Here is a 576,716-nt window from a genome sequence, read left to right on the forward strand (position 1 = left end):
CAGAGCCTGGAGCCTGCTTCAGAGTCTGTGTCTCCCTCTTTCTCTGCTCCTCCCCTGCTCATGCTCTTCCTCTCTCTCTTTCTCTCTCTCAAAAATAAATTAACTTTAAATAATTGTTTTTATTTTTTATTTTTTTTTTATTTATTTTTTTTTTTTTTAATTTTTTTTTTCAACATTTTTTATTTATTTTTGGGACAGAGAGAGACAGAGCATGAATGGGGGAGGGGCAGAGAGAGAGGGAGACACAGAATCGGAAACAGGCTCCAGGCTCCGAGCCATCAGCCCAGAGCCTGACGCGGGGCTCGAACTCACGGACCGCGAGATCGTGACCTGGCTGAAGTCGGACGCTTAACCGACTGCGCCACCCAGGCGCCCCATTGTTTTTATTTTTTAAATTAAAAAAAGAAAAAAAATGTGGTGTGTATTATACACAATGGAATATTATTCAGCCATCAAAAATAATTAAATCTTGCCATTTACAATGACACGGATGGAGCTAGAATATATTATGCGAAGCAAAATAAGTCAGAGAAAGACAAATACCATACGATTTCATTCATATGTGGAAGTTAAGAAACAAAGCAGATGAAAGGGAGGGGGGGAGAGAGAAAGGCAAACCATAAAACAGACGTTTTTCTTTTTTAGTTTATTTACTTTGAGAGGGAGAGGGAGAGAGAGAGAATCCCAAGCAAACTCTATGCTCAGTGCAGAGCCTGATGCAGGGCTTGAACTCATGAACTATGAGATCATGACCTGAGCTGAAGGCGGACACTTAGCGGACTAGGCCACCCAGGCGCCCCCATAAAACAGACTCTTAACTATAGAGAACAAACTGAGGGCTGCTGGAGGGGATGTGGGGAGGATGGGCTAAATGGGTGGTGGGCATTAAGGAGGGCACTTGTTGGGATGAGCTCTGGGTGTTATATGTAAGTGATAAATCACTAAATTCTACTCCTGAAATAAATCTTACACTATATGCTAACTAACCAGAATTTAAATAAAACCCTGAAGCAAGCAAGCAAGCAAACAAAAAAGGAATTCCGTTCCTTTGGCCCTCATAACCAAAGAATGAGGAAGAGGGAGGGAAAATGACCCTCCAGTAAAGGTAAAGCCCTTTCTTTAACAGCTTTCAGCAAAGAGAAGACAGAGGAGCCCCCAGGGGAAGGAGCAGTTCAAGGGCACAGGTGGGCTAAGCAGCCCTGTCCAGGTCCTAACCCCTATGTTCTCCCCCTGGAGCCTCGGAGCAGTCAGGGCTGGGCACAGACAGACATCTGGCACCTCCGTCTGGGCCTCTGTTCTTGCTGTGAAGTCCTGAGCAAAAGGGACTTTCCATGGTTTTGTTTTGTTTTTAATGTTTATTTTGAGAGCGAGAGCACGAGAAGGGGAGGGGCAGAGAGAGGGAGAGGGAGAATCTGAAGCAGGCCCCACACTACCAGCGCAGAGCCCAACCAGGTCTCGAACCCAGGAACGATGTGATCATGACCTGAGCTGAAATCAAGAGCGGGACGCTTAACTGACTGAGCCACCCAGGCACCCCGTGGGTCCTTCCATGTTTTTGCAGGATGCAGGCAAAGCAGAGGGTTTACATCAGGAAGGACCCAGCCCTGAGCAACACTGGCCGTGGGGGCACCCACCGGCCCCAGGCACCCGCGGGCACTGCTGGAGGCTCGCCCAGTTAGCTACGGGTAAGTCCCCTGCACTGGAGCTCTGCCTCTGGCCAGATGGTTTTGTCTTTCTCCAGGGGGAGGCGGGAGATGGGGCCCTAAACTGGTTTGCCTGGAGCGGTGAACAAAACCCCAGTCCTCCAACTACTCCTCCCACCCTCTCTTACAGGAGGTTTCTTCCCTATTATGCCCACGACGGTTTCCTACAGAGCTTTACACGCCAAAAGTGTACTCAGTGATCTTTTCCGTCCGTCATGCGCAACCACGCTAGGATAGAAAATGGAACAGAAAATGCATGGGAATCTGAACCATTTTTCAATAAGGAAAAGAAAACAAACTGACCACGCTTCTGTCTCCAGGCACTGAAAGCATTCTCGCTGTCTCTCTCCTGGAATACGGCCGCAGGAGGACTCAGTCCTCTGTCCCTCCCACTGTTGGTCTTTGCAGCTTTCCATCTGGTGCCTCCCACAGACCCTCTGCCACCTGAGTCATCGGCCCACGGCCGGGGTGGGGTGCATGGCAGTGGCCCCACCTCTGAAACGCCAACGTGTAAGTATCAGAGCTGGGATCGTGATGTTCTGGGCCCGTTATAGCAGCAAAAGCCTCACTTCCATTTGCTCAGATCTTTGCAGGGCAGAAAGCCCGTTCAATATATTACCTGTTTCTACTCATCCCATTGACATCATGGGTTCCCACCGTTTTTCCTTCTTCTTTTTTTTTTTAATCTTTTTTTTCAGTTTTATTGAGATGTAATTGACATACCCAAGTCTTTTTTTTTTTTTTTTTTTTTCTTTAAGTAAACTCTATGCCCATCATGGGACTCAAGCTCAAGACTCTGAGACCAAGAGTCCCACACTCCACCGACTGAGCCAGCCAGGCGCCTCCCATTTGTGCCTCGCAATCATTGAGGATTAGCTGTAGGAGTCAGATGTGGAAGAAAGGAATGGGGGAGGGAGGTATCTGGCTACGAATGGGTTAAGGTTTGTGTTCTCTCTAGTACTGCCCTCGGGTGAACCTCACTCTTCCGCTAGTTACTAAAGCAAGATAGTATCTTGAAGATCTTGAACTATTAATATTTGTGCTTTTCTTTTTCCCACTTCCTTTGCCCCTCCCTTAGGAAAAGGCGTCCACATTGTTTCAAGAATATGAGAGGTGCAGTAAGAATGTAAAGCCAAAGGAACAATCAATATCCCCTTTTGGGGACTCAGCCGGGAAAAGCTAGGGAAGCAGCAGGGTTTATGTCACTCGGAGAGAATCGGAAAGAGGACAGAGCGATCTCTGTCTTGTCACCCCGTGGCCTTTTCCTCTCTGTGTCTTCTGCGTCTCTGAATTTCTCTCTCCTTCCAAGAACCCCAGTCATTGGATGTTTTTAGGGCCCACCCGAACCCAGTATAACCTCGTCTTAACTTGATTACATCTGCAAAGACCCGATTTCCAAATAGGGTCCCATTCACAAGGACAGGGGAGCTGGGATTGGGCCACACTTTTTTGGGGGAAACCGTTCAACCCACAACAGGGCCCTGCAGGCAAAAGATGACAAATGCCAATACCCTGGGGTGCCAAACCTATTATCTGTGTGAATAAGAGCCAGGAGGCCAGGGTGGCTGAAACAAAATGGCCCAGATGGAGAGAAGTGGAAAACGAGGCCATAGAGAAAAGGCAGGGCCAGATCACGTGGGACTTTGTAGGCCCCTGGTAAATCCTCTGGTTTCTCTCTGAATGAGTTGGAAGCCAGTGGATTCATTTAAGGGGAGAAAGGCAAAACCTGACTCCAGCTTTAAAACAATCCCTCTGGTGTCTCTACTGGGCGTGGAGTGTCAGAGTTGGTGGTGAGGAAGCTACTTCCGTAATCCAGGGGAGACAAGATAGTGTCTGAACCAGGGCAGAAGCAGTCCGGGTGCTTAGAAGTGGGCAGAGCCTGAATCTACCTTTTTTTTTTTTTTTTTTAAGAGAGAGTGCATGCATGCAGGGGAGGGGCAGAGAGGGAGGGAGAGAGGAAGAATCCTAAGCAGGTTCTGTGCTATCAGCACAGAGCCCGACGCAGGGCTCAGTCTCACAAACCGTGAGATCATGACCTGAGTTGAAATCAAGAATCAGACACTTAACCGACTGAGCCACCCAGGCACCCCAAGCCTGAATCAATTTTGAAGGCAGGATTTGCCAGTAGGTTGGATGTGGGGTGTATAAAAGAGGCAGGTCAAGGATGGTTCTGAGGTTTTTGGCTCCAACAACTGGACGGATGGAGTTGCCATGGACCCAGATAAGGAAACCCCGGGAAGGAGCAGGTTTAAGGGAAGAAAAGCAGGAGTGAGGTTTGGGCCCTGATTGGTTTAAGATGTCGCGTCGACTATGCCATGAAGGCCTGTGGATCTATGAGTCCAGAGCTCTGGGAAGAGGTCTGGGCTGGAGCACACATCTGGGAGCTGTCAGCATGAACTCAAGTACACGTAAGGCACCCAGCTTGTGAGTGCAGAGAGAAAAAAGAAAGACCTGAGGTCTGGGCCCCAAAGCCATCCAATGTTTGGAGGTTGGAAGACTGAAAGGGGCAGAGGTCACCTACATATCCCCCAGGTTTAAATATTTTTATTTGTTATATTTAACTCTTCATTTATTTAAGTAATCTCTACACCCAACGTGGGGCTCGAACTCACGAACCTGAGATCAAGAGTCGCAAGCTCTACCAACTGAGCCAACCAGGCACCCCATATTCGATTTAACTCTTTAAGTAATTAAGGTTTTATTTTGTGTACGTTAAGTATGATCCCACATTGACTTTCCCCCTCCCCCCAGATGGTCACACTAGATAACTACTTTATCTGGAAGGACCCTTCCTGGTCTAACCTCTGGCTTAATAATTATTGATTAACCATTTTGCCATGCGTCCATGTCTTCACTGGCAGAATTGCAGTCGTGGACCAAAGTAATTCAAGATGACCCGTTCAGATCTGTTCTCAGAAGTGTACCAACCTCAAAGGAATGAGGAATGGCTCGTAGTTAGGAAGTGCAAAGCATCATGGGGGCTTCTAAGATACCTACTTACTTGCTGGACCCAAAGGGAGGCTCTGCTCCCAGGAAAGTCTTGCACAGTCAGGGAACAAATATTTGTATGACGGACCAGTTATTACAGATAGCTCTGACGTTCTTATCCTTTGTGAATAAATAAAAAGGTTGAGATTTTGAGTCAAGATGTGAATGAAAGAATCACTTTGCTCTTTTTAATGAGCATCAAAGATCGATTTGTGAAGAAAAAAGAAATCGATTTGTGTTCCTCCATAAGGGACAGGTTGACAAAGAGGCTATTGGCCAGAATCGCAGCGATGTGGCTAATGTATCCCTGATGCATTTCCTAGTGCAGGGAACAGTCATATGGACATTAAATGCATTTTGTTCTTTGGGATGATTTATTGCATTTATCTGATCCCTTTTGAATTTTTGTGCTTCTTATTGGTTTCATTAGAAATAGAAAATATTTTGTTAGGAAAAATATCTTTTGATATTTTTTCCACTTCTTCAGCTTTCCTATTTTTTATATGAAACCACATATTAGTGCACATTAATGGCAAGGAGATACAACTTAGATTACTGATTTCTGAGACTTATAATGAAAGGAAGATGATTTTTTTAAAAAGCAGATTGCCGTTTTATGAGTGCGTATCATATCTATTTAACAAAGTGGTATTATTTGGAATAAGGAAATGCTGAAGGGTATCTGGTTCAGGCAGTGTGGCATTTATAATCCGAAGATTCCATCTCCTGAATCAGATCTTTGTCAACAAGCATCGCTGACAGGAAAATATTTGTGAAATTATTTGTAAATTAGCCAAGTCGCCAATGAGCCAAATGATCCTGTAAAGACTTTGACCTTTCAGACAAGCACTATTAAATAATGAACAGTAGAGATGACCATAATACATGGATCCATAATGATCATAATGTACGTACGGCCTTAATAGCCTTGGCATCCATCGGAAAACCTATAACTTCTAGGACATCGTGAAGAGGGTGTTTTGGACTGGGACCAAAATAATTTAATTAAACTGTGATATTTTACCAGATGAAAAGCAAGAGTGAACTACCTTTTATTGCTGCAAGGTATAATCAGAATACATAAGTAGGGAACCTGGGGTATATGCACTTAAATCCCCACTCGAGGGGAAAGACCTTCTTCGGCCATAAGCAACTGCAGCATTTGTGAATTTGGAGGTGAACCAATACGCTTCTTGGAAGATAAATTTCCTTTTCCAGAAGTGGCCATGACACCTTCCTGTTGTGCCACAGAATATGCAAAAATAAATGATGAGTTATTTCGAACAGTTCAACTAAAGGTTTTTTTTTTTTTAATTGTTTTTATGCTGCATATTTTGGTGTTTAGATGAGAAATCAATCTGCTAATTTTCTTCGCTCAGAATCCTCCAAAAATAATGATTCAGGAAAGTGCAGCTGATTAATGAACATGATTGTGCAAAGACAAATAACTAAAGTATTTGGTTATCATGAAATTGAACTTTAGATCGTTGGAGGAACAAAGACAAGATTTTATCTCAAATATTTATATACATATATTTACATATACATATACGTGTGATCACTGTTCCAAGGTTTGTATTTATATCAACATTTGGTTGTTCTGGGCCAAACAGAGAGTGAAAGCATGGAGTCTCTCTCTGCTTCATGAAGACTTCATGAAGTCTCTGCTCTTGGTGCCCCCTCTCTGTCCCTACAGCCCTGAATTATTCTGCTATTTGATGGTTACTGCAGGCAGAGGTCATTCTTCACATGACTTTTTAATGAATTAGCTCTTTCATGAACATCTGGTTTCAGGTCACAAGACAGTGGCATGAGAGGCTCAAGGCAGAGGGAGGTCCCATCCACACATCTGTGGAGGCTGGTGCAGAAAGACTTGTCCCGTGGGCAGAGAAGGGAGAAGCAGCCTGATTTCAAAGTCCTCGCACAGCCAAGAGAGAAAGCCTCTAAGTCAGCCTTGCTTGGATGACCTTTCCCTCTTGCAGTGGCGTGTAATCTCTGAGTCATGGACCCCCTTTGAGAACCCGAGGATCACTATGGCTCCTTCTCACCAAAGATGTGCGTATGTCGGCTGCTCACACACATCCACATGCACATTTTCGTCATGCCAACCCAGGGGGTGGGGGGCGGTCATGGGTACCCTAGGATCCTTGGCGTCGCAATCAGATGTTGCCTTAGAATTTGGGGAAAAGAGCTTGCTCTTGTTTCTTAAAATGTGGGTCATACCCTTTATATCACTTTTTTTAAGTAGGCTCCACACCCAATGTGGGGCTTGAACTTATGACCTTGAAATCAAGAGTCCCATGCTCTACCGACTCAGCCAGCCAGGCACCCCTAAGTCCCTTTTTAAAATAAACGAGTGCAAAAAAAAAAAAAAAAAAAAAAGAAAGGAAAAAAAGGGGCGCCTGGGTGGCTCAGTCTGTTAGGAGACTGACTTCGGCTCAGGTCATGATCTCACGGTTCGTGAGTTCGAGCCCCCCATCGGGCTCTGTGTTGACAGCTCGGAGCCCGGAGCCTGCTTTGGATTCTGTGTCTCCCTTTCGCTCTGCCCCTCCCCTGCTCGTGCTCTCTCTCTCTGTCTCTCAAAAAATAAATACATGTTAAAAAAATTTAAAAATAAAATAAAATAAAATAAAACGAGTGCTGTGCACAAGCCAATTTAGAGGACCTGTACTTGGGGCACCCAGCAGGCTCAGTCAGTAGAGTACATGATTCTTGATCTCAGGGTCATGAGTTCGAGCCTCATGTTGGACGTAGAGCTTACTTGGAAGGAAGGAAGGAAGGAAGGAAGGAAGGAAGGAAGGAAGGAAGGAGGGAGGAAGGAAGAAGGGAAGGAGGAGGAAGGACTTGTACTTAATGATATAACAAAGAATAAAGCACTGTCTAGTCTAGACTAGTTGGTTTCACACAAGTTACTTGCCTTTGCCCCTCCTCTAAACATTTGTTCTGTGGCTTTGTTGTTCAAGGAACCCCCACAGTTGAGTCAGGAAGCTGAGACTCTAATTAGCCCAAAGCTGAGGGGAGTCTCCTTCCTATCCTTAAGCTTCAGTTTCTGCATCTATAAAAAGGAAGAGATTTAGATTAGTAGGTAGTTCTCAAGAGACCCTTTTTTGGGGTCTGTGAGGTCAAAAACATTTCATAACAAACTAAGATGTTACTTGCCTTTGTCGCTCTCATCCCACGGCAGGTGCACAGTGGGGGTTTGCAGAAGCTGTGTGACATGTGATGACGTCATTGTGCTGAGAGCGTGTGGAATGTGTGTTGGTAGATTCTTATGTTTCAAAGATGCTTAATGTGATACACGTCAGGAGGTAAAACCCACCGAAACAAGATTATTCTCTTAGTTTCCTTATTTCTCACAAAGTACCACAAACTGGGTGGCTTAAGACAATAGAAATTTGTTGCCTTGCAGTTCTGGAGGCTAAAAGTTCAAAACTAAGATGTCGGCATCGCTGCTATGTTTCTGGAAAGAAAATTATATGTATATGTATATGTATATGTATATGTATATGTATATGTACATGTAAATTTATATCTATATATCATCTATAAAAGATTTTATTTATTTTATAAAGGATTTTATTTTTAAGTAATCCCTACACCCAAGATGGGGCTCAAACTCATAACCCCAAGGTCAAGAGTAGCACACCCCATTGAGCCAGCCAGGCACCCAAGGGTTGCTTCCTTTTGAGGGCTCTGAAGGAGAATCTTTTCCAGGTCTCTCTCCTGGCTCCTGGTGGCTGCCAGCCACCCTTGGTGTCCCTTGGCTTGTAGACACATCACTCAAACCTCTGTCCCCATCTTCACATGGATTTCTCCCTGAGTGTCTGTGTCTGTGTCTCTACGTGGCCATCTTCTTTTTCGTTTTTTAACGTGGTCATCTTCTTTTTTAATGTTTATTTATTTTTGACAGAGAGAGAGAGAGATAGAGCATGAACAGGGGAGGGGCAGAGAGAGGGAGACACAGAATCCGAAGCAGGCTCCAGGCTCTGAGTTGCCAGCACAGAGCCCGGTGCAGGGCTCGAACTCACAGACCGCGAGATCATGACCTGAGCTTAAGTCAGACGCTCAACTGACTGAGCCACCCAGGTGCCCCTAACATGGTCATCTTCTCATGAGGACATCAGTCCTATTGGATTAAGGGCCCACCCTACTCCAGTATGACATCATCTTAACTCATTGTCTCTGCAACAACCTTATTCCAAGCAAGGTCACATTCTGAGGGAATAGGAGTTAGGGCTAGGGACACAATTCAACCCAAACAGTAATCAATAATATTCAAGATGCTGAGACCAGAGTCTGACTAGCTGACTTCAAGGGTTCTACCCTGATGAAACATAAGATTCTAAGGTAAATTTTATTTTATTTTTCTTATGTTTATTTTTGACAAAGAGAGACAGAGACAGAAACAGATCATGAGCGAGGGAGGGTCAGAGGGACAGGGAGACACAGAATCCGAAGCAGGCTTCAGGCTCTGAGCTGTCAGCGCAGAGCCCAAGGCAGGACTTGAACTCACCAACCCCAAGATCATGACCTGAGCCAAAGTCAAATGCTTAACTGACTGAGCCACCCAGGTGCCTTTTTTTTTTTTTTTTAAGATAATTTATTTTTAAATTATCTCTACATTCACTGTGGGGCTGGAACTTACAACCCTGAGATCAAGAGTCACATGATTTACCCCTTGAGTGAGCCAGGCATCCCATTGGCTACTATTTTTCTTAAAATTAAGGGGCACCTGGGTGGCGCAGTCGGTTAAGCGTCCGACTTCAGCTCAGGTCACGATCTCGCAGTCCGTGAGTTCGAGCCCTGCGTCGGGCTCTGGGCTGATGGCTCAGAGCCTGGAGCCTGCTTCCGATTCTGTGTCTCCTTCTCTCTCTGCCCCTCCCCCCTTCATGCTCTGTCTCTCTCTGTCTCAAAAATAAATAAACGTTAAAAAAAAAAAATTAAAAAAAAATTAAAAAAAAATTTTCCTTAACATTCTAAGTACAGAATATAACAAATAGATTTTTATTTTTATTTTTTTAAGATTTATTATTTTAAAATGTTTATTTATTTTGTGGGAGAGAGAACACACGTGCATAAGCAGGTGAGGGGCAGAGAGAAAGGAAGAGAGAGAATCCCAAGCAGGCTCTACACTGTCAGCACAGAGCCCGATGCAGGGCTTTAACCCATGAACCTTGAGATCATGACCTGAGCCAAAATCAAGAGTCGAACACTTAACCGACTGAGCCATCCAGGTGCCCCTAAAGATTTTATTTTATTTTTTATGATTTTCTACTTTTTATTAAAAAAGTTTTCTTATATTTATTTATTTTTGAGAGAAAGAGAGAGAGAGAGAGCACAAATGGGGGAGGAGCAAAGAGAGAGGGAGACGTAGAATCCAAAGCAGGCTCTAGGCTCTGAGCTGTCAGCATAGAGCCTGATATGGGGCTGGAACTCACCAACGGTGAGATCACAGCCTGAGCCGAAGTCAGACACTTAACCGACTAAGCCACCTACGCGCCCCTAAAACAATTTTTTTTATGTTTATTTTTGAGAGAGAGAGAGAGACAGCGTGAATGGGGGAGGGGAAGACAGAGAAAGAGACACAGAATCTGAAGGGGGCTCCAGACTCTGAGCTGTCAGCACAGAGCCCAATGCAGGGCTTGAACTCACGAACTGCGACATCATGACCTGAGCTGAAGTCGGACACTCAACCCACTGAACCATCCAGGTGCCCCTAAAGATTTTATTTTTAAGTAATCTCTACATCCAACATGGGCTCGAACCTATGGTCTTGATCCTGAGATCGAGTCACATAGTGTACTGACTGACCCAGCCAGGTGCCCCGACAAATAGATTTTTAAAAATGTTCTTTTTGCATATTTGCTTCAGATATTTTTGAAGGAAATAAAATATTACAAATACCGCCAAGATTCTTCTCACGCCACAGTCCTGCCAACCTTCATAGGCTTAACCTATATTGAAATTGGTCTGACTCTCCATAGTGACTTTTTATAATTGTACTTCTTATACATGTATCCACATAATACTCCGGCATTGTATAGTATGTTTTTATAAATCTTACAAATGATTTCATTCTATAAATGTCTGTTTGCAAATTGCCTTTTTCCTTCAGCATTACGCTCCTTAGAATTTTTTTTGGTATCACTACACATAAATCATTTTACCTTTATTCGTTATTTCCTAATGCTCTTCCTTTCTTTGTAGATCTGAGTTCTGACCAATGTCCTTTCCTTCTCTATGAAGAACTTACTTTAATATTTCTTGGAAAGTATGTCTACTTGGCAACAAATTCTCTTTTTGGTTTGAGAAATTCTTTATTTCTCCTTACTCCTTTTTATTTTTATTTAAAAAAAATTTTTTTTAACGTTTATTTATTTTTGAGACAGAGAGAGACAGAGCATGAACGGGGGAGGGTCAGAGAGAGGGAGACACAGAATCTGAAACAGGCTCCAGGCTCTGGGCTATCAGCACAGAGCCCGACGCGGGGCTCGAACCCACGGATTGCGAGATCATGACCTGAGCCGAAGTTGGCTGCTTAACTGACTGAGCCACCCAGGCGCCCCATCCTTACTCCTTTTTAAAAGATTTTTTATTTTGGGGGCACCTGGGTGGCTCAGTAGGTTAAGTGTCCGAGTCTTGATTTTGGCTCAGGTCAAGATCTCATGGTTCATGGGATCAAGCCCCGCCTTGGCCTCTGTGCTGGTAAGCAAGGAGCCTGCTTGGGATTCTCTCTCTCTGCCCTTCCCCCGCTCATGCTCTCTCCCTCTCTTTCTCTTTCTCTCTCTCTCTCTAAATAAATAACTTTAAAAAAAGATGTTTTTGTTTTTAAGTAATCTCTACACCCACATGGGGCTCAAACTTATGACACCGAGATCAAGAGTCGCATGCTCTTCTGACTGAGCCTGCCAGGCGTCTGCCTCCTTGACTTTTGAAGGATAACTTCACTGGGTACAGGATTCTAAGTTAGTGAATTTTTTTCTTTCAAAAAAAATTTTTTTAATGTTTATTTATTTTTGAGATCGAGAGAGACAGAGCATGAACTGGAGAGGGTCAGAGAGAGAGGGAGACACAGAATCTGAAACAGGCTCCAGGCTCTGGTCAGCACACAGCCCGACGTGGGGCTTGAATTCCCGTACTGTGAGATCATGACCTGAGCCAAAGTCAGACACTTAACCGACTGAGCCACCTGGGCGCCCCCACCCCCCGGGTCAATGTTTTTAAAAAAAAAAATTTTTTTTTTTTAAGTAGTCTTCATGCCCAGCACGGAGCCCAATGTGGGGCCTGAACTCACAACCCTGAGATCAATCAAGACCTGAGCGGAGATCAAGAGTTGGATGCTTAACCGACTGAGCTACCCAGGTGTGCCCCTCTTTCAACACTTTCAATATTTCCATCCGTTTCTTGCCTGCATGGTTTCCAAAGGGAAATTCTGTGTCATTCTTTCCTCTCTCCTCCATAGGTAAGTCCTTTTCCTCTGGCCTCTTTCAAAATTTGTCTTTGCCTGTGATTTTCTGCAGCTGGAATATGACATGGTGGGTGTAGATTATGAGGTCTTGGTCTTTTGGTGAGCCTGTGCCTGTGGGCTGTGACTTCCCAGGGCTTCTCAGCTCCCTTACCCCCTTTGGTAAACTAGAAAGGCTCGAGGGGGTTGCAGCTGGATATTTCCTTTCTCTTGGGTCCATTAGGCTCTGGTGAAATGGTTTCTTTTGAGGGCAGGGCTTGTTAAGAGGAACAGAATCCTCGGGGTATATACCAAAACGGCTCCTTTCCCCTTTCCCCTGGTGAGGTGTGAGGGGGTTTTTTCTGGATCTTTACTGTGAGGATCTGGAAGGGCTCCTGGGGGTAAAACTCACAAGTGTGAGGGGCCCCTGGGGTTTTTAACTTTCAAGCTTATCCACACTGAGCCTCCAGCAATATGTCGACTAGAATACCTTCTCAGGTACTGGTTCCCGTAGAGTTTCTGCTCAGGTAAGTTGTGATTCTCTGCACCTTTAAGTCCACCTCTCCCAATTTGGCAGCTTGCCCTGTGACCTCAGTTCTCTGACAGGTCTAAAAATAATTGCAGATTTTCAGATTTCTCAGCTTGGTTTCCTGCTGTGTGAATGAAAGCAGCTTCCAATCTCCTTACACTGGAAGTCAATACTTATAAAATAATTCATTGTAACTGCTTTACGATGGTCCCTCGGATATGACAATCATTTATCCAGTGTCTGGCTGATGGAAATTCTAGTTGTTTCCATTTTTTCCCCTATTGTAAGCAATGCTGTTGTGAACATTTTTTTGCATGGCTCCTTGCACATATGTGGATGAGGGTTCTTCAGGGTGAACACTGGGAAGTGAAATTGCCGGGTCGTAACGATTCGCACTTACCTTGGACTTGACTCCGGAGTGCCAGATTGCCCAGAGTGGCCGCACCCAGCGTGCCCTCTTGAGCAGCGCAGGAGTTTCCTCTCACTAACTCCTCATCAGGGCTTGCAACTGTCAGACTTGTACGCTTTATCATCTCATGGGTGTGAAGCAATGTTTTGCGGGTTTCCTTTGTATTTTCCTGACCACTAGTGAGGATCATTCACTGAAGCGACAATTCCTGAGCTCCTGTCTTGGGCAGGTGCTGATCTGGGCTTGGCTTGTGGGGGGCACATCCGTGGACAAAACAGACACGGCCCCTGCCTTCCCTGCCCTCATAAATCGGTCAGGGTAGGAGGTGAAGGAATTATCGTACAGATCGTTGAAGGAAGAGCCACGCAGGCAGAGGAAAGGCGTCTCGGAGGCAATGGTAATGGTAGCAGGGAGAGAGCAGGGGCGGTGAGGCCAGAGAGGTGGGGGCGACGGCTGCTAATGCAGAGCTTCACAAGCTGGTGTGAGGACTGTGCTTTTCTATCTTGAGCACTGCTGGGAGCCCATGGTGTTCAGGAGAGCACCACGTATTTCTAGCTCCCGGCCCTCAGAATGGAGTGGGATGACACTTCCTGGCTATCTTAAGGACTTATCAAGCCGTGCGAACAGTTCTGGCCACTGAGCTTTGAGAATTTGCTTTAGAGGCAGTTGATTACCAGTGATAATTTTCTAGAGCTTTTTACTCTTCTGCCAAGGCGACCAGAAACATCCAAGTAGGATCCTGAGCTGAAAGCCCCAGTCTCCGATCAACGATCAACGGTGGTGACGAGCGGCTCCCTGCTGCTGCCTCAGATGGATGTGCTGCATGAGAAAGAAATGATCACTGTTTATTTATTTGAGAGAGGGAGAGAGAGAAAGCTTGTGTGAGCGGGGGCGGGGCAGAGAGAGAGGAGGGAGAATCCCAAGCAGGATCCACACTGTCAGCTCAGAGCCTGACTTGGGGCTCGAGCTCATGAACTGTGAGATCATGACCTGAGCTGAAATCAAGAGTTGGAAGCTTCACCCACTGAGCCCCCCAGGTGCCCCAGAAATGATCGCTATTTTAAGTCCCTGAAATTTTGGGGTTATTTGTTACCACAACATAACAGGGATCATCTTGACTGATACAGGGTCATTGTCAAGTTTTGAACTGCACAGTGAGAGAATCTAACCTACCTTTCCTTCCTTCCTTCCTTCCTTCCTTCCTTCCTTCCTTCCTTCCTCTTTCTTTCTCTCTTTTTCTTTTTTTCTTTCCTCCTTCCTCTTTCTTTCTTTCTTTCTTTCTTTCTTTCTTTCTCTTTCTTTAAAATTGTATTTATTTTTAAAAGAGAGAGAGAGAGAGAGAGAGAGCAAGCATGAGCAGGGGAGGGGCAGAGAGACAGGGAGAAGGAGAATCCCAAGCAAGCTCCATGCTGTCAGCACAGAGCCTGACATGGGGCTCGAACCCACAAACCATGAGATCATGACCTGAGCTGAAATCAAGTTGGATGCTTAACCAACTGAGCCACCCAGACACCCCTATTTATTTACTTTCAGGGGGAGGGGCGGAGAGATAGAGAGAGCACAAGCAGCAGGGGACGGGCAGAATGAGAATCCCAAGCAGTCTCTGAGCTGTCAGTAAGGAGCCAGATGTGGGACTCGACCCCACAAACTGTGAGATCATGACCTCAGCCGAAACCAAGAGCTTAACCCGCTTACCCCACTTAACACTTGACCCACTGAGCCATCCAGGCGCCCTAACCTATACTATAAAAAAAATCACAGCTATCAAATTGGAAATAGACTATCTAGAGGGTCAGAAATTAAGAGCCCACTGCAATAATCCAAGCAAGAGACGACAGCGACTTGCACTATGATGGTAGTGGCAGAGGTGGTAAGAAGCAGTCAGCTCATGGACATCGTCAGGAGGCAGGGCCAATAGGATTTTTCTGATGGATTGGATGTGGATGTGAAAGACTCAAAGGTTTTAGTTTGAGCACCTGGAAGAATGGAGTTGCTATCGACTGAGATGGGGAAGACCTCAGGTGGGCAGGTGCTTAGTTTGGGGATATTAAAGTTGACATACCTTAGACATCCAGGTGGAGATGCTGAGCCGGCCCTTGGCCTATAGGAGTCTGGGGTTCAGGAGGGAGGTCTGGGTCGGAGACGTACACTTGAGAATGATCAGCAATTAGGTGGTCTTTAAAGTCATGACAGTGAATGGAATGGAATCAACAGGGGACGGATTGTAGGTGCAGAAAAGGACTACACCTGGGGGCTACAACACTCGGAGGCTGGGGAGAAGCAAAGGAATCACTGAAAAACACTGAGAAATACTCACTTGTGAGGTAACAGGAAACCAGGAGGATCGTGTCCCGGCGGCCCAGCGGAAAGAGTCTGTCAGGTAGGAGGTCGCGATCAGTTGTATCAAAAGCTGCAAATAGATCAGGAAAGTGGCAAGCAGAATTGGCTCTTCGTTCTAGCAACACGGGGCTCCGTGGCATTGTCGGTAGAAAAAGTTTTGGTCCAGCAGACAGCAAAAAATAAATAAATAAAAATAAAAATAAGAAAGATGTATCAGAAAAAGGGGAGAAGGGCTGAGTGGTACTCATGAATGATGGGAGGGGAGGGGTCAAAGCAGAGGGCTAGACGTCCATAGCACTGTAGGTGATTCATCTACGGGAGCAGGCAGGAAGCCAGCGGGTGGGGTTCAGAGATGGAGAGATAGATGTGGGGAGTGGGCAGTCTGCGGACTTCCTCTGCTGATCACGTCAATATCCACAGTGACCTCAGAAAGAAGGGAGGGGGGTTGGAGGTTTGAGGAGGGAGGAAGGGAGGTGGATAACTTGCTGGAGCATTGGGTGAGAAGTGAACCTGGGTTAAGTAGCCTATGATTGCCAAGGGCATTAAGAGTCCACTTGAGGTTTGTGGTCATGAATTTAAAATGAAACCAGGCCGTGTGATGCCAGACGCATTTGGCTGGGCAGGTGCAGGTGCCGAGCAGGCAGCAAGTTGGAATTATCACCAGGGTTGTGGTTTGGCTCAGGGAATATTAGGAAGTGAGGAGGCAGGTTGCTGAGGGTGTGTGGAAGGCAGAGGGTACAGTGCTTGACCATGGAATGTAAACAGACACAGAAGAGGAGGAGGGCGTCGAGTCACTGGGGATGTGGTATTAGGACCAACTCAGATTTATTTCCGGAAGACAAGAATCTGAATTCTTCTGGAACACATATACACACCATTATCTATACACGGTCTAATCACATGTTCTCAGAGAATACTTGAAATTAAAACAATGCCCGTAGCTTTGTATACTTAACGTTTGTCTATTTTAATCTGTATTAACATGAGTTAATAGAAATATTAGAGGACAGAGAATTTATTTTAAATGAGATCACCAAAATTGATTTGATACATTTCAGTGACTTCAACTAAGTAGTTTTTTCCCCCAAAGTGTTATAATCAACTTCATTCAGAAGTTTTCAATGGGGCGCATGGGTGGCTCGGTCGATTAAATGTCCGACTTCGGCTCAAGTCATTATCTCATGGTTCGTGGGTTCAAGCCCCCTGTTGGGCTCTGTGCTGACATCTCGGAGCCTGAAGCTGCTTCAGATTCCGTGTCTCCTCTCTCTGCCCCTCCCCTGCTCACCCTCTGTCTTTCTCTCTCAAAAATAAACATTAAAAAAAAAGTTTTCAAAAATTTACACCTGACAGTAGTCAATGCCAAAGCTCAAATCTGCTATATACTCATACTGACTATGAGTGAACTCAATCTTACATGTAGTTAAGCAATGTCCACAGTCAACTATGAGGGCTTCATGTGCATTTTTTTAATTCTTTTTTTTTTTAATGTTCATTCATTTTGGAGAGACAGAGACCGAGCATGAGTGGGGGAGGGGCAGAGAGAGAGGGAGACACAGAATCCGAAGCAGGCTCCAGGCTCTGAGCTGTCAGCACAGAGCCCGACGCAGGGCTTAAACTCACGGACTGTGAGATAACCTGAGCTGAAGTCGGAAGCTTACCCGACTGAGCTACCCAGGTGACCTGAAAAAAAAAAGGTTTTTTTTTTTTTTTTTTTAAAGAAGAGTAAGAGACACCAGGGATGCACACACGTGGAAAAAGCCAGGTGAGGACACAATCAGAAGGCAGCCACCTATGAGCCAAGGAGAGAGGCCTCAGGAGAAACCAGACCTGCTGGCACCTTGATCTCAGACTTACAGCCTCCAGAACTGTGAGAAAATACATTTCTGTTTTCAGCCATTGAGTCTGTGGCACTCTGTACGCTAGCCCTAGCAAATTAATACAAGGATGTTATGTTAACTGAAATAAGCCAGGCAAATACTGTTTGATTTCACTTATATAAGGTATCTAGAGTGGTCAAATTCATAGAAACAGAAATAGTAGCGGAATAGTAGTTCCCAGGGGCTGGCGGAGGAGGGCAAAATGGGGAGTTGTTGTTTCATGGATATAGAGTTTTGATTTTGCAAGAATTTCATCTTGCACATGGAGGCTGGTTGCACAACGGTGTGAATGTAGTTTATTGAGCTGCACACTCAAAAATGATGAAGATGATAGATTGTTATGTGTATTTGACAATTAAAACACACACACACATGCATGTGCACATGCGCGCGCGCGCGCACACACACACACACACACACACACACACACACACACACACACACACAAAAGAAGCCAGTTGTTAGAAGGGTCATCTATGTGTGTATTGAAACTGCCAAGAATGAGGACATGAGAGATGGAACATCGTTTTGTGTTTACTGGACATACAGATTCTTCTGCCGATTGTCTGTTCTTTACTTCTGTATGTATGTATGTATGTATGTATGTATGTATGTATGTATGTATTTATTGAGCAGGCTCAAGCAGGGCAGACAGGTATAGAGGGAGGGAGAGAGAGAATCCCAAGCTGACTCCCAGCTCAGCGTGCAGCCCAGTGCAGGGCTCGATCCCACAACCCTGGGATCATAACCTGAGCTAAAATCAAGAGTTGGATGCTCAATTGACTGAGCCACACAGGTGCCCCTGCCAATTCTCTGTTCTTACCTTCAACTACTTTTCTGTTGGGTTGTCTTTCTCGAATAGATTTTTTTTAAAGTTTATTTTTGACATGGAGAGAGAGAGACACAGCATGAGCAGGGGAGGGGCAGAGGGAGAGGGAGACACAGAATCCAAAGCAGGCTCCAGGCTCTGAGCTGTCAGCACAGAGCCCGACGCGGGGCTCGAACTCACAGGCCGTGAGATCATGACCTGAGCTGAAGTCGGATGCTCCACCGACTGAGCCACCCAGAGGCCCCATCTTGAATAGATTTATAAGCATTCTTTATGGATTCTAATCACTAATCCTGTCATGCTTATGGAAATTACAGTGATCGTTTCCCAACATGTGATTCCCACTTATTTTAATGTAATTTCTCATAAGAAGTCTTTGAGATCATTTTAGTCAATTGTGTCTTTCACCAGGTTGTGCTTTTTAGGTCTTATTCAACAGCTTCTCATACACTGTATCTAAAATTTCTGTAGTTTTGCATTTCACATTTGAGTCTTTAACCCATACTATTTGATTTCTGTTTTGGGTTTGGGAGTGCATCTTCATGAGTATATTATCAGGGGCTTCTAAAAGAAGTTTAAAAAAAATTCTGTAAGATTATAAAAAAAATCTATTTATATTTAATTTTTCTAATGTTTACTTATTTATTTTGAGAGAGAGACAGAGCACTAGTGGGGAAGGGCAGAGAGAGAGGGAGAGGGAGAATCCCAAGCGGGCTCCTTGCTGTCAGCAAGGAGCCCAACGCGGCATAGGGCTTGAACCCAGGAACCATGAGATCATGACCTGATCTGAAATCAAGAGTCAGTATAAATAAATAAATAAATATAACCAAGTATTGTTATTCCTGTACTTTATCCTTAATTACAGAGACTGAAATTCATTTCCTTTATTAGTGGTAATCAGTTTACCCAAAGTTTTTCTGTCCCTTTGTCACCTCTCCCTGACTCTAGACAATTCCTTTCACCCTGGGATTGTAATTGCGTACCTAGGTTAGAGGAGGAACATGCTTCTGTGTATAGCAAAGAGCCATCACAGCTTGTCTAGGCGTTCTCTATCCTATATCTGTAGTAAGAATTTGCTATTAATTTGAAGGTAATGGGGCTCTTTTGGAGATTGGTTGACGGCCTTTTGGGGGGATGTTTGGGAAATCATTCTTATGACATTTTTAATTAAATAAATTTTATTTATTTTTAAGTAATCTCCACCCAATGTGGGGCTTGAACTCACAACCCCGAGACCAAGAGTTGAATGCTGAGCCAGGCAGCTGCCCCTCTTATGATGTTTTTATTGATCAAAAGAATATGAACATTCTGTATTTTGTGGTCTGCTTCTTTTGCATTTTCTCTATAAGAAAAGCCAAACATTGGGGCGCCCGGCTGACTGAAAGAGCATGTGGCTCTTGATCTTGGGGTCTTGAATTCGAGTCACATGTTGGGTGTAGAGATTACTTAAAAATAAATAAGTAAATAAACTTAAAAGAGGCCAAACATCCACCATAAAGATAACTATTCTATTTTTTAAAATACTTTTTTAAAATGTTTATTTTGAGAGACAGAGAGAGAGAGAGCATGTGCAAGCAGGGACGGGGCAGAGAGAGAGGGAGAGAGAGAATCCCAAGCAGGTTCCACACCGTCAGCTCAGAGCCTGACATGGGTCTCAATCCCACAAACCATGAGATCATGACCTAAAGCTGGATGCTCAATCGACCAAGCCACCCAGGTGCCCAAGGTTAACTATTTTGACATGTATCAAGGGTAGGGGCACCTGGCTGGCTCAATCGGTTAAGCAACTGGCTTCAGCTCTGGTCATGATCTCAAGGTTTGTGAGTTCGAGCCCCACTTTGGGATCTGTGCTGACAGCTCAGAGCCTGGAGCCTGCTTCAGATTCTGTGTCCCCCCTCTCTCTCTGACCCTCCTCTGCTCACTCTCTGTCTCTCAAAAATGAATAAACGTTAAAAAATTTAAAAAAATATATATTAAAAAAGAAAAAAGTTAATAGAGTTTTTAAGAGTAATTTTAAAAAAACATTTTTAATGTTGAGAGACAGAGAGAGAGAGACAGAGTATGAGCGGGGGAGGGGCAGAGAGAGAGAGACACACACAGAATCCGAAGCAGGTGCCAGGCTCTGGGCTGTCAGCACAGAGCTCAAACTCATGAACCGTGAGATCATGACCTGAGCCGACGTTGGACGCTTAACCGACTGAACCACCCAGGTGCCCCTAAATTGTCTTTTTAAGATTAAAGAGAGTAATTACTCTGGAAGTTGGAGTATTAGAAAGAAACCTTTGGGGATGATATTTTGAAATTAAGATGTCTTGTGTTGAATGAAAAGGAGGGAGGGAGCATTAAATTGAGGGGCCAAGACACGACCAACATAGACACTGAAGCTCGAACGGCAGAGGATGTGTTTCGTTTCCTTTGGTTTACAGAGTCACTTGCCTGTTTGCTCTGTTTGTAAATATGCCTTAGATTGAAGAAATGCATTTTGGTGGCAAATAGCCCCTGCTTCATCAATGCTTAAGATTAAATTCTGGGTTCCCAAATAAAATGTCAGAATCTCAGATTTATTTCCTATGGACTCCCCCTTCTGAGGGCCCCTTTGTGATCAATTCCGGTCTTCTTTGTTCACCGTTTAGACAAAACAGGGCTTGTGGATAATTTTTAACTCCCCATTACTATGCCTTTATTCTCTCTAGAAAACTATACCTTTCCTCCAAGGTAAATCTAAGTAATTTACCAAAGATGCGGAGGAAATGTTTATCTTGAAATGCAGCTTCCCCCAGGGTGGAGTTTGCCGGCTCTCTGGCTTGCTCGGGTAACAGTGGACAGCTGTTTATAACAGGAACCGAGGAATAGCACGTCTCAGTGAGATGGCAGGCAGACAAAGGAGGAGGACTGAGAACGATCAAACTTGGAATTGGGCCAGGACAATGAAAATCAGCATCTCCTCCCCTTAATTCTTTCATGAAGCCCTACGAGACTTTTCAATGACCACATGTGGTCAGAGGTCAGATGTTGGGTTTAGATCTCATCCCAAAGGCACCCATTGCCTCCGGACAGCATGCTGTGGCATTGGCTGGCTAAGCGTAACTCAGAGAAAAGCATCATGGATCACTGGATCTGATGGTTTAGTGGAGCAGGGTTTCCTTGAGATCTACCTGTAGGTGTGTTGGTGTATAGACCCACTTCTACTTTGGTTGAAAGAAAATTCATCAGAGTCTGGAGTTGAGTGGAGAACCTTAATTGCCGTCCATAATCAGTCACATCCGCACAAAGGAAAAGGGCTTTGAATTTTGGAAAGATGTTTGTTTCACTTAAAAAAAATTTTTTTTTTAATGTTTACTTATTTTTGAGAGAGTGAGAGAGAGAGACAGAATCCAAAGCAGGGTCCAGGCTCTGAGCTGTCAGCACAGAGCCCGACCCGGGGCTCGAACCTGTGAACCATGAGATCATGACCTGAGCCGAAGTCAGGTGCTTTACCGACTGAGCCACCCAGGCGCCCCTGTTTGTTTCACTTTTGTACATGTTTTTGCATGTGTGACAGGTGCCTCCTGCAGTAAGGGCCAGAATCACCCAGGGCTCCATTCCGGCTCAGTGGAGGGACTGTCAAAGGCCATCAGGGGTTACTTACTGGCTCTGAGAGAAAAGACTGAGGAGGCAGCAATTCTGATGTACAACACATTGTGAAGCGAACCCCCGGTGTCGGTAAACCTAAGGTGAGCGTTAAGCATCCGCAGACAGACCACGGTGGGAAGGAGTAGTGAGCTCTGTTCTGGCTCCACCTGAAAAAGTGCAGGGGCGCCTGGGTGGCTCAGTTGGTTAAGCATCCAACTCTTGGTTTCGGCTCAGGTCATGATCTCATGGTTTGTGGGTTCGGGCCCCACATCAGGCTCTGTGCTGACGGCATGGAACCTGCTTGGGATTCTGTCTCCCTCTCTCTCTCTGCCTCTCCCCTGCTCGCTCTCTATCTCTCTCTCAAAAATAAATAAACAAACATTAAAAAAAAAAGTTTAAAAAAAAGGAAAAGTGCGAAGGGAGGTGGCTGGGGCACAGTGCTGGCTGGCGTTTGCACCACATAACCTTGGAAGGCAATTTCAAAGAAAATGCCTAGAAACAAGCTTCAGTTTGTTACCAGTCTTGATAAAGCACCCCAGTTTTGCCGAAGGCATTTTAGAGGAAAATAATTTACTTGTTCTAAAGCTTGAGTACTTCTGGTGAATTATGAAGGCTAGTTACCAGCCATATGTTCAAAGAACTTGAATTCTTTTTTTTTTTAATTATAAAAATTATACATGCTTGATATGAAGAGAAAAAAATCAAACAGAACAGAGTCAAATGAAATCAAGTCTGTCTCCTGTTCCCTCGTTACTCTTCATTCCATGCCCAGCGGACTCACTACAAACATTTTCCTGGTGAATGTGTTTTTAGACATTTTTGAAGCAGATGCAAATTTGTCCCTCTTTTTAAAAAAGATCTTTTTTTATTTTTAAGTAATCTCTACACCCAGCATGGGGCTTGAACTCACAACCCTGAGATCAAGAGCTGCATGCTCAACTGACTGAGCCAGCCAGGTGCCCCTACAAACTCGTCCTTTTAAAAATCAAATAGAGGTGCCTGGGTGGCTCAGTCCGTCGAGTGTCTGACCCTTGGTTTCAGCTCAGGTCATGCACGATCTTAAGGTTTGTGGGATCGAGCCCCAAGTTGGGCTCCGTGCTGAATGTGAAGACTGCTTAAGATTCTCTCTCTCTCTCCCTCAACCCCTGCCCTCCTCTCTAAAATAAAAAAATAAAAATAAATAAAAAATTTAAAAAAATGCAAATAGGTAAGGCTTGGCTGTCTCAGTGGGAAGAGCATGCATGCGATCCCTTTTATTTTTTGAGAGAGAAGAGAGCATAGTGGAGGAGGGGCAGAGAAAGAGGGAGAGAAAAATCCCAAGCAGGCTCCTAATAGAGCCTAATGTGGGACTTGATCTCACAAACTGAGATCATGACCTGAGTTGAAATCAAGAGTTGGACGCTTAACTGACAGCCACCCAGGTGCCCTGATCATGCTACTCTTGATCTGGGGGTTGTGAGTTCGAGACCCACCCCACGTTGGGCAGAGAGCCTACTACAAAAAAAAAAAAAAAAAAATACAAATAGATTCATACTTTTGCATAATTGTTCTATGACTTGACTCTGAATCCCGATCGTCATTCTGTATCAACTCAGATTTACCTAATTCTTTTTGAAATCTATAAAGTATTCCATTCCATTGTATGTTGGTACTATAATTTATTTAAACATTCTTTGTTGATGGGTGTTTGGGTTTTTTCAGGTTTTCACTATTATAAATAATGTTGCAGTTATATATATGTTTGTATTATTTTTATACATTTATGCAAGATTATTTGTAGAATGGCTTTCTAGAAGTAGAATTTCTGGGTCGAAGGTATGGGTGTTTAATTGTTTCATAGGTTGTTGCCAAATTGTGTTCTAAAAAAGGGAATGACTACATTTTTACCAACAGTGCATCAAAGTGCCTGTTTTCCCACATCCTCATCAATACTGGGTATTGTGAAGGTAAACTTTTTCCCTAATCTGAGAGAGTATTTTAATTTGCATTTATTTTATTATTATTGAATCATGTTTATTGAACACATTTCTCTATGAATTTTTTGTTCATATATTTTGTCCATTTGTCTGATTTTTTCTTACAAATTTGTAAGAGCTTTATTATATTATGGTAATTTATTATAATTATTATTATATTATAGGTATTGAAAATACTTTCCCTCAATTTTTTTGTTTCTTGCATTGTTGTGCTGTTCTTTTGTGTCTTATAGAGATGTAAAATATGTATGCATTAAAATTTATTGGTGTTTTTCCTTTATGGCTTCTGGATTTCCTGTTATGCTTAGAAAAAACTCCTTCAATCCATGATTTGAAAAGCTTTTAGTATTCCTCTAATGACTTTCATGGTTTCATTAAAACAAATCATAAAATATCTGACATATACAAAAGAGTAAACATAACCTATAATGTGGGTTATAGAGAAAATAAACTTTTAAACTCAAGCTAACAAATAGAGGCTCAATGGGTCTTACAGAATCCTGTAGACCATGGTAAGGTCTCTCTCTACACCCAATGTGGGGTGTGAACTCATGACCCTGAGACCAAGAGTTGCATGCTTAGGGTGCCTGGGTGGCTGTGTTGGTTAAGTGTCTGAGTCTTGATTTCGGCTCAGGTCATGATCTCATGGTTTATGAGTTTGAATCCCATGTTGGGCTCTGGGCTGACAGTGTACAGCCTGCTTTGGATTCGCACGCTCTCTCTCTCTCTCTCAAAATACATAAATAAACTTAAAAAAAAAAAAGGAATAACATAAATCTAGTTAAAACATTTTTTTTCAGCATTTTTTTTTCTTATATAGTTATCTGGTTGTCCCAACATCACTTATTAAATAATCCCTCTTTCTCCTGGCTTCTTTTATTTATTTTTTTAAGTTTATTTATTTTGAGAGCAAGAGAGAGAAAGAGAGAGTGAGTGAGCGCATTCACAGTTGGGGTAGGGGCTGAGGGAGGGAGAGGGAGAGAGAGAATCCCAAGCAGGCTCCTCACTGGCAGCGTGAACCCCGATTTGGGGCTTGAACTTACCAACCATGAGATCATGACCTGAGACCAAACCAAGAGTTGGAAGTTTAACCGACTGAGCCACCTAGGCACTCCTCTCCCAGCTTCTTTGAAATAATGGTTTATGTTTCTGATGTGACCTCTGCATACAAAATAAAATCACTTCTACCTATAGTAAGATACACAAAATAACTAACAAAAATCCTTCTTGATATTTTCAAATTCAATAACCAAAAGTAATCCCCATTTTCTAAAGCTTGCTGAAAAGAGATTTAGGAAATGCATTCTAATTTCATAGCGGGGGGAAAAAAACCCACTAGATATTTGACCTCTTTCACCTTGACCATGTTATTTAACTTCTCCAAGCCCCAGTTTCTTGACCTTTAAAATGGAGATAATAATACACTTCATGGGCTGTTGTCAGGACTAAGTGGACTAAGGAATACAACATGCTTTGCATGGTGCTTGGGATGTAGTAAGCTTTCAATCAATGGTTTAATAGTTTTCCTTATTAAGATGTATTGTTATTACATTATCAGCCTCTCAGGAAGGCTGTACTCTCCAGCTTTACGGCTGGACCACAATTCTTGCATGAGATTTTGCAGTTAAAGAGACCTAGTTTGCTAATTTTATGGCGCGATAGCATAATGTTATGCTTTGTAACAATGTGAAATCTTGAGACTCCTAAATCTACATGTTTTAAAAGTAGGCTCTATGTCCAACATAGGGGGTAAACTCACAACCCTGAGGTTAAGAGTGGCATGCCCCTACTGACTGGGCCAGCCAGGGGCCCCTTAATCTATGGTTTTTTATTTTTTTTATTTTTTAACGTTTATTTATTTTTGAGACAGGGAGAGACAGAGCATGAACAGGGGAGGGGCAGAGAGAGAGGGAAACGCAGAATCTGAAACAGGCTCCAGGCTCCGAGCTGTCAGCACAGAGCCCGATGCGGGGGCTCGAACTCACGGACCGCGAGATCATGACCTGGGCCGAAGTCAGCCGCTTAACTGACTGAGCCACCCAGGCGCCCCTAGCTACGGTTTTTTAAATAAATGAAGTGATGGCAAGCCCTAATACTACAATAAATGTGGTTTCCTGATCTTGAGAGGGTCTCTCCTCTCCGCTGAATGGTAGTGTAGGATTCACAGGCATCTTTTGAAAAACTGTGGTCCATTTGCCCACCACAGGGCTGAACCTTTATTAGAAAGAGTGCTCTTGTAAATGTAGATCTTGATGGAAACTGAAGCCATCTAATACCCTTTACTCCTCATTATTTCCAAACTGATGTCGAATAGTTCCATCCATATCTAGGACGTCCAGAGCCTTTTACTGAAATTTATTATGCTGTAAAATTCGGTTTTCACATTATTAGATATATAATGAGCTACTAACTACTCTTCCCATTTCATAGCTGCAGGAATTGCAGCAAGACAGGGTTTTTCCTGCCGGAAGTTACTCAGAAAGGTAACGGCACAGACCTATTTGTTTTTAGCTCTCTTGGGTCACCGTCCAATAATATCTGCTAGTCCTAATTATTCTTAAAAGAAACTGCTGGATGTGGAAATTATAATCTGAATAGATATTCCAAAGAGAAAATTATCACTTTATTTGAAATAGATGAGTGAATTATTTTGCATGTGTTGTATCCCTTAATTATTCTATTATATACAGATCTGAACTCCTTCAGGGAGAGTGTATGGTATAAGGACACCAATAGCATTTACAGTATATTAACCAACCAACAATAGGTTGATGATTCGCCCTGGATTCATGCCAGGGTGTGTGAAAGAACTCAATAAACATGATATGCATTTCAAAAACTGCTAGTCATAATTAAAATTTCCAAACCCCTCATTCCTATAAATTATATTAACTAGAATATGAACATTTGGCCTGCCCCTCTCTCCCCTTACAGCACCGTAGACCCCGTGATTACCAGCCTTTCGGGAAGTGGGACAGAAGAAAAAAAGGTGGTATTTGGATTTTTTGCGTGAAACTTACGGCATAGGGTTGTGCACACTGCTCTCTGTCTAAAATTCCCTCTGCGACTGGGGTTCTAGTCCCTTCTTTATTCCTTGATGAGACTTTCCACGCTTTTCATCTTTGCTATATTCTTTTCAAAGAAGCAGCGCGATCTGAGAATTTCGTTTTACTCTTTCTTAATCTTCTGCCACAGACTTATTTTGAAAACGTTCCTTCTCATCGGAATTTCGAAGGGGTCCTTAAAGCGAATCGCTGCAACCCGCTCCGTGTCCCCCGCCCCCCCGCCCCCTCCCCGCCCCGGCCCCGGGATAGGAGTCCGCGTCTGAAGTGGCTGAAAAGGCAAATTGTGACCCTGATAATAACGAGAGCAACGGGACCCTGGGCGGTCGGCCCGGGGGACCTGCCCGCGGCGCGCCGCGACCCCGGCAGCGCACAAAGACGCGCCCGGGTGGGGGGCCCAGCCCACCGCCAGGCCGCCGCCCGGAGCGCGCGCTCGAGCCCGGGCCCTGGCGTCGGCACCGCACAGCGCGGCCGCTCCCCTCCTTCTCTTCTGCTCTTTTTATTAGAAAGGAAAAAAAAGGAGAGAGGGAGAGAGGGAGGGAGGGAGGGAGAGAGAGAGAGAGAGAGAGAGAGAGAGAGAGAGAGAGACAGACAGACAGACAGACAGAGACAGAGACAGAGAAAGAGATAGAACGCAAGAAGTCCCGCCCCTCCGCCCGCCCTCCGCTTTCCATTGGCCCGGCCTCCGCGCGCGTCACTTCCGGATGCGCCAATGGCGAGGCGCGATACTGCGAGGTGGGCCGGGCCCGAGCGCGGAGTGGGCGGCGGGTCGGTGCAGCAGCCCCGCCGCGGCTCGGCCACCATCGCCGAGGCGCCGCTGCTCCCACAGACGCTCGCGAGCCGCCCCCCGCGCTCCCAGCCTCCTCTTCCTCCCGCACGCCCGAGACGCTCGTCCGACTCGGGTCTCGCCCCCGCCTCCGCCTCCCCCGTGCTCTCCCCTCGCTCGCCTCCCACCTTGTCTCTGCCTCATTTTCTCTCCTAGTTGAGGAAAAAAAAAAATCACCATCATCCTCAGGGAGCCCCTCGCCCTCAGAAAAACAAAACCAGACATGATCCTGGGCTCCCGCTCCTGAAGGACCGGCCGAGCGAGGAGCAGGGAGCAAGTGGAGACCGCCCCCGAGGTCACGGGAGGGAAGCCCCTGCAGCCCCCGGCCCTGTCCCCGCGGCCGGCCCCCTCCTCGGCCCGAGCCCGGCGGCCCCCAGCCCCGCGGGCCTCCCGCCCCGTCCCCCACTTTCCCGGGAGCCGGCCGAACACACCTCCATTGATGGTGTAGCGCATCCGGGGAAGGTAAGTGTCCAAGTTGCCGGCGCGTGGCGGCCACCTTCTCTCCTGGCCCCTCGTCCTGGGCACGGACATGGGGTGGCAGGGGGCCGGCGTGGACGCCCGGGTCCGCCGGGAGCCGGGAAGGGCAGGCCGGCGTGCGAGCCGCGCGCGCCCGGTGGTGGTGGTGGTGGGGGGGGGGCGGGCATAAAGGGCCGGGGACTTCTTCGGCCCTGTGCGGGCCAGGTCACTGTCCCACTCGCCTGCTGACCCCTGTTCTCTCTCTGCTGCTTATTCATGCTCTTGTTTGACTTGTCTGAGGTTAAACTGTTTCATGTGACTGAATTATTGGCCGAACTGGGGGTGGGGGGTAGTGGGGGAAAGGAAAGGAAGTCAGAGACCCACAGTGTACATTTCTTGAATGTTTGTGGATTTGGGGGTCTTGGGGGGAGGACTTTTCTTAAAGTATCATTTTCCCATTAGGGAGAGATTCCTTCTTTGTGTTCTAAATCTCCAGTTCTCTGTTCTGTGTGATTACTAGCCCAAAATCACTTGGAGCAGAATAGGATTCTTACTACCATGTTTGAGTTTTGCTCTGTGAAAGAGAGTGGCTTCTATTTTTATTTTTATTTTTTTTAAGGTTTTGGAAAGGAAGAGAGGTAGTTTTACATAGATTGTGAGTGTGTGTGTGTGTGTGTGCGCGCGTGTGTGTGCCTGTGTGTGCGCGGGGAGGGGGAAAGTATTGCAGGTTTCCTTTGAAACTGGTTGCTTGAGAAGTTGTTGAAAGGAAAACAAAATGATTCATTGTTGAATTGTCATTTTCCTCTGCCTCTTTTCCAAGGTTTGCTTACAATTTTTTCTGGATTACAGACTTCAAACATTGATTTAAGCAAAATGTGTCCTTGAGAAACTGGGTGCTTTAAATGTTTCAGTATGTGTTACTATTTTAAGGGACATTTAGAAAGTAGTTTTGTATGAATCCTGAAATAGCTTTCCCCAAAGCAAATTTTTTAAACCCAGAAAAGATAACTAGTAAAAGGGAAAGTTGGCGAATTGCAAAAAAAAAAAAACAAAACACATTTTCGTGGAACACAAATGAATGCATCCTATGTTTAGATAAGAAACAGTTTTGATAATTGCTTTCCATTTAAAGAGAGACCTTTTTGTCTGGTGTGCACTGGTTTCTTTAGTCTCAGTCTGTTGGGGGAGGGGAGACAGGATGGATCTATACAATAATAAAATCATCTTTGGGTAGCGATTTCCTTCCATGGATTTGCTTGCTGAGTTAATTCCCCCGTAAATCATAAACCAGTTTTGATTTTGATGGCCTGCATGGAGAGCTGGCTTCCAGCTCTCCCTGTTGTTGTTGAGGTCGAAGGGAAAAGAGGCAGAGGCAGACACACACACACACACACACACACACACACAATACCAGGCTGAGGGCTCATTGTTCTTCCATACACACATTCATTCTCTCTCTCCCATATTTGGGACTAGGTTTGCACAGACAAACACAGCTCTTTTTGGGAGAGAGGAGAGAAGATGGGGGAAGGGTGGACGCTTTTCTTTTTCAGCTTTCTTTCACCCATCTCTTGTCTGGCCTTTCTTTGCAACCTTGTAAGAGGCAGAAGAGTATATTAGAAACTAAAGGACACTCTCAAACATGTTCAGAGACTCCTCTTCTCCACCTGCCTTCTTTCCTTTGCATTTCTAGTTTCTGCCGCTCTTTCTTTTTTGTGTATGTAAAGATAAAATTCCTCTTTCTACGTCGTGGCCTTATAGTCTGCTTTCCTATTCCTCATTGCCCCTGACTTTGGTGAGGACAGTGATTTGTTCCGTTGACTCTTACTGTAGTGAATATGACCAGGGTCTTTTCTAGGTAGCAGTGGTGGATTGTTTCAGTTAAGATGACGAAAATTGTATTTGAGTGTCTGTGTGTTTTGACATATTAGTGGCCTGATGGTTGATAATCAGGTATGCCGGCTATGGAACTGTCATGTTTAGTTTTGTTTTGTAAATAGGGGTTATCAAAGAAGATCTGGTTTTTTCTTTGTGCGGAAGGCGGGGGGAGTGGTGTAGAGAGGCTTCCTTGAATACTGGACAAGGAATAGGATGACAGAGTCCACCTGGGTTAAAACCAGCTCTGGGCCAAGGATGGAGGTTGGTGTGAATACTGTGGGTTGCAGAATAGCACCTTCTACTGGTTAATTGCTTCCAAGGATCTTGACGAAGAGAACGGGGGAGGGGAGTAACGGCTGAGGCCTAATGATTTTCTTTTGAACGCAATTGTAGTGCCTTCCTGCAGATGCCACTTCCCTGAGCTGCTGATACAGATGCCCTTTGACTGGTACTGGTGCGTTGAGGCTTTATATGTTATTGGCTGAGTTATGACAATTTGTTCTATTATCATCAGTATTTACATATAGTGACTTCTAAGGACCCTTTTGAATTGATACTCTGATGAGAAATATAGTTTGTCTTGGAATATTAAACAAAATTTAAAGGGATTTATTTGGGTTCTTGGTGTTGGAAACTGTACATACACTAGCAGTCTTTAAAAAGTTTTCAGTATCTGGGCTCCTGGGTGGCTCAGTCGGTTGGGCGTCCTGACTTCGGCTCAGGTCATGATCTCCCGTGGGTTCAAGTCCCGCATTGGGCTCTGTGCTCACAGCTTGGAGCCTGGAGCCTGCTTTGGATTCTCTCTCTCTCTCTCTCTCTCTCTCTCTGCTCCTCCCCCGCTTGTGCTCTGTCTCTGTCTCTCTCAAAGATAAATAAAACATAAAAAAAAAAAGTTTTCGGTATTAGTAAAAAATCAAAAAGACCTGCTCTATAGAAAAGAAAAATCCTTGCACTGGACCCAGGGGTTTTCTTCTGGGATTAAATGCAGTTGTGGGGTGAGATGGGGGGGAGAGGAACTCACTAAAATCAGCAGTTTTGCAGATGTCATAGTGTTGTGTTGCGATAATGTTGTTTTCAATTGTCGTATAAACAAATAAAATTAAGTCTGATAGGACGACTTATTCTATGAAATAGATTAAAAAAAAAAAACACAGACAAGAGAAAATGTGAAATGAGCATGTGCACAGATTGACACAGAAGGCCAAATTCCTGCTTAAAGACTTCTAATCCAAGGTGTAGTTTCAGAGATAATTTGTTTGATAAATGCCTGGAAGGATTTTTATTATCACACATCCTACCCCATCTCAATTGTTTTAATGTAGTGAATTGCTAGAGAGAGAGGTTTGCAGAGGCAAGGGCGACAGCATAGAATAAACATCTTCTGTTCCAGACCGGCTGCTCTAAGGAATGTGATTTCTGATCCACTTTGCTTTCACAACTTAAGAGTGTAACCCCTAAAGTTGTATATCTTTTACAGTGAAGTGTGAACAGTTCAAATGTATTATTTATTCAGTAGGAATAGAGTCTGGTCATTTCAATCCATTATATTCTCTGCCAGTGTTTTGTTGCAAGGTGACTAGAGTAATTCACAACAAAAAGGTTCACAACAAAAAGGTAGTCCAAATCAAGAAATAAATGTGCCAGAAATAAATTGTACAAGAAATAAATTGTACTTTTTCAATTTTGGCCTGGTGGCCAGTCAAAACATTTTTAGAAAGTGGAGCGGTAATTACTGTCAGGTCCTGCAACAATTATATGTACTGTTGAACAGAAACATGCCAGGTGCCTTAAACACACACATACAAGAATATGACCTATGCCCTTCTAAAACCAGTGCCTGTTGAAGATTATTATGGATTTAGTAAGCATTCATTACTTTTATTATTTAAAAAGTTTTTTTTTTTAATGTTTATTTATTTTTGAGAGGGACAGAGTGTGAGCAGGGGAGGGGCAGAGAGAGAGGGAGACACAGAATCCGAAGCAGGCTCCAGGCTCCGAGCTGTCACCAGCACAGAGCCCGACGCGGGGCTCAAACCCGCAAACTGTGAGATCGTGACCTGAGCCAAAGTCAGACACTTAACTGACTGAGCCACCCAGGCGCCTCCACTCATTACTTTTAAAATTAATTTTGAATCTTTAACATCTTGCTCAAATCTCAGTAATCAAACATTCAAGTAGTAAAATAAGTTGTGTATACTGAATTCTTCTGGGAATGCTGTGCTTTCCTACTAACTGCTTTTGGCAGCTTCTTTTGCAGTTGATTTAAAGGCTAAGATAGCAGAAAATTCAGATGTTTAGAGTCATTAGTGTAACATAGCTGTGAACTTCGTTACACACACATACACACCCTGAAACATTACACTATTGTTTTACATATTCACTTTCTGATAACACTGTGCTCTAGCTGATCATAGAGTTTTTCAACAACTAGGAATTCCTCTTGAATCATATTTAAGTGATTGTTAATTATTAGTAGTATCTTGGTGATTATTCCAAATTTGTAGCTTGCTTGTCCTGTTTAAGTGTGATTTTGGTGTGCCTGTTGGCTTGTGCTTGGTTTCTTGTCTGACAGTTCTAGTGTTTTTTAAAATAGTGAGGAAAAATGAGCATTTATGTATTAGGAAATGGTTAATATTGCTTAAGCCATTTTAGTGAACATTTGACCACAAATAACTCAGACATGCTCAAATACTAAATATATTTACTAGGGGGTGCCTGGGTGGCTCAGTCGGTCGAGCGTGTGACTTCGGCTCAGGTCATGATCTTGCATTTCGTGAGTTCAAGCCCCGCGTCGGGCTCTGTGCTGACAGCTCAGAGCCTTGAACCTGCTTCGGATTCTGTGTCTCCCTCTCTCTGCCCCTTCCCTGCTCATGCTCTGTCTCTCTCTCTCAAAAATGGATAAATGTTAAAATATATATATATATATATATATATATATTTACTAGAATGAGGTTTTGGTTGGAATTGTGATTTGCATAATTAACCTGTAATATATAAGTAATATATTACTTACAGTAAGTAATGTAAGATATGCCATATGTCTGTATATTAGGTAACTAGGTCAGATAGGACTGCTAATGTAATAGGTTTTTTTGTAAAGCGACCCATTTGTGTTAGTGTAAAATTGTTTTCATTTGGTAAACTTTACCAGTGTGTCAACGACTGTAAGCAGTATAATTAATTGTGAAATATTTCCTTAAGTGGTTACGTTACAAAATGAAAAGACTTCTTTTTTTTTTTTTTTTTTTTTTTTTTTACAAAATGAAAAGACTTCTAATTCATAGACCACTTGGTATTTGAAGAATCCTCACAGCCTGTTTTGTCTTGGGCTTTGGCATCGGAAGTTGAAGTTACTGGCCATGCCCTAATTAAAACTGGTAATACATGTGATTTGCAAGGGTTTTGATTAGGCTTATTTGGTTGTAAGGAACAAAAAATCTTCCAAGTCATTTCACGTATGGGAGAAAAGAGGAACAGAAATGGACACCTAGAGAGTCAGGCTTCACAGAAGAACAAGAAGCCCAGGTTCTGATGGGCCTCATGGATGCTGGAATACTGTTAGGGATAAGGATGCTGCCTAGCTTTAGCGACCAGATTACCTTGTTGCCTCCTCAGCAGGAAGGGTTTGTTGAGCCATACCCTAGTGCCTGGGCTGTGTATGGTTGTGCAGGCTATGTGTAGCATAAGGACACCACTCTAAAGGGGACAGTATTTACTTTGTGGGCCTGTACTAATCTGAAAGAGAGCTTTGAGCAAGCCTGGCCTTGCAGCATCTTGAGACAGAGTCTTGGAACAGCGGGGGAGAGCCCTTCATACAAAAACCTATTCTAGCACACTTGGACACACACATACTCAGCCAGGTGCTGTGAGTATGCACGTATACATTCATTCACACCTATACATGTTTACCAGGCTCCCAGAGGTCGGATTCCTGACCCTGTTGCTTCTGGGGGTGGGGAGCAGGGTAGGTAGACTGGTGGTAGCCCTTTGTTGCTTGTGGGGTGAATGTGCTTTGGGGGTAGTGTGAGCAGGTGAGAATGTGGGCATGTGTCTGCATGTATGGATTCGGACCAGCTGCCTGGGGAGGCTCTCGAAACCCTTTTCCTCCCTAGGTAGAATCTGGTTGCACTGGGGAGGTGTATCCACACCACAAAAGTTTTACTTGATTCCGAATGAGATGCAAAGGCTCCCGCCACTGATTTAAAAGATGTTTGGTGAAAACATTCTTCAGGTGGATTTAAACTGGATGCGCCTTATTAAACCCAGTGTTGATGTTCCCTTGCTCATCAGTCCTCTTTCCCTCCCCTCTTTATGTTTCTGTGAGCCTGCTCTCTCTGGTTGGGCCACCACATAAAGTTGTTTAGGTTGGATAGTAATATACTAACTTAACTTTTTTAACGGAAGGAAGGTATTCTTTTTTTTTTTTTTTTTAATTTTTTTTTTTTAACATTTATTTATTTTTGAGACAGAGAGAGAGAGCATGAACAGGGGAGGGTCAGAGGAAGAGGGAGACACAGAGTCTGAAACAGGCTCCAGGCTCTGAGCTGTCAGCACAGAGCCCCGACGCGGGGCTCGAACTCACGGACCGCGAGATCGTGACCTGAGCTGAAGTCAGCCGCTTAACTGACTGAGCCACCCAGGCGCCCCAAGAAGGAAGGTATTCTGCACAAGACACTAAACAGCCAGGGCTGGCCCACCGAATCCTCTGCTGTTCACTCAGCCGTTTTATCTCTGGTTTCTTTGTGTCTTTATGCCTCTGCTTCTGCTTCCACTACTAAGGACTTCTTCTATATTTCATTAACGTTTCTCAAGAGAGAAGATCTGCTAAGACTGTTGGTTAAGCGTTTGGAGCCAGACCGCTTCTTAAGCTACCTACCAGCCCCCCAGATGGCAGGCTGCTCACCTGTTCAAGCCAGCTCTCATTGAGGTACACAGTAGGAGCCGAGGGAATGGGAGGTATTCGGAGCCAAGGCCTGTGGAAGGGAATTTTTTCTACTGTTATATCCTCTCATATTTTTCCCATCTTTATTTTCCCTGACATCTGGTATGGCTGTTGTTGCTTTTGATAGCTTATCCAACAGTTTATGTTGCTTTAAGAAACTACATAGTCATAAATGGTAGTCATTTAAAATCTCTTTTTTAGGTGAGATCATTTTATTACATATGTCTTGTTACATTTTTCCTGTGAATCTACCTACCTACCTGGTCTATCTTCCTGCCTACCCAAGTCCTTGTTTCCCAAACTTTATTCATGGCATACTAATATGCTGCAAATATTTTAAGTGTTCTGAGGTCAAGTAAATTTATAATGCACATTATTGATACCTTAAAGGCTCAGAAATATCTTATAGTTTACAGGTTTTTTTTTTTTTTTTCTTTTAACTTGTTTGTTTGTTTAGTTTGTTGGTTTTCTTTGCTTCCCCAAAGAATACTTATGGGCTTCTTATGGAAACTAATATTCTAAAGAACGATTTGAGAAACACATGTAAAATTAATCCTTTCTTAATCAGGTGGCTTGCACTTTTCTCCTTAATAATGAAGAAGTAATTTCTGGGTGATACTGTTATATAACTTTGCTGCTCTGTACTGTTTCTGTTCAAGCAAGCTTTGCATTCCAGTACTTCCAAGGGTACAAAATGACTGCTTTTTCCACCTTATACATAATGTCATTCTGGAGGTGGTTTTTTTTTTTTTTTTTATGTAATCTCTCCACCCAGCGTGGGGATTGAACTCATGACCCTCCAGATCAAGAGTCATATGCTCTACTGACAGAGCCAGCCAGGTGCCCATTCTGGAGTTAAGATTGTTGTATCTCTAATTTCTTATTCCAGCTTTAAGTCAGATCAGTCAAATTAATATATTCTTTTTCACCCCACTCCACTAGTTCTGCTCTTATTTAGGGTTTAATCACTTCTTTTTTGGACACCTGTAGTATGTAAGCACTGGCAAGAATCTTTCAGCAAATATTAAAAAAATATCCCAAGTACTTGACTGTGTAGTTTTTTGAGGTAAGCCTTATAGGCATGTAAAGATGAATAGAACAGCCTTCTAGAAATTACTGTCCGTACTGGCTATATACACATGACTGTAGAAGATAAACATAAGTGTTTTAGAGACACAAAACGCCATGGGGTTGTATTAGTTACGTACTGCTGCATAAAAAATTACCTCAAGACTTGGTGACAACACGGTAAATATGATCTTATAGTTTCTGTGGTCATTTGTTTGGGAGGGGCTTAGCTGGGTGGTTCTGGCTTCAGGTCTCTCTTGAGGTTGCAGTCAAGGTGTCAGCCGGGGCTGTGGTCATCTGAAGGCTTGACTGGGGCTGGAAGGTCTGCTTCCAGATGGCTCACTCAGTTGGCTGTGGGCAGAAGGCCTCATTTGCTTGCCACATGGACCTCTCTGTGTGGTTACCTGAGTGACCTCATGACATTGCATTTGGCTTCCCCCAGAAGGAGCGATCAGAGAGAGAGAGAGAGAGAGAGAGAGAGAGAGAGAAAGAGGAAGCAAAGAGGAATCTTTAATGCCTTTTCTGACCTACTCTCAGAAGTCATACACCATCACCTCCATCATATTCTGTTAGTTAAAATCAAGTCACTAAGTCCAGCCCATGTGCAAAGGGAAGGGAGTTTAGCTCCACCTCTTGAAGGGAGGAGTATCAAAGAGTTTGTAGATTTATTTAGAAACCACTGCAGGGGTTCAAAGGAGAGAAATCTAGAAGATTTAAAAAATGTTTTCCCCTTTGATTATCTTCAAGCAACGCTTTACTTTAACTAGAGAATAGTTGCTGGTTCTTAGAGGAGAGTGGCGTGATCATAACCTCATGTTATTCATCTTCTACTCTTGTTAAGGTATCACTTATTCCTTACCCTTTTCCTGTTGTTCTTACATCAGATTTAATCTCTTTCAAATTTTTTTTTATATCTATTTTTGAGAGAAAGAGCACAAATTGGGGAGGGGCAGAGAGAGAATGAAACACAGAATCCCGAAGCAGGCTCCAGGTTCTGAGCTGTCAGCACAGAGTCTAACACGGGGCTCAAACTCACTGGCTGTGAGATCACGACCTAAGCCAAAGTCGGACAGTTAACCAACTGAGCCACCCTTGTGCCCCAGATTTAATCTAAATTAAAACTGTGGTTAGGACACCTGCCTTAGAATTTTTTTGGTTTGGCCACTCTGATTTCCTACCAGTTAAGTACCTTTTCTTCAGTTCTATACTTCCTCCTCATTTTATCACTTCATTTTGGTGGGGGGGGGGGGGGGCTCCATTGAGGCATTTTATTTGCCTGTATGTGTTACATCCCGAGAAAAAGAATCCAAGATTTTCGCTCCTGTGTGTTTTTGTCTTGTTTCTGCAAGGCCCGTGTTGCCAGCTGAGGTTGTCAGTTCATTGAAACCAAACTCATGGGACAGGAGCAGGTTATTCTGCCATTTTTTCTAGATCTTTGAGTTGCACATCAAAGCTGGGACTGATCATCCACATGTGTTTAACCTGCCTGTGAGGTTCACAGTAGTTTTCCCGGATCTGTGAACATCAGTGATTTCAAATTCACCAATGTAACCATGCTTCATCATTATAGTTAGAAACTGGATGATGGGGGCACCTGGGTGCTCAGTCAGTTAAGCGTCTGACTCTTGATTTCAGCTCAGGTCATGATCTCAGGGTTGTGAGATCAAGCTCTGTGTTGGGCTCTGTGTTGAGCGTGGGGCCTACTTAAGATTCTCTCTCTCCTTCTATCTCTGCCCCTCTCCTGCTTGTACACACTCTCTCTCTTAAAAAAAAAAAAAAAACAAAAACATAAACAAACCAGTGACTTTGGAACATGGCCTAATAACATGGCATTTGCCTCTCTTTTTGGCATTGGTGATGCTCTTGAGAGCATGAGCCAGGACATTCATGTGCACCATTATGGCAGCATTGAAAGATGGTGGAAAGAGACTCCTATCTTGTGTTAATATTTATTACTTGCATTTGTATCTTAGTATTAATTATGTCTTTTCCATTAGATTGAAAACCCCTTGAAGTCAGAAAGTTTTCCTGTAACTACACCAGTGTGTATGCTCACATGTGGAATTAAATGTATTCTAAAAGACGCAGTTAATTGTATCTAAGATGTTATCAGTAGTAAGATGCCATTATTTCATGTATGGCTAAGAATGAAAAAAATGCTAACAATTTAACTTATACAGTTAACAGTTTAACTGTAGGACCTGCCTCAGTTCCAGTGCTGTACAAATGGAAAACATCATGCATCTTGAAATCATTGAACGATGGTCATATATTTAGGCCATCATTCTTTTCACAGCTTTATATCCTGGAAAACATTCTTTAAGATAGATCTTAAAGCAGATTATTTTCTCTCATAGGAACAGTGTGATAGGTGGTGTTCTTGTGTAAACATTTAGCGTGAAAAACTTAGATATGACCAAGAGTACAATAAAAACAGATGCTACCGTAAACCTATAGTCATTATAGTTGAATTATGATCCAGTTCCCATAGAGTAGGTATAACTGTTATATATTTTGATTTGTAATATGCTGTATTTTTTGTATATATAACATACAAAAATAGTTAGCACCCTACTGCATCATTAGTTTGGCCTAAAATGTCAACTTATTTTTTTTTTTAAGATTTTATTTTTTTATGTAATCTCCACCTGCAATGTGGGGCTCAAACTCATGACCTCAAGATCGAGAGTCTCATGTTCTACCGGTTGAACAAGCCAGATGCCCCTAAAGTGTCAACTTTTATATATTTAATATTTAAATATTGCTGTTTCTCATGGTTCTGTTCAATTTCTCCTTCAGCACTGTTTTCCAGAGTGACCTCGTTCTACCTAGTATGTCCAGTCTGCAAGTTTATAAATCTAGCCCTAATCTCTTTCCTGAGATCCACATCTGTGTTGCCCTCGGTCTCCTTGGATGTCTTTTGGTCTCCCATCCAAGTACTAACCAGGCCCGACCCTGCTTAGCTTCTGAGATCAGACGAGATTGGGCGCATTCAGGGTGGTATGGCCGTAGACTTGGATGTCTTTTGGGTACTGAGCCTCAAAATTTACCAGTCTGTATTTGATCACTCTTAACCATTATACTGTTTATTTTTATTTGAGAGGGAGAAAGAGAGAGACTGTGCAAGCAGGGGAGAGGGGTGGTGGGGGCTGGGGGAGAGATTCTTAAGCAGGCTCCATGCTCAGCGTGGAACCTGATGTGGGGCTAGGTCACAAGACCCTGGGATTATGACCTGAGCTGAAATCAAGAGTTGGATGCTCAACTGACAGAACCACCTAGGCACCCCTTATCATACTGTTTAACAAAATAGTTAAGAGAACGCTAGACTCAATCCCCAGTCTGCTGCTTAATAACACTATGGCTTTAGGCAAGTTACTTACCTCTCTGGGTCTCGGTTCCCTCATCTGTAAGATGAGAGATAATAGTACTCATCTCACAAGTTTGTTATGAGGACCAAAGTAATTAATACATATAAGTTGCTTAAAATGTCCCTGGAAAATAGTAAGTACTCAATAAATATTAGCCTTTAAAAATTATTATTACTGTTATCATTGTCATTTAAAAATCTAACTTCCACTGTGTTTGCTTTCTTAGTTATCTGCAATACTCAACAACCAGGAGATACATAGGAGCAGTGGGTCAACTCTAGAGGGTTCAAATGACTTCTGAGTTGCCAACCAAACTTTTATTATTTCTTGGATATAGGAAATGCTGCAGAATTGTACATGATTAAATACCAAGAGAATGACACCATAGAGTAATGGTGAGGTTTGGGCTATTAATGAATGATCAGAATATGATAGCTCAGTTGGTTCTCTTCCTGGTGATGTTCCTGAAGGAGATTTACATGAGTAGAACAATGGCAAGTGGGAAATTTAAAGTATTATTATTAATTGGGTTTTTGGCCAAAATACCCACGTGGAGCTGTCTGCTATCCTGGGTTGTAGCCTATTGCTTAAGCTTGAGGCCAAGGCATGGGATCTCCCTTTGTCCTAAATCCCACTATCTTACTACTGCTACAGAAAACCCAAACATCCGCCTTTTGAGCGTGTGTGAGAGAAATGAGCATAGAGCAAGATAGTGTGGATCGTCATATATGTGTGTCAGTCATATGTGTGTCACGTTTAATTGGCATTTAATCCTCCAATCAGTAAACGAGTCCGATCAGTGTTTTGGACTCTGACCCAATCAGATGAGTAGTCCATTCTCTCAGGGAGGTTCAAGAAGGTAGGGGATGGAGAGAGCGAGCGAGTGAGGAATCTTGTTGGTCCAGCTTCAGCTCTGTAGTGAGCTTGGTTTAATGGCCTGTGAGGAATAACTAAATATGGTTGGCCATCTGTCTAGCAGCCCTACATTATGACTTATTTTTTTTTTTTTAGGACATTCTCTGGAAGCTAGGGGGAACTGCAAAGTGTTGTTTAAATTTAAGGATAAGGTTACTCTTTGACAGGAAATTAAGGAGAAATATTATGTGAAAATAAGATTTGCCATTTGGAAAAGTGGTCTACCATTAATGATAGCTCCTATAGCATTTTGGTAATAAGCTGATTTTAATTTTGGTAACAGGAGTATAATCTTTGAGGAATATAATTATATATGATTATGTTAGTAGAGCAGAGCTGAAGCCTAATCATATTATACTCAGTCTGAGACAAGAACATGATAGCAGAAGGGGGATAATTAACTTGGAGGCTGGAAGAGAGGTATCCGGAGTGTTGCCCTCAGATTCTGCAACCTCAGGTTCATTGCTGTCTCGTCAACTCTAGGAGGGCACAGGCCACATCTGCTTTGGTCTCCTCCACATCCTTTGCATCCAGCATGTGACGAATGTAGCAGACATTCACTCGTCAAGTGAATGATTGGATAATATAATTATATAGTTTATCGAGGTCGATGATGCAGGAGATTTGTCTTAATTTCCTGACCCCAAGGAATATTCTGGAAGCTGTTTTTTTGTTTTTTTTTTTTTCAAGTAGGCTCCACACCCAGTGTGGGGCTTAAATTCATGACCCTGGGATCAAGGGTAGCACGCTCTACTGACTGAACCAGCAAGGTGCCCCAGGAAGCTGATTTTTAGACAGATTCTTTCTTTTTTTGTTTATTTATTTATTTGTTTTGAGAGAGAGAGGGAGAGAGAATATCAAGCAGGCTCTGCACTGTTAGCAGAAAGCCTAACGTGGGGCTCGAGCTCATGAACTGTGAGATTATGACATGAGCTGAAATCAAGTGTCCTACACTTAACCAACTGAGCTACCCAGGTGCCCCTTGGAAACATTCTTTTTTTTTTTTTTTTTTTTTAATTATTTTTGAGAGAGAGAGAGAGAAAATGCATGTGAGCTCTTGTGAGCAGGGAGGGGCAGAGAGAAAGGGAGACAGAATATTCAAAACAGGCTCCATGCTTTCAGTGCAGAGCCTGATGTGGGGCTCAAACTCACAAACTGTGAGATCATGACCTGAGCCGAAGTTGGACGCTTAACTGACTGAGCCACCCAGGCGCTCTACACTCTTCAATATTTTTTATAAGAAAACCATCTGCTGGGGGTCCTGGCTGGCTCAGTTGGTAGAGCATGTGACTCTTGATCTTGGGGTCGTGAGTTTAAGCCCCACGTTGGGTGTAGAGGTTACATAAAAATGTTTAAAAAGATACCGTCTACTACAGTGAGTTCATTATTCAGTATAGAATTGTCACTAAACTTTTTTTGATCTAATGATGGCTTCAGATTTTTATTGCTAAGTAAATTTTCTAACAAGACGAATTGGATTCTTTCTGATTTGAACATTGTGATTTTTGTAGCATAATCTGCCTTTTCTTTAATGTGATTCATTATTGTAGGAATATTGACTGATATTTCCCAAGTTTTTATACACTAAATGTGATTAAAGACCTCTTGGAAACATTTAATTCCTACCGTTTATAAATTAGAAAAATGTGCATACATCTTGTTGCTATTATATTGAGAAATGCTATTATGAACACTTTATTAATATTCCTTAAGATATTTAGCTTTACAAAACATCTACATTCTTTTTAAATATTTTATTTGTAATGGCTTAGCACCTTTTTCATAGCATAGTGAGAATTTTAAAGTCTTTACAGAACCCTTCAGCAGTTTTTACACTATGGAAAAACTTGAATAACTTGGTTGGTAGGTATGCTTGAAAGAGTGTGCTTTTCCTGATAGTGAACACCGGCTTTTCCTCCCACAGCTCGGGGTGACTTTATTTTTGCAAGTTAGAGGACACAGTTTATTTTTCCATCTGTTGATTGTCATGTTTTATTTGCCCCAGCTTGCAAGTAGACTGTATGTAATTGTGTAATCATCATAAATGAATTTACTTTGAAATGTTATTTACAAATTATTTCTGTCACCTTAGACCCAAAGTTAAGAATGTTGTTATAAAGTTGTTGTGTCTAAGGACTTCTTGAAACCCTGTGTAAGAAATTGATCTTAACGGGTGCCTGGCTGGTTCAAGTTGGTGGAGCGTGCCATTCTTGATCTCGGGGTTATAGGTTTGAGCTCCGCATTGGGTGTAGAGTTTACTTAAAAGAAGATCTTAAAAAAAAAAAAGTTGATCATAGTGGTTGCCTTTTAAGGAGGCATTCTAGGGCACTGGGGAGGGGGATAGAGAGGGATCTCTTACTGTTTGTTGTATATAACTATTACCTAATTTAAAAAATTGGGAAAACCTGTGCTTTTTATTTTTAGACTCTTGCCATTTTCTTATATGCGTTAGTGAAATACCAGTTTAATTTATGTATGAAATGCGGCATACATAATGACCTAGACACATAGGTGCCCTTGATGAATTTTCTCACTAATAGGAATAAGGCATGTATGCTGTTGAGTACTTGATAGAGGAAAGTGCCTCAAGAGGTGATGGTACTATGGTTTAAGAAGGAGAATTAGCTCTGGCAGGGGGCATTAGGGAAGATTTGGTGTAGGAGGAGGTGTTTAACCTGTGTTTTGAAGGATTGGCAGGATTTGGACATGTGATAAGTAGCTAAGAGGATTTCAGGCAGGAAATTGCATGGAGCAAAGGCACCGAGGCTGGAAAGATGGGAAATGGGGAGTACTTTTGCTGCTTCTATGGTGAGGATTATGAAATTGTGTTTCGATTTCCTTTTTTTAAAAAAAATTCTTTTAAAATGTCCTGTAGCAGATGCAGGCATACGTAGTTCTTTCAACTCAGGTGATTTATATTTGAAGCTGTTATTGGTAGTAGCTGCTCAGACCAAGATGTAAGAGGATTTTGGAGAGGAGTCCTTCGGGCTGATTTCTTGGAGGAAGAACAGACTGGTTTGGCTGGAACCATGAAGCACCTGAAAGACAGGTTAGGGTCGTAGCATGGAGAGATTTAACCAGGGGAAGGCTTCATTTGAGAGCCTGGTTTATTCAAGTTAAATACAAATTGTAATTGTATAATTAATTTACACTCATTGTAATCACATTTATATAGTTCAAAAAGAGTAATGCGTACTCCCTCAGTATTCTTCTAGACAGTTTTTATGCACACGTAAGCACATGTTACACACTATACATACTGTCGTAAATTTTGCTTCTTTATTTAGTATTTCAGGCACATACTTTTCAAGTCAATACCTGTAATTATACCTCAGGTCTTTTTTTTTTTTTTTTTTTTTTTTTAAACTGCATAGTGGGATATTGTGTGGATGTACACTTTAATTTCCCATTGATGGACACTTAAATTGGTCCTGATTTTTTTTTTTTTTAAATCCTTGTTCCTGTACAGTTGTATAGGTATATCTGTAGTGTAAATTCTCAGAAGTGAATAAATAGGTATGTACATTTTTAATTTTGAGAGCTGTTGATAAATTGCCCTCCCGGATATGCCGGTGTGCACAAGGAGTATTTTATGGTTTGGTTTCCTTATTTTCTCACCAGCCCTGGATATTATGAAAGTTCTTAATCTGTGCTAATCTGATAAGTGAAAAATGTACAGTATCTTATTTTAATTTGCATTTCTTTGATGATATTCTTGTGTATCAAATTTTAAAGTACACATTTTAAGAAAAGTTTATATTTATTTAAGTATTCTCTTCACCCAACGTTGGGCTCCAACTCATGACCCTGAGATCAAGAGCCCCATGCTTTTCCAACTTGAGCCAGCCAGGTGCCCCTAAAATACACATTTTTGGTCTCTCAGTGATAGAGCCAGGTGGTTTATGTTATATGGAGAACTTCTTTCTAAGTAACATTTACTTGTTTTAAAAATAACAGCTTTATTGAGATATAACTTCCATTCCATAAAGTTTACCCTTTTAGAGTGTACACTTCGTAGTTTTAGTCATTTATCTTTTTTTTTTTTTTTTTTTTTCAACGTTTTTTATTTATTTTTGGGACAGAGGGAGACAGAGCATGAACGGGGGAGGGGCAGAGAGAGAGGGAGACACAGAATCGGAAACAGGCTCCAGGCTCCGAGCCATCAGCCCAGAGCCTGACGCGGGGCTCGAACTCACGGACAGCGAGATCGTGACCTGGCTGAAGTCGGACGCTTAACCGACTGCGCCACCCAGGCGCCCCTAGTCATTTATCTTAAAATTGAGTGTCAGCCATTTCTTTATTATTTGTAGTAAGTAAAGCTGAACTTGAGGTCTTTTCTTTCTTTCCAAGTTCATGAGTATATTAGGCCCAAAATATGAAATGGGAAACGCAACTTTTCTGGTTATTTTTCCAGTCTGTAGGCCTCTCTTTTGGGGAAGTGCAGTCGTGCTAGTTGGGTTCTGAAATGGAATTACTCATGACAACTGTTTTGGAATCTCAGGGCTGTGGTACTGGATGAGGAGCGATTTCTTTTAAATAACTTGTAGCTGAAACTGATTTCTAACTGCTAGAGGTGACTTTTTCTGGAAATTTTTAAAAATGCGAAATCTGATACGAAAAAAGCTTCTGAGGTAAGAAGATTTTAAAACTCTGGTAATTGTTTAAAATTTGTAAGTCTTTTTTTTTTTTTTTTTTTTAGATGGGTGATTCAACTCCTTGGTAGTTACTCTGGTCATTTTTTATTTCAGATTTTTTTAAACATATATTAACGTGTGTGCGCGCACATTAATGTTTTTGATACAGTGATTACATTGCTTCACTTTAAGAACGCCATGATCTGGCCTATATGTGTTCCTGGTTATAATTAACACAGATATTTTAGTGTGGAGAAAAGCATATTGGTCATTTGTTAGGCTGATTTTTTTGAGGAAAGCTTTTCTGTCTCCTAGCATGGCTCTCATCTAATCGGGTCCCAGGCAGCTCCTGTCCAAGGACACCTATAGCACAGTAGCCCTTGTTATTGGCTGAGTCTGGGACCCTCATCCGAATGGTCGTTCGACTTGGGAAAAGGTGTTGATGCAGGCTTATGGCAGATGGTTTTCTATTGGTTTTGATAAAATTGAATGGATCATTCTTTTCTTTTGACTTTATAAAGTAATACTATAAACATTTAGTTTCCTATTCTTTTTAGTAAAAATATCCTTAAAAATGTGATTCTCTGCATTTTAACCCCCTCATTTTTTATTATTTCTCCATCTTTTTATGCTTCTTCTATTTGGAAAGTTATTTTTGGTTAGTTTGGTTTTAGTCTTTTAAATTAAAATGTCTTCTCTTTTTCCCCCTTGGCATCTCTTTTCTTGTTACTAATTTTTTCATGTTTTAGGATTTTTTTCCCTACCGTAAAGTCCCTTGGCCTTTGGGTTGCAGCTTTGATTAAAGTGGATTTTTTCTTGGGCTTTTAATTAGATTTTCTTTTTCTTTAGCTCTTCATATGGAGATTGAGGCTGATGCTGACTGACACATGGGTCAGTGGCATGATTACTTAGGATGAGACTAATGTGAACATTGAGTGGCTTGAACACAGTGTTCAGCATAGCTTGTGGGTGTTTCCATTTCTGCTGGAGGGCTATTTCCTGACTTAGAAGCACTGTCCTTAAAAAAAAAGCACTGTCCTAAAATAAAAATAAATAAAATTCTTGGTTACTATGTTCATTGAAATCAAGGTGAGACATGAGAACTGGGTGACCTGTGGAAAACGACGTCTGTAAGTCCAGAAACAATGTTTTGCTCAGAGACGGGATGTTGATTTGATAGGAGAGAGTAAGGGTCTTTTAAGCACACTGTGTATGTGCTGTGTCATTCGTGATTTTTCTTGCTTCACCAAAAATATCCTGAACCATGATAGCCTATGAGCATTATAAATAAGCTTGATGTATGTCTTCTAGTTAGCGGGAGAAGACCTGGGCCCCGATTCCACCTGTGCCGTGGACCCCGTGTATGATGAATTGCCCTGCCTCCCTAGCTCTTGGATGGCGACGGTGGTTACATACACTGAGATGAAAAAATAGATATGGAAATACTTTGAGAATGTAAATGTACTCTATAAATCTAAAGTACGTTAGTTTCCTTTTTCTTTCCCAGGAACTCAGGGCTCTTGGAGCCCACAATCTTTCCTTAATCTAGCAGTATTTATTTTCTGTAATGTTGCCAAGAGAAGTCTCCTGTCATCTTGGTGTTTTTCTTGTGCCAGCACTACATGCAGATGTATTTGTTCCAAATATTTTTATGTAGGGACTACTAACTGTGCGGTAAGTGTTCAGCTGTAGTAGAGAACTACTGTTTTTAGGTGTTTTATCCTAAAATAAATACGTTTGTTTGCATTTTATGACAAGAGACATCAAAAAGACATTTTATGAGTGTGATAATACATTGCCTTTTCTTTTTTTAACAAACTCCGCAATTTTTTAAATCCCAGAAATCTGTAAATATGCTTTTCTGTGGTGAATACAATGCGGATGGCGTCAATAGGTTGTTTGAGTTCGGAATGGGAGCAGGTATTCGGTTTTCCTGCCACCTTAATCGCAGGCCTGTGAACTTTTAATATAAAGATTCAGAAAGAGCTAGAGTTAGGTTGTAGCCCCTGAAATGTCTTAAACCATTTTCTCTCTCAAGTTGCTTATTCCAGTCCAATTGTTCAGGAAAGAAGCTCTGAAGCTTTTTTGCTTGGGAGTCAGAGGTTAATTTGTAATTAAAACGGTTAACATTGGTTGTAATATCGGTCCCTCTTTGGGGAGGGGGGTGGACGGAGACTGTCCTGAATCAGGGGAGAGTTGTCTGGTTAAGTCTCTTCTCTAGGTGCTCATATAATTCGTTTTCTCATTTGGTTTGTATGTTTGGGTTAATTTCGCCTTTTAAGAAAGTGGCCATATTTTTGTCACTCCCTGAGAAGAGTATGAGTGCTGTCAAATTTCTTGCATCCCCGAAGTCCATTTTGCTTGTACGTAGTCATACGGTTTCTAGGATGCCATTTGCAAGCCATGCTGATGCGGGGCTGGCTTTGAAATCCAAGGCATCTTTTGAGTATCAAAGGACTGTAGGAGATGGGTAATGTTAAGGTTGCAAAATTCTTGCAGAGTACCACATGCCGTTGATATGCTTACTGTCGTGATTTATGATCCTCGGAAATTTAGCCTTTGATACAGCTGTCATCAAGGTGGGCCTCAGCTCTGTCTGTGCATTGCTCTGAAGTGATTCACTTTACGCTCCCGGTATAAAAATAGACCCCTGCTTCCCTGATGGATCACCCTCCCCCCAAGAGCTTCTGTAAACCTTCTTAAAATTGAGAGAAAATACGTGTAAGACACCACTAAAAAGAATCTCACCTCTGGGGTAAGTGTTAGAGATTTGAATGTTGCTAAAGCACCAAGGAGGGAGGGGTTTGACCTATTTTGAGCTCATCTGTGACACTTGTTTAGAAACCTCCAATGACACTGAGTTGGCACAGCTCATTTCTGAGGTTTGGTTTTTAACTTTAGGTTCAGTGACAGTCATCTCTTCATTTACAAGGTGATTGTCTAGGAGTAACTGGGCCCCCATGGTACCATGTCACAATCACTGTAGGACCCATTTACAGAGATGACCTATGGAGGGTTTTAGCCTCCTGCTCATCGTATTACCTTAAAAAGGAACCGTGGCCATTTGATGTAATTTTGGCCACAAGACCTGTTGTTCGAATTACATGAAATTAGAAGTCAGTATTTGAAGTTCTGTTTCATTGGATGTTATAAGAGGGTCCATAAGAATAATGGATGACTATGAAGTTTTAGCCTAGTGCATAGCTAAAAGTATATTTCAGAGATGAGGTAAACCTGTCATGCTTGTGACTACCTGGTTTCTGCTGTGAATTATTGAGCTGATGTTTGTTTTTACTGTGTTATTTAAAATTTTTTTTAATGTTTATTTTTGAGAGAGAGAGAGCAGGGTAGGGAGGGGCAGAGAAAGAGGGGGAAAGAGGATCCAAAGTGGGCTCCACACTGACAGCAGCAAGCCTGATGTGGGGCTCAAACCCATGAACTATGATGAGATCATGACCTGAGCTCAGCCAACTGAGCCACCTAGGTGCCCTAAACTGACGTTTGTTTTTAGATGCATGGAAAAAGCTATACGCTTGGTACTCTTTCAATTATATAAACTTAATTGGTTATAAAAATGTTACTTGGACTTCATTAAGTGAAGAAGGCTCTCTTCTAATTTATCTTTTTTCTGTGAAGCTTCACCTGTTCTGTTGATGATAAATTCTGAAAGAGCATTGTTCTAAGTTTATAGTGATGATGTACTTTATTTGTCCTTAAATGATTTCTGACAGAGCTTTTTTCCTTTGTATTTTCTGTTTTGCTTGAGTTTTAGAGAATTGTAGTTTGAAACTAATGTCTTTTTCTTCTCAAATACAGTATGCTTCCTTTTCTTCTCTTACAGTTTTTGTGTGTGTCTAAGAGCGATGTGTGTAATTTGGAAAAAAAAAAAAAAGATCTTGAAAGAGTCATACTTTCCATGTACCTATACTAATCATGAAAAAGAAAACTCAGTCATTTTTCTAAAATGATAGACACAGTGATTAATAAGATAGACATAATGATATTTATAAAAATGGTCTGTAAATTCAGGCTTAGCTTCTGTGCAAAGGCTGCTCTCCTCCAAGTCTCCTTTTCTCTGGGTGGTCGGCTCTTAGGAAGGGAGGCTGTGAGTGGTACACTGGGCCATTCATTTGCCAGTACTGTTTCTAGTGTCTCTTACAGGGCACAGTATTAGGCACTGGGAGCACAAAGATAAATAAGTTGTGTCCCTGCAGTGACAGAGTTCATGAGGAAATGATGTGAATAAAATACAGTCTTAGAAGAACTTTAATAAAAGTAGAAACTTTATGCTCCCCCATAGCCCAGTGTGAGGTGTGCATGTGCCGTGGACATTTACATGGTACTTAGGGACAACTTACCTGTTAACAAATGGATTCTTCAGCCCCTCTTTAGGCGTCTACATTTATTGCGGATGTGTGGCCTGATGTAACCAGGGTGAGGTTTTCTTGTCACTGAAGTTTTCTAGGGAAGTAGAGGGTAAATCTCTTCTGGGAAAAGGTTGAGCACCCTAACCTTTGTCTTTCACTGAACCCGAAATACCTTTCTATATGTTTTGTTTACTTTTTTTTTTTTAACGTTTATTTATTTTTGAGACAGAGAGAGACAGAGCATGAACAGGGGAGGGGCAGAGAGAGAGGGAGACACAGAATCTGAAACGGGCTCCAGGCTCTGAGCTGTCAGCACAGAGCCTGACGTGGGGCTCGAACTCACGGACCGTGAGATCATGACCTGAGCCAAAGTCGGACGCTTAACTGACTGAGCCACCCAGGCGCCCCTGTTTTGTTTATTTTAAGAACATGCTCTCAGAGCTTATTTAAAATAATTTTGTTCATTTTTCCCAAACCCCTGTTTTGGAAAAAAGAACTGTTTTTTTTTTTTCTTTTTTCTTTTTAATGTTTATTTTTTGAGAGAGAGCACAAGCAGGGGAAGGGGAGAGAGACAGAGAGACAGACAGACAGACAGACAGAGGGTCTGAAGCGGGCTCTGTGCTGAGAGCAGAGAGCTGATGCGGGCTTGAGCTCACAAACGGGGAGATCATGACCTGAGCTGAAGTTAGGCGCTTAACCAACTGAGCCACCCAGGTGCCCCACAAAAGAACTCTTTTCTAATAAAGAATAAAGATTACTATAGCAGAAGGAGTTAGTATTGCCCTTGACCTTCTCCTCTGCCTTGGAAACCTGCAGATTTTTTTTTTTTTTTTTTTGTGGACACATGATATAAGTAAATTAGATGCTGATCTGATTTGCATGTTTTCTTCGTTGGGTGGCAGGGGGCACAATATTTAATTTTTTAATTCATTCTCTCTGGCCAACCATTCTTCCTCCCTAAGTAAGAAGTAATGCCTGGCCTTTTTTTCCCCCTGGAAAATGGCCTACTTAGTTTTCAGAAAAATTGTGGTGTCTCTGTATGGAGGATTTGAAGCATTGTTTAAAAATAAATTTATGGGACACACCTGGGTGGCTCAGTCAGTTAAGCATCTTTCGACTCTTGATTTTGGCTCAGGTCATGATCTTGCAGTTACACGAGTTCAAGCCCCGTGTCAGGCTCTGCGCTGACAGTGTGGAACCTGCTTGGGATTCTGTCTTTCTCTCTGCCCCTCTCCTACTTTGTGTTCTGTCTCTTTCAAATAAACTTAAAAAAAAAATAAATTTGTTAGTATTAAATAATACAAGAACGACCTCAGGACATTGAAAATTAAAATCTAAGCTTTTAGTTATACCTGTTACCTCCATATTTCTTATACTGGCACTAAATCTATTTATTCACCAAATAGATTTATTTATTATTTATTTGTATTATTATTTACTATTTGCTAGATAATGTACAAAGTGCTTGGGAGACTTGTAATATAGTGGTACTTGCCTTCGTTAGGAATCAATCAGTCATTCAATCTTTTTTCTTCTGTTTAGGTTTTTTTTTGTTGTTGTTACTGTTCCTTTAACTGTCTTGCATTGTCAGTATTTATGCTCTTTTTCCTGTCCCAGTGGAGCATGTAAATTAAGTCCCAATCATGGTGCTTAAACCTATAGCTCCAGAGAGAAGCAGCTGGCACTGAATTCTGCTTGGCTTAACTTTCCACCCAGGAACTGTCAGTGAGTCAACAGGTACAGGATATGTGTTTTCCAAGTTTAATACTGATATAAGTGGGATGTAAAAGAAATAAAAGTTATTACCTTTGCCCTCACAACTTAGGAGGCAAGCCTTGAAGAGTATATTTAGAGATCTAGAACAAAAGTGGAATATAGCCAACTACATATTGTATAGCATAAACATAAATATATGAATATATAGTCACATTTAGGTTAACTAGAGATTATTGTGGGTTAAAGTAATTGACTAAGTACTTATCCAGAAGCTAAGAGCCCGGCCTTAAAGAGTGGGTGCTGTTTGAATAGGCACTGGGAGAGCAGGTTCTGATGGTCTCAGCAGGGGGTCAGGTCAGCCTGAGGCAAGAAGGAGTGTGCTGTGTACTGAGTCCGGCAAGGGAAATCTTGCTGGAGTGAGGAATCTGTGGGCGGGAGTGGGGTGAGATACGTTAGGTGAGCCAAATGTTGGAGGCTGGGAATGCTAAGCGCAGAATTCGTGCTGGCACCTGAGAAGAACGGGATGCTTGGGTTGGGGGTAGAGGTAGGAACGTGGCAAGGCAGCCAGAGACTGTGAAGTCTGAGTACTTCTGGGTTAGGACGTGCACTGGCCAGGCCTGGGAAGGATGTGTTTGTGCGCTTGTGTGCTGTGTTCACATTGTTTCCCATCCCTACTTGTATTTGGTCAGATGGCCAGACAGACTGAAGGGAAACCCAAGTAGCCACAGGACAAAATAGACTTTGGCAAGTCTAAGTGGTTGGTTGAAGTATCACTGTTGGCTTTTACTTAGCATCATAATTCATAAAAAATAGAAAATTTACCAAAACTCCTATCACCAAATATAGGTGTTATTTTATGGGTGTTACAGACTTAATTTACATGCTCCATTGGGACAGGTTTTTAAACAGATCATAAATCATAGTTTCATCTCTTTTCTTGCCTCCTACCCCAAACATCCACTGTTTCATACATATTCTTCCATCCCCAACCCTCTCGCCCCCCTTTTTGGCTGTCTCTTGTTTATTCTTCAGGTCTTAGTTTAGGCATGCTTTCATCAGGAAACCTGTCCTCACTCAGGGTTGTACCTAGCCGTGCTCTCCCGTGACACCTGTACTGTCTGCCCTGGGCCCTCGCTTCTGATACTGCACTGTGATGGTACGCTCGGCCCCTGCTACCTGGGAGCTCAGAGAGCTCGGCCACAAGGCTAATAGCTGTTGAGTCCTCATCTGCCAGGGTGGGCCAGGCCCACCCTGCTTAGGCCCCTCCTGCTTAGTCAGTGGAAAGGTTGGGCTTACTTATCATTGTAATTGAGTTTTTAAAATTTAACATCTCCTAAACACTTTTGTGCTTTTATGCATTCCTAACTATTGTTTATTATGGTCGTATGTTTTTAATGTTTATATCCCTTAAGTACTTCCCTGTTACTGGGCATTTTGGTTGTTTCCATTATTCTTTTTCCTCCATATCTATACCAGTACCATAAACTTGCTTGTACATACAGCACTTCTTTTTAATACTTCTAAATTAAAAATAAAGAAAACCATACCTAAGCACATATTTTTATTTATTGTATATTTTTTATTTATTAAAACATTTTTTAAAAATGTTTATTTTGAGAGGGGGGAGGTGCAGAGAGAGAGGGAGAGAGAGAAGCCCAGGCTGGCTCCGCACTGTCAACACAGAGCCCGATGAGGGGCTCAGACCCACAAACCTTGAGATCATGACCCAAGCTGAAATCAAGAGTCAGACACTCAATGGACTGAGCCGCCCAGGACTGAGCTACCTAGGTGCCCCAACCACATACTTATTTAAAAAAATTTTTTTTAATGTTTATTTATTTTTGAGAGAGAGAGATAGAGACAGAGAACAAGCGGGGAGGGGCAGAGACAGAGCAGGGCAGAGACAGGGCAGAGACAGAATCCCAAGCAGGCTCCAGGCTCTGAGCTGTCAGCACAGAGCCCAATGAGGGGCTTGAACCCACAAACCGTGAGATCACGACCTGAGCCGAAGTTGGACACGTACTCGACTGAGCCACCCAGGCACCCCATCACATACTTATTTTATAAAAGATGTGTGTGTTCATTTATACATTGTGTCTAACTTCATGGTGAGTGGCCTGTAAAATAGCATTTGTTTTTGCTCAGATTTCATTTTGAACAAGGAAAATATGCCTCTGTTCCAATTCAAAGTAAATTATAAAATGAGCAACTGTGATTGATGCCCAAATAGGGTAAGAGATGCTGATGGGGTGATGGGGTACTGTTTTAAGTAGGGTATTAAGGGACAGCTTCTCTGAAGAGGTGACATTTGAGCAAGGCCTTGAACAGGGTAAGGAACCATGCAGAGATCTGGGGATAGGGCATTCCAGGCAGAGAGAATACTAAGTGCAAAAGTCCCAAGTTAGGAGCCTGCTGGTGTGGTCAGGGAGCAGTGGAACAGCTCTGAGAGCTGTAGGAGGTGAGGTCAGAGGGAGAGGCACAGGCTGGGTCTGATAGGTCCTTGTAGACCATGGTAAGGTCTCTGCCTTTTATTTTATGCATAACGGGATGCTGCCGGAAGGTTTTCATCCAGGTGTGACAGTTTCTGATTTCTCTTTTAAAAAGATCCTGCTGTTGGGGTGCCTGGGTGGCTCAGTCGGTTGAGCGTCCGACTTTGGCTCAGGTCATGATCTTGTGGTCTATGAGTTCGAGCCCTGCGTCAGCCTCTGTGCTGAGCCCGGAGCCTGCTTTGAATTCTGTGTCTCCCTCTCTCTCCGCCCCTCCCCCTCTTGTACTCTGTCCCTCTCTCTCAAAAATGAATCAATGTTAAAAAAAAAAGATCCTGCTGTGTAAAAGTTAGACTGCTGCCAGCTGGAGGCTGGTGAGGAGGCCATTGCAGGAATCCCGGTGAGACGTGGTGGCTTGGACGGGTGGGGGTGGTGGAGGTGAAGAGAGTGCTCGTGTTTGGGATTTGGTAAAATGCCATGTGCTGAGAGGTGAAGTTTTTACAACTAGTTATAAAACAAGCCTAAGGCAAAACCTCGCATTGAAAGTGAATTAATAGTGTTTTAAATGCCTTTCTCTTCAGAGTATCTGGTAGATTTTATATCCTTGAAATTACCGAACTGCTTCAGTTGGGGAAAGGAACCAGTCAAGGTAAGGGCTGGGACTGGGTTGTATTGTTAATCCACTTGCTGATGGAATAAGAAAGATTCCATAGCAGCAGATGTGCAAATTTTCATCTGTAATGGCCATTTATTTAATATAAAAGGTATGTCTGAAGAATTATGCTTGGATAAATTATATACTGAATTCTGGTGCTTAGTGTGATTGTGTTCAACTTGACCTGTTTAGCATTAACTGTGAAATATGTTGCAGCAATAATAAGGAACGCAATGGGTGCCTTTCTGCTGTTATCAAAATCCATTAACAAGTTTTGCTGTGCTTGACTGCTTTTCAATGTTACGCTTTATGGTTCATACCAAAGCTGTAGATGTAAATGACATCCATTCCACAACGGTTTCTAAGGCCGTACAAACTGTGATGTTGTATTTGGAGTAAACATCTGTTTACTCCATAGGAATGATAGATGCTAGACAGGTTATGGTTTGCTTTGGTTCTACTTCTCTACTTTGCATAGGATTTTAGCCAGGTAGAGAAAAGTATTTCACAGTGTTCTTGAGCTTTGTGAAACTACCTTGGTTTATGTGAATGTTCTGCATGGAAGGCCACTATTCTTTATTTTTTATGCTAGTTTAGCCAAGGGCATCCTTTAGTGTAGGAGGTCTTGTGAAAGTGGGCAAAGCACTAAATTGAAGCGGAGTGTCTTTTTTGGTAAAAGTTGGTTTTAGGAGTATGAAATTTAAACTTACGGTATCTGCTGTTTGCAAAATGCAAGATATTAAGTCATGGTGTTGAGTGTTTATTGGTTTTTGTTTGCTTTTCTAGGGTTGGGGTTTGTTTGTTTGTTTGTTTGTTTGTTTTGAATAATCTCTACACCCAACGTGGGGCCTAAACTCATGACCCCCAAGATCAAGAGTTTTATGCTTTTGCAACTGAGCCAGCCAGGTGCCCCTAGAGTTGGGGTCTTTAATGATAGAGTTTTAGAATCTTATTTTCCATAGCTACTTAAAGATTTAGAACAAAGATTAGGAGCTTTTTTGGGATCCCTTTATTAATCTGGGGAAAACTGTGGACTTTTCCCAGAAAAAGACATGCACACATTCGTGCAACAAACAGATATATTCAGCATATGTCTATCAAATGGTTACTCTCCTGTCAGGCATGGTTATTAGATGTTTAGGATACATAATGAAAAAAATCCAACAGTCCCCACACTGTGCCCCTGTGGAGCTTATATTCTAGTAAAGTCAGCAAGCAATAAGCATGATACATAAGAACATTGTGGAGTATATTAGGATATGGTAAGTGCCGTGGAAAAAATAGAATACAGGAAGGGAAGAATAGCCGTGGCTCTGATTTAAATATGGAAGTAAGGATCGGCCTGATAGGATGATATTTGAACAAAAGGTTAAAGATGGCACACCAGTTAGCCATGCAAAGTTCTGGCTTTGGAGCTTTCTGTGGCTCAAATGAGGGGAATGCCAGCACAAAGACCAACAAGAAGAGTGGTGTGTTAGTTTCTGGGAGCTGCTGTAACAGTAACACCGGTGGGTGACTTAAAATAATGGAAATATATTCTCTCCTATAATCCAGAGGCTCTGAGGGAGGAGGGATCTATGCTCCTCCCCTGGCTTCTGATGGCAGCCGGCAGCCTGTGGCAGCCCGTGGCAGTCCGTGACAGTCCTCGGCTTTCAGACACATCATCTGTCCTCACACCTCTTCCTGTTTCATCTTCTTCTGCTTGTCATTGGATTTAGTGCCCAACCTAAATCCAGGATGATCTCATTTCAGGATTCTTAATTATATCTACAAAGACTGTTTTTCCCAATAAAGTCACATTCCACAGGAACTGGGGGTTAGGATTTGGACTTACCTTTTTGGGGACCACCATTCATGTGTATTGATTCCTAAGATAGATACAACTGGTAGTATGTACTGGTAAGGGGGTAGGGGCAAGTAGGTCTCTGGTGCCCCTGGGGTCCTCTTAAGGACCTTGCAGAAATTGAACTGGGAAGTCTTTGGAAGGTTTTGAGCAGGGATTTGACAAGTGATTTGCATTTTAAAGGGATGTCTCTGACTGCTGTGTTGACTACAAACTGGGGCCAAAGGATGGGGGTGAGGGCACAGGTGGGAGGCTATTGTAATAAATAATCTACATGAGAAATGATGGTGGCTCAGACCAGGGTGGTAGTAGTGAGGGTGGTGAGTGTTTGGCTTCAGGACATATTTCAAAGGTAGAATAATGGTATTTTCTGATGAATTTTCATGTCGGGTAGGGGTGAAAGCAGTCAAGAATGATTCCAAGGTGGGGTGTCTGGCTGGCTCAGTTGGTAGAGCATGCGACTCTTGATCTTGGGGTTGTGAGTTCAAGCCCCATGTTGGGCAAAGAGCTTACCTAAAAGAAAAAATAAATAAATATAAAGACTGAGCTACTTCAAAAAATTAAAAAAAAAAAAAAAAAAAAGAATGATTTCAAGATTTTGGGACTAAGCCAGAAGGATGCGGTTATCAGAAGCTAGTATGGGAAGGGTATGGTTAGAGCAGCCTTTCTGGGGAAGATTAAGAGCTTAGGTTTGGATATTGAGTTTAAGGTAAGTAGTAGATTGCAGAGTGGAAATGCTGAGCAGACAGTTTTAAGACAGTAGAAGAGTCTGGAATTAGGTGAGAAACCTGGATTGTAAATACATAGTTGTAGTTATTGGCAAATGTAATTAAAGCTGGGAAATTGGAAGAGATCACAACAGGAATACAGAGAAAAGGTCCAAGAACTAAACATGGGGCATTAAAAGGTCTGAGAGAAGAACAGTCTACAACAAAAATCACCAAGAAGAGATCAGCATAAAAGGAAAAACCAAGAGAGCATCTTGGAAGCCAAGTAAGAAAAAGGGAGAAAGTGTTACAAAAGTCTGCTAAATCAGGTCATCCGGATGGAAAATTGATCACTGAATTTAGCAATGTTGAGGTTGGAGATGAACGTGACAAGATTAGTTTCAGTGGGTTGGGTCAAAACCTTATTGGAGTGGATTTAAGAATGAAAGAAGAATTTGAGAGAATGAATATAGCACCTTTTTGAAGGATATTTGCTGTAGGAGAATAGCAAAACAGGGCTGTAGGTAGTTGAAGACCTTTTTTTTTCCAGATAGGAGAAATAATAGTGCAGAAGTAGCTTGCTGCTTCAGAATTTTAATTTCAGGGGATTAGTAGGTCCACTGCATCCCTCTGTGAACCTGCAATTGAGAAATTCTTGGCCTTTAGCTTGTCAGTATCACCATGCGGCAGCATCCTCACTTCCTCCCTCAAGATGGCCCTTTGGTATTAAAGAGTTTGCATGGCCTAGGGATTAGATCACAAAGAATGAGAATTCCTGTTTCCATTCTTTCTTATAAGGAGTAGGCCTTGGTGCAAATTACTTACCTTACATTAAAAAAATTTTATTCTTCACTTAGTCCTTACAGTGGCACTGTTCTACATGCATTTAATCTTTACAGCAATCCTATGTATTTTTTTACAGTGTTGGGGAAGTGGAGACACAGAAAGACTTGGTAACTTGCTGAAAGTCACCCAGCTGGGAAATGTATAGCCAAGGTTTTTTTTTTTTTTTTTTAAAGATTTTATTTTTAGGGGTGCCTGGGTGGCTCAGCGGGTTAAGCATTCCACTCTTGATTTTGGCTCAGGTCATGATATCATGGTTTGTGAGATTGAGCCCTGCGTTGGGCTCCATGCTGATGGTGCAGAGCCTGCTTGGGGTTCTCTCTCTCCCTCCCTCTCTGTCCCCCTCCCTCCAATAAATAAATAAACTTAAAAAATTAAAAAAAAAAAAGATTTTTTTTGTAAGCAGTCTCTATACCCAGCATGGTCTCAACCTCACCACCCTGAAATCAAGAGTCACATGCTTCTCCTACCTAGCTAGTCAGGTGCCCCCAGATCCAAGTTTTGAACCCAGACAGTGTGACTCCAGAGTCTGTGTTCCTAACCATTGTACTATGCTTCCTCTCATAGTTCTTTAGTTGTGGTTGCTAATAAAGTATGTTGAGTGTAGAGTGAGGCAAGTGGGATGGAGGTGGTCGGTGTCGAAGGACAAATGATGCTTTTGGGGTCTTCGAGATTTTCATCTGAAAGATTTTGTAAAAGAGGCAATGTCCTCATAGATTTGTCCCGGCTCACATATAATGAGTACTGTAAGATTCTTTTCATTTTTTTAAAGATTCATTTATTTATTTAAGTAATCGCTACACACAACATGGAGCTCAAACTCAAAACCCCAAGATCATGAGTCGACACCTGTGACTGAGCCAGCCATATGCCCCTGAATATTGTAAGATTATAATAGATTTTATTATAGGGCTTGAAAATAGCTGCTTTTCTTACAGCAGATTGGCGAGCATCCTTTTCCATTGTATACTGGCTGTTGGCTGGCACAGAGATCTGCACTGTTTCCAGCGGGTGAAATTGCTCCCTCTCCACCTGTACTTTACTTTCTGGTTCCTTTGACAGTAAGGCTTGATATGTCGGTGTACCCTGGATGGCATTGTTCTGTTGCATCAGATGACCTAAATTACTGGCTCTCTTTGGTGTAGAGTGGTGGTTCAAGTACGCCTTTGGGGCCCTGGAGTTAAAATGGGTGATTCGGAGTCAGTGTGGCTTGAGCATGTCACTAAGGATTTCTTGATCCAGTTGGATAGTGCAGATTCTGTTTGCTTCGGTACAGCTTAGGCATGTTCTTCTCTCTGTAATCTCTCCCCAGGAATCGACTAGCCAGGGCCAAAGAGGAGTGGAAGTAATACACACGAGGGTACTGGAGCCCAGAAGGATAGATGATCATTTACCCCAAGGTGGAAGTCAAATTGGTGATTGAGCTGACATTAGAACCCAATTTGCTTAATGTTCAGGTTAATGCTTTAAAAAATGAATGGGTTACTTTGAAAAAAAAAGTTTATTTTTGAGAGAGAGAGAGAGAGAGAGAGAGAGGGAGGGAGGGAGGGAGAGCGTGCGCGAGCACAAGCAGGGGAGGGGCAGAGAGAGAGAGGGAGACACAGAATCTGAAGCAGGCTCCAGGCTCTGAGTTGTCAGCGCAGGGCCCAACATGGGGCTCGGACCCACAAACTAACTGTGAGGTCATGACCTGAGCCGAAGTCGGATGCTTAACCAACTGAACTACCTAGGCACCCCAAATGGGTTATTTTAAAAAATACAAGCACTGCCATGCAGTTACCTAATTTTCATCCTTATAACAAATGCATAATGCTCCAAATGTTTTATTTTTATTATTATGAGTAGCACTATATAGATTTTTTTTCATTCAGTAAATATTGAGTGTCAACTTTCTGAGGATTTGGTAATGAATCAGTAGGAAAAAATGTCTGTTCTCCTGGAACTTATAACAGATTGGTGTCTTCTCATATTTACAATTATTAGTGTAGAGTATGAGTGAGTTCTTGTTTATTACAGATAAAATTGTTCAATAACTGTATTTCTGAACAAGATTTTAAAAAACTGTATGTAAAAATGAAGTCTTCTAGTGGTACCTGGGTGGTTCAGTCAGTTAAGCATCCGACTCTTGATTTTGGCTCAGGTCATGCTCTCGTGGTCTTGAGATCAGCCCTGCGTTGGGCTCTGTGTGGTGTGGAGCCTGCTTAGGATTCTCTCTCTCTTCCTCTGTCCCTCCCCCGCTTACATGTTTTCTGTCTCTCTCTCTCTCTCTCTCACTCACTCAAAAAAAAAAAAAAAAAAAATGAAGTCTTCTAAAGTATTTATTTTCTTTGATTAAAATGTATAGTGTTTGCCCCCTTATACACAAGTGCTATTAAAAATTAAAATAAATAGGGACCTCTAAAAGAAGTATTTTAAGTATCATCAATTCTTGATAATTAAAGAACTTGGTTAATTGGTTTTTTTTCACTAATTAGATAAAATGTATAAACAGGTCTTGTGATTTTTGGCATGGCTGAGAAATTCTTCAATTTTTTGAGACTTAACAGATAAGATCTATAGTAAAGTCAAATTTCAGGTTGCAGAGTTGACTAGTAATTTCTCATGCCTTGCTTTGTGTGAGTCTCCCATCATCCTGCTTTCATTTCTGGAAATTTGGTAGGAATTTGAGTGTATGGCATTAGATGTGAATCAGTTCACTCTAAGAGGCCCGGTTTGAACTTTGAGTCAGTGAAGTGTGCCTATGTTTAGTAATACAGACAGGCTCCTTTAAAAGAGTTATAACCAAATCTCAGATTGAAAGAAAGTAGATGGTCTGTTCTAAGCATGCATTAAGAAACTGCTTTCTGTAGCTGACTACAGCAGAAAGACTGTTAAGACAAGTCTGTGCAGGGTGATCCCTATGAGAATTATTTTGATACCTTAATAGTACACTCATTAGGTAAATTTTATATAATGACTGATACTTGAGGTGAATCACTTCTTAGCTGTTTGTTTAGTATGTTGACTATAACTACTTAAAAAAATTGTTTTTTGATGTTTGTTTGTTTTTAAGAGAGACAGAGCATGAGCCGGGGGGCAGGGGGGAGAGACAGAAAGAGAGGGAGACACAGAATCTGAAGCAGGCTCCAGGCTCTGAGCTGTCAGCACAGAGCCCGACGTGGGGCCTGACCCCACAAGCCATGAATGAGATCATGACCTGAGCTGAAGTTGGGTGCTTGTCCGACTGAGCCACCCGGGCACCCCTGACTATAACTACTTTACCCATTCTTCAAGAGAGGTGGTATTATTACTGATTTCCAGGGAGAGGAAATGGAGATTCAGAGAGGACTTGCTTCTAACAGTATCAGATTTGGGGTCCAAACAAAGATCTTGGGGCTTGCTAGTTGAAGCTTTTTCTGCCATTCCATATACCTTTTCTTAAAATTATGGCACATTTTGTACTAGAATGACCTGTCTGAAACAGTATTTTTCTTTAATTTCATTTAGAAAATAAAATATTCATTCTCTTCTGTTTTTCCGTTTTATTGACACTTTCCTTCAGGAAGTTCTAAAAACTGAACGTAAGATACTTTTCCTCCTCTCTCCTCTCCTCTTTCTCCCCTGACCTCCACCACTGCAAGGATATATACTGCCACCCTCCTGCCCCCTTCTCCTCCTGCATTCTCCCTCCTCCCCACTTTCCTCCCGTTCCTTTTCTTCTTCTTTTTTTCCCCTCTTCCCTTTCACAATTAGTTCCATTCTAAAACTTTTTTTAATGTTTATTTTTATTTTTGAGAGAGAGAAAACGAGTGGGGCAGGGGCAGGGAGGGGGGGGGGACAGAGGATCAGAAGCGGGCTCTGCACTGCAGCGACACAGGGCTCAAACTCACAAACTGTGAGATCATGATCTGAGCCGAAGTCAAATGCTCAACCGACTGAGCCATCCAGGTGCCCCATTATTAAATTTTAATAGTATAAAATGTAAGAAAAAAAATATTCATTGACACTGGATAATATGTTTTTTTCTAGAAGGGCAAAGAGAAAATCTGGATTTCTCAGAGAAGCCAATGCCTTCCAGAAATTGAAACAGCCATATAACTTACTGTTTTAAGTAGGTTGCAGTGTAAATGTTAGCAGATAAAATATTGATAACTTTCTTGCTCTAGTTAGAATTCCTTCAGAGGTTCAAGTGCTTATTGGCTTCACTCAGAATGAGTAGTTCTAATTTTTGACTTTGATGTTATTTTAACATTCAGTAAGAGAGAACGTGTTTAAGTGGAAGGTCAAATATTGATGGTGTGTAAAAGGGGAAAGGAAAACTTATCTTTAAATTTGTTAAATTGTTCATTATCTACTTAAAATGATACCGTTTTAGGGGAAGAAAGTATCTGATAACTTCGATGAAGTAAAAAATTTAGAAAGTTACTAAGCACTTAAAGTGGATTCATTTTAGGAAATTTACATAAGAAAAGGTTTGTGAAAATAGGATATATTGTTGTATTTTGGATGATAAGCAGATATTAAGAACTTTGGGATTATTATAGTTTGTATGAAACCTATCAATTTGATGTTTACTTAAATCGTATGTTGAAATTATTAACTGCATTTTCAACTAAAAGATTTCTTAAACAGAAGTGTAGCTTTGGTTTGAGAAGCAGTGTGACTGGTGGTCACAACTTTGAAGCCAGACGCCTGGGTTCAAATCTCCACTCTGCCAGTAGTAGTTTTAATATTACTGAGGAAGTTGCTTCACTTCTCTGGACCTAGGTTTCCTCATCTATAAAATAGGGACAATAATAGTACCTACCTTGTGGGATTGCTGTGAGAATTAGGTGAATTAATATGTACAGAGTGTAAGTAAGTGATGAGAGAGGTCAGATGTTCCAATGCTTATCGAACACCTTCCACGAATATTTGAGGCTAGGTGCTAGGAAACACAGATGTTGGGAAGATTGAAAAAGATTTAGGGAGAAGAGGTGAACGTTATGAGGGGAGGTATGGGAATTAGAGAGTTCAGATGATTGAATTCTCTGCTGGAACAATGGAGCGATTCTGAGGAAGAGCAGATGAGCGTTGTACCATTCAAGATTAAAATACATGGCAACACCGGCACAGTTCTGTGATTATCTCCTTGAGACACCCTCCTTTACATATTGGAACACATGTTCTCCTTTACATAATGGAATAATAATTCTGGCTTGATTCTTATTTTATTTTATTTAAGTTTATTTGAGAGAGAGCGCTCGGGCAGGGGAGAGGCAAAGAGAGAGGGAGAGAAAGAATTCTAAGCCAGCTCCTCACTGCCAGCATGGGGCCCGATGTGGGGCTCGATCTCATGCACTGTGAGATTGTGACCTGAGCCGAAAGCGAGAATCGCACACTCAACTGACTGACCCACCCGGGAGTCCTCTGATTCTTTTTTTTTTTTTTTTTTTTTTAATGTCATTTGAAGTAAGTTAGTTTGGGTATAGTTTTTAAATAGTTTACTAAAATGAGGGGAGAAATAGGAAACTCCAGAGGCAGCGAGAATAAACCAGAGGGAGTAGAAATGAAACCTGAAAGATGATGACTGGAAGAAAAGGGGATCAAAGGAGGAAAGGTTCTGTTGAGGCTGGAGGACAAATGTATCCAAGTGTTCAGGCTTGCTGGGGGCCGTGGTCAGAGGGTGGAGTGTGTGTGTGTGTGTGTGTGTGTGTGTGTGCGTGTGCGTGTGCATGCGTGTGTGTGTGTTGTGGAAGGGTGGTTGTGGAAGTCGATGGTTTCAAGGGAGGGAAGGTAGAGGTCATTGGAGATGCGGTACCTAGAAACCAGACAGCTCACAGTTAGTTAGTTACCCTTTTGTTGCCATCACCCTGACTACGGTAGGACCTGGTGAGAAGGGAGAAGAGCAGATGTTAAAGACTTCTGTAAACGGAGGGGAAGGACCACCCAGAGATCACTCTTGTAACAAACACTCTGTGGCATTTCTTCTGTGCAATTCCTCTTTCGTTATCTTTGAATATCATTGATGGCATATGTGTATACTATTTTGTAACTTTTTATTTTAATTTTTTAAAGTTTATTTATTTTGAGAGCGAGCATGAGCAGGGGAGGAGCAGAGAGAGAGACAGAGAGAGAGAGAGAGAGAGAGGGAGGGAGAGAGAATCAGAAGCCGGCTCTGCACATGTCCGCGTGGAGCCTGATGTGGGGCTCTGTCTCACAAACTGCAAGACCGTGACCAGAGCTGAAATCACCAGCTGAGCCACTCAGGCGCCCCCTTAACTTGCTTTAAACATAAGTTTTACATTTTCCTTATGACATCAAACGGTAATAGTTCATTGTGTAAAAGTCAGAAAATGGGGTTAAAAAGAAGAAACTAGAACTGCTAACGTTAGCTCTTTGTGCTACACTCTCCCGGAGTTTTTCCCTACATAGTCAGTATAAATATATTTTGAAAATGGTATCACATTATATACCTATACTTGTATGTGTGTGTGTGTATGTGTATATATACACACATATTTGTGTGTGTGTGTGTGTATGTATTTCAAGTAATCTTTGCACCCAATGTGGGGCTCAAACTCACAACCCCAAGATCAAGGGTCGGATGCTCCATCAACAGCGAGCCAGTCTCCCTCACATTAGGTATATTTTTGTAATTACTGCATATTCAATAAAGTATGAGTATTTTCATGTCATTCAATGTCAGTAAATATACTGTCAGGGTTACTTTTAATAACTGTAGTGTTCTAAGAATCTGCTATAATTTACTGACTGAATCCAATTGTTATTAAGCATTTCTAACATCTGTTTTGCTCACCTAATTGTGTATCGGGTCTTTAAATTGATATGGTTCATAATGGTTGCGTAGTGTTTTGGTGTATGGAGGCGCTGAGAGTTGACAGTAGTGAAGGGTGGTTTTTAGCCATGGACCTGATTGACGCATAATTTATGGAGGCCAGTTCAACCCTGTAGTTATGGCCATACACATTAACATTATATTTGTAATATGAACTCTTCAGGGATTTTGGAGGTGTTTTTGTTTTTGTTTTTTTTGTGGTAGAGGAAATTAAGCATATCAGCCTGGTTCTCTGTGTCATTTCCTGGACCAGAAGATTTATATTGAAGATGCTGGATGCTTAACAGTTTGGAATTCATTTTGCCATGTTTACAGCAACATATTCTCATTTGCCTTCCTTCAGTGAAAAAGGGTAAATAATCACTGACTTTTTTTCCTTAATTAAGCATTAAAAGCCAAATTGGGCATTTACATGTTAGGAAAATCATGACAATGACATAAATTGCCTTGCATTTTCTTGTGTGATGTCCTTGGGAACAGTACATGTGTTTTGCAGAATGCTTTGATTGAAAATATTTACACAGAAAATGAGCTTGCAGTATGAACACATTGAAATAACTAATTTATCACCCCTAAAATACATCTCAGTGACTACAGTATCCAAGGAGTCCTAAAAGCTGATTCTAAAGATAGGCTTGGATTGGAGAGACTGACTGCTGAGTTTTCACATTACTTCTTCAGAGCACTTTTCTGAAATGAGTTTTTTACTTATTTGTTAACTTGTTCATTGTTTGTACATGACTTCATATTCACCAGTATATCCCCAGTCCCAGTTAATGAAAATTGTTAAATGAGTGAATTGTATTAGATCAGTTCTCAATCCATTTAAATTACTAAAGAATTGACTTCTTTAGGAGAGTAATTTTCCAGATACACATGAGTAAATTGAAGCCAAGAGAGTTTATCTGGGGTGTTCGGGTGATGTAGAAGGATAATCTGGGAGTCCTCCTTCTCCCTAAATAGTATTCTTCCCTCTGAATCACCTAGGTAACAGCCACAACTCTGCCATTTTGACCATTTCAACCATTCCATGTTTTTCTTGATTCTTTTCTTGATCCCGAAATTGTAGTTCTTATTTTGGTGCTACTTTGATGTATCTAGGACAGCACTGTGCAATAGAAATTATAATGTGAGCTTTAACTATGAGCCATATATATAATCTTACATTTTCTAGTAGCCTTATTAAAAAAAAGATAGAAGGGGTGAAATTAATTTAAATATTTTTTTAATTAAAAAAATTTTGTTAATGTTTATTATTTTTGAGAGAGAGACACACACAGAAAGCAGGCAGGGGAGGGGCAGAGAGAGAGGGAGACACAGAATCCGAAGCAGGCCCCAGGCTCTGAGCTGTCAGCGCAGAGCCTGACGCGGGGCTCGAACTCACAGACTGTGGTATCATGACCTGAGCTGATGTCGGCCACTTAACCGACTGAGCCACCCAGGTGCCCCTAATTTAAATATTTTTAATGTTTTTTAAAAAAGTTTATATTGGGAGAGAGAGCACACAAGCAGCAGGGGTGGGGCAGAGAGAGAGGGAGAGAGAATCCCAAACAGGCTCTGTGCTGGCAGTAAAGACCCCAACTCAGGGCTTGATTCCATGAACTGTGAGATCATGACCTGAGCTGAAATCAAGAGTTGGATGTTTAACTGACTGAGCCACCCAGGCACCCGAAAAGGGGTGAAATTAATTTTAACAATTACATTTTATTTAACCCGTTATGTCTGGAACATTATTTTAGCATCTGGAACATTATTTTAGCATGTAAATAATATAAAGATTACTAGTGAGTTTTTTTACATTGTTTTTCATACTAAGTATTTAAAAGCCAGTGTGCTGGATTTTACATTTATGTCTCAGTTTGGATTAGCACACTGCAAATGCCCAGTGTGGCTAGTGTTTACCATATTGGACAATGCAGATCTAAGGAATCATTTAGAAACAAAACTGAGAACCAAAATGCTAATAATATAGGTAATGGCAAAGATATCCATTTCATAGCCTTGGTATAGATAGGTTCATATAATAATAAATAATACTTTTTTGCTGCAGGCCGAATTTATACATTGAATTGGTATTGTTTAACCAAGATAATAAAAATATATTATTATAGGTGTTTTAGAAATCCAGGAACTCTGAAGCTTGGTCACATCTAGTCCCTCCTTTTTATTTGTTCATTCATTCATTTATTTATTAATTACAAAAAAAAAATTAATGTTTATTTATTTTTGAGAGACAGAGAGAGAGCATGAGTGGGGAGGGGCAGAGAGAGAGGGAGACACAGAATCCAAAGCAGGCTCCAGGCTCTGAGCTGTCAACACAGAGCCTGATGTGGGGCTCAGACTCACAGACCGCGAGATCATGACCTGAGCTGAAGTCAGACGCTTGACCAACTGAGACCCCCTCCTTTTTAAATATAAGAAAAAAGTGATGGAGAATATCTAATTATATCTGTAATATTTAATTAATTGCATGAGGGGGAAAGAGATCTGAAGCATCCAGCCCAGTATTAACATTGTTAGATCTGGGTGGTAAGTACATGGTGTTCCTTTTGTTTTCTAATACTTGTCTATGTGTTTTAAATATTTCATGAGAAAATTTAAAGATGTGAAAAACTTGATTCATAAAGGTAAAATGTGAACGAGACATGGTGATGTGTTATAAATTCTGGAAGTGATGCTTTGCTGGTACTTTTTCATAGTGATGGTATCGTTTCTTTTTCCTCCAGTTAATAGTGAGTTGCAGAAAAATGGCAACTTCCGTTCAGCAACTGCTTTCTGTGGATGAGATTTGTTATGAAAGACATGCCATCTGGATATGATTTAATGTAATTTCATATTAGAGCTATAGCATTTCAAAGAATGGAATATTTCTTAGACATCTCTGTTTAAACAGATGTTTGACTTGAAGATCTTTAAACTGAGATGTCAAGTAATACTGACATTTTTGAAGTTTAACAATTTTTTAAACTTTTTTTGGCAATTCAGTCAAAAGAACTTTTTTATTTATTTGATATTATATTAAAGATATAGGTCAGATACTTTTTCAGTATAAATAGGACTTAGTAGGAATCTCAAGTGTATTTTGTAAAATTTTATTTGTAATGATGCTTCAAGAGGATAAGGTAAAACAGAGTATCGTATATCAGGAACAAAATATTTGAAGTAACAGTTGGTTTCAGCCCAATGTAGAAATAGGTTATAAGTGAAAAAATATATATATATACCATATACACCAGAGATAGAAAAGGGGAGAGGAAGTTACAGTTGACAATTAGGAATTGTATATACTTAAGCTGTATAGCGGATGATTTGATACACATATACATTGTGAAATAATCACATTGAAACTAATAATTAACATATTCATCACCTCAGACAGTTAACCACATTTTTTTGTTGTTTTCTGGCAAGAACACATAGGATCTTAACCTTCTTAGCAAATTTCAAATATACCAGAAAGCATTGTTAACTTGGTAACATCGTTGTACATTCCTAGAAATAACTTTTTTCATTCAATAAATGTTTGTTACTGAGTGTGTATTTTAATATAAAATAGTTGAAGCCTCTACCTTCGTGGAATTTATAGAGGTGACAGCTGTTTGCATTTTGGTGTCTTTTCTTCCAATCTCTTTTTCTAGTCTTATGTATCAGAAAATTGGGGTCATGTTCTTATACATACAGTTTTGTATCTTTTCCTAAAACAGCATTTGCAACATCAATAATTTCTCAAGGTATTAAAATCTTTGAAAACCTCATGTTAAAAGAGCTTCCTACTGTGATCTTTTTTCTTAGTATAAAAGTATATATTGCTAATTATAAACTTTATATGAATAGAACTGCATAATTTAGCAAACAAAAGTTTCTAGTAGATGTGAATTCCAAAACGATGAATGTTAGTACGTTGGCATATCTGTATATCTAACTTTTAAAAAAAATGTTTTTTTTATTTTGTGAGGGAGAGGGTAAGCACGAGTGGGGAGGGACAGAAAGAGGGGGAGAGAGAATCCCAAGCAGGCTCCATGCTGGCAGCATAAATCCCAACACAGTGCTTGAAATGTGAGATCGTGAGCTGAGCTGAAATCAAGAGTCGGACGCTTAACTGACTGAACCAGCCAGGTGCCTCTATTTCTTTTTCTATAAAAACATATATCCTATGCCTTTGCTGTCCTTTTAAATTTACAGAAACAGCGTCGTACTCTACATTCTGTACTGTAATTTACTTTTTTGTACTTAACTACAAATTCTGAGCTTTTTTCCGTATTGGTACACACATAGCCTATCTGTTTTTGGTAACTATATTCCATAGTATGGCACATTAATGTCATAATTTAGCTAGTTCGCTCTTGGTGGGTGTTGAAGGCTTTGTCTGGGTTTTGCTGTTGTGAACAGTGGTGCAGTTAGCATCCTTGGCGATGTTTTTACATAAGCCTGTGGGTATTTTTGTAGGGTAAATTCCTAAAAGAATTACTGAATCAAAAATTAGATGCATTTTGAATTTTAATAGAAATTGCTAAATTAGCCTCCAAAAAGATCGTGCCAGTTGACATTCCTGTGGGCAGCGTATCAGCCATAGCTTTTTAAAAGGCGGCGTTTACGGAGTGCTGGCAGTGTCCGTAGTACTCTTCGGCGTCGGTGTGGTCCTTCTCACGTTCTTGAGGTGCTGGTAGTCCGCGGAGGAGAAGACTGAGGACACGGCTAGTAAGCAGAAGGACTGCAAGGAAACCGAGGCCATCTGCTTTCCAGGCCTGTGCTCTTAATCATTGGGTGACATTTCCTCTTAGATCTGCATCTGACCAAAACTTCTGTTGCGTTTTGTGTCCGTGAGAAAGTCAAGTCCTAATTATTTGTAATCTGTGGGGGCATGAGCCCTTCTGGTCAACTGTCTTTGAACAAAACGAAGTACCCACTCTGTGTCAGGTGCCGTACCTTGCAACAACATCTTGCTTAGTCTTCACGGGAATGTTCTGAGGTAAGAGTGTTCATCTAGCCGGCCCATAAATGCCTTTTATTTTCTTTGGTAGAAAACTCTATTGCACCGTCCCATACGGTAGCCGTTAGCCTCCTGTAGCTACTTAAATTTAAGTTAATTAAAATTAAATAAAAAATTTGGTTCTTCCCTCGCACTAGCCACATTTCGAATGTTTAGCCACACGTGGCCGGTAGCTGCTGTGTTGGATGGTGCAGATAGAGAATATGTCTGTCATTGCTGAAAGTTCCATTGGACGGCACCGGTCTAGAACCCTGACTTAGGAGTTGAGAAAAAAGGACATGGAAATGATAATGAAAGTATTGTGAGTAAATGGTATTTTTATTATCTTCTAGAAGAGATACCGTGTCTTACACTTCTTTACTAGAAATAATTTTTTGCCATGGTCAGGATTAGAGTGCAGAAGTGCTCCTCTTGAAGTATATTATGTAAATAGATTTTCCTTTGGTTATTTCTATCTTTAAATTATGGCTAGAAATCAGAATTCTAGAAACATGTTCTGTTTATTCCTCAGACTAACCAACTGCATATAACATTTGGGAGAAAGTCATGCTAACTAAGTGAAGAAAAGGCATCATTCGACTGGGTGCCTCTGTGAGGTTGTGGTCTCCTCACTCCAGACTAGGTCTGTGACAGTCCCGGCTTGCCCTTCTCTATCCCGTTTGCCCATTCTTTTGCCATCACTTTTATTTGAACTGTTCATTAGGCCTTGTAGAGTCTTTCTTTGTTTTCTTTTGTGTTTTTTTTTTTTTTTAAGTTTATTGGTTTTGCATGAGAGAGAGAGGGAGGGAGGGAGAGAGAAGGGTGGGGGAGAGAGAGAGAGAGAGACAATGAATGAGCAGGGGAGCTGGATGCTTAACCAACTGAGCCACCCAGGCGCCCCAACCCCTAAATTTAATTTATAAACCTTGTTAGTCTGTTCATGTTATCCAGTACATTCTACATAAGAATATAAGAAAAATGACTTTCAAGATAGACTTTGATGTATGTTGATTAATGCAAGTTGGACAGACTTAATTCCCTTTAAACATCCAGTTCCATTTGTAAATATAACTAACATTACATTGCATTAAAAATTTGAATAAACAAATGCCTGACTGGGTAAGCTAACAACCTTTTGAAACAAAACCTTTTCCAAGTACTCATAGGACTTGTGTAAATATAATTAAACTTAAAAATACAGTGAATTTCCCCTCACCCAAACATGTCTTTCCTTGTTTTCCTGTTTCCGTAAATGCTTCTCAAGTTGTCTGAGCCAGAAGCCCTGCAGAGTGTGGACTCCCTCTTTCCCCCCACTTTCTGTGTCCAAGTATTGTTTCTTTTTCCTCTTTCTTCCTGGTCTGATTACCCTAGTTCAGGTCACTGTCTCTCTCCTAAATTACAACTTTGAAGCCTGCTCAGATTCTGTGTCTTTGTAATGCGTTCCTCACTATAGTTCTTGTGATCTTTTGTTTGTTTTATAACAGCCTTATTGAGATACAATTCATATACCATACCGTTCACCAATTTAAAATGTACAGTTTAGTTATTTTTAGTGTGTTCACAGAGTTAGTTGTGCAGCCGTCACCATAACCAGTTTTAAAACATTTAATCACCTCCAGAAGAAATCCTGTACTCATTAGCAGTCACTCCCCATTTCCTTCCCACCCATCCCCCAGCTGTAAGCAACCACTAATCTGCTTTCTGCATGTATGGATTTGCCTATTCTGGACATTTCACATAAATGGAATCATACACTCTTTTATGACTGGCTGCTTTAACTTAGCATGTTTTCAAGGCTCATCCTTGTTACAGTTTATGTACATCAGTACTTTATTCCTTTTTCATTGCCAAATAGTTGTCCATCGTATGGATATATTACATTTTATCGATCCTTTCATTAGTTAATGGACGTTTGGATTGGTCTCACTTTTTGGCTGTTAAAAAGCTGTTGCAGACATTGATGTCCAGATTTTTGTGTGGACATGCCTTTTCGTTTCTCTTGGGCATATACCTAACAGTGAAACTGCTGGGTCACATGGTCCCTCAGTGTTTAACATTTTGGGGAACTGCCAAGACAGTTTCCCAGAGTGTCTGTACCCTGTGACAATCCCGCCAGCAACGTACGAAGGCTCCAGTTTCTCCACATCCTCGGTAACACTTGTTATTATTTCTGCCTTCGTGGCTTATAGCCATTCTGGAGGGAATGAAGTGATCTTATTGTAGTTTGGATTTTCACTTCCCTAGTGAGCAATGAGTATCTTTTCTTGTACTTGTCCTTCGCTGTCTTCTTTGGAGCCTTTTGACCTTTTAAAAATACAAATCTAATTGTATTGGTTGTCTGGGTAAAACCCTCCAGCGTTAAACATTGTCTCCCTTCTTTGCCAGCTCAACTCTTACTTTCTTTTTTGGGCTTCAGTTTAGATGCAGTTTTCTTCAGGAAGCCTTTCCTGATCCCCATTATTAGCAATCAACCCACTATGTTGTTTATCTACACTTCCTTTCCCAGTCAAGACAGTTCACTTAGTGACAGGGATTGTGCCCGGCACATTGTTGGCTGAAGAACCGAATATATGGATACATGTAGCCTTTTTTTTTTTTTTTTTTTTTTAACATTTGAAGTTTTTTTAATGTTTATTTTTTGAGAGAGAGAGAGAGAGGGAATGAATGAATGAACAGGGGAGGGGCAGAGAGAGGGAGACACAGAATCTGAGGCAGGCTCCAGGCTCTGAGGTGTCAGCGCAGAGCCCGATGTGGGGCTCGAACTCATCAGCCTTGAGATCGTGACCTGAACCGAAGTCGGATGCTTAGCCGACTGAGCCACCCAGGCACCCTGTTTTTTTGTTTGATGTATGTGCCCTCTGTCTCTGTCCTGTAATTATTGTTTAAATTCTGTCTTGGAATTTTAATTGGACCCAAGGCAGTATTGCATGATTTTTGTGCATGCTTTGTTTTCCTGCATGTTTTTACAGATGACACTTGGGTAGGATCATATAGAGAGTGGTGCATGGCTCTTGCTCTGCATAGATAGAGGCCAGGCAAAGCCTGTGCTGACTGTGCTATATGGCTGCTCTCTGTCTGCCCCGGGGGTGCTCTTTGACTTGGAAGAGGCAGAGCTAAGATAAGGGAAAGGGAGGCTGGAGAATGGGAACCACGGAGTAGATTAGAAGCCTGGGGCTCTGAGTAACAGTCCCCTAGGACAGGCATACTGCAGCAGGTAGCAGAGGTCCAACCTTTAGGTAGCTTTTTGCATGGGAATAAATATATTCGGTCAGCTGGTGTCCTAGTTCTACCTTTAGTTCTCAAATTATAGGCCAGATGTTTATTTTTAATAATACTACATGGAAAATCTGGTCATGGGGATAGATCTCTTTCCTTTGAGTTAGTTTTCTAAGAAGAACTCCTGATTTCTGAACTAAAAAAGTAGATTACCCCTTATGCTTTTACAGGGTTGTTTAAAACAGAACAGAACCTGGATTTATTTCTGTGATTGTGACTTTACCGGGATGACTTTACTGATCATTCTCTGTCAGAATATCTAGAAATAGTCTCCCGCTTTTGTGCTCCATAGCTACTATAATTTACAGACGGGAAATTTCTGAGTTGATGTTTCCTCTTGTCAGCATTCTAACCCCAACTTCCTTGGCTCCTCCGTGCCCAGATTTTTGTTGTTTGCAGGGCCCTGATAATGTTTTCAATTTTCTACCTTGCCCAAGGGTGTAAAATACCGATGGAAGGCAAAATATCCATGGTCCATCATGTTCAGATATTTTAAACTCCCCGTCTTCATTTATATGGCTCACCTTCTCCATAAGCCACGGCACTCTTTACCTTACAGGGAAGCAAAAAAGGAGCTGACCTTAAGGCAGAAACATCTGTGTTTGGAAGAGAAGTTTTGGGAAAATGAGGAGGGTGTTTTAAACAGTAGTCATCCTGAAGCATTTAGTGCACTGTCAAAAGAAAGTTTTCTTGAGGCTTCATCCAGAAGCACCAAAGCTGAGGCCTAAAGAAGTGATGGTTCCTGGCCTCTGTGAATAGAGTAGATGTTGCTTGACCTTAGCTGACAGGCTTTGTCTGTCTTCAAACAAGATAAGCACTGCCCATTCTAGGAACCAAACAAAACTTTTTAAAGAGCTGATTTGATGGGAGTTACGATTATTTTCACAGATTTGTTTGTATGTTTCTAAGATATTAAGTAAATGGATACAAGTCCTTTTGCTAAACAGACAGTGTTCTATCCAGAAAGCTGGTTTAGAATTTATTCAGTTATCAAATACTTGAGTACCTGTTATGTGCACTGTATTCTCACCAGAATCTGTAGGAGACTCAGAGATGAGTCACACATTGGCCCTGCTCCTGTGGAGCTTGTCCTTCAGTAAGAAGATGATGCACATATGTAATGTAAATACAGCTATTTGTAAATACGAGGTCAAGGGCTGTCACATTCAGAGGGGGGAAGGAATGACATTCGTGGAGGGGAAGGGGATTAGACAAGGTTGCATATGGAGAAGGAAGCATTTGATCTGAATATGGAAGTAAGGTTGTTTGGTGGGGAGATGAGGTGTTTTGTTTTGTTGTTTTGAAGGTTTTGTAGTATGGGAGTGACAGAATTGGAGTCATGCTTTAGGAAAACATGTTTCTAGGATGTTTTCAAAGATAGAGAGTGGAGACTGGGTGGATACGTAAGGGGAAGCTTCCCTTTCTAAGTGGTGGTGGAAATGGACAGCTATGATAGATACAAGACTTGTGGAACCAGCTGGGTTTGACAGTTGTTGAAGGAGGTCATAGTCTTAAATAGAAGTTTCTAGGCGTCGGTAATTAGGAGTATGGCAATAGCATTGACGATTTAGGAACATGAGAAGAGAAACTGGTTTGAAAAGAGGCTAATAAATACAACTTCTCATTGAGAAATCTGGGTGATTTTTGTCATTAGGCAGATGGAAATACTTAATTAGACCTGGGAAGAAGTCAGGGTTGAAGGTAGAGATATTCAGAATGGGGATAGTTGAAGCCTTGAGATGGAATGACATTGTCAGAGCGTTTAGTATCAAATGTGTCTTTACCATGAATGTCACATTGCAGAACCCCCAGATCCTCCAGTTTTAGGACAGGCACGCTCCAGAAGAGAGGGCGTTGTTGAAAGAATTCAAACTCTTCCTTTGTTTGAGTTTTTATTTCTCTTTGGGGTTCTTTCGGTTTGATTCTCATTGCGGTTGGACAGTAAAGCAGCGTGGTTTTGAGCACGGGGACAGAGACACAGGGCACAAGTCCATCTTGCACCGACCCACACGTGTCCTCGTTAGAGGTATATGACTTCTTTGTGCTTCAGTTTCCTCCTCTATAGAATGGGGATGGTAATACCTACCTTTTATAGAGTTGTTTATGAATTATTCCATAATTTGGCTTGGTGCTTGAAACCTAGCTCCATAGATGGTGGCTACTGGTAATACCGGATTACTGCGGGCTTCACTGCTTCTGATCTTAAGAGGTACACTACTTCTCTTTTTAAATCTGAATTTGTACAGAATCCTTTTCTGTTTGTTTTTTGTTTTCACTCAGCATAACGGACACCAGCTAAATTTTCACAAAAAAATTTCCTTAGTATTAATAGAGAGTAAAAGGGAATAATTGTTGGAAATACAAACAAAAAGCAAAACAAAACCCAAACAAACGTAGAAAGAGTTGAGCTTTTATCATCACAGGCCTATACATCTTGTTACTTGTTCCTGGGTTTCCCGCCACGTCTTCCCCACGACCCCCAGCCCTCCACGTGGTGGCCACAGTGTTCCATACCAGGAAGCTGTCTGCCTCTCACCTCTACCTAATACTCTCCAGATTCATGTTAACAAAGCTGTTTTACTGACCCAGGACCTTTTCTTTTCATTCTGCTGGGGTTTTGTTTGCATCTTACTCCAAGGCTGACTTTTCTGGACTGGGGTAATTGACATAAATGATTATGAATGATACATAAATGCTCGCCCACTGAAGTACAACTGATAGGCCTAAGGCTCCTTACTTGTGGCGAATGTGTTTGGAATCGTTTCACAGATAAAGCTTCCTTTTCCCGTATCGGAAATGGCCTTGATCAAGTCGAATTGCACAGTGTAGCAGTGCATTGATCATCTATAAATATAGGATACGAATTAAGAGTCTTGTGTTAGCAGAAAGCTTGTTTCTCACATTTGAATCTTGTAGTTGTGTGTGGATGCGGGTGTGAGTGGGTACTGAATTTGATAATGTTCTCAATGCCTCTTTTCCAGTCGAGCCTGGAGGGTGTATAATTAATTGTACACAAGCTGCAATCAAAATAGCAGAGTAACTTAGTTATTGGGATAAAATTGGAACCCAAATCTCTTGATTCGGATTAAAAAACAAAACTGTACTAAACTGTCTTCTCTGAAGGAGAAGATAAAGAATTTTGTAGTCTCAATTTTGGTTTTACTTTCCTTACCTTAGGAGGAATCTAATTTGAAAAGTTTAAACTCTTGTAAAAGTGCAGTAGTCTTTCTTTTTTTTCCCGATTGTGGAAGATCTTCTCCATCCTTCCCTTTTGAAAGGATGATGCTCCTTTCCATGGCACAGCTAATAAATTCTGAGGTGTAGAGTCTGCTCAAATAATTCCCTCATATAAAAGGACTCTACATTTTAAATTGACGTGTCTACAGTAAAATATGAATTCTTAATTCTTCTTAAGGAAAATTTCAGTGATTTAATTCTATTTGTTTTTGTTGAAACAATCTGTATTACATAGTTTCTTAGGTAGTACCTTGATGTTGAAGTGAGAGAATAATCCCATTTTGTGTCCTTCTATGAGTATTAAATATTCCACATCTTTGTGATAGGGAAGAGGAGTGTCTTTGGTAACTAGAATGTTTGGCATTTTGGTTGGACTAAGACTTTAGAATGAAAAAAAAAAAAAGGAAAAAGCTGAAGTCCAGCTTTTTAGTGTATCAGTATTTAAAAAAAAATGTTTTTATTTATTTTTGAGAGGGAGAGAAAGAGCAGGAGCAGGGGAGGGGCAGAGAGAGAGGGAGACACAGGCTCCAGGCTCTGAGCCGTCAGCATAGGGCTTGAACTCACGAACCGTGAGATCATGACCTGAGCCAAAGTCGGAGGCTTAACTGACTCAGCCGCCCAGGTGCCCCAGTGTCAGTACTTTCTGTCAGCTCTTAGTCCGTTCCAGAGTTTGATCAGCTGCAGGGGAGAGTTGAGAAGAAAATGAAAATACAGAGCAGCCTGTCCAGTTTATCATCCTCCTGTCATCTTATATTTGGTTATGGGAATTTGGGGTGCCCAGGGAGGCTCAGTCTGTTGTGTCTGACTTTTGATTTCGGCTCAGGTCATGATCTCATGGAGCTTGAGATCGAGCCCTAAGTCGAGCTCTGTGCTGACAGCATAGAGCCTGCTTGCGATTCTCATTCGTTCATATTCTCTCTCTCTCTTTCTTTCTCTCCCCCCCTCCCCCTCCCCCTCCCCCTCCCTCTCCTTCTCCTTCTCCCCTTCCCTCCCCCCCCTCCCCCCCACTTTCTCTCTCTAAAATAAACAAAAAAAAGATTATGGGAATTCTGTAAACTCCTGATCCTTTTTGGTGGAGCATCATATTTAGTATTAGATTAATGATACAGAAGAGACTTCCATTTTGGTAGCCCATGTAGTTCATTCCCCACTTAGTCATGGGTAAAGGGCTTCCAGTGGTATTTGTATTTTTTCAGTGTTAACTTTAGAAAAAATTGTTTAGTGTGAAGAAGGAATGGAGTAGTAACTTGCTAATCTAGGGAAAAATTATATAGGACAGTGGTTATTAGAAACACATTTTAGGGGTGGGGTGCCAGGTGGCTCAGTTGGTTAAGTGTCTGACTTTGGCTCAGGTCATGATCTCACAGTCTATGAGTTTGAGCCCCGAGTCGTGCTCTGTGCTGACAGCTCAGAGCCTGGAGCCTGTTTTGGATTCTGTGTCTTCCTCTCTCTCTGCCCCCCCCCCCCCCCCTCCACTCACTGTCTCACAAAAATAAATCAACACTGAAAAAAAATTATAAAAAGAAAGAAATACATTTTAGGGGTGCCTGGGTGGCTCAGTCAGTTAGGCGTCCGACTCTTGATTTCAGCTCAGGTCATAGCTCATGGTTTGTGAGGTCCAGCCCCGTCTTGGGCTCTGCGCTGACAATGATGAGCCTGCTTGGGATTCTCTCGCTCTCCTCTCTGCCCCTCCTGCGTGTTGTGCTCTCTCTGAATAAATAAACTTAAACAAAAAATACATTTTATTTAGCAGGAATAGGAAAATGTTTACTTTGTGACATTTGCCAGTTGTTGACGCTGTTTTTGTGTGTGTTGTTTTTATGTTGAATGGCCAAGTAGCTTCATTGTCTTTCACCACTGGAAGCAGTGAAGAAAAATAAGTGACTTCTTTTTTTTTTTTTTTTTTTTAATTTTTTTTTTTTTTTTTCAACGTTTTTTATTTATTTTTGGGACAGAGAGAGACAGAGCATGAACGGGGGAGGGGCAGAGAGAGAGGGAGACACAGAATCGGAAACAGGCTCCAGGCTCCGAGCCATCGGCCCAGAGCCTGACGCGGGGCTCGAACTCACGGACCGCGAGATCGTGACCTGGCTGAAGTCGGACGCTTAACCGACTGCGCCACCCAGGCGCCCCGAAAAATAAGTGACTTCTAATGAGGGAATTGTTTTTAAAATTTCAGACCCACTGAAACTAAAGAGATTATTTTCAGTGCGCACTTTTCTCCTAATGTTAAACTGATTCTGATCTTCAGAGACAACTTTGAAAAGTACAGCAAAGCAGACTAATATTTTAGAAAGAATATTACCAGTAATAAAAAGGACAGAATTATGATAGTTTGATGCATTAATTTTAATAACTTTTTTTCACAGCTCTTGTGTCAAGATGAGAAAAGTTAAACAGAAATATGGTTCTCATTTTGATTGTACTGAATTTATTATATGAAGTGCTAACCTCCCTTCAGATGTGGAATCTGGGTTTAGGTCCTTTTTGTTTAAAAGAGTGAGTGAGACTAATTTTTCTGTAGCAGCAGAATTAAAAATTCTTTTCATTGAATATCATACACAGTAATACAGTAGAAAGTGCAGTAATTTGAATATACCGGTCTAGGCAGTAGTTATTTCGGCTACAAATAGTCTTCTGCATTTTTTTAAAAGAGAAAATTGTTAGAGATCATCTAATGCTGTTGCATGAAATAGTTGCTTATAAAAATTATATTGGTTCCTTGTCCTGTAGCTGCTATAAAATTAGTGATTTGGTCCTTTCATTAACATGTTTCCTTTATAATAGGACTTCTGTTCCTGTGGTCTGCCACAGATTTGGGGTCTTGCAATTTAGGAACATGTGTTCTAAATCCATCCTAAGAATGTAGCTTATTTTTGCTGATGTGACTGCCTAGAAAATCTTTTTTGCTCCTCTGCAGATTGTCAGTTAAGTCATCTGCTTTTTATATTTTTTTTGTTCTTTGTACCGATGCCACGTGCCACTTGGTGCACCATTTAGTCTTTACCTTCCGCTGCCTGTAAGCCTCCCCCAGAGACACATTGTCCATGGAACTAATGAAGCTTAAACTAAAGGGACCCTCACTTGCCTGAGCCCGTTGGGATTTTATATCCAAAATTTTGTATTCTTTTCTTAAAGAAGTCCCTGAAATTGTATATACGTTAGGCCCCACGAAACCCGCCTTTGCTAAAATAGAAGACTGTTAGAGGAGATGAAAAACCAAAGTAAATGCCGATTTTAGCTTTGTGTTCTAGGTAAAAAGGATATAAATAGAATACTTGAATGGGTTTGTGTGTGATGTCAGATTTAATTTATCGTGATAACCCTCAGTAGTGCACCAGATGTTTTGACTGTATTTGGCTTCATATTAAATTAAGCATAGCCAGTGGCCTCCAAAGTCCATCTGTACTGTTGCCAAAGGTAGCACCGAAGACCGCGCCTTTCCTGTCGGTTACCGCTGCTAGCCGCTGGCTCTTTCCTTGCCATCATAGTCAGGCTTTCAGAGCGCTCATAGAAAAGGAGAGCCTTTGTATTTGAACTTCATAGTCTACAAATCTGCTGTACTGAGTGAAGAGGCTTGCATTTTTCTTTTCATCACAATAGGTGGTCATTTTTAATTTTTTGCTTATCTATAAACCCGTGGAAGCTAATTAAATAAATAAGGTGAGGAGTTTATTGAGGCCTGAGGTCTGGCGAGAGGGAAGCCATTACACACGAGTGCCAATTAAACGTAGGCACGCCTGAGATTCTTCTGTACCTGCTACTGCTAATCATGGAAAAAACAATTAACTCATCGGTTTTGTCATATAAATACATGTGAAGGAAGATCTGAAAATCCTTGGTTTTATTTATACCCAGAAAGACAAGTACTGAAATCGCTGGAAACCTTTATACAAATTTAAATGAATACACCTTGACTTTTACTTGATTCTCCTTCATCAGCGTAATCAGAGAACGCGTGGATTCTTTCCCCACGAGTGAGGGTAAAACCTACGTCTGCAGTGTTCTTGCATGAGGATCGTTAAGATGGCACACCTTGCAGATCAAACAGTTTCCTCCCTTACATGCTCTCGCTCTTTCCTAGGAAAGCATTTAGACATCTCTGAAATTGGACCTATAAAGCATGTGCTAACACCAGAACAAACATCTTGGAAATTTTATCATAATGTTTTTTTTTTTTAAGTCCTAAATGTCCTCTATTTAACATGAAATTCTTTTGTATTAACCTCCTTTCATATGCTAGCTTTCACCAGACTGCAGAATTGCCTGATTTGACTTTCTAATGTAACTGTAATGAATCTTCTGGGAAGCCAAACGATTGAACACACATACTCTGCAACTCCATTGTGAAATATTCAGTCAGTTCCGTCGATGTTGCTGATTAGAAGAGAAAGGAAAAAAAAAAAAAAAGAATTGGGGGGTGGGAGAGAAAAATGAAAAACTCCCTAACATGTATTAAGGCTTAAAACCAAACATATTCTCAGGGATTTCAGCCTTTACTGGGCATCATGATGTACAATAATACCTCGCTTACTTCTATTCAGGAACACCTTAATAAAAACATCAAGTGGGTGGAGGCAGAATCAGCTTTGTAAAGCCAGAATTAGGGCACATGATTAAATTCAGTTTTGACACATTTATCTGAAAAAGCACTTGGAAAAAAACTGGCCCATTTGCACAAGCAGACAAATTGCTCAGTGCATTATGCTTGAGTACCCAGCAGAGTTAAATATTTGCTGGCCAGTAAATGCTGCACCTACATACACCAGAGCCCACATGTGTAATGGTGATCTTTCAAATAAATGTGTGGCCCTTATAAGAGACTTGGGGTCTTATTTAACAGCCAGAGAAGTGAGAGGAAGGCTTTTCCAGGATGCGTTGTTGTAACTCATTTATCCCAGGTATTTCTAATTGTAGCAATATGTGTTTGGCTTATCCATGTGAAAGAAATTGAACACCAGAGTTTAATAATTAAGGATTTATTAGTTAAAACTGAATGTTATAATGAGCCAGATGCTGCTGCATTGAAACAGCCATTTTCATTAGCATTTTTAAATCGAAGAGAATTGAATTTAAATTTGGAGTGCCTTGTCTTTGATGAGTTAACGTTTTAAAATCTTCTAAAATCCATCAAATATTAGGTAAATTTCCTTTAATTTCAATGAAAGACAACAGGACATCGAAAGATCAGGATAGGTAAGTCAGTTAAAGCCTCTGACTTTTAAAAATACTGAATTTCTTGTTTTGATTATTATAAAATAATATTGAAATTCTTGTGAAAAGAAATAATTGCAAAAATGTGTAGATTTGAAGAATGAATTTTACTTTTGCCTGGAAAAGATATAAATCATTCAAATGGAAGAGGCAGTGGTGAATGGGCATGGGGATATGTGTCTCCTCCCCGCCCCCCCCCCCCCCCCCCCCATCGTAGGGAAGCATTTTTAATAATAGCTTGAGTGGTTTGATAAAGCATCCAAAGGAGACTCCCAGGAGAAGAAGATTATACTGGGGAGAGAGAGAGATCTTTCCATGAATCATTTACGCTAACCTCTTGCTGAAGCACAGCTTGCATTTTTAATGAAGGATGATTGCATTTCATAAACAGACCTTTAAAAATTAAAATAATATTGATCCTTCCTCATTTAGGCCTATTAAAATAGGATGCTATACATCTCTTTCTAATAGCTCAGGACAGATTATTATTATTACATTCAACAGTGTATACACCGTTTAATACTTTTTAATCAGAAATTTCTTTAAATAGGACTTTGATTAAAATTTTTTTGGAAAATATTTTTCTTTGTTAAGTAAATGAAAGCAAGCTTCAAGTGAGATGGTTTTAAGGTTTGGCACTTTCAATTATTTTCAACATAGACTGTCTCTGGCTTCTTGTATATTCCTTTATTTCTCTTGGTCACATTAGTTTCCTACAAAGGAAATGGGTTTATTATTTGAAACACTGAATGTAGCATAGGAGGGGGATTGGGTAGCTCTCAAACCTTGATTTAGGGGCAACTGGGTGGCTCAGTCGGGTAAGCGCCTGACTTTGGCTCATGTCATGCTCTTGCGGTTTGTGGGTTTGAGCCTCGCGTCAGGCTTTGTGCTGACTGTGCGGAGCCTGCTTGGGATTCATTCCCTCTCCCTGTCTCTCTCTGACCCTCCTCTGCTTGAGCTCTTTCTCTGTCCCTCAAAATAAAAAAAAACAAAACCAAACACCTTGGTTCACTTACACCGTTGTGACTGAGAGCAAGTCAAATTATCTGCCAGTAGTCAGTGTTCTTGCTTTGGAAGTATGTCCCTTAATGAGATGAAATATCTGTAAAGTTCCCTTGAAATTTTCTGAATTTCCACTTTACAGTTGTGTATCATTTTGAAGACTCTTCTCTGAACAAGAGTCAGAGGAATTGTATAGTTTAGTGCCTCCCATGTTAATATAACTGGAAGATGATACTGATAGTGTTGCTTTCCTTTTTCCTTTTCTACAAAAGGTTATTTATTTTGAGAGCGTGAGATCATGAGTGCATGGGGAGGCACATAGCGGGAGAGGGAGAGTCCCAAACAGGCCTGACGAGGGGCTTGATCCCATGAACTCTGAGATCATAACCTGAACTGAAATAAAAAGTCAGACACTCAATTAACTGGGGTGCCTGGTGGCTCAGTTGATTGAGGGTCCGAGTTCAGCTCAGGTCGCAATCTTGTTGTTTGTGAGTTTGAGCCCTGCATCAGGCTCACTGCTGTCAGCATGGGGCCTGCTTCGGATCCTCTGTTCCCCTCTATCTGCCCCTCTCCTGCTCTCTCTCCCTCTCCAAACAAACAAACAAACAAACAAACATACATTTAAAAGAAAAATGAAAATGTTCCAGTGCGCCTGGGTGGCACTCCAGTGTGGAGCCTGCTTAAGATTCTTTCTCCCACTGCCCCTCTCCCCAACTCAATGCTCTCTTAAAAAAAAAAGAAAAAATATCCTTAAGTTAAAGAGTTAGTACAAGAACATAAAACTGCAAAGGAAGTGCTTCTCTTAGGTAGACAGATTAGAAGTACAAAGCAAAGTAAAAATTTAGCATCATATGACGACCTTTTGGGTGACAGCCGTTTTTTTTTTTTTCCGATTTGACAAGTGGTACACTGGTGAATAGGAGGACAGATGTAGGAGGCAGGTCTGCCTGGGTTCAACTCCTGCCTCTTCCACTTACTAGCGTTGTGACGCACAGCCAAGTTATCTGGCCTCTGTATCCGTTTGTTTTCTGTAAGGTGTGGATAATATAGTGGCCATTCAGGGGCTGCTGTGAAAATCAAATGGTTGCTCATAGAAAGCTATGTGCATCTTGGCTGCTCTTGGATTTTACTTGTTTTGCAGTGGGTAAAGAAAACATTTGGGGAATGTTCTTGTAGGACAATCAGATGGGGGACATTCATGACAGTTTCTTGGAATTAAGGTTTTTTTTTCCCAGCTTTGTTTTTTATTTTACCTTGATGAGGATATTGATAGTGTAGTCACTTTGTTTATTTATTTTTTGATGAAATGGATCCTTAACTAAAGATTTAGTTTAAGAACATAAAACTGCAAAGGAAGGTCTTCTCTGAGATAGTCCGTGGAGCTAACTGGGATTCTGTTTCACTTACTGGTTGCTATAGGAATAGGCACAGTACGTGGGGTTCTTGACAGTAAAACCATGCATATGTTTACGTATTTTCACCTGATATTGTAGAGGGGCTCAGCGGAGCAAAACTAACCAGGCTGGCGTAAGTTTAACTTTGGGATCGTTTGGGCACCCTGGCAGAAACATGGATCCTGTTATTTATTTAGAGATAAAATGACTCTACTGTTTTTTAAATAAATCTTAAATTACATGCGGAGAGGCTGGTTGCTTCTGAAATGCTGGGCTGCTAATCTGTGATGACCTGGCGGGGGCAGCACGTGGAGACCTGTGGTGCTTAGTGAAGGTTCCCCTGCTGCTCCGAGACCAGCAGGGTGTGTGACGTCCCTGGACGGAGGGTGGGACAGTTACTCGTTCTTACCGTTTTGTCTCTTCATAGTGACTGAAGGACAAGATACCACAGAAAATCAAAGAATGTCATTCTAGTTGAGTCTGGAGTATTTTATTAACGCTCTCCCATTCCCCACCCCCCCCACACCAAATCATGTCCGGTGACCTTTTGTCTGCAGAAGTATTAGGATAGTTTCTTTTCATTGGGAGCAGTATTGACCTTAGGCAGAATTAGGAAATGGATGAAATGTACTTTGGGGATCATCCCGCTCTTTTTTTAAAGTTTACTTATTTATTGAGAGAGAAAGAGAGAGAGCGCGCGAGCTGGCTTGCATGTGCGTGCCTGAGCCTTGGACGGGAGGGGCAGAGAGAGAGGGAGGCAGAGAATCCCAAGCAGGCTCCGTGCTGTCAGCGTGGAGCCCTACGAGGGGCTCGAACTCACAACCCGTGAGATAGTGACCCGAGCTGGAGTCAAGAGTCGGAAGCTTAACTGACTGAGCCACCCAGGTGCCTAGTCCCTCTTCTTTTTATGTGACCTTCTTCCGCCCCATGCCCTCCCCTCAGATCCTGGCAGCTTGTTGCCTTATACCTGCCCTACCGCTCAGGTGCTTCACGCAGCTGCCTTCTTTACTTAAGCTTCTGGAGAATAGACTTTGGTATTCGGTATTCCTGCTTTCAGTCATCTGATTGAACGATTACATGTTAGGATGTTGTGTCCATAACTGTCTCAGAATTACTGTATTAAAAGCAGGTGTAAATAAATAAATAATAGGTAGACATTATTGCATGCAGTGCCAGATGCTGTCTCAAACGTCTGGACGGTGGGTTAAGGACATTTATTTTTTTTTAAACGTTTTTTTTTTGTTTGTTTATTTTTGAGAGAGAGAGAGCGAGCGAGCGTGAACGAGCACGAGTGGGGGAGGAACAGAGAGAGAGGGAGACCCAGAATCTGAGGCAGGCTCCAGGCTCCATGCTGACAGCACAGAGCCCGACGCGGGGCTCGAACCCACGAACTGTGAGATCATGACCTGAGCCGAAAAGGTTGAGTGTGACCTCACTCAGACACTCAACAGACTGAGCCACCCAGGTGCCCTGTTAAGGACATTTATCACTGTAACAACACTATGAAGGAGATACTATTATTTTTCCATTTTACAGATGCAACCAGAGCAGAGAGAGTAATTTAAACAAGATTATACAGATTGTAAGTGAGAGCAGGGATTCAGACCCTGGCAGTCAGGATCCACAGCCCAAGGGTGGAATCCCTGTGCTGAATTACCTCTCTGTCAATGTGTATGGATTTCCAGTCGGGAGAGTTCCAGGTAGTCTAGGTGGAGTGCCTGTGCGTGCGTATGTGTGTGAAATGTTTGTGTGGGGAGGGGTGGGAAGAGAGATGCAGAGATTTTTGCCTTCTCTGCCCCTTCTTCATCTTTAGGCTAGCCAGTGTTGCCTGAAAATCAGCTTTTTCATAGTTTACCTGCTTTTCCCATTTCCTTTCCTTCCTATTCTCCCAAATGCCTGGTTAAGAATATTGATTCTAGAGACAGTGTTGAATTGAAAATCTGACTCTGGGGGTGCCTGGCTGGCTCAGTTGGTAGAGCATGCACCTCTTGATTTCGGGGTTGTATGTTCAAGCCCGTAGGTTGGGTGTAGAGATTACTTAAAAATAAAAGAATCTTTAAATTTTTTTTAGTGTTTGTTTATTTTTGAGAAAGCACAAGTGCGGGAGGGGCAGAGAGAGAGGGGGACAGAGAATCTGAAGCGGGCTCTGCCCTGACAGCAGTGAGCCTAATGTGGGGCTCGAACTCACAAACCAGGAGATCATGACCTGAGCTGAAGTCAGATGCTTAACTGACTGAGCCACCCAGGTGCTCCCCAAATAAAAAAAAACCTTTAAAATAAAAACCTGACTCTGTAATTTTGAGCAAGATAACCTAATGTTTTCAAACCATAGATAGCCTCCTTATCTCTAAAATGGGCATAATGGTAAGAATACCTACTCTTAGGTAAAGAGCAAATGAGGGAATTGATACGAAGTGCTTGGTGTAATTCCTGGCAGTTCCTAAGTGGTTTTTTGTTTTTGTTTTTGTTTTTTGTAGTGACAGGGTGGGCAGAAGTGGGGTTGGTGGGTGTTTGTAAACAGGGACTGCTTTGAATCTTCCAGAGTTAGTGAGAGATCATCGTGATGGGGAGCAGGAGGGCACCTGTTTCAGGAAGCATGCTTAGCTGTTTCAAGCACTTTGAAACAGCTCATGTAGAAGACAAGGTTGATAATTGCTTTTGAAATGATACATTCAGTATTCTAGTAGTTTGAAGCTATGAAAGACAAACTGGACTGAAAATCTTATTAACCTGGGAGCTTTCCATAGCTGATAAACGGAGACCGTTTCAGAGAGAATGGAAACAAAAGAGAGAATTTTGTTTCTTCAGAGAGAATAGGAAACAAAAAGACAGATGGATTTTGCACATAGCTCTTGGGCTAACATCAGAACTAATATTTGTTACCTCTTTTTTTTTTCTTTTAAAAATAAAGGTGGCATTTAAAAAAGAAACCTCCCAGGGTACCTGGCTGGCTCAGTTGGTGGAGCGTGAGACTCTTGATCTTGGGGTTGTGGGTTCAAGCTCCACGTTGGGTATAGATAATCTCTATAAATCTCTTTAAAAAATTAAATCTTAAAAAAAAAAAATAAAAAGGAACCTCTCAAGTTAAGCGAAACCTTAAAGTCCTAACTGTTCATAATTCTAAAAGCACGTAGTAAGCCTCCTCTTTGACAATTAAAATCGTTGTTATTCTTACTGTTTAACCATAAATTCTAAAAGCATGGAGAATTACAAACCTCGGCAGATGCTATAGTAAAGGTTTGTAGGAAGAATTATCTAAGAGAGACAGTATATTTCTTCATCCAATTTACAGATTTTATTCCTATTTCAAATGTTTGTAGTTTTTTCCTTTCTTTACTGTCTTTTTCCTTCTATTTTTTAAAAATTAAAAAATATTTAGGGGCGCCTGGGTGGCTCAGTCGGTTAAGCGTCCAGCTTCAGCTCAGGTCATGATCTTGCGGTCCGTGAGTTTGAGCCCCACGTCGGGCTCTGTGCTGACAGCTCAGAGCCTGGAGCCTGTTTCAGATTCTGTGTCTCCCTCTCTCTCTGACCCTCCCCCGTTCATGTTCTGTCTCTCTCTGTCTCAAAAATAAATAAACGTTAAAAAAAATTTTTTTTATTTATTCAAAGTAGGCTCTACTCCCAGTGTGGGGCTTGAACTCATGATCTTGAGATCAGGAGTCCCATGCTCTACCCATTGAGCCAGCCAATTGCCCTTTTCTTCTACTGTCTTGACTGTACTATCTTCCAGTGTAAATTAAGAGCTTTTACGTATACACAGTCTTTACCAAGAGCCAAAGGATTTTAATAGAAGCATTTGTTTTATTATGCATGTATTAGGGAATGGAAATGTGTTATGCATATTTTAATCAGGAGGATTTAAGTTAATTTTTGAAAAATAACAATTAAATTATTAGTTACTTTTCAGAAAAAAATATCCCCATAGTGGTAAAACCTTGTTGGTAATTGGCATGACATTCCTTACTATTTTTTCTTTCTGTCTACTGCAGACAGCTTTTGACAGTTACAGAAGATGTCCACAGACTCCAGTCCTCCTGGGAAATTCCCTCGGGTGACTGACTTTGATGGATCCTGGCCATGAAGTCATACACACCTGTGTGTCAGAGTGAGCTGTGGCACGAAGCCTGGAGAGTTCTGTACCCATCACCACAGCCTCAATTTGAAGCATTTTTGAACTCTTTTTCTTGGCAGTTTATTCAAAGTAATATTTGCTACGTTTACTATCCGTTCGATACCTCCATAGCTTCAGCTGTCAAAGGAAAACAGTATCCTGAGTTTCTGTACCTGACAAAAGCATTTGTTTGTAGCAACTTAAGACATTTGGTATAAAGAAATGATGTGATTCCTGAATAGGTAAAATATATCTTTGTTCCAGCTCTGTTTTTAAAGGTGCTATTGATAGGTTATAAAAGAAATCTGTGCTGTTTATTATGGGCTAGCTAGTGGCAAGAGTATGATTGCATCTGGTGGCTAAAATTAAAAAAAAAATATGGTAAAAAGGGAAAAAGAACCTAGAATTACACAAACCAGAGGCAGAACCCACTGAGGTGTCATGACTATTTGTAGAGGACTTTTGAACCCCAGCTAACGAGTGTTTTCTTTTGATGCCTTTTAGAAAAGTATTTTCTTAAACCCTTGGATTTTGTGAGGAGGGAATCTTATTTTGAGAGTGTTTTTTTTTTTTTTCTTTTTAAAAATGTTTGTTTTTGAGAGCGAAAGAGAAAGAGTGTGTGCATGAGCAGGGGAGGAGCAGAGAGAGGGAGACCGAGAATCCCTCTGCTCCCCTAATCTGAGCCTTCTCCTTGGCTTCTCTACGCTGTTAGTACAGAGCCTGACACGGGGCTCGAACTCACAAACCATGAGATCATGACCTGAGCCGAAATCGAGAGTCGGATGCTTAACTGACTGAACCACCCAGGCGCCCTGAGAGTGGGTGTTTTGAAGGCACAAAATGATGTAACATTTTATTTTATGAAAAAAAAATTTTTTTTCATGTTTATTTTAGAGAGAGAGAGAGAGTGAGCAGGGGAGGGGCAGAGAGAGAGGGAGACACAGAATCCAAAGCAGGCTGCAGGCTCAAGCTGTCAGCACAGAGCCCGACGTGGGGCTTGAATTCACAAACTGCGTGATCATGACCTGAGCTGAAGTTGGACACTTAACCGACTGAGCCACCCAGGCGCCCCCATGATGTAACATTTTAGAAGTTTAATTGGCATATTTAGTTCTGAAAAGGACTGGAGTTGGTTTGCATGAAAACTTCAAAAAAAAAAAAAGTTAACTTAGTCATTATTTTGAAGAAAATTCCACACTGTACCTTTCCTGACAAGGAATCTTAGACACTATCAATCAACTGCCATAGCAAAGTTACAGAATATCAGATAGATGTTAAGGCTAACTTCGCAGTAGGACAGCTGATGATGATGGTGTGCGCACACGGGAAGTCACTTGCTGGTAAAGATGGAATCAAGATCTGAATCCAGGCAGTTTGATTCCAGAGTCTAGCCTTTCACCAGTGGACCAGAAGCCACTGAAAGAGCCTGGACAGTGTTTAGTAGAAGAATGCCTGTTGGCTCTTGAAAGATGCCCAGCAGGTGTTGCGTACAGAGGCAGTGCTGCTTGTAGGCATGTGGCGCTGTGCCTCCCTGCTCTCTGCCTCCGCTTCTCGCACTCCACTATTGCAGCGGTCCCTCATTCAGCACATCTGCACTGACCGCCACCGATTTAAGGATAATAGCCTCCTGATTCCTCTGGGGCCTTCCACTTTTGCCCCTCTAAAACCCATTCTTACACAGTGGGAGTGAATTTTTTTTCAGAAACATAGACCACGTCATTCTCTTACTCAAAACCCTTTAAGAGTTCCTCATCCCACGAGGAGTAAAATCTAGATTTCTTCCAGTGGCCATATGCTACCATAGTCTGGCTCTTCTAAGTCTCTGATGTAGCCTCTGACGACTCTCTACCTTGTTGTGTTAGCTTCAGTCACATTGGCATCCTGTCTGTCCTGTTGATTGAGGAACTGACAGCCGACTCTCACTCGAGGTTTACTGCATTTATCAGAACCCCCAGCCTGGAATCCTCTTCCATCAGGGTTTGCTTTGCTTGCTCCATTTTGTAATTTAGAGTTCCTTTCAGTTTCCTCCTTGAGGAAGCCTTCCCTGGCCACCAGTGTGAAGTAACTCATCACACGGGGCACTTGGCTGCTCAGTTGGTAGAGCCTGCGACTTTTGATCTTGGGGTCGTGAGTTGGAGTCCCACCTTGGGTGCGGAGTCTATTTAAAACAAGCAAACAAACAAACAAACAAAGCCCATCACACTCCATCACCTCATCTTATTTGTTTCAGATCATTTACCTTCTTTGTTTGCTGATTTACATGTGTATTTGACCCTCCCCTTGACTGTAAGTTCCACAAAAGTGTTGTCCCAGTGCCTGAAGTAGTTCTTAGAACAGTGTCAGCTCTCAAGAAACATTTTTGAAATGAATGAATAAGCCTGTCTTGATCGCCTCCTCATATCTCTGTTGGAGTCATCCACTATATTGAGGTTGTTAATAATGAGCTGGTGGGGAACACTGGGTCCGGGTGTTTAACCCTGACACTATTTATTAATAACTGTGTAACCTTGGACATGTGTGACATGTTCCTTAACTCCTCCAAACCTCCTCAAAGTCCTTATCCAAAAATTGTGGTGGTGGTGGTGGTGATGATGGTAATTATTATTACTGTTATGCTCCTTTCGTGTAGTGGCTGTGATGGTTAAAGGGGTGGATGGTTAAATACTTGTAAAGGAAGGGAAACAGTACCTGGCACATAGCCTACTGGATCTTGATAAATTTTAGCTATTATCATCACCGTCACTGTCTTTTGAATGTGTGATGTGTCAGAGACCTATTTGTTTAATTAGTTTCTCTTGTAAAATATGGATGCCCTGGTGCCTTATTATGAGATATTTTAATCAGGTCAATGCCTATTTGCTTTGGGCCTTCCAGGAATGGCAGTTTTGATTGGATAAGAGGCGAAAGCAGTAATTTAGGAAGGTGAGACCAGGCCGGATGAAGTTCTTGAAATGCTTAATGTCCCAGCCTTTGGGATTGGGAGGCTGAAAGCTGAAAGGGGAAGTTGGGCAAACACCAGGTTTTCCCTACTTGGCAATATTAATGAGAGTCTTGAAGTTGGGATGCTACTGGAAATTGCTTGGCAAGTTGCTGGTGCTAGAATTAATGCATGCACCCTGATATAGAAAGCTGCAGTCTCCAGCTTTTGAAGCTCTGCTCCCCTATTCTGAGCTTCTCCTTGGTTTGGGGCACAAAGCTTGTGTTTGGAAGTGAAGAGAGTGTCGGATAACACCGTGGAGGAAGGCTGGAAGGAGAAATGGCGCCAGGACCCGTGAGGCTATTGTAGTAGCTGAACCAAGGCTGTGGTGGTGTGAGAATTAGAGAGGGGAATGAGTGGGTGCCGGTGAGCGTGATGTGTGAGGACTGGGGTTGAGAAATCCCAGGCTGCTGCTGATTGACATGACCAGGGGAACTGGGGTGCAGGTTTGAATCTCAGCACCGCCACTTTCCAGCACAGTGACTTCTCTTGGCACGTTACTTTATTTTCCTGACCCAGTTGCATTATCTGTAAAATGGTGGAGGTGGTGTTTGTCTCACAGAACTGTCTTGGGGTTTGTGAGGTTTTATTTAGTGTATAGTATATTCTATAGAAATAACTGAAAGTGATTAGTAAATATACCTTCTTTCTTTTTTCCCCTAAAGTTTATTTATTTATTTTTGAGAGAGAGAGAGAGAGAGAACATGGGGCAGAGAGAGAGGGAAAGAGAGAATCCCAAGCAGGCTTTGTGCTGTCAGCGCAGAGCTCAATGCAGGGCTCAAACTCATGAACTGTGAGATCGTGACCTGAGCCGAACAAGAATCAGATGCTCAACTGACTGAGTCACCCAGGCACCCCAGTATATGTTCTTTCTTATTATCTTTCGTAACAAACGGGATTGGGAGTATTCCTAATGAGGCAATCAGATTAGGAAGTAAGGGAGGAGTAGGTTTTGGGGGTAAAGTGTATGTGGGATATCTAATTAGAGAATTCCAGTTGGCCATTTGTGTATGGGCTGAGTTTAGGGAAGAGTTCTAGAGCCAAATAGTTAGCAAGGAGGTGGTAATTAAAGAAGAATGTCTTGGGGCACCCGGGTGGCTCAGTCGGTTAAGTGTCCTACTTCAGCTCAGGTCATGATCTCGCGGTTCACGAGTTTGAGCCCCTCGTTGGGCTCTGTGCCAGGCTCAGAGCCTGGAGCTTGCTTTGGATTCTGTCTCGCTCTCTCTGTCTCTCTCTGCCCCTCCCTTGCTCGTGCTCTGTCTCTCTCTCAAAAATAAAGAAAACACGTGAAAAAAAAAAAAGCATGTCTTACATATAGTAGATACTCAGCAGATCAAGCATGAGTACCGAGTGTTGCTTTATCTCTTTTTCCAAAGTTGTAATTGGCAACCCCAAAACTGGATATTTGAAAAACAAGCAGATCCTAGGCTGAGCCATCATCAACTCTGGACTGGTTATTTTAGCAGTCACTTAACAGGTCTTGTGCTTCTAGGACCCCCTGCCCCCAATAAGCATACGCAGTGTTTTCACTACACTGCAGGCAGTGATCCTTTCAAAACCTAAGTCAGACCTTATCCCTCCTTTGCAGGAGACTCTGTGATGGCCTGACATTTCACTCAGAAAAGCCGAAAGCCTTACAGTGCAATCCAGCTTTTTCACCCTCATTTCCTCCCCTCCAGGCTTGCTCGCTCACTCCAGCCACATTGGTTGTCTTAGTGTTTCTCTTATCTGCCAGGAGTGCTCTTTTCCTTATGTCCTGAGCACTATTAATTATAATGTAAAGCAGACCATGATCATAACTGTATTAATCAGTACTGAGTTAGTTGACAAGAGGCAGAAATGTAGCTCAGACAAAAAAGGGAATTTGAATTTGTGTAATCTGGAAGCTTGTTGTTGTTGTTGTTTAATGTGTGTTTATTTATTTTTTTAAAAAATTTTTTTTTTTAACGTTTATTTATTTTTGAGAGAGAGAGAGCGAGACAGAGGATGAACAGGGGAGGGGCAGAGAGAGAGAGGGAGACACAGAATCAGAAGCAGGCTCCAGGCTCTGAGCCATCAGCCCAGAGCCGGACGCGGGGCTCGAACTCACGGACCGTGAGATCGTGACCTGAGCTGAAGTCGGACGCTTAACCGACTGAGCCACCCAGGCGCCCCAATGTGTGTTTATTTTTGAGAGAGAGAGAGAGACAGACAGAAACAGAGTGTGAGCCCGAGAGGGACAAAGAGAGAGGGAGACACAGAATCTGAAGCAGGCTCCAGGCTCTGAGCTGTCAACACAGAGCCCCGTGCGGGCTGGAACTCATGAACCGTGAGATCATGACCTGAGCCGTAGTCGGATGCCTAACAGACTGAGCCACCCAGGAGCCCCTGTTGTTGTGTTTAAATGTTGTATTTGTTTTTTAAGAGAGAGAGTGCACAATGCAGGGGAGGGGCAGAGAGAGAGGATTACATAGGATCTGAGGCAGGCTCTGCACCGACAGGCTGATGGCACAGAACCCGATGTGAGGCTTGAACTGACGAACCACAAGACTGTGACCTGAGCTGAGGTTGGACACTCAAGCGACTGGACCACCCAGGTGCCCCATAATCTGGAAGTGTTGTGTGTGAACCTGGGCCGAAGTTTAGAGAAGCAGCAAGAATCCTTTTTTCCTCCATCTTCCTTTGTCCTTCTTTGTGTTAGCTTCATACTCCTCAGGTTTTCCTCATGTTGTAGCAGAGATGGCTGTCTGTGGCTCGAGGCCTCATCTCTGTAGCTAGGGGAGCCAGCAAAAAGAGATTCTTTTTTATGGTTCTAGGAAGAGTTCTGAGGAGGGTTCCAGTGAGCTGTTTGGGACATAAGCTCATTCTTCAACCAGTCATAGTGTCCAGGAGGACTGATTGGACAGCCCTGGATTCACCCAAACTATATGGTATTAGATCCCCACAAGAAGAAGGGATTCTTTTCCTAGAAAGGGGCAGGAAGAGGCTAGACAGACAAGAACCATCATTAGACTATTTAACAGGAACATAGATACAACCTATTTTAACAGAGGTACAAACAAAATGCTTTGGTAATACCCAGGAAACATCAGATAATCCTGATTTTGAGGACCAAGGAATCTTCACCAAGATGGCATTTAAACTGGGTCTTTCAAGTAAGAAGCATGTTGAAAAATAGGGTTTAGGTGGTGGAAAAGTGTGCTGCCGGGACTTGGCAGTTGGAGCATGGAGAAGGAAGGGCCGAGGCCAGAAGTTTAATCCTTAAAATAGAGTGTCAGAAGGTTAGGCTTTATTCATTGGATGATGGAATCTAATAGTTTTTAAGCAGGAGAGTAATCTCGTCAGGCTTCTCTTTGCAGTGGTTTAGCTCGGTGATCAAGGAAGCTGAACCAGGCCAAGAATGATCTGGTCTAGAAGGGGACAGATTGGAAAACATTTGGGAGACAGAAATGAAAATGCTTAATAATACTTGGCCGTGCCAAATTTCAGTAACTGAGGAAATGTAACCATGGAAGTAATTAAAATAGCCTGGGGCCAAGTGGCCAGCATAAGTAGCACGCACCTACTCGCTGACCTACTTGACTGGAGGTAGATAGAGTAAGCTGTGTCCAAAGCGTCATTGATGTCAAAGAGAAATCAAATTGTTCCAATGTATGGTACCTATTTTCTTGGGTCAAGGGGATTTTGAAGTTTTCCGTTTTAGACCATGGGCATTTTTCTCCATGACGCTGCAATTCCTGTTTTTTTTTGTCTTTTTTTTTTTTCTTCCCCTCAGCTAGATACTAAAAGCCTTTTAGTATGAGGACCATATGTTTGATTTCTTTTGTTTTTTTTTTTTTTACCATGAAACTCAGTATAGAACTGTGCATTTGGCCAACTGAATAAATATTTGTTAACCAACATCTCTACTTCCACGTTTTCTTGTTTTATTTTATTGCCTCATTAAAGTCTGAAGTCTCATTAAAATCAGTCAGAGGTGATCTGTTCCTGCCCAAATAGCGTGATCTATTTGCTCCGTTCTGTATTCCCTGTTCTGTTCTAATGGCTAAAGGGCACAACTGATTCTATAATTTTCTCCATCAGAGTAACTAGATTCAGAGCTTCCCCATCAGTTATATTGCTACCCACAGGACTTTTGTTTTTATTTTATTTGTTTTTTAATGTGTGTTTATTTATTTTGAGAGGGAGAGAGAGAGAACAAGCGAGCGAGTGGGGTAGGGGCAGGGAGAGAGAGAGAGGGAGAGAAAGAATCCCAAGTAGGTCCTTGCTGTCAGCACGAGCCCAGCGCAGGATTTGATCTCATGAACAATGACATCATGACCTGAGCTGAAACCAAGCATCGGACGCTTAACCAGCTGAGCCACCCAGGTGCCCCCTGCACAGGACTTTTAGGTAGAGTATTTAAGGATGCAACTGCCACGACTTGCAGTGTCAGAGGAGTTCTGCTTGAAGTAAGTTCTGTTACAAACAAATGTCGAAACTGAGCTCCCTCTGTAGTTAGTCTGGACCTCATAATGTTATGAGAGGTATGATATAAAATTCCTCCATCTTGCCATGTATGAAACCTAAATAATTTATATTTTTTACATCCAGGTTTTCTGCAGTGCTGAAGCAAGAAATAGACTTCTTAGCTTTTTGTTAAAATGTACTTGAGCAGTTACCAGTTACTCAAGGCAGCCTTAGTGGATCTTTGGATGTAGCTTGAATAGCAATTTAATTTCATAAAGTTCTAAAGAGAATTCTCAAATATATGTCCACTCCCACTTGGAGAGCTTTTTATTTCACAGCCTCCATATTGTCTTAAGATCAGTTTCTGGGACTTGATTTTCATTCGTTCACTCAGTATCTATTGAGCACCTAGTGTGCATACACAGTCTAAGAGGTAAGGAGGTAGCAGTGAATAAAACAAACCAAAACATTTCTTTATTCATGGGGAAACATTCCAGGGGGAGAAAACAGACATAAACAAAGACGTACAGATATGTTGGTGGTGATAAGCCCTGTGGAGAAAAATAAAGCAGGAAAGGGGGAAAAGGAGTGCCAGGATTTGGCTGAGGGAAAGGTAATGGTGGGTTTATACAGAGTGGTCGGGGAAGATGACGTTTGAGCAAAGAAGTGAGTCACACAGATGTCTAAGGGAAGTCTATTGGCTGGTGGAGGGAATAGCTCTGAGGCCTTTTTTGAGTTTCATTTTATCGGTTGGCTTTCCTTGATTAGACTATGGATGCGTATACAAAAGAACTTTATAGAAAATGAAATATACACCTGTTGAAATAAAAATAGTTAAAAATAATCACATGAACATGTTAGGTACTTGAATTTTTATAATTTTTTTAATGTTTATTTTTTATTCTTGAGCGAGCGAGAGAGAGAACATGAGTGGGGGAGGGGCAGAGAGAGAGGGAGACACAGAATCCAAAGCAGGCTCCAGGCTCTGAGCTGTCAGCACAGAGCCCGACGTGGGGCTCGAACTCAAGAACCACGAGATCATGACCTGAGCCGAAGCTGGACGCTTAACCAACGGAGTCACCCAGGTGCCCCTTTTGTTTTCTTTTTTTCTGTTTTTGTTTTTAGGTTAATTTGTGAGGGGGTGTGGGGGAGGGGACTCACAAGTGGAACAGGGGCAGAGAGAGGGAGAGACCGAATCCCAAGCAGTATCTGCCTTGCCATTGCAGAGTCTTGACGCTGGGCCCGAACTTGGTCTTGACCTGAGCCCAGATCAAGAGTCAGATGCTTGGGGCACCTGGGTGGCTCAGTTGGTTATTGTCTGACTCTTGATTTCAGCTCAGGTCATGGTTCGTGAGTTCAAGCCTCGCTTTGGGCTCTGTGCTGACAGCTCGGAGCCTGGAGCCTGCCTGGGATTCTGTGTCTCCCTCTCTGCCCCTCCCCCACTCGTGTGCGCACGCATGCACGTGCGCGCTCTCTCTCTCTCTCAAAAATAAACATTAAAAAAATAAAGAGTCAGATGCTTAACTGAGCCACCCAGGCGCCTCCTTGAATTCTTTTCTTGATATTGGACTAGTATTAAAAATATGTGTGGAGTGAGGCGCCTGGCTGGCTCAGTCGGTAGAGTGAGCAACTCTTGATCTTGGGGTTGTGAGTTGCTAGCTTGCACCCCATGTTGGGTTTAGAGAATATTTAAAAATAAAATCTTAAAAAAAAAATATGTGGAGTGTGTGAACGTGTGTATCCCTGGCTGTTTGTGTATGAAGGTTTTAATCAAGGCAGCCCTAGTAATTATTATAGTGTAGAATGCTCCTTTTTTTTTTTAAGTTAATTTTTTTTTTGTTTTTTGTTTTTTTGAGAGAGAGGGAGAGTGAGTGGGGGAGAGAGACAGAGAGGGGAGAGAGAATCTTGACAGAGGGGGGAGAGAGAGAATCTTAAGCTCCACGCTGAGCTTGGAGCCTGACATGGAGCTTGATCCCACAACCCTGGGATCATGACCTGTGCTGAAATCAAGAGTCAGATGCTCAACTGACTGAACTACCCTGGTGTCCCTAGAATGTTCTTTTTTTTTTTTTTTTTATGTTGTATTTATTTTTGAGAGAGAGAGAGGGAGAGAGCGAGCCAGCGTGAGCAGGGGAGGGGCAGAGAGAGAGGGAGACAGAGTCCGAAGCAGGCTCCAGGCTCTGAGCTGTCAGCACAGAACCTGACGTGGGACTTGAACTCATTTACTGCAAGATCATGATCTGAGCTCAAGTGGAAGCGTAACCGACTGAGCCACCCAGGTGCTCCCCCTGCCCCCCCGAATGTTCTTATAGGGGAAGTTGTAATTGGGTCATTTGAGTTTAGCAGTTAGCCTGTGTTTATTTTGCGTCTGCTGTTAGATTAGTACAGTGCCGAGTATCGGAGAAGATAATAAAGTAGAAGACATTAGGCTCTGGTCTGATTGGCCAGACTGTCATCAACACAGATACCATAAAATAAACCAGCATGGTTGAATGGGAGCAGTACTGAACTAGCATTCCTAAATATCTTTCTGTAGTGACAGAGTAACTGTGCATACCAATTCAGTTCTATGGCGTTTACCCCTTTAGTCCTGAGCAAATCCTGGGAGAGTTAGCAAGAGAGAGATTCCTTTTTGGAATAAGTGTCAGAGAAGAGTTTTGATTTCAGATGGGTTCAAAGTGCTTGAGGGGACTGCTTTCATTGCGTAATGATTCTAGAACTATGGTTGGGTAAACAAGTTACTGGAAACAAATATGATGTATTGATTTTCTATTGTGGAACCATGGTGTGCTATGGAATGTTGTGTTGTAATATTTGATTTTCATTATTGGGTGTAAACAAGCTGAATCCTTTGATACACGTATTTCATAAGAATGGCACTGTTCACCTTGAAAACCAACAGTGTTTTCCTTATACCATATAATCATATTAATTTGTATTACCAACTGGTTGAATTAGTCCCCTCCACCCCATGACGAGTAGATTTTTTATTTTGTTTTATTATAGTTGTTAAGCATAGAGCAACGCCATTTCCTCCTCATCCTTCAAGTGATGTATGGGTAATCTTTTTATTGCATGTACACTGATCAGTGTGTCAGGTATAATGTCATTACCAAAACGTTTTCCTTTTAAACTGTTAACTCGCTTCATAAGGTCTTTTTCCTCCTCCATTCAACATTCATTAATTGAACTGGTATTTATTGAGTGCGTATTTTGTTGTAGACATGTCTTTGGGATTTGCTGATGAGGAAGACGTTTTTCTTGCCTTCATAGAGGGAAGAGTGTGGAAGAAGAAACAGACTGTTAATTACAGTATTGTGTGGTATATGTGTGTGTGTGTTTTTTTAATAGACTCTTTTCTTTTAAGTTTGTTTATTTTGAGAGAGAGAGAGAGAGAGAGAGAGAGAAACAGCATGAGCAGGGGAGGAGAAGAGAGAGAAAGAGACCGCGAATCCCAACGAGGCTCACAAACTGAGATCACAATCTGAGCAGAAGAGTCAGACACTTAACCGACTGAGCCACTCAGGTGCCCCTGTGTGGTGTGTGTTCTAAATGGAGAGGAAGAGGGTTCTGTTTGGGTATACTTAGCAGGGGTACCTGACTCAGAGCAAGAGACATCTAAATTGAAACCTGAAGAATGGTGAAGAATCAGCTAACTGAAAGATGGTTCTGGCAACATCAAGGAGAATGGAAGGCTGTTCTGGGAGGGGAAACCCGTAGGCAGTGGCCCAGAGGCAAAACAAAACAACAAAAAGGGAGCAAGCAAAATAGATCTCTTTGCCCATGGCAAACAACATAGAGTTCCTGCTGTCTGGAGCACTTTTTTTTTTTTTTTTTTTAATTTAATTAAGTAAGTTCCACCTCCACCGTGGGGCTTGACCTCACCACCCTGAGATCAAGAGTCACATGCCTACCCACTGAGCCAGCCAGGCACCCCTGGAACGTAGATTTTGAGGGGGGAAGTTGCAAGGAACTTTCAAAGCCATTGCTAAATGGCTAAGTGTCCCATCGTGTTGACGCTTGAGAAATGCCGGAGAGGTTTGCAGCAGTGGATTGACAGGATTGGATTTGCCGTTTTCAGAGACCGTGGCGATTGCAGTTGAAGGAAAAAAGAGGGCACTTCTGTGGTAGGAGGCCTACGGCTGTGACGGTAACGCTTCCTGCGCTTGCTGTGAGCCAGGACCGGGGCATCGGCAGTGGGAAGCGGGGAGAAGTGGGTGGACTCAGAGATCCTTGGAAGGTGGGACGTCCAGGGCTTGACGGCTGAAGGAAGAATCACGGTGTTCGTAGGTTTCCGTCTTGGGCCAGAGTGATCCTGATGATGGTAGTTAGGCCAGTTGTTGATTTATTGCCTCTTACCCCCGATTTGCCTTTCAGTGCCTGCTCTGTGAAAATGGATGCGGACCCTTTAGGTACTTACCCCTTGGCCAGTGGCGGGGTGTTAGGAGAGAGACAGAGGAAGGAAAGGGGCTTAGTTGCTGGTTCTAGTGTGCTTGCCTGGCAGGCCGCGGCGGCTCTCCGCCGCTCCCGACCCCCCAACTTTGGGTGGTTTTGTAGTAGGTTGCCTCCGGTGAGATACTTCCCCACAGAACTACTTCCTTTGTTATTCTAGAGGATAGATTTCTAGCAAGTTCCAGGGGGTGGATTTCCAGAAGTCCTAGCAGATGTGAGCCCTTTCCAGCAAGGTCTGGGTTTCAGTCCTAGTTTTGGGAGAACTCTTCCTTGGGTGCTCCGTCTCGGCCCTAAGGGTGGTGGTGGTGGTTTGTTATGCCATGTTGTTGCATTTTGCATCGTCTTTTCTTTAGAGTTCTTTTTACTTCTTTCTGGCTAATTTCTTATGACTTCAATTCCTAGTTGTAGTTAATAATTCTTTACTTTAAAAAGCCTTTTTCTTCAAGTTACTGTTTGGTTTTTCTTTCCTGTTAGACCCAGGCTGATACAGTGTGTGTCGTCCGGCGTGAAGACGTGCGTTGGAGATTTCCCAGGGAGACTCTGAGGAAAAAGATAACGGTAGGGCCCAGGCCACAGTCCTGTAGACCACTGCCCTGAGGCCTGTTCAGACGAAGAGCCTAATAAGGAGGCTAAGGAAAATTGGCCGCAGAAGCGGGAGAATGAGGGATCACTGATGGTACTGAAAGGTCAAGTAATAGAAGGAGTGGAAATTGTCCACCAATGGCGCAAGTAGTAAACAGCTTAAAAATAGGTATTTGCTTGTTTGTTTATTTGGGAAGCACCACTAGAAATTCTACCTGGTTAAGTTTACCAAGTATGCGGCTTCCCATACTAGTAGCTTGGGTTCTGGAACCTTGCTGTTGAGGTGACAGTGCGGGTTCCACCATTTACTAGCTGTGGAGTCTTGGACGGTGTATTAAGCTCTGTGTGCCCTGTCATCTGTGTGTGGAGTGGAGACAATGTTCACCGGATTGGATTCCCAGGGTCGCACTGAAGGTGAAAAGGGTTAACGTACAGAGAGCGCTTAGCCCGGTGTCTGGCACGCAAACCCGAGGCAACTGTGACCTCGGTGCTGTTGGAACACTGGGCGTGGTGGCGGGTGATGGGTGATGGGGTAGAAAGACGGTCAGGGCTGCAGCCTCCCCCTGAGGGTGTCGAAGAGGCTCACTCAGGGGCAGTGAGTGTTGAATGTCAGGCGGAGGCCTGCATAAAGTGCCCAAGGGATACCGAAGAGCCCTGAGGGAGGTGAAGGCTGGGTTGGATCTTAGGGCGTTTGGGGAGGAGGAACAGCATTAGCAGAGGAACCGAGGGTGCCGGACAGTGTGGTCTCGCGGTGGAGTCGTGGCTGGCCCCTGGAATTGGGCTGGGGTGATAGCAGAGGTGTGTATCCTCTGAACGCTCGCTCAGATCCCGTGTTTATTTCGCTCTTGTGTCCCGAAGCGTGCGTCATGAGACTCTAGAGCTGCCGAGGACTTCTCTTGGGTGCCAGCGCCCCCTTCGGCTGCCACCGACTGAGCTTTGAGTGTTGTAAGCTGTAGTGTTCTAGAAGGGGAGCGAAGTCCTGCAGCTAGTGCTGCTTTGTTGGGTTTTTCTCCCAGCACTGAATAATTTTGTCCACTTCCTGGATGTTGATACAGCTCAGAATTGCTTACAGTTCACACGAGTTCTCAACTTGCAGTTCTTTGGAAAGTTCGACAACTGAAGAAATGGGAATTCATCGAAACTGTGGCTCTTCTTCCAAGACCTCACATTCCTGGAGATTTCAGAAATGAGAGTGTGATTAACTTTTGGTTCCTTGGAGGAAAAAAAGCAACAATTCAGCCTTAAAACTCAGTGATTGCCTGTCTTATTAGAATGTTCTTTCTTTCCCTTTTTTTTTTTTTTTCTATCTAGCCAACTACTCCTCCTCCTTAACCAGAGCTCAAGTATCCATTGTCTAAGGAGTCCTTCCCTGACACTGATGAATCTTCAGCCCTACCAAAGCACTGTCCTGATAAGTCTGTTGTGATGCTGATAAGCTTTCACTGAGGACCCTTAAGTCAAAAAACAAGAACAAAGCAACAAGGGTTCTTTTGAGGTACCTTAACATCCTGGTTGAGGATGTCCCTTGGCTGGAACAACGCTGTTATCCTTGAATTCTCTGGAGAGTTTTTCTTCTGAATCTTTAGAGGGAGTATGAATATATTCTCTACAAAAAGATTAGAAGAAGAATCTTTTTTGTTTTCACAAAGAAGAGTTAAACCATTCTTTATTGGCTAGGACTTCTGGGAATTATACAAGAAGGAAGCTGAGAAGGAAGATGTCAAGCTGTGACCCTCTGAAGGTTTTTGTTTTTGTTTTCCCCTTGCTTCTCTTACTTGTAACAAACACCTATAGGGAACTCTTTGTTTTTGGTAAAGACCAAGTGTTTATGTAAAAGAATATTGAGAGACTGAAGGAAAAAAGACCCTTGGGGCAATTTTACTTTGCTTGACTATAGCTTGTGTCAAATGAGAAGGCAGTTGAAGTCCGATTCTTCTTATAATTGCCTCTTTTGCGTATTTGGGTTATAAATCAAGGGCAAGAGCCATTTCCAGATTATTATATATTTGGAATTTGGGGGTTGTTTTGAAGGTTGATAAAATATTTCATATTGGTATGATACACACTTTAAGAACAAGTATAAATTTGGTAGTTTAAATATAGAAGAATTGAAAGAATTATATGCTGAATATGCCACACCTACCACTTAGATTCTACAGTTACATTTTACTCTATTTGCTCTGTGATATGCATTTACTGTATTTTATTGTACAGTTGATACTGGAACAATGGGGGAAGTTAGAGGTACTGACCTCTTGTGCAGTCAAATCTACATATAACTTTTTTTAATATATAAATTTAAAAAATGTTCATTTTGAGAGAGACAGAGTGCAAGTGTGTGAGGGGCAGAGAGCCAGGGAGATAGAATGCAAAGCAGGCTCCGGGCTCTGAGCTGTCAACACAGAGCCCCTGTGGGGCTTGAACTCATGAACTGTGAGATCATGACCTGAGCCAAAGTCGGATACTTACCCTACTGAGCCACCTAGGTACGCCTGCATATAACTTTTGACTCCCCCAGAACTTAACTACTTACAGCCCCCTGTTGACTAGAAGACTTACTAGTAACTTAGTCGATTGATTTTTGTATGTTACATACATATTTCATATGTTACATGTATTATATACTGTATTCTCTTTTTAAAAATATTGAAGTATAGCCGACATACGATGTTATATTAGTTTCAGGTCTGCAACATAGTGATTCAATTGTTAACATTACTCAGTGCTCACCACCGTAACTGTAGTCACAAGAAAAAGAAGATATATTAACAGTACTGTGCTGTATTTATTGAAAAAAGTCCACAAAAAAGGAGGAAAAGTCCATGTATAAGTGGACCTGCAGAGTTTAAACCCGTGCTGTTCAAGGGTCAACTCTATTATATAATCATGTATCTATCCTCTATACATTCCTTTATTTGTGTTTAAGGATTATCATTGCAGCATTCTGTATTCTAGCAAAAGGCTACAAATAGCGTAGGAGAGTAGTTACATGAAAATGGTATACCCATGCAATAGAACTGTATGTGTATTCAGGTCAGCACACACAATGCTGTGTATTGTGTATTTGAATGCAGTGTTGTGTGTGTATTGATCTGAAATAATGTCCAAGATAAATGAAGTATATAAAAAAAGCTGCAGAAGGATATGTGAAGTATACTGCTATTTATTTGCATAACAAAAAGTATTTATGCATATATGCTGTATATACATAGAATATCTCCAGAAAGCTTAAATAAGAAGCTCATAAAAAGTGGGTGTCTTGCAGCCTCCTACAATAATATATATGTATATAATACATTGTATGTATATAGTATTTTATAAATAATATATAATATATATAACACATACATATGTTATATATATTATGAATTTTAAATATTGTTGCCTGCTTGTATTAACTGCTAGAAATTTTATATACCTCCCTGAAATTTTCAGATGTCAAGATGTCAAACTCATAGTCGTTATTAGATTTTAGTTAGTAACAAAATTGGAACCAGATAGCTAAGGTTTGAATTCTTGCTCTCCTTTTTACATGTGGTATAACTTTTACTGTCAATAAAACAAAGATAATTGTTTTTTTGAAAAAATTTTTAACGTTTATTCATTTTTTTTTTTGATAGAGTGTGAGTGTGGGAGGGGCAGAGAGAGAGAGGGAGACACAGAATCCAAAGCAAGCTCCAGGCTCTGAGATGACAGCACAGAGCCCAACGCTCCAACTCACGGACCGTGAAATCATGACCTGAGCTGAAGTCGGACGCTCAACCGACTAAGCCACCCAGGTGCCCCCAAAACAAAGATAATTCTTATATAGTTATTAATAGTTTTATCTTAGATCATCTGGGGGAAGTTCCTAATTTAAGCACAGTGGCTGGCACATTGTGCTTGACAATTAGTAAATATTAGATGTTGTCAAGATGCATACAGTTTTGTAGGAGTGGCAAAGAATAAGTAATTGAAGTGTTTTGGGGCACCTGGCTGGCTCAGTCAGGAGAGCATACGACTCTTGATCCTGGGGTTGTGAGGTTGAGCCCCACAGTGGGTGTAGAGGTTCCTTATAAATAAATAAACTTAAAAAAATAATTTTAAGTATCTTATATGGGTGTTTCTATGGGGATGTAGTAAGTAAGGGGGAAATCAGAGAATACTATAGAGAAGGGATCTTTGAAAAGTTGAGAGGGGTGAGAGTGAGATCAGTTAAGGAAGGCCATTCCGGATGTGAGGAGTCCTTCTACAGAAGAAAGGAGGAGTTCATAACGACTTGAACCAATCCAGGTTATGAGAGGGGAAATGGCTGCTGCTAGCTCACATTTACTGACCACTTAGCTAAGGTGCTGCTCTTAGTGCTTTTTGTGTCTTAAATTCCTAGAGTAGCCAGGATATCTGTGCTGTAATTGTCATTTTACTAACGAGGAGACCGAGGCAGGGAGGTGAATAAAGTCACTTGCCCAAGATCAATCACGAAGTATTAAGTCCATGTTTGTGTGTGCCTGTGTACCCGTCATGCTGCCTCGTGAGACTAGAAGGTAGGAATAGGGCTGACCTTGAACAGCGTATGTATTCACTTCCGTAAACTTTGGGAAACGATTAAAAGATTTGAGGCAAAGAGCGACTCTCCCCTGTTTGTCCACTAGGACAACCAGTGATGGCTCAGGGGAGATGACAAAAGCCTTGTTTGTCGTCGTCTTCCTTTCTTCTATCCCGTATCCTTTATGTTGTGAAGAATTTGTATGATTAATTGTCATGCTTTTCGAAAAGTGGAAGAGTTATTTTAAACTCTTCGTGATGAATATGAAGCCATTTTCAGGACTTCTCCGACTATATAGCAAAATAAAGGCAAGAATCGACAGGAACGGTCCTGTCACGTACATGTTCTGGCTCCAGCTCCGGTATTAGTTATCGGTTGTTGCATATCAGATTACCCCAACGCAGTGGCTTAAAACAGTGCTCAGCATTTATGATCCCACATACTTCTCTGGAGTGAGGAATTTGGAAGTAGCTTACCTGGGTGGTTCTGGCTATGGCGTGCAGTCGTCTGAAGTCTTGGCAGGGGCTGGAGGACCTGGTTTCAAGATAGCTCATTCACATGGCTGGCAAGTTTAGGCTGACTTTTGGCAGAAGTCTTAGTTCCTTGCCACTTTGGAACTTCTTCACAGGGTTGCTGAAGGATCCTCACGATACCGTAGCTGGCTTTCCAGAGGAAGGGGTCCATGAATGAAGAGGCTGCCGCGCACGCCTGCCTGCCTGCCTGCCTGCCTTCCTCCTTCCTTCCATTTAAAAATTTTTTTAATGTTTATTTTTTGAGAATGAGAGAGAGAGAGAGAGAGAGAGAGAGAGAGAGAGAATATGAGTGGGGGAGGGGCAGAGAGAGAGACACAGAATCCGAAGCAGGCTCCAGGCTCTTTGCTGACACAGAGAGCCTGATGCAGGGCTCTAACTCATGAACTGTGAGATGATGACCTGAGCCGAAGTTGGAGGCTTCACTGACTGAGCCACCCAGACGCCCCTGCAATGTCTTTTATGACGTAGCCTTGAAAGACGTTGTTCTTCCTCCACTGTTGTATTAATTACTCTGGTCAGGGGCGCCTGGGTGGCGCAGTCGGTTAAGCGTCCGACTTCAGCCAGGTCACGATCTCGCGGTCCGTGAGTTCGAGCCCCGCGTCGGGCTCTGGGCTGATGGCTCGGAGCCTGTAGCCTGTTTCCGATTCTGTGTCTCCCTCTCTCTCTGCCCCTCCCCCGTTCATGCTCTGTCTCTCTCTGTCCCAAAAATAAATAAAAAACGTTGAAAAAAAAATTAAAAAAAAAAAAAATTACTCTGGTCAGTCTTGTTCAGTTGTGGGATGGTACCACAGGAGGTTTTGAATACCAGGAGACAGAGATCGGTGGGTGCCGTTTAGAGACTAGCTGCCATTGTTCCCATGAAAACATTACTGAACGGAATAATAAAATTTACAACTGGAAGGAGCCCTCGCGTAGTGTTTTCAAAGCGTGGCCCTATGCCTGCCTGGCTCAATCGGAAGGGCATGCAACTCTTGATCATGGGATTGTGAGTTTGCGTTCCATGTTAGGTGTAGAGATTACTTAAATAAATGTTAAAAAAAAACCAAACCACTAATAAAACTGTCCAAAGTGTGGCCCTAGAACATCAGCATCACGTGGGAACCTCAAAAAAAAAAAATACAGTATTTGACACGGTGTATAAAGACTTAGAGATGGGGTACCTGGGTAGCTCAATAGGTTGGGCAACCAACTTTGGCTCAAGTGATGATCTCTCAGTTTTTGAGTTCGAGCCCCGCATCGGGCTCACTGCTGTCAGCGTGGAGTCTGCTTCAGATCCTCTCTCCCACCCCCTCTCTTCTCTCCTCCGCTCGCGTGTGCACGTGCATGTGCTGTCTCTCAAAAATATATAGACATTAAAAAAAAAGACTTAGAGATGCCCAACAATTACAAAAACAAATGTTAGGGGCGCCTGGCTGGCTCAGTTGGTTAAGCATCTGACTCTCACTTTTGACTCAGGTCAGGATCTCTCAGTTGGTGGGATCAAGCCCCGTGTGGGGCTCTGTGCTGACAGTGCAGAGTATGTTTCAGATTCTCTCCCTCTCTCTTTGCTCCTCCCCTACTCACATTTTCTCTTTTTCTCTCTCTCAAAATAAATGAATATAAAAAAACCCCCAGATATTAGGAGTGCCTGGCTGGCTCAGTCAGTGGAACATGCAACTCTTGATCTTGGGATTGTGAGTTTGAGCCCCACACTGGGTGTAGAGATTACTTTAAAAAAACCAGACTTTATATTTTGAAACTGTTTTATATTAATAGAAAAACTGAGCTGATAGCACAGAGGGTTCCTATATACTACACACACACACACACACACACACACACACAGTTTCCCAGACTATTAATATCTTGCATTAGTGGGTATATTTGTTAAAATTAATGAACCAGTATTGCTACTTTATTATTAAAGTCCATACTTTGCATTAAGATTCATTCTTAGTGATGTACAGTTCTGTGGGTTTTGACCAATGGCTAATGTCATGTATCCATCATTTTATTATCATGCAGAATAGTTTCACCGCCTGCCCTGAAACTTTCCTGCGCTTCATCTATTCATCTATCCCTCTTCTCTTTTTACGCTGTGTAATTTTGTCTTTTCCAAGAATGTCCTATCGTTGGAATCACACGGTATATATCCTTTTCAGGTTGGCTTCTTTCACTTAGCAATGTGTGCTTAAAGTGTCTCCATGTGTTTTTGTTTGTTTTGTGTTGTGTTGTGTTGTGTGTGTGTGTGTGTGTGTGTGTGTGTTGATAGCTCATTTCTTTTTATTGCTGAATAACCAGTTTGCTTGTCCGTTTACTGATTGAAGGACATCTTGGTTGCTTCCCGTTATTGGTGATTTATGAATAAAGCTGCAGTAAATGTATGTACCGGGTTTTGTGTGAACTTGTTTTGAAGTCAGCTGGGTCAATACTGAGGTGTGCGGTTGTGTGAGTGTGTGGTGAAATAATGTACGTTTGGCTTTGCAGGAAGCAGCCATGCTGTGTTTAAAGTTTGGTGTAGGTGCCAAGTGCTTCCCTTCCTGGAGTTGTCTTCTTTTTTTCCCTTTCTGTGTTGTCTTTGGGTTTCCCTAAGAATTCCTTCTTAGATAGAATCAGTCTTGCAGCTCCCCGTTGTAATCCACTATTATTTATACAGCAGCCCTGTTCATTTGGTGGTAAGGCTTTGGGGAGGGGGAACATTTTATAATCTTACATTAAATCCTGGGTTTTTAGTGGGCCTTAGTCCCTGGGCTATGATCTTCACAAGTTTGTTAGCTTCCCCTCCCCTCTTCTGTGAGACAGAAAGGCAGGAGGGGGCTGGACTTGACTAACTGTACTTTCCTTAGGTCAGATAGGCTCTGGCAAAGCAGTTTCCCTTAGAGGACAGGCTTTCCTTATGGAGGATGCTCTGAGCTATTTCAAAATGGCTACTCTCCGCCTGCCCCAAACAGTAGGCGATTTTTCTCTGATCTTCAGGTGAGAAACCTGGTGGGGCTCCTGAAGGCAAAACCTATATCCACATCTCCCTAAGTCTGGACCTTCAGGAGTTTTTAATTCTCAAATGAGTCCTTAAGTCTTTGGAAACTTGTCAAAATTACCATTTAAATGTTCCTACCAATTATTGGCTCTTGCAGTTTTGCTTCAGGTAAACCAGTCAGTCTCCGCTGTGATTCTCACTATTTTCTTTTCTCTCCAGATTTTGGGCTGGTGGTTTGCCCTTGACCTAAAATTCTCTGATGGATCTAAGAAAAGTGATTGATTTCAGGTTTTTTCCCTCCCCAGCATTTTTTTTTTTTCTTTTTTTTTTTTTTTTTTTCTCTGTGGATGGGAGTGATGACTTCCAGGCTCTTTATGAGTCAGAGCTAAAAGTGGAAGTCTGGTGCCCTGCAATCTTTGTTTAAATGAATCCCTGTGGTTGATTCTGATGAGTGCTAATGGTTGAGACCCACTGATTTAGCCCAATTCCCTCATTTTACGGATGAGAACACTGAAATTTAAAGAGGGCAAATGATTTTTCTATGATTATACAAAGTTCAAACCTAGATTAGAACCTGAGTCTTTTTAAAAAAAAAAAATTTTTTTTTTTGAATGTTTATTATTTTTGAGAGAGACAGAGACAGAGAACAAGCAGGGGAGGGGCAGAGAGAGAGGGAGACACAGGATCCGAAGCAGGCTCCAGGCTCCGAGCTGTCGGCACAGAGCCCGACTGGGGGCTTGAACTCAGACCGTGAGATCATGACCTGAGCTGAAGCTGGTCACTTAACCGACTGAGCCACCCAGGTGCCCCTAGAATCTGAGTCTCTTGGCCCGATAATCCTCATACTGTTTTTTGGTATTTACATATAGTTACTTTAATAGGGATTAATTATGTTTCACATTGCGGGTTGTGATAAATCTTTATTTTGATACTTCACTGATTTACATCCTTGATATATACTTCAAATTCATTCTAGGATCTAGTTATAATGATAGTTATTGTCATAGCTATCCCAAAGCTCACTTGAAATGTTCTCTTTGATATAAATATCAACCCACTTGAGAAGTGAGCTCTTACATGTAACATGACTGTGAGTAAAATATGTGGAAATTTTTGTTTTCCCCATTTATTCCTTATAGAAATATTTAAAAGTACCCAAAAGAAAACCTTAGAACTGTTCATTTAGTCTTGGAAAACCTGATGTGTACAAACCATTACATGGGATGAATCAGCTGCATCTGTCGGTTCCTTCTTCCCACACATTCCCATCATGTCATTTCCTTAATTTTTAGTGCAGACTGGATAGCAGCTGCAATGCCCTATTTTCCCCTTCAAACCAGCATCTCTCCTGTGCTTGCATATATGGCATGCTTCTACATCTCTGGAGAAGTCTGGGAATCTTTGTTCTAGAACAGGAATTGGCAGACTTTTTCTGTACAGGGTCAGAGAGTGAATATTTTAGCCTTGCAGGCCATTTTGGTCTCTGTTGCCACCACTCAACTCTGCCCTTGTAGCATGCAAACAGTCAATCATCAGCAATATGTACATGTACAGACGAGGCTGTGTTCCATCAAAACTTTAGAAAATCAAGCTACATGCCTTTGTCTCATGGGCCCTAGTTTGGTAGCTGCTGTTCTAGAGTCTATAGAAATACTAGATGCTTTTCACTTGTATGCTTCAAAAGATGCTGCTGTTTTTATTTACTGGATTGGAGCCCTAAGATCGCTTTTGTTACATTGCTTTCAAAAGTAATAATAGATATTTTGTTGTGGAACATTGCATCTTAGTTTTGGTTTCTTTTTTTGAGACCTGTGTTTTTGGTGTTGAAGAGATACAGATTTTTTTTTTTCCCCTGTCTAAACAAGACTTGAGCAGGATTGAGACTTTATGATCTCATGTGAATCTGGATTAAAACAAGGAAAAAAAAGACCTGGTCACTGTAATAGCTGAGGCAATCTATACTCTCTGTGGTGAATGGTAAAACATGTCTTTTAATAAGTTCTTAAAGATAAAGAATAATAAAATAATCTCAAGTTATGGTGTGTTATAGGTGCCTGTGGAAATATGAGGTTAGAGAGATGGTTTTAATTTACTTTGAGTTATTGTATGCTTAGGAAAAGTGGGTATTGGTATTCGTGCTTTGCAGCTAGCACAAGTCTTGGTTGTCAGGGCTTCTCATTAGCTCCCTAAGATCCTTCTAGGGCTCTGGGAGCTTGGCTAGTGGAAAGGCAGGGACTGCCAGTTGCTGAGAGGACTGGTGCAAGCTGGGAGGTAGCCCTGGGGAGCAGTTAGCTATATGAGGCCAAAGTTTGCGTGTTTGGTCAAATGTCCGAACTTGGGGTTTTGCTAGAGAGAACTCCTGGCCGCCTGGGTTTATTCATATATGCTGCAGATCATCTTTGTTTCAGAGATTTCTGCAATATGAGTTATTTAAAACTTAAAAGTAATGCAAATTATAAAAATCTGTTTGTGGTGGTTTCTCGTCCTTTGGGAAGTACTCCTGACTGACCTTTAATAATGGTGGGTAATTGAAATATTATAGGTCTTAGTAACGACTACTATCAGTCCATTTTATAAAAGGTCAGTCTACAATATTGGAATACTGAAGGCTTGCTTAATTAGAAGAGCCTTATGATTAGAATTTAAGTATTTCAGGCTGAAAATGATATCCGAAGGAGACTCTAGAGGGCAGTGTAACTCAGCGTGTTCCTGTTTCTAGTATTTAAGTTTTGCTTTGGAGCAGCGATCCATGCGTTCTGAACTATTTCCCCATGACACGGAGTATCAGTTTGGTAGAATGTGAGTTTTGGAAAGAAGAACTCTGGTTTGGCTTAGAAAGGTTATTTAGGTAATATACAATAATTATTGCCCTTAGGGAATATCCATGCTTGCTTTTAAACACTGGTTTAAAAAACTTGGAATTGTCTTATTGATACAACTAAATTGAATTGAGTTTGCTTCTTTGGCATTTGTGGAGCATTAAGCATAAGAAATGGTGTATCTTGTGTTCTCAGATATTTTGAGGTGGGAAGTTAAATGTATGCTTTGTTGGAGAATTCAAACAATCAGGAAGAGCTTGACTCATGACACATTTTTTTTTTTTTTTTTTTTTTTTTTTTTTCCATGACACATTTTTATACAGCTCTTCCAAGTGGAAAAGTTGAAGCTGGAAGCTTGGTTAGTGAATAGCTGTATCAGTGTTGACTTTTCAAAACTTTTCAAATGTTTACATTCAGCAAAACCCAAAGCATATTATGCCAATCATCTTTTCCCTCTAATTTTTCAACTTATGTATGTTTTCAGGGAAATCTAATCTGTATGTTTTTGACTCATTTACATGTAAGTCATCGAATGCGGTTTGGAAAGAAGTGTTGTGTATTTCTAGTCCAAGGAGCTTTTGGGTCCTTTAAAATTTTTTTCTCCTTTAAAAGCAAAAAGTGGGGATTATAAAGGCCAAATGAGTGGATTCACCTACAGTTTTAGGTTGGAGATTTTAAACTATTACAAATTTAGGAAACAGTTTTTGTGACTGAATTTTCTGGTGTTATTACAGCGTGGAAATTGGAATGTCCAGTGGTTAAGTGTGACAGTTGGACATTTGGGATTCCGAACTTTTTGTTTCAATTTGGGCCTGTTAAAATGACCTTAAACAAAATGAACTCTTTGAAAAGTTTTCATTTTCTTTATCTTGGATAATTTTATGATTGAAACAAATGTGTTTGTTAGAGCGCTTTGAAGTTCTTGGATGAAAGGCCTTATGTAAGTGCGAATAGTACAGGTTTAAGAAACATAGGGATTCTGTTTCCGGTTTGTGTTCACACTAGTTTGTGGCTACCAACCCGAGTATCTTCTCGTTTTGTCTAGGTATTTATCTCCCCATGACTTTCCACCTCAAGGTGGAATAAATAGTTATTTTGATCTTTTTCTTGTTTGGAAAGAAGAAAAAATTTTAGTAAAAAAATTTACGTTTTTTTAGTAATGTTAAAACTGAAGTGCAGTTGGGAAGCAGTCATGAGGATTGTGTATTAGCTTTGATTGTTGGTATTGGGTATTAGCTTCACCTCTGGTACTACCTGTGTACATCTTTTTTCCACACTAATCACAGAAAACAATAAAATATCTACTCGTGTATAAAATAAAACACACATCTGGGGCACCTGGGTGACTCAGTCGGTTAAGCAGCCAACTCCCAACTTAGCACGGAGGCCCTGCTCTCTCTCTCTCTCAAAAATAAGTAAACATTAAAAAAATAACACACATCTGAGCTTTCACCTGAAATTGCGTGTTGTAAAAATTTATAAGAGGGGCACCTGGGTGGCTCAGTTGGTTAAGCATCCCACTCTTGGTTTTGGATGAGGTCATGATCTTGCAGTTTGTGGGATCGAGCCCAGCATCCTGCTCTGCACTGATAGTGTGGAGCCTGCTTGGGATTCTCTCTGTCTCCTTCTCTCTCTGTCCCAAGTAGAGGCCCAATGGTGGGCTTGAACTCCCGACCCCAAGATCAAGAGTCATGGGCTTGGAGTGCCTGGGTAGCTCAGTCAGTTGAGTGTCTGACTCTTGATCTTGGTTCAGGTCACGATCCCAGGGTTGCGGGATTGAGTCCCATGTCGGGGCTCTGCGTTAAGTGTGGAGCCTGCTTAAGATTCTCTCTCCCTCTCTCCCCCCTCCCCCTCCCTCCTCTTTTCCTCCTTCTCCCTCTCTCTTCCTCTCTCCCTCACTCCTTCCTTCAGCCCCTGTCCCCTACTCTTGTGCTCTCACGCTCTCTAAAAAAAAAAAAAAGAAAAAGAATAAAAAGAAAGGCATGAGCTCTACCAACTGAGCCAGCCAGACACCCTAGGAAGTAAAAGTTTTTAAGCAGCTATAATATGTAGAGAAAGCAATTAAATCACTGATTTTACAAAGGATTTAAGAGACATTGGCTTAATTCTCACTTGTTTTTTTCCCCTAGCAAATGACAGAACATTACTTTGGTACATACAGTATTACTCAGTTGTTTTTTTTTTTAAACTTTTTTTTTAAATGTAAAGTGCCAAAGCGTCTTGGTATTTTGAAATACGTAAGAGGAATTTTCCTTAACCTAAGATTTAAATTCCATTTAAGTTTAATCCATTCAATTTATGTATTCTAACAGTATATACCACTCAGTTTACTTCTCACACTTTTGAAATCCTCCCTGTGAAGAATACCCCATCTCCATCCTTTGCAGCCAGTTTTAGTTACTATTTTCCCCCAGTTTATCCTAGTTTACCCAGACCCATTGTTTTGTTTTCCCCATTTTGTCAATTTTGTTCTTGTTTATGTTCTCCTTGATGACAGTATCTCCTTTTGCTCTAGAGAAAAATTTTCTCAAGCCTGACTATAAAATGTCTTGAATTGTCTGTCTAAAAGCCTTGTTTTATGTGGCTTCCCATGTCACATGGAATCTAGAATCTTCAGCGTGACATCTGTGTTCTGGCTCTCTGCCACCTCTCCGATCTACCCTCTCTCCCTCTCTTAAGCCTCACTGGACGTCCCACTGTTCCCTCACACGGATCAGACACTCTTGCTTCAGGGTCGTTTTGTTTTCAGTTCATCTGTCTAGGCCCTTTCCTCCTCTGATCTCTTTTTCCTCTTGGCGCCTGGCCCCCCCCCCCCCCCCCCCCCCCGAGGTGTTACATATTTGTCCCTCTTACGGCACTAGAATGTCAGCTGCACGAGGGCAGGGACTTTGTCGTGCTCTCTGCTGTCCCGCAGCTCCTAGGGCGACCCGGGGAAGGTCCGCGAGAAGTGGGTGTGGAGAGAATGTATGAACTCTTCACAGGAGGTGTCCACTCATACTTGCCCCAGTATTTTGGGGGAACAAAAAAAGTCTTGAGGCTTTTCCTCCAGACCCTCGGAGGAGACGTGGTCTAGGAGGGTGCTGCCCCAGGACAGTGAGGTTGGACTGTGAGAGAGGTGACATTGTGAGGTGTTTATGACACTGTTTTTAGGAACGCAGGCCCGTGCAATGGAGCCTTCCAAACCAGTCTGACAGGAGTGAGGGCAGGATTCTGCCCAGGCTAGTAAAAGAGAGAATCCCGGGGGCCTCCCGAGCCCTGATTCTGCCCATGCCGAGTGAGACTGGCGAAGAGGGCACTGTGGCAGTCCCATGAGTCCCCGGCTGAGACGGCGAGCGGGACAGGGCGTCGTCCCAGGACACACAGGGTGTAGAAGCCGCAACCTGTTTTGCCGTGAAACCAGCGGCTGCAGGTAAGCAGGCCTCACTTTCAGATTCATCCATTCATTTGGCACATGTTTGCTGAGCATGCGCTATGTGCCAAGCACAATTTTGGGCCTTAGAGGACAGTTCCGGGAGCTGAAGGTGCCTGGGAGCTGGGCCACAGGTCACAGGGAGGGGCCCACGTTGGCTCAGGAAAGTGCCAACATCTCCCCTTCAGTTCAGAGCCTTCCTTTTCTCTCCCTGGATGCTGAGGCTGGGCTGCCTCTCCATCTCCAGTAGGAATCAGTGCTGCCTGTGTCACCAAGGCTGCTGGTGACCCAAGGAGGCACTGGGCAGTCTCTGGAGATTCCCACCACCTCTGGCGTCTCCTTACCATGAGGCTTCCCAGCTCCTCTCCTAACTGCTTCGAATGCCTCAAGGGACAGAGGGTCGTGTCCACCACCTGCTGTTCTGTGCTCTGGACCCGGAGCTCCATCCCTGCTGATGGACTCCCTCCCCCAGCTGCCCTGGAGCCTGCCCTTGGCACTGGCTTTGTGGCCTGCTGGGGGCAAGGAAGCTGGCTGTGCCTGGTGAGGAAGCAAGAAATGGAATGGAGCAAGATACCTTTTTTCAGGGCATATCTTTCGGGGTGTTTCTTCAGGGATGTCGGTCAGGGCTGTGGGTGAGGAGGTACCAAGTAGAGAGGGCCAAACTCTAAGGGTCGGTCATGTTGCGTGTTTAGAATGGCTCTCGGTCCCTGACACTGGCACCCAGGCACCGACACCCAGGGCCAGTTCTGACCTTGCCGAGGCCTGGGGGGCATCGGGAGATCCACCAAATGCTCTGTGGGATGTGGTAACCGCCAAGTCTCACCGGCTGGCCTAATCCATTCACCTCTAGACATGGGCTGCAGGACCAGTTCAGACTTCCTCTGGGACTCTGGGAGCTGCAAGCCTGCTGCTGGGGGCTGCAGGGGTGAAGTCACCTGTAAACGCTCGGGTGTGCATCTGAAACCGCCGGGTGAGGCTAAGAACATGCAAAGGCTGACGCGACCCGGTTTCCAGAATTTCGTGCTCCCTGCCTGGCCCACGCAGGGAGTTCTGGCCACGACCAGGCGGTGGGGCAGGCTGTCCTCACAAGTGTAGTGACTTCGGGTCATCTCTAGGGATGCTTCCCGCACTGCTGTTGTTTGATTCAGGGGAGAAGAGATGTAGCTTACAGGCTTGCAGGCTTTTCAGTTTTTATATTAGAACTCTCCCGAGCTCTGAGTCGGTACGGCACTTTGTATTTTTCAGGGTGTATTTGTACGAGACACTTCTGAGAGAACCCAGACCTGCTGCAGGGCTGGCCAGAGCATTTGCAGAGTCTGGACACCAGGGATGTGACTGAACATCAATTCTCCAGGCAGGGGAAGCCAGCGAGTGACAAGGCAGAATAAATCACAGACAGCATGAGCATTTCCGATGGCCTCAAAATACCTGGAGTGAGGTGCTGCTGAACGAGGGGGGGTGGGAGAGCGAAGGGGAGCTTGTTATTATTATTATTATATTATTATTATTATTACTAAAAATGAAAAGTTTTTTTTCTTTTTCTTAATGACCTTATGTGGCAGCAACTGGTTGCTGAGGTCTGGTCATTTGGGTGAAACAGGGTTCCAGGATGGAGGCAGTACAGCATTTCACAAAATTCGAGAAATTGCTGCCTAGAGCCTAGCACCTTCCATCACAGCATGGAACCAGGGGAGAGCATTCCTGAGGCAGACAGTGCATTTTCACCAGTGGCACTTGTGGTGAGGCAGAAACGAGGTGCCCTCGCTGCAGGACTCTGAACAGGGGTCGGTGGCAGGGAGGACAGGGCAAGAGCACTTGATGCTGATTATAGCTGACAGGTGGGTTTCTGAGCACACAGGATGCACCTCCTGAGAACTGCCCAAAATACTTGAGAGAAGGGGCGCCTGGGTGGCTCAGTCGGTTGTGTCTGACTTTGGCTCAGGTCATGATCTCACGGTTCTTGAGTTCAAGCCCCACGTCGGGCTCTGTGCTGACAGCTCGGAGCCTGGAGCCCGCTTCGGATTCTGTGTCTCTCTCTCCCCGTCCCCTGCTCACGCTCTGTCTCTCTCTCTCAATAATAAATAAACATTAAAAAAAATTTAAAAAAATACTTGAGAGAAATTTGTTGGACCTTAGAGCCTAGAATGGGCAAGTGGGAACAAGGGCAGGAAATCTGACTTACTGATGCAAATGTAACTGTATTTGCATCCACAGGCTGACAGATATGAGGATTTTGGGGTTATCTTTGCAATAATCCTGGGGGCACTCAGGGTTTCTGTTACAGAGTGGGGAGCAGCCATAAAGCAAAGTTTCCTGGCCCCCAGGTGCTCCTCCTCGTCCCCTGCACCCACTGCTGAGAGCAGACAGGGCTGCAGGCAGGGCCTGCTCCCTCACACAGAGATGGAGACCCAGCCCTGGCCTCACAGGGACCCCCACTGCAGCTGCAGGACACTTAGGTACGACAGTGGGGCATAGGCGTCAACCTTCCCGGTCTCTTTACATCAAGAAAACCCTGAGATGGCTCCTTCCCCTTCCCCTTCCCCTTTATTTTCTTGGCCGTTCTAAGCTCTAACCTTACTTTCTCCCCGCCTCTCCATGACGCGACCCCTCCCCCCCGCCCCCACCCTGCTGCCAGCCTGTGGGCTCAGTTGACCTCACAGCCCCATCTTCCTGTAGGCTTATGGGTCCCAGAAGACTTCTAGGGTTCAAAGGTGAACATGTTTACACATTAATAAATCATCACCAAGGGGTCTTAAAAATAGCTGGTTTCCTACCTCAGTCAGAAGATAATTTCCCTCTCCTGTGGACCCCATTCTGTATCCTCATTTCCCATCTATTTTCCTCTTTCCCCATCTTTGTTACCCTCCCTGTGTTACTTCCCATGCGTAAGAAACCACGTGGGTGCTGGTCTGAAGAAAACTGCTACTTCTGGCACGTGTCCGATAGGCTTTTGTACTGGAAAGTCTACGTGGCATTTTACCCATTTACACACCCCTTCGCGATACCAGGAGCAGAGGTCGGGATACCAACTGGCCATTGTGCTCTGGTAATGCCTATCTGGGAGTGCTTTGCCCACTCTGAACACCACCATCTGGACCACGGTTAGCAGCTGAGTTCACTTAACTTGCCTAAACACGAGTCCAAAGCTCTGCAGTTTGACTTCCATGAATTAAGAAGGGTTCTTTAACTCAGAATTTTATTTATACAAAAAATAATTCTTTTTGGTTATTTGATACGATTGAAAACTACCAGAATTGGGGCGCCTGGGTGGCTTATCGGTTAAGCTTCTGACTTGATCTTGGCTCAGGTCCTGATTTCAGGGTTCTTGAGTTTGAGGCCTGCATCAGGCTCCTTCCTCACAGCAGGGAGCCTGCTTGAGATCTCTCTGCCCCTCCCCTGCTTGTGCTGTCTCTCAAAATAAAATAAACTTAAAAGAAAAAGAAAACCACCAGAATAATTCACATAGTATACCAGCAGTCAGTTATGCACTGACCACAAATTCCGTAGAGCTGCGCTGTTCAGCATGGGAGCCACTAGCCACAAGTGCCTATTTAAAGATTTTAATTAATAACAATTAGGCAAAATGAAAAATGCAGTTCTTTAGCTGCACTAGCCACATCCCCAGTGGTCTGTAGCCACATGTAGCTAGTTCTGCCATGTTCACCAGCACAGGTAAAGAATGTTTCCATCATTGCCAAAAGCTTTACTATAGCTCTATTCTAGAGTGTCCTTCTGGCATTAAATCCAATGTCTTCATGCTGTGGAATTGGCGAGACCTTTATCCAGGTGTGCCTGATGAAAACATCCTTGTCTGTTCCTGTCTGTGTCCTCCTCATCCTTGATTCTGAGGCTTTCTTATCTGTGTCCCTCCTGTCCGACCTGGAAGGTATCTTTGATATCTTTGCTGATCTGCCTATTACATAGGATTTTGTCTTTCCATCTGCAGTTGCTTGGAGTTTACATTTTAAGTGCAGCGTCGTCTTCAACTAGTTCTACACCAACTTTAGAGAGTAAGTGCCAGGAGTTTGCACTGAAACCTCTCCGTATTGGAGTGGGGCTGAGTTGTCGGTCCTGGGAGCCGGTGTCTCTGCGTTTATGCAAGTCTGAGTCAGTAAGATAGCAGACACAGACAGGGCCAGGGACAGCACCAGGGCCTTTAGAGCAGTCTGCGTGTCCTTTGCTTCGAATGCCCTTGGGCTGCTGTAATCATTAACCCTTGCAGGAGGCTCCCTCTGATCTGCCTCTGATCAACCCAAAGCCAAGCCGCTTCTGTTGAAGTCCTGAGATGGGAGAAGTAAGGAAAGAAACAGAAGCGAGAGAGGGGCAGGCAAGAGCCCGGTGGTGGGGCAGCAGGGAAGGATGGAAATGACCCGCAGAGCACCGTGTCCTCGATCAGCTCTGACACCTTCATGTATTCGTTGTGTTGCTCCCTGGGGGCAGCTCTGAGGCCAGCCTCATGGTCTGGGCAGGCTGGTCATGCTGGGCACTGTGTGCTATGCTGACCTAAGCACTGGTTCCCGAGTCCAAGGGCGGTGCCTGCTTTTCTTGTTACCTACTTGTTTGTCCTGATAACCTGCTCTGGGGTGCACTGGCCCCTTTCCTCTGGCTGCTCCTTGTGGCCGCAGGTCGCTACGCTTTCCGCTGGACCGCCTTCCCTCTTGCACTGATGCCATTCTCTCGCCTGGGCTCTCGTGCCGTGTGCCAAGCTGTCCCTCCATGCAGAGGCCCCCGTCACCACTTAGGCTCCAACACCCCATGCCAGACTGCCCTCCAGCAGGACACTCTCCATACCCCACTTGGGTGTGACACCCTGTGCCAGCCAGCTCTTCCCCGTGGGGTACCCTCCTTACCCCACCGAAGCTCCGGCATCCCAGGACAGGTCACTCTTTGTCTTACCCACTGCAGGTTGCTATAACAAAGTATCATGGACTAGGTGGTGTGTAAATAACAAAAATTTATTCCCCACAGTTCTGGAGACCAGACGTCTGAGATCATGGTGCAAATATGGTCAGGATGTGGTGAGACCCTCTCCCAGGGTTCAGACCGTCCACTTCTCGCTTGTTGTATCCTCGCGTGGTGGAGAGAGAGTGAGGGAGCTCTGAGGTTCCTTGTTTAGCAGGGCGATACACGCTTTTGGGTATTAAGAGAATCACATGGTGTGGTTATTAGCAACTTCAGATACGGGATGTTTCATGAAATGGAGATGTTGTCTATCAGTGCTGGCAGGAATTCGCGTCCTAGCTCCAGATTTGCCAGTCAGAGCGTATTTCCTTTCAGTGATCCTACCCCTTGCTGTCATGTTGCCGTCCATTGTTCCCTAATGACATGTTATGTAAGTATTTGACAATAGCTAGAGCAGGGATAGGCAAGCTCTTTCTTAAGAGGGTCAAATAGTATATATTTTGGGCTTTGTGGGCACTAGTCTCTTGACTCCTCAACCCTGCCTCTGCAGCACAAACGCAAAGGCAGTAATATGTGAATGAAGGGGTGTGACTGTTGCCAGTAAAACTTATGGGCGCTGAAATCAGAATTTCATATAATTTACATGTGTTACGAAATATTCTTCTTCTTTTGATCTGTTCCCTCCCCCCCTCCCCCCACCCATTTACAAACACGGTAGAGACCATTCTTTTACCTGCGGGCCATGCAAAAACAGTGGGCTGTATTGGACCCTTGGCCCATATTTTACCGACCCCTGAGCTAATAACTCAAAGAAGGAGGTATAGAGAAGTGGTTACTTACTGACATCTTTATTTCATGCAGATATTCAGAGTTGCTTTCGTTGCTATCAAAAATAAAATAAATGTGATTCTTAATATGATAGAAGATATAAGTGATGCCATTTTTTATTTTTGTTTACCTTTTTAAAAATTTATTTTTAAAATTTACATCCAAGTTAGTTAGCATATAGTGCAACAGTGAGTTCAGAGTAGATTCCTTAATGCCCCTTACCCATTTAGCCCATCCCCCAGCCCCCAAATGATGTCATTTTTAACAGTAACTTTAATGTTGGGTCTGATCATATAGAACTTTAAAGTTGGGTTTTTTTGGTGTTTCTAGCTCGCTCAGTTGGTAGAACGTGCGGTCATTGATCCTCAGGGTTGTGAGTTCAAGCTGCACCTTGGTGATTGGGTATAGAGATCACTTAAAATAAGTTTTTAAAATTTTAGAGAACGAGAGCACGAGCAGGGGAGAGGGGCAGAGGGAGGGAGAGGGAGAAAATCTTAAGCAGGCTCCCACTCACTGCTGAGTCCACAAATGGGTCTTGATCCCACGACCCTGGGATCCTGACCTGAACTGAAAGCAAATGTTGGATGCCCAACCGACTGAGCCACCCAGGCACCCCAAAAATAAAATCTTAAAAAAAAAAGTTGGTTTTCTTCACCACATCTTAAATGTGGAAAATTGCCAAGGGTTATGGAATAAAATCTTTGATTTGCACATTGTCAAAAGGTTACAATATACAGGAACTGTACAGATTTGTTTAAGATAAAGGCTTCTAAATTTAAGGGAAAGAATTGCCTTCAAGGCTGTTTCAGCTTGTGATCTCTGTTTTGGTGTATTCTGTCCCTACCTGATGATTTGTGCAAAATCTAATGATGGTAATTTAGAACCGGAAAGTAGGTTGCCTCTAATTTTGATCTTTTCTTAGCATTACAGTTTCTTATCTGAAATACTGAAAGAGCCAAACTGTCCTTCTGTACAGTAGGGATCACTTCCTTCTGCTTGAACTTAAAAAATACAGCCCATTCTTTAGCCTTTGTTGGCACTAAAGAGTGCTTGGATACTATGTATTTCACAGCAGACGGTTTTTCCTACTTAACTGCGAGCAGTTAGTTAATTGGAAGAACTGTTACTTCTGTGGATCCTTGCTATGACAAAAATCAATGTACACAGCACAGTCTGAATTAATAGGGCTCGAACTCATTAGGCCACAAAAACAGTTTAATCAACGGTGAACCCTTTAAAGACCTTGTCAGAGAGTATCCTAAAAGAGATTCAAAAAAAAAAAAAAAAAAAAAATGCTTAGCACTTAAACATATGTTTTGTTTCCAAGTTTATATTTTTCTTTTTTTAAATTCCCTTGGTTAATTTCTGGGGTTACTCCTGTGTTCTGGCTAGAGGGAAGAACCCTATTATTTGTATATTTTATACTGAACCATAGTCATTCAGTCTAATTACAGGCAATTCTCAACTTACAGTGGTTCAACTTAATGAATTTTCCACTTCATGATGGTGTGAATGTTACGCATTCAGTAGAAACTGTATTTTGAAGGTGGAATTTTGATCTTTCCCGGGCACTAGCCTCGTATGATTCCCCTGATGCTGCCCCACAGCCGCAGCTCCCAGTTAGCAGTGTGGTCATGAGGGTAAGACGACCCCATCCACGGACAACTCTTCTGTGCCCATACGCCCGCTACCCATTACCCATTGCTTTGCACTCCCAGTACAGCATCCAGTAAACCACATGAGATATTCACTTAAAATAAGCTTTGTGTTAGCCGATTTGGCCCAACTGTGGTAGCAATGTAAGTGTTCCGAGCACATTAATGGCAGGTGAGACTAGGCCGTGATGTAATCAATGCATTTTCGACTTAATGATGTTTTCAGTGTGCAATGGGTTTTTTCAGGACATGACCGGATCGTGAGTCAAGGGAAATCTGTACTCATTTCCTCTTAGTAAAGGCCCTTTCAGACACTCTGATTATTCATCCCTGTTTCTAACCCGAGGGCATATTCCGGCTGGCCTGGGTTGTTAGATGTTTTCGCCGGCTGTTGTCATTCTGCAGTCTTATCCTCTGCCTCCTCACCCTTACCTCCCCCTCCAACCCCTTGTTTTGGTAATGGTTGGCTGCTTTGATGTTTGTGAGGCTTTCAGGACGTGATCGCTGTGTTCTGGCAGATCACCTTTCCCTCTCAGCACCCTCTTCCTGTAATGCAAGTTCTGATTGTTTTGTGCAGTGGGTTACTTGTGGCCGGTAGGTTAAGGTTCAAAAGGGGAAGTCTATATTGACTAGTAAATTGAATTTTCCTGTCAGATTGCTTTTTATTTTTGGGGTGCAGAGCCTGAGTTTGCATCCCGGTTTTGAACCTTACTAACTGCATGGCTTTATTGAACAATGTTATTTAATACCTTTGTTGCTTTGTTTGTTCATTTATAGAATGGAGATAATAGCGGCACCCATCCTGTAGGAATAAGGTTATATATGTCAAGTACTTAGAACAGTACCAAACACAGAGTTAGCACTCAATATTTGTATCGTCATCGTCATCTTCACCGTCTTTCAGTTTGGATGAAAAATGGCTAATGTGGGTTTTAAGCAGGAAAAGGACATTTTCAGAATTGAATTTTGGAAAGATTGCTTTCATAGTCAAGAGAAGGTGGGTGTAGGACCAGGTGAGCAAAGGTAGAGGTGGGAAGACCAGTGTTTTGGATTGAATTGTGTCCTCCTCAAATTCATGTGTTCAAGTCCTGATCCTATACCTCAGAATGTGACCTGTCACCTTTAAAAATAAAATAGCCAATTATTTTATCAGCAACATGAATTTGTTCAAGAATTGCAGAGAAGTTAGAATTCAGGATAAGCAAACTATGCCAAAACTATAGGCAAGTCTGAAGAGACCGCGGAAGGGTCAGCTTTTATTAGGTTTTAGGAGGAAATTGAGGAGGGTTGTTTTGGACAGAAGTTCGTTGGAGAAGAACAAGAATTTGAGGTTGTGATGATTTCTCATTGGCTGCAAGTGGTGGTTCGTGCGTCGTTGCTTGGCCAGGGAGAGATGTTCCTTTTTGCTGGTTACGTTGGCTGCGATGAGCGGTACGTGCCTGAGAGCTCCCTCTTCATTTTAACGAAGGTTGTGTTTTGGATTTTTTTTGGTACTCATTTTCACAACCTTATTTGGAAATAGGGTCATTGCAGTGTAGTTAGTTAAGATGAGGTCATTAGGGTAAGCCCTAATCCGGTATGACTGGTGGCCGTATTAAAAGGGGAAGTTCAGACACAGAGATGGACGCGCATAGAGGGAAGACAGTGTGAAGAGACACAGGGAGAAGATGTCCGTCCACGAGCCAGGGAGAGAGGCCTGGGACCGACGCATTCTTCCCAGCACTCAGAAGGAACCGACCCTGTAGATGCCTCGATCTCACACTTCTAGCCTGTAGAACTGTGAGACCGTGAGTTTTTATCGTGTAAGCCTCTCCATTTGTGGTACTTTATGTCAGGGAAGCCTTAGGAAAGTAACGCAACCAGCCAGGCAGATCGTGAGCCTCCGAATAAGTGGAGATGAGAGATGTTTAAAACACAGAACCAATTCTTAGTGACCAGGTGGCCGTGAGGGGGTGGGAAGAGTGAGAGACTGTCTCGCCTGAGGGGATGGTGGTGCCATTAACTGACCCAGAAAGTACACAAAGGAGAGGAGGTGTGTGGAGCACGTCGAGCTGGAGGTGCACGTGGGACATGCAGGGAGGGGCCCCGACAGGCAGTTGGACGTATGTGTATCTGAAGCTCCGGAGAGAGGTTGTGTCTAGAGGTTTGGTGGTTCTCATCTATCTACGCAGGAGTTGAAAAAGGTGGAGGGGCCAGTTGCTTGGAGTGAGTGTATGGTGTGTGAAGGAAAGTCCATCTGTAGGTCCCCCGAGGAACGCTCAGGTTTCGAAGCCGTAGGCCAGGAACGGCCCCGTGGAACCGGAGAAGGAGCTGAGCGGAGACACGTAGCGGGATGTTGCCAGCGACTCCCAGGGCTGAGACCTAAACCACCGGCATCAGCAGTCCGTGTGCTGAAATGGGTTTTGTCAGTGTCCAGCAGCCCCTAGACGGGAGCTGGTATTCTTGGGATTTATTAGGTGGCAAGATTTTATTACGGGTTAGCTCATTTAACCCTCATTACAACTCTGAATCGGGTACTGTTATTACCTATAGATATGGAAACTGAGGCTTGGAAAAATTAACTAACTTGCCTCAGATTACGCAGTGAGTAGGCAGAAATAGGTCAGGATTTGAGTCTAGGCGGGCTGACTCTGGGATGCTCCTAACGCGGAGTGAGGGTTGGAGGTTTTGGGGGTAGACATGGGACAGAACGAAGGAAGTTGGATGAAGAAAGAGCAGAGGAATGAAAATGGAACGTTCCTCTCTGCGCCAGGAGCGGTAGTTGGGACAAAAGGAACAGATCGATGGGCCTGGCGTTCTCCCCGAAAGCCGAGAGAGTGACAGGAAAGTTGCACGGGTGGAGAGCCACCATCCAAAGGGAACTCAGATGCAGGGCTTCTCTTAGTGTGGGTCACCAGCGCTGGCAGCCGAAGGCTGACCTCCTAACAACTTAGTCATCTTGTCATTTGCCTCTGCCAACCCCTGCAACCTCCAGAAACAAACGAATGAAATAAAAGCTTACTGAGAGTTTGATGGAAATGGTTTTTTCTAAACAATTTTTTAAAATTAACTTCTTTTGAGAGAGTGGGGAGAGGCAGGGAGGGAGGGAGGGGGGAGAAAGAGAGAGAGAGAGAGAGAGAGAGAGAGAGAGAGAATGAATGAATGAATGAATCTCAAGCAGGCTCCGAGCTATCAGCCAGGAGTCTGATGTGGGGCTTGATCTCACGAGCCATGAGATCATGACCTGAGCCGAAACTGAGTTGGATGCCTAACTGACTGAGCCACGCTGGAGCCCCTTGATGGAAATAGTTTTAATTAACTTGAAGAGTAAGGCTTACTTTCTCATAGGAACATTGCATTTTTCTATTTGTTTAAGCCTTTAGTAAAGTTTTATATATATTTGTATATATGATTTATTATTTTCATAAGACAGATACAAGGGTATGGTCTTATTTATATACATTCGTGTTTTCTCTTAAATTCATTCTTTAAAAATTTTTTTTTAATGTTTACTTGTTTTTGAGAGAGAGCAGGAGCAGGAGAGGGGCAGAGAGAGAGGGAGACACAGAATCCGAAGCAGGCTCCAGGCTCCGAGCTCTCAGCACAGAGCCCGACGCGGGTCTCGAACCAATGAACTGTGAGATCATGACCTGAGCCGAAGTCAGAAGCTTAGCCGACTGAGCCACCCAGACGCCCCATCTTAAATTTATTCTTAAGAATATTATTTGTAGGGGTGCCTGGATGGCTTAATTGGTTGAACATCTGACTTCCGCTCAGGTCATGATCTCACACTTCATGAGTTTGAGCCCCACATCGGGCTCTCTGCTGTCTGCACAGAGCCTGCTTTGGATCCTCTGTCTTCCCCTCCCTCCCCCCTGCCCTTTCCCTGCTCTGTGTCTCTCTCACAAATAAAACAAACATTTAAAAAACCAATATTATTTATATTGTGAACCCTCCCTCATTTCTAATAGACGGTTAGTATTTAGAAAAGCATCTGATACTTATTGCTTAATAACATTCTAAACTCTTACTAGTTCTATTACTTTTCAGGTTTACCCTGTTAAATTGTTCCCGGTTAAGCAATCCTACTGTCTACAAATAATTGTCTCTTCGTATTTATTTATTTATTTAAACTTTTTTTTTTTTTTTTTTTGAGAGACAGAGTATGAGCTGTAGAGGGGCAGAGAGACAGGCAGACACTGAATCCGAAGCAGGCTCCAGGCTCTCAGCTGGCAGCTCAGAGCCCGACGTGGGGCTCCAGCTCATGGACTGTGAGATTGTGACCTGAGCCGAAGTCGGATGCTTAACCGACTGAGCCACTCAGGCACCCCCCAAAAATTTTTTTCTTAATGTTTTTTGGTTTTTTTTTGAGAGAGACTCTGAGAGCAGGGGAGGGGCAGAGAGAGAGGGAGACACAGAATCCGAAGCAGGCTCCAGGCTCTGAGCTGTCAGCACAGAGCCCGATGTGGGGCTTGAACTCACAAACGCAAGATCATGACCTGGGCCAAAGTCAGATGCTTAACCGACTGAGCCACCCAGGCACCCCTGTCTCTTCCTTTTTAAAAAATATGTTTCTTTTTCTGGTATTAATCAACTGGAACTTCCAAAAATATTGTTAAATAAAAGTAGCAGTAGTGTACATCCTTGCTTTATTCAAGATTCCTCTAATATTACATATTCATAATGATACTGAATATTGGCTTGAGATGTAGTCTTTCTTTATTTAAAAGTTTTTATTAGAGAGAGAGAATGAATGAATGAATGAATGATTCCCAAGCAGGCTCTATGCTGTCAGTGCAGAACCTAACACAGGGTTGCATCTCACAAACAATGGGATCATAACCTGAGTCGAAAACAAGAGTCTGACACTAACCCGACTGAGCCACCCAGGCAGCCTGAGATGTAGTTTTAAAATCATGTTGAGGAAGTATTGTTTTTAATTATTAAAAATAATTTTTTTTTTAATCTTTATTTATTTTTGAGAGGGAGACAGAGTGTGAGCCAGAGGAGGGGCAGAGAGAGAGGGAGACACAGGATCCCGAAGCAGGCTCCAGGCTCTGAGCTGTCAGCACAGAGCCCGACGCGGGGCTCAAACTCAAAAACCGTGAGGTTATATGACCTGAGCCGAAGTGGGATGCTCAACTGAGGGAGCCACCCAGATGCCCCAGGAAGTATTTTTTTAAGGGAGAATTTTATCAGTTGCCTTTAGCAAAGGCCTCCTTTAACAGAAGTATTTTCTTTGCCATTGTGTGGAGCTCTTGGCTGAAATAAGGATGGTTTTTGAAGATTTCCTGAGGGCAAAGGTTCTCAATTAGCTGATTCTCTGACTGCTGCATTTGTGTCACTTAATTCCATAGCAAGGCAAGCTCATGCTGAAATTTTGTCATGAGCTGGATGTTACTGGAGTCTATGTGGAAAGACCGTATGACTCTCTGGAAGGGAAGTTGGCTAAATGCATCCAAATCTGATACATATATTCATACCTGATTCATCCCAAATTTCTGGAGCAGCGACTACTGCTGTGATCCAGATCAATCAAGACTTTCCAGTCCCGGCTCTCTCCTGGACCCACAGACTGATGGGCTAGAGCTTAGGTTTTTCCAGTTTTCCACTTTCTCTCCAGCTGCTTTTGGGGAGGGATGTTTTCCCCACACCCCCCTGTGCACGCAAAAGCGGTTCCCTGCCCGCCACGGCTTCTCGCTCCCCAGGTTCACCTCTCCACGCCGGGTACCTGCTGAGTTCTGTGGTTCAGGTTGTGCAGATTGTTATGTTAATCCTCAGATCAGTTTTCTAGGTGTGCAGGATGGTTTAGTGTTGGTCTGGCTGTATATTCTAGAGCTTAGGTTTTTACTTCTTGAAGGCAATCTAGTCATTACCTAGGAGGCTTGAAGAACAGGGAAGGACTCCACTTGTCCTGGGGCTATGCTGAGCATTCTGGCTTCTTAAAGCAAAAAACGGCTCAAGCTGTCCCTTTCCTCAGGGTTTTATTTCATTCTGTAATGTGTAAGGGGTTGTTGAGGGACAAGCCAGGTGACTCAGTCCTGTGGCCTATCCAGTCCCCATCCGTGTGCTTCTGGCAATGCCTGTTTTAGTTTGTGTTCACGATGAAGACTTGTTTGTTGGTTCTTCTTAAGGAGGGAAAAAAAACTGTCTCAAAAATAAATAAAAACATTATAAAAAATTAAAAAAAAAAAGGGCTCAGTCGGTTAAGCGTCCGACTTCTGCTCAGGTCATGATCTCACAGTCTGTGAGTTTGAGCTCCACGTCAGGCTCTGTGCTGACAGTTCAGAGCCTGGAGCCTGCTTCAGATTCTGTCTCCCTCTGTCTCTGCCCCTCCTCTGCTCGTGCTCTGTCTCTGTCTCAAAAATAAATAAAAACATTAAAAAAAACTTAAAAAAAAGAGGGAAAAAAGTAAATTTTAGCATGTCTTCCATTTGCTAAATTTCTTATCTAGTAAAGTACTTCCTACAGTTGTAGAAGGTTTTCTGTTTCGTTTTAAACCGCTCGATTGTAGTAAAAACTACTGTGTACCAAATCGTGGGCAAATGTATGCAAACACTGGACATTTGCATTTTTGGCGGAACCATGTCCCTGAAGGTAGGAAGTATGAGACAGTTTTTTGATTTTCATACTGAATTGTGGAATTTATTTCCCTTCACTCACTCTCAAGAAGAGTAGGCAGATTAGCAGTTCTTTTCCTCCGCCATTGGTAGGATGACCAATTGGTCCCTGGGACTTTCCTGGTTTTAAAACGGGAAGGCCCTGTGTCTTGACTGGAGCCCTCTCAGTCCCGGGAAGCTGGGACAGGTGGTCACCTTAGGCGGTAGAGTTGGGAACAATGTGAGTGTTTGAATTTTTCGTATAGTCTCTTATCTTTGGGCCTTTGCCCCTGCTACTCCCTCTTCCTAGACTGTACGGTTTGGCCGATTGCTTCCCATTCTTTCCTGTCTCAATTAATTGTTCCAGAGGCTTTTAAACTAGGTCAGGTTGCCTGCCTCTAAGTACCATACTCGCCCCAGCGTAACACTGATCGCTCTGGGCTTTGATTGCTTGTTTAATTAGGAAGCTGGTGCCGGATGGGGCAGCGGTGTGCGCCCATGGTCGCCCATTAGAATCACCTGAGGAACTTGATAAGTTTCGAAAGCGCTTCGGGCAGCCAAGATTGAGACTGACTGGGTTAGGAAGGATGGGACGGGAACCCGAGAGCCAGAGAGATACGTACACGTTCACATTCTGGTTCCACTACTTGCGTTTGTTCAACAGCCGTTTGCGGAGCATAGTGTGCCGCGCCGAGTGCTAGGGCTCTGGAGGGAGGATAGGATCGGGGCGCGGTTCTCCTGGTGCCTGCACCTTAGAGCCTCCCGCCGCAGCATTTCTGCCTCTTCCTCAGTCGTCCACCGCACGGCCTGTGCTTGTGCTGTACGTACTGTGGCCTGACGTTAAACAGTTTAGAATAAAATATTTTAAAGTTCCTAACTTTTTGCACTTAAACACATTTGCTCCAGGGGCGCCTGGATGGCTCAGTCGGTTGAGCATCTTTGGCTCAGGTCGTGATCTCACGGTTCCAGAGTTCAGACCCTGCATCAGGCTCTCTTGCTGTCGTTGCCGAGCCTGCTTCAAATCCTTGGATTCTCTGTCCCCCTCTCTCTGCCCCTTCCCTGATAGCACTCTCTTTCTCTCAAAAATAAATAAACATTAAAAAAAACCCCACATTTGCTCTAAAATAAAACTTTATATCACTACTAAAATTAAAAAGCCTGTGTCACTTGTTTTATGTAGAAGGTGACTGAAAAATAAATGCGATAGAAGCAAAAACAAACTTGACAAATTACATTTACAGGAGTACCTGGCTGACTCAGTTGGAAGAACATGTGACTCTTGATCTCAGGGTTGTGAGTTCGAGCCCCACGTTGGGTTTAGAGATTACTTTAAAAAACTAACATTTACAAAAAAACATGTTTATAAAAATAAGTCACTCAGTGTGAGAAACAGCTATTTATGAGCGTTAGTAGTAGGTGACCATCCAGCTCCATGTATGGCTATGGAAACAGAGATGAGGGTTTTGCATTAATACAATGATTCAGTTTTCTTTTTAATTTTTAAATTATTTATTTTGAGAGAGAGAGAGAGAGAGAGAGAGCAAGCAAGCGAGCGAGCATGAATTGGGAAGGGGCAGAGAGAGGGGGAGACACAGAATCTTAAGGAGGCTCCAGGCTCCAAGTTGTCAGCACAGAGCCCGACGTGGGGCTTTTCAACCCACAAACCATGGGATCATGACCTGAGCTGAAGTTGGACAGTTAACCAACTGAACCACTCAGGCGTCCCACAATGATTCAGTTTTGAGTTTTGATATTAATTAGCACTGAGAGAGCCATTTCATGTGTTTAAGCGGTCAGGGAGGACAACATATTTGTTAGAATATAAGTAAAATTTTAATAGAGGCCAGCAGCTCTTCCAGCAGAGAGAGAACAGATATGGGACCAAGTCACCATATCCTGTTGGCCCGGATCAGGATCAGGTGCCTCTTCTCCTCCCAGACTGGTTTTAAGAAACTCCAGGCCCCCTTCCAGTTCAACCATCCCATATCGAAGGATCTTCTGTAGGGCCTGCAGAGAAGCCCCAGGGACACAGCAGCCTGTGTTGAGGCACTTAGGGATGCACATCCTCTGCACTGTTCCCAGCTGTCATGACAATATGGTGATAGCCATCGAAGCTGTGACAGCACAGGGCAGTGAGCTTCAAAGAAGGGGGTTTCTTCTCCAAAAAACAAGATGTGCGGGATGATCCATTGGGGTGCAAGAGAAACACGAAAACTCCTGTTTTTTAAAGTTTTAGTGCCTCGTTATTTTTCATGTACAAACATACATATTTGGGGATGTGTCCTTGTCTATCCTTGGAGTTACAGTTGTAAGGAGTTACAGTTATAAGGGCCTGTGAGACCCTCTCTGACCTCTGACCTTGCAACTTGTGTCTCCCACCCCTCCCATTTGCAGCTCCTCTGGCCTTTTTTGCTGTTCCTGAAAGGCTGCGGAACCACTCGCCTTTACTCTGTGCCTCCCTCTGCCTGGAATGCCCTTTCCTGGAGATCCACTTTATGCTCTTGGCTAACTTCCTCACCTGTTTAGGGGGTTTGCCCCAATGTCATTTCGCCAGGAGTCCTTACGAGGACCGCCCCATTTAATACTGTGGCTGGTGCTCTATGCGTGGCACACTCTTATTCCTCCTTGTCTCGACACTCAGCTTTTTATTTTTTCTTGGCACTTCCTGCCTTTGGGTGTACGTTAGTATATGTCTGCCGGTTATTGTTTGTTTCCACTCGCAGAATGCATGATCCCTGAGGCCACTTCATTCACAGATGTGTTCCCAGTGTTCATTAGAACAGTGCCTCGTCAGTACATTTTGGTTGAATGCAGATAGCATCTGACACATAGTAGGTTTAGTGGGCCTCTTTAATGGGTGAATAAATAATTTAGGAAAACTGGAAATATAAAAATGAATAAAACATGGTTTGTGCACTGAAGTAGCTCCAAGTTAGCAGTGAGACCAATATATAAGAAAATAATTTTAAATCTGTGAGAATTGCCGCAAGAGAATTCGGTGGGAGGGTAGAGAGGTGGCATTGAGCGCAGTGCCATTAACTCTGGGGGTGGAGGCACTTCAGAATCAGTGCATCTGAGAGGGAGGGGGCTAAATGAAAAAGCTTCAATGTGTAGAAACCTGCACAAACCTGGAACTCGTTTATCTAGCATGTATGTAGGAAATGAGGAAGATTTATAAAACCAACATTAATTACTATTTTACTTTTTGTTTTTAGAGAATTAGGTTAATATTAGTCTGCTCTTGGAGAAAGAGCTTTTGGGAATTTTCAAATGCAGTTTTTGCCCTGGGCAAGCTATTAACCAGAAAGGAAAGTGCTTTTCCATCCACATTCACCAGTCCCCCCTTCCCTTCCTCCAGTTCCACCCTGAACTTTCCATGCCTCAGGCTAGACTGGGTTATCTTCAACTAACTGATCCATCTGTGAGTATTTATTTGTTAAAAACTCACTGTGTACTTAGCACTATAAATAGAAAAAAGGGTAACATCTCTGTATGAAAATATGTAGCGGTGGAGATTGCTTATTGGAAATACAATGATCTGATTAAAAAAAAAACACCCTTATTGCTTGGCCAATTAAATGTGTTCCTGCAAAAAAAAAGTAAACATTTAAGTAGGTTATTTCTAGTGTTTTGAAAAATGTGAGTTTTTGGGGCTCCCGGCGTGGCTCAGTCTGTTAAGCATCTGACTCTTGGATTTCTGCTCAGGTCATGATCTCACGGTTTGTGAGACTGAGCCCTGCTTTGTGCTCTTTGCTGACAACGTGGAGTCTGCTTGGGATTCTTTCCCTCTCTCTGTCTCTCCCTCTCTCGAGCTCTGTCCTCTCTCTGTCTCTGAAAATAAATGAATAAATGTTAAGAAAAAAGTGAGTTTTTAATCCATTATTTGTAGATAAGCCTACTTTTACTAGATCAGAGAATAGAAATGAGGCAACTTATTTGAATGCAATACTTGGGATTTTTTGTACAGAAACTCCTTTTTAAAAAATTTTTTATTTTTTTATTTGTTAGTTTTTTCAGTGTTTATTCTTGAGAGAGAGAGACAGACAGACAGACAGAGAGACAGAACATGAGCCAGGGAGGGGCAGAGTGAGAGAGGGACACAGAATCTGAAACAGGCTCCAAGCTCTGAGCTGTCAGCATAGAGCCCCACGCGGGGCTCAAACTCACAAGCCGTGAGATCATGACCTGAGCCGAAGTCGGATGCTCAATTGGTTGAGCCACCTGGGCGTCCCAGAAACCCCTTCTTTGATAGACACACTATCTTTCCTCTAACTTGAATTAAACAGCATATTTCCATCATTTGTTTTGTACATTTATGTTATGTAAATCAGTGTTTTTCAATACGTTTACTAGTTTTGCTTTGGTAGATATATAGTAGGGTACCTGTTGGAAATCTGTCTGTCTTCCCTTCCCACCTCCCCGTTTCTTTTCTCTCTAATATACCTTGGGCCTCTTTAGATTTTTAATAGTACTTTAAGGACATAAATTGAGGACAAAAATAATCTTTCAGTGATGGACCACTTCATCAAAATCTTTGGCCAGAATGCCTGGGCTGTATAGAGTATCTTGACAAACGTGGCCACCGTGTGTCCCTACTGCACTCTTTTCTTTTTTTTTTTTTTCTTTTTTTTTTTTTTTTTTAACGTTTATTTATTTTTGAGACAGAGAGAGACAGAGTGTGAACAGGGGAAGGGCAGAGAGAGAGGGAGACACAGAATCCGAAACAGGCTCCAGGCTCTGGGCTGTCAGCACAGAGCCTGACGCGGGGCTCGAACTCACAGACCGTGAGATCATGACCTGAGCCGAAGTCGGCCGCTTAACCGACTGAGCCACCCAGGCGCCCCTCTACTGCACTCTTTTCTATGGGGATGGCAGTGCAGGGGAGAGAGGAGGCAAGGGGCTGGCAGCTGAGACAGCCCCTGCCTGTTGTGAGAGATACTGTGCTTCCCTGACCCAGCTAGGCGTCTGTCCAGACACCCTCCTCCTCTGTGCATGTAAATAATGCAGCGGTGGCAGTAATAAGGATGAAAAGCAAAATGTTGACCCCCTTGTCCAGGGATGTGGTTTGTAAGCAATGAATTGCTAACCTCACTGACAGGGCGGTTTGGGCCCGGGCTGACTGTTTTAACCAGGTTCTTACAGTGAGTCCACGATGGAGTCCATGATCACAGTGTTAATAATTCCCAGTGCTCATTGCGGGCTCAGCACTCCATATGGGGCTTGTCTTCAATCATTTCATGTCATCATTGTGATGACCTTATGCAGTGGGCACTATTTTTTTTTTTTTTCAGATTCATTTTTTAAAAATTTAAATCCAAGTTAGTTAACATAGAGTGTAAGAATGATTTCCGGAATAGAATTTAGTGATTCGTCACTTACATATAACACCCAGGGTTCATCCCAGCAAGTGTCCTCCTTGATGCCCCTCGCTCATTTAGCCCATCCCCCCACCAACACCGCTCCAGCAGCCCTCAGTTCTCTGTATTTAAGTCTTTTATAGTTGGTCTCAGTAGGACTATTATTTTTTATTTATTTTTTAATGTTTGTTTATTTTTGAGAGACAGAGCGCGAACAGGGAAGGGGCAGAGAGAGAGGGAGACACAAAATCCAAAGCAGGCTCCGAGCTGTCAGCACAGAACCTGACACGGGGCTTGAACCCAGGAACCACGAGATCATGCCCCGAGCCAAAGTGGGACGCCTAACTAACTGAGCCACCTAGGCGCCCCTCAGTAGGTACTGCGGTTAATCACATTTTCCAGATGAGCATGTGGTGGCTTCCCAAGGTTACTCTGTTAATAAATCCAGAACAGGGACAACCCTGGCCATCTGACTTCAGAGCTGGTGCCCCAAGGATGCGGGAGCTAGGGGCTTGGGATGAATTGGTGCTGGCTGCTCTCGGAACAGCACCAGGTGAGGACAGTGTCACTCAGCACGTAAAATCACCTGGAAAAACGCACCGGCCTAATCTCTACCGTTGGTGAAACGAAACAGTTTTATTCCCAGAACTGAAAAAAAAATCTCAGCTGACTGGTGCCTTGTCAGAAGTCAGAGGTTATTGGCCTGCACCATTGCTCTGGTCTCAGGAACTGTGGGACATTTCTGCTTTTGCTTGTCCAGTTTGCCCGATTGTCTTAATTTTGACGCTCTTCAGGGTGGAGCCAGGCACGCTGCCTCAGCTACGGGGACTGGAGATCTCAGAGGGGAGACCACAGTCTCATCTGACCCATTTCTCAAGAAAATTTATAAAGTTCTAGAAATCTAACAGCTTTAGAATTTGTAATTCTAGGAATTCATTGAAAGGCCCAATGTTCTATAAAGTAAATTGACTGTTCTCTTTCTTTCGTGTGTCGTACCTGCTGTTTTTCTTACTGTCACACACACTCTCTGAGGAGAGAAATGGAGGCCGTGACAATGATCACCTTTGGTAAAACAGATGTTTCTAACTCGAACTGACACGTACTTAAGGTCTTGTGTGTTAACCACTCTTAACAACTGCGTTTACTATTGAAGCTGGGAATACGGACTTGGATTATAGTTTAGCAGATTTCTTGTAGTGCTCTAAAAATGGATTATTTTTAGTTTAAAGTTTTGCTGCAAGCCCTTTCCCACCACTTAATCGACTCTTCAGTCACCACTCGCAGCCCACGTGTCAGCATTCCCACGGACGCTAAACACACACAATATAGTCGACACAATGGTGGGTTCTCTGGGAATTACTGGACTCTTTTTCTGTCACTTTTAATGCTGGAAGGGGGATCCATTCTGGTTTCCTGCCAGTTCTCTAATGGAGATCTAGGGGGTGTCTGTCTGCCTTCTTCCAAAGTTTATCCTTAACAGCTCTTGGTGGTCATTGTAAAACATCCATGTGCAACCTAACGGATTGAGAATGGACTAGATGTCCTAGTATTTGGTTTGCTGCTGCCTGATGATACTTTTGTTTGAGTCACTGAATACTTTCAAAGCATAACCTTTAAAAGTGTGTTCCCACATCTTAATTTGCCACTTGGCACATTTTGTTCTAACAAACCAGAAGCAAATTTTTGTTTCATGAGCAACTCCTTGCCAAACTTTAGGCCTTCTTAGAGGATTATTAACGAACCTGTGCAGTGGATGCGGACACTCTGTTGACAAAACAGTGGCATTAAGATTCAGCAGCGTGTGTTCTCAGTCAGAGACCAGGTGTGGCTTTTGGGAGATACTGAAAACCGCCACTGTTGTTAACCAAAGGATAAGCTTGTGATGCTTCTGCCTCTCACTAGTATTTGCAGCGTCCTCGATTTTCCTCCATTTTATCCGTCTTATTCTCTTTTTAAAAAAGCATTTGGCTGATTATGGAGTATAACTTTGAATAAATCAATGGGTAGAATGCCAAACATTGTTTAAACAATCATGTTCAGTTCTTTGAAGCTAGATAATATATCTGCAGTTTTGCTTTCATAGCATTTTTAAAAAGCAGTCACTGTAGTGTTTCTCATTTGCGAATACTAAAGTTTTTGTGATTGAATTTGGTTGTTATATCATTTATTTTTTTATTTCTTATGGTTTTCCTTCCTTTTTCCTCTTTAAAAAATTGAGATTATTATTATGGAATGTCTAAATTTCAAGAGTCTTCTGCTAGCAGGTAGCAAAATGTAGTACAACTTTCTCTGTGAAGAAAAAGAGATTTCAGCTCTGATGCCTGTGTCTTCAAATGATTGCCTGTTCCTTTGGTTAGATTTTCTTTCTTTCTTTTTTTTTAATTTGAAGTTCTGAAATTTACAACTCAGTTCACCAGGTGATCAAAAGCACACCAGAAAAGGCTAATGGTGTGTGTCAGTAAATTTTTCAAAAGAAGTAGTTAAATTCTTTCACCAGTATTGTTAACATTCACTTTAATTTTATCTAGGGTCATATAAGTATATGGACTTAAAGGATCAAATGTGTTACAAGATTTATTTTTTCATAAAAAATTTTTTTAAGTTTATTTTGAGAGAGAGAGAGTGTGTGCTAGCAGGGGAGGGGCAGAGAGAGAGGGAGAGAGAGAATCCCAAGCAGGCTCTGTCTTGTCAGTGCAGAGCCCATCGAGGGGCTCCATCCCATGAACCTTGAGAACATAACCTGAGCCAAAACCAAGAGTCAGACATTGAGCCATCCAGGTGTCCCTTGTATTCATATTTTAAAGTACATATCTAGATATGATTTTCTGAGGAGTGCTTTTTAGAATTCAAATGGATTTTATTTTATTTTATTTTATTTTATTTTTTATTTTAGAGAGAGCAAGAGAGAGAGAGCTAGTGGGGGGGCGTGGGGAGAGAAAGAGAGAGAAAGAGAATATCCTAAGTGGGTTTTGTGCTCAGCGCAGAGGCTGTTGCAGGGCTCAATCCCAAGACCCTGGGGTCATGATGCAAGCCGAAATCAAGAATCAGATGCTCAACTGATTGAGCCACCCAGCCACCCCTTGAATCCAAATGGATTTTAAATTGATAAGATACATATTATAATATTTGGATATTTTACCTTAAATTTTTCATAATATAATGTTTAATTCCATATAAATTGGAGCCCACAAATGATAAAGCATTTCTTTTTGGTTGCCTGTTTAAACAAAGGATACATAAAGAATAGAATCATGAAATTGGATTTTTTGAAATAAAATATCTTTCAGGTTGGATATGTTATGAGTTTCTTTTGCACTCTAATAGAATTTTAAAGATAGCTCCTTTTTAAAAGCAGAAATCGGGGCGCCTGGGTGGCCCAGTCGGTTGGGCGTCCAACTTCGGCTCAGGTCATGATCTTGGCGGTCCGTGAGTTCAAGCCCTGCGTCGGGCTCTGTGCTGACAGCTCAGAGCCTGGAGCCTGTTTCGGATTCTGTGTCTCCCTCTCTCTCTGCCCCTCCCCTGTTCATGCTCTGTCTCTCTCTGTCTCAAAAATAAACGTTAAAAAAAAAATTAAAAAAATAAAAGCAGAAATCAACCATTTTGTCACAGATTAAAAACTTTTTAAATTAATCCTCATTGGTGTGATTTCTTAACAAAACTTGCCATTATAATGTTTGGTTTCTACTTAGTGTCATGAATGAGGTGATCAATAGAAAAAATATATAAAAATGTCAAGTATCAATCTTAATCCAGCTGCTAATAGTTGCTCTGTAGCTGTTTTAGCACTGGTTACTATGGTTTTTCTTTAGCCTTTATAAATTATCACAAAAGATGAACTGTTCCTCCCACTGCACTCACTGAATTAGCTCTTCTTTAATGTTGAAGGATAGCTAGGAAGATTTATGGTTCAGACTTCATAACAAGTCTTATTTTAGGATAATGTGCTTTTCTAGTTTGTTTAGGCACCTTTTTGGCCTTTTCCCCAGGAACATTAATCCTTGGCTGGAAAGAATAAACTCTGGTCCTCCGTAACACCTGACTGCAAACTGCAACCATAAAGCCTTAGACTCTTAAAACAAACATTTTCAACCTTATAGCACCGACTTCCTGTTTTTAAAGCTTTTCTGACCTTCCTGAGAAAAGACCAGTACAGCTATGGTTACATCCTGTGGTTATTATCATTTAAAAAAAAAAAAAAACAAAACCAAAGAACTATTGAATTTTTCTAAAGCCCTTGAGTATAAAAGTGATTAATGCACCCAAAAATGTAAATAGCGTTGGACTCATGTCTGATCTTTGCTAGGCTTTCAATAAAAGATAATAGAACCAGGTCAGCTTTTAATGCGTCTCTGTTTGTTCAACGTCTGCTACAATTGGAATGTCAGGAAAATCTCACATTAAAAGGATCTGCCGTATTCTGGAGAGATTGTAAAAGAAGCATTTGGCAGTCATTTCCTTTCACTTGTGAGAAAGAACATGCTTTACATTATAATTGTTTAAGCATACCAGAGTCTGGTAGGGCTCTCATATTTTTCATTGTAGAGTTAGCTTGCTCTGCAGACTGGAGAGGATGATCAGTGTTTAGGTTTTATTGTTAGAATTAATCAAATGATGTAAACGTTAGGAATTAGCCCATGTCTTCCTTTGTACTAAGATGTGTTTCCTGTAGCCCAAATATTTGCTTTTTCAAGTCAGTTAAAATTAAACTTGAATAGATGTTCAGAATTTGTCTTCACAATAATCTCACTCACCTCTAACCCCCCTTCCTCCAAGAGAGAAGAAACCACCCTGTGTTGTTTAGGTCAAACATTCTTGAGACTGGTGGCTTTTGATCTTTGTCTTAGCCAGTGTTTGAGTGGATATTTTGAACTAGATAGAGTCTTTTGACATTTTCTAGAGAGAAGTGATTGAGTTTTAGGCAGAAAAGTACTGGATTGTTAACACTACCGGTGATGTGGAAACTGGCAAATTGTACTCATTTAATGTTTTGAAACATTTAAATTCGTATTTTTTCCTAATGTAGATGTTTGAGACTTTATTTTAAAAGGAGTTTAGTTTATTGGAGGCACATTACCAGAAAAAACATACATCAGAATTTTTTTTTTTTGAAGAAGGGCAAAGCAGTGTTTTGGATTTGTAATAATAATTATTATTTTTTAAGTTTATTCACTTACTTTGAGACAGAGAGAGAGAGAGAGAGAGTGCAGGGGAGAGGCAGAGAGAGACGGAGAGAGAGAATCCCAAGCAGGCTTTGCATTGTCAGCACAGAGCCCAATGCAGGGTTCCATCTTTCTAACCGTGAGATCATGACCTGAGCTGAAACCAAGAGTTGGACGCTTAATCAGCTGAGCCACCCAGGCGCCCCTGGATTTGTAATAATTACTTTAATTGCACAAATATATATCTGGTTGGTGTTTTGAATTCTTGGTATAATGATTCCAGTTGGAGTTTTAGTTTTCTTAAGATTACTTCCAATAAACTTGCTTGGATATATCCCCACTGATTTTATCATATATTATCAGCTCAGAGTACATAAAGGGCCCTATTCAAAGCACCCTATCAAGGTTGTGAGTCCTTGAGCTAATTTCTTCCACAAAACTCTTTGTTTTCTTAATCTGTGATAATGAGAAATCTCTCTTCTTATCTAGGTTTCTGCCCTTCTGAAGTATTGCTTTATTGGAACATTATGATTTCATCTATACAATCTGAGATCACTAGTGTGTTTTAAAATAGAGATGAAAATGTCTGTGAGTGTTTTAAACATGTGCTGTCTTAGAAGTCTCTCTGTCTCCCAAGTTCTTGAAGGCTTATTTCACACCCTTCATGCATTAGAGGGCTACGCTTGTCTGTTGACTCACTGTGTTGGAAGAGTCTGCTGGGAGCCCTACCTGGACCTGGTGCCCTCTGTTCTTATTCAAGCGGGATTGGGCGCTGCAAGCTTTGCCCGCCCTGCCCCCCCCCCCCCCCCCCCCCGCCCCCTGCCCCCTGCCCCGTGAAGATGTTTTAATGATGTTGATAACGTTTGCACTTGCTGAAGTAACTTATTTAAATACTTATTAGCAGTTTATCACTCAAATAGTTGTTTGGGACTATGGTAAGTGTAAAACAAAAAGGGAAGTTGTAATTAGCACCCAACCTTATTTAATGTTGTCCCTATATATTTAATTTTGGAGAATGTGTTCTTTATAGTTTCACTAAAGTTTAGCTTCTTTGATTTTTAGAATCTGATGTTATTTCTAGTTATTTTTTAAGAGCATATCACATAGATTCAAACAGTACCTAGGTCGAAATTAACTCATAAGTTTGATTCTTTTTTTAAAGTTTTTATTTTATGGCAGTAAGAACACTTAACAAGAGATCTAACCTCTTTTTTTTTTTTAATGTTTATTTTTGAGAGAGAGAGAGAGAGAGAGAGAGAGAGAGAGAGAGACAGAGAAAGCGTGCACAAGCAGGGGCAGAGAGAGGGAGACACTGAATTTGAAACAGGCTGCAGGCTCTGAGCTGTCAGCACAGAGCCAATGTGGAGCTCCCACTCATAAACCGTGAGATCATGACCTGAGCCAAAGTTGGATGCTTAACAGACAGAGCCATCCAGGTGCCCCTCATAAGTTTTATTCTTAAACGTAGAAGAGTAAATAAAGGTAAATGTAAGTAAACGTAAATGTAAGTAAATGTAAAAGATTCTGGCATTAAAGACATAAGAGCTCACTTTCCCCTAATAATTTGGAGTATTTGCCTAATTAATGCAAAATATGCTCCTGGTTCTCTGTGGATATAATTATCATCACCAACTTGATACAAGTTTTTATATATCTGTTTTTCAGCACTTTTATCTACAAAGAAACTATGTGAGTTGATCATGAAATGTTGGCTGAATAGAAAGTGATGTGATAAATAAATGGATAGGTAATTGGGTAGGAGAGTTATTTTAAAAATTCATATTAGTAAATACTGGACCTTGATTTGCATAAGACTTGCAAACTCTGGGTTAGATGATGGTTACCTATTATTTTTTTATTATTGCAGTTTTTTTTTTTAAGATTTTGGTTTTTAAAGCAGTCTCTACACCCAACGTAGTTGCACGTTCCACCGACTGAGCCATGTGCCCCAATAGTTACCTATTAGTAAAATAGTGTGTCATTCAGTAGTGCTAAAAACTGAGAAGTATTTTATGTTCAATGTACTAATTCTGATATCACATACATTTCAGAATATAAATCATAATTTCCTTTAAAAAAAAGAAAAAGGGGGGGCGCCTGGGTGGCTCAGTCGGTTAAGCATCCGACTTCGGCTCAGGTCATGATCTCACAGTCCGTGAGTTCGAGCCCCTCATCGGGCTCTGTGCTGACAGCTCAGAGCCTGGAACCTGCTTCAGATTCTGTGTCTCCCTCTCTCTCTGACTCTCCCTTGTTCATGCTCTGTCTCCCTCTGTCTCAAAAATAAATAAACATTAAAAAAAAATTTAAAAAAAAGAAAAAAGGGCATGCTATTAATGCTTAACCAGGGCAGTAAGAGTACTTGTGAAGTAAGGATTTTGTTGGGAAACCAGGACTTGTGGGAAAGAACATTTTGATTTGGTTTAGTATGATTTGAAAGTGTGTGGTGGAACCCAGAGGGCATTTGGAATGTGGACCTGTTGCTAAGAAGCAAGCCCAGGGCTGGAAAAATAAAATTTTGCAGTCAGTAACACAAAAACAGCTTGAGAGTACATCTTTTCGCTCATGAGAGTTGCCAGAGTGTGATTAAGAAGAGGGTAGACATTGGGGCGCCGGGGTGGCTCGGTTGGTTAAGCATCTGACTCTTGATTTTGGCTTAGGTTGTGATCTCATGGTTCATGTGTTGGAGCCCCACATTGGGCTCCACGCTGGTAGTGTGGAGCCTGCTTGGGATTCATATTCTCTCTCTCTCTCTCTCTCTCTCTCTCTCTCTCCCTCTCCCTCCCCCCCTCCCCCCGCTCCTCCCCCGTTCTCTCTCTCTGTCTCAAAATAAATAAATAAACTTAAAAAATAAAAAGAAGAGGCTAGATATTAACTACCTATAGTTAGGAGGAGTCATGGAAAGAAATAGAGAATGGGTAGAGAAAGACCCGGGGGAGTGCGTAATGTCAAACTCAAACCACTAGAAATGCCGGTATGGAAACGGCTGTTGTTGGGAAGAGTATCAATTGGTCCGGTTTTTTGGAGGGCAGGTTGGTTCATTCTCTTTAACTAAAAAGTGCATACTTGGGGCGCCTGGGTGGCTCAGTCAGTTGACTGACCGTCAGACTCCGGCTCAGGGCGTGATCTCATGGTTGGTGGGTTCGAGCCCCACGTCAGGCTCGTGCTGACAGCTCAGAGCCTGGAGCCTGCTTCGGAGTTTGTGTCTCCCCCTCTCTCTGCCCCTCACCTGCTCGTGCCCTGTTTCTCTCTCCTCTCAGAAATAAACGTTAAAACGAATAAAAATAAATAATAAAAATTGCATACTTATTGAACTAGAGAGTTCTTCAGTATAGAAGTACTCACATACATGCAAAAAGATGCATATCGAAGTTTGTTGTAGCGATTAGGGACCTGTTAACTGTGGCCCTCCCACACTGCACAATTGTGTGCTGCTGTGAAGTGAGAGAAGCGAGTTGCTATGTGGCATGGACGGTAGATTTCATTTTCATGAATCAAAAATAGAGCGAACCCCAGACACATAAATGTATGTGTTTTTAAGTATTTGTGTGTGTTTGTGTCCATGTGTTGTCAAGGAGAGCCTCGCTTCAGCTTGTTGAATGGAATTGTTTGGATTTCCTGGAGGAACAGGTATTACTCTAGTAATTTAAAAACATTCAAAAAAGCTTCAAAAAGAACTGTGTGTGTGTGTGTGTGTGTGTGTGTGTGTGTGTATTTTAACTCTAGAGATTTTGTTAGGGGGTGCCACTTTGTGACTTGGAAAAGGAAAAGAAGGAGATGGTTTGCTTGAAATTATAACTTTATATTCTGTACAGTAATACAAACCTACCTGTCCTAGGACACTCTGCAAACAAAGCTAACCATACTCAACTAACCCTTGAGTCACTCAGTGTTTGCTTGATTGACTTTTTTTTTTTTTTTTTTTTTTTGACATTTTGACACTGGGGTGAGCTAAATTGTTTGATGTGAATGATATTACTAGATAATGCTGTAGAAACGCATGTTGGCTTGATAGAATCTAGGCAGATCTCATAGTTTTTGTTAGATGAATGTTACCTTTAAACTTTCATGTAAAAATTGCAGTCTCCGTCTCCTTTTGGTGGTCTTGGGGAGTAGTCCCAAACCACTTTCTTTAGAAGAGGTGGCCCAGAGTCTTGGTGGCTGTGACAGAAACAGAGTGGCAGAAAGAGTAAATGCAGTATAGTTGTTGGAAGTTTAGGGTCAGGAGTGGCCTGGGCCCTGTTCAGCTGGTGCCAAGGTCATACTTTCCATTTCCCCTGTGTACCGTTCCGGTCATGGCTCTAATGTTAGTTTAACTAGACTTTCTATTTAATTATAACTGTTAGGGTAAAGTCAGATGTCAGCTCACTTGGCTGCATGCTGAGGCCTGTAGAATATGGAGTGCTTTGCTTCTAACCACATCTGTTGTCTCCTCTCATTATCTGTTAATGGTACTCAACTTGACAGGGTTGTTTTGATAAATGCAGGGTGTTCTAAAACATGGAGCTGGAATTCACATGGAATGGATCTCAGGACAAAAGGAACAAAAAAGAGAAGGCCAGGGCGAAATCTTGTGGGAACCAAGGAGGGCCGTGTGGAATGTTGAAAATAACAATGAGGATTAATTTGGAGATGAGGGTGGGGTATATCTAATACTTCTAATTCATCTCACACATTCTTTCTTGCACCTTTTCAGGTGCTTCTATGCACAACTTGTGAGAAATTGTTATTCTTATTGTAGTAACTCCCATTTTTCATCTATAGATCTCCTAATTTATAAGAGGGTTTAAAATGAATACTCGTTTGAGGAGTTGGAGAGGGTGATTTTGTAACGTTCTGTCACTGACTGGCAGTCCTCAGGTCAAAAGAACTCCTAGGAAGGCTTTCATGTCAGGGAAATAGAGGTCTTTTAGAGACAGAAAAAAAATGAAAAGAAAGAAAAGTTCAGTGTGAAAGAGAGGTGAGGATTATCTCGCTGCCCCAGCAGAATTTTGCTTCTGCATCAGAGAAGCATCAAGACAAACCAGTGTACTGTGTGCTTTCACGTTTTTACATTCTGTTTATATTGCTCTCTGTATATGAGATTTAGTAATGTATCCAGCATACCCACTGCTGTTTGCTTCTTTCCTAAATGCCAGATAAGTAGAGAAAGAATTTGGCTTGAATAAATTAATGATGGCTTCTGTACCTCATTAACTCTTTAAAAAAAAAAAAGTGTACCTTTCAAATGGCACCCTGGTTAGGGTCTCAATGTTTTTAATGAGTTACCTCGGACACAATTATTTATATCTCTCTATATAAAGCAGGGATCAAAATCTTCCTTTTACCAGACTTTTCAAGGTTAATAAAAGAACTCCTATTTGTTGTAGAGATGCTACTTATCTGTGAGAGGCTTCTTTGAGCCAAGAACTATGCAGAGAATATGCAAAATGAGTAAAACGGGATTGTTGCTCTCAGTTCACTTATTCATCCCACAAATCTGTATGCTCAACACTCCGGTATTTGATAATGAGCAAACATGTAGAACTTTCCCTAATGGAACTTGCGGTCTAGAGGGGTCTACGAACATTAATCAGAAAATCACACCAATGAATTAGAAACGGAGATGTGCTCTTCAGGAGAGGAACACAGTTCTCCGGGAACTTAGAACAAAGGAAGTTGACCTAGAGTAGGGCCTCAAGGGAAGCTTCTCTGGCAAAGTGATGTTTGACCTGAGGTTTGAAGGAGGAGTAGGCTTTAAACTGTGTGTCTGTGGTGGGGAGCAGGGAGAATCTCGTGCTCTACTGGGAAGAAGCAGTCATGGTGTGTGGTGGAAATCGTGGTACCTTGGGGAATTTGAAAGGCTGGCATAATGAGAGGTGGGGGACGGGGAGGGGATGCGACACAAGGACAAAAGAACAGAAGTATCATGAAGTGCAGTCAAAGCATTTAGAATCCCTGACAGACTAGGTACAGTATGAACTCAGGTTGTTCTCACCAGCCCTTTACAGCTCGGTGTAACCCAGCGGTTTTTTAAAGGGTCTGCAGGAAAAACAACCCTCTCCAGGCCCTGTTTGTGTCTAGATCTAGCTGGTTAGAAAATTGGAAGTGGGTCTGAGTACAGGAGTGGCTTTTGTAGCTAGGCTTCAGGGTCGATTTCATGGCTGACATGTATGGAGTGATCTCAGAGCACCTTGGTTATGAAGCAGATTTTCATCCGCAGCCCCCCGCCCCCCCATGGTCTCAGTGAGGAATGGAGGGTGTTTAGTGGGGCTTGTAGTAGAGCCACGCTTGTGCTGTGTAGACCACCTCTGATTTGTATGATCACAGCCACCTTTCAGGGCAGTAGAGGTATCATGCTTCATCAGTTCTTGCTCTCAGTATGTGGACGGTGTTAGTGGTTCTAGGTGCTGTTTCTGTCTCCTGTAGAATAACTTGATTTTTCTTTAAGAGAAATCAACAGAATGATGCTTAAATAGCAAACGGGCATATCACTTTGGTTATCTGTGCCAGCAAGGCAGGACCCCCGGGTTCTCTCTATGCAGCCTCCTCTTGCCCCCTTTGAGAGACTTTGGTCTTACCATTTTGTCTCAATCTCTGACTATTGGTAAGAAGGTACCTAATAATTCAGTGACTTTATTGGGCTTTGGAAAGTCAAATAACCTTTAGGAAGCTATTTCCGATTCCAGTGAAACTTGCCTGGAAGGCAAAAGGTATACTATTAAAGATACCCAAAGAGATCATTTTAAATTTTGAGCTTATAACTTGCAAATTTGAGTTGACAGTGAGTTTAATACTTTTAATACTTTAAATTCATATGCTGTGGGAACGTGTTTTTAAGAATTTGCTATGGACTGTCTTATTTGAGACAAAAATGGTCTTGACCATTAACTACCATAAATGTAGTTTAATGTTAATAAATTTTAGAAGGAAGGTGTATGTTTACCAGATTAGGAGTGGGGAGGAAACTAACTTGAAATTAACAGTGGGTAATTCTGTTTAGATGCACATAACAACGGAATTAATGAGGCATCTGGGGTGGGTTATACGTTTATTTAAGGCCACATGGCCAAGAATATGCATTTGTTTTGCTTCCTTATTAGGTGGATTTCAGTCAAGCCTAATTGAAGAAATGCCTTGTCTAGCAGAGGGAACTTTGTTTTCTTGGTGAAAAAGGATTGGAGAGAAGAGAGTTTTAAACAAATGACTTAGAATTCCTAAAGCCTGTAAGGAAAATTGGGGTCAGAAATGTTGACACCAAACAATGCTTCTTTCTCCTGTGCATCTTTGAAACAAATGTTCTGCATGCCTGTGATTGTTGGTTATTTCATCTGCATTTGTTAGACGTCAGAGGTGGTTGGCATTAATATTCCTGGCAGAAGCAGAGGCAGCTCTAGGATGTGTGAACTGCTGATCACTCACGGGGATGCGCTGCCTCTTTAATATCTTGCTTGCAGATGCATTTTCTAGCTGACCACGCTATTAAGAGCTGCCATCAATCACGCAGCCTCCCAGTTCCGGCTGTCGGGAGGGGCGGAGGACGAGCGGAGAGGGGAGGCTGGCCAAGCTAGGAAGGAGATAAAATTGCAGTCGGTGGCTTTTGTGTGTGCGCGCGCCCGCGCCCGCGCCCGCGCTCGCGCTCGCGGCGGCGGCGGCAGCAGGCAAGGGCGCGCGCGGAGCAGTCCGGGATCCAGCTCGGGTTTTTCCTGCCGCCGCCGCTGCCTCCGCGGGGTGGCTGCTCTTTCTCTCCCGGCGTCTGGGTCACTGGCATGTGGCAGTGTTGGCCCAGCCGCCAGGGCTGAAGGATCGCGAGCCGGAGCAGCGGCCGCATCCCCCCAGCCGCGGGCGGGGCCCCGTGCGGCCACCTCCCGGAGCCACCGAGCTGGGGGGAAATGAGCCCGTGCAGCGCTGTCCTGAGACCGCCTGGGCCTCCTTTTGTTTAGCAAGTGCATTTCACGCCCCGAGTCCCTGCCCGCCCCGCCCCTGCCCGCGGGCCTGAGTTTGCGGGGCCCTGCGCCGGAGGAGGACGAGGCCTGCGGGCTCAGCTCCTGCCGAGACCGGCCGCAGGCAAGTGGCCAGCTCCTCGCGCTGCAAGGGGGACGCGGGTCGCGGGCCAGGAAGTTGGACAAGTGTGGGCACAGGGGCTCTCGGAGGTGGGTGTACCGAGAGTGTTGTAGCTAACCCTGCAAAGATGAACCACTCCGGTGTTAAGAACGATGATGGCTTTCCAGGAATCAGGAATCGGTATTTGCTGTGTCCCATGGCATTTTTGTTGGGCTTACTGTTTTTTTTAATCGCTGAAACTCTAGAGATCCCAATTAAATAAACCAATTGAGAAACACCATTTAGGGCAGAGAAAACACTATTTTAAAAAGACGTGTCTGTGTATGTTTTTGTCTTTTCTGTGAGGAAAGTGTTAATTGAAGATGAGCAAAGTGTTATCCAGTAGTCACTGATGAGAAACTTGTGGAGTAATTTTCAGTGTAAGAATATAATGAATTTGATGGACCTGATTATAAATAATTTTGGGCTACATAAGTGACAAATACAATTTGTTTCTGGGACCAGAACACTAACGTTTTGCCAGACTAGCTAAAATGCAGACATAGTTTTGAAAAAGATGGCTTTAAATTTAAATTGTTAAAATTGTTTCGGTTTGAGGAGCTGGCTTCCCGCCCCTTCCCCTTGTTTACTTGGCTCTCCTGGAAGCTCTGGGGAGACCTGCTTGACCACTTTCTGTTTGCTGAGACTTGTGTTACTTTGTCTTACTCTCAGTTTTTAGGCTTTCCTGGGGCACGTGTGCCTGCTCTCCTTGGGGCATTGTTTGGCAGGAGGCCTCCTCTCAGCCATACGGAAATTTAAAAAAAAATGGTATGTGAATTAATGTGGGGGGTCAGCAGAAATTAATTTTTCCCTTTGAAATTGTGTTTGTGTGCTTTCAGATTGAGACCCTAAATTAATGTTTCAGGACAGAGTTTACAAAGTCCATAAAATTCTGTGCCAAAATTACTATATTGAGGTTTTCTCCTCTCTCTCTCCCTCCCTCCCTCCCTCCCTCCCTCCCTTCCTTCCTTCCTTCCTTCCTTCCTTCCTTCCTTCCCCCCCTTCTCTCCCTTCCCCTCCTTCCCCCTCCTTCCTCTCCTTCCCCCCCTTCCCCCTCCTTCCCCCTCCTTCCCTTCCTCTGTATTTCTGGCTAGGAACTCCACATTTAAAGTAGACATGATTTGAAACCTTACAGATGGGAACAATATCCCATGTAAGCCTGTTGATCTGTGGGCAATTATTTCCAGATGCACAACCAAGTCCACATTTTTATGCATGTGTTAGATTTGAGCTCTAAGAGGCACTTGCCTTTCTGAATATTTACATTGCCTAATAAAATAACACAAGGCAGACATTTTAGAGACTTAACAGAAACTTGACAATAGTGTGGGAGCAGCAGTTAGAAGCTTGTATTTGTTTTTTTTCAACTCTGTAATTTAGTAGTGTTTAAAGTATTTTATAAAGATCTCTGGGACCAGTGAAAGGTGGTTTTCAGGCCAGAGCACTTGAGTGCTCATTGTACTCTGGCAGGCCCTGGCGCTTGGCAGGCGGCGCTTGAAATGTTATTTGATCTGGTTGCGAGATAGAATTGACTAAGGTTACACTTTTCCTTCCCCTGGCTGGTGAAGGCGATGCCTCAATGTAGTGTTCAGGGACTTATTTAAAGACTTAACCTACATTCATTCACTGTAGGAAGGGTTCCAGAAAGAGGCTATTTAAATTTTTGTCTTGTTTTTTTGTGGTTTTGCATTTATGAATTGAGGCGAGAGCTGACGTAATGTATGTACCACTTCCTTTGTGTGTGTATGTTTTTTTGTTTTTTTTTTTTATAGCCAGTGTTCCTATAGGATACGTTCCAGTCCGCGTGGTTGTGATTATTTCTGAAATGCTTGAATGTATACATATTCCAGATTCAGGTAACTTCAGCTGTGTGCCAGTTTATTGTTTACATTGTGTATGGGGGAGGTGAAGAGTGTCACCCTGTCAGTAAGGGTCAGGGAATTGCCTGTGTATTATGCAGACGAGCTTTTCGTTTCAATTACTGCAACTGTGTACAGCTGTTAGGTCAGAAATCATTGGCCGCCCCTCCAGGGTGGTTTTATCTTACACCGGAGGTTTTATGGACTTGTCTGGCTGTGTTCCTTGATCCCTCTCCCCTTGCCACTATGCTTGCTTTTAAGCAAATGATAGAACAAGACAGGCTTTTGTTTACTCATGAAGTAGTTTACTTGCTGGAGATCTATTTTGGGTTTTGAGGAAATTGGTAAAACATGTAATTTATTAGTAGGTATGACATTTACTATTCTTTTCCAAGGTCAGAGGGTTTTGTTTGCAATTGTGTAGTCTGAGTAGCCAGTGGAACCATCCATTTTAAAATGACATAGGAAGCCGGTATTTGAAACTCCGTCTCTCTCTCTTTCTCCCCCCCCCCCCCCCCCCACTCACACACACACACACACCCCCACCCCCACCCACCCACCCACCCAGCCACCCCTACCTGGTTTTTATTTGCTATTCTGGGGTTAGTTTGTAAAACAGTAATAACATGGCTAAACTGTTTCTCCCTGTCTCTTACCTCTTCTTACATTGTAACCAATGGACTGAGGGAGCCATTGACTAACAGCAGCTTGGCCAAGAACTGGGTAATTAATAGAAGGGTTTAGAAATGTCTGTCCAGGGACACGTGTGACCACCTTTAAATTTTAAAATGAGTTTTTGGCTCCACGTTATTGGTAATTATTTCAGATTGAGTAGCTTTGAGTGTTAGAATATAGGACTGTGACAAAGCCAGCCTTTTCTGGTCATAAAATAGATTTCGATGTGCATGACACATTTTTTTTTCTCAGTGGTCTGGTCTCCTTACTGTCTGCCTCTGTCTTGAGGAAATACTCACCATCACAGGCTTCTAAGACTGTTCCCTGTGTTTCTTAAAAAGGAGCAAAAGCCACAAGCAAAATGGACTGAAATCTGTTTATACATAGAGCCTTTTCCAGAGCCCCAGTTACTGATAGTGGAACAAGGAGATGTGTTGTTGGGAGGACTGCTGGAGCTGGGGAAGGGAGGTTGGCGTAGGCGGAAGTATTTTTTAACCCTTTGGAGAAATGGGTCCTTCTCAAAATTACCTGGAATGAGGAAAGAGAGTGCAGCATTTTCTAAAAAATATGCTAATTTCAGTTAGCCTATCTAGAAAATGTTTTCTTTAATTAAAAGAAATGAAAATGTTTAGATTGACAACAGCAACTGCCGAATCCAGGGAAAAATGGAAGTATCCTAGATCTAAACAGGTTATTTCAAAAGTTCATTCGTAAATTCATTTTTTTTGAGACCATATTTTTTGAATCCAAATTTATTAATGGTGATTAGGGTCATAGAAGTGCCCTCCAAAATCTATTCAAAAATCCTTGATATAGATGATATATATTTGTAATGGAAATAAAACAATAATGTTGGCATTTAATTAGCAGAAAAAGCGTAGTTGTACTCAATGTTTAATGCTATACGTGGAGCTCTGCTGGTCTGATGAATCAATTTTTTAAGTACAGCTTGGTGGTTAATAGCTGGGCTGCCTGAGTTCAGTTCCGAGCTTTACTGCTTACTCACTGTGAGACTTATATAATATGTTACTTAGCCTCTTTGTGACCAGGAGGAAAATGATCAGTCTATTTCAGAGGGTTGTGCAAAATTCTTAGGAATATGCCTGGCACATAATAACAGCTAATACTTAATATAGTGAGCACTAATTCTGCTCTAGGTACTGTTTTAGTTGCTAAACAAAAAAGAACGAAGCCCCTTAGAGCACTTACATTCCAATGGAGGAAGACAATACAAATTAAAGGGAACATGAGGATTCCGTGCAAAGATAGAACTTTTGGTCATGGTAGTGATTTTTAGAAGCTGAATATGGGAAGTTTAACATCACCCTTTAAAGCACCAGTTTTCTTTCTTGATAAAATGTGTCTCATACAACTAGATGGTGTATTAGCTTGCAGGTGGAATAAAGGCAGAACAGACTTTTTTTGGTAAAGGAAAAAAATGGGACAGCAAAAACTTTAAAGATTGTGATTTGTCAGTTTAAGTGTTCAACAGTAGAAGACGAATGTTGACTTATGCCCATTCATAAAAGGAAATATTATGCAACCATGAGTTGAGCATCCGACTCTTGATTTTGGCCCAGGTCATGACCCCAGGGTCCTGAGAGTGGAGCCTGCTTGAGATCTCTCCCTCCCCCCACCCTCTCTCTCTCTCTCCCCCTCTCTCTCCCTCTCCCTCCCTCTCCCTCCCTCTCCCTCCCTCTCCCTCCCTCTCCCTCCCTCTCCCTCCCTCTCCCTCCCTCTCCCTCTCTCTCCCTCTCTCTCCCTCCCTCCCCCTCCCTCTCCCTCTCTCCCCTCCTCTCCCTCTTTCCCTCTCTCTCTCTCCCCCTCCCTCCCTTCCCCTTTCCCTCTTTCTTCCTCTCTCTCCTTCTTCTTCTCCTGCCCCCTCCCCCACTTGCTCACTCTCTTTAAAATTAAAAAAACATCATCATGATATGAAGAAGCCTTAATGTAAATCCCTGTAGAAAGCCATAGAAGCCAAACTGTTTATGCATCGTGATTCCAAACTCTGTGTACAGCCAAATGTATTCACAGAGGTTAAGAAAAAAGGTTAGAAACAGACCAAATGATAACAGTGCTAATCTTTAGATGATGGAATTATGAATAATAACTTCATTTCCTTAGTATTGTTCTGTCTTTGCATACATTATTTAATCTTCGCAGGTTTAAATTCCTCTTAGGTGCATACTAGGTAGCTGAAGTTGATAGATTAAGCAGTTTGACCAAGGCCTCTCAGCTAGTGCGTGGGGAGGCCAGGATTCCAAGCCAAACCCTGACTCTATTCTTAATTTGACCAACTCTCATCCTAGGAGAGGTGACCTTTGTTAAAGGGCCTCCCTGGCCCTCTCCCCCACAGATGTGGCTCACATGGCTTTGAGATGTATCTATGCAAACCAGAGAGCACTCACTGAATCTCACGTAGGAGCTAGTGCTGAGGTCATGCGTGCACGTATAGTTACTAGAAAAGAAGAGCCAACATGCTGGCAAGAGGAAGAAATGGAAGAACAACTTGAGAGAAGGAGGTCTGAAAGGTACAGACGAAAAGTGCTTCTAAGTGGGCGGTGACAGGACACGTGCGTGTTCTAGGTCCTGGACTAGAGAATGAGAACCAGGAAAACTATGCAGGAGTCAGTGGAACCTTTGACAGTTTGGTGACAGCAGAACGCCCAGGAGGTAGAGAGGATGGCCAGTGTTGAAGTGAAACTAGTTTGCCTTTGCTCAGAAAATGTGGAGGAGTTTGGCAGTGAGAGAAGGAGGTGCCAGAAGGTGGCTGGAAGAGGCCGCAGGTTAATCACAGTCATTGGTTGATGTTTTAAAGAGGTTAATGGCAATGGCATTCTGTAGGTAGGATTTTATGATGATTAATGTGACAGTTGTATTCAGGTTTGGGGATAAAATGAGGTAATGGATGTGAATCACTTCAGAAAGTAGAAAACATCTTAATTTCAGAGGATTAGTTAGAAGTACCTAGGAAGAGTTAAAAACTCTTTAAAGTATGGGAAATTCTTTACAAAATTTAAAGTATTTATGCCAGCAAAGATTTGAAATAATCACTTGGTTCCAAAATTGAACAATTAGATCTGTTTCTCTTGTCTTGTTTTCCGTAAACTGAATGAGCTTTTGTAGTTGTGGTTTTAAAAAAAGGGTCAGCTTATATATGACTGGGCTTCAAAGGAACAAAATAGCGTGAATATACTGTGCATCTGAAAGATTGTTTAAGTCAAAAGCCTCCAGATGGTGTGTGCTGCTGTGTTCACAGCTGTATTTACTGCAAGCTCACCAGATTATCTACTAATAATTTAAAAATAGCTGGTTGGAAACAGTGGTATATTCAAGTCTCTGCTGGTTTGGAACCTCAGCAGCAGTAGTGACTTCACTTGTATGCCTTTCGTAAATGCCAGTTGAAATTACTTACTTCCTTTTGCTTTGCCTTCAGGATTTCTTATTTGGGGCAGCTTGTGTGTTGCATAAACAACCAGAGTGCTCATATACAGAGGCAGATAACCAGAATTATAAAAGAATTTTTTTTAGTGTTTATTTAGTGTTTGAGAGAGAGAGCGTGAGGGGGAAGGGCAGAGAGAGAGGGAGACACAGAATCCGAAGCAGGATCCAGGCTCCGAGCTGTCAGCACAGAGCCCAACACCGGGCTTGAACACAGGAACCGTGAGATCGTGACCTGAGCCACAGTCGGACGCTTAATCTACCGAGCCACCCACGTGCCCCAACCAGAATTTTTTAATGTGATCTCTTAGGAGCCAGATTGGAGAACGGCTCTTGATTATCTTTAAAAAATGTTTTTGTTGTTTTACTATCCTTCTGTCTTTTTAAATGGTTTTAAAGTGTTAAATATATTGAGTTGATATCTTACACACATATAACGTTACATAGAGAACTTTCTGTATTTTTTGGAATTACCGACAAATACAACAACAACAAAAAAGCCCTTCAATACTCAAATCTACGCCCCAGGATAAAGGCTTTTTTTTTTCTCTTACAGAGATTTAGTAAATGTTCTTTTGGAAGGACATAAATTACTAAATCTTAAATTTTTTGACCATACATACTATTATTTATTTGCTTAGTAATGCATAAATTAAATGTAAAACAGAGGAAAATAGTTTGAATTTATCTAGGAATTTTAAATATGTGACAGGGCTGGTAAGAAAGGCATACACATTTATTTATTAATTGACTAAAACTGCATGGAAAAACATATCTAGTTTGAACCTTTTGAACAATTATTTTTCTAGTTTTGGTTTTAGATATTTCATTCTTTTGTCTTTTTTTGTGTGTGTAGATATTTAAAAACATTTTTTTAATGTTTTTTTATTTTTGAGAGAGAGAGACAGAGACAGAGAGCAAGCAGAGGAAAGGCAGAGAGAGAGAGAGGGAGACACAGAATCCAAAGCAGGCTCCGGGCTCTGAGCTATCAGCACAGAGCCTGACATGGGGCTTGAATTCGTGAACTGTGAGATCGTGACCTGAGCTGAAGTCAGACGCTTAACTGACTGAGCCACCCAGGTGCCCCTGGATATTTTAATAATTAGGAAAGTTAGGTTGAAGAGTTTTTACCTGTGTATATATTCTTTCTTTTGTTTTTTAATTCCCCCCTTATTTATCCCCTCTTCTTTGATCATCTACCCAGGCAATCTCTTCTTTCATAGGCTGTGCTCTTGCTGCAGAACGTAATTCGCACACTGAATAGGTAAGGGAATACTCAGTCGTGGGATGTTCACCTTTTTTGTTTTTTAAAAACATGTTAGATGTCCATGGGAAGAAGTATATAAATTAATATTCACTCTCAAGTATGTTGGGGACAGAAGCAATTTACGTTTTGATCTTTGAATGGAAAGGAATACTAAAAAGGGCTGAACAAATGTAATGTGCAAAGCAGTTTGGCTTTTTTCGATAGTCATTTTCAGTTTTCTCAACAGGTTTGGGTTGATTGCATAAACATTTGTTACTGGATGAGTAATTTTATTGTATGTGATACATTAAAACATTAAAAGAATTAAAGCCACTATTTAATAAATTCAATTAATAGACTTTATTTTTTAGAATAGTTTTTAGTTTATGGGAGAATTGAGTGGAAAGTACAGCAAGTTCTCATATGCTCCCTCCCATTCAGTTTCCCCTATTATGAACATTTTGCATTAGTGTGGTACATTATTATGGTTGGTGAACCAGTGTTGATAACTTCTTATTAAACTAAGGTCTATAGTTTATATTAGGGTTCAGTCTTCGAGTTGTAAATCCTGTGGATTTTGACAAATGTTTCATAATCTATCTACCATTACAGTATCACACAGTAGTTTCATTGCTCTAAATACACCTTGTGCTCCACCTCATCGTCCCTCCCTCTCTCTCCAAGCCCCTTGCAACCACTGATATATTTGTCTCCATAATTTTGCCCCTTCCAGATGCCATATAGTTGGAATCAGAGAGTATGGAGCCTTTTAGATTGGCTTCTTTTGCTTAGCGATAAGCATTTAAGAGTCCTCAATGTTGCTTTGTGCCTTGATAGCTTCATTCTTTTTATCACTGACAGTATTCCATTGTCTGAATGTACTACATTTTATCCATTCACCTGTTGAAGTACATCTTTGTTCCAGGTGTTGTCAATTATGAATAAAGGTGTTACAAACATTTTTGTGCAGGTTTTGTGTGGAGATAAGTTTCCAGTGCATTGGATAAATACCAAGGAATGTGATTTCTGATCGTATGGGTAACAGTATGTGTAGGTTTGTAAGAAATTGCCATACTGTCTTCCAAAGGTTCTGTACCGTTTTGCTTCCCAGCAGCAGTGAAGGAGAGTGCCTGTTGCTCCGCATCCTTGCTAGCATTTGGTGTTGTCATTATTTTGGATTTTAGCCCTTTCTGTTTATTAAAAAATTTTAAATAACTACTCATTTCTCGTGTCAGCTGTGTTGCAGTTTTGATTTTCTCTCCCACTTGCCTTGGAGAGGGAGAAATGAGAACCATAAATATTATATATTACATGGGCCCATTTTCCATCCTGTAGGGGAAAGGCAAAACGGTATAAATTTAAGGAACAGTATAACCTGATTACACTTTTTAAAAAACGGGCATAATTCTTGTATAATGATGTTATTAGTCTATTGTTCATGTAAAATGTAGTATTAATTTTTCACTGATTCTATGCAAGTGTTATTTCCCCTTAGTTACCCTGTGTTCTTTATTTTGCAAAAGATTTCATTTTATTTTTTTCATTAAAAATTTTTTTTTAATGTTTATTTTAGAGAGAGAGAGGGAGGGAGAGAATGAGCAGGGAGGGGCAGAGAGAGAGGGAGACACAGAATTCTGAAGCAGGCTCCAGGCTCTGAGCTGTCAACAGAGTCCGACGTGGGGCTTGAACCCAAAGACCATGAGATCACAACCTGAGCTAAAGTCGGATGATTAACCTATTGAGCCACCCAGGAGCCCCCAAAAGATTTCATTTTAAAGGGAAAGGGATGCTTTGAATTTTTTGAAATCCATTCATTCTGCCAAAGATCCCTTTTTGCTAATTATGTATAGATCTGAAGATTTATATTAATTTCTTTACTGTAAAACCGTTTATGGAATGGGCAAGGCACTCAGAAATAGGGAAGATTGGAGGGGCACCTGGGTGGCTCAGTCAGTTGGACGTCTGACTTCGGCTCAGGTCATGATCTCACAGTTCATAAGTTCAAGCCCCGTGTCGGGCTCTGTGCTGACAGCTCAGAGCCTGGAGCCTGCTTCAGATTCTGTGTCTCCCTCTCTCTCTGCCCCTCCGCCTCTCACGGTCTTTCTCTGTCTGTCTCAAAAACGGATAAACATTTAAAAAAAAAAAAAAAAAAGAAATGGGGAAGATTGGATTCTGTCCTTGGAGTTTATATTTAATAATTATTGGAGCAGTGACTATTTGAGGGCGTATTATGGGGCAGATGTTGTGCCCTTCCGAGATGAAGCTGCAATTACTTCCCAGCTACACTTATTTAGAGCAGTTTTGACTTTGCATGTATCCAGTTACTTACTAGAATTTAACATCAAATTAACTCTGCTCTATATCTACTCAAAGTTTTGGTTGTGAGGATGATTTGGATAGGCTCTCCTGGGGTTGTGCAGTTGATTAATTCCTGTCAGGAGTTCTTAACTCTGTGTTTATCAGCGTCTGGACTGAGTATCAGTACAAGCCATGATTTTTCCCTCAGAGCAAAGTTAGTGAATGTTTGGCTACTTATCCACAATACCCAGTCACGGTAGTTTATGGAACTCCCGAATCCCATCCCTGGACCTCTCCATCAAGAACTGTTCTGGTGAGCCCTAAACCTCTGTTTGAATTACCTTTGCATTTCTTCTTTTTGGCAGATTTCCTTCACTTGAATAGTGTGGTGTGAGGCCATTGACGTATATGGAGCCCCGTGAACTTGATGTTTGTGTGCCCTGAATAGTTCATCCAGGAGCTTGTGGGCTCTTGTTCACCATGGCACGCTGTCCTTAGGAGGACCAAGAGGAGAAACTTCTCAGCTCTTGGTACCAGAAAGAACGACCCCCCTGAGCAATGTGGTTTGCTTTTAACTTACGGATTTAGCATCCTGTGACTGATCAAATTTCCTCTAAGCTATTTGCTTATAAAATTTTGGCCACATGTAAGGAATGTATAAAATGAACCTGAACACCTCATTCATGGTTTCAGTTTTTTTCTTTTTTTCTTTTTTTAAGTTTATTTATTTTGAGGGGGGAGGGACAGAGAAGGAAGGGATGAGGGGTGGGGAGAGAGAGAGAGAGCGAGAGAGAGAGAGAGAGAGAGAGAGAGAGAGAATCCCAAGCTCCAGACTTGATCTCATGAACTGCTAGATCATGACCTGACTGAGCCACCCAAGCACCCCGGTTTCATCTTTTTCATCTCTTTGCTCCAACCCCCTGCAATTTTCCTTTGTCCCAAGGAAAAGAGAAGCAATGCAGGAGGTGTAGTTACAGTTCGAGCTCTGTAGCCTGTATCACCTGTGAGACTTGCCGTGTGACCTGAGGACACACACCTCTTTCACTCCTGTGTCCTCAGAGTCTTTTTCTATAGATCATGCCTACTTTGTGAGGCTACTGTCAGGGCAAGGGGAAAGCTCTTAGAGCAGTGTTTTGTACAGGTGGATGCTGAATAAATCTTAGCTTTGTTATCATCTCCTTCCCTCATCTATTTTAAGTTTTCTATTGTATAAATCTCAGTAAGCTGCATTAAGTAAGACCCTTTTAAAAGTAAGATAGCCTTGAAATTTTCCCTGCTTCCTGTTTGTTTTTTATACAAAGGTTTAATTTCTGTCTAAAGACAGTCATTAAAGAAATTATATAGGAGAGTGCTGTGGACTAAATTGTGTTCCCCAAAGTTACACTGGGCTCTAACCCCCAGTGTTTTGGTATTTGGGGGTAAGGCCTTTGGAAGGTAATTAGGTTCAGATGAAGTCATAAGGGTGGCGCTCCGTGATGAGAGAAAGAGACCAGAGCTCTCGCTGTCCCCTTCTGTCCCCCCCCTCCCTCCAGTCCCCCCACACACATTGTGAGGACACAGCGAGAAGGCAGGGAACCAAATAGGATGGCATCTTGATCTTGGCCTTCCCTGCCCCCAGAACTATGAGAAATAAATTCCTGCTGTTAATGCCACCCAATTTATGGTACTCTGTTATAGCAGCCTGAGCAGACTAATACGGAGTAAATTTCATACATACAGAGCAAAAGGTGGTCAGTGGCTTATCGCAGCAACGGAGCTTTCCCAAGTGAAGTGGGGATTATGCTTCTGTTTGCAGAAGGCTTTACGCCTACAGGATGGCCTTCCCCAACCTCTGGTTTGGTCCTCATAGCTACCTTATGAAGGAAACAGCAGATGCTGGCTTCTCAGGTTACAAAATGAGAGAGCCAAGCCTAGAGAAGTTAATTGAGCTCCCTGCATTCACAGTATCCATTTTGGACGTGGCTTAGCCTCTTACTAGCTATTTTTTCTTGCATCTCTATCCCTTGTTCCTCCCATGACCATTCTAATCTTGGCAGTTCAGTCTTCTAATCTTTTGCTTTAGAAGGAACATAACCTTTATTTTTAGTCTTTGTTAGGAACATTATTTTCAAAGTGAAAAGAGATACCTCCCACTTTTTACATTTTAACGTGGGAATTGAAACATCTATGGTGAAATTGTTGAATTTATCTTTCTTGTCTCCGGGAGAGTTTTTGCATTCTTTGGCCTGCTGGTTAGATTTGAAGTATAAAATTTCTGTGAAGTATCATAAAGCTAAAAAATGTGATGGTACTTGAAATAGTACTTGTGACATTTTATCCTTTTATTTCGGTCGAGGAATTGATTTGCATTCGGTCTTGCTGATGAATGTCTAGAATGTAGGTGTTCTTTGGAGTTATCCAGTCAGAAGACTGCTTGTGTTCATTTTAGGTAAGGTGATTTAAGTATGTCTTGAACAAAGGAATGAAACAGGAATGTTAGAAGCTATAAACTCTCAGTAGTTAAAAAGGAAAAAAAAAATCCAACTCACAACCCAACCCAAACTCCACCTTTCATTCTAAAAGAATTCTGGATCCCTGCAAAGTTTAATATTTATGAGCTGTCAGGACATACTGTATTTGCTCCATTTCACATTAAATTTTAACAGAGAAACTAAAAAAAAAAAATCAATTTTTCATATCCTGATGATAAAAATGATTCATTTGAGATGAAAACCCTGGAGTACATTTAAAAAACCTTATTGAGATAAAAATTCCATAACAGGCAATTCACCCTTTGAAAAAGTGTACAAATCACTGGTTTTTAGTATATTCTGAGTTGTGCAACCATCATCACAGTGTAATTAGGAATAGATTTTTATTTAGAAGTTTCTGGTGATTGATTGAATACTGCTAGGTAATGTTTTATGTGTAAATTTGTGCTTCTGTGAGTAAGAATATAACTTAACTCTCTATAGCTTTACTCTTACAATATGTAACTGACTGAAGGCATTCAAAGGCAGCTTTTGTTCACAGTGATCTGACAGCGGAGTTAGCTCTGGCCCGAGGCTATTCAGTCCTTTGCTGACTGATGACTCCTTTAAGGTAGATAAAGCAGTTATGAATATGGTGTGAAAATGGGATGTAGTCTCTTTCAGCGTATTATTTGGAGAAACTGCAACTTTTCTAGAGCATTGTTCCACATTTGGCGCACTCAAAATATGTTAGACATTTGCCATTTTCAGCAGTTTGTGTTAAAGATTTTTTCATTTGTTAATAGAAAGGCAGCCAGCCCTTCTGTCTCAGATTAGGGGAATTTCTTAGTGTTGATTCCCAGATGGTTCATAAAATTCAAGTGGGCCCTTAGGCTGCTGGGTAATCATACTTTATTTTCCCAGTCCATTCACTCACCCAGGTTCCTAGATGACTCTGTAGTACTTTCTTCTTTTCTCCTTCGTCCCGTCTTCATGCTGGGTTGCCCGCTTCAGTGAGAAAAACCAGTGCAGTCAGAAGGAACTTTCGCATACACCCACCACCCCATTGACTACCTTGCAGCATAGACTCCGCTTGCCTGGCTGCGTGTGGATGGAACAGCTGTTCTCAAGCTCTCCGAGGGCCCGGCCAGCCCAGCCCTCGGAGATGCCACCCTCTGCCCTTTCGAATCTTTCATGTTTCAGGCTCTATTGGATCATTCCCAACAGCATGCACACGTACTGCTTTTCTCCTAGCTTAAAACAAAAACCCAATCCTCTTTTGGCCCCACTTCCCCTAATGGCTTTTGCTGGTTTCTCTGTGCTCCTCTTTGCAGCAAAGAACTCAACAAGAATTGTCTGTACTTAATTTCTCCAGTTCTCTTCTCCTCTCTCAGATCAATCCATCACCCATCGTGCCAGAAGACTGCTCTGGTGAAGATAACTGCCGGTTTTTCTCTGCCTGGAATATATTTTCCCAGAATTCTGTGTGGCCTCGCGCTGAAGTCTCGGGGTGGGGGTGGGGGGGCTATATTGACCCCTGGTCTCTGCTCACAGTTCCCCTCACTCTGCTCTGTTTTTTCCCTGGAGTGTTGTCCTGTCACATAATACTAATGTATTTGTTTCCATTGCTGATTGTTCCTCCCACTAGAAAATAAAGCCCTGAAGGGCAGGGATTTTCATCTGTGTGGTCCACTGATGTATCTCCAGCATGTATAACAATAATTGGCACTGTTATAATAGGTGTCTGATAAATAATTTGTTGAATATCTGCACTGTGCTCTAGGACTCAGGGCTTTAAAACCGATTTAAATGAATGTAACCCACACTTTTATCTCTAGTGCAGACCTGCTCAGCTGCCTACTTCACATCTCCACTAGAGGTAGGCTGGGGCAACCTTAGATCATTTAGTTTCACCTGGCACCTTGAAAGCAGACTTCAGAAGAGTGAGCAGGAAACAGTGGGTGCTTTTGGTGGGGTATCCTGTGGGGGGAACAAGGCTTTGGGGAGCTGTGAGACGTTAGGCACAGGAAAGCTCGTAGGAGAGGAAGCGTAACTACCTTTTTGAACGTTGAAAACAGTTCTGAACAGGACTCTACCAGTTAAAAGACGGTGTCCGTTATTTAGTTGACGTTAATAACTTTCTAATTGTGGATTCCCTACAACCATTAGTTAGTAGTTTACTGTTTGATACTTGGAAATATGATTTTTAGCTTTCAAAGTAAGGAAGTACGAATATTTGCTATGGAAACTTTGATCTAAAAATATTTTAATTGCTATGTACTTAGCAAATATAAAATATTTTTTAGAAAGCCTTTCCATGTGTAATGGGTAAAATATTGGATTAGGGGATGTGTACTGAAAAGTTCTTCTCAGGATCGATCAAACCAGCCCTCTTAAAATCCTAACTTCAAATGTAGGGTTTTAGTGACCCACGGAGTTAGTGGAATCTCCTCCATAAAGGCCGATCAGGTCACATGGCATCATAATACTGAGGTGGCTTTCTTCAAATTGGGTTTAAGTTGGCAGTTACATTTACTAGCTACCAGTAAGTTATTAGATTTCTTGCTCATGAAACTCTTTGAAAGACTCTTACCCTTATAGATTAATGTATGTCAGTAGTTGACAGGACAATGCCGGGACACTGTAGGCAGACTTGTGAGGTAGAAAAATTACTAGTGATTTATTTTCTACACACTCAACGTGCACACAGTTTAGTATCCTATTTCTCTAGGTGATGATAGAGATCAAAGGAACTTGCAATCATGTTTTCTCTTTTTCGGAACCAGAGAACCAGCAGAGCAATCCCATTTAACTTAATTTAGTGCTAGTGGTATCATAAAGGGAATGAAACTGTGATCACACCGTGCGAAGACAACCCGACTGGTCAGTGAAAAAATTTGTTCGTATTTGGTAGATGGAGCAAAGATGGAGGAATTTGCCTGAAGTGGTTACTTTTTAACTAATTGAATTTCCTTTATGCCTCCAGAACATTATGCCTCCAGAACAGTGCGTTAATGTAGGTCTGTTTTTAACAGTTTAGTATGTGGTAGGTCTGTGATGAACTATAAAGAGAGAGATCCAGTCCTTCGTTTACAAGTCTGATAATATTATCTTTCTTTTTTGGAACACTAAAATACTCCAAACTTCCTCCTCAGTGTGGTCTCTTGAGCGAGGACTGTGATTCCCATTAAACGGGTGAAAATAGCCGAGAGCTCGGGTTACTCCACTCACTGCCCCTCGATACCTAGTTTGATTTCCGTGTTAATGCTATCTCTTCTACATCACAGCCCCCAGACTCAGTGGAGTGGATGATAAAGAAATCAACAGTGGACCACTGGCAGAGAGATTTCTATAGACCAAATGTGATAGAACAGGTAGAGAGAGGGAGGGACCGAAAGCTTATCCTTTGAATGGGGTTGATTTCGGTAGATGCCTTTGATGAAGTTTTGGGGTTATGGGGGGTTCGTTGGATCCGGAGCTCATGGCCGAGAAAGAATTCTTGAGGACGTCTTTGGTGCAAAAAGGTGATTTTATTAAACCATGGGACAGGACCCGCCCGGGGGCAGGAGGAGCTGTACTGTAAGTGTGGGGGGTGACCATTTTGTAGCGGGGGGGGGGGGGGGGGGTGAGAGTTTCCAAAGAGACTTTCACATGCTAAAGACTTGCTGGAGGCCTAGCTGTTGTCCAGCTGAGGTGGTTTTTCCCTCTAGCAAAGCATTAACATTAAGATAGTAGCGAGTTCCTGGACTTCAGGCGATAATGGGATCACCTTTTTTCTGGTAGACTGGTGGAGACTTAGCAGTTTAACCATTTGGTGTTTGGTCCTTTCCTGTTTTGGGGTAGCCTGGAGTGTCCGAGGCATATCATAAAAGTCCCGCCTGGGGGTGTGGGGCATGGGGCATGCCGTTAGCCTGCACTTTGCCCTCAGCTTGCCCCACGCCCCCTCCTCACTTTGACCTTAGAGAAGATCCTCAGTAGGTTTATTTTGGTCATATCTAAATATATATTTTTTCTTTGTGTAAGGGGTGTATTAGAGAATTGTTTTGAGAGGTAAGATAATTTCACTGGACTTTTTCCAGTACTGTGTCTTTAAAAATGAAAACATTTAATCTCATTTCAGTTTCTCAGGAGAACCTCAGTTTGGTCTACTGGGTGTTGAGTTTTAAAATAAAGGGGCCAGGGAGAGTGTTTTGTTCAGGGTATGCTTTAAAAAAAATCAGTTTCAGCATTTAATACTAAAATACAAGGAAATGGGGCGCTTAGGTGGGTCAGCCGGTTAAGAGTCTGACTTTGGCTCGGATCATGATCTCCCAGTTCGTGAGTTCTAGCCCTGCATCGGGCTCTGTGCTGACAGGTGGAGCCTGGAGCCTGCTTTGGATTCTGTGTCTCCCTCTCTCTCTGCCCCTCCCTTGCTTGCACTCTGTCTCTCTGTCTCCTCAAGATAGATAAACATTAAAAAAAAAAAAAATACGAGGACGCAAAAGCTTGGTTTAGTGACAGTGCTAGGATTACTTTTACTTGTTTAAATTAATATTCCCTTGGTAAATAAATCATTTCCAGGTTCTTGATAGATGAATTTAACTGAGAACAGGTTACAGATTACTCCATTAATTTACATGAATTGCGCCAAATATGAGCATGCAGAAAAAGAAACTTTTTAAAATAGTGTTTATTTTTGAGAGAGAAAAAGACAGAGCATGAGTGGGGAAGGGGCAGAGAGAGAGAGGGAGACACAGAATCTGAAGCAAGCTCCAGGCTCTGAGCTGTCAGCACAGAGCCCGATGTAGTGTCTGAACTCACAAAATGAAAGATCAGCTGAGTTGAAATGGGTGCTTAACCAACTGCACCACCCACATGCCCCCCCCCCCCAATTTTTTTTTTTTTTTAACTGTTAGTAGACCTGGCTTGATCATACAGATTTTACCCTTTTCCTCTTCTTATGCCTTCCCTTCTAAGATTGCATTGATATCTTACATATTAGACATGGCGTGTTCAGGTTCTCTTACAATTAGCTAACTTCAATTGATGGAAAATTTATTATGGTTTTCAGAGCAATAGAAACAATAAGTAAAATTTTACTTAGAAGATAATAAGTAAATTTACAATTCTTTAACTTATCAGTTCAAACTTGAACAGGTTTTAGTTAAAAAGACTTGACTTGAAAACTGCTTAAATTGAAGGCATCTGTAAATTATGGATCGGAACTCAGAAGGTTAGCTCTAAATATCTGCACTAGTAAAGGAGTTTCTAATCCACTTTTGGTATTTACCTTCTGAAGGTGACCAGCTTGTCTTCCGAGTTCATTGCTTTTGCAAGAGCCAAGATGATGGTGATCTTGTCATCATGGGGGCGTAGGACTGGAGGACATGAGATTGAACTTGACTTTGATTGTCTTCTGTAGGAGCCGCAGTGATCATTTAGCCAAGTACTTTTGAACTTGATTATTGCTTAATTGACCATTTCTGTTTGTTTTTTAAAAGTCTAGTAGAAGTCGGTTTCTTTGTTTTGTGTTCGCTGTAAGTTCAACACTCATTGCTAATATACTTGACAAATGATTTCAAAATAAGCTTGTGTGTTTTAGTATTAATTTCATTATGTGAAAGGGAGGAAGGGCTTTTTGTTTATGCCCAGGATATTTTTTTAAATGAGAAATGATTCTGTATTTAATCACACTGGCTTGATGATAACTTGGTTTTCTAGCAGACTTGTTAGTACTTAAAAGAGGATGAAGTTTTAATATGCCTAATGTATTATTTGGTAAATTAATTCATTGGAAATGTATTTGGTTACTGAAGTGTGCTTTAAAATGAAGGCTTTTGGCACTCTTTGAGCCATGAAAAATTTAAGTCCTGTTTTAGCACCACTGACTCTAATGGAAATTTTATTTAGTATCTGTCTTTTATTACTAAGATCCTCGAAAGCCAACTGTGAAAAACTGAACACCTAGTATTTTAAACATGTCAAATAGTATTGTTAACCTAGCTTTGAAAGAGGGCTATGGAAGAAACTCGTTTAAACGAGTTTTGTTTTGTTTTTTTTTTTTTTTTTTGAGCTTTGGTTTAATAGCCCCATGGAGCCATAGTTGTGACATTTTTTTTAATATTAAGTCAGAGAGGTAGATACACTTTGTTTTTTTATTTTCTGCCATAAATGAATATTTTTTGTTTTATACATTTATTGGTTTTCTGTCCAAAGCAGCACCAGTAACTCTGGGGGATGGTTTTCCCCTAAACTACAGCAGACAGATTGTCAAGTTATCATTGTATCATCACCACAGGTTTGTGGAAAGGCCCCTTCCCCTTGCTTCTCACTGTCTCTTTTTGAAAAATGTTTATTTATTTAAGTGATCTCTATACCCAACATGGGGCTCAAACTCACGACCCCGAGATTGAGAGTTGCATGCTCTCCCGACTGAGCCAGCCATCCCCCCCTCCTTTTCTCTTTTGGAGAGTTCAGCAATTTAATTTCTCTAGTCCTTAACTATAATCATTAGATCTAAGTAGTGCCCTTTGGTGCCACTCTTAAGCAGAGCATGATGGAAAAGTGAAGAACAAGTCTGGAGGGAGAAATGGGATGAGAAGGAAAAACGAGGGGGCAGAGAGGTACATACGTGAGGTGTTGAGTTGTGGAATGCCTGGAAAGCGGCTGCGGCTGCGGGGCAGTGGGGGGCGGGGTGCCACTTGGCTTCACTGGGCCCCCATCAGCTTTCTACTTGTATGTGCAAGCTTTGGTGTTCCCAATTACGCAGGCATTTGATACCTAAAATACTGATAATTTGTAACATTTGGTACATTTGGCTTATGAAGTTATTCAATTGAAGTTTGGTGAATCACTCTAATAGAGCTTTAGAGTCCTGTTCATCTTTTTTTTTTTTTTTTAAGGTGAGGAAAGCAAGGCCCAGAGTTGGTAAAATAATAAAGCCTAATTTATTTTTTTCTTTAAAAAATTTTTTTTTTAAATGTTTATTTACTTTTGAGAGAGAGAGAGAGAGACAGAGTACGAGCGGGGTGGGGGTGGGTGGGGGGCGGCAGAGAGAAAGGGAGACACAGAATCCAAAGCAGGCTCCAGGCTCTGAGCTGTCAGCACAGAGCCTGATGTGGGACCCGAACTCTGGACCGGTGAGATGATGACCTGGGCTGAAGTCGGATGCTTAACCGACTGAGCCACCCAGGCGCCCCTTTTTTCATTTTTTAAATGTTTATTTTTGAGAGTGAGTGAGACAGAGTGCAAGCAGGGGAGGGGCAAAGAGAGGGGGAGACACAGAATCCAAAGCAGGCTCCAGGCTCTAAGCTGTCAGCACAGAGCCTGACGTGCGGCTTGAAACCATGAACTGTGGGATCGTGACCTGAGCCGAAGTCGGACGCTTAACCGACTGACACACCCAGGCACCCCAATAGAGGCTAATTTCTGATTGATGTCTTTGGGCTTCACTAGTGCTCATTCTGCCAAACTATATAGCATTGTGTAGTTTTATCTCCTACTTTTGAATTTGATCTGAGACTCCTGATTCTTTGGATTGAATTAAGCCCTGTGAAAGAATCCGTGTCATTTCTAATAAAGGCTTGGTTTAAAAAACCTGATTGAGGCTGGAGTACCTGTGAAAAGTACATCCTTACTTGCTTCTATAATTTTTATTTTAGCTTCTGTTACTACAGCCAGCATTTTCTTAAATAATCGTTACATGCTTTACATTCCTGGATATACAGACATTAGGAAGTCCTGTGCTGTTATCTTTGTTTTGTAGGTAATATTAATTTTTATTGTCTGCACATGGGAATGCTTATTGTCAATACATAATAAACACTTTGACCCCAAAAGAAACCAAGATATATGCTTATAAAACAAGACATGGTCACAGTCATTTTGAGAAAGTTTATGGTGGGTCATACTTAGTAGGACAGATTCCCAAGGTCAGAACAGCAACAAAAATGCAAATAGGAAAATTTGACTTGAACAACAACAAGAGACTCCCAAGAGAATGACAGAATTTTCATAGTGCCTCAGAAGAAACCAGTTGTGTAGTTTAAGAAATGTGGAGAATTTATTGTATCACATTCCATAAATGTTATAAAGGAAGGGAGATGTAATTTACTTGCAATTATTAGTCATGAAGTTGTGAAGAATATAGAGCCCCACTTTGTTACAGACAGCCTGTAGTATAAGGGAAGGAACAAGTCCCCATTTCACACATGAATAAACAGACTTAATCTCATGATATGACCGAGCTACAGCACAAAGGACAGCCTGGGGGTGAGGAAGGCAGAAATCTTTGTCACTTAGCCAAAATAGGCTAGGATTCAGAGTCCATGAAACTTGTGATCAAAATAAGCCTCAAGTCTCATTTGCATGATTATGTTGAATAAGAGGAGAGTGTGCAAAACTTACTTTTGGTGTGCAGCTCATTGTACTTAGGGGTCTGCTTCTCAAACCTAGAGCCATGTTGAGTTACTATATTTATTCAAATCTCTCAATATGAATATTAGGATATAAAATAATCCATTTCAGTTTCTCCTCCCACTTCTGACTTGATTCTTTAATGCGTCTCTTAAAATTCCAACTACAGGCTGTATTTCTTTAAAAAAAAATTTTTTTTTAACGTTTATTTATTTTTGAGACAGAGAGAGACAGAGCATGAACGGGGGAGGGTCAGAGAGAGGGACACACAGAATCTGAAACAGGCTCCAGGCTCTGAGCTGTCAGCGCAGAGCCCGACGCGGGGCTTGAACTCACGGACCGCGAGATCATGACCTGAGCCGAAGTCGGCCGCTTAACCGACTGAGCCACCCAGGCGCCCCTATTTCTTTATTTTTGCTGTTTTGTTGTCATCATAGTCTTCTTTTTTTTTTTTAAGATTTTTTTTAAGTGATCCCACAACCCCAAGATCGAGAGTTAACACACTCTACCCACTGAGTCACCCAGATGCCTCTGTCTTCTTGATTTAATGGAAGGCCTGTGATACAGAACTTGAAGTTATACTCACTCTCAAATTTTGTTTAATAGTACATTTTAAACTGCAGCCAAATTTAGGCATTAATGATTTTAGGTTTCCTCTTGTATTTTATATTTACGGGGGAAGTAGAATAATATATAGAGAATGATTAAGCTAAGCAAATATTTGTACTTTGCCACGGTGTTAGATGTTTTAAAGTCAAATATTTGCTATAGAAATTAAAACTGAGCTAGACTAAAGAACCAGCCATCTTACCTTTTAAGGTGGTAAGATGTGGCTTCCAAAACCTCATTTTCAAAGCACCTGACCAAAATACTTAAGAAAAAGACTCTGTGGTTGCTGTGAAGAATTTGGTGTATGAACCGTGATCTATGAGATCCTTACAGCTTATTCCACTTATATACAGTTCATATCTGGTTTGGTTTGGAAGTTCTTGGACCATCTTAGAAGTGGCGTTTATTGTTGGTTTCATGTCTCTTCTTGCGACATCTTTCCCCACCCCTCCACTTACTCTTCTTTCGGATCGTTTCTGTTAGCTTTTTTGTAAGTAAGGAAAGACCTTTTTTTTTTTTTTTTTTTTTAAAGTAGGCTTCATGCCCAACGTAGGGCTCAAACTCAACTACCCTGAGATCAAGAGCTCCAGGCCCTGAGGCTCTACTGACCGAGCCAGCCAGGTGCCCCGAGACACATGGTCTTACAAGTCCAGGAAGTTTGTTAATAAGTACCTCTCTTCCCCGTTCTTAACATTTTTATCTGTTGGTGCTTATGGTTATTTTATGATGACTTTTCAAATTTCCATTCTCTCTCTCTTTTTTTTTCTTTACATGCTTTCCTCCTTTCTTTCTCTTGCCCTCCACTTAGCTGGTTGAAATTTCGATGTGTACTTTGTAGAGGACATATGGTAATGCTTTCTTTTTTTTTTTTTTTTTTTTTTAATTTTTTTTTTTCAACGTTTTTTATTTATTTTTGGGACAGAGAGAGACAGACCATGAACGGGGGAGGGGCAGAGAGAGAGGGAGACACAGAATCGGAAACAGGCTCCAGGCTCCGAGCCATCAGCCCAGAGCCTGACGCGGGGCTCGAACTCACGGACCGCGAGATCGTGACCTGGCTGAAGTCGGACGCTTAACCGACTGCGCCATCCAGGCGCCCCTGGTAATGCTTTCTTGACGTGTATTCCTGCAGAGTTGACCCATATTCATGGAAAGCATTTTTTTTCTTATTCTTTTATTTACCTGTATCCTTTTTTTCTGGGTTATAGTACTTGAAGGTCCTAATCTGAGCTGGATGTGAACAATGGCATTCTCTCACACTTAAATTAGTAAAGTTTTTCACACCCCAGTGGGGAACTAAGGTGGTATAATCTTCCCCCCTCTTTTTTTAGAAAATCCTGGTTGAGTGTTTTCTTTTCTCCCAAGGACCTGTTTAAGCATAGGTGTCTTATAGGTGACACCATATTTCACAGTGTCTCTTTCCTTTTTACCTCGTGGCCTGTGGTTCTGATTCTCATGCCTCGAGCTAAGATTTTTTTTCAGACTCTTCCCTCATCTTCCTTATTTCTCCCCTTCCCACCCTCCCCCCATCCATATGACCTTATGTCCTGGTTTTTCAATTGCTCCTTCCTGTTGTCAGAGCCTACTGGGAACATTTTCTATGGGATACAGTACTTTGTATTCAAGCTCGAATTCCCTGGGGAGAATTTGCTCTGTAGACCACCACCCTACTTCTGCTCGCTTTCTCAGATTCAGAAGCTCTTTCAGTGCAAAGAAATAGTTGCTCACATTTTGGCCTCCTCTCAAGGCAGATGGCTGACCTTTCCCCTCAGAGGTCATTGGTACTTGGTACTTGCAGGTGAAAGAAGGTGTTCCTGAGAAATGCAACTCTTACAGATACTTAAGGTCCCCCCCCCCCCCGCTTTTCCTTCTCCTTCATACTTGTAATGAAATAGAAAGCTGGAATGATTACGGACCAAGTTCATCTAGCCTTCCCCACTTCCCCCAGAGTCTCCGTGAAAAGGGTGTTGGTGACTGCCATTCATCCAGAACATTAAATCCTTTGCCACGTACCCAGGTTATAACATTCCCCTCCCCCCACGTCACTTCAGAAACCCATCTCCCCTAGGTTATTGTGTTAAGGTGAGTACCATTGTATTGAATTATGGAAGAATGTTAATGGTTCAAGTTTTAGGGAGGAATTTTACGAAAACATCCCTGCTCAAAGTCATGGCTTCTTCCTCTTCTGCCCCTCTTCCTGTGTGTAAGCAGCCTGTGAGAATCAACACAAGTGGTAGATGAAACTAGTGAAGTGCTCGGGGAATGCCTTGAGATATTTCAACATTATGTACAAATAAGTGGTTGAAAACATATGCTCCTAGAAGCCCTAGTTTCTACACATAGCCCTTGTGCCTGTGCTCCTAGTTTTGCAGGAAAACAGAACTTTGCCTGTCATGTTTTGTCATGAATACAGAGGTAACTTACCACCTCTGCAGAAATTGGGGTTTTGTTTTTATTATGAAGAAACGTGTGTAGCCTCCCACATACCCACACAGCAATTGCATAGGATTGGAAAAATCCCCCAAGAGCAGGTAGACTTATGATTTATCCAGACTGTCATTACATATAGTCTATTTGGCAGAGAGGCTCTAGGCCCTGATTTTAGAGTGATGGTATAATATGTTGAGTGAGTCAGAGGAGATCAGTGTGGAAGGCGGAATTTACAAAGCAATGCTGACACTGTAAGATAATGGAACCTGTGATTCTAAAACTTGGCAGATGTGACTATGGTTGGATGAAAGGTATAGTGGAGAAAAATGCTTTCTTGCTCTTTTTTCCTCAGGTCAAGTTGTGTAAATTGCTGCAGGAGTAGAGGAAAGAAGCCTTAGATTGGTACGGGACTTCCGTACCCTCTCTTTTCTAAGAATCTGTTGTCTTTGTGAAAGTCACGGATAAAGCCAATGGGTTCGCGTTTATGCATATTCTTGTACTTGGAGCTATTAGAGTTGATTAAAAGGGAGTAGGTTATTGATGAAATGGGATTCTTAGTATTTTTATTTATATACACTTAATCTAATCAGTGCTAATAGCACTTACTATGGTGTCGGAACTGTTCTATATCTGCTCTGTCCAATATGGTAGCTCCTAGCCACTTACTGGCAAGTACTCGAAGTGTGGCTAGTGTAGACTGAAGAACTGAATTTTTAATTGTATTTAATTTCAGTTATTTTACACAGGCATACGTGGCTACTGGCTACCATATTGGACAGCACAGCCCTGTGTTCATCTCATAAGTGATTCACATGGCTCTGTAATAAATAACATCTGAGGGCATTTTCGTGTGGACAGGCATGTTACAATTTTGTGGACATGTGGTTTTATTTTCTTTTAGAGAAAGTTGGAATGAAAAAGGGAATATAAAGACACCGTTAGTATGTGACATGAAAGTTGCAATTTAAATTTTAAACAAAAAACCCAGGGGTGGCCTGTTTTCGTGTATTTAAGAGAAACATTAATGAGAACCTTATTATTCTGCCTTAATGATCTGTGTTCTTTGATTGTAAGAGGAAAGCATGTTAGTGGATAATGAAAAATGAAGCCTAATTAATAAATGGATTTTGTTCATTCATCAAATATTTGATTGCTTTCAAAGTTAACCATGGTATAATTTCTGCTCCTAGGAATCTAAGCAGAAACAGGAGACCATGCTTATACAGCCAGAGTAGGTTGGTGTGAAGAAAAGAGGTTCTCAGAGGGCTGTGAGAGCCCTTTCGAGGGGCTTGGGGAGTCAGAACAAGCTTCTCTGACAACCGACAGTTCTTCCTATCTCGCAGTACAAACAAATACTCCTAGGATCAACTAGAAGTATTCTAACATAGTGTCTTCTGCAAAATGTGTATCATGCGGTGGGATTCTAGGGATGTGCAGAGCACGGTCTTTTTGTTAGTATCTTCAGTGTAAGTGCCACAGATTGAGCATCTTGTATCTGCTAGGCGTTGTGCAGATTAGTACTTTTACGTGGGTTATTTTACTTATTCCTCACAATGACTCCATGGCGTCTGTTGTATTATTATCTTCTTTTTTAATAGATGAAGAAACCAAAGTTTAGACAGAGCAGTTGACTTGCCCACGGTTTATTTTAAAGCTAGCAAGGACCAGAGTGTGTTTCTGCTTGTAGAGGTTTACAGAGAAGAATGAGAGGAGACGATATATGAAACACATGAATTACTAAATAACAAGATATTTTACATTAGTAATATATGTTAAAATGCAAAGCTGTAAGATATAGACTATTATTGCAAAAGGAATTCATTAAAGAGGGGCAAGAATAGTATGGCATGGTTTTGGAGGCATTAAGGATTACTTCTCAGATGGCTTGGATTGGACTTGTATGATACATAGTTATTCAACAAATGTTTATTTGCTTTTTTTTAAGTTTATTTATTGGGGTGGGGGGGAGGATGAGGGAGGGACCGAGGGAGAGAGAGAGAAGGAGAGAAGAGAGATCCCAAGCAGGCTCTGTACTATCAGCACAGAGCCTGATGCGGGGCTCGAACTCATGGACCATGAATGAGATCATGACCCGAGCTGAGATCTAGAGTCAGACACTAAGACCAGAGATACTCCCACTGCTTTGGCACCCTATGGTGTTTTTAGGTGTTAAGAGTCTCTTTTTTCCCTGGAGATGCTGATATTCCCCTGCTGTTTATTAACATTTTAATTTAATATCCCACTTGAGGGAGTGGATTCCTCTTCCTTGCTCACTGGCAGATTCTTTTCCTTAACCCCCTTTGTTCTGTCCCTCTGTTCTTCTGTCCTTTCTTGGTAGAAAGTACCTGACTTGGCTTTATTTAGTCCTTCAGCTTGCCTTCTAAAACTTTTGTGAAGTGAATCCTTCTTTATATGGTTCTGTAGTTCAAGTTGACGTTGGTCTCTAACATGAGGAGAAAATGACCGGTTGAACAGTTTGGAGAATTTTTCTAAAATCTGATCAGTGATTAAGGGACCGGTTGATGTGGCAGGTATTCGGGGCATCAGTTCCCAACAAGACTTTCTAAGGATTAGTTAAGTGCAGTTAAGTTGAAGAATTTCTATTACTCTTGTCTACAACTCACATCACATACTATGGAAGGAAGAACAAGAGTTGGCATTGATCTCTCTTTTTTTAATGTTTGTTTATTTTGGGAGAGAGAGCGAGTGAGCACAAGTGCATGTGTGAGTAGGGGAGGGGCAGAGAGAGAGAGAGAGAGAGAGAGAGAGAGAGACAGAATCCCAAGCAGGCTCTATGCCATCAGCATGGAACCCAAAGAGGGCCTAGATCTTACGAACTGTGAGATTGTGACCTGAGCCAAAAATCGAGTCGGATGCTTAACTGACTGAGCCACCCAGGTGTGTATCCCCCGTTTTGGGGGGCATTGATCGTTTTTGGAGATGAATTACACTGGACAATATCCTGTGGGTGTTTGATCCTGTTGGTAACTAATTTGTTGAATAGTTTTCTTACCTATAGGCTTCTTCGACCCTTTAATAGGACAATATGCGGTGTAAACATTATGAGTACAAGCAATGTGTCCCATACTTACTTTAAACAGAAGGTTTTATTGTGATGGTTGTTTGTTTTGGGCTGCTTGTCAGGGCATCCAGATTTTTGTTTTCTTTAGGAATTTGGTTTGGGAAAAGCTGGCGGTATCTATGTTTAGCCCTGTAGTCTTCATCTAATGCTCTTTCTGGGCCATCTCATTTAAGTATCTGTACATATTAAAGTCTTTGGATTCTTTGTATTTTAGCATTTCCTATATGTTGGAGACTCCCAAGTCCATAACCTTGCCTTGGTCCTCCTGAGCATTTGGGGCTGAGACTATATTTCCCGCTGCCCAGTGGATACCTCAGTCTGGATGGCTATGTAATAGACAACTGAAACGCAACACTCTTCAAAATTAAAATCTCTTCTCCATTCAGTTACATGCATCATCTTACGGGAACTAGAGATAGAAGCCCTGACATCATCTGCCTCCAGTTTGTCTTTGATTCCATCCGGTAGATTACCAATCCTAAAATTTATTAGAAAGGCTAATAGTGTCACCAACAAACATGTACCCTGCTGGGTTTTGTTCCTGGTAGAGAGTAGGATTGGCTTAGCGTGGATGTGGTGATGAGGCTCTCTGGATGCTTAGAAATAGCTCCCTGCTATTGGGGGCTTCCGTGGGTTTTACATTGATGAGAGGAGCTGCTATTTACTATTACTGCCTTTTCTACATGATTCTAAAATTCTGTAGTAGTCTAAAAATGCTTCTTAGTTCATATCATATCATATCATTTGTTTAAAAAAATATCAAAAGGGACAGACCTATAGGGAAGAAGCAATACACATTGCATCCAGCTGGTTAAAAACAAACAAAACTGTAAATTACCAGTTGTTGAAAATGGCACACATGTCTCTAGGTAGTTAGTCATATTGGTAGTCAGTTTGCAAGTTGCAAAGGAAGCAGGGACAAGAGTAAAGAAAGGGAGCCTGTGCGTTTCCCTCAGGTCTCATAGATTTGATCAAATTGACTTTAATTGGAAGTGGCAGTTTTTCCATTGAAAGGATTTGAGAAGAAATTCCTCTGTTTTCTGAAGTGAGAAAGAGGATTTCTTTGGAGAATGCTGTTGTAACCTTATGCTCCATTTACATTTCAGCCTTCCAGGTTGCATTTGTCAGTTGCTTTTGAAATTTATGTTCTCTCGTGTTGAATATCGTTGCTTGCACTTTCCAGGTGTTCTTAAAGGTCACTAGAGACTAGAGCGCTTCAATATACGTTTACATTGGGCAATAGACTGAACTTCTGATAGTTTTGTGGTTGTGGATTAGGGAAGGAGTATTTTGCTTGTAGGTTTAATTTTTCCTTGACAACAAAATTGAGGAAATTTGTCAAGGGAACTTGACTTTTGAACAGTTGGGATACAGACCTCATTTAATCTGGCAATTGCTCTGCTGTCTTTTTCTTAAGAGTCTATGAGATGAAAGCTTAGAAAAGAATACCTGTGTGGTATTGATTAAGCCTGCCAACACGTGACCAATATAAGTCTTGTTAGCAGATGCACTTGCTTCTGGAAGAAATGCAGTGTCTGCCTCCTTCAGTCCTGCTCATTGTTACCGCAGTTACTGTTCATAGGTGTCATCCTTTCACTTGCTTTTTCATATTTAAAAAAAAAAAAAAAAGCTTTGTTGGAAAAGTTCTGAAGACATAGCTTTTCTTTTTTTCCCCTCCCAGTATTACTTTCCTTCTGATGATAATGTTCAGGTCTATAAATCACAAGGTTTCCTAACAGTCCAGTGGTGGATACAGGGCTGCATTAATAATTTATAAATGTCAGGATGAAGATAAGGGCTCTGGAAAAACCTACAGTTTTGCACATGTAATATTTAATAAAATTTACATTTTAAATTGTAATGCAGTAGATCTAATTTGTGTATGTTTTAATATAAACTGATAGCCTTGAGCTTTCTCACTCCATTCTTTAAAGAAACATATTTACTTTTTCTCACTTTGATACTTCTCTTTTGGAGTCTTTTGTTGCAGATTAATGGGTTTCTTGGCAATGATCTTTCCAAGATCTTGGCAGACACTTGCTTTAGAGAGGTGCCACATTTATATTGGAAAACCTTGACGTAGACTTGAAGGCATTCTCTTTTCCTTCCCAGGTGGACCTGGTCCAAGAGGTAAATGATTTTTTTTTATTAGAGAATGTGTTACAAGCTGAGCAGGACTGGGGTTTTTCATGGGTTATGTGGGGCCATTATATCATCCTCTAAAGTTTGTTGTAATAAATAAACTAAGCTACTATATAATAATAGGGACTATTCTTGAATGTTTATCTGTTCTCATCAGGAAGAGGGTGAAAATAAAAAAAAATATCTTGTCTTCCATATGAGTTTTTTCCTACGTACTGCTGATTACACATATCCAAGTGTGTGTGTGGTTTTTGTTGTCTTTTGTTGTTTGTTTTTTGTACACAGAATTAGTATCTGACCTTGAGTTAATGGTATTTAAGGTTTTTTTGGTAAACATCTAATAGAAAGGCACTGGTATACTCTTAAGCCATTTGTATTCTGCCAAGGGACTCTTTGTAAACTGATGGTACAATGGGTTTAACGTATCGGGGCCCGAAGCCACGTATGGTATATCTGAATAACCTGAGAGGTTACTGCTGGCACCTGCAGTGGGAACTTCAGGTGACACTCTGTAGGTCTGTGCTGTCCCATGCTTCCTTCTACTGTTTCCTTCTTTCCACTTGTAGTTTCTTCATTTTCAGGCTCCATTTGGCTCTGAGTACCCACAGATTTGACTCTTGTGCTTTTCAGCTTTTTGCTGTATATGTCATATATCACTTCACTGCTCTTGGCATTTTGGATGCCCTTGTTGGTCATGGAGAGACTTTAGTGCTGAGAAAAAGCAGTGCTGTCTTCATTGCTGATGAATGATGGCAGCTAGATAATTATATGTAAGAATGCTTATTTTGAAACCTAGACTCTCTTATTGGGCAGTGACCCTTCCCCTCCCTTTATGGTTATTCTTACTCTTAATGTTAATGTAATCAGTCATTTGGTGCCAACAAGTACAGGGAATCTAAAACAGTCAGCTATAGAACATGCGTGTACTGTTCAGATTACCTGGAGTTCATGCTTTTCCCACTGTTCCACATATGTAGAAGATGATATTTGTGTAGCATACTGGGTAAACTGGAAATATTTTGGGAGTGCTTATATGGGACTTTGTGGAAAAATTCATTATGACTTCTCAAATATAAGACAGGAAGTAACAGTGAGGGAAGATAATAAACGTTGAATTTGCCTAAAATACCAAATAAAGGTTCTTCCAAATTTCTGTTGGAAAATTTGAGCTTGCTTCTGTGAACCATACATTTTTATATTAGATTCTAGGCGTAAAATGACTAGTCAGTTTCTGGTGAAGACTTTTCTTGTGAACATGTTTTCAAATTCTTGATGATCACCATTAATGAAAGAATTTGTTCATCGCGAAGGAGGTGGCAAATAGAAGAATATTGCATTTTCTCTAGTTGCTGGAAACATGTTGTCATTAGCTAGAATTTAGTAGTTTGAGTGTTTAAAATTCTGTTTCCAGAATATGATTATCTTTTGTTTATTTATTTATCTTAAAGTTTTTAGTTATTTATTTATGTTTGAGAGACAGAGAGAGAGAGAGAGCGCGAGCGAGCGAGCATGCGCACACACGAGAGTACAAGCAGGAGAGGGGCAGAGAGAGAAGACATAGAATCTGAGCAGGCTCCAGGCTCTGAGCTGTCAGTGCGGAGGCTGACGCAGGGCTCGAACCCCGCAAACCACGAGATCATGACCTGAGCCTAAGTTGGCCACCCAGGCGCCCATATGATTATCTTTTAAATTTGGTGGCACACTTTACTGTCTTTAATTGATTAATGTAATCACAGTTTTCTTAATCACATAGATTTTTGAATCCAGTTAAACCTTTCATACTAAGTATTTAAAAACAATACACCTCCCCCCACCTTCCTTGACTCGCCAATTCTTTAGGATTCCAATTATGACACCAAGTAAACATCACTAATGAGCCTATTACGCCTCATGTTTTCTTTTCTCTCTTTTCATGTGGACTTTACAGTGTTCAATTCAGGAACTCAGAAATGTTACTTAGCGAAGTTATTTTTTTAATCCAATAATTCTCTTTTATTAACTTGCAAGGTGAGTATCTTTCAAATAGCATACCCCGCCCCCAGGTCTTCTTTTGGACAGCAGGTGCATTTCCCTTTGAAACGGGGTAGGGGAGTGTTCCCATCTAATGTGTCTTCCTGGAGTGGAAACCAACAAGACTGTAGCAGCCTAGATTTTATTAAATGCAGCTTTTGGTAACATCACTAATCTGGAGTTTTTCTGTAGACACCTTACATGTGCTTTGGGTTTCCTTGTGAATAAACCAGTGTATTGTTTTTATTTCTTTCAGGATTTTCAGAACAGGGTCCTTATGCGGTCTTTCCACCATCCCGTCACTGTAGCTTCACTGGTCATTCACAGATTTATTTGGCCTGTCTGTAATATCCTATTTGCTGCAGACTGTTTTCTTGCCACCTTGTGTATTTCATCCCCAGTTGTTGGTTTCAACTGGCCAGTCTCATGGTTGTTGATACTGCCTGTGTGGTGAAGACTAGATTTTTATCTCTAGCCTAGAGCTTTCTAACCTCTCAACTCTAGAGATCTATTAGGCATCTCAAATCTAACCTGTTCCAAACAGAATTTCCCATTTTCCTTCTCTGCCCCATATCAGTAAATGACAGCTCTACTTGTCCAGTTGCTCAGGCCCAGGTCTGGGCCCCTCCTTTGTCTCATGCTACGTCCCATCTGACAACAGATTCTGATGGCTCTCCTTGAACAGCCTATCTACAATCTGACCTCTGCCGGCACCTGCATGCCGCTACCTTGCCTAAATCAATGGTTTCCTAGCCCTACAGCAGCCAGAGTGTCTGTTAGAATGTCACTCAGTTCCTTTTCTATGCAACTGGCTTTTTCCTCTTACTTCAGTAAATGCCCCCAGCTTTCTCTTCATCTCTGGCTGCCTTCTTGCTTTCACTGTTTCAGCCACCTTGGCCTTTTGCTGCTGTCTGGGCATGCTTCTGCCTTGGGCCTTTGTACTTGCTTTTCTCTCTGCCTGGAGTGCCTTCTCCCAGACAGCCACACAGCTTGCTCACGTATGTTCTTTAGGTCAGGTGACCCTTATCGGTGATTACCTTAAATAAATTAGCAGCCTCTCATCCCCTCTGCCCAGCTTTGCTTTTCTCCGTAGCCCTTACCGCCAGGTAATACACTGCTCTTGTTTGTTTATTGTCTGCTCCTTCCCTTCTATACTCTCAGCTCTCTGAGGTTACAGATTGTGTGTATTCTGGTCGCACAAGTATCTGTAGGGACTAGGGCACTTCCTGGCAGTCAGTGGGTACTCAGTAAATATTTGCTGAATTAATGGAACAGTTAACCAAGACTCTGCTCTGGACTTTGTGTTTATTTGATGATCAGGGTTACAACAGCTGCAACATCTAAGCATTGTGGTCCAGGCCCTGGGACTCCCCGTCCTCCCTGCTCACTCACTGGTTGCCGGCATCTGGACCTGAGTAGTTCTGGTGGTTCTGCTTTTCTCTGAATGACATCAGGCTAACAAAGAAGGCAGGGTAACACATTTGGTCAACCTGGAGACAATCACACCCAGTCAGAATAGCTCAGACATAGAAAATGGCAAACTGAGTTTTGATTTAGACTTCTGCTTTTAGTCAGGGCTACCTTTCCTTTTCATCGAAGACTCGGAATCTAAGTGTTTTTAGAAGGATTGCTCCAATGAGTTTTATGTTTCTGTTTTTCCCTTGATATAATTTGTACCCATGGATTAGAAGTGCATTATGAATGCTTTTGGTTTTTCATGTATGTGTGAAGTGTAATTGTATTAACTATAAAATTCACCTTGTCCTTACCTTTCGTCAAATGCTGAGAGCTTATGTGCCATGGTTGTGAGTTACTTTGCATCTTGGAGCCCTGCAGACTGAAAGCAACCCTGTCCAGTTTACCTGCTTCTGAACATGTCATGCACACCTGTGCATGAGCACATACTACTGCATGTTAAAGATTGTTGTGGTCCAGGGCCGCCTGGGTGGTTTAGTTGGTTAAGCGGGCTGACCCTTGATTTCGGCTCAGGTCATGATCTCACAGTTCGTGAGTTTGAACCCCTTATTGGGCTCTGTGCTCATGCCGCGGAGCCTGCCTGGGATTCTTCTCTCTCTTCCTTCCTCTCTCTCTACCCTTCCCTGACTCGTGCTTTCTCTCTCTTTCTCAAAAATAAATAAACTTAAACAAACAAACAGAAAGATGATTGTGGTCCAAAGAAAGTTTCTCTCATTCTTAGCATTACAGGAGATAAAACTTCTCCTTCTATGTGTTCATTAACTATACTTTTACAGCTCTAAGGTGGTTTTACTCAATTACAGAGTAATAGCTCATCCTTGTTTTAGTCAGATGTATCTTTTTTCTTGACTGCAGTAAAGCTTTGAGCTTTTTCTTACTAGTTTGTAACATTGCTGTTTGTGTGTTTTAGCTCTTTTTTCTTAACTGCAGTAAAGTTTTGAGCTTTTTCTTACTAGTTTGTAAAATCGCTGTTTGTGTGTTTCAACAGCTGTATTGAAATATAATTCACTTATAATTTACCCATTTAAAGTATACAACTTAATGGCTTTAATATATCACAGTTAGGTGTAACTTTCACCCCAGTCAATTCTAGAACATTTTTTATCACCCCTAAAAGAAATCCTGTAACCATAACTGTCATTCCCTGCCCTGTCCCCCGCTTCCTTGGCAACCATTAATCTGCTTTCTCTGTGGGTTTGCCTTTTCAGGACATGTACTATAAATGGGGTCATATGATATGTGGTCTTTTGTGACTGGCTTTTTTTTGCATGTCATAATGTTTTCCAGGTTTTGTATCCATGTTGTATCAGTATTTCATTTCTTGTAATTGCTGAATAATGTTCTGTTGTACGGATATACCATATTATAGTTCTCCATCTGCTTAGTTTTTTCTTTATGGCCTTGCTTTGGGCAAGTGAGCTTAGGAATTCTATCCCCTTTCACATCAGGGGCTCGAATTCATAGGCATTTGGTTTCCCTTGTACTTGGCATCGTGGACATCAGGTTTTCTCTTCAGTTGTATGATAACAGAAGCATCCACTTGGCCCCACAATCAGGCAACTCACCAATGAGTAATATTACCCCTAACAATCTTCAGGGCTTGCCAGAAAACATCAAGATTTTCAGGATATGTTACTTCTGTTTTCCTAATTCAGCTTTAGACACCTGTGTAATTACTATTTCAGGCAGTGCTTTGAATTAGTCTAGCTTATTTCAGAGAACAAAGAACATGCCATCTTACAGTTTTTGTAATGGTGTTAGTTTTATGGGTTGCATGTTAGTCAAGCATAATTATGAATAAAGCAACACAGATGTTTAACCCCTTGAAATCTCTGTGATAGACAAATAATTTTATTTCTTTAAAGCAGTGGTTCTCCTTTGTAAGCAGTTTTGCTTCTCAGATGATATGTGGCAATATTTGGAGTTCTTTTTTATTGTCCTGACTGGAGCAGTGGGTTGTGCTGTTAGGATCTACCATGGGTAGAGACCAGGGATAATGCACAGGACGGCGGTCCGCTTCCACACAACAAAGAATGATCTGACCCCAAATGTTTACCTTGCCACAGTTGAGTAGGCCTGGTTTAGAGCGACGGTGAATTTTCCTTAACCTACTGAGCAGCAGGGACACAACTGTAGGTAGTGTGCAAAGTAAAAAATTCTGTGTGGATTTGGCAGAATTTCACATTTAACAGTATAGGACAACGATTGCTTATATTAAATGAGTTTGTGTGTTCTTTAAAGAAAAGGATGATGGGTCGATTGGTTATTTGTTTTCTCGTTTATGTATGGAAACCTGCTTAGGCACCTCATCTTTTGGAATTCCTTACTCCTACTTCAAATAAGAAGATTGGATATTGTTTGTTATTTAATTTTAATTGAGTTGTTAATTGTAATCTAGAGTTTTGCTGTTCTAGGTGCTTTCCAAACCTTTTGTAGGTCCTGTGTTTTGTTATTCTGTCTTTTTGGAAGAAATGAATATATTTGTCAGAGTCCACTCATCTTCATTCTTTCAGTTCTCCCCCCAAGTTTCTGAGGGGGGAAGTGTTCCTTTAAGCATTACCTCCACTTCTGAATAAGGGGCGCTCATTCTGTGCTTCCTTATGTTTTGGTGCCACAAAGTTCCCTCTCCGAATTTGGCTAGTACATCCCATCTCCATTGTGTAGATTCTTTCAATAAGACGCGTGCTCTAGGGATGAGGGTACGAACTCAGGATTGATGGGAGTTTCAATATTCATTAACCCCAAATGTAGAGAATCGTGGGAGGGGCGTGTGTAGCCAGCCATTTGCCTGTACGGTTGGGTTTGTCTGGGGGAAGAACTTCACAACCTGCTTCTAGTACCACATCAGTTTTAGATAAAACACAGTCTTACCTCTGCCAGGGTTCACAGATCTGCTGACCCCATATTTCTTGGGCAGTTTTCTTAGGTCTTCTGTGTGGGGACCATCTCCTTTTGCTCCTAAAGGAGAATGGTAAATGCAGAAATGGCAAAGGCAGATGTTCTTGAGGTGCTTTGGTTCCTGATCTAGTTAGACTTTCAGAGAGTGGGTTTGAAAGCAAGCTTGTATGGATAGTACTAACAACTCTTAATGGAAAATACCTCCAGCCAGACAAGGTGAATGTTCCCAAAATGCTGTTTTCATGTCAAGGGCCTACAGTGACACCCTTTGGATAGCTTGGCTTTTAAGGACGGGTAATTTAAGGCAATATGGCCTTGTGGTTAAGAGTCTAGGCTCTGGAGTCAGTGGCCTGGGTTCATATTCTAGATATAACACATAGTTGTGTGATTTTTGGTCAGCTTGCTCAGCCTGTCTGTGCTTGCTTTTGCTTTGGGAAAATGTACGTAACAATAGTACCTACTGAATGGGGTTAGGTTGATCATATGACCTATTTTTTTCATGAATAATTAAAAACAATTTTTTTAAATGTTTATTTTTTTGAGAGAGATTTGGACAGAGCGTGAGGAGGGGAAGGGCAGAGAGAGAGCGGAAAACACAGAATCCGAAGCAGGCTCCAGGCTCTGAGCTGTCTGCACAGAGCCCGATGCGGGGCTCGAACCCACAGACCGTGAGATCGTGACCTGAGCCGAGGTCGGACGCCTAACCGACTGAGCCCCCCAGGCACCCCTGTCCTAGTAACTTTAACTGAGGTTGTGGTGTTGGAGGCGTCCTGAAGTAGAGGAGCTTGAGAGAAACTTACGAGGTAACGGTGACGGGATTTGTTGACGTCAGGATGAAAGGTGGGCAGTAAAGATGTTGCCTCTCTTGCGTAGCAAGGATGGGCAGGGGAACTAGTCACCGGGAGAGACCATCTAGAAGAGGGGCTCATTTGGGGCCAGAGTGTGCCTTTAGTTTGGATATGCTGGGGACACTTTGGAGACCTCCGGGAGGAGACTTCAGGTGGACAGTCTTCACTCTGCCGAAGTTTGGTAGACACATTTGGGGATCACCTGTGTGTATGTGGTGTGTGTGGACCGACGGAAGTGTAGGAGATTGACCAGGATGGACGTTGGGAGAAGGGGGCCCCGCACAGGGCCCTGTGGAACTCCTGCACTGGCTGGCCCGGCTGGGGGCCAAGGGTCAGGCAGGTAGGCTCAGGAGAGGACCGTGCCAGGTAAGCCAAAGGCAAAAAGCCTTTCCAGAAGGAGGGTGTGTGGTCAGCCCTCTCAGGGGATGCTGAATGGCCAGATGGTAATGAGGTGGACAGCTCTCCAGTGACAGAGAGGAAATGGCTTTAGTGGGAGTTGTTTCAGTGAGCATGTGATAGGTAGGTATGGTCCTTGTCAGGTGGTGGAGAAAGGACACAGGTTAACAACAGATGACGTGGGGTGCTTGGGTGGCTCAGTTGGCTAAGTGTCTGATTTTCGGCTCAGGTCATGATCTCACGGTTCGTGGGTTTGAGCCCCGCATCGGGCTCTGCGCTGACAGCTCAGAGCCTGGATGGAGCCTGCGTTGGATTCTGTGTCTCCCTCTCTCTCTGCTTCTCCTGCTTGCACTCTGTCTCTCTCTTTCTCTCTCTCTCTCAAAAATAAAAAATAAACATCAAAATTTTTTTTTAAAAAATTAAAACAACGATGATGACAGTAGTGGGGTCCGCGAGGGTCCTTTTATAGGCAGGATGGGGAACAGTGGGAGTCTGGACTCTGGTCTGTCTGGGAGCCTTCCTGGAGTTGGGCAGCAGACATGCCTGAGGGCCTGAATTTGAGCTGAGGTTAGGTAGACCGAGGGGAGGGGACGATTATTCTGAGCAGATAGGTTCCTGAGATGGAAGGAAGTGTTTTGAGGTAGCTGGAGCATACGGGAGAGGTGGCGATGGGGCTGGACAAGTGAAGGGACAGTCAGGATGTGAAGGTCCCTGCAGTCTTTGGAAAGGGGTGATGGATAGTGAATTGCACTTTAAGGGCTGAATTGTGTTGTGTGAATTGTATCTCTAGAAAGTTGTTTTAAAAAAGTGGTGCGGTTGTCAGAGCTGCTGGCTGGTTGCACTGCAGGATGAATCGGAAGGAAGGCAAAAACAAACAATTTTAGTCACAGAGACCGGTTAGAAGGCAGTTGTATATTAATCTATGCGAAAGATGATGGCTTGTTACATTTCGTCTGGAGCAACGGATAAATCAGAGATTCGGCATGTGATTGGGAGACCCGAAGAGCTGAGCAAAATGCCTGGTGTGTGGTTAGGCATGTGACACACGTAAATATTTCTTGCTCTGAATTATGTGTACTTCACTAGCTGCATTTGGTGAGTCTAGTGTCCTGTGGAATCTGGCTTGAGTAAGTGAGATGATTGGAATTCAGGGAGTGAAAAGTCAGGAGGGAGAGGCAAGTTTTCATGGATAAGTGAGTTTTCCATGATCCCAGAGAGGATCTGTTTGAATTTTTGTTATATGTAGTCAATTTTACACAATCTGGTTCTTAATTGTGCAGTAGAACCCCCACTTCCCCTCAAGAGAAGATAAGTTCTTGAGGGTGTGGATGGTGTTGGGCTCCATTTATGTCTTGCATGGCACAGTGTACTATTGGGGATTATCTACTGTTGAGAGTTTACATTTGTAGAGCGCTTTGCAATCTGTGAGCGCATCTCCATATGGTATGCTTAATTAACTTAATCCTTACAGCAGCTCTCGTGGCGTGGCTAGCTGTCGTCCCCGTTTTACAGCAGGGAAACGGATTCAGAGAGGTAGAGCGATTTGCCCAAGGCAGGACAGCACATGGCACTGCCAAGAACTTGGGTCTTGGCTTCTCAGCCCAGTTCTGTGCTGGGCCTGACCTTCTGGGACCTGCTTGGATAGTATCAGGAAGTGGGTTTCTTTTTTTTTTTTTTTAATTTTTTTTTTTTTTTTTAATGTTTTATTTATTTTTGAGACAGGGAGAGACAGAGCATGAACAGGGGAGGGTCAGAGAGAGGGAGACATAGAATCTGAAACAGGCTCCAGGCTCTGAGCTGTCAGCACAGAGCCCGACGCGGGGCTCGAACTCACGGACCTCGAGATCATGACCTGAGCCGAAATCGGCCGCCCAACAGACCGAGCCACCCAGGCGCCCCAGGAAGTGGGTTTCTTAAGTGTGGTTTCGGCCCTGAGCGTGACTGAATTTTTAGGTTTTTATCTGCATCGGCTCGGATCGGTAGTGAGGGGTTTGCGGGTGGGTTGTTGGCCTGATTTTGAAGGGGCGAGCGATGTTTGTACGGAAGGTGCGGTCACCTGAAGTCAGAAAGAGTGCTTCCGTATCACCGACTCTTGAAGGCCTTGGACTCCGATTAGCGGAAGACAGAGCCAGGCCGGCTGCCCGGATTTAGCAGTTGCGATGAGGTGACGAAACACAACCTGACGAGTGTGGAAACCAGTGAGAGGAGGATGTGTTTGCCACGAGTCCTAGGGGTACTGCTTTTGGAAATGTGAGTTGTAAGTCTGTTTTGAAGATCCTCTCCACTCCAGCATGAGCAGTACATGTTTTTGTGGGCTTAAAAAATTTTTATCAGAAAAACTATTCACCTTCGCTTCCTTGGTGACATCACACAATCTCGTGGCTTTCAAAACTAAATTAAAAAGTAAGTTTTGGTCTCCAGCCTGGACCTCTGAAAATCTTCATGTGGTTTTTATAGGCTTCTCAAACTCTGCATGTTCATACCTGAGCTCCTGATCTTCCTTCCAGAACTTGCGTAAACGTCAGCTTCATTCGCCCAGTGGCTCATGCCAGAAAGCTTGGGGTTGTTCCTGACTTCTTTCTCTCACACCTCACCTCCCGGTTTGTCAGCACATCCTGTTTGAGCCTTATCTTAAAGATACATGGAAAACAGGACTTGTCCCCTCTCTGCCACCACCGTGCCAGTCTGCCCCAGCTGCCTTCGCCGCTTACCTGGCCTGTTGTAGCCGGCTGCCTCCCTGGCCGGTCTTCGTGCTGCAACACGTGCATCCCTTCAGGATTTTTCTCACTGGCCAGAGTGATCTTGAACAGAAGTCAGATCATGTCTTCTTGCTCTGTTGCTCAGATCCCCGCAGTGGCTCAAGTGTCATTCGAGTCACTGCATGTCACATCATGGCACTTGAGTAAAGGCATCAAAGTTCTTACTCTGGCCTACAAGGCAGGATCCAGCCCTCCCACCCCCCACCCCCATCTCCTCTCCAGCTGCTTCTCTCTTTCTCATACCACTGCAGCCTCCTATGTCCTGAGTGTGCCCAGCTCACTCTTGCCTCTGGACATTTGCACCTGCTTTCCCTCTGCTGGAATGCTCTCCCTTCGTGTGTCCTTACGCGTTTTCTCTAAATGTCTTGCTCGGGGCAAACCCTGAGGGCTTCCCCGACCATCATTTAAAATTGCAATGTACCCATACTCTATGTCCCCCTTGGATTCCCCATGTAAGATCTTTTCGTGTACTATATATGTATTATTCTTTTGAGTATGATTCTTTTCCCCACTCCCTAAAACATAAATGCCACGAGGGCAGGGAGTTCGTGGTTCTTTGCTACTCTCCTCACACCTAGAACGGTAACTAGTACGCAGCAGGGGTTTGGTAGACATTTGTTCTGTGAATAAATGAAGATTGTTGTGAATCTGAACATGTTATAGAGTAGCTTTTCTCTCGTGTTATTTGTTACAATATGTTCTACTGCTTTCTGTTCAAGTGGGTGGAGCAGTGGGTTGACAGAGACACTTTCAACGTTTTTGTCTTTCTTAGTGGACAAGAATTTCTTTTCTGGAAGGGAAGGGCAAAGACAGGTTTCCTAAATCTGTCTGTGTGAATTATCAGCCTGGATGCCTGTAGGAAAAGTTAGCACCTATGAAGAGCTGGTGACCCTGGGAACATAGATTGTAACCTGAGGAGTAGGTTGTTCAGGTTGGATGGGGTTTACCTGTAGAACTGCTTTCCCTTTGGAAGAATCATTGGGTGTGTGGCTTTGTGCACATGATCTCTTCTCAGTTGCCCTTCTGTAGTCTGTAAAGTGGGGACAGTGACTTCTGTCTGGTTCACTTCACTGAGTTGAGAAAAAGAACTGAGTGAGATCATGGCAGGAATCTGCTGTGAACCCGGTGTTGTTAACAAAAACGCTGTTGTTGTAATGGTAAATCTTTTCTAGCAAATTGAAGTGACAACTACCCTTCTCAGTGCCATCTGGCTTCTCTCTGGGTCCCTTTCCTTAAATGTCACATTATTGTTGTATGTTGGTCATTGTGAGATGAAGCTCAGAAAAATTATGATTAGTATGGGAAATGCAGAGGGAGAAAAATATCCCCACTGCACTGTATTTTAGAGCCAAATGTAAATGGTAATTGACTTTTGTTTTGGATTATCACTGTTCTTAGTTACCTGAAAGTTGGATACACACACGGGATTTCATTTTGTGGATGCTTTCTCTGTTTTTTCTTGAATTTTTCTTTCTTGCTTACTCTTGGCAGAAGCAACTCAAATTTCTTTGTAAATAGAAGCTAGTATATGATTTTGTAGGGAGTGGTGTTGGATGTATAATTTGGACTTACTATTTTTTTCTTTTTTGAGTGCTGAAATAATATTTTTACATAATTTTCTGGTTATCTTCTTAACCCTGGAGAGAATGGTCTTTTTCTTAAATTCATCAGATGTCTGTCCTGAAATACATCTGCGAGGTTTTCAGCCTAAGCCCTTGTTCTTTCGGATTCCCGGGAGACCTTGGTATGTTTTTCAGTGTCAAAGAGGAATGTTTTAACAACGGCGTTAGCTGATAGTTTTCTTTCTTGCATGATTGGCTTGTTCATGCTTTAACTTAAGCCCAGTGGAGAAAGTAATATGTCTCTTTGAGTATTTTCAATTGCTAACACTAGTGGCCTACAGGGACTTAGGAGTATATTACTGTCTGTTTAGCGGATGATTCATATGGGCAGAACTTTTGCAGGCACTAAGATAATTTTTCATTTTCTTAAAATATGTTTAGAAAATGGAAATCCTATCTAGAAGCATATTTCCCGTGTAGAAGGAAGCAATCTAGGTTTGTGCTACATGCTTTCCCCCTTCTGACTCTGTTTTATTTTATTTATTTATTTATTTATTTATTTTTAATGTTTATTTTTATTTTTGAGACAGAGAGAGACAGAGCATGAACGGGGGAGGGGCAGAGAGAGAGGGATACACAGAATCGGAAGCAGCCTCCAGGCTCCGAGCCATCAGCCCAGAGCCTGACGTGGGGCTCGAACTCACGGACCGCGAGATCGTGACCTGAGCTGAAGTCGGACGCTTAACCGACTGAGCCACCCAGGCGCCCCTTTCTGACTCTGTTTTAAATGATCAGCTTTATTTGCTCCTTCATGGGTCTGTCTCCCATAGGTGGTTGTGAACATTTTTTATTTTCTCGAATGCCTAAGGATAGTTGAGGTGCTTATGGAAAGGTCTTTTCTGGTGTCAGATTTGACCTAAGAGCTTTGGAGAGAGTATATGATAATTTTTATGGTTTTGGCGTGACCGAAGAGAATTTTCTCTGTGTCTAAGGCATGTAATTGCAAGCTGATTTGTTTGTTGCTGTCTAAGTAAAGAGGACCGATCTTTTGTTTGTTTGCATATGTTGTTTCTTATCCGGCCCTAGTAACACGAGAAACAGATGGTTCTCATATTGATCAGTTTGCTTTTTTGGCATTAGAGCATTGAGGGCGAGGACTCTTGAGTTTTTCCGTCATTGTATCTTCAGTTCCGAACACCTGGCACATAGATAGTGTTAAGTACAGATTGTTGAGCAAATGAAAGAAGATGATACAGGACTGCAAAAGATAAATTACTGGCGATTATGACTGTCCAAAAACTGACTGGTAAACAAAACAGTCTGTGTCCATCTGTTGTCCTCCCCCCCTCCTATAAACTTTTTGTTAGGAACCGTGTTGGGTTGGAATTTGGGACTCTATCTTCTCATTGTAAAGTCTTAAGAACTTCAGGCTTTCCTTGTTGGGTTTAGTTCTAGGGAGGAGTTTATTAGGGAAATTACTAAGAATGGAAATTTGGAAGAATGTAAAAACTACCTAATATTCCCTAAACATGGAAGATTGTTTTTGGAAGCTGTTATGTTTTGTTCAGGCAGAGATAATGTATCTTCAGAGGTACCATTTTTCATGGAAAATAAATAGAATAGTAGACTTCGGAGATGGGAAAAGGTACATTGGAGGCAAAAGAATCTTGTGGTCATCACTTTTGTTTGCGTCAGCACTTGGTTTATTCTTGAGAGGAGCTCTGGAATGTGGCTAGAAAGTTTTCCGAAGATAGTACCCTGTGAGAGACATCTTGAGACATATTTTGAGTCTGTCCAGATTATTGGTTTTCCAGGTGGAAATAGTTTTAGTATATAGGTTCTTGCCCTTTCAAATTAATATTGTGGGTTATGAAGCTCCTTTTGGATAATTGTACCCATTGTATGTTTTCTACCAGGGTATATTTCACTTTTTCCTTAAAAAGAAGAAAACGGTGTACAGAAAGTGTGGTTTACTAGTATGCATTCAGACGTTTTCATTTTTGGTGCGGTAGTAAATCCCAAACCATATGCTAGCTGAGACCAAAACTGCATATAGTTAAACTTTGTGTCATTTGTCCTACCTTTTTTCCTGTGGCCCATGAGAAGTTTTTAGGGCTAAAAAGCAAGTAAGAGATTAATGTAACAAAACACCACCTTAGGAAGGAAATATGAGAAGATGTTAAAGTAAAATCCTTTTCTTTCTCTCTTTTGTTGCCTAGCGTTTTTGAAGCATTGGGGTAGTTGGAGTGGTTGGATTTTCCCTGGAATTGAGTGAGAAATTCAGAAGACTGAAGCCCAGGCTTACTGTCTACCTTTCACGGAGGCCTAGCCGTGAGAGGACAGAAGAAGGCACGTGGCGAATCATGACAGCTGACAAAGACAAAGACAAAGACAAAGAGAAGGACCGGGACCGAGATCGGGACCGAGAGAGAGATAAACGAGACAAAGCAAGAGAGAGTGAGAATTCAAGGCCACGCAGGAGCTGTACCTTGGAAGGAGGAGCCAAAAATTATGCCGAGAGCGATCACAGTGAAGATGAGGATAATGACAACAATAGTGCCACCACGGAGGAGTCCACCAAGAAGAACAAAAAGAAACCACCGAAAAAAAAATCTCGCTACGAAAGGACAGACACCGGCGAGATAACATCCTACATCACTGAGGATGATGTTGTCTACAGACCAGGAGGTAAGCAGCGTTGCATTTGGCCTTCACAGTGTTTGTGCTGGAGAAGGACATCAGCATTCACATGCCACTTTACGTGGTAGGGACGGCAGGGGACCCAGAAAAGGAGATGGTAGTTTGGGGTAGGAGACATCAAGGTAGGAAACACACTGACCCGCTTTTGGGCAGTTGGGTCCGCTGGCTTCTTGCTTGCGTCGGCCTCAACTTGGTCTTCCGTGCTCGCTGTGCACGTCAGTTCTTTCCTTGGGTCCCCTCTTGCTGCTTCTCTCCCTTCAACGTCTACTCAGTACATTTCCTCTTTTCATTTCCTCCTTGCTTTTTATCTTCAAACACAGGCAGTGGTGACCCTGCAGAATAGAATACCTGGTGGGGCAAGTAAACTTTAAGATTCTTAGAAGCAGGTGTTTCACATTGGCCACAGGAGTGAGCAGAAGCTCAAGAAATATTTGGAAAGACCTTTAAACCAAAGTAAATTTCTCCTGATAACCTCCTTTTCCAAGTCACTGAGCTTCAGGATCTCTGACCAATAATGATAGATGAAGACAACTAACTTGCTTTGTTTTCCAGATGATTTCCTATAGTTTACTCAGTATGTTGAGGTTCAAGGTATTGTTCAGAGAGAGACGGACCCAGCTTTCAGATGAGATGCAGGGAAACCAGTGCATGAGAACCTGCGGACGCCAGCAAAACTTTCCTTTTTCACGTAATGTGTTGTTTGTGTTCAGGTACTTTTCTTACAGAAGTCCGTAACACTAGCTACAATCATTTTGTTTGAATTATAATGCTGAGCAGTGACATGAATTTCATAGGAGATGGAATTAAGAATTAAAAACCTCCTGGTTGGAGGGTTTAGGGTTAGGGTGCCTGGGTGGCTCAGTCGGTTGAGTGTCCAGTGTTTGATTTTGGCTCAGGTTATGATCCCAGGGTCGTGGGATTGAGCCCCATGTCGGGCTCTGTGCTGAGTGTGGAGCCTGCTTGAGGTTCTGTCTGTCTCTCACTACCCCCCCCCCCCCCCCCCCGCCCTCCCGCCAAAAGACTCCGGTTTGCTGTTTTTCCAGGAAAGGGAGATTGAAGAAATGATGTTATGTCGTTAATCTGGTGCCGTTGTTCTACTGAGGAGTGCCGTCAGTTTGCTGAACTTTGCATGAAGTACTGGAATTTTTCCTTGTGTAGGAGTTTGTTTTGAATTTCCAAAGATAATCAAGATTAGAACTTACACAGTTACACTTGTAGTCACAGCTACAATTTATTGGTTGATGAGTGACTGAGAAGATATTTATGTGATGTAAAAGTGATCAGCGTTAGGTTTCAGAGAAGCCGGGGCTCTGCTGCGGAGATAGAGTCCCAGTCGAGTCACGTGTCGGTTATACTGCTGTCTGTGTCTGTGATTTTACAGACTTAGGTATTGCACAGTAAGAATTTCTGAGCCACTGAAGAATATCTCATTATAGAGTTACCATGGATAACTTGTGGGCCTGTTCAGTTCTAAATCATGAGAAAGGAATAGAATGTGTTAACTTCTTTAGGTACAGATTATAGTATTGTAACTTAAAAATAGGGAAAGATCTGGGGCTCGGTTGGTTAAGTGTCTTGACTCTTGGTTTTGGCTCAAGTCATGATCTTGATCTCACGGTTTGTGAGTTTGAGCCCCACGTCGGGCTCTGCACTGACAGCGTGGAGCCCGCTTGGGGTTCTCTCTCTCTCTCTCTCTCTCTCTCTCTCTCTCTCTCTCTCTCTCTCTGCTCCTCCCCTGCTTGCATGCATGCACACACACTCTCTCAAAATAAATAAATAAACATTAAAAGAAATAAGGAAATATCTTACTGTTCTTTTCTCATGATACATAACAATTCAATGCGGTGATGTGATCGTTTGGGTCATGGTCAAAAGGCCAACTGCCTCTTGCGGTGCCGAATGGCCGTCTTTCTCGATGGAACGTTACTCCTGTGTCAGTGGCGGTGCTTCCCGTGAGTATTTGTTGTCCGGTACACGTGGGAAACGCTGCACGTCCTATCCCTGTCCTAAGAGATTCATGGTGAATGACCCTGAGAAGTCCTGCAGTTGAGGAAACTTCTGTAACGTTTAAAAAACCCCCCACAAATCCTGCTGTTTTTCCCATTTATGGGATTGTGGTACCCTCTTTCTGCTGATTATCTCCCTAAGAGAAACCAGTGTTAAGAAAAGTAGTTCGAGAGCCACTGCACTTTCATTCTGCACCTTCTGCGGGATAATAGAAATCCTTCCTACTTGATGTTTGGAAGAGTATGTGAAAGAAAGTTGCTCGCGGCTTATTTACAAAACAGTGAGTTCTTAAAGTGTTTTGGAATTGAGCTGAGAATATTTATGGAGGCAGGCATTGTTCAGTGAATCTGAGGACCGTTGTGAAATATCAAAAAGGTATGCTTTCTCGGGAAGCTAAATATGTTATGAAGAATCTATGAAAACCCAAAGGATTTGAAAGTTTTCTGTGACACTCAGAGCATAACCACTTTGCGTGAGGTGCCCCTCGTACTTGGGAGGGTGACGGTGTCGTGCCTGGCACTGGCACATTGCCGGGTCCGGTGGATGTTTGGCTCTTTGGTGAGGAGACTAACCTTGACCTTCGGTGTTCTCCCCCCCCCCCCCCCCCCCCCCGCGCCCCTTCCTTTTTAGGAGAGGCTTTTGAAGTTGAAGGGCTTGGTTGCTGTCTCCAGATAGCTTCTTTCTAACTGGAGGGTTGTTAAACACTGCCTATTTTTATGTTTACACAAGCGTGGCGCTGTGTTTAGATTCCCAGATGGGACTTGATTTTTCTCCTTTCTTTTGTCTTCTTGTCTTTTTCTTTCTTGGCGCAGAGCACTATAGTACCATCTTTTGTTAGTGATGAAAAACCATTCTCACCCCGTCACAGAGATTCTGTATGCTTAGTTACATCTGAAATGTTTAGGTAGGAACTCCATAGGACGTCATAAGGGATTTCTTCAGTGTATTATTCTGTTCTGAAGATTAGATCTTTTATGCTTGTTGGTTTCTTTAGGACATAAAACACATTAAGTTTTGTGTTTTTGCTTTCTGTTTTTGTGAATTGGTTTTAATACTCAGATTAAGTGTAAAACATAGATAGTTCCCACTATAAGAACAAGCCCCACAGTGAGGATTAAAAAAAAAAAACCAAAAAACAAACCTAGCCTCTAACTGTACTTCCTTGTCCTAGGGGGACAGGTCTATCTATATTCAGATTATCTGGTCTGAGAAGAATGAGATTTTTTTGAGAAAATGGGTATGATTTAGAATTTGTCACTAGCTAAAATTTAATTTTATGCATGGTCACAACGAGCTCTTTCATGCCCCTGCTGTTCATCTCTGGAGTTATTTTTATTTTGTCCTTAGGAGCTCAGCAGGATAGACCTGAATGTACTCATTGCCCATGTTACTTCCTGCCTCCGGCCCTTTGCACTTGCTTTTGCCTCAGGCTAGTGAGTCCCCCCCCATACCTGCATACAGACAGATTTCCTTCTTTCCTATTCTTTTTTCAGTGTTCCCATTTCAGTGTCACTGCCTTTCCTCTCCCAGGTTACACAGATTTTCTTAATAAACACTGTCACAGCATTAAGTATCTTTTCTTCTAGAGCTTACAACTGATAATTTTCTGTTTATTTCTGTTATTTTGGGATTAATATTTGTCTCCCTCCTCCATAGAGGAAAAAGATCTGTTTTTTTTTTTTTTTTTTTTTTTTTTTGCCTATCATTGAATTCTTGGCACCTATGACAGTGGTTTACACATAGCACACCACTACGTGTACCAAATATTTGTTGAATAAATAAAATTCTGAAAACCTTTCAAAAATTTATTAACTGATTAATGATGTCAGGATTAAAATAATGCTCATGGAAGTCTATCTTGAATCATTTATTTGCCAATGAATGATTTAACAGACTTGTTGTAAAATAAAAACCAAAACCAAAAAGCTCGTGGGGCTCTATTATATATTGTCCCCATGTCTAATCTGACTTCTTTGTTGTCTATCAACCATTACTCTATTTTTGAGATGGCTGTCACGGTAACAAATTGATTTATTACACAGCTATGTGCAGCCAGATTTCCCTTACGGGCTTCTTTAGCATAGGATATTGATTTTTAAAGTTTGCTGTGGGTGGCATATTAATTTCTTTCCACTATTTTCTAATTCCCCTCCCCCAGCTTTATTGAGATAATTGATATATAATATTGTTCAGGATGTACAATATAGTGATTTTGTATATGTATACATTGCAGAACGATTACCACAGTAAGATTAGTTAACTTGTCCATTACCACATATAGGTACGTGTGTGTGTGTGTGTGTGTGTGTGTGTGTATGTGTGTGGTGAGAACTTCTAAAATTTGCTCTTTTAACAACTTTCAAACATGCAGTGCAGTATCGTTAACTGTAGTCACCATGCCGTACATAATATCCCCCAAACTTTTTCATCTTGTAGATGGAAGTTTGTATCCTTTGACCACCTTCAACCATCCCCTATAACCTCTGCCCCCCTCTCTCCCTGTGGCAAGTAGTAATCTCTTCTCCTGGTCTCTGTTTCTATGAGTTTGGTGTTGTTAGATTCCATGTCTAGGTGAGACCACACAGTATTTGTGTTTTTCTGTCTCTTTCACTTAGCATAATGCCCTCAAGTTTTATCCATGGTGTCAGGATTCCACCCCCAACCCTCCTGGTCCCTTTATGATGGCTGAATAATATTGTTTATGTATACGCCACATCTTCTTTTTTCATTCGTCCATTGGTGGACACTTAGGTTATTTCCATTTCTTGGCTATTGTAAATAATGCTGCAGTGAACATAAGGGTATGGATCTCTCTTCTAGATAGTCATTTCATTTCCTTTGGCTAAATACCCAGAGGTAGAATTGCTGGATCATACGGTGGTTCTGTTTTAGTTTTTTGAGGAATTTCCAAACCATTTTCCATAGTGAGTGGCTGTACCCATTTACATTCTCACCGAGTGTATTCGCTATTTTCAGTTAGATACTATGATTTTTTTTTTTTTTTTAATTCCTGATCAGGTAAAATAGTCAAAAAATTAAATTCAGATTATTGAGAGAGACTTTTTAATTTTAGCGTATCAGTTTGCTTGCTATTTTGATAAGGAAACACGTTCTTTAAAAAGTGCCTACTAGTTTGATTTTCTGTTTCTTGCATTTGGGGGGAAAGATTCAGGATTTTCAAGTTTGTTATATTTGTGTTCCTTCTACATTTATGAAAGTGTCGTATTTTTCATGAAGATAAATTTTCATAAAATTTTATATATGTTTTATATATAAAAGACAAAGAACTTTAAGTTTGTGGTTTATGAAATCTTAGGTGAAATAAAACATTTCCCCTTTTTATTTGCAAATTTTCCTCATTATTAGGAACTGGGGACTTGAACTGAAAAAAGACCTAGAAACTAGAATTGATTATACGTTGAACATTGAGGTGTTAATTTCTTTTGATACAAACGGAATTTAAGCTGGAAAAAAATCCAAACCAAACAAAATAAAACCTGGGAATCTGGTTTGAATCAGAATGGAATGTGCATATTTTAAAAAACATATTGAAGTTAAAAGTAGACTATTAAGCATAATGTTGAGTAGACACAAAAAAAGTATAACACTGTATGATTCCTTTTATATAAAGTTAACAAATAGGCAAGGCTAATCTTTGGTGTTCCGAAGTCGGGTTCTGGCTACACTGATGGGTGTAACTGGTGTCTGGAACGGAGCACGAATAGCACCCTCGGGGGTCTGGTCATGTTCTCTTTCGTGGTGACGCTGCTGCTTACGTGGGTTTGTTCACACTGTGAGAATTTATCATGCTTCGCACTTTTCTGCGTATGTGTTATACTTCAATGAAAAATTTAAAAAGAAAAAGTTAAAACATGAAACTATTTTCCTAATGGATAATTTCCCTTTGATTCAAGTTCCTAAAGAGGGAAAAGAGTCCCCAGCGTTTTACCAAATGGCATGTCTTAACATGTAGCTGCTGATTATTCCCCGAGGGGTTGGTCTCTGACCTGCTAAGAGACTGGCTTTGGTTTCCAAGTCTTGATTCTCTGAATAACTGAAAGCTTATCTATGGTAACCACTAAGACAAACCTTAGAAATAAAAAGCACAAATAAAGTTCTGCCATTTGGTGTTCCAGGACATAAATTTTTGGAGAAAATAAAACTGCATTCAATGCATAACTTTTTATCCATGTCTCTTGTGCTTGTAGAAGAATTTTAGGTAGATGTGACATACAAATGAAGGTGTCTTGGGGCGTTCTTATTTTGGGTTGCAGCACAACCCACTTTCTGATGAGAGCAAGAATATTTTTTGTGTAACAAGAAACGTAAATTCTGGATAAAGGAACCTTTAAGGCCCAGCTTGAATCAAGAAAGCGGTTTGACATGTGTTACAAGTTTGTTTGCACTTAATAAGCCTAATATTAACCTGCGTAATGCCTTTTGGTGGATCCCTGTTGTCAGTAGGATCGAGTCCACAGTGTTCACTGGCATACCAGACTCTCTTGTGATTGCATATCTACATAATCGTCTTTAGACCTCTTATTTGGGAGGAGGAAGCCCAGTGAGGCAGTGTACCCATTTGCTAGGGCTGCTGAGTGCCTTCAACAACAGACATAACTTGTCTCATAGTTTTGGAGGCTAGCACTTCAAGATCAAGGACAGGGTCCTTCATGCTCCTTGTGAAGGCAAGAGGAAAGTGTCTCTTTCTTCAGGCTTTTCTGAGCTTCTGGTAGTTCCTTGACTTGTGCACAACTGTAGTCTTCATATGGCGTTCTCCATGTAGGCCTGTCTCTGCATCTGCCCAAATTTCTCCTTGGCTTAAAAGGACACCAATCATTGGGGTGCCTGGGTGGCTCAGTCGGTTAAGCGTCCGACTCTGGCTCAGGTCATGATCTCACAGTCCATGAGTTCGAGCCCCATGTCAGGGTCTGTGCTGACAGCTCGGAGCCTGGAGCCTGCTTCAGATTCTGTGTCTCCCTCTCTCTCTGCCTCTCCCCCACTTGCACTCTGTCTCTCTCTCTGTCTCTCTGTTTCTCTCTCTCTCTCTCTCTCTCTCTCTCTGACCCTCCCCTGTTCATGCTCTGTTTCAAAAATAAATAAACATTAAAAAAAGAAATTAAAAAAAATTAAAACAAAAAAGGACACCAATCACGGTGGATTAGGGCCCTCACCCTGCTACATAGGGTGTTAGGGGCCACCTCATTGTAGCTCGTTACATCTGCATTGATGCTTTTTTCTGAAATGTAAGGTCACATTCTGAGTATTGGTGGTTAGGACTTCACATCTGAATTTTGGGGGAATACAATTCAGTCCATAACAGGTGGGTAGAGCTTTGTTGCTAGGTAGACAGACTCGGGCCTGAGTGAGCACATCAGCTGTATTTAGTTCTGTGTCCTTGGAACAGTTGTGAAAAAAGGATTTTTTTTAAGTTTGCTTATTTTAAGAGAGAGACGTGGGAGGGGCAGAGAGAGGGAGAGAGAGAATCCCAAGCAGGCTCTGCATCGTCAGCGCGGAGTCCGATGCGGGGCTCCAACCCACGAACCGTGAGATCGTGACCTGAGCTGAAACCAAGAGTTGGATGCTTAACTGACTGAGCCACCCTGGCTTTTATTTTGTTTTGTTTTGTTTTGTCTTTTTTTTTAGAGAGAGAGAGAGAGAGACATAGCACGTGTGTGTGGACAGGGGAGGGAACAGAAGGGGAGAGAGAGAATTTTAAGCTCAGCATGGACCCCCGATGGGCTCAATTCCACCACAACCCTGGGATCTTGACCTGAGCCGAAATGAAGAGCCGGATGCTTAACTGACTGAACCACCCATGCCCCCCAAACATGTACTTCTTGTTTTTAATTACATTACAAATGTGCTTTTAGTTGTAGATTGCATTAATTTTTATTTTTCCCACTTTTATTGAAATTTTATTTCATCTTTTTCTGAGCCTCAAGAAGTGATTGCCTTTTAGTGCCTATTAGGAAGGTAGCCAAATTCTGCATATGTAAAAGAAAAATTTTAGCACATTAAAAGTTATTACTTTATCTCTCTGGGGGTAGAAGAAATGAGAAATTGCTGTTCTAAAATTACCGTAACAAAAAAATGGAAAGTGATGGAAATTTTATGACTAATTGTATCTTTTTTGATTTCCTAAGGAAAGAAGGGGTCATTAAGTATAGTGGACCATGTACTCTAGAGACACCTGCTGCTCCCAGTGTTGGCCACAGATTGACATCCATGAGAGTTGGTTAGAAATGCAGAATCTCAGGTTCTACACCGGATCTGCTGAATCGGAGTTCTTGTTATCATGAGATTCCTAGGTGATTTAAATACATATTAAAGGTGGAGAGTCATCGATCTAGACCAGTGCTTCCCAGGCTTTTTCAAGTTAAGGTACAAATGGAAAATGAGCACATTGCCTTACGGGCTGAGAGACCAGCCTCCCAGCACACCTGTCAGTTATTTATGACAGACTAGAATTTAGGCTGATCTAAAAACAAGAAAAAAAAAGGAGGCCGGGGGGAAGGAAGATAGGCCTCCATGGCTTGAGATTTTGATGTGACAGAAAGCACATACGGTTCAGGAGGAACAGAGCAGTCGACTAATCAGTTGGGAATGATTTGGACCTTATAAAGTGCTTGGTTGCAGAAGGAACTGTGAACTTGGGTGGAAGCAGACACCTGGTGGGGGGAGTGTGGAAGCTGTAGCCATGGATGGTAACTAACCACCACGTTTAAAGCACCTCCTGTTGGGGAGCCTGGGTGGCTCAGTCTCCCGCTTCCTGAGTTCGATCCCCACGTCAGGCTCTGTGCTGATAGCGGATTCTGTGTTGCTCTTGCTTTCTGCCCCTCCCTTGTTCGCACATGCATGCGCGCGTGCGCTCTCTCTCTCTCTCAAAAATAAATAAACATTAATTTTTTTTTTTTTTAAAGCATCTACTGTTTCCAGTACTGGGCTTATTTTACGTGTGCTGTTGCTAGTCCTTAAAAAGTCCCTGTAGGGGCACCTGGGTGGCTCAGTCAGTTGGGCGTCCGACTTTGGCTCAGGTCACGATCTTGTGGTTCAAGCCCCTCGTCAGGCTCTGTGCTGACAGCTCGGAGCCTGGAGCCTGCTTCAGATTCTGTCTCTCTCTCTCTCTGCCCCTCCCCCACTCACACTCTGTCTCTCTCTCAAAAATCAAATAAAAACATTAAAAAATTTTTTAAAAAGTACCTGTAAAACCTAGTCGTTTCCCTGTTACACAGATGAGGAAACTAAGGCACAGAGGCCAGTGTCACAGAGCTAGTTTGTAAGATGGAATGGGCCTGTGACAGAATTGTTAAGGCCAAGAATGGATGGACATTTATATAAAATATTGAAGATGATACCAAAAACACACCTTTTGAAAGGAGATTAGGCCCATTTCTTTTTTTAAATTTTTATTTAATTTTATTTTTTAAAATTACATCCAAATTAGCATATAGTGCAACAGTGATTTCAGGAGTTGATTCCTTAATGCCCCTTACCCATTTAGCCCATCCCCCCTCCCACACCCCGTCCAGTAACCCTCTGTTTGTTCTCCATATTTAAGAGTCTCTTCTGTTTTGTCCCCCTCCATATTTTTATATTATTTTTGCTTCCCTTCCCTTATGTTCATCTGTTCTGTCTTAAAGTCCTTATATGAGTGAAGTCATACGATATTTGTTTTTCTCTAATTTTGCTTAGCATAATACCCTCCAGTTCCATCCACGTAGTTGCAAATGGCAAGATTTCATTCTTTTTGATTGCCGACTAATACTCCATTACACACACACACACACACACACACACACACACACACACATACATACACACATACACACACCACATCTTCTTTCTCCATTCATCCATCGATGGACATTTGGGCTCTTTGCATACTTTGGCTGTTGTCGATAGTGCTGCTATAAACATGGGGGTGCATGTGCCCCTTCGAAAGAGCACACAAGTGTCTCTTGGATAAATACCTAGTAGTGCAATTGCTGGGTCATAGGGTAGTTCTATTTTTAATTTTTTGAGGAACCTCCATACTATTTTCCAGAGAGGCTGTACCAGTTTGCATTCCCACCAGCAGTGCAAAAGAGATAGATGAGGCCCATTTCTTGGAAAATGCAAATGGTATGATTAGTTTGCTATTTTTCTTCATTTTTTTGTTTGTTTTCTTGTTTGTTTCCCTGCTTCTGCGATTAGCTAGCATCTTGCCTGCTTTTGGAAATTATTTCTCAGTTCACACACACACAGAATGATTGTTGAGAAGGTAAATGCATAACAATTATGGGAAATATGCTGAGCCAGGAGAGGTACATTGTTCCAGAATATTTAGGCTAATGCTGATTACTAGGTTTGAATTCTTAACTCAGCAACTGAAAGAGAAATACGTAGTTTTTGTGATTTAATAAAAGTGATCATACTGTATTGTTAAAGTTTTCTGAATGCAAAGCTGGAGAGAACATTGGTCACATCACAGACAAAAATAATTCATTGATAGGGTATCTTACAGATAGGATGGAAACCTGTTTGGAATGAGGGCAGTTCTTATTTTTGGTCCGCAGGCACTAATGACCAATCTTTGTGGGTGCCCCCACAGCATTTTCCTGTCCTTGCTGTCACTCAGCCTGAGGCATGTTCACAGAAGAGTAAATTCAGTTGGTCAAGCTTGAATTGCATGTCTGTGTCTTAGATAAAAAAGGACAGAAACCTTGATTTATTGGGGCGCCTGGGTGGCTCAGTCGGTTGAGGGTCCGACGTCAGCTCAGGTCATGGTCTCGCAGTTCGTGAGTTCGAGCCCCGCGTCGGGCTCTGTGCCAACAAACAGCTCCGAGCCTGGAGCCTGCTTCAGATTCTGTATCTCTCCCTCTCTCCCCCTCCCATGCTCATGCTCTGCCTCTCTCTGTCTCTCAAAAATAAATAAATGTTAAAAAAAATTAAAAAAAAAAAAGAAACCTTGATTTATTGCTCCCCCTTAAAACTGCACGTGGTTGGACTAAGGTAATTCCCCACGATGAAATTAGGATGCTTTTCTGTAGGGGGAATAGGTGAGAGCCGGCTGGAAAATGACACACGTTCACTAGGTGCCACTTCATTGGGAGACTCTCACTGTAACACTGAATTCGGTGAGAACTTGTAACAACATACGGATATTTATATTATCTTTATATTATTTATAGTATAGTTCATTTTGCTGTGTATGTGGTCAGTAAATAGAGGAGTGAGGTCAGTGGAATGTAGTTTGTGCTGGTCCCTATGCAGCTGTTCCTAAGCAAGAGGAATGTGAATAGAGGGGCAGAGTTTATACTGTATAGTTAATCCTGTGTTGTAGTGTAGTCTTACATTTTAGCAGAAAAGGAAAAAGTAGGTGAGAATTTAAACCTTTAATTTGGCTGTTGCACTGGCATGAACCCTTTCATCTCTATTTAAAAATGAAATGAGATAATGAGCACCTGCGCCCTAGGCATCTCTCCCCCCCATCTGAGAAAGCCGGCCCTCCCCACCTCACACACTTGACTCTGGCAGGCCACCTTGCCTGCTGTGCTCACCTTCACAGAAACTCCAGGTTAATCTGTATTGTTTTGGTGCCTTCAGGCCAGCATCTGTTGTTTTAGGTATTCGAAATATTCCCTGAAGCAACCTTCAGCCCCTCTGGGGTGCCTACGTGGGCTGTGGTATTTCTTGAGGTATAATTATTGATTTAGGGAGATGTAATAATCTGATTTCTGAGCTGTGTAGGTTTTGAGGGGTCTGCCCCTTTCCCAGTGTTTTATATAAGCCCTTTTATTCTTAGGAGCATTTTCTGCGGAACTCTAGGTCTTCCCAGCATCATAATACACAGTGTTACAGTAGAAGTTATTACATACATGAGAAACAATGAATCAGAATGTGTTCTAAAACTGTGTACTCAAAAAGAAACAAGAATGTTTCGTATGTAGCCTTAAAAATCACCCTTGATAATGGCAAGAGTGTGTTAATTGGTAATTTTTTTTTTTTAATGTTTATTTTTGAGAGAGAGACAGAGAGCACGATCAGGGGAGGGGCAGAGAGAGAGGGAGACACAGAATCCGAAGCAGCTCCAGGCTCTGAGCTGTCAGCACAGAGCCTGACGAGGGGATCGAACTCACGAACCACGAGATCATGACCTGAGCCAAAGTCAGATGCTCAACCGACTGAGGCACCCAGGTGCCCCAATTGGTAATTCTTTGAAGTCATCTTTATGAGCAGTTAATCATCAAATTCAGGAATGTAGGTTTCTGGCAGTCTTCTCTCAGTGACCTGCATCCCACATTCTAGGTGCTTCATCATCCATTCCCCAAATATTTACTAGCACAGGCAGGGGTGGTGACTACAGGCTTGAGTGTTCACCCTGTGTTCCTTGGGTGGCCTTTCTTGAATAGCATGTCTTGAATGTGCCCTCTTTCCAGGTTGGGCAGTAAATACATACAGAGCAGTTGATCTTGGGACCTTCTTGGGAAGGGTCTTTAAGGCTGATATTTATGTGCAGAAAAGATGATGTGTATATATATATACACACAAACAAAGACATATATAAAAGGTATACTTTGGTTTGAAAAATTGGTATTCAGTTTGTTATAAATTAAAGGATACTGCTTCACTTTTTTTTTTTTCCCTGCTCTACTTTAAAAAAGTCCAGTTTACTTATCTTAACCCTTGTAAATTAAACAAGTTTTAACAATCACTTTTAAGGGCTTTTGAATTATGATTGGTCTTATTTATAAAGTAGTTAGTATCTTTAGTATTGAGACTTGGAAATAATTAAATATTTGATTTCTATTGTTAAGGGAGCTATTAACACAGATCTTCTCAAATACTTAACTTCTTATAAATGAAGTAAATTAGACCTATTAATAAAGTGAACCTAAAAAGGTACCTTAGCTATTTCAGTGCTGGGCATAAACTTACTTAGGTTTCAATCCCGACTGCATGTTTGAATGCATTTCACATAGAGAGACATTCCAGCACAATCTACCACTGAGGGTGGGCAGAGGTGGCGAGGGACAACTTCTGTGCTTTTATTTCTTCATAGGCGAAATGGGGATCAGAGTACCCACCTCAAGCCTGTGATGGGGATTAAGTGAGTATACATAGATATGGAGGGCTTCTTTAGAAAAGACCAGGCCTAAAATAAAGTCCTAGGTTTTACTTTTTAAAATTGGAATTATGGGTCTGTTGTTGTAAGCCAAATTCCTTTAACTATAAAAAGAATAAAAATATCGAATATTTCCTGATCTTCTTTATTAACCCAGAAAATGTTAATATAGTATTTTTTTGTTTTTTTCTGAGAGAGAGGGCACAAGTGAGTGAGGGGCAGAGAGAGAGACAGAGAGAGAGAGAGAGAGAAGTAGGGCTCACCTGAAGCAGGTTCCCGTTTGTTTGTTTGTTTTAAATACCCATAGCGGGGCTCGTGTTCACCTGAAGCAGGGCTCATGCTCACCCAAAGTGGGGCTTGAGCTCATCCAAGGCGGGATTTGAACTCACAAACCGTGAGATCATGACCTGAGCCCAAGGCAGGTGTGTTTCACTGACTGAGCCACCCAGGTGCCCAATATACTGTTGATTTTCTTAAATCTTTCTCAATTCTAAATCTTTGCAGGGATAAAGGATATCAGTTTAAGGAGGTCATTACTACCCCAGTTAATTCGGGTGACTTAATTTTTAACGACAGGTTTTTCAGCTGTTCAACCTTTTCGGATACGTACACCTGCTAAAGGAAGATCTTTATAGTCACTTAGCCCTCCATCTCCAAAACTCTGAAAGGAGGCGGCTTCTCACCTCGCCTCACCTATTCTTTGGCCACAGAAGTCTGCAACCCTGTTGTGGTTGACTGTCTGCCCCCCTCCTCGCTTTAAAACATTCATTTCAGGTTTGCCTCTATGGACAGTTGAACATGATGGGGATCCCAGGGTGTATGTGCTTCCTCTCCAAAGATGAAGATCTTTGGCCCTAATAATAGGATTTTGTGTTCTTCACTTTCTCAGCCCTATGTAATCCTTATGAGTCTTTAAAATGTCTGGTGGCATGCTCACTCGTTCACACGGTCTTGTCTGACTAGTGACATCTTATGAAGTTATTCAGTGACACAGGAGTAGGCTCAGACACAACTTCTCATTACCTAAAAGATATCTCAATAAAGAAACTGGAAACCCACGGAATTGCTGGCTAAAGTTATTTTGATAGTGGACATTGCTCTCAAACCTCTCTGTTGATGTTAATGTGGCTCCTGTTGGACATAGGCTCTGGCTTCAGGACCTCACTCCGGTGGGTCAGTCGTGGTGCACTCCTGGTTATGAGTAATTACGTGTCTGAATTGGACTTGTGTCTAGCTATGATTTGAGTTTGCCATAGTTGATAGAGAGCTTTTGTTTTGGTGGTATTGGTTATCCAGTTTATTTATTGCCTCTTGAGACCCTTTCTGGAGTACATCATGTTGAATATGGAAAGCTGGCTTTTGTGTGTGTGTGTGGCGGGGGGGTGGGGGTGGGGGCAGGAGGGTGTCACAGTAGACCCTGCATCTATCTCGCCAATTCAAAACGTTATATGAAGTTTAAAAAAAAAAAAAAAAAAAAGGCAAGATGCAGGATTTATCAAAAACCCCTTCATACTCGATATTTCGATAAAAGGACTAAGAAGCCCAGTATTTTTTTTTTTTCTTAATTGATGGTACGCAGCTTGGCTTATTAATACCCGTTCACAGATACCAGAGAGCAAGCTTACCTGTTGTTCACTGTCACCCTGTCTGCCAAGTTGTGAACATGGTTTTCACACAAGAAGGTACAAGAACTACAATAAAGGAAGAATGAATGGTAAAGAAAACCAAACTAGATGAGAAAAATAGATCATCTAAATTAGATGGCAAATGGATTTTATCTCCTTTTCCAGGTGATTGAGGGTGAATGTAGTACATTTGGAAGGAGTGCTCTGATCAATTGACTATGTTTTTCTTTCTTTTTTTTTTTTTTTTTTTTTAACGTTTATTTGTTTTTGAGACAGAGAGAGACAGAGCATGAACAGGGGAGGGTCAGAGAAAGAGGGAGACACAGAATCCGAAACAGGCTCCAGGCTCCGAGCTGTCAGCACAGAGCCCGACGTGGGGCTCGAACTCACGGACCGCGAGATCATGACCTGAGCCGAAGTCGGCCGCTTAACCAACTGAGCCACCCAGGCGCCCCTGACTATGTTTTTCTTGAGTGCAGATATGGGAACATTTTCCATCCCTGATCTGGATTCACAGATGAGCTGAGTTTTTAGCCCAGATGATGAGGGACATGACAAGGAATTTGGAGACGTGATGTTAGAGGCACTCTACTATCCTTGTTAAGGCGTTAGTTAAAAGCTTTATTGTGTATGTTTCAGGCTAGTATACTTGATATTACCTCTAGAAAAATTCTTGAGCAATTTATAAACATAACACTGCAGATCAAATGTGTCATTTTCAAATCAAAACCCTTTTATAGTGTAGTCTTCTATGGCATAAAATTTCCATTGTCATTTGAGCTGCTTTACTTACTTAGTTAGCATTTCTAGAGTAGTGGTCAGCAAACTTTTTCTGTAAAGGGCCAGATAGTTAATGTTTTCAGCTTTGCTGTAGGCCATGGAGTCTGTGTTGTAACAACTCGATTCTGCCCTTGTGTCATAAGAGCAGCAATAGATAGACAAGATACAAATGAATGGGCATTGCTGTGTTCCAATAAAACCTTATTTGTGGACACTGACGTTTAGAGTTGTGTTATTTTCACATGTCGGGAAATATTCCCTTCCTCAATTAAAATATGTAAAAACCATTCTTTGCTTGTGGGTCTTACAAAAACAGGCAGTGGGGTCAGATTTGACCTATAGGCCATAGTGACAGTCTCTGCTGTGTGGGTTTCCTGCCATGACCTCTAACTCTTCCTGTTCTAATAATCCTTAAACTTCTTTCACCACCTAGTATTTTGTGCTACCTTTAAAATTTTAATTTGCTTTATCTAGTTAAATTAAAAAAATACTTTTTATTTGCTTGTATTGTTGAAACTTGTTGACATTAAGTTGTAATTTTTCCTGCTTCTCATCAGACTCTATGAGGCATAGAAAGATGCTTTATGAATAAGGTAGTTGTTGGGATCCCCCCCACCCCACCCCCCACCAGCCCCCCGGTTAATTCAGCATAAATTCTTCTCAAGAAGTTTGCCAGTGGAGAAGATATCCCTGTGAAGTAGTTGCCATCCCAGGTCATGCCACTTTGAAGCCCTGTGTTTATTTCTGTGTTCTTTTTGAGTGTATATACATCTCCCCTACATAGAAACTGAATGAGGAAAGAAAGTAAATTAGTTCATATGTCACCATTATAAACTGGCCCAAATCATCAATATCTCCAGAGACGGTATCACCTCACAGTTGTGTGATGTGTTTTGGGAGTCTTATTTGTTGGTTGGTTGTAAAAGCAAGCCAGCAAGCAGCCTTCCAGAGACTTCTCTGTCCTGCACAGAACCTGGAGAAACTGGATTAACAGCACAGCATGGGGAGAGACCCCAGAGGGGCGGGGTTCTATTGTTTGAATCTCCAAGCTGGATACCGAAATCAGCCTGATGGACTGTGACGAACAGAGTCCCAAATCACAGTGGAACAAGATTTATATTTACTTAGAGTCTAATTGGACTGAGATTTCCTGCAGTTATGTTAAAATCCTCGGCCCTTTTGCTTAGTGAGCAAGCGTTTGAACTCCTAAGCTCTGGAGGTTTAGCTTTTGCTGGCTCAATTAATTGTTAAATGTTCCCTTTATTATAATTATACATCGATGCCTTGCTTTGTAGTAGCTGAGGAAATTGCTGAAAGAGTTGTTTAATCTGTTACACTCTATCAGTTTTGTAAAAAGCTCTTTTTAAAAGGAAACAATTTTGATCTGAAGTGGCATGGTGATATTTGAGTTGGAGAGCATCATTGAAATTGAAATGCTGGAATTTGGCTCCACTCGTGACAGGGATTGGCTTGTAGTTGACGTTGACCCATGTGTTTGTCATCTTTCCAGATGCTGCCTTCTATTTATTCTGACGGCTTCACCAGCTGAGAAAACCAGACTTTCCAAGATTAAAAATATTGTCTGTGAATTTAAAGATGGAGCAGGGTTTTATGTTTGTTGACTTACTTTAAAATGGATGTGTACAAGAATGTCTTCCTTTTGTAAAGCATTTAAGTACTATAGAATAGATACTTGTGTACATGAGTTTTCCTTTGAAGATATCTGAATACCGCGAAAACTACCAAAAGTAAAAATACGCTTTTCTACTCCTTTATATGTTTGTGTTGGTATAAATTTGGTAATACATTTTTAATACGCTGAAATAGACGGGAGCAGTTAAATAAGTTACTTTTAGGTTAACGCTTAAAATACCTGGAAATGGGGCCCCTGAGTAGCTCACTTGGTTGAGTGTCCAACACTAGATTTCAGCTTAGATCATGATCCCAGGGTCATGGGATCGAGCCCAGTGTTGGGCTCTGCATGGAGGATGGAGCCTGATTAAGATTCTCTCTCTCTCCCTCTGTACCTCTCCTGCTTGTGCGTGCTCATGCACTCTGTCTCTCTCCTTCTCTTTCTCTCTCTCTCTCTCTCTCTCTGTTAAAAATAAATAAAATGCCTGGAAATGGATAAACTAAAGTCATATTACCAAGTCTATTATATTCATACATAATGACTCTTTATCATTATGAATACCTTAAGCATCCAGTACCTTTGCATCTTTTTCATTATTTCACCATTAAATATGTGCTCAAACTAATCAGGCAGCATACTATATGCTATATATGAAAGAAAGTCTACATTTGTTCACTCATTTGACCCCTGAATTCATTTTCTCACTTATATTTCTAAATTTCCTGATTCAGTTGCCTTTAGAAGGAACACCTCTTCAGTGTTGTCCAGTTTTGATGCTTAGTGAAATGTATAAACCGAACTGTAAAATACAAAGATAGAGTTGTTTTATATTCCCTCTAAAGGCTGTAGGCATTGTTCTGGCTTTCTTTGTGTGCTGGGCAGATGTTGATGCTTGACAGATGGTGTGTTAGTGGCTTACCTTAACCTGATCAATAGAGATTGATACAGTAAAACGAAACGTTGGGGGGAGGGGGTTGGTTATATAGCTTTAAGTTCCCTTTAAAGAAGGGGGAATGGAGTGAGTTTATAATACTTATTTTTAATCTTATTTTAGTACGTTACTTTTCATTATTCTCAGCTTTTACATTAACATTTTAATTTGTGCTCCGTTAGTAAAGCTGTGGGTAACTGTAGGCTCTGAGGCAGGCTGTTGTTATTATCAGGTGGTAGTTTTCCTGCTTGGTCTGTCATCCTCTTGTGCTGGTATTGTAAAACACAGGCACTGTGCACACCGTTACCAAATTGATTGAGGGCTGTTAACCATACTTCCGATAATTACAATCTTTTTTTCTCTTTAGTAGAGGGAAGGGAAATGTCAAACATCTCACCTGGTATGTTGTGTTTTTATATTGTCAGGAACAGTAAAAGCTAAAAAGTAGTGTTTTAATTACCACGAATCCATAGTGCAAAAATATAACTAAAGTTCTGGGGTTTGTGTTTGAGAATTAACGCCAGCAGCAGCATTCAGACTTGGGAGAGATCGTGCTTCTTCCTTACAAGGGGTTTTATACCCCACATTTCAGGCTGAATGATGGATACCTGGGTTGCAGTTTGCTCTGTGTGCTGGCTAGAAGACCTTTGGAGGGAGAACACCCCTGGCCTGTCTTTCAGGCTTATCAACTAGACTGCTTTTAAAGTTTGCACCTATCCAAAAAGTAGATATTTGGCATCATGGACTTGGAGTGCTTTTGGCACTCAGATCCCAATTGGTGGAGGCTACCTGTTGGTAGAGACCCGCAGTTTTGTTATCTTTTACTTCTATCCTCTCCCAGCTGCTAGGCTATTCAGTGCTGTGGCATCTGGTAGAGCCATGTATGGATTTCCCACTCCCATTTCAGTATTGTTTCTGTAACTCACCTTCTGTGCTGATTAGAGGGGGTCCCATTTTGTGTTCTCTCCTCTGGATTCACCTATACCTTTTTGCCTTTGCCCTGTGAATGCACTTATAAAACTTGGCTATAGGTCTTTCTTTTTTTTTCCCTCCCCCCCGCAAAATTTCCTCCTGCATTTGTTCTTTTTTTTCTTTCTTTTTCATGAGCAAACAATATGGAAATGGAAATGTTCAGATAAGCAAAAATTAAAAATCTCAAAACCACGAACCTATTGTTATTTTGTTGTGTGTCCACTTTCCATAGTAAACAACGTGTGGGATTAGGCTGTTCACTGTTTTGTAATAATGCTTTTGAAATCAACATGTCCTGAATTTATTGTCATGCCAGTAATTATAAATTTGAATCATTGCTACTGCATATTATACCATTAATACTGGAGTTCTCAGCCTGGAAGGGTCCATGGTCACCTCAGGGGAATGTGAATATAATTCAGGAGACTGTGAACTTGGGTGGGTAAAAACTGTATCTTTATTTTCAGTAATTCATTATGTTTCAGATGACATTTAGCATTCAGTTATGCTTCAATTATGAAGATAGGCAATAAGCCATAGTAATGTTGGCAGTAACTGTGACACCAATATAAATCACAGATATTCCTATATCACATAACGTAGAGAAAAATACCTGAAAATGATGTCACTACTTCAAAATTATGAATGTTATTAAGGGAATAACCTTTAGTTAATTTTATTATTTAATGAGTCAATAAAGAGGTACATGTATCACAAATATTTTTTTCTCATGCCATGATAAGTATTTCAGTGCATGTTGTTTTTGTGTGTGTGAATGTAAAACAAAAAAAATTGTTTTTGATAAGTTGTATATAGATTGCTGAAGGCATCTGTGGCATGAAAAACATTAGGTGGACCCACATTAGTGGATCGATATCCTAACAGCTATAACAACTAGTTGTATATTGTTGGATTTTAGGTTCTCTCCAAATATTTTCCATTATAAACAGTAGTGGTGAAAATTTATATATTCATTTCTGCTCACTCTCCCTAGGAATAGAATTACTGAGTTAAAGGGTATGTCCGGATGTCCGGAGATTGTTAATGTACTGCTATTACAACTTTTTAAAATTAGCCCTCATGTACAATGGGACTTTGGTCTCTGCAAGTGGACTGAATTTGTGGTTTTGAAATAGGAAAAGCGTTCTCTAGTTAGAGCAGAAGACTTTACATCATCTTTGGATAGTAAATCTTCACTTCAGAGATTGGATCAGACACATTTGTGCGCTCTGTTTTTTATCTGCACTTAATGGCCTGGAAAGAGGAGCTAAAGCTGTGACAGACATTAGAGAGAATGTCTTCTTTCTAGTATGGAGTAAAATATGGATTATATTCTGAGACCTTAGTGGAATATGAATTCTGGTCACCATTAACTTTTACAAATGACAGAACGTTCCAGAAAATTTGGTTATCAGTGGTGCCTGTGTTTTTGTTGGAGGAACAGCCACGTGTTGTCTCTGAAGTCCTAAAATGAGACCACAAGGAAGTGGAGAAGAAAGGGAAAGCCCGAGTGGTGCCAGTGGACACTGTCAACCTGCCCCCTACACACGATGCCATTCAACTTGCATGAGAAGCTGCCATCCCGTATTCCTACTTGTGAAACCCTGGGTTAGAGTCACAGCTTAGAAACTTGACTTAGCTGTGACGTCTCTTCAGGGAGGCAGTTGTAGACTTTGTTCTGCTTTATTGTAACTGCCTCTGGGGATTAATTCTTAATCCTCCTGGAAAGTAATAGTGTATGCTATCTAATCAAGCTATTTTAGTCATCCTGAATTGAGCACTGCATTCTTTGTTTGTATACACTTGTTAGGGTTATCTGCTCCTTCCTAGCTTTTCCTATTAAAAAAAAAAAATTGAATGGTTTTCCCAAATCATTGTTTTGGATGTCCCTTTGTTCATGAATGTCATTTAAATATTTTGCCCTGTTTTAAAATGAAGATATTTGTATACATTGGCCAGAAAGGCCGAACCGCGAATAGCAAGTTCTTGGCCTGGCTCTTAAGCTACAGTCAAAGGTTTTGTCATTTTATTGTGTGTGGCCTCCATTCCCAGTGTCATTTGTGATCCATTTCATGCTCCACCTCCAGCCAGTACATTTGCCTTCAGGCTGACAGGAAGGATAAGGAGAGCAGGACCTCCTCTTTTCAGTAATCCGTTTCCAGAAGTTGAAATACAGCAGTTCTGTTTATATCCCATGACCAGAGTTCAGTCATTTTATAAAACCAGCTCTAATGGAGGCGGGCCACAGGCCGTGCGAGGCATCTGTTTGTAAGCAAGAATGCTATGCTCCCCTAGCAGTCTCCACACAGACACTAAAACACAAGTGCGATTAAAATTATTGCCTACATATAGTTATGTTTTTATTTCCACGTCCAGCTCTGATATTAGATGGTGAGCTTGTCAAGGGAAGGACAGTATTTTTATTCATCTCAGTATCTCTAGCACTTCGCTGGTATGTAGCTGGTGCCCAGTAAGTCTGTGTGTGAACATTTTATAAGTTTATGATTATGTTTCTTGTAGCATGTATGTGTCTTCATTTTTTAGCTTTAATATAATATTGACAGGATTTGCCTTTACTACTTCAAATAGAGAAGTCTCATTTCCCCCCAAAGTTCTGATTCATTTCCTCTCAGCAGATGTTCAAAACATGATTTTTACGAGGTACAGATTACAGAGAGGAAAAGTCTCATTAAGTGTTATATTGGCCCAAAGCGGTTGCACGCGGGTTTTGAAGCGTGTTGGGCGCAGTTTCATGTAGAAAGCGGCCAGAGCTTCTTACACCAGAAGGTAAACTGAATCTCTCGTCATTCTTGGGAATCAAGGCGCATTGAGATCCTTTAAATACTGCTACCTTGCATAGATCTTTGCTAATTTTGATTCTAAAAGTGACAGGTAGATGGCGATTAGCAGAGCAGGTTACCAGACAGGATCCCCCTCTCCCCACTCCCACCATTCTGGCCTGAGAATGATGTAGCAGATTACCAGACAAGATCCCACCTTCCCCCCATTCTAGGCTGAGAACGATATATATGTTATAAAGCAAAATTGCCACACGTAGAATGCCAAGGAGGTAGGTAATTGGAAATCGTTGTGTAGGTGGAATTTTTTCTGCAAATACCTGTTGAGTACTTATAAAATGACATAATTCACAGTGGGCTGAAGATCTTTAATGAAAATCTGAGGTCTCCATATTTTTTCAGTCATGTGAAAGTGAGTAGAGGCTTTAAATTATTTTTGAAATTTCTTTGGTCTTTGACTTTAATTTTAAAATAAACACCTGGCCAAAAACAATAGTAACAACAACAAAAACCCAAATTAAAACAATAATGATTTAAGGGGAGAGGGAAGAGGCACGGATAGAAGGAGAGAGTCAGGGAGTAGGTTTCATTTGCTCTTAGAAGTTTATATAAATTAAAGCCGAGAATAAATTTGAGGCCTGGAGTAGTTTTGGAATAAGCTAGTAGAATTTAATGAGGTATGTTAGATGTCAGCAATAGTATTAGTGACATATCGATCAGTCGATAACATAATACAATCTTCTGTATCTATAACTTTGTGCAAGGCGTTTTGTGGAGGTGAGGCGGGGCAAGATACAAAAGTAGACAGGATTCTAGTTCTTGATCTTTCACTTTATAGGGAGAAATTATTCAAGTAGGGTTGTGCGTTAGTAACTGGCAGGCAGTGAGTGGGCAAATACTAACTGAATAGGACAGACTGTAAGTTGGTGATACTGCGGAAAACACGAAGGACCATGAAGACCTTGATTTGGGTCTTGGAGTTGGGGCAGAAGTACAATAGGACCAGGTAGAAGCAGAGCATCTCTAATAGGGGCAACAGCATGAGGGAGTTCATGGAACAGGGCATAATGTGGTTATAGGCGATTCAGGAACCAGTTAAGTAGATGTAAATGTCCACTGAAAAAGAATGAAAAGAGTAGCTTGTGGTTTTCTTTTCCTTCTCATACTTTTGTGTGAATTGCAATTTGTCAGTCAGCGAATGACTCTGGTGGTTATAATTTTGGGATAGCAAATTCTGGATGCTTGCCTTATTAGTTTGGCTCTTGATTTGATAAGTTTCTTTTAAGGTGCTTTTTTGCATGCCTTTTTCTCCGTTAAGTGTTTCTCACACAGCTGTGTGGATGTTTAGGTGACAGACTGATCACTCAAGAAGAGAATCACTCATGGGATTGTTGTGTGGCCTGGTAAATGAAATGCAGGTAAATTTCTGTGAAACAGAGTATCAGTCTCAGAAGCAATTCAGTAGAATATTTATTAATATGTGTCGTGTACCTTGTTTGTAGATCTAAATCCATATGGTAAGTTTAGCCCACTTTTAATAAATTTCAATTAATGTCTACATTATGATTTATTGAAATATATAAGAAAATTGTTTAATAGTAAAAAAAAAAGTAGGAAATTTTAATCTTCAGTGTTGCTAAAAAAAAACCCATAATAGAGCATCTCTCTGTCAGACTGAGAACTAAACTTTTATTTTCCCAGCCGTTAGTTCTATTTAAGTCCTAACTCTTTCTGAGAAGTTGGTAATAAATAGTTGAATGGGAAGAAATATTTTATGAACATATGCATTATCTTACAAGGAAGGCTTATAAGATGTGAAGCCTATAATGCACACACACAAATAATTGGTGTGGGAAATTCTGTAGCTTGATGCTTGAACTGTGAAACCGTTGCTTTTACAAAATTGAGAGCTGCAGACTACAATTAACTGTCATTAATTTCCTTGAATAGAAATATGTTCCATTTACTGTACAATCAGGAGCCAGGCTTGAATGAGTTTAAATAGATGAAATCTAAATTATACTGACGGTCCATTAAACACTAGCAGAAAAACCGTAAAGAAAATGGATTCACTATGATACCAGTTTATAACAAAATCATTTGCCAAATAAGAATTATAGTCCAGGCGTTGTGAATTCTCCTGTGTATTTCCAGTGAGCACTGCAAATTGGTTGAGCCATTTATTGTGAAGCACAGGCTCCCAGCGCATTGTTTTCTGAGTAGGAGCCAGCAGTGTTGCTTGAAATCTGCTCTGCAGGACATGACACCAGATCAGACTAGCGATTTGTTTGTTGTCAGCCACGTGGGGCGAGAGGAGCCTTCACTCCGGCCCACCACTGCTTGTTTCTTCCTGTGATTACTGGGCAGAGTGTTCCTACAAGTGTTTGAACTCTATCTGCGTTGGTTTCCTAAATGTACATATTTCAGCCATGTTCCAGTTTGTAATCTTTGCCATGGGGACCTGTTGTTATTTTCATTAGCAATCAGTCATCCTCTCCTAAATAGCAAATTTATGGCAGAATTCAGTTGTTTGATAGGATCCACTGATTTGAGGGTGGGGCTGTCACCCACCTTCTCAGGCACTGAAAAGGTAGGTACAGTGTGGCAGCAGGAGGGAGAGTGGGCTTGAAATCCGCCTCCTCCACGTCTCTGGCTCCCTCACTAACACACTTTGCTTCCATGGGGCAGGTGCCACTGCTGATTTTTAAAGATAGACCCTCCTCTCCCCGCTAGATTCTGTGTGTTCTCTTACGGCACAAGAGCTCTGCACAAACACAGTCGTTAGAAACTGTAAGAGAGATCCACATCACTTAACCGGAGTTGGGATGTTAAGCTGCCTAGGTCTTTTTCACAATTGGGATTCAGCGTGGATCACAAGGAGGGCTTTTTAAGGAACGTTTGCAGAAGGAAATGGTGATAAGAGTGCTTCAGACGCTCTTTGCTGGAGTCAGAGTGTTACCCTAGGGCCAGTCCTCAGAGCTTCGGTGTAACTGGTAAGATGGCTGCTGCGGGCGGCATGATCTTGCGTTCTCCTGTTTTACGGAGTTTTCAAGCCCATGTAGCGCATGATGGATTGTGGGGGGGGGGGGGGGGGGGCGTGGTGGGCGGGGTCTGGCTGCAGCAGTTATTCCAAAACCTCAGCATCACTTTTTCAAGTTAGAAAGATGATTGTTTTGGATCAGTCTTTAAGCTTTGGATGTTCTAGACGATTTTCTGACGTCTAGAGGGGGAAATGAAAAGTGGGAAATTGGACCAGAGTCTCTTTTAGTTGTGACCCGCTCCCCCCACCTCCCAGCTGTTTTTTCTCATCATCTAATTTCCTATTAGCAGTGAGGATAATGACAGATGGATATTTGCTAGAAGTGTATGGTCTTCTGATTTTGGATAAAAGCCGGTGTTAGCTTTGTAGTGCTAGTTGGGAACCTGTAGACATTGGAATACATGGAATTTAATTTTCATGAAGTTTAAAAAGGAAGGGACCAAGGATGTGTTACTTGAGATCTTTTTTCCACTGAGTTTAGAATCTTTACTATGTTACAGGTCAATTTTGGTGACTGTTTTCAGGGTCTGAACATAGGATAAAGGTAAACACTTGAGAGGATTTCACTTACTGAGGTTCTGTCTTCCCAGTCTTTGTTTCCTTTTCTCTTTTTAGTTCTCCACTGTTCCAGACGATGTGCCCCTTGCACACTGAAGAATCTGGTAGAAAACTAAAAAGACATTCCTGCAGTTATTTCTTAAAGAAATATTTATTAGAAAATAGCATCCTTTATGTTCATACTGATGGAGCAGAACAACATTCTTTTTTTAATAATTTTTTAAAATCTTTATTTTTGAGAGACAGAGACAAAGTGTGTGAGCGGGGGAGGGGCACAGGGAGAGGGAGACACAGAATCCGAAGCGGCCTCCAGGTCCGAGCTGCCAGCACAGAACCCAACGTGGGGCCCAAACTCACGAGACGCGAGACCATGACCTGAGCCGAAGTCGGATGCTTAACCGACTGAGCCACCCAGGTGCCCTGAGCAGAACAACATTCTTATGAGGATCTCATAGAACTTTTCTGTTTTTGTTCGGGTCATTTGTTCCCTGTGTAATTTTTGAGTATTTATTCTGGAATTGTATTGTGTATTGTTAGATACAGAGTGGGGAATGGTGATGGATTTGACTGTCGTACGGACGGGGAGGCTGCTGAAGCGGTGAGAGGGGCTCCTCCGTCGGAGGCCACGCTCTGTGGATTGGGATTTCAGTGTTGTTTCTCGCATGCGCGTAGAGCTGCATTACCCTTTTGTATGTTGGGCATTTGGGAACACCCGTATTAACTAGTGAGATACTTGTAGACTTTTGATTCTGTCACAATAGACCAGTCGGCTGTTACCTCACTGAATGGTTCAGTGTCTGGGTAGAGGAATCCTGTGTGAGAGAAATGGAACACGGAAGAACAGAGCAGTCCTGAGAGTGTACCTCCTTGTCCACCACTGTGTCACCCAGCCGGGTCTCTGGGAAATTTATTTGTGAGATAGTCTGTTTATGCATGCCCCCCCCCCCGCCCTTTTTTAAACAGGTAGAAGATTTTCTATTGGAAATTATATTGGAGTTCCTTGCGAAGGAATGAGAAGGTATTTCAAAGATTAAGAAGCAGAAACACATTAACAGGAGGGAATTCCTTAAAGGACAGAGCACCGTGGCCAAGCACTGCCTGTGCATTGTGACCCCAGCTTTAATGCTGGGCTCACAGCGCGGCTTGCTCAATCAGTTGGTGAAGGAGAGTGTCCACTGTGCTCTGGGAGGAGGCTGTCAGGAAGGACGCTGACAGGTTCTTTGTGTTTCGGGATGACAAACTGCCTGATGCTTCAGGCTGTGGTTTTTACCCTTGAGAGGACCATGCTCTTGCTCTATTTACATAAACCTGCTGATTTGCTGAGGGTTGTTGAAAGCAGAGAGGGCTTTCTTTGCCTTGAGAATCTGCCTTCATGTTTTGGCTGACTTCCTTCCCCAGCTTAGCAAATGCTCTGTTGTTTGCAGATGGCACAATAGATTCTTGGACACAGAGCTTTGTTGAGGTTGTGAGAAATAGCCAGAAACGCCCCTGTTCAGTATCATTGCATAGATCATGGATGCAGGATTGAGGTCACTCAGTTGTGTGATCCATTCCCTGGCAGAGGCTTGGTGTTAAGAGAGCAAGCCTCAACCTAGACCCGTGGTTTTATTTCAGACACCCCTGGTAGAGAAAAAAAAAATTAGTTAGCGTGTATTGTTTGGAATAATTGATACCGATGGTAATGGCCTCACTCATTTTTCTGGCCTATTTCAGGCTTGCTGATTTTAAGATTAAAAAAATATATATTTGCCCTGCAGCAGCCGTTTGCTCAATCTGGTAAACACGCATTTTCGTATGGATAATTTTGAAAATGTGCATTATGCACTTAATGGATTGCATCAGCTTTGCTCAGGTTTTTCAGAACTGCTAGCTTTGTGATAAAAAAAAGAGAACAGTTTCTTTCTTTCTTCATTTTTCTTTTCTCCTTTTCTCTTTACTTTCTTTCCTTCCCTCTAAGAAAAAAGGTGTCTGTAGTACATGTGTTGGCCATGGGAGATTTTCAGGTTGAGGCTCATTGACCCAACTGACAGAAACCAATTTTATCACTTCAGACAATCTATGCACTTATAAACTGCATGAAGACTCTTGGCAAATCATTTTGGCTTTAAAAGATTACTGGGCATATATTCCAACTGAGATTTTAACATTGCTCTTTACTTATGTTCTCATCTTTCCCTTGCCAAATAAACCACTTTATTTTTGTGCTCACTAAAAACATCTATATAAAGTTATTTTCTTAAATAGTTGCTTAATTAATGAGACAAGAGAGAAATATTTTTTTATTATGAGTATTTGGCCTCATTTAACCTTGTTTTGAAAATCATTAAGGTAACACTAAGTAGTTTTTTTTTTTCCCTGTGAGACTTGAATTCCAAGTTGTTCCTTAGGATGCGTTCTCTTTTAGTTGGACCATCCTAATTTTTATGAGAGGGTGATAAAGAAAAATTTGACTCTACGATAATTTCTCATGCTTTTACTTTTGTAATGAATTTAAAAAGTCAGATTAAAACAATGTATTTTTTTTCCATTTTCTGTGGCAAGTTAGACGTGGTAAAAAAGTTTATATTACCCTTGATCTTAGTGATTCTGTGTTTTACGATTGCTTAAATAAAAGACTTTAAAAATTTTGTTATTTAATTATGAAGTGAGCTTATCTTTTTCATGTATAAGTTTCCAAATACTGATAGAGATCACTGGATACAGTGACCTGTTTTACAGATGATTAGTCCTGTGCATTGGAATCTCCTATATGGATTTAGATGAATTTGGGTTGACATGGTAGCTTTTTAAACAGAAAGAGGTGACTTTTTATCTATTAATAAGGTATGAATAAGTAGATGTAGTAATTCCATGTGTCAGGTTTAAGGATCTTTCTCACTCGGCCTTGTTCCTAATGGCAGCATTCCTTGGGCCAAGGGGTGTGAGTCGGCCTCCAAGACTGCCAAAAGCTTGTTAAGGGCAGGGTTATCAGGGGCCATCCTCGACATCCCAGTTTATTCCTTTCCTCCCTTCTCTAAGAGAGTTACATCCAGGTATATTTACAGATAATCATTTTCCTGAATGTAACTTTGCAGTGAGAAATGAAAGATTATAGATTCTCTTTCCTTTTCTGGAAAGCTTTTTTTGTATACGAGTTAATAGCTACTTTAAGTCTCAGAGTTAGAGGGTTCATAGTTACAGTGATTCTGTTGATTATGAAAAGTATACAAAAAGCTTTTTTTAAGAAGGGAGGTGTTGCCATTTCTTCACAGAGGAGCCTCATGAGAATTGACTGCCCGGGGAACTAACTCATTTTAAAGTAGGTGCTGGTGACATGAAGGAGTGAAGAGAATTTGGCATGGACAGAGTAATGGAGTTTTGGATACTATAGCCCAGTGGAGGTTGAGATGTAGTGTAGGACCAAAGCATCGTATGCAGCATGTGTTTTTGTCCAATGAACTTTAAGAAAGTGGAAGTCATTAGTTAAGAAGTAACCCATTAGTTCTGAAGTCAGTGAATATAGTTAGGTGTGACAGTGTTAAGAGATACAGAAGACAAGGCTTTTCCGTAGGAGGTGGGTGAAAGGAAGAGAGGGCCTGTAGACTAATTTGTGTTCAGGTTGAGTGAGACAGATACATAATAAGTATCTAGAGACTTGAAATACTGGTACTTGGTACAACAGGAATTGGACACAGACATTAAGATCCTTGGGTTGTTCCAAAATTGTTCAAGTGCAGTTTTTTTAATCTAGGAAACGTTTTTACTTGAATACCAAATTAGGGGTAGTGAGACAAACATCTGCCGAAGTGGGAAGAGTTCTCTTGTTTCTTAAGATGATTGGCATGTTAAATGGACGTTGCCTGAATATTGAGCAGAGTTATCTAGCATCCTGGACCCTGGAATAACAGAGAAAGTTCAGTCAACAGATTATTCCTGAGCTACTGTTGTACATGAATTGAGGGATTGAATCTTTGTTGTTGAGTCTACATCCGAATAAAGAAATCAGTTTGGGACGTTCTGGATGCCTAGATGATTCGCATTCAGATTTCATTTTCTGGATTGACTGGGCTACAAAAATCCTGATGCCTTTCAGGAAGTTTCTTTTTTTTTTTTTTTTGGAAGGAAGTGTCATTGGTGAGGGCTTTCTTCATGATCCACCTCTCACTGGGTCAGCTAATGCTTGTGGTGGTACTGGACTGTCCACTGGATGGATGACTCCAGATTTCTACTCCTTGTCTTATTCTTGACTCCACATGTGTGAAATAAGGCAGTAGAGGAATCTGCTTGTATTCTCAAGCATCTCAGTTATTTTAAGATACACTCATTGGGAAGGATCATGAGGAAGGATGAAACAAGTGGCATTTTGAGTGTGGGTATCATGGTCATTATCCCTAGAAAATTTGATGGACTGCAGATGCCTTTACTTCTTAGGAAATAATACGTAGAGATTCCTATTCTAAGCTTCATGATGATCTTGGGTTGTCATGTGGAGAATTAGTTCAAGTCCCTTTATAGCTACTGCTTCCCTTAACATCATTGCTTCCTTAAAAAAAAATGTATCTTAACCTGCCATTTTAAAGACTTTAAACCAGCCCTTTAGAGGCCAGCTATCGAGAGCATCAGAAATAATTGCCCAACCATTGCCGTGTCAAATATAATTTAAGAAAGCACACTCTTATTCCCTTGAGAAAAGTGTGGTTTGGTTTACTACATCCCATCTGATTTGCGGCCTTCTTTTTCTTTATAATTAGAAACCAAAATGTGTTTAGGTTACAATTTAATAGTAGTAAGTTGCCCACAACAGGTTACATTTCTTCTTTCTGTTTTCTTGGTTTAGGCGAAAAGGTCATTGTAATGGCATGTTGAAGCTAGTCCTCTTCAACATGTTTCATTTATTTCCTCACAAATTATTTACTAAAAATAAAGCAGCCCCTGGCAAAGCCATTCCTCTTTCTGAAGACACGGGAGCATCTGAGTAAGACATTCACAGTTTTGTCTTGTGTAGCTGTGAGCAAGTAATTCCCCTGATTGAAGTGTTTCTGTCAAAATATGGTTGATCCCACGAGATTTCCTTCTCCCTCTTCTTCAGGTGCCCCGGAAGCAATAATTGAGGCTTTATCACGTTCTTTAAATGATCAGAAAAGTGGTCAATAAGGGCCTCAAGTCAAGGGCTGTTTTCCTTCCAGCTTACAGTTATTTGTAATTTACAATTCATCTTTGAAAATTTTTTTCCTATAAAAGAGATGTGCTTTGTCATTTGTTTATTTATGCGGTGGCTTTATGGGCCCTGTCTTTGTTCCCTTAAAGGTAAATGCCATTGTTTTAAATTTTCTTTTTCTTTTAAAGACTGTGTGTATATCGAGAGTCGGAGGCCAAACACGCCGTATTTCATCTGTAGCATTCAAGACTTCAAACTGGTAAGCATTTTTAATGTCTGTTGCTTCTGCTCTGTACCTTCCTTCTCTTTCCAGTTCCATGGATTGCTTCTTCCTGGTTACTGACTTGATAACCGGTTCACCTCTGAGTGCTAACTGCCTGGCTGCTGTAGCACACATGTAAGGCAGTTAGTGGTTTTATCCGTTTGCTTTTGTAACACTTACTGTTATAAAGCTTGTCCTGTGAACAACATTTCCAAAGTTTTCATTTCTTTGGTAGCTGTTTTGGCCATAATTTCAGAGATTTTCTTGAGTTTCTGAAGCTGTGTGTTTCTTCTCAGCCATTGTGAAGAACCTGAAGTAAATGTGGGAATTAGTGGTGAGTTGGAAAAAAAGAATACAAATGGGCCAGAGAGTAGTTTTTGGCGATGACTGTCTTTTACTTAGATATTTTGAGTGTATCTTGGGGTCGCCTGGTGTTGGAGGTTGGGGGAAGGAAGTCTGGTTTGGGGATGTATAGAGCTATAGTACTTCCCACTGCCAACCTGCCCAGTTTTAGAGGTGCTGGTATTGCCCGGTAGGTAGGCAAATCTCTGGGTTGTAGACTGGTGGTTCCCAGCCTTGGGGCTTTGGATCCCTGGATCTCAGCAGAGATTTACCAGAGGTCTGCAAGTAAACATTTTCAGTTTAAAATATGCCTCCCATGTGTTTGTGCAACTACTTCTCAAATATATTCATATGCTGGTGTGATTTTAAAGTGAAAAAATTCACTTTATTTAAAGACAATACACAGTTAAGAATCAGCTTATTATGTGTTTTCCTCAAACATGGTATGTGAAATACCATCAGAGTACTGCCATTTGGGGGATCTTTTGAAACATCACAAAGGTGTCCTTGTACTTGAAGGTTGTGAACCCTGTCTGCCTGCTTAGATACAGGGAAATCCTAATTCTTTAGTTGTGTACAGGTATGTATCCGTATCTGTGAATGCTCTCATTTCCAAAACCTTTGTCGCTTGACAGCATTTGTGTTCTGACACTCTGTATGTGGTATGTGATACTTCAGTCTAAAGAAAGGTAATGTAGTCTGAAGAGATCTTGAACTCTGCGTCTCCTTTGTTTCTTTTTATCATTTTTAATGACCCCCACTACCCAATTAGTGTATTCCAATTTAGCTAGTTAAAAAATTGCATGCCATTCAATTTTCCTTATTAAAGTTTTGTTGCATAAGTAACACATGCTTACTGTTTTAAAAAAGTCAAATGTGCCATTTGCTTCTGTGACTTATTTATTCTTGGTAGGCTGCTTTTAATTTCCCTGCTTGTGTTACAAGGAGGCCTTGCAGTTTAGTTTTGTAAATCACTTTCTATTCAAATTTTACATCAGTATGAAGTTTTAACATTTTTAGAGGTCTTTGCTATTTCTTACATATTTCCTCCCAAAGATTTCTTTTGCAGATGCTGCACTGATATCTGAAAATCGGGGCAGCGGTCTTGTTTCCTGATGAGCTTTCTTTTGCTTGTGGCTACTGCTCCTGTTCTGTTTCTGCTTATTGTCTTTGTGGGTGATTTTTTAATTTCAATTTAATTTAATTTAATTTAATTTAATTTAATTTAATTTTTTATGATTTTTTTTTTTTTTTTTTTTTTACCACCAAATGTAGTACCAGTGCACCATGGAAAAGATATAGTCGTGAAATAAAGTTACAAACGTTTTTTTTGTTTGTTTGTTGTTTTTTTTTTTTAAACCTATTAGATTCAGAGCCCTTTTTGTAGAATTTTAGCACATTAGCAGGTGCCTTCATGTTTGAACAGCGTCTCTTATGAAATGCTGATTACAGTGTGATAGTTGCTGTTTGGGGCAGAGGTTCCTGCTGAGTTACAGTAATTGCTCAGAGGATTAACGGCAATAAAAGCTGAAGCTTCTGTTGTCAGTATTGGTCTGGTACAACACATTAAAGCCGTCTGCAAAAACAGTGTGGGGAGTGGGCACGGTGTGTGAGGTGCACACTGCTACAACGCGTGTTTTTGTCTCAGTTCTATATTCAGCACATACGTGTAGTTGTTGTGTAAGAATAACAGAGATGGTGAAATACTGACTCCTAGAAAGAATGCAGTTATTGTCTGGATATCCACTTTCTTCCTTCCTTGGTTCGCATTTCTGCTTATGAAAAGATAATTTAATAGATGAGAATAATCATAGATTTTTTTTTCCTTCAGCTTACCCAGGCTTTTAAGGGGAAAAGATGAACAGAAGGAAATATGCTTTGTTTCTCTTCAAGATTTTAAAAAGAAGAAATTGGAGTTGGTTTTGCCCACAGCGAATACCGTGCGTGGCAAGAGGAGCGACGAAGACAGAAACCCAGCAGCTTTGAAATGTTGTTGATTAATTATGTATTTTATCTTTTTAAGCTTTTTTGGTTTGGGGTTGTAACTGAGAGATGTGTTCTTTGTTTACAGCCATTAATTAGAATTAACCCTTTTACTGTGGTGAGTTTTTGAGCATGTGGTATATTTGAGACTGTGAGAAGAACCGGGCAGATGCCCTTTGTGGTCCACATTAAGTAAGACTACAGTCCTTAGCAGCAGTTAAGGAATTGAGAGGGGGGCCTAAGGAAACCTCTATGGCCGGTCACCAAAACTAGCGTGATGCCAGTTAGTCGAACTGAGAACCCTGGGTAACATTTCAGGAACTGGTTCTGTGAGAGATAAGAAGGGTCTTTGCATTTTCTGTGGGGCCCTGGGCTCTGCCGCTACGTCCCGTGCAGTCGGAGTCCACGCTACAGAAGGTAGTCGCCTCTGTGTGCGGGACTCCGTTACACCTGGCCAGGTGTTCAACAGTGTCCCCGTTCACTCTCAAGGGGGTCCTTGTTTTAGATGATAGTTTACGTGGCCATCTTGCCTGGGGGGATGGGACCCACGGCTTCCTCTTTGCTCGCGGGCAACCATCCAAGCGCATAGGGCCACTCCCGTACTATATTGGTCCATCCGTTTAGACCCCGCACTTTCACGGGGTACTGGAAGCCGTGATGGCGCAAAGTGGTCGAGTTCCCAGCAGAGCTGAGGGCACTTGTGAGAGTAGCACTTTTAAGGGAAGCACATTACGTGTTGTGTTAGGAAGCTTTCGTCCTCGTAGGGCGTGTTAATTTGATTGGGCTTCTTTGCACGCGAGGAGACCAGCCTGGGTTCGTTTGACTACGATGACGAAGGGATCCGTGGAACAGGTAGTCAAAGCAGGGGCGCAAGAGACAGGAGGGGCGAGGTGGAGTGAGGGACGGTGCGTGCTTCGAAGTGGGAATAGGAAGCATCCTCAGTTAAATAAGGCAGCTGGGCACCTGAGGCTTCCGAGCGCAATGAGGCAGCTGCCAAAATCTTTAGCTCTTTGAAAGAAAGGTAACATGGAACCGGCAGTCTGCGATCTTCGCGGCCTTGCTTGAAAAGATTAACCGAGAGACTGAAGGAGTTAGCCGAGGGGCCAACGGGAAAGGACGACTCGAGAAACGCCTCAGTGCCCACAGAGAGGGCTGGCAGGCGCAGACAGGTTGCAGGCCAGCTGACCCGGGGAGGCCGGAAGCCGGGAAGAGTGGGGACCGGAGCAGCTGCACCAGGGAGCGGTGGGCGGCGACAGGGCGAGAGCCCGCCCTCTGCCCCGCCCGGAGTCCGCCCCTCTGCCCCCGTGTGCCCAGGCTTCCTCAGGCCGCCCGTTCGGGTACTTGTTCGGTGTCCTTGTTTCTGCTCCCCAAGGGCCTGTCTTCTCGGCCGGCCTGAGTGGCTCTCCGCCCGCAGCCGAAAGAGCCTGGCATGACCTCTCCAGCGCTCCCTTCTGCCGCGCTGCCGCGGCTCTCCTAGGTCGGTTGTGACTTAGCTCGCTTCCAGAGTTCTGTTCCCGGATGAGCCAAGACCGCCAAGGAGCCTTATAGCCCCGAGTGCGGTGAGGAGTGTTTCCGTTAATCAGGGCCTTCGGAAGGCCTTTAACGAAAGCCTCCTTGGTGTGCTTTGTTGGGCGCGGCTCCTGGAGGAGCCGGAAGCCTGTGGGACAAAGTGCCTTCCCTCAGTGACCGTAGTTTCTGGTTGGACAGACAAGTGCGGCATTACGGGGTGTCAGTCCTCAGAGAGAACGCTCTCCGTAGGATTGATGTGGAGGAAGCCATTCACTTTTTGTCCCCAGAGAAAGATTTCTTTCTTGCTTTTACTAAAAAACAATAAAATTCCATTTTTTATAGAAATCCAGGCCGTCAGCATGATAGAGTTGATTTGCTATCGTAAATCCTGAAAATGCTTAGCAAGATCATTTAGATTAGTAGTTTTCATTCAGTAGAACACTGAGGACTACCTTGTCTGGCTCTGATAGTACTCCTTTGTACCTAAGTCTTCGTTCACAGATAAGTCATGGAACCCAGTCCTTTGATATTCTACGCGGACATTCCGTGTGGATGGGTTCCTGATGAGCTTTCATCATTCCTACGTTAGAAAAAAAAGGATTTTGGTCTCCTAGGGTTAAATAATTATCGGTTCTTCAGCTGTTGTACGAAATGATTTTCCGGGTTGGATGTGTAATTACTTCAAATATTATTTTGAGCAAATACCAGTGATTGATTCCTTTGGTGCCTGTTTGGTTTATTAGAAGCTGAAAGCTGTCATTAAAATTAAACCTGGTGTAGAGATTCCTTCCAGTTGGGGGAATATCATTGGGGATATTACGGTATTTTTGGTCACCTGTTTAGGGCTCAGTGACTTGTTACGGCTCCGCATGGACGAGTGTGCTTTTGTGGCCTTTCGTCCCTGACGGCACGCGTTCTAAGTGCTGGTTGTGAGTGTGGAGGAGCTGAGGCTGCACGCCACATCTCCGTTACTGCTTTCTCTTGGTTTCATTGCCAAGTGTGAGCAGCCCGGGGGAGGAACATTCAGAATTACTTCTTCCTGGTCGGTGTCTGTAAAGAACCGTACCCCCAAAGTTGATTGCACAGGACAGCGGAGAGGGGCTGCGGACACAGGAGCTTCGGCTCAGCTTCGCTCCCCATCGGTGTTGCCCTCTCGCCACCAAATCCAGTTTCTCAGAAGCAGATTAAAAGCAAGGAGCTGCTTTTCCGTCATTACAGTGAAAATTTAACTGGGGATAAGTAATTTTATCTTTTCATTTCTTGTTAGGGACCTCGACATAGATAATGCTGGGGGACACGGGACCCCTCGTTACCGTGCACTCTGTGCACACACCTGTGTGTATACACCGTGAGTTCGTTTTCACTTAGACACCACATGCCGCAGTCGTTTATTCCCATCTCGGCTGCCGTGCTCGCTCAGCATAGAATGTATGGCGTGTAGACGTTTGGGAAATGGGCATTCGTTTTGATACTAGGTAAATCTCGTATCAGAAACTTTCCCGGGAATGGGATAGGAGGACTGCATTAGTGTGAGTGTGGCTAATGCAGAACGTGTGGTGTCACCCAGGGACCGAGACGAGGGACGGTAGCGTGCTTGACTTTGGCATCAGCTGGTCTGTTCTCGAGTTGCTATCTTTCATGACCTTGGGCAAGACGCTCAGCCCTCCTAACTTTGTTTTATTTACCCGTGTAGTTGGGGTATAAAGCACCTACCTGGCAGGGACGTTGTTTTTCGATTAAAAGATCGAGCCTGCAAAGTGGATGCAGGGTGCTGGGGCCGTGGGAGGACGTGGTAGGGATATGGTGTTTCATCGGTACTCTGCGTCCAAGCTTTGCAGGGGCAGACACCGTGCCTGCTTTTATTCACTGATGTATTACTGTGTGCTTATTAGCATATGCCCGGCCCATCCACAACAAATGTTTATTGAATGTTGAGTGAAGTTAACATTTCAGTGGGAAAAAACTCAGTGCATAAAGTTTTAGAAAAACGTTAGCAGTGATTTGATACAATGCATTAACTACAAATCCACCTTCTCTTTATTAAACAAACCAGAGAGACGCATTTCTTTACTGTTAGTCTACAACGTGTAGTGTTTTGGTTCGCTTGTAGCGTGTAGTACTTTAGATATTTAAATAATAAAAATCTATTCTTAAAATAACTTAAAACTCAGTTACTTACTTTCTTCAGGAGTTTACAGAGGGTTGCCGAAGTCATAACATTTTTTAGGCATTATAATGTGTTTTGAATTTTCTGTATTACTGACTTTTAGCAAAGATAAATGAGGACTTAAGTCTGTAGGTGGTGAACATTCCTGAGAAGGCTGGCTGATAGGAAAAATGCCTCATGATGTAATGATTCAGTTTCGTGTCAGGTAGTGGTTGATTTTCTCTTTTTGGTAGCCGCTCAAGTTAGATTTCCAGAACTGAGTACTTCTTTCCATAGTTCCTTTTTCTCCTCTAGTTCATTCCCTAGGAAAAGGTCAGTATCCCCCATTTACATCTGCGTGACTTTGACGGTAGTGTTGGATAATGAAGTGAAATCCTTGAAATTCGTTATCGACTGTTTTTTAGTTTACAGGGTGAGGAATTAAGTATTATTTAGAGACATAATGGAGTGTGCAGCTGAAGTCCTTCTCCCACAGGGCTCCTTTCCGCCACTTTAGTTGTCCTCACCTGTCTGGAGTGGGTGCTCCAGCATGACACCACTTTTACACGGTGGTTTCCACGTCCAGCAAAGGTGCACCCTATTGATTTGGTGCTCAAGTATTCTTCTGGAGACCACACCGTTTTTCTCCCTTCATTTACAGTACAGGCCATGGTTGCTTAGTTGCTATCTATAAGCATTACGATAAACTGTAATGGGTCATTAAGCTTGCTCCATGCTATTTGTGTGGAGTAGGCCACCAATAATAAAAAATGTATGCACAGAGACTGTATGTCCTTTTCACATATAAATGTGACGTTTATGATTTTATTTAATCCTTTAAGAAGCAAGAGGGGGATGAAATCCTTAGCCCCAAGTTTAATGGACAAAATATCGTCAGGTGTTCCCCCCGCCAGTTATGGAGCAGTCATGTTGCAAGTTATTTTGAATCACTACAGCCTTTTTCCCTGATCCGAATGTCAACTTATAAATGGTGGGGCTGATATTCACATAAATGAAAATCAAAATGAGGCTTTGGGAATAAATACTCTCATAGCATCCTATTGGCCCCATTTACCCAGCTTCTCAGCAGGCTGTTTTCACTCATGACTGACAGTCATTGTAGGCCACGTGGGATTTAAAGTTTTAATGGTTCACTGTTACCGTGAAGTTGGGTAATTCATTTTTTTCCTGGTTTATTTGGATTTTAGGACTAGGAAACCACTGAAAGAATTTCGTTTAATTATACTGTTCCATAAAATATGTATCTAAAAATGTTTACTAAACCTGTTCTCTGGAGGTGAAATGTTTTTAATGCGAAAAACCCTAGGTATTCTAACCTTTCTAAAAAAGGAGCTTAAGAAAGTTTGAGACAACTTCAGATTTGCAGAGGGCTGCTTTGCAAGAATATTGGCAAAGTCTTATTCATATTCTTGATATCTTAGAATTGGAAATTGATAATTTGTGTGTACCTGTGGATGTTTGTGATTAAGGACTAACTTGAAATAGTCCAAGTAAAACCCACCAGAAGAACCAAAAGAAAATGAGGGAAACAGATACCTGTTCATGTTTTCCGATTCATAAGTAAGAATAGTGCTTTGCTTTGAAATGTACTTTTTAATACTTAAAATGTTTTAATAATTATTTGAACTTTTGCATATTTAAAATAATGCCAAGGTGCTTTGAAATGCTTTACTCGGTGTCTTCTTTATTTAAAACTCTTGATGTGAATGAATAAGAATTTGAATGATCTGACTGATGAATTACTAGTGCAAAATATTCACCAGAAATTCATTTTTATTGGATGATTATGGTAAAAAAAAAATACTGAGTATTTTGTATATTGTAATGCACAGTTGACCCTTTGATTTGGAATTTGTGGTGCTGGTATGGGGAGGAGGGAGGTGTGTGTGGAGCAGATGCTGTTGCTAACAACACTTGTTGTGATTGTGTGTCGTCCTTGAGGCAGTGGGAGTCAAGACTGACCACACAGGAAGTGTACTATGGGGTGCCCAGGATATACTCTAGAAGGTGATCTGCAGAGAAGGCAAAGAAAACCATCGTGATAAAGACAGCCCCCACTATTAGCTTATTTTCTTGGGGTTTGTGTTTTTGTCTTAAAAGAGACCTAGAAAAATAAGTAGTTAATGGAACATGTTAAAATCTTGGATTATAGGAAGTTGTTAGTGATTCAGAAGGAATTAAATTTAAGAAAGCTCCCTAAAAATGCTTTAATATTAAAACGTTTGCTTGTCTGTTATTTTAAAGCAACTTTAAGAACAGAGATTCTTCTATAAGTGTTTGGATCTTATGGAGTTTGTAGTTTATTTAAAAACCACACGAAACTGGGCTGGTTAGTTTTTGGAAGTGTTATGTACTCTCCAGAATGTATAAAAAGGGAACGTATTTGAACTGTTACCGAGGTATCTGTTTTGATACTTACAAGGACGGTGCTGGCTTTCAGAAGTTGCTCTCTAATCTGCTGCTGCTTTAAATGTTTGCACGGTGTAAAGGAAGACGCATAGACACGTGGTACGCACCAGCGCTCGTTTCGCGCCTAAAAGAAATAGTGGCTTTCTTGAGCTTATGTTTTGTGCCTGTTCACATGGGCACTGGGAGAAAATTAAAACTCACTTTAAAGGTGTCTCTTTTCCCTCTGTTATTAAGCCTTTGTCTTTTGCCTTGCCTTTAGCTTTACAAAATTAAACTAGGACTTTGAGAAAATGGTAGGATCTTCCTTTGACCTCCTAATGCCTCAAATATTTCCTTATTAAGTACCTGTCTTGTGCCTCTAGGGTCTCGCATTAGAAACTCTTCTGAAAGCTCAGTTTGTCCACTTCTGGTTCATTTACGGCTGCGTTTATCTGACACCATTGCGTTTTTGTTTTTATTCTAAGCAAAGCATGCCGTTGTCACTGTGTTTTGGCACTGTGTCACATCTTAACTTGGTTACTTGGGGGGCACACACCATACTGCTTTACAACAGGACCCAGATTAAAGTCTGGAGCCACAAGGCTCGTATGTTTGTTCATGCTGAACTAAGGCAACGGCGCTGATGCAGAAAGGCTGATAACTTCGGTGGTAGAACAAATTCTCTGAGAGGCCATCTGCTCAAGGGTGGTGCAGATACCTGCTTGTGTGCTGCGTGCCCCCAGTAACCAGGGCTGGAGGGGACGTTGGGCATGCTAACTGAAAGCTCTTTTCTTTTTTAGGTCCACAACTCCCAGGCCTGCTGCAGATCTCCAACTCCTGCTTTGTGTGACCCCCCAGCATGCTCTCTGCCGGTGGCATCACAGCCACCACAACATCTTTCTGAAGCCGGGAGAGGGCCTGTAGGGGTAAGGAGAATCCCGTTTTTAAAAGCTATCAATATTTTATATCCCATAGGGTATAAAATAGGAATATTACCTCCCTCCCCAGAGCCCCTTTAAAAAATGTGCTGTATTGTATGTGTTTTTAAAGGAGTAACAAGTACATGCACAGAGGAAGCAAAATACGGGACTTGCCTTACCCCTCTAGGACAGTTCCAGAAGTCAGCGGGGTTTGGTGGTGTAGGGTATTGGGGCGCCAGCAGAGAGCATGCTGGGCTGTTGCAAGGAGCAGGAGCTGGCAATCAGCAGCGAGTATGGATGTTGGCAACTGAAATGGGGAAAAAAGGGGGTAAGTTTGAGTCCAAGTGTGAAATGTGCACTTCCCCAGCATCGTGGGGACTTAGGGCCCACAAATCTAAACTATTTTGGATGCTGTCCTCTCAGGTGACATTTTGTCGAATATCGCTCAGAAGCAGCTAGGCTCTTCTGCGATGCCAGATAGAGAATTAAACCCTTTGAAAGGCTTGAGTTAGGGTGTAGCTACAGTGGACTCGGCTGTGCCCTGGTAATGTCTCCATTACCTGGTGGTAATGACGTGTGTGTGAGGTGCAGCAGGATGAAGTGTCTGTGGTGCTTTGTCCCTAGAGCACGGGGCCTGGTGTTGGTGATCTGTGGGTGGTTTGTGTGTCCTGTATCTCCCCTCTTATGAAAGTTGTGTAAACATCTGTCTGCCTTTCTTTTTCCTTTATGAGGATTTAATGATAATGTTTTCCGGAAGACAGGTGTTTATTCTGATTGACTGCTGTTAATCACCAAAGAAGTTGAAGACCTGTCTTTTCTCTTGTTGTGCGTAATCTGACCGTGGGGCTCAAATGCATACTCAGGAAATAACACAAGATACTTGGCGCTGTATAATGAATTGCTCAGTTATAGTGTAGAATAATAGTATCTTGAAACTAGGAAAAGCGAGTGCTCCCAACGGGCTGCCCCACTTGGGGGAGTTTTGTGAAGACAGGCAGGTTTTGAGGAGCCGGGTTGGTTTTTGATACATCAGCAACATGTGGACAGGCAGACTGGCGGAGCCTTCCAGGTGTACGTGTCCACCTGTCCCTGTAAGCCACATAGACGGTGAGCCTGGTGAGGCTGGGAGTTGAGAGAAGATGACCGCAGGACGTCGGGGAAGAGCACAGGTTAGTGGGTCGTGGGGGTGGAGGTGGCACATAACGCGGGGCCAGATCATAGAGCACGGTAGAGGTGAGACGAGGGCAGATTTTATGTGACACGTGGGAGAGAAGCCTTTGTAGGCTTTTTTATTCCAGGCAAGCTGATTTGCAAATGCTTGCTTAAGAAGATGGATTGGGTATCCGGTGCATTCTGGCCAGACGGCAGAAGCTCCAGCTAGATGGTGAGGGCTGTCACCCATGTGTAAAGAGAAGAGGACCGGGACAGGGGAGCTAGGATATTAATCATCGTAACAAAACCAGGAGTAATTGTCACAACAGCAATGTCATGTGCAAATAGTTGCTGGTGTAATTTATCAAGAATTAGACCAGAAAAAAGGCTCACATTATGGAAACCTTGGAATTCTTGATATAACAACCATTCACAATGGAAGATAAAACCCAGTGTAGTGGATAAAAGTCTAATGTTAATCCCTGGAAAGATATTGACATCGTAAAGGACCCATTAGCAGAGTCCCAACTTGACTCTCTACTTCAAAGACTTCAGCCTTTACAGTTACCATCTTGTTTCCATATATATCTAAGAGATGATTTTCTCTTTCAGGCTGATACTTTCTACTTTATTCTCCAGTTAGTGTGGATGTCATTGTTAGACTGTTTCATTTACTACAATATTCATTAATCAGGATTTGTTGAGTAGATTTAAAATTTTGCCCATAATAACATTGATTTTCAGTAAACTTTTTGTATTAGCATTAGTGATGACCAGTATTTATTTATTTATTTATTTAGCAGAAAAGTATGGTGTTCCCTGGAGTTTTAAATAAGTTCATGATCGGTGGTGTACTCAGATACCATCAGATGGAGGTTTGAGGAGGTTCTGTAATAAGATAATAAATCTTCTTTGAGTCAAGATGATGCTGCATGAAGCAAACTGTATTGATTGTTCTTTAACAACGCTTCATGCTGCCAAAGTCATTTGAGCTGGATCTGAATTGGATCCAGTTGGCAAAGCTACCCCCCATGTGTGGAGTGCTCATAAATTCTGCAGGCACACAGATCTAATACAGTGCAATGAGAGAGCTGCTGGGAGAAAAAATTGATTACAGGGTTGCAGACAATATCATTAACAGTTCTTGCCATGATACACCAGATGTCTTCCCTAATAGACTATTTTTGTTAATTTAGTTTTTATAGGATAGCACTAACTGCATCATAATTTAACTTTCTTTGCATATTCAGGTATCTGATCTGTGTTTCTACGTTAATGGCGATATCAACTCAAAGAGTTAATTTTATAATTTTTAACTTATTTGTTCAATTTTAAAGTATTTGTGCTGGAAAGGCAGCATTTTCCCTTCTTATAGAGAATATGTTAGCTTGGATTTTTTTAGCAAAAGGTGCTGTGTTTATTGGCAGTCCAGGGGTAGTGAGGGAGGTGAGAAGGCAAAGAAAACGTTGCCCAGCTTCTCCCTACGCTGGATAGAGATGATCCCCTCCACCCCCGCAGCTGCTCCCAGTATCCGGTGGTTTAAATGGCAGGACAGAGACTCTTTCCAAAAAGCAGAGAAGGTGCAGCTCTGGAAAGGAGACTTAAAATGCACATTCATTTTAGTTCTCATGGAGGCGGCTCTGCAGGCTGGACTTCTTGTAGGGTGTGCTAATCCCTTCCTCACTGGAAGAGCAAGGGTTAGACTGGTTAGAGACTTAGGATTTTTATTTTGTCGCCTAGCTTTTTGCATGTTTAAGACCTCTGTTGAGCAGCTGATGCAGATAAATAGGACAGGTCTGTAATAGTGTAAGATGACAAACGATTTATTTGTCATTTTTTTAAACTACTGGTTTTGGTTTTGGTGCATTATTCTTTAGAGAACATGTTTCTCTCCTGATGCGTTCCTGTGTAATGGAGGACATGTTCATTACCTTCCTGGCACTTAATTTTCTCACTTTTAAAGTGGGCACAGCACTACGTAGTGTCTACCTCAGCAGTTGTTGCAAAGAGTGAAGAAGTCCATTGATCTGCTTAGTGTGGTGTTGAGCATATGATAAGCATTCATTAAGCAGTGTCTGTTGTTACATAGTTTTTTGTTTTACAAATTCAGGTGTTAAATCATTTATTAGTGTTCCAGACATTCTTGGTCTGAGGTCCATAGGCCCCTAGGACTCATTAAGTGTAACAGGGTCTGTGAAGTTCCTGAAATTGCAGAGTCTTGTATGTATGTGGATTTTTCTGGAGAGAGTATTCTTTTCAACCATGAATGCTAATCAGTGGATTCCTAAAAATGTTGAAAAAGCTTTCAAATGAAGATTGAGAACTGTGGCTCTATAAACTCTCCGCTTACAGATCAGCTGGCTGGTCGTTAGGGAAGTATGCGGACACTGAGCATTTACTTGGTGCCCAGGCACTGTGCTACTCTTCTCACGTAGTTTAATTTGTGGTATTTATTTCATTTTGCAGATGAGAAAATTTGAGGTTTACGGTTGTAGAAAATCTTGCCTTGAATGAATGTCAGGAATGAATTCTGAGGTTTAACTCGGGAACCCTTCTCCTCCCACCCCCCCTCCCCCCCCACCACCCAGCCTTGTGTAATGTCCGTTGCTCTCGTGGCTGGCTTCTGTACTTCCTGGATGGTCCCTGCAGTGGTGCCCACCTTTGCCTCCTCTTTACTTGAAGAAACTCCTGAGTTAGCGTGCTGTTCGCTTGCTTGGTAGAGCAGATGGCTTCTGCCGCTGAGAGTGTCACAGGCTGGCCTCACCCTGAATGAGTGGACAGTGGTGGTAACATATGGTGTGAGAACCCTTCGTCTTCTGTTTAATGAATTTTTAAAGTGTATTTATTTATTTTGATAGAGACAGTGCAAGCAGGGGAGGGGCAGAGAGAGAGAGAGAGAGAGAGAGAGAGAGAGAACCCCAAGCAGGCTCTGCAGGGGCAGCATAGAGCCCAAGGTGGGTCTTGAACCCGCCAAACTGTGAGATCATGACCTGAGCTGAAATCAAGAGCCAGACCCCCAACGGACTGAACCACCCAAGGGCCCCGGTGTGAGAAACCTTCTTAGTATCAGTTAATTTTGTTTTCCTGTTAGCCCTTGTGGTGGTTATAATTTTAGTATTTTGTTTAAAAAATGCATGATGAACAAACAGCTACTCTTTGAGTTTCTTTTTCATTTATCTTAATGACATCTGTGTACATTTGAAAAATAATTCCTGTAGTGGTGTTGCGTTTGTTGATCTGTGTGTGTTCATTTTGGGTAAAACTTCATGCGTGTAAGAAATTGGATTTTGCTTTTTCCTTGGAGTAAATCCACTCCACTGATGTACACAGACCTGGTCCACTCACGCAGAGCGGGAAGCTAGGGCCCCGTAGCTTTCCCCAGATTCCTGTTCGGGAGGGGCTGCTAGGCCAGAATCTGGGTCTCCTGGGTCTCTGCTCAGTGTGTGCTTTTTCTGCTGCTCCCTGCTACCTTCCTGGATCCATAAAGCAGGCCTGTGAGATACATCATTTACCTCCTCGAAACCTAAGAATGCTTTGCTTAATATCTAGTTTAAACTTTTGCGATTGTAATTCATACCAGTGTGAAAATAATATTTCTTTCCTGTGTAAGGTATTTATCATTCGTAAGTATTGTTTCTAACACTGATATTTTTCATACTTGGGACTTCATAGTATTTAGTAATTAAAGGTGAACACTTATTATAGGATGCTATTTTAAAATGAAGGCTGATTATGTTTTTTTTTTTTTACCTAGTTCCTTGTAGAGAACTCCAATCTGGTTGCTTTTGTAGATACGCAGGAATTTCTAAGGATATCCTGCTCTTTCAGTATTTCCTGTAGCTTCCCCAGTTGACATTAAGAATGCCAAAAATAACCATTGCCTTTTATATTTGATTGTCATGAAAGAAATTAAAACAACTGAATTTTTAGAAAAATTACTGATACAAATGCTGGGATTAGTCCAACTACCCTAAATGGAAGGTGATTAATAGCTGTTGAATTTGAAGGCAGCAAGTTGAAAAAATTCTTGAAACACCCAGCCTCCCAGTATGAGAGGGCTTTATCCCCTGCTTGCACAGAGATTCCTTCCCTCTGAACGGCTGTTTTCATATCCTGCTCTCCCATGAAAGCCAGTTTCAACTGATTTGTTCTTGAGGGCTGTCTGTCTTGTTTGTCTGCTCCTTTTCTTACAAAAGGGGCATCAAGCCACCTTGTCGGAGCATAGATTTGAATAACCTTATGATCTCGTAAAACTGCCCACTCTTTCAGCAGTGTGCTTACTACAGTAGGCCGGTGCGAGGTGGGAAGATTGCCTGTAGGTTTCACTGAGCTGCAGCTCTTTTCAGGGGCACCTCCTGCATCACCCTGTGTTCCTCACGGACACTGCAAGGTCTTTTAATCTTGCCTTCTTGGGCTGTTTTGTATTGTTTGAAAAATATCTAAGTAGATATTTGGAGTTCTCCGCCTTTACAAGCTCTCCAGAATTAATTTTACTCATAATAAATTGCCAAAGAAATGTCAGCCCACGAAAGTAGAACGCAGTTTTGTTGAACTTAACTTTGTTTTTAGTGTCACCCCTCATTTTAGGATATCCTAGTGCTTGTGGTGGTAGCAACTCTTACAAATATCAAGGCCTTCACTAGAGTACCAGATTTTTCTTAGGGACTGGACTGAAGTGTAAGTAATATACCTAAGGTTAATTAGGCCTTCCATGTTCTATAGAAATTGGTGTACTAAATTATTATGCCTTGTGCCTAGAAGTGGACATTTTCTGTTTTTGTCTTTGATTTCATGTTGTGTAATTAGGTTGAATTTGTCTGTCCTCCCTCCCTCCCTCCCTCCCTCTCTCCCTCCCTCCCTCCTGACTTCAGTTTTCAGAGCAGTTTTAAGTTTATTGCGAAATTGAGCAGAAGGTGCAGATTTCCCACATTCCTCCTACCTCTACACATGAATCGTCTCCCCCATCATCAACCTCCCCTATCAGAGTGGTACATATGTTACAGTTGATGAACCTGCATTGACACATCATTATCCAAAGCACATAGCTTCCATTAGGGTCCACCCTTGGTATATTGCACATTCTGTGGGTTTAGACTAGTTTATAATGCCATGTATCCACTATTACAGCTTTATACAGAGGAGTTTTATTGCCCCGAAAATTCTCTTTGCTCTGCCTGTTCACCCCTCCCTTCCCCCAACCCCTGGCAACCAGCAAATTCTTTGCTGACTCTTACAGTTTTGCCTTTCCAGAATGTCAGAGTTGGAACCATATAGTATGTATCCTTTCTAGATTGGCTGCTTTCCCTTAGTAGCATGCACTTAAGGTTCCTCCTATGTCTTTTCATGGCTTGAAGCTTATTTCTTTTTCATGCTGAATAATATTTCACTGTTTCGATGAACCAGTTTATCCATTCGCTTACTCAAAGATGTCCTCACTTTTCTTATTTTTAGCAATTATGAATAAAGCTGCTATAACTAATCTGCATGTAGGTTTTTGTGTGGATATAAGTTTTCAAGTCCTTTGGGTAAGTACCAAGGAGTGTGATTGCTGGATTGTATGGTAAGAGTATGTTTGGTTTTTAAAGAAGCAACGAAACTTTTCCAACGTAGCTGTACCAGTTTTCTTTCCTACCAGTGAATGAATGTTCCTCTCGATCCCCATTCTTGCCAGCATTTGGTGTTGTCAGTGTTGTGGATTTTCGCCATTCTAATAGATGTGTAGTGATGTCTGATTGCTGTTTTGATTTGCATTTCTCTGATGACATACCATGTAGAGTTCTGTTTTTATATGCTTACTTGCTATCTGTGGATCTTTTGGTGAGGTGTCTGCTAAGGTCTGTGGTTCAGTTTTTAATCAGGTCGTTTATTTTCTTATTGTTGAGCGTTAAGGAATTCTTTGCATATTTTGGACAATAATCCTTTGTCAGGTGTGTCTTTTGTAGGTCTTTTCTCCGAGTCTGAGGCTTCTCTTTTTCTTTTCTTGACAGTGTCTTCTGTTGGGCAGTTTTTAATTTTAGTGAAGTCTGGTTTATCAATTCCTTCTGCCATGGATTACGTGCTTGGTGTTGAATTTAAAAAGTCATTGCCAAACCCAGGGTCATCTAGTTTTTCTCCTTTGTTATCTTCTAGGAGTTTTCTAGTTTTGTGTTTTACATTTTAGGTACGTGGTCCCGTTCGAGCTGATTTTTGTGAAGGGTATAGTCTGTATAGTCTAGATTTCTTTCTTTGTTTTTTACATGTGGCTGCCCGGTTGTTCAGCACCATTAGTTGAACTATGGTTCAACTATCTTTTCTCCATTGTATTTGCCTTTTTGTTCCTTTGTCACAGGTCAGTTGACTATATTTATGTGGATTTGTTTCTGGACTCTATTCCGCTGTTCTGAATCTGACCAGTAAAAGGCAGGCATTTTGACTTGTTACTTCTAAATAGTTAACTGTGTATTTTGCAAGAACAAGGACATTTATGTATATAGTCGCCACATAGTTACCAAAAACAGGAAATTTAACAGTTTAACAATACTCATCTGATCTGTAGACGTTCACATTTTGCCATGTGTCTCAGTAGGGCCCTCTGTGGCAGTTTGTTCTTTGGACCTAATATCTAGACCAGCATCACACTTACATCTAGTTACCATGTGTCTTAGCTCTCCTTTAATTTGGAACAATGTCTTAGCTTCTCTTTGTCTTTTTATTTATTTATTTATTTATTTTTATTTATTAAAAAAATTTTTTTTAACATTTATTTATTATTGAGAGACAGAGAGACACAGAGCGTGAGCAGGAGAGGGGTAGAGAGAGAGGGAGACACAGAATCGGAAGCAGGCTCCAGGCTCTGAGCCGTCAGCACAGAGCCCGACACGGGGCTCGAACTCACAAACTGCGAGATCATGACCTGAGCTGAAATCAGTCGCCCAACTGACTGAGCCACCCAGGTGCTCCTCTCTTTGTGTTTTGATGACACTGACATGTTTTTAAAGAGTGCAGTCTAGTTTTTTTGTAGTTTGTTGTTCCCTGCCTATTAGATTTAGGTTATGCATTTTAGGCTAGACTGTTTTATTAGTGGTATTGTGTCCTAAGGTCTTTACATCAGAGAGATTATGATATCAGTTTGTCACATTATTAGTGATATTAAGTTAACTTTGATCACTTGGATAAGTTACCACCTTTTCCTTTGTAGTTGAAAAGTAACTTGTAGGGAGAAACTTTGAGACCATGTAAATATCCTGTTCTTCATCAAAGTTTTACCCACTAATACACCACCCAGTGATTATTTTTGCCTGAATCACTGTAGCGACTGTGGAATGGCAATTTTTTTTTTGTAAACACAAAATTGCTCTGCCTTTGAGAAACAGATCAGAATTCACCGACCATTAATCCCAGTGTGGGATTTTTGAGTAAAGTGGAAGAAAGAAACTGAGAGAGGGGTGGGGGGGATGGGAGAGACTGAGTGCTCAGGGTGTTTTTCATTTTTAGAATACTAGAAATGAGAAGGACTATATGAATTTTCAGATTTTTTCTAGAAAGAGGAAAATCTTTTTCTAGGCAGAGGAAAAAAACACCTGTGATGGTGTTTGTTCCCTGTTGAGCCTCCCGAGGCGAGAAAAGCTGCTTAGAAGTGAAGTAATAGATCATGGACATGGTTAAAAAAATACACATTTTTACTGTTGAAATTATGGTCTTGTTTTGATTCATGTTGGCAAGCTTTACTAGTGATCAAGTTACTTACTCTCTCTGCACCTCAGTTTCCTCACTTGTAAAACCAGAATATTATTTCAGTAGTTCTGGAGTGAGGCCCAGGAATCCATCGTTTTCCCAGGCACGCCCCAGGAGATGCTGGTGGCAGCCCAGCTTTAGCGAACGGAAGTCTGCCTTCCACCTCGTGACTGTTGTAAATGCAGAGACCTGATCACGTCCTTTGCAGGAGGTAGGCCAGTTCCAGGGCCCCTTACGTTTCTCAAACCCGAGCGTCTTCTATTAATTTTAAACGAGTTCAAACTGAACAACAGAACAACAACAATAACAACAAAACAATGAAGCCCTGTCAACATTAATTGAATAGAATGGGTGATTGTGTGTTGCTGAAATGAAATAGCCGCTTCTCACTGATGGCTTCTGGCCCAGATTGGAGCGCTGGGGGATGGCGTTTGGCGTGTTTCGACTGGTGGGTTCCTCACGATGACTCAGTTCTTCTGTCGCTTTCTGGTTGTTGTTATCCTTGAGAAACCTCCGTAAGTGTCAGTGTGGCTTGCTGTGATGCGACTTTGTCCTTCTGGGGCATTAATGTGTGGCACGTTGGTTTGTCTTATTTATTTACTTAGTTTGTGGTAACTATAGTAGTACAACTTAGGTATTTGGTTTCATGTAAACTCACTCAATTACATCTCGTAGCTCTCAACTCAGTTATTTGAAATGATAAAATAGACAATCCAGGAAATGAATACATTGAGAAAATTTAAGATATACTTTGAAATGAAAAGAAGAATGAGCCCTGTCCTTCTCCCACCTTCCCATCTCTCGCTCCTCTTTGAGGGAGACAGTCCGCCCGTGTTCCTGACGTGCCTTGGCTACTTTATATGTATATACAGTTGACCCTGGACCGACGCTGGGGTTTAGAGGCACTGACTCCTCCCCGCTCTGCAGTAGAAAATCTGTGTGTAACTTCTGAGTGCCACAGAACATAACTTCTCATAGCCTACTAGAGGAAGCCTTACTAATCACGTGAATAGTTGATTATCATATATTTTGTATGATACATGTGCCATACACTGTATTCTTATAAGAAAGTCAGCTAGAAAAAAGAAAATGTTATGAAGAAAGTCATAGGGAAGAGAAAATGCATTTGCATTACTGCACTGTAACAAATCTGCGTATAAAAGTGGGCCTGCATGTTTTACACCTGTGTCCTTCAAGGATCAACTGTAGTCCATCCTTCCGGCAAGAGTAAATGGAAGGGCTGTGCTTTTCATCATTTTGTTTGCAGTGCCTAGAACAGGTCCCGACTCTGCACCTTATTCATTGAATTAGTGGTTTTCTTCATTTAGAAGACAGGGGGAAATATTTTAAAAATCAGGTGAAGAAGAATTTAAATTTTTGTTTATTTATTTTTAAATATTTATCTTGAGAGAGAGGGAGAGGATGTGAGATCACGTGTCAGCAGGGAAGGGGCAGAGTGAGAATCCCACGCATGCTCCTCACTGTCAGTGCAGAGCCCAGTGTGGGGCTCGATCTCATGAACTGTGAGATCATGGCCCGAGCTGAAATCAAGAGTCGGACACTCTACTGACTGAGCCACCCAGGTGCCCCAAGAGGGACTTTTTTTAAAAAAGGAGTACACAAAATGCGACGAATGAGACCATCAACACAAAGTATAGCATTAATACAGTCAAGGGGAAGATTAGCCAAAAAAACCTGATGTGCATGTATGTGTATTAGGTTTTTTTTGTTTTTTTGTTTTTAAGAAAGAAGGGACTGTTGGGTGTTTTTTCCACTGTGTTTTCTACCTCTCACGAAAATGAGAGTGGTGTGGAGCCCAGAGGGTATTCCTGGCTATGGTTTTAGTAATTAGGTATCAGTATGTGATAAACAAAAAAACAAAAAATTTTTTGTTCTAAATATGTATTTCCTTCCCTGTGGGAATTCTTAACGGGCTTGTAGAACTCCTACAGCATACGCCTTGTAAACGTGTGCATTGTCAGTTTTTCAGCTAACGTGACATGAGGCTGTTTTGTTAGGTTTCATTTATTCGAATGCTGGGTGTTCTCTCCTTTGAATCTGTCTTAGAGAGGACCTTGTCATGCTGTTACAACAGGAAAGTGGGGGTGGTGTTGGTTATGGGGCTGCTGCCGCCCTTGGTCTCAGCCTCTTGACAAGTGACGGTTCTCCTTGATGGCTGAGTGAATGGGGGGGGGGATGCTGCTGTACTGCCCCAGGGCCTTGTAACAATTTAGTTTGGATGGAAAAGCAGAAGGACCTCAAAAGACAGAGGTACAGTGCCTTTGGTGTCAGCAGCAGGCGTGTGTGGGGACCTTGGGCCCGGAACCCTTGGGATTAGTAAGGTGCCTCGATCCAAAGGATTGTGGAGGAACACCATGGAATTGCATCCAAAGACAAATTAGTGGCAACGGCTGACCGCAGTGCGTCCTCTCGCACTCTCGGTGAAAGGTGGAGCTCATTGGACAATAAAAAATGGAAATTGAATGACGTTAGTGGAGTTTAAGGGCAGTGTAACCGGAGTGCAGACCATTCTGTGAGGGATGAGAGCAGTTTGATTTGTACTTGTACCAGAGACCATTCGCTTGATTTCAGTCAGAGAGTTTTTTTTTGTCTCAAATATATTTTTAGTATATAAAGATTCAGGAATACTCTTAAATCAACATTACCACCAAATTTAATATTTGGTTAATTTGGTTTTTGAAAGTTTAGGGTTAATTTGGTTTTTGAAAGATTCCCATGTTGGAATGGGGAAATAATAGTGGTTGATATGTATACAGCTTCCCCTGGTTTTTCCTTTCGTTAGTAGCGTCTTCTTGGATATATTAAAAATGTCCACAGATGTCCAGAGATTGGCACACTTACCATAGTGATTGAATGTCAATCTGCTCTTAAGATATTGAGCAGATTTGTTAACAAACAAGATGGGAATGCACAAAGATGTCTGATGCATTGTTAAAATTCTTTAAAAGAAAAGCAGCTGGCAAATGGTAATTGACAGCTATGTTTCATCTGTAGAACTTGAAATGCTGCTATGGTTACTGTTGGTTAAGGAGGGAAGACACGTCCATGAGACCAGGGCTTCTTTAGAAACCGATGAAGAATGACAAAGAATCCAAGGTGACAGTTTAAGGATTGCATGACAGGAAAGGCACTGTGATTAAATTCCCTGATGTTGTCACTGAGCTGTAAGGCTGAAGATAACGCGCTCTCCTTCTGCTGAAAACAAGAATCGATACCCACTCCTTGATGGGCTAAATTATTAAAAAGAGCCCTTCTTACAGCGTTTCATTATCTGGGATTTGCCTCAGCTGGTGATTTGTTGGCAGCATAGGGAGATTTGGTAAGCATTTTGTATGACAATTATTCAGTCGGCCGGTGGAGCCCTTTGGATGATTCCCTTCCACTTAACAATGCTCTTGAATAGATGTGTGATTTCCTTTTGCCTAAGTGACTCTGTATCTTTTGGAGTTATTAAACAGAGTGTTGGCCACACATGCACACTTTCTTTTTTAATTTTGTTCTTTGTTTGTTTTCTCTTTTGTAGCTGTGGGTGGGTTGTTTAACAGATTTTAGTGATATCCTTAGCAAACATCAGTTGCATTTGGCATATTACATCAACCTGACACATTGGCTAATACATGCTGAGTTTTATATTCTTCCCTTAGGGGGAACATTCTACAAGAAATTGACTTCATTTTTATTAATTAATTTTTTGGCGTAGCTTTTTTTTTAACATTTATTCATTTTTGAGACACAGAGAGACAGAGCGTGAGTGGGGGAGAGGCAGAGAGAGAGAGAGAGAGAGAGAGAGAGAGAGAGAGAGGGAGAGAGGGAGAGAATTTGAAGCAGGCTCCAGGCTGAGTTGTCAGCACAGAGCCCGATATGGGGCTCGAACTCATGAGCCGGGAGATCATGACCTGAGCCAAAGGGGGATGTTTAACCGACTGAGCCACCCAGGCGCCCCAGGCATAACTTTTAAGGAGGGATGGTGGTGGTGTTAATTTGTTAGGTAACTGATGTGATTTTTTCAGCCAACCAATTGAGAAAGAAAGTAACCTCATCGGGTGAGCTTCAGGGAGAGAAAAAAGAAACCAGCACCCGGCTCTGTCAGTGTTGGTAGTGTAACTGGTCCCAGTCTAATACAAAGGCTAGGGATGACGAGAAGGAAGAGCTTTTGGGGGCAGCCCTTTGCCATTATCCACCAGCCCGGGAGGAGTCCTATGGGAGGCGTTGTCACGTGGAAGGAAGCATAATTGGACTTCTCCATTGGACTGGCACAGTTGGAATCTTCTGGGTGAAGTTTGAAGCCTTCTGCCCTTCTCCGGTCTGTCTGAGGGGGGATCAGATTCCGCTTCAGCGTTTTAACATTGGTGGTGTGACATATTTATTTTCTTATGGTAGAGACAGTACTGTTTATAAAAGAATTTTTTGATTCAGCCTCAGGAAGAGCATGGTCAGCCGGACAAAGCCGTGTTAAGAGATGTCGGTCCCTGTGGTGGAGCCATGAGGTGAGGCTAGAGACAAGTGTAAGATCGCATTTCTGCATCCCTGGAAAACTGATCAGATTTAACAAATCCTTTTATCTAGTAGGAGGAGAGAGGGTTGAGAGGGAAGGGAGAGGAGTGAAGTAAGAGTGGAAAGAGGGAGGGCTTTGCACACTGTACGGTTGGCTTCAGTAACGGCATTGGAAGTGGCTTATGTGGATGGGATCCGGCCACGGGCGGGGGAGGGGGGTGCCCGGCTGCCACGGAGACTCTGGTGTGGGAGAGCTCCCCTGGGAGACGTGAATGCCAGGCGGGTTCCAGTGTCAGAGAGAATCTGTGGGGAGAGATGCTGTGCATTGTTTCCGGTTCCCCTGACCAGATTCATGCCCCCGCCCTTCCTCTCTCAGTCATTTTGGTTGAAAGAGTAAGTAAAGGACGTGGGTGGTGGTCTGTCCAGGAGAGAGAGGCAGCATTCCACCAGGCTGATCAGCCGTGTGCACTTTGTAATCCCAGCCAAGGAGTCTTTCGAATGCACACTTGTGTAATGTCACAGTGATCTGGAGAACGCAACCTGAGTTTTCCACTTGTGTTACGCTGCTTTGAATGCAGTGGGAACTCGTCTGAGTATTGCTGTATCTGAAAGAGATGTATCGCCCTTTTATTTCGGGGGGAAGGGCCGAGGACTGAGACCTAGACAACCTTTGGTCTTCTTTCTTCCTTTGGATGAAATGATGCCTTCCTGCTGTTTCTGGAGGAAATAGAATTATCTAACAGTGACGGTGACTGCTGAGTATCAGGCAGCTTGTTGAGCAGAGGAATGGCTTCTTTTAGAAGGTGGGCTAGGAAACTGCCAGAAGGACTGATCATGAAAAAAAAGATCCAGTGAGATGTTTATTTACAAAATAACAGTGAAACTCCCCTGCTTTACAGACTTGATTATTGTCCGGGCCAAATTAGGTCGCCCGTACGTGCACTTTAATCTGTCACGTGCCCTGAATGTGGCTTAGAAAAACCATGCTGCAGACGCCGTTCCTTCCCCCCCTCAGTAGCCACGTGACCGTGGTACCGCAGGCCAAATTCCTTTGTATCTAAATCTTTTTTTAGTCATGGAATCTTAACACATGGATTTTTATGATTAACCAGTTTTCTAGTCCTGTGTAGTTTTTCTTCCTGTTGGTTTAGCTACCTACCTGCTTGGGTTACCATTTTAGAGATCTAGTTTACCAAGAAGCAACATGAATTTCTTTGAGAATCCAAAGGCCTGTTTAACAATTAGCATCAGTGCAAATGAAATGGTTAAGCACTTGCTACTTTAACTCCCGAAGGAAACAATGCGAACTGAAACCCAGTGAAAGTTCCCTTTTAACTGGAGCATGCCCTGGGCGTCTGTCATGTTTAATAATACTTTTGACCTTGGGGAGTATTGAACTTGGAATCTCTCTCAGGTGATTTTGAGCGGCATTGTCACATACTCTGTGTCAGCATTGTTTCCAAAGATACATCACACCAGACCATAGATCTCTGTAGTTTATTTATTAGAGAAATTTGTTTTATCACTCAAATTGAGTTTTTTTTCTATAGGGAAGATAAATTAACAGTGTGGGCCACTAGATTTCTGAGTCACAGGCTGTTTTGTGTTTGGCATACTGGTTGGAGACGATCTGTGTTTGGGTCAGCTTTTTTTCTAGGCAAATCTTACAGACACAAAGGCGTTTATGAAATTTAGGCTCAATTCTCACCAATTACCAGAGAAGTGCCGTCTTATTTTTTGCTGCTACTGTGCAGGTAACTGATTAGTTAACATTATTACTTATTGACAGATGGTTTTTGCACCCAGGAGTGGTAAACTTTTTCTGTAAAAGGCCAGATAGTGAGTGTCTTCTCTGTGGCACCTACTCACCTTGGTCAGAGACGATATGTGACAGCATGGCTGGTTCCAGTGAAACTTTACTTACAGAAATAGATGGTGGGATATATATCGCCTGTGGGGCTGTAGTTTGCTGACTAGCACAAACTCTAGAGGATTATTTCCCTGAAAGTGTCACTCCAAAGCACCCTTTCCTTCTTCCCTTGGCCTCATGCCTCTGAGAGAGTTGTGTGGTTGGTAGAGTTAGTGGGGAATTTTTCCTTTTTGCATTACTTTGAGCTGGTTGAGTATTTTATGTATTTATATCTACAGCTGTGCCTGCCTTCCCTCCCCCCCCCCCCCCCCCAACCCATTCCCCTCCCCGCATAGTTTTTGTATAGCCAGCTGACAGGTAGATATTTGTTGGGAGAACTCATTCTCACTAATGACCCTTGAGGACTTTTACAGTATGTTTGGATTTACATACAGGAGGAATTAAATGGTGGGGTTTTTTAGTTTATTTTTTTTCTTTGTAAGTTAGCTTATATCTGTAGAGAAAATTTGAAAGGTTAGATATGCATAACAATACATTAAAGTTTGTGTTCTAATTTTCCATGTGGGTCTTTTTTTTTTTTTTTTTTTTTTTTTTTTTTTTTATGCTGCAACACAATATTCAGGACAACAGAATAGCCTTTTAAAAAATGTTTTTATGAAAAGTATGACTTTTCTGTTTAATTTAGCCTTTAACAGATATATATTGATATGGGCAAATACTTCAGTGTTTGTTACTGATGAAATAAAACATTTGATACCCACAGAGGCAAAGAAAACTTGTCCAAATAAAAATTAGACCAGTCACAGAAGATGAGGCCGATGAACCATCAGCTTTTTATTAATACACTTTTGCTCACAGGGCATCCTGGGAACTGAAGTGGGGTGGCACCTTGCCAGGCTTCTTCACCATTGAAAGAACAGTACAGAACTCCTCTGACACTGGTGCTTAGAAGTCTTTATACTGAAGGGCAGTGTTATTGTTAGCAAGACAGTATTATCCAAACAATTTTTAAAGAAACAGTATTGGTTACTGACAGATTCTGTTTGTATCCAGATAGAGTATGAATGTTTCAGATTTTATTTGAGAGGAGGGTTTGAGGGTTTATGTCCTAACCTAAAGTAATGTGATCTGTATTATTGGCTCTTAGTTTAGTTGGTGCATTTCTGGCTAAGTTATTATAAAATTGTCTCTGGTTTCTGCCCGTTTATGCCCTTTCCCCAAATGCTTTGTGTAGTTTACTACTGTAAAATGTCATACACTCTCACTGCAGTCATTAAATCCAATTTTCTTTTCGCTAGTTGACCAAACAAAAGAGTTAGTGGGGGAATTGCTTTGTCCCTTTCCTGTATTATTTTGAGCTCATGTATCTTTATACCCTGTGCCTTACACACATTATGTAATTCATTGTGGGTATATACCCCTGGTCATTTATATTTTATTTTACTGTGATTATGATTAAGTAATTTCACCTCCCTGAGAGGTAGAGTGCTCTTGTGGAAAAAATGCCTAGCTGGCTTCTGTTTTCAGTTCTTACTGTCAAAACTTCCTGGCTGTGTTACTTTAGGAAAGCTGTTTAATCTTTTAGGATATTAGTTTCCATCTATCTGTCATATCAAGATAATACTTGTCCTGCTTACCAACAGGATTATTCTCGTGAGAATAGAAAGAGGTAATTTAGTGCTTTGAAAATTTTACAGTGGTCTACAAATGGAGGAGATCAGTTGTTATCAGGATTCACTAGATATAAGAAACACCTAAATCACAGTGGTAACAAGTCTATATTCTCATATAAAATGAGGTGTTTTCCAGGGTGTGCCATCCAAGGTTGGTAGAGTGACCATGATCTTCAGGTGTCTAGTTTCCTGCCATCTGGTCCATTATCCTTAGTGCATGGTGTCCATTCTCAGGGTCTCCTGTAGTCGCAGATGGCCGTTGGAGCCACAGCCATATCACCTCCATGTTCTAGGTCAGTGTTATTCAAATCATGGCCCAGGGAATGAACCATTTGTTACTAGTCTACCATGTGGTAAGTATAGAAACAGAAAGTAACCATTTAGAAATTTTTGTAGCTGTTTGACAGTTCCTGCAGAGTCTTATTTGTGTTTTATTAAAAAATAATAATTAAAAAAAAGTATTGCTCTGCAGCGGATTGGGGGCAGGTGGTTCTCCACCACAGCCTGGCAGCTGAAGGAGGAGGGCACAGAGGCAAAAGCTAAGGTTGTCCATTCCAGAATGTCTCTAGCAGCCCCCATCTAACAACTTCAGTTTACACAGATCTTCCAGACTCCCAGATCTTCCAGGGAGTCTGGACTTGCTTTGGCCGTGTGCCAGTGATGGAAGGGCTCTGTTACTAAGGGAAATGGGAGAATGGCAGTAGAGAAGGCCACCAGCATTCTGTGCCCCAGTTGGACAGGTCTAAAACCTCAGAGCCATTCGGCACAGAATCAGATTCACAGAGCCTGTGCAATTCTTAGAGGTAATGACCCCAGGGCAGCAGCCACTTCGAGTCACTGCATGTCTCAGATGGGAAAACATACTGAGAAGGTCGAAAGCAGAGTAAAAATGATGTGAGAGATTATATAGTTACCTTTCATAGGAAAGAACATTTTTACGGGTGCCTGGGTGGCTCAGTCAGTTAAGCGTCAGACTTCGGCTCAGGTCACCATCTCACAGCTTGTGGGTTCAAGCCCTGCGTCGGGCTCTGTGCTGACAGCTCGGAGCCTGGAGCCTGCTTCGGATTCTGTGTCTCCCTCTCTCTCTCTCTCTGCCCCTCCCCTGCTCATGCTCTCTCTGTCAAAAAGTGAATAGAAACATTAAAAAAAATTTTTTTTAAAGAAAACATTTTTAACAGATTTTACATTTATTTATATTTTCATAACTTGAAGTAAATTTGTGAATTTAGTTACAGTTCCTCATTTTAAACCAAGACGGATTGTCTTCATGCAAATATGATTAAGTGTGATTCTCTTAGGATATGTTATAGAAGCAGAGGCGTGCCCGGCTGACTCAGTCAGCAGAGTGTGTGTCTCTTGATCTCGGGGTTGTGAGTTCAAGCCCCACACTGTACGTGTAGAGCCTACTTTAAAAAAATGGTACGGAAATGGAGCTCTTTGCAAAGATGACTTTTAAAAGGTACCTTTTGTTGTTTTGGAATTGGCATGATCCTCTTTGGTATGTCGTGTGTAAATGCATGCAGTGTTTACGTTATAGGGAGGTTTTTAAGAGAGAGGGTTATAAGGATGAAGTGGTTGGTGATTTAATTGAATTTTGTGTTTTCAAATCTTAGTTTTGTTGTTTCACCAGCATTGGAAGTATGGTAAAATGTCTTCACGTGGGCATTGCAAATGGTTTTTCCCTGCTTTTGCTAAAAGTCTTTGGTTTCCTTCTCATGTGTTAAGCCAGTGTGTATTAAACCTTTTTATTATGTAGCATTTGTTACTAGGCATCTTTATAGGAAGGGATTAAGAATGATGGCTGCATCTTTAAGGGGAAAATCCAAGTTCTTACCTTCAGCATGTGCAAATGTTTGTGGGAGGCACAGGGCATGGGTAGATGTCTTTAAAGTAGCTAGAAAGCATCGTATTTGCTGAAGCGTATGTGCGTTAGAGAGGAGCCACAAATGATTGAACCCGCCTGTTGCTAAGGTAAGGTAGGAAGCGTCTCTTGAACCGATGGCTTCAGGGTTGACTTTTAGAGATAAGGGCGGTGGAGGGGAGAGAGGGGTGCGTTCTAGACCCAGAGATCTTGCCGCTGACTGCTTGTTGGTTCAGCGTGGTGTTTGTCCTCTTTAGTTGTCATGAAACGGATGAATCTTAGTCCCAGTGACTGGATTTGGAATGTGGGAAGACTGTGGGCCGTGTCCGTGAACTGGGCTTACCTAGGCAGTTTTGCAAGGAAAACAGATTGGCATTTTATTTTTTCCTCTCGCTCAGCGAGGATAGTGCTGATGTGAGAAAACCCACCTTGGCCACAAGTGGTCAGTGGCTGCTGATCAGGTCAGGACTCGTCTCGCTCTTCGACCGTCTTTCTCTTGACCGTTCCGTTTGAAGACTCCAGGTGCCTTTCCGTCTCGTTTGATCCCAGAAAAGCCTCTTCACGAAAAGTTGTTCGTAGAGAAAGCCTTGCTGTATCTGCCAGCACAGGTGGCTTGGTCTTTACTTTCTTGCCGCCCAGTGGAAGTTGGTACAGGATGTAGTGCATCTGATGACGGCTCCACAGGGCTCTCTTGCCGCCTTTTCTTCAGAGTCTCAGTTGGAAGAGGTCTGCCGGTTTTCTCCTTTATAGCGAGCAAACATTTGGGAAGCTCACGTTCGGTTCTTAGCGTCTGAAATAGTTGAATAACTTTCCGTTGCTCCGGATACTGACAGAACGATGCAGTTGAGTCAGGATAGTTTGGAGACTAATTGGTTGGCAGCTCTTCTACTCAGCAGCTCTTTAACTGTTTCTAGAGAAAGAGACTGCTAGAGGATTCTGGGTGAGCCCAGGCATGTGGTCAGTGGCCAGGGAAACAGCAGCCGTGAATCGGTGTGGCTGAGGAGGCTGCAGGAGTGGGAGGTCAGGTCGAGTGGAGGAAATGCAATTCGCGGACTAGAGTTTCCAGATGAGCAGATTAGCAGTGTGTTTACGCCGCTGCCTGGAAGCATTGCCTTTGTATTTCTTTTCTAAGTGTGAATTAAGTAAGATTAGAAAATCTCAGGTTTCACTTCAGAAAGCTTAAAGGCATGGTTTATGTTATTTTTCCAGCAGTATTAGAATCAGAATAGCAAGTCGATTACCTTGGCCTCTGAGTCAATACTACCTATAGGCTGCAAAGTGGGTCACGTTTCCCCCTCTGTTTTCAGGGATTCTCTGACTTTCTGCTTAATTCTGTACAGTTTCAAGAAATTTATTTCATGAGTTTATTTACCAGCCTAAATGGATTTTAAATGTGTGGAGGGAACAAAGCTGTGTTTTGAATGTTTTGGGCATTCTCTATGGTCCCTGGTACTGTTTCATGTAGATTGTAGGCTCTTTGTTTCTGGATTTGGTGGATTTCCTGTGTGTCTCCCGGTGACTGGCTGGCTTCTCATCCTTCAGGTCCCAACCAGATGTCACCTCCTCTGGAAGGTTTTTCTGACTACCATGGTCCCATCCTGTTTCATCCTAAGTCTTTTTTAATTTGAGAGAGAGAGAGGGAGAGAGCGAGCAGGGGAGAGGGGCAGAGGGAGAGAGAGAATCTTTCTCTTTCTCTCTCTCTCTTTTTTTTCTGAGAGAGAGAGAGAGAAAGAGAAAGCACAAGTGTGGGAGAGGGGCGGAGAGAGCAAGGATCTTAAGCAGGCTCCACGCTCAGCACAAAGCCTGATCAGGGCCCAGGATCAGGGCTCAATCCCACGATCCTGGGATCTTGACCTGAGCTGAAATCAAGAGTCTGACGCTTAACTGAGCCACCCAGGTGCGCCTCATCCTTGGTCATTTTTAAAGATAATTGCCCATTCTTAATGTCTTTATTGTTTTTATGACACCGATCATCATCCGAAATCCGCTGGTGGTTTACTTGTTACTGGTTTTCCTTTTCCCGAAGGGATAGGACTTGGGCAAGGGTAACCCACAGTGGTGGTTTTTGAGCTGGTCCTCGAAGGATTGGAAGGATTTGGACTGGAAAGCTCTGGTTACCAAGCTTTAGCTGAAGCCTTTTTAGACAAAGGATAGAGGCAGGATATTTTTGTTGACTGTCGGAGTCTAGTTTGGTTTGGTGATGGCCGTGGTTGATGATCGAACTGGAGAGAGATGCTGAGCTCTGAAAGCCAGGCTGAGAGACCGGGTTTCATTTGTCAGACGGTGGGAAACCATGGATGGTTTTTAGCAGATGAGTGCATGATCAGAACTGTGCTTTAAGAAAATTAGAAAGAACTCACTGGAAAGCTGCTAAAATATAAAATAGTTCAGATGAACCAAAATGAGGCCCGGTCTTGGATGCTCTTAGTCACAGATGGAGGTGGGGGAGGTACCTTGAAGTTACTAAGCAGATTTATCTGCTGTGCAGTGAAAACAAATGTCCACGCTGCCTATCAGTTCACTTTCGGGTAGGGGACACTCAGAAATCAGTGTCTATAATTTGAGATATGTATCATATTGCACTGAGGACTTCGTGTAGTGTTTCGGGGAAGGGTAGGTAGAAATGATTCTGTTTTTGTAGATTTTGAATGGAGGCTCACAGAAGCTCAGTGATTTTCCTAACGTCCTGTAATATGTTGACAGCCAGATTTTGAACCCAAGTCTCTGTAATTTTAAATCCGATGCTTTTCTCCTATAAAATAGGCTGTAGAGGACAGATGAGAAAGACGCTGCAGTCAGGATGTCCAGGATTCTCCAGTCATTGCCTAGTTAGTTGTGTGAGGGAAGATGAGGAATTTTTTAATGAAGTGGTTTGAGACCCAAAGCCTGGGAAGGGTTTGTTCCATCCAGAGAAGCCGTGGCAGTTGTTAGGAATGCAATGAAATAATTTAGTGCTGTTTCTCTCGTTGGTTTTGTTTTACTTGTTTATATTTCACAGTTGTTCTTAAATTTTAGTTTCCTGGCCTGTATTCTTAATTTAAGGACGTCAGTCTGCTCGACTAGACTACAAAAAGATTGCCTATTGCATGCAAAGCTGTTCCTTCCTTTTGTAGAATCCTGTGACAATTGCAGCTGCTTTCTTTTTTTTTCTTTTTTTTTTTTAATTTTTTTTAACTTTTATTTATTTTTGAGACAGAGAGAGACAGAGCGTGAACAGGGGAGGGGCAGAGAGAGAGGGAGACACAGAATCGGAAACAGGCTCCAGGCTCTGAGCTGTCAGCCCAGAGCCCGACGCGGGGCTCGAACTGACAGACCGTGAGATCGTGACCTGAGCCGAAGTCGGACGCTTAACCGACCGAGCCACCCAGGCGCTCCGCAGCTGCTTTCTTATACTGTGTCCTTATTTTCTTACATTTTCTAATTTAGTTCTTTTGGTTTGCTTTCTGTTTTGTCTTTTATCTAGCAACCACGTAATTATGAAATGTGTGAATTTGTGGACATTGGTAAAGTACATCTTTTATCTCTGAGCAGAATGTAACTGCGGCATCCGGTCTCCATCTGAACTGTTTGAGGCCTGGAGTTCGCTCCCCTTTCTCATGAGGAGACTTCTCCCTTAGGTGTGTTCTTCTTCCCCCAGTCTCCCTCACTGGTTACCAGAACCTTTTCTTACAAAGAATACAGGTGAGGGGTGTTGTTAATGTTTTCTTTAAAAAAAAAAAAAAGGTGTGTGTGTGTGTGTGTGTGTGTGTATCCTTCTTGTAAAGTACAAATAGAAACAACCATACAAAGCATATATGCAGCCTAATGAATCATTTTCATGTGGAAATCCCTTCCAGGTCAAGAAGTAAGACTTTGCCAGCCATCTCTTGAGTTCTGCAACGGCAGTCCCCTCCTTCCCTGCAAAATCAACCACAGCTCTGACTTTTAAATTTTTTTAAATATTTATTATTATTATTTTGTTTTTGAGAGGGAGAGTGAGAACGGCAGAGCACAAGTGGGGGGTGGGCAGACCGAGAGGGAGACACCGAATCTGAAGCAGGCTCCAGGCTCTGAGCTGTCAGCACAGAGCCTGATGCGGGGCTCGAACACCAAATGTGACATCACGACCTGAGCCAAAATAAGACGCCCAACCAACTGAGCCAGAGCTTTAAAAGCTCTGACTTTTAAAGTAGTTATCTGTGGGGGCACCTGGGTGGCTCAGTTGGTTAAGCCTCTGACTTCAGCTCAGGTCATGATCTCATGGTTCACGAGTTTGAGCCCTGCAGAGCCCTGCATCTGGCTCTGTGTTGACAGGGTTGGAGCCTGCTTGGAATTCTCTGTTTTTCTGCCCCTCCCTCCCTCCTGCCTCTCTCTCTCTCAAAATAAATAAACAAATAAATAAATAAACAAACAAACAAACTTAAAAAAAAAAAGGTGGTTATTTATTTTCTTTTATAGTTTTATCTCCCAAGTGTGGCTCTCTGGGTACTAAAGTTTAGTTTTGCCTCTGTATGTCTTTTAAGTCTAATTACAGTCTTTAGATTTCCTCCTCATCATCCCTTTATTTTCGTAACACTTTATTTATTGACAAATCCAAGTCATTTGGCCTAGAGATTTCCCCACAGTCTGGATGGTATTGATTGCACAGTGCCGTTAAAGATGTGCCTCTGTCCTCCGTGTTTCCTACGCAGTGGTAGCTGCATCCAGAGGTCTGGTCAGACTTGGGGCTGATTCAGTTGGGCAGGTTTACAGATGGTGTAATGCTTCCACCAGTTACACATTACATCTGGCTTTTGTTCATTTTCGATTCTCTTACCTATATCTGGTAGTTCCCCGGGAGCTGCAAAATTGTGAGATTCTGATTTTATCATTTTGTTTTCATTTGTTAGCTAGAACATAGTTGTATATGGCAGTGCTTCCTGGCATCTGTTCGGTTGCCCAGTTGTGCAGTTTATATCAGAAAGGCAAGATAAGGGCTTGATATTTTTCTTTACCCAATTTTCAAATAATGCATTAGGTACCCTTAAGCCTTTTTTTTTTTTTTTTTTTTTTTAATGTTTATTTTTTGAGAGAGAGAGACAGAGAGAGAGTGAGTGGTGGAGGAGCAGAGAGAGGGGGGCACAGAGGATCCCAAGCGAGCTCTGCACTGACAGCAGCGAGCCTGATGTGGGGCTCAAAGTCACAAACCACGAGGTCATGACCCCACCTGAAGCTAGATGCCCAACCACTGAGCCGCCCAGGCGCCCCGCCTTCGACCTGTTTTGGCCGGTTTCAGATCATTGCGGTTCCTGATCCTTACTGAGGCCGGATTCCTGCGTCCTGGCTACTGGGAGCCTCCTGCAGTGGCTTCTGAGTGCCTTTGGTACGACCCCCCTGGCCTACTCGTGTCCTGGTGTCTGTGTGTCTAGGTGCTCTGTCCTTGTCTCGTACGGTTTCCACAGCAGATCCGGGATCAGCATTTCTTCTAGAACCCAAGGAGTTTCTTTTCATGAGAAGTGATTTTTAAGAGCATAGTCTGGGCCATTGAGGTCTCATTGTTACCAGGTTGGTCATTATTTCTGGATATTTTGATTTATGTATTATGTGAAAATTTCTAAAACTTCAGTGGACAGACTGGGAAATATCCATTATGTCTCATAAATCATACAATATTTTAAACTCAGATTCAGGATAATAGAGTTTTTATTTAGCCTCATCTTTATTCCATCTGTATCTGCTTTCTTTCATACAGAGGTGCCCGATTCTCAGGGACACAGAATCTCCCACAATTGTTTTATCTCACCTTACCCCTACAGTAGTCTCAGAGTGACAGTATTTTTTTTTTCATGTTTATTTTTATTTTTGAGAGAGAGAGAGAGCGCAAGCCGGGGAGGGGCAGAGAGAGAGGGAGACACAGAATCTGAAGCCGGCACCAGGCTCTAAGCTGTCAGCACAGAGCCCGACGCTGGGCTTGAGCTCATGAACCGTGAGATCATGACCTGAGCGGAAGTCGGACACGTAACTGACTGAGCCACCCAGGCGCCCCTCAGAGTGACAGTATTAATACTGCCACCACCAGTTATGGTAACTGAAAAAGAGTTTTTTTAAAAAGCTTTGCACTCTCCTTATGAGATTTGGATTCTGTTGTTTCATTTTCATTTCTTAGCCATAATAATTTTATATGTTCTTTCCCTATGTTTTTATTAAATAATTTTTTTCATGTTTACTTACTTTTGAGACAGAGTGCGTGCGCTCGCGTGTGCGGAGTGGGGGGAGGGGCAGAGAGAGGAGAGCACAGAGGATCCTAAGTGGGCTCTGTGCTGTCAGTGGAGAGCCTGATGAGGGGCTCGAACTCATGAACCATGAGCTGAAGTTGGACGCTCTACCGGCTGAGCTCCACCCCCGTCCCCACCCCACCCCATCCCCGACCATGTTTTAAATAATGGTACTTTGTCTACATTTTCCAAGTGTCTGTATATATTTAATCTTCACCATTAGTCCTGCTCTAGATGTCTCTCTAGTCATGTTAGTTTTCTGAGTTTGTTTTCTAGTAGAGTCCTTAGAAAGGGCTTATAGGAACACTATTTCCTGACCTCTTCAGTGCTTCGAACAGATTGATTGTGCTCTTATACGTGAAGGTCAGATTTGCTGGCTCATGTTTCTTTTTTTAAATTGAGGTGTAGTTGGCACACACCATTAGTTTCAGGTATCAACACGATTCAGTGTTTGTATGTGGTGCAGAGTCATCAGCGTAGTAAATCTGTACCCATCACCGCACGCAGTTACGGAATTTGTTTTTCTCGTGATGAGAACTTACCTACTCTTTTAGCAGCTTCCAGATTTTCACCATGCTATGGTTAATTATAGCTGCCACATCATGTTTTCACCTCTTGAGTTCCTTAAATATCATTGCTGTCAAAGTATTGATAATCTCATTGTCTTTCTCATCACTCACATACCCTTTTTGCCTGGATGACTGAAGAATGTTTTTGTTTCATTTAAAATCCAGTAATTTCAGTGTACGATATATCTTCATGTTGGTTTTCTGGACCAGTGTGCTCTTGAAGTAGGAAGTTTCAAATCTTTTAATTCAGGAGAATTTTTTTTGGATTATAGTTTTTAGTATTTGTTCTTATACCGAAATTCGGTTTTCTTTTTCAGAAGCTCCTGTATCTGTATGCTCATTGTTCCTTGCCTGTCTTTAGTATTTGTTACTTTCTCCCGAATCCATTTTAGAGTTTTTCTTTCTTTTTCTTTTTCTTTGTTTCTTTTTTTACTTTTAAAAGTCTTCTTTTCACTTTATCCTAAGGCATTGGTGGCTATGTCTGTTCACTCGTTTCCCTTTTGTCTTAGCCTTCATTTTTTACATAACGTGTCTAACATTTTGTTTCTGTATTTTCGTGGTTCTGATTGAAGTTGTTCCATAATATCTTGATTATTTTTTAAATCTTTATTGACTTACTTTGTGAGAGAGAGAGGGAGAGGGCACACGCTAGTGCAAGTGGGGAAGGGGCAGAGAGCGAGGGAGAGACAGAATCCCAGCAGGCTCTGTGCTGTCAGCTCACGAACCATGAGATCAAGACCTGAGACGAAATCAAGAGTTGGACACTTAACTGACTGAGCCACCCAGGTGCCCCTCTTGTTTACTGGTACCTTTTATCTTGCTTTGAAACTGCACGTTACGCTTTTGGTGGGTGTATTGTGCCGTGCACGTGCGTACATTTTTTCCTGTGCTTTCATTGACTGTGGGGATGCTGTTCAGCTCCGTCTTTTTTTCTTAGTAACATTGTATGAAGTTAAGCCTCAGTACTTTTCCTTTGTTTATTTTTATGAAGAGTTAATTGTCACGAGTTTTCCTGAAGGAGGTGAGGCTCGATGGAATTTCTTTTAACTTCACAGAACTGCCTCTTCTGTTGTCCCAAAGTGGTAATATATGGCGACTTGCATTCTGTGATTTTTCTGACTTTTGTTCATTTCACTTTCATTTAGCTCTTCTTTTCCCTTTGCTCTCTTGCTTCTGTTCTGCTCAATTTGTGATTGTTCCATTCCCTGTAGCTTCTCCTCTGTTATGGCTCCTTGTCTTGGAAGGGAGCTATGGTGAGTTTTTCTGAGTTCAGAAGTGGTTAGCCTTCTTCGCCTTCTCTGGCCTCTTTGTACTAACTTGCTGCCCATGTAGTCAGAACCCTTGTGGCCTCCAGTGCTGTTACCACATTGGTCTACCTTATTGCCTTTCAGCTGTTTCGAAATCTTCCTAATGTTAGGTATGCCAGATACCCCGTTCCTTCTGGGTTTCTTTCTCTCCCACAGATGCTGATCACCACGGGTCTTAGGGCTGTTGGTGGTTTATGTCCCCTGGTTTGTGAAGATACCTTGTTTCCTCATTTTGTTGTGTTATCACTGGGAGTTTGATTTGACTCTCTAGTTGATCTGATTCTACGTGGGGATCTAGGAAGATTTATAAACGATGCTGCCATTCTCCCAGAATTCCTGGTATGTTAGTTACTGAAATGATTTTCTGCTAAGCCCCAGGACCACAAACTCATGAATTCTTAAATTGTGACCTGCTGTTTGTCATGACTGCCACTGTTCTTGTATAAACCTTGAGGGAGGGATAGGTACAGAAGATAAGACCCTATAAAACTGGTTCAGCACATGTCAGAGGCACAGATACTCAGTTTTCTTCTGAAAAATATTTTAGGCCAGTTTCAGACATACAAAAGGCATTCCTCGTCCTGCTTTTCTAAATAGGTAACCAAGTTGGCCTGTAAAGTCTCAACTGTCGCGGTCGATGGTGAGAATATGCTGTCTCCAAACCTTCCTTCCCCATAGTATATGTTTCAGAACTTCAAGTTTTCCCTATTGGTGTGTCCCTTACACAATAACCCTAAAACATGTTAATGTTCAGCCAAGGGAACAACCGTTGGTTGTGGAGTTGGAGATTTGTGGAAATGTTTTGTTTTGTATGATTACTTCTGGTATATACATTTATCTGATGTAATGTATCAGCAAATTATTATAGCTGAAATTTTGTTTTGCAGACATAAACATTAGCCATTACAAATGTTGCAACAGGTTGGTGTATATGCACACATAATAAATAAGTATACTTATGAACTATAATTGCATAATTCAAATGGGAAAAGTCTCAAAATGTGTAACCATTAGGTCAATATTGCTATTTTATGTAAAAATACAGTATGCTAATAAGAGGAAATGATAACTTTCCAGTACATTTCTTAAATGCAAATTTAAATGAATCCACATAGATACTGTCAAGCTATTATCAGTAGGAGAAGTAAGGTCTTTTCCACAGCTAGGCTGGGACAGCTGGATGTTCATATGGCAGAAATAAAAGACAGCGCACAACCTAAGAATTAGAGATGGATCATTGACCCAAATGTAAGGTAAAAATTATAAAGCTTCAAGAAGAAAATAGGAGAGTGTCTTTATAGTCTTTTTTTTTTTTTTTTTTTTTTTTTAATTCTTAACGTTTATTTATTATTGAGAGACAGAACATGATCAGGGGAGGAGCAGAGAGAGGGGGAGACACAGAATCTGAAGCAGTATAGTCTTGATGTAGACAAAGGTTTGTTACAGAGGAGATAGTACAACCATAAAAGAAAAAAAATGGAATTAATCAAAACACATTGTTGAGAATGTTTATACGGATGCCTCAGACCGCAAGAAAATGTTTATACCACATATTCAAGAAAGGGATTGAATTCAGAATACATTTTGAAACTCAAAAAAAATCTGCTACAACTCAATAATAAGACCACTCAGTTTTTTGTTTTTTTTTAAATGGTTAAAGACTTGAATAGGGATAATTTATAAAAGAAGGTATACAATGGTGGGTAAGCCTGTGCAAAGGTGCTCAATGTCATTAGTTACCAGGAAAATACAAAGGATCCTACAGTAAACACCACTACCTACATACTAGGATGGCTAATTGGAAAAGACCCGTAACCCTGATTGTTGGCAAGGATGCCTACTCTGGCAAGGAGCTGACGTATTTTGCTGCTGGCACTGAAAATGGTAAAACCACATGAATAATTGCACAGTTTCTTAAAAAGTTAAATATATATATATATCCTAGTCTCTATGATAGAAATCAGAATAGTGGTTCCTGCTACAGATGGGGTAGAGATTGAGTGGGAAAATGCTCGAGAGAACTTTCTACATTGGTAGAAATGTTTTGGGTTTGAGTTATAAGGGAGCGTATATATATATTTTTATAAAAACTAATTGAACGATGTGCCTAAAATATCTGTTTTCCTGTCTGTAAATTATAGGTCAATTTTTAAAATCCAACGCAGATTTAAAAACATTTTATACAGTTAGGAAGTGTAAATCTTGTAATGCTGTTTTACAACATTTCAGTTTTGAGGTTTAATCCAAATTTTATTTGCATTTGCAATACATTAGAGTAGAACTTAAATCACAAAGGTTTCATGTTTGGTTTTGCTCACTGGTATCTAGCTGGTTTCACTGTAGTGCGTGAGATGAGTTCCAAAGTAAATGGACCAGTTAATGTGGTAAACAGAATTAAAAGCTGTTTGGTTATGATGTGAACTGTTTGAATCACCTCAGTTATTGCACATCATTTTTTTTCTGATGTTTAGGATATCTCATACGAGTTTGTAGTAATTAGCCTACTATTACTTCCCACACAGGGCTATTCACATACGGCCCTTTGATGGATGTGTAGATGAACTTCAAAGGGAAGATCTTGCCAGGTTACTTGACATTATCTATAATGCTAATTTTTGAAGTGTCCTTCCATTTCACTGTTTATATTTGGTTAGTTTTTAGCCTCTTTTAACTTGTTGTATTATAGTCAGCTTCTAGAAGATGCTAACTCCTACAGATACAACCTAGTTTGAATTCCTCTAGGCCTTATTTGTCATATCACTGTGGCCAGATTTTTAAGAGACAGTTAATTTCTGCTGTGTAAGGAGCTTCCATTTGGGTGAGATTTGAATATAATACGGTAATTTTTATGAACCCTTCATTAAATCTGATTCTTCATACTTTTTCTTTAAATATGTTTCTCCTTTCTTACATAATTCTGGCGATTTCATATCTGTATGGTATAAAGGTATATTAAGGTGTAGATTACGCTTTGAGATATCATGGTTGGATTAACTGAAAGTATACTAAAATTCCATTTATAACACTTTTGGGGAAAGGAGACCAAGAAGACAATTTATGTTCTGCTTATAATGAAAAACTGTGATTATTATTTCTTTGCTTCTATTGTGTAATGTAGGCACAATAATGAATTTTTGCACAATAGGTGTATCTGGATTTTTGTGGTATCATAGACTGAGAGAGTCCTACATAATGACACAAATGGAAAACCTAAAAATATTTTTCCTTAGAGACTACGATTTATTTTAAGTTATTGTTTATTTAAAACTAGCTTTGTTGGAGCCAGCGCATGTTTAATAAACTACCTCGGCTTAACCTAACCTTAGTATAATTTGCTTAGAGGGTTAAGACCTCAGGTTGATAGAGTAACACCAGAAGACTTTCTCCCTATTCATGTGTTAGTAACAGACATGGATGGGTGGATGGGCGAGGAATCTTTCCTTGGTACATAGGAGCATCATATTATTCACTGAGCTTAGGCCAGGTGAAGGTTTTCATATTTTGTATTTTAAGTTATCTTCTTAGTCTAGGGAAACTTAAAGTTTTGTTGCTTGGGGTAGTTACATCCTATTTTTGTGTTTTCATTGTCATCATTCAGTCACTCATTCATTCCTATTAGTTGAAGGTCTATGAGCAAGGCATTGTTTTAGCTCCCAGGGATAGCAGGGAACAAAACTGATGATATTGCTGCCCTTGTAGGTCTTAGGTCCTCTTGGGGTGCTGGGTAGGGATGCAGACAATAAACAGATGTTACAGTAGTGGCTCTTATACTGGGAGCCTCTTGATGTTCAGACACTTTCCACAGTACTTTGCGTGGCGTGTGCATTTTTTTTGAGAGAGAGAGAAGGTCTCAGCAAAGATTAGGAACCATTGTTCTAGAGCCTGATTTAAGGTGTGTTACCTCGTATTGATTTCTATATAAATGCAAAGAGGCAGTAGCCTGTATAAATTCCCGAGGCAGTTGACTTGGCTGTCTCCTCTTCTGTATGATCAGATTAAATTTTCTTGGGGGTTGTTTCATTTTATGTCCCAGTAATTATTTACTGCCAATTAGAACTCTGACAGTTTCTCTTGTTAGCCTATCTGACAAAACATTGGGAGAGCCAGAAAATGATTGCCTGCAGTTCCCTCTATAGTGATTTCCTCCCTCAAATGACAGAATATGGTAATATTGCTACATAGGTAAGTGGTGGCTGTATTATGTGTTAATTGCCAAGAGTCAGCTACTAATGTTTTCTTTTGACAGTAAAAGCTTTTCTGAACTCAGAAGATGAGGAAAGTTATCTTGATCCTTGTTTTGAAGATCATCATTGGTGCTGGAGCTTGAGTGTGTAATTGCACAGATCTGGAATTTAGCTCACACTCATCTTGGTGACTACGTGAATAACAGAGTGACACAGGGGAGCATAGCTTTGTGCTTAGCTTTGTGGCTAAGCTTTGGGGCTCCAAGCAGACTTCAGGAAAGGTTTCTTTGTTCTTAAAAACTGGGAAATTAATAGATCTTCTGGCCAGGAGGGGTCCCTAATTTCTGGCCAAAAACAAGGACTCTGTAGGTATTAATATAACTTTGCTCCTTTGTTAGTAGCCTTGACAAAAGCTCTCTCTTTTTTTTAAATGTGTATTTATTTTTCATATAAAGGATCTTTTACTATTTTGTATTTTAACACAAGGGGCAGATGTTTCCAGCTCTGAGCTGGGCTTTGCAACATGTCCTGCCTTTTGAATGTTTCTTTCAACTTGGGTAGCTCTCTTTGTTAAAAGGCCAAACCCCTTAGTGAGATGTTCTGGGAAAGAGGACCCCTTGATATTTGAAAGGTGAGAAATCCATTTAAGCCATGTGATGGCTTCCGACAGCCCCACTGCTGGGTTCTGCTTGTTTTAACGTAAGTGATAGATGCTTTTGCTGGTTGTGTTGAGTAATTGGATGTGAACTATGTAATATAAGTGACATTTCATGGCAGACGTTGAGGGCACTGTGGATGGCACCCGATTTCAGTGTTGGTGTGTTTTGGTTTAAAGGTAGAAACGCTAATGGGATTTAATTATCAGAGCATATATTCAAAGATTAGTTCAAAGCATTTGTAATACCCTTAGTTGTTAGGTAACTGTTTGGTGTTGTACATGGCAGTGAGTGTGTGTGATTTATAATGCCAGTGTGTGCAGTGCAGCGATAGGAATGCTAATAAGGCTGTGTGTAAAGAGGACTGCCATCAATACTTTGTCAGCAGCTTGCTGCCAAGTAGGCTTCTTGGAAAGACATGATCTGTAATCAAAGAGGAGTTTGTGGAAATAGCAAACATAGACAAAAAAAATGTTCTGATAAAAAATAGTGCTCATTGCTTTTTTTCAGGGGAGGTTTCAGTTACCTCTTATTAACGACATCCTTCTTCCCTGTTTATGTGTGTATACAGCCTCGGTGGTTTATCACAGGATGAATAGGAGTTGGTAGTTCTCCGTTTCATTTCAGGGCTGGTTTTATAACCAGCATTGAGGGGAGCATTGAGTGGAACATCTCATATTCAATTGGAGACTCTTTAGATTTTATATTTAAAGGCTCCCTGTCTCTTTAAATTCAGCAACAATGTGACCTTTTTTGAGGCGAGGCGCCCAGTGTAAGTTTGGTATGGTATGCATGGAGGGCAGAGGAGTCTTCTACAAGCAGTTGAGAACATGTATGACTGCTTTATATTTATTTGCCTTAACATTCTTAGAATTCTTAGGTGTAAAAGATTGGGCCCCTGACTATTGGCATGAACAGCTGTAATTAACTAGGCTTATTCCTGTTCATTTAATTCTCTAGCAGTCTGGTGGGTGCATATTCCAGCTCCATTGTCTGTCATCCAGGGAAGGCTAGCAACATGAAAAAGAGAGGCCCAGAAACATGCCAGGGTGGATAGAGGGGAGAGAGGGTGCGGGCACGGAGAAAGGAAGAGAGAAAGGCCTGGGACATAAACAAAATAATCTACGACTTAACAACAACAAGTTGTGTCTGAATAGGTAGTACGTTTACATGATTCAGAAATGAAAAAGTATTTAAAGGTGTCCTGAAAAGTCTGTCTCCTGTCCTTGGGCTTTTATTTGCCCGAGTTCTTTTTCTTCACTCCTCACCCCATGCAGATAATCATTGTTATTATATTCCATATGTATTCTTCCCAGGGGCCTCTGTGCATGTGTAAGCAAATATAATAGCTATCAAATTTTGCACAGTGTTCTGTAGCTTGCTCTTAAGAATCTATATTGAAGATCTGAAGAATGCATGTTGGAGATCTTTCCATATCACTACATAGAAAATATTCTCCCTTCCCTGCTCCCTTTATGTATATATATATATATGTATGATACTCCATTGTGTGGATGTTTCATAATTTACTTAGCTGGTCCCTTTAATGAGGATTAGTGGACATTATTTATGTTAAATAAACTTGGTTGTTCATGTTATTTTGTATATATGCAAGTTTATGTTTAAATTAAAATCAGTGGTATTTCTGGGGAAACAGGGGAATATGTAATTTGATGCCTATTGCTCAGTTGCCCTCCTCAAGGGTTGTACCAGGGTGTGTATTTGTGTAAAAAGTACATGAGGGGCGCCTGGGTGGCGCAGTCGGTGAAGCGTCCGACTTCAGCCAGGTCACGATCTTGCGGTCCGTGAGTTCGAGCCCCGCGTCAGGCTCTGGGCTGATGGCTCGGAGCCTGGAGCCTGTTTCCGATTCTGTGTCTCCCTCTCTCTCTGCCCCTCCCCCGTTCATGCTCTGTCTCTCTCTGTCCCAAAAATAAATAAAAAACATTGAAAAAAAATTAAAAAAAAAAAAAAAAAGTACATGAGAATCTGTTTCCCCACAGTCTTGTCAGCAGAGTGTCATCAACTTAGATATTTGCCAATTTGAGCAATATATTCTCAGTGTAACTTTAATTTGTATTTTTCTTTGTCCTGTTATCTTGGAATTTATCTTGGTGTAAGGTGTAAGGTACGGATGCAACTTAACTTTTTTCCAGATGACATCCCACTTACCTCAGTAAGATTATTAATCAGCTCATCTTTCTCTACTATTTTGAAATGCCATCTGTGTCATAGACTGAGTTCCTGAAAGTAATCCGTAACTGCCTGACCATGGCATATGCGTTATTTTTGACAGTCGCATATGCCCTTTCGTTCTTACATAGCACACCCAGCTTGAAGTCTAATGATTTGTCAGAATGTTTGAAGTGACTGTGATTATGTACCTTTAAATTGGAACTAAAATTTGTTTCCTCAAGCTTTTATCTGACCATCCCCAATCCTACAGAAAAGTTGCAAGTACAGAAAACCCCCCCTTTGTTCTTGAGTCATTTGAGAATGTCATCAAATTGTGCCCCTATGAACCCCTGATACTTGAGGGTGTATTTCTTGCAAAGAAGGATGTTTCGTTATGTAACCCACAATTCAACAATCAGATGTCAAAATTAGCATTGATATATTGTTACTCAAACCCTATCCATGTTTAGGTAGTTGTTCATTTTGTGTTATATTTAGTTGTCATGTTTCTTCACCTTTTTCAAGATTTACAGGCTGTTTATTTTGCTGAATGTCCCTCAGTTTGCATTTGTATGGTATTCCATTGTTACTAGATTTAGGTTAGGGACTATCTCTTTGCAGGTATTATTTGCTTTCTGTTTGTTGCATTCTTAGTGTTTACTTTGAGCACTTGATTAAAATTGATTAAGGGCCCCTCTACTGTAAAGTTAGTTTTTTATCCTTTGTAATTAGTATTTTGTGGAAGGGTGCTTTTGTGACTATGAAAATACCCTGTTCCTCAGTAATTGTTCATTTTATTCATTTATATAGATCAGCATGTGTGTGTGGTTTCTGGTTCCATTTGGTCGGTTACAGTCCATTATTATCATTATATATTTTGAAATTGTTTCAGATTTAGCCAGTGGGAGCCTTTTTTTTAAAGTCTACTTACTGTATGTCTTTCACATGTCCCTATCATTCTTTGAGCACTTTCTTACTTTCTGGCATAACAAATTGTTCCAGACTCCTCCTCTAGAGGCAGCCGTTGCGACCAATTTCTAGTATCTTTCCCGAAATGTTCTACATTTACGTGTGTGTTTGTGTGTACATCATAGTTCTTGTGAATTCGATTTTAATTTTTTTAATTTCAAGGTTCCCATTTAAGTCTAATATATCTACATGAGAGAATAAAAATTACAATTGTACAGTTCAGTGAATTGTACATAGTAATATATGTATAGTAACTGGTACTCATATCAAGAGACAAAATGCTGGAGTGCCTGGATGGCTCAGTTGGTTAAGTGTCTGACTCTTGATTTCGGCTCAGGTCACCATCTCACAGTTCATGGGTTCAAGCCCCGCAGTTGGGCTCTGTGCTGACAGTGTTGTAGCCTGCATGGGATTCTCTCTCTCTCTCTCTCTCTCTCTCTCTCTCTCTCTCTCCCGCTCTCTCTCTCTCTCTCACTCTCACTCCTGCTCGCTTGCTCTCTCTCTCTGTCTCAAAAATAAACATTTGAAAACACAAATTAAAAAAAAATGCCATAAGCACTTCCAGAAACCACCCTCATGCCCTCTCCCAGACATTAACCTCATGATAGCCACTGCTGTGAGCTCTAACACCATAGATTAGTTCCGCCTGCCTTTGAACTTTATATTTGTATACAGAGGGTATTATGTGATACATATTTATCAGTGTCTAGTTTCTTTGGCCCACATATTGCTTGTGAAATGCATCCATGTTTTCATATGTTTCAGTAGTTTATTTTCAGTGCTATGTAATGCATTGTATAAATATACTGCAGTTGAACCTAAACTGCTAATGAATATTTGGACAATTAGAGAGATTTTAACACATCTCCTTCAGTGATTGAGCAAATAAGTAGATCAGAAATCCACTAAGAATATAGAAAATTGAATAATACAATTTAAAAATATGAGCTAATCATCATATATAGAACACTATACCCCGTGACTGAAGAATACACGTTCTTTTCAGGTGCACATGGAAATTTTATCAGAAATGATGGTGTTAGATCTTAAAGCAGATCTTAATGCATTTCAGAGGATTGAAATAATAGAAAACATGTTCTTTGACCACAGTAAGATTAACCTAGGATTCAAAACCAAAGCGATTACCTGTAAAATCCACAAATATATGGAATATAGTGATACATTTCTAAGGCTCAAATAAGAAATCACAGTGGAAATTAGAAAATATTTTGCTTGAACAGTTACTGAAATTATGACCTACCACAATTTTAGCATATAGCTAAAGCTTTACATATGTATAGGAAAGTAAGAAAGACTGAATAAAATCAATGGTCTCTAAGTATCTAGATTAAGAAATTTTAAAAGAATTTAAGATTAAACCCAAGGAAGAGATTAATGAAGATACATTTGCAAATTACTGAATTAATAAAGAAATATGCATTCAAGGATAATCAGTATCAAAAGTTGCTCCTTTGAAATGACTAATAAAACTGTTAAATTCCTGTAAAGAAGATCAAGGAAAATGACAGCAAGTTACCAACATGAAGAATAAAATTGGGACAACACTACAGATCCTATAGGCATTAATGAGATATCAGAAGGATATTATGAATAACACTATACTAGTAAGTTTGAACATTTAGCTGTGGTGCTGAACATTCAGAGTAATTTAGATAATTCGAATTGAAAGGTTTCAGGAGCACCTGGCTTGCCCAGTTGGTAGAGAGTATGTGACTATTGACCTTGGGGTCCTGAGTTTCATCCCCACCTTGGGGGTGACGTTTACTTTTAATAATTTCATGTGCCTTAGACAGCTTGCACAAACACGAAAAGGAGTTATCTATATCAGCAGGAAAATTTATGAACAAATTCTCATGTTGTACATACAGGTAATATGTATCATTTAAAACGAATGAACTGGGGCATGGGTGACTGATGCAAGCTTAATGCTGAGTAAACAGACAGATTGCAGAGGAAAATGAGTTTGGTATATAAGTCTATTATTTTTATACCTTTCTGCCTGTGAAGTGTTTCATAATAAATTCTTTCACAGAAAAATAATAAAAGAAGATAGAAGAGCCTTTGGGAGTTTTTGTGAACAGAGCTTAGCTGTAGCTGAGAGACAGGCATGCACACTTAGGGTTCTGTGTTGTTCCTGGGGCTGGAGAAGGTATATGGATTTGTCAAGGTGATTTAGATTCTTCTTTGTCTCTATGAAGCAGTCAAGCGACAGGACATGTTTTCTTGCCATCCTCAGGTGCCTTTGAGAAGGCTGCTAGTTTTAAGGAAAATAATACCCAAGGAGACTAAGCATAATATTCAAACATTACTTGCCTGCAGGTATATGGTTACTAAGTGGCAGATTTCACTGCTTATGGCCTTGTTTGAAACACTTAAGGATTCTTTGGCCTAGTTTTGAGTGGTGGAGGGGTTGCCTAAGTTACTAAGTGAACAGTTCTAAGTTACTAAGTACTTAGTAAGGTATATGGTTACTAAGTGGCAGATTTCACTGCCTATGGCCTTGTTTGAAACACTTAAGGATTCTTTGGCCTTTGGCCTGGTTTTGAGTGGTGGAGGGGTTGGCAGTGAGTCCCTCCAGTGAATGCACTGTAAGCTCTCTCGGGTCCGGGACTTTGTCTGGTCCTCTCTCGTGAATCCTCAGTGTCTGTCTCTTTGACAAGGTCTGCTACTTCATAGAAACTCGTTAAACGTTCGTTCCATGATTTGAGGAAAGTATACTGTGAAATTAACTTGAAATTATTATTTTCATTTATTTTTGTAACTGTTACTACAACTGTGTTATCTATATCCTGGAAATTTTAGGAGATCAGCTGAGTCTCAGCCCAGAAGTTTTATCTAGCACATTATTTGATTTTAAAGAGCATGGGATTGTTGTCTGTAGTGGTCTTTAATTAGCAGCAGCTAGGAGAAGGTGTCCGCTGACTCCCGAGTTGTTCTTCTCACATTCGTTCCTCTGTGAGTTAAAATGGAGGAAGGAATTTAGGTTAGGATGTTTCTCTTGTAGCATTCACCGGCACAGAAGCTTTTTCAGCATAGCCGATTCATCAATTCTTAAAGAAGGTCCTCTTCTTGTGGTAATGGAAACATTCCCTATCTTGATTGTTGTGGTGGTTACACAACACTTGTCAAACAAACTGAAACGGTAAATACGTTAATTTTATTGTGTGTAAATCAGGCCTCAGTAAAGCTAATTTAGAAAAAAAGATGAACCAAAAACAAAACAGTAAAGCAAAACCCAAAAAAGATGGAGGATGAAAGATTTTAAAGAAAAAGGTCTTTGTTCAAAAGATATTCACATTTATATACGTTGCATTGGTGCTTGAACATGATGGGGAATCTTTTTCAAAGAAATTAACCTATTTTAAAATGAACTGTGACTCTCTGGTCTGTGTTCTTTGATTTTTTTCCCCCCTCTTTCTTGTTTTATTTATTTTTTTTTTGAGCAGCATTTCCCCAGCTCAGCTCACACTTGACTGAATACACTGATCGATTATCTGGGGATTAACTAAGCTTTCTCATTTCCTGCTTTCCATTTCTCGTCTCCAGCAGGCCAGTGGGCCTTTGTTGTCTGGCATGTGGACTGAGATAAGCTATCAGGGCATGTTTGTATTAGAAAAATGGTTGTAGATGGAACAGTTATAAATAGACTAACAGGTATTAAAGGTTACAGTCTTTGTTTTGGTTTAAGTCAAAAAGGGAGAAGAATAAATAAGATATTTAAGACAAGACAGACTAGTTCACATAAAATGAGATAGAAAAACAAATTCTCAAGGCTCCTACTGAATTTTCCTTTTTTTTTTTTTTTTTTTTTAACCGAACTATTTGAATTTGTTTCTTGGCAAGTTGAAAATGTTTGCCAGCTATAATTGGGTTCCTATTATTAATATAGCAGGCTGACTTAGTTTACATCACTAATGATTTCTAAGCCTATATTAGTACTCCTTGAAAGTACTAATAATTAATTCTAAAACTCTTTGTGTTGCTAAAAGGTATTTTATTGTACTGTGTTACCAGCTCTGTAGTTTTGCACTTGAGTTCAGAAAGCAGTGGTACAAAAAGATTACCTAGAGAGAGAGGACTACTGCTGGATTCACAGAAAATAAGGATGTCCGTCCGTCTTTATAAAAGCTAATGCTTCGATATAGTGTTGTAAGCCACAAGTCTTTTACTTTCCTTTTCTTAAAAGTTCCTGTTGTTTCCTGATGCTAGTTTTCCCAGGAAGCAGTACTGCTTGAAATGGCCACACTTGCCTAGACTCGCCCATTGCCACAGGAAGTCAGCCAGCCTTTATCTTCTGCGTGCATGCTTCCAGCTCTTATAGGTGTACCATTTTTTCCAAGTACACGTTTTGTTTTATTTTCTTTTTTTAGTGTAGATCTATATATTCTCGTTTGAATCAAGCTTTAAATATTTCTCGACAGAATGAGTTCAAATTTTAGAAAGAAAAACAGTTTTAACTAAAACGAGAGGCTTCTTATCTAGATTTCCTTTCCTTTAACAAGAGTTTAGCTTCTGCCCACTAGAGGAAAGTCGGATCGTATAAATAACAGTATAGGCTTCTATGTTTTAATAGCATCTTACTTCTAAATGAATGTGTGCTTTCACATTTCCAGGCATGGTTCTGTTTGGGAAGCATGCTTGCTTACACGGTGTGAACGGGCAGGGTCCAAGGGGGAGGACCTCTGGGACCGTTCCTGTAGCACATTCCCTTCGTCCCATAGGGCAACTGTTCTCAAGTCTGGCCCACGGATGTGCAGACTGTTTTCAGAATTATGCTAAGACATCATTTGCCTTTTTCATTCTCCTTTCACGAGTGTACAGTGGAGTTTTACGAGGGTTCAATGACGTGTAATAACTCAATAGGTTGATGGTAGCATCTGATCTGAAGAGTCTGTTTCCTTAAGCCATACATAAGAGATCTGTTGAAATGTAAGTATTACTTGCTTGCTAAAGTTTTTGTTTGTTTTAAGATTTTTAGTTGGTTGGCCCATTCGGTTGAGCTGGTGTCTGACTCTGATTTTGGCTCAGGTCATGATCTCACAGTTTGTGGGATCGAGCCCCGTGTTGGGCTCCATGCTGACAGTGTGAATGAAGTGTGTTTGGGATTCTCTCTCTCTCTCTCTCTCTCTCTCTCCCTCTCTCCCTCTCTCTATGCCCCTCCTCCACTCACTCTGTTTCTGTCTCTCTCAAAATAAATAAACAATAAAAAATAAAAATTTTTGTTTGTTATAATTATTTATGTCAGTGTTAATAATGTTATTATTACTGCTAAAAGAATTAGTAAAAAATACCTCAAAATTTTTTATTTTTATTTTCCAATATAGTAAGTACTGATAAGACATAGTCCACATAAGTAAAAGTTCTTTGAACTTCTCAATAATTTTGAAGAGAGTAGGGAATCCTGAGTCTTAACAAGTTTGAGAACCACTTTTATAAAGCATTTATCGACTCAGATCTTTTCAAGATATTTCAGCATCACTTTTTTTTTTAGACAGTTTCTTTAAAGTTTATTTATTTATTTTGAGAGAGAGCGAGAGCGAGAGAGAGAGCGAGAGAGAGCGAGTGCTTGCGAGCAGGGGAGGGGCAGAGAGAGAATCTCAAGCAGGCTCTGCACTGTTAGCACAGAGCCCAATGTGGGGCTTGATCTCAAAAAAAAGGGGGATCATAACCTGAACCAAAATCAAGCGTTGGACACTTACCTGACTGGGCCACCCGGGCGCCCCTCAGCATCAGTTTTTAATAGCAAGGTCTGCGTGACGTGTCTTTAATCGTAAGTTAGTAGTTTTTATTTTAAGAAATAATGTGATCATTTGAGTTTCATTTGTGAAACTTCTAGAGAATTTTGGAAGCCGGTAGCCCCGGCTTTTCCCCTTCTTTCTTTAACTCCTTTTTCACTACTACACCATCTGACCCTGTTGCTGGCTTGTGGTCCAGCTCCCTGACTTTTCTAGCGAGGTCACCTAGAAGTGAGTAAAACCCCGGAGGATGCAGAATCGATGCGGCTGTTGCCACCATCACCAGGCACCGACCAAAGTACTGCAAAGATGTCAAACTTTGCACTATTTGAACATGAATTTTTCAAAAAGGAAATTCACTGGACTGTTTAATTCCATTTAGTGTGGATTAATGGCAGTTTGGCAATTTCTTGTGGTGCGGCCTGTTTTCCCTCCCTTATGGGGGAAATATTTGGATCCAGATAGAAAATTTGTGGTTGTAAGTTTATTTGATATAACCGTAGCTTCTGGGAAAAGAGTGCTGGCTTTTAGGAAGGAATTTATTTTGGGTCTGGACAGCAAAACATTGGGGATCCGAGTACAGAGTCCTGATTTATCTGTGGTATTTCATCTTTCAAACTTCGCCTGTCAACCCAAACTTGAGACCTTTTCAGTCCTGAATCTGACACTTAGTGTTTTTTATCAGGATAATGTATGGGATACATGCAGTAAATTACAGGAATGCCCTTTAGCTTGGGGTATCTGTGCTGATGTGTGAAGTCTGCCTTTAAGTATAGCTTATTCATGTATGTGTGACATGAACTTGTTATTTAGGTTAAGAGTTTAGCTGGTGACCCCGCCTCCTGTGTTGGGAGTTTTCCCAAGGCTGCACTTGTGCTCAGTTTTGGTCTCTCCATGGCTAATAAAGGAATTTGCTGTCTGAACTTGTTACTTTTCCTGCATCGTGTGCTCCTCGGCAGAAAATGCCTTAATAAGCTCGGATTTTATAGTTGGTGGTTGAGAAGATTTCATTTTCATGTACATTTTGGTCCTGCCAAAATACTGACTGACTTTTGTCCACATTGAACTGTAAAAATAACCAAATGACAGCAATTTGTTTAATAAACAAGGTATCATCAAGAAACAGTGCTTTTTGAAAATGACTTGTGATCAGCAGAGCCTGGGTTTCAGCACATTTTTAGCTGCATCGTCTTTCTGGACGTTTGTATGTAACCAGGTATTTGCACAGCTTGGTTGTAAACACTGTGTCTGTGCTCCCAGGTTCCACCTTCTTGCTTCACCTGATTCATCTGATCGAAGGTGACTTCAGTCCTCTTACAGGATCCAGATGCTGATGCAATCTCTTGAAAACAGTGTTTCGAATTGAGTGTCACAGGTTTGGAAAATATGCTTGTAACCTTGATTCTGGTGCCTGCAGCCAGTTAGCACCTTAGTCCAATGGATATGCTTGTTTCTCGGTTTCATTTATCGGTGCATTTATCCTTAAAGAAAGAATTCACTATGCTAGTTTTGAGTAGACCCCTGATAGTTCCAAGTTCTGTCCGTTCGGAAATGCCAATAAATGATAAGTAGCCACTTGTATTCGGGTTCTCCAGAGAAACAGAACCAATAGGAGAGATACGTAGAGAGTACATGTCCCATGGGAATTGTCTCACGAGATTATGGAGACAGAGAAGTCCCATAATTTGCTCTCTGCAGGATGGCGAGCTAGGAAAGCAGGTGGTCGACTTTGTCCAGGTCCACGGGCCTGGTAACAGTGGAGCTAGTGGTGTAACTCCCTCCTTTGAGGCTGAAGGCCTGAGGACCAGGGGCCACTGGTATAAGTCCTGGAATTCAAAGGCCTAAGATCCAGGAGCTCTGATGTCTGATGGTAGGAAAAGATGTATGTCCCAGCTCAGGAAAAGAGAGTTCTGTGTTTCACCGTCGCCTTTTTGTTCCATTTAGCCCCAAAGAGATTGGGTAAAGCCTGCCCACCTGGGGGAAGTCAGATCTGTTTACTCAGCCTACTGAATAATCTCTTCTAGAAACAACCTCATGGATATACAGAGATGTTTTACCAGCTATTTGGGCATCCCTTAGCGCAGTCCAGTTGACACACAAAATTTTAACCAGGACTCCGCTAAACGGGACTATGCAACTCAAGTGGCATGGCTACCAGAAGGGACATGTGCTCAGTCCTTAAGGGTGGAGGCTGTAGAACGCGACTCCAGGTTTGGGTCCTTCAGCCTCAGCCCACCTGAGCACTTAAATACATCTGAGGGTGGATGCGTTGTTTACCAAGGGCAATAAGATATTTACTTGCCCTTAGGCCACTCTCTCAAAAAAAGGAAACACAGTGTTTAATGTCTTACTACATTTGGGAGATATGTGTATGATAGTCTGAAGAGGAGATACTCAGAGCTCTTTCTTCTCTTTTGAGAACAAGACTCTGGAGTCTGTGTTTTCGCTTTCTCTCCTGGTACCCACGGCAGAGCAGAACTCTGGGACGGCTGGACCTTGACGGCCAAGCCTTCCTTGGTGGCCCTTGTTAACGTTTTTCTATGACTCTTTCTTTCATTGCATTTTGAGCTGTGATGGCTATAAGCCATTTTGATAGAAGGATAGAAAATGTTATCTCCCTGGTGCCTCATGGTAGCAGAGCAGTACCTTGAAATATTACAAGATCTTTCCTACATGATTTCATCTCAGTTCCGGTGTTTATCTACAAAGTTGATGTGATCCTCTGATACGGAAAACTTATGTTTAGATTGGATTCTTCTGTGCATATACCTGGATTGATCTTTGGCCTTGGAGAAGAATAGTAAGCTCTGACCGTGCTGTCCCTTCTTCCCTCCCTCAGAGTCAGGAATGATTCGAGCCTAGTAAGGCTGTGTCCCCAAGGTCTTTTGAGGGTACTGTGTCCAACAGGCAACTCCTTGTGGGTGGAGGTGGACTCGGCAGGATGGAGATGCCCCTGTAAACTGACCGTGTGGAAGGCTGGAAGGCAGGCCATTTTGTCTGGCGGACCATGTCCCCTCACGCTGCAGGCTTTGTGTCCTCACACAAGTTGTTTTTGCAGATATATCTGAATTATACAGTAAACCCGTGGTATTCCTATAACTCTTACCCTTACTATCACCATGTTGTGGAAATGTGTGAAAAGTTTCTTTAAAAGGTATTTTCTTAAGCTATCTAGTATACAGATATTAGCCATTGCTACTTCCAAGATTTGTGGAAAATCCTGATTGGACATTTTGGCTTTATTTATTTATTTATTAAAAAAAAAAATTTTTTTTTTTAACGTTTATTTATTTTTGGGACAGAAAGAGACAGAGCATGAACGGGGGAGGGGCAGAGAGAGAGGGAGACACAGAATCTGAAGCAGGCTCCAGGCTCCGAGCCATCAGCCCAGAGCCCGACGCGGGGCTCGAACCCACGGACCGCGAGATCGTGACCTGAGCTGAAGTCGGATGCTTAACCGACTGAGCCACCCAGGCGCCCCGGACATTTTGGCTTTAGAAAACAAGAATTTTGGTTTGATTTCATCTGACTCTGAATCTAGATCTTTCGTTACTTGAAATTCAAGCTCTCAAGAACAAAGCAGTTAAAAATTTGAAGGGAATTCCCCAATTATTATCTCTAGTGAATTATTTTGACTTTGCAAAGTTGTTTATTTGATGGTATTAATCTTTATATCTTGGTTCGTTGCCTTTGGCCTCTGTCACATAGGCGATCATGGTGGAGGGACTAGCAGGGCTTGTTTGGAGGGCTTTGGGAGCCCTGGCTGTATCTGCTGGGAGCTTGTGAGGGACTGATGGGGCAGAGTTCTTTCCTGTGTAATGCAGGTGAGTTTAAAATTGTTGTTGTTCCCATCTTGGGTTGGGGGCCTGCTCATATCGTATACAAGATTCCTCACACCCGTCCTGTTGGTCGTTTATGAACTCCGACCACTCCCTCCACCCCCACCCCCACTCCTTTTGTTTTTACATATTGTGTTAAAATGTTTTTTTCCAGTGATACCACGACTGGCCCTAGGAAAGACTCAGATTGGCTGTTTAATCAATGAAAGTACTGCATTAATAACCATGAAAGATCTCTAGGAATGGAAATTTACTTCTGGGCCTTGGATCTTGCATTTATATGAGATGGTCGAATTGTGTGCCGCCCATAAAATGAACCAGTGTCCCTTCAACAGCAGCCTCCTGTTCGCCTTCCTTTCCCCCTAGACGCCCCCCCCCCCCTTGCCAGCCGTCTCATTCTGAGTGTTTTACTTCAGTTCTGACTTTGTAGTTCATTAACTCTCAGTCCGTTGTCTGACATTCGTAGCTCTAGAAAGCCCCCTGTTTTGCTCCCAAACACCCACTAGGCTGTTGGTCTTTTTTCCAAACCCAAGTGGGGATGGGTTTTGCCCTCAATTAAACTATTTCCTTAAATATACATACATCCGTCCCTTCAGAGAAATCCAGGCCAGTGATGGGGAAGAATCCATAATTTAACCCAGAATCAGCTACTCTCCTTGTGTGCACAGTCCCTCCTTGAAACCTCACTATGAGCATATTGGGTGCGCTGCTCCTGGGTGGTATTTTTTCCTTAGGGCTGGTACTTCCTATAACCTGCAGTCAGGCAGGCGGGCAGGCATGCAGGCAAATCTCGCTCTAAAGATAAAATGGTGGGAAATAATTTACTTCCCAGTGAGCTCTTCGCTGTATTCAGAAATACACCCCAGGGTGCCTTCACAGGGGAAGCTCTCCCCACTTCCCTCTTTACTCAGCGTTCTGTTTAAAATGTGTCATTTATAACCACTTTGACCTTTGTGGAATTGTACAATTATATCACTAGTTGGTAATGAGGCCTATTTGTTAGAAATACTTGATATGCTTCTCAGATTGTTGCAGAAGTAGAGATTCTTCCCCCCTAATTTGCCACATGATTTATTTTTGTATTGCTATTACTAGCTTAATTTTGAATCTGAGAAAAACAACATATATAAGTGACCTCTTATAGCTTGACTCCTATCTTCGTCTGTAAAACACTGGTAGTAACACCCAACGTTTGTTATTTTTTATTTTTTCCAAGTTTATTTTTGAGAGAGAGTGTCAGCGCAGAGCCTGACGCAGGGCTCAATCTCACAAACCGTGAGATCGTGACCTGAGCGGAAGCCAAGAGTCGGATGCTTCGCCCGCGGAGCTCCCTGGGAGCCCCCCACCCAACATTATCGAGAGCCAGTCCTGCTGCTCTTGCCCGTTTGTTTGCTCCTCACGGCCGGGTGCGGTACAGGTGGTGGAGTTTCCCATCGTGTCCCGTGTCCTGTGCCACAGAATTGAGGCTTGGAGAGGTCATTTGCCCAAGTAAGTCGCGAGCCCTGATTCAGACCTCGGTGATTTGGGCTAAATCAGACGATCTCTAGGTTGGCTTTTGCTTTTAGTTTTCTGTGATTCTGAGCAGAAGTCTTTTTCTAGTGAACGGTGCAGACTTCCCACGGTCAGTGTTTGAGCCGCACCTGTGTGTGTGGGTGGCCTTGGGAGCACTGACTGGTCGAAGGGGTGCGCTCCGTTCCCGTTTGCTGTTCCTCAGCGCACAGTCACTTCTGGAGAAGATGGCATTTTAATTTGTAAAAACCTCTCTAGTAGGGTACTGTTAGCGGATGCCACTATGTTGATGTAGAGAAGACAGGAGGGACTCTCCCAGTGTGGCTTATTTATCTACTGGTTTTGTCTGGGGACGAAACCTACATGTAAGTGTATAAAATGGAATGCGACCCTAGAAGTCATCTCATTCCCTCCCCTCACTTGTCAGATGCCAGGTGACTCACTAAGGTTGCCCCAGCTGACTAAGTGATTGCAGACAGGACTAGAAGGCTCGATTACTTAATTTTAGTCTAGTACCCTCTGAAACGACATACTGCTTCCCTCTGGATGTTTGATCGTTAACTTCCCGGCCTATTTAGGACGATTATGTCTATTAGAGCTACTTATATTTGTTCAGAACTTTTGTTAACTGTGAATCTATCTTTTGTTGTGTTGTATCCAGAATTAAGATTCGGAGGCCTTTTTTTTTTTTTGACACAATGCTGCCACTCCCTGGTTACTAGATAGTACTGCATTATGAAATCCAGCAGGGTTTCGGCTGCCTTTGTAAGGTCTCTTATTAGGAGTCGTAAATCTAGGCACAAATATACCAGAGCAGTAAGACAGAGAGAGAGAGAGAGAGAGTGTGTGTGTGTGTGTGTGTGTGTATATGTGTGTGCGCGCATGTGGCCATTAAGTGTGCCAGGGTCAGAATTTAATATAGATATTATACCTCGAAAGGTCCCCAGAATCACTGGCTTGGTGTTCTGAAAAATAGACATTGTATGATTGCCAGTTCTGGTACCTTTGAAAGCTTACTTCGGTTCCCCTTCTGGTTTTCAGACATCTCAGATGTGTTAAAGAAATGCGTAGAAGCATAGATTTCAGAACATAGTTGCTAAGACTGCCGGTAGATCTGAATTCCTTTGAGCCCTGTTAAGTAGTTCATTACTGTGAGCATTGAGGCATCCCTTCGTAGCTCAAGGACTGGAGAGCACTGTCCTGGTGAAGGAAACCACATTCTGGTGAAGAAATAGCTCCTACGGTTCTCAGCGGAGTTCTTGAAATCTTCCTGTGAAGCTCTGGTGAGCATCAGCTGCCAACAGAAACCGTTGCTCTCTTGAGCGCCTACTCAGTTCCAGCGCGTTTCCGTTCCTCTCGTTCTTTCGATAGTCCGTTGGGTAGGTTTCAGTGTTCCCATTTTGCAGAAAAGGGGAGATCAGAATATGATTAACACGCCCAGAGTCATACAGCTAGGAACTGGTGGAGAAGGGGTTTGAACCCAGTGGTGACAGGCCTCACTGTGTTCGTATTTACATTCCATGTTCCCCACCTGGTAGTGCTTAAACCGGGGTTGTTTTGGTCACCGTTCCAGTTTAGCTTTCCGTAAAAAGGACACTGTTAGACCATTGGTTTTCCACTGGGGGGTAATATTGTCCCCTCAGGGGACATTTGGCAACGTGTGGAGATATTTTTTTGCTCATTACGATGAGGGGGAGGGGTGCCACTGGCATTTAGTGTTTGGAGGCCAGGGGTGCCGCTCAGTATCCGGCAGCGTGCAGGACAGGCACCCACGCCAGACTTCCCTGGACCAAATGTCAGGAATGCTGAGGGTGAGAACCCCTGCATTAGGCAGTGCATTACCCCGAGTTTATCCTTGAGTACCTGCAGACAGGCTCCACCCCTCCCCTGCTTCGTCTCTTTCTGTGAAGATGCCCTCATCCTGGCCCTGCTGTTCATGGCTGGGCCCCGGGAGGAAACTGGTCTCCTGGCTGCTCTCTCGTGACCCGGTGTGTTGTCCCTCACTGCCTGTGTGCTGGGTCAGCAGGGCAGATAGAGGACCTCGCTTGTTCAGAGAGAAACCCACTTAAAGGCCACGTTGAAGTCAGAATCCGAGTTTCCTCGGGACCGTGCAGGAGGTTCTCCTGTGCTGCGTGCATGTGGGCCGTGGGGGTGCGTCCTGCACTTGTTCTGTCTTTTCTCTGGCTTTGTGTCTTCCCCAGATCTCCTCCTTTGCCTGGAAAGAATCCATTGAGGTCTTTCCCACTTTTCCCCCAGGTCAGATGTTACCTCCTCCACAATCCTCCGCAGGGAGTAATTGCTCTTGAGGATAAACTTGCGTATGTAACATTTACTCTTTTTATGTAACATACTGATTCGTCCTCACTTTCCCACCTTTCGTATAAACAGTATAGAATGTAAAAGTGAAAAATGGATAAAAACTGAAAAGCACCCATTACGTAGGGTTATTCTTTCTATACAGTCTCTTTTTTTCAAATCAGTAATGATGCCCTATTTTTGTAGGCCTATTTGGCACAGTTAATTACACAGTACGGATCTTGGTGTTTATGATACTTACTTTGGAATAGTGCTTCTTCGCATTCAAGTTCATCAAGACTTTGACAGTGCTTTTCTTTCTGGTCATTTAAATAGCTTTAGTATTTTTCAGTAAAGGTTTTTTGTTGTTTTTGTTGTTTTTTTGCCTTTCTGGCCATTTAGTGAAGACTATATACATGCCTCTTATTTAAGCAGAAAGCAGCTTGCTTCATTAAAGAGGCTCCTTTGACATATTTTAGGACTTAGTCATCTCCTTCATAAACATGAAGCATGTCTCAAATTTTAGCTCTCTTTCATTTCTGACTCACCTGCTGACTGGTGATGGGAAGGTAGACGTTGCTAAGGGGAATGATACAGCAGCATTCATCTTGGGGAGGTCTCTGAAGCCCCCACCTGGGTTAGGAATTACTTTATGAGGCCATGGGAAGCCTTGGTGCACTGCCGTGTTCAGAGGTCTCACGACCGAGGTGTACCAAGACAGTCTCCCTCAGGCTGTATGTAGCCCCATAGCCTTCAAATAGAAGGGCAGTGTTTCATCCTTTATGCTTTGAACGGAAGCATAACCAGGAACAAAGTTGACTTCTGGGCATAACATGTTTCAGTGTCCCACAAACATTTAGGGGCCCCTGATCATCATAGAACTCATTATTGTTCACAAATATTTATGTACAAGTTCTGTTCTCTGGAAATCGGAAGACAATTAAGATAGGGTCCCTGCTCCGTGGACTCCTCGTACCTTCACCACCACCCATAGTTTGCTGTATTAGTTTGCCTTGTAGCGATAACGTGGATGGGGATGTAATTAGTCTGGGTGATTGGCACACCTTGGAGACGTGACTTTGTGCCAGGCCTTGCACGGTAAGGTTTTTCTAACTTATTGCCTTTAAAGGCCTTGACACTGTGCTAATGCAGTTTATAAATACTTACCAAAATGTTGAAGAATTAAGATAGAAGAAGGATGTATTCGTGTAGTTTTGTATAGTTAATGCTAAATAAAACTATACTGTTGATTGAATTAATCAAGCTGGGGGGAGATTTATAGGTTCAAGTTTGGTCTCCTTTGGTTTCCTGGATTAAGGTTTTGAGCAGTAGGGTCAGAGGGATGCTAAGGCTGGGATTAAAAATAATTTTGACCTTATCATTGACTTCTGTATTTTTGTGGCCCTGTGGTAATTGTGAGTCTCCCTCTCTGCCTCTCCACCTGTTTACAGGGGCTTTTGATCATGGGTATGGTATACAGCTGTGGGCACCCGAAATCCTGTTCCTAATGCTGTTAGATTTTCCTTTTCAGAGTAAGAGGGACCATCTACTCATGAACGTCAAATGGTACTACCGTCAGTCTGAAGTTCCAGATTCTGTGTACCAGCATTTGGTTCAGGATCGGCATAACGAAAATGGTAAATAAGTCCTTCTGGTTTGATTCTTACGTTGTCTAGCTTTGGACAAGGTTATTTCTTAAAACATTCATTAAATGGAGATAACCACTATGAAAAACTTTCTCTAAAAAAGCTTTTCATAACTGAGAGCATTACGGGAATGTTTATTTGTTTATTTAGTTTTGCTGAGTTCGTTCATTATTTTTGCCTTTAAAAAACCCCAAACAACCAGAGAGATACGCCAATAACATCTTCCCCTTAAACTTGGACTAGAGATAGCTCTTCTTTGGAAATAACAGTAATTTCATTTCTAAAATTCCTTTTTCTCCCCTAATGATGAGCTAATAATACCGAAAACATCATGATTCCGTTTTATTTCTTTTCTCCTTTTCAATAATCTCTATGATTGAACTTCTCTGCATCCAGGGCTGTGAACTTCAGTTTTGAAAGCATAGCTTTCCTGAAGGGTTTGCAATTCAGTTTGCGTCTTAACTTTCAGAATAATCAGGAAGGTAGTTCAGAGATTCTTAGTTTTTCTTGCTCTGGCATTGTAGTTTCTACCTAGTAACTCTGTTGACATGTGAGATACGCACGTAAAATGTGTATTGTGTTTGTTCAGATGTGTATAATCATGCATTTTTACTGAGTTTTCAAGTGTTGGGCCTCACGCTTAACTGATTCACATTTGTCACCCATTAATCATATGAGTTAGAATTTGTCACTACCCACTTTCAGATGAGGAAATCGAGGCACATGAGATGCTCAAGGAGTTGCCAAGGCGACATGTCTTCTCAGCGGGCCTGGCCAGGCTGGGATCCAGCTGCCTCTACTCTTCCTTTCCCACTCGTCCGCACTGCTTCTGAGTCAACGAAGCGTAGCCAAACAGTTTTGAGGAATGATGTTCTTTTATAACTCATTAGGCTTTTCTTCCTTGAAAACTATAAAAATTTCTGTTAAGGCAGTTAAATTATGGTTCCTGATTAAAAATAGTAACTTGGTTATTTTTTTCTACAGAAACAGTGCAATTTCACTCCATCCTGGAATATTTAGCAATAAGAAATTAAACAGGATCATTAATTATGTCAGTAATTTACACGTTTGCTAAAATGTGATCATTGTTTCTTCTGTTTTTTTCTTCGTTTTTTCATTAATTGCTTAATGCATTTCAGCAAACTGTGGGGATTTAATAAGGGTGTAAAACACATCCAGCAAGATACTTGTTTCCTGTTATGCCTGCCATACATTATTCCTCCTGACCAGACCTGGTTATTTATTGTACTTTCTTTAGTGGGAGGTGAACCTGAAAGAAAAATCTAGCAAAAATTTTCCTAAATGTTTTGGGAGGCTCAATTTTAATATCCTCTCAATTAATTTTTTTGACAGACTCTGGAAGAGAACTTGTCATTACAGACCCGGTCATCAAGAACCGAGAGCTCTTCATTTCTGACTACGTTGACACGTATCATGCTGCTGCCCTCAGGTGAGCGCCAGAGACATGGTCTTTGCTGTGAAGGAGCGGCCGTCGAGCGTGGAGGGTCGAGCAGCCTAAGCCATCTGGGTCTCTTTTGATAATCATGATATTAATCAGACTACTCTTGTGGTCTCAGTACAAGTTAGTACACCACCATTCACTCCAGTGTTAACTTTGTGGATGATTGGGATTTCAGAGGTTACCTGTACCTTCACTAATCTGTGTGGGAGAAAAGAAAACAATTTAAGAAAAAAATTTTGACGCCCTCTCTGTAGTTTTGTATCTTTGTGTCCTCAGTAGTATGCTGGTATTGAAAATTAGTATCCCGGCACTGGTTGCTGAAGTTCTTAGGGTGACATGTTATGATGGTCTGCAGATTATTTTCTCAAGAATCAGTTACTTCCACTAGAAAAGGTGGAGAGATGGGTGAAACAAATATGGCAGCATGGCTTGAGAGTCTAAGCAAGGTTTATAGGAAGTTTTAGCAACCTGTTTATTCTTTGAATTTTTTGTATGTATGAAAAATTTCCTACCAGAAAGCTTGGCGTTAGGGAGAAGATATTGAAGATTTTATTCTGAGGAAGGAGGTAACATTGCAGATACTCTTAGGTAATTATGCTAAAGAGTGACCATAAGCCCCTACTTTGCACTTTCTGGCGTTTTCTGTCCCTTTCAGGAAAAGGTGATATATGCGTGCGTGTACACACACACACACACACACACACACACACACACACACACACATCTTCATCCTGGTATATTTCGCATGTATGTGGAAGACTGTGGGCTTCTTAAGTAGTAGAGGAAGTTAGACAAGTAATAGTTTTGTAATTCTTTCCCAACCAGAAAGAATAAAGTGGTGAAAGACTACTTTCTTTGTTAAAGAATAGAAAAAAAAAAAGTCATAGGGATTTACTTGCTTTTAACTGAGCTATAATGAGATCCAATAATTTCTGCATTATGTTGCTCAAATGGCGTTCAGTGAAACCATGTGGAGTCTCCTGTGCAAAGCTATATAGCTAAAGCCAGTTATTTCAAGGCGAATTAGTAGCAACTTTTAGGGCAGGTTTGGGTCAATGTTTTGGGCCAGAATATCTTTCCTACGATCTCCTTCGCAGCTACTCAGCTCAGCCATTGTAGGGCAACAGTCATAGGCGACAAGTAAATAAATGAGGTGCTGTGCACCAATAACTATGGACGCTGACATTTGAATTTCATTTAATTTCCACGTCAGGAGATATTATTCTTCTTCTGATTTCTTTTTTAGCCATTTAAAAATGTAAAAGCTATTGTTTGTTCTGCAACTGTATAAAAACGGGCATTGGGCCAGATTGGCCAATCCCTGCTGTAGGGGAAGGAGCGAATATGGTTAGATTTGGCTTTTTACAAGACTTTAGATACATTTAGAGAATTTCTCTGGTGTTTTATCAACGTCTTCCAAAGCTCCCAGAAGCCTTTTGTGTCTTTGTGGCAGTGACTTTGCAGTCTTAAACTCGAACACTGAATGAAGCAAGTTAATGGAAGTTTGGATAGATGGATGGAACCATTAAATTGTTGGTGAAGACAAGTGGCTTGATCTTGAAATATTTTCTTATCTTGATATATATGCTTCTCCCCTCCTATTTTCATCTTGTGTCATTGGTTGAGGTAAATGATTTTAAAAAACGTGGAGTTAAAGTTAAATAAAGATGTGACAGGGCGACTGGGTGGCTCAGTCAGTTGAGTGTCTGACTTCGGGTCAGGTCATGATTTCCCGGCTTGTGAGTTTGAGCCCCACCCCGGGTTCTGTGCTGACAGCTTGGAGCCTGGAGCCTGGAGCCTGGAGCCTGGAGCCTGGACATGCTTAAGATTCTGTGTCTCCCTCTCTCTCTGCCCCCTCCCCTGCTCATGCTCTTTCTCTCTCAAAAATAAACAAACATTAATAAATACATATGTGAGACACATAACGGTGGTTATTCAATGTGTTTTGATAGATTTACTGGAAATGAATATATTTGAATATTAGCGGCTATTCAGATTTGTGGAATCATTTTATACTATTTTACCCTTTTTAGAAGAACCAGTTGTCCCACGTAATTCCACCTGGACCTAGTAAACATACTTTTACTGGGTTTCCAGTCAGATACTTTCTGGAGATATGTAATTGTGTAGTCACTGTCCCTTCCCTGGCCACCAAAGGGCTGGAATGCTATTGGTAATTCCTTATCTTCTTTTCACTGTGTATGTGACCAGAACCCTTACGGACTAGTCTTTTCTTCCTGTGGTATTTTCTTTGAAGTGGTCATAAAGTGGTTCCATTCTAGCCGTCGTCTCAAATTTGATTTTGTTAGCTTCAAATAGAACCTCTGTGTATAACCTGACAATTGGATTTTTTTCCCCAAAGATTGCGGATCGTAGTGGTCACACAGTTATTGAATGATCTGGCCTAGTAGGTGCTTAGTAAATACTTGTGGCTGGCTTGACGTTTGTCTGCATCTGTATTGCAGACAAACTGCATTTGTCTGATATTTGAGCTCATCTGTATGGTTCTTACTGTTACTACTTAGTAATCTCGCCAGGCTCTCAGCAACAGAGCGCTTCCTGTAAGATCTTTTCCCATAAAAGCAGATTTCTCCCCCAGGAATCGTTATTGTTCTCTTTCATTTTAGCAAAACTAGATTAATTTTAAAATACAGTGTGGGCTGGGGAGATGAAACTTTAGTTTTTTCTTCCACTTATTTCCTGCCCAGTTATCCACAGGAAGAATTTTTCTTCCTCTATAGGTATCAAGCAGTTCTGCCAAAAATAAATTCAGCTTTGGGGGGCTTGCGTGGCTTAGTCGGTTAAGCATCTGACTTTGCTCGGGTCATGATCTCACCACTTGTGAGTTTGAGCCCTGCATCAGGCTCTATGCGGACAGTTCAGAGCCTGGAGCCTGCTTTGGATTCTGTGTGTCCTTCTCTCTCTGTCCTTCCTCTGCTCACACTCTGTCTCTCTTTCTCTCAAAAATAAATAAACATTTAGAAAAGTAAAAAATAAATTCAGTTTTGAAAGAGACAAAATAGTTTGTAGGAACGTGAAAAAGGGTCAGATGAATGTAGTGGCAAACATGGAAGAGAAAAAAAGAAAGAAAAAGACTGATAGCGTTAGTGCTTAGCACCCTTCTTGTCAAAGATCATAGCGCTCAGCTCAGTGGGCTCCTGGGACCCGTAATTCTGAGGTGGCTCCTGCCATGGCAGTTCCCCAAGGAGGAAAGTGCTGCAGTGCTTTCTCTCTTTCAAGCTGGTGTGAGGGTCAGGTGATAAAGGGGGAGGGAGCGCTTTGTCCTCTAGCCCTCAAGAATCAGAAGGGAGACAGAATTCCTCTGCGGTCTGTTTTCTGTAAGATGAGCATTTCCTTCCCCAAACGACATTCACTCCCAGAGGGACTGTGGGACTGTTCGTTACGGAGACCTGTGTTGAGGTCCAGCACCGCTGCTTGGCTGCTGTGTTTTAAGTCTTGCCTTGGCCGTCCCTCATCCCTGCCTTTCAGGCTAAGTTTCTCCGGCTGTTTGTTTTCTTTTCATTACATTTATCAGTAGCCATATGGTGCAGTTAGTATCCTGAGAGAAGTAGTTTTGAGTTCTCCCCAGTAGCTAAGTATTTTGGGCCCATGCTGGTATGATAGAAAAAACACCAGACTACGACGAGAAGGCTGCAGTTTGAATCCTGGCTCTGCCACATAGTTTTTTCACCAAGGTCAAGTTTGTTAAACTTTTGAGGCATCCTTTTGACAAGCTTACGCAAGGCCGCGTGATTAAGTGACGGAACCCTGAAGCAAACACACATATTTTGGTCCTACATCCAGTCAGATAATGGATGTGAAAGGGTCTCTCAGAGTGCCTCACACTCAGTAGCATGGGGTGTGCTTACGGTCATTGAATCTGAATTGGGTTCTTTTTTTTTTTTTTTTTTTTTTTTTTTGATGCTTATTTATTTGAGAGAGGGAGGGAGAGAGAAACCGAAGGAGGCTCCAGGCTCGGAGCTATCAGCACAGAGCCTGACACGGGGCTCGAACTCACAAGCCATGAGATCATGACCTGAGCCGAAGTTGGATGCTTGAGCGACTGAGCTACCCAGGTGCCCCTGAATTGGTTCTTAAAGCAAAAAAGGAAGAAAAGAAAAAATGCAATTAAACGTAGTTCTGTACCAAGTTATTGATGGTACAATTATTCAGCGTCCATTTATTTTACTTTTCTGTGGCCTCTTGGCTGGATTGACTGGCTGTTCCGATTACTTCGGGTACGGGAGGGAGAGTTGAGCTCCAGGAGCCACCTTTAGAAGCTCCGAGAATGAGCAGATAAACCTGCTCTGAGAACAAGCAGATAAATTTTATTACGCTAAATAAAAATTATAGCTTGCAGTTTGTTTGCTCTGTTACTTCTTTTTCACCCTAAGGATCATGTTTTATTGATGATCAAAGAAAGGATCTAGAGAGATTGCTTTGTGATTGGATTGTGAGCATGTGACCTGGGCAGCATTTTCAGGTTTACTGTGTACCTGTAACCGTGAATTCCCAAATATCGTAAATGTCTCAACGACTGAAGGGCTGTAAAAACATGGGGAAAAACATGTCCTCAGGTAGGGCAGGTGCCAAGCTGTCATCTTGGCTAGGAATTCGTCTTCCTAGGAAGACGTTTGACATATAGGAATATGGGAACATATAGGAATATGTTCTAGAGTGAGTTTTCTGGAGCCTTTCCCAGCCAGAAAACCCTAGCCTCGCTCTGCAGGGCTTCTAATCTTCCCCTTTTCATCCTGAATTAATTGATCTCTTCACTTTGTTCTGGGCAGCTAGGGTTGTACATTCAGTGATTGATGCAGACTGAGTACATCTCCACGCAGTTCCCCAGCCATTTTTGGCACTGACACAACTCCTTTAGCTCCTGTGGGTCCCCTGATGAGTGTCCGGACGCCTCAGAGCATTTAGTTTTACAGTTCCAGGCTTCATTTCCTGGCTTTGATCAACTGTTGTTTTAATATGTAAAATAACTTCGACCTACAGCATTTTTATTGTTTTGTCCGTATGTGCTTAAGTACTTCATTAGACACCATAGCTTGATGGTCATTTTATTCTTTCTTTCTTTCTTTCTCTTTCTTTCTTTCTTTCTTTCTTTCTTTCTTTCTTTCTTTCTTCCCTTCCCTTCCCTTCCCTTCCCTTCCCTTCCCTTCCCTTCCCTTCATTCTTTCCTTCCTTCCTTCATTCCCTTCCTTCCTTCCTTCCTTCCTTCCTTCCCTTCCCTTCCCTTCCCTTCCCTTCATTCTTTCCTTCCTTCCTTCATTCCCTTCCTTCCTTCCTTCCTTCCTTCCCTTCCCTTCCCTTCCCTTCCTTCCCTTCCTTCCTTCCTTCCTTCCTTCCCTCCCTCCCTTCATTCTTTCCTTCCTTCCTTCCTTCTTCCCTTCCTTCCTTCCTTCCTTTCCTTTCCTTCCTTCCTTCCTTCCTTCCTTCCTTCCTTCCTTCCTTCCCTTCATTCTTTCCTTCCTTCCTTCCCTCCCTTCATTCTTTCCTTCTTTCCTTCCTTCCTTCCCTTCATTGTTTCCTTCCTTCCTTCCTTCCTTCTTCCCTTCCTTTCTTCTTTCCTTCCTTCCTTCCTTCCTTCCTTCTTTCCTTCCTTCCTTCCCTTCCTTCCCTTCCTTCCTTTCTTCCCTTCATTCATTCCTTCCTTCCTTTCTTCCTTTCCTTCCTTCCTTCCTTCCTTCCTTCCTTCCTTCCCTTCTTTCTTTCCTTCCTTCCTTCCTTCCTTCCTTCCCTCCCTTCATTCTTTCCTTCCTTCCTTCCCTTCATTCTTTCTTTCCTTCCTTCCTTCCTTCCTTTCTTCCCTTCATTCTTTCCTTCCTTCCTTCCTTTCTTCCTTCCTTCCTTCCTTCCCTTCATTCTTTCCTCTTCCTTCCTTCCTTCCTTCCTTCCCTCCTTCCTTCCTTCCCTTCATTCCTTCCTTTCCTTTCCTTCCTTCCTTCCTTCCTTCCTTCCTTCCTTCCTTTCCTTCCTTCCTTCCTTCCTTCCCTTCATTCTTTCCTTCCTTCTTTCCTTCCTTCTTTCCTTCCTTCCTTCCTTCCTTCCTTCCTTCCTTCCTTCCTTCCTTCCCGTGTCCTGGCGCTGCTAGCTGGGCAAGGGCTCTGAGGTGCTGGGAACACCCAGCTGAACAATATACTCTCTGTGCCCTTGGATACTTCTCAGTCTTTTAAAAATTCTTTATGTGGAGCTGCTTTTAGACGCACAGAAAAGTTGTGAGTACTGCGTTTCCATCCATCCCTCCCCCAGTCTTCCTCAGTGTTAACATCTGACAGAACCCCTGTGTGGTTATCAGATCCAAGAAATTAGCATTAGTACAATACAGTTGAACTGAAGACCCTGTTTGAATTTCACTAATGTCTTAATTCAAACTTCTGTAACAAAATAGCACAGACTGGGTGGCTTAGAAACAACAGAAATTTATTTCTGACAGCTCCGGAGGCTGTTAGTCTGAGATCACAGTGCCAGCCTGTTCTGCTGAGATCCTTCTGGTTTGCACACTGCCGACTTCTTGTATCGTCACATGGCCCAGAGCAGAGAGGGAAGGCAGGTTTCCTGTCTGACAGCACAGGGTTCATTTTATTGTATCTCTTTTTGTACCTTCTTTCTTCAAAAGCGAAAAACTCTGCTCTCATTGTCGAAATATATTTACTTATTTTTATTCACTTCAGGAATACACATAGTTTTAGAATTTGTAACCCATGTCCCTGTGAGAAACAGATTTACTGACTAAATTTTTGTCTTTAGCCATGTAATCTATAGGCAAGACACTGTCTTCCAAAGTCGTTTAGGTCAGTTCTGCTCTTGGATACCTCTGTAAGTGGCCGTGTTCTCTCTTTGTACTACGGTTAGGTTCACTGTTAGACTTTGCGCTCCACTTTTGGTCCCTCCTGGTCGGTAGGGACTCTTGTTAATTTTTGGATGTGCGAGGGCATGCGGACTATGGCTGTGGTTCTGACGGTCAGGGCTGCAGACAGATACGTGGTTTTCAACTCTCTTACACGCTCCCATCCCCATTTCTTTCCTTCCCGCCTGCTCTCCGTAACTGCTCGCCTTACTTCTTAGTTTTTCCTTCCTGCACTTTTTCATTTCAAATGAGCAAATACATAGCTGTTTTGTTATAGCCTCTTCTGTCTTGTATGAAGAGTAGCATGCCATAGCTACTCTTCTGCGTTTGCTGTTTTTACTTAACGTTATACCTTAGAAACCGCTCCGTATCCGCTGATGGAGGTCTCCGTCATTCCCTCTCGCATGGAGCTCTGCTGTGTGGGCTTTGAAGGTGTTTCCAGGATGTTCCAGTCATAAACGACGCTGCAGCCGGTGTCCTTGTGCATGTGTATTTCCTCATTGTCAGATGTGAATCTTCGGGGCGGATTCATCGGAGAGAGATTTCTGGGTTGAAAGGCTTATGTGTAGGTGGTTTTCCTCCAGAAAGCAAATACCACTTTGCATGCCCTGTGTCCCCAGCAGCATGTGCTGTCCTATTTCGTTTTAGTTGTGCCAGTCTGATAGGTGAGAAATAGGATCTCGGTATTGTTTTACTTTATTTTGCTAACAGTGAATGAGTGTGAGCATTTTTTCATATATTTAAAGGGTGTGTGTGTGTGTGTGTGTGTGTGTGTGTGTGTGTGTGTTATCTGTTCATGTCATTTCCTTTAGGTTTTGTTTTGTTTTATTTTGTTTGTTTGTGTGTTTGCTGTTTGGTCTTTTGTCTCTAAAAGTTCTTTAGCATTTTCTGTTGTGTGTGTCACAAATGTTTTCTCCCACTTGCTGGTTTTCTTTTATGGTTTTAAAAAAATTCTGCAAAGCTTACTGTTATCCAGTCAGAGTTGTCAGTGTTTTTCATTTATTCCCTGAGGACGGAGTCGTGGCTAGAAGCCTCTCCCTGTACCTGACCTACTGAGGCCTTGTGCCCAGCTGTCCCAGCACCGGGTATTAACAAGCCTCTCTCGCGCTCCCAGCTTTCTCAGCACATGGACCGCCGAGTCTGTTTCTCCTCAGTGGCTCGAGATGCCACCTTTGTCGTGTCTCATTTTCCTTGTGTGTCCTAGACTCGTTAGTCTGTTGTCTTGTCTGTCTGGGTGCCGCCGCCGTGCTCTTTTAGCTGTGGAGGCGTCTTAGTATTTTTTGCTGTGCCACTGATAGTGTCCGCTTTTCTCAGTTATCTGTTTTTCGTGTGCATCTTCGTAGCAACCTGTTTCAGTCCCTTAAATAGCTTGTTGATATTTGTATTAGGATAGCATTGAATTGATAGATCAATTCTGTGGGGAAATGCCATGTTGAGTTCTTACATCCGAGAACAGGGGACGTTTTTCCATTTGTTCATGTTTACTTTGGTGTCTCTCAGGAGCGTTTAAGAAGAATTTTCCGCATAAAGATGTTCCCATTCTTGTCACATTTATTTCTGTGTATTTAATCTTATAGGCATATATAGAAACCGCTATACCCTAATAATAGAGAATATGCTTTTTTCAAAAGTGTTGATTTCTTTATTTAGAGAGCACGTGTGTGAGTAGGGGAGGGATGCGGAGAGGGGGAGAGTGAGAGAGAATGAACCCCCAGCAGGCTCTGCACCTTCGGTGCGGAGCCCAAAGTGGGGCTTGATCTCACGAACCATGAGATCATGACCTGAGCAGAAATCAAGGGTCGGATGCTTAACCGACTGAGCCACCCAGGTGCCCCGAGAATATGCGTTCTTTCTTTGTACCTTGGCATATTCTCAAAAATTGATTGTATGTTAGATCATAAAGAAAACATTCATGTGAGTAAAAGGCAGTAAAACCAGAGTTTAAAAACAAAAACCAGAAAGGCCAGAATTTCACTTGGAAATGTAAAACTTCTGTTTCCTCACTACAGAGAACAAACTGGTGGTCGCCAGAAGGGAGGGGGCTGGAGGATGGGGGAAACAGGTGATGGGGATCAAGAGGGTGCTTGTCCTGGTGAGCACTGAGCAGTGAATACGATTGTTGAATCACTGTACCCTGTTCCTGAAACTAATATAACATCGTATGTTAACTATACTGGAATTAAAATATAAAGCTTAAAGAAAATAAAACTTTAAACAACCTCTGAGCAGAAGAGGAAATAAACACTGAAATTAAAGAAATTTTTAAAAACAACAGGAAAAATACTATGTACTAACATCTATGGCATGCATTTAAAGTGCCGATCAAAGGAAAACTAGTGATACTAAACACATCAACTGCAATGAAAAAATGAAATTGAACGATTAAGTTCCCAGCTTAAATGATAAAAAGAGCAACAAATCAATCAAAATGCAATGATGTGGAGCTCAGTGTATGTAGAAGAAACGCTTAAGACCACCGTGTGTAAGAGCGGACAGGCGGGGGGGTCCACGTGGAGGTAATGGAAGTGGTTACACTTCGAGCAACTCTTGGGGAGACCGTGGAGGGATATTCTCAAAGCACCGTAAATGAATCAAGAGGAATCCTATAAAATGTCACATAACCTATAGGAAGGCAAGAGAAACAGAATGAAACATGGAAAAGAAACTTTAGAAAAATTCTATACCTGTCATGAGTCAAATGGCTTACCGCTGACAAGACACTGACTCTGTCTCAAAATCTTTCTTTTCCTTTGTTTTCAGGCAAGCGTCATAATAAAAGCTGTAGGCAGGCCTGTGGCTATAAGCCTTCTGTACGTGTCTGTGTCCCTCTTTCCAGGCTTCTCTGACGTTTGCGTGGCCCTGGGGATATACAGAGACTTCCCCGGTTATGAATAGTTTTGATGGAATGAATTTCTGGGCCATGTTTCCATTTGTAGTCTCTCCTTGTAAGGCGGCTCTCTTCTCCTTCATCCCCTTCCGATGCCCTCCTCCCACCAGCCGGAGCATTTGTCAGACCGCGCGGTGCCCAGGGTGGAACTGTGCGGCCACCACCCCAAGGACTACCGGAACGATTATCCTACAGGAAGCCTTTGTTACTGATGAATGAGAGGCCCCGGGAATAGGGGGCTTCCCAGTCTGTAGTCATGTTTCTGTTAATAATGAAGCATCACATTAGAAGTAGGGTGTATAGGACTTCGGAGGCTCCAAATCCGCTATTTTGGTAAGCTGGTAGTGATGGCGACTTCCTCTTAACAGTCTCTCCGGCTTCATTCCACAAACACTGCCAAATAACGTACCGCTTTTGAGAGAGAAAAAGAGCAAGATGAAAAGAGTGCTCTGGAGAAAAAAAATACTGAATGCTTAAAATGCTACTCTCTCTCTCGCTCGCTCTCTCGCTCTCTCGCACACACACTTCAAAACGTAACCTCCCAGCTTCAGCAAGAGGCAACAGGAAAAATATTTCAAAATGGAGGCCAACCAAGGTGGGCTTACCTGCTCTGTCTTCGGCTCTGCTCCGTACCGGATGGCTCGTTAGCTGCCAAGAGCAGCAGCTTTAATCGGCCGTGGCTACGTGCTACTGAGTCTTACTGTTTTATTTTACCCTAATACTTTAAAAATGTTTATACGGTAAAGTACACATTTTAAGTTTACATTTTTGTAAGTTTTGATAAATCTGTTTGACCCTTAACAAGGCAGGGAATATTCCCACCAGCCCAGAAAGTTCCCTTAAGCTACTCTCCTCTCAAAGCCTCCCACCCTGAAGCAACCACTATTCTGATTTCTCTCACCATAGATGAATCTTGCCTGTTCTAGAAATTCATTCATATAAACGGAATCATACGGTCTGTGCTTTCTGTGTCCCTGGCTTCTTTTACTCAGAATTTAATGTCTGAGACTTTTTCTCTTGAGGTGCTATGTACCAGTACTTCTTTCCTTTGTATTGTTGGGTAGTATTTCATCTTCAAATATACAATGATTTGGGGCGCCTGGGTGGCTCAGTCGGTTGGACGGCCGACTGCAGCTCAGGTCATGATCTCGCGGTCTGAGTTCAAGCCCCACGTCAGGCTCTGTCCTGAGCGCTCAGAGCCTGGAGCCCGCTTCTGATTCTGTGTCTTCCTCTCTCTCTGCCCCTGCCCTGTTTGCTCTCTGTCTTTCTCTCTCTCGAAAATAATAAACAATAAAAAAAAAATTAAAAAAAACACAAATATACAATGATTTGTTACCCACTTCCTTATTGAAGGACATTTGGGTTGTTTCTAGGCTAGTATGAATAAAAGCTGTTATGAACAACAACAAAAAAGTACAGAGAAGGAAACAAAAATAAAAAAGAAATTAATGAGGAATAAAACAGTAAAACTAATTAATGAGATCCTGAAAAAATTTTAATATCTCGTTAAAAGTGACATTATGACCAACTGGGATTTATTCCAGGAATGCAAGGTAAGTTCACTATTAGAGACTCTGCTAATATCATACACCATATTATTAAATCTGAGGGGGGGAACCTCCATATTTCCAAAGCAATGATTATGTCTGAAGTTAGTATCATATTTAATAGTAATACCTGAAAGACCTTTCCACTGAGATCAGGATCAAGGCGAGGGTGCCTGTTTCCATTACTTTCCACATTGCGTGAGAGGTTCAGTATAATTGGTTTTAAGAAAGGATAGAAAAGAAGTAAAACTGTGTTTATTTGCAAATAACAGATAACATACCTGGAAAGCCTTAGAGAACCAATGATTAAACTGTATCAAATAATAAAGAATGCAATTCGGTAGTGGGATATGAAATTGATATACAAAAACCAGTACCTTTCACGCGGTCACATAGAAGAGGACATACCAGTGGGTGACCTCATTCATTAGTTTACATGCTTATTTGTCAGATGATGTGCTTCTGTTCCTGCTGCTTCAGGCTTTTCCGAAACCATTTGTGCTGCTGTCCCCATGGAACATTTGGCAGTGTCTTTAGAAACTCTTAATTGTCACAGTGTGGTTTGGGGGTGCGATGGGGTAGAGGTCAGGGATACTGCTAAGTACAGGACAGTCCCTGACAACAGAGAACTATGCAGTTTAAAATGTCAATAGTGCTGAGATTGAGAAACTCTTTCCTAAAGAAAACATACTTGATTTCCAGTGTCTGTGTTTAGAATTGTGTGTTGGCAGTGTTTTTATAGGCTCAATGAATACATCGATTAATTACTTAAGTTGAAGGGTAAACTTGAATGTGAATAATAATGAAGAATAGTGAAAGAGGAATCACTTTCCTTTAGTTAGGGACAGTGATGGAAATAACTTATTTTGTGTAGCACTGAATAGTGTATAAAGTTTCATAGACTCCTTGTTTGATCTCCTCAATAGGGATTAGTATAATAGGTGTTCTTATCACTGTTTAACTGATGAAGGAACTAGCCTATTTTTTCTAGGTGTCAGGGACTAAATCATGTCAGATGGGTAGTTTCAGAGTGAGTGCGTTGTTTGTTCATCTGTAAAAGTGATCTTTGCTGCTTTTTCTTTTCTGGAAGGTCATTTTAGTTCTAGCTACACACTAGAGGGAAAAGTCCTGGGTATGCAAAGTTGATTCCTAGTCCGTATTCCTAGTGTAGCTTGTTACTTACAAATAATTGCTTCCCATGGAACTTTCCGCGGTGATGGAGATATTATATAAATGTGTTGTTCATTTTGGTAGCCACTAGCCTCATGTGATTATTTAAATTTACATTAGTTGAGATTAAATAAAATTTTAAATCCTGTTCTCTTCAGTTGGACTAGCCTAGCCACATCTCAAGTGCTCAAGAGCTGTGTATTATGTTACTGGTAGTTCTCAAAGAAATGTCAATAAATCTCAAGCACTTTTGTTAAATTGTTAAAATGGAGGTTGTTTGAGCCCCATCTTAGTGTCTGCCTATCACTGAGGTTTTGGTCACAGTTACTTAAGCTCTATTGGAAAGGAGGACATTGTTTTTCAGTTCCTTGGTGGGAAGCGAATGAATGTCATCTCCAGGTTGCTATTCCTCGGCTAGCTTCTTTCTCTGACACCTTGGCCATTAGCTGGTGTGTATTTGTTAACGCACCAACTAACAGAGTCCTTATGAGAATGGAATACCTACCTGGTCAAGTGGTAGGAGTTCATAGCCCCGGAAGCATATGCACGTGCTGTTGATTCTCCGGTTCCATCTACTGTAATCGCAGCCCTTGGCTTCCACTTGATGTTAAAGTTCCCTTCTGTGACCACGAAGGGAGTTGCTGAAAACCCCCCTGCCTCCTTGGGAACGCTGGAAATTCTCCCAACGTGTGTGTGCGCGTGCGCGCATTTAAGGAGTTTGGTGGTATTACAGAGTTTTCAGCTACATTTTTGGTTTTAAATTGTGTTGGTAGATGAACCTGGAAACCTTAATGCTGTTTATTTGCAGTATTTTTGTGGGAAAGTGTTTTTCCAACCTACGATCTTTGAATGTTATCTGAAAATTTGGGAAGTGTGTGTTTTTATGTATTAAAGCCCATCTGTATACTTAAAAAATTAAAGTCTCTCCGTTTTAATTTGCAAGTCAGTTTATTTCTTGAACATTAAAAGAGAAGAAAAATATTTGACAGCTATACATTTTGGCTTATAGTAAAGTAGCAGGAAGAAAAGTCCCATTTTTACGGTTTGGAAAGGCTTTAGGTGGTTTTTTTGGTAAAGTAATTTAACTATGGTTTATTTTTCCTGTTGTGTCTAGTTTCATATCCTTTTATCATGGTCCCACCCTCAATTTACCTTTATGGTTTAGTTGATTTTACTCCATGGCTAAGATGCTGAGGTACAAGCAGTGAAATTGTGAAGTTGGTTGAAGCAGTCCTGACACAAAAAATAAAATATTGGACGTTTTCTGAATTGATAAATATGGAGTCTGTAGCCATATTCTACGTGTTTTTAGAGTAATGTGGATTTAGTTGCGTCTTCCCCTGCCTCTTTCCCTCCAATAGTGTTTTGGTTTGCACAGCAGTTGAGGGTAATACTAATAATGTATTTTTTACATTTGTTTGTTTTCAGAGGGAAGTGTAACATCTCCCATTTTTCTGACATATTTGCTGCTAGAGAGTTTAAAGCTCGAGTGGATTCATTTTTCTACATATTAGGCTACAACCCTGAGACCAGGTAAGTGAGTCACTTGGCCCCACTCAGTGAGAACTTCGCTTTTCTATGTGCGTGCGCGTGCGTGTGTTTGCACATTTGGGCATGTGCCAGTAAGATGAGAAAAAACAACTTCAAAACCCAAAGTGAACCTCTTTGGAAGGAGTTCTAATTAACGTCATCGGCGTCTAAAGTGGCTTATTGTTCGCTCTTGATTTTATTAAGAAGAAAAGGAAAAGTGAGAAAATTTGGGTGTAGAGAGGCAAGGTAAAGATGTGTGTTTAGCTGATCTGTGTTTTGAACTTACTGTGAATTGGCAGATTATTTCCCTGATGCACATTGTGTCAAACCTTTCGTGGTACCATATTGAACACACACTAGGATGTTACGGAGAATGTGCTGGTTAGTCGTTTGTTTTACTCATTTAATAAAACCCCAGGAACACTCACAGAAATATCTTTAGTAAGACAACTGGTATGAGACGGATACATGCAGTTCTCAACCATCTTGGTAAGACCTATGTAACAGGTAGAGTTATTACTTTTTAAAATGAGAAACAATAGAATCAAAATTTAATACAAAAAATTCCTAGTGTCTGTAATATAGTTTAACTTAGCACATGGAAGAAGTTATTTAAGAGCATATGCATTCATTTTTATCCTGTATCAATCATGCAACTACAGGGACTACAGATGTAAAAAGTACAGGAATGTTAGCAGATGATCAGGTTGTCAGTGCTTGGGACATCTGAGACATAATCTCTAGATACGAGAATTTAGAAAGAAAGAAAAGCTGCTTGGCTGAAGGAAGTTAGTGGAAGAACTACTTGCAGGGTAATTACAATGTAGGTATTTTTTAGTTTTAGTGAAAAACTTTTCCTAGAGGATGCTGAGAAATTATATGTAAAAATTAGAAGGTTACTGTTTAGACAGTCTAGGATTAATGAAAGGCCACGTGTTCTTTGTGGTCATTATAAGAAGCTGCGTAAAGCTCTAGTGAGGCATATATGTTCGTGTCTGTCTCTTTGTATTTTGTAGACGAGAGCTACAGGGGTGATAGTGTACTGAATGGTCACCTTTTTTACTTACCTTTATTTTCTTTAGAAAATAGTAAATTTGAGCTTTTATTTTCTTTTTCAAAAGTAAGCCCTGTTCCAGTGACAGAGAAGCTGATCCGTGATACTATTTTAAAGCATCCTGTATTTCAGAATGTTTATTTTTACATATGCATTTATTTTTTTTAATTTTTTTTAACATTTATTTATTTTTGAGATAGAGACAGAGTGTGAGCAGGGAAGGGGCAGAGAGAGAGGGAGACACAGAATCTGAAGCAGGCTCCAGGCTCCTTGCTGTCAGCACAGAGCCCGACGTGGCTCTCACAAACTGTAAGAACTCACAAACTGTAAGATCGTGACCTGAACTGAAGTTGGACGCCCAACCTACCGAGCCACCCAGGTGCCCCTAAATATGCATTTATTGACTGCCTGATCATTCCTTGGATTTCTGTCTAGATACAAAGGAGGCCATAATTTCAGTGATGCCACATTTATTTAACTATTTGGTGGGTAGTTGTCACATGGCACGAGCTAGATTGTATCACTGAATTGACTAAATAGCTTTTGTGTTTTAAATGATTAGCTCTTGGGTTCGTAACAACCAAGTTTATTTTTTACTAGTTTTGGTTATATGTCTGTTTTTACTGAGTGCTTGTTAAAAGTGATATTATGCAATTTAACTGTGTAAGTTAGAGACTCACCCAGGTTCTGGTCTCATTTTTCATTGGGTGTTGCTGGCAGTCATTCAGAGTGATTCTTCCCATCGGTTAGCTTTTAAAATCTGGCGGAGGTATGCCCTAGAAGGATGTTTCTCTCTCGTCTGAAAAACCAGTACAAGGACATGCCCATGGCGGTGCGTTAGCAGGGTCTGCGTCCTGGGTCACTTCTTTTACCGCTTTGACTTCCTGGCTGCCATTTGTTCATTTCTGTGCTTGTGTTCTCCTTGTCCAGCCTGTGCTTGATGTGTTGTAGGCTTTTGAGGGGAGGTGGATGAATTAATTGAAGTGAAAAAATACTTGAATTTCTATTTATAAGTAAAGACGGTAGCAGATCTCACGCTCCTCATGAAGTGAGCGTAAAGATTTGCCCTAGCTCCCCGGGTTCCCCCTGAATTCCACGTTATGCTTCTGAGGGGTTGGCTGTGCAGTTCCCGCAGCTGCTTGCACGGTCACAGAGGGTGTACTTGAAAAGGAGTGTAGAAAACTCTGTTTTCCCCACCTGGCTTTTGTACGAGCTGGTCCTTAGAATGCTCTGGCTGCATGCCCTTGCAGAATTTACCTCTGTTTGCGTCTCGGTTTCAAGGCTCTGAGGGATGGGGCTGTGGGAAGAGTGGGCTTTGGTGGGCTTCTCCCCCATGTGAATGAGCGGGCCTAGCATGCCGTCTGGCTGCATTTGCTCTGTGCTCTTAGTGCCCGGGGCCATCTGAAGAGGAAACATCAAACCGTTTTCTGTCTGTGAGAGAGACCACGTGTGGATGCGGCTGCTGCAAGTTACAGAATGGGGATTCTGTGACTACACATTTGGGACTGTCCCCTCTCTTCAGAAAGGAACTTTCAGGAACTTGAAGTGAGCGGTTGAAACTGAAACTTGAGATGGGATTGTTTATTTCTCCAAGCACATTTCCCGATGGTAGTTAGAAGTTGATTTACACAGTGTCCGTAATTTATTTAGCGTATTAGCCCGCACTGAAAGTTTGGAGTTTTTTTCATGTTTATTGCATAAATTTTTTTTAAGTCTCATTATTTGGCTACTCTTTAATTTTTCCCCTAACCTGGTTGTTGTGGCTCTACACATTTCGCCTTGTCAGGACCTGACCTTTCCGGACTTTTTGCGAGAGAGAGGGAGAGGGAGAGGGAGAACAAAGAAGCATGGGAGAGAGGAAGAAGGAGAGAAAGATCGTCAAGCAGGCTCCATGTTCAAGGCTCCATGTTCAACGTGGAGCCCAGTGCAGGGCTTGATCTCACAACCATGAGATCGTGACTCTAGCTGAACTCAGGAGTCGGATGCTTCACCTGCTGAGCCACCCAGGCGCCCCAGACTTTTTGGTTTTGATGGGATTACTTTGTTGAATACGTGTATGTGACGGTGGGAGGCAGACTTTTCTATACTCTTCGCTTCATTGCCTTTAAAGTTCGGAGAGGGTGGATTTCTTGGTAATTAGCATGGAATTTTTATTATTTTGAAATTCTGTGTTTAATTCTGACATCCTCTCTCAATTCTGAAATCTGAAAGCTCTGAAAATCAAAAAACGTTTATGCTAAGTTTGGTGCGGAAGCTCATTGGATGGTCATTCTTGGCCTGAACTGAGATGAGGCTATTTATATTGAGTTAGTTCACTTTGTGTGTTTGTACAACTTTTACTGCAAAAGTACCAACGTGATAGAATAGGGGATCATTGCTCAAACACTGCGGGGTGTTACATAGTATATGGTATATTTGTTATAGTACCTTTCTAAATCCAAAAAATTCTGAGTTCTGAAAATCCTCTGACCCTTAGGATCTTTGGTAAGGGATGGTGATACTGTATTCTTGTTAGCCATGGCATTGAAGGAACAAAACTTACTTGAGCAAAAAAATTGGGGACAGATGTTGCCTGTGTTAAGTAGGATGCAAGCTGCAAGGGTCTGACTACTGAGAGGCCTGAAGTTTGAACCAGTAGGCAGTCGGGCTTGGCTTCTGGAGCCTGTGGTGACATTTCTGTGCTCAAGCAGTGTGTGCTTTTGCTCTGCGAACAAGATTCACCCAAATTTACTTCTGCAGTCAGCATATTCTGCAACATAATATCATTATTTCTCATTTTGTTTGAAGGTTCTAATCCAAAATCTGATTAGAAAATAGTTAATACATTTCAGCTCAAAAGTCTTAATACATAAAGCCAGTTAGACCTTACAGGCGTTTGCACAAAATAGCAGTATTCTTGGCATGAACTAAAGTAGTCGGTCCTGACTTATTAAAAGAGATGATTATAATCTGTGGTCATAGGGACATGGCTCCATTCGTCCGTTTACTGTCCTTAGTTGCATTTTTATTTATCCAGTATCTCGTAGCCATCTAATCTGACTACTTGATCTTTTGTTAAGACCGACTCCCCTCTTGGACCCAGGCAGCCTGCGTTTTGATCCTGTGCTGCCCCTTTTTCTCTGTGTCCAGGGGTAAGGTTTGTACTTCCTGGGCTTTGTTTTTTACCTCATTAAAATGGGGGTGGTAAAAGCTACCCTTTAGGTTGCTTTAGTAAACTGTCAGGTTTTTTTGTTGCTTCTTGGGAATTGTAAAAATAATTATAAATTTTCTTTTCAAGACAAGGTTGAAAAATATCAAAGGTTTTTTTTTTTTTTTTTTTTTTTTTTTAACCCCATACAATGTTAAATCCAAAAGTGAAACATAAACTACTTCCTAAGACGTGTTGATTTACCAAGTAGACCATTAACCATCTGGTTGATTGTACTCACATATGGAAGTCTGAACACTGGGGATTTTTGACTCTGCGTAGAACGTTGATTATAAAATTCTTCTTGAAAATATACAACAGTTGCTAAGAATGAAAGATAATTTCTTCATTGACTCTAGTGAAACTGACACAATAAGTATAGTGAATATTTGCAAATAGTATTAAATATGAGCTAATACATTCTATGGTCAGAAAATTTCAGTGCAGAATCTGAGAGAACCAGAATTGGAAAAAAAATTTTTTTATTAAGAAAAATATTTGAGTTTTTTTTAAAAGATTTTATTTTTAAGTAATCTGTACAACCAATATGGGGCTTGAACTTACAACCTTGAAATCAAGAGTCTCACACTCCACTGACTGAGCCAGGTAGGCACCCAAGAGCTTCTTATAGTAAATGAACCTGTCCCCCTGTATAACGTTCAGGTTTTATTGCATTTTGGGGTGTCCTTTTCCCCATACTACCATCTTCTCACCTCTGCAGCTTCAGCCTGTTGCTCAATGCCTTTTTCTTTTTTTTCTTTTAAACTGTACATTCTGGCCTTTTCTGGGCGTACCTTTCATTGGTTGGAAAACTTCTAAACTTCCTGCCTCAGGCCAGTGAGTTAGGCGGGGCAGGGAGTAATGGTGGAATCTCAGTAAGAACAAAAGATTCAGTAGGGGCCATTCGAGAGGAAATGCCTTTATCTTTAAATTATGAAGCATGAATTTTCCCAGAAACCAGTCCATTTGTTTCCCCTTGCTAAGTAAGTGTTCTTTACGTCACTAAAGTACATTTAGGGAGAGTGAAGAAAACATATCAAGTGTAGCATGTTGTATTGATGGTCACTGATCTGTTACCCTCCCCCTCGTACTGCCTTAGAAAAGTATCCTTGGTCTCTTTAGAGACTTGCACTGTGGCATGAGACATCTGATTGTAGTTGTGCTCTTTGCTTTGTGATAAAGGAGTCTTCTCTTGCTATTCAGATGGAAAACAAATTGAGGGCTCAGATCTGATCCAGGAGAGAATGTCTATGAACAGCCACCTGTGCCCTCTTCACTTTTTTTCTTCTTCTTCTTTTTTTTTTTTTTTTTTTTTGCCAAAAAGTTTTTAAAGCAGCGTTGAAGCTTAAGGATTATTACCATTATATTTAGCAGCAATCATAAACTCAGACACTTGCAAGGACTTCTCTTTAATCTCTTTCCAACAGACGGTGGCAATAATGTTACCAATAATAGCTACAGTTAGTGAGTGCTACTGTGCCCAGCAGTGCTCTGAGTGTTTTGCTTGCATAACTTACTGCACTTTGTTATGAAGCAGTCTCTGCCTTCAGAAGAGTTGCAAGTATAGTAGAAAACCTTAGTTTCTAACTGAACCATTTGAAAGTATGACATCACCACGAGGCCGTATCACACTGTAATACTTGGTGTATTTCTTATGAGCAAGGGCATTTTCTTATACAGCCACAATACAGTCCTCCACCTCAAGAAATTAACACTGAAATATTACCATGGAATTCACAGACCCCAGTCAAGTTTTCTCAGTTTGCCTAGTAAAGACCTTTATGAAAAAGGATCCAGTTCAGCGTGATGGATTTTGTTGTCTTACAACTGGTTCGTCTGTGTGGAGTAGTTTCTCAGTCTTTTCTCTTACTTCATGACCTTAGTACTTTGAGACTATAGGGTATTTTGTGGACTGTTCCTCAGTTTCCATGGATGCTTTTTCCTTATTAGATTTAGAGCCTGTATCTTTGACACGGATAGCACAGAAGTCATGTGTTCTTGTTTTTTACTTCTTGTCACGTAGTACGTAATTTTAGTTTGTCTCCTTGCAGGGAGTGTTCACGTTGATCACTTGAATTAGGTGCCAGGCTTTGTAATTGTAAAATTTCTCTTTTTCCGTTTATAATTAATGACTATTTTGTGGGAGGTTGCTTTGAGATTGAATAGATAGCCTCTTCCTCATGAGACTTTCGGTTTATTAATTTATTTGCACTAGGTTGATTAATCACTTCCTATTTTTTTAATTTTTATTTATTTTGAGAGGGGGAGTGAGCATGAACAGGGAAGGGGCGGAGAGAGAATCCCAAGCAGGCTCTGCATTGTCAGCCCAGAGCCTCACAAACTGGGAAATCATGACCTGAGCTGAAATCAAGAGTCAGGTGCTTAACGGACTGAGCCACCGGGGTGCCCCTTTGGCTTCCTGTTTTATTCAGTTGTTGATAATCTGTTACTGTGATTCATTTTTAGGGCAAATTGTTGCAGATTATGGAGGGCGATACTGAGAAACCGGCCAACCAAGAATGCTACTTAGGGGTGGTCGTTACTTTGTGTCACTGAGGAGCCGCCAGGGGGTGGGAGGGCAAGGAGAGACTGAGATGGAGACTCTGTACTTTCACGTCTGTATTTCTGGACTTCAGTGTGCGTGGATCCATGCTCTCATACCAGGTTCTCCAAACCTAATCCCAATACCACAGGGGTCCTGCTAGCTTTTTCCTTATTTCTAATTCTCATCTTTAACAGTGGGAGACCTTGTTTCGGGTTCCTGAGTATCTTTACTTCAGTTTCCTATCGCTGACTCCGCTCTCTCCCTCACATGGGTGAGTTTCGACATGCTCAGCTGTATCTTTAGTAGATTTAGCATTTGATATTTCTTAGCATGACCTCAAGGAACCAAATTTGTAACATTTTCTTTTTAGAGTCTGTGGGATGATGCTCACTCTGTACTCGATTGTTTAATTCCCATAAAAGTTCAGTGCAGCTGACGTTACCTTTATTTGACAAATGAGAAAATTGGTATGATATTAAATATCTGCCTAAGGCATGCGGTTAGTAAACAGGAAACACCGAGCCTGTTTGACTCCAAAGCCTGTGCTTTCATCGTAGATTGATTCATATGCAACCTAATTTTCTTCTGGCTTTGTTGAAAGATAGCTTTAAGCTTTCCTAATGAAGAAAAATATATGTACTTGCTAGAGAATAACTTGACAAATAAAAAGTTAAAGAAGCAAACTGAAATAATACATAATTCTTTAGTTCATGTTTGTGTTTTTTCTTTCACTGTACATCTGTGTGCATGTTTATACGTGTATGAATATTTTAAGATTATAAATAAAACACTGTTTACATAAATATACATATAATCATGTATTCCTTTATTCATTTTTTTAATTGTGAACATAGTACCATGTCAGTAAACATTTGTAATGAGCATCATATCTACCATCATGTGGATGTGTCCTAATTTATCTATTCCCACATTGTTGAACATTTATGGTTTTTCCAGTATTTAGTTATCCTAAATTACATTGTGGCCATCTTTTTTCCGACATAAATCTTTTTTTTTTTTTAATGTTTTTATAAATTTTTGAGGCGGAGAGAGACAGAGCATGAGCAGGGGAGGGGCAGAGAGAGAGGGAGACACAGAATCTGAAGCAGGCTCCAGGCTCTGAGCTGTCAGCACAGAGCCCGACGCGGGGCTCGAACTCACAGACCGTGAGATCATGACCTGAGCTGAAGTTGGACGCTTAACCGACTGAGTCACCCAGGCGCCCCTGACATAAATCTTTATACTGAAACCGAAAAGTAACAATCTAGATCTCCTTTATTTCAGTTAATTTGGATTTCAGACATTTTGGGATCTAGTTCTGTCTTAGGTTGTCTTTTCTATTCATCACAGCTCATGGTCTTTGTATAGCTTTTGAGGACAAGAAGCTGGAACTAGGTGTAAATATTTTCTTGTTCACTTTTCCTCTGTTATCGTAGTTGAACTCTGAAAACATTTATGCCAGATGCCAGATGGCAAATGTTGGGCACAATTGAGAGTACATGTATAGTTGGAAACACAGCCCCACTGAGGATAAATGGGACCGTAAAATAGGACAAAAAAATCAGATTTGATCATTTAAAAAACCCCTTGCCAGTAAATATCTACCAATGTTGAATAAAATATAACAGAACGTTTGGGGTGCCTGGGTGGCTCAGTCGTTGAGTGTCAGACTTCAGCTCAGGTCATGATCTTGTGGCTGGTGAGTTTGAGCCCCGTGTCAGGCTCCTTGCTGACAGCTCAGAGCTTGGAGCCTGCTTTGGATTCTCTGTCTCCCTCTTTCTCTCAATGCCTCCCCACCCTGCTTGCGCGCTCGCTCTCTCTCTCTCTCAAACATTAATTTTTTAAGTAGATAAAATACAACAACTTTAAAATGCAGAGATGTGCTTGGAGGAGTTAGGAGAAACTGAAAAGTAAAGCAGTGAGCTGATTCTTCAGCAGCCTACAGTGAGAGGAGGTTGGGTCAGTGTCTCCTTAATAAGGGGTCTTGTCTTTAACACCCAGCAGGTATAGGAGATGGAGCCTTATTCTCTAGAGACTAGGGAGTTGGAACTGAGAGCCCTCTACCAGGTTAAGGCCATCAAAGGTCTTCTTCAGTGAAAGGATGAACGAGGTCATGTATCTGGAATTAGAGGGAAGTGATCGAGAAACCTGTTGGAGACTGGGACTCTAAACACAGAAAAGAAAAAGAGGAGTAGAGGGAGAATTTCCCTCCTAAGTCCTAAGTTTGGGCCTTGCCTCCATGACAGTTAGGGCATGAATTTACATTCTTGAAAAGTATGAGAACTCTAGGATGAGAAGATAATATAAAAAATGGTCTTGGGCCACCTGGGCGGCTCAGTCAGTTAGGTGTCTGACTTCAGCTCAGGTCATGATCTCACGGTCTGTGAGTTCGAGCCCCATGTTGGGCTCTGTGCTGACAGCTCAGAGTCTGGAGCCTGCTTCGGATCTGTGTCTCCCTCTCTCTCCGCCCCTCTCCCACTTGCTTGTGCACGCACATGCATGGTGTCTCTCTCTCTCTCTCTCTCTCTCTCTCTCTCTCTCTCTCTGTCTCTGTCTCGCAAAAATAGACATTAAAAAGTGGTCTTGCGGGGCATCTGGGTGGCTCAGTTACTTGAGTGTCTGGCTCTTGATTACATCTCAGGTCATGATCCCGGGGTCATGGGATCAAGCCCTGCGTGGGGCTCTGCGCTGAGTATGGAACCTTCTTGAGATTCTCTCTCTCTAACCATGCCCCTCTTCCCTACTTGCATTCTCTCTTCTCTCTCCCTCCCTCCTTCCCCCCCCCCCCAATAAAAATTTAAAAATAAAAAAAATAAAAGGTATGGTGAAAAAAAAAGTGGTCTTGGGCCATTGAGCTTTGAAGGACACCTGAGAGAAGTATCTGTGAAATTTTTTTCTTTCAAGAACTTGTAGGATATCTACAGATAAAATATCTTTGAATGCCCAACACACTGTTAAAAAATTACCAAATGTTGGAAGAAACCAGGTACCATCAACTTGAGTCAGATAAAACAAATGGTAAGATACATACCTGAGGACTTCAACACTAGAGCTATCAGAGAGAGACTGTACGACAAAGTTAAACAAAGTAGAGCCTGTATCTCCCTCTCACATAAGCAGAGTTTGAGAAGAAGCAATCGTAGGCTGATCAGGGGCTCTCCAACCAACCCATCAGGGACCTATCCTCAACTTCAGCTTTTACCTCGTGCTCAAGATGCCGATGGAATGGTTGCCATGACATCCACATTTCAAGCTGGAAGAAAGAGGAAGTGGGTAAAAAATGCATGCTTCCTTCCTTATTTAAAGGCAATTTCATTATTTGCACAGGACACTTCCTTCTCTTCTCACTAGACCAAAATGGGAAAAAAAAAAAAAAAAAAAAATCAGGCTCTGGCTTTACAGGTGAATTCTACCAGTGTTACGAGGGACAGAGAAAGATGAGTCGGTTCCTTAAGTCATGTTATGAAGCTAGTAAAATCTTTATACCAAAACCAGATCAAAAAGTAAAATTTATAGGTCAGTTCTACTTATGAACATGCATGTAAGATGTTTAAATAAAATATTAGATAATGGAATCTGCAAAGCATTAAAAATCCCATTTGGGTGTATAGAACACAAGACAGTTGGAACACTAGTTTATCTGTTAATATAGCTTTTACCACTTTAACATGACGAAGAAGAAATACACCCTCATCTTGATGTTGGAAAAGCATTTGACAGAAGTCAACAGCTAGTCAATATTGAGGGAAGGGACTCTTACCAAAGTTACAGCAGAATGAAACTTCCTTGTTGTGACAGATCCCTTAACCAAAAACTTAAAACAAGCACCATACTTAAAGGTAGAGTGTCGGAAATACCCCTCTAAGATCGAACAATAAAAGAATAAAAGGAGTCCCAGGTCTGTGAAGACGTGAAAATGTGTCAGGATTGAGGATGAAGAAATGAACCTTTATTAATACGGCATAGTTATTTTTGCCACGAGAGTCTGAGAAAGCATGTATACTGGTAAGATAAACCAGCATGCTCGCTGGATACTAGAGCATTATGTGTGCCAGCTCCATTTCCAAACGCTACGGACAATTAGAGAATACAGTTTAAACACACTGTTTCTAAACGCTTCCCTCCTCTTGATGCGAAGTTAGCACTAATTAAAAGTCAAATCGAATATCCTTTTTTCCCAGCAAGTGTTTTTCTCTAGAGGTGCCCAAATGTTAAGGTTTCATTGCTGTTCTTGCTTTACAATTTGTGGTTAGTAAATAAAACATTTTAAACATTTTTGTAGTTTGAGTGAGTAGAAAACTCTTTAAAATAGAACCTCAGAAAGTTCCATGTTATAACTCCTTACTTTACATGTGATGAACATAAATTTTCTGCTCACTAAAAGCTGCTGCGGTGGACAAAGTGGGTTTTCAGTCCGTTTTTATGTGATAAACCTTTTTAATTTTAGACAGAACCCATTAATATAGAATATTCATTTCACCCACTCAGCTCCCTTTTAACCTATTCATAAATGTGAATTCTTCACCTCTTGTTCGCTAGGGATTAATTGGAGGGATTAATTAGGGATTGTCTCTGAGATCCGGAGACAGTGTGCGTGTAGCCGGGATCACAGGCCTTGCGGTAGGACCTTGCAGGAGGCCACGGAAGGAGGCGCTGCGGCAGCCCACGTGAGCGGTGTGTGCGAATGCCTGCAGCCGGCCCGGTAGCAGGTTCGGGAAATGTGGCAGGAATGAGGTTTGGGCAGGTAGGCGGCAGCTGTAGGCAGATATCGAGTGGGTAAGATAACCGCGGAGAAAACAAGGGGCAGGTTTGAGGAGCTTGGAGGTGCCGAGTAGAGTTACAGGGTGTCCTCCTTGTAAGACAGGGCTCGGGGGCAACAGGGCCGTTTCTAGAATTGCGGTGTATGCTAAAGTGGCACATTGGCTTACTTAATTACCAACCAGTAGTTGTCAGGGCTCCTCGATTTCCTCTGAGGATGAAGAGAACCGATCTCCTATTCTGAGGTTGGATTGAACTCGAAGCTGGGTGTTGAGTGATTCAGGCCGGGAATGAGAGCACTGTGGAAGCAGGTGGCCCGGCAGGTCACTCGTTGCCACTGATGTGTCCAGTCTCCGGATGCCATGAGGACTGATGATTGAAGACTCGTACAAGTAGTTTTTGTTACATATATGTCTCGCCTGTCAATATTTTCTATAGGTAACTCACTGGGTCTGATGTCAGTACACGTAACTCTCTAGGTCTCTCACCCAGATCACGTGTTAACCTTTTGCAATACTTGCTTTATTGTTTTATTCTTACTGATTTTATTTTATGTATTATTTATCTTTTTAACTTTATTACAGATTTGCCTTCTTATTTTTTGTGTTTGCTGTGTTATTCTCTGTATTAACCATCTTTGCTTCATTGTTCTGTTTTCCTTCCCTGAGCTATTTAGGAATGAACTGTAGCATCAAGCTTCTTTCCCCCTAAATGTTTCGATGTGTATTTCTCAGGAACAAGGACATTCTCTTACATAACCGTGGTGTGCTTAGCAAAATCAGGAAAGGTGACATTGATAGAATACCATTTAATCTAATATTGTCCACATTTAAATTTTGCTAGTTTTTCTCCTATTGCCTTCACAGTAATGTCCCCCCCCCCACCCCCCGTGATCATGCATTGGCATTTCGTTGTTTTATCTCTTCAGTATTCCTTGCCTCTCTTTGTTTTCATAACATGTTTCTTAGCCTTGTTTTGTTTTGTTTTGTCTTGTCATCGCATTAACATTTTTGAGGAGTTAGAAGCCAGTTTTGTTGAATTCTTCAGTTCAGGTTTGTTTGAGGTTTCCTCGTGGTTAGACTTAGCTTTTGTAATTTTTGCCAGGAAGTAGTACTATAGAAGTGGTATTTTGCCCTTCTTAGTGTGTCAGATGTGGTTTTTGTTGTTGTTGTTGTTTTTGAGGTTTAGAATAAGAGATCTGGGTGGTTCCAATAAAGATGATTTTGATGCCGTCCTTGCCCCCAAAGAGCTTAACATCTGTCAAGAGAGGTGAGGCACCCCAGGAAAAGGAACAAGAGGAGAGTGGAGTTCTCTGAGGTTCCCCAGCTGCTCCCAGTAGGGAGGTCCCTCCAGCGAGGAGCTGGTGGGGATTGTGGGCGAGCGGGTGAAATCTGCCTGCGACAGAGAAGAGAAGGGGAGAGTGGGCCCTGGTGTGTGGCCCCCGAGGGGAGCCGGGACGGGGAGGAGGGTGTGCGCAGGTGGTGTAAAGGGGACAGAGGGGAAGTGAGTGTCAGCAAGGACAGCCAAGAGGATGCTGAGATAGGCCGGGGCCACCGCTGAGATCCGGTGTTCGGAGGAGAGGTCATGAGGTTTTGATGGCTTGCCCTTCGTGTCTCTCAGGGTATTTGGTGGGACCAGAATCATAGTTTACATTCCTTGACTTGGTATCACAATGACATTTTTATGCTGTGTTTCACAGAATAGTTCCTGTGGTTTTTCAGAAGAATGGTGAATTTATTAAATTATTGTTTTATGTTGATTCCTGCAAGCAAGCATTTTCCATGTGATTCGGTAGTTTTTTTTGAAAAAAGCACTTTTGCAGGAAATGCTTCGGTGCCCGTATTCATGCTATTTGACTTCTGGGTTCTAATTCAGTTGCTTTTGTTGCAGAGCGTCTTTTTCTTTAGACTGTTTCTAGTCACACAGTTCTTTGTTTAATTTGAATTTTCTTTTAAATTTTATTTTTAAAGAGAGAGATTATGTGCGAGCAGGGGAAAGGGGTGGGGGGGGGGAGAGAGGGAGAGAGAGAGAGAGAGAGAAGGTGGGAGAGGAAGAGAAGAGAAGAGAAGAGAATCTTAAGCAGGCCCCATGCTCAGCACAGAGCCCAGCACTGGGATCATGACCTGAGCCAAAATTGATTGTCAGATGCTCAACTGAATGAACCACCCAAGCGCCCCACCAGTCGCACACTTTTGGGGACATGTTATTTTATATACCAATAGGGAAAGTGGTCTTCCAGACTGTAGATAACTTGCTTCAGGTGCTTGGTCAAAAGCAACACTTACTTAAGTGTATTTGGCATTTCTTGTGTAAATTACATTTTCAGCACAGTGAGAGGGTTTTTTTTTTTTTTTTTTTAATGTCAGTCTCAGAATATAAGTTTATTTGATAGCAAAAACAGGGATACTAAAGAAATGGAATGGGTCCTCCATTTATTTTAGGAAACTTGAGGACGCTGAGTACGCTCTTAAGCAGGTTTTAATTTCTTCACACCCTGTTATATTTGTGGGAAGCACAATTGGCACTGGTCTTTCCTACTCTTTCTGGACCTTTGTAGATTTTCGGGAGTTTCATGGTCTTACTTTCCTTTTTTTTTTTTTTTTTTTTATCATAACTGAGTAATCATACGTAGAGTCATCTCTTAGTTTGCAAATGGACACTAAGCTTGCGTTTACCTCCAGAATCAGAATATCTTACGTGGCCGACAGCCCAGTTTGCCTTTGTGCTGGAGGTGGAGGTTGTGGGGAGAGGGCACAAAACGTGTTTTTAAAGATTTTAACGGAAAATGTCTTGGCCGGTACTGTGGACGATACGGATACGTTGCTCAGTATGACGAGGTTGGTGTGGCCTTGTTGATGTGGCTTGAGAAATCTTTTCTGATTAAATTGCAAATGAATTTAGCTTCGTGGGCGATGCTGTAAACCATTGCCGAGCATTTTGAATCGGGAGACCTCAGATGAGATTTCTAGATGCTCGAGTGTTTGTGGCAAGGTGTCCTTTGCCCTCTTGATTTGAACTTTCCTACCCTTCTCAGTGTTGGAAGTCCATTCTTCAAGCGAGACATGCCCGACTGGGTTCGTATCTCTTCAGGAAACGTTTTTGTTTGTTATTTAGGCAATTTTAGAGCGGCTTGTTTAAGGGAGATTAGGCTGTTTGCACAAAACGCAGCATGCTTCGGCTGCCCCGCTTGCGCTACTGTCTACACTGCGTTCGTAGCTGTGACGATACCCAGGACTCCGTAGCTTTGCCAGGATTGTTTGTGTGGCCTTTTCCCAAACGTTTACAAAGTTTTCCAGACGAGATTCGTGGGGTGGTCTCCCTTCGGAAGCTACTGGCACGTTTCGAAGCGCGCTGCAGTTTCTGGTCACTCACCGTATATATGGCCATTCACCTCCGTGGGCCTTTTGATTTTGTTTCCTCTTGAAGACCCTGCTGTTTAAAACCGCAGTTAAAAAAGACAGCGAGGGCGGACAGAAGTTGCCGCCGCCTCGCCAGGGCAGGGCGGCTGTCTGAAGCCTGTCGACGGGGCGGCTGGCCGAGCTCCCTGGGCTCGGCCGTCTCGGATCCCCTTTCCGAGGCCCCGCTTCCCTGCACACTAGCTTGGTTTGCAGGGAGAAGCCGCAGTCTGTTGGCTGGGCTTTATTTACGGAAACAGCAGGGTTGAGATTGATTGCGTTGAGAGACAGTGTATGGATGAGGGAGGGTCACAGCACATGCTCAGTCCTGTCAGAGTGAGGGGGAAGTTTCTGCGTTCTGCGTGAAGGCTTAGGTCATAGCACAAGCTCAGTGAAAGCTCTGTGAGGTCTCTCAGACTGCATGTGCCTCCATTTTGAGTTGTTAGAGTAGAAAAGGGCAGAGTTTTGGCAGTAAGTCGAGGTTCAGGGACACAGCTAGACTCACCAGAGCCTCTGTTAGTCATGGATGATCCATTCAGCCCCTGCAGGTAGGCTCTCTCCCTCTGGCCTCACCGGAACAGCGATGGGTTTTGCCGCCCGTTCTGACTTCTGGAGACGTTTCTGAATCATTTCATCATTCCTGGTGCATGTTCCCGAGGGCCTCTCGTTCGGCCCTGGCTGGCCGCGTAGGTGGCGTCGCGAGGCCCGAAGTCAGCGCTGAGAACGGGGTCCGCGCGGAGCTGCCCTGGGCAGATGGAGAAGCCTGTGGGTCCTGCCGTCCCCGGGCTTCTCCCCTTCGCCGCCCCTCCCCTCTTCCTCTCGGGGTGTAGTTTCCACCCGAGTCCCGCGCGGATGCCCGGCGCCGAGCCTGCTTGCCGTCGGGCACCTGCAGAGCAAACCCGCCCGCCGGCCGTTCCGTTGCCGTGCGGCGGGGAGGGAGTGCCTGGGCCCGAGAGCAGCTCTGTTTGGATGTTTTAGGAAGGGTGGTAGGTGGGCAGCTATTGGTTGCTTTGAAGGTGGGTGGAACTTGTTTTGATTGAGAGCCTGTTTGCCAGAGCAAATTATATTCCTTGTGATCTGTCTCTGAGGTCTGGAAATGAAATAGTGTATACGTTTTGACACACGCAGGAAGCAGTTGTGGATTACGGTCGCGACATCATCCCCTTAAAATGGATTTTTTTTTAGACACGTTTTCTCTTGCTTCAAAAGGAAAGAACCCGTTCTCTTCAGAGCTTAGGGAAAATGTCTTGGAAATTTAAAAAAACAATTGTATGCGGTGACGTGTGTGAGAGAAGTTAAGATTCCAGGTATTGTGTTTATTTTGATTTTGTTGGTTTCAGCGGAAGGTGGCATTTGTGGTGTATATGCATTTTGGGGGGTGACGTGTGAATTCTGTAGGAGAAGAGTAAAAAGAGGAATTGAGGAGAGGGCGGAGCACCGACCGGGCCAGTTTCTGTGCCCACCGCTCGATGGGCCCGACACGAGTCTTTTCTGGGAGGGGAAGTTACGGTTTTTTTGTGTGTCCCGTGTGCGGCCAGGGCTCAGACAGACGCCTCTCACCATGGTGAACGTAGGGAGCCGGTCACACTGCTCAGATTTAGGAAAGTTCAGTTCTTACCCAGATAGTACGTGAAGCTTGTGGATTATGTCAGTTGTCCCTCTTTGGTCCGTCTCCCCTTTTTTCTCCAGATGAAGGTTGGAAACAATTTTTGAAGTGACGCTTGAGTTACCGTGCGTCTGTGAGGACGAACGGAGGAAGTACGCGGCAGGGAGGAACGGACAGCTGGAAGATGCCCATAGGATAGGGAAGAAGTTCGGGGGCCGTTGACGATGCGGGAGAGATTCCGAGCGTAAGCTCTGCGCCGTGCGCTCTGAATGTGGAGCCGTGCGTACTCGCCCCTGGTCGGAGGAGGCCCCCGACTTCGGTAGAAAGTTGCACGGGAGGCTAGGGTGAATTCTCGCCACTGGCAGTATTGCTCAAGTACGGTCTGGCTTCCAGCGGCTTCAGTTTGGGGATTGTGATTAAGGGGACGAATTAATTGGACAGGGATAATTTGGAGTAGTGCATTTACCGCTATTTTTGATCTTTTTTTCCTGTTGATACGAGGACTGTCTTCCCAGTGATCACATTTATTTGAACATTGCATTTGGGAATTTGGGGCAGTCTTTCCCCATACCACGTAGTGTTGCTTCTGGAACTCGTCTCATTTCACTCCATTCAGAACACTCTTCCTTTCTGCTTTTCTCTTGTAAGTCTAAAATTACCCTCTCTCCGGACAAGAGGATCTAGGCCCCGAGGCACTTAACACCCAAGACTCGTTTCAGAAAATCCTCCTTTGAGTCAGGAGAATACTCGTCCGGAAAGCAGTCGTGGAACCGCCTTTCTGTTGTAGGGTCTCCAGGTCTTCAACTTGTTTATGTTTAGCAAATAAAGCGTGAATTGGAAGCTGTGCTCAGGAATCAGCTCCGGTCAGGTTCCTCCTGCCGGCCTGGCCCGGCCGGCCTGGCCTGGCCTAATACAGATGTGCGCTCGTGAGCTCGTGTGTAGCCGCCTAGTCCGATGGCGAGGACTCGTAGTTGCCACTGCTGTCCAGAGTCGGATTTTTGTGTTTCAGATCAGGTAAATAAGTCACAAGGGCTGTTCTTTGTGTCGTGTGCGTTTGTTCTGTGTTTTCCTGTCTTGGGAAAATAGAATGTTACTTGTTGACCAGCCATCCCCTGCTTTGGGGTTTCTGTGCTTGTCTGGTGGTGGTAGCACTGAAGGAACGGCACACGGGAGGTCATTCTCTTGGTTGCTGAAGTTGCCCAGGGTCCGCACAGCTTGGGCATCGGAAAGATTTTCATTTCGTTTTGGCCTCGGGCTCTCCTCCTGTTGTACTTCAGAGTAGCAGGAAGTGTTGGTGAACATGGACAGCATATGTTTCCAACAGAACGTAAAAATAAAAGTTCATCAAAATATTGCCTTGTTTTTAGCTTTTCTTATCATTTTGTTAGAATCTTGAATCAGAGTCCAAGGTTGAGGCTTAAATCTAAAGTGTTCCTTCCTCTTAAAAAAAATTTTTTTTAAATAATGTTTATTTTTGAGAGAGAGACACAGAGTGTGAGTGGGGGAGGGGTGGCGAGAGAGGGAGACACAGAACCCGAAGCAGCTCCAGGCTCCGAGCTGTCAGCCCAGCGCCCGACGCGGGGCCCAGACTCACGAACCGTGAGATCATGACCTGAGCTGAAGTCGGACGCTTAACCGACTGAGCCCCCCCAGGCGCCCCTGAAGCGTTCCCATAAAACAGACATTTTGCAGTGCCTGTGAATCTGCTGATAACATAGCTCCGTTTTTGACCACTTTCTAGATTCTTGTCTGGTGTGTTAGCTATGGATGGGAAGACTGGTACACCTGAGACCCGATGTTCACCACGTCTGTGATTCTCCAGTTGTTCATTGTTCCTGATCCTTCTTCCTTCTGGATTCATTTTTCATTTTCCACTTTACTTTTTGGTCATTACTGAACTGAGCTGTCTTTCTGCCAGAGAGGCATTTATTCTAAAGCCATAAAAAAAATGTCAGCCAGAATGAGAGAGAAAATAGAAAATACAGGCTTAAAGGGAGATTTGAAGTAACGAATTTCACGAATTTGTGTCCATTCATGAGTCTTCCCCACAAACTGATGATCCTCTGTATTGAGCAGTTTGTGATAGGGGAGAATACAGGTTCCTGCACATAATCTTTAAAAGCAGATCTGAAAAAAACTAATCTTTTCTGGTACACCTTTTGATACTTTGGGTCTAAGCTAAAACAGTTCATTTTAATTCAGTTGAGACAATTAGACGTTATTTCTATCAGAGTTCTTTGACTTATACATTGTATACTTATACACTTAGACAGTGACTGATTGTCTCTTGGGCGTGGGCTACATCTGTTCTTACAGCCTTGGTTCCTTTTAGAGAGCCTGCCAAATGGGCCTCCGATGTAAGTATGTTGAATAAATCAGTGGTGTCGATGGTAAGAGGAGAGAGTAGATGTGGAGCTAGACGGTATGGTTCAAATTCCACCCAATTAGTGACACTGGACGAGCTGTGACACTGGATGAGTTTATATACTCCTCTCAATTTCCGTGTTCTCATGGGTCATCTTTCCATATGACCGTATCTCCAATCAGATAAATACGATTTTTCACAGTTGTTGTAAAGATGGGGTGAAAACACTTATGAAAGTGCTTGGCACTCAGTTGCTCAGTGTGTTAGTTTTATTAATTCCAAGGCCAAGTCTTCAATCTCATGTGGGTATGGTTATCTCAGCAACATCTATAGTTTTTGTCAGTCTAGTTAAGACAATGTCAAGTGTTATGGTAATTAAATTAGTGATCAGTATACTTAACTGCCATTTACTGATCTCCTTTCTTCTCTTGCCCTTTGGGTGTTTTACATCGGAAGCTTTACTTCCATGCTGTGTAAAACGTTCAGTGTGTTCGGCATTAAACATTGTTCCTTTCTTACCTCTTCCTGATGTGTGTGTGTGTGTGTGTGTGTGTGTGTGTGTGTGAGAGAGAGAGAGAGAGAGAGAGAGAAAGAGAGAGAGAGAGAATATGCTGTGAAGGCTGTCTCCTCCCCCTCCCATCTCTTCCCCCTCTTCCTCCCACCCCCATACTTATACCACCACATTGCATAGGGCAATGGTCATGTTTTTCATAGTATTTCCCAGAGACTTCCGAGTGGGAACAAAGAAAGGTTCACACATGCATTGAGGACATACTTACTTACAGTCCAGTCTCCCTCTTTTTCTGGGGATGCTATGTTTCTGTTTTTATAAAGTGTGATTTTAGTGTGCAGAAAGCCAGCAACATTTTTGGTCAGGAGATCGGCTTAATCTTCAAATATTGCTGCTTTATAAATTATTTCAATCACAGTGGGATTTAAAAAGTAAGTCTGTTTTCCAAAGCATCATTTTTGTGCATATAGCTTTGTGTTGGGCTGTGATGACCATTTTTGAAATGAGATCCTTTTTCATGTGCTTAAAAAAAATTTTTTTTTACCCATTTTTTCCATGATGTGTATTTTGTATAGAGGCCTCATTTATTGTATCTTATTGTCAGCATGGAAATTCTTCTCATGCCTCAGCCAATGCCCAAATTCTTAGTTCTGGACTCTGACTTGTGTTTAGAGGGGACTCTGGAAAGGAGAGCTACTTCAGTGGCCTGGAATCCTCTCTGGTTAACTCAATGTGGCCCCTCAAAAGGGCACCTTTGTCTCCTCAGGCCTTGGTTCCTTCTGTTAAGCTGGACGATTAGATCACATGGCCTCTAAGGAACTTTCCATCAGAGAAAATCTAAGATACTCTGATTTGAGATTTTGACCGGCTTCTATGTTGACCTTTGCATTTGTGTATGCAAATTGGAACATTAAGTCTTTCAGTTGTTGATGGATTCTCCACCTCTCTCTCTCTCTCTCTCTCTCTCTCTCTCTCTCTCTCTCTCGATAATTCAGTATTCATTCAAAATATTCTTCCCGCTGGGCAGGAGGGCTAGCCTTCTGTCGCACGTGACTTGACTTAATTTTGCATCAAAGTGCTTAGTTGCTGTCTATGACTAAACGATAGTTGAGTTAAAATACTGGAGTCATTTATTCATTTCGAATATATTCAGTGAGTGCCAGTGGGCCCTGGGATATAGTGGTGAGCTAAAAAACAGACTCAGTTCCTTACCTGCATGGAGCTTTCAGTCTAAGCACATTGAAAGAAATAATAACACAAAATGCATATAAAATTGTGCCTGTGATGAGGGCTGAAGAGAAGTAGGTGGTGCTCTGGGAACTCCTGGTAGAGAATTCCTTCCTGTTGTCACCTGCCACCAGTACTTAGAGCTAATAATAGCAGTGGCCCCTGTGCAGCAGGACGATGCTGCTTCTCTCCGTAGATCATCTTTTATTTTTGTAGCAACCTTGCAAACTAGTCATCATGAACTTCATCTCACAGATGAGGAAAACGGGCTCCGAGAGGTCGAATTGTGTCCTTAAGATCACGTTGAAGCTAATAAAACTTTGGTACTGAGATTTTAACCCGTCTTCCTTTGACTCTGAAGTCTGTGCTCATCCCCTGGCCCTGAGCATCTAGGCTCAGGTGTATGTGCTATCTCCTCCCTCCCAGTCGTGGGGAGCCACGGTCGTGGGGCATCTCAGGGTGTACAAAGCGCAGTGATTTTACTGAGATTTGGGGAGTTTCTTAAGGCAAATGGGAGTATGTTCTGGAATAGCATACAAAATGTATATGGGTTTTTACGATACTATGTCAGACTTTAAAGATATTTCAGACTTGTTAAAGACTGCTTTGGAAATAAGTGTTCATGCTGGAGAAATCTGAGAAACCCTGCATGCTATTCTAGTTTTCTTTCTTATCAGTCTCATTTTCACTCCTGCCCACAACCCTTCTTACAAAAAAAAGTGATTCTGATAAATTGCCTTTCGATTTTCCTAAAATTTGGTGTATTGGCTCTGGACCTACAGTCTGTTTCTGTGATCGCTTTCTGAATGAGCTAGTAAATAGAGTTTCTAGAGGCTTCTTTGTGTTGATTTCATGTCAGTCTTCCTGCTCAACTGAACACCTTGTGGAAAAGATAAGAATGACCTCTTCTCTGAGCCTTGTGACCTGGAGGATAGGTACAGGAAGATCGCATAGTGATTTCATTCACACGTAACATTAGCCGCAGAGAAGGGGTCTGACTGGAGAGTTACACAGTCCCAGGCTTTGGGGAGTGGGCCGCAGGCCACACTGCTGTTCCGTGCTGGGCTTGGATTGGGGACCAGGTCTGGGTTTATGATGGGAACTCGTGCCGGCTCCCTGTAAAAGGCCTCTTTTCTGCCAGTTCATGTCTTCTCCCCTGGACCCTGTGCCCTTGTCCCTCTTCCTCCTCTGTGGACACAGTCAGGTAGAGATAGTTGGGTGTCTTGAGTGAAGGTTCCTCCCCAGACCCTCGCCTCTCCCACCCTGCATCTGGCCAGCCGGCTTTCTCATCTCCTTTGCGTAGATGCTTCTCCCTTTTTGATATTCCGTTACAGGCTTCCTGCTCCTTTCTGTCCATTCCCTGTTTACTTCTTAGACTAAAATGTTTCCATGGTAACAGGTTACTTTTCAAAGGGAACATCTTGTCATTTTATTTAATCCACTGCAGCTGAAGAGGACTGAAATATTAAGTTGTAGTTGCCATGGATACTGCTTTGTTACATGGATTTCTTTTGTATCAGATTTCATATACAATGAATTTCGTTCTTTTTTTTAATACTCCAGGAATAAACACAGTGACTTGCCATTATTGTTGTAATTTGGCTTCTGAGACTATTTTCATAGTCCAAAGCAAAGATTTGTAGAATAATGGGGACCGAACCTCAACTGTTTGAAAAACATATAGTATTTACATTAGCCTCACAGAGAAATGCCTCCTTGCTGGTGAGGTTGGTGACAATTTTTTTTTTTCTTTTCTTCTCTCTTCTCTCTCTCTCTCTCTCTTCTTCTTCTTTTTTTTTTTTTTTGTACTATGATTCAGTTAGGGATGTCTCACAAAGGATGAGCTCACATCAGAACCCTTAGTAAACACAGAGAAAAAAGAATTATGTGACTTGAGTTAATTCCTTGAATCTCCTTTCTTCGGTTACTTGTTCAGTTGTCTGCAGTACATCGGAGGGGAATCTATTAGTCATTTAGTCAGGCTTTCTTCTCTCCGGTCTGTTTGTAATACATCATTCAGCCAAACCACCTCTTTTGACTTTTTAAAAACTTTTAATTTTTTAGTTTCGCAGGAAGATGGAAGAGATGTAAGATACCATAGACCGCTCCGATGTACCGACCCCTTACTCCTTTCCCCCATCGCACAGCCTCAAAGCCTGGACAGGACGTTAGTACAGTGTGTGTATGGTCCGTGTACTTTATGTAACCAGTGCATCACTGAGGTCTGTTTGTTACCACAAAGACCTCCCGCTCTCTCGCCGCCCCATCCCCCCATTCCTAACACCTGGCAACCACTAATCTGTTCTCCATCTCTCTAATTTTGTTACTTTGACAGTGTTATGTAACTTGGCCTCATAATAGGTTTTCTCTTTTAACATGATTTCCAAACTAAACAGAAACTCTTGATAATTCTGTCTTGCTTTGGTGCTTGAAATGAAGATACGGAAAGGATAGAGGATAGGTAGGGCTTCTCGTACTGGTTCTATATGTAATTGTGTGATTTTGGTTTGGTAATTTAATCGCTCTGCATTATGGGAGCTCTGACTTTGGAGTCAACTAAACTTGAGTTGGAATCCTGGTTTTCCACTTGGTGGCTGTAATCTTGGGCACTTTCGTAACTCTCAGCTTCAGTTGCCTTCTCTGGACAGGTAATAATAATAGTACCTTCCTTACAGGGTCATCCTTAAGATTAGATAAGAAAGTATAAAGAATTTGCTTAGCTTAGAATGCTTGGTACGGAGTAAATGTCCACTGTATATGTTTCTTTGTTAATATGACAATTAGTGCTGTCATTTTTATCTATAAAGTGGAGGTACTGCTTTATAGGGTTGTCCTGGGAATAATGAAATAATGTGTACCTGGCATAAACAGCACTTCGTACGTGATAACTAGCATTGTTATTTTGCTGGTGTTTTCATACAACTGCAGGATATCTGAATTTAAGACAATGAATGTGAAAACCCCGAGGCAAAGATAAGGGTGTACCTAGATTTGTCCTGCATTATCCTGGGACATGGCTTCCGTCTTTGGTCTCTTATTTCGTATGTAGTGCTCTTTATCTGAGACCATCCTTGTTTGTACACCATCCTTGGTCTGGATTTTCCTTCCTCAATTGGTGACCGTCCTGTTTTTGCCCAGACCGACTGTATTAATTAAGCAACGCCGTGCATCAAACAGAAACCTCTTCAGTAGGTGTGTTATTTCAAACATAATATAGAACAAGATCTGAATTTCTGTGACTGTCACTATTAATGCTTTCATTAATATCAAAATATTAATTTAATGAACGAATACATAGAAATGAGACTGTAGAGCACCGAGAACAGATAGAAAGTACTCAAGTGTTAGCTATCGTTGCCATTAATTGAAGGATAAATCTGGCATCTCATATTTTCCATCTGAATTGTGCATGACATCACAAAAATCAGGTCTGGGTAGAAGGATCCATTAAAAGGCCAAGACAGACTAATGGATTTTTAACATAAAAGAGTCCAAGGCAAGGTAAGGTTTTAAATTCACATTGTGTAAAAACCTTTAAGGAATGGTCACTTGTTGAGTTTTGGGGTAGTATAAAAAATAATATCCATAATTATCAAAAAGACTATTAAAATATCCTTCCCTTTTCCAACTATAATCTTTGTGAGGCTAGATTTTCTTGATATACTTTAACTAAGATAACATATTACAAAAGATTGAATGTAGAAGCAGATATAAAGATCCAGTGGACTTCTGTTAAGTCCTGAATTAGATTTGCAAAAAAAATGTAAAACAGTGCCTCTGTTTTTCTAAGTTTTTTGTTGTTGTTGTTTGTTTAGATCCATTTAGTTTCTGGGGTGTCTGGGTGGTTCAGTCGGTTAAGCATCTGACTTTGGCTCAGGTCATGATCTCACAGTTCACGAGTTTGAGCCCCACGTCGGGCTCTGGGCTGACAGCTCAGAGCCTGGAACCTGCTTCGGATTCTGTGTCTCCCTCGCTCTCTGCCCCTCCTCCGCTTGCACTCTGTCTCTCCCTCTCTCAAAAATAAATAAACATTAAAAAAATAAACAATTTTTTCATAAGAATAAGTTCTACATATTAATATTTGATGTGCTTATTGGTACATAAAATGTTTTTTTGAACTTTTTCAAAAATATAACTTCCTTGGAATGCTCAGTAATTTAAACACTGTGAAGAGTTTCTGAGACCAATAGTTTGGGAACTGTTGTGTTAAGAAGGAAAAGGAAGTATGTACTGGCCAGCATACGATTATTAAGAGTGTTTTTCACAAGCTGTTTGATACTGCACTTAGATAATAATTCCTGGTGATTTTTGTCAAGTTTTAGAGCTTAGGAGTCTAGAAATATTCATGCCACCAGGGAACTTTAAATTTGTCCTGAATGCATAATAGTGCCAGGCAGGTAGTGTAGTAGATTTCGGGGGACCCACAAGATGAGCATCAGTTCCTCCACTCTAGAAGCTTACAGGCCCATAGTGGGTGGAGGGAAATGTCCAGATGAGCCACAGAAGAGTGTCGTCCTCTGACAGAAGGAGCACGCAGTCAGAGGGGAGGAGCAACGAGGCAGCGGGAGAGGAACGAGTCGTTTAAGGTAGAGTTCGGATGCTGTCAGAAGAGGGGAGGACGGTGACTGCGCAGCGGATCGCGGATAGGCCTGGTACTGGCCGTTTCCCAGGAAGCCTCCTTCTGGTCTCTCACCTCCAGGTCATGTGCTGACAGTTTTTCTGTCACGTGCATCCAGTTCTCTCTGATCGGGCATGTTGCTATCAGCCTCTTTTTATCTTGGGCCTGAAGAACATTTCTGCCATTTATTCTGTATTCAGGAGGTCCTGCAAACAGTAGGCTAAGGCCGTTGTTTGCTTACCTCGGATCCTCATCCTCCTCAAAAATAACTTTGGTGTATCTCTTGCTACATGAAACCCTAGTATTTGAAAGTTGCGCACGGTTGGGGCACCTGCGTGGCTCAGTCGGTTAAGCGTCCGACTTGGCTCCATTTGTGGGTTCGAGCCCCACTTTGGGTTCTGTGCTGACAGCTCAGAGCCCGGAGCCTGCTTCGGATTCTGTGTCCCCCTCTCTGTCTGCCCCTCCCCCGACCCTTCAAAACTAAACAAACATTAAAAAAATTAAAAAAGAAAAGTTGCATCTGGTTGAGAGATAATTTTGTTGTAATAATTGATTTCTAATTTTCAAAGGTCCTCTGTTTTATTTTGGGCTTTTTAAACTGCTGACCTTGTCAGTGCCATTCATTGATAGAAACAAAAATGAGAGAAACAGTTTCCATTTTAGGCTCTTAAGATCCTCAGTACCTTTGTCTTTTCTCTTGTATAATTATTAGTATTAATAATTATCAACCTATTTTGTACAAATCAATGGGATACAAGTAGTTGTATTCAATAAGGTATTTGAAGTGTTTGTTTTATTATTGTGGCACATTTTTGAGCTAATTTTGATAATACTGGCTGATGAAGGTATTAAAAGGAAAAAAAAAACACACAAAGAAATAAAAAAAGGAAAAAAATTAAATTAAAAACAACCCAGGAATGTTTGTCCTAGAATTGTCAAGGACTTAGCAGTGCGTGTGTAGCAGTGATGGGGAAATGCTTTCGTAGACACCCACTTGAGAACCTTGGCATGGCCTAGACCTTCTAGAAGAACCTGCAGGTTGAGCTGTGGCACAAGTTATTGGATGGACCGTGGCCGAAACCTTCTCAGATGATGCATTTGGCTCGACCTGCTCGTAGGCAGGCGAGCGTTTGGAAAGTATCTAGAGGTAGAGGAGAGAGCTTTTGGTAGCTGGTTTTGCTCGGAGCTGGTTGTGAGACAGAAAGGGACAAGCTGGAAGGGAAAGGGTTGGTAATGCTGACTGCTTGTTTTTCTTAAAGTACTCATGATTAAAATAGCCTCCTGGCCTATGTGGTTCCTCTCATACCTCCTAAAACAGCGTGTTATTCCTACATGAACCTACTAGAATAGTCCATCTTTTGACTTGTTTTTCAACACACCATTCTCCTGGTGGGGAAACGAAGATGCCTTGTAGATCAAAACCAGCAGTCAATGCAGACTTTTTTCCCCCACCTCGTCCCACTTCTGTAGAGAACCGCCCCCCACACTCGCCCTTGGGAAGTCCTCTGTTTTGCCCTGCTGTTGTGCTCCCTTCAGAGGTGAAGGGTTGGAAATTAACCACTTCCTGCACTGTCATCTCCTTGTGAAGCCTGCCTGGTGTTGATCACTTCCCTGGGCATTTTTGGACCCTGTTCCTCCTGAGATGATCTGTGACTGTAAATGTAGCGTTTGGACCTGTTGTGGCTTTGTGGGGTGATGCCACCTCCCGGGGAGTTGGAGAGTAAGTCTCTTAAGAACTGGGCCGTGTGTCTTCTTCCCTTGTGGTTTAGTCTCCTCCCTTCCTTTGTCGTTTCTATTGCCCGCTTTCCCGAAATAAGACTCTTCGTGAGAAAAATTGTTGGGTCAAAAGAAGAAAGCATCAGGCCTGAAGGAAATAACCGTTTTCCACAATTCATGTTAACAACCTCAATGGGACGATGGGGGTGCGGGCTCTGCGGAGGACAGACCCGAGACCGGCAGCCTCTCTGCTCCTGTGCTGTTTGTACACTCGCAGCACAGCCGAGTCCACCGGTAGCCGCCGGCGGCTCTCACTGTGGCACGGCCTTCTCCGTGGCTCTACTGCAGACGCAAAGGTGGCCGCACAACGCGGCAGATTTGTCCCTGGGCACAGAAGGGGCGTCCTGAGGTAGCCCACGGTCCGTCGTGGCTCAGAGTTGACAGGAACCGGGAGCTGGGACTGCGCTTCTTCATCCGGCCCTGTGCCCCAGTGGGTGCCCTGTGCGAGGCCGGGACAGAAAGGCACTCAGTCGGCATCTCGTGAAGGAGTGAGAGGGGAAGGCAGTCCACCCTTTGCGGGCGTTGTGGGGTGAAATGGGGAGATAGGAAAGGCTTCACAGAAATAGTGGCTTCTGAAAGGACCCTGGATGGTGAGAATTTAGAGCAAGGGAGGGTGAGCAGGTGGGGTGAGAATGACCTAGAAATGAAGTAAAGTCTTCCACCTCTTGGACCTGCTGGGCTCATTCCCACACATCTTTTCCATCTCTGCTTGTTCTGCTTTATTTAATGAGGCCTTTCCTGTCTGTGCTGTGTAAAGAACTGGGGAAATATTTCATCATTCACTGTCTGCTTGATTCTTTGGCCCTTACTATCATCTAACCTATTATTTGTTTCTTCATTTTATACCCAAGTGAGCATAGAAGTTCCAGTTAGGCAGGGACACTGTATTGTTCACTGCTTTATCCACAACATCTAGGCCAGTTCTGAGCATATAATAGGTACTTAACCAATATTTGCTGAATGGATGAGTGACCCAGTGTGTGTGCTAGGAACCATAGCTGTCTTGCTCATCTTTAAAAAATTTTTTTAGTGTTTGTTTATTTTTGAGAGACAGAGCATGAGTAGGGGAGGGGCAGAGAGCGGGGGGGGGGGGGGGGGGGACACAGAATCCGAGGCAGCCTCCAGGCCCCGAGCTGTCAGCACAGAGCCCGATGTGGGTTTCGAACTCACAGATCATGAGATCGTGACCTGAGCCGAAGTCGGTCACTTAACCAACTGAGCCACCCAGGCCCCCCGTATCTTGTTTATCTTTTAATAAGGTTTACAGTAGGGCACGAGAAATGTTTTGAAAAGAAGAAACCTCTATTGGGGTTGTACCGTAGCAACGTACCTCCCTCTGAGGTGTGAAGGACCAACGGTATAGGTAGGTACTCAAGACGGGGAGTTGCAGTCAGGGATTTTTTTTAGAAGAAAGAGATTTGAGAGATGTGTATGGGCTTTGGGGCATGCACACGTGCAGGGCAACACTGGAAGTAGTGGGGAACTTAATTCTTCCGGTTTTATCCCTCATCTATTTCCAGTGAATTATTTTCCTTGAAAAAATGTGTGAATGTTTATGCCTGAACTATATGGTGCTAACCTAATCTGCTCTTTCCATGACAGGAGGCTGAACAGCACCCAGGGAGAAATTCGTGTTGGTCCTAGCCATCAGGTAAAGCAAATTTCAGTAGCTTCTCTGATGGAGTTTTATTTCTTATTATTCTGCTGGCCCTTGATTCTGTTGAGCAGAAACTTAGAATTGTTGTTACGCTTAAGGGAATTTCATATAAATACAGAGATTTTTTTTTTTTCTTTCTGATCGTCACGTACTTTTTAAAATCATGGTAAGATACATATAATGTAAAATGTACCATTCTAAACATTTTTAAGTGTACATTTCAGTGCTGGTAAGTACATTCATGTTGCTGTGCAGTCGTCACCACCATACCATCTACCCCCAGAACTTTCTCACCTTCCCAAACTGAGACTCTCCCTCCCCAAGCCCCTGGTAACCCCTGTCCTGCTTTCTGTCTCCACGAATTTGACTGCCCTAGGTTTCTCATATCCTTGGATTGCACAGTACTTGTCCTTCTGTCCGGCTTCTTTTACGTAACATAAGACCTTCAGGGTTCATTCACCCCTGTCGTAGCACAAACCAGAATGTAATTTCCTTTTAAGGCTGAATCTTCATCATTTGTTTATACCGCCACATTTCGTTGATACATTCGTTTCTTGATGGACATTTGGTCCCTACATACTTTCATTTTAACTTTTTAATAACCCCTGTCCTTCAGAAGAGTCCAGATGGTTAGGCTCTTTGTTTGTCAGCAGCTTGTTGTGTCAGGGCCTGTGTCCTATTTTGTTCAGTTTACTGAGACTCTTAGTGTCATGTTTGACATCAGTCTCTTTTTTCCTCCTTCCCCCACTTTGTAAGGACAGAGAGGTTTCAGTAGTCTGTTTACTTGTTCATTTTTCTGTCTGGACGTTGAGCATTTCTTATATGTCATTCATATTTCTAAGAATCTATTTTAACTCTGTAATGAGAAAGAAATGAAGAAGGGAGGGAATATTAAAGTCAAAACACAGAAACAGGGCATCTCATTTCTAGTGGACACTTCGCATCCCAGAACTAGGATTATAACTGAGACCGGCAAAAAAAAGCTGCACGTGATCACTCCCCTTATTGCCCGCCCTGTCCCCGCACAACCCTTTCCTTGGTGTGGCCTGTTAGGGCGTCTGCCTACCACTTCTCAACTGTATTTTCTGTGCCTTCAGGCCTAGGAGTTCCAGTCTAATTGGGATCTAGTCCTTACCAGGTTCCCTGTGACTACACGTCCCTCTTTCTGCCCTTTCGCCACCATATTTTCCCACCCATGTTTCTTCTTCCCCGTTGTGTTTCTAGTGTCTTGAGATCTTTGTACGAAAGCTTTATTTTACGATTTTTTGCCTTGCCATAACAGAAAAAGTGGTTTTTAAGTAAAAGATACTTAAATTCTTGCTTAGGTTTTTTTATAGTTAGATTATGCTTGGATTTTTGTATACCTTCATTTATTTTGTACCAGATTTTAAATATCTTTATTAGGCTTTGTGGGTTTTTTTCCCAAAAAGACATGTTTTGGAACACCAGATACGAAAGGACTTTTTTTTTTTTAATCGGCAGTATTTTCCGTATTAAAATTTTAATTTCTTTTTAGGCACAACATTAACCCATGTAAAAGTCAAGAAAGAATGGTACAATAAATCCCCTGATCCTTATTACTCCGTTTTCACACCTACCAAGTTAGGATCAAACTTGTTTCATTTATTCTCCTTTACATCCCTCCAGCTATTATTTTGAAATGATTCACAAACCTATCATTTTACTTGTAAATATCCCAAAGATAAGAGCCCTTTCAAAAAACCAAAATCACAGTATGTAGCACCTAATAAAAATTAGCAATTTCTTAAATACCCACCAGGACCGGATTTCCGTAATTGTCTTTTTTTTTTTTTTTTTTTACGGTTCAAATTGGAATGTGAGTAAGAGCCACGCATTGCAAGTGGTTGATAGGTCTCTTAAATCTCTTTTAATTCATCTGTTGTTCTTATTTTCCCCTTCTCTCAGTGTATGTATTGAAGAAGGTGAGTGTTTTGTCCAGTAGGGTGTCCCACAGTCTGGATTTGGCTGATTGCATCTTTATGTGTCATTAGGCTTGTCCCGTGTCCTTGGCATATCTCGCAAACGAGTAGTTAAAATCTAGAAGTTTAACCTTGTGCTCCTTTGGTCCTCTGCGTCTGGTGCGGGTGGTGCTGTGTCTGTCTACCAGGAGGTTACGCGTGTCCTTGGAAGGGGGATTTGCTGCCTTGGCTTGTTACTTAGATCTACCCTTCAAAATGGTGGTGTTCTAATCCTATCACTCCTTCATTTATTAGGTGAGTAAATGAAGCTTTCCCCTTACCAACCATTTGATTACCTGAATCACAGAGGAAAGGCAAGATAAATGTTCAATTCCTTCCTTCTGTTTACCAGTTTTCAAAAATACTGTTTCCCCCAACGTCTTCCAGTGGTCACCAGTGGATTTTAAATTATTTGTTCTCTGCTAACCAGCTGTCCTTATTCTTTTTTTTCTTTTTAATTTTTATTTATTTTTGAGAGAGAGAGCGCACACCCAGGAAGTGGGGGGGTGGCATGTGCAGAGAGAGAGGGGGACAGAGGATCTGAAGCAGGCTCTGCACTGACAGCAGCAAGCCCGGTGTGGGGCTCAAACTTACAAACCTTGAGATCGTGACCTGAGCCGAAGTCGGACGCATAACCCCCTGAACTACCCAGGCACCCCCGCATTGTCCTTATTCTTACTGATGATTAAATTATCCATCTGGGGCCAGTAGGGGCCTCTTCCTGCTAACTTCTGTGTCCTTGCGACTGGACGGACCTCAGTGGTCTTTGTAGGATTCCTTTAACTGGTATGGCATTCTAATGTCTCATCTTGTACAGTCCCTGCCCTAGATCTAGAATTAAATTTTTCTCATAGGAGCCCTTATTGTTTTACTGAGAAGTGACATTTTTTGACTGGGTACTGGGGTGTTCATTGTTACTGGGTCGGTTGGTTACTTGTTTCTAGGCCTTTTCAGGAAAAAGAAATATGCCTTTTTCTTATATATTTTTTAAAGATACATTGTACATTCCTTTTGATATTTCTAATTCCAATTCAAATTTTTATCGGGATTTTATATTTAATCCTATCTTTCCTTCATTTGTCTGTATCTTTTCCCCATGTCTCAAATCCCATTTTCAAATGACACCAACATCATTATTCGTTTGCTTTAATCCCATAATACATATATAATAGCACAAGATAATAATACTTACACTGCTGCAAACAATATGATTATTGAAAACAGCTTGCAATTTAATTTTTTTTTTTTTTTTTTTTTTTGGCGGGGGTGGTTTCTTAGTATATATCCCACTAGGGCTGTGTGGGCAAATTAATATGTTTTAAAGTTGGTTGAAATAATTTCTAGAGAGGAATCAACTTACTGTGTAGTTAATGCATTTATTTCATTTTGCCTTATGGTTTTTAAGGGATTACTATTTTTTAAGTTTCATTTTGTTTTTATGTAGGGCTATTCACATGGCCCCACAGTCAAACATACGAAGGAAAAAGTATGTTCAAGAAAGTCGAGTACATCTGTCCCCTCCACATGTTCCTTCTCTCCATGATGGACACTTGTTGCTTTTGTTTTTGTTAAGTTAAGGTTTTGATTTTCCCTTCTTATCTTTATTCCCCGACCCTCTGTTCTTAGATCAATGGTAGCGTAATACACACGCTTCCGCCGACTTTCTGTTAACAATGTATCCTGCTGTTCCCTCCATGGCAGTACGTAGGGCTCCTCCTCATTTCCTTCTACTGCCTCATGGGGCTCCATTGCGTGGATACAGCAGTTTATTCTTCCAGTTCCAGTCCCTATTGTTGGGCCCTTAGGTTGCTTGCAGTCATGTGCCATTACAGGTAATGCTGCAGTGAATGGCCTGAGCATATAGATTTTTATGTTTTTGCCAACATATTTTTGGAATATATCCCCAGAAGGGGGGTTGGCTCGCTTGGAGGGCAAGTGCACCTGTAAGTGTGAAGACATTACAAAATGCCCTTCTATAGAGATTGTACCATTTTTGTATCTGTGCTGGCAACTCATGCAAGTGCGAACACTACAGCCTTGTATATTGTCACACTTTGGGACTTCTGTCGGTCTGATAGGTGGGAAATGGTATCTCAGTGATAAGCTTTTCTTTTATCAGCAACTTTGACCGTGTTTTCTTACCATTAAGAGCCATTTGCATTTCTTTTTCCGTAAGCTAACTAATTATATTTCCAGCCTGTTTTTCTCTTGGCGGGGAGGGGGGGAGGTTTGTCCCCCTGGGACAAACTGCCAGACCTGGGAGAGCTGCCACACCAGATCCCATATTCGGTCCTGGGAAACAGAGCTCAGTACAAATGCCAAAAAAGACCTTTGGGGGCACCTAGGTGGCTTAGTCAGTTAAGTGACCAGCTCCTGATTTTGGCTCAGGTCATGGTCTCATGGTCTTGAGATTGACCTTCACATTGGGTTCTGTGCAAAGCGTAGAGCCTGCTTAGGATTCTCTCTCTCCCTCTCTCTCTGCCCCTTTTCCACTCATGCTCGTTCTTTCTCTCTCAGAGTAAATAAATTTTAGAAAAACTCGAAGAAAAAAAACCCTTTTGGTGTGAATACCTGTTGTGTGTTAAATTTTATTCCAATGTGGTCACTGTGTGTTAAGCAGAACTCATTGAGGCACCCAATTAAACGTTATAAAAGTCGATACTAAATTAAAGAAGAGCATCCTTGTTTGGAGAAAGTCGGCACTTGATGCGCATTTAGAGGTATCAGAGATAGCCTGTGAAGCAGACTGGTATCTAGAGCCACATGATCTGCTCATGTTGTGTCTGCCACAGAATTGTTTTAAAAACGTGAGTACAAGCTTTCGCGTAAAAATTTCCGGACTTTGGAAAAAATCGGAGGTTAAACAAGTACCGGTTCTCCTTCCTGCCCGGCTGCTTTCTGTGCACAGGGCAGCACCGCCTCCATTTCTGCCCGGTTCCCTTGCCTCCGTAGCACCTGATACCTGCACGCCCAGTGCTGGAGCCACTGCCGCTCGTGGCCGTGAGCGCCTGAAGCGTGGCTAGTCCGCATTGGGAGGTGGTGTTTAACGGGGATACTAGAGTATTTTAAAATGAAATATGTGTCTCTCGTTCTATTTCCGTTGGACAGTGCTACCTTCCAGCTGCTCCTTTCGTTTTGTTTTGCCTGGTTTCTTTAGACGCTGGAGCTTTTTAACAGCAGCTCTTGGTTTAAAATTTTAGACTAGTACTTGCATGTTCATCATTTAAGACAACCAGAACGTGCCTGTTTTGCAGGCAGTTGACTTTTTCTAGGCCTCTCATGGTTGGGGTAGTCCTCGTGCCTCCTGGCCCTGGCTGTGCCACAGCAGAGTGGGGATGAGAACATGCTAGACGTATTTGGATCTCGAACCCACAGGTGACGAAGAGACTGGGTTGTTGGGCACTGTTGTTCAAATGTTTAAAAATTTTTTCTTTTTTTTTGCTGAGGTACACTTTACGTGCAGTGAACTGTTGAGATCTTATGTGGACTATTGCGTCCGCTGTCACCCTTCCTGTCAAGGCTCAACAGTTGTGTTGTCTCAGAAAGTTCCTTCCTGCCCCTTCACAAGCAGTCCCCTCCTCCTGAAGCTGCTACTGGCCTGATTTCTGTCACCACCATTTAGTCCAGCTTGGTTTTTAATGTTACTTCCAAGTTTGTGCCTTTTTTTACGTTTACCATGACTACAGGGTAGTTATTGAGTGTCTTGGGAGTAGCGTTAACTTAATGGGATGGTGCGTTTAAATTTTCAGCAAAGATCCTTAGGTGAGGTTTCATCACTTGTAATCTGTCTCTTTGTAGATGTGTTACATTGGAAATGTGTGTGTTTTCCCCTTCTTTATCAGGGAACTATTATCTCCTGAGGGTTTGTGTTTTTTTCATTTCTTTTATGCACACGTGTCCATTTCTCTTTTATTCTTTGGATCATGCTGACACTGGTTTATTTTGATACTGTTTGCTTCTCCTTAAGTAGAGATTAAGCAGTCCATTGCGAGATCTTCTATGGTGAAATGATCCTGAAACGTGCCACAGGCTGGTTTCAGTGACTCACGGTTTTTGTTATTTCGGTACTGCCTAAAGAAAGAAGCTCAGTAAGCTATGGCATCTGTTCCCAGAGCCTGCCTGTTGAGACAGTTCTTTAAACGTGCCTCGATTGTGACTTTTCCATCCCTATCTTACAGGCCAAACTTCCCGATTTGCAACCGTTCCCTTCTCCAGATGGTGACACTGTGACCCAACATGAGGAACTGGTCTGGATGCCTGGAGTTAATGACTGTGACCTTCTTATGTACTTGAGGGCAGCAAGGTAATAGGAATCCTCCCCATCCTGCCCTGAGTTAGGGCATCTGAATTGATTTTTCTTACCAGAGAAAACGTTTGCCGCAGTAAAGTCACTTGTTTCTTAATGTTTGCCCCACATCAGATGTTAGAACTCTTCAGAAGGGAAACACCGTAAGCCATACATGCGATTATCAGCACTTCTAAATACAGTTGAGTAGTTAGATCATTCGGCCCTTCTTAAAATCCCATTGTAGATTTCTCTACTTGAGGCTGTTCACTGATGCTTGACTTAAACTTGGTGTTTTTGTGGCTTACCTACATGAGAACTTACTAACCTACAAGTGCCTAAAATATAAAAGGTAAGTTTAAATCTATCCCTGCACGTCGTAGTGAGGGCAGAGAGCCCTCCTGCATCTGCGGTGGTTTCTGGGACTCCCCGCAGCATCAGCAGGGCGTAAGCAAAGCACCAGAGCAGGCCGGGCAACTGCATTTAAGCTCTGTGCTCAGCTATGCTGTGTAGACACGAGGCTGCCTCAGTGCAGTTAGCGGCCTCTAAGAATTCCTTTCATCCCCCTCCCACTTCTAACTCGCCTAAAGTTAGTTGATGTGTAGCATGAAAGGAAATAAGCAAATTCAGAGGATTTAATTTTTTTTCAAAAGATCTTTCTTTCAAAAATATAATCTTTATTTGAAAAGATTGTACTCTAGCCAAGTGTTTCTTTTAATGTTTATTTATTTATTTTGAGAGAGCGAGAGAGAGGGAGAGAATCCCAAGCAGGCTCCACACTGTCAGTGCAGATCCCAACATGGGGCTCGAGCTCATGAACCGTGAGATCATGTGAGATCATGACCTGAACCAAAATCAGGAGTCAGATGCTTAACCGACTGAGCCAGCCACGCGCCCTTCTAGCCAACTGTTGTGGCAAATAGCTTTAGGTTATTCATGCTCTAAACTGAAATCTGAGTCCTGGTAAAGTGTGGGAAGAAAGGGCACAATTAGACCAGAGTAAATGTAACATTTCCCTTTCTGTATGTGTGAAGGGAGTAGAGGTACTTTAAATTTTTTTTGGTGGGTGCCTGGGTGACTCAATTGGTTGAGTATCCGACTCGTAATTTTGGCTCAGGTCCTGATCCCGGAGTCATGGGATCAAGCCTTGCGTCGGGTTTTGCTCTGAGAGCAGAGTTTGCTTAAAATTCTCTGTCTGTACGCCGCTGGCACACACTCTCTCCTGCTTGTACTTACTCTCTCTCTCTCTCTCTCTCTCTCTCTCTTTCACCAAAAAAAAAAAAAAAAAAAAAAATTAACAAGAGCAGAAACAGGACTGAGAACTCCGACCTATCATGCATATAGTAATGGAATTTGGTCTGAGCTGACTCTGAAACCTGAGGATTAACATTTCTGTGCTGATGTTTTCCCTTCCTGTCCTCCAAGGAGCATGGCAGCATTCGCAGGGATGTGTGACGGAGGCTCCACAGAGGATGGCTGTGTTGCCGCATCTCGGGATGACACTACCCTCAATGCGCTGAACACAGTGAGTCTTTTGAAGTTGTCCCGGGTGGGAAGGGAGTTACTTTTCCCTAGTGCTGGTTGTAGGGCATGTGTGATGAGCATGGATCCTGAATGAGCCTAGAATTTTAGGAGCGAGTACTATGGCTTAGTACTATGGCTTACTTACTCGCTTAGTGTGAGTACTATACCTTATCGAAAGGTGGGTTGCGGTCTCAGCACTGGGCTCCATGACCTTGATCCGGTGATGGGGCGCCTCCGGGTTCGTTTCCTCTCCTGCGTCTCTACCCCAGGATCGTGTTGAGCCTCAAATGAGAGCCTGATGCTAGCAGTCGATCTTCCCTGAGATCCCACAAAGCCGACCACTGTGCACAGATGGTCTTATTTAACCCTCGCAGTCTCCCTCTGAAGTAGGTTTTATCGTTATCACCATTGTAGACATGAGCAAGTAAGTTTGGAGCGATCGAGTCACAAGCCAGGGTCACACACTCAAGATGCGAATCCAGAGGCCATACCTTTTGCCTTCTTCTCTGTCTCTTAGACCGTGAGTTCGAAAGTGCAGGGAGGGGATGGAGAGAAGAAGCCAGACTTCCTGGAGTGAATATGTTTTTTTATAGATATGCCTTTAAATATCTCACATGATTAAATATCTCACACGATTATACAACAGAATTGAGTTTTAAAAATAATAATCCTTAAAAAAATCTAAAGTAAAATGTAACAAGTGAGCCTGACGGTACTGAGTTGGTTGCACGGCATCCTTCAGAATTGCTCCTCTGCCTTGAGCTGCAACACACAGGCAGCGGCTCAGAAGAACGGAAGTCGAACTGCTGTGCATAGTACGATCACTGAAACCAGTTTCCCTGTTTGACATTAGAATACATCCGATAGGGCTGCGTAGGAAAATTAATGTATTTTAAAGTGTCTTGAAATAATTCTTCCCTGTGTGGTAACTAATGTGAAATCATCAAATCTGATGGAGTAATAATGAAGTTTTATGCATTTGTGATGTATTAAAAAGGCTATGTATATTCACATAGGCTATTGAGCTCATAGGCTCAGCAACTCCTGATGATTAACTAAATGTAATTGAAGAACCTTTTTTGTTTTTCATTTTTCTTGAGAGGTCGCTATGTTTGGAAGGGACGTTTGAGATCATCTGTTCCAGTCTCTAAATAGATAAGAATCTAAGGCTCAGAAAAGCCAGACGATTGTTGAATGCCAACAATCTGAAAAGTTCAGAATGGAGGTTAGAAAATAACCCAACTTAGTGAGCTTTCTCCTCTGCGGCTCGCTTTCAGAGAAACACGTAGATACGGCTGATTTTTATTCCTGGGCCGGTTGCGTTTCTTGAGTATTACGCGGTACTAGTCTCCGACAGCGTCAGAGGTGAAGTGACCTTGTGGGATTGGGCCCTGCGATAGATGACAGAGCAATTGTTTACATACCCGTACGCTTATTTCTTTTCTTTCCTCCCCCCTTTCACACTTGGAGTTTTTGCTTTTATCCGGAGTCTTTACTCTGAACGCATAGTGATAGAGCTAGAAGGGGCCTTTGAGGTTATTTTCTGGATGAGGAAAGGGAGACTCAGCTGAGTGCCACTGCAGACGGTGGCTGTGGTAGGAGTTGTGTTGTGAATGTCTGTGAATTCAGAATAGCCACGAGTGTGCATTTATTCAGAGTTACTCTTTGAGCTTGTTTTCTGTTGAGTTTTTTTTAAAATGTTTGTTTATTTTGAGAGAGAGCAGGAGAGGGGCAGAGAGACAGGGAGAGAGAACCTCAAGCAGTCTCGGCACTGTCACCACAGAGCCTGATGCGGGGCTGAACCTCGCGAACCGTGAGATCGTGACCCTGAGGCGAATTCAAGAGTCGGATACTTAACCGACTGACTCTCCCGGGTTCCCCTCTGTGGAATCTTCTGCATCAAAGCTTTATGAAAAAAATTCCCCTTTCGCAACTGTGCCGCTCAGTTGAATTTTTAAATAATGAAGACGTTGCCACATTTAATAAAATGTCTGTTTTTGGCACTTTACCGAATCGATCGGATTTGTTCTTTTATTGCGACCCCTCTGAGGATTCGGTAAAACATACTTCTATACAGAAATAATTTGGGCTCTTTTTGCCCATGGGCCTTTGTAGCAAGTTCCTTCTGAAGTCCTCTTAAGCATCGCCAGAGGGCTTTTGGTTTTATGAGTTTTTATTTCTGTGAGGCTGCCTTCCCATCATTTGAAGTTTTCCTGTCTAGGCGCGTCCAAGATGGCTCAGGTGTCTGGGGTTAGGCAATCCAAGTGCAGTCAGCCACCAAAGGACCGAGTCGTTTGTTCCTTTGGTGAGGAATGGAAAAGTTTAATGGCTCTTTTAATTTTTCCACTTAATTATGGTACTGGCTCACAGAGTTTTAGTTACGGGTACTTTCTTAATGAAAAGTGAAGTGAATTGAAAAATCTTACGGGGAGTTAATGTTCATTTCATCTTCCTTGGCGTGAGGGTGGTTTCGAGCTGTGTTAAGTAATAAATTGAAAAAATAAATACGTTGTCGTGTGAGAAGTATAGCATAGAGTCAAAACAAGCGTAGGCATTTGTCAGTTTAGAATAAACCTGTGTCTCCTATTTCTCAGGACAGTACAGAAATTTAAAGTAAATGAAATTATATGGCACAGCCACATTGTCGTGTGTTTAACATCTGAGTAGGACTATTTAAATTGAAATACATTTAAATAAATAGTTTGATCTTAAAACTGCCATCTATTTAAAACTAATAGAGCTTTTTGAGCTGTTAATTCTTCATGACTATTACATGGACCCATTTTTAATTTTCAGTTTTTAAGCTTATTTATTTTTGCAGAGACAGAGTGCGAGCGTGAGCCGGGGAGGTGCAGAGAGAGAGAGAGAGGGAGACACAGAGTCCGAAGCAGGCTCCAGGCTCCGAACGGTCGGCCTGGAGCCTGACGCGGGGCTGTGTCTCACAAACCGGGAGATCATGACCTGGGCCGAAGTCGGACGCTCAACCGACTGAGCCACCCTGGCTCCACTCCACTCCAACATGGACCCATTTTTAAACACAAGCTCTTCCTCATTTCTCATTTTGACTCAGTTTTTTCTTCATTACTCACAAATGAGATTTTTAGCATATAAGTCTTACAACAACATATTGGGGTATAATTTACGTATAATAAGCTGCTCTGATTTAAAGTATATACAGTTTGATGTTTTTTTTCAGATGTGTATACTGGCGAAACTATTGCAGCGATCTAGATGTGAAACATTTCCAGCACCCCAGAGGTGCCTCATGCCCTTTCCCGATCCTTTACTGCTTCCAGCCTCAGACAGCCACTGATACGTTTTCTCACATCGTACAATGTTGTGTCAGAATAGTATTTTTGCTCTTTTGAGTCTGGCTTCTTTCCATATAATAATTTTGGGATAGATTTATGTTGTCGCATTATCGATATTCTATTCCTTTTTATTGCTGAGTAGTGTTCCAGTGTATGGGTAGTAACAATAATTGATCCATTCGTCTGGTGATGGACATTCGTGTTTCCAAGCTTTTGGCCGCCATTATGAATAAAGGTGTTATTAACATTGTTATGCAAGGCTTTGTGAGGATGCGTGTTTTCATTTCTCTTGGGTAAATACTTAGGAGTGAAATGGCAGGATTGTATGTGTGCGGGTAGCTTTTAAGAAACCGTCAGGGGCACCTGGGTGGCTCAGTTGGTTAAGCGTCTCTTGGTTTTGGCTCAGGTCTCGATCTCATGGTTTTGTGGGTTCAAGCCCCACTTCAGGGAGCCTGCTTGGGATTCCCTCTCTCCTTCTCTATCTGCCTCTCCCCCACTCACGCTCTCTCTCTTAAAAATAAATAAATAAGCTTAAGAAAAAAAAAAAAGAAACTGTCAAACACGTTTCCGAGTGGCTGTACCACTTTACATTCCCATCAGTACTATGTTAGAATTTCAGTTCTTCAGCATCCTCAGTAAGACTTCATGTTGTCAGTCTTTTTAATTTTAGCCATTCTAATGAGTATGTAGTGATATCTCATTGAGACTTGTTTGTTTTGTGTGCTGTTGGTTTTTATTTAGATGGGGGACACAGATTTGATTGAGGCTAAAGATTCCTCAGCGTTTGACATTACTAATGATGTCTATCTGTGCCTCACTCACTGAGATTTTAATTTGAATTTCCTGTTCATCATAATTGAGCATCTTTTCATGTCTTACCAAGCCCAGTTGTATGTTGTCTTTTGTGAAGTATATTTTGCCCACTTTTAAAAGTTCAGTTGTTTTTAGTATAATTATTTAGTTTTAAGGGTTCTTTTTGTATTGCAGGTATAAGTCCTTTGATACAGGTATTTGTGAATATTTCCTGCCATACCATGACTATTTTTCTGTAAGGGTGTCTTTCAGAGAGCAAAATGTATTAATTTTGCTAAAGTCCAGTGTATCGTTTTCCTTTTGTGAAAGTTTCTTTGTTCACCCCATGATAACAAAGGTTGTTCCTGTGTTTTATTCTTGACGTTTTAGTTCTTGCCTTCAGGTCTGTGATTCATTTCAAATTAATTTTGTGTGTACTGTGAGGTATGGGTGAAAGTGCCTTCTTGCCCACACATGTGCCAGTTGTTGGAGTCACATTTGTTGAAAACAGACTTTTCTCATTTCATTGCCTTGATACCTTTACTGAACATCAACTGCTTATATATAAGCAGTTTTTCTTTTTTCTGGATTCTCTTGTTTCACTAATGTGTTATCTGTCTTTTCACCAGTATTTCAGTATTTCGAGTAATGTAGCTTTATCAGAACTCAGGTAGTAGTAAGTCTTCCTACTTTGTACTTGTTTTTTAAGATTGTTTTGGCTATTTTAGGTCATTTGCATTCCCAGATAAATTTTACTATTTATATAAATTTTATTATGTTTTTTCAACTTTTTTTTTTTAATGTTTATTCGAGAGAGAGAGAGGGAAAGAAAGAAAGAGACAGAGCATGAGCAGGGGGAGGGGGAGGGGCAGAGAGAGAGGGGCAGAGACACAGAATCCGAAGCAGGCTCCAGGCTCCGAGCTGTTCAGCACAGAGCCCGACGCGGGGCTTGAACTCAGGAGCTGAGCGATCGTGACCTGAGCCGAAGTCAGACACTTAACCAACTGAGCCACCCAGGCACCCCATATTTATTTTTTTTAATGTTTATGTTTGAGAGAGAAAGAGAGGGACAGAGAATCTGAAGTGGGCTCTGTGCTGACAGCAGAGAGCCTGATGTGGGGCTTGAACTCCTGAACCGCAAGGTCATGATCAGAGCCAAAACAGATGTCCAGCTGACTGAGGCACCCATGCACCCCTTTTTATTTTAAATGTTTATTTATTTTTTAGAGAGAGAGAGAGAAAGGGAGGGAGGGAGAATGAGTGGGGGAGGGGCAGAGAGGGGGAAGGGCAGAGAGAGGGAGGACCGGGGATCTGAAGCAGGCCCTGTGCTGACAACAGACAGCCTGATGCAGGCCTCGAACCCATGGACTGTGAGATCATGACCTGAGCTGAAGTCAGATGCTTAACCCACTGAGCCACCCAGGTACCCCTCCATTTACATTTTATTTTATTTTGTTTTTTAAAGTTTTTATTTATTTTGAGAGAGAGATTGTGAGCACACAAGTGGGGGAGGAACAGAGAGAGAGGGAGAGAGAGAGAGAATCCCAAGTAGGCTCTGCACTGTCAGCACAGAGCCTGATAATGGGGCTCGAACTCAAAAATCGTGAGATCATGACCTTAGCTGAAATCAAGAGTCAGACACTTAACCGACTGAGCCATCCATACACCCATCCCTTTCCACATACGTTTTAGAATCAGCTTGGTGGTTTCTATTTTTAAAAAGGTTTTATGGGATTTTCACTGTGATTGCACTGAATCTATGGATCGGTTTAGAAGAATTGACATCTTAACAATATTGAATCTTCCAAACCTGAACGTGATACATAGCTTCATTTTTTAAAAGTTTTATTTTATTTTATTTTATTTTATTTTATTTTATTTTATTTTACTTTACTTTATTTTACTTTATTTTCTTTTATTTTTTATTTTTTTTAATTTATTTTATTTTTTACTTATTTTATTTTATTTATTTATTTTATTTTTTTATTTATTTAAATAAGCTCTACACCCAGTATGGGGCTTGAACTCACAAGTCTGGGATCAAGAGTTGCATGTTTTTCCAGCTGAGCTCTCAGGTGCCTCATATATCTTCGTTTTTAAAAGAGGTCTCATTAATTTTTTTGAGTAAGATTTTTTAGTTTTCAGTGTACAGGTCTTATACATGTTTTGTTAAGTTTTTCCCTAAGTAATTACTGTTTGAAAATTCTGTTGTTAATAAGATTAGATTTTTAATTTCAATTTCTTTATTTTTTCTTATTGATCAATTGATTCATTGATCTTTCCACCCAGCGTGGGGCTCGAGCTTATGAACCAGAGATCAAGAGTCTCATGCTCCTCCAGCTGAGTCTGCCAAGTGCCCTTAATTTCAGTTTCTAAATGTTCATTGGTAGAATATAAATACAAATAATTTTAGGGACACCTGGGTGGCTCAGTCAGTTAAGCACCTGACTCTTGGTTTTGGCTCAGGTCATGAGCTCACAGTCCGTGAGTTTGAGCCCAGCATCTGGTTTTGTGCTGACAGTGGGGAACCTGCTTGGGATTCTCTCTCTCCTTCTCTTTCTGCCCCTCCTCAACTCATGCGTGCTCATGCTCTCAAAATAAATAAAAATAAACATTTTTAAAAATACAGTTTTAATGTGCTGACCTTGTATCTGTTCTGTTAATTTCTAGTGGCTTTCTGGTTGGTTTCTTAGGGTCTCAGTGTACACAGTCACACCATCTGCAAATAAAGACAGTTTGCCTCTTTCTTTCTGATTTATGTATTTTGTTTCTTTTTCGTGCTTTATTGCATTTGCTTGGACCTCTAGTACAGTACTGCATAGAAATAATGAGAGTTGGCATCTTTGCTTTCTCATCTTAGGGAGAAAACATTTAGTCATTCACTAATAATAGTGTAGTGTGGGGTGGTGGTTGTTTGATCAAAGTTGAAAATGTTCTCCCTTATATCTGTTTGTTTGTTTGTTTGTTTGTTTGTTTTTTATCATGAATGGGCCTTTAATTCTGTCAGATGCTTTTCTTTCTTGTATCTAATGAGATGATCATATGGTTGTTACACTGTGTTTTGTTAATTTGGTGAATTATATTGATTAATTTCAAATGTTAAAGCAAGTATGCATTCCTAGGATAAATTCTACTTACTCATTACATACTATTGGCTTCCATATGTTAATATTTTGTTAAGACCTTTTACATTTGTGTTCATAAGGGATCTTGAACTGTAGTCTTCTTTCTTTGTAATATCTTTGTCTAGTTTTAATATCAGAGGAATACTGACTTCAAAAAATTAGTTGGGAAAAATTTCCTCTTGCTCCCTTACTTTATAAAGGATTGATTTTGTGTGTGTGTGTGTGTGTGTGTGTGTATTCGTTGTTAAATATTTGATAGATTTCACAGTGAAGCCCAGATGGGACTAAATTTTTTTGTATGAAAAGTTTAAAATTATAATAGGCATAGACCTATTTACATTTTATATTTCTTCGTGTGTCAGTTTTGGTAATCTGCTGATCTGTGGTTTTAAACTTTTTGTTCATTTCATCCAGGTTATCAAATCTGTTGGTAAAAATGTCAAGTTACTATCTTTTTAACGTCTATAGGATTTGTAATTTTGACCCTTCTTTCGTTCCCAATATTGGTGATTTGTGTTCCCCCTGGTCAGTCTAAATAGAGACTTAACATTATTATTTTAGATAGCTAATATTTGGTTTCATTGATTTTCTCTGTTTTCTATCTTCTTGATCTCCAATCTTATTTTTATTATTTCTTTTCTATTTATTTTGGATTCATTTGATCATTTGCCCCCTAGCTTCCAAAAGTGGGATCTTAGGTACCTCATTTTAGCACAAATTTTGATTTGCTGTTCTTTTATTATAATTTTTTAAATACCAAAAAATATTCTTCACAATTTCTTTTACCCATGAATTGTGAGAATTGAATTGCTTAATTACCAGATACTTGAGATCTCTCTTATATGCACCCCCCCCCCCTTTTGTCTTGGAATGATACTGATTTTTAATTTAGTTCTGTTGGGATCATAGAATACCCAGTAAGATTTCAGTTTTTTGAAATCCGTTGAGATTTGTTCTTGGCTCAGAATGTGGTTTATCTTGGTGAATGTTATGTTCCACGTACACTGGTAATGAATTTATATCCAGCAGTTATTGAGTGCACTGTTCTATAATTGTGGGTTTCTTTAAAGTGGTGGTTATTATTACTTACATCTTCTGTGTCCTACTAATTTTTTTTCTCTAGCTGTATTGTCAGTTGCTGAGAGAGTCGTATTAAAGTCTCCAACTGTGGTTTGCTTCACATATTTGGAAGCTGTGTCATTAGGCACATGAACGTTTATAATATTTATCTTTCTCTTTTACCTTTTTGGAGTGACGCCATGTCTAGTAGTACTCTTTTGTTTTTGACTCCATCTTGTTTAATTTTAATACAACCACTCTAGCTTTTTTAGGCTGGTTGACGTGACATATCTTCTTCCAGCTCATTACTTGGAATCCTGCTTTTTCTTTGTAGGTAAAGAATGTCTCTTGTTCCTTTAGTTCTTTAGTTGTTTCTTGCTTTTTTTTTTTTAAGTTTATTTACTTTTGAGAGAGAGTGCAAGCAGAGGAGAGGCAGAGAGAAAGAGAGAGAGAGAGAGAGAGAGAAACACAGAACCCGAAACAGAGAGAGAGAGAGAGAGAGAGAGAGAGAGAGAGAGAGAGAGAGAAACACAGAACCCGAAACAGGCTCTAAGCTTTGAGCTGTCAGCACAGAGCCTGATGTGGGGCTAAAACTCTGAATGGTGAGATCGTGACCTGAGCCGAAGTCGGATGCTTAACCAACCGAGCCGCCCAGGTGCCCCTGTTTTCTTGCTTTTTAATCTAGTCTGGCAAGCTCTCCCTTTTGTTGGGAGTGTTTAGTCCATTTTAATTTATATAACCTGATGGCAGTTGGCCATCTGCCATCAGGTTATATAAAACTTGAGCCACATGTACACATTCTTAATAGCATATCTTGTTTTGGCGAATCCCAGTAGTAGTTAATATATCTTATTTTCATGGCTGCATGACTTACTACTTTTGATACAGTGATGACCATGCAGAATCGTTAGGCACACAGTTGTATCACTTTTGTTAAAAAATGTATTTCTTATCTTCTTACTTCATAAGTAAAAAAAAAAAATGCATTGATGTAGAGAAAGACGATGTGATAAATGTGTTGACCTCTGTGGTTGGAAGAGGAAGGTGTTCTTAGTGATGGGGCATACTCCTCAATGTATGTCGGAAAAGATATGTTATATTTTAGTTATTTGAAATTGTGAACACCTGTGAATGTAAAATTGTTCTATTTGTAATTTTACAGTGTATTAAAAAACGTGTTAAAATATGACACAACAATGGTGCTTCCTCTAGAGGATCTGACATAGAAATGTTTCTGTGTACTGTTCAGGTATGTGTTTCTTCATATGCAGTTTCTATGAGGTTCATCTGTGTTCGTTAGTTTACATATAATTTGTAAACATAATAGTATATAACATAGAGATGGCCTGTATTATTCTAATGGGATTCAGCCATCTTTAAGTCCTTGCGTTTATTTGGCCTTTTACAAGATCAAAATCACTCTTTATATTTATGCTTAGAAACTAGCAGAACCCTATAGTTTGAGACTAAGGTTTTCTAGAAAATACCATGCTGACTTATTTTTACTAAATTGATACTGGATTTCATTCTTTGGGCTTAAGTATCTTTCCCATTTCCTAATAAAATTCAAATTCTTTTGACTTCTCTTTCTTAGAATTTATTTGCATTTTTATGTTTATCTTCTCTCTCTAATACTAAACATATATATTCTTACTATATATAAGTAAAATTTATAATCATGCAGCAAAGATTTCACTTCTGCCTGGACAGTTTTATTCCTTGAAATATGGATGACTTTTAGATGTTTGAATTAAGCTTTTTACATATTCAAGAGAGTATATATTTGTTTGCTTATTTATTTATGCACACCCACATCTCCTACAACAAAGGCTTCCAATAGCTTCATAGTTTTTTTTTTATCTCTGATCTATAAATATCGCTATTTGTTAACCATTGAGTATTAATCATCTTTGTTTTCTGAGCCATAGCTCGATGCCTGGTACATAGTAGAGAGGCACTAAATATTTGTTGAATGATTGAATAAATAAATCAGGTTCAAGTCCAAACCATATTTGATCACCCAGAACTTGGTATTAGGAGGTTGGCATAACGGAGTGTACAGATAAGCCTACTCTGAGGGTCATTTTCATCTTTCTCTCTTTTATTCTAAAAAAATTAAGTCGATACAATTTCTTTCAGAGGTTTTCTGTTTGTTCATCATAAATGGACTTCACTAAAGCATCTGGCCCTGGATTAGCTTTGCAGTACTTAGGCCTTAGATGAATGTTGAGTATTTCCCAGCTCCCAAATAAGGCATTACTGGGAAGCCCTGTTATTACAGCTGGTCTGAAGTTTCTGATCAGGGATTCTTGTGCTGTTCATTCTACACTCACATCCTCACTTACATTCTTTTTACCGGTTCTCCATTCAGATTAATCAGCAATAAATGGTTATAGGATGGTGTGTTTTTTTCCTCTAAGATTTTGATTTGTTGTTGTAAAAAGGAATGGGAAAACTTTATATGCTGTATGATTTCTTATTATGGAAATCCAGTAAATTTCAGAATAGCACCTTATGTAAATCAGCCTTGACGAGCCCCTCTGCTAGTGTTTTATTTATATTATATCAGGATATTGGAGTCTACCGCCTGTTACATTGTTAATTATAGCGTAAGTAAAGATGCACTGGAGGTTTTCTGGTGTAACCAAGGCCCTTTTCAGCTGGTTATCAGCATAATAATATATAAAGTCGAGGTTTAATTTATTGTCCTTTGACCAATGAGAAACATTTTGAACTTTTGTTTTGAAAGTTGTTTAAGTGTTTAGAAATGTACCAGTGTGGCTCCCTTTGGGCTGAGAACTTCATAAATTGACTTCTGTTTAAAAGCTCCAAGCAGCAACACTTTGGCAATGATTTATTCTTTTTGTCTCGTTTGGATGAAGATGACTTTTTAAATTTAATCCTTTGAGATTTTATTCCTTTTTAGATGGTCTGTAGCTTTAGTCAAAGTTGAGCTTTATGCGCCACTCTGTTCTTTTACTAGATACAACAGAGAGCGTTCTCAGAGTGTCTCAGGGGTGGGTGGGGAGGTCAAAGACCCCTTATGTTAACCTCCGGTAATGGCACTTTCATGACTTACTGCAACAGCGATCTTGTACTTGATAGTTTAACCAGAAAACTATAGCTCCTGGTGCAGCTCTTTGTGACTGTAACCCTGCTTTGCTTCTGCATGTGAATCACTCTCTGGTTTCTTTAGCCATTTCTAAATTGTGACTTTTTGTTTTTTTTAATGTTTATATATTCTTGAGGGATGGTGGGCAGAGAGAGAGGCAGACACAGAATCCAAAGCAGGCTCCAGGCTCTGAGCTGTCAGTACGAGTCTGATGCGGGGTTTGAACTCACAAACTACCAGATCACAGCCTGAGCCAAAGTCGGATGCTTAACTGACTCAGCCACCCAGGCACCCCTCTTTAGCCATTTCTTTTCTTTTCTCTCTTTTCTTGTTTTTCCTCTTAATTTTTAGAATAGCTTTTTTTTTTTTTTTTTTTTTAACATTTTATATTATTTTTTTTAAGTTTATTTATTCTGGGGCACCTGGGTAGCCCAGTCGGTTAAGCATCCGACTTCGGCTCAGGTCATGATCTCACAGTTCATGAGTTCGAGCCCCGCATCAGGCTCCCTGCTATCAGCACAGGGCCCAGTTTCGATCCTCTGTCATCCTCTCTCTCTCTGCCCCTTCCTCTCTCTCTGCCTTGAAAAAAATAAAGTTCATTTATTTTGAGAGAGTGCGCATGCATGCATGAGCAGGATGGAGCAGAGAGAGAGAGAATCATCCCAAGCAGGCCCCATGCTGTCAGCACGGAGCCCGATATGGGACTCGATCCCAGGAACCACGAGATCATGACCTGAGCTGAAATCAAGAGTTGGGTGCTTAACCGACTAAGCCACCCAGCCGCCCCAAAGTGCTTTTTTTGAATGAATCAATTTAGTCTTCGTGATGGTTCTGTCATAGAAGCATGATTATCACCTACAGATGAGTAAGCACATCCTGTCATATAGCTTTAGATACGTGATAATTAACCTCAGAGAAAGAATGGAACTGAGGCCGTGCCTTAACAGCAGTCCTCTTGGAATGTCCGGTGGTGAATCTGCAGTTCGGGGCTTTGCCCTTCGGCCTGTTGGAAATCCTTCATGCTGTAGCCTGTCCGTGCATCTCTATGCTTTCTCGCAGGGACCGAGGAATTGACTTGGCTTTTACTTTTGTTTGGCACAAGTTAGAAAGTTCCTTTACAAATTTAAGAAACTTCTTTCTCAGATGATTTCTGTTCTCTATGCTAAAAACTGGTGAAACATTTTGAGAATTATGTGGTATTTTGAAAAAACAGCATCGATCAGAATTTTACCCATCTGTAAATCTATATTAACCATTAATATTAACATAATAAGTATCAAATTGGGATAAAAGCCCTTAGCCTTTTTACATTTAAGAAGAAGATATAATAAAATCATTCATTGATTTATTTATTCAGTAAGAAACTTTGAATTCCTGCTCTTTGCAAAGCCTTTATGGGAAGGCATTTGTTAGAAATGTTGATAATCTAAGGAAGCATTGAATCTTGGAACAAAGCAGGCCCCTGAGTTTTAAAAGGACTCCTATGTGCCATTAGTTCTAAAATATAGAATACTAAAATTTGTAATATTTGTGCTACTATGTATGTTTCTTGTACTAGTTTTCAAATATACTTGGGGATACTTTTTTTTGATAGCTCTCCCAGATCACTTTTTTACCCGCAAGTTTTGAAAGTTGGAGTATGAGTTTCCTGCGGCTGCTACAACAAATTACCACAAACTTGCTGGCTTAACACAACAGAAATGCGTTCTCTCCCAGTTCTGGAGGCCAGAGGTATGAAACCAGAGTGTCGGCCAGGCCAGGCTCCCTCTGGCTCCTCAGGAGGATTGTTCCTTCCTTTCCCGGCTTCCCATGGCTGCAGGCAGGCCTTGGTTTGGGGCCACATACTTCTCTGCTTGTCTTCACGTTACCTCCCCTCTGCAGGTCCACATCTTCTCTTTTCTGTGTTTTTCCATGGCCTCTCATTCATTCATTCATTCATTCGTTACTTTAAATGTTTATTTTTTGAGAGAGAGAGAGAGCACAAGCCGGGGAGGGGGCAAAGAGAGAGAGGGAGAGAGAAATCCCAGGCAGGCTCCCTGCTATCAGTGAGGAGCCTCATGTGGGGCTCAGACTCACAAATGGTGAGATCATGACCTGAGCCGAAATCAAGAGTCCGACGTTTAACCGACTGAGCCATGCAGGTGCCCCACTGCCTCTCTTTTATAAGGATGCTTGTCATTGGACATAGATCCCACTTGGATAATCTAGAATTATTTCCTCATCTCAAAATCATTAACTTAATCCTATCTGCAGAGACCCTTTTTCCAAATAAGGTCTCATCTGTTCCAAAGATTTGATATCCATATCTTCTGGTGGTCATTTTTCAGCCTTGCACAGTTGAGTTTTATTATTATATAAGGTATCAGTAAAATAAATTACAGTACGTATTTGTGACAGTTTATTTTTGTTTTGATACTGAGAGTATGAAATATTTCTGGTAGCGACTGTGATGTTTCTGTACCTCTGAGGACATTTGATTTTTAAAATAGTACAGTATTTGTAGGGTATATAGTGCGATGTATCTGGCTTTCCTTTTACAAAGCACGTAATTATCTAGGCGATAGAATCGTCACGTGTAACTACTGTATTAGCCGATTTATTCCGACCGGTGACTTGCTGAGCATTTCTTCCTTGGCTCTAGCTCAGAGCTACCTGGCCGGGCCCCTGGGGAGCCCTCCGGGGCAAGGTCCCGTGTTGCCGGCGGGCTCCATCTCTGAGACGGTCGCCCTTGAAGCGACCGCTCTTTGAAGTCTCTGCCTTCTTTTCCGGTTTCTAGTCTAACCCCGCAGCCCCGCTCTGAGCCTGGCCCTGCCGGACTCTGACAGACCGCGGCGTCCGGGCCAGCTCTCTCGTCCAGGAGGCTGACGTCCCCCCGCAGCCGGTCGCGTGCCGGGCTTCTGAGGTGACTGCACCGGGCCGCCCGCCCTTGCCCTCCGAGCCGCCCTGCCTGCCGGTTGGCCTGCCGTTCTCCCCGCGCGCCGTAGGTGTCGAGATGTATATTCCGGCTCACCCCAGGACTCGGGAGTGCCTGTCGTCCGAGCATGTTTAGGAAGGTTGACTCCTCAGTTTTCTCCTTTTTTTTTCCATTTCGGAAATGAGGTATAGATTTTCACGTGTTCTTAAATCAAGTCTGCCTTTACTTGCCTTTACCCGCCTTTACCCCTGAGTCGTCATTATGCGACCAGCGCACAAGATCGTGTGCAACTGTTAGAGTTTGTGGCTTTTGGTTTGCATAATACTTGGCGAGTTTTGGCGTCTTCACAGTCAGGCTGGCTTCTGCCTCTGCTGCTTTGATATCATACAGCCTTCTTCGTTCTCTTAAGACCCTTTGATGGGAAAAGCAGAATTTCAGAAAAAAAAAGTTTCAAAGTTTCTAAGGCCCAGGATCAGGTCCTTGTTGGTTCTCCAGGGCCATTCCTCAGGAGTGCTGCCATGGTGGCCCAGACCCCGTTTTGCTTCTTTCTGAGTCGCCAGCTCTGTCCTTGGCTACGGTTTCCAGATGAAAGAACGGTTACTTGGAGGCGTTCCTGACTCTGGAGTCACACGTACTTCCGTGTATATGTCCCTTTCATTTTCCTTGTCCCGTGACCTTATTATCGTGACCGAAAAGAAGTGTACTGTTCTTTTGCACAGATGTTAAAATTACTCGTCAGAAGTCGCTGAGGTTAAGGTCGCCAAGCCCCATGAATTGGGGGCAGTCATTCCTGCACCTAAACTCGACTTAGTGGGATTTAAAGCAATTTCTGTAAGTGTTTCTCTCTTAATGTTTATGCAGCTGCTCTTGAGGAATTAGTTTTGGTTTTGGTTTTGGTTTTAAGTAATCTCTGTGCCCAATGTGGGATTTGAACTCAGACCCCTGGGATCAAGAGTCTTATTATGTTCTACTGACTGAGCCAGTCAGGCGCCCCTCCCTGGTCTTGAGGTTTTTGTTTTTATTTATTTTCTTAAGTTAACTTTCTGAAGGAATCTGGTTAAAATTGACTCACAGCTGACCTTTCACACATATTTTCTAGTTTAATTTAGCATTTATGAATAGGTTCACTAGTGCGTACATCTCCATGAGAAGGATAGAACTGGTTTCTTTTCTGTCAGCCTCTAGTTTAGAGCCTTACGTACCGTTTTTCTGTATTCAAGGCTGGGAGGATGCTAAGGAAATGGAAAAGGGTTTTAATTTCCACTTGTGATCAGACGTAGGTCTTTCCAAATTGACAAATAATTCTCATTCAGAAAAGCAGCATACACAGTCTAGGTTGATGCGTCTGCCAGTAATTTTCCTGTTTGTGGCCAGAGGTGTACTCATTCTGGATCTTTGAGCCGCGTCTTATCCTTAAGGGATTGATTGCTTTGCTGAGTCCTAAGGAGTCAGCTTCCCCTCAGGAGCACATGGCTTCTGGCTTAGATCTATGACAGCTTGCCTTCTCTCTGCGTCCTTTGCCTGGACTCTCACCCAAAGAGCAGGAGGAAAGATTTTGTTTCTAGGAAGTGAGGTTTTATATATATGCTAGCTATATAGATGATTATCCATAATTTTATTTAAAAACCTGTGGCATAAACTACTCCAGTTTCCACAGAAACCTGAAAATGTAGACACTAACCAGTGGGTGTAAGAGAAGCTTCTGCGGCAGCTTGCTGTTCAGGGTCTGGCCTGGGCAGGCTGGCAGAGTTCAGTGGCCGTATTGTTTATTTTACGATTTCTCTAACTGAATGTATTAAAATATTACCGTTTATATCTTCAAAAATTTTTTTAATGTTTATTTTTGAGAGAGAGAGACAGCATGAGCAGGGGAGGGGCAGAGAGAGAGGGAGACACAGAATCTGAAACAGGCTCCAGGCTCCGAGCTGTCGGCACAGAGCCCGACGCGGGGTCGAACTCACGAACTGCGAGGTCGTGACCTGAACCGAAGTCAGATGCTCAACCGACGGAGCCACCCCGGCGCCCCCCATTTATGTTTTCAAAAATAGCATCCTTTAGTGTTTCACCTTAAAAGAAACCTCTGTAAAGAGAAGGAATTTTTAAAACTTTAGAGTTCCACGGGGAACCTGGGTGGCTCTGTCAGTTGGGTATCGGACTCTTGATTTTGGCTCAGATCGTGATCTCAGGGCTGCGGGTATCGAGGCTCGCCTCGGGCTCTGCACAAAGCATGGAGTCTGCTTCCGATTCTCTCTTTTCCTCTGACCCTTTCCCCCACTTGCCTGCTCGCTCTCTCTTTCTCTAAAAGAAAACAAACGAGTTTGAGGCCCCAAAAATGACCTCGTTCGGCCCCTCCACTGCCGGTGAGGAAGCTGGGGGCTGCGATGCTGTGCAGAGGGGTAACCCCAGACCCCTTGCCCAGGCCACCTGCTCCTCCTGGCACAGTTGCTAACTCTCCCCTCAGTTTCCTGGTTCCCAGACTCAGATGTTTGCTCGGTTCCCCACAAGTCACCAGGTCCTCGGTTTCCATTCTCAAGCCCACGTTTTATCCTGTGTTGTAAGTATTGCAGAAAAAACTTCCTTCGTGTGGTCTTTTTAAGTTCGTCCACTTTCCTTAGTGCTGCTTCCCTGTGACTGTCGTGCAGCCCTGTCCCTTTTTAGTCCGCTGTCCTTGATGGAATATTTCCCGTGCTCCAGGAATCCTGCTCGGCGATTGCCGTCTATCTTTTCATCCTAAACATTCTCCGGAATAGGCGCTATATTCTGCCTTTCTGCAGCGGAGAAAGCGGTGGTTTAGAGAGATAATGGACTTGCCTGCGACCACACAGCTAGTGGCAGAGCTGGCGTTTGAATGCGCCAGAGCGGGGAACCCTTTCCTGTTGGGGCTTCGTCTCTGCCGAACTCCCAAACCCTCATCGTTGGTCGCAGGCCCTCCGTGGATTCTTCTTTCCAGGTGTTTATGAAGATGATGTCAGATGAGAGCCTCAAAATAGCTAGGTGGCCAGAAATAGCCAAGACATTTAGAGTTTGGTTTGTTCGGTGCTTTTAAGAGCATTTACTGATCTCAGTTGGTGCCGGCATTTGATGCCTCCTTTCTAATCAGCTTGCTGGTTGAGGCTCCTGTTCCGTGGGTTTTGAATACCTTCCAAGACACCATGGCCAGGAGATAGAGACCCCCTAATTTCTAGACACAGTATTATGTGGGAAGTAATTATGAATCAGAAATATGGCGGTGTTGCATCAGCCGTGGGAAATACAGTCGTGAGATGTTACCTGGACATGTTGCTGCCTATTTTTGTTGGTTCCTAGAATGTGTTCAGTTTGGTTGTTGCTCTTTGTTGATGATGGGCAGGGTTATCAATCATACCGCACTGATCATTGATTTTCAAAACCTGCTCTATGAAGTCATCTTGGTTTTTCAAAATGGTAAATGTCACCCCCGTCAGTGTCCACTGGCACCTTGTGTGTTTTGAGGAGAGCTCATCTCATCATTTTCTTCATGTGGGTGCATGTCCTCCTCTCTGAGTTGCTGGTTCCCTCCCTCCGGCCACCCCGCCTGCCCCCACATGCAGACGGACCGTGTGCTGGCTGTGTCCTTGCAGCTGGAGGGGTCTGGAGCCCGCCAGGCCTGAACTGCCCCAGGATAGCCGCGGGCGCGGGCCCGGGTCTCCCAGCTCCTCCTGGACGTGGGTTTATGTTAGAGTCCTCGCTCTCTGCCGTGGAAGTGGCCTTGAGCAAGAGAGCAGACCTCTCAGTTTTGCGTCCTCGTTGTTAGTACTCTTGCCACACGTGGTGGCGTGAAGAGTGGTGGAGTCCGAAAGGTCCCAGACTTTGCAACACACACGCGGCACCCAGCGACTTGGCCCCCCCCCCCCCCCCCCGGCCCCAGGGGCTGGTGCGGGTTCTGGAACCTTGTAGTTACACACGGACTGTCGCGGGGAGGGTTGGTGCAGCAACTGTTTTCCCTCTGAAAACTCCTGAGACCCGCCCCTCAGCCCTGCTTCAAGCAGCTACGTTCTGCATCTTTGCCGCAGTCTTTAAAATGTGCCCCCGCAAGAACGTTCAGACAAATTCAGCCTTTCTAGTGATCAAATAGCATTATTTGGAGTGACAGTGGCCAAACAAAAATGAATAGCGTGCCTGTAGTTTCAGTTAGAGTTTTTTGGTGCGCACACATATGTATTTTGAGCCTGACTGGCTCATTGGTGATGGTGGTATGACTGAAAACATATGGACATCTGTATATCATGGATTATGAGACAGATTTTTTTTTAAATTTTTTTTTTTAACGTTTATTTATTTTTGAGACAGAGAGAGACAGAGCATGAACGGGGGAGGGGCAGAGAGAGAGAGGGAGACACAGAATCTGAAACAGGCTCCAGGCTCTGAGCGGTCAGCACAGAGCCCGACGTGGGGCTCGAACTCACGGACCGCGGGATCATGACCTGAGCCGAAGTCGGCTGCTTAACCGACTGAGCCACCCAGGCGCCCCGAGACAGATTTTTTAAAGTTTTGTCTTTGGGGCGCCTGGGTGGCTCAGTCGGTTAAGCAGCCGACTTCGGCTCAGGTCACGATCCCGCGGTCCGTGAGTTCGAGCCCCACGTCGGGCTCTGTGCTGACCGCTCAGAGCCTGGAGCCTGTTTCAGATTCTGTGTCTCCCTCTCTCTCTCTGCCCCTCCCCCGTTCATGCTCTGTCTCTCTCTGTCTCAAAAATAAATAAACATTAATTAAAAAAAAAAAGTTTTGTCTTTGACTTCTTTGAGATCTTTCTCATTTACGTAAATGGTTGAAATAATTAGAACTACACGGAGAATTTTAAGATCTCTTCCAAATCCCACTTTTTTTCCTTTCTAAGCTATTTTGGCACTTTCTTGCAAATAAACATTTCACAGAGCAAAAGACTTTTAAACCTAATACTGTTCTTAATGGACTGCAATTATTTAATATTTAGCATGAATGCAGTCTAAGGCTTTTTCTGTAGTTATTATAATGGCTATAATTGCAAAAGGATGCTTTGGGGTAGGAGAAACTGCCAGATGCGATGCCATTTGATCTAAAAAGGTCATAGCAAAAGGGACATTTAAATTAAGTTATAAATTACAATCGAAGAACAATATTTTGATGTGTGAGACCGGAGATGTCAGAGCAGGGAGATGTAATTCATGGGTTCATTATAGAACAGGGGTGCCTGACAGCTGAGCCGTGCCAAAAGGAAAATTTATTTGCAACATCACGCAGACAGAAAATGGCAGCTAAGATGAGAAGCCACAGCAGAAACTTGAAGCCTTGTGGTAATACAGAGTTTGTGCTAATAAGACTGCCTGGGATCCAGAGATGCTTAATGATTGCTGTAATATAAATGAGGTGTTTGGACATGTGCGCATATTCAGTCTTATTTAAGTTAAGACCTCGTTTTTGCTCTATAAAATAACATACTTTATAACCAGGCATTAAGGTTGATTCTCTCACCTCCCTGTGCAATATACAGATTTGCTGCAAATTCAAAATTGTTTAGGCAGGAGAGTTAAAGCTTGAAACAAGATCTCCATCCATGGCAGCTTTGAGGAAGGATATAATTTAATGTTTATAGCAATCCATGAGAAGTTCAATCATGAGTTAATTAAACTGTAGGCAGTCATTAAGTATTATTTATTCTTTCGAGAAGCTTGCCAGTAAAGCACTTATATATATTAAATTATAGAAAGTAATAAGCAGGGAGTGATTTGTCAGGCAGAGCGAGAGTTGCAGATTTAACTTGGGCAATTATGCAGAAATGTGTTTTTCTTCTTGTGGCACGATCCTTTCTTCCTGCTGATCCCGGAGAGGTCAGAAGCCGCAGCTGACCATCGAGGGTGCGTGGGCCCCAGCGCTGCACGATAGATGATCTACTGAACTTGTATGTGCCCGGTAGTCTTAGGTGAGAGATGTGTACCTGAAATGTTCCCTGTGGTGATGACACCGCTACACGGCGCGTAGCTTTTTGACATTTCACGTGTCTTGTCACGTCGTATCTCATTTAGTACCTTCCGTTGTCTTCGGACGCGGCTGAGGGACGGTGGTGGTAGGCCCGTTTGACGGTCGAAAACCTCAGCGCGGCCGGTTTGTGACACAACTGCTGACAAGAGTCCGTCTCCTGCCCCAGATCCCGCGCTGGGTTCGCTAGGTGTTGACAGAAGGCACGGACTCTGGGGCGGTTTCCACAGAAGGGGCTGCCGGGCGCCTGAAGTCGCGGAGAGCTTTTCACGCAACTGGCTAAATGCGCTTGCGTGTGGCGCGGTGGCTTTGGCTCTGCGGGTTCGGTGTGGCGGTTCCGTTTGCCACGGTGGAACCAGACCGGGAGCGTGTTCCTCAAGCTGCTCTCGTTTTTAGCGCCACGGCTCCTGCCGCGTCCGCCCGGCTGGCTCGCTCGTGCGGGTCCTTGCTAGCGCGGCGGTGGCCCTGGGAGCCGCTTAGTTGGCCCTTGCTGACGGGACGGGGGGCAGAGAGAACGTGGTGCCCGCAGCCTGCCTCTGAGGCGGGGCCGTCCCCCCGGGCCCCACGGCCGCCGGGAGGCCCGGTAGACGCGGGTGGGCCCCCGGTGCGGGAGGGTCCTGTTGGCCGTTTCACAGTGAACGGACCAAAGGCCGAGGAAGGAACGCGGCCCGAGGGTTCTGCGGAGCCAGGCCCGGGGAACAAAGAGCAAAGCGCAGGAAAACAACCGGGCCGGGATCGTTCCGGGATGGAGTGACTTGAAAGGCTGGCGCGTTGAAGAACCACCGTCTTGTTATCAGATTCCCCGGGTATCGACCTGTGGTTTAGGGAGAGACTGATTTTACTCGTGTAGAAGTGCAGACTTGCAGTTCAGTGATGCGGAAGCAGCAGATTTACAAGTCTGTGCCTCCTTGATCATTGGATTACGTGCGGGGCGCGCGCGCGCGCGCGCACACACACACACACACACACACACACACACCCCTTGTGATGATGGATTTGAAAACAGTGGTTTCTGCTGAATGACATCCTGCTTTAGTGGCTGGCGGGGTGATGGGGATGGTGTAAGATCTAAATGCTTCTCTCCCCAGTAGCTCGTAAACATTGGAAGCTGGTTGAGTAACGATGCTTTTTCTTGGTCCCTGCATTTTGCAGTGGTCTTTTCCCATCTGCTCTAAAATGGTACAGCTCACTGTACTCTACATTAAAATCGCATTTAATCCCAGATCTTACCAGCCTTGCTCGGTTGCAGAATGGACAGAAGGTTTACTTACCTTGCTTTAATTGCTTTTCCAAGGCTACAAAGTGAAGCTGTAAGACGTTTGAGGGGTTCTCCCCCTGTCTTCGTTGCAATTTCTTTGAACAGTCTTCTCTGGAGAAATGGAAGAGAATTTTATTCACATTAAAGGACCTTTTACCTTAGCAATATTGGGAAGCCTATACTGCATTTCCTGACTATATGAATGTGTGTGTATGGCTGTGATCAGGGGTTTAAAATTTGAAACCCACATCATGTTTTCCTCAAGGTGAAATTACTTTAATCTGTTAGAGCTCGACACTATATTAGAGGGGAATGTTGTTAATGACAATTTTAGAGATTTAAGATAGCCAGTATTTTGGTAGACTTAATTCTAATTTACATAAGGAATACAGTGGAAATACCCAGTTAAGCTCTTCCTCAAGCATTATTTTGTCTCCAACCCAAAGAAAGGAAATCTTCGTGGTCATCTAGAAAACAAACCCCCTTTTAGAAGGCCTTCCCTGTTGCTTGATATGTGGACTAAAGAAGGTAGTCCCCAGCCTTTTGGGACCCTAGATTTTGAATGTGAGATTTAGATAGACACATTCTGCAAGACTGAGACTTTGCAGTGACTGTTACAGACCCTTCTCGGTCTTACTTTCCTGCTGACCGTTCTCTTTGTTCTTCGTGAGCTATATCTGTCCCTGGCAGTTTAGCACTCTGCAGACACCTGTGGAAGGAACGAAGGGTGTCCTCAACAACAGTAATTTTCCCCAAGGGCTCAAAATGTAATCTTCATTTTTGTGAAGCTGTGTGGGCCATAATGACTTTTTGTATGCTAAAAGTACATCTTTAATGAAGTATCATTAAAGTATTTCCATAAAGAAATGAAAACTCAGAGTGTTCTTAGAATTCCTAGAAAGTAGAAATAAATGTTAGTAACATTCAGAAGAAGGTGAGTGTGTAGAGAGGTTTGTTTTGGTTCCCTAGGAAGAGGGAAGGCAGAGCCCCCCCCCCCCCCCCCGACCCAGCCTGTGTCCCAGCCTTTATGCATATTGAGGACAGCGCAGTAATGCCCGAACTTCATTTGTTCAGTAAATATTTCATCACTGTTGGTGAACAATCCCGTAGTTCTGACTTTTTGAATGTCTTTCTAGAGGGGGGGAGGGGTAGACACTAAATATTTATTGGATTCCTTCCACGGAAAGGTCAGGAACGGGGATATTTTAAGAGGACAGGCAGACGGTGGACGGGACGAAAGGAAGGCATTGGCCAGTATTTAGAGAGCAGAGTAGCAGCAGGAAGCCCAGGGTACGGCCCACGCCACGGAGAGCGTGGTGTCCAGTGCAGATTCGTGCAGGGGTGCGAGCGCCAGCCTGTGCTTCGGGGACATTAGCCACCCGGCGGGGATCTCTTGGAGGGCGCCGCACACGCACTGGCCAGCCTGTCCGACAGACCAGACAACCAGAAGCTCGGCGAGGCATTTGGAACCTGTCTTCCGAGTCTCGTTCAGAACCGTCCTCGGTTCCCCGAGAGGCAGGAATGGCACAGGGAGGGCTGATGACGTTTCATTGGCTCTGCTCCTTCAGCCGCTCACTTTTGGAAGAGGCCTTACGTTCTCCCATCAGCCACAGAAGATTTAAAATTCTTCTTAATTTTTCCTGTGTACTGTACCAGAGTTTTAGTCAAACTTCCAAAATTATGAACATGAATAATTATGTGAAACATAAGTGGTTTTGTTTATAGTTTAACAGTTTTTGTCTCTCTCTGGAAAGACTACTGTCTAATCTAGAAAATTGGTGAAAATTGAGTAGAGGCTCCTTCCTTTATTTTTTTTTCTCTTCCCTTTTAAAAATGAATTGCTAATACTCATTTAGTATATTATGTGCTAGGTACAGTTCTGGGCAATTTTCATGCTTTTTTCTAATGCTAACCTCATAATCCCCTAAGAGGTAGAAGTTCTCACTCTTCCATTTTTTAAAGTTTATTTTTATTTTTAATTTAATTTTAATTTTTAATTTTTATTTTGAGAGAGAGAGAATGCCCGGGTGTGCGCGTGAGGGCGGGAGGAGGGGCAGAGAGAGAGAGAGAATCCCAAGCAGGCTCCGCGCCATCAGTGTGGAGCCCGACATGGGGCTCAGCCTCACAACTGTGAGATCATGACCTGAGCCAAAAATCAAGAGCTGGACACTTAACTGACTGAGCCACCCAGACGCCCCTGTTCTACTCATTTTTATTAAAAAAAAAAATTTTTTTTTTTTTTTTTTTTTTTTGCATTTATCTATTTTTGAGAAACAGAGTGAGACAGAGCATGAACAGGGGAGGGGCAGAGAGAGAAGGAGACACAGAATCCGAGGCAGGCTCCAGGCTCTGGGCAAGCAGCCAGCGCAGAGCCCGACGCGGGGCTCAAACCCACAAACTGTGAGATCATGAACTGAGCTGAAGTCGGACGCTCAACTGACTGAGCCACCCAGGTGCCCCTCCTCTCATTTTTAAAGATGACAGAATTAAGGCCCAGAGAAGATGAGTAGCTCGTCTGAGTTCACATACTTAGTAAGTAACAGACCTAGTGTTTGAATCTGATTGTCTGGCTCCAGAGTCCACGGTCTTTTGTCTCTTTACAATTACCCCAGGTATATATATAATTACCTCTGAAGAAATGTTGTTAGTCTCCCATAAGCTTTTTATTAAGAATTTATGACCTGATCAACTTGAATTGACTTCAGATTATCACTAAAATATGTGCTTTTTAAAGAATGAAATAGGCCTGCAATTTTTTTCTTTTATTCAGTTCTGATCCATGTTGTTAACCTCATATTCTAGATTCTTGTTATATTATAGAGCTTGACACGTATCTGCTTGTTCTAGATATTGGGCAAAATTTGAAAACCTAACTTTGTTTTCATCTTTTTATATTTCTGAAAGAAGTCTAGATTAGACGGGTTGTTTTTTTTTTTTTTAAGTTTATTTTGAGAGAGAACGAGCATGTGTAGTGTGAGTGGAAGCAGGGGAGGGGCAGAGAGAGGGGGGAGAGAGAGAATCGTGCTTTCAGCATAGAGCCCGAGGCGGGGCTTGATCCCATGACTCTGGGATCATGACCTGAGCCGAAACCAAGGGTTGTACTCTTAACTGACTGAGTCACCCAGGCGACCCTGGACAGTTTTCAAATGTTTCCAAATTATGCTATTTTATTTTAGGATTTATTTAGTATGGTATTTATAGTATAGTATACTATTTTATTTTTTAAAGTCTAATGATGAATGTTACGAAGGTATAAAAGTTAATATCTAGCATTCATATTCATGACATATACCCTCAGCACACACCCAGTATCATCATCAAAACAGGATCCAACGTGGATTGTTGCTATAGGTGTTTTGTTCTGTTTCGTTTTAATGTAGGGACTTGTTGTTATAATTAACATATAGCCTGGACTTCCTTGGACCTGGATTTAAAATTAATTGAGGTCCCCCAAACTGTGAGAATACTCAGGAAATTTTAACTTGTAATACTTTCTCTGACTGAACGATGAAAATGGATATTTGTCATAGCCCTTCCAATAGCAGTTGAATAGTTAGAAGAGAGGCTTGCTGGGTATGTTTCAAATATTATTTTAATTTATTCAACAAATATTTACTGCAGGCTTACTATATGCTCAGCCTAGGCCTGCTGCAGTTGCCAGGAAGGCGGTCTGTGTGTCTTTCCTATGAGTCTTCTACTAAAGAGGGGAAACACCGCACGCTCTTGTCTTCTGAGTCTGGAGCTCTTGACTTACACCAGGGCGGGTAGCAATTACTATAGCCTGCTTGGTCTCGTCATCTCATCTGTATTGTGTCCTCACAACACATCCCCAGTGGTTTGCAAGTTTCCTGAAATAAAAATCATGGGTTACTAAGGTTTGTACTTTATTTGTACTGAGTCTGCAGCAGATGCTGGTGAATCATCCAGGTAAGGGATTGAAGCACGGGTGAGAAGGTCGGGTCTACTCCATGAGCACAGGGGTGCCTTTGCCTGTTTCTTTCACTGGTGTATGCCTGGGGTCTGTTACATTGCCTAGAACACGGTAGGCGCTCAGTCAGCATGAGGCCAAATGAATTTGAATCAACTGAGCTTTAGATTGGGGTGGAGTCTGTATAGGGACGATAGTTGAAGGAATTTATTTATTAACGTAACTGGTATTTCTGCTGGATCTCCATACGCAACGGACTGTGAGGTACTGGAGATACGGGTCTTAGCCAAAACGGGTTCTTTTTTTTTTTTTTTTTTTTTTTTTTAGCGTTCATTTATTTTTGAGAGACAGAGTGGGAGAGGGGCAGAGAGAGAGGGAGATGCAGAATCCAAAGCAGGCTCCAGGCTCTGAGCTGTCCGCACAGAGCCCAACGTGGGTCTGGAACCTACGGAGCGTGGGATCGTTACCTGGGCCGAAGTCAGACGCTCGACCGACCGAGCCACCCAGGCACCCCTAGCCAAAACGGATTCTTGTGCCAGGGAACTAGATATGTAGAGGAAAGTCAGATTTCCGGTGAGAATTCTGAAGTGACAGCCACAGGTGGGAGGTGGGAGGTTAAGCCAGAGGATCCTTCTACCTGCTCCTTCACTCCATTGTCTGCAAGTGGAAGAGGACTGGGGTCACGTGAACAGGAAAGGAGTGTCTTTGCGAGATAGAGAGGGGGAGCGGTGTCAGGCACTGCCTGGGGTTGGAAAGGATGTGGAGTGGGAAAGGTTGATCACCTTTGATGAGAGAGAAGTCTGGTCCTAAGAGGAATGTGTAGGTAAACCAGTATCTTCATTCGTGTGTGCTGAGCAGTTAGTATGCTGTTACAGAGTTTCATTACAAAGCTCGTATAGTTTAGGTACTTCAGATTTTTTTAATGAAATGACTACAGTAGCAAGACTTCAGAAATGCTACCAGGAGATAACATAATGCAGTAGGTCTTTGAACTGCTCTGGGGAGAAGGGGACGAGGGTGAGTGGGAATCATGTTGCCTGGTCGGAGTCTTGGCTTTACCGCCTACTGGTTTAGTGTGGTGAGCACCTTTACACTTGACCTTTCTATGCCTCAGTTTCCTTATCCATAAAATGAGGTGACTATACTTCCTGCCCCATAAGCTTAAATGAGAGAATTAAAAAAATACAGGATTAAAAAAAAATAATGAGCACGAGGAATGTGTTTACCTCTGTGCCAGGTCAGATGTTCAGTAAATGTTACTGTTCTTAGCGTTGTTCTGTTCTTGCCAAAATGTTCTCTGCCTTGCCTGCCTCCCTTTCCCCGAACTGCTGGACCTGGGGTGGGGGGATGTGAATTCTGCTGACGAGCATGCCCGTTCCGTGATTCTTCTGTCAGGACAAACGCAGGGCTTCTCTTTCATTGATTTGCTTCCAGATCTGCTACTTGGCACACTTATCTGACTAAAACTGTTGTTGTTGTTGTTGCTTTAGCTCCATGAAAGTGGTTATGACGCTGGCAAAGCCCTGCAGCGCCTGGTCAAGAAGCCCGTGCCCAAGCTGATCGAGAAGTGCTGGACCGAGGACGAAGTGGTGAGCTCGGAAGGGACTGGCCCTGCGGTCTGGGTCACCGGGGTGTCTGCTTCTCCGTGCGTGACCTCCCTGCTCCTCCGGGGACTGTCCGTGGTACCCAGCAGTCAAAGGAAGGAGACTTTAAACCTCAAAGTTGCACAGAAAGACTTGCTTTTTAGGAAGCTCAGTGGGAAGGATGTTCTCCGGTTTCATGGAAAGACAGAAGAATCTGTAGGGTTGGTTGGCTGGTTTCAGCAAGTCAGTGTTTGATGCCTATTTTAAGACATAAGCATTTTTTAATGCTTATTTTTTATTTTTGAGAGAGAAAGCGTGAGCAGGGGAGGGGCAGAGAAAGGAGGATAGAGGATCTGAAGCCGGCTCGGTGCTGTCGGCACAGAGCCTGACTCGGGGCTCGAACTCAATGAACCGTGAGATCACGACCTGAGCCGAGTCGGACACTCGACCGACTGAGCCGCCCGCATGCCCCTTAAGACATAAGCGTTAAAACCATTTGCTGCGTAACCTAGAGCGGGGCTGTTGCCTTGTTTTTATTTGGAGGGCCAGCGGGATCCCTAACCTGCTGAAGGACGTTACTCAAAAGCAGGTAGCATAGACCCGATTATATAAATATAGTGGATCTTACATATTCGTCCTGTCATCGTGGCTCAGCAAAGAAGGTAGGGAGATAAGATAGGTGCCCACAAGCACAGATTGAAAACCCACGATTCCTGTCCCAGCCGACTGAGTTCCCATGGAGCTACATCCCCATCTTGTGACTTCTGAAAGGCGTTGCTGTCAGAGACTTACAGACTGCTTGTGCTCTTGCAGATACGGTCTCGTGTTTGCGTGTTACGGCTTGACGTTTGCCCTTTAGGTTGAAAGAAACGAAGATGGTGGCTGTCACTGGTAGACCTGTCGATTTTAAGTTCCTCGCCTGTGTTCTGAATCTGCTAAGAAAGCGTGCTTAGAAGCTCTTGGTGCTTTCCTGATCTTGCTCTTTTGTTTATTTCGACAATATTTATCGAGTACTTGTTGTGTGCCGGGTGCTGTGCTAGGAGCCGTATCAAGAGCAAAGGTCCCTCCTCACGAGGCTTGTGTTTGTTTTCAGAGGAGAGACCGTCTGTAAATCAATATTTGTTAAGTGGCGGTACACACACACGCTGGGGAAGACGGAGTAGGCAAGGAGGATGGGGAGTAAGCCGGGTGAGGGGCTGTGTGGCAGAAGGGGCTGAGGAAAGGCCTGGTAAGAACCATTTGAGCAGAGGTGAGCCTTTTAGATCGGGGCCCTACGGTGAAAGCGTGGCCGGGAGAGAGAACTCCGGGCCCCGGGTGCATTCAGGACGGAGGCAGGCATGTGTCTGCGGGGAAGGGATAGTGCGGGGATCGGGCGCGGCCTGCGGACCCACGGTCGGTGCCTCGCTCTTCGCTCTGCGTGGGCAGATTCTGAGCAGAGGGTACCATCACCTGCTGGCGGGCGCCCTCTGGCCACTGAGTCGCAGGTGGGCTTCCGGGGCAGTTGCGAGCATCCGGGCCTGAGACCGGTGAGCGGACAGCATGGTGGCAGTGCCGGTGGGAAATGGCGAGACCCTGGGTGCACGTTGGAGCAAGAGCCAAGGCGATTGTTCGAGGAAAGGCCACGTGGGGGTTGGGCAGTCGGGGGCAAAGTAGGAGACGAGGAGGTAGCAGGGGCGGACTGAAGCGGCCCCTGAAGGCTTGGTCGGAGAGAGCTTTTTCATAGCCCGTTAACACTTGCAGCTTATCAGACGCATGATGAGGTGGGTGCTGCTGTTTAGAAATTAAAAGTTTAAAACCTTTACACGATCAGTAAAGAGTTGGGGGCATCTTAAACATCTGTTCCTGTTCAGACACTGGCAGAGTACACACGTCACATTCGTTTGTTTTTTAAAGTCCCGTGGATGTGGTTTTCACTGTGGACCCGTTTCTGTGACAAGGAGATCCGACTTGTGACTGATGAAATTTTAAAGTTCCTCGGGAAGTCTTGGTGCCAGAAAGATGTGGGGAGGTGAAAGGATGGAAGGAATGTGTGAAATGCCACCAACCCGGAGACCCCATCAGCGCCCACGTGCCCCGATGCCCTTCTTGTTCCTTCCTTAGCGCTGATGCCCCAGGGCTCCTCAGCGGCCGGGCGGCCGGGCGGCCAGGCACTCACCCTTCCTGTCTCCCAGACCTCTCATTCGCCCTGGAATTTAAAGACTCTCACTGAAAAGAAAGCTGCTTTCCTTTTCCTGCTGCACTCGCTTCTCTTGGGCACAATGTGAACCGTGTCCCTGCTGTCGGCAGCCGGTGGGAGGGAAAGGGGAGTCTTACACATCAGAAAACGCTCGGCTTTATTTTAAAAAGTGAAGCACGACTCTAGGCGGACATGATAATGGTCCGTAACTGCATAAGCCCTTGTCATTGGGCTCATTTCTATCGTGTCTGCTTCTTGTTTCGGTGTAGGTTTTGAGAAATATGTTGGCAGGCCTCCAGCCCTTGCAGAACTCAGAGATCAAATGGCCGTCCCCTTATTTATAGGAAGTTAAGCTTCATTTTCTAAAACCTCAAAAGTGAATGGGAAAGAGAGATTGAATAATTGATAGGCTGAAGGGAGCCTCTCAAATCTTGGACCAGCTCGATGTGGCAGCGAGGCACCGTCACTAGTGAGGTCCTGCCTTGGCCTGGTTTTGGCTGCAAGAGCATCACCCTCTGTGTGTGCGGCCTCTTCCCTGGAAGTCCCCTCATTTCCCACCCCAGCACTCAACAGGAGTAAGCAAAGCGTGTCCCAACTAAAGTAAGTACGTGGGCCTACCTCTCTTCTTTTTCCCCTCCCACGTTTTCTGTGTACCTGGACGTTTTAGTTATTTTTTAGTTTATTTATTTTGGAGGGGAAGGGGCAGAGAGAGATGGGGAGAGAGAATCCCAAGCAGGCTCCACACTGTCATCACAGAGCCCCAACGCGGGGCTCAAACCCACAAACAGTGAGATCATGACCTGAGCCGAAATCCAGAGCCAGACGCTCATCTGACTGAGCCACCCAGGCGCCCTGACATTTTACTTATTTTTAAGCATCACTGTCTGCAGTATATCCATTTGATCTAACTGCAGCAGCGTCGATGAAGTTGTTTTCCTTTGCATTTATATGAACCGGACACTCCTGTGTGCAAGGGTTGGTGGAATGAGCACCTGACAGTGCAAACCGCTGGCCGGGCTGGGAACACGCGGCCCCTGTGCGTCCTGGCTCCTGCGGGTGCGCTGCTCCCTGATCAGACAAATCTCTCCCCATCTCGCCAGTGCACGCCCTCGCTGCTTTTCACCGCTCTTTGAGGTTCAGGGCAGTTCCCGGGCCCAGCCCGCTCTGATCGCGCCCTCTTCTGAGTTGTTTCCCCAGTTTGCAGCGTTTGTTAGCAGCCTGCCCCTGGCTTTTTCCTGCCCCTTCCTCCGCTCCTCCTCACAGGCTTTACTTCTGAGTTGATTGCCCTCCTAGTTCATAAACTTAAGAGCAGGGACTTAACTGATGGGGTCTGGTAGAGACTAATGTCTCTAAGAGGGGCTTGAAGAATATTAACAACTCTTTATTCAAGATTATTGTTTGTAAAGATTTTTTTTTTTAATTTTAAAAAAATGTTTATTTTTGGGACACCACTTGGGTGGCTCAGTCAGTAAGCGTCTGACTTCGGCTCAGGTCATGATCTCACGGTTCGTGGGTTCGAGCCCCACATCGGGCTCTGTGCTGACAGCTCAGAGCCTGGAGCCTGCTTGGGATTCTGTGTCTCCCCTCTCTCTGTGCCCTTCCTCCACTTATGCTCTGTCTCTCAAAAGTGAATAAAGATTAAAAAAAAATTTTTTTTAATGTTTATTTTTGAGAGAGAGAGCGCACATCTTCCGGGGAGGGACGGAGGTGGGGGGCAGGGGTGGACAAAGAATCTGAAGCAGGTTCTGTCCTGACAGCTGAGAGCAACATGAGGCTCAATCCCACGAACTACAAGATCATGACCTGAGCCAAAGTCAGACACTGAACCCACTGAGCCACCCAGGCACCCAAGATTCTTTAATTGAGATCGTCCTGGGGCTTCAGCTCAGGTCATGATCTTGAGGTTCGAAAGTTCGAGCCCTGCGTTGAGCTCTGTGCTGACAGCTCGGAGCCTGGAGCCTGCTTTGGATTCTGTGTCTCCCTCTCTCTCTGCCTCTCTCCCACTTGCACTCTGTCTCTCTCTCTCTCAAAAGTAAATATTTAAAAAAAAAAAGATTGCCTTCACTCCAACATTTTAAAACTTGTAAATAGTTAATAATTATGCATCAGAGAAAAACTTTTACATGCGCTCAAAGCTGACCTTAAAATTTTACCTTTGGAAAAAATTTCCTATATTCTTTGTGATAACACCACCCAATTTCTTCATCCTAGGTCTTCAGATATTAACTAATTGTTGAGATTTTAGGCCTCAAAATTACACAGTGAGAGGCTTTTCATTTTACATTTTCTCTCCGTGATTCCTTTGACCGCTTGTGTATCTATTGATAATGGTGTTTCTTTTTTATATGTTACTATTTTTTTAAATGTTTATTTATTTTTGAGTGACAGAGCATGAGCAGGGGAGGGGCAGAGAGAGAGGGAGACACAGAATCTGAAGCAGGCTCCAGGCTCCGAGCTGTCAGCACAGAGCCTGACATGGGGCTCAAACCTAGGAGCTGTGAGATCATGACCCGAGTCAAAATTGGACGCTTAACCAACTGAGCCACCTAGGCGCGTGCCCCTGTAGATATGGTATTTCTTACTGAAGTTTCTTTGGGGGCTGAAATACTTTAAATCTTGGGGAATGGATACCAGATTTGGGCCAATTTCTGTCAAATTCTAGGCCAGAAAGTGACAGTTGAGCTCTGCTTTAGTGGAATGAGTGAGAAACTCCTTGGTAGCTAGCTCAAGGCAGTCTCTCAGGCTAAATAAACTGGGTCAGATCAGAGAGGCAGTTTCAAAGAAATGCTAGGTCAGTTGGATGGAACCAAAGTGCATGGCTGGCTACTGCGTTTGGGAGTTGTACTGACGGTTAACCAGTTTCACTTACGTTATGCTAAAAATATTGTTCCGTATCAGGGAGCCATTTAAATGAGTAGGACTTAGGAAGAGAAAGAGGAGAAAAATACTGATCAGAACTTGTTAAAAAAAGAAAAGAAAAAGTAAAAGAAACTCTAGATTATTAGGTTTTTAATTAAACATGATGAACACATTTAAATATACCACAAAGGCCCCAGGCTGAACTGCACCTAATCGAAACAGATTAAGTCACCCTTCCATGCTCGGGTAGTTATTAATTCTGCTTATTTATGCACGTGAGCTGAAGGTAGCATTTGCTGTGCTTGCTGTTGCTTATTGCGCTGGGATTCCATTGCTGCTGGCTGCTGTGCTCTTAATTAGCATTCAGCTGTTGATTATGGAAATGCTGGGGATGCTAATTGAATTCTTTTTAAAATTCAGGGCCTGCATTTTCCTTGTGGAGTGTGGCCTGACTTGCAAGGTTGTAAGGTTGGGTGCTGCACTGAGCTGCACGCTTCACCCTTTGCTTCCCATCCACTTGGCCAGGTTTGTTTGGGACGTTCTTTTCATGTCCAGGTGGCTTTCAGCAAAACTCCAGGTGTCGCCTGAGGTGAAGGCTTTGTTGCTTCTGGTGTTCCCGCAGGGGATTCCACTTGGTCATGGGTAACTGTAACTTTTATCTGGAAATATGCTTCCCTTTCAATATTGGGTATCAGCGTTGATGTCCTACATTGAGTGAACAGCCTAGATACAAATGATCTCTAACATTTTTATCCAAAGATAGTTCATCCCTGGTGCGGTGAGAAACTAACTGGTCGTGTGCATGGATTTACAAATTCATAAATTTTAAAACGTCTAAGCTGTCCTTCAGCATAAAGCTCAGTGTTATCATAAACACAAACGAAAATCCTTCTTTCAAAATTGACATGACATGCCAAACTAATTGTCTGAATATTTGTAAACCGATGAACCCATGTGGCTGGTCAAGGAATGATTGCCACAGGACACACACAGCTGTTTGAGGGGTGTCTCTCCCAGCAGCGTCTTCAGACGCCTCTGTTAGGCCCTTTTTGGAATGTCTGCTCAAGAAAACATTGTTTTCCTTGTTCACTCTTTTCAAGCCAGGCATCTGGATGTGCCAGAAGACAGAGCTGCTTAGTGGGGGGGATGTGCCAGAAGACAGAGCTGCTTAAAATACAATGAATTTTATTTGCTGTTTGTGTGGCAGCTGTAGAAAATGGAATCCACAGCAAAACCAGAGTTAAGGTCCTGTCTGGCAGCAGGAGGTTTTGGAGGTGAAAGCAGAGATGGGGATGATGACAGGGGAAGAGAACCAGCCCTCCTCAGCCTGCAGTTACCATCGTGTGGGTTTTCAGATGTCCATAATCTCAGCGTTTAGTTTTAAGTTGTGTATTTTCAATATAAGGGAAGCCTTAATTGTATGGTATCGATTTTTAGAAACGACCAGGTTTCTAGAGTTGTGGGGCATTTTATATAGTCATTCAGAAATGTTGGTGATAGGAGGGTCCTGTCGGTCATCTAATATGAACCCATTCATTTTTTTTTTCTCTTGTAAATTTTATGTGAATCATCTCTGTTGTGAGGATATCATTACAAAATCATTACAGGGGAGTTGAAACCTCACTACCATCCCAGTTTCTAGGTTTCCTGCCCTCTTTGTGTCTTTGTTCCTGTATGTACATTGGTGTATGTGTTTGTAAACTTTCATAAGTTGAATCATTTTATTGGAATTCTCACTTTCATAAGAAATCTTAATCTGAGAATGTTTACGATATACCCAGAACTTGAACTAGAGGTACCTTTCTATACCTCTGCAACACAGAATAGGTAGTTAGTAAATTTTAAATTGAAGTAGCTGTTTCTCTCAACTAATTACCCTTCCTCTAATTTTAAATTAATTGGTACTGCCTCTTACGAACAACTTAATTCTGAGATAGGAGGGTAGGAAAGATAAGTAGACATTTTGGCATATTATTTACACATAAGTTATATACATATATACGTATATGTATATATGTATACATATATGTATATATGTATACACATATATACATATTTATATATTATTACTCGTGTTATGTGTTCCTATGGTCCATAGCAAAAATCCGTCCTTGGTGTTAAAAAAGAAAACTATAAGGGTGCCTGGCTGGCTCAGTCAGTAGAGCATACACCTCTTGATCTTGGGTTTGTAGGTGGGAGCCCCACATTGGGTCTACATAGAGATTACTTCAAAAAATAAAATCTTTAGGGGCGCCTGGGTGGCGCAGTCGGTTAAGCGTCCGACTTCAGCCAGGTCACGATCTCACGGTCCGTGAGTTCGAGCCCCGCGTCAGGCTCTGGGCTGATGGCTCGGAGCCTGGAGCCTGTTTCCGATTCTGTGTCTCCCTCTCTCTCTGCCCCTCCCCCGTTCATGCTCTGTCTCTCTCTGTCCCAAAAATAAATAAAAAAAAAAAAAAAAAAAAAAAACGTTGAAAAAAAAAATAAAATCTTTAAAAAATAAACAAGTCAATAAAAGAGGAAAATAGAGATACAAGTAAAATTTGCACAATGCTTCAAGTATTAATGAGATTGAACTATTTTTCCTATGATTGACGCCCATCAGCCTTTGAATCAAACCCTTTTTTAAACAAGTCAATAGTGTGAATAGAGTGGAGTATATTACTGCCAAGTCCATTCGAAAATGAGACGGTGAATTAAAAATCAATTATATGTGTGGAAGAGTTGGTATAAGGCAATCAATTTTGTCAGTTAGTTTGCAGGAAGGCTCTACTGCATAACAACCTGTAAAGAGAAACGTATTTTAAAATCCTTTAGTAAATGAGATAGGCTGAACATTAGAAGGAGAGAGATATTTCAAAAATTTATTACAGTGTTTCATGTCAATAGAAGTTGCCTCTGGGTTAAATCTACAAATTCAGCCATGACCTTGCATTTCACATACGTGGCTTTATTGCTTTCTAGGCTTCCTCTTTAAACTGTGGTCAGAGAAGGTAGTATGCCTGTTTTTCTAAACAAGGCCGTTCTTTTTCTCATTTTCTTTAACCAGTATGTTTCTAAAGTTCCTTACCCCCTAGCCCTGATACTAGGTAATTTTGTTTAAAACCAACAGTAAGTTGTGCTGTTCTTGGGCTCCAAGAGGCAGCACCAGTTTAATTTAAATTTGTGTGTGCATGTTGGTGCGTGTACAAGTTCAGGCCTTAGGGCAATGAGGAACAGCACAGAGACCTGGGAAGTAACCCCACACTGCATGCAGGCACACCCCAAATTATTCCTTGCTGCTTAGGATAATCTTTTAAAATCAAAGAGCAATTTTCCCGGGACATTTTTCATTTTTGCTTGAAGTGGGGGAGTATTGGGGGGAATCTTCAGCTTGAAAGATTAATAAATACTACAGCAGTGGGTTATTGAAACCTTGTTTTCCATCTCATTTCCAAGGGCATGTAAAAAAAATGGCGACAGCATACACTTTCAGCCACTCTCCGTCATCTTTCTCTGTTCGTTTAAAAAATGAGAACAAGACACAAGGGGACTTGAGAGATTGCATTTGTTCTCCTGTAGACAAAGTGGTTATTTTATAAATGAAGAGGATGGAAAACCCTTTCCTTCTGCAGTTTCTTAGCAACAGAGCTGGAGCCAATTTTAATGTGTATGCATGGAACATTCTATGTATGGTGACATTGGAGCCGTACGTTTTCACAGGTGAAACATACTGTGTTAGTCTGGTAACTGGAGTTCAGTGTGGGGGGAAGGAAACAGGAGGTTAAAAAAAAGGAACCCCCCGATGAGAGGAAGTAACTCTTTTAAACTGTCTCCTCTTCTCTGGCATTCTTGCGTCTTAAATCTAAATTCTCTCTTAGGTAGAAGTCACAATGGCCTCGGTAGCCCCCTAATCGCTCCCTTCACTGGAGTGCCAGCGCACTTTTTTTTACATTTCCTAGTAGCGTTTTGTTGTTGTTCTTTCCTCCGCCCCCACCCCGCATGCTGTCAAATGACACTTTCCACTGATATTTCAGAATTTGCTTTAAGACGTGTTTCCAGAGTACTTCATACGGGTGAATTCCAGTGCATTTTCCACATTCGTAAAGCAAAGTGCCGAGGTGTTGGGAAGCAAGAGTGTGTTTGGTGGTCGTAAAGGAGAACTTCCCCCAGTTGGCCTTAACCGGCTTAGCACTCGGGCCCACCGCTGGCTGGCTGGCTGGCTGGCTGGCTGGCTCTGTATTTCTTGCGCCTGGTGTTGGGGCTTGCAGGTGGCAAGCCCACTCGTTCTCCGTTACCGTCGATCCTGTGTGAACGTGAACGTGGGATGACCCTTCGTGTCGCTCACCAGGTTACTTACTCAGTTCTGATTGTCGATTGCTGTTGGAAGTTCACCCGTCCGTTCGTTCCGCGGGTGTTGGCGGAGCACCGGGACGGCGCTCTGCCAGGCGCCCTTCTGGGTGCCGGTGCTGCGGCCCGGAACGAAACAGGCAGAAATCCCTGCCCTCCCGGAGCTGACGTTCCAGTGGGGGAGACGGGTTAAAACAAGATCACCCGGTAACACACGCAGTGTGTTAGCCGCGCGCCGAAGAGCTGGGGAGAGGGGAGGTCCGCCGCGCTGGGTTGTGACGGCAAGTGTGTGTGGGGACTTCCACGAGGGGCTAGGAAGTCTCGAGGTCAGGGCCTCTGGTTGAATTCTCCTTGTATCCCCAGCACAGAGCCCAGGGCCTGGGATGTGGCGGACGATCCGAAGCTACTGTGTGGACTGGGTCGGATGGAAGAGAACCTGAGTGGAGGTGGTCGCCCCCCAGGGCCTCGCGGCCCCTTTGGCTGAGCTCCCCGCTGCCGCCTCGGGGGCTTCTCCTCCGAGCCCACGGCCGGTGCGCGCTTTAGCTCCAGCAGAGCCGACGGGACGTGGCCCGTTCTTTCCTTCTCGGTGGCTTCCCTTGGAAGAAGCAACCAACCCCGTCCGGGTGTGTGAGGTTTCATTCCCTGGACTCCAGCGGGGAGAGCTCCGTCTTGCCAGCGTCGCTTCATACTTGATGTGTGGTTGCCCTGTTGGCCGTGGGAGAGCGAGCGATGGCGGGGAGAGGAGGCCAGAGCCTCAGGAGATGGCCCGGTGTGGGTGTGGCTCCGGCCCCTCGGACTAACCCGTCTTCCCTCACCACCCGTCACGCATTGGAGAGCGGAGTGACCTGTTTGCACATCTCTTTCTTCCGGCCGGCTGGTGGTTCGGGGCGGTCTTCTTAGAGACCGTGGTGCGTGGGTAAACTACGCCCCGCCTCTCAGGTTTCCCCCGAACCTCTCGTGTGCCTCCCTGTTTGGTCACTTCTAGAGTATTTTCTTCCCTTTTAAAGGGCTCCATCCCCTGTCGTTGATCCCAGCGAGAGGAAACAGAAGAACTGTCAAATAAATACACCAGGGAATTAAGGAAAGAGCAAAGCAAAGTTGTAAGGAAAACGGCAACCGAACTGAGAGAACAGAGCAGAATGGCTGGAGGCCTCCGTGCGGCCCGAGGGCTGAGGAGTGTGCCCACACCGGGCTTCAGAGCTAAAGTGTGCGTCCGGAACCTGCTTTGTTTGTTTGTTTGTTTGTCTTTTAAGCGTCTCCTCTGTCAGTCTGGATCCTTTTGTCAAACGTTCAGAGATTATGACCCAGAGAACACTGGGAAGGTCTCTGTCCTGGAAACGGGGGAAGTGCCTGTGCCACACTGAACACCTGCAGCTTTGCCGTCGCTGTCCGGCGTCCTGCGCGACTCTGCCACCCGAGGGCACGAAGTATGTGGCTGAAATGCAGCGCACTTGAGCTCTGGAGGAAGGGAAGAGCTTAAATCACACCCTTCCCTCTCCTCTCTGGAAGGCTCATTGGGGTGGGACGCGTTCAGAGAGAACGCAAGGCTGGACGACAGTCCTCAGGCCGCCAGCCACCTTTGAGATGTCGAGGAAGTCAGGTCCCCTCCTTGAGCTTTAGTTTGCTCTGTAAGAAATGACAGGGGAGGGAAAGGAAGGGCGAAAGGGCACACTTTGCAACGGCCGGCAGGTGTGTTTGACCGGAAATCTGGACCTGATACCAATTTCCTCCTGCCGGCCACGCCTCCCTTTCACTTCCCAGGTGCAAAACTGGACGGATAGCTTATCTCCAGCTAACAGAATCATCTCTGTTTAAGAAATCTGAAAGCACGTATGCCCACAGACTCCTGTGTCCTAGCGCTAACTAAGAGTTCTTGGCTTCCTTGCAACTGGTTTGTCAGTTTTGATTGTAAATTTATTTTTCTCATCTTCCCCATCAGCGATAATAAAACAAAACCTCTGAACCCCAGAGATGCACGTTAACAAGTGTTACAGGCTCTCCCAGAGCCAGAGGGAAGGGTGATCTGTCACCAGTGGCTCTGCTCTGTGTCACTTCAGTCCCTTTTCTCCTCTCACGAGCCCCCATCTTGTCTGGGAGCCACTGTTCCTGAAGCCTATGCAGGCGTTACCCACTTGCAAATAAGCCACTTTCCAAACAGGCACTTTCAGCCTAAATTAATCATTTTCTTTTTCCATCTAGGGCCTCTAATTAGTTAGGATAACATAGCTAGCTAAGCAGGCTTGGTTGTCCATTTTTGAAAGAAGGGTTTTAGAAAATGGATTTAACAAGGTGTTATTAAGCATAGATGTGGGGAGCAGTTGACCTGCACTCAAAACCCATCTAACATTCATCTAAAAATAAAATAGCTTTGCTTGTGGAAGGCACTGGGCCCCGGTCTGTGGTTCCTATCCCTGTGTTCCCGGCGGAACGCCACTTGGGACCCTTGATTTCGTCAGCCAAAGCTGTTCCAGACTCTCAAAGTAGCTTAAAGTTGGGATGGACTCTGAATATTTGGATCCTCCCTCTCTGCCCAGTCCACGAAAATGAAATGCTCCAATCCTTTAGCAGAAACAAAAGTTTGAAAATTAGTTTCTGGTTGTCCTTTGAGACAGCCCAAGTTCTTTGTCAGCTTTCCAGTTTTTTGACCCCGGAACAGCCTGACCCTGGTAGTGTGTCTCCCTCTTTAGAACTCTCTGACTTCATTATCTGCTCACATTCTCCCCCTGCCCCCCAGCCAGGCTCGCTCGTGCGTTCTCTCTCTCTCTCTCTCTCTCTCTCTCTCTCTCTCTCTCTCTCCCGCTCTCTCCCCCTCTCTCCCTCTCTCTCCCCCTCTCTCCCTCTCTCCCTCTCTCCCTCTCTCCCTCCCTCCCTCCCTCCCTCCCTCCCTCTCCCTCTCCCTCTCCCTCTTCCTCCCTCCCTCTCCCTCTCCCTCTCCCTCTCCCTCTCCCTCTCCCTCTCCCTCTCCCTCTCCCTCTCCTGTGAGCACTCTCTCTAAAACCCCTGCCAAACATTCAAAGGATCCACTTAGATTATCTTGCTTTTAAAAGGCAAACTTTTTCGGATGGATCATTCACTTGCTCGTACATCAAGAGGAGCCAGTAAGCATCATGCCATGTTATCCTCTGTTGGTTTGAAATAATCTCAGGCACCACAGAAATCCGTTGCTAGGAGGATACGCAGGTGTGAGGGAGGCACTGTCCTTCAAACGAGTATCTTGACAAAAGGAGTGATGGATTTGTGTAGTTCAAAACCAAACCTTATTGTCTGCTTCTGGATAACCGACTTTAGATTTGCCTTAAGTACCATTATATGGGAGGGGAGGGCTTTTTTTCCTACTTTATATTGAACTTAATTCCACTGCCTTTCCAGACCTCTGCAACGTTCTGCTGGATGCATTTGGAGTCTTTTTATCCACTGCTCACTGTCGTAATTCTTCCTCTAGAACCTTCTCTTCCTGCTGTCGTTAGTTTAGCTTTGTGTTTTAGACACAGATTAGAAAACAGTATTGGTTCGCCATCCAAGAGGAAGGGAGCTTATCGCTGACTGGAGACAAATAAACTACGTTTGTTCTTCAGCCACTAAGATCTCTGCAGGAGTCCCCACTGACCTTGATAATTGCCGGCTGAGTGGCATCCCTGACTGATTTTGGCACTGAGTGTACACGCGTACTTGAGTTGGCTGTTGTCGCCACAGGCAACCTGGAGAGGAGACAGCAGCCACACAATTGGAAACTTTCTGAGTGCCCCTCCTGCTCCTGGTGTTGTACCGGGGCCCACGGGACACGCGGGGCTGCACTTGCCACTTTCCACTGTCGGACGGGGAGATCGGGAAGGGCTCTCAGGAGGAGGTGTTATTTGATAGGAACCTGAAAGCATGGGTAGGGTTTTGCCAGGCACGGTGGATCCAGGTTAATGGCAGAACAAAGGCATAAAAGAATGTGAGTGGCTGCTTAATAGCCAGTCGCCCAGTTTGAAGCTATGGGTGGAGGAGTGTCTAAGACAGCTGATTGATTCAAAGCCACCCACTCTTTATGGAAAGAGAAGTTTATGTTTAACTTAATAGAAAGTAAGGAATAATTACACATTTTTGAACGTGGGGAGTGATAGGACTGGGGCCACCATTGAATTTTAATCTGGCAGTAACGGTGGTAAAGTGGGTAGAGAAGGGAGTTAGTGGTTCTGGAACCTGGCTACATGTTAGAATCATCTGGAAGACTTTAACATTTCTCAGTGCTAAGACTATATACTCCAGCCTGGTTAGACCAGAATCTCTGGGGTGGGACCCGGGCGTCCATGTTCCAGGCTACGGACTGTGGTCCTAGTGAGAGATGTTGAAAGTTTATAGCAGTGATTCTCAACCTTGGGGGCACACTAGAATCACACAGGGAACTTTAGTGCATGCACACACACACACACACACACACACACACACACACACACAACAGAGACTTGGGTCCCACCCCAAGATTCTGATTTAATTCATCTGGGATATGACCAGGGCATTGGGTTCTAACACCCAGCCGAGGTTGTGGGGCAGAGGGAGGGAGAAGCAAGCGGAACAACTAAGACCAAGAACTTCCAGGGCAATCCTCAGACCTTTACTCTGCGCCAGGTGCTGTTCTGAGCACTCGGCTTGCTCCGACTGGACTGACGTGTCACAGAGTGATCTGGAGAGGCAGCTTTCCGGCTCCTCCCTTGCTGTACCACGTGGTGTCTCTAGAGAAGCCTAGCCGGTTGGAGGTGGGAAGCAAGGAAAGGGTGGAGAAACACCATTCAGGCTTCGTGTTTTGGCACGAGGGAGGAGACTGGTGGTACTAATGGCAAAATCTGACATCGGGACTTGTTTTAGAGGAGACGGGAGTGTTTGTGTTAATCTTCAGTGACTTAAAAAGATGCGGGTCGATCCAGCTGTTAGAAATGAAGGTCTAAAGGTAGGAGAGATTTCTGGTCTACAGGGAAAGCTCACAGTTGAGGAGACTGGAAGCTGGCTCAGGGTCTCAGCTGCTAAGCAGCAGAGCCGGGAGCTGGTGAGTCATCAGGGATAGCAGTACAGACCGAAAAGGGACTTTCTGGGGGACTCTTATGTTGATAGGCAGAGGGATGGACAAAATAACGAAGTCAGAAAAGGCTGGAGAAAGGTTTGGACTCTATACTGTTTAATTTGTTAACCGTTATATTGAACTCCTAGGATACGAGGAGTAGTTACTTTGTTTTGTTTTGTTTTGTTTTTGTTTAATACACGCAGTCATAGGACTGAGGCTGTCTTTGGCATAACTCATGTGAAGGATTAGGGGAGGAAACTGGTACCAGGTCAGGATGCTGAGGCACGTCTCATAGTATTGATGACACTGTTGAAATAAGTGATGATGGGTCCCAGGCTTCATTCACAACTTGGGGAACCGGGTAGAGGTGGCAGAAGCGTCGAAGGGCTGTGGGTCGTAATCAAGAAAAAGATTTCGTGGGATTCCTGGTGGCAGCGTAAATAAGAGAAAATGTCCAGGTTTTCAGGGCTGCCCAAATGTGAAGGTTGGCTGTCAGTGGGCGGCTAGGTTGGAATGATGGGCACTGAGGATGGTGATGCAAAAAATCCAGAATATTAGGAGGGCTCTGGGCAAGATTCTTCATGTTCCTGAGAGTGCTGTCAAAAGGTAGGATAGAGAAAGGGACTCTCAGGTGTAGGATCACTGAATATGGGCGAGGGAGACTGGCTTGGTTGGTTGATACCATGACAAGAAAAAGCAGCTGGAGGCGGTAGATGATGTGGTCAGAAAATGCTGGTCAGACCGTTGGAATCAAAGAATGCACAGAACATCGCTTCTCGGCCTTTTGGCTAAGATGAAGTGCAAAGAATGCACAGAACTAGGCCTCTGACTCTGTTACTAGAGGGGTTGTGAGGGATGCCGTATGGGTCATGATGTGAGGATGTTGGGGGGGGGCGGGGGTGGGTGTGAGGGCATTTGGAGAACAGAAAGAAGGGAGGGAGGGAGAGAGAAGACAATAGGCCTCCAGGGGACACAGTATAAGGGGCCAGTTGGGAGTTGCTAGGGTGAGCTGTCCTTAGCCAGAAGTAGGGATTGGGATGGGAGTAACAGGGGAAGGGGTGGGAAGGAAACTTGTGGCGTCGAGGGTCATTTTAGGTCCCACGGCTGGGGAGACAGAGACCCCCCTGCACTGCTCTGCTTCATGATGTGCTTCTTGAGAGCAACCCATCTCTTACGGCGTCCCACTCCTCAGCACGGCACGCTAAATGCCAAGTTGGGTAGAATTGGACCAACATCTAGAGGTTGAAGAAGGAGGCAGGATTTTGTGGCTGGAACATTACTTAGAATTTAAGATGTCAGATGGGAGCAGTGGCTCCGGGATACGTTGTGCTATTTGTTTCCTCAGTCGCTCAACAAATGTTAGGCATTTAACGGTGCACCAGGTCTCGTCTAAGCCTTGGAGATAAAAATAACATTGGACATACTGTCCTCAAGGAGCTTGTGTCCTATTGGGGAACACGGACAAATAAACAAATTAACGTAAACAACACGATCCACGTAGATGCTACGGAGAACATAAGCCAGTTGCACTCGGGGAGACTGAGTAGGGCAGGGGCCGTGTGGCCGGGGAGCTGCCTCCTTCAGGGCAGCGGCACCCCATTCCACATCACTGTGCCTCCAGGTCTGGACAGATCGTGTGTCTGATAATTCAAGTCAGTTCATTAGGAGTGATACGTGTTTTCGGAACAATTGAATTACTTAGCCCCCGTCTGGTGACTTTCGGGGTCATGTCTCAGTTGCCTGTAAACTGTTCCCTGTCAGGACCAGATAAGCGCCTTCAGGACTTGGGAACTTCTGAGGGCTCAGAACGAACTGAATTTGGCTAAAAGGACAGGTGGGAACTTGGCTACAGAAATAAAATCACGTAGCTGCGTGAAAGTCTATTCGTTTCACCCGCACGGACGTGCATTTTCCAGTATGGGGGACACAACAGTAGAATACTCCTAAATGACAAAAAGATTCTCTAAACCTTCTCCGTGACTTTTTAGATTGGGGGACATTAGAAGAGCAGGGTCTGGTTCTTGTAAAATGTTTGCCGAAGGCGGCTTGGGGTGCATGTTGTCTGCGGCCAGGAGAGAGCGGGGGTGGGGGGGAAGCTGTGGTTAAACCCAGAAGGAGGTTCTGTCTAGCCTGTGTGGTTCCCTGTAGATGTCACCACCATTTCGTTTTCTTCAGTGCTTCTTAGTATAATGTTTCGCCAAAAAGGCCTACGAGCCTAAAGCCCCCCACCCCTCCAAAAAAAGGACATGAAGGAACTTGATGGGCCGGTGATTCGTTTCCTCATTGTAAGGAACATTTCCTTCATCCTTTATTAAGCCACAAGAATTTTTTCCACCGTTGGCCACCCTAGACTGTGTTGAGAAGGTCCCACCAGCCCTGGCTGCCGGGAGTCAGAGCAGTCTGGATCCTCTGCCCGCCTGGGAGAAAACTCTCAGGCCTCATCTCAGGTCTCGGGGCTGTCCCTAAATGAACCAGGGGAAAGCAACTTCCGGTCTCCTCTGAATGTTTGCCACCATTGTGTCCTGTTACTGTTGGGTTCGCGATTTGCTGAAAAACAAGAAACTCCAGTTTCTTCTCTTTTTTTCCTCTCTCCCCCCTCCCTTCACTTCTACTTTCCTCAGATAACTCCTCATGTGTCTATAGAAAACCACGTATTAGTAATGCAGTTAAAGTTTAGCGGTAGAAAACAGAAGTGTTGGTAAACCCGTGTCTGGTTGAATCTGTGCTTGAGACCAGCTGCTGCACCTTCGGCAAGTCCTCGATCCTCTGTCTAAGAAATGAGAGTGTCAATTAAATAATTAGGTCTTCTGTGGCCCTCGAAGCCTCAGGTACTGGTAACAGGAATTGTCTTTGAAGAAATATTTATTAAATACCTGACTCACGCTTATGCAAGGACTCTGACAGATGGACCCCGACAGGACTACCCCACTTCCAGGAGAGGGCCTCTAACGGCAGCGATGGGCTTGGGTGCCCAGAACTTGGTGCTGACTTGGTGCTGGGCAGGACATGGGAAGTTCCGTGGCAGGGGGCACAGAGAAGGATGACAAAACATAGATGCGGAACGGCGAGTAAATAAACCCGTTCAGGGTCATACCGGTGGTGAGCGAATCAAAGCCACCGGCCCAAGGATAGCTCCTTAGTGACGTTGCACAGGATCCCCGGGCAGAATATCGCGTGATGACCCGCTGAGGCGCGGGGGGTGTGGGACACGTTCGGGGAGCGGCAGGGACCCGGCTCTGGTCGAGTCTGGGGCAGTCGCCGTGGGTTCGAGGGACCTGTGCGCACCACGACCGCCGCCCTGCCTTCTCGAGCTCACGCGGCACGCTGTCCCCGTGAGCCGAGGCGAAACCTCCCAGTCCGTTTCACCGCATCTCCTGACCCACACACTTGAGGGTGGTGGGCGCCGAGTCCAGGGTGGGAGCAGGGAGAGCCCGAGCTCCTGGATCGCACCCCGAGGGGCTCGAGCTCCCCGTTTGTCTTTACCTGGTTCTGTCAGGTGAAGCCGGAGCCCAGCACCTCCCGGCGCTTCCAGCTGAGGCGCCGAAGCACGCCCGGCACTCTCCGCAGTTCCCGCCTCTCGTATGAAGCTAGCGAAACAAACGACACAGAAGTCTCTCTTTCCCGTGAAGCCCCTAAAAGAGTTTTGCTTTAAAAGCCATACGTTTCCGGGGCGCCTGGGTGGCTCAGTCGGTTAAACGGCCGACTTCGGCTCAGGTCACGATCTCGCGGTCCGTGAGTTCGAGCCCCGCGTCGGGCTCTGTGCTGACAGCTCAGAGCCTGGAGCCTGTTTCGGATTCTGTGTCTCCCTCTCTCTGACCCTCCCTCGTTCATGCTCTGTCTCTCTCTGTCTCAAAAATAAATAAACGTTAAAAAAAAAAAAAAATTTAAAAGCCATACGTTTCCTTCCAAGGTTAGATTGGCATATACCTTTGTCATGATAAGGATGTAATTTCTTGCATGTAAATAGTGACATCGAAAGCGAGACTGCTCCATCTCTCTTAAATCTATCCAGGGCATTTTGAACACCCTCGCAATTTATACGCGTTATCATCTATCTGAAAATACATATGAATGGGCTCCTTTTTAGCAGTAACATATTACGTTCTATCTTTCCTTTCCCTCCTTTCGCTTCTGTAACTAGGAGCTTTTCAATCCACTTCCCCGCAGACCGTATCCCAAATGTAAAAGCATCTCCTGCCCGGGAGTCTCTTGTCAGAGCAGCCTTTCGTACTCTGCCGCAAAAAGGCTGTGTGTCAAAAGACGCGTGCGTGGTGTTATTTCCTTTAGCAACAAAGCTCTAAGTGTTCAAAAGGGAAGTTCTCTCCAATTATGTTATAATAATTATTAGTGTCCAGTTTATCAAAACAAGATGTTATAAATGTTGATAAGAATTTTACTTTTTTAATACTTATCGGAAATACGATAGATTCGGTTTTTTAAACGAATTCATTCTTGCATGAATATTGCTTATTGTCAGAGTGAGGCCGTGCTCTGCATCGGTTTTATTCTTATTTTTCGTGTATCTGTAGATAGAAGTGCTCAAAAACCTTGTGTGCTTGAATAAGCAGATGGGAATAATAGTTTTGTTACGGTGTCACTCAATAAGTCGAATTCCTTCCGTAACAATGCCAAAGAAACAATTTATCATCAGACTTGGTTTGCAGTGATCTATCAGATGACACCTCCGCTAGGTCCTCCTTCATTTTTGTTGAAAGCAAAGAACTGGAAAGTACCTGACTTGCATAAGGCTTTCTTATCGTGACCTTAGAGTTAGCCACTGTGTCAACACCAACATCAGTATTTTGAATCGATCCTTTGTTTGGTGCCCTGGCGTGTCTGTATCAGGGGCAGTGCTGCCTAGGAGCATTCCAGATGGGAGAGGGGTGCCTTTGTGCTTGTGAGGGGAGGGCCGTCGTGAGAGGGCCCGGGAAAACACGGTGCCTTCCTCGCAGGAGTGCGCGCTCGGGCAAGTGGATGCTGTCGGGTGAATTTAGGAAGGACAACATCTGAAAGTGGAAGGTTTGGAAATGCATTCCCTTGGAACCATTTGGGTCTGTGTTTTTGTCTGCACACCCCCTTGTGCAGACTGAGAACCCACAAATCTTGCCTACCAGGCCCAGTCGTGGGCACTGGGAAAGCCCAGGGCAAATCAGGCCCTGTAGGATCTGGGCTGAGGGCACGGAGAGGGCCGGCCAGCCTGGGAGCCTGGCAGCCATCTTCCAGGGTTCGGTCAGTCAGCCTTGGGCAGCGAAACAGGCTGTGCCGTGCTGAGATGAATAAGCGATGAATAAATTGCTGTCCTTGCCCTCCAGGAGTTTCTAATCTGAGCCTGTACTACAAAAGAAAACAAAACAGCAACCCTCACGAAAACAAAACTCTCTGTGACCTTGTTATTTAACATGCTAGCAAAGTATGTTTACATTTTTCAATGTTTTGATAAGTGGATCTCAATACAACTGGTTTTATTTGTAATCCCATGTATTTTATTTTAAGCATTTACAACCATTTTTTGGAAGAGGTTAGGCCTTTCCAGACTGCCACAAGTGCCCATGGCACAAAAAAGGTGAAGAACCCTGTTCGGAGTGCTGGCCTCTTCCAAATCCCGCAGAGTCAGTTTCCAAGGAGTCCCAGATGACAGTTTCAATACAGTGGTTTCGTGGAAGGACGCTGCATAGAGTTGATACTCGGCGGCAGCACAACACCACAAGCTTGGTGCGCGCACAGTAGACGTGTGAAGTGTTGCAGCGGGGGCGCCTGGCCGGCTCAGTTGGTAGAGCCTGTGACTCTTGATTTCACAGTTGTGAGTTCGAGCCCCGCGTCGAGGTAGAACTTACTTAAAAAAACATGTTGCATTAGACTGTCAGACCTCAGACATGGTATCATCGGGCATTATCTGAAGGATCTGCTGTAATCCAGTTTATAGTCCAGCATTAGGGAATCCCACTGCACCCAAAGACACACACACACACACACACGCACGCACGCACGCGCACGCACGCACACGCACGGCCACTTGCCGGAGCTGGAGCGTTCGGAAGGAGCAAACTTTTTGTTGTCTCCAGAATGAGTTTCACACAATTGACAGTGTTCTTGGTTTTGTTCTTAAGTAATGTGGGCCTGTGGCTTCTCAGTTATCGTTCGGCTCGTTTTCTTGAACGTCTCAACGTTCCTTTTCTTCCTGGTGCTTCCTCCGGCAGCTGATCTGCCCCACGCACCAGGGCTGCTGACTGGAAGCTGCGGTGCTGCATTTAGATCCGATTTCTCACATGCCGCTGACTTGATCTCATTTTCAGGTTCACATTTCTGTTGCCATACACTGTGTGATCCCGGCCTCCCCGCAGCTTTTTAACAATTAGTAATCGAGCAGGAAGTGTGTTTTTATTACATTGGCCTTTTGATTTTGATGTTACAATCGTGTAGTGTTCAGCAGAGAGCAGAGGTGGGGAAGTGGCTCTCTGAAACACATTTTTGACAGAGAGAAGTCTGTTGTTTCAGCCACTTGGCTATCTGTCAGCGGTTCTCAGACTTCCCCCTTGTGTCGGTTGCCTGGCAACCCAGGGCTGGAGCAGTCAACCCGTGGCCGTGCTTTTCCAGGCCCGGATCGGGAGATGATTTATCGGTGGAGCCGTGAGCACAGTAAACCCACGCCTCAGAGACGGACCTTTTTTTTTTTTTTTCTCTTCTTTTTTAAACCAGGAGTTTATACAAACCGTATCAAGAAAAAAGAGAAAGAGGGTCAGTTGGAGAGTTCTGTTAGATTTTTTGAAGAATAAAATTAAGGCCCATAGATAGGGTGCTTGTTATTATGTGTCTATCCATACGTGTATAGGTTAATATTCTTACTTAGTTGGATTATTACTCTTTTAAAAATTTTTCTGTTTTACCGGAACCTCAATAATTTAAAAGTTAGTGGGTTTTTTTTGTTGTTGTTGGTTGTTGTTTGTTTTTTTAATGAGGATACTTGGGATGCAATCTTTCCATGAGGAACTTAGCCCAGGCAATGTTTAGTTACTTGCCCGGGGTCATCTGTGAAGCCTCGATAGAATCGTGCATGGACCCAGAGCCCAGCTTTCCTGATGTTTGTGTCTGTGTTCTTGATTTAATACAGTAAGCATCCACTCCTGATTGCTTTTCTCCCTATCTTTCAAAACTAGTTGAAGAATCCAAAGATCGTGCTTTACTATATGTTGTGTTAACAAGTACTAAGCGGGCCTTCCTCTTTGTACGTGTCTGCATCCGTGTTTCAGGAGAGCTGTCATTTTAGGACGGGTTACTTCTGAAACTTCCAGATTCTTCTTACTTTCTGCTTCCGCCCACACTGCTTTCTTTTGCACCCCTCCCCCATTTGTAGTTGCAACCTTTTAACTGTGAAAATTATCCCATGCTGATTGATTTTTGCTATAAAGTGGGTTTTAAAGTTCTTCTTGAGGTTTCTCCTTTATGGAATCTCAAATTCTAATATTGCAAACGAGGATGAAGAGGAATTCATTTTGGGGGGCGTTCTGCACAGGGCAGAAGACTCTCAGCCTGACTTAGCAGCCTGAGCAGTTCTTAAGCATATCTTTCTGTGAAACTTTAAGGAAATACTTTGGAAACCAAACTCCGCTCTGCATGCAGCCCTGTGCGTCCCACTGTGTATGTAAATGTGCTATTAGTATGTTTGTATTCCTTATGAATATACAGATCTAATCTGTTTGTGTAATTTACACACAGCTGTGTTCATGCTCCCTTAATAACAATATTTCCAAGCAAGAGTGAGGTATCACGGGAGCACTATTGTTCCAAACAAAAGCCGCCAGACAGCCTTGTGGTGGGGCCCATTACCAGGCCCTGATGTGGGACCCTCCCTGGAGGGGCTCTCTTGTGATAGCCATCCTGCGTGGGGATAGCATGTGACCTAATGGGGTGCCCATACTAGAAAGAAAACAATGACTGCTGGTTAAGACAGGGTTCTGCCTTATGACCGAGGCTTGCCTTTTGTCATTGAAATACACTCCTCTCCCCCCCCAAACCCCCATCATTCCCCTACATTTCCTAAAGGAATAATTGATTTCCCTCCCTTTTTGGAGATTGTGTAAAGTGCACAAGTTCAGCGAGGAGCCCTGGCCCTTATCATGTGGTCAGGAAGGGGAAACAAAGTCCAGGAGCCCAGGAACTGAAGTGGGCCCCCAGTGCTGGTCAGGGCCACAGTTTCCCCTGTTTGGGAAGAGGGACAGATCATAATTAATAACTTCTGGATTTCGGCTACGTTCTTCTGGAAGGCAGGTTTCACTTAATTTAAAAGAACAAGCCTTTATTAATTGTATTTAATTTAGGACTACATGTATGATATCATTGTCCCTGATTCTAACAGTATATGTATTTTGCCTCCCTAATAGAAAACTGTTAGCACTTTGGGTGTTTTAATGTTTTACAACAAAGAAGGATCATTCAGGCAAGGCCTGTGCTGGTAATAGTACCCACTAGCCGCACAAGGCCGTAGGGCACCTGGAATGTGCCAGCCCAGCTTGAGATGTGCTGCACGTGTAGAATGCACACTGGGTTTTGCAGACAGAGTAGGAAAAGGAGAATGTAAGACATTTCATTAATATTCCTTACATTGGTTACATGTTGAAATGATAATATTTTGGATATTTCAAGTTAAAATGTATTATTAAAGTGAATTTTACCAATTTCTTCCTAAAATCTGACCCTTGGAAAACTAAAGTTACATATTTGGCTCGCATTTGTGGTTCACATTCGGTTTCTTTTGGGCAGCCACAGATCTAGACTCTTTTAGTTACCATTTTTGCAAAAGGCTTACTCACTAAAGATTTCTACTTCTTTTTTCCCTTGTAACTTATAGACAAGCCACATTTCTTTTTTGAGTTTCCTCTTCCTTCCTCCTGTGCTGAGCTCTACTTTTTAATGACTTATTTATGAACCACTTTACAGGGACATTTTTGTGGAAATTTTATGGTGGTTTTGCAGGGAAAGAAGGGGCCTCTGATGCCCATTTGGGTTCTGTTATTACTGTTGGGCTATTTTTAATTTGGGTGTAGCTGGGCAGCCATTATTGGCAAGAGGTATTTGTCTGGCGGTATTTCTACATCTGTTAAGGCTGCTGCCTAACTAGCCAGTTCTCATGTGACTTGAAAGTGCATTGAAGCATTCTGAGATTCACCCCGTAGCGGTGCTTTGTTAGGCCTGAAATCGTGACAGGACTTCCACGTACTCAACATAATCCTGTAGACTCAGAGAGGTATATAGACAAAGCCGTACAAGCGGGCTCAGTGGCCTTTGCTAGTGGGCCCAGTTGCTATGTAAACCATCTCACATGAAGTCGTTTTCCCATTGGGCATGTGGTCTTTGAGTGAAGAAATGGAGTAACTTTGATTTGACACTTGAGACCACCCAGGAAAGGTTTAACACCGAGGTGTGTTGAAAAGAAAATGGCTGGCGTCCCTCTGGGTGACGAGCTGACATCACGGAGCCGGATGGTGTGGTTTCTGTAGCGGGACTCGTACATTTGAGCGCACGGGAAAGTTGGTGTCAAACCATTTTGTAGGTAGTAATTAGAGAGTTGGAAGCTTAACAGTGAACGCAGATCAGGGGGCGTTGAGTCAAGTCAACAAATGGCTGGCAAGTCAAATAGTGTTATGGGAAGACGAAACCAGCTCACCTACAGATAACGTTCATTTACAAATCCAGCCCGCGGTTGTTGATCCCCTGCTGTTTGTGTCAAGTGCTGTTCTAGGTGCCAGAGATTTCGTAGTAGACAGATTTTCTCCTGTATTCAGTATCATATATATCCTGTCGTGTCATATCATAAGGTAATAAGAGCTCCGTGTTACGTCAGAATATTATACAGAGTGATAAGGCATGCAGATTGTCTTACGAAGTCTAATTGCAAAGTTCTTTACTGGTTCATTTAAGTAATAGTTGACTAACGTGAAGGTTACAGTATTTTGTGGTTTTTGTATTGAATTTCGTAGTGGTTTCCTATTCCTGCATAACACATCACCCCAACAATAAAAATTACCTCAAGTTTAAACAGCAGTATTATTTTATTAGCTGTCATAGCTTCTGTGGGATGAGAATTTAGGAATGGCTCAGCTGTGTGGTTCTGACTTGGGGAGCGGAGGGGGCCTTTGTGAGGTTGCAGTCAGATGGTAGGTGGGGTCGGAGTCACCTGGAAAGTTCCTTGACTCACAAGTCTGGACGAGGACTCAAACGGCTGAGAACTGGAATGGCTGGAACTTCTGAGGCGTCTCTCTCCCCCGCTGTGTGGTCTCCCCGGCACAATAGCGTCAAGATAGCCACGCTCCTTAATATGGTGGCTCAGGGCTCCAGAGACAGGTGTCGGGAGAGGGAGAGCCAGAGCCAAGCAATACAGTCTGTCACAAATATAAAGCCTTAGTGGGAATGTGTGTTTTAGTTTGTTTTTGTTTTAAATAATATATGATCCTTGTCTGTGAAATGAGAGTTTTGACCAGGGCTGGATGCTCTAAAAGCTTCCTTCCAACTCTAACATTCTCTGATCGTGCTATTATTACAGATGTGGTAGGGACTGGGGGCTGACTGACAGCTGCTTGGCTTTTGTAGGTGTTTCTGGGGCACATGAGCTGGAGTCAGCTTGTGGGGGTGGTAAGGAGTCTGCTGGACCCTTCTTGCTGGCCTCAATTAACTTAGGACCTGGCACTTGAGTCCCCCTTTGTGTTCTGTTTCTGTAGCTTATCTTGCAGGGGCAGGGATGTATAGAACCACGATTGAAACCAGGCTGTTCATGATCACAGTACTCGTGAATGAAGGAAGGGAGAAGGATCAGGGCAGGATCATGTTAGACCTTCCCCCATTTTCAATCTTATGCTCTTCAGCCTTTGGAAGGTTAGAAAGGAAAGGAACACGAAAGAGAACACCTGTGTAACAGCTAAGCAGCTGCCATATTTGATCTAGAGAGGACTTCTTTTAGACATGGACAGGCTCAGATTTGGGTTTCTGTTGTAAGTACCATCAAATCTTTAGGGATGAGGCAGGGAAACAGGTGTCTTTCTTTTTTTTTTTTTTTTTTTTTTTTTTTTTTTTTTTTTTTTTGCTAAAACTAGAAGTTATTTAATGTTAAAGGTATCTTTGACTAATCATCTGAACTTCCAAGTAAGAGGCTGAGAAGACATGTCCTCCATTAACAGGGTGTGTGTGTGTGTGTGTGTGTGTGTGTGTGTGTGTGTGTGTGTGTGTTAACTTAAATTATTTGTTTAAGTAATCTCTATACCCTCTGTGGGTCTCAAACTCCCGACCCTGAGATCAACATTTGCATGCTCCTCTGACTGAGCCAGCCAGGTGCCCTAACAGGGTCTTAGTTTAGAGAGTTCAGCCATCCTCTCATCTCTGTGTAGGAGAGACGCTACCTGCCTCACTGTGGCTCCCAGTGGTGGAGAAGTAGAGGCACCGACTGTTGAGGATTCTATGGCTGGTAGAAGGCCCGGAGGCTCATCTCCCACAGGGGCGCACAGGAGCCCCGAGAGAGGGGGAGTGACCTGTTTAGGAGGTGGAGTTACGTAGGGCAGAGCCGTGTTCTCTAAGCTAAGTTGTCTTGTAAGCAAGTTTTTAACATGGGTATATAGCATATAATCCCTGACACAGGCTTTTGCTTCAGAAAGCAAGAATGTATATATAACATTTTTTAGATCTTTTTTTTTTAAAGTACAACACCTTTGGGGTGCTTGGGTGGCTCAGTCAGTTGAGCATCCAACTTCGGCTCAGGTCATGATCTCACGGGTCCGTGAATTCGAGCCCCTTGTTGGGCTCTGTGCTGACAGCTTAGGGTCTGGAGCCTGCTTCCGATTCTGTGTCTCTCTGCCCCCCTGCCACTTGTGCTCTGTCTCTCTCTCTCTCTCTCTCTCAAAAACTAAATAAACATTTAAAAATTTGGGGGGGGGGGGTGCCTGGGTGGCTCAGTCGGTTGAACGTCTGACTTCAGCTCAGGTCATGATCTCACAGCTCTGTGAGTTTGAGCCCTGCATCGGGCTCTGTGCTGACAGCTCGGAGCCTGGAGCCTGCTTCGGATTCTGTGTCTCCCTCTCTCTCTGCCCCTAACCCACTTGCATTCTGTCTCTGTCTCTCTCAAAAATAAATAAACATTTAAAAAAATTTAAAAAAAAATTTTTTTATAAGTACAGTACCCTTAAATTCCTCTGATAGGAGTAGATACAATAGAATTTTCTCTGTACCTGGATTCCAAGCAATTAATCCAATTTTGAAACTTTATTTACTTCTCCACCCTTCCTGCGTAGGATTGGGGCACGGTACTTAATTTACCTAAACCTCAGTTTCTCCATCTGTAGAATGGCCCCAGTGACACCGGTATTGCAGTGTATACTGAGGAGGATGTGGGCTGGGACCCATCATTTCCACGTTGAGATTGTGACGTCCTGAGTCTGTGAAAGATATTACTCTGAGTAGAAAGTATAGGTGCAGGTCTGAGGTAGGGGAAGATGTCAGATACGGGGGAGGGATGCCTAGGTGGCTCAGTCGTTTAAGCACCCGACTCGATTTTGGCTCAGGTCATGATGACACAGTTTGGGAGATTGAGCCCCGAGTCATGTGGAGCCTGCTTGGGATTCTCTCTCTCCCTCTCTCTCCGCCCCTCCCCAGTGTGTGCATTATGTGTGCACACTCTCGAAATAAATCAATAAGTAAATAAACATTTAAAAAAAAGATTTAGAGATTTGAGAATCATCATAAAAATGTGATTATTGTTTTACATTATTGTCTTGTTGGCTGTTTTTAAACTATACAGCTGACCCTTGAGCAACACAGGTTTGAACTGCACTGGACTGCTTACACGTGGGTTGTTTTCGATTAATAGAGTACTATAAATGTATTTTTTTCTTAAGATTTTTTTTTTCCTTTTTCCTTTTTCCTTTTTTCTCTCTGAAGTAAGCCCTACGCCCAGTGTGGGGCTTGAACTCACGACCCTGAACCAGCCAGTGCCCCTTCCTTACGATTTTCTTAATAACATTTGCTTTTTTCTATCTTGCTTTATTGTAAGAATGCTGTAAATAATACATATAGCATACAAAATATGCATTAACTGACTGTTATTGGTAAGGCCTCTGGTCAGTAGTAGACTATTAGTAGTTAAGTTTTGGGGAAGTCGGGAGTTATGCATGGCTTTTCAACTGCTGGGGAGGGGTGCGAGTGTCCCTAATCCCCACGTTGTTTCAAGGGTCACCGGTAACCAGTTTAATGAAACTATAAACTATCCTGGAATAATGCTAGTAAGTTCAGAGTAGACTTCCAAAGTGGCATCAGAAATCAGAAGCACATACTAGAAACCCTAGAAATGCCCACCAGGGCTTTGCTGGCATGTCTCCTCCCAGACAAATGGATTCTGATACTGTTCATTGAACAAGGAGTTCCTTACTCAGGTCACCGTTTCTTCAATGTATTAAGTATTTAAAACCAGAAACGAAATGATACTTGTCAAAGCATTGTCAGTAGTATGTCTCCGGCAGGAAACGTGTTTTGAACATGAGGTGATGGGAATCTGCAACAAGCAGGATCGGATGGATGGAATGCAATAGGTTCCCCTCTAGTGGTTGGTCAGTAAGAGCCATTGGTGAACTGGTAGAGGCAACACGTAACACAGATGTTTGGAAAGGCTCTCATGTCTTCTGCTTGGCATCAGTGTTCTCTCACCCTGCCCTGCATTCGCACAGGCCCGCACTGGGGACACATCTTCGATTTTCTGCTGCTGCTCTGTCCCTTCGGAAGGGCCGTGTTCATACTCCTCTTACTCCCCGCCTGGCACGTGGACTTGCATTTTTGTATGGGGGGTGGGGAGAGGAGGGGGGAAGGGGGAGGGCTGTAGTTTGCTTACTTGCAGATCTCCCTGCTCTTCAGTCCCCTGGGAACCAGTAAGTTATTAACATAAAATTTTGTGCAGAAAACAGGGTAGAGCAGAAGGAGCCATTTTCACAGTGGGAATCATTTTAATACCTACAGTGTTTTCCAAACAGTTATGTAAGAGGATGGAGTAGAAATGGCTTCTCTAAAATCCTGGTGAGTTTCTGACTGTGATACACTAGTTAAAATTCACCAGAGGGAGTTAATTTTGAAAGCTCTCAGCCAGGGGTTAATGCAGAGTTATCTTTTAGCCATTTTTGTAGCATAGCCCTCTCTTCCTGCTTCTTTCTCTGCTGCAGACACAGGTCAGAACCAGCACTTGAGATGAGCCATGTTGGGAGTTTCCCCTGCAGACAAGAGAGATGAGCACACCTTACCTTAGTCTTTGGAAGACGTACTCCCAGCCCAGTACACTTCTGTGCGCTCTCCAACTTGATATGCAGAGTAACGTTTTTGAGATAGGTGGGGCAGGTATTTTATGGCCAGTTTAAAAGGCGAGCAAATTGAGGCAAGAATAAGTTGACTTAGGAGACTATAGCCTGTACGTGTCCATTTATAGACTTGGGGAAAACGGTTAAATCTTTAAATATAAACACAGTCAAGGGACTCTTCTCGCCCCCCTGATCCACACCCTGTGCCTGACTCCATTCTTAGCCCTCACCCCATCCCTGAGGCTCCCCAGTTGTCCACATTTGTCACCTTGACTCGCCCGCCCTGGTTCAAGGATTTGCTGACGTATGGTCAGTTTTCCCATCTGTAAAATGGAGACATCAGTAACCCCTGCCTTGACGTAAGGTTGTTGAGATGTCTAAGTCAGTCCACACACGAGGAGCCCTCTAGACAGCGCCTGGCATGTTGTCGCACTGCCCCGTGTTAGCTCCGTGTGTGTTGTGGTGTAGCGTGGTGTTGCCCTACTCTTTTCATACCACTGACACATAACGATGAAGCTGCCAGCCCTAGGCCCACCCTGCCACCCTAAGGGTGGAGAGGACCAGCATGCGGGCAGGCCAGGGCACAGGGCTTGGGAGGCTTTGGCGTGGGGCAGGCTCAGAAACATTTTGAACATCTGGCTTTGTGGTAAGAGAGAATGTTACTGCACTTGGGCCCAGTTATACTTATTCTTACTAATTATCTCCTGTTTCAAAAAAGTTAATTCCTATTAATTATATCTTGTTTATCAAAATTTTCTTTACGGAGCAGACAAGATCCTAGGATTTCTGAGTTTAGGCCTCAGATTTCTTCCATTCTACTAAGAATGAGAAATAGAGTTTTGTGTTGCAGATTCTATGAAAACCCAAGTTTGTAACAGTAAGTACTAAGTTCAGGTAACTCACTTTCTTTCTTTTTTTTTTTAATTTCAAGTTTTTATTGAAATTCTGGGGAAATTGGCTTCAGGTATAGAGTTTAGTGGTTAATCACTTCCCTATAACATCCAGTGCTCATCATCACAGGTGCCCTCCTTAGGACCTATCACCCATTTAGCTCCTTCCCACTCAGGTAGCTCGCTTTTTAAAAACCAGGGGTTAAATGTTCTCTGCCGGGAACTTATAAGTAGGTAACTCCTGGTGGTGAGACGAAGTTTCAGCTCAATAATAGGAAACTGTAGCAATTTGTCTATAAACTGGAGCATAATTATGTAACACGATAGAGGTGCTACTTATCACTCAATGGCAGTCCTATTACAATATATAGATTCATCAAATTAACATATTGTACCTCTTAAATGTATACAGTGTTACCTGTCAAAATCTATTTCAGTAAATAAAAGGAATAAAAACCGGAGCCCAGTCGCAAACTAAGTTGTGAAACAAAGCAAAGGACGGCCTCCTTGCCGTAAATAAATTTATATTTATATTTGGATCTCATCTGGCTTTGGAGTTCAAAAATAGAAAAGGACTTGTTTTGTGCTTCCAAGGAATGCACAGGCAGGTTGATTGGAGACAAGCAGCGCCAGAGAAACAAGTGCCGGCACCCCCGGACCCTGGGCTCCCAGGGCCGAGCGGGCCCGGACGGCGAGCCTGCGGAGCATCAGCAGCAGGGCTGCTCAGCCCCCAGAGCCACGACTGAGCCAGAGTTACTGCCCCGTGGAGGAGCAGTCTTTTGGCCCTCACCCTCTGCACACCAGCAGCCTGCTATCTGTGCACCCCGCCAGGGGCACAAAAGCTAACGGGCATAGCAATAGCGCATGAGGGGTTGGAGCTCAGCGCTGCACATGCTGAATTTCAGTTCAACTACTAGGAGGCTGACGGTGCCTGTGACTTTTCACTTAGAGGCTTATGGTACCTGTCTGTTTTTTTGAAAGTCAGCAGTGTTAATTATTAAATTAAAGCCCGAAAACCTTCACGGTCTTCATTTGAAGAGAGATGAATTAATAGAGGGAAAAGAGCCTAAGGCCTCAGAAACCCACTTAACACACTGACCTATTCGCATCCTTGACTACTCTGAGTGGGTTGGCTTTGTTTCGATTTTAAAGGCTACTCTACATTTCTGGTAAACCACAAGGTAAAGGCTGGTCTCTGAGAAGCAGATGTTTTGCCAGTTTTGAGGCCTTGTGGCTTTCCATAGAGAAGTAACAGTACAGGCCACATGAAGCTTTTACTTCCTTTTTTTCTTCTTCTTCTTCCTTTTTTTTTTTTTTTTTTTTTTTTAAATGGGGCCAATGGTGCTTTTGCACTTGATGGCACAGTCATTGATAACACATGGACAGTGGTGGTCTGTGTTCACCACCAGATGGCAAATTCATATTTCTGGAAGTAGTTAGTTTGAAATATCTATGAGACATTCAAGCAAGTGTTCCCGCTGGACTTGGACCATGATTGAGCCTTAGAAATACTAGGGAGAATCTCGGGTGATAGTGAAGACCAGTGGGGCAGTGACATTCCCACTAGGAGGGGGTTTGGAGACCAGAAAGCCTAGAACAAAGCCTTGGGAAGAGCTCCAACATTTAGAAGTTGGGCAAAGAAGTAAGCCTCCTGATAGGAGGAAAATCAGGACAGTTTGGTGTCGTGGAGCCAAAAAGGTCAACTCTGTTGTTCGAGTTGAGGACGGATTCTTTGGCTTTTAAAGTCTCTTTCCATCTTGACCACCCAAGGCCAGGCCCTCGTCATCTCACGGCATATTTCACCTCGCATCCAAAACATGCGAGCTCCACCTGCCTAATGCTATAGGGAGGCAAAGTGTTAGAAGATGCAGTTCCTGTCTTTTCGGGGCTTCTGGACTCTGTGTGTACATGAAGCCTTCTACAAATAAACAGCTGCCGGGTGAATGGGATCGAATGGTCAGGCAAGTTTTGTGTCCGAGTGGGAGGGACTTGAGCTTGGGTTTGAGGTAAACTGAAAGCATCTTGGGTAGGCTGTGGAGAGAAGTAATAAAGATGCCCCAGAGTCTGGAGTTCAACAGAGGGTGCAGTACGGGCCAGTTGGCATTATTGGACATCTGGTTGGAAAGGTAGGCAGAGACAGGATCCTGGAGGGTCTTGACTTAAGGGTTAAGGGGTGTAAACACCATTTTGAAGAGGTTAAGGAGCTGTTTTTTTAGGTAGGGGCTTGGGGGCAAGACAGTATGGGACTCAAGACGAAATGTGTGGATTTGAGAAACTCCTTGGCAGAGGCTTATAGATGGCCAGATGGGGGAGACGGGTTAATAGCGTAGCTAGTAGGAAAGAGGGATAAGGGCTGGGCCTGGGAGTAGCACTGGAATTGGTAAGAAAGGAGGGCTTTGAACGCCGAGGACTTGGTGATTTGATGTTGGGGCCAACAGGAAAGGGCAGAGTTACATGCAGTGGTACCATGGCCGAAAATGGCTTCCTCTGTAGACTCTTACCTCCATGTTACAGAGAGAATCGCACTGCGGGACGTGGAATTTGCATTCTGCCTTTGCCTCTGAAGGGCTAGGTGACCTTGGTCTGGTTACCTAACCATCTGTGCCTCAGCTTCCTTTTCTGGAAAATGGAGATAATAATAGTACTTCCTTCTAGGTTGTGAGGATTTTGAATTAATACATGTGAGGTTCCTGGCACATAGTAGGTACTTAACAACCGTTAGTTGAATAGATAATATTTGGTGATTACATCCTAACAAGTAGAAGAATCCAGACTTGAACTCAGGTTTTCCCAGCTCTATCACGTTACCCCGATGTCTCTCTCAGCTGCTGCCTTCATTGTGCCAGCCTCTCCTGGCGTGAGCCTATTGTACGTCCTTTGGCATCGGGCTTGTATTCAGATTGCATAGTCCTGGCCTTCCTCCCTCTGACTCACGCTGCCAGGTCACCCACCTGAACTTTGTGTATCCTCTCCCTCTCCTCTAACCCACTTGCCGTTCTCCACCTCTGTGTTTCATGGCGGGCCTTCCCACCCTCCTCCACCTGTGCAAATGCTGCTGGTTCTTCGTGGTCTGGCCTGTCTCCCTGTCCTGGTGAAGGTATTCCGGACTACGAGAGCCCGTCCCTTTTCCTCGTTCCCCGCTGCACTGACGAGTTGTGCTTCACTACTTACTTTGTGCTCAGCCGAATGAAGCCTCAGGTTGTTCTGTAATGGCTTCACACACATTTATCTTACCTCCTAAAAATGAATCACAGTTTTAATAAAGGTCTGTGGCGGCCCCCTTTAAAACATAATTCCTCCCAGTGCTAGATGCTCAGTAAATACTTCGAGTGGATTAAGAAGCATTAATCCTGGTGGCTGAGGTGGAGTTCTGGCCCTCCTCCTCTCCCACCCGAGTTAGTTATCTCACTAGCCTCTGTAACTGGTCTCTGCCTTGCAGCCAGTTTGTCCCCACTCCATGACGTAGGCCACACTGCCACGGGAGCAGTCCTTCCCCAGTCCTTTCGTGGACCACACATGCTCTGACTTCTCTGCTGGCCCACAGTTAGCACCGTGACTCTTCAGCCTGGCTCCTGGCTCGAAGGCTCTCTGCAACCTGATCCTCTCCTCCCTCTTCAGTCTTATCTGCTGGCACTCCATTCTGTATACCCTGTCCTCCTTGCAGTTCCCAGAATGTTCTCTGTGCCCTTCCTGACTGACTCCTTTGCTTGAAGCCCTGCTGGAGCCCACCTGACAGGCTCATTCTTCCTTGTCACTTCCTGTAAGTCGTCAGCAGAGTAAGTTGCTTCCTTCTCCTAGTCCCACCCAGAGCCCTTTGTCCCTCTGCTGCTTTTCTGAGGCCCCAGAGATTGATCCCTTCCCTTGTGTGCCCGCCAGCCCGCCTGGAGCTCCCTGAGGGCAGGGCCAGCTCATTGCCTGGCAGCATCCCGAGGAGATGCTCTGCACAGAGCCCAGGATGCTTGTTGATCCTACAAGTAACAGAGGTCACTCTGATTCATCTTAGAGGAGAGCTTCTTTCTCGTGCCTTGACAGATTTTTTTTCCTTTGAACTGTACAGATTATACTGAAAACTGACAGTGATGAGTCATATCTTAGAAAGGGGGTGAAATCTGAAAATGCAGAGCCTCCAGGAATGGAGTAGGAGGTTGCAGGTCGGTCTTGCAGGCCAAGTCTGGCCCTTCACTGAATTTGCCCGACTGGTCTCAAACACCGGGAGTGGGAGGGACTCTCCTCCCGGTGGGCAGGTGATTTATTGGCTGGGAAGCTTCCGCGGTGATTTAGTTGTGAAACGGCGCCCTGCGAGGTGCAGGCTAATGCCTGGGCCCGGCTGAGCGGCCGCCCACAATCCCGGGCCGGAAGGGACGGGCGAGGGTCGTCGGGGCCAGCCCCCTGTTTCGCAGCCCGGGGGCGGTGGGGCCGCTGACTCTGCCCGCCCGGAAGGACGACTGGAGACGGAGCGGCCTGGGAAGGGTCCCGAGTGGTGGCGCGGCCCGGCCCCGGGCCCCGGCCCCGCGGGTGCCCTCCGCTCGCGCTCGCCGCGGTAGGGAGGAAGTTTCTGCGCTTTGGCTGCCTGGATTTACTCCTGCTGTTCGGGGGGAGGAAACCGAGATACCAGCGCCTGGGTCCCGGAGGCTCTGGCCGCGGAGCCTCGGGCGGGGGGCCGGGCGGGGACGGAGCGCGGGGACGGCGGGCGGCGCGGCGATCCAGGCCGCCTTTTGCAGCCGCCCGCGGCCGCGCCGGGCTCTGCGCGCCGCGCTCCAGCCTCCTCCCCCGGCAGCGGCGGCGGCGGCGGCGGCGGCCCCAGCCCCGCGCCCCCCGCGCCCCGCGCCGCGCGGCCCCGCCGCGGTCACACGCCGAGCCGCCCCGGCCGCCTCCGCCCTGCGCTTTGTGGAGCCAGAGCCCGAGCCGAGTGACAGGCGCGGCCTCTCGCCGCCCCGGACCCCGAGTGCGGCCGGCGCGGCGTACCTGTGGCTGCGGGGCCGCTCGGCCGGGAAGTGTCGCTGGGGTTGGCCGCGCGGGACCCGGCCGCCAGCCGCGAGCCCCAGGCCCGGGGCCCGGAGGTGGGGGGCCGGGGAGCCGGGAGCTGCCCCTACTGGGGCGGGGAGGGGCTGCCTGGAGGGAATGGGACAAAGTGAAAGTCTCTAGACTGCTGGGGTGGAGGGGCGGTGGGGAGCGTCGGAGGAAGGAGGGGGTGCTGATGGTTCTTTATTTGGTGCCTCGGAGTGGCTTTTAATGACGGCGATGGCGGGGCAGGCCAGCGGGGGTGCGGGCTCCCAGTGGGCGTCCGCGATATCGGTGCCTTCTTGGTGCATTCCTCGGATTGATGAAAGGGCCTTTTAACCCCTCTAGGGTGACCTTTTGGGGAAGTCTTCAGGTTTCTTTTTCCCTCCCTTCTGCTCGACACTCTGGGAAGCTTCGTTCTCGGGTGCAAAGCAGTTGTGCTGTTGTATTGGAACACGAAGCGTATTTGTTTATACCTTCGTGGACCGATGCGGAGACTGTGGCACAGAGGGCGCAGATTGCTTCTTAGGCTCACATCCAGGATGTCCTTCTCCCAAACCTGTCTGGTGTGTGCTATTGGGGTTCGAATGAGGCAGTCCGGGGCCTGCCCTGGCCCTGGGGGGGGTCCCAGCTGTGCTGCTGAAATGGTCTCCCAGCCTCGTCAGTATTCCCTAGCTCCGACTTTTATGGTTGTTATTCTGCTGATTGCAGATATCTTTGCTTTGCTGACATCCTGTTTTGTTTTTGGTTTTTACATCCCATTTGTTGTTTCTTTTTATCACAGAAACGCTTCGTTAAGGGGCTCAGGCAGTACGGCAAGAACTTCTTCAGAATTAGAAAGGAGCTGCTTCCCAATAAGGAAACAGTGAGTACAATTGGACTTTATGTAACTTGATTTTTTCCTCTTTGCCCCTACTGCTTCTCCGCACTTGATCTTACGAAATGGTTTCCTTTAACCCTGCGCTGTGCTCAGACTGGCTGGCACTAGAGTCCTCATCATTTTACTTCCTTCACTTTTAGTTTAGCTTCTGATTTCATATAGTAAAGTGACAGATTATGCTTCTCCCCCACGAAGAAAGTGGACTTCCTTTGTAAGAACAGCAAGGTCTTTGCCAACGGAGGGTCACTTGGGGGGTTGTCTGGGATGTTGAGCTATTAACATCTAATTGTAAATACAGTGGCTGAAATAGGAAATGTCATTTACCACCAGTTGGATTTGGTTATTGACCAGTCTTCAACCAAACAACAGAATGAAAAGGTCTGTGGCTCACTATGCTTTGAATTCTGTTGGGACCTTTTCTTTCTTTAATGTTGATTATGTTTTGAAGAGTAGTTTTAACTCTTTAGTTTTTGCAGCCTTAAAAGTTTGCACTTCTGGGGGGCACCTGGCTGGCTCAGTCAGAAGAGAGTGCGACTCTTGATCTTGGGGTCATGAGTTCAAGCCCCACATTGAATGTAGAGATTACTTAAATAAATAAATAATTTTTTGAAAACTTGGCACTGTTCATTGGACAGATACATATACAAGGATTCTTATAAATTGCTTAAGTGAGGCTTTTACAGATTCATTTGACATTTCACAAAGCTGAGAGCCCTGTCTCTTGCTAAACTTGGGGTAGGCAGATTTGCTGAGGAAACTTCAGAGGGAGGTTGTATGAACAGAATACTAGTAAGGGATTTGGTCTCATTTACCTAAATTCCCTACAGGTGGAATTCAGGGGGAGTGGTTGGTGAGTCCTAGGAGAGGCTAGGAGTGGGGTAGGGCCAGCCAAGTCCCAGTGTCTGTGGCCTAGGTAGAGCCTAGTAACCGGAAGTGCTTCTTAGGACTTGGGGGTGGAGGGTGAATATTTAGCCACTGAGCTGCTTTCACTTCATGCCTACCCTCCCTGAGTGGAATGAGGAGATAGGTGAAGAGTATCCATTATAGAAGTGGGTGGGTTGTTTTAGTTTGGTTTGGTTGGTATTTTTCGAATTGGGTGTTGTTGATTGATTGATTTCCTCTTATTCGATTTTGATTGTTTTATTCTGAGGGTTTGTTCTGTTTTGTTTTTGCTTTAATGAACTTTTTCTAGACACCTTTTCTGTACGGTGCCTTATGTGAGCAGCAGTAGCTTATAAGAGGGAAGAAAGGTCTGACATTTCAAGTATAGCCTTGTGTAAATTGGTGGTTTGCATCAACCAATCATAATGACGTTGAACTTTTAATGTTTACTCTACATCTTAATATGGTGAGATGGTCATTTTGAGAATGGTTAAAAAAAAAAAAAGAACTGTTTATAGACCTTGAACTAAAGTATATGTTGTCATCAATCTATATAATCAACTTTTTTGGAGGGCGGGGATGGGTCTTCCTGGAACAAATTGGAAAGAAGTATTTGATGTGGAACAGTAAAGAAATACCTTTAAGTTTTCTGCGGATTTCAGTCATTTAAAGTTTGATATGTACTTTTATAAAACTAAAATGTTTTACCCAACGGTGAGAATTTTGGTGTGGCGAATTGGAGCAGCCATAAGGTCCGTGAGTAGCTGTGGCCGGACGCAGTAGGCCAGATTGTGACCTCCCCACTGCAGTTTTCTGTCTCCTTGTGCTCTGCTAGAAGTTGCAAACCATGAGGAATTTAATACAAGATATGGCTTGACAATTATTTTCTTTCTGTTCTAAAAAATAAACTTGTAATAGCAAGATTAAGCATCTAATCTAAAATTTGCCATCCACCATTTGGAAACACCAGGCAATTCTGTCTAGCTTTTTATCTCTAGTGGAAGACAAATCTGAATGACTTTTAGCCTGGGTAAGAGGCTTCTAATCTTTTTTTTCCCCCCTTACTCTTGGTTGTCCCTTATCCTTACTGATGATGTCTAACTCGGTAAGTCGTCTGTCCCCGCCCACAGAGAAGTTGTTGGTACACCAGCCTTTTGAGCCGGTCCGCTGGTCTTTTCCAGGTGCCTCTGTCCTGAGACCCTTCCCCATCACTGTCCGCCGTCCCTGTTTCCCAGCCTTGTGGCTCCTCTCCTCTCTCCTCCTCTGGCACCCAGCAGCCTTCCTGTTTCCAGCCTCCTCATCAGGGCGCGATCATGGCCACTAACGGGACAGTTGTTGGCAGCACTGGAGGGTGCGTCATGGCTGACTTTGGCTAAACGTTGCTGGTGTTCCGCTGTCTTTTTGCCTAGAACCGGAGGAGTTTGGTGGTAGGGTAGATCTAGAAGTACCCTGATCACCTGGGAGAGAGGCACCCATTTTGTATTTTCCTTATTATCAGCATAGCCCCGCTAATCATTCACAGCTCCTAGGGAGGGGAGGGCAAAGGTTATTTTTCATTTTTGCTGCAAAAAATGAGAAAATTCCTTGGTTCAGAACTTCCTTGGTAGAAGTCTTCATATGGTCACGCCTCTCTTTATATCAAATGCATCTAATCTAGATACTTTCTACATTCTCTTCTATGTCCCAGAATTATTAACTCATTTCTTTGCTCTTCTCAACTGACTTGAAACTTCAGAAGGGTGTCAGCATCCAGAAGAACGCGCCTGATTGGGCCTGGCGCGGGGGTCATCAGACCTGTGTTCTATTCCTGGCCTTACCGGTAACTGTAGCACTTGATAATCTCTTCTAACTGTGCAGTCTGCTTTGAGCTGTCAGGTCAAATCCTGACAAGCATTCAAAAATGATTTTCCCTAAAATGGTGTTTCTTTGTGCGAGAATTTTATAGATGCTGCAATCTTTATAAAATGTTGGCACACCTTTGGCTGTTGCTGTGCCTGAAAGCAGAGTGATGGCTCTTGCCTCCTCTGGCACCTGCCTGCTCTGGGGCCTTGGGCAGATTATTCAGTCTCCGTCTTTTAACATCTGTGTCTGTAAAATGGGTGATCCTTCTAGCCCCTAGAATTGTTCTGAGAGTTTAAATGAGATAATGTCCGTAGAGAGTGCATAGAAACACCTAAAAATGGGTCTTCTTCCTTGTCTACCCCAAATACTACCTGACATGCGCAGTATGGGATTATTTTCCGTTTGTAACCGTGCCGAACCTGTGTGAGAAGAAATGACCTGTTTCTTATCATGTGTCTTGGGAAGAACTGTTTTCTTTGAAAAACTGGTGGGGGGGGGGGGGCGGTGAAGGACAGCGCCCAGCTTTAAAGGATCCGGTTGTTTCGTCTTGAACTTTGTTGAAGGGACTTCTGTCCTTACTGGGTCATTCAGCGCAGTTATGCGGACAGAGGTTCCTGGTGGGAATGGACCTAAACAACTTTCCTAGTTCTTTTGGTTTCCGGTGTCTGTTACACAGGAGCTGAATCTGGCTTTCCTCCGAATGCTGCTGCCCCTGGAGTGGGGGTGGTGGCTGTGGCTGCGGAAAACCCACTCTCAAAGTTCAGCTGAGGGGGTGTAGCAGGTCAGCCTCGTGGTACCCAAGTGAATACCTGTCGGTCACATACTTTCGCGTCATGGCTGTGCACGTGTCCTGGAGTTGCTGCCTCTGTCCCATTCTTCCTTTCTCTGTGGCTGCTTGCCTTCTTCAGCGTGTGTACAAGATGGGCAGTTAGAAGTCATACACAGTAGGGCATCTTTGCGGAGCGTTCATTCAGCTTCCCCTTGGCTGTGTCCCTCTTCTCTCTCAAGACACTGTTGGGCCCAAATCACGTTAGAGTCTTGGGTGTCGGTGCGTTTATACAAATCGCAGCGAGCGTCCCACAGCTGAGCCGCTCGGGTGACGGGGAGCCGGGCCTCGGGGTGCCTCTTCCAGCACCGCTGCGTGAGCTGTGAACCGATCGATGAATTACGTGACCTTTGATGCTAAGATAATGCCTGAGAAAATAGGAGACCTAATAGAATTGAATCTTAAAGCACCAGGAGGGGCACCCATGTTGTAAATAATACAAAATCCCGGGTGTTCCAAAAATAACACCTTGTTCGGTTTTTACACACATTGCAGTTTTCTTCAAAATCCTGAGGAGATTACTCCGACGGCAGTGACACGTGTCTTCTTTCACACTGAGCAAACGTCTGTGTTGTTTGAGTCAAAGACTTTCCGTGTCTGACACCTGGACGATTGTCCCTTGAATCCTGGCTGGCCTTTGTGTACGGCTCTACCTGCTGTTAGGCAGACAAATCCAGTCTGCGTTGGGTTGTAGACAGGGAGGGAGCCCCGACTCCGGGAGCCGTCTCAGGCGCAGCTAACGTTAGAGAGAAGACCGTGTGATCCTCCCGACTCGGGAGAGAAGACAGGTGCCTCCAGCACGTTATTAGCCTCTGGGAGAAGAAGGTGAAAAGGCACACACCCTTGGCCGTCTTTCTCCTCTCCCTAGTTTTATCTTTGCACACCTAGCCCAGTAGGGATTAAGCTCATGTTATTTGTAGTCCCAGTTGCTGGTGTATTAACATTTTCTAAACTAAAAAGTTCTTTTTTTGTTTTACCCGCTTCCCATTTTCAGAGCTAAACATTCCCTGTAGCTCAATTTTTTAAAAATTTTGTATATCCACCGAGCACTGTAATGGGTGGGGTGTCTGTAATGAGGAGCAAGGTGCCATTCGTGGCCCGCATTGCAGCAGGGAAGCGGAACCACCTGCACGCTTTCCGTGTTTGGCAATGTGTGCTAAGGGCCCTGCTGGACAAAGCGTGCACCAGAGGCTGCGTTTGGGGGCTGCCCGAAGGCTAATTGGAGGGTGTAGTGTTTGAGCTTTGAAAGGAGGATCTGCTTTTTGACAGGCGGCGGTTGGGACGGTGGAAGGAAAGTGGCTTTCCAGCTGCAGGAAGTGGCACGAGCAAAGGCATGGAGGCAGGAACTTGCAGGCCATGCCCAGCGCGTACCCTAGCGTAGTTGGAGAGGAGGTCGCAGGGCAGGTGCGGCAGGACTTAGGCCAAAATCACGTCCTGGAGGTAGACTTGGGAGACCCTACACTGTCTCTGAAGAGGGCATTTGGGAACCCACAGAAGTCTTCTAAGAAGAGGGCGCCTGGGTGGCTGAGTCGGTTCAGCATCCGACTCTTGATTTCGGCTCAGGTCGTGACCTCTCGGTTTGTGATTTCATGGCATACGTCGGGCGCTGTGTTCACGGTGTGGAGCCTGCTTGGGATCGTCTCTCTCTCTTTCTCTCTCTCTCTCTCTCTCTCTCTCCCCCTCCCCCCCCTCCCCCTCCCTCTCTCTCCCTCTGTTTTTCTTCTGTTTACAAGCATGCACTCTGTGTCTCAAAATAAATAATAAATTTGTTAAAAAAGAGAGAAGGGGGAGCATTCTTGAGCGGCACAAACAAGACATAGAGACCAGAAAGGAGGTTCTTGTAATAATTCTCAAAGTAAGGTCTCCAAGTAAGACAAAAAAAATGGGGGAGTTGAAAGTTACTTATGGAACTAGAAGTCTGTCTTTTATCCTGATTTTCTCCATTGAGAATGTGCCTGTTTTGTTTTTTTTAAGTGTTTATTCATTTTTGAGAGAATGAGAGAGAGTGTGTGCCTGAGTGGGGGAGGGGCAGGCAGAGGGGGTGGACAGAAGATCCAGAGCAGGGTCTGCGCTGACCGGCGAGCCCGGTGTGGGGCCTGAGCCCACAAACCATGAGATCATGACCTGAGCTGAAGTTGGACACTCAACTGTCTGAGCCACCCAGGTGCCCTCTGTCTGGGTTTTTGTTGTTGTTGTTGTTGTTGTTGTTGTTGTTGTTGTTGTTTTAATGGTACTAAGGGGCAGCCGGTTTTGATATTTCGGATGTCTTGTTTTTAACTTGGGGTGATAGTATGAAAAGTACTGGAGGTTTAATTTTTTACTTTGAGAAGTAACGTGAAAACCACCCACTTCTGTCAGCCACATTTCTGGAAATGAATTCTGTTAAATATGTACATAATTATTGAATATTAATTGTTTATTTCTTCAGGCAAAATATCTTTTGCATAAAGCACATTCCCCGAGCAAAGAATAACTACTCTTGAGAAAGGTTTTCAGACTGAGTAATCAAGACTCTGTTAATATTAAGAGGTTAAGTACGACTCTAGCATTCGGTATGAGCGTTCAGCATGGAGTTTTATTTGACTTCAGATTAAAACCTTAGGTAAACAATTTTCTAGCCTCATTAATGCTTAATCTATGTTACGTAACAAAGCGTGGACTTCCTGAATAGGTTGATACTATTGGGGACACAGTTGTATTCCAGGCGCGTAACCAGAGACCTCTGTTCGCAAGTGCTGTGCCCCCTGTGCCCCCCGGCCGGCACTCCCCCGTCACCAGAGCCGGGTGCCGCTGCAGGCTCTCGGGCTCCTGTCTGTCCCCACAGAGCCAGAGTCTGCACAGGAACCCGCTCCCCTGGTGATGAGAACGCTCGGTAGGGCTCAGGAGGCCCTGCTGTTCACAGAGGTGCAGACTTGTGGGGTTCTAAGCCCATATGTCACATTTGTTCTTAACGTTGCTTTTATTCTGTCCCAGTTGTAAATTACTTCACTGTTAGGGCTTAATTTTGTTTTTCAAATTATTACAAAGTATTTCAAACACATAGAACAGTAATCTGGGCTTATTTGCATTATCAATAATAGAATTTCTTAGTATAGCTTCCCTCTTCGTATCTTTCACTTTTTCCTAGAAACACAATTGTAACTCCTGTCATATTTCACATAAAAACTGTTTTCTTCCTCTTTCCTTGTGGCATGCAGTTCATTGTGTGTGAGTCAGTCAAGCCTAGATCTTCTTTAAGTTGCTAAGAAAACTTTTTATTTGAAAAGGTGATATTCTCTTATTAATATGAAGTTCACATACTTAATACTGTGGCGTTTTCAGATGTTATTCTCTCTCCCTGGCACCCCTTTATGTATGGAGAAGAAATATACATATTTTGAGAGGTTGGCAAGATTGGGTCCAAGGCAAGACATGTGCCACACCTTTTTTTCTTAATAACTTGTCCTCAAATAGGTACAGATAAAGTTGAAATTTTCCATTCCAGGCAGAAGCGATTACCAATAGAAACAGGCACTAAGTTTGGCAGCAAGAACTGTGATCCTATAGTTCTTTCCATGCAGGGGTTTGTTCCCACTAAAATGAAGCAGAGGCTTGAATCTTTTCATCTGATAGTCTAAACTGTGTGGCTATTTAGCTGGGCAGAGGTCCAGTTTTGACTAGGGCAGTCTAAGCGGGATTGGTTGATTCCCTTGTGTAAGTGAAGCAGTTAAGAAATTTGCATGTAAGGAATTTTTGGTGCCGATGTTGGGGGAATAAAGAGGTTTTTAGGAATCTGTTAAGCTCTTGGTTTTGGTTCAGGTCATGCTCTCAAGGTTCGTGAGTTGAAGCCCCACATTGGGGCTCTGCACTGACAGTGCTTGGAATTCTCTTACCCTCTGTCTGCCTCTCCTCTACTCACTCTCTCTCTCTCTCTCTCTCTCTCTCTCTCTCAAATAAACTTAAAAAAAAAAAAAAAAGAATCAGGTGACTTTTTAATGTTTTTTTTATGTTTATTTTTTTAATGTTTGTTTTTTGATAGAGAGAGAGTGAACGGGGGAGGGATTGAGAGACAGGGAGACAGAATCTGAAGCAGGCTCCAGGCTCTGAGCTGTCAGCACAGAGCCTGATGCGGGGCTTGAACCCACGAGCCACGAGATCATGACCCAAGCCAAACTCAGATGCTTAACCGACTGAGCCATCCAAGCACCCCATAATCAGGTGACTTATTAAAACAAGGCCTTGAATATTTGCTGTTTTCTGTGTAAATGTCTTAGGCCTGTCCTTGGCTTTATCCTACACAACAGAAGTGGAGGAAGTGGTGTACAAGGATTTTGACTGTGTACGATGTATTGCTTATAGACATTGCTCCCAAAGGAAACCACCTTGGACTTGTAAAGTTACTGAATACACTGCTGCTTATAAGGATTAGTTATTTATTTGCTGCTGGTATTTGCTAACCTGTATTTCTTAGGATTTGACTGGGTCTTAGTTACCTGGTGACTTTGACCTTTATACCTAAGTAGACTCACCCATTTTATTAGCTAGTAACACAAATGGAAGGTTTGAAATGCTCTTTAAGAAGACTTATAAGCTGTGATTACTGTGCTTATATTCCATGTGTTTACCCACTTGGAGCTCATATTTTATATCATAAATGGATTTTTCTTAGCCTTAATAAGATCGATGAATGCATCCTAACTTTGAAACTCCAGTTTGCTGATGTTTTAAAAATAAGTTTTAAAATGTATCTGAAGTCATAATCCTTGAATAATTGGTTCATTTTAATCTTATTTGAAGTTACTCCCTTGAGGAATATGTAGGAAAATAAAGTAGAATAAAAATTGTATTGTTTTGAAAATTGTAAAGTGAGGACTTCCCCTCAGTCTTATTCACAGCTGCTCACTGGTGGTGGGAAAGATGGCCCCCCACCCTACTTCCTCTCATAATACTTCTTTTTTCTGTAATTTGAAAACCATTAATTGTATACTAGAAATAGGAAAAGCAAGCAGGAGAAACCTATCTGGGGACACCAGAATTCTGTTAAGCTAGGTTTTCTTTTTGAGATGTTAAATTTTTAAATTCAGTTTCAATATCAGTGACCTTTGTTATTTTTCCCACTTTGGAAATAAGATTCTGTGTTCTGCTCAAGTGTCTTAAGTCCTTCTTCTGAAACCTCTAAATTGTGATGTCATAGTTCCCAGGATTTGACCTTCGAGGTGTCTTAAACCATCATCATGGTTCTCAGTGGGCAAAGTTGGGAGTGTTTTGGGAACTACTGGGGGGAACCTTTGGTACCCAAGGCCCGTGTTCTCCTTGAGGTGTCTGTGGTGTGGGAGAGAGCGCTTCCCCTCGTGGAGTTCACAGTCCACTGAAGAGGCGAGCAGGGTGCGTGTTCTTCTCTGGAGGGTGCGTGAGTTGCAGTCATGGGGACCCTCTGGGGCCCAGTCACAGGGCTTGGGCTGCGCGCTCGTGAAAGCACGTGGGCCATTTTGTCTGCAACAGGTGGCCATCACACAAGGAGCCCAGCTCCTGTCTCAGAAGAATTGTATGTTGTTCTGCCCTTTAAATATTACTACTTTATTTTAGTCCTGGACTTTAGACACCGTTTCATTTTTTCTTCTATGCATTTCTGTTCTGCACACATACATGCATGTATGTATTTATGTAGATGTTCTGCACACATACATGCATGTATGTATTTATGTAGAATATAAGGCCTTCTGGGGATGGACCTTGTTTTAATACTTCTTTATGTCTCCTTTAATTCCCTGTAATAGGCCTTTACTTGATATTACTTTTATTTTTAACTTAAATGTCAGTTAACATGTAATGCAGTATTGGTTTCAGGAGTAGAATTCAGTGATTCATCACTTACATACAACACTCAGTGCTCATCACAACTCTGCCCTCCTTAGTACCTCTCACCCATCTGTCTAGCCCGTCTCCCACATACCTCCCTCCGTCAGCCCTCACTTTGTTCTCTATTGTTAAGAGTCTTTTGTGGTCTGTTTCCAAACTCTCTTCTCTTCCTCCCTCCCTGTATATTCATCTGTTTTGTTTCTTAAATTCCACACATGAATGAAATCATATGGTATGTGTCTTTCTCTGATGACTTATTCACTGAGCATAATACGTTCTCGCTCTATCCACATCGCTGCCAGTGGCATGATTTCATTCTTTTTGATCGCTGAGTAGTATTCGATTGTATATATATACACCCCATCTTTATCCATTCATCAGTTGATGGACTTTGGGCGTCGTTTGACTATTGTTGGTAGCGCTGCTATAAACATCGGGGTGCATGTACCCCTCCCAGTCTGTATTTTATATCCTTTGGGTAAATACCTAATAGGGCAATTGCTGGATCATAGGGTAGTTCTGTTTTTCGTTTTCTGAGGAACCCCCATACTGATCTCCAAAGCAGCTGCACTGGTTTGCATCCCCACCAACAGGGCAAGAGGGTTCCCCTTCCTCCGCATCCTCGCCAGCACCTGTTGTTTCTTGTGTTAACTTTAGCCATTCTGACAGGTGTGAGGTGGTGCCTCACGGTGGTTTTGATTTGCATTTCCCTGATGATGAGTGATGTTGAGCATCTTTTCATGTGCCTGCTAGCCATCTGGATGTCTTCTTTGCAAAAATGTCTATTCGTGTCTTCTGCCCATTTCTTAACTGGGTTATTTGATTTACTTGATATTGCTTAAAAATGAGGTGTGTGGCTGTGTATGTTCACATGTGTGAATGATGGGATGGAAATATAGTATAACCATAGATCGATATATAACTATTGGTCCTAAAAGATTAAAACTTGTCAGGGATTTTAAGGAATGGTTTTCCTCATTTTTGCTCTTCGTGTTGCTTTTCATGATCTGCTTTGAGACTGTTTTAAAGACCAGTTGAAACCTGGACATCCTAGGCCTTGGACTATGTAGCAGACAGAAAATCCTCGTTAACTTTTCTGTCCCAGGACAGTAAGACTAGGACTTGGGAGTCACTGTGCCACGCTTGGACTTTCCTGTTCTGTTTATCACAGGCAGTAAATCAACTCTGCTGTTTGCACAGCAATTCTGTTTTCTAGATTATTTATAAGATTGAAACCCATTGTTTATTTTTCTCAGCAGGTTTATTGAGCAAGTCAAGAATAAAATATTATCTTAAGCAGTAGAGCAAGCCATTAGCCAGTTGCAGCTTGGTTTCAGAATTACCGTGTGTGTGTATGTGAGCTTGAGTGTATTGTGTGCACAGGAGGTGAGAGCCAAGCGAGGTGAAAGAGGCTCAGTGTTGCCAGATCTCTGCAGCTTTGCAAGGTTCCTGTGACTGTTTATGGATTTTTTCCCCCCTTTTAGTCAGTTAGTGAGTCACCATCATATGCCATTTTATTATCTTGAAAACAGTCTGGAATTTTTCTGTGTCTTTGCAGTATGAGTGAAATCCCACTGATGTGTTCTGAACGATATCAAGTTAAAGTTTTTCCTGTGATGCTTTGGTTATGTATTTTCAGCTGCAGCCATCGTCTCTTTGTTCCTGTGTGCAGGAGTTGAGATCGTTCTTGAGTTTGGCAAGAAGTGGTGACTTTCGTTGTGTTTGATTATTTTAGGGGGCTGGAACAGCATAGGTCCAATGCCCTTGGGACTCGGTGCTTATTGATTTAGGCACACGCCTCCTGTGATCATAACTTGGTCCTCCTTCCCACTTCTGCTCTGTTTTGGAAATGTACTAACAAGGTACATGGAAGCAGGTCAGAGGTGTGTGGCCTTCGGTTGTCAAGGAAGGTGTTTAAGTTGCGGAAGGAGAGTCTGGAATGTGTGGAACAATAGGAGGGAGAATTAAACTCAAAAGGAAGCAGGCCCAGTGGATCTGCGGACATGGCCGGCTCCAGCTGGGTAAAGCAGGCAGCAGGTGATGTGGGCAACAGAACCCTGTAGACATCTGGAGAATGGGGGATAAAAAGCAAAACAAAACTTTCAAAAATAAGTGTTAAAGTTTGCTTTGTCCTGTGGACTGAATTTGCTCATCAGAACTTGAAGCCCTTATTTCTTTTGACCATGTAAGCCTGTCAGGTGATTCAGGAGAAAAGTCCATGCGCTTCCCTGTCTACCAGAGTATGTTAGGTCTGTTAGATGATTAGGCAGAATAATACACTTCAAGGATGGAGTGCTTCTTAGGTAGTCACTTTGTATTTATATTAAAATGTGCAAGTTTAGGACTTGGAATGTACATCCGTCTGTCCGGACTGAAGCTAAAGCGTACCGTTTGCTTTTGTGTTATATTCTCCTCTCATTACTGATTGCCCAAACGCTAAAGCACGTTACCAGGCATGCCTGTACTTTACTGTCTTACTAAGTTTTTCTAGAAATCAGTGACAGGGTGTTTAGATAGGGTGAACATAAAAATTTATAGTTTATTCCTGGGGCGCCTGGGTGGCTCAGTTGAGTGTCTGATTCTTGATTTCAGCTCAGATCATGTTGTGGGATCAAGCCACTCCCATGCTGGACTCTGGGCTGAAGCCTGGTTAAGGTTCTCTCCCTCTCTCTCTCTCTCTCTCTCTGCCCCTCCCCTGCTCACGTTCTCCTTCTCTCTCTCTCTCTCTCTCTCTCTCTCTCTCTCTCTCTCTCCCTCCCTCCCTCCCTCCCTCCCTCAAATAAATTAACATTTGAGGAAAAAATGCCTCGCCAGAGAAAGTCCTTGAAGTATCCTAGTTTTGAGGAGTTCCCTAACGCCCGAACCCCTCTGCAACACGTCTTCAGAGTCACTGCCCTGCTTATTCCCGAGAACCTGGTAACTAACTCTGAACCCATTAAATGCCGGCACGGCGGTTTGGGCCAGTTCCGTTGTTTTAGATGTCCTCTGTTTATGAAGCGGGGATCCGACGCCCTCCATCTGCCTTGTGGTGTCCTGGTCGAGTCCCTGGATGACACGGAGACACCGTGCCACGCCCCCTCCCTCACGGAGCTCCTCAGGAGGGTCAGGGCCGTGGACACGTCTCCTGCCCGGGCTCCCGTCCGAGCGCGCCGCGACATCCCACGCCACGCGCTCTAGGTGAGCTCCTTCGGACCCTTGTCGTTCGGCCCTCCCGGCAGCATCAGGCCGCCGGGGGCGCCCCCGTCCCTCACCCCGGCCTTCTCCCTCCCCCGCGGGCGGGCGCGGGTGTGACTTCAGCGCAGCTGCCCAGCGGCACAGAGAGTCACGTGAGGGGTTTTGTTTCTTTTGTTGAGTTTAGCACATCTTAAGGTTAACATTTTTAACCCGGCTCTCATTTCCCACAACGGGCAAGTGTTAGTATTCGGACTTGCTAAGAGACACCACCGGACGCAGCGGCGCGCGCTCCGACTGACCGTCGGGCCGCTGGAACGCCTGGAGGCACCTGAGCCGACGCCCGGTGCCCGGCCACAGCGCAGCCCGGTGGGAGACGGCGGCCTCCTTCCTTGCGGGAGGACCACCGGCTTTAGTCGCTCCCGGACCTCCCCCCGCAGCCCCCAGGCGTCCAGGCGGGGAACCAGCTAACCGCCCCTCGGCCCAGCCCGTTCCCGTGCGTTTTGGTGAAGTCCGGCTGAAGACTGCGATAGTCATGCGCAAGACGCGGGCCTTTGGTTTCCGCCAGCTCTCGAAAGCCACGTTCGAATGACGGAGCTTCCCCCCCCCCCAGAAACAAAAAGCGTGGAAACGGGCCCTTATTCGTGGACTAAACTGGGAGCCCCGGACCGGAAGGGAAATCACGCCTCCGATGCTTGCCGTCAGTTTTCCAGACTGGATTTTCCGCCTTTCACCGAGCTTTTCCTCCCCCTAGATCCCCTCCCCGGTCCTTCCAGGTTGGTGGAGAGAGCGCCCCCAGCGACACGCTTCGTAGTACGCGCGTATCCTGAGAGAAGTACGGTAGTCCCCTCGGGTCCCCGCGGCCTCACCTGGGCCGTAGTCTAGCTTCTCGTCCTGTTTCCCAGTTAGCACTGCTGGAGGACACACGGGCCGGGCCAGAAGGTCTGGAACTCTCAGCTTCACAGCCCCTGGCTTGCATAAGCACGCATCGTTGGCCATCAGGCTGACCATTTCCTCTTCTCAGATGCTGTACTCCCTCTGCTGGTCTTGAGACCGCGCGGCTCTGCCGTCACGAGGACACCGTCCCTTCCCCAGGCCTTGGACTGTGTATGTCGTGGACAGAAACAAGAGAACCCTTTCTGGCTGCGGGAAAATGATCGCAGTTCTCAGGCAGGCCTGGCAACGAGGTCCCTTCTGGCGCTGCTCCCCTCACATCCTGCCCCTACACTACTTACTACAAGACATTTTCACTCTTTGGGGCGCCCCCACACCCAGCATTTCTCTGTTTGATTTTTGTCCCTTACACTTGATTTCTGTCCCTGCCAGCCCCTGCCCTCAGCCCGGCCTTCACCCCATCCCCCACCCCCCTGTACTCACGGCAGGAGCCATTTTTTATAGCACACATAACCTTTAAACCAAAAAAAAAAGTACATTGCTTATAACAAAATGAATCTCTTTTCTGCTTTTATTTTGAAAAGTTCTCCTTGTTATTTAATGTGGAGGATAGTCGTGCTGAAAGCCTGTTCCAAGTAGGCATTTGTGCATCCCAGAGGAACTTTTGATTTATTTCCTTAACTCTGCCCTCCTTTCTCTGTGGTTCAGAAACCTTTAATGGTCTGTGAAGCCATGAGACTTCAGTGCAAAACAGAAGTCGTTTTAAGAACCCTTCTACTACATAAAAGGCCTGCCAGTTTCCACATGCTGGGTTTTTGACTCCCTGACAGGCTGACCTCTCACAAATTTTGGTTGTACAGCAGGGCATCCAGGGTTGGGGCCTTGATAATGGTTTTGTGAAATATTTTTTCTCCTCTCCCTCTCTTTGAAAAGTTGTAATGAAAATTCCGGGCTCTTGGCCAGCCCGTGGGATGTGATACAGTAGAAATGTTTCTGGTGCCCTTTGTTACTGTTCGGCTTTGATTAGGTTTATTTCCCGTAAGCTTAATTTTGCTCCCTGCCCCGTCCCCTGTTTTATGGCTAAGGAGGTTAACTGAGCCAAGGTTATGTATTTTATGACGCAAGCTGCCGCAGCCTTACGAAGTCACGGCGCTGGGCTTTTGTGGCAGAAAGACGGGGGGAAGCCACTACCCTCACATCCTCGTGTTTCTTCTCACCAAGGCTGCCTTCTCCCGGTCGTGCCTGCTTCCGTGGGAAGAGTGTGAGCAGCGTGCAGGCCGCGTGGCTCGCCCTGCGTCTTCCAGCCGGGGTGTTCCAAGAAACCACCGGGCACCTCGTCTTGAGATTTTGTTAAGTTAGAAATCGTGGTAGACCTCTCTCCGGGGTTGCTGCCGGGTGGAGGGAGGAGGTGGAGGGCCCTCCGGAGCAGCAGTCAACAAACGGTGACACTCCTTTGATCTTTCTGGTGGTTCTCCATTTCAAAAGAAAGAAGTGGCTGCAGCTTAAGAAAGTTTTTTTTTAATACTGCTTTGACTTTGTATTTATAGCTCTTTTCATCCTTGCAAATGAGAGCACTCTACAGACATGATTTCATCAGTTCTGATAGCCTGGGAGGGTGCGGCGCTCTTGCACAAGCTCGGGAAGGAGATTGAGGCCCGGTGACAAGCAAGGGGCCCTCCGTCAAGGGCACCATCTAGGTCGGGAGAGGGGGTGGGCCGGGAGCAGAGCCTCCGTGGGGTAAGTGCTAGGGTTTGGGGCCGAGCTCGCTTTTTATAGGAGGAAGATGAGACGTTGCCATCACCGACACCGTGTTCACAGTGGGCCCCCTTGGCCAGTTCGCGGTGGTGAAGTACAAGTACGGGTAGCTCGTTCGTGTCCAGGAGCTGTTGACAGGTGGACCCTGCGAAGCTACCAGGGGGGCGCTGAGCTTGCGGATTCAGTTTCGAATTTGGGTGTGGACAGTAGACCCGACGTTGAATTCAGATCTAGAAGCTGTGGTTCAAGTTTGTGCCCCACACGATCCGCGCCCCCATGCCCCCGGTCTCCCGTCGAGGGGTTGTGATGTGGGGAGGTGTCGTGTCCCTGAGAACGGGCGTGAGGGGGGGCCGAGGGTCACTCAGACGCTGTCCGCCTTCTGAAGAATCGTTCCGGCTCTCAGCCTGAGGCCTTTGCTCACTGAGTCGCTAAGGGAGTAGCCGTCCTTCGGGCCCGCGGAGAAGAGGGGTCGTTGTCCCCGGTGCCTTGTTGGAGCAGAAGTGCTTCAGTGATGCTTTGAGCCCCCTTCCCTGATTCATGTCCCCATTTCCCTTGGGCCCTCGCCGCCTGCCTGTGGCCACACCGCAGCCGTAAAGCAGCGGCGCCCCTCACCCCACTCCGGCCGCGCTCTGGTGCAGGCGTTCGTGTGAGGGCCGTGGGGTTTTTTTCTCTCCCTGTTTAGAAACACAGATGTCTTACATCTCCACAAAAGAATTTGGGAAATAAGCCTATTTACGGGAAGATCCGCGCGAGTTTGACATGGTTTCCTCAAAGCACCTTGTTCACGGTCCTTAGCAAGTGCGCTGCTCTTCTAAGTCGGGCCCCCCTCCACCTTTTTCTCCCTCCAGCCTCGAGTGTCCTCGGATGCCTGCACAGCTGAGCAGGAAATAAGGTTCCTTTTTTCCCTAAACTAGTCGTGCAAACAAGGCCAAAGAGGAAATTGCTCATTCTTTGGTATTATTAAGTTTATTTTTAGTTTCCTAGTACTTGATTTATCTTGGGGGAAGGAGAGGGATAAAATGCAGTGTCTCATGAAGGGAAATACCGGACACATATCTGAAGGTTTCTTACTAAGTGAACAAACTTTCCATGTTGGATGCTTTCTGACTGGCCCTTAAAGTGTATTTTTTTCTTTTTAATTTTATTTATGTGTTTAGCCAGCTACTTGGCAGACATTTGAGTTCCTGTGTGGAACCATGACTTTTTAGGTAGATGCCGAGGATATAAAAAAGAGGAGGACATTTTCCTCTACCCTTAAGACGCACGGAGTCCGCTAGGACAAACCAGCGTGACTCTGGGCGGCGACTGCTGCGCGCAGACACGCTGCTGCCCTTGTGGTAGGTTCTAGAATTCACAGAGCAGCTCCCCGTGTCTTACCCTCTCTCTTCTTCGGCACCATCACCGGAGCAGTTAGGTGACTACGGCTGAGAGCTGGGACCCAGACCTCTGATTTGTCACCTCGTCCTGCCCGTACGCACCGATGTGAGAGCTCGTGACTGGTGGGCTTGTCAGCTCTCCGGCGGCACCTCCTTCCTTCCTCCCGGAGATTGCTCGGGACGTGTGCGAATTCCTGTTCTGCCCTCCCTGTCCTCCGACGGGTTACCCGATGGCTCTAGTTTAGTCTTCTCATCTATAAAATGGGGATAATAGGACCTATGTCCTGGGACATTTGTGAGGGTTAATTGAGCACAGGCACACCTTGTTTTATCATGCTCCGCAGATACTGTGGTTTTTTTGGGGTTTTGTTTTTTTGGTTTTTGTTTTTGTTTTGTTTTTGTCTTTACAAATTGAAGGTTTAAGACTCCAGTGCAGGAAGTCACTGCAGATGTGGCGGAAACAGCAAAAGAACCAGAAGTAGAGGTGGGGCCTCAAGATGGGACTGAATGGCTGCCATCTCAGGATAAACCTTTAATTTCTTAATTTTTTTTTTTTTTTAGATTTATTTATTTTTGATAGAGACAGAGAACAAGTAGGGGAGGGGCAGAGAGAGAAGGAGACCCAGAATCCGAAGCAGGCTCCGGGCTCCGAGCCGTCAGCACAGAGCCTGACGCGGGGCTCGAACTCACAACCCCGAGATCATGACCTGAGCTGAAGTCGGACGCTTAACCGACTGAGCCACCCAGGCGCCCCTAAACCTTTAATTTCTAATGGACGAGCAAAATAAGTGGTTTCTTGAGCTAGAATCTGTTCTTGGTGAAGATGCTGTGAAGATTGTTGAAATGACAACGAAGGATTTAGACTATGACACAGACTCAGTTGATAAAGCCGCAGCAGGGTTTGAGAGGATTAACTCCAATTTTGAAAGAAGTTCTACTGTGGGTAAAACGCTAGCAAACAGCACTGTGTGCTACAGAGAAATTGTTCGCGAAAGGAAGGGTCTGTCAACATGGCAGACTGCACTGTTGTCTTGTTGTAAGAAATCACCGCAACCACCCCCGATCGGTCGGCAGCCGTTACGTCGGGGCAAGACCCTCCACCAGCGGAAAGATTACAACTCGCTGAAAGCTCGGATGATGGGTAGTGCTTTTTAGCAATGAAGTATTTTTAATTAAGGTGTAGACATTATTGTGTTAGACAAAATGCTATTGCACACTTCATAGGCTACGGTATAGTGTAAACATAACTTCATATGCACTGGGAAACCGAGAAGAAATCCATTTGACTGGTCATTTGACTTGCTTTATTGCGATACTTGCTTTATTGTGATGGTCTGGAGCTGAACCCACGTTATCTCTGTGGTATGCCTGCCCTTTGATGGTCAAAACGGTCTTATGTGTAGTTGTGAAACCCCAGCTATTTTGAGAAATCGAAAAGCCAAAAATCTTACACAAAATTTCACAGTTTGGAATTCTATATGGCATGTTTGGCTCACTTATAATCCACATTTCTGTTATGCTCTTCAAATGATACTGGGGAAACCCCACAGAACCGTGTCGTGTGCCCAAGATGAATCGCGGGGATTCATGTTGGGTTTTGGCTCTGCCCTGTCTGTGAAGTTAAGAGTGCTGGGAGTAGAGGTTGAAATTTGCAATTCTAGAGTGGTGACAAATGTAGGTGATTTGGTCTTCCCAGAGTATTAGTCCCTGTCCCTCCATCTTGCTGTCTTCAAGCTCTCAATTAGGATTTCTAGTAGAGAAACCGCGGGCCTTCCACGGACTGGGCTGCAGAGATCACTGCTGTGTTGTCAGCAGGTGGACGTGTGGGGTGGTCCGTCTTCAGGGTGGAGGACTGGGCCTTGAGCTCCTGTTGGCTGAGGCTTCTAATAGCCCTCCAAATTTACACACAGAGCAAATGAAGGGAATTTTAAAAGATACTTGTAAATTTTCATATATTTTCTGGAGGTACTTTAAACTCTAGTTTATATAGTTTTCATTCGTACCAGGATACTAGTAAACCCATAAGTAATTGAAAGCCGCTGAAGTTTAATTGATTAAATTGTCTTTGGTTTACTTAGTTGCCCAGTTCTAGATACATCAGAGTTGAGGGTTGTTGTTTTCTGTGACCTATGCCACTCCAGTGGTGTTAATAACAGAAGTAATGCCTTGTTTGTGCTTAGGTCCCTTTGTGGAGAACGACCCGATATGCCAATAATACAGAACATTCTGTATTATTATTAAAGCATGTTGACCTGTTAAGGCCCCAAAGCCAACCCCATTTCATAAGTAGAGTTAAATGAGATGAAGAAGGGGAAGTGTTCACCCAGAGCAATTTAGCAGATTTTTAGAGTGAGTCACCACGAGAAAAGAGGCCCCCCAAGCCAGTGCTTGCTGTTTTCATGCTACAGTTCCAAGTGGAAGAGCCCAAAGTTAGACTCTGTGGCTCAGGCCTCACCCAATAGGACCCTGCATCTTCCTTGGCATGTCTTTCCTTTAGTGGGGATAGAGGTAAGAACTGTTACATTTGCGTCCTTCCAGAACAGCTTAAGACTAAAAAAACTCAAATGTCTATGGGGTGCCTGGGTGGCTCAGTCGGTTGAGTGTCCGACTTTGGCTCAGGTCACGATCTCGCAGTTCGTGGGTTCGAGCTCCGTGTCGGGCTCTGTGCTGACACCTCGGAGCCTGGAACCTGCTTCGGATTCTGTGTCTCCTTCTCTCTCTGTTCCTTCCCTGCTCACGCTCTGTCTCTCTCTCTACTTCAAAAATAAAGATTAAAAAAAATTTTTTTAAAAACTCCAATGTCTGGAAAAGTAAGATACAGAGTGAGGCAAAGCGTAAGAGAATATCTGGCCAAGCAGTATTGTCTTGGGTGAGTGAGTGTCTGGTCACTTAGGAGCCTGCCTGTCCCTGGGCCTTCTTAGGATCTGACCACATACTCCTTCTCGTGCTTCGTGATGAACCTCCATTACCTCTTTTAGTGCACATCTTCTTTGGGTCGTACAAACTGTATTCCTGACCGTGCTCTGGGTAGTTTAGAATTCTTACATTATTTCTGTGAACTACAGACCCTTGAAAGTGATCGCTGAGACGGCACATGGTGCTCACCGCAGCGGTGTCTTTCTGTGTAGGTCACTCGCATCGTTCGGAGTGCTGCTTCACGAGTGGCTGAAACTTGCATCACAAGTGTCCCTCCAGATCGCCTAGTCGATGGAAGTGTTTTCACCACAGTCTCGCAGCAGATGTTTACTCTCTGCGCACTGGCTTCACAGATGCGTGTAGATGCTCCCCTTGTAGATGGACTCCACCGCTAGTGTGAATCGTGACTGCTTTGTGGCCGTAATTAAAGCTACTAAAAGGAAGGATGGGGGTGATATGGACTGTGTTCAAAGCAGGTGTTCAGTTTTGACAGACAAGAGCCAATGTTTTAGCTTTGCTGAATTTTTGGAAAGCTAGAAATGAAAGGTGAGACCCAGGAGAGAGGGGAGAGGGTGTCCCCCAGGCTTGTTACAGATACTCAGTATCCAGGTGGGTAAACATATGAGACTAAAAAGATAAAGGATTTGGCTAGAGTAGACTTTTTTGATTTTTCAATTGGATGATACTTTGCTGATTGCTATTTTTTTTCCAAGGCCCTCTGCAAGATTTTTTTTTTTTTTCTTAAATCTCAAAAAGAATGAGGAATTGTAATCTTCGGAGCATAAAAAATTTTTTTAGTTTATTTTTTTAAAAATGTTTGTTTTTGAGAGAGTGCAAGCGGGAGAGGGGCAGAGAGAGGAGGACAAAGGATCGGAAGTGGGCTCTGCGCTGATAGCAGGGAGCCTGATGGGGGCTTGAACTCAGGAACTGTGAGGTCATGACCTGAACCAAAGTCGGACGCTTAACCAACTGGGCCACCCAGGCGCTCGCAGGTTGTTTCTTAAAAGATAAGTCGGGGCGCCTGGGTGGCTCAGTCGGTTAGGCGTCCGACTTCGGCTCAGGTCACAATCTCGCGGTCCGTGAGTTCGAGCCCCGCGTCGGGCTCTGGGCTGATGCCTCAGAGCCTGGAGCCTGCTTCCGATTCTGTGTCTCCCTCTCTCTCTGCCCCTTCCCCGTTCATGCTCTGTCTCTCTCTGTCTCAAAAATAAATAAAACGTTAAAAAAGAAAAAAAAAATTTACAAAAAAAAAAAGATAAGTCAAGTTGGTGTTAGATTGTTACACTCATTCATTTTGCGGATATTTATTGACAGTCTACGTAATGCCGAACATTGTGTTAGATGTATGAAGTAGACAGATTAAGTGAATAATCTGTTAAGTATGTAGTTACAAATCCTGAAAAGTGCTATAAGGGAAAAGTACCGGATATATAACAGAGGGACCCAACTTCAATAAAGGAATGTCTGAACATGTTTCATTTCAGTTATGATCCCAGACATGAGAAGAGAAGGATGGAATCAGAAGAACACCCAGGCCAGGGCACCAGGCTGTATAGAGGCCTTGGAATAGGATGACCTTGGAATTCGGGTGCAACTAAAAGAAAATAAGTATATGGAGGTGTGTTGAGCGGGACGAGGTAGAGGTGATGGGAACGGGTTAGATCGTGGTGACCTTGCAGGCTTCAGCGGTAGTGACAGCATCTACGGAGGGCCTCTGCTGTGTCAGGCACTGTTCTGGGTGCTTTACGTGCATTGATCGATCGGCCTCATAGATAAGAGGCTGCGTGCCTTGCCCAACTTTATGAAGTAGTACGGCCAAGATTTGATCTCAATTTGGTTTCAGGATCCATAATCTTAAACACCGTGTTACGTTTTTATGTGGAGAAAAAGGATAAGGCGTTAAAGAATTTTCAAACAGGATAAGTAATAAGTAATATCAGATTTGTTTTGTGTTTTATAAATAAATATATATTATATATATATATATGTATGCATGTACCTATGTATACGTGTATGTATATATATGATGCAGTGTGGAAGATGGGGTGAAACAGGTCACGAGCGGAAGTGGCGAGACCAGGCAGCACCCTTGGCTCCTGTGGGCGTGTCTGCCCCCTCTGGCTCCACAAATGTAAGTATATCCACAGAGCCAGCCACCGGGAGAAATCTTCCAGTGCACGAATGGGACGGCGAGGGAGTTTCTGAAATGGCTGTGAGTGAGCGAAGAGCAAGACAGTGTGACCTGGCATACCCAGCAGACGTTCGGGGGTGAGGGTTTTGCCTGGTGTCCCGTGCACGTCCTTCGTTTTCCAGGTTTTCCAGAAACATACGAGTAGGTTGACTTGACATAATTTTGTATCACTTGAGCCTGCTTGTTCTGTAGATTAATTTGGAAACTGCTGACATCCGTAGAATAGTCATTTTTGGCCTCCTCTAGAAGCACAGCTCTGCTTCTTTGAAGCTCATTTGGATAATTTTGAAGACCACCCTGGGGGAGGTGCCTCACGTCCCCCCATCTCAGAAGTGCGTGGCTTCTAAGGAGTTGTCGTTTTACAAGGGCCCACTTTCTTTAAGAAATTACAGCATCCAGAGAAACAGTGATCCTGACGCTGGGCGGCTAAGGGAAGGGAGGGTCTCCCACCCGAGGCCTTTCTTGGATGTGTAGGGCTTGGACACAGGTCGATGCCGGGCACCAGGATGGGAGGCCCGCGGTGGCTTGCCGGCGGGCTCGGTGGGCTCCGCTGGGCCAGCAGCCGGTGATGGGGAAGAGTGAGGGCAGGGAAAAGAGAAACTGCGAGCGGCACAGAAAAAGTTAAGCAGGGGCTGAGTAACCCCCTTCCCCTGCGGGCTCACCAACAGGAAGTACTTGGTAGAGGTGAGAAACCTTTTGTTAAACGGCAGAATTCAGAATGTTTGACAGTCTTCTGGTTTTTTGTTGTTGTTTTAGTAAATGTTGAGAAATATAAAAGAATCCTCATAAAATGCGTGTTTGGTATAAAAGTAACGTAACGAATTCCTGTGTACTGCCACGAAGTTCGAGATTGCGTGGAGCCTTCCCTCCTGGGTCTGGTTCCCTGTCCTCGCCCCTTAGAGATAACTGCTATCTATCCTGAATATTGGTATAATCCCCTTCCTTTTCTTCATGGTTTTGCCTCAAATATTTGTATCCTTCCACAACATATTGTTTACGTTTGCATGTTTTTGAACTTCACGTAAATGGAATCATGGAGAAAGAATACGTTTCTGCACCTAGTTCTTTTCACTCACCTTTATCCTGAGCTTTAACTGCCATGTGTAGTTCTGCACAATTTCACAGCCTTGTGCGGACATAATACATTTTGCTTCTGTTTTCTGCTGTTGACAGACATTTCAGTCTGTTCCAGTTTTTATTGGTTTTTTTTTTTGTTTCTGTTTCACTATCGCACACAGTTCTGTGACTGTGCATGTTGTAAAGGTCATTCCTTAAGGGTATACCTAGGAATACAATGTTTGCATTATAGGTATGCATATCTTCTATTTTACTAAATAAAGGCAGTTATTTCCAGATGTATATAAGAGTTCCAGTAATTTCATGTCCTTGCCAACATTTGATAGAGTCAGACATTAAAATGTTTGCCAGTATTGTGAATTTTGAAGTATCTCAGAGAAGTTTTAGTTTGTATTTCTCTGATTATTATGGATGTTGAACACGTTGTAATGCATTTATTGGCTATTGGTTTCTTCTTCTGTGAAGGATTTATGTAAAGCTTTTGCTCATTTTTCAGTTGAATTGTCTTTTCTTTTTGATTTGTAAAAATTCTAGATGATCCTTATTTTAAATAATATATGTTGCAAATACTCGTGGCTTACCTTTTGTGTTCTTTTTTTTTCTTAAATTTGTTTTTGAGAGAGAGAGGGAGAGAGACAGAATGCAAGTGGGGGAGGGGCAGAGAGAGATGGAGACACAGAATCCGAAACAGGCTCCAGGCTCTGAGCTGTCCACACAGAGCCCAACGCAGGAGGGCTCGAACTCACGAACTGTGAGATTATGACCTGAGCCAAAGTCGAATGCTTTACCAACTAAGCCACCCCAGGTGCCCCTACCTTTCATGTTCTTTATGGTAGAATTAGTATTTTCTTAATTTTAGTGTAGTTGAATTTATTTGCCTTTATGATTTGAGTTTGTGTTGTTTAAGGCGTGTTTCTTCATGGTTGTAAAAGCAGTCCCCTGTATTTGTTTTAATTTTAAGAGTTTTATAATTTTGGAGCGCCTGGGTGGCTCAGTCGGTTGAGCGTCCGACTTCAGCTCAGGTCATGATCTCACAGTCCGTGACTACAGCTCAGAGCCCGGAGCCTGCTTCGGATTCTGTGTCTCCCTCCCTCTCTGCCCCTCCCCCGCTCACGTTCTGTCTCTCTTTCTCTCAAAAATATATCAACATTAAAAAAAAAAAAAAAGTTTTATAACTTTGCAAAGTGCCTGGGTGGCTCAGTAGGTTAAGCATCTGACTCTTGATTTGGGCTCAGGTCGTGATCTCACGGTTCATGAGTTCAGGCCCCAAGTCGGGCTCGCACTGCCAGTGCAAATCCTGTTTGGGATTCTCCCTCTCTCTCTCTCCCCTCTCTCTGCTTCTCTCTCTCTCTCAAAATAAGTAACCTTAAAAAAAAAGTTTTATAATTTTGCTTTTCATATTTAAGTCTTTAATCACCGGAATTGGTTTATTGTGTGTGATGTGAGGTAGAGGACCGGTTTTATTTTTGTGTGTGTATAACCAGGCGTCCCAATACCATCTTTTGAGAAATCCAGCCTTTTTTCCACTAATTTGTATTGCCAGGTATGTCAAAAATGAAATTTCCAGAAATGCGCGAATCCACTTCTGGGTTCCGTTTTGTTCCACTGGTCTGTCTGCTCCTGTATCAGTACCTTCCTGTCTAGCTTTTGAATAATTGTTGATATTTGGTGTGGCACTTCCCCACCTAGTCCTTCTTTTTCAAGAATATTTTGATTATTGGCCCTTTGCTCTTCTGTAATGTTTTTAGAAGCAGCCTGTCTTGCTCCACAAACTAACCACTTGGGATTTTAAATGAAATTGCATTAAATTGCATCTGTAGATCCTTTGAGTTCTGGGCTTTCCTTATTCCTCCCTTGCCTACTTGGACAGTCTCTCCAAGCACATTATGAAACACTTCTCCACACTGTTTCCTGCATGCCAAGTTGCAGCCTTCCCTTGAGAGAATATAGACTAGATTTCAAAACCTTTGTCTTCTGTGTTATGTCTTTGAGGTAAACTTTGCTTGAAAATCCAACCATAAGAATTTGGGGCCGCTGTTCAATTTGCTGCCTCCAGAAAGGAAACTCGGGCTCTTTGGGATTTTGCCTTGGCTATGTTTCAGAGCCTAGTTCTGTGGAGTGGGAAGGCTTGCTTGTGTGCCTTAAATGTCTATGGGACAGTGCTGCACGAGCTAATAGGAGCTCATGAATGCTCTTACTATTAGTGATGCCCAAATGCGGGAAGTGTATCTTGGCTTGGAATGAGAGAGGTTCCTGGGAAGTTTTCTTGGCTCTGTTTTCTCCTTAAGATTTATATAGGACGCAACAGTAATTCTTTTGTTGTTGTTGTTGTTGTTGTTGTTGTTGTTGTTGTTGTTGTCTTTCTGACTCCAGGGTAATTTTTAAGGAGAGATTTGTTAACCACAGTATTGCAAGTTTTCTTAAATACACTGGTGTTTTGACCAAATGGGACAGAAGTGCACATTAAATTCATAAAAATTCTTTTCCTTACCTTCTTGGAAGCTTGGAAACTCATTCTCCTTCGCATTTCTTTTGAGTCCTCTAGGCCAGTGTGTGTGTGTGTGTGTGTGTGTGTGTGTGTGTGTTTTAGGGGGAGAAGGGATAGAAGTCTTCCTTCAGGAGATAAAGCTCACCAAGCAGCTGATCAGGCCTTTGTAGGCCTTGAATTTGCTTTGTATTGTGGTGTTTTGTTTTGACACCAGGAACTAGAAGTACAACATTATCTGATCTTCTTAAGGGCCCTTTTGGCACCCAGGGAATTCCTGGATTTCCTGTGTGAATTAACATAAAGCAGGATTTAAAACTCTGCTGTAGCCTACCCCACTACTTATTCAGTCTTCTTTAGGAATTGGACCAGCTCTTCCTTGGATCATTTGCAACTCATCAGGGCCTGTGCTTTACTCAAGACTTTCTGAGTAGACCTGACCCTCTGTCCAGACAAAGGGCAAGGAGGCAGGAGGCAGCCTGAGACTCTGGAAGGAGGGGCTCTGCGGCATCATTAAAGACATTAATAGTCAGCTCAGTCATTATGCTGTGACAGGTGTTGGTATTCTTTATTCAACTGTTAATTTATGTGTGCAATCCATTTTGATTTTAGACCGTGAACATGTTAAATTTTAAAATGCAGTTAGAATACTTCAGAAGCTAGGTTTTCCCCCTGTGCTTCTTCTAAAGAACAGCATTGGACCAAGGAATTCTGGGAACAGAAGATGGGAGGACCTGAGACCCCAGTGGCTGGCAGAAAGAGCCCTGCAGGACTGCTCTTGGGCAGGCAGGCCCCAGAGGAGAATGTGGGCAGGAGGGACTCTCTCTAGTCAGAGACACTTTGGGTTCACTTCTGGATTGTTGTTGAAGTGATTGTGGTCATTTTGTCCGTGGAGAAACACACCCATGACCGGCAGGCACGGTGATGGCCAGGCGTTCACCTCTGTTTCGCAGGGGCACTGATCACATCCGCTTCTCGGTTCTGCGCACAAGAGTGAGACATTGTTTAGCTGGGACTTCTGAGAATTTAAGTCATGGGACTAAATAACACGTAGCCTGACTTCTTTATTGGCAGTCTGGAATTACCTTCCGGAACAACTGAGTAAAAGCATACAGAGCTGTGCTGTCTCCTATAGCTAGAGGGAGCGAGGGAAATACCTTCAAAGCCTTTGGTTGTGGCATCAGAGCCTTTGATCCAGATCATATGTGACAAGAATTTTTAAGTGCTACTCATCAAGCCAATTTTCCTCTTATCTGGGGTTAGTGTTCAACCTCTTATCTCTGCTCTTGCCTTAAGCAGCTAACACTTGCCTCTTTATTTGCTGCCCTATGTGAGTAACTGTTGAAATGATTGCTTGAGTTCCCAGGGGAGAATCCCTACTCTCCTTATTAACACTGTGTGGGGGTGTGGGTGCTCTTAGTAGCCCAGGGCTTCCAGAGCGGCACATTACAGCACCATCCCTGTAGGGAGAACACTGCCACGACAGTGTGTCTTGAGGGGACAACTCTGCTATCTGTGTCCACTCGGAACTCAGGGGTAGAGCGAACTTTACAAACGTCCTGGTTCACCCCATCCCCTGACTACACGGTAGAAAGACAAGCACACAGTGGACTAGACTGCAGAGCCCAGGCCCCCCGAGTCACTGGGCCCCAGGATGTTTCGGGGTGATATAGTGAGTTGTACAACATTTTTTCCATTCTCAGTTCAGCATCAGAAATGCAGATTCTCTATAGCTTAAACTCCTGAAGGGTCTTCTGAACTTTCTTTCTGCTTAAAGAGTTTGTGATCTAAGCCAGTAATTTTCAGTCTCGGGTTTGTGACGCTCCAGTATGTTCCACATTATCATAAGAGAGTATTTTTAAAGTTCAGTAATAGAGTTCATTGTAATTAGGTATAATTTTTAACATAAGTATATGTCCTTTGATGTGTTTTAAGAGTGGATTTATGGTGTCACGAACTTAAATAATGGGATGTTGCAAGTCCCCCAAGCTCGACCTTTCCAGTCTGTCCATCGAAACTAATTCTATATTGAAGTGTCCAAGGTAGCCAGCTAAAGATTAGCAGGTACGTTATCTTGGTTTTGTTTTCATTCCCGCTGAAAGGCTTAATGATACTATCTGTTCTCATTCTCTTGCTCATTATTTAAGAGTGGAGAGCTGGGGCTAGGCAGAGAGAAGACTTTATAAGTTGCCTCAATGAGGCAGTTAGGGAACCTAGGTCTCTGCTGTCCTGATGGTTCTGTTTGGGGATTTCAGGGAGAATGCTGACCTCTTTGATCTGTGCTGTCTTCATCCTGTGAACTGGCCCCAAACGCCATTGTCATTCACGATGCCTCACATTCCCATGTTCTCTGGCCTTGTTACGTGCCAGTAGTTTCGGGAGACATGATAGAGGAAGGAGAGAAAGTCAGTTACGGAGACTATTCTTGGAGAGATTTTTTTTTTTTTATTCAATTAATTAAAATGGTTCGTTAAGTTGAACTTAGCTTTGAGCTTCTAGTCCTTTTCCTAAATGGAAGCAGAATAAAAATAATGCGGTCACTTGTTGAGAACATGTGCCAAGCCCCTATTTAGCTCTTTGATCCTATCCACCACTCTGCCGAGGAGAGGGCTGCCAGAGAACCACCCCGGTTAGCACAGGAGGGGATAGGGTCTCGGGGAGGCTAGTCAGCCTTCCCTCCGACACGTAGCTGGCGGAGGTCTGGAAAGAACTCCGTACGGGAATAGGGATGCAGGCAGAAAAGCCTTATGTGTTGCGTTACTAGACTGTAGAGGTAGATTCCGGCTCATTGTAGTGTTTCGGTTTGCGGTGAACACAGGTTCATGGGTACAGATGAGAGGCAGCTGTTTGTAGCAGAAGATGTTCGTGGCTGACCTGGGACGTGTGGGTCTCGTTTGGCCACCCAGCCGAGGTTTCTGGCCTTACCAGGGCTTGACCGTGTGCTTGCGACTCCGGGGAGGTGGACGTAGCCGACGCAGAAATACGGCCGGTTCATCTCCGAGGCCCGTGTGAGCATTTGAGCCGTTTCAGATCCTTGTTTCTTCTTAAATACGATTGTACTCTTTTCACTCAGTTCAGCTCAATGCTGCTTTTTATGTCAGGGTTTTAAAATACTTCAGGCATTTGCTACTTCCAGAAATACTGAGTTTGTTTGCATTCTCCTGATTAGGACTTTGTGCTTTCTTTGTGCCTGGGGTGCGGTTACCCTCCAGTCCGCGAAAGGGGCCGTGCCGGGGCCACCCTGCGGGCTGCGGGCCGTTCCAGTGTCGCACACCGAATGGTCATAAACACCGGCATTTGCGGACCTGCCGCAGTCTGCCAGCCCCTGTACCGAGTGTGTCCCGCGTATCGGCTCCTCTTAATGTCATGGTCCAGTGGGCGGGGTGCTGTTGTCTTTCTCTGTCTTCACAGCGAAGAAACAGAGGCCCAGAGGGGTTAGGTAACCTGTCTGAGTGGCACAGCCCGTGGCTGCCTTTCTCATTCTGAGTGCTGTGGTTCGGGGGAGGCGCGCCAGACGAGACGGCTGGACAGTCAGTGTTGAACGTTGCTCACCTCCTCTTTCCTTCCTCAGCGGCCCACCCCCATCACTCGTACGTCCAGACGGACACACGCACACATGTTTACCATCTGACCAAGATTCCAAGCCAAGGCCCGAGATGGAAAGTGAATTTTTTCATTCACGTGGAGGGAGCTGTGAGTGCCACCAGCTTCTGCTGACATTGGGATCCTTGTGGGCAGAGAGTGGACCTGGGATCATCGCAGCCACGGGCGGTGATTTCCCCACTGGTGCTTCAGGCCGCAGCCTGGCCGGCTGACCTTTTTTGGCTTTGTTTTCTTAAAGAGTCGTATCGGGACTTCTAATTTGAAAGCATAATCCCAAAGCCACTCGGCATCTGCCTGCAAATAGCCTGTGTGTGCTGAAGCGCTCCCCTCCTGATACTGAGCGCGGGGCCTGCTTTCACTTCTCCAGGCAGACTTCACTACGGCCACCTTCTTCAGTGCGCTTAACACGGGCCCCAGCCGTTCTCACGTCACAGACCAGGAAACATCCAGCCCTTGAGAAATGGAAGTTGTAATTGTAGTGTCCGAGTGTTCAGTTGGCCCAGAGTCGGACACCCTTGTTAATTCAAGTTAAGACTCTGCCCCCGGGACGGCGTCAGGCCAAGGCTTGGGCGGCTCATCACGCAAGTGATCCTGGCCCAGTGGTTCTGAGCGAACATCCGCGTGTACGTGAGGCAACACTGGGGGACACTTGTTCTCATTTTACATTTGAACATCCCTCGGGACAGGAAATAATTTTCGTTTTTGAGTTACCCTAACAAATTAAGTGGATTGAGGGACTCTTTTGGGGTTGTTTTTTGTTTTTTACTTTAATGCATGAAGTCCCATAGCAGTACTTAATAATCTTGAGGAGTTTAATCCTCATAGCTAATTTCCTGTCTGCTCACGTTTACAAGTTTGAAAACCTTCACTGAGAGATTAGCAAATTTCTTATTTCTAAAATTGAGAATATATAGTTTTTAGGAACATTGATGACTTTTGATTTGCATATTCTTTGGTCAAGTGTAATTCTGATGCGTGTATGGCTGTGATGCATCTCAGTTCAAATCAGTGAGCATTTGGGGCGCCTGGGTGGCTCAGTTGGTTAAGTATCTGACCCTGGGTTTCAGCTCAGGTCACGATCTCACGGTTCTTGGGTTCGAGCCCCGTGTCGGGCACTGGGCTGACAGCAGGGAACCTGCTTGGGAGTCTCTCTCTCTCCTTCTCTCTCTCTCTCCCTCTCCCCCTTCTCCACTCATGCTCTCTCCCTCTCTTTCTTTCTCCCTCTCAGAATAAATAAACGTTTAAAAAAACATCAGCGTTTATTGAGCACCTGTTTCATTCCAAACACTGCTAATTATTGCTGAGGATACAGATTTTAGAGGGACCACATCCCTGTTCACATGCAATTTAGAGTCCAATTGGGAAAAGGAAAAGTGGGGAATCCGGTAATAGACTTAAGTTACTGTTATCCCAGATTCAGTGACATACGAGCCATAAAAGGGTCACAGCTAAGTAAGAGACAGATGGTATTCATGGAAAGAGGCTCCCTGTCAGCAAAGATAGTGTGTATGGGTGGCATATAGACTGGGTGCCCTAAAAGGTGCCTAGGATTACAGCAGACAGAGCTGATGGAATGAACCAGCAGCGGCGCGGGTAGAGGCGTTCCAGGAGCCTGCCCCGAGCCAGAAGGCGGTGCCCACGGGAAGGCCCCCAGTCCCCCTTCTCCGAGGGTAAATGCAGCACGAGAGGGAGCCTGCAAAGGTCCTGGCAGACGGCAGAGCAGCCTTTTCAGGAGCAGGCCCCTGAGGGACACCTTGGAAGTTCTGCTCTCTGCCCCGACTTGGGCCCGCGCAGTGGGGCTCCTTGGCCACAGGCTCGAGCCCGAAGTCGTCTCACGGAGGAGTCTCGACCTTTGTGTTCTCCTCCACTGCAGACGGGTTTGACTTCTTTCGGGAAGTGAAGCAATAGTGGATACGGGCCGGTGTCTCCAGCTTTTTAAAGCTGTTGAATTAATGAAGAGTTTGTTGACTTTCTCGAGTTGTTTCTGGGGTCTCACGTTTGAGTAATAAGGACGCCGCAGAGCTCGTCCGTCGGCGTCCCTCCCTTCGTGTGCCTTCGTGTCAGAGGTGGCTAATGTTCAAGAGTGGGCTTTCTGACGGCACGTGGAGCCTGCAGAGGAAAATGCTTTCCTAGAGCAGCCAAGAACGCCTTCCCTTCGCGTCTCAGACCGACTTGGGGGTTGGTCTCAGACGTTAACTTGGGGGTGGTCAAGGTACCCTCCTGGAGGAGCTTTGCCTCACCTCTTCCTGCTGTCCCGCACATCGGTCCAGGCGAGAAGAAGCCTAGAAGAGTGGGGTGACTGAGGTCGCTGTGACAATGACATTGGTAGTTTGTCTCCAGAACAGGATTTTTGAGGCAGGATTTTGAGGCAGACGAAAGGCGTGATGCTCGGACGTCTGCGCCATGCCGCGCGAGAGGGAGTCGGCCCTAGAGGGTCTTTCCTGCCGTGCAGTTTGCTCCGGAGATCTGGACCCGTCCAGCTTTCCCGCGCAGGACGCGGCCAGGCCAACGCCCAGCTGTCCTCGGGGTGGGCCTGCTGCCACAGGCACGGCCTCCCCGAGCAGCTGCGTTCACGGAGGGGCCCCCCGGGAGCGAGCCTCCGTGCACCCTTACGGGCCCCACGCTCGCACCCGCACTCGCGCCCCGGGCCTCCCGGGGGGAGCCCTCGAGGAGACCCACGTACCGCCCGGGAGGAGGGAGCCCTCCGAACCCGCCGCCCACGCGGCGACCGGGGGATCCGCGAGCCGCCTTCATCGACTACGACCCGAACCTCCGGTGGCCCCCGTCGTGTGCGTTTCCTGAATGCGGTGCGCACCTTCGTACGAGTCACCCGGATCAGCTTCCCGGAGACCCTCGGACCACCGGGCCGCTGCGGTCAGAGTGCCTCGCACACCCGCTCGTCCCTGGACTCCAGGCTGCGTGACCTCCCGCCCGGCCGTAGCTTCCTGGGCATTGAATGCCGAGCCGGGGGCGGCGCGAGCCTGACGGAGCCTGGCGCTTCCCTGTGGGCGCTGGCCGGAAGGACTGGGGGGATGAAGAACAGGTCTGAGGAGGTTCTTCCTCTGCGTGCTGCTGGCACCTGTCTGTCCCACCCTGTGGTCCTCTTCCTTCGCACCGCACGTCTCCAGGTGGGCCGGCTGTCTGACGTCAGGGCGTCTGTGAGGCGTCCGGAGGTGGGCTGCGTCTCCCGGGCCACGGCGGAGCCGTCGTGACGAAGCCCGGGGGGAAATCTGCCGCCCGGAGCTGCCAGACTGGGGCAGGAGGCTCGGCCCCCGCCGGTAGGGGCCGAGTATCCACACGGCGGCCAGTGGCTTTACCGCTTCCCCGCGCGGCGGCTCCTCCTTGACGCCTGCTCTTCAACCCCAGACGAACGCTGCTCCTCCCTGCCGGCGACCGGCCCCGTCAACTCTTCTCAAAGCCCGCGAGGTCGCGTCCGGCAGGGGTCGCGCCCGCACCTCCTTTCCCGCCGGCCGGCCGCGAAGCCCAGTCCTTGGGCTCGTGTGTCTGTCCGCTAGGGCCGCGCTGACAGAGCAGCCCGGAGGGGGGGGTGCTTAAGCGGTAGAACTTTGTTCTTTCGTGGTTCCAGGGGCTGGAAGTCCACGATCAAGGTGTCAGCGGGGTCGGCTTCTTCTGAGGCCCCCTTTCCTTGGCTGGTAGACGGCCGTCTTCTCCCTGTGTCTTCACACCGTCTTCTCTGTGTGCCCATCTATTTGCAGATTTCCTTGGAAGGGCACCGGTCATACTGCGTCAGGAGCACCCTCATGACCCATGTTAGCTAATCGCCTCTTCAAAGACCCCGTCTCCAAACACAGTCACATTCTGAGGTGCTGGGGGCCAGGGCTTCAGCATGCGATTTGCAGGGAAGGGAGAGACACGTAACTCAGCCCTTAAGGGCCTCGTGGAAGGTGGCTGCCCGCCCCCTCACCCCCCTCCCGGGGTTCTTCATCCACGAGCCGCTGGGACGGGCGCTCGCCACGTGTGTCAGATGGGTAAGACCTGAGCACAGGTTTGGTTTGCGAGCTTGTCTCGATCTCTCTAAGATCTTTGCCTTAGGTTAAATCCAAAATTCAGGCCAAAGAGAGGACATGTTTCACATCTGCGTCTAAGGAGGATGTAAAGCTGTAATTGTGTTTTCGTGCTTCGAAGGGTAATCTTCGCCTCTGTTCTTTTTATTAAACAAATGTGATACGGTGACAGAATTAAATACCCCTTCCCCTCCTTTCTTTGTAATGAGGAAGTCTGTCCTTTATTTTACAATTCGACTTGCAGAAATGGATTGTACTCGATAATTTGCTGTGCGTCCATAAAAACCATAAAATATAAGAAGCAATGTTGCGAGAGTGGCTGTTCTCATTTCCTGGCAGTCATTACATGCTTCCAATACAAAAACATTTTTCTCCTAACTGTCCGTTCTGAGCTCAAAAATGGATCTCCCTCCAGCCCCTGTCATTCAATTATCACCTCGGGAAATGCACAGATATAACTGATGATCCCTTTAAAACGTCCTGCAGCATGCCATCCTCTCTCATCCTTCATCTTTTGTCCTGTTCCCGTCATTAAATGTTACATCGCCAATGTATATTTTATAGGGTGACCCTGGCGGTGTCACTTTGATACTGTGCAGGGATAATAAGATTGCACATATAATGAAAGGCCGATAAATAGAAAAATGTTTACGACACGGAGAATGGTGCTTTTAACAGTTTTATGGCTTTCTCTTTTCCTCTCTTCTCTTCTCCCCCTTTGCTGGTAGAATTGTGGTTTTGTTACAGAACGAGAAAACATTAAGAAGGGCGGTGTGGTAATAGAACCGACAGCGGTGAAATCCCACTTGCCCTGTTGCTGAACTCCAATAAAATGAATTCAGGAAATAATGAAGTATTCGGCTTATAGGAAAGAAAACCGGTTTCAGTGAATGAATTCTTGGGGGTTCGGGGGACCCTACAGAGAAGACGCGATTCTTCGCGTGGGCGTTATTGTACTTAAAATGTGAAGTCTTCGACGGCTCCGTAAAACCAGGGATAGAAGCCCCCGAGTGGGCCCTGGTGTGTGGGTCCTGGGTTAAGTGAAGGCCAGTCTTGTCGCTGCATCGGGACTGGCCAGGCTTCTGTGCCACAGGCTGGTGTAGGCGCTACACGGGGTGGGTTTCAGGCTGGGCCTTAGACGGATTTGTGATGGCCGTGACTCTGTCTTCCAGCAAGTCATTTCCAAATCTGTTTTCTGGTTTTTATTGTTGTTATTTTTGGCTAAATGGAAGAATCTTCTACGTGTTGCTTGACTGGTAGGTGTCTTAGTGGAGCTGCTTGGAGAGGTGGCGAGACCAAGAGGTTCAGGAGACCGCCCATTGGCCCTCGAATCATCTCCGTGGTTTTGAGCACACTTCGAAGCCACCACCTTTGATTGATGCTTCCTGCTGGAAGTGATTTGGAAAGATGCTTTGTAGCACGTTCAGAAGCCATGTTTTGAAGGACTCTGCTTGATGAAACTCTTCACCTTCCTCAGAGAAAGAAGAGTTACTGCTTTTAGGTCAAGAGGCCTGTGAGGGTCACTTGCTTGGCACATCTCTGTGACATACGCAGCCTAAAGCCAAAAGTAGGCCAGAGGGCTTTGTCCATAGCGGAAGCCATTGGATGGCTTGAGGCGTGGCCGGCAGGTTGTGAGGGGTGCTCGCGGCCGTGGGCTCCCAGGGTCTGTCTGGTACAGTCCTTGGAGCTTGTTCCTGGTGTGGGAAGTAGAACGTATTTGTCTAGGCTCGTGCATAATTCTGATTGTGCGCTGTGCCAACCAGATGTTTTTCTGAACCTGGTACCCCGGCTTCGGGCAGGTGCGGTTCTGTACTTCTTGGGTGCGGCATTGGGGGGTGGGGGAGGGGGCTCCGCCCTGGGATGGGAAGGCTGGCCACCCATTGTTATCAGGGACGCGCAGTGCCTTCGTTTGCTTTTCTTCCTAAACTATTCAGGGTCCATTGAAGAGGTTTAAGATACTCCCTAGGTGAAAGATAACCCAGATTTGAGCCTCTGGCTTTAAGAAATACATCGATTTCCCCTTAGTTCATAGCAGAGTGGTTAAGAGCATAGGACTCTAGAACCAGACTCCCAGGGCTACCATTTGAGGCTGTGTGAGCTTGGACACATGGCTTTGTCCCCTGTGCCTCGGTTGTCTCGTGTGTAAAGCAAGGATGACGCGATTTATGTGTTAGGGTAGCCACGAAGATGACGTGTATATTAAGGAAAACATTTATCGTGCTTAGCCCTCATCATTGCAGATTTCATAAGCCCGGTGAAAGGTGATTGGTGGTTTATAAATCTGCTGAATGGGGAAGTGGCATTGGATTCCTAAGTCCACCCTCCTGTCAGCCCGTGACCCCCACTTTCAGACCGCTGCTTCTAGACACCGCAGGCACGTGGCTTACGTTTTCACGGGCCCGTGGAAAATGAACTAAAAATAAGAACAGTGTAGTCATTCTTCATAACGCTGGACATCAAATTAAGGAACTCTTCTTATTTGGATATAGTCTGTCTTTTCTACTTCTTTAGAGCTAAAGTGTCATTTCTTTTATGAAATAATGATGAGATCAAGAAGCAGTTATTTTTAATGATCTTATTTGGCAAAATAAAAAGTCAGTGATCTGGTATCCATTTCTCAGAAGTTAATTTTTCTGGAGTTAATTTCAGGTGAATTTTTTTTTAATATTTATATATTTTGAGAGAGAGAGAGAGAGAGAGAGAGAGATAACGAGTGGAGGAGGGGCAGAGAGAGGGAAACACAGACTCCGAAGCAGGTTCCAGGCTTCGTGCTGTCAGCACAGAGCCTGATGCGGGGCTTGAACTCACGAACTGTGAGATCATGACCTGAGCTGAAGTTGGATGCTCAACCGACTGAGCCACCCAGGTGCCCCAATTTCAGGTGAATTTTAATGCTCAGGGAATACTCATCTCCTCAAATGTTTACTGAATACTCAAGATATTCAAGATACTGCCCTAGACTTGTGGGTATTTGCCAAGGAAGTAGGCACAGACTTGGGGACACTAGGTCACTCATGGTTACGGTTTGGGGCACCTGGATGGCTCAGTTAATATCCGACTCTTGGTTCCAGTTCACGGTTCGTGGGTTCGAGCCCCATAATGGGCTCCGTGCTGACAGTGCGGAGCCTGCCTGAGATTCTGTTCTCTCCCTCTTTCTCTGCCCCTCCCCCCATTCACGCTGTCTCTCTCTTCCATTCATGGTTACGGTCCAAAGGAGAGCCTGTGAGTACCAGGAGAGAGACAAGTGTGGAAAAGTTCAGGTGTGCAAATATGATGACCTCAGGGGCTTGGGGAGAAGGAGAAGGAAGGCTTCAGGGAGAAGATGGCATCTGTGGTGACCTGAGCCCTGACTGGTGAGGACTCGGATCCAGACACTGAGGGGACAGCAGCCTGGCCGTCGTGTTTGGCACAAGCCAGGGGCTGTGAGGGTGGGGAATGTGGTAGAAGGGTCTTCTGTGGCCAGAGGGAAAGGCCCGGGAGAGGCAGCAAGGCGACTGGGCCTTTGTTCTGTTCGTCTTGAGGAGCCTGGGGCCTTCACTGTGTGGAGAGGGAAGTGACCAGGTCAGAGCTGGGCTTTGGGGAGACTGAGCATCTCTGTGGGAGAGGACAGGCCTGCCTAGGAGCTCGAGTCTGGACATCTGAGTGGAGGGGAGGTGTGGGACCAGACGGAGAATCCACAAGTGGTCAGCAACTGAAGCAACATCGAGCTTAGGAAATCTCGTTACAAGTTTGGCTAAACAGAAAAATGTCTCTGTTTCAGTTTCTCCACAATGTGTAAATAGATAGTGGTCATCATTATTTAAAAAAAAAGACAATTCTTCATCCTGCTCAACTAGGATTTTTTAAAGAGAGGTTGGGGGAGTGCCAGTTTCCAGAACATCTCTGTGGGCGTCTTAGCGTGGCCTCTTACAACCTGTTCAACCCAGGAGAGCGTCACCCGCTTCGAGTCCTCTTTCTCCTCCCTCTCCTTCGCCCTGCCCCCGAGGAGCCGGAGGTGGGTCGGGGAGATCGCCTCGCCCAGACGCAGGCTGCCTCCTCGCCGTCGGGTCCTCTCGCGTGGCACGTTCGGTAGGTGCCCCTCCAGCCTCTTGCGCGCGGAAGGCGGTGATTCTGCCGTGTGCCTTCGAGCAGATCGTCATCCTGTCACGTGCACTCTGAGCCCACAGAGTCGGTGTTTAACGATTAGCAGCAGAGCCGGCTGACGGTGTCGGGGCTCCGTCAGGGATTAGGGGATTCGGTTGGTTAACAAAAGAAGGAGCCCAGGAGAGCACCGCTTTAATTACCAGAGTCGATGCTGGAAGACGACCAGTTGCCCGCTGGAAAAAGATCCGTAAAGGTGGCCGCTCCTGAACGTAGCTGATGGCGCTACCCGGCACCGGGCTCCTCACCTGAGCTGTTGGGGACACTCGTCAGCTCCAACCCTGGAGTCCTCGGGGAGCCAAAGGAAAGAATGACTGTCACAGGAGCCTGTGCCAGGAAATTTTACTGACTTGCTTCACGACCCTCGAGTTAGTTTTGGCCAAGAAATGCAGCTGTGACTCCCAGGCAGAAGTGGTCATGGATGTCAGAGGGCCCAAGCTCAGCTGCAGGGTCAGAGCACACCGGTCCGAGGGCTCCCCAGGGGCCTGGAGCGCGCGGGCTTGCCCGGACCCGCTCCAGGAGCCGGGGCCACGTTCCCCTGTGGCCTTGACCGCCCTTGGGGCCCCGGCTTGGGGAATGAAGTCTGAGAAACAGCTCTGTGCCATGTTTCCTTCTCCCTCCTGCCCCTTCTGCGTCTGAGACCTTGTTTTGTAACTAGTCATTGCCTGCTGGAACTTCTCTCTGGAAAAACACACCTTCTTTTGATAAAAGGGGCTGGGGCTTTAGATTTCTCCGTTCCATCCAGCAAGGGCGGGTTTCTTTACTTCTCTACCTGGACCACCAAAGAAGGGACTGGATGGTAACTGAAGGGCATCATCCTTCAAACAGAGTTTTTGCAGCAAAACACCTTGATTGTAACCAGCTGTGCTTTCGCATGCAGACTTAAGGAAAGGTGTGGATTGGGTGGAGATCATTTAAGTGTACTCTCTCTCGTATTCACGTTAAAATATTTATCTAGCATTGGAACAGTTAATAATAGATCTTAAAGAATTAAAATAACTTCTCCTAAACGCTTACTTTCTAACCCCTGCAGTGGGGTATGTCAGTTGTGTGAAAAGGTATGCATTTGTCAGCCCTACCACACAGTGGGTCCTGTCCCGTCGCATCAGCGGACAGGGGCAGGCGGGCTTGAGGGGCCTGAATGGCAGCTTCAGAGAAAAGCTGTGTTTCTAATGCCATTATCCATGTGGAGGATGGCTTCTAGGCCTCCTCCCCACCCCTGCTGCCCCTCTGTTTTGAGTACGAGGTACCTGGCTCCGAGAGGATGCCTGTTGACGCTTTGGTGGAGAAGAGGAAGTTAGCAGCGGCTGTCCCTCCTCGGGGGGAGGAAGCATTGGTGGGTGGCCTCCACTGGGGACCTTCTGTGGCTGGTGCCTGGGCACTCGCTACGGTGCAGGGACCCAGATAGAGTCCTTCCTTCCTTCGTCCCTGCCCCTCCTGTGCACGTACCAAGGACTGGTTTGTCAAGGCCTTCCTTGGCCGGACTGAGGCCAGCGGGTGTTAACCATTTTTCCTGCTGGTCATGGAACCGCACTGCGAGGATGGGAGATACAGGAATAGGGCCCTGGACACCGAATTGAAGGGAGTGTGAGAGAAGAGGGTTGTTTCCAAAAAACCAAGGCCTCGCTTGGCCTAACAGTAGGTGGCAGGCTGCAGGTACCCCATGGTCTGCGGGCACTGTGTCCAGCTCGGGGCGTCAAGACTGGTTGGTTGTGGCAATAATAATATGTTATAATCACAAAAATGGGGACTCAATCCTGGGCGTACCCTTATGTTTCTAACATTGGACAAAAACGACTGACTACCTTTTCGCGCCTCCACGTCGGCGTCCCGGGGGTCTCCTGTCTTGAGTTGATGCTGGGCCGAGATGAGAGAGAACCCAGGGAGTTGAGGGCTTGCTGCTGTGCTCAGTTCAGGACAGACCTGCCCCCCAGTGAGCCCTTGACCCTCGCTGTGCTTACAGTGCCTTCTCGCTCTGCCATCTGTCCTGTGCCTTCACTTCCCCGGGGTCCCTTAGAAGACACATAGTTTATCTTACTTTAAAAAATACATGCGTGTTTGTGTGTGCGTGTGCGTCAGGCTGGACAGGTTACAGGTTCCCCTCCCGTAGCGTTGCGGTGCCTGAAGGCAGGAAATAGTCTTGTCTGCAGGCATCGTTTTAGCCAAGTGGCTACAGGCAAATTAACCTGCTGGTCAGACGGGAAGGAGACCCCGTCGGGTTGTCCCCTGCTGCAGGGCTGCGAGCTCCCACCTCCAGCCCCCGCCCGCCTCTGCTCTTACACACACACATGCGGTGGGATGCTCACTCTGGACCCTGGGACGCGTCGCCAGTCTGCTGTCCACCTAGACGTACCAGCAGAACTTACCTGAAGGCTGCCAGTAAGTGCTGAGCAACCCCGGTACCCCTCACTCCCCATGCTTCAGTTCAGGCTGTCTGGGCCGTGGAGCCATGAAGGGAGCGTGCCCTGCCATTTTATGTCAGGCGAACTTGATGGGCTCACGGTCTAACACGAGGCGACACAGAAGTACAATGGTGACCGGGGAGGAGGAACCAATTCTCCTACTGATTCCAAGTGGTGGAGCCCAGGAAGCTTCTGGATACAGGAGTGGCTGTGATTGAGCTGTCTGCTGGTGCCTGGAGCCTTTTGTCAACCTGACACTCTCTATCTCTCGTCCCAGCCCCCACCCACCCAGATAGAGGGCTGCACAGAGCATCTTATACCTCCCTTTTCCTTCTGTCCCCACCCCATGTTTGCTTTTGGATGGAAAATCAGAGAAACCTACAGGGGCCTGCCCCCTCCCCCCTCACTGACTTGTCTGGGGAGAGGACCTGCTGTGCAGAGTCTGCCTGGGAGGGAAGCCGGTGCCTAAATCCAGGAGCAAATCTCTTCTTGCCAGCGGCTTTTTGCTCATGACCTGTTGGGAAAATCCAGCGCCCCTGCCCCCCCTTTCACACGCTGCAGAAAAGGCGAAGAGTTGGAGAGAGAGAGAATCCACTAAATATAGACCAGTGGCTTTAAGCGCTTCTCTTGGCGAGCACTGCAGCCCATAATGCTGTCGACCGGAGAGGACGTCGCCCCCTCTCTTTCCCTTTTTGGCCCAGGCACTAACCCAGTTTAGTCGCTCGTGCCGTGTGCAGTTACAGCACAGAGACGGGAGGTGTGCTGGCTGCGAGGCCTTGTCGCGAGGTGGGGGAGAGCCCCGGGAACAAAACCGCCGCCGCGGCCGTTCGTGTCCGCGTTTATGCCTCTGTGTCCGCTTGCAAGCAAAGGCGGGAGCTCATTTGCAAGGCTGCCTTTGTGGAGCTGCCTTTTGATCGATGATTGCCTGTGTTAATGTTTCAGCAAGCTATTGATTTCTGCAACAGCTTTTGTTCCTGAATTTATGTGCAGCGGGTCTCTGCAGCACACACTATGCATGTTTGATTAAAGTTCAATTGACTTCGTTCCTGGTGAGGCCTCTAGCTGCCTCATTCCCTGTTTGTAGAACCAGACCTTTTCCCGACATGTTCTTTTGTTTGTGCTCAAGACCTAGCCACCCATGCAGTCACCAGTATGCTGTTTCTAATCCGCCTAGATTCGCTCCGTTCCAGTGTTTAATCCCTTCGTAGAGGGTACAGTGCTTGAGAGGCAGCTAATAAAACCTGGCCTGGATTTTTTTTTTAAAGTTAACTTCATGGCTGTGTAATTGGTATGCGTAGCATATATACCGTAAAAGGACACCCACTTTAAGCGCAGTGAGGGCACCGTTCAGGGAGTTTGACGACCGTAAACCCGCGGGGCGTTTATGGGATTTATTCTTTCACCCCGAAAGGTTTCCTCATATTCTTTTATAGGTAGTTTCCTACTTCTTGTCCTCTGGACTCTGGACAACCACTCGTTTACTTTTTGTGATTGTAGATTTGCCTTTTCGAGAACAGACCCCCACAGTCTGTACTTTTGTGTCTGGCTGCTTACAGTCAGTGTGATGTTTCGAGGTTGATCCGTGTTGTCACGTAGATCAGTAGTTTGCCTTTTTACTACCAAGTAGTATCTGGTAAGTGGATGCACGGTGATCTGTTTCTCCCTTCTCCCGTTGAGGGGTATTGAGATAGTTTCCAGTTTGGGGTGGCAAAGAGTAAAGGTTCTCTGAACGTGTTTACGTGGAAAAGTCTTTGTGTGAGCGTGCTTTGAGCATGCTTTTATTCTTTTGGGTAAGCACCGAAGAGTGGGATCAACTGCTGGGTCATACGGTAGATGCTTAGCTTTGTAAGAACTACCAAAGTTTTATGAAGTGGGTGAGCCATCTTATATTCCCACCAGCCATGTATGAGAGTTCTAGTTGCTACCCCATCTTCCGGAATTTTGAAATGTGTAGTTTTCATTTTCTGAACTGGTTTTAGGCCTATAGTGGAAGGGTCCTTCTGGCTTGGTCGTTTGATCCCTGGTACTGAGAAAATAGAATGTGTTCTGGACTCTTTCTTGTCGGCAGGCTATTCTTTCCTTCCTTTTTTTTTAAGGTTTATTTAGAGAGAGAGAGAGAGAGAGCAGGGGAGGGGCAGAGAGAGAAGGAGAGAGAGAATCTCAAGCAGGCTCCATGCTGTGAGCACGGAACCCGACGCAGGGCTCCGGCTCCTGAACCGTGAGATCCTGACCCAAGCCCAAATCAGGAGTCCAACAGCCAACCAGTTGAGCCACCCAGGTGTTGACAAAAAGTTGATGATTATTTCAGTATTAGGTTTCTTCGTCATGTCCCGATTTTCTCACATACTTGAGGAAGACACAACACAGCAGGAGTGGAGGTTAAGGTTGGGAACCCGGTTTTTCTTGAGCCTTTTTCTGCCCGGTGTGTGACGTTAGGCCAGTATCATAGCCTCGCTGGACTCTGGCTTGCCCTATTTTAATCTGTGAGTTATGCTGTCTTCTAAGACCATTTGAAACTCTTTCAGACATTCTTGTTTGAGAAATAGAAATACATTGAACCTTAACACAGGTGAAAATGGCACAGTTTCACTTACAAGCAGGTTTTTTTTTTGATAAATATAGTCGAGTATTGTAAATATATTTTTTCCTCCTTATGATTTTCTTAGTATCATTTTCATTATTTTATTGTAAGCATGCTGTAAAAAATATATGTAGCATATATAATACGTGTTAATCAACCGTTTATGTTATCAGTAAGGTTTCTGGTCAACGGTAGACTGTTTGTTAAGTTTTGGGAGAGTCCGAAGTTGTACCTGGGGCCTTGTGTCAGTGCCCCTCACCTCCAGTCCCTTGTAACTGTGTGAGTCAGTATCGTGTCACAGATCAACGTTGTACAAAGGTGTTAGGGTGGCTGCTTTTTAACAGCCTGTAAGTCAGGCTGAGGTTTGGCAGAGACCCTGCTAGCACCTTCCCACCTGATTTTCTCTCCCATTTTTGATTCCTTCTCCCTCCTGTAGCTTCACATTTCCTCTTACATCCCTGGCCTTTCTCATCCACTGGCCCCTAAAATGACTTCAGCTAGAGGAGGTGGGAGGAACCACTCTGGGGTCTCACATCCTTCCTTCCAGCTTCGGGATTGGGCCACGGTTCACTGCACTAGTTGCCCTTTTGAACTGATAGAGCATGTCACGCTGGCTAAGTATTGAAGGGTGACAGTGACTTGCCTTGGCTTCTGTTCTGTATTTTCTCGTAGGAGGACCGGCGTCAGATCAGTTTTGTATCCGCACAGGTCCCTTAATCCCCCACTGGGTGTCTGAGTTTGTTCCCTCCAGCCAGCCAACACCAGAAGATCAGTAGAGATAAGTGACTTTCCAAGTCGGGAAAATGGGAGATAAAGAGCAGGAGCCAGGAGCTTCTCAGATGATGACCTCAGGGGCTCGGGACGCTCCGGTCACCACAGGGACAGTTGTAACCTACATTTGTAGAATAACATGTGACAGACAAACCGGTCAGAAATCCAAGGGCATTTCCTACACTTTCCCTTGTTCGGTTACTGTCTCGTGGAACTGGAAAGGGGGTGGGGTGAGCTTGTAGATTTGCCTGTGCTCGTCCTTGGTGGCTGGCTCCTGGCCTCCCTTGGCCTGGGGTCACGCTTCATCTGTTAACTATTGGCAGTCACTAGCATTTTGCTGAGTGGCACTTGGAAAGACTGAAACCTATCCACAGCTCCAAGAGATACATGCTATGGACCTGTGGAAGCCAGTCCGAAGTTCCTCTGAACCACAGGCTCCTTTAAGGGTCTGGCAGCAGCTGCGGTCCCACTTCTTAGAAAATGCACAGGCATAGAATCCAACTCTGAGCAGTGAGCACTCAACACACGCGGGTTACCTGCTTTGCAGAAGCCGTTTCCCCACTTAAAACCTGCCCCCTTCTCTTCAAACTTGACTTCTCATCGTGTTCTAAGGCCATTGCTTCTGGGGGGTGTTTTAATGAAATCTCGTCTAATGGGGTGCTCGGCAATCACAAGAGTTTGTCGCCTGGTATCTGCTCTTCTCTCCTTCAGTCTCTCCAGCACTGGCCTTTCCAGCTAGATGGATCTCAGGTCACCGGAGAACAGAATCTCTCGCTCTGGCTCTGGCTCTCGGCTCCTCCATTCACAAAGCAGTGAGCCTTCCATGAGGCTAAGTGGGGCTCTGGCCAAGTGGCTCCAACCTTGGGGTACGAGTTGCTCCCAGGATGACTTCCAGGATACACTGGTCCACCAAGTTGATTGTCCACAGGATTGATTCAGTTAGAGAAGATCAGTGTGATGTAGGCCCTCTCACTGCTTTAAGTGTTTTTGGGTTTTTTTTCCTCTAATTCCAGGTGAAGATACTTTATCTTGGGATGTTTAAGAAATTGGTCTTTGTCAACCAGGGTTAACCAAACGTGGCACAGGGGTAGCAGAAGTGCCCCTTTTTCATGGTTGCATTTGGGTTCATGTCCCCATGCTGTATTTTTTAAAAAGATGTCTTGCCTGCCTTTCTGCTGGGCCATGAAAACCTTAAAGACCGACCTTGTGGGGCACCTGGGTGGCTCAGTCGGTTAAGCCTCCCACTTTGGCTCAGGTCATCATCTTGCAGTTCGCTGCTTCGAGCCCCACATCGGGCTCTCTGCTGTCTGCACAGAGCCCGCCTCTGCTGCTCTGTCTCCCTCTCTCTCTGCCCCTGCCCAGCTCGTTCTCTTTCTCTCTCAAAAATTTAAAAACGAAAGACTGACCTTGTGACATGTGGCATTTCATCTCTGCATCAGTGCCCCTGTGTACGTGGCCCTCAGGCGTCACCTTCAGGATTTTGTACCAGCTTGTCCCACTGTGGTCACTCAGACCGGGTGGAGGCCGTGGGGCAGTTCTCCTGGGTTTGGGGTCTCCTTTTTTCCTGACCCCGGCTCCCCACCACCTGAGCGCCTGAATTGTTGGGGTTTTTTGGAGGGGGAGGGGGGCTGTTTCTGGAATAGCCTAAGTGGCCAGGCGTTCCCTTGTCACACCTGTATGATTTCAGTGCAGTGCGGTGAAGAAACCATCTGTGCACACACACGGTTAGCGGGCGGGGATTTTCCCTTTTCTCGGTTGTTTATTGCTGTACCTCCATGCTGGCGTCTGGCACGTGACAGCTACTCAGCAGGTACTTGTTGAATGCATGAATGTTCTAGATATCTAGAGGTTCTGCTCCCCTGGGCTGAGGGGACAAGTCCAGTCCCCCTCACGACTCAGGAGCAAAGCGTCCTTTGCGCTCCTCCCCAGCACAGCCGTTCCCAAGTAGCTCCTGCTCCTGGCAGAAGAGGGAGCTGCAGGGCAGGGAGAAGCCATCCCCGAGCCCTTCGTCACCGCTGGCCCTTCTCTCCCGCAGGGGGAGCTGATCACCTTCTATTACTACTGGAAGAAAACCCCCGAAGCTGCCAGCTCCCGGGCCCATCGCCGGCACCGCAGGCAGGCCGTGTTCAGGAGGATCAAGACCCGCACCGCGTCCACACCCGTCAGCACGCCCTCCAGACCACCCTCCAGCGAGTTCCGTAAGTGCGGGGCTGCTCGCTGTCCCGGTTCTGGGCCTGCACTCACAGGTGTCCTTGTCGCAGAGTGGCTTGGGGACATCCATGTGTGTGGTGCAGGCGTATGAAACTTGCGCCTGGATGTAGCACTGACTTGGGGGACTTGGTAGGAGAGGTTCATGACTTATTTATGCATTTAAATTTTTTTATATAAACTCCACATCATTGTAGCTTTTTATAAAAACGTAAGTCTTGACTTGTCCTGGGGTGTTTTCGATAATTTCAGAGGAGATTTCCCACTTCATGGCGGGTGTTCTGTTTGAGTTACTGCGTTGGTATTGTGTTGGCAATAAGATTCACATTTTCTTCTTTTTCCTCCTCTTGGTCCCAGTGTAATATGCAGAATAATTTGATGTTTTCTTAACCTTTTTTTTTTAATTATTTAAAAAAAATTTTATTTTAAAATGTTTTGTTTTTTGAGAGAGAGAGTGTGGGTGGGAGAGGGACAGAGAGAGAAGGGGACGGAGGATCTGAAGTGGGCTCTGTGCTGACAGACTGACAGCAGTGAGCCCGACGCAGGGCTCGAACTCACAAAGTGTGAGATCGTGACCTGAGCCGAAGTCGGACGCTCAACCGACCGAGCCACCCGGGCGCCGCAGATACCTTCTTAACCCGTAAAAGCTGGCGTGCAGCAGCGGGGCCGGTGGTTCTGTCCTGGCCCAGGGCGCTCCGCCTGAGGGTTGCTTACGTGGGACACGCAAACCAGAATCGACCCAGTAGGGCTGGCAGGGGCGGGACTCGGTGGAGAGGGAGCGCCTCGGGACGTCCACATGTGTCAGGGAAAGCACTTGGATGCACTTCGCCTGCTCCCATTCCCAGTTTGTGGGCATCAGTGCTCGCCACTCCGGGATGCGGGTGTGACGCCAGTCCCCCGAAATACGGTAGGGCAGACCCTCGGGTACTTCACCCGAGTTTTCGTTCTGATCACCGGCCCCGAGGAATTCAGAGTGGGCCTTCGTGAACACTGCCCCTTCCAGGCGACTCTGGTGGCTCAGAGCCTGGGGCAGGCCACGGGTCACAGGTGGTCCCGGTCTTGGCCAAGCATGATGGTGTCTCCCCCATCCCTGTTGTGTTCCTGCCATGCCCAGTGGACCTGAGTTCAGCCAGCGAGGATGACTTTGACAGTGAGGACAGCGAGCAGGAGTTGAAGGGGTACGCCTGCCGCCACTGCTTCACCACCAGTAAGTGGGGGTCTGTGGGAAGGCGGGCGGGGGGCGCTTTCGCTGAGGCAGGCCAGGTTCAGGCGCTTCCAGGTTCGGAACGTCTCGTGAGTCCAGTTGAAGACCTGCCAGGGAATCACTGGCTTGACGTCCGCATTGCACTTCAGGGTTACTTGAGAAAAAGCAGAAGTTCATATTTGTTGTCACTCCCCTGTCGAGCAGTCAGTGTGGTCGGGGCGGAGGTGGCGGGTATTCCTGAAATCCTCTCCCGCCCTGGGAGAGAGCGGCGGGTGTCTGTCCGAGCCCACGGAGGGGCCCCCCACCCGCACCCCTCTTGCCTCACACAGCCTCCAAAGACTGGCACCACGGGGGCCGGGAGAACATCCTCCTGTGCACGGACTGCCGCATCCACTTCAAGAAGTACGGCGAGCTCCCCCCCATCGAGAAGCCTGTGGACCCCCCACCATTCATGTTCAAACCTGTCAAAGAGGAAGACGATGGGCTCAGTGGGAAGCATAGCATGAGGACACGGCGCAGTCGTGGCTCGGTGAGTCCTCGGGCAGGTGACCTGGGCCGCTTCGGGTTACTAGGACGCCCGGGCTTGTGCGTCCCGGGAGGCTGGGAGGTGACCGGTTTTATGTAGAGGACCAGCCTCCTTGAAGGAGTGATTGGCCCCAAAATACTAGTTCTGTCTGTGGGTCTGGGAAGAGCCTCTGTTCTCTCCTTCCCTCCCTCGTGTCGTCCTCGGGGAGTCAGTGGGGTATGCGTCCTGAACTCAGCGTCAGTTTCTGGTTCAGTGCGTGCCCTCCAAGTCCCTCAGACCTGCCTCTGGGCCCTGAGCCTGACACCTGCAGTGGCCGTGTCTCTGCTGCCTAAACTTGCAGCTGCTTTTTTTTTTTTTCTTTTAAATAAATATTTGATCCAGTTTTGGAAACTTTCGGTACATTTTTGTCCTCACTATATAGCCCTTTTCATAAAGAGGTTTTGTTTTCTAGGTTGGAAATATGTCAGCAGGGCCTTTGGGAGTGAGAGTTCTCACTAGGGATACCGCCAGAGTCTTCCCCCGTGGCCAGCCTCCCCAGTGGCCCTTGCAGGCCTGTAGAGGGCACCGTCCACCTGCCTCTGACCCTGGCATCTTGTCAAGGCTGCCGCGCCCTGGCCACCCAGCACATGGACTGGCGTGAATCATTGTATCCCCATCTCCTCTGAGTCCCATGGCTTTGCAGAAATGAACCGAAGTGCTTGGTGGTTTTAGGAGCTGAGCCACATTATTTGTCGGTTTATCTCTTTGGGTCATTTCCCATCCTGTCAGATGAAATCAGCAGGTGTTTGGTTTGGGCAAGGAAGTGGGCAGTTCCGTGGAACAAACAGGAAGGGTGGGGTGATTTAAAGCAGACCCTGTGTGTGATCGCCATTCTGGAGAATCTGGCAGAGTAAACAGCCCTCGCCAACTTCTGCCCCTCGGAAAACCTCGCTCGTTTCTACCGCACAGCATCCAGGACCATCCCTGGAGATGAGCATTTTAAGTTAAGAACTGCTGTCTCCTCCATGTGAACCCACCCATTCACCCCTCGTTCCTCCCTTCAGTCTGCCTTGACCCCCACACCGTGAGGAAAAGCTGCAGGTGCCTGTCACTTGCCAGGCACCCTGGTCTGGGATTTGCCATAGGGCAGGTGTTTGGGTCTGCTCCCGAGGCTCCAGCATGTATGCTGGGCCCAGGTGGCCCACAGCAGAGCCTGGGGTCCAGTCTCACCAGCCTCTGGTCTGGGTGGGCAGATGTCTACACTGCGCAGCGGTCGTAAGAAGCAGCCAGCCAGCCCTGATGGTCGCGCCTCGCCGATCAATGAAGACATCCGCTCCAGTGGCCGGAACTCACCCAGCGCTGCCAGCACCTCCAGCAATGACAGTAAAGCAGAGACAGTGAAGAAGTCGGCCAAGGTGAGGTGCCTGTCACCCAGGGTAGCGGGGACTGCTTGGGCCTGCCCCCTCATTAACACCCCAGGTTGCTGGAGTTGATGTTCAGCTCCCTCAGACATGGGGCTGCGGGTCGTTCCTGGAGCCGCCCTAGGCATCAGCATTGCCTGGCCTATGGCTGTGGACTGGGGTCTGGGGTCTGGGGTCCAGGGCCTGGACAAAGGTGGTCCGCTGCAGCTCCCAGCACTGACCTTCAGGAGCCGTCTGTTTTCCCAAGGCCTCGGAGGCAAAGGGTAGGGTGTGATTAGAAAGGCTCCCTCCCCCCAAAGCCAAGTTATTTCCACCCCCAGATATTTGTTTTCTCCCGGCCTCAGCTGGTCCCTTCCAGAACTTTCTTGCTTCTGGAGATGGAGCTCAGAATACAGGAGCAAGGTGTCAGCAAACCATTGTCGTCTCTCCCGAGGCTGAGGGACCCCCTCCCTCGGCCTGATGCCCCTCACGGGCTTTCCCACTGCAGAAAGTGAAGGAGGAAGCCTCATCCCCCCTCAAGAGCACCAAGCGCCAGCGGGAGAAGGTGGCCTCTGATACAGAGGAGGCCGACAGGACCAGCTCCAAGAAGACAAAAACCCAGGTGAGCTGTGCAGCCTAGCCACAGGGACTGTAGCTCAGGGACTGCTAACACCCCCCAAGAAGCCCTGAGCCCAGGGTCTCCCTGGGGCATGGCAGGGCCCTGTCTCCTAGGGAGGGACCTAGAGTGGCCTCCGACGCCAGCCGGGCCAAAGGAGGACCTGAGGTCCCCGGGGCCAGGCTCGCCGCCTCGTCTGCACGAACCTTTGTTGTGCGCCCGGCACGAGGCAGAGAGAGCTCTTGCCCTCCAAGAGCTTCATCCCTCCCATCTCCGGTCCTAGGAAATCAGCCGGCCCAACTCGCCATCCGAAGGCGAGGGAGAGAGTTCTGACAGCCGCAGCGTCAACGATGAGGGCAGCAGTGACCCCAAAGACATCGACCAGGACAATCGCAGCACGTCCCCCAGCATCCCCAGCCCCCAGGACAACGAGAGCGACTCGGACTCTTCGGCCCAGCAGCAGATGCTACAGGCCCAGCCACCGGCCTTGCAGGCTCCCAGTGCGGCCACTCCGGCTCCCTCCGCCGCCCCCCCAGGGGCCCCCCAGCTCCCCGCACCGGGACCCGTGCCCTCTGCCACTGCGGGCCCTCCCCAGGGCTCCCCCTCAGCCTCCCAGCCCCCCAGCCAGCCGCAGGCCCCAGCGGCTCCCGCTCCCCATGCGCACATCCAGCAGGCACCCGCCCTGCACCCACAGCGGCTGCCCTCACCCCATCCCCCGCTGCAGCCCCTGACCGCGCCGGCTGGCCAGCCCTCCGCCCCACCTCACGGCCAGCCCCCGCTGCATAGTCAGGGCCCGGGCGGCCCCCATAGCCTCCAGGCCGGGCCCCTGCTGCAGCACCCAGGCCCCCCTCAGCCCTTTGGTCTCCCTCCCCAGGCCCCTCAGGCATCAGCTCTCCCTCATGCCTCCCTGCAGCCCCCAGCCTCGCAGTCAGCGCTGCAGCCCCAGCAGCCTCCTCGGGAGCAGCCCCTGCCGCCGGCCCCCTTGGCCATGCCCCACATCAAGCCCCCACCCACCACGCCCATCCCCCAGCTGCCGGCCCCACAAGCCCACAAGCACCCGCCTCACCTCTCAGGGCCCTCGCCCTTCTCCATGAATGCCAACCTCCCGCCCCCACCGGCACTGAAGCCCCTGAGCTCGCTGTCCACGCACCACCCTCCCTCGGCCCACCCGCCTCCCCTGCAGCTCATGCCGCAGAGCCAGCCCTTGCCCTCCTCCCCTGCCCAGCCCCCAGTGCTGACCCAGAGCCAGAGCCTGCCCCCTGCCGCTCACCCCCCAGCAGGCCTCCACCAGGTGCCTCCCCAGCCCCCATTTGCTCAGCACCCCTTTGTCCCTGGGGGCCCCCCTCCCATCACTCCCCCCGCCTGCTCCTCCACCTCCACCCCACCCGCGGGGCCTGGCCCCTCAGCCCCGCCACCCTGCTCTGCCGCCGTTTCTTCGGGAGGCGGCGTACCCGGGGGGACAGCCTGCCCGCTCCCCACCGTCCAGATCAAGGAAGAGGCTCTGGATGATGCCGAGGAGCCCGAAAGCCCCCCGCCCCCGCCTAGGAGCCCGTCCCCTGAGCCCACTGTGGTGGACACCCCCAGCCATGCCAGCCAGTCAGCCAGGTAGCGGCTTCCCCGGAGCGTGGGCACAACCAGGGCAGGGACAGGCTGGGCGGCTGGGGCAGGCGGAGGCCCCGGCAGGGCCCCATCGAGAGATGTGACCCTTCTTCAGGTTCTACAAACACCTGGACCGTGGGTACAACTCGTGTGCGCGGACGGACCTGTATTTCATGCCTCTGGCGGGATCCAAACTGGCCAAGAAGAGGGAGGAGGCCATCGAGAAGGCCAAACGGGAGGCTGAGCAGAAAGCACGCGAGGAACGAGAGCGCGAAAAGGAGAAGGAGAAGGAGCGCGAACGGGAGCGCGAGCGGGAGCGGGAGGCGGAGCGAGCGGCCGTAAGTTGGGGTCCACCAGGCTCGTGGGGTCCCTCTGCAGCCCCGCTCTGGGGCTCACCGTCTCAGGTACACTCTCGGATGCCCGCGGGCGTTATCTTTTCTCTCAGATGCACAGCCCCGGCTGGGGCACAAGGGAAGCCGAAAGCGCAGAGCAGGCTGTCCCAGCAGGGTCCAGACCGCGTGCTTGCGGCCCAAGCCTGTCCCCGGCCATGGTTGGGGCTGGCCCCTGGTGTTGGGGAGGAGGGACCAGGTTGGCTGGTCGGTACAGGCCGGCAGCTGGGCACCTGCCGCTCACACCCCCGCCCCCTTCCTCCAGCAGAAGGCGTCCAGCTCAGCCCACGAGGGCCGCCTCAGCGACCCCCAGCTCAGTGGTCCCGGCCACATGCGGCCGTCCTTCGAGCCGCCACCAACCACCATTGCTGCGGTGCCTCCGTACATCGGGCCCGACACTCCCGCTCTTCGGACTCTGAGCGAGTACGCTCGGCCCCACGTCATGTCGCCCACCAACCGCAACCACCCCTTCTACATGCCCCTCAACCCTACCGACCCCCTGCTGGCCTACCACATGCCCGGCCTCTACAACGTGGACCCCACCATCCGCGAGCGCGAGCTCCGGGAGAGGGAGATCCGGGAGCGGGAGATCCGCGAGCGGGAGCTGCGGGAGAGGATGAAGCCGGGCTTCGAGGTGAAGCCCCCGGAGCTGGATCCCCTGCACCCAGCCACCAACCCCATGGAGCACTTCGCCCGGCACAGCGCCCTCACCATCCCCCCCACTGCGGGCCCCCACCCTTTTGCTTCTTTCCACCCGGGCCTGAACCCCCTGGAGCGGGAGAGACTGGCCCTGGCGGGCCCCCAGCTGCGGCCTGAGATGAGCTACCCTGATAGACTGGCGGCCGAGCGGATCCACGCCGAGCGCATGGCCTCGCTGACCAGCGACCCCCTGGCCCGCCTGCAGATGTTCAACGTGACTCCGCACCACCACCAGCACTCACACATCCACTCACACCTTCACCTCCACCAGCAGGACCCCCTCCATCAAGGTGGGTGCCCCCCGGGCCGGGCTGTGACAGGGTGCTGTGGGCTGAGCTCTGGTTGACAAGGTACGGACCAGACGGGCAGAGCCGCTGTCCGGAGGCAGAGGCGGTTCTTTCCCGAAGGAATCCTCAATTCCTGACAGACCTGAGGACGTTCAGCATCTGTCTGGGAATCCTCAGCTTGCGGTCTCCTGGTTAAAGCTTCGTTTCTTGGTCCTGTGCCTCCGGTGCCAGGGATAGCAGGAAGCAGCCTGTGCTCACTGAGGCGGGTTCAGGGCGGGAGGTGGGGCCTTGGAGCCCAGGCGAGGCCAGGGGACACCAGGGAGGCTCGAGGGAATCTTTGAGTGAGGACTTAAAAAGAACATTCCTTCTGTTCCCCACTGAGGGGCGGGGCCTGGGCTTCTGCTGGCTCATCCCGTCGGGACCACCCGGCTTTCTGTGTCCACCCTGGGAACGAGAGCTCCCCCGGGCCCGCCGACCGGCCAGCTGGGGTGAGGGGGGCTGTGCCTGCCCCAGGGCCCCGGGGCCTGCCGTGGGCTCCCATGGCACAGCCCACGTGCGGGACTCCCAAGCGGGTAGACCTGCCTCCGGACTAGGGAGGAGGGTGACAGATGGAGCAGGACCGGAGGTGGGGAGGCCTGCACCTTCTTTCTACCTGTGCGCCCAGCCCCGAGGCAGGGAGCCCGGACTCCGTGCACGAGGATGGTTCTGGGGAAGCCGAGGAGCTGTCACGTCTACCCCATAGTCCTGACGTCTGGAACTTCGTGGCCGCCCGGCATGGGCTAAGCTCCGTGGCCGGTGGATGTGTCCTAATGCCGCGTGGGGACAGGCAGTCGTTTGTTCATACAGCATTCATCCGCTTGGCAGATACTTGACTGAGCGCCTGTGATGTGTCGGGCACAGTTGTCAGTGTTGACAACAGCCCTACGCGCGTTACCTTCCCAGCCTAGAAGCGGTCAGTCAGCGTATCTTGGAGTGTGAAAAGCAGCGCGTGTTCTGGAGAACAGCAGAGCAGGGACAGGGAACAGGGGAGCTGGGGGCAAGGTTGCTGTTAGAGAGGAAAGCTCGCCAAGATGGCAACTTTTGAGCGGGCTCGACGGTGGGCAGGGACGTCCGCAGGGACAGGGCGAGCAGGGGCACCTGGCCTGAGAGGAGAAGGCGGGGCTTAGTGAGTCTCACCCCGCCGGCTGCTGGACAGAGGGCCAGGGAGGCAGCTCTGGGCAGCGTTGCCAGTCCGGCTGGCAGCTGGGTGAGAAACGCTGGCTGGACCCGAGCGGCCCTCGGGTTCCGGTGGACCTGACAGGTGCAGGGCAAGCCTGGGGTGTTGGGCTGGGTGGGCTCTGATGACATGGGGTCCTCGGCAAGACGGTGGCGGGGGTGGGGGGGGAGACTGTGCCTCTAGCCATGCTCAGGAGTGAGCGGAGGGGCTGTGTGTGAAGAGCCGGCTCTTTACCTCCCTGTTGCTTTCTGGAACTTTACTGCGGGTGGGGGTGAGGGCAGCCACCGTGGGTCAGGACTTTTGGTGGCCCTGGTGGCCGGGAGCCGGCCGTGGTGAGGAGGAAGCCACCGGTAGTCACGGCCAAGGAGGGCAGACACGGAGAGAGCCCCGGCGCCCCGCACCGCCCGCATCTGGACTTCTGCCCCTCTTTTAGGTTCAGCAGGCCCGGTGCACCCGCTGGTTGACCCCCTGACCGCTGGCCCTCACCTGGCTCGCTTTCCCTACCCCCCCGGCACCCTCCCCAACCCTCTGCTTGGACAGCCCCCCCATGAGCACGAGATGCTTCGTCATCCAGTTTTTGGTAAGAACGCACCTGGGGAAAGAGGGGCCCAGGTCCGGTGCGAGAGTTGGGTTGGTATTTGAGTCCCGTTCCTTCATTCCCTCATCCACCTCTTTAGCAAATACCCGATGACGTTTCCCGAGAGCTGGTGGGGGGGGATGGGTAGAGATGCATAAGAGCCAGGACGAGGGCAGTGCGACGTGAAGGAACAACAGAGGCGCTGAATTTACATTGAGGGGTCAGAGCGGACCTCTGTGAAGAAGAGCCTGAGCCACGAGGCCTGAGGACGAGGGAGCGTGTATTCCGTCCGTGTTCCCCCAGCTTCCGCCCCTGGGGTCAGGGGATCGCAGGGGCAGTACCTGCTCCCCGGGTCCCTGCGGAGTAAGCAGCCCTCCTGCTCCCCGCCTCGGGAGGCCGTCTCCTGACCTGACCTCCTCGCCAGCCTCGTCCCGGCCGCTCCCTTGGCCCCTCTGTCTCAAAGGCCGTTCTGTGTCTGGCAGGTACCCCCTACCCCCGAGACCTGCCTGGGGCCATCCCACCCCCCATGTCTGCGGCCCACCAGCTGCAGGCCATGCACGCCCAGTCAGCAGAGCTGCAGAGACTGGCCATGGAGCAGCAGTGGCTGCACGGACACCCCCACATGCACGGTGGCCACCTACCAAGTCAGGAAGATTATTACAGGTGAGGCGGGGAGGGGCCGGGAGGGAGGGAGGGCCTCACTGTCTGAGCCCAGGCTCCCACCTGTCCCACCTGTGGCCACTGACCCAGCCTGGCGGTCACCCCTCCTGGCCGTGCCCACCGTGTGCTTCGCCCGTTTCCACAAAGGCCACGCTCCCCCGCCCCCCATGGCTCTGCGGGCCCCTGGCGGGGACTCCCAAGGAGCCATCTTGACGGGAGGGAGACGAGGGGAGGGTCGGCTGCACGGGAGGCCACTCTGGTCACCTGGACCCTCGAGCTGCATGCCTGGTGGCACCTGCCCAGGCCTGGTGCTGAATACTTTCTCCCTTTTTTCCCTTTCTAGTCGACTGAAGAAAGAAGGTGACAAGCAGTTATAAGTTATTTATTTGTTAACGCTGGCTGTGGAAACCCCAATTCTTGGGGGGGAGAAACAGGACTTTTTACATACAATACGAGCTCCAGAAGCAAAAAGAATATCTTCTAAAGATTTCTTTATATATTTAAAAACCCCACAACTAAAAATGTTATCAGCATAATAGTGTTTGTTTGTAGAGAGAATACCTTGAGCCTGGTTTGGGTCTCCCTGCATGACAGTCCCCCAGAAACTTAGTCCTGGACTGGACTGAACATTCAGAAAACTTTCCCTGCAATCTTGGGGTTTGGCTTTAGTTTTCTTTTCCTTCCTTGATTTCTTGGCAGGTGCTAGAATCCAGTTCACACCCTTCACTGTGTGTGCAGACACACTCAGCCACGTGTGTCCCAGAGCCCACGAGGTCTGCAGATAGGCGGCATAGGAGTTTGGAATCCAAGAGCTATAATTTTTAAAAAAACTTTTATTTTAATACATTGTAGGAAATCTTCATAATTTGAGAAAGTTCTGCAGCATGGCTTTTTACGTCTGTAAATAAATAATTTGAGAACGGCATTTTTTTTCTTCCACAAACTATTCTGATCTATTTTTTCCAGCCATGTCACTAATTGTGAATTCCTACCAGCTATTGACAGAATACAGAGTTGATTTTTTAATAAAAAGTTATATATAATTATCCCTTTAATTAAAGGGAACAGATGGGCGTTACTAATTACAAACGGGCAGGAGCTTGGGACGAGGTTTGGTCGCAGCAGTGGGCATCCAGGGGTTTGCAGGGACGATGTTACAAACCGTTTCTTTGTTTTGCTGCCTTGGTTTTCACTTCTGTCTGTCCCTAGCTTGTGCTTCGCCAGAGGTGCGGATATTTGTTAGATCGAACCTTTTTTATTTTGTACCAGGAGCGCCGGAGTTAAGTGTCCACCTTGTTCTGTCTCCACGGGATAGAAAGCACATGTTTCTGTGTGTCTGATTGTAGATTTCCTTATACGTTTCTATGCACACACATTTGGCTCTTCTGGATGAACTGCCTTCTTAAATACTCTGACAATTTCGGAAACATTCTAGAAAATTCGACAAGAAAACGATTCCCTACAAATAGCACACGCTTGCCAAAGGAATCTGTTAGAAACTTCCCCTGTTGTGTGTCATCACTAGAATCTCCCTGCACTGAGGCCAGGCCACCCCTGCTGCACGGCCTGAGGCCGCTTTTGCTTGAGGGAGGCCCGGAGTTGGCATGGTTTTGGGTGGGGACGCCGTTTGAGTCCCACTCTTGCTCTCGTTCCTGGTCGGAATGGCTTCCTTCTGCCTGGGAGCTGCCCCTCTGAGGGCTCGGGCTGCTCTGCAGGGGGGCCGCCTCTCCTTCCTAGTTGTGGACGCGATGCACTTTCTCCAGAGCGGGGCCGGGCGTGGGGGGTGTCTGCGCCTGTTGATGAAGTGTTCTGTCAGGACGTGACCTTTCCCCGCTCCTCTCCCCTCAGACTGGGAGTCACATCCAAGAGCTGTGGGATGACAAGAGCACGTGTGGGTCGGTGGACGTGTGGGGCGCGTCTAGGGCTGGAGCCGAGTCGGGGGCAGGAAGAGAGGCTGGCGCTTTGACCCAGAAGCCAGCAGGTGTGAGCTCAGACCCAGGTTCCGGATTCAAGCCTGCATCAGGGCCGTTTCCAGTTTCTGTTAAAACTACGGTTGGTTTCCGTCGGGACAGATAGAGGATTGTTTTGTCTGTTGGGAATGTTTGTGGTTCTCTCCTTTGATATTTCTCTCATTCCATTTCTGCCTTAACTTTAGCTCCTTAGAGGGGAGGCGAGCTCAGATGGACCCTGTGCCATCAGACTGGGGGCCGCACGGGCACGAGGCACTTGTTTCCTCTGGGGGGGGCGGGCCGGCTCTCCTGCAGCCCCTGCCCCGCTGCCCCCACCTTCTCTGCCATCTTTGGTTTCCGTGCCTGCCATTCAGTTAAACCTTTACCGCCTCTCTGTGTCCTCCGTTTTTCCAAAGAAGAGACGGAGTGAAGTAGTCGGAAGTCTCGACTTGAAAACCGTCTGCAGGCGTTTCCTTGTTCGGTTTTGGTTCTTTCCCCATATCCCAGGGTGAAGCACTGAGATTCTTCCACTTAAAAACCTGCAACCCGAAACCCTCACGTGGTCAGCTGCACTTGGTTTAGGAGGCCCCAGACCTTCACAGTGTCTTTGAAGCCCGACCCCTTGGTTTCCTTTTGGATTTTCCTTCCTTTTGTTTGAAGTTTGGTTTTGCTTTTCTGTGTTTTGTACGTATCTTGTTGAATGTTGTCAAGATTGAGCTTTGTTTCACTGCAGGAGCAGAGTGTACATTCTGATTTGCTACGTTTATATATATCTTGAAGCTAAATGTATATATGAGTAGTTTGCCATGAGATAACACAGTGTAAACAGAGTAGACACCCAGAAATCGTGACTTCTGTGTTCTCTCCATTTTGAGTCTTTTGTAATTTTTTTGAAATATTTGTGGACATAAATAAAACCGAGCTACACTACAACAGCTGGGTGTTGACCGGTGGACTGTGTCTCATTCCTGGGAGCGGGCGGGGAGATTGGCAGTCGCCCTCCACCTAGGTCCCCCAGGGCGGGCAAGGGGCGGAGGGGAGCGCCCGGTTCCCCGCCGTTACTGGCACGCGGCTCGCCAGCCCTCCAGAGCAGCTTCCAGAAAGATTCCTGTCTGCCATGCCTGGTAGGAAGGGCAGGGTTTCTCTGGCTGAGTGCTGCCAGGGGCTTGCTCCAGCCTGACTGGCTGCAGTGAGCTCACCCAAGCAGCAGAATGGGTCTGGGGGTGATGGCCCTGGGACCAGGAGCAGGCACCCTCCCAGGTGAAGGGGCGTGTAGCTCCTTCCCCTGCTCAGAGGAGAGGTCTGAGCCACCCACCAGCACGGTGGCCTCCTACTCCTGTCCCCTCTCCCCCTCTCCTGGAGGCCTGCCAGTGCCCTAGCCCACCCTCAGAGTTGCTCTCTGGGATCACCCCATCGCAGAGGGACGGACAGCAGATGGCCTGCAGGGTGTGGACGTGGCCGTGAGGAGGCAGCAGTCATCAGAATGGATTCGGGCCGTGCTTTCGGCGACCGGCAAGGGCATTTTCTTGAAGCTTCCAGACTGTCCCTGGAAATTTATACGCTCACCTCTCCATCTGGGATACGGGTTTCTAGATGTCCTGGGAGATGGAGTGAGAGCAACCCAGAGCACTTACTATTGATAAACTGCCCTCAAACCAGGCAGACAGACTCCCGTGGTGGGGAGGGCCTGGGGAACGGCACGTGTCAGAACTGCTGACCTTGGACGAGAAAACTTTGCCAACCAGAGGGTCCCGGGTGGCCTGCACATCGGTGGCCCTAGAGACGCTTCTGTGTCCTCCCAACAGCAGGAGTCCCGCTCAGCAGCTTGGGTAGTTAGGGGGGACAAAGTTGAGGGGCCCGCAGAGGGGGAACAGGGGTGACTGTCGTTCCGGGTCAGGGACGAACAGGCAGGATGGGAGTGGCCAGGGGCGTAGAGGGAAGGGGGAAGCAGCTGGAACCCAGGTGCCTTCTTTGCTGGTCTTTTATCCACTGTACTTTATGAAAATACAGTGTTTCGTAGACCTGAATTTATGAACACCAATTTCAAGTAGGTTGAATGATCAGACTTGCGTGTCTGTGAACGGATGTGTGGATTTATGCTGCAGAAAGGACCCTCATCAGAGCTGCACAGGTTGTAGTAGTTTCTCCGGTGTGGACAACTGTGGCCATTGTCCCCACCCTGCCACGCACCCTTTCCGAGGCAGAGGGCCTGCGGCAATGGCTTCACGCGAAGGAGAAAGGGTCTGCCGTCCGGCCACTGTGCCCCTGGCCAGGCCCTCATCACTAGCTACGCTCCTCAGATGAGCTGGCGCTGGGGCGCCCCTCTGCCCCTGGGTCCCTGTGAGTGGATCTTCAGCTTGGCCGTGGTGGCTCAGCAGCCCCTCCCATCCTGCTCCCAACCTGCTGCAAACTAAGGAAGTGATACTTTGCAGGGCTGGGCGCATGGTCGCTGTATCGATAAATGTCTCTGGTGAGCGCAGGTGAACGGGGTGCCCTGCGTGGGCGCCACCTATGTAAATGGAGGTCGCTTGTCTGTAGGGTGAGGATGCACAACAGAGAGATGAACAGTGACCTCCCACATACACGTGGAGGTGACCCTCAAATACCAGGAACGCGGAGCTGAACGGTTGTGAGTGCAGACGGCCGATGGGTGAGGGTCAGGGCTGGAGTGCTGTGTGGAAGCTCAAGAGACGTTTGGGGACGCCCCTCGCCAGTCTCCGGAGACCACGCGGTGAGACCCTGAGCACCTGAGTGTGATCTGGCACCGACACAGACCAGCTATCATCACCCTTGGCCTCTCCTGGCCAACCCGGTCGGCTCCGAACTCAAGACCCGTGGAATCCGAGCAGGACCAGTTACGCCCGACACGCGGGGTCAAGCTGACAGGCCCCGGGGCCAGTGGAGGTGTCTGTCCGGCCCTCGACCCCTGAGCAGATCCTTCCCGCTGGCCTGTGGAGACACCAAGGGGACGCTGGCCTCCCTGCCCCCTCCCAGGGAAAATCAGACAGACGAGCTTGCTTGGGGGGAGGCGGGCCACAGCGTTGGCCGCGCAGTTGGATTCCTCAGGCTGCAGGAAAAAGCGAGCCTCTGGAGTCCTGGGGCTCCTGGAAGGCAGGGCCCGGCAGGAGTTGGGCCATCGGAGCTGCAGGTGCAATCGCGGCCGAAGCCCGTGGCTCAGGAGCGCATGCTTTACCGTGGGGCGCGTGAACCCTCACTGGCTTCTTTGTCCTGCGTTTTTGGTCCTTGGAGGTCTCGGTATCCGAGGTGTCCTTTCCCTGGGTCCTCACTGGGTTCCCAGCTGCCCTGGGGCGCTCTGGCAGCTTGAGTCCTGGGCCCCGGTGCTCTGACCCAAGGCAGCTGCTCCGGTAGCTGCGTTTGCCAGGAACAGCTTCCGAGTCGTAACTGTTTCCTTTTGGCATGTCGGGGACCCAGGCTGCGGAAGCTGTGCCTGTGTCCCCCCACCCCAACCCGGCTCCCCTTACCTTGGGCACCTCGTTACCAGACCAGGTCCCAGTGGGTGGAAGGCACTTGCTTTGCAAACCTTTGCTGACTGAATCACCAGGGCCCCCTTGCAGAGGGAGACTCCGTGGTGCACACTGTCCAAATGCGCTGTGGAGCGGTTGGTGGAGGTGAGGTGCCCTTGGGCCCCCTCCGAGGAGCTGGTCACTACTGTGGCACCTGAAGTGGCCCCCTTTCTCCCTCAAGCCGCTCTCAACCCCGCCTCCCCCTGACCAGCTGTGCCTGCTCTGGGACATCACAGCCCCTCCGGCTCTGGCCCTGGGATTCAGTTGGGGAGGGGGGATCCGCTGGTGGCCTCTGGGGAACCCCTAGGGTGTGGGCACTCAATGTAGTGAATTAATTAAAGATGAAACTTTAAGGCACGTCTTAGAAGACGCTTTCAACCTCATGAGGACAAGCTGTTTAAGGGCTGATGTCTTCTATGTGCCTGGCCACCACATGTCACTCCCAGGTCCCCTCTGCTCCCCTTCTTTGCACGGGCTCAGCTACACGGCAGGGCCACGGAATAGATTTGAAACTCGGTCCTTGCTACCACTCCCGGTCCTGACCGCCAGGTGGCGCTGTCTGTAAAGCCCTGACGCCGCTCATCTGCCGCTCTGGCTGCAGGGACCGGTCGAGGTCCCCGGCCCTGCGATGATGGGGAGAGATGTGTAGGAATGATGTCGAGTATTTTGGAAAAGAACAGACGTTTCCTGGAGTCCGGCAGCCAGGTTGGTGGGTCAGAGGTGAAGGGGCGGGGTGTTCTGGGCAAAGGGTCACCGGAAGAGGTCACAGGAGCAGCGGCAAGATCTGGGGGCCAGGGGCCCCAGTTACGATGGGAGGACAGGAGCCGCTTCTCTTGTTCTCAGCCACAGTCCCCACGCTGGGTGTTCAGTAAACACTCGCTGAGTGGCGATCACCCCGTGGGACGTCCCCAACAGTGACGATTTCTGGCACGGTGGCCTCAGTAGCCCCCTAAAGAGTCCCCCTGAGCTGTCGCTGCCCCCGAGGGTCCCGTGCCCCAAATGTGCCCCATCTCTGGACGTCTCCTCTCCTCCCGAGTCTTCCAGGAAGAGGGTCCTCCGCTGCCCTCCGACCTCACAGCCAGGACGGGGGCACGGCACACACCTGCAGACCCCGTAAACACGACCGGGGGGCAGGAAGGAGCGGAGCGCCTCACCGCACCGCGGGGCCTGGCAGTTGTCAGTTCTGGCACATTCCAGGGAAGCCACCTCCGTTCCCTCGAGACTTGTGGCCCGGTGTGATGGGTGGCGGGGCTGCTGCCTCACCCAGTCCCCGTATCCCAGACCAGGGTCTAGCAGCCTGGGAAGGCAGACACCAGACGGGGGAGGCTGTGGTTTCGTGACTGGCCCCTGGCCCCGCGGGCAGAGGCGGGTGTGTTCACTCCCAAGCAGCAGCAAGCGACGAGAGTCGACGGCTCAGGTTTGCTGGCGAAGTCAGGAGTGTCTGGGCCTCAGCGGCTTGGACAGGGTCCGTCTCATCGCCGGCCCGCAGAGCCAAGGCTTCCTCGCCCTTTCCTCTTACGGCCAGGCCGAGACAGGCTGGGGGGAGGGACCGCGGCGGCCCAACGCTCGCTCCAGAAACATCAAGCGGCGTGAGGCTGGAGTCCGAGGCCCCTGGTACCAGGGTGGGACCCTGTGTGACCTGGGCCAGGCGGTTAGTGTGCTTGTGTCGGGGTCCAGGTCGGTCTGCAAGACGCAGCAGAACTAGCCCCTGCCCCTCACTGGGGGAACGGGGGGGCGATGAAGCCAGAAGACTGAAGAAGCCGCTGAGCTCGCCACACGGCCTGGGCAGGACTCCGGGGCTCGTGAGCAGTGGCCACTGTCCTCGCCGTCCTCACGGCTCCTTTTCGAAGCGAAGAGAGCGATTCTCTGAGATGTGGAAACCCAGCGGGCGTGGCTCTCAGCGGGTCCGGGGCCTCCTCGAGGTTTGGATCCTGTGGCTGCTCCCACTGCCATCTGCTGGGAACAGACCCCAAGGTCAAGGGCAGCGATTCGGGTGCTGGCCTGAGGGCGGCCTGTGCTCTATGCCGCCCACGGACTCGGGGCAGATTCCCACGTGTAAGAGCAAACCTCTGTTTACTTCGAAAGTTCTAGGAAGAAGGCCCGAGGCCTGGCCAGCCAGGAGTGGGAGGGGAGCCTCTCTGCTTCTCACAGATGTGACCATTCGGGACAAAACCAGCCCAGACCGCAGGACAGCCAACTGAAACCACCTATTTTAAAAAATCTAAAGGTCTTGTAAGCAATATCAACGTGGGGGAGGAGGAGTCTGGAGTCTCAGGAAAAGCACGGGACTAACAGGAGGCCCAAAGGAATTGTGTCACTTAGAAAAGTCACCCAGGGACGCCAGCAGGGCTCAGTCGGTTGAGCGTCCGGCTTCGGCTCAGGTCACGATCTCACGGTTTGTGAGTTCGAGCCCCGCGTCGGGCTCTGTGCTGACGGCTCAGCCTGGAGCCCGCTTCAGATTCTCTCTCCCTCTCTCTCTCTGCCCCTCCCCTGTTTGTGCCCTGTCTCTCAAAAAATAAATGCAAAGAAAAAGAAGAAAAGAAAAGTTACCCAAATTCTGTCTGCTTCACCTACACACTGAACAGGGAGGATGAGACCTACCTCACTTAGCTTGTAACTACCAAGGCTAAAATGGCATGTCATGAAGGCACAGAGAGAGGACTCACTGATTCCAACCAGGGTGGGCTGCACAGAGGAGGTGGCGTTTTAGACGGAGCTAAGTCGACTCAGAAATTGATGGGCAGCGAAGAGGTAGAAAGACTTCACCTGCGGGGAGAGCGTGGGCACAGGCACAGAGGACACCTGTGGTGGAGAGGGTTCTGGGGCCGCAGCACAGGAGGCTGGAGCCGGACAGAGGCGATGGGCTTGGGAAGACGGTCAGGGCCCAGGTGGGGCACGAGGAGTTTCGAGCTGGTTGCTGAGGCTCTGGGAAGCCAGAGGCAAGGGATACACTCGGGCATGTTTATGGCTCCCCCAGCTACAGGGTGGAGGTTGGGCGGGGAGGGTAGACTGGAGACAAGGAAGCGGGCAGAGATCCTGGGCCAGAACTGGGGCCACGGAGAGGAAGGGCCTGGACTTCTGGGACCCAGAGGAGCCTCCTCAACTCCAGGGGGCAGCAGGCAGGGCACTGAGGGAGGCCTGGGGGAGCCCATGGCCCTCACGGGGAGGTGGGGAAGGTGGCCCACAGAGGGCTGGGGGTTTCACGCCTACTGTCCCTGCCTCGTCGGAAAGATGATGGGAGACGTTAGCTGCCAGTAAACCCCAGACCCTCCTTGGCTGCCGGCGACGGCCCCAGGACCCTGTTGCTTTTGGGGGACTTGTGGTCCGTGTCTCCTGTGTCCCCCAAACACAGGGAGCGTGCAGTGACGGTGCGGGGGGGGGGGGGGGCCAGGCCCAGTTCTGGGGCAGCGGGCCGGTACAACAGGGACTGGCCACGACCCCCCCCCTCCCCCGTCCTGGCGCACACAGCGCCCACGGCCTGGAGAGAAGAGCCCACCCGGCTGCGAAGGGAAGGGGCCCCGGCCGCAGCTCGGGGCGTCGCGTGGTGGAGTGACAGAAGCCACGTGGCGAAGGACCTCGACACTCACAAGAAGACAGATGCGTCCAGGTCCGTCGGCTGGAAGACGGTGGGTGCAGGTGAATGCGTCGAGTCAGGGGCGTCTGCCGCTGCACCTTCCCGGGCCTCCCGCCTCACCCGGCATTTTACAGCCCGAGCGCTTTGGAGCCTACGGTCCCTCGAACGCATCAAGCAAGCTCCCACCTCGGATGTCGGGTATCTTCCCCTCTTCTCCGGGGCGCTGCTCCCGCGGCATCTCCAGGGAGAACGGCCCCCTCTCCCTAGCTCGCCCGCTCCCCGACCCCGTCACCCCACCCTCCTACCCTGCTCGCCTTCTCCGCAGCACTCACCGCGATCCTGGGGCACAGACCGCAGTGTGCGGCCTGCTTCTCTTCCTACATCAGCTCCGTGAGGGCGGAGACTCGCTCGCAGCTGGACCCCAGCACCTACCACTGCCTGAACACCCAGGGCACTCGATGGGCATCTGTAGGGTGGACGGATGGACGGATGGGCGGGTGGACGGGAGAACGAACGAGCGAATGAACGAACATGAGGCCTTCTGACCCGAAAGCGTCTGTCCACTCTGACTCCGCTCTGGGACGCAACGTAGTTAGATCAGGCTCTTCGCACCTCCGTGCTATTGGCACGTGGGGCTGCAAAATTCTTCGTTGTGGGGGCTGTCCTGTGCCCCGTAGGGCGTTTGGGGCATCCCTGGACAGTGGCACCCACCTGGGCGGTGACAACAAAAAGACCTCGAGACCATGTTTTCGGGGGGCGGGGGGGCCTGCAAAACCGCTGCCAGCTGAGAACCAGTTACGCCTTTACTGTCCGTGAGCGACTCTCACAGCTCCCTCCCCCAGAGTCCCCATGGAGAGCAGCCCGTCCCCCCCACCCCCGCCGCCAGGCGACCTCTCCACCCCTGGGAGAGCCACAACTAGAAACTGTAGGCGTTCCTGCTGCCATTTATTGTTTTGTCACGTATTTACATTCCGCAGGAAACCTGTCCCGCGTCCGTCCACCAAGGCCTTTTGGTTCCTCACTGGCCGGACTGCTCCAGACCCCCAGGCGCAGGCTTGAGGCCAAAGCCGGGGGCTCGGGGGTGTCAGACGTTCAGCAGGAGGGGCCGGTGCTCCTCCTCGGTGGCGTCGCTGGGAGGGATTTCGTAAATGACAAACAGGGAGGAGTACAAGCAGCCCAGGAAGGACACCAGGCTAGAGAAATACATGACCCCGTTGGTGCTGCCCACGGCCGAGGTCAGCGGCCCCAGCACCAGGGACACCAGGATCTGGGCCAGGAAGTACTGGCAGCTCAGCAGGGAGATGTCCACGCCCATGCCCCGCCTGGTGCCGTCCGCACCGGACCCTGCAAACTGATCCAGAAGGAGAAACACGTCAGCGGGACACCTGGACAGCAAGGGGACCTCAGCCCCACGTTTCCTGCAGGCCCAGGGGACCCAGCGGGCTCACATTTTCCAGCGCCGACGTGCGCAGGGAGTTCAGCCAAGAGTTTGATAATATTTGTGTTCAGAGAGATGACAGCAACGAAAAGAATCCGTGACTAACAAGAGTGGAAGGGCCGTGTTCCCACAGGCCCGGGCGGCACAGAGGCTCCCTCTGGCTTGGAGATCCTGGCCTTCCCCGGCCTCTCCCGGAGAGACGGGCACTCCACGTCCCGGCCCGGCCCCCTCCCCAACCTCTGGCCGCCACGATGCCTACGCCACGCTCGGAAATACCCTCTCACGGTCGCCGTGCCTGGTCCTTTGGCACTCGGAGGCCCCGTGGCCTCCACGGTGGGCACGTCTCCCTGCCTCCCACCCGTGCCCCCCCCCCACCCCGCCCCGGTGCGGGGAAACTCGCTCCTTGAGCGGGTCTGCAAGGGTGACGGTGGGAGGGGACAGGGTGGGTCCCCCGCTGCTCCCCCAGCACAGGCCACCCTCACCCACTGAGGGCAGATGACGCCACCCCCACAGACCGCTGTGCGTGCACCGCCGGGGGGGGGGGGGCCAGCGTGCCGGGCCCGCCTCCAGACGCGGCCGTGGTTGCCTCTGGGATATTGCCAAGCCCCCCTCCCCGGGCAAGGCTGTGTCCTCGAGGGGCTGTGGAGGGGCCCCTCGTGTGTCCTGGGGAAACTGTGGCTCCCGTGTCTACACACGGTTGGCAAGGCCACCGTGGTGGGGAGGTCACGGGTTAGCCCCGAACCTGCAACGGAGCAGAGACTGACAGGACTGTGAGCATCTAGGAGACCCTAGAGCCAGAGTCCCAAGGCTTTGAGCAGCGCGAGGGCGGCCCAAGGCTCTGGGCGTCCCTTGCCGCCGGGTGGGGCAGCCTGGCGCCGGCAGCTGGCCCATCTGTCTTCCCAGTCAGGGGGTCTCCCTCCCCTCTTGGTCCCTTGGGTGCCGTTGGCGCCGGCTGTGGCGGCTCTGCAGGTGCCGGCTGGATGTTCGGGTCGTGCACGGGGCTCACTCTCCAGCCGTCACAGCCTCAGCCCTGCCCCAGGGCAGGGAGAGTGCAGACGGGCCACTGCCTGTCCGAGTAGCTGGGAGTCCAGCTGCTGGCGGAGAAGGGGCTGGGAGGGGCCACCGCGACTACCACCCAGAGGCCCCGGGTCTGGCCCCTTGTAGTGCCTGGGTCTCTGGGCCGATTGGACTTCTCACAAAAAATACTGTGCTCAGAGCCGGCCCCCACTGAGTTCATCAGAGACACCAAACTCCTTACAACAACTCAGGATGCCTCCTGGGCCGGGCCTGGGGGAGGCGGCAGAGGCCCTGAATGAAAAGGGGGTGCGAAGAAACCCAGGTACCAAGGTGATCTTTTAATGCAGCATTTTAAAATCTCAAAGTTACCGCAAAAAAATCTTGGATGGGAGCATTGTCGGCCATAAGAAGGAGTGACGGACACACTGACGGGCCACGCACCTTGAGAGCCTGATGCTGAGTGACAGAAGCCAGACACAGAGGCCCCGTGTACGTGATTTCGTTTACATGAAACGTCCCGGACAGGCGAGTGCACAGGGGGCACAAAGTCAGCTCGTGGTCGCGGGGGCAGGGGTGGGGGTGTGCGGTGGAAGGAAGGGGGATGGCTAATGGGTGTGGGGTTTCTCTCGGGGGTGACGAAAATGTTCTGAATCGATTGTGGTGACAGTCGCACAGCTCCGTGGGTACATGGTATGCCTGAAAGGGGCGGACTGTATTGTGCGGTGTGTTCTAGCTCAGTAAGGCTGTTAAAGGAAAATCCGTGCTGAACACAACATCAACATTTTATACAAAGGCAGGGTTCGGCTTCCTTCTTTACCCTTCTGCCTCAGACTCCACCGTGGCTCGGCACGGTGCTGCGACTTACCCGGTCTCTGCTTAAAGTCCTGCTACCGCGTTCAGTGCGGGGTTTCGGCACCAATTCCCGTCTTTCGAAATACTGCGTTCTCCTATCATTGACCTTGATCCCTGAGTTTTGTGTGTCCGAGGCAAGCCCCTGCTTGCCTCACCTGAGGCCCCGGGCGAACGGGTGACCCCGAAGCCTGACACTGGAGGACGCAAAGGGGCGGGCCTCCCCTTCCTCCCTCCCCGCTGCCCAAGTACCGCCACGAACGGGGCGGCTATGCGCTCAGGTCTGTGCCCTCTGCTGCCGGCCACTTGACGTTCTCAACGTGTGAACAGGCCCCTCGCTTTCACGGTGTAGCTGCTCTCAGGCTCATTTCTCGGGGTGCTCAGGGGGTTTCTCCAAGGAGCTGGGGGGTGGGGAGGGTGTGGAGGCCAGGCCCAGGCCGGCCTTTACAGGACCCGAAGCAGAAAAACGGAAGCACTTACCTTTTTGTTCTGGTAGTAATCGCACAGAAGCGAGTAGGGCAGGGTGCACAGGGTGGAAAATAAAATCCCGTAGGTTATGCAGAGCGACAGGACCACGTACAGGTTCCTGGACAGGGTGGCGAGCCCGGTCCCCAGGCCAAAGGCCAGGTAGGCAATGAAGTACAGTGTGCGGATGCTGAGGTATTCTTCTAGCTTCTCGAGAATAGCTGCGGGCCAGAAAGGAGGGTGAGCAGGGGCACCGGCCGGTGGTCCCCGGGACTCTGCTTCCCTGGGCCACCTGCCCCCGGCCGGCCCTCCGGCTGGCAGGCAAATTGCCCCAGGCCAGAAAGCCCGCTGGGGGGCCCAGGGTATCAACAGGGTGGTCTCGAGCCCCCCCAGCACTGCTGCAGGGGCAGGGGTCTTGGGCCGAAGCCCCACGGGGGCCCGGGGTGCGGGACGGGGAAGTAAAACCATTCTGAGGACAAGCCCGGCCGGCGGCCCGCCTGGCACCGCCTGGAGCTAAGAATGGTTTTTGTATTTGCAAATGGTTTTAAAAACAATCGAAAGGAGACAGATATTTTGTGACACGTAAAAATCATATGAAATTCCAATTCCCGTGAGCGCAAAGGAAGTTTTACCGGATCTCGGCCGTGAACACTGGTGAGACAGAAACATCTCGTCCGAGGCGGCTCCGAGCCACAGGGGCGGAGCCCAGGGGCTCCCCAGGGGCCACGTGGCCCGCGAGGCTGACCTCGCCCACCATCTGGGCCTTGACGGAACACGTGGGCCCACGTGGGGATGGAATTTGCCCAGGCCCCCCGCTGGGATGGTACCCGGCACCCTGCAGGGACCCAACCTGGCTTCCTACGTCCCCTGTGCCCGCCAACGCGAGCCTCAGGGTCATCTCGGCCTCTGGCCTCGGCTCTCCCCACCTGCCCTCCGTTCTCCTGCCTCTCCCCTCCCTCTGGACCGGTCGCCCTGAAACTCCACGTGGGAAGGGTGGGGGCGGCAGACAGCACGCCCGTCTGGGGGCGACGTCGATGTTGGGGCCTGGCCCCCACTCTGCCCTCGCTTGCGGGCCTGGCCTGTCCGCCCGCTGGCTTCCTCGGGTCTCGGTGGACACCCGGGCCCTGCCCCGCCGCCCGGCCGACCCCGACGGCTGTTCCACGACTGTGTCCCCCACACCCGGAAGCCACGCCTGTGGTTGCAGAGGCACAAGCCTCCCTCCACTCGGCGTACGACCCCGCTAAAGCCATAACTCCCATGGGGGGCCCCCCACCCCGCTTCTCCCCCCCGCCCCGGGCGGCGGGTACCTGAGTAGAAGGCGGCGCTGAAGGCGTAAATGCACATCCCCCAGCAGCCCATGGTGACGCCGCTGTTGTATTTCTGATATTGTTCCGACGTGTGCGGGGCTTTGGGGTCTCCCTGAAACACCACCTCACCCATGAAGTCCGTGTAGAAGAGCAGCATTCCCTCGAACGACAGCCACCCTGGGAGGAGGGAGGGGCTCGTGACCACCGGCCCGGACGCTAGCGTGGCCCCGTCTTTCCCCAACAGGTGGTTTTACTGATCGTCAAAGGAACACAGCGCCTTCGTCGCTTGGAAACTTAAAGAAGAAATTACCTATAGCCTTGCCACCCAGAGGTCACTTGACCTCTGTTAAGATTTTATAAGTTCCCTTCTAGCCTTTTTGAAAGCAAATACGCATTCTTATAAAGGTCATGATCTTGCAGTTCATGGGATCGAGCCCCGCGTCGGGCTCCGTGCTGACAGCTCGGGGCCTAGAACCTGCTCGGGATTCTGTGTCTCCCTCTCTCTCTGCCCCTCCCCTGCTCACACTCTGTCTCTCTGTCTCTCTCTCAAAAATAAACATTAAAAAATTTTTTAATTATTAAAAAAACACAGCTCTGTTGTTTGAAAGATGCTATTCTGTTCTTTCTCTAAAAACATTATTGCCACAAGGAAAGCGAGTCCCTCACTCCCTCTAAATGCCTCATCCTGTTCCCCACTCGCCTCTCTGCAAGGGAGGCAAGAAACTGCCCGTGGAACCGCAGCCACAGGCATGCGAGGGGGGGCATTTAACTGAGAGAAATGCGTCAGGAAGCGCAAATGTCGATACGGGCCCACTATCGCCGAGGAGACTGAGGGCCCCGTCAGTTTCATCTTCAGTGGCACAAGGGGGGTGGCATTTATTGGACCTCTTGAACCCCAATAATTATCATGCACAACTTCCTATGCTATTACAATTCTTCAATAGCCCTATATTAATGGCAGCAAAATATTGCACAAGGCGGACACGCCATTAATACATTTAACCCCTCTCCTCTCCTATTGTTGGTTTATAATTCCCGCACTCCCTGCCCCTGCTTCCCAGCTTCTGGCTATTATAAATCATGCTGTAATTAATACCTGGAACATAGATTATTTTTTTCTTAAGGAGACTTCACGCCCAGCACGGAGCCCAACGCGGGGCTCCAACCCACAACCCTGAGATCAAGACCTGGGCTGAGATCAAGAGTCAGACGCTTAACCAACCGAGTCACCCAGGTGCCCCTGGAACATACATTCTTAATAAAATTTCTGAGGATGTTCTTGCAAAGAATACCAAGCCACTGGGCCACTGGGATAAAGGTTATGGGCATTCTCAACATTCTTGGCTGTTGCCGGGGCGCCTGGGTGGCTCAGTTGGTGAAGCGTCCGACGTCGGCTCAGGTCATGATCTCACGGTTTGCGGGTCCGAGCCCCGCATTGGGCTCTGTGCTGACTGCTCGGAGCCTGGAGCCTGCTTTGGATTCTGTGTCTCCCTTTCTCTCTGCCCCTCCCCCAGTCGGGTTCTGTCTCTCTCTCTCTCTCAAAAATAAACAAACATTAAAAAAAAAGATTCTTGCCTGATGCCAAATTGCCTTCTAGAAAGTCATCCTGATTTATGGCCCACGATGTTTGAGAGCCTAGAGCATCTCAAATGCTTAATCAGCCTCAGAGGCTCAACGGCCCTACAGCAAGGAGGTACCACACGGAATGAGGTGAGAGCCAGGGCTTTTTCCGTGGCGATCGGAATGCCAAGGCCGGTGGGTTCAAGGCCGGTGCCGGGCACAGGCGGGCACGTGTGAGTGTCGGCACACATGTCCATCCCGGCTCTGAGAGCAGGACAGCAGTGAGGCTCAAACGGGCTTAAGACACAAGTCCCTCCAGAGGCACCACTTCACCGTGAATTGTCCCAGGAGCTTTTGGTAACGAGAATCCGGGCTCCGTGGAGACCCCGCGTCCCGCTCGGGGGAAGGGGTGCGCCTCGATTCGGGGCTACCTGGCCCTTCCTGGAGAAAAGCCCCCTCGGGCAGCCCCATGCCACGTCCTGCCCTTGGTGGCATCTCAGGAGTCCTGAACTCATGGGAGATGACCCCCAGCCCGGGACGTGGCGCTCTGGGAGGCCGGCGGGGGAGGGAGCGGCCCGGGCCAGAGGGCCGCGTCCCCGCCACAGAGCGAGGCGGGGACACGGAGGCACCGGGAGGTCTGCCAAGAGCTCACCCAGGAAGTGGTTGACGCAGAGATTGCGAAGCGCCTTGGGCATGTTGCAGATGGTGACACACAGGTGCCTCATGGACAGAGGCTGCCCCGACGGCTCGCTGGAGCCCGCCAGCTCGCTCTCGTACTTGACGCCGTTCAGTAAAATATTTGCCACCTGTGGAGGAAGCCACACAAACCTCCTCAACGGAGCAGCACGTCGTGGCCGCCACGCCGAGGCGCGGATGTCGCCGCGACGAGAAAGTGAATCAGAGACACGCGCACGCGGGGGCCGTGAAGGTCCGCCTTCCCGGGCGGGGCCAGCGGAAGGCCGAGCGCCGCCCTGAACGACAGGGCCCACGTCAGGCCATCTCTTCTGGGACGTGGCGCAGCTGGGAACAGAGCCCCGTGTCGGGCGTGCCCCCGCCTTGGCCCCAGGGCGGGAGATCTATGCCACGGAGCGCGAGGGAACACCTCGTCGGACGTGAAACACACTTGAAATACAAGAAATATGGGTCAGTTCAAATCCAGACGGTACAGAAGTCCCTTCTCTTCCGCAACAGCGGCGGGTAGAAGACTTCTTGCCCGGTGAGTGGGGAATCTGTTTAAAACTCTCTATCCACACGGAGGCCAAGTGAGCAGGTGCAGGGAGCGGACACGCTTACCTCGGCCCTTGGGGGGCGGGGTGGGGGGTGGTCTAGATTTCTCTCTGGGGCCCGGGAGCACCGCTCCCCCGGCAAACGGCAAACACGCTCGCTGATCCGGTTTGCGAAGTCCTCCTGGGACGAGAAGGTGTCAACGCCAAGGTCGCCCTGCCTGGGCCGCTGGTGTAGACACCAGCCGGGTGACCTAACGGTTGTGCGAGCAGCGAGGGGCGGGAAGAGACGCCCTCCCGGCTCCGGGCGGGACCTCGTGCTGCGGTCAGCTCCCGGACATTCCAAGTGGGGACGCCGAGGAGGCCAACAGCCCATGGCACCGGCCCCCCGGGCAGCCATGCCCACCGAGCTTGTCACCCGTTTCTGCCGGAGGAAGACCACTCACATCACACTCGTGCCCACTTGAGGCTGGGCGTGTTTCTATTTAGCTCAGGATTCTTCCTCTCCTCGAAGAGCTGACTCACAAATTGTACTACACCGAGGACGGAAATAGGAGGGATTCAAGTGAGATTTTCAACCATAACTAAAGAGCTGTATCTAGAAGGCGGTTTGCATTTTTTTGTTTTGAAACAGCATAGGCTGGTCGGGGATCGACAAAAGGTCTGACCGATTGCTCCGATGTCATCAATGAACGAAGAGAACGCCCTTGACCTGGGCGATTAGAGAAATCTCTCTCTTCTGACAATAAGGGGATGTCCTGACCCTCTAGTGACTTCGGGTTCTTCGAACCTTTCCCAGATCTGGACCCTGGAGATGTGCTCCGTGCTGCCCACGGGGGAGCCTCGAGACCTCCCCTCAAGGAGGCCACGCACCTGCCCAGCACCCTGCCTCGGGGCGAGAGGACGGTCGCCCTTACGAGACGATGCAGACCCACGAAGACTGACTAAGCCCTAGCGCCCCGGAGAAGAGCAGACCAGACCCACAGGCGCACTCGAGGACTGAACAACGAAGAGAAAAGGAACGGCCGCCTCGACACGTGTCTCCAGTCCGCCTCCCCCTGAGTCAGGGAGTCCGTCGGTCCTCCCGGGCGCACAGAGGGGCCGCCTGGCCGGGGGACAGCCCCGTGTGGGTGCACTTCACGGGGACACGCAGCCCTGCCGTCAGGCGGACACGTCAGCAGGCCACGCTTCCCAGCCACCCGGCCTTCAGGACGGCCCGCCGCCCTCGCGCCCGTGCGGGCTGAACATGGTTGTACGGGGCTCCTGCCTGGGAAACTCCGAGTTCTTACTGACATTCTCGCTCACCCTTGGCACAGGCGGGCCGCGGAACTATTATGTGTCCTGAAACTGACGAAATACCTTCCTGTTATTTCAAGCAGCCTCCTCAAGACAACGGAGCCTGACGGCGGTTAAAATCCCGCCTTATCAGCCGGTGGCCCTGCAGCCGATCCGACGTGTACTAAGCACAACGCAAACAGCCTTCCGGAAGGTTCTCGGCCTGCACAGACCCTGCCGCGCGCTGCCTTTTAGAATGCAGAATCCTGAGAGCTTCTGGGGCGGCCGGCGGAGGCCGGACGCCGGGAGAGGGACGCGGGGAGGGCCCGGAAACGCCTGCCAGGTTTTCCGTTCGGTGTCCACCTTTGCGGGAGACTGGCGGGCAGCAGGTTCGCGCCGCCAAGGAGGGGGGTGGGTGTGGGGGGGGAGCAGGAGGGGCTGCAAATGCAGATGCTCGCAACAGGCTCACCGCAGCCTCGTCCTGGCCTGGGTGGCCTTCAGGCAAACGTGGCCGCATCTCAAAGGAGTGTCCCTTTAATGGTGGCCCGTGTATTAAGCCATCGATGGGCCCGTGACAGACACCCTGAACTCCCTCGTGTGGGGTGGGGGGGGCCGGTCTCTTCACCGACGCGTGGGGCTTGTCTATTTAGATCCGCAGACCTTCTGATCCCCCCCAGCAGGGAGGGCTCCGGATGTCTTTCCAGAGTGACAATCCCTCTCCATCTAACTGGGGGCTGGGGGGCGGTGGACAACACACAGTGACAACACACGCTGACCCGTGGTCCCCCTCACCCTGACTTTTACCTGCTGACTGAAGGTCACGTTCCTCCTCCGGCTGGTTTCGGGGCCCCCTCCTCCGGCCACATCCGGGATGGCCAGGGTCTGGGGTCTCTTCAGGATCCCGGCCGATCGCGGTTTGGGGGCGTCCAGGGAGCCCACCCTCAGCACGTCCCCGTCGGGGCCGGCGGCCAGCGCCACCTCCCGCCTGTCCCCGAGGCCGCGGTCCTGGCGGTAGAAGCCGTCGGGGGCCCGGGGGAAGCTGAGGCTAATGGCCTGTGGCGGGGCGCTGCTGGGGATGGCCAGGTAGTTGTCGTGGCCGCCCGTGAAGCAGTCGATGAGCACGCTGTCGATGTTGGAGGTGGCGAAGGACGAGGCGAACTCGTTGATGCCGGTCAGGGAGCCGTCCCTGCTGGTGAAGCTGCCGTACTTGGGCGTCAGGGGGCTGAGCGGGGAGATGGGGCTGGAGAAGCTGGCGTACAGGCTGGTGGCCGGGTGGCAGGGGAGGGGCTCGCCGGGCCCCTCCTCGCACAGCATGGGCGGGGAGGGCGGCAGGGGGAGGCTGGGGCTCTTCATGGTGGCCTTCTTCTCGCCGGGGGGCCGCAGGGGTCTCTCGGGGATGCTGACCAGCGTGAGGACGGTGGTGATGCTCAGGGTGACCGCGGTGAAGATGTAAATGACCCTCAGCTGCCCGCCCAGGGCTCTCCCGAAGCTGGTTTTGTCCCAGTGGATGCCCCCGACCACGTACCCGAATCCTCCTCCGAGGCCTGCGGAGAGAAGCGGGGTTAGGTCCCCGGGGCCGGGAAGGCCCTCAACGGTCACGGTTCCAGACCATCATTCTGGAAGAATAAGGATCATGGTTCTTACTCAAGTTGCTTACTCGTGTGTGTGTATGTGGTGGGGGAGGGGGGATCACGTGGCCACCCTGTGTCTTGCTCGCCCGATGCCAGCATCCTCATACACGGCCACCATTAAGAGTCACCCCCAATGGTGACCGAGGACGGCCACCCTGGTGACTAGCTCTCCGGGTCAGCGGGCCACCGGGACACAACAGGGCTGCGGGAATCCGGTCCTTTCCTCTGCTCCCGCTTGCTGTATCCCAAGGCCTCCGGGAACAGGTAAAGGGCAAACTGATTTGTGCAGCACAACGTTAAAATGCAGGCAATGCCGCGTTGCAGCCGGCCCCCGGCACGGCATATACTCACCTCCAGAAAGTGCTGCTCCCCCTACCCCCCAGCTCCCCCCACGTCCCAGCGCCCCCCCGGGCCCCTTCGCCACTACATTCTGGAGCCCGTCTACTGGTTGGGAGGCGAGTCTGTTTACTTCTGCTGCTGAAGAGGAACCTGCTTCCCCGCAGCGTGTGGGCTCTCTGGCTGCCCTCCGCGTTGGGGGCAAGCAGCCACTTTTTTTTTAATTCTATTTTTAATTAATTTATTTTTTAACGTTTATTCATTTTTGAGACAGAGAGAGATAGAGCATGAATTAGGGAAGGTCAGAGAGAGAGGGAGACACAGAATCCGAAACAGGCTCCAGGCTCCGAGCTGTCGGCACAGAGCCCGACGCGGGGCTCGAACTCACGGACCGTGAGATCATGACCTGAGCCGAAGTCAGACGCCCAACCAACTGAGCCACCCAGGCGCCCCTAGCAGCCACTTTTAAATAGTAACTCTTTTTTAAAAAAAAAAATTATTAATTTTTCAGAGAGAGCAGGGGAGGGGCAGACAGAGACAGGGACAGAGGATCTGAAGCGGGCTCTGCGCTGACAGCTCAGAGCCTGGAGCCTGCTTCTGATTCTGCCTCCCCCAGTCGCGTTCTGTCTGTCTCTCTCAAAAATAAATAAACATTAAAAAGAAATTAAAAAAAAAAGAAACACAGAGAAGGAGCTATTGAAAAACTGGACAAAGGACTTACATGTCTATTTAATGTCTGTTTCTCCAAAGAAGACATACAGATGGCCAATAAGACATGGAAGGATGCTCAACTTCACGAGCATTTAGGGGAATGCCAATCAAAACACAACGAGATTCCACTTTACACCCATCAGGATGGGTCGTATCAGGAAAAAAAAAAAAAAGAAAGAAAAAAAACAGAACATGACAAGTGCTGGCCGGGAGATGTGGTGACATCGGAGCCTTTGTGCTTTGCTGGTAGGAGGCAAAATGATACAGCTGCCACGGGGCACAGTGTGGAGGTTCCTCGAGAAATTTAAAAGAGAAATACCGTAATTTTACTTCCGGGTTCGTACCCCAAAGAATCGAAAGCAGGGTCTTGGAGAGTTATCTGCACACCCGTGTTCGTGGCAGCAATATTCACAGCAGCCGAAATGTGGAAGCTACCCCTGTGTCCATCAACGGGTGAGTGGATAAGCAAGCTACGATCTGTACGCACAACGGGATGTTATTCAGCCTGAAACGGGAAGGAAATTCTGACACCCGCTACGACACGGATGGACATTACCGGAAGTGAGATAAGCCCAAACCCCGCACCGGTCCTGCCGAGACCCCTCCAGAAGTTCCCTGGACCCACAGCCACACGGGTGTATGAATAGAGTCCGGCAGTGGCATTTTCTAGAAGAGGCGACGGAGGCCCGGACAGACTGAGCCGTCTGCCCCCGTGTCACACAACAAACAGGAGGACACCGATTGAGGCCTCCCGCCCCTCCGTCCGGGTCCCGCACGACCCCGTCTTGTCACGTCTTTCCCTTGACGCTGACAAACACCTTCCACCTCTATTTTAACTGGGATTGTCTTAGTCCGTTTTATGTTGTAACAGGATACAGGTTTTGTATTGAGAAAGCTGGGAGTACTGATTTGTATGGGATAGTTTGATAACCAAAGAGCACCCTGAATTCTCACACTGCTCTGCGGTGAATTCTCTGGAAGTTTTCACCTGCCCCGTCGCTGAGCCCATTGGTGATAACCCTCAAAGCAACAACTTTGAGTGGCTGGACCCACCAAGGTCCCAGCTGAGGCTGAACAAGGCGAAACTCCGCCTTCTTATTTCAACCCTCAGGTGTGAACAACCGACCTTTTTGTAGTCTAGATGGTGCCATGATTTTGCAGGGTTTTTTGCTCTGTTTTGTGTGTGTGTGTGTGTGTGTGTGTGAGACATCACCATTTAAAATGGCCCCCATGTGTAGCGTTGATGTACTGCTGTCTCTTGTTGGTAAGTTCAAGAAAGCTGTGATGTGTCTTATGAAGAAGTGTGTGAGATGAGCTTTGTTCAGGGACGTGTTGCAGGGCTGTCGGCCATGCGCTCAATGGCACTGAATCTGTGATATACATTCCAAGGGTGTCTTTAAATAGAAACACATAAAACAAGTTTAGGTATTGATTGGTTGATGAAAATGTGACCAGAGGTTCACAGGGAGCTAACCCTGTACTTTTCCTTGGGGCAGTGACTCGGTATTGGCTAATTCAGGGTTCATGGCAACTCTGTAGAACGTAACTACTCGAACGATGAGAATAAAGTATACATAAGGCTATATACACAGTTATGCACACACATTTATAGCTATATCTATAGTTCGTACACATATATGCATGTATCAGCATTATATATTATTACTAAAATATATCATTTGAGATATATATTTTCTTCTTTTTATTTTATTTTATTTTTGAGAGAGAGAGAGAGGGAGTGGGGGAGGGCCAGAGAGAGAAGGAGGGAGAGAATCCCAAGCGGGCTCCGCGCTGTCAGCATAGAGCCCGATGCGGGTTCGAACCCACGAACCGTGAGATCATGACCGGAGCCGGAACCAAGAGTCGGCCTCGTAACCCACTGGGCCCCCAGGCGCCCCTGAGACATACATTGTCAGTCACCTCAGTGGTCATCTGCATGTGCGAGTTCAGCCCCCCGTCCCCCCGCGCTGTGGACACCTACCCGCCAGGAGGGCGTGGATGTTGAGGCCGCGGTCCTGGTCGGCGGGGCCGCACACGTCCATCATGTAGGCGTGGCTGGGGTTGTCTGCCGAGTCCGCGCTGAAGTCCACCAGCACGACCCCGCACACCGTGAGCAGGAGGCCCCACTTGTGGTTGTCAGCCGAGTCGGCCAGTGCCGCGCCCAGGTCCCTGCCGTTGAGCAGGAGCGAGAGGCCCAGCAGCGCCCCTGCGGACAGAGAACCGACGTGACCGGAGGAAACGCGGAGCAGCCCGGGGCTCGAGTCGAGCATCTTTAGGGCCCCGGAGAATTCCTCTGTAATCAAACTTCAAGCAGAGCCCATCGGAAAAGTCACCCGCAGACTCACCATATATATATATATATATATATATATTTTTTTTTTTTTTTTTTTTTTTTTTTTTTTTCGGCTTGGGTCGGGGTTTTTTATTTTGTCAAGCAGAGCAGGAACGACATACACGTTATTAACTCACTCTTAAAAAATCAAAGTGATGTATTCTCACAGTGACCTCGGGCCAGGCTAGGGGTGCACCCTGCCCCCACACCCGAGAAATGATCTGTATATCCCTGCTTCGGTCACCAATGGTCTAGGTTTTGCTAAGAGGAAGCAGTTGGGGCCTTTTTTCCTTTCCTTTCCTTTTTCTTTCTTTCTTTTTTTTTTTTCCACTTTATTTCAATTCCAAAACGACAGACCTATAGCCAGGACAAGAATGAAAGGGCGTCTCCTTCCAAACCTTGAGGTACATCGGTCACTCCAAGCACCCAACAGTGGCTGCAGTAGGAATCCTGAAACAGAGCAGGCCAGTGGTCATTGCTGGGGTCCCCACGGCACCCTGGGCTGGACAGTGAGGGCGACTCATCACACCCCTCAAACACCTGCACCCCTGCGTCCCGGGGCAGCAAAAGAACAGACGGTAAAACTCGGAGTACACAGCCCTAAGCTCGGAAAACAAAAGACAGAGTCTTGGGAAAGCTCAGCTTCCCCCGCTACATTTTCTAGTCAGGCCCCCCCTAAGGCCCTAAGCAGCCATGACCTTCCTTGGGAATCCAAGAAATTCCAGGACCCCCCAGCCCCAAACCACAGGAAGCTTTATCGCTTGGATCCTCCAATGACAGCTCCGTGTAAGATGGTGGGAATCCTCGGGGTCTGCGAAATTCCTGTTCTGTAGTCTGGTTTCGACAGAGTCCCTTAAAATATGGGGTGTGACGACGACCATACCTGTGTTCTCCCACAGCCCCAAACTAACGAGTGGAACTTAACTCTCGTTCCTCCCTTGGCCCCTGGGGACCCTCTAGCTGCTTCGACTCGGGCTTCCGGAAGCTTCCAGAGGTTTCCGGAGGCCATCCGCCATCGGGGCTGAGCTGGGGCTCACCGAGGATGGGGCTGATGAACCACACCAGACTGTAGAGCTGGTCGGGCAAGCCCATCTGTAGGAGCACGGGGGTCACATATGCCGTCTCCATGGCATAGCTGAACTCGATGCCGAAGAGAATACAGCCATTGAAAAGCAGCTCCCGGAAGGACCTCTGAGGGTGCAGGTCCCCAAAGTCCACCAGCTCGATGGGACATGGGGTGTTGGGGGGCGGGGGCGGGGAGGGACGAATGTACTTCCTCCTCTTGGGGTGTCGTTTGAAGTTGTTGGCTCGGTGGCTGATGTGCCGGGTCACGGACCCCGTGTAGCCGGAGATCTGAGACCTCCAGAAGTCCTGAGGAGCCAAAGTGGGGAGCAGAGCCTCTCCCGGAGGGGTGCCGCTCGCCGGGGGGATCATCGTAGGGGGGGCCGGTGCGAGTGCCTGCGGGGAAAGCCCGTTTGGGGGCGACGGTGACTCACCAGGGCCTCCACCACGAGAGTTGATTTTTCCAGGTGGATCCCTCCCACCACCGCCCCCCCCCCCCCAAGCTGGCACCTGCTCGTCCTTCTCATATGAGAACGGATGAGTTCACGGTGCAGAACCCTTAGAGTCAAACGCTGTGCCCCCCAAAGTAGAGCCTACTGCTTGCGGGTGATGTCACCGGGCCTCAGTTTTGACTCAGTGCAGCTCCTGCTCAGGAGACCAAAGCTGACGCTGTCCCCCTGCCCAGAGGGAGGACCCCAGCCCTCAGGTCCCTGCGCTGAAGTTCAAGGGGACCGACCCCGCCCCCTTGGCTCCACGAGGAGGAGTGGAAGCAGCCAGGCTATTTTAGGACCTGCAGCCCATTCTGGGAACTATTTTTGCTTTTCCCTGCAGGTCCCAGGGGAGCCCCGCGGCAGGGACAGGCTCGGGGCAGGACCCACCAACACACACCCTGAGTGCACGGTCAGGGGACAGTCCTTCCTTCGTGAGATGGAAAGTCGCAGCGGTCACCTTGCCTAACGCTTACGTCTACTCTTCCCAGGAGGCTGGGGCCCTTGCCTAAAAGCAGATGCATGAATTTAATTCAAGGCCTTTCCTTACAGCACCAATGGATGAGTGAATTTGTAGTCAAGTCAGGAGAACGGAGACTTTTAGCATGTTTGAAAATGCTCTCTTTAAAGAAATAAACCAAACGCCCTGAATAGGAATACAATTTACCAAAAAAAAAAAAAAAAAAAAAAGTGAGGAACAAAAAGAAGCAGGGGGGTGAAAAATGGATCCCCACCCCCCGCCGCCCCCACCCATCCTCAAATCATTTTTTGGAGCAATCTTCACAACGCCCAAGCCCCAGGTAGGAGTTAGCAAGGGCGCAGCCTTCTTCCCGCTCCCTGGGGTTAGTAGCAATCTGCCACGCAGAGACCTGTTCCTGGTCATGTTCCTGGTCCTTCACTGCTTTGGGATTAATCTAGATTGTCCTTCACTGCTTTGGGATTAATCTAGATGTTGAAAGAATGGATTCCAGTATGATGACCTGTGCATTTTGGCCAACGTCAATTTTACTAAGCCTAGGGAGAGGAAGGCTACCAAAGTCGGAGGGAAAGAGGCAGATAAAAACACAAGAGGGCACCTTCTAGGATTACGCCCGGCCTCTGGGACAGCTCACCCCATCTGCCTCGCAGAAAAGCAACTGCCTACATTTCCTTTGAAGTCCTTCCTGAGAAGCAGGTCCCAAACTCAAGACAACGCCCCCCAACATTGACCAACTTCCTGCCAAGGACACTTGTTATTTACCAAGATAAATATTATAAGCTTTTTTTTTTCAAAATTACTTTTTAAAAAATGTTTTTATTTATCTGAGAGAGAGAGAGAGAGAGAGAGAGAATGAGCAAGGGAGGGGCACAGAGAGAGGGACAGAGGATCCAAAACAGACTCTGGGCTGTCATCACAGAGCCTGACACGGGATTCGATCTCACCAACAATGAGATCATGACCTGAGCCAAAATCAAGAGTCGGACGCTTGACTGAGCCACCCAGGCACCCCTTTCAAAATTGCTCTTAAGCTTTAAAAATGAGGCCCTTATTTCTGACGTTAGCTCACCGCCTTCCATCACACCGTCACTAATCCATAACTTCCTTATGAAGCTCTTCAAAATGCCTCATCACTCCAGATTTGTATCCTAGACTCCACCCCCTACCCCACCTGCTCAGGGATTATCTTCCTTCTGTTCAGAAGACACGAACAGCGGAAGTGATTTTCTTTAGAGACACCCTGGCAGGATCCAGAGCACCGTGTTAACCCACCGACCCATCCGCCCACCCACTTATCCACCCAACCATCCACATGCACACCACACATCCACCCCATGATCTTCTTTCTAATCCACGCACCCACCTTTCCAACATGCATGCATGCATGCATCCACCCTTCCAAACATCCACTCTGATCCATCCATCCATCCATGCATGCATCCATCCGTCCATGCATCCATCCGTCCATGCGTCCATCCATGCATGCATCCATCCATCCATGCATCCATCCGTCCATGCATCCGTCCGTCCATGCGTCCATCCATGCATGCATCCATCCATCCATGCGTCCATCCATGCATGCATCTATCCACCCCTACCCATCCCCCACTCATCTACTCATTCACCCTTCTACCCATCCATTCATTCACCAACCTACCCATCTTCCCATTTGGCTGGGTACTAAGTACCAAGACACTGAGATCAGAGAGACAAAAGAAAGACAAAGCTCCTGCCCCTGAGTTGGGTGGGAAGTGGAGGGAAGGAGTTCTAAGCAGTGGGAACCACCTGTGTAAAGGAGACGTGTGTGCAACAGTTGGGCACCATGTCAGCATGGTGGGGGATGAGGCCACTGGGAAGGGATCGGCTGACGATGCAGGGCCTTGTGGCCCTGCTAAGCGACGGATTTCACACCGGGATGACGGGGACGGATATACCCAGAGACCCAGTCTCCTCTTGCCTCTGTGGCTTATCTTATGGCCTCAGAAAAATCCCACGCTATGTCCAAAACAAAAGCAGATATACCTAAGAACCATGTAGGCAGGTAATACTTCATTAAAAACATGATCCACTTATGACAATTAAGTCAAGCTTTTTTTTGTTTTTAAAGCTAAACTTCTTGATTGTGCTCTTCCTATTCTAGCTCAGGCCCTTGGACATAGTAAATATTCCAGAAAAATCTGTCCTTTGGCCAGTCTTGCCTTTAAAAACCCAGGTGGCTGTTAGCATTCTCCGGGGCGTCACTCTCTCATTAAAACCACAGAAACCAAGCGCCCGTTGGAACACCACTTAATCAGACCATCTCTTTGAAAGTCAGAAGGAAGACCTTTGGCACAAGTGTGTGGGGAGCTTGACCCGACCCCACCCGCCCGGTCATAGCCCCACATCCACGGCAGTGACTAACTCCCTCTCTGCCGCTCCGCCATCGCTCTTTCCTATAAGCATGTTACCCCCATAGAGTGAACTTAAGTGCACGGGCATTAGAAGCCTTGCCTTTCATTTTGGAATGAAGAACCATGGGCCACCCTGGAAGAATTTCAGATTCAAACCGCATATAGTAGAAGCATATTTTTGAAAAGCGGAGACTGTTCAACCTTTCTTAGAATGAACTCTGTGGATAACCCATGTCTCTACCTGTGAGGTGACCACTTCACCACCACCTGCCCGCCACCCCCAGCTTTAAAACACAGCCTGCAGCCTGTCCTAGTGAAAGGGAGACCCTAACACCCCTGCCTTACCGCCCACCCCCCGGCATCTAAACCAGAAATGAAACCTGGACTTGAAAAAGTCTTCCCTGATTTTCAAATTTTGGGGCCAACGTTACTATTTTCATTTCAAAACTACATTTACTAAACGCTGTCCGTGAAAGTTCATTCTAAGAAGAATGTTTAAAATTAATTTTTGAATGTTCTAAGAAATGAAAGTGAAATTTAAAATAATGAAATAGAATTTGGATACATGAATATCAATATTTACCAATCTTGCCATCTCGATCACATTATATGAGCATTCAGTCCAAAAAAAATCTATAGGTCTATACTTATATCTATATGTCTATGTCTATATCTATATCCTCTCCCTGGACCCACAAAAGTTATATACTGGGCCCACTGTGCTTCTAGAATACAAAGGATGTTTCAAGTAATGAATCCCTCAAACTGTGGAATGGGAAGATTAAGTGGCAAATGATTCAGAAACATAAACAATGCCCATGCCATTTGAATGCTGAAAGTTACCCTACTATGAGCCAAATGATTTCCTCATTTCTTTCTCCTCTTCTTTATCTGACACAGGTTTCCCGCCTGGGGTCACACGGGGCCACATCCCTTCCCCGCTCTCCCTTCCGCCAGTTCTCAAAGTTAATACTTGAAGGAACCATCCCCAGGCCAGCAAAGGGCTGCGTGGACCCAGGGGGTGTATTTAGCGAGCTGGTCACTGAATTGCGGCCATTCCTCACTTTTGCTCTCTGGAATTCCGCCCCTCCCTGACAACCAACTGATCCAGAAACCCCTGGTCAGGTGCACGCCGAACTTGGGTTTCATTAGCACCTGATTCTCCTTCCCTATAAAAGCTGAAAAACATAAACATTATGGTAACCCCAGAAATAACCCGAGAAGTTTATTGATGAGGTTGGAGTGAACTGAATTGCTGTAAGCCTCCTGTTTCAACCGTGGCAAGAAAGCAGAAACCCTGGGCTGTAAACTCATCATAAACTCAATCCTGGGATGCTGACAGAGGTCCTCCCATCACCCCCTGCCAGCAAGAGGGTTCAGCCTCGGGCGGGAGGCAAACCGGAAGCTGATGACACCTGCCCAGGTGCCCCGGGATCAGGCCTCCGGCACCAATAGGCACCGCGCAAGCCTGGGGCAGATCCCAGCGTGTGCCAGGGTGGAATCAATCCTGTCACCCAGCGGCCGCCCTCCTCTGGGCCGGGGGTTCCGCACCCAGGGCGGGGGCGAGGCCGGGGCTCCCTTTACAGGTCAATCAATTAGGCATCAAGGAAGAACAAAGGTCTCCGTGCCAACCTCCAGCCCCAGTCGTGGCACTGTGACCACCCGGGGGTCGGGGTGGTGGGTGGTGGGGGGGGAGGGGGTGGCCTACGCCGCGTCGCTCCGGCGCAAAGCCCGGCAGCTGTGCGGGGGGCGCGGGAGGAAATGGGGGTACCTGCGGCTCGAGACAGGAGGCATCCCCTTCCGAGGCCGGGCTCCCGCCTGGCCCGCGCGCAGCTCGGGTCCCCGCCCGGCAGCCCCCGGCCCGCCGCTGCGGCTGCAGCATCACCCCGCGGGGCGGGGCCGTGACGTCACCCTGCATCCCGCGCCGCCCGCGGCCCCGGTACCCGCAGCGCGTCCTTAAAGCGGCACCGCCCCGCCTCGGCCCGCACCCCTCCCGCCGCCGGGAAAGCCCCGGGCCCTCCACGCGGGAGAGTACGATCTCAGTTTAGGGACGGGTTGGTGGAAGACGGAGATGTTAACACGATGTACTGCAATCTCTTCCTAGGCCCACGAGGGCTTCTTTTTATTATTATTACTGTTATTCATGATTATTTTATAGAACACACACTCATGTTGGCTGATCCTTGAAACCACCGGGTGCTGCAGGCGCTGTGCCCACTGCACAGAACGGGTAAGTCGGTCCCGCCTGCAACTTCTGTACTGCATTCCCCTACGCCCTTAACTTGTACCAGGGCCTTCTCCGCGTCGCGGTTCTAGGGACTGGGGTCACAGCGATGGCCAAAACAGACCAAAGTTCCTGCCCCTGTGGCGCAACATCGTGGACAGGGAGAGCCACATTAGTCAAGACCAATATCGCACGTCCGTGATGTGCCAGAAAATGGTAGCTCCCCAGGGAAGGAGCCGGGGACTGTGGGGCTGGGGAGGGGGCCCTGTTGCCGGCTTCTTTTAACTTTTAAATATAATTGGCCGTCAAGTTAGCTAACATGCAGGGTATACAGTGTGCTCTTGGCTTCGGGAGTAGACTCTCCTGGTTCACTGCTGATATACAACACCCAGTGCTCATCCCAGCAAGTACCCTCCTCGGTGCTCTTCACCCATTTTCCCGGCCCCCCCAAACCCCGCCCCCCCATCAACCCTCAGTTTGTTCTCTGTATTAAAGAGTCTCTTACGGTTTGCCTCCCTCTCCGTTTGTAACTGTCTCCCCCCGCCCCCCGCCCTTTCCTTTCCTCCATGGTCTTCCGTTAAGTTTCTCAAATTCCACATATGAGTGAAAATATATGATATCTTTCTGTGACTCACTTTTTTCGCTTAGCATGATACCCTCCAGTTCCATTTTTAAAAAATTTTAACATTTATTTTTGAGAGGCAAAGAGAGACAGATCATGAGTGGGGTAGGGGCAGCGAGAGAGGGGGACCCAGAATCCGAAGCAGGTTCCAGGCTCTGAGCTCTCAGCACAGAACCTGATGCAGGGCCCGAACTCACAAACCATGAGATCATGACCTGAGCCGAAGTCAGACGCTTAACCGAATAAGCCACCTAGGTGCCCCTTTATACCACATCTTCTTTATCCATTCATCAGCTGATGAACATTTGGGTTCTTTCCATAATTTGGCTATTATTAATAGCGCTGGGATTTTATATAAGGTTGTTCATGAGTCCTTACCTAGAAAGTGACATTTGAGGGGAGACCAGGAGGAGGCAAAGGGGATATTAATGCTGGCATCTGGGGAGAAGGTCATGCCAGGCAGAGGAAAGAGCAGGTGCAAAGGGCCTGGGGTAGAAGTGAGGCAGTCTGAGTCAAATAATGATAGAGCAAATAATTACACAGCCTGTAGTGAAATTATAACCACAGAAAATACTATAAGGGGAAGCATGTGGCCCTATGAAAGTTTTTAATAGGGAGAATTTGACCTCATTGGGAGGCTCGGGTCTTCCTTGAGGACAAGTGACACTTGGGACGCATGTTAAAGCCGAGTAAAGAGGGCAGCGTGTTCCAGGCAGAGGGGTCAGCCGGTGCTGAGCTCTTGTGACAGGAGAGGGCATGGTGACTGAAGGAACCGGTGGGGCTGGAACGCAGAGGCCAGGGTTGATGGGGGCTGGAGAGGCAGGCTGGGCCCAGCCTGCGGCCCCGTGGGCTGCTGTCATATTTTAAGAACAAGGAGAAGCTTAGAAGTGTTTGATGCAGAGAAGTGGATGGCCTGAACCGTGCTCATATTTTGCGAAGATCATAGAGCTCGGATTGGAAAGTGGGTCAGAGGGGACCCGGAGACCAGGTGGGAGGTTCTAGAATGGTCCAGGTGGGAGAGGATGAGGTTGACGGCAGAGGGACGGAGGTGTGGGTTGGTTGGGCACTTGGGAGGTAAACGCAACAGGCAGACTGATAGATTGAGGATAGGGAGTGCGGGAAGGAGGGAGGGAGGTGCCGAGAAGTTTCTGGCTCAGGCATCTGGACCAACTGCAGGTTGGCGGGTGGGGTGAGAGTCGCGGGTTGGCCTTGAGACAGAATGAGTGGGAGGCATCCAAGCCGCTAGAGGTAGGGGGTCTGGAGCTCAGAGATGGGTCCTTGGAGAGTCACCTGCATACCAGCCGTGGACAACTGGCTCTACCTTTTTTTCCCCTCTAAATGGGAGTAATGGTTTGGAAAAACACCACCGTGTTTTGCTAGCTTGCATTTACACCCAAATGACCCGCTCTCTCATTAGCAGAAAGCTCACAGCTGCGACTGACAAACCTCAACGTCTCAGGGGCTTTGCCCGACAAACGCTTAGGTGGGGCTCATGTGAAGGCCACAGGGGTGTTCCTGATGGGTGGGGGACGTCCACACCATCATTCAGGGACCCAGGCTCCTTCCATCTTGGCTCTGCCCGAGACAGGCTTGCAAGAGGGCCACATTCCATTCACATGCCGTTGTCAGCCACTCAGTGATGGGACACACCCACCAGCGCGGGAGGCCAGGATGCGTGGCCCCTGCGGGGGTGGGGAGGAAGTGGGTGTGGGGGGAAGCTGGCAGGCAGCTGCTTTTCTGGCCTTTTATCAGCTGGAGGAGGGTGGGGGAGAGGGGAGGAGGGGGGAGGAGAGAGGAGGGAGGAGGGGGAGGGCGGGGCCGCTAAGAGAACAAAAGTTGATGGCTCATTTCTGAGGTTCAAAATAGGGATTTTGCAGCAAGAGAAAAGGCTTGGAATCTAGGCATTGTGGAGGGGAGAAAAGACTTTAAGAAGATCCCTTTGACCATTTTTAACCTTCCAAAGTTAGAACTTTCCAAGATTAGAACCCTCCTTCCTTACCCCTCCAAGGGCCAGACTGAACTGTGGTGTTTCTCCCCTTGCGTGGATGAGAAGCCCCCTCTTGTCAGGAGGTCAAGACGGGAGGCCAGAGAGGCAGGAGAGGGGGGGGCGGGAGGGGGGTAGTTGGAGGAAGCACAGAAGCCCACCCCCTGGTCCCTGGGCAGAGCCAGGAGGCCTTGTGTCTAGGGGACCCCGAGGGTAAAGCCTGGATCCTACCTTGTCCTGGGAGGAGCTTGTTCTGGGCTGAGCTGCCCCACAGCGACGTGGTGGCCACAGCCTGGCTGGGGTGGGGTAGGAAGTGGGGGGACTGCCAGGCAGGGCACCCGCACCCCCCCCCCCCGGACTGCCAGGGAAATCCGGGGTCCCTGGAGTGCACAGGGGTGACGGCCAGTGGCCGCGAGCCCCGCCCACCAGCCCAGGAGGTCACGTGCGCCCCGCCCCTACCCCAGCAGCATCCTAGACGGGATTCGGGATGACGGACCCGAAAAGGCTGTCGGCATCCTAAAAAGACCAAGTCAGACCCAAAGGGGACTGTTCCAACGAGCCCACTGGATTCAACGTTATACCAGGTCTGACCAAGTTCGTGCCTGCCTGTCACTCCCAACCCTCCAAGGCGCACGACCGGTGGGTGACGGCCCTTGAAAAAGCCCTCCGATCAGTAACATAAATAAGTGAACGCGGGTTCCTCTGCCCTCCCGACAGGGGTGTGAACAACGGCGCAGACCTGCCGTTCAGCCAGTAGAGGAGGCTGGTGAGCCGACCTCAGGTGGCTGCGGGACCCGCGGCTCACCTGCCATCCCCGGGTGTCCACCAGGCGGTGGAAGAGCCCCACCTTGGAGACTCAGCCACCGCCGGGAGCGCCAGGAGCGGGGACCGGTATAAATCCGGCGCTTTTCTGGCACAAAAGGGACGAAGAGATGGTCCTTTTCCAGCATTTTCTGACGTTGCAAGGATTCGCGGTTCCAAGACTGGATTGTTCTTTTTACTTTGTGAACGCATTTTTGCTGCAAAGCGCACCGCCACCGTGGTTTTTGGTGAATAACATCATTTTTAACAACAGATCTCGTGCCGGGCCCTGCGTTAAGGCTTTTGGGTACTTTAAACCTCTTTTACTCATATCCTACCTTTATGAAACGGGTATTGTAGCCACCGTGTGGTTTTTTGATCCGGAAACCCAAGGCTCCCTGAGAAGGCCTCACCACAGTCAGAGTGGGAGCAGGGACTGGAACCCCGGACCGGGTCATCCCAGGCCCACCGTGTGCCTCCGGCCACAACAGAAGGGCCCCGGATGCAGTTTGCCGTCTCGGTTAGGGGCATTCATGTGGGTTTCCACTGACTGTTTTGTTGGGGACCTGCCTTCCACCGACACAGGGACAGGAGGCAGGGAGTCCACAAAACCAGCCCGGCTCCTTCCCCCTTCCCTGTCCCCCAGGGCTGCGGCGTCCGTCCTCTCTGACCCCCCCACCCCTGCCCACCCACAAACGGCTAGCCAGGAGAGCTGCTCTCCGGCTCCCAGTTCAAAAGATCTAGGTAGTTACAGAGCCTCAGGAGTGCGTGCGCTCGCACACGTGTGAAAGTGTGTGCTTACGGGAACGTTGTAGAGGAAGGTGTCTGCTCTTGAATTCTGTGTCGGTAACTTGGGATTCGTGTCCTCTGGTCAATATCGGTTTTCACTCTTCAGGGAAGCTGCTACTGACCCGCCATGCCCTACGCTCACCCACACGCACACACATACACACGTAGGCACACACTTGCCTGCACACACACCTACACAGTTTGCGTGCGGGCACACTCAGTGCGCGCTAAGCACACCGGTGCGTGAACGTGTGCACACGATTCCAACTGCTGGAGCTCCTCTGGCTGGGGGACCAGCAGCCACCCCGAGACTCTGCATTTGAACCTAGCACGTAGGTTTCCGTAAAGAAAAAGTCACAAAATTACGGTCCTCTAATTACACAGCGTAGCAAACACCAGGAGTATGGGACAACCCAATCCCTTGTTGTCCTGTCCCCAAACGACTGGCAGAAGGCCACACACAGGCTTGCAAATGTATTTATTTGAGCTACGTACAACGGGATCGATTGAATTTGTGTTGTTGAGCCTGTGTCCACACGGGTATATTATGGGCTAAAACAGATTGATATGGGGGGTGCTCCTGGGAGGCTCGGTTGAGCATCCAACTCTTGGCTGAGGTCATGATCTCACCACGGTGGGATCGAGCCCTACGTCAGGCTCTGTGCTGGGCATAGAGTCTGCCTGGGATTCTCTCTCTCCCTCTCCTTCTGCCCCTCTCCCCCACTTGCAAGCACTCTCTCTAAAAAAAAAAAAAAAAAGTGTGGAGGGAGAACCAGATTGTTACTGGCTGGCTTGGGAACTTGATTATACTGTTTCTGCAGGAAAATGAATTCTTATTTGTAAACATATGCCCTCCTTGTAGAGCCTGTAGAACCAGACCCTGCCCGTGGGACCGTCCAAATTGCAGCGATGGGACTACAGGATTATAGTTGGAGGCCCAGCTGAGCCAGAACAAGAACCCGGGGTCTGGATACCAGGCAGTGCTAGAGTGGAGGGTGTTGGACCCAGCAAGGCAGTGGGACCCGGGGTGGCTGTGGACTCCTTGTCTGTGAGCCGGGATAAGAGGCTCATCTGGACACAGGGCTGCCAGGGCAAATGCAGGATGCCCAGTTAAATTCGAATTTCAGATAAACATAATTTTTACATATAAATACGTCCCAGGCAATATTTGGCATCCTGCATTTTGGTACGTGTATTTTTAATAGGCTCCATCCACAGCGCTGCCGGGACAGCTCCTGGAACCCGGCAGAAGAGGCCACCCTGGGAGCCCGCGGCCCCGCCAGTGAGACTGCCCGGTGATCCGGACCCCCAGCCTCCAGCCACTTTCTGGGGCCTGGGAAACTTCCTCTGCCAGGCTCAGCTTTGATTTGCTGTTTCCCTGGGAGAAGAGTGAGCCCAGCATTCATCGAGAAGTCCCAGCCGACCTCTGGATGGCTCTTGAGGGAAGAAACTTCTGGATAGTACATCTCTGGGATTTTTTAAGTTCCAGTGGTTTTTGTGTTTTCTCGCTTTGTCTAGTTGTCCAATTTATTACAGTCCTGAATAGTTAAATACAGTCTACTGAATAGAAATTTCTGACATGTAACCACTGTATCTACAACGAATATATGTAAAACATAAACATTTCAAATTATTTAATTAATTATTTTATTTTGTTTATTTTTTTTTGAGAGAGAGACAGAGTGTGAGCAGGAGAGGGGCCGAGAGAGAGGGAGACAGAATCTGAAGCAGGTTCCAGGCTCCGAGCCATCAGCACAGAGCCCTATGCGGGGCTCGAACCCACAGACTGTGAGATCACGACCTGAGCCGAAGTCGAAATCCCAACCGACTGAGCCACCCAGGCGCCCCCCAAAATTTCAGATTATTTTAACCTTATATTTCAAGAATGCCCATGAACTAGTAAACTTTTATATCATAAAATCTAACACAGGAAAGTGCATGAAACAAAATGAACAGCTCAGTGATTTATCACACACATGTAACCATAGGCAGGTCTAGAGCAGGCTCTTTGCCAGAAATCCTTCTCCTGCCTTCTGTGTCACTACCCCCTTCTCCTCTCAACCCCTGCCAAGAGATAATCACCATTTCAACTTTTTTTTAAAGTTTATCTATTTATTTTGAGAGAGAGAGAGAGAGAGAGAGAGAGAACACAGGCAGGGAGGAGAGAGGGAGAGAGAGAATCCTAAGCAGGCTCCTTGTTATCAGCACAGAGCCCAACACAGGCCTTGAACTCACGGACTGTGAGATCATGACCTGTGCTGAAATCAAGAGCCAGACGCTTACCAACTGAGCCACCCAGGGGCCCCCATTTAGACTTCTGTGTTCATTGCTTTCTGGCTTATTTCTGTAGCTGTAACATCTACATGTGAGTCATTTTTTGTTCCCCCAAAGCCGGTGGTCTATTGGGAAGGTGGTCCCAGCAAGCAGGAACGAGATGAGAAGGGGAGAAAAGCTAATACCAAAGATGTGAATGACCGGGGAGGTCACCGACGTAGGCGACTGGGGCTCAGTCCCGTTGGGGCCTCTGAGAAGCCCTGTGATCGTCCTCCTGGAGGATGGGAGCTGGGACATTTATTTACCCATTCCCTGCCCCCCCTGTTTGCGGGATGCTCCGCTTGGGGGCATTAACTGCCCTGCACTGTGGCTGCACCTTTTGGAGGAAAAGCAAATCCTCAGGAAATCCCAGCAGCTTGAGCTGGGAGCTGTCTGCTTGGCCACAAGCGAACCCAGGTGAGACGAGGAGATGCACAGCCGGGCTGTTGTGGAGCTGGCCCCAGACTGAAGTCAAGGCCCTGCCTCCTCAGCTGGACGTCTTTCTACCAAAAAAAAAAAAAAAAAAAAAAAAAGGTAGCTGAACTAAGCCACGCATTTAGTGGCACCCCGGTGCAATCTCCTTGACCTTGGTGGGCTGGAAACAGCTTGTAGACCACAGCACCCCTGAGTAGCTCCGTGCTGCAGTGCCCATCTGTAGGAGCTACAGTTTCGCTCGGCCTTTCCGTTTGTCTGGTTTTGTGTGTTGGAATCAGAAGCATGTGCCCTTTCGTGTCTGGCTTTTGCTGTTCACTCTGATTTTGAGAGATGTCTGTGTGTTGCATGTGGTTCTGGCTCATTTTCAGAGCTGTATGTGTCGAATGAATGCCTCCGAAGATACTCGTCCGTCCTTCTGTTGACATTTGGGCTGTTTCTGTTTCAGGGTTGTCATATTAGTGCCACTATGGACGTCGTAATGCCTGTTTTTGGTGTACGTCCGTGGGCATTTCTGTTGAGTATATATCCAGAAGTGGCATTTTGGGGGGTGGAAATATATGGTTGTTTTGGTAGATGGTTTTAAACGGTTTTCCAAAAGGTTGCACAGACTTACCCTCATAACAGCAGTGTGTGTTGTTCACACAGTTGGGTGTTGTTTGCCATCTGATAGGTGTATAGACGTGTCTAATGGTAGTGATAACTTACATTTTTCCCGTGGCTAATGAGGTTGGGCATCTCTTTGTATGTGCGTCGGTCATCTCGGGATCTCCTTTGTCAAGTGCCTGATGGAGACTTTTCCCGACGTTTCTGTTGGGTCGTCTGTCTTTCTTACTGATGTCACTTAGATCGCCCGTGTTTTGGCCACTCCTCTTGCCCACGGTAAGCGTTCAAAGTTACACGCTTTTCTTGGAGCATGACTTCAGATGCACGCCAAATTTTGATACGGTCTTTTCATTATTTGAATTAGACATTTTGGCAAGATATCCAGGTGACAAAATACGACCCATGGGCTTGGGGCTTCTCCGTGCTTGGAGATGGATTTTGAGCAAGGGGACAGGAATACTTCCTGGTTCCAGTCGGCCGCTAACCAGTGGGACTGGAGCAGGGCAGGCTGATCAGGTCCCTTGATGCACTAAGTGCCACGTAACTACTGTCTGTGCACCCGTGAGCCCCTGGTTGTATCTCCCTCTTCTCTAAACTATACCCCACTGCCCACCTTATCTCTCCACTCAGACGCACATCTAAATAGGCATCTCGAACTTTCCAAGTCCGAAACCCAAACTTCCTCCCGCAGCTCTGCTTCTTGCCTGATTAACTACCACGGAAACCTTAGAAGGCATTGAGGAACCCACCGAGCTCTGGGACAGAAGTGTTACTTGCTTTCGCAGGGGCGCCCCTCAGTCAGAAGACGATCTGTTCCCCACAGCACAGGTGGACTCACACGTCTAAAGACCCGTGGCCGTTTGCCACATTGCGAAGCCTCAACTTTCTGCCGAATTTTCCGGGCCCTCCCTCGTCTCTCTCCTCGACCTGCACTCCCTTAACCCCGGCCCACGCTTGTCTGCAAATATCCTGAGCTGTTTCCCAGCTCCCTGCCAGTGCCTGGAGATATGTCCAAACGCTACCGATCCTTGAAGTTTCGCCTTATCCCTCTCTCATCTGTCTCCTCCGGGTTTGCTGTCTATCCCACCTGACTTAGTGCCTCGTAACACCATGGCTTCCGCTGCTCCACAAAGCTTTCGTTCTGCTTGTCTTTTGTCCCTGAGCAAATCTGTTGGTCCCATGACCCTTAGCGCATGCTCATTCTGTTCTCGGTCAATACTCCTTGCTTGTTAAGCGACAGGGACTGATTTACAACATCAAAAAACGAGTTGTTCTGGCTCCGGAAATCCTCACGTCCTGTGCAGGGGAGGCCTCGTCCCTGCACGTGGTTTCTGTGTGTGCGCCGTGGCTGGCCAAGGCCATGAGACCTCCCGTTCTTTTGGTCCACGTGTCTTCTTTGCCACGGGCTGGCTTGAAATGAGCCCCAGGGAACAGAGACAGGCTTATTTCTGTCTTCTTCTCTTCTGTGCCCTTGGACAGTGGTTTCCACACTGTGGCGTGACTAACGTCTTACCTGGGGTGCCCTTAAAAATGCTTGTTATGGGGGCACCTGCGTGGCTCAGTCGGCGAAGCGCCCGACCCTTGATTTTGGCTCAGGTCACGAATTCACAGTTCATGGGTTCCAGCCCTGTGTTGGGCTCTGCACTGATTGCTTGGAGCCTGCTTGGGATTCTCTCTCTCTCTCTCTCTCTCTCTCTCTCTCTCTCTCTCTCTCCCTCTCTCTCCTTCTCTTTCTGCCCGCCCCGCCCCCCGCCCCAATAAATAAGCTTAAATTTTTTTCTTAAAAAAAAAAATGCTTGTTATGATTCCCCCCAGAGATTCTGACCCAGCAGGCCTGGGGTGGCAAGTTGGACAAACATCCTGGTGCTTCTGGGCAGATAGAGCTGTGACCCCACCCGAGAAACCAAGCTCCTGCGAGTTTTGAATGGGCTTAACGACTAAACCTTCTTTGATTCTTTTCACACGCAGTGTCTTCTGCCCGAGTTGTAAATGAACTTGCTGCGCTGTATTTCCTTATAAGTTTCCCGCAAACATCATCAAAAGCTTGACCTGGTTTGGAACAGCCACGTCTGTGCTCCCGGGCCCGCCCTGCAGGGGCGAGTCAGCACCTACGACCCAGACCTACCTGGGCTCCTGGAGACCATGCGTGCTTTCTCTCCGTGGCTGATCCGGCTACGAGGTTCCAACCAGGTTGGGGTCCTGACTGTGTAGCCACGATGACCTCCACAGCTGTGGGGCTGAAAAGAAGCTAAAACGTGGCTCCAACCCCGGGCCCTGGCATTTGGCACAGTACTTCCCCACGGGAGGAAGCGTTCTGGTTTAGATCATGGTTCACACCAGCACTCAGTTATCAAATGGATCTCAAGAGAAAAGAGTGCTTTAATGTTGGCCTTAGATTTATATCTAGAAGCTTCGGGGAAGAAAGAGGTACACGTTTACACAGTTTGTGTATGTAAAGAAAAGGTCTGGAATGACACCCTCTGAACTACTCTAGTGTCGACCCTTGGCAGTGGTATCCGGGTGGGACAGGTGGCATTGACCTTTTAATTCGGCCACCTCGCTACTCCTCGTGGGCGCCGCCATTATTCCTCAGTGGGCACGTGCTACTCTTCAATGATAATAAGTTAAAGAGCAGAAAATCCAACAGTGTCCTTCCATAAATATCCAACAGAAATCCTTGATGTTCTGCATAACACAGCGTATCAGACACTCTCTCTTTGAGTTACTGCACTCACCAACGACTGGGGTGTCTTCAAAAGGGGCTGTGACTTAGAACCGAGTCCCCTCATGTTGGAGGAAGGATCTTGGAAGTAGTTATGAGCGTGGGAGGGTCCTATCAAATGATTCTGGTTGTCCAGGAAGGGACTCCTGCAGTGATTTATAGGGCAGTCGCATTCAAAGACTTCTGGGTGACTCTGGGTTCTTACTACTTTTTTTGCACACGTTTAAGGCATTGTCTCCTGACCTCTCATTTTCCCAACAACCTCACATAGGTGCTTTTGAACTTGGGTGGGACAGAAGGTGGAGCTCTCGCTGGCTCAGTCTGAACGCCGAGGGTTTTGTCTTCGTTTAAACTTGACCAGCGAGGTCATGGGGAGACTCCCGCCCCCAGATCGCCACTCTGCCCTCCCACCGCGATGTTCCTTCTGTCCGTGAGGCGTTTGGTATTAATTAACCCGCTTTGTCTTCCCCTCAGCGAATCCGTCTCCTACCATACTCACTGGGCCTCACTCGGCCGACAGTTCAGTTGCCAACAGACAGACACCTCATTATTTACCGAGCTTGAATCAGGACTATTTTTCTGTTTCTTGGAAACCTCCCTCAAGAACTCCATAATCTTTTCTCTGATGAAAACAGTTGCTCCTGCTGAGCGAAATTCCGCTTACGGCCCCAACACAGCCTACGTTGTTCTCTTTCTTGAAGAGATTTTTTTTTACTCCATTTAACTTGTTTTTCAACTAAGCTCAATGGATCGGACTCACCCATTCAGGAGGGACCTGGTCAACAGCACTTGTCTCTTTCAAATAAAATCAGATTCTTGACTCAAGGGCCTACATTTTGGAAGCTGCCAACTTAATAACCTTGACGTTGCCCTTGGCCACCTATGGGGTGTTGATGAGTCCCGCTCAGTTTGGGTGGGTTCCCCACACAGGCCAAGGCTCTATATGCTTCACGGCACCCTGAGGACACTGCCCCCTGTCTCTTCCTCTAACAAATACCGCTGGGGACAGTGTGACACAATTTGCTGGCTCCTTTGCAGCTAGAGAAGACACCAGGGGCCGTGAAACCTCTGAAGGTGGTGAGGACTTTTGTTAAATGATCTGGGGAGCTGAGGGGACTCACCTTGTCAGGCAGGAGGGCAGAGAGGATTCTTTGTCACGCAAACAACTAGATTTGTCATCTCAGGGTAATTCTACAGGTGTAAATAGTCTTCAAACACTCTGCTCATTTATTGTGAAAAGTCTTTCTCTCTTGGGAGACAAAGAGCATTCTAGGCCTTTGGTGAAAAACTGAGAATGTGAACTTGTCAGGAATATTTCTCAAGAGCTCCAGGGGCGCCTGGGCGGCTCAGTCGGTTGAGCCTCTGACTTCAACTCAGGTCACGGTCTCACAGTTCGTGAGTTCGAGTTCAAACCCCGCATCGGGCTATGTGCTGTCAGCCTGTCAGCACAGAGCCCGCTTTGGGTCCTCTGCCCCCCTGTCTCTGCCCCTCCCCTGCTGGCACTCTCCCCAAAATAAATGCATATTTTTGCAAAAGAGGGCTGATGCATCATATTTAACATTTTTCATTGCTTCCGGGTCCACTTGTAACCATATTCCAATCGTGATCAAGGGCTTTGGGGCTTGTAGGCAACCTCGCCTGTCCCAAATGGGAAGATTCCACACGATGTAGGAAAATCTTGACGCTTCACAACAAGGACACCGAGGCACGGGGAGAGCAGAGTCACTAGCCCAGAGTCACTCAGCTGTTAAATAGCAAGGCCAGCAAGACTCGCCGAGCCGTCTTCAACCTCTGTTCCAGGCCACCAGTGATTCTCAGCCTCTCAACCCAAACAGACCCAATGTCACTTTATTCTGATGATACGTATGGATAATAGAACTAATTCCAAGCAGTCAGCATAATACCCTAATTCTACCATAGTCATATAGCATGTACTATAGGGGGGGAACGAAACAAGGCCATTTCCTCAACCATCAAGTCCTTAGTCACAAAATCACCACGACCCCATCCCTAAGCATATCCGGGTGTCCCTGGCACCGGGTCCCTCTCTCCCAGGAGCTCAGGGGATTATGTGTGCTTTGCTACATCTGTACTGAAAACCGTTCTCCCAGCCTACCAAGCGCATTTACAGGTGCAGTAATGTCTGCCTCGCGTGCGGCCAAAGACCCCCCAGGACACAGCACCCTCACCGAGAGCGCCCCAGGGCACCTTGCCTGCTGCTGGATTCTCTCCTAAAACTGGATGGGTCTCTATACACATGATTGCTAGAACCAGGGGGACCAGCCCAGTGAATTGACCTGACTTCTGCATTCAGGGCACAGGAATACCATCCGCTGGTTGGGCTGTGACCACGTCCTCCTTCCAAACTCTTATCTTCTCCTGTGTAAGTACCCGCAGCCCCCAGTTCTTGGCCTGGTATAAAAAATATTTGGCTAACTGAATCATCTTTGCAGGAGTTTATGCAAATCTCTCACTTCACTTGCCACCAGCCCTTTTCTTCTGTCAACTGTGCTTTGAGATTAAATGGTGAGCTCACGATGTCATAAATGTGCCAACGTTTTAACATAATTGGCATGATTTTGTGGACCAAGTATTGAGTGATGTTTGTATTGAGTGTTGTATTGAGTGATGTTTTTATTTTTATTTTTGTTTATTTAAAAAAATTTTTTTTTACTGTTTATTTATTTTTGAGAGAGAGAGAGAGAGAGACAGAGTGCGAACAGGGGAGGGACAGAGAGAAAGGGAAACAGAATCTGGAACAGGTTCCAGGCTCTGAGCTGTCGGCACAGAGCCTGACGCAGGGCTCGAACTCACAAGTCGCGAGATTATGACCTGAGCTGAAGTCGGACACCCAACCGACTGAGCCACCCGGGTGCCCCTTATTTTGTATTTTTTAAAGTTTATTTATGTTGAGAGAGAGAGAGTAGGGGAAGGGCAGAGAGAGGGAGAGAGAGAGAATCCCAAGCAGGCTCCGCGCTGTCAGGGCAGAGCCTGATGCAGGGCTTGAACCCACAAACCGTGAGATCACGGCCTGAGCCGAAATCAAGAGTTGGACGCTTAACAGACTGAGCCACCCAGGCGCCCCAGCCTCAGGCCCCTCCAGGGAGCAGAGAAGTGTGCACATGTGCATGCGTGCACACACACACACACACACACACACACACACACATATGCTCTGGGGCCAGGTTTATGACTATCAATCAGCATAATCCCATCAACGAACAAACACTTTCATTCCAAGGGTGCGTTTTCATTAAGCATGTGTTTTTTTTAATGTTTATTTATTTTTTAGAGAGACAGAGACAGAATGCGAGTGGGTTAGGGGCAGAGAGAGAGGGAGACACAGAATCGGAAGCAGGCTCCAGGCTCCGAGCCGTCAGCACAGAGCCCGACATGGGGCTCGAACTCATGAACCGTGAGATCCTGACCTGAGCGGAAGTAGGACGCTCCACCGACTGAGCCCCCCAGGTGCCCCAAGCATGCGCTTTTATTGCAGGGTATTTGTTTAGACATTTGTAAGAATTAGCAGAATTTACAGAATTTTTTTTTTTTTCTGTATCCAACTTCCAAGCTTTATAGGGCAGTTAATTACTGCAAACATTCTGCTTCTTCGGGGCGCTGGGGAACCCCTTGTGGCATGCGCTCCCCCGTTCCCTTAGCCGGTGGGATGTCCACGTACACACGTGCAAGTCACAGCGCCCCCTCTGCTGCTCGTGGTCCTGTAAACACAGTCTTGAGTCATTTGTACCTGTGTGGGACCAAACCTCTTGCTCTGGGTCAGACTTAGAAAGAGGCAATTGTGTAAGCAGAGGACTGGTTAGTGGAAAGTTTTCATCCACAAAGGATCCAGGCTTCTTCTTGAGCAGAGTTACTTGTCTTATGGTGCAAAGTGAGTTGATCCTACAAAGGTTTGTGTGTCTCCTGATCGGTCTTAGTACAATTAAATACAATGAAGATGACTGTTTTCTACATACATGGAGCCTAGAGAATGTTTTCCATATATATATTTAAATGTTTTTTAAAAGTTTACTCATTTGTTTATTTATTTATTTTTTTATTTTTTAATGTTTATTTATTTTTGACAGAGAGAGAGAGAAAGAGACAGAGCATGAGTGGGGGAGAGGCAGAGAGAGAGAGGGAGACACAGAATCCGAAGCAGGCTCCAGGCTCCGAGCCGTCAGCACAGAGCCCGATGAGGGGCTCCAGCTCACAGACCAAGAGATCATGACCTGAGCCAAAGTCAGACGCTTAACCAACTGAGCCACCCAGGCGCCCCTTCATTTACTTTTGAGAGAGAGAGAGAGAGAGAGAATGAGTGGGGAGGGGCAGAGAAAGAGAGAGAGAAAACCCAAGCGGGCTCTGCTTTGTCAGCACAGACCCTGACACGGGGCTCGAACCCACAAACTGTGGGGTCATGACCTGAGCCAAAGTCAGACGCTTAACCGACTGAGCCACCCAGGCACCCCTATATTTTTTAAAGTTTATTTATTTATTTTGAGAGAGAGGAAGGGCGAGAGTAGGGGAGGGGCAGAGAGAGAGCGAATCCCGAGCAGGCTTTGCACTGTCAGCGCAGAGCCCGATGCGGGGCTTGATGCGGGGCTCGAACTCACAAACCACGCGATCATGACCTGAGCCAACATCAGGAGAGGGACGTGTAACCCACTGAGCCACCCAGGCCCTCCTAGAGAATGTTTTCTACTCACTACACCACTTCCTCTTACTGGGCGCCTACGAAGACTGGGGTTTGAGGCACCCCTTGGGTTAGGGTGGGGTCATGTGACTGCGTTCTTGCTGATGGGCCTGTGGGTGGGAGGGGTTGGCCGTTACCAGTTCAAAGCTGTTAAGAGCAGATGTGAGCTCCCCACACTCTTGTGCTCTCATTCAAGGGCTGTCAGCAAAGAACTTCTGGATGGCAGAGATACAAGACGGAAGCAGATGAGATCCCTGAGTCACAGTTGGAGGAGAGCCACCCAGCTGTCTTTGGCCTGTTTCTTCATTGTCATGCTTGACCCCTGAGCTCTGGGAGTTACTGGCGACCTTAGCCTACACTACTCTAACGTCTCACACTTTTAAGATTAATACATCCAGAGGGGTTAAAGGGACCTTAGATGTCTGAGCCTTGAGTTATATCACTAGAGACCTCATTCTAGATTGTCATCAGGCTATAGTAACCAATAACCAATGAGTGCAATCATTCCTGGAGCCCTTGCATTAGCGTGTGTGGTTAGGATCCATTTCTTGGTTGGTTAAGAGCTCTCCCTGTGACTCGGTCAGTAGGCAGACACTGAGGACCCGTCTTGGCCAGCGCACGGCGCTCATTTCAGATCTGAACGGGGGTGAGAGGGAAGATCGAGTTCTACCACACTTCGAGCGCCAAAAACAATGAAGAGACCTTGCTTTCCACCGTGCTTGAGAATTTTTGAGCCCTATGTGACTAATCGGCCCTTTTTTATGTGGCATGGACCAAAGCAAGAGAGGCTCAGGTGAACATACCGTTCCTTCTCCAAACACACTAATCAAGAACTCACCCCTTGCCCCGGGGGGCCATCCTATCTTCTGTCCCCAAATACCGATTGCTGTTCTCCCGTGGGAGCTTCAGGATCGCTGGAGAGTCCTGAGATCTACTGCAGGAGATCTGGCCTTGGCAGACTCAGACTCTCATACTCAGAAGGTGGCATTATAGACACTCCTGCCATTTTGTAGAGTGTAGACATTTGAAACATTTTGCAGAGTGTAGTCGTTTGAAACGGTGGCACCACCATACACAGTGAGACAGTGTCTTCTCCCCCACAGTCAATAATAATTTCTTAGGCCTTTGTAGGAGCCTTCTCTCCTCGACATGGCATAGGGCCCATGCAGCTCAACCCACCCACTTGGAGGGCCTCTTTGGGCCATCGCCCCCAGCTCAGTTATTCATCCCCACAGAGTGGGCCCCCATTTCCCCATCCATCCACCTGGATGAGCTCCTTGAACTTTAGGACCAGATCTGGTGCACCTGTGTCCCCAGGACTCAGAACGGTGTGCTCGACGTGCGGCAAATGAGTGAGCCCGCCTGAAGTGATTCAGCTCCCTTGTTTCCTGGTCCTCGTGTCCTTGCCCCACGAAACCAGCTCTAAGTGGGGGAAGGGCTACCCCTCCATCCTTACGACACTCCAACCTCCTCTCTCCATCTTCACTGTTCCGTGACCTGGACTGGTCCAATCCATCCTACCTCCTTCATCCGCTGTCCCCACACTTCCTATAAATTCTGTCACTTTCTCATACCAGACTTTTCTGGAAAGGGACAAAGCAGGGGAACCGCTGCTTTGGAAGTAAAGTGGTATGAGAAGGCAAGGCAACCAAATCATGATAGACTTCAAGTCCAGGGGCGCCTGGGTGGCTCGGTTGGTTGGGTGTCCGACTCTTGATTTCGGCTCAGGTCATGATCCCAGGGTGATGAGATCGAGCCCCGAGTCAGGCTCTGTGCTGACAGCGCGGAGCCTGCTTGGGATTCTCTCTTCCTCTCTCTTTGCCTGCCCTCCCCCCAAATACATAAACTTAAGAAAAAGAATTCCCGTCCACCTGCCCCCCAGAATGCTGGCTTCTCTCATCGAACTTCATGTCTTGCCAGCTGAGAGCGCTGTTATTCCCTGTAGGGAGGACCGGGGAGAACCGGTGTGATGAGATTTTATCTGTTACTACGGTCAGAATTCCAGTGCGGAGCCAACCAAACCCCGCTCCGGCCCTGTCACTCTCTATAAACAAACTTGTAAACACCCCTCGTCTTCAGAAGGGCCCTGTTGCCAGCCTGACACAGACTTTCCGACTCCCTTCTAAGCCTCATCGCTGCCAATTTTCCAGCTTAAAAAGAGGGGGCACGATGAAAGGCTTCATTTCCATGTGCCCTGTGGAGGAGGACGAAACATGCGGTGAGTCGGAAGCCATGAACAAAATAAGTTCATAAAAATTCCAAACAGAGCAGCACCTCAGGCCTAACGTGGCCAAGCTGCCAGCCCTGCGTGGGCTGATGTGACAGGAAAAGGCTCGGCTGGGACGACGGCAGGACAAGGCTGGGGACACACGTGGACACAGGAGAGGATGCTCTGGGGCACGAAAGAGCAGAGCCTCCAAACGATTACAGGGGGAGAGCTCAGCACGCCATCGCCCTACTCCCCTCTGCTGTCCACACACCGGGAACAATCAAGAAAGTGGATGCCAACGGGTCATTTCTATTTCCATTCCATCTTGTATATTGTTAGAAGGCATTCAGGACACACACCCCCGAAATGTGCCGCGTTGGCACAGTGACTATTTGGGGCTGTGGGCACTTGACAAGCAGCAACCGCAGGGAGAGGCTTTCTCTGAGCCCCCCTCGCCCCCGCCCTGCCTGAAGACAGGTCCTAAGGGACTCGGCCGCCGTGTCCCTTCCGGGAGCCCATCAGCCAGGGAGGATGGACTCTTGTCCCAGGAGAGAGGAGACCAGACGTGGACACCAGACAGACCCTGTCACAAACCATCCCACCTCCCATCTAGTCTGCCAAGGGCCCCTTCATCTTTCCTGAAAATCATTTATTCCCTCCTGAGAGGCCTACGTCCCTGCTCCCCTTTCCCTACTAAGATGCTGTACACACTTTTGCATCTTACCTCCTATTTGGGTATTTACTTTTTTTTCTGTGATGCCCTGTGTGCATAATATTAAAAATTAATAAATTTGTATCCCTTTTCTCCTGTTAATCTGCCTGTTGTCTGTTTATTTCACAAATCCCAGCTCTGGAGCATTGGAGGGGAGTGGGAGGGTCGTTTCTCCCCTACATTACCTACATGTGGGATTTACACGCACACGCGCGCACACACACACACACACACACACACACAAGACAACCGATTTTATAAAAGAAAATTAGAGGCCTGTCTCACATATAAATGAATATACAGAAACCCTAAATAAAATCAACTGACACAAGAATGTATTGAAAATATCCAAGGAATGTAAGGGTTTTTCTCTTCAAAATTTTCAGCTGAGATGTAATTCACAGACCACAAAAGTCACCTATGGGTGGCTCAGTTGATTGTCTGACTCTTGGTTTCGGCTCAGGTCATGATCCTTGGGTCGTGGGATTGAGCCCCATGTTGGGCTCTGTGCTGATCATGGAGCCTGCTTAAGATTCTCTCTCTCTCTCTCTCTCTCTCTCTCTCTCTCTCTCTGTCTCGTTACTGGAGGGGTTGTGGGAGAGGGGGATGGGCTAAATGGGTAAGGGGCATTAAGGAATCTACTCCTGAAATCATTGTTGCACTATATGCTAACTAATTTGGGTGTACATTTTTTTTTAAAAATTAAAAAAGAAAAAAAGATTCTCTCTTTCTCTCCCCCCCAACTCTGCTCCTCCCCCCCGCTCATGCTCTTTCTCTCTAAAATGAAAAAGAAACACAATAAAGTGTATAATTCAGTGGTTTTAGTGTATTTGCAAGGTTGTGCAATCCACAACCACTATCTAATTACAGAAAACGTTCTTTTTTTAATGCATTTTTTAAATGTTTATTTTTGAGAGAGAAAGAGAGGGAGCATGGGGGAGGGGCAGAGAGGGAAGAGGACAGAGGATCTGAAGCAGACTCTGTGCTGACAGCAGAGAGCCAGATGCGGGGCTCCAGCTCACAAACAGTGAGATCATGACCCGAGCTGAAGTCAGATGCTTAACTGACTGAGCCTCCCAGGCGCCCCCAAAACATTTGCATCGTCCCCAAAAGAAATCCCATCCCCCTTAGCAGTCCCTCCTCCTTCTTCGTTCCCCTCACCCCCTGGCGACCACTAATCTGCCCTTTGTCTCCAAGGATTTGCCTAGTCTGAACATTCTGTATCAGTGTAATCATAGCATACGTGGCCTTTTGTGGCTGGCTTCTTTCACTCAGTGTAATGTTTCTAAAACTCATCCGCGTGTGGTCCACATTTCTGCTCTGTGGCTGCTACAGTAACGCTGCTGTGAACATTTGTGTACGAGTTTTTGTGCGGACGTACGTTTTCAGTTCTCTTGGCTGTGCACTCAAGGGTGGAATCGATGGGCCGTGTGGCAACTCTTAACTTTTGACTCCTAAATGGAGCAGACTCCTTTCTAAAGGGGCTGCACCTTTTAACATTCCCACCAGCGGTGTGTGAGGGGACCAGTTTCTCCACATTCTCATTGATACTTCGGAGTTGTTTTCTGTTTTAAAAATTATAGCCATCCTTGGGGCACCCGGGTGGCTCAGTCGGTTGAGCATCCAAATTCTGCTCAGGTCACGATCTCGCGGTTCGTGGGTTCGAGCCCCGCGTCGGGCTCTGTGCTGACCGCTCAGAGCCTGGAGCCTGCTTCAGATTCTGTGTCTCCCTCTCTCTCTGCCCCTCCCCTGTTCATGCTCTGTCTCTCTCTGTCTCAAAAATAAATAAATAAATAAATAAATAAATAAAACGCTCGTGCTCTCTTTCTGCCTCTCAAAAATAAATACATGTTAAAAAAAAAAGTAACAGTAATAATACCAGTAACATTACTAATGACAGTAAACAGGGACAGTAATTATTCTGATGGTTGATATTTGCTGAAGTATGGAAGACGGGCTATGTGTTCAAGGCTGCATTAAGGCCTTCCTCGTCTTGAACAATAATCCTCGAGAGATGCGAGACCAGAGATTCTCAGAGCTGCAAGTGTTTAAAGTACCACTGCTTGCAGGGAAGAAAAAAATCTGATTTTCAGAGCCATAAGTCCTATTCGTTAATTAACTCATTCATTTTAAAAGTAGATAATATTAAGTGCAGTAAAGTGAATTTACTGTATATACGTTGAATTTATTTATTTACTTTCAAATGTTTATTTATTTTGAGGGGGGAGGGGCAGAGAGAGAGAGAGAGAATCTAACTAGAAAAAGTTAGAAAAAGAATAAAATATTACCCCCCCAAAAGACGTAAATAATAAATGTAAGGACAAACATTAATGAAATAGAATCAGCAAATCTCAAGCTGATTCTTGAAAAGATTCACGTGGGAGGAATTATCGAGAGGAAAAGAGAGAATGACCAAGTAACCAACATCTGGAAGGAAACAGAGGCCATCACTATAGTTTCTACAGATGTCGAGAAGATAAAAATATATAACTTTGTGCCAAAAACTTGAAAATTAAGATAAAAATTCCTAGGGAAAGAAAATACTCCAAATAAAGGTAGTCTACAGCTCTCAAAGAAAGTGAACCCATCATTTTAAATCTTCCCACAGAAAAACTTCAGGCCCAGCTGGCTTCATCAGTAAATTCTTCTGAACATTTGGGGAAGGCGAAACACCAACAGAAAAAGAAAGAACATTGCCCAACTCATTTTTCCAGCATCAACTCAATGCTACAGCCTGACAAGGGTGTTAAAAGAAAGAAAAATCTCTCTTGTGATTATTGTTTATAAAGTCCTAAACAATGATCCTAAACCAAAACCAATTTCAGTGATTATACATAAAGGTTAATATACTATGATCTGGGGTGCCTGGGTGGCTCAGTCACTTAAGTGTCTGACTCCGGCTCAGGTCATGATCTCAGGGTCCGTGAGTTTAAGCCCCACATTGAGTTCTGCGCTGAGCCAGCTCAGAGCCTGGAGCTTGCTTAGGATTCTGTGTCTCCCTCCCTTTCTGCCCCTTTCCCGCTCACACTCTGTCTCTCTCTCTGAAAAATAAATAAAAACAAACAAAATTATACCATGACCAAACTGGACTTGTTTCAGGAATTTGGTGTTAGTTTGCTATTCAAATTCACTGCCTTATCAGAATAGGAAAAATCATAAGATCATCTCAATATATGCAGGAAAATCATTTGATAAAATTTAATGCCCACTCATGATGAACGTTTTCAGCAAATTAGTAACAGAAGGGAAACTTACTTAATATTATAAATGGTATATACTTAATACAAATACAAACATTTTGTATAATACTTAATACAAAAACTCTACAGTAGATGTTATAGATCCTAGCCAGTTCAGTAAACCAAGGAAAAAGAGATACGAAGATTCAAAAGCAGAAAATAGAGTGGCATTCATTATTCACAGACCTCATGATTGGTTGGGTAGAAAAAATTTTTTAATTTCTTTTTTTTTTTAATTTCTATTTAGTTTTGAGGGAGACAGAGAGAGACAGAGTGCAAGCAGGGGAGGGGCAGAGAGCGAGGGAGACACAGAATCGGAAGCAGGCTCCAGTCTCCGAGCTGTCCGCACAGAGCCTGACGCAGGGCTCGAACCCATGAACCGCTAGATCATGACCTGAGCCGAAGTTGGTCGCTTAACTGACTGAGCCACCCAGACGCCCTAGAAAAAAAAAATTTAAATACACCAATAAACTGGATTTAGCCAGGGCACTGAATGCAAGATCAGGGTAAAAAGTCATATTTCTCTTAAGCCCCTCACAACTAGAAAGTGAAATTTAAAAATAAGATCGCATTTACGAGGTTTCAAAGAACATCAAAAATACAGGAGAAAATCTGATAAAAGAAGTTCATGATCTCCATACAGAAAACTACAGAATGTTATCAAGATTAATGAAAGAAGACCTAACTAAATAAATGTTCATGGATGGACACAATTTTGTAAAGATGTCAGTTCTCCCCAAATTGATCTGCAGATTCAATGTCATCCCAATGCAAATCTCAGTGTGCACATACACACACACACACACACACACACTTGTGCAAACTGAAAAACAGGTTAAAAGATGTATATAGGAGTGCCTGGGTGGTTTTCTTAGCTAAGGGTCCAACTCTTGATTTTGGCTGAGGTCATGATCTCACAGTTCGTGGGTGGAGCCCTGCATCAGGCTCTGTGGTAGTGGCTCAGAGCCGGCTCAGGATTCCCTCTCTCTTTCTGCCCCTATCCTGCTTGAGCTCTCTCTCTTCTCTCAAAATAAATACACAAATAAACATTGTTTAAAAAATGTGTATAAAAATGCGAAGATCTAAGAATCTTCGACGTAATTCCGGAACCAAAAATTTGGAGGACTTTAGCACATATTGAGATACTTGAGTTTTTCCAGTCCTTGAGTTTTTCCAGTCTTTTCCTATTACACAGAGTACTGTATTGAATTGGTCCCACATCTATCATTTGGGCATCTTGGCAGTGTTATCTCTGCAGGGATACAGTGGGCCTGAGTCTCTTTTCCTGTGGCTAAAAGCCACGTGCATTTTAGTTTGTCAATTTTTGTGTCCATATCTCTAGTGGCTCTTCTATGTGGATAGCGCCCATTTTATTTATAGAAGTTTTTTACATATTAGGTATTGAATTGAACTAGATGAAATTGCTATGTTGTTAGGTCAAAATGGTTAAATGCCAGTGATTTCAGATGGCTTAACCTAATGTATTCATCCAGTTGTCCGCAGTAAAAATTGGAAATGTTTCCTCCACTTTGTTGTTTGTGTTTTTACTTGGCTGATGGTGCTTTTGGCCATGCAAATTTTATAACTTTTGTGTAAACACATTAATCAATGTTTTTCCTTATTGCTTCTGGGATTTGAGTCAGTTAGGAAAGTTTCTTGGTTATAGCTCCTAGTTTATAAAGAAACTTCCCCATGTTTTCTTCATTTTACATCTAAATAAAAAAAAAATTCTTAATGTTTATTTATTTTGGAGAGAGATAGAGAGACAGAGCACAAGCAGGGGAGGGGCAGAGAGGGAGGGAGACACAGCATCTGAAGCAGGCTCCAGGCTCCGAGCTGTCAGCACAGAGCCCGATGTGGGACTTGAACTCACGAAGCGTGAGATGACCTGAGCAGAAGTCGGTCGCTTAACCGACTGAGCCACCCCAGCGCCCTTCATTTTATATGTAAATCTGTGATCCATTTGGAATATGTTTTGGTGTATGGTGCAAGACCAGGCTCAATTATATATTTTTTCCATGTTCTTCTGGTATCTCAACAACACACATTAAATTCTTCCACTGGTTTGAGATGCCATCTTAATCTATGCTAAATGTCTATATTCTATTGGGTCTATTTCTAGATTTTCTATTCCGTTTTTCTATATATATATGCTCATACTGATACCATATTGTTTTCATCACAGAGGCTCTGTAATGTGCTTTCATATCTGGATATGCTGGTCAAACTGCCAACATTGCATTTCTTTTCCTGGCTTTTCTTTGCTTGTTTATTCCTTTTCATGACATTATAATCAACAGCTCCAGAAACCAACATGATGATATTCTCACTGGGATTGTGCCACAAATCAACTTACAGAGAATTACATATTCTATTTCCCCTCTAGTCAGTTTTGAAAAGTTATATACTTTTCCAGGAATTTGCCCATTTAATTTCAGTATTCTTCTTCAATGGCATGAAGTTTTTATAATACTTTCTTTCCATAGTTTACTTTTATTTTTTCAGTTTATTTATTTATTTTGAGAGAGAGAGAGAGAGAGAGAGAGAGAGAGGCACAGAGAGAGAGAATCCCAAGCAAGCTCCATGCTATCAATGTCGAGCCTGCCTTGGGGCTCGAACTCATGAACCGTGAGATCACCTGAGCTGAAGTCGAGTCAGATGCTTAACCAACTGAGCCACCCAGGTGCCCCTGTTTTACATTTCTGCTGATCTGTTATTTTCTTCCATCCTTCATGTTGTTTATTTTTTCCTTTATCTTTTTTTTCCCTGTGAGCAAACTTTCCAGTGGGTGGGTTGTTGATTTTCTTTGAATTTTCAAAAGGCAAACTTTTGTCCTGTCTTGTATGTCTGTCTCTTATTTTTCAGTGGGCATTTCACTCATTCCTTTTCATCTTTTCATATTTACTGTGACAGGTGTTAGTTGTTATAACTTTACTCTGAGTTTTAGCTCTCTGTCACAGACACTTTGATATGTTGAGTTTTCTCCATAGTTATTTTCAAGACATCCTGTGATTTCGTTTCATGCTTCTTCATTGACTTGAGTTATTAGAAGTGTTTACATTTCCAGGCGAGAGGTCCTTTCATTTTTTTATTGGTCATTAATTTCTACTTTTATTGTATTCAGGTCATTTCACAAATGAGGCTCCGAGAGGTTAAGTGACTTGCCCAAGGTCACATAGTTAGTAAAAGGTGGGGCTGGAATGGAAGCTCAAAGTCCATCTCTCTTCCACTGCCCTTCCCTGCCCCTATGGCTCACGGGTAGATATGCTATTTAATCATTACCAGTACCACTCCAGCAGGTGTCATTATGAGACAGTGAAGCTTAATTGATAAGGCTGTAATGGACTATTACAGTTTAATGTCTGTGGGCAGGAAATTAAAATGCTGTCAGCAGTAATAATTCAATGTGTGGGGGGTTTTTTTTCCTGATATAAACTCAAGATACTCTTGATCCAGGTTCCCTCAAAAGCAAAGCCCGAGAAATGTTTACTTGGGAGTGTAAGCCCAGGAAGCAGAAGTGAGGGTCAGGAAAGCAGACATAAAAGGGAGGAAAGCCAATTCAAGGATGTGTTACTGAGTTGGTCAGGTGGTTCCATTTGGTGGGACCCTCTGGGGAGACTCATGAGACCAGTCTCAGAACTTCCCTCCTGGGGAAACATGGGGGAGGAAGGCACCCACCAGTTCCTGCCCACCGTTAGTCAGGGGTAGACCACAGCTCTGTCTCCCCACACCTCTGGGCTGGACGGGGGTCAGTGCTAATAACCCTCCCTGCCTCACCTGCTACCAGACACCCCACATGGGCTTAAGACGGGGCTGCCCAGCCCCCGACCCACAAAGCTGATAAGACTCAGCTCAGAACCAAACAGCTGGAGTAGGAGGGGAGGTGGAGAGGATCTGAAGTGAAGCCAGAAGGGCCTGATACAAGTAGACCCTTAAAAAAAACATACTTTGATGCAAATTTTCAAAATTGTCCACCTAGTGGAAAGTACAGATCCCTATTTTGAAAGGAATGACCATTGTCATAATGGATACGGGGAGCTTAGAATGCCTTACGACCAGGGAATATGTCATGTTGAACTAAGTTTTGTTTTGGCTTCTGAGTGTGTGTCTCTCAGGGGTGAGCCGTTCGGACTACCGGCAAAGAGTTGATCATAAATGAAGACTTGATACAATGAAAGGAATACAATCCATCTTGATGGTGCCCGTCTTGAAAAGTAGGAGCTAAGCCATCACTGTTTCTATAAACATGCTCATTTCCCCTAAACTACTTTTTCCTGTTAACCACATGTAAAGACTCACCTAAACAGCAGACTCAGCGACATCTACATCTAAAACAGAATCTCTTATTCTATACATTTATCCTAAGGCTAATTACTCCAACTTTCAAATTCTAAGTTAATGTTTAAAAATCTACCCATATCTCTGCGGTATTTATGACTCATTTGTACTGTCAATGCAGGCAAGGAAATAAATAATGTCCGGCAAATAGCTTAATCCACACTCCATTGACACACATTTTCCGTTCTCTCCTCAGAGACTTGATGCAATCTGCCTGGTTCTCCCCAAGAAATAAACACCTAGGGGTCATTTCATCCATAGTAAAATGGGGAAAGTTATTTTTTTCCCCCTGACCCAGCTCTCTCTCCGGTGCTGTGGCACCGTGTTGAGATGCTGTTACTATATAAACACAGGGTGCTGCGCTCGTCAGCAAATGGCCCACTGAGAATAAGGGGAAGCCGGGAGCTTGGTAAGACCCGTGGGTTACCCGCCCAGGGGCCCCCGGTGTACCAGCTTCTCTGGGGGCTCGCAGAGGATCATTGTCCCTCTTGGTTGACACTTTGACGGTTTGCGTCCTACCATATTGCACAAGACAATGTTCTTGCTGTTCTGAGCCTTTCGAGGAAGAACTCCCACCTACACAGCACGGGCTTGAATTCGGGAGCATACGTGGACTCCGGAATACATTTAATAGCAGGTGGGAATTTTCCTTCTCCCTGACTAGTGTCCCCGTGGAAAATCACAGAAGCCCCGACTGGGAACATCACTTAGAGGAAAAATGTCATCACTGTTATTATTATTACTGTAATGATCACTTCTCAAGAACTCAGTCTCTCATGGAAACCGGATGAGTAAATGAGATGCTCACAGGGGAAAGTGAAAATCCTCGGGCTGCATTGAGCCTGCAGCTTTTGGACTTGGTGAGGTCAGAGAGGAGAGCAACCTATGGAAGAACCCGTTGCCTCCCCCTTCCTTGAGCAGTTACCTTCATCCGGAGATGGTCAAAACAGCACAACCAACCTCAAAACACCCCTGGAAGTGACCATCCTAGAACAGAAAGGGCACCAGTGCCTCATTAAGTCTCTGGGTGACACTTGCTCATTGACTCATGTGTGTCATAGTTCATACGAATAAGATTTTCCTGGATTAACTCAGTTATAACTCAATTGCCTGGCGAGGAGGAGCAGTTTTCATTTACAGAAAACTATTAGGGCCCATAAAACTCTTTCCCCGTGACGCTCACCAATTACCGGTGACCCAGGACAGGCAGTCACATCCTTCCTGTGTGCCCCACGCCGCAGGGGCGGCCGGCAAGCTGGGTATTGCTCATCTCTCAACAACTTTCTGAACGCAACGAAGACTGTCTCTTTTTGTCACACTAACGGATGATGCCTGTCGTTCGGAAGATGTGTGCATCCGTTTCAAGGGTCTGAGTAATAACAAATGGAAGGTTAACTTTCTGGAAGTGTTGATTCTCACTGGTCCTTTTGCCTAGGTCTAGGACTGAAAAAACAGCGTGCTTTTCTGTGCCACGTTCTAGAAGACTCATTAAAATGAGTATGTGATCATTTGAATGAAGGCGTCCTCATGTCTTTCCTCCATGTGAACTTGGACCGGAGAAGCCCCATTATCTGCTTTCTGGAAACCTGTACCTGATTTGCCTAGCACCCCTGTCGGAGAAATCCCCCAGCCACCAAGATTGGGGTTCCACTCATCAATTTCACCTACACTCTCTGTCCTGCCAAGCGATCGCACCAAGTTCACCTGGTCGGCCCTCCCAGCAAGGACTATTTCTGTCTCCCTGTCTCTCAAACACCCAGCTGCCCTCCTTCCCACTCAATTGTAGCAGGAGACTTGGTTTCCTATTTTACACAGAAAATGGCAGCCAGCATGCTCTCTGTACCAGCCATCGATCCCACAAATCCCTTTGTATTTTCTCTTATCCTTCCCTCCTTTCTTTTTTTTTTTTTTTTTTCACCTTTTACCCTTTCCATGGTCCTATCCAAGGCCAATTTCTCCATCTGTGCACTGACCTGTGTCCCCTCCTTCTTCGAGCTCTCCCTCTCTTATCATCCCCTTTCCTTGTACCATCAACATCTCTCTCTACTGTCCCCGTGGGACTGGGTGGGACTCAGTCCCCGCCCCCCTCCAGCTACGTCCCGTCCCAATCTCTTTCCTTCACAGCCAGACTGCCTGCCACAGCTGTCTATACAGCAGTGATTTCTACTGGCTCCTTATTGTCCATTTCCAGGTTTTCTTTTGGAAATAAGCCTCCCCTCCCAGGCTGGACTGGCCGCAGGCTGGTGACCCTATGGCCAGTCTCTCCCTCTAGCAGAGGTGGCCACGCCACTGAGTTCCAGCCTGTGGGTCTGAAGGGGGGGTGTAGGCAGCTCCTGGGGTGTGCCTCTCAAGGAAGTGGCTTGGCCTGGGCCTCCCCTCTCTCCTTCTTGAAGACTGGAAGTTGGATATGAGGGTATGACCTGACTTTGGTTAGATGGACATAAACAGAGCCCTGGGGACGGCAGAGCAACTTGTAAGAGGAGCTTGGTCAGAGGATGGCCTCATGGAACAGTCACCCACCTAACCCACTCTGGGCTTCCCATGGGGGAGAATTACACCTCCTGTCTGCTTAGAGCCCCTGCGATCCATATGAAAAAGCCCAACCTATATCTTGACCAAGATATTGTCTACCCTCACTTCCGGACCTCTCAGCCCATGGCAAGCAAGCGTTGCCCACTGTCATCTACTGAAACCATCAGTAAATGCAGTAAATGCAGTGGGCACATATCAGTCCTTGGCCTTCCAGCGGGTTCTGACCCCATAGCCCAGAGTCTCCCACTGGCCGTCGTCCCTCCCTCGGCTCCATCCTGGACCCTCCGCATCTTCTTCCAGCCTCCGGGCTGTCCCTCGCTGCTCCCTGCTCCTGTCTCCCCTGCTTCTCTCCTGTCCTCACCGCACATCCTCCCAGGGAGCGAGTTCTACTGCAGAGACAATGGCTCTGGCCAGTTTACGTTACGACGGGATTTATTAGAAGGATACGGAGGAGCTCACAGGATCAAAATGAGAGGCGCAGAACAGACTCAGAACGAGAGAGGAACAAAGTGCCCATTTCATCAGGCTGTTCCCTCTGGGATAACACAGCTCTGGCCATTTGTAGCTTTGGCGTAATTCTGCTAAGGATTCCAATTTCAGGGAGAGATCATTTGACCGATCTGACTTATGTCATGCACCCAGCCCTTGGCAGGGGAAGGAGGAACATTTCACTTGACAGTTCTTTTCAAGAATGTCTCCGATAGGAGAGGGCTAAGTTCCCAACCAATACTGGCGTGCTGTTTCGGCAGGGGGAGGAATGGAGGTCAGGACAGCAGCGATGACAGATAAGCCTTCCAGTCCCCTCCCTGACTGCTCAACACCCAAACATTCTGCTTTATGTACAAATAATTCCAGAAGCGCCTGGAATAGAACACAGCTACCAGATACGCAAATGAAAAGCATCCAGCACCCAATAACTCAAACACAAACGCCTCCAGCTTCAGGCTCAGGGTCTGGAGGAAAGTCCTGCTCTTCCTCTGGTTCTACCACGATCTCACATGGGTGTAATGCAAACTGTAAAAGGCAAATGTGGCCACTAAAACACATACCGCATGTAATCGTGAAGTAAAGAGAAAAAGAGGTCAACTAATCACAGACCAGCACACACTCACATATGTGCACATCTACACTCCTGTTCTTCCTTTCACAGGCACCTTTCGCTGGATCCCCGGTCCGAGATGGGTGAGGTGACTCAGACCTTCACGGTGGCAGATCTGATCCTGCGGTCATGTCGTCCTTCTAGATGGACCAAGGTATTTCTTCCACTAGGCCCTCCAGGCACACAATGCTTTGAGCCTACAAACCTTCCAAGCGTCTTTGGACATGATTGAGATTCGAAAGGAATATTGGTCACAAAAAAGAGACGGAGGCGACGGGACATCAAATGAAGGATGATGCCAAAAGCGACATGGTGAAACGCTCTTCAGAAATGTAATAGTGAGTATACATGATGCGGGATGGGTGCCTGTTGATGTGATGTGATGGTGGGAGGCAGTGGGGCCTCCGGTGGCAGGAGTGTGGGGGCTGTCCTCTGCAGGGCTGTGGGCGCCCCCCGCCCCCCATCAGCCTTTGCCTCTGGCAGGGCAGGACTAGGAGGCCCCTCAGCTTTGCAGACTCAGGGCCACCATGCAACAGCAACCTGTTTCCCCTCAGGAGGATCGATCATTTCAGCCAATATTAGAACCTGTCCCCCTCGGGAGGGGGGAAATCTGTTCATCGGATGTCAGATATAACCTGGGGGCGCCTGGGTGGCTCAGTTGGTTGAGCGTCTGATTTCCGCTCAGGTCACGATCCCACGGTTCGTGAGTTCGAGCCCCGCATCGGGCTCTATGCTGATGGCTCAGAGCCTGGAGCCTGCTTGGGATTCAGTGTCTCCCTCTCTCTCTCTGCCCCTCTGCTGCTTGCATGCTCTCTGAAAAATGAATCAACATTTAAAAAAAAAAAAAGATACCAAAAATAACATGGCAGAGTCTCAGGGGAGAACCATTACTGTGTCTGGAAGCTAAAACCCCTGAATCAGCAGAGCCACGGCTCCAGAGGGGACAGGAAGAAAACTCTGGGTGCCATCAGATGAGGCATGACTTCCCACCATCCACCTCGGGTCCCTGGACATGCATATTTCAGCCACAAGGAGAAAAGCATCAGGTGTGGACATCTGGATGGGGGTTGGACGCCTTACCCACTGAAGGACAGAGAGCCCTCCCTTTGTAAGCCCTTGACCCTCACCTCACCAAGCCTCAGCTTCACAGGATCATTCCTGCACCTGTATTAGTCACAACCTCCAGAGACAGAACCAATACATGTACAGCCTCTCCCCCCTTCCCCCATCCATCTCATCTGATTACAAGGCATTGGCTCATGTGACTATGGAGGCTGCGAAGTCCCAAGAGGTCAGCTGGCAAGCAAGAGACCCAGGAAAAGCCAATGCTTCAGCTTGAGTCCAAAGGCAGGAAAAAGACCTATGTCTTCGGTCAAGGTCGTCAGGCAGGAGAAGCGTCCCCTTCTTACTCATGAGACTCAGCCTTTCTGTTCCCTTCAGGACTTCAAATGATTGGACAGGACCCACCCATGCCGGGGAGGGCACTCTTCTTCACTCAGTCTGCTGATTTCGGTGCTAGTCTCATCCAGACACACCCAGAATGATGTTTCACCAAATATCTAGGCACACCATGGCCCATTCAAGTTGACACATAAAATTAGCCGTCACAGCATCCTAGAAGCGAGTGCTTCCTGGGACTGGTGTGCATGGTAAGACCAGAGACTTCCAATGGTATGAGGCTAGGCCATGAGCTCTGAGGGTCAGAGCCACTGAACTGTCTATAGCCTGTCCCTGCTGAACTGCCTTCTCTCGCTCCCCAAGCTGGTGGCTTTTTGAATCACTCAGTCAATCAGCAAGAACAGGTCATCCAAATGTGCCACAGGTGACCTCTAAAACCCAAGCATGTGGGGCGCCTCGGTGGCTCAGTCTGTTAAGCGTCCGACTTTGGCTCAGGTCACGATCTCACGGTTCGTGGGTTCGAGCCCCGCGCCGGGCTCTGTGGTGACAGCTCAGAGCCTGGATCCTGCTTCGGATTCTGTGTCTCTCTCTCTGCCCCTCCCCTGCTCACGCTCTCTCTCTCTCTCAAAACTGAATAAACGGTAAAAAAACCAAAAAATTAAAACCCAAGCATGTGCCTCTTTTATACCGGATAGCAGGGGACCCAAAGTGCAGCAGCTGTCCCTTCACTTTGTGGAGGGGGGGGCGGCATACCCCACCCAGACCACCAGACACCCAGAAATTTCAAAGAGGTGGGGACCCTCGCACTTTCATGGGGTTTAACCTTCTACCTACAGACACCCACGCTTCTCAGCAGGTTACCTGTGACACCTGCTACCTCCTACGGTCTAAACTGGGAAAGTTGGGGTTACAGCTGTTTGCCTTCCGACCCCCCCCCCACCCCATCAATGAGTTCAAGATGAATAGTACTTTGTAACATAGGATCCGAGGACTATATTACAAGGCACACTTCTCATAAGAGGAAAACTGGAAACGCGCTGTGAACAAGAAGAAAATCAGCTACATTCTTTTATAGCTGTAGATTTAAAATATGTATGCCTCACGTTTATGGGGCTTTTGAGAAGGCTTTTGTTCTGTCCCATTGACTTGAGTTAATGAGGGTAATGAACTTGGGAAATGAGAAGAATTACGGCCTGGGCAGCTCTTCCAGATTCCCCACGTTTCTTTTCATGTGGTCTATTTCCTGGTGGCACTAACATTTGTTTACCTTGAAAATGCGAGAAGACACTTTTATGGCGGACCGTCTCCATGGTGCCCCTCGATCCTCGCTCGTGAAGCCCCACACACCCCCTCTCTGTGAGGAGCCTGGGGAGCGCGGTGAAAGCAGCCGCGGCCAACAGAAGCAACATTCAGTCGCTGAAAAGGAAAAGGGACAGATTTATTCCTGTCCCACTTGCCCTCCAGAATGCAAAGGGTAATAATAGTCCCAGGGGAGACATTTCTACTGCACTGAATATTTTGTCTGGGTTTTGAGGTTAGGAGTCTGGGAACATTGGCTCCTGTTATGTGATTCGGACAGTCCCCACACCTGCATTTGTAACATTTCTAATGTTTGATCTCTGAATATTCCCCCTCTTCCTTGAAATAAGCAAAGTATTTGTGAACGATTGTATGTCAAACGTTTTCCAATCGCCGCTCTTCAGACCCTGTGAAGAAACCAAAAAATGTTCTCAAGGGAGAGTGGGAAACAAAATTTCAAATGCAGGCTCTGTGTTGATGTCACTGTACCGACACCACACGACTGTCACCTGCCCAGCCGTCCCCAGAGAAACACATATATCATCACGGGTACCTTCAATCTGCATTTGCCCAGGGCAAGTAGTCACTGTCTTGTTTGATTCCTGGGAAGAGTTTTAAAATGTTAATAGTTTTAGAGATTGTCATAAAGACCAATCAATCTGTTAAATTTCCTGCTTGTATCTTTTTAAAGAGGGTTGTCCCAGAAGCATCCAAGCTCCTTTAGGAGTCCGAAGGGCTCTGGCTTCTAAAATAGCTTCTATCTGAGACAATAGATAAAGTTTCCGGGGAACAAATCAGAGGACCCAATGGATGTAAATCTTGAGCAGTACTGAGCAGCGGATAATGTTTGTTCGAAGAGAGACAGGCTGCCTTTTTTTTTTTAAAGAATAAAGTGGAAAATCCCTCCCTTGTGACTAGAAAAGCCGGCACATAGACCTTCCCCATTTTGTGTGGCGACACACTATAATTCTTCCCATTTTTCTCTTCTTCCTCATGTTGAAAAAAAGAGTTAAGGAAGTCCAGAAAGGATAGAATGGAAAATTGATGTCTTTTCTCTGATTAGCTGGGGGCAATTCGAGAAGAATATTCTCACTAGAGAAGAAAAGTTACTGGCAGATTAAAGAAGTGGGCAAAGCCAGCGCGTAGCAACGGAACCCCCAAAAAGCATCCTTGGGGGGAGGGCACAGAACAGAAACACTCTGACCACGATTCAGTGAGATCGGCCGATGGGAACTAAGCGTGAACGTAGAGAAAGCACAGTGCCCATTTGTTTTAAGATCTGTGGAAACAGTCGGGAAATGTTTTATTATGAAAATTTTCAAGCACATATAAAAATAAGCGTCAGGATCCCCACGTGCCCATCATGCAACTTCAACAATGCTCAATCCTTTCCCTGCCTTTGTGTGATGCAACCCCTGGGTGTTATGTCAACAGTGAATTTTTCAGGGTGTACGTCTAAAGGATAAAGACCTTTTTTTTTTTTTAGAAGAAAATTACTGCATTATCACACCAAATAATTAACCAGAATCCCTGATTATCAGGGCTCAAATTTTACCATTGGTTCCTTTGAAACGGGGTCTTTCTTTCTTTCTTTCTTTCTTTCTTTTTAATTTTTAATGATTATTTACTTTTGAGAGAGAAAGAGAGAGACAGAACATGAATGCGGGAGGGGCAGAGAGAGAGGGAGACACAGAATCCGAAGCAGGCTCCGGGCTCCGAGCTGTCAGCACAGAGCCCGACGTGGGTCCCGAACCCACGAACCGTGAGATCATGACCCGAGTCAACGTTGGATGCTTTAACTGACTGAGCCATCCAGGTGCCCGAAGCAGGATTTTCAAAATAAGACCCACACACCGCAATTGATCTCTTAAAAATGAGCAAGCTTTTTGGGAGTGGGTTGAGGTTGCTTGTATGAAACACTCTATGCAGGCAAGATGACACAGTATTGCAGGAGCTTGGGTCTCTGCATAGATTCTTGGGTGAGTGGGTCAGAGGTTACATGCTCGTGGGCTCAAGGAAGGTGGCTTTAGCTGAATTGCTAGGGTCCCAGGTCTCCCCTGGCCAAAATGGAGTAGTGGTGAATACTGGCTACTGGCAGCCACCTTTGGGGCAAGGACAGAGACGATGACCCTCCTTCCGGAACGTGGATCAGATACACCAGCACGCCGCAATGCCCTGTGCCCTGCCACCTTTCAGGGAGCAGCGTGACACCTGCTTATCTTGTTGCCTAGTGACACTTCTTCCCAGGGATGATGGGGAACCTGCCTGGAACGAGGGTGCCACTCACGGCAGTGAACCAGCATGATCACTGTATCCCAAAGGCCACAAATGTCTTGTCCCTGCCTCGCTGGCCAGCCAAGTTCTCCTTGCCAGGCATGGTCCTCAGAACCTTGTCCTGGAGCGATGGCCCCAGAAGCAGTCAATGACCTTAGACTCCCGAACGGGCAGGAGAAGAGACAATCTCCTGCATGCCCTTGGTCTCCACGCTCTTGACCAGGGGAGGACCGAACGAGCTGGTGCAGCTGAAGTGACTGGTTACTCACTGGACAGAAGTGCCTGGTGTTGAAACCAGCTCGTCACCTGCCCAGGTGTGGCCTGGTCCCCCACCCCCTGCCTGCTGCTGGCAGCACACCCGCTTACTTTCTGGAAACTTACCAAGCTCCTGCCTTTCCTCTAAACCTGATCATCCTCCCCTATTCCCGTCTCAGCCTCTGGCTGTTCTCAGATGTCAACACTCCATAATCTAGGTTACCTTCCGTTCTCCTCTTCCTCCTCTTGGCTTTGTCCACACAGCGGCCTCCCAGCTGCTCCCCTGCCTCCAGTCTTTCCCTCAGCAGGTGCCCCTTCCTCTTTGGGGCCATTCTCTCCATCGGTGCCCTGTCCTCATCCTCACCGGTCCCTCTGTCATGGCTCCTACCTTCCTGATCTGAGAGTATCTTGTTCGGTTTGCGTTTCCCCCTTGAAATACTGACCTGCGTGCACGTGCTGTGTCTCAGCTGCCTGAGAGCTCTCTGCAGGCGAGGGGTCCAGGTGATACAGAGAAGTTCCCTGCTCGTGAAGAAGGTATTCTCTAGGGGAGGCAGGACATGGGCGTGGGTGCTCATTTACAAACACGTAAATGAGGAAGGTCATTGTCAGGCGATTCGTGCTACAGAGGCCGAGAGAACCTGGATGATGGGACAGCGGCAGGGGTAGCTGGGAGACCTTTTCCACGATGTCTTGCATTTCTGCGCACCTTGGGAACGGGCGGGGGTGGGGGGCACTGGCGGCCTGTGCCCTGGATTCTCTTTTCAAAGATGTTTGTTTAGTCAACAGTCTCAGAAGATAGAGGCAGAGCCTCCCTCCGGAGCAAAGGGCAGGGCGGCTGACTGTCCAGCAAAGAAAGATGATGTCCCGTTCGGGGCAGAAGGAGGACACCAGGTGCCCGTGTGTCCGTTAGAACAGATCCGGGCTCCCTGAACTCAGGCTTCCTCACCTGTGACACAAGCCCACCGAGGGGGCAGCATCGGCCTGGATTGCTGGGTGCCACCGACGTGTGGTTTGGGGAGCAATGGAAACCCATGCAAATGTGAAGCCTGGGCTGCGGGCCGTGCTGGGGGCACTAACGTCCTGGTCTCTGGCCCAGAGAGGCCCACGTCTTCTGCCGGCATCCATGAGATGTGGCAGGCTAACCTGTTAGCCCAGGGAAAAATCTGGTAAGTGAGGAGACCCATTCATTCATTCATTCATTCACGTGTATTTATTGCACTCCTGCCACTCACCAGGCACTTTTTAAGTACTTGCATAGAATAAACCCCTCAAATATTCCGGTCCTATGAAGCTTATACTTTATTGCAAGGGAAGACCAACAATAAACTACCTAAAGAATATAATATATAGAAAGATACTATGTCTAATATTATATAGCATCATATGGTGCGTAATGTGATAAGTAACATGGAAAGATAGATCAGGGAAGGGCTGGGCTGGGGTAGGGGAGAAGGTTTATCGTTTTAAATGGATATGAAACAGAAGTGGCCCAGATTTTTTAGTTTTATTGGTGAAGGGAGGGCAGTTAGCATATTCTCGGTGGAGGGGGAACCACTGACGGGTATAAGCAGGGGAATGATGACCTCCGATTTGCTGTTTTAAGGATCGCCTTGGCTGCAGGGCAGGGAGGGGGTGACGGTGGGGAGAGCAAGGGAGCAGAGGCTGTCAGCTGCCCAGGAGGGAGGCCGGATGTGGGCAGTGGGACGGAGATGGAGAGAAGTGTCATATTCCGAAGAAGGGAAGGGAGGGGAATATATTTTGGCAGTAGAAATGACAGAGGTTTTCGACAGATTGGTTGTGGAGTGTGAGAAAGACAAGAATCCAAGATGACACTTGGGTTTCGGACTTGAACCACTGGGTAAAATGGAGGTGCCACTGACGGGGGGGCGGGGAGGCTGGGGGTGGAACAAGTCTCCATGGAGACTGACCACGTTGTCCGTGATTTATAGATTTCATCTCAACACACACCTCTGTGCTCAGAAGTGAGAGCCACGTTTCGTGACAATCTGCCGGAATGTGGAAGCCTTCCCGATCTCTGGCGTTTCTCTCTGCGTTGTCTCTGGTTCTTACATCCGTGAATGTGTGTATCTGTGTGTGTTGATGCAGGAGGCATATCAAAAGATTTGGCAATGTCATAGTAATAGAAACGTATAATAACATGTTAATAATATATATACAAATAATAATAGAAATACATAAGTACACAAATCACGACATAAAACTCATATACTATAGTATATATATTATATATAACACTTGATGGAAATATAGAAACATTTAAAATGTGCCTTTTAAATCTCAAATATATATATTTTTATAGAATGATCACAAAGTGGTAAGTTGTAACATACATCATTCATCTATTCGGTCCAGTAATCTCTAAAGCATTGGTTGACATTTGGAAATTGCAGATGTAATTTTTGTTTGTTTCTTAGGTGTGGCTGTCACTAGCCATATGACACCACCAGCAGGTCTGAGCTGTCATTGGACATGGGGATGGCATTGTCAGGAAAAGTGGTGAGAAATCGGAAAAGGGGAAGAAGAGAACCCTGGGTGTCTCCAGTCCTTCTGGCTTATATGCACTTTTGGGTTTTTTAAATTTTTTTATTTTTTGTTTTTAAATTTACACCCAAGTTAGTTATCATGTAGTGCAATAATGATTTCAGGAGTAAATTCCAGTGATTCATCCCCCACATATAACACCCAGTGCTCCTCCCCACAAGTGTCTTCCTTAATGCCCTTTGCCCATTTAGCCCATCCTCCTGCCCACAACCCCTCCAGTTTGTTCTCTGTATTTAAGAGTCTCTTCTGTTTTGTCCCCCTCCCTGTTTTTATATTATTTTTGCTTTCCTTCCCTTATGTTCATCTGTTTTGAATCTTAAAGTCCTCATATGAGTGAAGTCATCTGATGTTTGTCTTTCTCTGACTAATGTCGCTTAGCATAATACCCTCTAGTTCCATCCACGTAGTTGCAAATGGCAAGGTGTCACTCTTTTTGATTGCCGAGTAGTACTCCATTGTATAGATATACCACATCTTCTTTATCCATTCATCTGTCGATGGACATAGTATGCACCTTTGGTTTTGAGCTACTTCACAGCTCTGTGTGTTACAGAAACTGGCAGTAGTATAATTGATCTTTGTCCACAGAAATGCAAATTAATATTATCCACTGGAGATATGATAGACTATCCCCCTGGGGATATGGACCTGTTTTGGATCAACTTGCATATTTATTTCAGCATTCTTGATTTTCTCTATAGTGTGTTCTCTGAATTCTCCTTTGCGTGGATTGTAACATCCTACTGGCTTCTTCATCAGTTAATGAGTTATATCTTTGACACACATTCATCTAATAGTTGTCCGAGTTAAGCTGATTTTACCATTTAAAAATTATTATTTTTTTAATTTTTTTTTTTAACATGTATTTATTTTTGAGACAGAGAGAGACAGAGCATGAACGGCGGAGGGTCAGAGAGAGAGGGAGACACAGAATCTGAAACGGGCTCCAGGCTCTGAGCAGTCAGCACAGAGCCTGACGCGGGGCTCGAACTCACTGACCGCGAGATCGTGACCTGAGCCGAAGTCGGACGCTTAACCGACTGAGCCACCCAGGCACCCCTAAAAATTATTTTTAACAACATCAAATGTTTCCAAAGATCATCTATTAAGTGGGTAGTTATTAGGTTATCCAAGATCCCCATAACTAGAGATTTTCTCTTAACGTCAACGATATCGGTCAAGATGCTGAACCCTCTCTTAACTTCTATTGACCTAACAGCAATAACATCACAATCTTTTCTAACTGCTTTTATACTGCCTGATACTTTTAAAAACTTTAACATCTTTATTATCAAGTAAGTCACAGACAATGTCTTGAAATGTCATTTTAATTAATTGGCTTAATTTGTTATGTTTTTCCTTCATCTGCAATCCAGAAGTTCTGTAAACCTTGTTGGCCAAGTTTCAGGATTCAGTAAATTGGAATAACTCAAAGGTTTTCAAAATTTTTCATATGTTGTTCTTAAATACATTCACATACAATTTTGTAAACAGGCTAATATATTCAATCTTGAAATTGATACAGTCTTCCCAAATTGTTATAGATCATTTTCTTATTTCTGTCAAGTCTTTCTCTTCATTTTTGCAGATTTATCTACAAGTAAGTTCAACCACTTTATCATTCACTGCATTCATGTTGGCTTTAATAGCTGAAACCTTTCTTTCTTTTTAAGCAATCTTTACACCCAATGTGGGGCTCGAACTTACAACCCTGAGATCAAGAGTCGTATGTTCTACCAACCGAGCCAGCCAAGCACCAGGAACACTTCTTTCTTATAAAGCTAAGAAAAGCACTGAGTTCTTTTTATGACATCATTTATCAAGGTCACGTATCTGCATGATGTTTTGTTTTCCATACTGTTTATTTCCATTTCTCAGTTTATTACCATTCAAGGCTGGCTACAATCTCCAGCTGGCTCTTGAAGGTCTAGTAGATCCAAATATTCTTCCAGTTTTCATTTTTTCGGTTCCTTCCTTTTCAGACACATTATTTGATTTTCTTTGATAGTCACTCAATACATGGTAGAAAATATTTAAAGTTACTTGCTATGAACCTTTCATTACATTGACCCCAAATAATTGAACGACATCTATGACACAAGAGTTTCTTTGTGTGTTTAAAATTTTTTTTAACTTTTTTTCATGTTTATTTGTTTATTTTGAGAGTGAGAGACAGGGGGAAGGGCAGAGAGAGAGAGGGAGAGAGAGAATCCCAAGCAGGCTCCATGCTGTCAGCACAGACCCCAATGTGGGGCTCGACCTGAGCCAAAATCAAGGGTCAGATGCTTAACCAACTGAGCCACCCAGGCGTCCCACTTTGTGTGTTTAAAAATGGATTGTAGGGGTGCCTGCGTGGCTCAGTAGGTTGAGTGTCCAACTTCGGCTCAGGTCATGATCTCACGGTTCATGAGTTTGAGCCCTGCATTGGGGTCTCTGCTGTCAGCACGGAGCCTGCTTCAAATCCTCTGTTCCCCCTCCCTCTCTGCCCCTCCCCCACTCATGCTCTCTCTCTCTCTCTCTCTCTCTCTCTCTCTCTCTCAAAAATAAACATTTAAAAAAATAATAAGGGTGAAAAAATAAACAATAAAGAAATATATGGTAGGGGGGACATAGTTTTACAAAATCCCATTAAGGAGAATACGAGCAAATGTGTGGAAGCCCACAGCAGTACACTATTCTACGTAAGGATATTTTATAATTTATTTACCTTCTTACCTGTCAATGGGTGTCCAGGTTCTTTGCTGTCATAAACAATGATGCAATGAACATCTGTGTGTTCACACTCCCCTGAGCAGACGTTTCTCCAGATTTATGCTGTAAGTAGGATTTCAGGGTGAAAGAAATGGGCATTTTTAACTTTACTGGGTATTTTCATCTGCTCCCCAAAGTGGATGACCTGACTTACGACCCCACCACAGTGTCTCCGTGCCCCTGATTCTCCACATCCTTGAAGACACTCGGCCCCATCAGACCTCTTCATCTTTGCACATCCTGTAGGTCTGGAGTGATGCTTGCTTCCTCACTGTCTTCTTCTGATTACCAGGCACTGTGCCAGGCCGCCAGAGAGGGACATGGTCCTGTCTTAGAGGTCCCTGCTGAGTGAAGGGGAGCAAGTCCAGAATAACTTTCAGGGACACCGACCCGTGTTGGGCTCTTTATATTTTCCCCTCTCTGGTTCCAAGAGTCTTCCCCAGGGCAGGTGTATGGGGCAGAAATTCCCCGGAAGCCGTCCCCTCCTTGTGTTCTGAATTCACTGGGAAGATAGATCTTGGAGGTCCTTGGTTGGGAACAGTCCCTGAGACTGCTCCGGGGATGGAGAGACTCCTCCTGGGGGCGGCTTGGGCACCAGGACTCCAGTCTGGGCTGGGATGCCAGTGTCCGGGAACGGCCAAGAGTGGAGTGGGTGGGGCAAGGGTGTCCGGAGTTACGGTGTCCCTCTGATGGGACTGCCTCTAATATTTCACTCTGGTTAGGGCACTGGACCAGGACGGGAAGCATCAGGAGGCCTGAGAATGAAAGTCATGAACTTTCCTGCTTCCCTGGGTACGATGGAGGCTTGGAGTCCAATTTGATTGAGGAGGAAGAGGGAGACGGATGCTCCACTGCACCTGCGTGTGTGGGTAAGCCACGCGGTAAACAGGCCATCTCGATGCATCATTAAACACGTGTCTCTACAGGGCAACGGCGTGCGTGGGCACCGCATGGGCACTCAGCTCAGTCCCAAGGTCGGGGGATCTTGGAGGGGGGAGTGTCCCTCAAGGGGGAGGAGGAATCAGACCAAAGCGTCAAGTGTTAAGGAAATTGGGTTTCTCTTTGGAATAATAAATGGAGGAATATCAAAGAGAGGAATAAATCTGCATTTGTGAAAGATGATCCTGCGTGCAGTGTAGACAATGGATCAGGGGTCAGGAGACTGGAGTGAGCAGGGGAGACTTGGCAGGCAATGATGCAGGTGACACTAGGTGGTCACAATGGCTGTGACCAGAAACACAACCCCGGGGGGCCTGATGCTGCTCTGGTGGGAGGGGCTGGGAAGGCAGCGACAGGCCCCGAGGAGCCCAGGAAGAGCGGGTGTGGGTGGGTGGGTGTGAAGGCGAGGGTTCCGTCAGGGCCCGTTCCATTTGGCAGCCTGGGGACCTAACAGGAAGTGAGGACCTCGTCAGAAGCTCATGAGCAGGACCGGGGACCAGTCATTTAGTTTAAGGGTCACTTAGTTTAAGTAAAGATACAGGGGTGATGACATCACCCAAGGGGGGCGAGAAGGCAGAGAAGGAGAGAGGGTCTGGGACAGGAATGGCTATTGGGTAGTTTCAAGATACAATCAAGTTCCATTGTGAACTGGCTGCCTCTACCTTTTTTTTTTTTTTTTAATTTTTGTTAATGTTTCTTTTTGAGAGAGAGGGAGACAGAGAGAGAGACAGAGCATGAGCAGGGGAGGGGCAGAGAGAGAGGGAGGCACAGAATCCAAAGCAGGCTCCAGGCCCCAAGCTGTCAGCACAGAGCCCTACGCGGGGCTCGAACTCACAAACCGTGAGATGGTGACCTGAGCCGAAGCCGGACGCCTAACCAACTGAGCCCCCCGGGCACCCCTGTCTCTGTCTTTTTGTTGCCATCCTCGACGTGAATTTATAATCGTTTCCCCCAACCTTACCTTACAGAGCATTTCATATAAAAATGAACCACTGCTTCTATTATCCTGAATACTAGAAAAACCGTGTCACAGGCTACAAGGGCCACATGTGCTGCTGTGAGTTGCCTTCCCGGCTGCACGTTGTGTTAGTCGTGAGACTCTTAGCTCACGGGTAGCTCATAAAGTTCCTAATTAAATGGGAGTGGGAAAATACGTTTATTATTTATTTATTAGCAAACAGCCTTTGATAATGAACCTGAGCACCTTGACGACATGTACCGACAGGATCTTTTCGAATCTGGGCTCATCGGGGACGGCTATAGAGAAGGGGGTGGGCTCTTTTTTACAACCAGACCAGAACTACTCAAAAGGTGTTTTCCTCTTCGAAGCGGGAGATTTAGTCAAGCGATTACGCCCTTTGAGAGGACACGATTGAAATGCTTTTGGGGGGCAAGACTCTCTCCTAAATACCTGCCTCAGGGGCTCAAGCCATCTCTTTGGAGGAGGATGAGGGGGCTTGACTTTTAGGATCAGCCAAGTCGTTGGGAGCCAAGTGTGATGAATGAGAGGAAAGACTGAGCCAAGTAATAGCAGATCAGCAAACTTGAGGTATCCCCTCCCCCGTTCGGGCCTCCCCTCCCCTATTCTCACCCACTCACGAAGGGCATTGCCATCCACCAGCCTGAAAAACAACTTCATTAGAGCATTTGTTTATAACTTAAATTATAATTCACCCCTCCTTAGTCAGTTTTGTGTTTTCTCTAACACACATTCCAGAACATTCCGTTCCGGTAAAACACAGGCACCGAGAACGTGTTCAAAAAAATTCTAGGGGTGCCTGGGTGTCTCAGTCGGTTGAGCGTCTGACTTCAGCTCAGGTCATGATATGTTTGTTGAGTTCGACGCACACATGGGCGTCCCTCCCCCACTCTCTCTCTCTCTCTCACTCTCTCTCAAAATAAATAAAACATTTTAAAAAATATTAATTGAACTTCAAAAGGAGCTGCAAGCCAGAGGAAGTAGCAGTGGGCCGGCAATGGACGACCTACGGTAACAAGACGGTACCCTACTGTTTTCTTCAGTGATTTCAAAGCTATTCATGTAATTCGCATCCAGCCACCCAGAAAGATGGGCCAGGCAAGTCCCAATATCCCTATTTTACAGAAAAGGGCGCAAAAACCAAGCTTATAAGGGAAGGAAATGCCGTGGTTCAGACGGGACGGCTGATCATTAGAGCTGGAGGGAATCTGGTCAGATGTCGAGCCTGAGGTCACTTTACGAGTGAGAAAACGGGGGCTGGAGCAGTGAAGTGATTCATTTGCCACATCTTAGCTGCTTGCTAGGAGAGCCAACGTTAGATTCCAAGTTCTTCGGTTTCTAATCAAATTCCAAGAGGGTGATTCCAAACACGTCAGCGAACGGCAGGATCACCGCAGCGAATACATGTGCGTCCTCCCCGCAATGACGCAGGACGGCAACACTCATCTGGGGTCTCCGGCACCAGACTGCCTGGGTGGGAACCCTGGTTCAGCCCCTTTGGGACTCAGTAAACTTGAGGGACGTCATAAATCGATTCACACCCAGGCGTCCATGATTAATGTGATGTCTATCCCAGTCGAACCTACTTTTTGAAAGAGAATGCCTGGAAATCTTTAGCCCCCAGACACCAATCTCCGCTGCTGGTGCCTCACCTAATACCTGACACAGAGTCAGCACTCCATAAATAATGGAACTCAGGCGTAGTTGAACTTGAGCGTGGAGGTTCTGGAGCAAGAGGGACCGTGCTGAAATTCCTCAGTTCATCCTACAGACGTGACGCATTCCCTATTCCCCGAGGTTTTTGTGGCCCCGAAAACTTACTTTGGGATGGGCAAGGATAAGCTAATGAATTAGGGAAATCTGGGAAAATTATAATGATAAGGTAATAAGCTCTATTATATCAGTTTTCAGGGAGTTAGAGTGAACCATTCCAACGAAGACACTGGCTAATAGGTTGCTGTGGCCAGAAGCCCAAAAAATACATCAAGGATTTCCGCAAAGCTGAGAATATGTTCCCACCACTCTCAGAAGCGAGGGTACCAGATGCACTTTAATTATGGCATGTCAAGAAAATATCTTGAGGAAGAACCATTAAAAAATAATCAGGAGAAGGAGAGAGAGGCTGATATTGGGGTTAGAATAAGAAGGTTAGGATCTTTTTTTTTTTTTGCCTGGAAAGACAATGGCTCTGAGGAAAAATAGAGAATAATTTCTTTTTTTTTTTTAACTTTTATTTATTTTTGAGACAGAGAGAGACAGAGCATGAACGGGGGAGGGTCAGAGAGAGGGAGACACAGAATCTGAAACAGGCTCCAGGCTCTGAGCTGTCAGCACAGAGCCTGACGCGGGGCTCGAGCTCACGGACCGCGAGATCGTGACCTGAGCTGAAGTCGACGGCTCAACCGACTGAGCCACCCAGGCGCCCCAGAGAATAATTTCTTCACGGATTTTCTGTTTATTGGACAAATTTACCAAATGCCTACTTGGTCCAGGCACATTTAGGTGCTAGAATTCACCAACACACAAGACAGACCAATCCTTGTCCTTGTGGGGGGGGGGGGGCGAGGGGGGGTCACTGGATATTAATATAAATTTTTTTTTCCAAATTTTGGAAAATTAGGTAGAAAGATTATCTTATGAAGCCTGAAAGGGGTATGTTTAGACCAAGCATAAGAACCCCTGCACAATGCCCGGGACTAGAGCAGTGCCCTGTGGATAATTGGTGATTTTATCTAACAGAAGTGCTGTTGTTCTTAATATCCTTTATCTTTGCGACATTAAAACTCCAAGAAAACTCCAGAAAAAGTAGGCGAAGGACAGCAGGCAATTCAGAAAGAAGAGAAATGGCCAATCGAATCAAATGCAAATTCGAATATGTGCAAAATCAAATGCAAATGAGAATGTATGCAAATTTAAATGCAAATTAGAACACATGCAAAATTAAAGGCAAATTAAGACATAACAGTGCAAGTCGCTAGAAACTTCAAGAGTTAGTAGCTACGCAGGTAGGAAAGGCTAACAGATTCTAATAAATCCACACAAGGTGTATAATGATTGATTAGTGAGAACTAGACATTGGGGGATATGAAAACCAACACTTGAACAAGAGTTTGTTGTCAGAGGCTCCTAGCATAGCTCATTGAGTTTAACCCGAGATTTCTGTTCTGCAGGCTCACGGACCCATTCCTGGGGACCACCATGGGGAGGCGGAAAAACGCCGAGTTGAATTTTTGGCACGCGGCCCAGCCGGGCTTTCTTATGTAACAATCGCCTGAGCTAGTTAGTATGAGAACTTTTGAAATAAAAGCTAAGAGTGGCCAAAACAAATATGTGGCCAGATTAAAGCCAGCTTGGCCAATGTTTCTCTAACATTCCTGCTTTATAAACATAGAAAACAGCAAGAAAAGAGAAGGTTGTGTTTTTGCCGCAAATCATACTTGTGATCCTTGTTTGTCTGTCTCTGTTACAGCATCTTCACTATCAAAAGCTTGAGCATTCCAGAGAGTCCACTGGGAGCTTTCGAAACACCAACCAAAACAAAGCAAAAGTCAGGGATGGAGAAACTAAGGTTCCCTGGTCTCTTGTGGGTGTCACCGAAGTTTTCGCTTTCATAACCGATGTCGGGTCTTTCAAGCAAACGCCTAGAACTCTGCCCTCTCTGCAAACCAGGTATTTGTGGACCAGGTGATGTATTTGTTCAGCATATCCTGTGCCTTTATTCCCAGAAGAAAGGGAATGGGACAGAACACTCTGTCAAATAAACAATTGCCCAAGGTCTTGGGCAAGAGAAATTGGGACAGGAAGCAGACAGCGGACTCTTTGCCCTAGGTAACTGCCTGATAAGGTAAACACACCGTGTACAATGAGTTCCTGTCCTCCTGTGATAAATATTTATATGCTGAGCCCTGTGTTTGAAAGCACTAAACCATCCCTCAGTCTGAACATTGACCTTTCGATGCAGAGCACAGGGCTAATTTTACAGGTGATGTAATTAATTTTTGTGGCTCCAAGCCGTACTGGGAACGAGAGAAATGGTTGTTTTGGTGATTGTTTAAGAGGGATTCGGCAGGCTGCGTACAGCGTTCGGGTAACAGTATCAGCACACGGTCTTCAGATTTCTTAGTCACACCTGGAATTCAAGGATCTTAGGAAGACGGTGGTGTAGGGAGCTTATCACAAACAAACTCAGGTTCTCCGGATGTTAGAGGAGGTGACGAACTCGACCCTGTGTTCAGGCACGGCCTTGCACTAATGTTCGGAGCATGCCAAGGGCTTTATTTTTAGCAAATGGCTTTAGCATGGCCCCAAGTTTCTGTGACCGGGATGTACTTCACTTTAACATTAATAAGATGTACAGGCAGACCACTATTTCATGGTGAGCTGAACTGACCCCGTCCCCCAGAACGTAAAAGGCCGATGACGATTGAGGAAAGATACTTGCCACGAAACAGCACCATCCCGTGGTCCAAGCTGGAAACCAGGGTCCGTCCGCACCCCTCTCTCTCGCCCCTGTGTTCGGCGCATCTAAAGACCTTGTTCCACCCCTGAAATATCTCAAATGCACACACTGCCCCCATCACACTTTGCCAATTCTCTGCCTCTCCCAACTCACCCTTTGCACAGGTGTCCCCGGGCACGAACTCACAGCAGTGCCCTCTGCGCTTCCGTTTCTCATTAACTGGCACATTCTCCGGTTCTGCATCTTGGGTCCCCCTCCCCTGACCCACCCTCTGCCAGGTCTTGTGGATTGGCCTTCTGGAACACCTTGGAGCCATCCACCCACATCACTGGGGGTTCACTGCCTCTACCCTTTCTCACGTGGGCCCTCACGTCCCACTTGGACCGCAGAAATGACCTCCATGACCTCTGGGGCCCATTCAGCAGCTCCGGCCTCAACGTCCCCAGCAAAGCCAGAGGGACCTTTCCCAACCACAAGCCCGATGAGGCCACTTCTTGGCTAAAAACCAGTTCGGACTTCCCTCTGCCCTGAGGATGAAGACAAAGCTCCCATCCCACTTTCAGGGCCTGAGTCACTACCCTAGTGCCACCCCCAGGGTGGGCTGCTCAGCCATGCCAGCTCCCAACACCGAGCCCAGGGGACTTCCTCCCTTTTCGCTCGTTCATTCGCTTCCAAAATCTCATCCGCGTCTGCGATCAGCTTACTTACTCGCCTGCACATCACAGGTGCTCAGTGCATGTCTGTGGAATAAATGAATGGATGAAAGAACCAACCAAGGAAACCTCCGTCCCAGGGTGATAAACGGTGAACTCATCCGAGAAAATGGCAGACCTTAAAGAAGACCATACGCTGGGGCGCCTGGGTGGCGCAGTCGGTTAAGCGTCCGACTTCAGCCAGGTCACGATCTCGCGGTCCGTGGGTTCGAGCCCCGCGTCGGGCTCTGGGCTGATGGCTCAGAGCCTGGAGCCTGTTTCTGATTCTGTGTCTCCCTCTCTCTCTGCCCCTCCCCCGTTCATGCTCTGTCTCTCTCTGTCCCAAAAATAAATAAAAAACGTTGAAAAAAAAAATTAAAAAAAAAAAAAAGAAGACCATACGCTAGGAGTCCAGGCCCTGGATGGCCATCTTATCCATAGCTGTGGACAAAGAGTCTAGAAAGGAAAATGAACAGTTGCTGGCCGACTGTCTGACCGCCTCACCTTGATCTGGAACTCTCTAATCTCTGTGCCCACCCCCCAGTCCCCTGCACTGGTCTTCCTTCACATTCCAGCTCAAAACACATTCCTTCATGTTGCTGGACACGCCCGCCTGCCCGCTCCTTTGGGCCTCAGGGCCTTGCACCTGCTAATATCTCTCCAGCCCCTCCCCCTCCCACCGCAAGTGGTTATTTCCTATTCCTTCATAGAACTGCAACTCCGATGTCACTTCCTGAGAGGAACCTTCCGGAGCCCTAGGCCAGATCAGATCCCCTCACAGCATGCCAGTCCTTACCCAAACACCAATCAACCCATTTTGCAAATACGGGTTTGGGTAACTCTTTCACTACCATCTACCTTCTTGCCCCATGAAGGCGGGGATTGTGGGGTGTTCCTCACCTCTTCAGGCAGACCTCCATCCAACACAGCAGCTTGTCTAAAGCGGTGCCCAACTAATATTTGGTGATTTTTATGGAAGTACGGGGAGTGTTGATACTCTAATATGCTTTACGTATGTGACCCTCAGACTCCAGGAGAACGAGTGGGCAAAGGAAGTAGCAGGCAATCCAAACGATACAAACGGTCCAGCAACCTTAGTAGCAACGAGGGAAATGCACGTTAGAACATAACAAAAGATCGCTTCGACATGATAAGTTGCAAACTCTCCGAAAAGCAATCATAACATCTGCAAGATCGACGCAATCTCTATCAAAATCCTAACAATCTGTTTTTGCAGAAATAGAAAATCCCTCCCAAAAATTCACATGCAATTGCAAGGGACTCTGCACAGCCGGAACCATGCTGGAAAAAAACAAAGTAGGAAATCTCACCCTGCCTGATTTCAAAACTTCCTACAAAGCTACAGTAATCAAAACGGGGTGGTCCTGCCACAGAGACAAGACTTCTAGACCAATAGAATAATCTAAAACAGGAAAATGAAATAGATATCCCAGAAAGAAATCCTCACCTAACTGGTCAAATGATTTTCAACAAGGGTCCCGAGACCATTCCATGGAGGAAAGGACAGTCTTTTCCCAACGGTGTTGGGAAAACTGGACATCCACATGCACAAGAACAAAATTGGACTCTTCCCTAACACGATATGCCTGCTCAAGTGGGCGAGGGGCAGAGAGAGAGCAGGACATAGAGAATCCCAAGCAGGCTCCTCACTGTCAGTGCAAAGCCCGACGTGGGGTTCAGACCCAGGAACTATGAGATCATGATCCAAGCCCAAATCAAAGGTCAGATGCTTAACCAGCTGAGCCACTCAAGCATCCCTGCAATTGCATTTTTAATTGTATCTGGATGGTCTTCTAGAAGACGCGGGAACAACAACTTCAAAGGCCACAGGTGTCCCTTCAGCGGCGGGTCTTAGATGGATGCTGTGGGGGCCACTTGCCGTCCTAGGGGGCTCAGGGGTTTTAGCTGTTTGGGCATCTGATAAAGGACTGATCACCACTCCCGGGTACCCGGCCTTCCTCTTTGTTACCAGAACTGGGCTTTTACTTCTGAATGTTATGAACCAAGCTATTTGAAACTTTCAAGAAAGTGTCTGCACAGTCCAAATCATAAAAGAAGCCAGACACCTGCAGAGGAGGTGGGCAGGTATGAGGGTGATACCCCAGCGGTGATGTCTGCTTCCCCCACAGCCCAGGCGGGGCCCTGTGCTGGTGTCATGCTTTTAGGGGCCCCCACTTTGGTCTGACTGCACCCGCCCTCATAGAGCAAGGAGCCTGGTCTCCACTTCCAGGCTGTACTCTGGTTTCCTGGGACCCCGGGATCCTCTGCCCCAAGGGTCCCCAGCCAACTTGTAGGGTCTACCCTTCTGTCAGCGGGCCAGGCTATGGTGTGTGTCCCTCTAGGCAAGAGGGCCAGGGGAGGGACAACGGGCCTCATCCAGGGCCATACTCTCGTGACCGCTGTGCCCAATCGCAGGCCACTGTACCACTGCAACCTGCATTAAAAAGAAAAGCAAAATAGGTGGGGGGCCTGGGTGGCTCAGTTGGTTAAGCATCCGACTCTTGATTTCGGCTCGGGTCATGATCTCATGGTTCATGAGTTTGAGTCCCACGTTGGGCTTTGTACTGACAGCTTGGAGCCTGCTTGGGATTCTGTCTCCCTCTCTCTCTACCTCTCCCCTGCTGGCGTTCTCTCGCTCTCTCTCAGAATGAATAAACAAACTTTAAAAATGTTTAAAAAACACAGCAGGGGCGCCTGGGTGGCTCAGTCGGTTTAGCATCCGACTTCAGCTCAGGTCATGATCTCGCAGCTTGTGAGTTCAAGCCCTGTGTCGGGCTCTGTGCTGACAGCTCGGAGCCTGGAGCCTGCCTCGGATTCTGTGTCTCCCTTTCTCTCTGTCCCTCCCCTGCTTGTGCTCTGTCTCTCTCTCTCTCAAAAATAAATAAACATTAAAAAAAATTTTTTTTAATAGAGCAAGATAGAAAATACAGCAGGCATATATAACTATTTTCGTAAAATATTGGTTTCTGTTATGTAGTCTGGGCTTAATGTCAAACGCATCTCCTCCTGTGCGTCTCAGCCCGGAGAGCCTGACAAAGCAGGTAGGACACACAGGTGGGGGTAGCCATGGCCCCTTCGGTGGAGAGAGACGCAGGGAGGCCCTGTGTCCACAGACCCCCGAGACCACCTGCACCAGGCGGCTCTAACCTGCGCCCGCGACGAGGCCAGAACCCTCGTCCCGCTCTCCATCCTCCACCACGATCACCCTCAGAACCGCTGTTGACTCGCCCAGACACCTGCAGGAGGCTCCTCCCTGGTTTCCCGGTCCATGTCTCCTCTGACCCTCTCCCCTCCCCCATCCATTCTGCTCATCTGTCGCTCCGTCCCGCACAAGCCCTCAGGGCCTCCTGTCCAACACCCCAGCTCTGTCCCAAATGAGCCTCACTCACTGGCCTCTGGCCCTGGCTTCTCCTTCCAGCAGGAGTACTTTCTGTCCGGTTCTCCTGGCTGCTCCCATGTCTTCCAGGTCTCAGCTCAGATGTCCTCTCCTCGGAGGCACCTTCCCGAGCCCCTCTGTCCCTGTCACAGCCCTGAGAGGCTCTTTTGCACACTTGCCTGCTTGCCGCCCGGGCCCCTAACCTTCCCGCCAGAGGGCAGCTCCAGGACAGCATGCCTGGCGCACAGCAGGTGCTCAATAAACACATCCTGGGTGAATAAGGAAGTTATCAGAGTGACCTTCTAATGCAGGACGGTGCGGGTGACCCAAAGGGGCAGATCGGCGCACGGCTTGAGGCTGGCGTGGAAGTGACGTTAAGGTTCTACTTGCGCGGAAGGCCGGAGGGTGAACGTGCAAAGATTTCTCCCAGCGTCTTCGGTCTAGACTCTCGGATGTCTGCAAGTCTGCGCGTAATCATTAACTTTTATTGGGGACGTATCGAGCTGTACTGCAGATATAATGTAATTGTTTCCTCGCTGCTAGCCGGCTGTCACTGGTTGAGGCAGGAGGATCTATGTGGAGCCCTGCTAGATTTCCCACAGAGAACTGCCTCGGGCACTTTCCAGTTATTACACCCCGGGAAAAGGCCATAAAACCGATATTAGGCCCCAAATGACTTTTACAGCTGGAGACAACCAAAGCTCCTGTGTTTTCATCCCAGGACCACAACTCAGTCGCGAAACGTCCCAGCATCCCACTTGCCAGCAGCATTTTCATTTTAGTTCGTTTTCGGGTGGCCGTGACAGCCACGAGGGGCGGGATTTGATTTTCTCTACCTTCGGTTTGTAGAGGAGGACTTTCGTGCACTTTGACTAATGGGACCTTCACTCCCTGGCTCCCTTTATTACCCTGCCCGCGGGACCCCGGGATCCCTTTTCCTCTCTCCAACATCGGCAATCTGTGTGATGGGAGAGGCCGTCTGGGGAGATGCAGAAGTTGGTCGCCAGCCTCCAGTTTTACTAATGGGCTGTCCCCAACTTCTCTAAAGAGCCAACCGAGCTTGGGGATTCGGGTCAGCTGGGACCCCGGTTTGTGGTTCACGGCTGCTGTGAGGTGCATACTCTCAGGATGAATAGAGGGTCACCGAACATTTCTCTTTTTGGAAAACGGAGCCTTTTACTTTTCACGGCTTTGTGGGGACGCAGCTCGCGTCCCCTCCAGTTCACCCGCTTGAGGTGCACGACGCTGGGGCTTTTAGCGCGTTCACAGACCCGTGCACTTAACCCTGCAATTCCAGAACGCCTTCGTCACCCCAAAGAGAAACCGACACCGATTAGCCATCACCCCTCCGGTCCTCCCTTCCCCCCAGCTCCTGGCAACCACGGATCTACCTTCTGTCTCCGTGGATTGGCTTCTTCCACACGTCTCATCTAAGTGGAAACCTACCACATGTGGTCCTCTGTGTCTGGCTTTCACGCAGCACGGTGTCTTCAAGGTTTATCCCCATCGTAGCTTTTCTGCAGGTGTCTGCGTTTTTATTGCCAAACAATAGCCCTCGGTGTGGGTGTGTCACTTCATCCATTCATGGATGGAAAAGTTACTGACCTTTGGTGCTCAAAGGGACATGGCAGGTCCTCCAATGCAGCCCTCAATTTCACAAAGGAGAGAAAGGAGGCACAGAGAGGGGAAGTGACTTATCCAGGGAGGCACAGCCAGCCTGGGAGACCTGATACTGACTGGAGCTTTGGTCTTATAAATCATGAAATATTTCATGCTTACTGGAAAGTTAGAAAAAAAAATACAGTGAACTCTCTCTCTCTGTTCACAGCCTTTACCCATTTCTCTTCGGGGTTTCCTTTTCTTTAATCACTTGTAGGAGTTCTTAGTAAATTCTAAAGGCAAATCATTTGTTGCTTACAAACCGTACCCAGCTTTTCCCAGTCTGTGGCTTGTATTGTCCTTTGGTTTCTGGTGTTGATGAGGTTTGGTGGACAGAAGTTTCTAATTTTAGTGAATTGTCTGTCTTGTTATTTATGGTTTGTGCCTTCCGAGTCTCGGTTAAGAAATCCTTTGTTAGGGGAGCCTGGGTGGCTCAGTTGGTTTATTATCTGACATATATATATATATATATATATATATATATATATATATATATATTTAATGTTTATTTTATTTTTGAGAGAGAGAGAGAGAGCATGAGCAGAGAAGGAGCAGAGAGAGAGGGAGACACAGAATCTGAAGCAGGCTCCAGGCTCTGAGCTGTCAGCACAGAGCCCAACACAGGGCTGGAACCCATGAACTGTGAGATCGTGACCTGAGTCAAAGTCAGACACTTAACCAACTGAGCCACTCAGGTGCCCAAAGCATCTGACTCTTGATATTGGCCCAGGTCATGATGCAGTGTTCTGGGATCAAATCCCGTGTCGGGCTCTGCCCTAAGCGTGGAGCCTGCTTAAGATTCCCCACCTGCTCCCTTTCTCTCTCTCTCTCCTTCTCCCTCTGCTCCCTCCCCCATTCGTGTGCTCTTTCTCTATCTCTAAATAAAAATTTTTTTAAAAAATTAAAAAAAGAGAAATCCATTGTTAGTATTCTCCTAGCTTTTCCTCTAAATGTTTTCAAATTTCGCTTTTCACATTTAATTCATCTGGAATGTACTTTCTTTCTAGGTTCTTGGCGGGGGCTCTGTAGCAAAGACAGATTAACAAAAACACCCTTTTTTTCTTAATGTTTATTTATTTTGAGAGAGAGAGAGAGAGAGCACGCACACAGTGAGGGAGGGGCAGAGAGAGGGAGACACAGAATCCAAAGCAGGCTCCAGGCTCTGAGCTGTCAGCACAGAGTCTGACGTGGGGCTCAAACTCACAAGCTGCGAGATCATGACCTGAGCCAAAGTCGGGTGCTTAACCCTCTGAGCCACCCAGGCCCACCCAAAAGCATACACTTTTATTTCAGATAAATTCTACATGACACAGGAGCCTTCACAAGGAAATGAAGACTCGAAGAGTAGTTAAAGCTGAGTGCTTTTTTTTTTTTTTTTTTAAATCTGAGTGCTTTTATACTGGGTTCGATGAGGAGTAGAAAGTCATGGGAAAGCATGATAGGACATTGGGGTAGGAGCCAAGAATAGTAAATTGGAGGAAACTTAGTGAGGTCTATTCATTCAGATTTCTCTTGGCATCCCCCTCATCTTTGAAGATGAGGATATTCCTTTCCTCCAGGTATACAGAGAGCACCTGTCGCATGAGGGTCTATGATCTACTTCAGGGGAAGGTCAGAGAGTCCTTCCGGCAACTACTGCTGCTCAGATTCCTTCCACGTAGGTCAGTCAATATGCCAAAGTGCCATATTTGGGGGGAGCGTGTCTCCCACCCTGTCAAGACAGTACCTCCTTTACCACATAAATTATACCCATATACCTGTGGGTTTAATTTTGGGGCTCTGTTCCTTTGGTCTTTTTGTCTACTTCTGTGCCAATACCATATGTCTCAATTCCTATAAGCTCATAATAAGTCCTAATATTTAGAAGGGCAAGCACAAGCCCCACCACCTCTCACCTTGCCCTCTTTCTTCAAAATAACCTTTGTTTTAAGTCTGTTTCTTTGACTTGAGAAAGAGAGAGAGAGAGAGGAGAGGGAGAAGGAGTGTGTGTGCATGTGCGTGTGAGCAGGGGAGGGGCAGAGAGAGAAGGAGGGAAAAAGAAAATTCCAAGCAGGCTCCTTACTGTCAGCTCAGAACCATGAGATCATGACCTGAGCCAAAACCAAGAGTCAGACACGCAACTGACTAAGTCACCCAGATGCCCCTAAAATAGTCTTAACTTTTTGTCTTGTTTGCTTTTCCATCTAAGCTCCAAGATAAGTTTGCCCATTCCTCAAAACTCCTTTTGGGGCTTTGATTGGTATTGCATTGAATTTATATGTTAATATGGAGTGTACTAACATCTTTATGAGACATTGAATATTCCTATCCATGAAGATGGTATATAGATCTCCTTTTTTAAATGTTTCAATACAGGGGCGCCTGGGTGGCTCAGTCGGTTAAGCGTCCGACTTCAGCTCAGGTCATGATCTCGCGGTCCGTGAGTTTGAGCCCCGCGTCGGGCTCTGGGCTGATGGCTCAGAGCCTGGAGCCTTCTTCAGATCCTGTGTCTCCCTCTCTCTCTGCCCCTCCCCCATTCATGCTCTGTCTCTCTCTGTCTCAAAAATAAACAAACATTAAAAAAAAAAATTTAAATGTTTCAATACATAGATTTTAAACAATTTTATAAATTGTATGATTTATGTTATAAATTTTACCATTATAGTTTTACAATTTACAGAAATCATACACATCTTTTGTTACATTTATTCCTTGGTTATATAATTCTTCTTGCTATTGTAAATGGCGGTTTACAAACTATATGCTGTTGCCAGCATCTAGGAATACACATGAGATTAAATATTAATCTGAGATTCAGCAGCCATGATAAATTCTCGGAGTTCCCAAAAATGTATTGAGTTTTTATGCAGATGATCACATTATCTGTGACCTATGACAGTTTTGGTTTTTTCCGTTCGAACTTACACCTTTTATTAACTTTTTTGTTCTTCATGCACAGGTTAGGACCCGAACCCTTCATACAGCTGAATGGAAGTGGAGACAGTGGGCACTGCTCCTCATACCTGACATTAAAGGAATGTTTCTCATTTAATCTTTAAGGGTGATGTTTGCTGTAGGTTTTGCCAAATGTCCTCTATCCAGTTCTAGAAGATCCCTTCTGTTTCTAGTGACTCATGAATCCTTCCTCTGGTTTTAAAAATGGTTGTTATTAATTCATATTTGCATTATAGAAGTAACATATGCTCATAGAAACAGAAATCAAATAGGATGGAAGTAGAAACACTCCATCCCAGCCCCAGCCCTTCTCTTCAGACAAAACCGCTGTTAACATTTTGTTATTCCTTCTAAAAATTTTCAATGCACACGCAAGCATATGTTGGTATGCCCCTATTTTTCCACACAAAAAGATTACATTGCAGTCCTGTTCTATAATTTTATTTTTTTCAAATAAAGCAACTTGGGCATTACTCTACGTTGGGACACGTGGGTCTACGTCATTCTTTTTATTTTTATCTTTTTTTAATTTTTTAATGTTTTTATTTATTTTTGAGGCAGAGAGAGACAGAGCATGAGCAGGGGAGGGGCAGAAAGAGAGGGAGACACAGAATCCGAAGAAGGTTCCAGGCTCTGAGCTGACAGCACAAAGCCCGATGTGGGGCTTGAACCCACAAACTGCGAGACCATGACCTGATCTGAAGTCGGACGCTCAACCAACTGAGCCACCCAGGCGCCCCTACGACATTCTTTGTAATGGCGGCACCATACTCCACCGTATGGATGCCCACGGCGGTTTAACCAATTCCCTTCCAATGTACATTTAGGCTGTATCTGTATTTGCTTACTAGTCTGTTTGCTGGCTATTACACATAATGCCTTAATGCACATGCTTGGGCATAATCTTTGTGCCCTTGTGTGGGTACATCTGCAGGATGAACAGGGAAAGTTCCTAGTTGTGAATCTCATTGTGTGACTCCCAACCCCCTTTCCCTGAATCACCCTGCTCCTCACTAAAGGAGACCCAGGAGGACTTTGCTTGCCTCAGTCAAGACCCTCCCAAAACACACGGGTCTTCTCTCCCTGACAAGACGTCAGGCCAGGGACACAGGGGGCAGGGAGCCCGCCTTCCTCTGCTGTTCCCATGGACCCATCGGTTCCTCTTGGCTTGTCTCAGCCACTGCAGACTTTGGAAGGTAGGTCCGCTCACCACGACGCTGCCAACGCCTGCTGCCGCTGCAGACTTTGGACCTGACTGTTTATTTAGACTCACAGTGTCTCCTGCTCCTTCCTCGCGCGGGCTCCGCCCCCCTCTCAGGAGCACCTGTGGCTGCGTGCTGTCTGCTTGTTCTTCTTTTTTTTTTTTTTTTAATTTTTTTTTTAACGTTTTTTTTTTTTTTTTTTTGAGACAGAGAGAGGCAGAGCATGAACGGGGGAGGGGCAGAGAGAGAGGGAGACACAGAATCCGAAGAAGGTTCCAGGCTCTGAGCTGACAGCACAAAGCCCAACGCGGGGCTCGAACTCACGGGCCGTGAGATCATGACCTGAGCCGAAGTCGGGCGCCTAACCGACCGAGCCACCCAGGCGCCCCTGCTTGTTCTTCTTGACACGACTCCTGCATCTGTGGCATTTGTTTGGTCCTTCTTGAAGAAACGGACTTGCCACGCCAACCCCTTGCCTGTCTGGGTCCCATGCCTTCAAAGGAGGCCAGATACGCCATCCCAAAATATGCTACTGTGGCAGGAGGACTATTTGGGGCTGAAGGCAACTGAGAAAACGCGAACACAGGAAGGCCTCTCTGCTCTCCTGTTATCTGCCTGACACCAGGGCATGGCCTCCCCTTGTGAAGGTGTCCCAGGCTTCTGCTGTACCACGATGGGGAGAACAACCCTTATCATCAGAGATGGAGACTCTGCAGGGTGTACCAAGGTGACTCTTTATGTACCAAGGTGACTCTGCACAAGCAAATCTCTAAATCACCCTATCTGCCCTTAGTTCCCCCGTATATCTACCTTCCCGCAATTTGCTGCCCCCTAGAAGCCCCCTTTTCTTTGTCTAAGCCCTTTTTTTACAATATAAAGCCTTTTGTTAAAATGGTACATAAACTGCCAAGCCTAGCCACTTTTGGGGGGGTTTTGCTTCTTTTCTGGGGAAGTCCCCTGCGTGTAAAATCAAAAATAACATTTAGGGGCACCTAGGTGGCTCAGCTGGTTAAGCGTCTGACTCTTGGTTTCTGCTCAGGTCATGATCTCACGGTTTGTGAGTTCAAGCCCTGCACTGGGCTCTGTGCTGGCAGTGCAGAGCCTGCTTGGGATTCTTTCTCTCTCCCTCTCTCCTGGCCTCTCCCCTGTGCATGTACACACTAGCTCTCTCTCAAAATAAATAAATAAACCTTAAAAAAAAATCTGTATGCTTTTTCTCTTACTATTCCGTCTTTTGTCAGCTTAATTTGCACATCCCAGTCACACACCTACGAGTGTTGAGGAAGTTTGTCCTCCCCTGCGTGATCCATACTCCATTCTCAGCCACAACCCTATGCTGACCAAGGGCCCACAAGGAGTGCTCACTCCACTGAGTGCCCTCTGTCACATACTGACTACCCTCCAGCCAGGTGATCTTTCCAAATGAACACCATATCGCCTCACTTTCTCTTTTAGGACCTTTTTTTTCAGCATCTCAACGCAATTAGAGAAAACCCAACCACCACTTAATGACCTGCCTCTCACTCCCCCTTACAACCCCTGCAACCGCAGGGACTACAAGGTGCCCCCTTCCTCAGTTCTTGGCCCTTCCTCACTTCCGGGCTTTGGGTGCGCTGCTCTCTCTGCTGGACGCATCCTTCACCATCTCTTTGCAAGGGTCAGCTTCCTCCCTGCTACAAGCAGGGATCATTCTTGATCACAGCAGCTCCTGTCTTCCATGGTCAACTCACCATGTTTCCCCCACCGGAAGGAAGCTGATTTTCCTTGGAAGAATTACCCGTCCCCCATTCTATGGTGTCAGCCAACATGCCCCACCTTCCCAAAGGATGTGGCAAAAACCCGGCCAATCCGGACCCTCCCTCTGGAATTTGATCCCTGACAGTTGGGCATTTGAATTTTCAACAACAGCAAAACAGTTGGAACAGATTTATCTCAAAAGAGAACGCCCCTTAGCTGTCGTCCTTCTGACAGTCTTTCCCCCGCTGCTCTCTCCCCTTGTTCTGCCCATCTCCCTCCTTTCTTTACACGCCCTCCTACTCCTTCTATTTGGAGGGTTTTCCCTTCCCTCCCCCAGCCTCCCCTCCTCATCAGTCTCTGTTCTTTGCACTCAAAGAGCCCGCCTGAGACTCTCCACCACCCTTCTCCTCCGGGCCCCCTCCTCCTCCCATTTATCCAGCGCCCAATATAAATATTTGATGAACGACTAACAAAGGCTAATAATGAATGTGTGGCACTTTCCAAGGGGGCGGGGGAGACACCCTGCAAGCAACAGGAGTGAGGTCTCTCGAGAAAGGCACAAACAGCATAATTAGTAAGTGCATCATAAACTTACTTTTCGCTTTGTTTGTGCGGCCTCCTTGGGCATAGACATGTGGCTTCCGGGAGAGGCTGGGAGGGACGAGCGAAACTCCGTACCGTGAATTCCTCGGCACTGAAACACCCCGTCTGGCCACCTTCACCACGGAGGGGGACACCAGTGGTAAAAATATGGGACGGTGTTGTCTTTTGATGAGAGGGAAGGTACTCCAGGGAGTGGAAGAGCGACACATCTATTCAACTTTCTGATGACTTTCTAAACGCTGAGACTTGACCTCATGCGTTGTTAAACTGATGCTTTGCTGCACTCCAGTGACCAACAGGAAGTGACCAAAGGCCCGCACTTGCCCGGCAAGAGGGACACAGGTGCATCCACAGGAAATGAAGATGTCTGTCCCCAGACCCCGTGAGGGCCACCAAGTCCCAGTGCCTGGTATGCTGCAGGAGCTTAATAAATATGTGCCCCATGGCTGGATCTAGTTTCTGATGTTTAAAACAATTTTTTTAATTTAAAAAGAAATTTATTTATTTTGAGAGAAAGAGAGAGAGAGAGAGAGAGAGAGCAGGGGAAGGGCAGAGAGAAGGAGAGAGAGAATCGCAACACGGGGTTCTATCTCACGAACGGTGAGATCACGGCCTGAGCCAAAATCAAGAGTCAGAGGCTTCAACACCTGAGCCACCCAGGCGCCCCTAGTTACTGACGTTTTGTTAAAAGACTTACGTTGCTAAAGCAAATTCTTCTTTTTCCTTGTTTCAGACATAAACCGGACGGATGGAATCTGGATCTGGAAGATCATCTCCGGCAAGCACCCCTCTGATGATGAAATCCCTTCTAGATCCTGTTGGCTATTTCTGTACCGCTCTGGATTTGGGAAGTTTTTCCTTACGTTAAGCCAAAGACCCTATTTCAAGTGTAGACAAAACGAGTCTACACTCTCCCACGTGGTCACTCCCCAAATACGCGGAGACATTCTATCCTTTTCTCTGGGACCCCGACCTTCACCCCCCCTCCCCCCAGCTTGTAGCCTAAAAAAGCCTCACCCCCACTGACTGTTTTAACTACCACTCTGGCCCCTTCACCCAAGACCCCTCCATCTATTCTCCAAAACTGGGGTCCCCAGGGCTGGGTCCTGGCCGTACTTCGTGGACCGCTCTAAGGGCTCTCCAGTCTCACTCATGCCCGTGACTTGAAGCACCTTCAGTCAGCTAATGTTTTCCAGATTTATACCTGCGGCCCTGACGCCCGGTCCCCCATGCCAGACCCACATCCCCAGTCAGCTGTTTGGGCCCTCCCTCGGATGTCCCACCTCCTCCCCCTGCACCTGCTCCCACCTGGACCCTCTCTCAGTGGGCAGCACCCCCTTGGCCAGCCGCTCAGACACAAACCTGGGAGTCCTGCTGCTTTCTTCCTGCTCCCGCCTTGCCTCAATTCCAGTGAATCACAAGGCTTATTGACAGTATCTCCAAGGCTTGTGAGATCCCTCCCACCCTCCACCCCCACAGCACGGTTATGGGAGCCTCCCCTCACTCCTTTTGAAAAACTCATTGAAAAACTCATTGATGAGTTCCCATGGGACCCAGAATAATATCAAAATATGAGCCACGATCCCTGACTCTCCATCTTTATTCTCTACTCTGTGATCTCGACTGTCTGCCACTCTGGGCTTATTTGGGCTCCCTGGGAAAAGCAACCTCTTTCTACCACAGGGCCTTGGCATATGCTGTCTGGGTCCCCTCCTCTCGGCATGGTTGTCTCCTGCTTCCCCGAGCCCCCTGGTGCTTTCTCACAGCACCTAGAATAATTTGTTATCTAATGAGAAATTTACATGTATATGTATATGTATATATGAGTATTTACATATACGTATTTTTGTGGTACGCCTGTCCCCACGACTAGAGTCTCAAGTCCATGCAGGCAGGGATCTGGTCGGTTATCTTTCTCCCATGTCGTTCCTGACACCAAGAAAGCTCTTGGCACATAGTAGTTGGTTGGTGAATATCTGCTCGGTGACCACGCTGATGATTCAAGGGCACATTTCCCGCCAATCTCTCCCCTGGTGGCCCATGGGGCCAGGCAGCTCTAACTATTCAAAACCCACACCTCATTGTCTCTCTCCCCAATCTGTTTCTCCTTGTGTAACCCGGGTCTCAGCGAGCAACCCCACGACCCTGGGGGCCACCATCACCCCCATATCCAAAGAGTCCGGCCAAGTCTCGTCCATTCTGTCTCCTTAATAACTTGCATTTCTGCGCCGAACTTTCTGACCTTACGACTCTGAAGGTTTTGTTCAACCCTCAGGCCTCACACCCAGTTGCCTTTGTAGCCTCTGATCCCGGCGCGTCCCCCTTCCAGCAGTGCCAGCAAAGCACCCTTCCTAACTTCCCCGTGACAGCGTCGCTCCTTTCTTTGCCGCTGGTGGGAGTGCCATCTGACTGCCCCATTCACCCTTTCCCCCCCCCCCACCAGTGTGTTGGGGAGAAGGGACCAAGCCCCCCTCCAAGCCTGCGACGCCCTGCTCCTTGGTGCCTCGGCTTTCTCACTTCGGGGAGAATTGGCAGGTCCGCTTGGCTGGGAAACCAGCAAGGCCACGCTGTGTTCGCTCTTCGTTTGGGGATAAAAATGACGCTTTGGTCTCCACCTGCCCACTCCTGTCCCAAGCGCCCCTTCCTAGCATCTACCCCCCCCCCCCCCGCAACGGTGAATGTTAAACGTAAGATAAAAGGTGGGAAGCACTTCGGAAAGCGTCTGGCACAGAAGTGCTTCAGAAACGCTACGAAACATAAACTTGATGGGGAAGGGGATTGTCGTCAGCTCCCGCCACCCCCAAGCTGGGGGAGGCGCTCATCCAAAGCAAAGCTGCGCCCCCCTTCCCCCCCACCCCCACGCCTGGGAGGGAGAGAGCGGGGCTCCATGAGCAAGCCCCAGACCAGATCCTTCGAACCAGAGGGGCGCTGCTGAGAACCCGGTGCCCAGGCTCTGCGTGGGCTGTTTTCCTTTCCTGCACCCTGCAACCCACTTAATCTGCACTGAGGGCCAAAGCTCGCTTGCTGGGGCTGTGACTCAAAGCCCCGTCATCTTCCGAATAACTTCTCCTTCCTCCCCTTCCCCCTCCTCCCCCCTCCTCCTCTTTTCTTCTCCTTCCCCCTCCTCCCCCCCTCCTTTCTGCTCCTTCCTTCCCCTCCCCCTCCTCCTCCTTTCTTCTCATTCTCTTTCCTCCTCCTCCTCCTCCTTTCTTCTCCCTCCTCCTCCTCCTCCTTCCCCCGTCCCCCTTCCCCTCCCCCTCCTCCCTTTCCTCCTCCCTTCCTCTTCTTCCTCCTCCTCTCCCCCTCACCTCATCTTCTCCCCCTACCTTCCCCTGCTAGTTCCTGTTTCTCCCCCCTCCTCCCAACCAAATCCCAGACCTGCCAGGTCTGCCTCTGAATGTTTCCTCAACTGTCCCCTCCACCCACTGCTCCTGCCCGTAGGTCTCTGTATGATCTATTACCAGCCCCTAGTCCCAGGGCTCCCAGCCGCCCCTCCCCACTCGCAGCCAGAGGCCTCCTTGCTCTCGTCATCCCCAACTTGGAAACCCCTGACAGCTTCCACTGCTCACAGGATGAAGTCCATACATCCCTCCCCAGCTCCGGGGCAGCCTCTTCTCTGCCTCCCTTGAGCCCCCCAAGCACGAGGGGGGTGGGGGTGGGGGGACACACGAGCCGCCTTTCTGGCTGTGCCCTCGCCAGACTTCTACTGTCCTATCACCCTTTCAAAGGACCAGTCCACATTCTTAGAAACAGCAAAACAGACCCGGGGTAATTTAGGCAGAAGGACAATTTTGGAAGGGTATTGAACTGAGCAGCGGCCAGTAAGAAGGCTCAGAACCAGACCTGCGAACAGCCAGGAAGAGGCCCACACACCCTGTGCCATTTTCCTGGTCCCGGGTCATGCTATGGTCACTTGAGACCTGACCACAGCGGGGGAAGGGGACCCGGGACCTCTCTACAGTCCCTGTGACTAGCTGTGGCTCTATACGTATTTCAAAGCAAAAAGTTTTAAGGAAAGAAAGACAAGCCGGGCAGGGACAGGGCAGGGCAGGGCAAGGACGCTGTTGCTGCTGCCTGGGCAAATCTGGCAAAATCTCTCAACAGTCCCTGCTTCCATGTGAGCCATTCAAGAGCATCCCATCGGCCACATCCAGGTGTCAGATCCCTGGCCACCGGGGAGGGGAGAGTCCCGTCCCCTCACGCTTCTGTCTAGGCAAGTGAGGTCTGTTCCCCACCTCCCCACCCAGGCTCCCAACTGGGCAGCCGAAATCGATGCCACGGAGAAGGGCAAAGTCCTCGTCAGGGAAAGTCTGCGACCCCCAAGCCCCAAGCCTGGATCATTTGCATATCTTTATCACAGCAGCCCTATGACACCTGTGTAGTCATTCATTCAACAAACATTAACGAGCGCCTCCCTGGGGCCAGATGGGGGGGGGGGGTACCGCAGCCAGCAAGGTGCAGGCACGAATCCGCCCCCCCCACCCAGTCCTGCCCTCATCATTTTTCATTTTGCCTTTCCTTTTCTCAGGGAGGAGCATCCCTGCGATTGCTCTGAGAGGTCCCTACCAGTCTTGGATTTGTCCACGGCTCGTCACTGTCTTTTCTTTTTAGGTACCTGCTCCTAAAAACCTCAGCTCCCTCCCCGCCGGAAGACGTCTATGACTCTGAGCCCGTCTCCCCTTTTGAGATGCACGTCTTAGAATCACGAGCCTCCTCGATACCTTTTGAAATCTCCCATGCTGAAGATTAGAAACTACGCCTGACTCTGTTGTCCTTCTCAGATACCGTAAATGCTAAGGCTCCACAGTTGGCTACTTCCAGATTTCTAGCCTGTCTACCTGGCCAACAGTCCCTCCATATGGTGGGCCATTCCTGGGAGTAGTTCCTTTGAGACATGAAATTGTTAAGTCGGGAATTTGTCAGAAGCCTCACGATCTAGTTTCCACATAGCAGCAAAAATGACTTTCTTGAAACACAAAGCAGATCATGTCACCCCCCCCCCCTTGTTGGACCCCCGGAAGCCCCTGCCCTCCTCACCAAACCCAACCTGTACCACTCCTACTGTATTCTTCCCACTCTTTGAATTATTCTTCCCACTCTTTGAATATCCCCAAGCCTTTCCTGCCCCAGGACCTCCTTTGCACCTATGGTGTCCGCTCTCCTTTGCTTAACTAGCTCCTTCTCTTCCTTCACGTCTCAGGGTGATTTCACACTCCAGGAGGTTTTCTCTGATTACCCTTCCCTCCTTTGGTCCCTCTCAGTTATTTTCCATCTCAGCCCCTTGTATTGAGTGCCTAGGTTAACTTGCATTATATTTATATTTATATTTATATTTATATTTATATTTATATTTATATTTATATTTATATTTATATATTTATATTTGTTTGGTGTTGGTTTTTGCTTGCTTACTGCCATTGGAAGGCCAGGTTTAGGAGGGGAGGCACTATGACGTCCGGTCTCATTCACCATTGTGTCCCCAGCACCTATCCCAGTGCCTGGCCAATGGCTAATGCTCAGTAAACTTTGGGGGGCGGGGTTGCCAACGGTGAAAGGATCTGATTTTTGTCAAGTGGCTTCCCGTAGATGTCTCACTCCTAGACTCTGCTCTCTGCCCATTTGCAGAGGTCTGTTGGAAACAGGATGGAATTTCTCCTGGGTCCAGGTGGCCCACGGCATGCCGTGACAGCAGCTAATGTCTGTCTCCCTCTGATCTTTACAGGGAGCTCCTCTTCATCCCACGACCCCCGGACTTACAGCCAGGTCTCTCTGTTGTGGATGGAGCACTCCTTACTTCGTTCCGCGAGACCCTGCTTCCTTCTGGGCCACGAGTATCATTTCTGCCGTCCTCACTGTTCCCCAGGCACTTCCTGTCTCCTGTCCTTTCTCCATCACCCTGCTGTCCTCCACAGCAACCCAAATCACAGATCCTTGGGAGTTTTTCCCTCACTTCCGCAATATTCAGCGTGAAGCTTGCTTGGCGTGCAGCCCGTCTTTGGGCAAACACATTCTGCCCCCGGCCCGTGCCTTCCGCTTCTAGCTAGGAGTGTTCTGGGATCTGAAGACATATGCAAGTTCCAGGAAGTCAAAATTCAAGCAGCCAACCATTCACCTGCCTCAGTTTCTTCTTCAACCATTCCACGGCAGAGGTTGGGAAACCTCGCTTCTGCCTCCTTCAGTGGGGGGCCGGGGACCCCAGTCTCCTGAGGGAGCCACGCTGGGTAACACTCGACCACGCATCTCCCGTGGCCACGTCAGGCCCGGTGGACCCCACCACTCCCCTTCGCTGAGAGTACCCCACCCCGGTGACTCATCCCGCTCTCCCACATAACTTGCCTGCTTCTCCGGAAGACATGGTTTCTCCCCGGGCCTCCTGATCTCCTTCCTCTCTGGGGCTTTCCCACCCCCACCCCTGACTTGGGTGTTGACTCCTTGAACGGCCCTGTGGTTCCGTGAGCACGTGTGGCCCACCGCTGCTCCCCGCGGAAGGCCCAGGCTCGCCACACCGGGCGGCTCTTAACAGCCGGCTCTCCGCGGAGCCCCAGGCAGCACAGCTAGGCTTTCTTCCGTCTTCCGTGCTGCAATCTCCTACTCTCTTTGATCTTGGCCTGGGTTTCACAGGGATCGACTGCTTGCTTCCTCGGTTCCTACTGGACTGCAGGTTCCACTTAGAAGCCAAAGCCTGAGGTCGGGACCACCTCTGCCCCATGCGCCCTCCTAACCCCAAGCCCCAGGCATACTCCCCACGCAGTGCCGGCGCCCTGATCTTTTTGAAGGAATGAAGAGACCCCATCCGGGAGCCCTTCATCTTGCCGGGGACGCCAGACTCATCCTGAACAGCGTTGTTTTCCTCTAGACCTGCTAACCAGCTTGCACCTGCTGCTGCTGTCACCCAGAAAGGTGCACACGGCTCACCGCGTGTCCCTGGGACTGCCGTCTCCGTGTCTCGGATGGGAACGGAATCCCCACCACGGCTGTGATCGCCCATGGCTGTGAGATGATGTGTGTTAAGCCTCCGTTTCGGCACTGGGCATGGCAGATACAAGCAGGTACCATGACTACACAGTGGGGAGGAGGAGGAGGAAGAGGAGGAGGAGGAGGAGGAAGACAAAGGCATCAGTGATGACCAAGGTGGTGATGAGGATCCTCCCTGGCTGACTACGGAACTGAACCACGTCTCTTCCCCAGGCTGTAGTTCGTCCCCACCCCATCCTGAGGAAGCTTTAAGCCACTTCCTTTGCACACATATATTTCCTCCCACCCAGGATCAGGAATAAAGGCTTGGCGACTCTCAGCGAATGATGACCCATCAGCCAGCTAGAGCAGGCGGGCAGTGAATCACCTGGCAAATGGGAGGAAAACCCTCCAGGGCAAAAAAAAAAAAAAAAAAAAAAAAAGCATTCACATTTCTTTTGTTTCAAATTTGCAAATCTCTGCAGTCCCCAGGAGCTCTTATCTTGTTTGTCTCCAAACTCAGGAAGTGGATATTCTTGGGATTCTGGGATGGATACAAATAGGTCTGGAAAGAATCTTCAAAGAGTTCCACGCAGCGGTGATCCACTGGATGTTTCTTTTCCAAAATTATTTATCATCTAATAAAATCTTTTTAAAACAAAAATGTTTAATGCTTATTCATTTTTTGAGAGAAAGACAGGAGAGCCGGAGCACGAGTGGGGGAAGGGCAGACCGAGGAGACGCAGAATCTAAAGCAGGCTTCAGGCTCTGAGCTGTCTGCACAGAGCCCGATGTGGGAACTGTGAAATCATGACCTGAGCTGAAGTCGGACGCTTAACTGAGGGAGCCCCCCCCACGGTGCCCCGATCATGTAATAAAATCTTATGGATCCGATTGAACGATAGAACCACCCATTTTAATTAATCTCAATAGAAAGTACGGTAGGCGAGGAAAACACTTTCCTCTTCCCTCTTAGGTTCTATGCCTGGGCCTGTGAACTAAGCCGACAAAAGCCAGATCAACAGGAAATAGGCATACAAATTTTACTTGCCATCGATATTTTAATTTTCAAGTGAGCAGAGGTCTTCCTAGAAAAGAAAGAAAGACCCAGAGGAGCAGTTCAACGTGGGGAGCTTAGATACCATTTTAACAAAGAGGATAAATTATGGAGAAGTGACAAGACAAAGGAAAAGGGATGTGGGAAGATAAATGTATGGGGGAAACTAATGAAGACAAGGGGTCCTGAGTAAAGTGTTGTTTACGCAGACTCAAGTCGGGCACCCTCCGCATCTCTGGTGATTTGCCTTCTTCCCTTCCTGGTATGAAGAAAGGAGAAACATCTTCAAAGGAAAATACAGGCTCTACTTGAGGCTCGATAACAGCACAGAATGCATTTCCTGAGTCCGTTTTTTTCTCGTTTGCCTTCAGCTCAAAATAACCCTCATGCCAAAGTATGCATTGCTTTTAATGTTTACTCATTTTTTGAGAGAAAGAGAGAGAGAGAGAGAGAGAGTGCAAATGGGGGAGGGGCAGAGACAGAGGGGGAGACACAGAATCTGAAGCAGGTCCCACGTTCTGAGCTGTCAGCACAGAGCCTGACGCGGGGCTCGAACTCACGGACCCCGAGATCATGACCTGAGCCGAAGTCGGACGCTTAACCGACTGAGCCGCCCAAGAGCCCCATAATCCCCTTCAATATTTTAAAAGAAATTTAGTTATGTCACCCTCAAAACTTCTTAGAAACCCAAAAGAAAGGAAAATAGAATCTTGCCCCCTGGAGACACAGAAGATTTATTTAGGGAACAGAGAAGGATCATTTCAATCAGCATTAAGCTACTCATAGACAAAGGAGGGCTGCTAAAATCATACAGGTATGTTTTTCTCTTACATAAATTAAATGTTTTCTCTCTGGGGGGCACCTGGGTGGCTCAGTCGGTTAAGCGTCCGACTTCGGCTCAGGTCATGACCCCATGGTTTGTGAGTTCGAGTCCCGAATCAGACTCTACACTAATGGTGTGGAGCCTGCTTGGGAGTCTCTCTCTCTCCCTCTCTCTCTCTCTCTCCCCTTCTCTCTCTGCCCCTCCTCCATTTGCTCTCTTTCTCTCTCCCAAAATAAATAAGTAAACTTAAAAAAATGTTTTCCCTCTGATTTTTCTTGTTCAGCAAAACTTTTTTTTTTTTTTTTACAACATCTATGTAAATGATTATAGTCTTTAAACTAGTGAGGTTGAAATAAATTATGGTTGATGTCACTCATTATTTAGAAGAGGGTAAATCATTCAAGAGGAAGAGTATCTTATTTGTAGTTTTCCTAAAAAGCTTGGTCTTCGGACACCTGTGAATGGAGAGGACGGTTCCCGAAGCCCCCAGGCGCCCGCGCCACAACATGCCTCTGCTCTGCCCCAGGGTAGGACGCCTGGGCTCTTGCCAGCTTGAGCCCGAATGCCCAGGCCTGCCTTTCTCTCTTGAATTATGCATAACACTGAAGGTAGTTAGTGCTTTGGGCAGAGAGGATGAACTTTGGATCTGGCCACTTTCTGCAGTCATTCATACATTTCAGTGGAAGCTAAGACTGACACTCGTTCCCATCCAGGATCAGGGTGAGACATCCTATTTAGAATGTTTCCTCCCAAAAGCCCACTGTTCCACAAAATTACATTTTGTTTTATTTTACTTATTTGAGAGAGAGCGAGAAAAGGAGAGGCAGAGGGAGAGGGAGAGAGAGAAACTTAAGCAGGGTCCATGCCCAACTCGGAGCCCAACTCCGGACTTGATCTCACGACTATGAGATCATAACCTGAGCTGAAATCAAGAGTCAGATGCTTTACCGACTGAGCCACCCAGGCGCGCCCAAAATTACATTTTAAACATACTCTTCCCATCTCCTGAAGTATAAAGGTAAGAAAATGGAATCAATTTTGTTATACATGGGCAACATCACAGAAGACCATAGAGTTAAAGTGAAGAGTTAAATTTACGATAACATCAAAAGTAATTTTTTGCTCTTAGAAGCTTTATAATTTTCCTAACCAATAAATAACGCTTAAATGTTTTTTAAGTTTATGTCTTTATTTTGAGACAGAGACAGAGAGAGCAAGCGAGAGAGGGGCAGAGAGAGAAGGGAAGAGAGAGAATTCCAAGCAGACTCCGCAGGGTCAGCGTGGAGCCCGATGCGGGGCTCGAACTCACAAACTGTGAGATCACAGGCTGAGCCGAAGCCAAGAGTCGGACCCAGGCGCCCCAATAAATAACTCTTTAAATTAAGAAAGCATCAAGGAGTGACACCAAGAGAAGAAAGCATTGTTTTAAATAACCCAATGTTCAAGTCAGATTTTAGAATGGGTGTTGCCTATGCTCTTGAGGATGGGTCGCTATCTTTGATTGTGACCAGGAGCCCCCAGAGAGGAAGCTTCTAGTAAGTAACCAGCTGACCGAGGCAGCCATTCTCCTTCAGGGTAGAAATTAAGAAGGGAAGAGTAAACCCCCAAAGCTAGCAATCTGGGAGCTCCAGGGGTCGCCCAGGAGGACGCTGGGAAGGTCTAGAATCAGAAGGCGTTGAAGATGTTCAGCCTGAGGGTGGTCCTAGTGGGAGCCCTCTTGACCCCTGCAGTGTAGACAGTTTTTTCTGCCTCAAGTCTCTCTTTTAAGATTCTTGCCCTTTGCCAATCATCCCTCTCCCCAAAAATAGAACACACAGAGGGCGCCCTCCCTGCCCCCCTCCCCTCCAGCTGCTCAGCCAGAAACAGGGGTCCCGGCCGTCCCCAGGAGCCGCAGAATCTCCGCAAGGGACCATGAGCCTGTAAACCCTCCACTCCCACCACAGACCCATTTTCTGGAGAGTAAAAGCAAAATCAAACAAAAGGTCATCATACTCCGATCCTTTCTTTTTGAACTCAACTGCTAGGCAAATGGGGGTTTTACAGTTTAGAGCTGAATGAGGGTGACTTCAGCCAAATCCGGCTTGTTTCGGAATAAATGTAAAATAAATTCAAATGACCCTGGCTCAGAGATAATGGACCGGCTAGCCGCTCCGGGCAAACGTAAGAGAACCAAGATGGGATTTATTCAGCTCTGAGTTGTGCCTCAAGCCCCAGAGCTCCAAAAATTACCATGAAAGTGTCCATCAGGCCCAAGCAGGCCGGTTACATGGTTGGAAGCATCTGAGCGCTCAGACTCGAGTCCAGAGGTGGTTTTTTTGCCAGAACCGTCTTCCGGGACTCCAGGCCCTCTCTGGGCAACCCCCCGGGGAAATTTCTGTAAGTCACCGTGATTACTACACGGAGAGGGCCAGCCAGTGGTGGCTCTGAAACCCATTCTTATGTCACACCTTGGGTTTTTTTTTTTTCTGTTTCTAAAGTGGCTTCTTCCGGGGCGGACAGCGAGGCCCCTCAAACGTCAGGGGCAGAAGGAGCGGCTCCTTATGGGGCCCCGTCCCAGCATCCCACCTTACTGGGGGTTACCTGGGTGCCACTTAGCAAACGGCTGGATTGTCTCTGTCAAGTGGGGATCCCTGTCGTCGCCCTGAGCCCCCCCAAACCAGGACAAGTTTAGTGGATGCTTAAGTCTGAGCCTGAGGGTGACTCAAAAGCAAAATCTTTCCGGAGTCGAATATTGCTCTGACCTCAAGGGGGGGGGGGGGTACAGCACCTAAGGGCGGATGAAGGTGGGCGTGCTCCGTACCCCGAGTGGGGGTCCAGGGGGAGGACGCCTTGTAGAAATTAAGTGCCAGCCACGACCTCGCTCTTCGCCCGCCCCCCTCCACCAAGCCCAGGATTGAACTCTGGTCGGTGTTTCTTTCCGGGCCCCCAGGGACACCCCCCCCCCCCCACCCCACCCCCAGGTCACAGACACTGCTGGAAGGTCAACCAAACCCTGTCACCGGGTCAGGTGGCAAGAAAGCCAGGGTTCACTCCCGACCTGCGAGCACTTAACAGGAGGCTCAAGTTCGGGCGCGGAGTGAAAATAAACACCCGCTATAAATAAGCCGCTGAATTTCTTCAAGGCCCAAGCGCGACAAGGAGAAGGTGCCACCGCACAAGAGCTCACTTGAAAAATTCTCAACGCGTAAAAATAACTTTGATAACCGCGCGAAGACGCCTGGCTCAGGGGAAAGGAATGGGCCCGCCGAGGGCCCCCAGCAGGGCGCTGCAGGGAGGGGAGAGGCGGGGCAGGGGAGGGGGGGCTGCTGGGGGAGGGGGGGTGGATGGGCCGATGGGGGGGGCGCTCAGTGGGGTGCAGCCGGGGAAGTGGTGCGGGGGTGGAGTGGAGGGGGGGGAAAGGGGGACGTTGGGGGGGGGGGCCCATGACTCACCGCGGGGCTGCGACTTAAAAGGGCCCTGGCTTCTTCCGGGAGGGGGGAGGGCACGGTCAAGGGGGCAGACTCTCTCCCAAGAGTGGCCCCACTCCACCCCAAGGCTGACCTCCAGGCCTGATCCAAATTTTCACGGGGTTTGGGCCCCTGCCCCCTTTCGCCCCTCTCCCCCTTCCCTCCTTCTTCATCCATCCCTCCTCCTCCTCCCCTCTCCCCTTCCCCTCCCTGCCCCCACTCTGCCCCTCCCCCTGTCCGTTCCCCTCCCTTCCATCCCAGCCCTCGCCTTCCGTGTCCAGACAGTTGTTTCAGCCATAAAATATGCTCAAACACCTACTCCTTCTCCCCCTCCCCATCTTTCACAAAGTCCCACCCTCCAGGGGTGGGCCGCCCCCCTTTTCCTCCCCCTCCTGGGTACACTCTCTGAAGCTCGGTCGCTTGCGCCCTGCCCTCTCCTCAACGTGTTCTTTTTAAAACAAGGAGATCTTTATATCATTTTAAACTTAAAGAAGCCTCAAGAATATTAAAGAACCCCCCCAAGCCCTTCGACCAGATTCCCCTCTCCTGACCATGTGGTAGCATTTCCTTCATCATCGTCTGTCTCTATAGATGTCTTTTTCCAAACCATTTGCAAGTAAATTGCAGACATCGTGTCTCCCTCTCCCTAAATACTTGGCTGTGTTTTCACCAAGGCCAAGGACATTAAAGGCAGAGCTAACAAAAGAAAGACTTTTGGGGGATGCCCAGTGACCTCGCAGGAGATGCCCAGTCCGGTGGCCTGGCAGGGTTCATTGGGCTTGACCTTTCTGCCTCTTGGTCTCTGCCTCTGTCTCTCTGTCTCTCACTTCTCAGAGGTGGGTCTCTCCAGGGTCCAGCTCTCTGTGTCATATTGCAGACTATCTCTGGAGGAGGCCATGGGCTCCCAGGAAGTCAGCTGTCACCGAATCTTCAGCCTGGGTCCCCCTTCTACCAGAATGTCCACGGCTTTCCAGGAAGTGATGCCCGAATACTGTTCTCCCACTCACTGCTGTGCACTAGACAAGTCATAAAACCGGAGTCATGGCCTCTGTCCCACGCCCTCTCCCACCTCCCTCCGCTGGGCGCTCCAACAGAATCCCCCTCACCTTTGAATTCTGTGGCCTCCCCCCACCCCCTCCCTCCTCCCTTCCTGCAGACTCCACTTCCCAGAGCCCCTCACCTACCCATTGTCTCAGCACGGATGTGGACAAGGCTGTTGTAACAAACAGGCCTCCGATGCACGGGCTTAACTGAGAGGTGGATCTCTCAGCCTTTCCTACAACAGCCAGGCCGGGTGGCTGGCAAGGAGGCTCTGCTCCCCTGTCTCGCTCTCTGCCTTCCTGTCCCGTTCCAGGACACTGGACTCATCACTGGTTGCAGCTGGGTCCCTGACAAGCTTGTCGGCCCAGAGAAGGGGAAGGGGAGGTGAGGGGCCACGCCGGTGTTTTAAGGCCCTACCAGTAAGTGCGTACCTGACCCCAGCTGACACTGGCAGGAGCTTGGTCAGACAGCCCCACCGGCTGCCGAGAAGGCTGGGAAATGTAGTTTTGAGCCAGGTAGGCCCGTGCCCTCCTCCCCCATAGTCACCTGCTCTGTGAGAGACCCGAGGCAAACATTTATTGGGCACTTAGTGTGTGCCAGGCTCTATGATGGCCATTGTCCCAACATCAATCCTTTTAATCTGCACAGGTGTCTCAGCAACATGGAGACGGCTAGGAAGGGGCTTAGGTAGAATGGAGACCTTCTAAGGAATGTTCTACCAAAGTCCTCACACTTGGGGCCCGGACTTAGATTATTTTCTTTGCGTGTCTGTCTCTCCCCTCCGCCATCTCCCAAGTACAGGCTTGATCAATGTTAGGCTAAGTGGTCAGGCAGAGTGGGAGTTTTAAGGGAGCTCGTGAAAATGACATAACATCACCTCGTTGGCAGTGTTCGGTTATCCCCCTGCCTCCACTGTGTGATAAGTAGCTCTCAAGCCCTGTAAGAGGTCAGGCAGAGTCTGGATGCCCACCTCAGGAAGATTACATGGGATCATATGAGTCTTGAAACCCTGGCAACCCTAACATGCTGTATTTCTCTGCCACTCAATCCCGATAATTCAGAGTGTGTTTGTGCTTCCAGGCGGCAAACCTGTTCCCCTGTTCAGGTACCGAGCACATCGGCATGTCCTAAGAGGGCTCTTGCAACGTGCGTCCTAGGAGGAAGAGACGTGTAGGAAACACATCAACACGCAAGTCAACAACAGCGCAGACCGAGACGAAAGCTAGGAACGGCATGAAATAAATAGGACGAGCGCATGCCTGAGGACCAGGGAAAGCCTCTCTGAGCAGGTGACCATTCAGTGGAGACCTCTACAAGGGAAGGGGCAGCCCGGAAGACCGAGCCCAGGGCTGGAGTGTCTGAGGTTCCCAAAAGCAGCCAGGGAGGCGGAGCGGCTGGGGCTGGAGAGAGGTAGGAAGGCAAGTCAAGGCAAGCGACATAGCCAGGGGCTGGGGCCCGTTCCAACGGGCAGATAGATAGGTCTCACTCCGCTATGAGTGGGGCAGTGATGCAATTCTACTTAGATTGTGAGACGATTGTTCCAGCCGTTGCACAGGAGGTGGGTTTGGTAGAGCCAGAGTGGAAATGGGGCACATGATGAGAAGATCTTTGAACGGTCTTCCTCCGGAGAACTGACAGGGGCCTCGAGCGGGGTGATGGTCACGGAGCCAGAAGTGGTGGGTCTGTGTTTCATGGGTGGCCCTCAGGCCTTGCTGAGAGTGCTTCTCTGTAGGTAGCTGCTGTCTCCTTTTCTCTTACGTATCAGTACTCAGTCGTTACACCCCTGGAATAGAGGAATCACAACACAGGACCTGTCTGGTGATCAGCGTGACCTCCTACCTCCCAGGTGCTCTAAAGCTACGTCTTGTCTCTGGCTTTGCAGATAACGCTCATGGTGGGGCTCATCACGTTGGCCTTCATCACTCTTTGGGTAATAATAACTCTCGGAGAGAATCATGGACACTGGCCCTACTTCCTTCACACCCAGTCCCATTGGAGAGACCGACAGTGAACAAGTAAATACACAAGTCTGACATGGCACTTATGTGGAGAGGTACACAGTACCAGGAAGACCCACAAGGGGGGCTTTGACCCACCGGGAGCAGTAAAGGAAGGCTTTGAGGAAGGGACTACAGGAACTGAAACTGGAAGGAAGGAAGGGGTGGGGGTGGAGAGCACATGGACAGTCAGTAGCATGTGCAAAAGCTCTGGGGCATGAGGGTCAGAGTTCCTTCCAAGAACCTTTACTGAGCAGATAACAAGGTAAGTAGGAGGGGACAAGAGTGTTTGTATCCGAAGTCGGAGACATTCCTTTACCATCTCTGGGTCATCTGTGCGGATGAGGAAGCTGGTCAGAGACTTGGAAAACAGAAAGGAGTTGATAAAGGCATTCGAGCAACATTCCCAGACTATTCCTGATTTGCAACTTGTATTGCTAAAAATGCCTATTTAACTTAGAGATGGTAAGTCCTATTAGAAGCCAGTGGTTTATATGAATGACCCAAGTTCTTTTGGAATCTCTCTGCTAGCCCAAAATTAAGAGAGCATATAGGATCAGTTTAGCATTTATAAGCACCCATGGCACTGACATCCTTGGATAAGATTCCTGAGTAATGCTAATCAATCCCACAAAAGGAGAGGAAACCAGTTATTCAGCTATTGTTTTATCTTTGTGCAAATTCCAGGGCAGTCCAAAGGCTGCCCCAAACTATTGGAAGGAGAGCTTCCGTATCTCCAGATCCGGAGACCTTGCCTACTAAACTTTTCTTTATTAAAAAAAGAAAGAAAGAGAAAGAAGAAAGAAAGAAAGAAAGAAAGAAAGAAAGAAAGAAAGAAAAAGAAAAAATGGATGGGGCGCCTGGGTGGCTCAGTCGGTTAAGCGTCCGACTTCAGCTCAGGTCATGATCTCGGGGTTGTGAGTTCGAGCCCCTTGTCGGACTCTGTGCTGACAGCTCGGAGCCTGGAGCCTGCTTCAGATTCTGTGACTTCCCTCTCTCTCTCTCTCTCTCTCTCTGTCCCCCCCCTGCTTGCATTGTCTCTGTCTCTCTCTCAAAAATAAATAAACGTTAAAAAAAGAAAGAAAGAAAATAGCTCATTAGGACTGATGAGAATGAAGTGCCCACCACAACACAGATGGCCTTCTCTTCATTTTTTTTTTCTTTTGCTATCAACTTGGAGCACCTGGGAGAAAGTAGGCCCAACTTCCCACCCACTCCTGCCCTGCTTTTTAAAAGAGTTCCCTGGGGAGAAGTTGCCACATTACAGAAGTCGTGAGATGCCTGCCAGTTAGAAAAAAGTTCTTATAACCCGAAGCAGTGTGTGTGTAAAAGCAAAATTAAAACACAAACAAAAAAAGGGGGGAGGAAGGGGCCTCAACACATACTGCTTTAAAACCAAAATAATTTTTCTCGATAAAAAGATCACTGGGACCTGATTTAAAAGAGAAGAAAAAATTCAAGCAGAGTCATGGCACAAAAATTAAGTTTAAAAAAAAAAAACACTTAAGATGGAGACGAAAGGGGGGGCGGGCAGGTGGGAGGTGTATTCGTGTTCAGTTTCAGATGTATGAAAGTGTTGACAGATACCAATATCCCATAGCCTTCAACCCTGGGAATTTATCTCTAGGAAATAATCTGAACGATTAAAGTGAGTCATATCAACACAGATGTTCACTGTTTTATTATTTGCGATATTTTAAAGAAGTAAGACTTTTTTTCTGGGGAGAATGGGAATGGGGTGTTATGTGTCAGTCAAATGGTCCAAAGGCATTCAGAGTCTGTGAAGGTGTGGAGGGCGGGTTAAGAGTGGGAGGACCAGGGGTAAGGTGGTGGTGAGCTGGTCTAGATAAGAGACGAGGAAGGCCTAAGGCTGTAGCCTCGAGGTTAGAGAGGAGAGATTAGCCAAAGAGATATTTAAAGGGTCATCTAAATGTGCACCGGGAGAGGAAGGGAAGATTCTGGAATGATACTCAGTGGATGAGGGTGGATGGTGACGTAACCAAGGAGGATGGAGAAAACAGGTGAATGAGTCTGGTGTCTGTCTGTCTGATCAGGGGCTGGGGGGGCTGGAGTGAAGGGGTGAAGCTCTGTTTGGGGTATGCTAAGCTTGAACTAGCCAAGGAATAGCAAGGCAATGATGTTCAGGAGGAGGCCATGGAAAATGTTGGTCTGGGCTGAGAGACAAAGGTGGCTGGAGAGAAACGGTGATAAATAAACGTTTCCCCAAAGAAAGGCGAGGTCATCGGTGGCTTCCTCCTTTCTTTCTCTTGGTCTTCATCCTGTTGGGTCTTTCAGAGTAGCCGACGCAGTTGACTGTCTTCTGGAGGGTCTCTCTTCCGTGAGTCCTTGAACACACACATTCCTTCCTTTTTCTTACTTTCACACTTGTTTCTTTCCTTTTCATTTTAAAAATTATTGAAAAGTAAATATTTCTCCCCCAAGTAACCTAGGACACACAGCCAATTAAAAAGAAAAATTAGGGGCGCCTGGGGGGCTCAGTCGGCTGGGCGTCCAACTTCAGCTCAGGTCACGATCTCACAGTCTGTGACTTCGAGCCCCGCGTCGGGCTCTGTGCTGACAGCTCGGAGCCTGGAGCCTGCTTCAATTTTGTGTCTCTCTCTCTGTTTGCCCCTACCCTGCTCGCACTCTTGGTCTCTCATAAATAAATAAATGTTAAAAAAATTAAAAAAAAAAAGGAAAATTAAAGTCACAAAGCATTTTGCTGTGTATTCTTACCCCCCAAGTGCTAATTGGTCGGGTCTCTTCCCCATCACACACACTGAACACACACTCTTCCAGTGATCGCTCATCACAATTAAAATGGAATAATTCTTTGGATTGTCCCTTCTCTAAAAAGCTGAGTAGTTAATGAATGTACTCACATAAACGCGTTTTTACCGAAAGGAGATCAGTTGGTAGGTAATGTTGTGCAGTGTATTTTCCATGTGCACGAATGCATCATGAATAGTCTTCACAGGTTCCTGTCAATCTGCAAGAGCCCTTTTGCTGCTACCTGGTGTTGAATTTAGCTGTATGGCTGAGCCCAAATTTATCTCAATCCCTTGTTATGGGACAATTGAAGTATTTCCAGTTTTTCTCTAATCTACTGCTTTCGACATCTTTATATATAAGTCTCTGACTGCTTCTTTGATGGTCTTTTTAAAAAATTTAAGGTTATTTATTTTGAGAGAGAGAGAGAGAGAGAGAGAATTCCAAGCAGGTTCGACACAGTCAGTGCAGAATCCGACGCCAACCTCGAACTCAAAAACCGCGAGGTCGTGACCTGAGCCAAAATCGAGAGTCGGATGCTTAACCCACGGAGCCACCCAGGCACCCCTCGTGTCGGGTTTTCATTAGGGTCCCAACCAAACTAGTCACAAGTTCCTCCACCCACTAAATCCTGAATTGTTCTAACCCGGTTTCCACTGTCCCGTGTCTGTTTGCAGCCTGGGCAAACCCTGCCTGCAACCTACTCCAGCCTGGCTTCCAGCACCCGCCTCTGGGTCCACCTTCTGTCTGTCTGTCCTCTCCCTTGCCCACTTCTCTGTGGTGGCCCCACCGCTGGGACACACACCGGTCCCCAGTGTCCCCAGCCTGGCTCAAACGTGCCTCCTGGAAACAGTCTCCTCTGACCCACTCCTGGAACATTCTACTCCCCTCCCCTGAGCCCCACACATGGTGTGCCCTCCACTTCATGACGTGGACGGTGCAGTCCACCCCAACGCTGGGCCCTTTGGGACAACAGATGCCCTTCTCTGCTCACGTCTGCGCCCACCACCCCTGTCCCCCCCACCCGGCTCCCCCCACAAACCCGCAATATTTGTTTGTTAACGGCACTGTTAATAAATAACATTCCTCTGGGATTTAGATGTACACAAGTTCACCCACGGGCCAAAGGTGATCATTTACCTGTCCTGTGACTTATTCTGAAAAGGACGGAGCCTGGAACCGGCTGCCATGCCCCTCACCAGGGCTGATGTGTCCCTAGAAGCCCCGCACACGTGTAGCGACTGTGCTGTGACCAGTGCCCATGACCGTGCGCACGGTGGGCATGGGGTGCACATCATGTGCATCTTTCTCACCCAGGCGAAGGCGGGACGGCGGAGGTGACAGTGCTTGCCCACCCTTCCTCTGGGGCAGGGTAACCGAGCGGCCCCACAAAGGGAGGGGTGGGGCCGGGCCGCGCTCTCCTGCCTCTCTTTCCCAGAGGCATGTAAGTTTCAAGGAACTCTGTTTCGTCCTGTTCAGAAAGATGAGGCAACCCGTCTAGAAAGGAAGCGGGGAGTTGCCTTCCTGCTACAAGCTAAGGAATGTCACGTCGCTTCAGTGCTCTTCACATTCCCAGAAATCCGTCTTGGTTGAAAAGGAGGCAGATGACTCAGTATGTTCGTTCCCCTGGCTGTCGACAGATTAACCGCTGAGCCCGAGTGGTGCTCCTGGGGACGGGCTGGTGGAAAGTGATTGCCAAGAGGGCGCGTCCCCGCATGGGGGCGGGGGAGGGGGGGGCCCCCCCGCTGTGGTCCCCGGCCGTGTGGGGACAAACCTAGTAAACACCGTATAGTTTTCTCAAAGCTGGAATGGGTGGTCCTGGGTCCACATCGCGTTCCTGTGAGCTCTGAGCTATCTGGAGGTGCCTGACCAAACCCCCGTGAATTCAGTCATGGTTCTGATTATTTGCTTTGCAGAACTGGGGGTTTGTGTATGTGTGTGTGGGGGGGAGTCTGTCCTTAGAACAGGTTCCTGTAAATGATCCCTCTCCTTTTTTTTTTTTTTTTGGAAAACGTGAAGGTTTATTCTCACTTGGTTCCCCCCTCCTTCATTCTCCAGATTAAGCCTTTTTCTAGCAGAGAGACCTGGAAAATTATTTCAAGGGCAAGAATTTGGCAACTGTCCCTGAAAACGAAGCACATGCCTTGCAGGGGTTTTATGACCTTCCAGAAGGGCAGCCACCTGTTCCTTCCCACCCACCTCCGGGCGCCTGGCTACGGGGCTAATGAGCCATGAGACGGGACCAGTTGCCAGCCTTTCCTGCACAGGCTCTGAGTTTTTCAGGGGCCTCCTCTGACCTGCAGTCCACAGGCGCCCCACCCGCATCCTGCCAGCCCGTCGGTAGTCACTGGTCCAGGGCCAATAGCCAAAAGCAATGCTGAGCCGTGGACACCTCCCACGGTATTTCGGTTTGCAAACTTATATGTCCAAACATATATTTACTCACCTGGAAGAGAGAAAACTCGGATTTCCCCGTGGGTGCCACCCTGTGCCCCCAGTGTATCTCAACGTCTCCTAAGCTGATGATCACAGAAACCCTCCCTGCTCTGTGACACCACACTTCGTGCCCATGCGGCAGTTCAACTGACGAAGACACAGCCCTTCTGGATCACCCGCCCTCGTGGTGGGGGCCTTAAAGCCCCTTGGATATGAATATGAGGCAGTGGCGTGGAGGCCAGAGGCCAAGGGCTTGGGGCTAGACAGACCAAGGATGGCTGAGACAGAGTCCGCCCCAAATCTGTCATGGCCCGGGTCGTGATGGACAGGAGCTGGAGGTCCTCCAGGAAAAGCTGTAGCCAAAGGCTTTCGGGAAGAAAGGCAGACACTCAAGGCATCCCCACCTGACCTGAGCCTGTCATCCCCCAGGGCCATTGCACCTCTGGCCACGTCCTGCTTCCTGGTCATGTGGCAGTGAAACACACAGGGCCCTGTGCTCAGAGGGGACCTGTGCATGGGGTTTACTGCTCCATGATCATGATCTTGAACTTTTTTTTAAGTTAATTTATTTATTTTGAGAGAGAGAGAAAGCAAGTGGGGGAAAGGCGGGGGGGGGGGGGGAGAGAGAGAGAGAGAGAGAGAGAGAGAGAGAGAATCCCAAGCAGGATCTGCACTGTCAGCAGGGAGCCCGACATGGTGCTTGAACTCACAAACCTCGAGATCATGACCTGAGTGGAAACCGAGAGTTGGGCGCTTAACCAACGGAGCCACCCCGGCGCCCCTGGGCTTGAACTTCTTAATAATTTTCTTCCTGACCTTGCGATAGATAATGCAGGATCCCTACTGTCCTGGCCACAGAGATCTTTTTAAATAATTCTCGGTGGTGGAAAAACAATGGAAAAGGACCTACGTTTGACGTGCCATTCCATGATCCAGCTTTACCGTGTGAGAAATTTCACGGCACCTCGGATCCTGGGCTTGGTGGACGGTGAAGGCAAAGTCAAATCAGAAACATAAAAATTACGGAGACCCTCTCTGTGACAACGTGCCATAATTGTTGCTCTCTTTAGAAAGCTTTCTCGTGGAGAGGCGGATCGAAACATAAAGCTTCACGTGCCGTCGTATCCCAAATGAGCCAACATCGTGTTGACCCCCAGAGCCTACCGTGGGCTGCTGACGCACAGCTACACCAGGTGTGCACGGCAGAGCCTACATAGTTACTGTTCTCCAAAATACCACAGAAGTACGTCTAGAAAGGGCATAAGGAGGTTCCGGATCGGTGGCTGAACTGTCCTCCTCCAGATCAGCACGAAAGTACACAGTCACCTGGGAGAGGCGTGTCCCAGACGTAAAAATCTCCAGCAAGGAGTTCTTGGCAACACTAACTACATCCCCACCGCCGTCCGGGCAAAACCTCTTTCGGGGTGCAGATGAGGAACTCGGTCCGTCCAAACGTCAGGGACCTTTTCCCTCTACCCAAATCTGTGGCAGACAGTTTTCCACCCATAAGAAGGAGACTCATACTCAAAATTCCCTGCCTTACTTTTACTTCTCCCTAAAGCGGGATGCGGATTCTAAGAAACCGTGGTATCGCCTTACTGCACGTGCCGACACATTTTACAGTTTGGGACAGAAAGTTAGTATCCACACGGGGATCCGCGGTGATGGCTCGTGAGATTTCCATGTTGTGACAAATATGTTTCTGCACTTGAGACTTTTCGTTTGGAGGGCTAGAAAGGGGTTTTGAGGAAGTTGAGGATCTCGCCGTTTCTATCTGGCGCCCTCCAAGGTGATGAATTACCCTCGGTTGTGAGAGAGTCGTAGCTCTTTGCCTTGTTACCTGGCACGGGCCGGTGTTTTAAAACAACTCGCCGGGCCCCGGTGAGCAAAGTCGTCTTTGGCGATGGAGCGCAGTTGGGATTTCAGAAATCCTGTTACTTTAGAGTGTCAGGCTGGCCCAGGAAAAGGGCCAGACAGCTGTGGGGAAAGTATATAAGTGGGAGGTAATCATCAGGAAAATTAACAAAAGGCTTCACGGATTGTGTCATAACAGATGCTGAAAACAGTTAAAATCGCACATGTTGTTATTCCTTCTGGTTCAGACTCAGACAGTGAAGTTAGCGATGAAGGAATTTCCTCCTTGACTCCGAACAAAGCTGGGATACAGGTCCAGGGTGTCTTGAAAGAAAAGAAGACAGAGGCTTCCCGTCTGGCCTTCATTAACCTGTAATCTCATAGCAGGTGCAGCAGTCTGGGGCAAATACTTGACGGAAAGCAAGAGGCGACTCTCTTCTCTTCAAAGATACGAGTGGTAGAGACCCCAAGGTCTACTTAGCCAGGATCTAGCCAGTTCCAGGCCGAAACTGCTCTCCCTATTGACACATTCTGGAAAAGCAACCAAACCTTCTGGTACACGAGTTTTCCCAGGCGCAAAGTCAGAAGAAAAGATCTCGACCTGTTTCATAGAACGGTTGCAAGGAAAGCACAACCGTGGGTATCATTCGAGAAAGATTTCACTCGTAGCTAATTGTTACGTAAATGCCTAAGACTGCCAGGCCCCTGGGGTAAAGTTGCAGCCTCTAGGCCAGTTCACCTGTTTGGAATCTCTTGTCGGGCATTAGCAAATGTCCCTTGTGGGAGCCTTCGAGACATAAAAGTATATGGGAACTAGAATGTGCCCTGTGATTGCTAGAGACTGAACTTTCTGCAATTTGGGGCTGAATAAGAAAGCAAGTACTTCTGTGTGCTTCCTTGGCCCATTATAAAGTCTTTTTGGTTTTTTACAGACACATTTCATCTGCAAATGGCCCGATGGGCCGGGTACAGTTATCACCTAGTATTTCCTCCATCTTAGAGATGAGGAAAATGAGACACCCAGAGGCTTTCCTCTTTCCCTCGATCATGGATCAGAATGTTTTACAGCTAGAAGGAGTTTCAGGGATGTTCTAGGTGTTTCTCGTTTTACAAATAGCGGGCCCCCGAGCTGAGCGGTGCCACGTTTTCCGACTCGGAGCACTGTTCATAGGAATCGCTTAGCTCGACCCATCTACAGCCCGGTGCATCAGCCCTGGTCACTATTCCCACCACGGGGCAAATGAAAGAACATTCTTCTTCGGACTTGGCTGCGATGTATCTTTTTGCAGAAGGCACCCTCACCGGCGGAATGCCAGAGGGCCACGCGCAGGGTGGGACCCTCGGTCTGCGGGTGGGAAAGTCGGCCAACCGTCGTCTGTGATTTCCCGAGTTAGCATTTTGTGACCTGCACCGCAATCTCATGAAACAGGCATCCACGGAAAATGCGGAAAATGCAAACAACTTCTCCCAAGGGTGGCCATTCCCCAAGATTCTCCCAACCCCGGGTTCCAAGGCTCGCCTTCTTGCCGCTGTCCCTAAGGCATTGTCCTGGGCTGGTGACCAAGGCAAAGCCTTGAAAGGCTGGAATGGACTCCTGAAACTGGAGGGTAGGCTAGAAGGAACAAGCAAGGAGCCAGTTCAGAGACGGGGGCGGGCCCAAGGGAGGCAGATCCAAGTGGAGGCCAAGGCTGGGAACCTGGGCCCCGGAGCGACACGTTCCCCTGGCCCTCTGTCTTGAGCAAACCCAGCGCCGGTTACTTGTTGACTGATGGGGCCTTGACTCTGGGATCTAGCAGCCCTCCTGACTTCTACCAGAATGTTTTAGGCTGACTCAACCGCCTCGCAAGCTCCTTTTAGCACACAACAGCTGGTCACTGAGCCGGGGCATGTAACCCCCTGGACATCTGAAAGACTCGTGCCCGCCTGGCTCTGAGGCTGCCTCCCTCACTTCCCAGCCACATCCACTTGGGCAGGTCCCGGAGCCTCTGGGTGTCTCATTTTCCTCGTCTGTAAGTGAGGAAGTACTAGGTGATAGCTGTACCCATCCCATCGGGCCATTTGCAGATGAAACGAGTCCGTCCACATGGAAGTGCCTGGCACGGAGCTGGCGCATAGTAGGTGCTCAGGTGCCCACACCGGGTGGTTGTCACTGGCTCCTGCATACATCCCTCCCAGCCCCGGGCGGCGCTCCCCTGAAGGGACCTCACCAGGACCTCATCCAGGCTGAGGACACGCTGCCTTCTGAGTCAGGCCATTCCGTTTTTGGACTGCTCTGACTAAGAACATTCTTCCTTATGTTCAGTCCCGTCCACCTCCCTGCAACTCCCACTCACTTGTCCCGGCTCTGCCAGAAGGCAAATGTCAAAAAAATATTCTTGAAAGAGAGGACATAGAATGTAAATAATAATGAAAGAATCGGGTTGAGGCATTACAGCCACCGCCCCCCCCTTCCCCAGCCATTCCCACAGCTAAGCACAGACGGGGGTGGCGGGGGGGAGTCAGACCTTTCAGTTGAATTTGAAAACCGGCAAAAAGTGCCTCGTTCCTCTGTGCTTCCTTTAGAAATGCACGAAAACAACCTCTTCCTCCATTTTTTTTTTTCAGACCCAGAATGTGCTGTCAGACTGCCGTGAGACCGAATGTGCAAAGATGATAATCACAAGGGCTGCTGCGGAGACGTGACCTGACCTCACTTAATACGTGCCGTCCACCCCGTAATCACTGTGCGTCCAAGGGGGTGTGCCCCAGGAGCAGGTGACTCGTGGCAGACCTCCCGTTTGCAGAGCCTTTCTGGCGTCAGTTGTACGATCACGACCCGCGTGTCCCTTTCCCGCCTTCGTGGCATGTGCCAGGAGGGCAGACGAATGCAGACATCTTTTCCTCTCCAGATTTGACAGCTCAGCTCTCCAGCGACTGAATGATTCAAACCATTTCAAATGATTTGAAATAGAGCTTTTTAGTATTGCAAGATGCGAAAGTTCTGGAGACCTGTTGCACAAGCCCGTGAGTACACCGAACACTTAGCGAACCACAGACTGAGGAATGACTCAGATGGTAAGTCCAAGGCTACGTGCTTTCCACCACAAGAAAAAGGTGTATTCAGGGCGAAATATACAGATGAAACCATATGACAAAGTGGCTTCAAAATGGTACCAGAGGAGGCAAAAGTTCATCACGCTGTAGATGTACGACTTGTGCACTTTTCTGTAACATTAGACCTCGTTGGAAAGTGCACATACACGGGGCCCCTGGGGGGCTCAGTCGGTGGAGCGTCCGACTTCCGCTCAGGTCATGATGTCACGGTTCGTGAGTTCGAGCCCCGCGTCGGGCTCTGCGCTGACGGCTCAGAGCCTGGAGCCTGCTTGGGATTCTGTGTGTGTGTGTGTGTGTGTGTGTTAAAAATAAACATTAAAAAACTTGGAAAAGCGTCCATACAAGAAATAATAACAGAGGAGAAGGATGCAAAGGGGCCATAGTGGGAACAAGTTCATCCATGGGCTGGCACCTGCAGAAGTTGGGTGGGCACCGGGTCTATGCCTGTGTGTTTGTAGTTTTTCATAAAAAAAAAAAAAAAAGAAAGAAAGAAAGAAAGAAACGCACAGAACATTTAAAATGCTAGAAAAAAAATGACTTGAGCATTTCAAGCATAAATCAGTGAAAACTCAGGGCACGGGCTGGGACTCCCCGTGGGTGACTTGGGTCCACAGCTCTTGGTGGTAGAACCGTCACATTATGTTTCGAAACCAAACGTCATCTGGCCGGGCAGGTGCCAGTGGGAGTACTACTCCCAGAGCCCGCCAAGTCCCCATGCCTGTGGGAGCCTCCTGCCACCTTGCGCTGTCCCTTGGGCTGAGCCCCCTTCCCTCACCGTGGGACAATCCAACTGTCTCCCTCCTCGAGCCTAAAACAAAAAAGCTTCTTAGCCCCACCCTCCCCAGGGGTACTGGCTGGATGAGGCTCGGACCTCTCAAAATCAACCAGGGGTTTGGGAAGGAAACGGTCTGCCTTTCTCTGCGGTGCCGGCAGGATGGAGCCCGGGTAGGCAAACACCCAGGCGTTGGGTCTGGACTTAATCCTCACCAGGTCACAGCAGCTAAGACCCTCAGGGCTCAGGAGGCCACGTGCTCACTCCCTCTCCGGGTCTCCAGGGACGGCCCATTGTGCGCCTCCCGGGCAGGCTGGCTCCCAGCGGTGCCCCACGGAGTCAGGCCTGGGGTGGGAGTTGGGCCCGGGCCTGGCGGGCAGGGGGCCCCCCCTGCCTGGATTCTTCAGGGCTCAGAAAGAAAACCTTGTGTTTTCAGACAACCGTGTGTTTTCAATATGAGCCGGCCCCGATGCCTCCCTCTAAGTGGGTCCTACATCCCTTGCAATCAGGCAACCCAAAAAGCGGGGTCCCTGAGGCCTCCTGACATGGCTCCGGGGGCCACTGCCTCTAGAGCTGACCTCCCAAGGCTTCTGGAGGACAGCAGCGTCCGGCTCACCTGCTGCTCCCTTCCTCCCTGCACCTGGCAGAGGGGTCAAAGGTTCTGGTCTTGAACCTCTGTGCTCTGCCCTTCCAGGGTCACAACTGCTAGTTTAACAAGGGCACGAACTCCTTCCTGAATCACCAAGGGACACTGACTGACTCAGCGTCCAGACGGCCGTCCCGGACCCTCCCTCCACCCGGAGCCCTGGCTCCACCATCTCGCTGCCCATGCTGGCCCCGGGGTCCCCTCCTCACTCACCCAGCTCCCAGCTCCTAAGTCACGGGAGCCCCAGGGGGACACAGGGCTGTCTACCCCTCCAAGTCATTCTTTTACCCACCTGTCACTTTCTTGCACGAGAAACCTGCAGCTCCCACGACCAGAGCCTTTTACGCGGGCCCCCAGCACCTCTCCCCACCTGCTGTCAGAAAACACTAACAGGGAAGTCGAACCCACGGGGGGACTCCCCTCGAGGGTGCCACGCACCCCTAACTGTCGGATTGCAGAACCCAGGGGCTTGGCGATGTGCCAGGTCAGCTCCAAACGCTCTCTGGGGAGCCTTCCCTTTTCTCTGGGTGCTTCCACCACCTGGGCCACTACCCGGCGTTGTTTCCCCAGCCTGGACTCAGTCTCCAGCAAGTATTTTACTGACCCCCTGCTATGTGCCGGGTGCCGGGCTAGACGGCGGTCACCCTGGTGACGCTGAAATAGAAAAGGGACGGAGGTCACCGAGCTCCCCCCTGGGTGCCAGGCAGCGTCCTGCGTGCAGATTTGGACTCAGCTGATCCTCAACACAGACCCGGCTGGTCCTCAGAAAACCCCGTGAAATGGGTGCCTGCATCATCGGGTTTCCCAGGTGAACAGATGAACAGAAGTGCCCGAGGTCGCCAGCCTCCAGCCCGTGTCCCTGCAGAGCACGTCTAGCAGAGGGCAGGGCGGTGAAGGGGGTTGTGGACAAACAGGTGGCCCTATGGGGTTACAGAAGGAAGCGTGTGAGAAGGGCCCCCGGCCCAGCGCAGGAGGGACGGTGGGGAGGTGACCGCCGGACAGAAGGAGGCCGGGCGAGCAAGGTGTGCGTGCAAGAGCCGTGAGCGAGAGGACCCAGGGCTGTCCTCCGTCCTCGGTTCGGTCCCGGACACAGGAAGCTACAAGGGACGATATGGGGACAATGGATGAAATTCGAATACGGACTGTGGATTGGATACTAGCTTTCTGTGTAAGTCAAGTTTCTTGATTTTGATCATCGTGCTGTGGTTGTGTGCGAGAATGCTTTAGTTATTAGGAAACACACACTGAAGTATACGGGGCACAGTGCCTCCCACCTACCTACTCTCAGAGGGTTCAGAAACAATATGCACCTGTGTGCCTGTGTGTGTGTATATATACGCGTGTACGTGTGGCTGTGTGAGTGGAGAGAGCTGGAAAGAGAGACAGATGATGGTACGGCAAACAGGCAAAGTGTGAACGAGTGAATCTGGGTAAAGGGTATATGAGAGTTCCTTGTACTCTTCTTGTAACTTTTCAGCAAATTTGAAATTATTCAAAAATTCAAAGTTACCAAGAACATATGAACGTAAACAGCAGTACAGCAAACTATAAAAACCAAACAATCCCCATCAAATACGTTAGAGGGATTGCCTGCAGGAAGGAGAGGGTGCAGGGGGAAAAAGGATGAGAATGGAGGGCACCAAATGAAAGAAAGGAGTAGAGAGAGGGATGGAGGGAGAGAGAGAGGGAAGGGCAGAGGAAAGGAAGAAAAGAGGAGGAGGGAGGAAGGGAGAGAGGGAAGAAGGGTGAGGGAGGGAAGGAAGGAAGGAAGGAAGGAAGGAAAGAAAGAAGGGAGAAAAAGAAGGAAGGGAGCAAGGAAGGAGGGAGAGAGAGGGGACAGAGGAAAGGAAGAAAGGAGGCAGAGGATGGAGGTAGGGATGGAGGGAAGAGGGAGAGAGGGAGAGAGGAAGGAAGGACGGAAAGGAGGAAGGAAGGAAGCAGGGAAGGAGGGAAGGGAGGGATGAAGGGAGGAAGGGAGGAAAGAAGAAGGAAGGAGGAAGGGAAGGAGAATCAGAGAGAAGAAGGAGAAAGCCTGGGTCCTTGGAGCTCCTTCCTTCTCCAGACTTCCTCTTTTCATCTCCAGAGGATGGCTCCCAAGTCCTCCTCTCTGCCCGGGTCAAGCATGCCAGGCCTGCAGGCAGAATTGCTTGGCACAGGACACTCCCACTGTTAACTACGATGCCCAGCCCCAGTCACCCCTCTGCCTCCTTCCCAGTGGCCCTACTTTCCCGGGGGGGGTGGGCAGCATGGCTCCCCCAGGTTCCAGCTCCCTCTCTTCTTCCCTCCATCCAAGCTGCAGCCAGGTCTCACTCTGTCTTCCTTTGACCTGTTCCTCTCCATCTCCTTTTCTGTTCCAGCGCTCAGAACCTCACCGGGTGGCCTCCTGTCTGGGCTCATCCCCCCATCCCCAGTCTGTGCACCTGCTGTTCAGAGACATTTGCGGCCCGCCCCACGTCCCTGTAACACGGCCACTCTCCCGCATGTAATCCAAGAATACACTCTACCTCCATCCACTCTCTCCCGTCTCTGATTTTTTCACAAGTATTTGTCTCAACCTCCAGCTTTATCAAAAGTCCTTGGAAGCAGGTGCCTGTCCTACCTGGACATCGATTTTCCCCCTTGTGGTGCCTTGCGTGTGACTGGATGCCTGGCAGGGGGAGTATAATAGACGCCTAGTCCATTAAAGGGTTTTTCCTCATTTCTGAGTAATTCAGTTATTCCAAAAGACATTCTGATGCTCATCTCCCGTATTTGGAATAACAGCAGAAGACAAGAAAGGACATGATCAGGACCCTAGGGCAGTTTGGGGTCCCTCCTCCGGGTGCCCCAATGTCAGAGGCAAAGGCCCTCAGGATCTCTCCTAAGGAAGGCTCTGCTAAAAACCTGTCCCTCTGGGGAACTAGAGTCCGGTTCTGAACAGCTCTGTATTTCCATGTTCCTGATGGAAAGGGTCGAAAAACTTACGGTGTGGCTTTTAGAATATACATTTATTTTTGTGACTGTTCCAAAGCTTACCCCAACTTAAAACACACTCCCAAATCGGGTGCTGCCTCTGAGACGCCTCGTTTCCCAGCCCAAGACCTATGTTTTTTGGTATGGCCACAAACAGCAATGGATTCTGTTTCTGGTTTGCTTCAAAAACAACTCTAATGGCCCAGTCACTGTCCAAACAAGGAAGGGGCCGGGGGCGGGGTGGGGGGGGGCCGGTAAGCCCGCCTCTGTCATCATCGGAAGTCAAGTCACTAGCTAAATGTCTCACCAACCCCAGTCCATATATTTAATTCCTTGTTTCTTGATATTTCATAATTTCAGCTCATAAAAAAGACCATGATGTAATGCCTAATAAATGCCAGAGTAGCCTTTTCGAGAAGCAACACCAGGCAGGGTGCCTAAGCCAAGTTTGTTCAGGCAAGGGTTCAGGTATCTGTCGTCATGTTTCATCGGAGAGGCGGCTTCACAAACAGGGTTCGAAGAGGTTTTGATCTATCTGGACTTCAAAGCCTGGTGGTTTGACCCCACACAAGATGGGCTCGCTAGGATGTCTACGTCACTGGGGGAACAGGTACCAGAACAGGTACGTCCTCCCAGGGCCAATGATATCAAGGACCACTTCCTGTGAATGGATTCCTTTTTTTTTTTTTTTTTTACTATAATGTAAACTTCCTGTTGCGATTTTCACTCATTTCCTCTCGTCCAGTTCTCAGGGGAGCCGGTCTACCGGTTCGTCATAATTCTCTGCACAACGTTTTGGCTTTTCCATATGAGCATAGCGTGATGGGTCTTGGCTCTCCGTGGACCATCTGCTCTGAGTTGTTTGTTGAGGTGTGATGCGTTTTTCTCCCTAATTCCCAACCAAGGTCTCTTTTTTCTTTTGAAATTAGAACACATCCTGGCTATTCACAGATCCAGAGGGAAGAGCAGTGTCTTGGCCATGGAAGGGTGTTCGAACTGTGACTTAGGCCCATCAGATGCTATATTCAAAACAACCGGTGGGGTGAACCCCGGGCTGCCTCTCTTCCAAGATAGTAATCACAGGAGGAAGAAACCTCAGGGATTCTCAGGTCCAGCCTTCCGCTGCGTGGGCTTCCGTGGAGGCCCTAGTCATCCACAGTGATGGTTTTTAAGGACACAGGTGAGAGGCACATCCAGAATTACCCACCTATGGACTCCCCCTCCTCCTGACTTTCTGCTGAAATAATCCAACAAATGTATCTGGGGCGATGCTAGACCCCTCTAGACCCCCACGCAGCCCTGGAGTCCCCTGGCACGGAAGCTGTCCAGGATGCAGGTGACTAGCAGAGAAGGGCCACTCGGGGCCTTTCGGGGAGTCAGACGGGCTCGGCAGAGGGGGCATCCACTGTGGCTGCGGGAAGCAGGGTCGGGTCCCAGGTGGCTTCAGGCTTCCTGGAGAGATTGCTTCCACCCCTCGCACCCCCTCTCCCATCATCCCCCTGGACTGCTAAAGAAAAATGACAATGCAGCTTTAAAATATCCCCTGCCCCCATTTTTGACTGGATCTAAATTAAATGCCCAGTAACCCAACCGTGTGGCTTTGAAACTTTGTTCAGGATTCCATTCACTTGAGGGCCCAGTATGTCCTGGGTTCTGTCCTGGGACTAGGGACAAGGTACCTGCTCTCATGAGCCCAGTCCAGGAGGGACCGGACTGCCAGATAAAATATTGCAAAGAATATTCTTCTGCTAAGGAAGTACGCAGAGTTTATCTGAGATCCACATTTAACTGGGTGTCCTGCTTTTCCATGTGTTAAATTTGGCCACCCTAAGCAGGGAAGGTAGACATGATTAGGGAGAGAAAAGCCCAGAGCCCCCAGCCCAAGGCTAAGCTGTGGGATCCTGGGAATGCAGTCTCCCTTACAATGGGTAAATTTTTTGTTTTCAACATTCTTTTAACAATCTTTTGTTTTTAACATTCTCCCCTCACTTTTAAATATGTGCAAATGGCCTGACATTGCAAGACTGGTCCTGTGTCCTTTGCCTCTAAGGCTCCGTCTCCCCTGTTTCCCCATCCTGCTGATCCTTTGCCCTCTGGCTTCTGTTGGGTTTGGCCAGAGGGCAGTATGTTCGGGAGATGAGTGACCAAAGGTTACAGCTCCTGCCTGGGGGCTTCTGGCTTCTCCGCACAGCTATTGTCTCTTTAGAGCCTGCGGTGGCCTCAGCCAGCCCTCCCCTCCCATCCTGCTTCAGCACCTAGCCCCGGTGCACGTCCCCATGGCAAATAAATCCTGCTGAAATTTCCCGCTTTAGTTGAGGGACCCACTTCCTGCACAGAACCGGACTACACTAATAACAGCTGTCGTTTCTTGCGCAAATTAGCCTACAAACACAACACAAGTAACCCAAAGTCCCATTAGGATTTCTTGTTTTGTTTTGTTTTTTAAAAATTGATGAAACGATTATAAAACTTGTTTGGAGCAAAAGTAGGAAGAATAGCCAAAACTTTTTAAATTTTTATCTTATGGAAAGTAATATTAAGAGGGAATTTGTCCTCTTAATTTTTAAAGCTTGGGGTTTTAAAACCTGGGGTTAAGCTACAGTAAATAACAGGTAACACAGAAGAGAAGGCTCAGAAGCAGACCAAGTAAACATGGGACTTGAGTAGATGAGAAAAGATAGCATGCTAAATCTTCTTAAAAATATTATTCAATCAATAGTTTTGAGACACCTCATTCATGATTCAGAAAAAGAGGAGAGGAAAAAAAAGCTAGATCCCTACCTCATATTTTACACACACACACACACACACACACACACACACACAAACAGTAAACGGATAAAAGAGTTAATGTTTAAAAATATATTATAATATTTGATGAATGCATAAGTAAATATTGTCATCATATCAGCATGAGAAAGAGATTTTTTTAAATTTTTTAATGTTTTTATTTATTTTTGAGACAGAGAGAGACAGAGCATGAGCAGGGGAGGGGCAGAGAGAGGGGGGAGACACAGAATCTGAAGCAGGTTCCATGTTCCGAGCTGTCAGCACAGAACCCGAAGTGGGGCTCGAACTCATGGAGTGTGAGATCATGACTTGAGCTGAAGTCGGGTGCTCAACCGACTGAGCCACCCAGCCACCCCTAGAGAAAGAGCTTTCTATAGCATAGCAAGAACCATAATTTTTAAAATCCTGAGATTTGAAAAAAATAAATAAAATTTAAACATCCTGAGGTTTGCATATGTAAGTATTTATACTTCTGAATGCAAAAATGCCATAATCAAAGTTAAAAGACTGATAACAAGCATATTTTCTGCAAACATTGAAAAAAAGTTACAGGTTAAATTATATAAAGAGGCCTTATAAATCGATAAAAAAAGATGAATTCTCCAATAGAAAAACAGACAAAGACTGTGGCTAGGTAGCTTTCTAAAAATGACTGATAGGTTACCAAGATGTGTTTCATCACATTAATGATCAAAGATATTCAAATTAAAATAAGATTTTTTTTTGGACAATCATATTTACAATGTTTAAATATAAGAGCCCTTGTGGATAAGGATATGGGAGGAAACACACTGGCAGGATATTTCTGGAAAGATACTTGGCAATAGTTATCAAAGATCTTAGAAAGAGAGGGGGGCAACTGGGTGGCTCTTCAGGTCTAACTCCTGATTTTGGCTCAGGTCATGATCTCATGGCTTGTGGGTTCAATCCTTGCATCGGGCTTTGTGCTGATGGTGAGGACAAGAATCCTCTTTGTGTTCTCACCAAGTGTTATGTCCACTTGCCCATGTGCCCCCAGTCCCTAACACAGTGTCTGACAAATAATCTAAACTCGCTATCTTCAGATTAATCGATTTCTGGAGGCTTTGAACCTTCAAAACTTCCTTAAGAGGCATACTTTTATTAATTAATTAATTTATTTTGAGAGAGAGAGAGCAGAGGTAGCAGCAGAGAGAGAGGGAGGGAGCCAGCATGGAGCCTGATGTGGGGCTCGAACTCACGAACCATGAGATCATGACCTGAGCCAAAACCAAGGTTGGAATGCTTAACTGACTGAGCCACCCAGGCGCCCCAAGAAGCATAATTTTATTCAAAAGTCTTTCTTCTTTTTCAGACCTCCATAGATATGGAGGTCATATGTTTGCATTCTTCCATTAAAAACCCTTCACATTCTTGATAAAGTAATCAAGATGCCTCTTAGTCAACTGTTTTATTAATGAAACCACTCTGGTTCGCTTAACTACTCACAAAAAAAAAAAAAAAGAAAGAAAAGAAAAGAAAAAAAATTTATGGTCAATCTACACCCTGTCCAGTGTCTATATGTCATTGTCAAGTCTCACTGGGTATCACATTTCATAAGTGTTTGACTGACACAATACACGGGTAATACAATTACTCTCCAAATCATACTCGTTGTTATTGTTTGTAATGTCAACTGTTACTCATGTTGTGGTCATCCGTGGACCCATGCTCTTTACCCTCCTACCTTGGATTTAGTTATTCCCTATTCGCTCTTCTAATGAGTTCATTTTCTTCTATAACTTTTGTCTTGCAATTCTCCACTAAGTTTTATAATTTTTAAGATAATGTTAAATCTCATTCCTGTTTTACAGAAGTGTTTGCTCCTAAAGGTTCAGTGAATACAATTTGGCCAGATCTTGAGGGTCCGGTCATTAAAACCAATATTTGACCTGGCATAAATAACTTCCATAAAATAAACTTCGAGGATATAACAGAATATCTGAAACTTTACTTCAAACATTCAAGAATGAGAGCTTTTAAAATTTGATAGCCATATTTTAAAGGTTTAACATTACAGGGGAAAAGTCTCTCAGGGATGCCAATGGTATCTCTCTCATAGGCACAGTTACAATATTAAAAAAAGGTGCTCACGGGTGCCTGGGTGGCTCAGTCGGTTGAGCCTCTGACTTTTGGTTTCAGCTCACGTCATGGTCCCAGGTTCACGGGATCAAGCCCCACATTGAGCTCTGCATTGGACGTGAAGCCTGCTTGGGATTCTCTCTTTCTCCCTCTGCCCCTCTCCCCTGCTGATGTGTGTTCTCTCTCTCTCTCTGTCAAATATAAATAAATAAAGTGCTCACCTCCCGTTGCCGATGGAATAGCACATAATGTTTCTCTTCTCTCCAACACCGTGTTCATTTATTCACACTTTTTATAGTCTCAGCTATGCCTGGAGAGAAGATAAGTTATCATTAATATATTATACATGAGTTTAGAGACTTTTTCTCCTGGTGAAACTTGGCTGTTATGCTGGTAATTCACCCTTCAAGACGTGGAGACTTCCCAAGTGGGGCTTCTCTTGAAAGGCTCATCACCTAGATGGATTTTACTGTAAATTATGGTCCTTAAATATTTTGCTCAATGTTACGAATGCAAGTCGCCAAAGCGATCCCACGATGAGAATCGCAAAACAATCTAATCTCTCTTGCTCTACTTTGTACAGTTATTTACATTTTTATAGACCTTTTTGCCACAATGCTCTTTCTAAAGTTATCTAGCCAACACACATCCCCTGTTCATGTTCAGTGTCGACCTACCTCCCTATTTTTTTATTTTTTGAGCATCATCATTTTTGCGCATAAAATTAACATCTCACGTCATCAATTACTACAGCATCTTTTTCTTTTTTTTTTTTAATTTTTTAACATTTTTTTATTTTATTTTTGAGACAGAGAGAGACAGAGCATGAACAGGGGAGGGGCAGAGAGAGAGGGAGACACAGAATCTGAAACAGGCTCCAGGCTCTGAGCTGTCAGCACAGAGCCCGACGCGGGGTTCGAACTCACGGACCTTGAGATCGTGACCTGAGCCGAAGTTGGACGCTTAACCGACCGAGCCACCCAGGCGCCCCTACAGCATCTTTTTCTTGCAATAACCATTATGCATTGATGGTTCAGCTGACAGAATTTTAAGATAAAGAGCACCTAGAAGATATTTTCCCCAAGGAGCATCTAAAATACGCATGTTTTGGGGTTCCTGGGTGGCTCAGTCGGTTAAGCGGCTGACTTCGGCTCAGGTCATGATCTCGCGGTCTGTGAGTTCGAGCCCCGTGTCCGGCTCTGTGCTGACAGCTCAGAGTCTGCAGCCTGTTTCGGATTCTGTGTCTCCCTCTCTCTGACCCTCCCCTGTTCATGCTCTGTCTCTCCCTGTCTCAAAAATAAATAAAAAACGTTAAAAAAATTTTTAAAAAATATGCATATTTTGAAAGGGAGTGTATCAATACTAACACAGCATTCTAATTATCTTACTTATATTCCTGACATTAAGCTCATGGGTTACGGTGGCCACCTTTGTGATTACACACAAGGTCAGGGATGTCAGAAATGATGTGTGGAGGGCAGGCGTGTGGCTCCCCTGTCAAAGTCAAAGCCACAGTGCAGATTTGGGGCAAATACTAGAGCCAACGCTAAATTTTGGTGCAACCCTATGTCGTCAAAGAGTGTGGACTGTGGAAACAGATGGCCTGGGTTTGCCTCCTGATTCTGCCACTTACCGGCAGTGTGGACTTGGATGAGTTCCTCTGTCTCCCCATCCATAAAACGGGGATAATAGATTGTGGTGCTTGAAAGAGTGCCTGTCATATAGTTAGTGTAAGCGTATAAGTATTCGCTGCTGCCTTTCTTATTACTAACTGGTATCAGTGAACCTTAACTCATGATTTGTTGCCTCCGGTAAACTATTCTCAAAAGGAAAGAAAAGAGAGAAATCAGGCAACAAGCAACAAGTGACTGGAGCACAGAGACCTTCCGTGTCATTTAGAAAATTTTGTAAGAGTATAAATAACAGAGTTCATCACAATTCTCTCTCATCCTTTACCCTATATAAGGGTTTTTAGTTAGCTGAACAAATGTTTAATAACTTAATTATGGGAACTGTCAAACCTACGCGAAGATAGACTAGTGTAAGGAACCACACGTGCCCACCCCCAACTTCCACGATGAGCGACCCCCCGGCTTCCTGTTTCACTGGGCGCATTTGATCAGAATCCCCAAATCCCTAGCATCACTGGTCACGTGCCAGACAGGGCAGCGCGGAGCCAACTGTTCCACCAAATCACACCGTCTAAGGTGTGATGGCTTTTAACTTATCTGAGAGATGGAAGGAAGGAGGGAGTAGGAATTTAGCCCCTGGTCCAAGTGTTTATGCTCAAGAATCATTTTTCACACTGTTGATTCAAATTCTGTTCCAACTCTTGATAATAGAAGAGGCACAAATCACTTCAGCTGATTTTGGTCTTAGGTGTGCTCACAAGTGTCAAATACTTCTGCGGCCAGCAGATCAAACAAAAGCTCAAAACACTCCGATGTCAATGGACCAAACACAGACTCTTAATGGTGGCCTCATCTGGCTGCATCAATGCATTCATCTGCCAAGTCACCCACACCCTCAGGCCTAGAGAACCGGTCCCCATAGCGCCCTTCAGGCTTGGTCATATCCCGGCCTCCTTAGAAAATGTTTTAGGCACATTTAAGGGTGAACAGACAGGGATGCTGGTAGCCAGGTGCCCGGAGTCAACAGGTCTATCAGCCATGGGAAGCCTGTGTGCCTTGCATGACGGTTGGGAAGCTGTTCACGGTAGTTAGTGCTTGATATATACTGACTTACTTAATCCTTACAACTCCCCTGCAAAGAAGACACCATCATCCTCTATTCACAGTCGAAAACACTGAAGCACAGAGAGCTGAAGCCACTTACCCATGATCACACAGCCAGAAAGTGGCAGCCATTGCCAGCACAGGATCCTGGGCACTATCAGTCTCTCTAGGAAATCTTTTCTCATTACCACGTTTCCAACTTAGCCACACCATGACATGCATGAAAGCCCAAATGTATGGCCTCTTCCCCCACCTCATCTGTCCTCGGAGATTCCATATGATGTCCCAAACTGCTAACGCGCATGAGCCAAAAAATGCTGACCACAGGTGATGCTCAGATGCCCTCTGGCCAAATGGCCAACCACACAGAAACTATTTAACCCATAACACCTACAGCTGCTCAAAGTATTTGATGATGATAAAAAGGAGGCAAAAGAAGCAAGATAAGATCGGGGAGAGATGATTGAAAACCTGTTTTATCGTCTTGGATGGGTCAAAAAGCCCAGAAAGGAGAACACTTCTAAGTTCCTCATTGACACAAGATGCAGACTCTGAATGTTTTAGCGTTCTCGTGCTCTACTCTTATGCATTGGGAACTTCTTATTCTTTCTGGCACGATCTCAGATCTGTGTTTTCATCTCTGTGAATTCCTGAGAATGCAATCATATTACCTAAGTCACACTCGATCTGCCCTAAAACAAATACGCAAACAAAAAAGTTTCAGAAAGCTCAGTGATTACCTGAAATTGATGCCAGTGTAGACAGACATCGTGACCGGCACAGAATAGGCTGCAGAAATGAAGCACTCATTGTTTTGCAAAGTTTTTGTTAGCCAGAACAGCACAAATCTTTCTTTTGGTTGAGATGAATCACCCAAATCAGGAAACAAAGTGATTTTAATAAGTAATGATCACAGTGACGCATCATATTTGTAATATTTACAAAACGTTCTTGACATCATCAAGGCCGTGGGCCTGGAAGAGGGGAGGGAGGAAGAAAAAGTGCGAACATTCACTGAGCACCTGCCATAAGCCAGGCTGTTCCATTTGCCTGGTAAATATCGTGGGGAGGCAGGTGTGGTTATTCTTGATTTCTAGAAGAAGAAACAGACTCAGAGAGATTAAGGAATGCACCCCAAATCCCACAGCTAGAAAGTGGCAGAGCAAAGGTTAGGGGACAGTTCTGCCCAGCGCTGAAGCCCATGCATTCGCGTAAGCATTCTGCTGCCCCTTAGAGTTTCCTGAGAGAAACTTTTGAGAAATTATGTGGCTTCATTCATTTCCCAAAGATGTGGTTTCAACCCTACACCTAAGCAGAAAATGACATTTTCTTAAGATGCACAACTTAACGGAAGCACCATGGAGGAAAAGCCAAAGACAGTCAACATGCCTGAGTTTCAGATCACTGGCTTTAATTACTGGCAAAGATATGTCATCTTGGGACTCGTATTCTCTAGTGTTGCCGCATTAAGATTGTGGAAAGCTATATCACAATATTCATGATCCTCCCAAATATAAATGGATTGAATCTATCTGTTAAAAGGCAGACATTACTATATGGGGAGAAATCCTGTTTGGGATACACCTAAGCAAAAAACACATGGAAAAAGATGTACCAGGAAAGTACTAATCAGAGGAGAATCAGCATAACTGTATCACTATCACAAAAAAATACACTCTAAGACAGAAAATGTTACTATGTCATGATGTAATTTTCAACTCACCAGGAAGACGTAAGAATTCCAGGTGTATACGCGCCCAATAAAAGAGTCTCGCTCCATATAAATAAAAAATTGATAGACATATAGGGAGAAATTAACAAATCTACCCACAGTTCTCTCGTGATTATTGCTAAGTCAAGCAGCAAAAAATACTCAACAAATGTATCTGGACAATTCTGATCTAATGGCCATATGTAACATCCTAAATGTAACCATTGAAGAATATCCATTTTCCTTAAACACACACGGAAGGGTTATAGAAATTAGTCACATACTAGATCATGAGTCCATCTCAACAAATTTCAAAAAATAAGTATCGCATCCATCGCGTTCTTTAAACACAATATAATTAAATAGAAGTCAATAACAAAACGATAGGAAGTTTTCATATATTGGAATTTAAAAAAGAGAATTCTAGGTAATTGATGACTCCAAAAAGAAATTATTATGAAAATTTAGAAATACTTAGAACAATAATGAAAAACACACACTTGTGTGTCATGGCAAAAGCACTACTCAGAGGCAAATGCGTGGTCCTAAATACTTACACGGTAAAACCTTAGTTTGTGAGCATAATTCATTCCAGAAACATGCCTGTAATCCAGGGCACTTGTATATCAAAGCAAATTTCAAGAACCATTGGCTCAGTTGTGATCATGTGACATTCCGCGTCACGTGCGACTCATCCTGCAAGACATCACTCCTTTATCAAGTTAAAATCTATTAGAAATGTTTGCTCGTCTTGCAGGACACTCTCAGAACAAGTTACTCGCAATC

General features: G+C 45.2%; 2 protein-coding genes and 4 long non-coding RNA genes across 16 annotated transcripts; 2 read left to right on the plus strand and 4 right to left on the minus strand.

Moving 5' to 3' along the window:
- Positions 1-7,420: 7,420 nt before the first annotated feature.
- LOC132671170 (uncharacterized) lies at positions 7,421-28,645 on the minus strand. Of its 2 annotated transcripts, XR_009606974.3 has the most exons (4): positions 28,027-28,645; positions 15,391-15,483; positions 13,748-13,892; positions 7,421-7,746 (listed from the first exon to the last, which is right to left on the minus strand). It is a non-coding gene; the product is annotated as an uncharacterized LOC132671170 (long non-coding RNA). The 2 variants fall into 2 exon arrangements; XR_009606972.3 differs by lacking the exon at positions 15,391-15,483.
- Positions 27,560-451,577, plus strand: RERE (arginine-glutamic acid dipeptide repeats). 9 transcript variants are annotated; one of them, XM_060621655.3, is made up of 23 exons: positions 27,560-28,057; positions 189,524-189,992; positions 220,778-220,848; positions 230,041-230,166; positions 279,965-280,070; positions 281,433-281,529; positions 295,430-295,534; positions 324,176-324,224; positions 330,388-330,512; positions 331,920-332,019; positions 358,978-359,076; positions 394,466-394,546; positions 439,369-439,531; positions 440,656-440,748; positions 441,075-441,274; positions 442,504-442,665; positions 443,159-443,272; positions 443,550-444,871; positions 444,981-445,203; positions 445,520-446,243; positions 447,890-448,036; positions 448,516-448,696; positions 449,037-451,577. In XM_060621655.3, the coding sequence occupies exons 2-23, from the start codon at positions 189,668-189,670 to the stop codon at positions 449,068-449,070; spliced, it is 4,647 nt and encodes a 1,548-aa protein (XP_060477638.1). In that variant the 5' UTR covers positions 27,560-28,057; positions 189,524-189,667; the 3' UTR covers positions 449,071-451,577. The 9 variants fall into 9 exon arrangements, with proteins under 9 accessions (XP_060477638.1, XP_060477639.1, XP_060477640.1 ...); XM_060621656.3 differs by having other exon boundaries at positions 445,523-446,243; XM_078452471.2 differs by lacking the exon at positions 27,560-28,057 and adding an exon at positions 146,399-146,782.
- LOC144617309 (uncharacterized) lies at positions 50,691-91,735 on the plus strand. Its single transcript, XR_013557722.2, has 2 exons — positions 50,691-54,074; positions 87,372-91,735. It is a non-coding gene; the product is annotated as an uncharacterized LOC144617309 (long non-coding RNA).
- Positions 451,578-458,668: 7,091 nt separating the features above from the next.
- On the minus strand, positions 458,669-478,224 carry SLC45A1 (solute carrier family 45 member 1). Its single transcript, XM_078452470.2, has 9 exons — positions 478,074-478,224; positions 472,922-473,342; positions 472,242-472,334; positions 471,534-471,758; positions 467,679-468,418; positions 465,029-465,182; positions 462,817-462,993; positions 461,525-461,730; positions 458,669-459,091 (listed from the first exon to the last, which is right to left on the minus strand). Exons 1-9 carry the CDS (start codon positions 478,218-478,220, stop codon positions 458,825-458,827), a joined length of 2,430 nt encoding a protein of 809 aa, XP_078308596.1. The 5' UTR covers positions 478,221-478,224; the 3' UTR covers positions 458,669-458,824.
- Positions 478,225-514,039: 35,815 nt separating this feature from the next.
- On the minus strand, positions 514,040-525,363 carry LOC132671166 (uncharacterized). 2 transcript variants are annotated; one of them, XR_009606968.3, is made up of 3 exons: positions 525,239-525,363; positions 518,110-520,980; positions 514,040-514,928 (listed from the first exon to the last, which is right to left on the minus strand). It is a non-coding gene; the product is annotated as an uncharacterized LOC132671166 (long non-coding RNA). The 2 variants fall into 2 exon arrangements; XR_009606969.3 differs by having other exon boundaries at positions 514,047-514,928; positions 518,110-518,497.
- A 251-nt stretch (positions 525,364-525,614) lies between these two features.
- LOC132671167 (uncharacterized) lies at positions 525,615-529,077 on the minus strand. Its single transcript, XR_009606970.2, has 3 exons — positions 528,633-529,077; positions 526,123-526,315; positions 525,615-525,678 (listed from the first exon to the last, which is right to left on the minus strand). It is a non-coding gene; the product is annotated as an uncharacterized LOC132671167 (long non-coding RNA).
- Positions 529,078-576,716: the final 47,639 nt, after the last annotated feature.

The sequence above is a fragment of the Panthera onca genome, chromosome C1 (assembly GCF_046562875.1).
Source record: "Panthera onca isolate mPanOnc1 chromosome C1, mPanOnc1 haplotype 2, whole genome shotgun sequence".
Taxonomy (NCBI): Eukaryota; Metazoa; Chordata; class Mammalia; order Carnivora; family Felidae; genus Panthera; species Panthera onca.

What these genes read in the sequence shown, in the direction of transcription:
- SLC45A1 (XM_078452470.2), bottom strand. Translation starts at nt 478,220, where the DNA reads ATGCAGGGTGACGTCACGGCCCCGCCCCGCGGGGTGATGCTGCAGCCG. An exon ending in CATTCTTGTCCTGGCTATAG is followed by an intron (nt 471,759 to 472,241) that starts GTCTGTCGTTTT and finishes CTCTGTCCGCAG; the next exon opens with GGGCGCTGCTGGGCCTCTCG. An exon ending in ACGTGACCTTCAGTCAGCAG is followed by an intron (nt 465,183 to 467,678) that starts GTAAAAGTCAGG and finishes CTTCCTCCACAG; the next exon opens with GTGGCAAATATTTTACTGAA.
- RERE (XM_060621655.3), top strand. Translation starts at nt 189,668, where the DNA reads ATGACAGCTGACAAAGACAAAGACAAAGACAAAGAGAAGGACCGGGAC. An exon ending in TGTTGTCTACAGACCAGGAG is followed by an intron (nt 189,993 to 220,777) that starts GTAAGCAGCGTT and finishes TTTCTTTTAAAG; the next exon opens with ACTGTGTGTATATCGAGAGT. An exon ending in CAGTGAAGAAGTCGGCCAAG is followed by an intron (nt 442,666 to 443,158) that starts GTGAGGTGCCTG and finishes TTCCCACTGCAG; the next exon opens with AAAGTGAAGGAGGAAGCCTC.